The 444,403-nt window shown below is 34.4% G+C and overlaps 1 long non-coding RNA gene across 2 annotated transcripts; it reads right to left on the bottom strand.

The window, feature by feature from the left end:
- Positions 1-1,837: 1,837 nt before the first annotated feature.
- On the bottom strand, positions 1,838-317,866 carry LOC129146911 (uncharacterized). Of its 2 annotated transcripts, none has more exons than XR_008554275.1 (3): positions 317,630-317,866; positions 224,217-224,273; positions 1,838-1,947 (listed from the first exon to the last, which is right to left on the bottom strand). It is a non-coding gene; the product is annotated as an uncharacterized LOC129146911 (long non-coding RNA). The 2 variants fall into 2 exon arrangements; XR_008554276.1 differs by lacking the exon at positions 1,838-1,947 and adding an exon at positions 20,233-20,290.
- Between the last annotated feature and the right edge of the window lie 126,537 nt (positions 317,867-444,403).

The following is a 444,403-nucleotide window of genomic DNA, read 5'->3' as shown; positions in this document are numbered from 1 at the left end:
TCCAACTCAAAGCGATATGCAGATTCAAGACAATCCCCAAAAAATCCCAATGGACTTCTTCAAAGAAATAGAAGAAATATTAATGCAATTCATATGGAACCACAGAAGTCCCCCCAAACCAAAGCTCTCCTGACTAAAAAGGGAAAAAAATTGAGTTATCACTCCTCTAGATTTCAAACTATACTATAAAAATAGAATAATTAAAACAGCATGGTGCTGGAAGAAAACACACAGACCAATGGAATAGAGCTGAGAGCCCAGAAATAAAACCATACATTTATGGAAAACTAATCTACAACAAAGGAGAAAACTATATACACTGGAAAAAGGAAAGCCTCTTGGGTAATGATAATGGGAATATTGTACCGCCACAAGCAGAAGAATGAAATAGATCACTATCTCACCTCTTACATGAAAATAACATGTTTTTTAAACCACTTACTTCATTTTCACTTTTTTACCCCATAATTAGCCCCGTACCCCAATGTTTACCATTTCTCAGGACACTTCAGGTTTTTTTTTCCTTTTTTAACCTTAATCTGTGTACCCCACAGTGTAATACTTCAGTCCCAAATAAATGCTTATTCACCTCTTATTTTGTCTTTTTATTTTTAGGTTAACAGGTAATATTAGTTATTGCATTTTATGTTCTTTTCCCATTAGTAGAAATAGTTTCATAGTAAAATCATATTATGGTAGCTTTTCATCAAGTTTTATCTTCTGTTTTCATAGGAAGAAATAACTAAATTAGAAGGCAGAAGTGAAAAATGAGCACTTGGAGACTGTGATTTGTAATATAAAGGTGAGTCACCTTCTAATAATGTTTCTGTATTTATTGGTGCTCTTTTGGTGACTGCTGAATTTTCAGATATGTCATCAATATTTCCCAAACCATATTCCAAAACCATCAATATGGACTATGTGCTCACCAGAGTATGTGAGTTTGAGTGTCATGTTTTGTCCTCTGAACTTCAAGTTTCTTACTTATAACATAAGGATAATAAGCATAAGTTTTAAAGGGGATGAACTAGATGCTCCTAGCTACTTATACATACATATACATACATACACATGTAATGTATGACTGTAGGTATATATACATTTGGTCATTACTGATATAGCTACAAAAGAGGTTAAGAAAATTATAATTGGAACTAGATAGTCATGAGTCCAGCTAAAAGAGAAAGAACTTATTACTGAAAGAGGAGACAGTTTGCTTTACTGCTTTAATATTTTTAGCTTTCATTTCTCTAAATCATTACCACTCATTATATACATTCATAATTGCTTAAAGCTTTTTTTACATTTCTTATCTCCTCTCTCTTCTTTTTCCTTTCATGTGTCTAATTTTATTTCTTCACTTCTATTTTAATGGGTTTGGGGAGCAAATAAAAACTCATGTATTCATCCTTCCATATTCAACTGAAAGATACTTGCTCAAGACAACAAATCTTTACATTCTATATAACTGATCATGAAATATTATACAGGTTAATGTCTGTTCTTCCCTGAAAAAGCTTTTCCGTCACTTCTTATTATGTAATAATTATGTAGTTATAATCTATGCAATTATGCATTATATAGTTATGCTTTATAAAGCTGTCGAAAAAGTGAATTTGCAAATACTGAGCCATTACCCCAGGAGGAAAATACACACACACACATACACACATACATGTATTTATATATACACGTGTGTGTGTGTGTGTATAAATACATCACTGTTTTAGATTATAATCTTAAATCCTAAAAAACAAATCAAACATGTAGATTTTATTTTCTTTATTTTTCAGCAAAATAAAATAAGGTTCAGAGTGTTAAGTGACTTGCCTGAAGCTGTCCCACTAACAGGTCCAAGAGATAGGATTTGATTCTCATATGTGTGCTGTAGTTTCTTGAACTTCACTCTGCTACCCCCTGCTGTCTCCATCTTCTAGGATGATGCAGCTGAAACATGAAGACAAAGTTGTGAATGTGGATGTCATCTCAGCTATAAGTATGCATGTCAGGTAACCCCAATTTTTTTCTACTCTGACCATGTTTGCAAATGATTAGGAAAGCACCATAAGCATTGCTTTGGAGGTTACATATAAGTTTTACCAGGTAAATGAGTTCACAAATACAGAATCTAAGTATAATGAGGATTGACTGTAAATTGTTGCTGAATACTTCTACCTACAACATTTATGCTGTCTAGTATATTAAATTTAAAGTTAAGGGAGAAATAGGAAAAGCGTATGCCTGCTCCATCATCTCAGAAATGGAATCTCAATCCCTCTTTTATGAGAACAGAACTTGTGATTACCTTACCTCTTAAGAGCCTACTAACACAAAATATTATAAATTTTAACTAGGATTTTTTTAGATAGAAAGTTCTTTCAGAGTACCTGCACTATAATCATACTAGACTATAAAGTGGTAGAATATATTTTGGAGTATTTTCAGAAAATTGAAATTTCTGGCAGATAAATCTAGGGACTATTAGTTATTTAAATCCATTCTTCTGAATTTTTGTTTTTCTTTTAACAAGTGATTTATATGTTGTCATAAATCAATGATTTAGCAATATCACTAACCAGGAAAATCTGTAATCATTTATCCCTACACCATTTTTGGAACTGGACTAAAGACTTCTTTGATAAGGATTACTGATATAAATGTATGAGCATGATCTATTTGGGGAAATTAAATTCATAACAATATCTATACCTTTACAGTTATTATTTCACAATGATAGGATTGCATATCCTGTGGATTATAACTAATTTCAATGTTATCTAGTTAAAATATAGAACATGAATAGGCTTTTAGAAAGATTGAAGGCATTTTTCTTATTATTGAATAGTATATGGCTTTATCATATTTAAAAAATTAAGATTCATACACTCTGCTGTAGTTAATCTCTGGAATCTTTTTCTAGTTATAGTCACAATGGTAAAATCAGCTAATGCTTTTATCTCCCAAATTCCTCTTTCTTTTTCAGCATCAGAAATGTAGGTCCTGTTTGACAGCATTTCTATTACACGTATTCCAAAACCATCCTCTGCTTCATCCTTTCAAACACTATGTAGCTTTTTACTGCCCAGGGTGTGCTTCTTCCTCTTCATCCCATATTATGTTCTATTCCTCAAATTCCTATAAGTCACTTAAACCACAATCTTCTAAACAACCCCAACTTCCTTGTTCCTTAACCTTTCTGCTACATGGACTGGCAAAGTTTAACCCTTAATCAATCCAGCTGTCCATTACCTCTATTTCTTCATTCAGGTTGTTGAATTCTCTTGGGGAAAATCACTCAGTTGTATGAATTTATTTCAGTAAACATTCCTTGCCTGCATACTCAGCTGGAGATTATAATTGTTTGAAATATGTATTATATTTATTTATACTCCGTTACTAAACCAATGTGTTATACATTCCAGGCACTTAAGAAATGCCACCTGACGGACTGAATTTGTCCTGGAAAGCTTATTTATTCAATATTATTCTATTGTAAGTTTGGTACATTTCACATTTCTCAATTGTGAATTTATTTTAAAAACATAGTTATCACTATGTTTAACACATTATAGGACATTTTAATGTAAATGACCTTTAAATTACACCACTGGTTGTCCTCACTTTACTTATCACTTTCTCCTCTCTTGCTGCCTCTGTCAATCAAGAAATTCACAAGGCAGTTCCATATTCACTGGCATTTTGTTTTCCTGACTTGCAGCACATTATACCTCTAATTAAGTCTCTGTGTTATTTTAGTATTTCGCTTGTTTGGCTCAATCTCTCTCTTCTTTTCAGGTTAAATGTTGTAAACAGAAAGCAAGTATAATAACTGCCCAATCAAATTATAGAAAGAATGCTGAAAAGGTCAAAACAGCAAAATACACTATGGTAATTTATGTAATGTAGAACGTATTAAAATGTTGGCCTTCATTGGACTAAAAAAAGAAAAATGCAATGGCAGGATAGAAATGACACAGACAATTCAGAGTGAAGTCTTATCTTCTGCCTGGCAGGGATTTATCACCATTGTTCCCCCTGCCCTGGGAACATTTTTCCCCTGATTCAGACAGAAAGTCATTCCTGTGCCACTGGCAACCTCCCTCTAGTGTACGCTACCCATTTGTTCTAATGAAGGAGAAGGAGCAGGCTAAATACTCCTGGACTTGTGAAACCCTTGTAGACCTCATGTTTCCTCCTGTGTGAGCATTTCTTTCTTTTACAAGTGCTGCTTATTAGACTGACAAAAAGCTTCCTTGTTTAGGCTCTAGAGTCATATGATGTATTGGCCTTGGCATGAGCCATTTTAACAAAAGCTAGTACTTACAAATAGATGCAGAGCAGGTCGGAGTATTGCCATTGCCTACTAAATTGACATGAATTTGTAATGAAGTGATGAGAAGCTCTCTGGTTACTCCTATTTAGGTAGTCGGTTTTGAATACAGATATAATAAGTATAATGTTACAGTGGTATGGGAATATACACTGAAATGACTAAAGTCTTGCATTTTTCTTATTCTCATTTATGCAAGGATAACTTCTTTATTTGGGAAAAAATATATAGATTGATGCAATTTTGAGTCAAGCGCAAGGCATGTAGCTGCACATCTGTTATATTTGCCTTGATGTGGTTAGCTAAAGTACAGAAAGATCAATTTACAGATGTGTTAGCTAAATATATTACCTTATCATTATTGATTATTGGGTTCCTATGGGAAGCTGAATCAAGATGGAGTTTTATATGCAGGATTTTCGTTCAGGTTGGCCCTTGGGATCAATACTTCTGGGACCATGGAATGAAATACAGATGATCAGAGACAGAAGTCAAGCTCCAGGCAAGACTTGGCTGAACCCATGGCTTTTTTTGAAAATTGAGGAGGTTTTTCTAGTTGTCCTTAAATTGGTTGAGGGAGCCAGGCCTCTATCTTCCCAATGAGAGTAGTCATTGGGTCTATGTTGACATTGATGGGACTTGTCCTTAGACAAAGTAACTCTTTACAAATGAGTCATTAGATGAAAGGACAGATAACTAACCTCCTGCTTTACCTCAAAAAGCTGGTTCAATGTTTTCCTCACTGCAGATGTGGATAATGACTAAATTCTTTCTGATGCAATATGAATAGTTGAAGTAATCTGTGAAACATCTGTCTTGCTCAAAAGGAAGTTGCCTGTTCAGTTATATATTCATATTTCCATAAACTGAAATATATCTTGAAAATGGTTTCTTTGACATTCGTAGTTGAAATTGATACTGTAGAGGAGAAAAGGGTTACAAAATAGTAAGTACCTGGGTTTCTTCTTGGGAAGAAATTCACAGAGATTTCAGTCTATACCACTCCCAAACTTCGTGTGAAAGAAATAAGTTTTATTTAAGCTCATGTATATTCTGTGTGCTACTGTAATCAGTTTAGTAGTTCATTAATACAGAAAAGGAAACAGGGAAATGAAGATTTTTTTTAAGATTTATTCATTTATGCATACAAGGACTGGGGTACAGGCCAGAGGTGCAGGGGGTGAGAGGATTCATCAGAGAGCGAGAGAGAGTGGGGAACAGAACAGGCAGATTGACTGAAATACACTGTTGAGGGGAGCAGCAGTCAAATCAGGAAGGTCTGCTGAGCCATGTGGGTTGCTCCCTGCCGGCTAGGGATCCAACCGTTTCTGAGAGGCTGTGGACAGTTCCACAGCGCTGCGCTCAACCTCCTGTGCCACCAGGGAGGCCCTGAAATGAATTATTAAAGGGCCTCCCAGGTGGCACAGCTGGTTGAGCGCAACACTGTGAAGCTGTCTGCAGCTTCTGCGCCTCTGACCTGTACCACAGTTCTTTTATAAATAAATAAATCTTAAAAAAAATTATTAAAGAAAAACTCAATTCATGTGTCAGTGGCACTGCTATAAGAAAGTGCCAAGTGATGTTATGAGTATTCTGCTTGGAACAAGATGGCTTTTGGTAAGATATACCAAAAAAACTTGTAAATCTATCACCTGTACTAATTTCAGTGACAGACTATATGCTTACCAATTCTGTAGTTTTACTAGAACTTGTTAGATATAGTCAAACTGATGATTAGTTTGGCTTTCTTTGATGTTTTAGCAAGTTACTAATAAAAGAGCCGAGATCAGGCAAGAAATGAAAATTTTTGCAAACCTGTGCAGAAGAAAATTTAGCACGGCTAAGAGAGCAATCTCTGCCTGCGATTAGCAATCACATTGACTGAGCAACCAATAATCTGGATCTTAAAAGTATTAAAATGCAGGGCCTCCCCTGGTGGCCCAGTGGTTGAGCGCTGGGTTACGAAGTTGCCCGCAGCCTCTGCAGCGCCGGTTCGATCCCCGGCTGCTCCCCGGCCACCAGAGGAGGGTCCCAAATGGCGCGCAGACCTCTCCTGCCGCCCGCTGCTCCCCTCAGCAGTGTACTTCGGTCCTTCTGCCTGCTCTGCTCCCCGCTCTAGCTCTGGTGAATTCTCTCACCCTCCCGCGCTTCTGACTGTACCCAGTGCTTGTATAAATAAATAAGTAAATCTTAAAAAAAAAGGTATTAAAATGCAAACTTGTTTTTTTTTTTATTTTTAATCCTGAAAACAACAACAACAAAAATACATGAGATAAACTTTCAACTATTTACATGGCCTCCAAATTAAATATTTTTTGGCAGAAGAGAAAGCCAGTGTGCAGCGACACTGATGGAAGGTGTTGCCTTCTCAGCCAATCATACTGTTTGGGCTTCCTTCAGTTTTACATTATTGGAGAGTTAGATGGATCCAACCAGAAAATGGAAGAATTGGTAGTCTTGAGGAAATTTTTTGGCATGGTGGTTTTAACAGAAAACTGATAGGCATAAAATGTAGTAAAACCTGTTTTTGTTTTTTTTTTAAGATATTTTTATTACCAAAGACACTAAACCAAATACATGGGCTCTACAAGCTAGTTATTTGCTTATGGTAGACTGATCTTTTGTTCTAGTCTATTTAGGGTGAGAGGTGGTAATGTAAATTGTCTATTAGATCAGGGACTACTAGGTTGGAGAGAGTCATATTTAGGCTTGATGGAGAGAAATATGTTTCATTGAGATGCTAAATTCACAAGATGCAACAAATCATGGAATGAGTCCACACAGGAGAATAAGGAAGTATTCCCATCATTTATTCTGTTTCTCCAAATTCACACTTTAATACAGCAGATTTTTGCTGGGTACATGACTAGTGAGATATTTTCTACATTTTGCAGTGACTACTTTTTCTTCAGTAGAATGTAGAGTGAATATCAGATCACTTTTTAAGTGAAATTTATGTAATTTAGGATTTAATTATTTGCCTTTTTTTCCCCACAGTTACTGTATAGAAAAGGGTTGATAAAATCAACTATGCACATGAGAATAACACTTTGGCAATGGAAAGTAAAAATGTGAAATGAACCTGGGACACTTTTTTTTTTTTTCTCCTGGAGTAGAGTCTTCTGAATTCAGCTTCATATTGCAATGAGTAAAGTAGTTATTCTATTTATTTAAACCATTGTATTCTGGAGTTTCACATTTATTTTTGTTTACAATGCCTAAGCCTATACTGCAACAAATGTAAGCCAGAAGTTTAATTTGTGTAAAATATTATCATTTTTCTTTTGCTTTTATGATAGTAAAAGGTTATATTGGGCATACTAAAAAAACAGGCTTTTTGTTAGGGAAAAAAAATAACTGCAGATTGCTGTTCCCCAAACTGACTTTTTTAGAGAATTATTTTCTGCCAAAAATTTTCAAAACAAGACATATTTTAATGAAATGCATTAGACATAGTTAACATATATGCACATTACCTGAAACAAATAACAGTTTTGTAGAAGTTTTTAAATTAAAAGTTAAAAATCCTACAACTGCTAAATTCTATTCTGAATGATTTTTAGAATCCCATGAACAATGATTGACAATCAATCCCACTGCCTCACGCATTGGATACATCTGTGAATCGCTTACTATTAAGGCTATAACTCATATGATTATCTCACTTTTTTGTTTTTGAAGTGAAAAAAATTTCCTCTTAAATGAAGTAAGGAACACTAAAAATTCAAAATATCTTCACTGAAATAGTAGAATTATACTCCATGAAAGCAGTTGAATAGATCTGTTCGTTGTTCTAGTTTAAGTTCATAAATTTCCAACAGTTTATCTATTGTTTGGAATATGGTGATGGGAGATACATGCACCGAAACATACCCTAAATGTATTTTGTAAGCAAAATTGATGAATAAGTAAATATATTACTCCTTGGCAGCTAGTGATTAAATTTCCATACTACAGTTTATTTCTCTACACATAGTAATTTACTGAGATCATGGAGACGCCTTTCAAGTAAATCTTTCTTCCCCATTTTGTTGCTATTTTCCCCCAGGGTGATGCATCCATCTGTCATAGTAAGATCTAGAAAGTGCTTTGAATTTTTCCAGGTGAAGAAAATTATTTTGAAAGACCAGGGCTATTTTTCATACTATCCAAATAGCATTCAGCTTTACTTCATAAATTGGTAGTCATAAGGGCACTTTAAAAACTTCCATTATTCAAAGTGTGTATTTTATTTTATTTTTATTATAAATTTTATTTTTATATTCCCCATAAATTGCAACCCCCTTATTTTGACCCCAATACCTCCCCTCCCCGCTCCCTCCCCCCATAGAGTGTCTCTGGTTCATAGTTGTTTGTTGATTTTGATTTTTATCAAAGTGTGTATTTTAAAGCATATTTTATTTTTTTAATTTAATTAATTAATTTATTTATTTATGCAAGCACTGGGTACAGTCAGAAGCGCGGGAGGGTGAGAGAATTCACCAGAGCCAGAGCGGGGAGCAGAGCAGGCAAAAGGACCGAAGTACACTGCTGAGGGGAGCAGCGGGCGGCAGGAGAGGTCTGCGCGCCATGCGGGACCCTCCCTGGTGGCCGGGGAGCAGCCGGGGATCGAACCGGCACTGCAGAGGCTGCGGGCAGCTTCGCAACCCAGCGCTCAACCGCTGCGCCACCGGGGAGGTCCTAAAGTATATTTTAAATGATAATCAATATAGGTTTTCATTTTTACTTACTTTTTTTTTAACTATTAGGGTGCTAAAGACCATTGTATTAAATTTATTTCTTATGAACAATTTAATGTTAAATTTTATTTTAATTTACAGAATCTTGAAATATGTTTTTAAAAATGAAAGCTAGTGATTGTTGGAAAAGCCAGATCTTTAATTTTACTAATCCTCTGTTGATAAACTTCAACCCTTTCACTCCATTCAGGAAGGTATTATTATCAACATTATCTTACTATGGGTGTTTAACTTGCAATAATTTTTATGAAACATACTTATAGAAGTACATTTTTATCATATAATAAATAATATCTGAGGCTAGAAATATACACACTGAAGTGGTATGTGTTTGGTATCTTCTTTTGACCTTCTTTCTCAAATCCTATCAGAATTTAACCTACGATTCACACAAAAAACGTGAATAGGGCCTCCCTGATGGCGCAGTGGTTGAGTGCTGGGTGGCAAAGCTGCCCGCAGCCTCTGTGGCGTCGGTTCGATCCCTGGCTGCTCCCCGGCCACCAGGGAGGGTCCCACATGGCGCGCAGACCTCTCCTGCCGCCCGCTGCTCCCCTCAGCAGTGTACTTTGGTCCTTCTGCCTGCTCTGCTCCCCGCTCTGGCTCTGGTGAATTCTCTCACCCTCCCACGCTTCTGACTACCCATTGCTTGTTTAAATAGATAAATAAATCTTAAAAAAAAAAAAAAAGACAAAGAAAAAAGACATTTCTCCTTAAAAATTACTTAGTTAAAAAAAAAAAAAACAGGAATAGTTGCTGATAAAATTTGCATGTAGTCATGCGTAGCTTATCTCACCACTTTAGTTACTTTAACTTGCTTTATTTATTGAAGAATGCTAGGATTATTTCATATAATTATGTAAAGACATTAATTTAAAGAGTATCACCAAAAAAAAGATTTCATTAGTGATTTTAGAGCAATTCCAACTTATGTAGTTCTTTTTTTAAAGATTTATTTATTTATGTATACAAAAGCTGGGTTGCAGACCAGAAATGTGGGGGGTGAGAGGATTCACCGGAGACAGAGTGGGGAACAGAACAGGCAGACTGACTGAAAAACACTGCTGAGGGGAACAGTTGGTGAGACAGGAGAGGTCTGCTGCCCATGTGGATCACCTCCCTGGCCGGGGATCAAACTCGTGCTGCAGTGGATGTAGATAGCTTCATAGTGCTGCATCTTAATCCTTTGTGAAACCAGGGAGGCTCCAGCAACTTACTGAGTTCTTACCTAAATTTTTTTAACACATGAACGTATTTTTTCAGACTCCCCAGAATTGTGAGGGTAATTTCTTATTTGTAACAGCTAATTTATCAAAATATACCTTTGGACAATATGAAAATAATTATTTTTGAAAAATTCCAGAGTTTTTCCATATTTAATGTATTAATATTTGATTTGTGTAGGTGTGTAGGCCACATGATACAATTAGAATAGCTCTACGTATTCTAAAATTTAATTTGCACTAAGTGATATTTCTTTAAATTTTCATTTCTTGCTCTTGTTCATTTACCAGTATCATCCCCTATGTTTTTTTTTTAATCCAATGTCAGAATAACTTCTTATTACTATATTTAATGTACTATTAAATCTAACCTCTCATGCAATAAGTACATATTTATAATCTGTTCAAGGACCCGGGTTCATGCAAGTCTCTCAAGAATTTTTTATAGGCAGCAGGGTTCTATTTCATACAGACCTTGATGTGGAGACAGCAAGGCTGTATTAGAATATCTTTATTTGTCACTTACCTTATTGCATGCCAAACAGATAGAGCTTTAGGAATCTTTTGAGTTGTGGCATCATTTGGTATATCAAAGTAATAAGCTCGGGTATCTAACAGCACACATCCTGTGATGTACTTCTGCTACACAAGTCCCTCTACACAGCGTTACCTTAAAGTGTCTCATTATTTAGAGGCTGTGTAAGAAAAGTATTTCCTCTGGACAAGGAAAAAAGTCCTCTTCAGAGGAAAAATTGTATAATGCCTCCCAGGTGTGTAAGAAAGGTGAAAAACTACCTCTCATCTGATGTACTGTTCATGACTTAGTGGGCTTATTAGTTCCCTGAACGAAGACTCATCTGCCCTGCATTTCTGTGGTTTAATTTAATGGACAGATTCTCCAATAAAGGTAGACGGAAATAAATGCATTAGACAGCTCATGCAAGGAGCAAAAGGAAAGGATTTAACCATCAGGGTTTTTGTATCTTTGAAATGATATGTTGTTTCAAACAATCTCAATTTCTCTAGCTTAAGTTTATTATTCTTTTATCTGATTCTTACTGCCATCTGGTTCATGTGCAAGTGCAAATCATAAGCAAGAAAAAGCAAAGCTAATTTTCTGTGTCAGCTTAACAAACAAAAGCTGTGCGACATGGATAGCTATCATTAAAAGTATCTATGGTGAAATATTGATCTGAAATAGGTTACTTTTTCAATGTTTAGATATGAGAGGGTAATTAGGATTATTTGAAAAGGGGTGTCAGTCTCTAATATAGGAGGCTCTATTGATTTCAGAAAATGACTTTTAAAGCCACTAATATCCCCTACACATTTCTTATTAATCTTTTGAATTCTTTCATAGCACAGATTTTATTAACTGAAAAAATATTAATTAATAAATTGAAGATTCTCTCAGTATGCATAGCTTTACATTGATTCTTTGAAAGGCATAAAATACAAGCTATAGTTTTCTTGGATATCTTAAAACCAACAGAGAAAATATGATTCAAGAAAGAATAGCAGGTATATTTCTGATGTCAGCAAATGGTTGAAATTTTATGTATCAAAAGGGTGTTAAAAACACCTTTTTTATCATTGTGCCCTGTTTAGAGGAACAAAAATGTTTTCCTCTACCATAAACAAAATTGTTCACTGTCATAAGTTACTATTATTATAAATCTTTAAATTTCTAGTGAAGATATATTTTATAGTGGAACATAAAACACCTGTTCAAAAAGACTTTGACCTCTTACAGTGCTAAAATAATTACATTTAGTTCATTTTGCTTCAGGACACTAAAAGTAGTAGTAGATAATTTCAAAAGGTACTTTATCATATAGTGTTTTTATTATTTACCATATGCCCATATAATGTCCATATGTATAAATGCTTCCCTTTGGAGTCAGGTTAAGTCTCCTCACAGATGGAACAATGTACTCTTACAAGTGTAGAATGAAGTGAAGCCAAATCTCTATGTGTATTATATTTAGCATCACACTTAGTAGTAATATTACTACTTATTTTAAGAATTCAAAATCACCTCAAAAGACTTCTGTTTTTTTTCCAACTTTCTTGAGTATTAATTTCATGTTCTTAACAGTGGAATACCTGAGCATTCTACTGATTTTGTTAGAAGACATTTAGAAACACTCAAATTAATACTTTCATCATTAAAGTGATCAAAAACTATGGTAGTCATGGGCCTCCCTGGTGGCGCAAGGGGTTAAGCACCGCACTATGAAACAATCCACAGCCTCTGCAGCACGACTTTGATCCCCAGCCAGCCAGGGAGCGACCCACATGGCGAAGCACACCTCTCTGTCTCGCCCGCTGCTCTCCTCAGCAGTGTAGTTCTGTCAGCCTGCCTGTTCTGTTCCCCGCTCTGTCTCTGGTGAATCCTCTCACCACAACCCCCCTCCCGCATCTCTGGCCTGTACACCAGCTCTTGTATGCATAAATAAATAAATCTTTAAAAAAAATTATGGTAGTCATGCCTTTTGGGATCCACAATTTTGTGCGATCCATTCTTGAGTGTGGACAAGACACATCAATAGAATGGGGCAGAAATAATGGGGGATGATTTCCAAGATTAGGTTATAAAAAGACTCTGGCTTTTCTACTGGATACCTGCTCTTGCTCTCTTTTGGATCATTAACCCTGGGAGAAGCCAGCTATCATGTCTTGAGACAGCTCTATGGAGGGGAGCCAAGCCCTGGCAATAACCACCTAATCCTTAAGAAGAGGTTTCTATCCCTGTCCACACTTTGATTTCAAGCTGTTAAGACTATCCCAGATGAATAAATTAGATCATGGTCAGAACTTGGTCCGCAGAAACTAGACAATAAAACACTTGGTGCTTTAAGCAGCTATATTTTTAGTAATATGAGACCGGGTATTAATAAAAAATGTCCTAGTATGTTTTGAATATTTTTCTTTTTTTAATTAATTATTTTTTTATTTATTTATACAAGCACTGGGTACAGTCAGAAGCGCGGGAGGGTGAGAGAATTCACCAGAGCCAGAGCGGGGAACAGAACAGGCAGAAGGACACTGCTGAGGGGAGCAGCGGGCGGCAGGAGAGGTCTGCGCGCCATGCGGGACCCTCCTCTGGTGGCCAGGAGCAGCCGGGGATCGAACCGGTGCTGCAGAGGCTGCGGGCAGCTTCGCAACCCAGCACTCAACCGCTGTGCCACTGGGGAGGTCTTTGAATATTTTTCTTTTATTTTTGAGTAGAGGCAAAGCTTATTTTTTCAGGGTTTATTTGTCTGGCAATAGGTCATTTGACATCTGATACTGTATACCTAGATTCTGATTTTTGCAAAGATAAATGTTTAAGTCAAATTATCAGATCAAATTAGTTACTTTCTTTTATCTGATTGCTGGTGGATTTATGAAAAGTAGAACTATATACTCAGTGAAAGCAGGGGTATCACCTGATGTAAAACTTTCAGGCAAGTGGTGGCATTGAGACAAGTACAGAACACTATTCCTCTGAAGCAAGTAGGGAGAAAGTCAACAGTATACAAATGCCATTGTAATTACTTCAGAGTATCTTAAATGGATTCTAAATGAGGTTATTTATGTACTTTCAAGTCTGATGGGGTCATCTCATTTAATATTTTCTTCAATTTATGAGTGTTTGTACCATGTATTCTCTATTATTCTAGGCCTATACCTTAGTACCTACACCTAAATTATATGATATAACATTGACATAAAATCACTTTTTTTTAAAGATTTATTTTTTATTTATACAATACCTGGGGTACAGGCCAGAGGCGCTGGAGGGTGAGAGGATTCACCAGAGACAGAGGGGGAGCAGAACAGGCAGATGGACCAAAAACACTGCTGAGGGGAGCAGCAGGTGAGACAGACAGAAGAGGTCTGCCGCGCCATGTGGGCATTCTCTGGCTGGCCAGGAATTGAACCCGTGCTGCAGAGGCTGCGGACAGCTTCACAGCGCTGTGCTCAACCCACTGCACCATCGGGGAGGCCCCTTGAATAATCATTTTGAAACGAAAAATCAGTTAAAATATTAAGAAAATATTTTTTAAATATACAAAAATTTAAAAGCTATAAAAATTTAAATTGTTTTGCAGAATAAATGGATTGCTACTGTAGATAAGCTAAAGCCAGTCATATATCGATTAGTATACTAGATATGACATTTTTTATTTGTAAGCAGAACTGACAACTCTAAAAAATCTACCAAGATAGCATGTAGAGGAAATGTATAGAGTTTAATTATGACGCATGAACTTTCTGAGCTTACTGTACAAAGTTGACCCCTGGCATTAAGCTCAAAACCATTTGAATGTGTAAAACATGGTGTTAATATCTAATTTTGAATGAAATTTGGATTGCCCATGAATGCCTTACACCACTTCCTGAGTCATTTCATCAACAGCTCGCTAAACTGCATCCAGTTCACCATCTGGAAGTGTCACTTGCTACAAAATAAACCTGCTCCCTGGATGACAGCAGGATACCTAAACATCTGCTGTTTAATAAGCTGCCACAGAACATCCACCACCAGCACAGGGAGGAACGATATTTCAAGGAAATGATGGAATCATCTAATATTAGCCCTTGAATGTACCTTAGGGAATCATCTAATCCATCATTTTTCAAGATGTATTCCATGGGATACTAGACTGAAGGATAACAATATGGATTTCAGGCTTAAAAAATAAATAAAAAGTTCTTCCAGTCCTCAATTAAGTTTAAGAAACTGTGTTAACAAAGAAATGATATTAAAAGATAATCTTTTCAACCCTAGAGTCTTCATGAGAAAATAAAATAAATTGGTGAAAAAATAAGGCATGACAGAAAACAAAATAACAAAAAAAAAAAAAAGAAGCTCACAAAAAGGATAGGGAACAGCAGCACATTCTTAGAATGGTCGAATGTATTAATAATATTGCTTTGTTTTTCTTAGTGGAATATATTGTCACTTGTTTTCTGCATTTTAAATTTCTTTATTACAAAATATTTCAACGAAAGTAATAGCACAAAAGGAGATATCATGAATACATCATGAATACTATATATCTACCATATTGTCTAACACATCCTACCATTTACCATCTTTAATTCAGATCTTTCATCTTAATAAGTAAAACACTACAAATAGAAGTAAGTTCTTATTGTATTTTTCTATGATCCCATTCCTTTCTCATTCCAAAGAATTCATGGCTAGAGCTCATGACCTTGTCTATGTTCAAATTAATACAAAATAATTAAAAACTTGCTGGTTCCTTTCCCATACATTCTCTATTTCCTATAACTACAATCTCCTAATTACTCATATGCAAAATAAATTCCTCTGGCTCATTAGAAAAATTAAACATGTCTGTTTCTTTAAACAATCCCCAGTTTGAAATGACTACTGCATCCATACAGCTTCAGTGGTATTATTTCTAGAACTATACATGATAAAAATTTATTGATGCAAAACTAAATTAATAAAATCATCAAAAATGGATGAAAACCTCAATATATAATGTTGGGTTCCTAATTCCAAACTATAAGATTATGTGCTACATGTAGATTCTTATCACTCCTGCTTAAAATTAAAGCTGGTTAGAATTATTTTTGAGAACATTTTAACTATATATTACATTTTGTCTTTCAAAACATAGAAATTTATGTAAACAAATCCCCAAATTTGTAAATAGAAAGTTGGAAGAATAACTTTCTATCCTTCTCATTTTATAGGAAGAAGATTTCTTGATCTATTGTGAAATTATAGCCCTTTCCAGTGTGATGAAACAGTTCATCTAATATCTTCATTAAGTGCTCAATAAAAACTAACAAAACAAACAAAAAAAAACTTTTTGCATTCAGCATTTAAACAGCACCAACTATATGCAGTAGGCATGGAATGTAACTAATATTAATCCCATTTTTATAGATAAGAAAATTGCCTCATGCCACCTCCTTAATCAATAGTAAGATTAAACATTGGATCATTGGATATTCTTTTATATATATATACACACACACACATATATATATATATATATATATACATATACATACACACACATACACTGGATTCATTTATATACTAGATCTATTTTAAACATTTGAAAAACTTCCATACTAGGGGCTAGATCAGTGTATAGGGACTAGAACCATCTGCATTTCCACCAATAGTATATGAGGGTTCTTTTTTCTTCACACACAAATGTTTGCTATTTCTCATCTAGTTTGATATGGATGATTTTCACAGGAGTGAGATGGTATCTCATTGTGGTTTTGATTTGCATTTCCTGCATGATAAATGATCATTTGTCCATGTGCCTCTTAGCCATCTGTATGTCTTCTTTGAAGATTTGTCTAGGCTTTTGTCCATTTTTTAAATTTCTTTCTTTTATTAAGCTATTTGAGTTCTTTGTATCTTTTGGATATTAACACTTTGTCAATCATATCCCCCCCATTAAAATAGGAAACCATTTTTATAATCTTTCGCTGTGCAGAAGCCTTTTAGTTTGATATAGTCCCACTTGTTCATTTTTGCTTTTGTTTCCCTTGCCATTGGACTCAAATCTGCAAGACATAATTAAAGAAAGTGTAGTGGAATATTTTGCTTATGTTTTCTTCTATGTACTTTATGACTTCAGGTCATACTTCCAAATCTTTGATCTTTTTTGTGTTAATTTTGTGCATGCTATTAGGTAAGGGTTTAGTTTCATTCATTTATATATGCTGTGAGATAATGACATACTCCAAGTCATTGTTCTTTTTGTCTTAATTTTTGTACATTCTGGGAAATAATGGTCTAGGTCCCTTCTTTTTTTTTAAGATTTATTTATTTATGCATACAAGAACTGGGGTGTAGGCCAGAGGTGTCGGGGGTGAGAGGATTCACCAGAGACAGAGTGGGAGCAGAACAGGCAGGCTGACTGAAATATACTTCTGAGGGGAGCAGCAGGCAAGACAGGAGAGGTCTGCTTTGCCATGTGGGTCACCTCCCTGTCCAGCTGGGGAATCAAACTCTTGTTGCAGTGAGTGGTGATAGCTTGATAGTGCTGTCTTTAACCCCTGCACCACCATGGAGACCCCTAGGTCCTTTCTTTTTTTTTAAGTTATTTATTTATACAAAAGCTGGGGTGTAGGTCAGAGGCACGGAAGGGTGAGAGGATTCACCAAAGACAGAATAGGCAGACAGACTGAAAGCACTGCTGAGAAAAGCAGCAGGCAAGACAGGAGAGGTCTGCTGAGCCACGTGGATAACTTCCTGGCCAGCTGGGAATCAAACCCACACTGCAGAGGCTGCAGACAATTTCTCAGTGCTGTTTTCAACACACTACACCACCAGGGAGGCCCCCTTCTTTTGCATGAGGCTGTTCAGTTTCCCCAACATCATTTGTTGAAGATATTTTCCTTTCCCAAATGTATACTCTTAGCTCCTTGTTGATTAATTTTTCATGTAAGTGTGGGTTTATTTCTAGGTTTTCAATTCTATTCTATCAGTCCCAGTATCTATTTTTAGTTCAAAAACCATGCAGTTTTGAGGACTATACCTTGGTAGTATAGTTTTGAGTTGGGAATGGCATACCTCCATTCCTCCTCTTTATTTCCAGAATGGTTTTAGCTATAGGGGTCTTTTGTGGTTCCATATAGATTGCAATAATATTTGTTCTATTTCTTTGAAGAATGCTATTTGAAACTTTTATAATGATTGCTTAGAAAATGTCTGGCTAATGGAAACACATCATTTTATTTAATAAAATTAAATCTTAGCCTCTAAGATTTTTCAATAATAAGAGGAGTGATCAAAACTCATAGTACTGACTCTTTTCAATGAGATAGTCTTTCCCTTAGCAAGCTCTCCCTAATAGAACATACTGCTGACTCCAGTGAGTTGTGACCCCCTCACCCTAGTTGCACTGCAGATCTTGCTTGAACATTAATCATATTTTGCAGTTATATTTTCTTGAAAATAACATACCATGTAGGTATAAAACACAAATCCATTTTTAGATTTTGTTTAACTGTTAAAAGCAGAACTTTTTAATGAATCAAAATTTTTAAATGACATTCTTTCCATTTCTAACAATTTTTCTTCCTAAGTGTTGCTATTAGAATTTGAACCTATATCTAAACTGATTTCAGAATTCAAAGATTTTTGTGAATCACCTCAGGTAATAGCACTGTGATACATATATAATATAAGCATCCTTAAGCCTTAGTATATAATTGCTGGTGACATAAAAAAAAAAAAGCATTATTCTTTCTGTATTCCCTATCTGGATAACTTTTTGTTTGCTTTTTATCATAATTAATTAAATAATGTTGAAAATTAAATAGCTCTTCTCTAAAGTCTGCCAAAGCACTTTTCTTTTGATAGCTGTTAGCATATGAAACACAGTTCTTTATCATGAATTCATCCACTATGAACACCTAATACTGAAAAGGTATATATACCCTATACTAAAAAATTGGGCAATTTCTTCTGACTTTTATTTACATCGCCTGGTGTGTGAAAGACAATTTTCTATGTATGCTTTTTTTAAAAAATGCTGAATTATAGTGCTATAATTTTTAAGATATTTTAATAGCTGTTTATAGATCTGAATTTAGGTTAAAATTCAAAACTCTGCTGTGTTGCATAGGCAAAATAACTAAGTTGATAAAAAAATGAACAAATGAAAATCTATTGCTAGGTTTGCACCTTGTCAGAAAGTTAAATTACTGGTAAAGCTCATATTTAAATCTTTAATCTAGTTGGGTTAAATCTAATGCATGGTGGATGATTAATTTTGGTGCAGAGTATATGAGGTCAGTCAAATTTCTTTCTTCTTCACGTGGTTATCCGGCCAGTTTCCCCAAACCATTTTTTAAAGTTTATCCTTATCAATTGAATATTCTTAGTTCCCTTGTCAAATATTCATTGACTACATGGATCTAAACATTTTTGAAAGTCTATATTATATCATATGCTAGACATTATAGCAAAAACTGACACATAGGGAGATGTATCTCTTCGTCCTAAATTCAAGTAGGTCAAAATCTAATGGAAACAAGAAAATGGTTTTCATAATAGTGAAATAAAGCTTATTTCATATGAAGTGTGCCATATATAATGCATTATAATCAAGAAGCTATATTTACATTGCAATTTTCTCTCTTGAATCTAAATAGGATTGTTGTATGTATTATTAATTCAATAGATATTTACTGAGTATTTTTCAAGTTCTCATGCCATTTTTTCCAAAATAAAAACTTCATCATTTGATTGGAAAAAAAAAAAACATTATGAAGTGGGTTCTTTTATATTTCTAACAATGTTAGTAGGTTGTGTTTGTCATCAGTGTAGTTGTCTGACTGTCTCTGAATGTTACAATGACACTGACTTTAGACAGTTCCTCAGGGCAGGACTGTGTCTGCTTAAATTGCTTTGTGCAGAACACAGGTGGCTGAGTAATAAACACTTTTTGCTGATGCAATGTCTTGTATTGAAGACAAAGCCGCTGATTACTTAGTGTTTTGAAATTAGTTTTTAAAGATGCATCAGGAATCCAATTAGTGTATAATGTGTATCTGACACTGAAATGGCTTTGGAGCAGATTAACAGGACCACACCAACCACCTTCATCCTAAAAGTTTATATTTTAAAACCAATCCTACAGGACTAAAACAAATGTAGACTTTGAATAAGGACATTGTCTTTCCAAAACCTTAACAGAATTCCTAATATTGTATAAAATAAATAGGCATATTTCTATTTGCATTTGTGTATACATTTTTATTCATTTTACATCCTGAGGGGAAGAAGTAAATCAATGGCACTGTTCTTAGGATAATCAGAAGCAAATGGCTTCTGATTAATAGTTCAAAATTGATGTGTTCAATATAATTTTTTCCTTCTCCCCCCTTCATATGAAGTAATGCTCTATTTAGCAGAATAAAAGTCTTGTTTGTTTTGAAATACCTGAAACTCTAGGTTTCTTTCAGGACAAAGCCTTAAGTCATACCCTTTGCGAGTCCTTTGGTTTCTGAAAAGATACAGAACACACAGTTAATTTCTTTGACCTTTAACCCCTCTGGCTGCTCTGACTTGATATTTCCTCATTTCTGATCTATGCTTTCAAGGGAACTCTCCTATGCTGTTGTTGGGAATGTAAACTGGACCAACATCTTTTCAAAACAGTATGCAGTTTTCTCAAATAATGAAAGGAGATCTATCGTATGGTCTACCAATTCCATTCTTAGGTTTCTACCCAAAAATACCAAATACACTAATCAAATATATTAGCTCTAGAGGAGCACATATATCACTTATTTTAGGATATTTTAAATATTTTATTATAAATTCTCTATCCATACATATAGCATAATTTATATACTAAAATTTATCACTTCTTTCCAGGCATAAATGTCTTCTTTTAAAATGAGTATGTTTGCTTTATTTTTTTTCAATTACACATTTCTCTGATTTCTGAAGTTCATTCCTAAATATTCAGTAGTTTATATTTCTATTTTAAATCTCTCTGTGTGTGTATATGTGTGTGTATGTGTGTATTTTTTTTTTTTTTTTTTTTTTTTTTTTTTTTTTTTTTATAGAGGCATGCTTTATTTATTTGTTTGCTGGTTTGTTTGTTTGTTTTGTTTAAACATGCACTGGGTACAGTCAGAAGCGCGGGAGGGTGAGAGAATTCACCAGAGCCAGAGCGGGGAGCAGAACAGGCAGAAGGACCGAAGTACACTGCTGAGGGGAGCAGCGGGCGGCAGGAGAGGTCTGCGCGCCATGTGGGACCCTCCTCTGGTGGCCGGGGAGCAGCCGGGGATCGAACCGGCGCCACAGAGGCCGCGGAGCAGCTTCGCAACCCAGCGCTCAACCGCTGCGCCACCGGGGAGGCCCTGTATGTGTGTATTAGTTCCTAACTGATCATTTCTGGTATTCAGGAAAGCTATTATTTTGGTATGTTTCCTTGTATCTGGCTATTTCACTGAATACTTATTAGTTTTATTAGTTTTTAAGTGGTCTTTTTGCTTTTACTAAGAATAGAAATATATTATGCGCAACTAATGACAATTTAGTTTTTTCCTTCTTGGTTCACCAGTTTAAAAGTTTGTCAGTTCTTTCTCTGTAATTACCCTCTGGATGTTCCAGCTACAGACATTTGTGTATACAGGTAAAGATGGTCAAGTAGCCACAGATAAGCTTCTTATAATAATCAGCTATCTTAACATCTACTATGGGGAGAAATCAAGGAACAGTACTAGCCAATAGCATAATAAACTAAACATACTATGTTTTACAGAAACCTTTAAGTCTCTGGTTTTAATTTGAGGGTATTGTGAAAATAGTGAATGATTAAAAGAGAATAGAGTAGACATAGAGTGGGATTGTTTCAAATTCTTTTCCTTCCAGTCTCCATTGTATATCCTCCTGGGATTTAATTTTCTTTCTATTAATGTCTCATTTTGTGACTAATAAACATGAAAGTGATACACATAGTAGAGAGACCAGAATACTTTTTCATGACAAGATTATTTCTATCTAAGAGTAATATATGTTAAGAAATTATTTTCTGGGGCCTCCCTTGTGGTGCAAGCGGTTAAGCACCACACTATGAAGCAATCCCCAGCCTCTGCAGCACAAAGTTCAATCCCTGGCTGGCCAGAGAGGAACCCACCTCTCCTGTCTCGCCTGCTGCTCCCCTCAGCAATGTATTTCAGTCAGTCTGCCTGTTCTGTTCCCCACTCTGTCTCTGGTGAATTGTCTCACCCCCTCGCATCTCTGACCTGCACCTCAGCTCTTGTATGCATAAATAAATACATCTTTTAAAAAGGGAAATTATTTTCTGCAGGATAAAACAGTATGTTATTTCTTGATAACCTTAAGCATTAGAAACAGAAAATTTTGTGAACTAAAAAATGAAGCCAACAAATGACAAGAACCAGGATGCAAATTTTTCAAGCAAAGGAGAAAACGTTTTGCAAAGGAGAAAACAAAAATAAACTTCACTGTCAAAGTCAAAAAAATTGGTGGAAAGGCTACAAGAGTGTGGCGTAGTCTTGGCAGTTGTGCGTTTGTTTGTTTCTTCATAATGCAAGTCTCTGACTTAATCTTTGATTGTTGAGGATGGAGTTCAAAGAGGCATCCACTTTAAAGATGACTACCCCAATAAATACATTGCCAGTCACATGACTAGCTGAGAATCTATGTTGCCTCCCATCATGGAGGATCCCTTGTTTTAGGGATTGATTTCAATACTGACTATTAAGCTCCTTCTTCTTTCTCTTCCCAAATATTAAAATCCCACCCTTAAAATTTTAAATTCACCAATAGCCTCCAAAATCCTAGGTTCCCACCGTTAATGCCTACTTAAAAAAACAAAACGAAACAGGCTTTACCATATTTTCTCTCCCACTCTCTCTCTCCAGCCTCACTGCAAGGATCCCAGGAGTACCATGTCATATCCAGGTCCCATAAGTCATAAACCATTGGGCCTTCCTGGTGGCCTAGGGGTTAAGTCTCAGCACTATGAACACAATGGCCTGGGTTCAATCCCTGGGCAGGGAGCTAAACCACATGGCACAGTAGACCTTTCCCGTCTCGCCTGCTGCTCCCCTCAGCAGTGTATTTTAGTAGATCCACCTGTTCTGCTCCCCACTCTGTCTCTGGTGAATCCTCTCACCCCCCAGCACCTCTGGCCTATACCCCAGTTATTCTATACATAAATAAATAAAAATAAATCTTCAAGAGGAAAAAAATAGCAATAAGCAACATTCCCCAAATGTTTCTTGATGATCATTGTGATGGGCATCTTGTCATCAAATAAGAACCAGAAAGACTGTTGCAGTCACAACATTGGTTATTCACATTAATAGTCACATTAATATTGATTATTCACATTAATAGTCAGAGGTCCACACACAACCGAGAGACTGGGAATGAAGTGTAGGTTCCACTGATATTCAGATTCCTTTTATAAGCATAGAAATAATATTCAGCTTCCTCACAGTTTTCCTCCAATTCATCTTGCAGTTTTGAAGCAAGCTTGTTATTAATATGGGTGCATGTATTTAGATGCATTCTTGTCTCCTAACTGTGTTATTACCAGGAGAGAGATCCAAATTCATTGAAATATCTTGTACTCACTATCATAAAAATCAGCTACAAATGTTGCTCTAATGCTGACTTATTTAATCTTCGTAAATAATGTATCCATCTTATCCAGCTATTGCTAAATCATTTAAGAACAAATTGCCAATGTGAAAAGCGTTACACCATTACTATACTTTCAAAAATTTATCTGCATTAACTTTGTCTTTAAAGTCTTTTATGAAATATTTTTAACATACTTTTAAAAGTATAGAGCATAAATTTGCAAGTATCAGATACACACACACACACACACGCACTTACACATAGCTTAACATTTTACCACACTTGCTTCAGTTTTCTTTTTAAGAAGTAAAATTACAGGTACTGTTGAAATCACTTCGCATTCTTTTTAGTCACATTTTCTTCCACCTTTACCCCAAATTAACCATTATATGAAGGTGATAAACCCCTCCCACCCATGCATTTTAAGCTATCTTAATAAGTATGTATGTACTCTGATGAAACTGTTTTGTACTTTTAAGAATTGCCCAAAATATAGCTTACTATTGATTTCATTTTGCAGTCTTTGTAAATCAATATCATTTTTGATATTTGCCCAGATTAATGCCAGTCAATCTATATAGTAATTCATTTAGACTGTCCTGTAAATTATTCTATTGAATGAATAAATATATATGTATTCTATTATTGATGGGCAACACGGTTATTTCAATTTTTCCCTATACGTAACAATGTACTGAGACTTGTAGGGCTGTTTCTCTAGAGTGGTGATTTCAAATGTCAATTTCTATGAGGACCCTGGGACTACTTCTAAACTGTAGATACTGATTCATTAGATCGAGGATGGTACATGACATTATGCATGCATATAAAAAATTAATTGATGCCTCTGCTACTTGTTCACAGAGCACTGAACATAGCAAGACATTAGGATCTCTCTCTTTTTCTCTCCTTCTCTGTTTCTCACTCTATCATCTGCCTATCTATCTACATATTTGTGTGACAGTTAACTATGCATATGAATTATAAACCACTTATTCACAACTATTCAAACCCCTTAACATTTGTTTTTCAGAACTTGAGAATTTTAAAAGCAAGCGATTCTAAAACCCAATCTCTTTTGTAGCTAGATGTAACTACGTTATGAGAGAGTTCTGGCCATTGCAGTGTAGGCATACATTGCCATTGCTGATGTAATCGTCCCTAACCATTTTCTTGCCTGGAAATGTGGTGATCCTGAAGGTGCAGCAGCGACACATTAAGAAAAGCAGAGTGACAAAACAGGTCTGGTACCTTGAGGGCATTGTGAGCTGCTATTCCAGCCCTGGGAGGCCTGTCCAGATAACTTTTATATTAGTGTTTGAGACACATCCCTTGCTTGATTAAAACACTGTAATCTGGTTTATAGTTACCTAATGCTGAACATCATTCTAAATGATACTGTGCCTTTTAAATCTTTCTAGATAGTGCCAAATTGCTTTCCATAATGCTGCTGTTATTTTACACTTCCTTCAGAAGCATGAAGCAATTCCTAATTTTATTTTTCCACCTTCTGACAGACCCTTGTCTAATATTTTAAATATCTTGTTCATCTAGTAATGATGTGAATGGCATTAAATTGTACATTAATATTAATTTCTGCAGAATTTTTTGTGTTTGTGCTCACTATGCATTCAGATTTCTTCCTAGGTTAATTATTTTTGTTAATGTTTTTGTTATTAATTTTCCAATTGAGTTATCTTTTTATCATTGATTTATTATTATATACGTTCCCAATAATAAATTATTCAACTTTTCTAAATTTTTCTATTTGCTCAGTAAATTTCTTTTCTCAGAATGTAGCTTTTCTTTCTTTTTTTTTTTTAAGATTTATTTTTATTTATTTATACAAGCATTGGGTACAGTCAGAAGCGTGAGAGGGTGAGAGAATTCACCGAGCCAGAGTGGGGAGCAGAGCAGGCAGAGGGACCGAAGTACACTGCTGAGGGGAGCAGCGGGCGGCAGGAGAGGTCTGCACGCCATGTGGGACCCTCCACCGGTGTCCGGGGACAGCCGGGAATTGAACCAGCGCTACAGAGGCTGTGGGCAGCTTTGCAACCCAGCGCTCAACCACTGTGCCACCGGGGAGGCCCTGTAGCTTTTCTTTTAACTTTGGTAATGGTGTCTCTCTTTACAAAAAATTGAATTAATTGTGGTTAAATTTGTGAGAATTTTCCTCTACATTTTGGTTCTAAGATACCCTTCATTATCCTGAGATGATCATTTTTAAATTTTAGATTTTTTTAATCAAGGAAATATTATTTTATAACATTATCTGAATTTCACTTGTACTACATTGTCATGCGGTATCTGTTCACATGTCATCATGATCCTCACCCAACATCTAGCTTTTGTCCACTGCTCTGTAATTGAACTTTTATACCCATTTCAACCATTCCCCAAACCTGTTTCCATCTGGAAACCATCAATATATTCTATATCTAAGAGTTTGTTTTTGCTTTGTTTGTTTACTATGTCTCAATCTCTAACACAAGGTCAATCAGTAAAGTGAAAATATGAGAAATTTACAGATCTACTTCTGTTTTCTTTTACACTTTTGGCATTTTGCTTTTATCATTTAAATGATTGTATTGAACAAGTAATAATCTACCTGGAATGGATTTTTGTCATTTGATGTGAGAAAAAAACAAATTTATGCTTTCCATATTATCAACCAATCATTCTTGTTTCAGTACATAAAAAAAGTTTATTCTTTACTGCTTAGTAAGGTAAAATGTGTCACTTCATATTTTGCCAAATTTCCATTTTATTTTATGAATTTATACCAACAATAAGCTATCTTAATTGTAGAGAGTCTACCAAAATTTCTTTTCAAAATGCATTTCACTATTTTTGTTCTACTGTTTCTCAACTAGTTCTTAAGAAGTAATGTTTAAAGGGGCAAATCCTACTTCCACTCATGTTCTTTCACCTGAACATATCTTCTGAGGGTTCATTATCATAAAAAGTTGGTGGTTCAATGCAAATGATATAAAATAACATCTCAGACTCAGAAAATACATATTACTCTAAATTATTTCTTTTGGTGACTCCATTCCTCATTCTACTAGGCAAGCTATGTCTTTGTGATAAAATATATGATAGAAACAATGTGCACTTTGCTCAGGAGTGCATTGGCATACTTCTACCATAAAATTGGTCTGTTGGTATGAAACAATGCAGTACAGGATCACATTTTGTAAGTTAGGGTTTCTCTTAGCTGTGACATGATAGTGCTCACAGGAGCATTGCAGCAGGCAAGGAAGACAAACACCTGTCTGAGGTAGACAGCTAAATATAACTAAAGTATGAGGTAGTTCTGGCTGAAGCAGTATGGAACAAATCGTTGCCCCTTTCAGGGTGGAAAGGGGTCAATATATTCAAGCTGGCACCAAAGATCTTGAATTCAGGAAAGGCATTGAGAAGTGCTCAGATTTGTTCCCTTCTGCTGGCAGGTTAATAGGTGGTAAAAGGGAATATATGTCTTTGAGGATATACATAGTTTACAACCCAGCAACCACACACACTCTTTTTAGAGTTTATGAGCAGAGTCTTACAGACATACACCAGAAAGTTCATCCTATCCACACCATATTAAGAGTCTCCTACACTGTTCTCTGGTGAGTAATAACATGAGATATACAGATTGTTTTGTTTTGCACCCAACTCCACTCCCTTAGATCCATTAACTTAACTCTTGTTACGCTCCTTTTTGTCTACTTCAACTTTCTCACCTTTACCCTTTAAACACCAGAAACAAATCAGTTGATCATTCATGCCTTCCTGAGACTCTGTGTATATCCATACTTCAGGCTATTTCCAACCAACATAAAAAAATGACCCAGTGCATTGCATACAGATCATTCCACTTGGAAGATATTTCCTCCTGGCCATTTTCTTCAGGAACAGTCTTGAAAATGATCACAGTTTGAAAGAAATACTTTTTCACAACTTTCATCTTTAAATGGGAGCTGAATTAGTATCCATCTTTGTCACTGAGACTTAGGGACGACCTCACATCTCAAGGTTATAAAGTTGAAGGACAGGGAGCCAGGGAATAGAGGGAGGTAAGATGAAAGTCTGGGCTTCCTGTTCATCTACTTCACTCAGAGCCTTGGAATTTTCAAGGGCTGGATCCCAAGTGTATCATTTTTATTGTATAATAAGTTGCTGCTGTATTTTCACTTTATGAATTTCCGAGTGTGCTCATATCTATCCATTGATGTCATGTGGTCAGATGTTCAACTTCAGTTAGTGCCAAATAGATTATTAGAATATACTTTTAAAAAAGTGTGTTTCTTGCAGCAGATGGAAGCTTTGTTTTACATGGAAATATGCTATAAATGGAAACTCTTGAGCTCCAACCCAGATCTACTAATTAGATCTAAGGGCAAATATCAAGAGACACTGACTTAAAATAAAATCTGGCAGGGCAAAGATTACTGAAATCCTAAAGACATCACTGATATGGCAGCCTCTACATTTTAAAAGGTTTTGTCTTTCTTCTCCTGGCTCATGTGCTTATTCCCAAAGAATCCAAAAGACTTGTCTGTACCATCAGATCCAAATAGGAGCATTGCAGCAGGCAAGGAAGACAAATGCATATCTGATGTAGACAGCTATCTGAGGTATGGACCTCAACTTTAAACATCCTACAATTTATTCTAATTGAGATTTTGTTTTTAACATTTACACATTTTAAAATATTTCCAGTAGGTTATTTCATAGTAATCTGATACCTCATATCTGTACATTTTTTAGGAAAAAAAATGTGACTGCTACTCCCTTATTTACCTCTTTATATTACATGTAATTATACAGAAGTTGTTTTATTCATATTAGCATATTATTCTAATTTAATTTACTATAAATTCATTTAAGGTAATTTGATTCTTTATGTATGTTTGCTAGAATTTTCAGTTTCACTCTGCATGTGGCATGTGGCATGTGGCAGTTATTTTATCATTCCATCATCTATCTATCTACTCATCATCATGTCTTACTTATAATTCATCTTGCATATTGGATTTAAATGCTTCCACCTAACTCACCAGACTTCTAATCCAGAATCAATTATTTGTCAGATTAGACTGCCTATCCTACAAAAGCCACGTGCGGAACTGTAAATTCATATCCCAAGCCAGAGGTGGACTTTCTTTGTTGTAAGTTGAGTCTTTCCCATCTCCTCCCAGTAGTGTTAACTTATTTTAGCTGCTTTAACCACCAGTGGAATTGAGTTCTAGTTTTGTTATGTTTTGTTTTGTTTTGTTTTGTTTTGTTTTTTAATGTATACAAGAGCAGGGGTACAGGCCAGAGATGCGGTGGGTGAGAGGATTCACCAGAGATAGAGTGGGGAACAGAACAGGCAGACTGACTGAAATACACTGCTAAGGGGAGCACCGGGCAAAGCAGGAAAGGTCTGCTCACCATGTGGTTTGCTCCTAGGCTGGCAGGGATCAAACTGGCACTGTAGAGACTGCGGACAGCTTCACAGCACTGCGCTCAACTGCCTGTGCCCAACTGCCTGTGCCACCAGGGAGGCCCTTCTTGAGTTCTAGTTTTAAGAGGTGAGTCTATCACTGCTTCTCTCATCTGCATTATGGTGCAGTTTCTAACTTTGTTACATAGACAAAGGGAACTCTAGGCCTCCCCCTCTTACACAAATTCATGAACCCCAGGGAGCATGTGGCTCTCCCTTCTACTCAAAGCTTTACATTTATATTCTATATTTGATACCTGGAAATGTTTATTATAATGGGCTTTTTAAAATATCTCTTTATGTATTCAATCTATTGTTGTTATATATTTTGTGGAGAAGGTAGGGTGTCAGAGAAATAAAAGTTTCAATGCGTCAATTCCCTAAGTTATCTTAACAATAATTTTCATACTTTTTTTTCTCCTTTTTGAAATCTAAAATAAACTTGTAAGAATATTTTCAAGATGAAGAAACCACACACTGATACTAATACTCCTAGAATACTTTTCCAATATGTATTAATAATAGCTAGTCAATCCTTGATGATATAACTACTGAAGGCTTCTCCTACCTTTGAAATTATAAAGCAAAGCAGGGGAAATTATTTTAGCTAGATAATATCCTGAACAATGGCAAGGTGGTAGCTGGGAATTACATTAATATGTATTAGTTTTGAATGGAATCATGTTTTCTTCAGTACTTTCTTATAATTTAGCAGATTAAGTCCAAATATCTGTACCTTTTAAATATCTACTTCTTCATACCCAATCATATACCAAATGATTCTATGACATTTCATCAGCAATATCTGAGGACAAAGAATGCTCATTCTTACTATAATGGCTTTGTTTATTCTGGCCAGGATTTTCATGGTATTCTCTAACATCTATGCACATTCTTAATAAACTGGTTAAAGTTGAATCTTCTGCATAAAGCCTACCAACTTGCAGGAAGTTCAACAGTAGTTTAGTTCACCCCATTTGTATTACATCTAATTTTTCTTTGTTGAGTATTTATTTTTCATACTTTAACTCTGAATGTGCTGTCACTCCATTTGAATGTTAAACTTCTATTTATTTAATTTTTATTTTGTTTTATTTTTGCATAGGAGAACTGGGGTGTAGGACAGAGGCACAGGAAGTGAGAGGATTCACCAGGGGCAGAGTGGGGAGAACAGGCAGATCTACTGAAACGCACTGCTAAGGGGAGCAGTGTGTAAGACAGGAGGGGTCTGCTACACCATGTGGGTTAGCTCCCTGGTGTGAATGGAACTTAGGCTGTATTGGTGATAGCACTGAGACTTAACCCCTAGGACACCAGGGAGGCCATGGTTGTTAAACTTCTTAAGACAAAAGACTGTGTCATATATTTCTTTGAACATCACACATATAGGACCAAATGCCGAACACACTAATTGAATCATTGAGAATTCTAGAGGTGTAATAATTATATGCTTATCACTCTTTTTCATTCCTCATGACTTCACCCTGCCTTGTCCATTTTTACTGCTCTGAGTTATCCATGGACTTTCCACCAAGAAAATTTGGAAAGATGGACTAACTTTGTTTCCCATTTATATGGGTCAGTTGTTCATTTTGTCATCATACAACTTCATTGTGATTTGTTGGTAATAATGATATTTGGTTATGCAGACTTCTAGGTTTCCAAACATTCCATGTATTAGCTATCAACTAATATTCAAAAATCTACGGATCCCTTACCTTAAAATTCAAACTATATTATTTTTGCAGAGAACACATTAAGAAAGTTAGCATGGAAATCAAAATTATATGATTTAGATATACTGATAAGAAAAATTCACATAAAGTAAATGAAAGTTTTGGCATTCTATCCATATATTTCTATGCATTGTTCTATTTTATATTTAAAATGACAGAGAATGCAATACTCAATTGCAAATTTACAGCATAGAGTTGGAAGATTCAAGAGAAACTGGAAAGTAATATTTAGATCAAAGTTATTCTCTTATCCAGGCAAATCAATCATCTGTTCAACATTTATGTCCTTCTAAATTTCTAATAATTGCAAGAAAAAAGAAATTCAATGAATTACAGGCAATCTATATAATTGTGTTGTAGTTTTTGCAATGTAAGCAAGCAGTGGTAAAGTATGTTATCCTCATTACGCTGACAACGTATGTGTATATAGCATATGGCACATGAGCCTCATGATAGGAGAATAAGCTCAGGTTTTTATTCCATCTACCAATAGGTGCAGCATTCATTCAGTTCCCTCTGGGCATGGTAATTGTTCACTAACAGCTGGATGCACATCTATAGACTCATGGCAGGGACTGAGAAATTGAGTTCATCTTACATTTTTCTCTCAAGCCTTTGTTATACCATGTATTTCAAAGTAGTGCTTGATTTTTATGCAATTTAATTCTCTTGCTGTGAACATCATCTTTGAGAACTTATGATCTTTTGGTTCATTCTTCACTCAACAATGTGTTTATGTGTTCTTTATACAACATTATTTTGATACCAACTATCCTGTCAAATGCTACAAAGTGAATCAATTCATATAAACTGACTGAGCCAAATAAATCAGTCTGAAGATATAGACCATCAATTGCAATACACAATGAAGAATAAGAAACACTGTTCTATGTCGAAAAGTAGACCAACTATAGACTTTAAAGTATGTGTTACTGGGCCTTCCTGGTGGCGCAAGGGGTTAAACACCACACTATGAAGCAATCCGCAGTCTCTGCAGCACGAGTTTGAATCCCGGCAGGCCAGGGAGCAACCCACGTGGTGAGGCAGACCTCTCCTGTCTTGCCTGTTGCTCCCCTCAGCAGTGTACTTTGGTCAATCTGCCTGTTCTATTCCCCACTGTCTCTGGGGAATCCTCTCACCCCCCACATCTCTGGCCTCTACCCCAGCTCTTTTATGCATAAATAAATAAATCTTAAAAAAAATAAAGTATGCGTTGCTAATATGTCAGTCTTCTTATTTTGGTCTATGCCACTTTTAACTGAGTCTTTTTAGGACAATGGTAACCATAACCTACTTTAAGTTCTGACAGTGATTTGGGCTATGAAAGGAATTATGGAGTGTCTCTCAACATAACTGTTACAAGCAAAATATAAGAAGAAATCTCAGACCACCACAAGATAGCATGACTATATTAAGCTAGCAAAAAGAACAGAGAAATTGAAAGAAAGGAGAATTTTCCAGAAATATTTAGGAACTATGAAATTCATACCCATATAGTTAATCCTCAAAAGAATATAAATTATGTGACTCATCATGTTATGTGTCAAAAAACATTCCTGGTGAGTTCATTGCATCACACATTTAGGTTTGACTGGAAGCAGCAAAACCAAATGTGAGTGGTTTAGGCAGAAAATAACACATATGGAAGAGAGTTAGGTCTTACAAGCCATAGATATTGGGGAATTTGACTCAAAAGATGGGGAGAAGTCAGGGACCTGCACCAGGGAAACCAGAGCCATGGCCACACTCCAGGGATGGGACAGTGAGCTGCTGACACGGATGCAGCTGCAGTTTTTGCCTCTGTTCCTGCACCAGCCAGTGCCACCACCACCAGGCACAGAGGCAATCTGTCCCTGCTCTAGGGCACTCTTGTTTTAGATTCAGAGTTGCAGGCAAGGTATTAAGACTCTCTAAGCCTAAATTACTTGCTCTTACCTGAGCTGAGACTGCTGAGAGTGGAATCTTGTCTTTTCAGAACCTGCCTCCTTGTAGAAGCTCATGCCCTTCCAATATGATTAAGATATTTGTAAATTCAGACTGTGAACAAACCTTTTCAAACTTTCTCTGTTCATTTATTAATCAGTTATGTGCTTTTCAACTGTTTCTTTAACTCTGCATACATCAGAAACATATAGCCATGTATATTTTTTCCATAATAGTAAATAAAATCTTTATTTTAGTTAGGTTTCAAATAATACCCTCCTGTCCAAGTTCCTCATGATCCTTCACATCAGGTGTAACATTTCCCTTCCTTCTGGAATAGTGACTGCATTGCTAGTCCCCAATACACTCACCATATACATAGTTGGAGCAACATTTCACAGCCTATATGTTGTCTGATAAGAAGTGACTCTAATGCATTAGAGTCAAAAGGAGATGAGACTGGCTGCAAAAGGAGATGAGATTGGCTGGTGAGTATCACCCAGATAAGTCAAAGTGTGTTGGAAAGAATAAAAGACAGAATCCCTACGTTCTATTTCTGCACATGCCATCAGACAACTAGGAAGAAACGGAATTTTGAATTGCAAGAACATTTTCATCCAATGTTAAGATGCAGCTTCATTTTTTCATGGTGGCAAAACATTGCCACAATTCATTTGTTTGAAGGTATAGATGAATAGGAAAATTGCTATCTCATAAGACCATCGATCCTTTCAGTTCCTTTCATATGGTGTTATTTTTGATGATCGTCATTTCCTGGGACATTCAGTCCTTTATATATTCAAGTGAGAGGCAATGCAATATATTTCTTCCAAACTCACTTCACCTCATACCAAGATGTTGTCCAGGTATGCACATTCTCACTACTACAAATTATATTTCCTATAATTTCTACATCCTCTATAGCACCTTGCATTGTGCTTTTCAAATTATCACCATGATGATCCATGTTAACCTGAATTTAACTGGTTGTTAAATTGTTTATCAATGCTATTTGTAACACAAGTGTCCAGAATTGAACACTAGAAATGAAGAACAAAGTTGAACAGCTCCTTTGTCTAAAAACATTAATTCTTTTAACTGATTACTCTCCTTTGTATAATGATTACTCACTGCGTTCAAGTTTGAAGTATCAAAAAATATTACTTTCAAATTAAGATAGAAGAATTATTCCAATTGATGTCTTTGTTAGGCTGTAGCTTCTCCATTCCATATTCCTTACTTTCTTCAATTCATTTTAAGTCACAAATGAAGTCTTCTTTATCCATTGCTCATTTTAACTTGATTATTTCTACCATCACATCAGTATGTCAGAACATACTTAAACTAAAAATTTTCAAACTATGGATATGATATAGTCTTTAGTTTGCCCTTATTATTATTGAAGAAAGAGTAAATATAAAGAAACCTATTGGTTTTACTGAAATCTCTCAGTAGAGAGTCATAAATTCTTAACTTGCCAGAGTTCTTACAAGCATTCATATAAGGAATCTCAATTATTAATTCAGGTTAGCTGAAAAAGAACTGTGCCTCAGTTTCTGTTTTTGTAAGCCATACTTTTCCTTTTTATGACTTACACAAACAAACATCTGTCACTCACCAGAAACATTTGTGTTGCCCCATTGTATTAATGTCCTATTTAAATTCAGTCCCCACAGCAAGCGCTCTGGGGCAAAACTGACTCTTAAACACCAGCAGAAGCTGCAAGAGTCCTTGGAAAGCAGAGGCAGTTTTCCAGGCCACAAGCTGCTGCCTGAGGGCAGCCCCTCCCCTGGGCTCTGTTTGAGCCAGAGCCCAGAGGGAGTTCCCCACCCACACACTGCTCAGAGCACTGCCTCTGGGCATCACCCAGGCCACCCCACAGCTTCCTGAGGCTACATAGGGCCTGGTGCTGGCAGACCTTGATGGCCAGCTGGCACTAGCCCTTTTATATTTGGCACCTGGATCACAGAATGGACCAATGAGGTGCAAGCAAAATGAATCAATCAGGTTCATCAGCTCATTAGTTAATTAGCCAGCACCAAATGGGCTGATTAGTTCTAAAATGGTCCAATTTGTCACTAATGGTTAAAAGCAGTTCAATCAGGCAAGTACGGTGGGGGTAACCCTGACAGGGGATAGAAGGCAGGTCAGGAGCTGGCATGGGGTGCTGACTCTGTTTCTGGCCTCCAAAGAAGAAAAAAGAAAGAAGAATCTAGCAGCTGACCTCCAAGAAAGAAGAGAAGTCACAGAGCTTCACAAAGACCACACAGCTGCATGTGCCTCCAGCACTGCCGCTGTCACTGCCTGGCCCCAGCCTGGGGGTCAAAGAGCTGTGGTAGGTGGTATGGGCCAACGACTCTCAGAGACCTGCAATGCTGGTGTTTTAAAAATGCTTCTTGTTGACTGGGTAACCAGCACTACTGGCCGCTGCTATCCAGAACTGTTGATGGATGATAGTCTCTTTGTGTCTGGATCACCTTTGAGAGCTGTTAACACAATGTATCCAGACACCAGACACCACCTCCTGGTGCTGGTGCCTCGACTGCTGTCTGGTCCAGCAGCTGGCATTGTCTATCCTCTGTTGCTGTAAGCTGCTTTATTTCAGAAACCCTGCCTGTGAGCACCTCCAGCTGCCACTATGAGTTGCATTCTAGCTCACTGCTTGCCAGTGCACCCCAGTCAAGTCCCTGGTTGACTGGATAATCCCATCTTGAAAGGACAACCTTTTGTTTGGCATTTATGGACACAGTGGACACTATTTGGGGTGAAAAGGCCACTTGTGGTCTTAGAAACTCTTTGTTTCCCCTGTTTGTTAAATAAACCTCATTGTTGTTGCTCTGTACCTGAGTGGTCTTGCAATTGAACACACAGGTGAGAACCCATGGATAGTGACCTGTCCTCCACCTTGACCTTTGACCTGCTATATCACCCTCTAGTTCTGTTTCACTATCCCATTTTCTGATAGTTACCACCTCAGAAGTGACACCTATCTGCTACTACCCTCTCTTAATACCTGCAAGTTGGATCTTCCCCTCCAGCCCTAGTGAATGTGACTCTCAAGTCTCCTGGTCATGAATGCTTGGCGTAGACTGAGTCATACCCCAACAAACCCCAGTTCTCATAAAAAAGAAAAAAAGTTATCATTGTGAAGGACATATTTTTTGATGCCTCCTTTCAGGAAATTCTTAAGATTTCTGTACTGGGGCCTCCCTGGTGGTGCAAGGGGTTAAGCACAGCACTGTGAAACTATCCAAAGCCACTGCAGCATGAGTTCAATCCCTGGCTGGCCAGGGAGCTACCCACATGGTGCAGCAGACCTCTCCTGTCTCGCCTGTTGCTCCCCTCAGCAGTGTATTTAGGTCAGTCTGCCTGCTCTGTTCCCCACTCTGCCTCTGGTGAATCCTCTCACCTCCCGCACCTCTGGTTTGTACCCTAGTTCTTGTATGCACAAATAATTGTCTTTAAAAAAAGAAGATCTCCGTACTACAGAAAAATCTTTAATGGGAAATTCATTCTATGCTATTTAGAACTTTAGACTATTTGAAACTGTTTAGATTGATTTGGGTTGTGCTGTACAGAATATTCAATTTTATGGTATCATATGCAGGAAGGGATACATTTCTGCCTTATTCATTCTTCAGTGTTTTTCATGGCCCTGCAAATGCTGTGTCGATTTTTATATGATTATTATAGCAAACATCTGGAATACCAGATGTGAGCAGACACATTAGGAGTATTTAATCTATACATTTAAGAATGAGTCAAGTTAATCAGAAAACTCATCTCATTTCTCAAAATGAGTTAGATAAGTCAATTCAATAGTAAAGTCCATACAATCTGGAAGACAAAAGATTTAAAAAAAGAGCATACTGCATTTAAAACAAGAAATTACATGTGTGTATGTGTGTATGTATATTCAAACAGAAAAATAAATTCCTTTGCAAGTCATACATATCTCTGGAGAGAAGACTAGAATAGAGAAGAAAACAATACTGATTTTTATTAGCTTATTCCTTTAATTATATAATAATTACATGTAGAAGCATGCATTTATCAGATATAAAAATTTGAGTAAATGTATTTGGAGGAGTATACTATATATTGTATACACTATATTTTGAGTTTCTGAAAGAATTTATCTTCATCACCTGTCATTTGAATAGTGAACATTTTATTGGTAAAATTCAGTGTGTACATATATGTGTATATGTGTATGTATGCATATATGCATATATATGTAGTGCACATGTAATACAAAATTTTGTTCCTCAAAAAATTGTGCTAACAGAGTTTTACTATAGAAAAGGGCCATTTACAATGACAGATGAGTGGATAGGTGTATATACATAATGAAATACTACTTAGTTAGGGGGCATCCCTGGTGGCACAAGGGGTAAAGACGAAACCTATGAAGCTGTCCACAGCCTATCTAGCACGAGTTCGATCCCCAGCCAGGGAGCTACCCACATGGCAAAGCAGACCTCTCCTAACTTGCCCACTGCTCTCCACAGCAGTATACTTTGGTCAATTTGCCTGTTCTGTTCCCCACTCTGTCTCTGGTGAATCCTCTCACCCCCACACCTTTGGTCTGTACCCCAGCTAGCTCTTGTGTGCATAAATAAATAAATCTTAAAAAAAGAAACACTACTCAGTTATAAAAAAGATGAAATCTTATTATTTAAAGCAACATGGACAGAAATAGAACAGATTATGCTAAGCAAAATAATTCAGTAGGAGAAAGACAAATGCAAGATGATTGCACTCACAAATTGAATACAATTAAACAAATAAAGGAATAGCAAAGTGAACCAAAACTAACCCTTGGAATATGAGTGTGGAACTGAGGTTACCTAAGAGGGAGTGGGGGTTGGAGCAAAATTACAAGGGGTCCCAATGAACTCTCATGGAAGATAATTGTTGCTTTGGTGATGGGAGTGGTGTGGTAACATATATTTGAACAAATATAAATCTATACTGCTAAGTCATATAGTGTTGTAAATCAATGTTACCTGAACAACAAAAAATAAAAAAAATAAAAATTAGAAAAGAAACATTTCATTTGGAAATTTTTAAAACTGAAATTATTAAACAACTCATAAATCTAATAATCAGTTCTGTTTGGAGAGGTAAAAATTATTAATATGCCATCTTGAGACATTTGGAAACAGCTGAATTGGCATATGAAGAAAACTGACTATATTCAAAAGATTCAGGGATTTAGAATTCCATTAATTCAAATTTGCTCATTATGAAAACAAAGATGCAAAGATGTGACTTTGCATCTCATATCATATCAGTCTATAAAAAACTCAAAATTGTTTTCTAAAAACAATAGAAAACTTTTAAATGATACCATATTTCTTACAATATTTTATAAGTGTTCCCATGCTTCAGCATGCAAATGAATCGACTTAAGAATTAATTAAAAGACTAATAGAATTCATACTCCCAAAGATCAGAACATTTTATTTCTGTGGGACTCAAGATTTGGCATGTTTGACAAGTGCTTCAGAAAACACTCTCTAATTTTCAGATAAATGTTTAATCTGTGATACTTACATTAACATAAATATAAAGTCATGTTCACAATCAATATTTTTGAATTTTCTCATTTTAATCATACTTTATGTGGGTATCTCATTTTGCCCTATTTTTCAATAGATGACAATTAAAAGCCTTCTAGTTTTCACCCCTGTACTGAGTCTGGTATTTTAACGATGATGACCTCTCCTTACAGAAAATTTAAATCCAAGAAAACACATTCAATTTAGCACATTCTGATATTGAAGCTTAGCAACTGGAGACATAAAAACAGCCCAATAACAGTCAAGTGAGTATTGTAAATTTGAGGTTTTGGTGAAAAGTAAGAAGGAAAACAACTCTTCCTCTAGATTGGAGGGTGTAGACATAATGCTTGACCTAAGCTTGAAAGAGAAATAGGAGTAAAAAAATGCTTTAGGTGTTCAGTCAGAAGAAACAACAGGAATAAATGAAGAGAGGCATAATATACTTCAGAAGCAGAGAGTGTAATTGGGAAATAATTGGGAAGGAAGGTGCAGAGAGGTTTGTCCCTGGCCTGAAGTGCCTTTAAATCATGTTGAAATATGTGAATATTAGCTTATAGTTACAAGAAATATTTCAGGATTTTAAGAAGACAGATATGATTAGACTTATGTTTTAGAAAAAAAATTCAATTAAGTGCGTATGATGACATTGCAGTCATTTAATACCTCAAGAGAAAAAAATGAGGAATTGAATGACTGCAGTAATGACTGGGTGTAGGAGAATTATTTTCACAATTTTACAATTCTATACTATATGACTTAGTTGATACACAGAGCAGCCTCTACTTAATTTGAAAAAGCACAAGGTCTTCAGAATGAAAATATATGAAAAAATATATGTTTGAAGGTGTATTTGACAGAAAACACAATAAAATTGACTATATCACAGACCCAAAGAATTTAAATTTATAATAAATCTTTGACTCATCTGGCCCATACCAAAAGTTATTTATATTTGTGGATTGCAGGAAGAATGAGGAGGGAGAGGAGTTTGTTTTTTGCACATAATACTGAGGGTTCCAGTGTCACCACAAGAATATGAGCAAATGTTTTATACTTTCAATCATTTGCTGTGATTGAATGAGTGAAAAGTTTGACTTTACTTAGGAAGTAATACTAAATCCAATATCTTCACATTCTGTTTATTATATTAAGTCATCATTTGGTTATTGGAAAAGTTTATTTATCCCTTACAGTAATCTTTAGAATTTTTGAATGAATTAAAAAAAAAAAATGTGGTCGACTGTAACTGATTATAAGAATTTTTTTTTAAGATTTATTTATTTATTTATACAATCACTGGGCACAGTCAGAAGCGCCGGAGAGCAGCGGGCGGCAGGAGAGGTCTACGCACCATGTGGGACCCTCCTCTGGTGGCCGGGGAGCAGCTGGGGATGGAACTGTCTCTGCAGAAGCTGCTGGCAGCTTCGCAACCCAGCGCTCAACCGCTAAGCCACTGAGGAGGCCCGATTATAAGAATTTTTATGTTTTGATGCAGCAATAAGTGATTTCAAAATCTCTGCTTTAGTTTATGTAATCATGCCTTTATCACAAATGCTTCTTACCTATCTAGTCACATACATAAACACATGCACATGCATGTATATTCATACATTTACATATGCTCACACATATAAAAATGCAGATATTTGCACACCTGTGCATTTTGTGTGTAAATACTTTATTTATTTTTTTGCACCACAAGTATTGCCTAATGTTCTGAGGAAAAAACAAAAATTTCATTCAATAAAAAAGAAGGTATTCCAATTATACCATTATACAACTTTTGCTTTATAATTCTGAGGATAAAAGGCATGAAAATAAATGAAATTTTACTACTTAATGAATAGTTAATAAACACATATTTTTAAATCTGAAGCTATAAATGTTACACATTTTATTTAAAGAAAGAAATAATTGTATTTTCATTATAAGATTCCTTAAATACACATTTGGAAAACTCATATATATCTATCCATCCTTAACAAATTGTATCTAAAGTATAATTTTGGCTTAAAGTTCAGAGTATAATCACAAATTGCTATAAAATAGTTTCAAAAGTAGAGTTTGTTCTCATCAAACTAACCTATTTTTCACTTTAAGATCTGGAGATAAAAAAACAAATCATAACAGAAATTCTGTTTTTTATATTATTTATGAAGATGTTGAAAATGTCATTTTTGCAGACATTGAGGTTTACATATTCTTTGTGGTTTTAACAAGTCTGTAATGATGGGGTGTTTAATTCCACAATTTAGAGTCACCATCAATATAAAGAAATAAACCCCAAATTCTCCAATATAAAGATAGCTGATATTAATACAATACAAGCATTAGCATATGGAGTTATTTTTTAATATATATACACACATAGATGGGACCCACAGAAGCTCTAACATATGTATTTAGATACCACAAAATTCAGTGCTTCATAAAATATTAATTTTGTTTTGCAAGAGTCTTATTTTAAAATTCAGTTATTAATAATTGATTAGTCTATAAAACAGATGTATTGCACAACAGTACTGATACTATACGAAATTTACTTGAAAAATTAAATTTGATCTAAACTACTTATCTTTTTGCAAAAAGGATAAAATATTTAAAGTACTCAGTCCTATTTTTATTGGTGGCATACTGAAACCTAAGTTTTCCACTCATTCTCTAAGTCATTATTACAAACTAATGAAAGGACATAACTTAGACAAAAATATATTGTGAGAAAAACATTCACTTTTAAAGGAAAGATATAATGAACTGAAAACATATCATTGTGAGCAATTAACTATACAATGATGTAGGGAACATGTGGGACAAGGAATGACGGTAAGGTTTCCAAATTGCCAGTTGCTCAAAGGTAGTCAGATGGTCTCTAGAGGCGATATAAAAAGCTACCCAAAGCCACAAGCCAATCCTAATTTTGCATTGCATTCTCTCAACTACAGAAAGACTGAAACAGGTTAATAGTCCAAAGTTTTAATTTCCTAACTAGGGAGAACTGTATCTTAAATAAAAAGAGAATTAAGGCTGAAAACTTTGAGAAAATTAGTCTAAAAAACTTTGTATATATTTTTGGCAATAGTAATTATGTTACAGATGTCTTCAAGCTGTATAATATAACAGTGGATTGGAATACACTTGCCCTTATCACTCCAAGAATACACAACTAAATTCAACTGAATTATCTCTTGCCCTCTTTCATGTATGTGTGTGCACGTGGTCAGATAGCGACCTTTAGTGGATTTTTATATATGTGTGTTTGTGTATCCCTATTTTCTATTGTAAAATAGTTGTACATAAAAAGTATTAGATCCATGTGTAAATTATGAATGATAATAGTAAATAATTAAAAATCTGTGAACTCACTCTCCATTTAAAGAAAGGGTACATTACCGATTCTTTTTTTTTTTTTAATACCAGACGATCTGCTTTTCTCTCAGAGAAGCAGAAAACACACACATATGCAACACACACACACAAATTTCCATTTTGAATTATTTGTCTTATTCTTTTTATTTTTGTTATGTATTTGTTCATTAATTATGTGCATACCATAGTTTTTTAGCTTATAAAATTTCCTAAAGACCCATTGCAGGGAAACAATTAACACTTTTATCATTTTAATCATTTGCAGTGACTTAAGGACTGACAAGTTTGCACCAATAATAGTGTCTGACCTTACAATGTATATATTGGGTTGCCAGAAAAGTCATGATGCAGTTTTTCTATTTCTATATTCAAAGAAATAATACATCATTACTTTTTGACAACCCAATATTTTCTATTTGTTTCATGTTGATGCCCATACTATTCATTCAAAGAAAAATTATTTAACTACTCTTCCAAGGAATATCAGGTTGTTTCCAGTTGTATGGCATTAAAAACAGAGCTTCTATAGTGTTTAGTTTTCTATTTCCTGTGACAAATGCATAAGAGTTAACTTGTTATGTCACCAAACTGTCTTCTAGATTGATTATACCATATTTAAGGCAGTATATGAGTTCCTCAGGAACACAGTGTACCAGCATTTCATATCCTGAAAAATTTGAATATTTGCCAAGTTAGTGGTACAGAATATTATTTCTTGGAGTTTTAATTATAAATTTTCTGACATCTAAGACTGAGCATATTTTCACATCTTTGTTACCCATTTGTGTTATCTTCTGAAGTATTTGCTTACAACTTTCATCCATTTCTCTTTTAGGCTGTGTCTTTCTGTTTAATTTTTTGGTATCTTATTTTTCTGTCAACTAGCCCTTTGTTGATTATATGTTGAGCAAATATTCTCACCCAGCCCATGGTTTCTGCTTTTTCCTTCTTCTCAGTGCTCACACATACTTTTAAAATAAGCCCTAATCACATGCACTACATTTTACTAGCTTATCACTTAGCTTTCCTCAAAATACTGAAAGATTTTGTCAGTTTAAGGCAGCACAAATCTGTAGACTACTGAGTAGTTTAACTTGCACAGGTAAAATCCATTGTCCCCGCTGTGTGGCTATCAGTCCAGCATCATGGCATGTGGAAATGGATGCAAAGACCTCAATTTCAGTTGGTAGCACCTGCAATGCAACATATGTGGGGGGAGACAAACTTTACATAAATTTAATAATGGCTGGAAATTGTAATTCAAAAAAGCAGGAGAAAGACATTTGAAAACTAAAACTCTTTCAATCTTTAAAACTATTAGGACAAACTTAGTTGAAACAAGATGGAGTGGATGATTTTTTTTTTTTTCCTTGCATGAGACATTCTATAACAGCAGTATCCTAGAGGCCACAAGTTTTGTTGGGCAAATGGGCCACTCCATTCTTGCCCATGGGAGCACCCTATGTTTGGTGTCACCCTTTTTGAGGTCAGGGTGATAAACAGAGGATCTTTCTCTCTAGGAACACCCATAGATGAATGTTTTAATTCAAAGATATAGCTAGCAGTTATTCTGATCTTGCTATTGACCAAAGATTATTCAACCTGGAAAAAAATATTCCATGTTATTACTGCAAAGCTGCCATAATTCATTGTGACACATAAAATTAAAGTATTCGGGTTTCTTTGAATCATGATAACAATTTTGTCAATTCTAGCTGCCTTTACTAGTTTTGAAATCCTACAATCACAGTGAAGTGCAATCTCACATATCAAAGTCAGAAGACAATTGTCTATGACATTTCTGCACTTGCATCAGCTTTTGTCTTGGAATAAAGGCTAAGATTTTTTAAAAGATGTATTTTATTTATTTTTGCATACAAGAATTGGTTTGTAGGCCAGAGTTGTAGGGGGTGAGAAGATTCACTAGAGACAGAGTGGGGAACAGAACAGGCAGATCTACTGAAATACACTGCTGAGGGGAACAGCAGGCAAGACAGAAGAGGTCTGCTGCGCCATATGTGTAGCTCCCTGGCTAGGGATTGAACTCATGCTGCAGTGGCTGGCAATAGCTTAATAGTGCTGAGACTTAAACTTGTGCACCACCAGGGAGGCCCAAATTCTAAGATTTTTTTTTAGGAAGTGGCCTTGAGAGATAGCAATAGTGTCCCTCTCCATAGTTGTTGACAGATTCGTTTGTGGTTGTGTTTAAAAGAGATAATATCTCCCTTCTGAAAAAATGTGAACCAGTTTTTATAAAGGATTGGGGTTCTCCGAGTTCCGGAGGCTACAGCTGTGACACTAACATACTGTGTGTAACATTCCTCTGAGTTAAGCCTCAACTTAGTGGAATTTGGGGCAGGAGGGGAACTAACAACACATGCTCTGCTGTAACACTGGTACAGAGTAAAGCAGTAAGTTTCTTGTCTTCTGACCTAGGACACTCATGCTTTCTGACATAATATTGGGCTCGATAGGAAACATTTTTGTTCTATGCTAGATAGAGAGATCGATAAAGAGAAAGAGGAGGGAGGGGAATGATGGGGGGGCGGAGAGAGAGAGAGAGAGAGAGAGAGAGAGAGAGAGAGAGAGAGAGAACAATGATAATGATGAAAAATATGTTTTAGGTGGTAAAATGAGATGAATGCAAATGACAAATAGGCTCTCTATACACTGAAGACATTCAATTCAAAGTGACCTGTGGCCATAAATTACCAGCATGAAGCTTTAGAGCCTAGTCTTGTAATTTCATCAAGATCAACAAGATGCAATCTTGAAAACTGTTTGCATGGTGTGAGGACGAATTGATGCCCTTGTTCTTTCAGACAGCTGAGTTTGATTCGCCAGAGTCTGACTACTTTTCTGTCTCTCTGTAGCCTTATTTGGGCATTGTAAATAATTAAGTAGAAATTTGTTACCCCTTTGTCAAATGTATTTCTGATGTTGCTCTTCCTAACTTCCATTAAGAAATCCCTTGATTAAATTTTAAAGTCTTAAACAATTTGAGAGTCTGAGAGCATTGGATACAAACTACAATTTGAATGTTTTGCAGGGGAAAGTCATATTCTCTTTGGGAGTAGGAAAAATAATGCCAGGTATTTGGTATGCAGCCCCATGTTTCCTTTTCAAGACACGATATTACAGATTTGATTACCACCCTGTAGCTGGTTTTTGTAGGTCATTTATTTCTCCAACTGCTTTTTTGTAGATATTTAGAATATGCCGCTTAAAATATTTGAAAATATTTTAATTTAGCAAAATATGCTTGTAAATAGAAATATAAGTTTTTAACCACTTCAACTCTTACATGATGATAAAAAGAAAATACTGAACAAATGTCTAATTACAAAAAAATCTTAAAATCCATACTTCCTTGTAACAATAATAACCTCAAATTTTTTTTTTAGGAAAGGAAACAAAACAAGGAGAAAAGGAATTAATAGTGAAGGATAATTTTCCTGATTTATGCTTTGAGAAATATGAGTAATTTTAATTTTTAATCATATTCTTAAAATGCTTAACTTGAAAACAGATTGATATGAATATGAGACACTTGTGGGGGTGTATCATAATTATTATATATATAGTTCAGAACAAATAAAAACAACCTTTAAATCTAGAACACACAGAATTCAAAAACAAAATATGACATTAAATTTATTTACAATTAACAAAGAAGCACAGCACATTATGTAGGTGATATAATGTTTCTGTGGATTTTTACTTTCTTTAATGTAGGTGAATATTACAAATCTTTAGTTCTCGTTACTGTACATGAGTTCCCCTTTTGATTCAATAAAATGGGTGAAAATGAAATGTATGTTTATAGTTTTTACACTCCTCAGGGACCTTATTTTCATGATGATGCTTTCCTTTAATAATTCACCTCCATTTTCATCTCTAGTCATTACATTTGCATTTTGTGTGTGTTTATTTCATTTTGGAGGTAAAAAACTGAGAAACCCCAAGATTCTTGTATTATTTGGGAATTCTCTCAAGGTTTGAGATACCTTCTGCATAGTATGAACACTGAACCTAAATACAAATTGCTAACAGTTAAAATTGCACAATTTTGGTCAAACAACTCTTTGTCCCACTCTCAACCTTGACAGAGAAAGATCACAATATTTAGAGCAAATGACAGGCATCTTATTCTGGTAGTCCTAAATGTGCCCCTTTACAATGCTTGGTTGGTAGTTGGCAGGCACCTGTTCAATTTATTCCTCATCATCCTTATCTGGAGATAATAAAAAAAAATCCACTAATGCAATTTGTGCTCTTTTCCTATTGATTATACAATGTTCTGAGACCACCTTAGAGTCCTGAAACAGTGGCAATAATTAGTACTTACGGAACACCTATTGGGTGCATGCCTAGCCCCACATAGTAGACCACTGTGTGAATCTTTAATAATTTTCTACTGCAGACTTCAGTGGAAAATAGATAGCCAAATAACACTTTCATATTAAATGGAAATTCATCTTTTCAGGCATGTAGTCAAAATTTAAATCTAATTTATATATTTTTTTGTTCTGTGCTCATTGGATTTATTCTTACTTCTCACTCTTTATTACTTGGTTCTAAGAAATCCCTGGTAACTATAATTGCCAAATGAAAAACAGCTGCAATTTCTTTTGACATAATTATTTAACTTGAATGAAATAATATCAATGTTAACATATGATACTTGGGTTTTGACAGTGACCTAGTCCAGTGTTTAGCTGTAGTTCTTTTTTTTTTTTTTTTTTGCAGGGTCTAATCATAGAGGGTATATAGAACTTGTGTCATAAAATAACATAGGAAAAAGGGAATCATGCAGACACACTGGATGCCAAAGACTCAAAATGTTTGTATTATTAAATATATTTCTATAGTCAGATTTTGCTGTTTTATTCCTTATAGCTGTTACTTCTTAAAAAAAAAAATAGTTACTAAAATGTGAAATGCTGGTTTGGAAGGTGATGAGTTACTAAGCAAGTCCATTACATAAGTATTGCACACTATAGATTTTTAAATTATGAATACATGCCCCTAATATCCCTTGATGTCAATAATGGCAATCCACATATTTCTTAACAAGAAAAAACAGGGGCCTCCCCGGTGGCGCAGAGGTTGAGGCGCTGGGCTGCGAAGCTGCCCGCAGCCTCTGCAGCGCCAGCTCGATCCCCGGCCGCCGTCAAGGGTCCCACATCGCGCGCAGACCTCTCCCACCACACCTGCTGCTCCCCTCAGCAGTGTACTTCGTCACTCTGCCTGTTCTGTGCCCCATTCTGTCTTTGGTTAATCCTCTCACCCCCTGCATCTCTGGCTTGTACCCCAGCTCTTGTATGCATAAATAAATAAATCTTACAAAAAAAGGAGCTATATATCATATTATAGCAAGTGCAAACAACATGCATTTCCCAGGACATCATTTTTTTGTTCGTTTGCGTTCATTTTTGGAGAGGAAACATACATGTTTATTAAAAATTGATTGCATACTATTTATATATATGTTACTATTAATAATAATAGTAATGCCATGTAAAAACTGGCACTTTAAACATGATATAACATTGAAGACTTACAAGATATAACATCATATTTCTGGGGTGCAATGAACGTCATTCCATAGCGTTCTGGGTTCTTTTAGTCTGACAAATAATCACAAGCATCAGGCTGATAAGTGAAAAAGTCATATAGACATTTAATAATAACATATTCATTCATCTTTAATGAATAGGGTTGAAATGATTTGCTATTTTTGCAGTGGAACACCATATAATGTACCCTAGCACATGAAGCTGTAGTGTAATACTGCTGCAGTCTCATGTTCATTTCAAAATTGTTATTTTTAAGTGCTACCTTAAATAAAACATGAAGGCTTTGGGCCTCCCCCAGTGGCACAGATGTTGAGAGCAGGGCAACGAAGCTGCCCCCAGCCTCTGCAGCCCCTGTTCCATCCCGGGCCACCAGCGAGGATCCCACATGGCCTGCAGACCTCTCCTGCCGCGCCTGTGGCTCCCCTCAGCAGTGTATCTCATCAGTCTGCCTGTTCTGTTCCCTGCTCTGGCTCTGGTGAATTCTCTCACCCTCCCACGCTTCTGACTGTACCCAGTGTTTGTATAAATAAATAAATCTTAAAAAAAAAATAAAAACATGAAGGCTTTATGGCAAGGAAGAGACTTTACCAAAATCATTCTATACAAAGATTCTGATCAACTCTTTTAATGCAAGACATTTGTATCATATTTGAGTAGTGTTTTTAATGATAGATATATAATTAACTAGAATTTATTTTTACAACTATGGCATTAAGTGGCAGTGCAAATATACAAAGATAAGGAATTGGTCATCTGCCCAGCCCGCAGGCTACTCCCTCTGCTATAAACATCTGACTTTTTCAAACAGTTCTCACATTTACTTATTTATTTATTATAATTATTTATTTTTGCATATTGTAATTATCTATTTTTGCATAGAAGAAATGAGGTGTAGGCCAGAGGTGTGGGGGATAAGGGGTTTTACCAGAGACAAAGTGGGGAGCAGCATAGGTGGATGTACTGAAATACTCTGCTGAGGGGAGCAGCATGGGAGACAGGAGAGGTCTGCTGTGCCATGTGTGGGTTAACTCCCTGAATGGGGATCAAAGTAAGTCCGTAGCAGTGATAGTGCTGAGACAAACCATAGGCTACCAGGAAGGCCCCAGTTTTCATGTTTACTTTGTTGTTAAATTTTTGCTAAACAGGTGAGAAAATTATGGATTTCCCAGGTAGGCTCAGTGTAATCACAATGATCTTTGAGTGGGTGAGAAGTAGCAGGAGAGTCAGAAACAAAGAGATAGTGTTCTGAGAAAGACTGGACAGGCATTTACTGATTTGGGGGATAAATGGAAGCCACGAGCAATGCATGAAGCTCCAGAAACTGGAAAAGGAAGAAAACAAATTGTCTGTGGTACTGTCAACTTTGGATTTTAGTCTTAATTGACTGTTTCTTTCCAGAGATACTTCATTTTCTCCTCCATTTTCTCCTTCTATTGCTTTATAGTCTATCTTTGATCTATCCTTATTTGACCTATGCTAGATGAGTGAGCTTATCTACAGGCATGCATTCAGTTATTATTTTTATAAAAACTTTCTCAGGTATTTATTTTCTACTTAGATATCTACTTTAGGCTCAAAATTATATTTTATTGCTTGGAATGGATCAACTTTGGGGATTCCTAATCAAATTCACTGTTACATAGTGTCAGTCCCTTCTTACTTGATCAAGATACTTCCCCTTTTATTTCTTTTTTTGGATTTATATGCACAAATCTCTCTATAACCTATCTTTGTTCTTCTTGCTCAATCTCAATTCTTATACTAGGTTGAAGTTGTTTCTTATCCCTTAAATATACTGAGCTATTTCATATCTCCTTTCCTCTAGTTGCAATCATCTTCCTGTCTGAAATGCTTTTATTTTCATGACTTTACCCAAACCTACTTTATATTGAGTCCATCCTCTGTGCTCCTATCAAACCCAGGTACATGTTTTTTCCTTCTTTTCATAGCATTTGTCAAATGTTATTGATTTCAACTTTGGCCCATATCTGTAACATCAGCCAGCATAAGAGATATTTCTCAGAAGGAAGAATGATCTCATTTTATTTCCCAGGGTCTACCCAAGTGATAGACACTGAGTAATATAGGCACTGAGTATTTGTTAAATTAAATTAAATTGAAAAAATACAGAGACATATTAATACAATTTCCATGCTTTCTCTAGTAGGGCTACCAATCTCAAATCAGAATTAAATAAAAGAGATATTGGGCTTACGCAGTTCTGATTATTAGTCAATGTGTATAAGAGATGTTCAAAGATATTGTTAAGTGTAATCCATTATGAAATTGAACTGTACAGGATAGAAAAATACTTTAGTATCATGTTGGAAATTTGTGATAATGGCTGGAAAGCAGGAAAGAACTAAATGTCATAATGGGAACAAATAGGATATTAGGAATTAACATGGGGCGGTATATGGAATAATAATTTGAATTTTCACCCAAACAGAATTTAAAATCATTTAAGTTGTAAGTAGTAATAATTTATTTACAACTATTTATTAAATGAGATATTACCTAATTTAAAGGTGCAAGTAAATGTCTTTTAAGCACCATTTGTTAAGATTCACATATCTACTGATGCATACTATGACACATTGAACTTTAGCATGTTATCTATGCAGCAAAATTTCAACTATAAGAAGTATTTTCTTTTTCCCTTCAGTTCTTATAGTCTCAATAACAAACTTTCCTTGGTATTCTTATTTGGAAGCCCCTTGAAAATGCCAGAATGGATTTTCTATATTTCTTTATTTCTACAAGTTGACCTCTAAATAGTGAAAAAAATCCTAGAATAAATGTTAAGAAAGTAGAGATAGTCATCTTTATAAGTTACTTGTACTTCTCTCTTTGATACTGAATTTTAAGTCTTACGGGGTTCATAGAATATTTATTGTTGAATAGAAAGGAGCAGAGAGAGGATATTAGGTAGAATAGGAATTTCTGGGGTCAAGGTAGCCTAAGAAGAGTGTTATCCAAAGACATAGACATGTTCAAAAATTGAGAGAGGTATGTGCTGACAGGTGTTGGGTTTGTTCAGAGAAAGAACATTGGGAAAATCATGTGCAATGATTTTAGGTTTACCGGAGAATGAAAAGGTGAAGCTGCTTGCTGAGTGAGATAAACTGGGATAATATTGAAAACAGGAGGGATTCTGGAAACATGAAAAGAGCTGCTGTAAGGAAACTTAAAAGAAGCTTCAAAATAATGAAAGAAAATGATTGGTGAGGAAAACAAGAGACTAATTATGGTTTGATAGCAAAGATTATAGTGACCTATTTGGCAGTCTATGGTTTTATCCAACCATGATTTAGAATACAGAAACAAATTGGAACAGGGTGTAGGGAGAATAAAATGTTGACTAAATTTTTCAAATGTAAGAGTGAAAAAGTCAAGGGAGATTTCAGTATGAGTTGGATTATAATGAAAAAACTTGGGAACAACTACAAATCTAAGATGCAAAGTGATATTCATGAATTACTATAGACCAAAAGGAATTATGGGGTATTTGTACAGCTATTTTAGCACTATTGCTATTTACATTAATAAAAGTCTATGTGAAGTAAAATATATTTTGTTTCCTAGGTTTTGAGGCTATTCAACTATAGTCAGCGCCTGTTAATCCTCAAATGTATTCTTGCCCAAATAATTTAGACATTATCAGACTAAGAAAATATATTGTATTGGTAAATACTATGACTTGGATCCCTAGGTATGATTTAAGCAAGTGTAGTTAAGAAAAGTGAACTAGGAGTTTACTTAGCAAATGATTAAAATTGTGTCAAATTGATATGCAGAGGCTGCTGGGTGAGTATACAGAGACAGTGAGTACTACACTCTGAATTTACTAGTGGAGTCTATAGACTAGCAAATTTTCAAAATCACTGATTTTCTTTTCCATTGTACATGGTGCTGAAAGCAAAAAAGAATCACAAACACGGGGGATGTTATACATAATGAGATAATGTGACAGATGTTGATAAAAGGAAGGTAACTATAGATCAAATTGACCCAATGAAACACTGGGTATGTGTGGATTCCTTTGCATTTGCCTTGCTAAAGAAGAAATTTTATTACAGGAGTGAATTACAACAGTATATTAAGTTATCCATTATTAACATACAATAATGAAATAATATGCCTGCCATACTAACTGCTAGGGTCTTTGGAAATGTCTATACTTCTCAATTGGCTTTGTTTACCACCAAAAAATAGATGATAAAGGAAAATTCTGAATGTGGTTTGTAGGAGCAGGAAGGCACAGAGCAGTTTTTCTATGATTTGAGCAGACCCGGTAAAGGAGAGTCCGGGAGCACTCTGTGGCTTTCTCAGGCTTTTATTGTGCTTTTACATGTAGTGCAGCAGCCAGGCACATGGCAGGCAGGCGGTGGCCGGGACAAGAAGCCTGCAGGCCTCTAAGCCCCTGGCAAGTCTTCATTTTGGGCTCTTTGGTGTTCTTTCTCCCCTTTTCTCTCTTGCCTCTGCTTCTCTTGATGAGTATCTCAATACTTCAGTCATGGCCCACACAAGTAAACAGCACAACTATAGCGATGAAACAAAATTCAGGTGCCCCATCAGGCAGGGCAATCCTAATGGTGGGAGAGCAGAAAAGACTGAAAATCATTTACCCTACAGGTCTCTTATGTCATCTAAACTTTGAATAGAAATTACATTTATTTAGTGGCAGGCTGCATGCATGTTTTCCGAGTTATCTAACTATTCATAAATTCACTAACTGCGTATTTGTCCACATTTCAACTGCATTTGTAATTTATAACTTTTCTGCACAATATGGATTTTAAGCACTAGAATCAAAAGCTTTTCATTCAGTCTTTGCAATGGGAATGCAAAACCTCATAGTATATTTTAAAGCCTATTGTTAGCTGTATTTTAGAGTTAAAATCTTCTGAAATGTTTATATATGTATAACAAATTAGTTCTAGAGCTTTCTCTTTGTGTTACCTGTGAACACAATTGTCCACAATTTAGTAAAGAGGATGCTTAACTTTGGGAAGTATACACAAATATGTTAAATTTATCTTATAAATCCTGTAAAACATTTGTATAATAGAGAAGACAAACTAATTTTTGGACGCTGAAGTTATACCTGATAATTAAGCTCCTTTGCCCCAAATAAGAAATATCATCTTCAGGGAAAACATTGCCCCATTCCATTAAAACCAATTAAAACAAACCTATTTAAAATAAACAATGACTATATCTTTGTAAACTGATGTTGCATGACATTTTGTTTAAAGATTTATCCTATTTATTCACGCATGCAAGAGCTGGGGCCCAGGCCAGAGGTGTGGGGGGTGAGAGGATTCACCAGAGACAGAGTGGGAAGCAGAACATGCAGATGCACTGAAATACACTGCTGAGGGGAACAGCAGGTGAAACAAAAGAGGTCTGCTGCACCATGTGGGTCAGCTCCCTGGTCAGGGATGGAACTCATAGCTGTAATATTGCTGAGACTTAACCTCTTGGCCACCAGAGAGGTCCACTAATAATGATTTCATTTTTAAAGTGAACAAATATTGATATGTTACTACAGATATTTAAAAGTTGATTATATTATGCAACATATCCTCTCACTGAGTTGTGGGGGCAGCCCAGTTATGAAAGAGGAGAGAGAGACAGAGAGAGACAGAGAGAGAGAGAGGAATCTGTGAACAATCCAAGTTACATGGAACATAAGAGCAATAAAAGCAGTCACATATGATCAAGGTAGCTATCTCTAAAGAGAAGTTGTAGGGTAAGCGGTTTTCAGGTTTTTCTGCCCTCCAACCATTAGGATTGCCCTGCCTAATGGGGTACTTGGCAGTTGTTACATTGTTGTAAGCTGTCTTGTTTACTTCTGTGGGCCATGGGAGGAGTATTGAGATAGCAGAAGCAGAAGCAGAGAAGAGGCAGGAAAGAGAAGGGGAGAAAGAAGGCCAGAGAAGCCCAGAGTGAAGACTTGCTGGGGGCTTGGAGGCCTCCTAGCCTCCTGTCCTCCCTGGTACCCATGCCTGCCGTTTACCTGTTTGCCACACTGCATGCAAAGCTCAATAAAAGCCTGAGAAACCCACCCAGGGCCCCAGGACTCTTCCTTTACCGGTCTGCTTGGATCATAGAAAACCTGCTCCATGCCCTTTCTGGCACTACAGAAACCTAGTAGAAAACCGAGTAAAGAAGGCGCATGGATTAAATCAGAGGTAGGGGAACACATCTGATATTAGATGATAGGTGGGAAACAGAGAAATATGACAAAGGTTTGTCTGCAAAATATTTGCAAACGGTATTAAATCATTTTATTCAGAGGGCCATGGGACCCTTTGGACTTATTTAAACAGAGGAGGAACAAGATAAGATTTATGCTTAAAAAATCATTTTTGATTAAGGAGTAAAGATGGATTAAATGATCCATGATTGGAGACAGGATAAATATTTGCTAATCTGTAGAGGTGATCTTGGTGGATTTAATTGTATGCATGGAAAAAATTGGCAGGATTTGATGGAAATTAAGGGGGCAGAAGAGACAGGATTTGTTGGATGTTTAAGTTCTGCCTTGAACAAATTAAAAAATGATGTTATAAAATTAAATTTATTTTTACAAATTACTATAATGCAATGAAGGAATGATAAATGGTTCTAAACAAGGTATTGTAACAGACTTAACTTGTTCTGAAGTGAGGTAGAAGAGTTGCCTTGAATTAAAAATGAATAAGCTAAAATTTAAGTGAAAGCTAAGAGTTAATTAGGTCAAAAGCAAAGAGACATCATGGCTAGAAGAAGAACAGTAATTGCCAAATCTTGTGGTGACTGCAATACAGTTAGGCTCATTAAAGGCACCAAAAGTTGACCAGAGATAACTGGGATCCAGAGATTAGATGGGGAACATGGGTGAATTGAGAAGTGGCAGAGCATAAACCAAAACCACGTAACGCTTTACAGATGACATAAAAAAAAAATATGTGGTTATGTCTTTAGAAAAATGAGAGAGAGAGAGAGACACACAGAGAAACAGAGAGACACACACACAGAGAAACAGAAAGACAGAGACAGAGAGGTTGTAATTTCAAAATATAGTTTCTGTGCACAAGACAGATTATGGAACAGAGAGGACATAGGGGAAGTCTTTAGAAAGGAAATTCTATATAATTCAAGTAAGATGTAATGGCAAAAGTTTGTGATACTAATGCTGGTGATGGGACTGATAGAGAATATTGGGTATGTCTATGAAATAAATTGTAGAACATCAGAATTCCATACTTGTGAGAACTTTTCATTGATTATAAGCATTACTATAAGGAAAAAGGTTACACTTATTTTTAAATCATGTAATTTTTGTTTTGATTACTAAACCCAATGTGCATTAAATTGAGGAAATGGAAAGAAACTGAAAAGGAATAATAAGGCATGGGAGAAAAACAACAACAACATAGAAATGGCCATGGTAGGAGCAAGAGAAAGAGTATCAAATACAAAATCACTGTCCAGGCTTTTAGGAGGGAAGATGTTAAAGAATATTCCCTGATTTAGTCAAAGAATCTTCAATGCAGGGCCACCCTGGTGGTGCAAGGGGTTAAGACGCAACCTATGAAGCTATCCTCAGCCTCTGCAGCATGAGTTTGATCCCTGCCCAAGGAGCTACCCACATGGCACAGCAGACCTCTCCTGTCTCACACGCTGCTCCCCTCAGCCGTGTATTTCAGTCAATCTGCCTGTTCTGTTCCCCACTCTGTCTTTGGTGAATTCTCTCACCCCCCACACCTCAGGCCTGTACCCCAGTTCTTGTATGCATAAATAAATAAATCTTTAAAAAATAACTTTTAAAAATCTTTTTAAAAAGTATCTTCAATGCATTGTTGGGTAGAGAGAATTGAAGGAACACTGAGAATAATCACTGGAAGTTATGATCCATCAGATTCATTTGAAAAACTAAAAGTAAGACTAAAAGTTGGTAATGTTTTTCTTTGATAACGTTTTCTTTATATTCTTTTATAAGGTCCTGGGTATTATTAGGGGGTTACTCATATGTATTTTTAAAGGCCGCAATGGATGATGGCATAAAATTTGACTAGCAAACAGATGGGTTACTTAGTTCTCAGGTTATCATTCCTGGTGTTAGGGCAGCTTTGAACTCTCTAGAAAGTCCCAGCACCCACCAGGAACAAAGATATTTTTGAACTGGAAAAAAAAAAAATCAAAAGAGAAGAGCACTGTGGATTGTGGTTAACATAAAATGTATCTTTATGATAGTTTTTGTTTTTTTTTTATCCAAATTTAATACTGAAACACCACAGCAGTTTAGCCAGATGGATCTCCAGTTGGATTGGGATTGGAGGAGACAGATATTTCAGGCAATGGCATTAAAGGCTTGGCATAGACTTAAATTGATAATTATTAATGGATAGTATGTGTAAAGAAAGTGCTCAGTGTTTAACATAAAATATGAGAAGTATTTGCCTTTTCCAGGGATGTACACTTAGAAGAAAGGCACACAGATATGAAATGGTAACCGACAGCATTATAAGTGTAAACAAACAGCACATACAATAACTGGAAAATGATATTAATGTTTTAATAGTCTTATTGAAATAAATAAATCCACTTAAATAAAAAAGTCCTATTAAGATTTTCCTTCTCTTCTTCATTTTTTTTCGGTATCTTTCAGTTGCAAAAAAGTCACTTGCATCTGTTATTTATCTTAATGTACAAAGGGTCAACTTGTTTTGCTTTAGAGTACACTTCTAAAGTAGTATGATTTGAATGAACTGAACAAATGTCATTAGCATAAAAACAGTCCAAGGTTAGAAGTAAGCTCCATGTCAGAGAAAAAAAATGATAACCACTCTGTCTGAGGCAAAACTTCAAGACACACTAGAAGAAACTGTTAACTTAAAATAAGAAAAGTTTACAAACACTTCATTTAGGAATCTATTGTGGGGTATGAGGTTAATTTCCTTGCTGATATTCAAATATATATATGTATAGATGTATATATATATATATGTGCATACACTACAATTTTTGTAGGTCTGATAAGGAAAATCTTACTGGGAAAATTATGGGAACATTAGCCTTTCCCATCTGATCCATTAATGATCATGGCTGTGTTTCAGGCATTGTGCTATGACTGACAGGTAGAAATTTGTGCATCTTCTGATACAGCTACTCAGCCTGTATGAATAAGGAGATACCTAAACTTGGATGGTTAATTAATATATTTCCTTTGATGATAAATTGCTATATTTTATCTCGCAGCTCAGGAACATAGGAATTTTGTTTTAGTTTTCTATCAAACTCATTGGAATTATAAATATGTCCAGAAGTTAAGTGCTCCAGAAGGAAGATTCTGTTTCACGAAATTTCAAAAATTCATTATTTGTGGATACTGCATAGGCCATTAACTCAAATATTGCTTTATCCATGGGCTGGTGAGTTACACTGATATCTTAAACAAAAAATAAATACTAGTTTCTGAATAAACAATTCAACATGCTTATCATATATTATTTACTTCTAAGTAAATTGTTGAGTCTGGAAGTATTTAAACACCTGCTGCCATGCTAGAATGCAAGTCACCACACCACTCCCATCATCCATCAAGGCACCTATAGCCCACCAGCAAAATCCTTTGGACCTCCTCCACACTGTTGTCATGCCTTCCCTTCCTATCTTGTAGCCTCAAATCTAAAGTCAGATTTCTAGAGTTTATCATGGGTTTTGTTTTGTCTGACTTTTTTTTTTTTGCTTGTCTATAATCCACGTATAAGTGAAACCACCATGTATTTGACTTTCTCCTTGACTTATTTCACTTAATATAATTCTCTCCAGTTCCATCCATGTTGTCACAAATTGTTCATCTTTTTAATAGCTTAATGGTATTTTATTATGGATACATACATAAAACATATATATACATATAACATATTTTTCTAGTTCACTCATCTGTCCTTTTGCACTTAAAACACACACACAAATATCACTTAAACACACTACAGAAAAAAAATCAGGTTCATAAGAGCAAATTTTACAGACTCTATAGGATTAAATGTATTAGATTAAATATTAACTATCATTGTCCTATTGACTACAGTATTTATTAAGTCTCTATTCAGTAGTTAGTAGCTACCCCTTATTTTGTTTAAGAATTCTGGAATTCTTTTTTTTAATACTGAGTTTCTGTTGCTTTCCTTAAAGTTGACAGTTCTCAGTATTAGAATGAAACAAAGTAATCAGTCAGCTTGATTCTTAACAGATTTTTAACTGTATTTCCATTATCTGTTTATTTCAATGCCTATTCAAAATTATGACTGCAAAAATCTATACAACTTAAGGCTGCAAAACATCAGCATTTGAGAAGAAAATGTAATGACATTATACATGTATAAACAAACTCAGATTTATATAAATGTTATGGGATAATTTGTGTGTGTGTGTGTGTGTGTGTACACATCTCCAGGTGTTATGTGGTTAAAGAAGATTTTGCAAGTGAATGAGCAGTGTAGTATCTCTGTCATTACTCAGAAATTCTTTCCCTTAGGCTTTTTCCTATCTCACACTACAAAAATACCCACTGAAAGAGAACAGCTTCTCCCTAAGGCATTTGAACTTAGCATAGTCAGAAGAATAAGTACACTTTATACCCATGCAGTTAGAGGCTAGTAAAAAATAAGATGTGATGAAATTGTGCCGGAATTCCAGTATTTTGAATTTTCATCCTAGCACTGCTTTGGTTTTACAACAAAGATATTTTTGAAAGGATTTATAGTTTATTTATATAGGGGTTCAGCCACCATCTCCTATATTGAGTTAGTGATAAATAAAGCTACAGTGGACTGCTATGGAAACAAGTTTTCTTCTGAAGTCCTGATTTAGAATGGAAACACTCATCTGGTCCTTGTACTCTAGAAAAGATTATCCACATACTTGAAAGGAGGTGAGGGAAGCTACATCTTGTTTTCTTTAGCCCCCAATTGAAATGTAACATTTTTTCAATTATTATTATAGGCCAAATTCTGCCCACCTCCCAAAAAAAAAACCCTCTCAATAATATCAGCTAAACTGTCATCTGAAACATATTTTTTGTTCTGATTACTTATCTGCAGAATACCGAAATATATATCAGAACTTTGAGATTACAGTTGATGATAGATCAGCTACTATGTTATTATTAAAAAGAAAATATATTACTATATTATATTTTTTAAAATATTTTGATAACTGTTTTTCAAATAAAATTGGCATCCTGGACTTCCCCGGTGGCCTAGAGTATTAGTCTCAGTGCTATCACTGCTACTGCCTGAGTTTGATCCCCGGCCAGGGAGCTAATCCCCATGGTGCAGCAGACCTCTCCTGTTTCCACTGCTGCTCCCCTCAGCAGTGTATTTCAGTAGATCTGCCTGTTCTGCTCCTCACTCTGTCTCTGGTGAATCCCTTCACCACCCTTCACTCCACTGCACCTCTGACCTACACCCCAGTTCTTCCACTCAAAAATAAATAAATAAATAACATTGGCTTCCTTTTTAACCCTATGTATTTTATTTTATGGGTTTAAATGGGATAGTGTAAGAAGTTCTTAGGCGTCACCAGATTTTCAAAGGGGCTCATACAGCACACGTTTATAAAAAAAATACCCACAACCCCATCCTGGGTTCTCATGTCCCTATTACTATCATGAATCAAAGACAAGGAAAAATGCATCTAAAAAAAGATTAGACAGAGAAGTGTGTATCTTATGATTTAATAAATTTGTCTTTGTAACTGTGCCTAGGAATCTTTGGAAATTTACATACCTCCAGAAGAGAAGACATCTCAATTATATCTCAGAACATGAGTCATATGGGAGAATAAAGCAAAAAAAGGACGAGGACCACAATGAATCTCCAGACACATGTTGAAAGAGAGTTTCTGAAAGTGCTTATAGACTAAGAATTTGAACAAAGATTGCAATATCATCCCATATCACCAAAACAACATTGTTCTTTAATACTATGAATTTTGTTCTTCAAAGCAAGCATTGAATTGGATGAAGTTAAACAGGCAAAGAAGACTTTGTCCAGGCTTTAGTAAGAGAAAGGTGAGACAGATCACTACTGAAACAAAAACTGGGAAAGTTTCTAAGAAAGTAAGCATGAGTCTTAGGTTACTTATATGTGGTCTCATAAAAAAGAAAAATAAACTTTCATTTGTCTTAACGATGGGCGGAGGCTTTACATACTGGAGCTGGGCTGCCTTCCAAGGTTAGATTGCTGCTCTCCTGCAAAAACCAAGAGACAAGGATGCTATTTTCCTTGAGGAATATTATTTTAGTTATAAATCCCACATCTTTAAGAGAGTGATTCTGTATTGTAAATTTGTATATTTACATATAAAAATTTGTATGTTTACATATAAAAAGGGAGATAAAGAATGTACAATTTTAAGGTGTTTTTTTTTTTTTAAGGTAAATGCTCTAACAAAAGGTAGAGCAGAGTCTGGAGAGAGGAAGAAGATTGCCTAAAGTTTCATGAAGCTGAGTGCAGCAGTGAGGACGTCTTTCCACCTTAATTAATTTGTAACAGCAATACTACTTCAAGATAGAATGGAGAGAATCCAGGTTTATAGTCCTAGAAGAAGGACTATATCTGAGTACATGTGAGAGAGAGAGAGAGAGAGAAAGAGAAAGAGAGAGAGAGAGAATATGTTATTTAAGGATGATAGGCACTGTTGCCAAATATACATAAATGAGAATGTTAATGAGCACTAGCAAAACAAAACAAGTAACCACTAAAATGTCAAGTTGTTCAATACAAATTGTTCAACTCAAAAGCAAGAGCTCTTGAGATCCAGAAAGACTAGAGATGATGTTGCAATTTGTCTATGAATTTCAGAAACCCACATGGCCCTCGAGACCTCTCCTGTCTTGCCCTCTGCTCCCCTCACAGGAGTGTATTTCCTCAGTCTGCCTGTTCTGTTCCCTGTCTGTCTCTGGTGAATCCTCTCACCCTCCCGCTCATCTGGCCTGTACCCTGGTTTTTATATAAATAAATAAATCTTAAAAAAAATAATAATAACAATATAGCTTTGTCAACCCTGTAGACTTTTCCAACAATCTTTCAAAAAAATGACCATTTCTTTTTCAGTCTGCCTTCCGATCTTAGTGTAAGCACTGAATGTATTACAAAGAAGCAAGTAAATCCAATGCCATTCTTCATTAAGTAATCACATCTTCAGTGTAATGGGATGAGGGAAAGGAATGTTGTTAATATGTTTTCTCTGTAAGAGCAACTGCAACTGCATTCTCATTCCTAATCACAGAATCTCAGGGGAGCATAGGACCAATTACATGCCTTAAATCATTCTGTTTTTTCCCCACAAACATCATTTTTTATATTTCGTTGATTATTCACATTTATGATTGAATCTACTATTTTTGCACTGGGACATCCTATACTACATGCTTCACAAAACAGTATTCCCTGATCATAGTATCAAATAAAGCAATGAATTAATAACTGATATGAACTTATTTTCTTAAAACATCAGCAATTTGTTATGTACCTGAGTTATGGAATACATTAGAAATAGTTTTCAAATAAATACATGTGTTTACGTTTGAAATTTAGCTTATAGTCTTATTTAACCTTATGATTCCAGTTATTGTTGTTACCTGAATCCAAGAAAACAGTAATACATTCATGATGCCTGATGATATGTAAATTAACTTCTTTTGATTCTTTCATACATGACACTAAAGCTAAAACCATGTGCTGCTTCTACCAGTTCTACTTCTGTGCAATGAAAGATGGGAATATGTTTAGAACTTAAATTCTGCATCATAATCATTAGCTTTTTCTTTAGTCTGGCAATTTCTCACTATATTTTTTAAGACAGTAGCAGGTAAGGGAAAGAAAAATGTTATGGTTGTGTTTCCTCAATGAAATTAAATCACCTGTTTTTGGCCAAAAGGGGGCAGGCATTTCCAGGACTAAGGGAGAGATGTACTGCAACTCAGGAATATAAATGGTTAAAGTAAGAGAAAGCTGTTACCTACTCCAGGACTCTACTTCAATAGAGAAAACTCCTGGGTACTTCTAATAAGAAAGATATACCAGAACAGGCTGACAGGAACAGAGCGAACCTTTGTTAGTTCTGGACTTTACTGTCATTCACCTTCAGATAATATCAAGCATTGTGACAGGGACAAGGTGTATGTGACTCTTGCAAGGCAATAAGGACTAGGAAGCACCTAATTGAATTTTCTCTGAGATAAAGAATTTTTTTAAAGAAACAATTTGTCAAGTAAAAATGATCTGCTATTTGTTGTAGGAAAATTCTACTTTTTTAATAGTGGATCTTAGTTTTATATATGTTGTGATATTTTTCCTGTAGCACAACTTTCTCCACAATATCCATCAATAGCTTCTTTAAAATATGCTCATGTGACATCTAGTAAAAAATGCATTAATGTAGTTTCTAGAACTTGTTTCATGGGAAATTTTCATCTACATGTTGAAGTTATTGACTGTTTTATTGTTGTCTTCCTAGTTATTGATGTATGGGTCTATATGTATAATCACAATCATTTACATTTATTAATTTACAACAGTATAGACTGTAGCATCAACATGCATTATTTTAAAGGCAAGCTGAATACAGGGAGCTTTTCTTTCTCCTGGAGGCACAGAAGGAGTATAGTTTTTTGCCATCATCTGTCTACCTCTAAATATTTTCTAAAAATTAAGCCTTCCTACTTTGCACCTATGCCTTTATTTCCCTTCCTTCATTTCTTTATATAATTACTTTCATATTTGTAATATAAATTATGAAACTCTAGACAGATTAAAAAAAATCACAATTTGTTTTTGGTAAAAGCAGATGGAGGTAGGAGTTTCCTTGCTTTTGAAGATTCACTCATCACAGAAAGAATAATAACTTGTGCATGTGTGAAAACTTATGAAAAAATATTTTGTTCAAGCTGAATACTTGTGATGATGGGTGACACAGTTGCAGCCCTCAAGTATAAGATAAGCATGATTAAAATTTAGGGAAGTTTAAATTATAAAACTATATAAATTATAAAATCAAGCACAATGGTTTGATTTTTTTTAATTCTTTTCAAGTATTTTGTATTTTGAATACAATTACTCATAAAGGACAAATCCAAATGTTTACAAAAGTGAGAATTTTCTACTGATATGCTTTCTAAGTCTTGGCAAAAATACACAATAGTTACACTTCATTTTTCTTTAGGATAGAATATAATGTTAGTGGTCACTTATAAATTAACATACCAATCTACTAATTTTATGTGATTAAAGAAAATAGTTAAATTTAATACCAGATTTTTTAAGCTCATTTTTTACAACCTCAGAAAATGACATCTATTTTTTTTTTTGTAGCTCAGTGTATAGATGAGAATCTGTCAATCATGTTGCAATATGTTTCATATCTAAGTATATATATCAGGAAGTCCTATTCAACATCTACTGGAGTTATTCTGGGAAAGTGACAGAAGTGAAATCTTTTGGCGGTATCAAAAGTAATTACTAACCTTAAAAATATATGTGAAAATTTGAAACACATAAATTATATTTGAGAATACATTGTTAAGTCTCAAATGATATATAAGTAGAAAAATTAGTTTTGTGAAGTCATTTTAATATTTTCCTTTAAGTGGCGCAAATATGATGATGCTTTCTTTTTTATTCTTAAGGAGAATATTTCAATTAGTGTGTCTGAAAAAGCTATTTGCTAAATGGTTTTCTTTCCAATATTTAATGAAAAGATACATCCTGACCTCCTTTCAGAAAGTTAAAGATCTTTTGAGAATCATCTAGTCCTTTGCTTAGTATTCCAGAAAGATTTTGCTTGCTTTTGAAATTCTAAAGTTGATAGCTAAATTAGAATTATGCTATGCTTTTATTACCATTTTAAATGAACTTCAGTGTTGGTATTATTCCTTGGGAAGATAAACAGAAAAATACTGAAACATGACACCCCCTTTGTACACAATCCTATTGGACATTTGATTAAACTGTTTAAAAAGAAATTATTTTACCTGAAGTCACTGTTTTAAGTACATAAAATCTATGCAAATTACATTTCCAAGAATTCAATTTATCATTTTAAAATATATACTTATCTATAAATGTAGATGTAACAAGATTATGTAATCTGCAAAATTTCAAATTCTGCACTTACCCTGTTTTTTATCAATCTGCAGAAAATATGCTCATGTGAATGTTCTGTTCTCTGAGTTTGATACTATTAGATTTCCATTTTATAGACAAAGAAAGTGAAACTTCAAGTTGTTAAGTAACATGCTCCCCAAGTTGCAATTTCTACTTTCTGTCATTACTTAATCAGAATTCTATTTATTTTCAAACATGTTTCCATCCATTTTCTTAATACCTCTGTTCAATAAAGATAGATTATGGAAGAAGATTTTGTCACTAACCAATACTGTGACTTCAATCAAGTCATTTTTCTCCTTGTAAATTAAATACACTTTTAAAATATGTATTTCAATAACACTCATCAATAATTTATCATTTGAAAAAAAGTCAACATATCTCAAAGTGTTTTGTAACCTACAGTAAAGTATTTATCGTAAATTAACCACAAACTCAGTCATATATGCAACTTTTATTCAACATATAGTACATGTTCAACATTAGTTTAGGATCTTATTTTAACTTAGTTTTGTATTCAAAAACTTAGGAGCAATTGGCCAACTACAGTGCATATTATATTGTCTAGGCCTAGAAGCCATGTATAGTGTTACGGTTTGCTATTGCTTTATAACAAATTACTACCAAGTCAAGCAAACTATGCTTGCATCCGAAAACTCAGCTGTGGGGAAGGGAATTTATTTGCTAGCTCATTCAGGTTGTTGATTGAAAATTTTGTGGTTGAATGTTACCGAGTTCCCTATTTTCTTGCTGAGGATTTTACTCAGCAATTACTGGCTCCCCTCAATACCTAACTAAGCATGTTGCCCACTCACAACGTGGCAGTTTACTTCTTCAAAGACTGCAAAAGAATCATGGAAACCAGGAAAAGTCTAGTCTGCATTGAATCCACTCTCTCACTGGGATAGGTTTATCTAGGCAACATTTTTTTTTTTAAGATTTTTTTATTTATTTATACAAGAACTGGGGTACAGGTCAGAGGTGCGGGAGGGTGAGAGAATTCACCAGAGACAGAGCAGGGAGCAGAATAGACAAAAGGACCAAAGTACACTTCTGAGGGGAGCAGGGAATGAGACAGGAGAGGTCTGCCTCACCATGTGGGAATCTCCCTGGCCGGCCAGGAATCGAACCGGTACTGCAGAGGCTACAGACGGCTTCATAGCACTGCGCTCAACCCACTATGCCACCAGGGAGGCCCTATCTAGGTAACATTTCTTTTATCTTTGACATATAATATCACATAATCATGGCACTGATATGCTATCATATTCATAGATTCAGCACACTGAAGGAGAGGGAATTAGACAGGCTATGAACACAAGGGGGCAGGGATCTTGGTGCCATCTTAGAATTCTGCCTACACTAGTAATTATATATAAAGATAATTTCGACAGCAGAGGATGGTGAAAAATGAGCCTTATTCTTAGAAGAATATGAGGGTAGTGTAGATTTGGTAGACGGAATGAGGAAGCATGTGATATGTTGCTGGTGGAATTGGCGTCTAAGCCTGCTATCACTGCCATGTAATGCTTTACTATGTGAAATAGATTGTCTTGACAATCAGAGTTTGAGCGGCATTCTGAATTATCAAATTATGTTTAATGTCTCCTATATTGGTTCTAGTCCCTGATATCACAAGTCAGGACAAACTGCAATCCAGAGATCTGATTAATGAATATATCAAAGTGGTTATTAAGACACTGGAAATGAAATAGAATCTCAGTATTTTCAGATATTGAGCTAGAGACATATACACATGGGCGATGGCACCAAACTGTCTGCCTTCATAGCTCAATCCTTGAAAGTTCATATTAACAAATGCCAAATATAATGAATCAGTTATTCTCAGTCATTTTATATTTGATTTTTTCCACCACAGTGACTTCCCTCCCTGTTTCTACTATTCAAATTAGGAAGTGACTATGGTCACAATATATAAAAAATGGCCCCCATTTTGATAAATCTTTATTACTCATTAAATGTTTAATGTGCTGCAAGACTTTCTTTAATTTCTGTTCCTTTCCCTTGGTGAATATCGTTTACTTGTTAGGGGAAGAATATTTGCAGTTCTTGGGGAGTTTTATAAATAGTAGTAGGAAAAACTTCAAGATTCTTATTATTTTCTATTTAGTTTACATTGAATTGAATTTACAAGCACAATAACCTCAGTGGAGAAAATTACAAAAGTTAAATAGAAAATAGAGCAGAGAAACTCCTTATCTGTACACAGATAACTAAAGAATTAAAGATTTTTTGTGTGATCTACACAATCTTCAATGTATTAAGAATAGAAAAAGGTCACTGGGCTCAACAAGCAACCCTCTGCTGTTTTCCTCATCACTGGTTTCCTGTTCACTCTCTATACCCTGTTCCTTCCCTTTGTCTAATACATATTGACTTTCTTATTTCACAGGCTCTGTGATATTTTGCAGCAAGGGTGGTAACCCAGAAGATTTTCTTCCGCTGAAAAACAAAGGGTCATTCTTCTGCAGATGTTTCAAATACCCTGGTTTTTAAATGTTGTTTAGAAGAGGAAGGAATTTTGTAACTAAAAGTAATATATTTTTATATGAAATTGTCTTTCTTTAAAAACCTTAACACAAAAAATTAAAAAATAAAAACCTTAACACAAGTTATATGCTGCTTGAGCAGATATAGTGTATATACACATATAAAATTTATGATTTTTACATAGAATTGATGTTTACTCCACCTGAAATATGTATATACTTCTGTATAAATGTATGTGTGTGTGTGCACACACACACGCGTGCACACACGCATATCCCTAAACCTGGATGGTGTGAAATACTAGTTTAAAAGGATTCCATTTTCTGGGACTGGATCCCACAATCTCAAAAAAAATGGACTGGCTTCTTATGAACCAGGAAAAAAAAAGAATGTGCTTCAGTCCTTTACCAAGCCTAAGAAATGCCTTGTGGTTTAATGTTATTGTTTTTACTTCCTTGGGAAACAAACATTTTCTTATTCATTATGGTCAATATCACTGATCCCTACTATTATCAATGTTTCTTGGTTTGCCAAATAGATAATGAAGACATTAAAAATTCTCGCTTTACATTGAGGACTCTCAAAAAACTGTGCGGGGCGGTGGGGCACAAGATTTTTTTTCTTTTTTTTTTTTTTTTAATAGGTTTTTAATCCTTCTACTTAGCGAGAATTTACATATCTTTTCCCGGAACCTACAATTTTTATTGGTGAACTAAAGATTTGGACAGTAGTAGATCCTTACATTCCTTTCATTTTTTGACAAAATTCTTGACTAAGTTCCATTCTCCATCCATTTCTCTCAAAGCTCAAGTTTTGAAAATCTTGTTGGGCTGGCCCACTACAGAAATGAACATTCACAATTACTTAGTAAATTCCATCTAATTTTATACTCCTTGAAATGTTTGTCTGTTTGAGTCAGTCAGCATTGTGAACAATATGCGACTCTGTTGACCTCCAGACTTGCTTCCTGAATGGGTATGTGTGTTGGTGTTTAACCTTAGGATGGCCTTAGCGTTGGCAGATTTAGCAAACAACAAACTGGGTATCTAGTTCAGTTTCAGATAAACAACGGATAATTCTTGACCATATTCCCAATTACGTGTAAGAGAGTGGGGTGGGAGAATAGAACACATCAGTTGAGGCTTTTTATCTGTCTGGCTGCAGGGAACAATTTTTTTTTTCTACCTGTGTCCCTCTGCATGCAGGATTTCACTTAGGTAGGCTGGATGCAACTATGTTTTTTGACTATCCACAGCTGACAGGGAGCTGACAACTGAGAACTGAATTTCATTCTCTTAAATCTTATATGAGAAGACAGCAAAGAAGCCTGGAACAGGGAAAAGGTGTTAAATAAAACAATTACACCTTTTTGTAACACCAACCAAATTAAGCATAAGTACAGAGCAATAGACATATTTAGACATAAAACTCAAAATCTACCTTTCACTGACTATACGGATAGGATAAATTACTTGAAGATGTACACAAACTTCAAAAGAAAAATTAAAAACCAAAACAGGAAGAAATCAGTGAACTAATCTCAGCAAAAGCTTTTTTGAAATGCTGAACTTTAAAGAGATAGCAGGGAAATAGAGGACTCTCACAACTATCCAAAAGCATATTGCATGGCAGTTCAAGGAATGTCAAAATTTATTGAGAACATTATTTTTCATTCTATAAATAGGACAGAAAAGTAATCTAAAATGCTAACTAAAGTAAAATCTATTTGAAAAAGCCTTGATATATCTGTGTCAGGAAAAAAAAAATATGGTATGATTTTTGAGTAATCTAGAGACACACACTTACTGATAGAGTTTTAAGGTTTTTTTTTTTGGGGGGGTGTTCAATCGTGGCTTTTGATCATGAAGAATAAATTAGTTGTTAAGAATGATATTATGATCTTGCATATGGTTTTTTAGTTTGTTCAGTTATCATAGAGAAAATTTGGTAGATTGTAGTTTGAAAATGTAAATTTTGAAAACTTGGATAATAAAAAGGTGCAAGAGCAACAGTAGTTGAGAGGAGACAGTAGGAGAAATGACTTATAGTGTCTCAGTAAATACATTGAAAATTAATAATTTTATGTTTATGTTCTTAGGTGAAAGACAAATATATTTAAAAAATGAGAGGTTAATAGAAAATAAATGAGAAAAATTTGAACAAATTCTCTATTAATTTCCTTTCTTATATCAAGGAATCAATAATACTGTCTAAATGCAATCATACATGCACAGTATTCAATATTTTAATATTTTCTTGAGACTTACGAAATCATCTCAAACATAAAAGTTATAGTTGGTGAATTCAAAAACTCTAAATTTTTTTTTTTTTTGCTGATAATGGGCTGTTCTTCATCTTATGGTTTTGGTATTTTACTTCATTAACTTTATGATGGTGCCAATAAAAAAAAAATGTTTTTTAAGATCTTAAGAAAAATGCTAAAGTTGTTTAATTACAATAATTTGGAATTTTAAAGTTTTTAAATAGATCAGTCAGAATTATATCTAGATTTTTATCATTTATCACCTAAGTAAATAAGTAAACGGGAAATAAAAGTAAAATCAATTGATAAAGGCATTTTTAAAGTTCTTTAAACTCATCATTCAGATGACTTCTTCTAAACTCATCTGAAGAGTTTGGATTATTGTTAACCTCAGTTTTATTCATGTACCTGTTTTATTCCCACAAATTATATATTCCTCATGAAGATATTGATGATAGATAACAATTTCAGACTGCTCTGTTCTGTCTTCAGAATTTCCTTCTATGACATCAATGCCAATTCTGCAGGACTTGTTACTGGTGCTTTGTTTATCTTATTAGAATGTGTCTATAGAAGATTTTCACAATATAAACAGAACTCATATTCCTTTCCCAGATGGTTTAAATAATTTGAGGTCAAAATCACAACACTTTAGTAGTATTATCATGCCGCCAATAGCAACGATGCTTGCACACAGCCTGCCAGTGATGAGTTTGTTGTCAGTACTGTCGGTGGGACAAAAAATACAGGATACGGGCCTCCCTGGTGGCACAGCAGTTGAGGGCTGGGTTGCAAAGCTACCAGGCTTTGCAGCACTGGTTCGATCCCCGGCCGCCGGGCGAGGGTCCGACATGGTGCACAGACCTCTTCTGCCGCCCGCTGCTCCCCTCAGCAGTGTACTTCGGTCCTTCTGCCTGTTCTGCTCCCTGCTCTGGCTCTGGTGAATTCTCTCACCCTCCCATTCTTCTGACTGTACCCAGTGCTCATATAAATCAATCAATCAATCAATCAATCTTAAAAAAAAATATATAGGCTACTATTGATCATAAGATGCTTCTTAATTTTAAAGATGTTAAAATATGAAAAGACAAATTTATAATGGTCAAAATGAATACTTTACCTACTCTAGAACTTTCCTGCTGTTGACTGACATAGCCATCAAGGACTGACTTCTCAGATATTTAATGAGGAATAAGATGCATTTGTTTCTAGAACTTCTTTCAATACACAAGTCAGCTACTTAAATTGTTCAGTGCATATTTAGAAAATATCCTCACTTTGTCTTGTAGAATCAATACAGTGAATTATAATTTCCCCCCTGCCTGTTATTTATGGAAAATAACAGAAAATGGAACATACATAAAATGTGGTTAGATGTGTGTAAGAAGTGGTGATTGCTTTAATTGGATTAACAAAATTTGACCATACATTTTCTGTTGTGAGATAAAGAGCAGGACCAGGTGTCATGGTTGGCTAGGATGACCATGTATCCTGACACATGTATCCTGACACATGGAGGCCACCTATCCGAATATGCACAAAAATGTGTTCAAGACTGTGTTCAAAAGACAGTTGCCTTTCTGAATTTGTAGGTGTTAAAATGGTTTTACCTTGTGATGGGTAAAGTTCTAGATGACTGAAATCCAATAGAAATATATTTTAACCCCATAGATAATTTAAATTTTTCTCTTAGCCACATTTTTTAAGAAAATAAGAAATAGATTGAATTTTAATAATACATTTAAGCTTAATATTAACAAAATATATTATTCTAACCATTATATAACTTTTAGAGAAATGTTTTCCATATTTTAAGCAATAAGTTATAAAATTCAGGTTATGTTTTATACTTATACACTTTTTATAACTGTTCATTGTCTATATTACTCGATAGCTAAATGTGACAGGATGCTAGCACATAACTCTAGATCATAAATGACCATGAAGTCCTAGAATATAAATGCTGCTCTCTTGAATCACCTCTATCCCTAGCTTCAATTTAGATCTACCTGACAATAGACAAACACATGTCTAAGATGTGATTGGATTTCTCAAGCAGGATTGTAGATCAAGAATGAAGGATAAAGAATGGCATTTGTGTCAGATGGTGAGAAAGAGATGACAGAACTTACCGCAGACCTATGTAATGTGAGGTTTGTAGTGGCTAGAGGCGTGAGTCAGGGAGATTTGGTTATTTGCCTATGGGATCTCACTTACATGTTAGCCTGTACTTTCAGGTCTGAATTTTGACTGAGATTTTTTATCTTTCTTTTTCTTGTTGGCATCTTCTCCCCAAACCCTCTCCTTCCTGCTCCCTCTGCCTCATATATTCAATATCTATTACTATGTTTGCTCTTTCAAGTCCAAAATACTTCTATTAATCTTAAACTTTACTCTTTTATTCTTTCTTTCCCTTTTCTTCTCTTTGCTCTCCCAACATGTGTTATTTTCCTCTGTTTCTTCTGTCTTGAGATATAAAACCTCATTTGATGTTAGTCCATCCACATGCTCAGGCACGGACTGCATACTCTATTACAACTGCCTACCCCTGTACTTATGCAGGACATCAGCTACATGCCAGAGGTTTCGTGTGTTTAATGCTTGTTTGTAATTTATACTCCACGTAATTTCTTAAATTTTATCTGACTGGCTTTCATCAGAATGCCTTCAACATTCTGTGCTATATTCCTCAAGCTGTGCTGTGCTCTGGTAGACACAAATCTTTATTATTGTTGTATGCTTGGGATGGGATTAAAGAGCTTCAGTTGTCTAAACAGTCTTTTCTTTCTAAACATACACATAATTTTATAAAATGCACATTATTTTTAAGCATTAAACTATAAGAATTGTTTGATAAAAACAATTTAGTCATTTGCTAAAACCTGTATTTATAGAGGAAGCTATACATTTCTTTGAAATTTTTTTTGTTAGAAATCATCAATGAGACTCCAACTTATCAAAAAAGACTTGCAATTCCAGAACCTTCATTTAGTTTTGTATTTGGCATTATTAAACAATGCTGGTCTTGAGAAAATACAATAGAAATCTATAAACAATCAGTAAAAAGTGATGAAAGACTGATGAGGACTTAAAAAAAGCATTTTAGGGAAAAGCAGATGCAAAATTTCATGTGCTAAATTTATTGGATTATTTTTATGTTCCTAGTATTTTCCTAAGAATATACCTACAACAACATATTTAATACTTATAATAACATAACACAATTCATTCCCATTTTTCACAAATGAGAAAACTGAGGTACAGAGAAGCTACCTGGCAAGAAAGTAGTAGAACCAGGATTCAATCAAAGCCACATGAGTTCAGAGATGCTTTTCTAAAACTATTATATCACACCACGTGTTATAAAGTACATGTCTTAGTAGAATAAGTTCAATAGGGAACTATGATGGAGGGGCTTCTTGTTTTATATTAGAGTAATGGAATTGATTACTATGAATCTTAGTATCCAACATCATTATACACATAGAACAGTCAATTTATTGTCAGGCACAAACTTGCTTGGAATGAAGTCTTATTTTCCTGCATCGTGGAACCTAAATGGGGCATGTGACTAGGTTCTGGTGAGTATTATATGTAGAAACATGTTTTTTTTAATCTTTAAGTTTTTATTCTTAAAGAAAAATTTGGCTTACTCATACATGACCTTTGGCCTTTTCAATGTGTACACTGCGCACATGGTATTAAATCATCTTTCACTATGAGGTCCGGTCATCCACTGAAGGAAGTTACAGGAAAAAGTAGCAATCACTTTAATCAGAAGCATATCTAAGTCTCCATATCAACCTAGATCTATATTGAAAAGTATATTTTGATTTTCTTTTATCTACAGTTAAGTATGGATCTCTGGTAAAGTAGCCCAAACAATGTTCTAACCTATTAAGTGGATTACAATACAATGCAGTTTTCTGTATTAATTACCAGCATTGTTTTTCTTCCCTCTCCCTCATATTTTCTTTAGGTGTTGGCTAAAATGTCAGATGAAAGGAAGCAGAGCAAGTAGTATTCTATTTTTGTCATGACTGTTCAGGAATTTTATATCCAGCAATCTGTACCTGCTTATAAATATGCATATTATATTACACACACAGAGTTTAATCAATGTGAAATTTAATAAATAGAGAAAATATTTCTGCACAAAAAAATACGTTTCTCTGATTTGAGATATGTAGATGACAATGTACTCAGGAAGATAGTTACCCAGTAAAAAATATTTTTCAAACTTTTTGGACTATATAACCTAACTGATTTATTCTAAATGTTTAAAATAGTAACTAAAGAAACTCTTGGGGGCCTCCCCGGTGGTGCAGTGGTTGAGTGCTGGGTTGCGAAGCTGCCCGCAGCCTCTGCAGCACCGGTTCTGTCCCCTGACACCGGGCGAGGGTCCCACATGGTGCGCAAACCTCTCCTGCCACCCGCTGCTCCCCTCAGCAGTGTACTTTGTCAGTCTGCCTGCTCTGCTCTCCTCTCTGGCTCTGGTGAATTCTCTCACCCTCCCGCCCTTCTGACTGTACCCAGTGCTTGTATAAATAAATGATCTTTAAAAAAAAAAAAAAAAAAACTCTTTAGTTTAGAGAAGTGTCTGAATGAAATCATCTGGTACACTTTCTTAGAATTTCAAGGATATAGATTTTTCTTGCCACTATGCAGTATTAGAAATATCAGTTAAGTCAGTGCTCCAGGTTATAGAATTTTCTCACAATTTCCTGAAAAATTATGGGGGAGGGAAAAGAATTTCATTATATTTTAACCTCTTCCAATTTTTACCTTAGACAAACTATGTACATAGAGTCAAACTGTACTCAGTTTGAAATAACTTGGCACTGCATATATTAAGTTAAATGGAAGGCAATGTGAGTACACTGAAACTGATTTAGTATGCAATATTTATCTGTGGGAGAGAGAAACACAATTTAATTCAGGCTGATTCATCCTCCATTTTCTGTGCACAGAATCCCACAGGAGGTCATCTACCATCATTTTTATACTTATTTGTATGCTTGAATATATCAAACAGTAATAGAGTGAAACTCATGATCATGGATGACAGGTAACCTGCTCTTCCCCATGTAGCTAGCATGCCTAGCTTACTTTTTTTCTTTCTTTTTTTCTTCCTTCATTTACTTTGTAAGGAAGAGATTCCTGCACTAGGTTAAAAAAAAAATATATGTTTTCACTTTATCAGTCAACCTAGGAGGCATTTCCATGCTGTGTGCTGTTTCTATATCATGATGAATATCGTATTAGAATTTGAAGACAATCTTACTTTTATTTATTTATCCAGTTTAGTTAATCTTCTTTTTTTTTTATTTATTTATTTTATTGAGGCATGTTTTATTATTTATTTATTTGTTTGTTTTTTTTTTTTGTTTATACATGCACTGGGTACAGTCAGAAGCGCGGGAGGGTGAGAGAGTTCACCAGAGCCAGAGCGGGGAGCAGAGCAGGCAGAAGGACTGAAGTACACTGCTGAGGGGAGCAGCGGGCGGCAGGAGAGGGCTGCGCGCCATGCGGGACCCTCCTCCGGTGGCCGGGGAGCAGCCGGGGATCGAACCGGCGCTGCAGAGGCTGCGGGCAGCTTCGCAACCCAGCGCTCAACCACTGCGCCACCAGGGAGGCCCCCTAGTTAATCTTCTTTTCACAAGCCATTGATAAAGCATGCTTTTCTTTGAACTTTTTCCTTCTAGATTATATGGTTTGCTTTCCAAAAGTAAACACTGTTGCTTTACACACACACACACACACACACACACACAGTCTTTAAAAATTAGATTTCCTGCAGAGTTCTATATTAGTAGTAAAACCAGATCCCAGAAGCACAAGCTAGGGGGCAAGACTGGCTCTTTCCCACTGACTAGGCAGAGGGATGTGGAAGCTTAGTTGATGGAGCCTCCCCCTCCAATCCCAGGGGTACAAATGGCGGCAGCAGTGTCTGTTTCCTGCCCTCCTGCTCCATCAGGCTCTTTCTCCTTTAAAAGCTGCAGCTGAGGTGGGAGTTCCTGCTCACGGCCAGAGCATGCAGCCTGCAGACAACTCCTCTCCGGGCAAGCCAGGCTTGAGTGAGGTAGCCAGGCTGCAGCAGGAGTTTCCTCTAGGCTGTCCAGAAGCACTGCCTATGGGCAACATGCAGGACACCCTGCAGAGGAAACTGTAGGAACACTGCTCAGAGATCCACCTCAGTGGGCCAGGCTTAATGGCCAGCCCTGCTAGATCTGGGTTTGAGTACCCACTGGGGCTGCAGTGCAAGGTTGCTGTGTGCGAGAGCAAACTTCAGCAGAGGCAGCAACATCAACCCCATGGCTCCTGGTTGAGGGATACAGGGAGGAGCATGGGGTCCTTGTGGGCACGCTCCAGTGACAAACCTCTGGATTCCTGGGCCAACATGGCGGGCCCCCAGCAGTGCCTGCCCTGCAGTAACTGGGACCACTGCTTTGCATGTGTGTCACAAGCTCCAGGCCCTCATTGATGGGTGAGCACCATCTTGTATGAGTAGGCTTTTGTTTGGGACTTCTGGACACTATGGTGAGAGAGCTGGTCTTAAAAATTATTTGTTTCCTGTTTGTTAAGTTATCCCAATGTTGTTCTTCCCTGAGCCGGAGTGGTTTTGCAATTGAGTCCGTGAGTGAAAACCCACAGGTAGTGACCTGTCCTCCACCTGGGGACTATCCTCTGAGATGGAGCAGTTCATTTAAATCTTAAGGAAACTCAATGAATAAACTAGATTATTACCCCCATTTTACAAGTGAAAAAAAAAAATGAGGCATTGAGAGATAAAGAAGCTGTCATATTGCTACTGGCAAACACATAAAAAATATACCAAAAAATTTCACTTCACTGAATGAATAAATGAATGATTGAGTGAAAATTGTGTTCTCTATAATTAACTTTTGGGACAAGTGCTACATAATATATACTGGGTTTCTGATATGAATTTCTTACACCATTTCACTAGAAATTGGGGAAATTTAATATCAGAATTTTATAATTTCTGAATTTTCTCTTCTCTGGATGACTTTAGTTCTCTTCTCTTTGAATCTTCCAAATAGTTCTAATATTTTATCTTTGTGTTGTTTTACTCAAGGACACTGTGTACTGAATGTTTATGTCCTTTGTGCAGGACTGATACTTTCCGACTCTGCTTTTTTTATTATCCAAAGATCACCTTTATTTTGCTGAGTGGCTTTTCTGTCCTTCACCAAAGGATTCCATTAGATATCACAAGTCATGAAACTACTATTTTAATTATTTTATGCCTTCGACCTTCCTCTATTTGAATGACCTGTATTCATTGGCTACCAGCCTAATGACTCCTCCTAAGTTTCTGCATACTGCCTTGGTTATTATGAGAGATATTTTATAAATAAGCATGCTTTGGAAGGGATATCTTGGAAATTATTGGGTCCAAAAAGCATATGGTTACACTTTAAAACTAATGCCACTAAAAGCAAAGAAAATTCAGTGGTTTGTAATCTACTATTGGACTATTGACTGAATTATAAATTTATTAAATCACTAATTTGTTCCAATAAGAGCCACTAAGAACATGCTATATGCCAGACTTAGTTTCGTCACGGGGTATATAAATATTAAAATGTATATATTGTATTTATTATTTATATATATATGTATATTTCTTCACACACTTGCAAAACTCACCATATATTCCAGGCACATTTGCACTAAAATAAAAAAAAAATGACAATGTCATTTGTTTACTTAAATTTAGGTAAGTAAAGCCTTTGATCTACTATGCGTACGTTAGTAAGAGATATAAAGTTACAATACACTGGTCAGAAATACAGAGGCTCGAAAGAGACTACTATGGGTATCTTTATGACAATATATTATTGGGTAACCAATAATTGGATAATGTAGAAGAAATTTTTAGAGATATACAAACTGCTAAGACTGAATCAGGAAGAAAGAGAAAACCTGCTTACCAATTATAAGGCAGGCAATTGATAGAGTAATCCAAATTCTCCCAAAAAGCCCAAAGTTCAGAAACAGAGTTTTCTTAAGTTCTACCACATCTTTATAGATGAAATAATATCTAGCCTTCTCAAATTCTTCCAAAAAATGAGGAAGAGAGAATTCTTCAACGATATCTATGAGAGCAATACAACTCATACCAATAGTGACAGGGGCACCACCAAAAAAAAAAAAAAAAAAAAAAAAAGACAAGCAACAAACAAACAAAAAAAACTATAGACCAATATCCCTGATGAATATAAATGCAAAAAACTCTCAACAAAATCTTAGAAAACTGAATTCATTAACTCATTAAAAGGATCATGCAGTCGGGGCCTCCCTGGTGGTGCAGGCTGTAGAGCGCTGCACTGCAGAACCTGTCTACAGCCTCTGCAGTGCAGGTTTGATCCCGGCCGGCTGGAGAGAATCCCACATGGCAAAGCAGACCTCTCCTATCTTGCCTGCTGCTCCCTTCAGCGGTGTATTTCATCAGTCTCCCTGTTCTGTTCCCCCCTTTGTCTCTGGTGAATCCTCTCACCCTCCCGCGCATCTGACCTGCACCCCGGTTCTTGTATAAATAAATGAATCTTTAAAAAAAAAAGGATCATGCATTCTGACCAAATGGGATTTTTTGCATATGGTTTAATATCTACAAATCAATCAAAATCATTTACAGCACCAATAAAAGGAAAAAAATAACCATATCATAGCAATGGATACATAGAAAGTTTTTAACAAGATTCAGCATCCATTTATGATTAAAACTCTAAAAAATGGGATAAAAGCACAAATATCAGCAAAGTAAAAGCACTATATGGCAAACACAGTTACTCAATGGAAAAGGACTTTGAAATTAGACTTACCAGAAGGGTAAAACTTGATAAATTTGCATACATTTTATTTAGGAGTTTCTTTTTTAAATCAATAAATACCACAAAAGGAATGAAAAACAAATCACAACATAGGAAATATTTTCAGTGCTCAAATCCAACTAAGATAGTGCCTAGAATATATTTTTAAAACTCCTCAGAATCATTAGTGTATTAAAACAGCACACAGTAATTTCTCACACTACATGTTCACATTGTAGGTGGGTTTTGACCCTAATATATGACCTTAATTAGGGAAACAGTGTCTTGGAACAAAGCCATCTGGAATATTACTGGCTTCAGGACAAAGGGTAATCTTGGTAATCATGAAAATTACAATTGGGTTCTTCATTTTTTGGGACACATGTGACACACACAATTTATAACCATGCCCCAAACACCACTCCTAGTTCTATAGGAAAGAATATATAAACCTAAAGCAGGTTCATACTATCTCCCATGGGGCAAATCACAGACAAGAACATATTAAATAATACTCATCCCATTATCAATTGTGAAGTTGCCAATCAAAACCACAATGAGAGAAATTGACTTGCCAAGTTGAAAAATGGAAGATAAAAGAATAAATTATAGATTACATAAAGCTACAAGTGATTTCCAAAAATTATTACTTTAGGAAAAATGTTAATTTATAAAAGAATATATCATGTGACACTTAATATAAAGCTCAAAAATTCAATTATAAATTAAGAGGATGCAATCATAGTTTTGAAATCATACATTCAAACAAAAAATAATTATTTTTGAAAGTCATAATAGGAAGGAAAAAGAAAGAATATATTAAAGTTATTTAAAATGAAAGATTTATCCACTCCTCATCTCTCTTCACTCTGGGTTATTAATGTCAGGAATCTTATTAGGAATACAAATTTTCTGTGCTTAAATTTACAAAGAAGAGTAGAAATTTTCTATTTTGTTACACCTAATATGGGTTTAAGTTAATTTTATGGAATTATAAATTACCTGAAAAATAATTGTTTTCAGAGTTGCACATAATTGAAGAATAAAAATGTACCAAATATAAAATTTCTAGTGTTTTAAAATACAACTTTTTAGTTAAGAAAAAATACTCCTTAAAGAAAAATCTTCCTAGTCATAGTAATAGTATTTTCTTAAAGCATTTTCTGTTGTTTTGGCCTTTGCTATCCTGACAATTTCAAACTTACAAACTGCAGACTGCTTAGTTTAGCCAAATCAACTTGAAAAGTTCTGCCTGTGAGAATCTCTCTCACTTCTCTAGCTCTCAAACAGATTTAAATGAGGAAAATCTGGTACTTAATGTTCTCCTGCTTAGGTTGCTTAGCGACCACTCCTCCCTGCCGCTCACTGTATGGGTTAGGTGTAAAGTTAACTATTGCAACACTTACAGGAATACACGTAAATATAAACAAATGCAGTAAAATAACATACTCCTGCAAAAACATGTCCTACATCTTTGGTAAAGCCAAACTTCTTTAAGGTATCAGTTCCATTTCCTTTCTCATAAATTTGATCTCTAACACAGCTATGTGTGCATAATTCTCAAACTCATCACGTGTTTACGTGTTTTTTTTTTTTAAAGATTTGTCTTCATTGATTTAAGAGCTGAGCTTAAGATATCTGAAATAGAAGGTGATTTTTAAAGATACCGGTAAATGTGTCATATAAGTACATATTTTAAATCAGATTTTTTTTGAAGAGTAATGGTTTGCAAATGAATTAAGTATAAATGTCTAGCTTATAGTAATAAAGCTGCTACAGGGCAACCCAAAAAGGAAATGGGGTGGCCTAGGTGTGATTCTTCATGAGCAAGCTCAAAAAAACTCAAGATGGGGGAACTATGAGACTACACCTCAAGGGAGAATAATGATGTAAGAGTATAAAAAAAATTTTGAAAAGTAAATAAGATAAAAATAACTCAGAACAGAAGCCAAGGGCAGGCACATATAGAAAGTTTAGTAAAAGATTTATTTGCAAGGGAAATGAAAAGAGGGGGAAGGCTGAGGGAGAGAGAGACAGAGACAGAGACAGAAAGAAAGACAGAGACAGATTAATTAGTCAACACATTCTTTCAGTAACAATTCCTGAGCTGGGACCCCAGGAGCACCCTTAAGGCAGGCGAAACCAAACTCCTATACGCCCACATGTTATAGTTTCATACTAATCATGGCTGCTTAATTGCCCCCTTAATTCCCCTTTAATTTCCCCCTTAATCCCAGAAATCCCCCCATAAAAAAGTCGAGAGTCAGGGCAGATTATGGCAAACGGGAAATTGTAATCTTCAGTGCTTGGAATCTCTTTGGCATGGGGCTGGGGCTGAATCTACCAGTGGGTGGGGTTCATTCTGCACATACTATTCCCACAACATTGCTACTTAATGAAATGTTTTCCAAGAAAATATAAAATATTTCATAGGCAGCAATTTCTTTTTTTTTTTAATGGAGATAAATTCTTTTTTTTTTTTAAGATTTATTTTTATTTATTCATACAAGCACTAGATATAGTCAGAAGTGCGGGTGGGTGAGAGAATTCACCAGAGCCAGAGCAGGTTGCAGAGCAGGCAGACTGAAGTACACTGCTGAGGGGAGCAGCGGGCGGCAGGAGAGGTCTACGCGCCATGTGGGACCCTCCTCTGGTGGCCCGGGAGCAGCCGGGGATCGAACGGGCGCCACGGAGGCTGTGGGCAGCTTCGCAACTCAGCGCTCAACCGCTGCGCCACAGGGGAGGCCCGGCAGCAATTTCTTAACATATTTTCTTTTACAGCATGCATCCATTTTTAAAAAATATTTATTTATGTATACAAGAACTGGGGTATAGGCCACAGGTGTGGGGGAGAGAGGATTAACCAGAGACAGAGGGGGAACAGAACCTGCAGATTGACTGAAATACACTGCTGAGGGGAGCAGGGAGCAGCGAGCGAATCATAAGAGGACTGCTGCGCCATGTGGGTTACCTCCCTGGGCAGGGATGGAACTCAGTGCTGCAGTGGCTGCGGATAGCTTCATAGTGTTGCGTCTTAACCCTTTGCACTACCAGGGAGGCCCCCACATGCATCCATTTTTGTCAGATATCAGCCTCCTATATATTACCAGCAAAACTTTAACTAGAACTTTAATAATGATAATTTTGTGTCAAATGTTCTTCTTCAATTCTCAACCAAATCTTTAATTGATCGGTGTTACGTCCTGTATCCTTTCTGCTTGTAGTTTTCAACTTTGGCCTGTCACAGAAATTCTCATCAAAGCTACAATGAGATACCATCTTACACCAGTGAGAATGGCACATATTAAAAAAAACTAGCAACAACAAATGTTGGCAAGGTTGTGGAGAAAAAGGAACTCTCCTGCACTGTTGGTGGGAGTGCAAACTGGTCCAGCCACTATGGAGAGCTATGTGGAGATTTCTTGACCTACTAAACACAGAGCTTCCATATGATCCAGCAATTCCACTCCTAGGTATTTACCCAAAGGACACGGAAACATCAATTCCAAAGAGCACCTGCACCCCTATGTTTATAGCATCGCTATTTACAATAGCTAAGCTTTGGAAACAACCCAAATACCCAAAAATAGATGACTGAATCAAGAAGATGTGGTACATATATACCATGGAATATTACTCAGCATTCAAAAAAGATAAACGCATGCAATTTGCAGCAATATGGATGGTGCAGGAAGGGATCATGCTCAGTGAAATAAGCCAGAAAGAAAAAGAAAAATACCAGAAGGTCTCACTCATAGCAGGAATCCAGAAAACTTAAATAAGAGACCAGGAAAAAGAATATAAGAAAGTGAAAATCAAAATCAACAACTATGAACCAGAGACACTCTATGGGGATTGGGGGACAGGAAAGAAGAGATAGGGGTCAAAATAAGGGGGGTGCAATTGTATGGGGAGTATAAAAATAAAATTAAAATTAAAAAAATAAAGAAGTTTAACTTAAAAAAAATTCTCATCAAAGGCTTTTTCAAAATCAAATGAAATACATTCTTTTGTGTTAGAGTTTACTGTAAAATAATGATCCAGGTATGGTACAAAAACATCTAAGCTTCGGGCCTCCCCGTTGGCGCAGCGGTTGGCGCTGGGTTCCGAAGCTGCCCACAGCCTCCGCGGCGCAGTTTCGATCCCAGGCTGCTCCCCGGCAACCGTCGCGGGCCCCAGTTGGTGCTCAGACCTCTCCTGCTGCCCGCTGCTCCCCTCAGCAGTGTACTTGGGTCCTTCTGCCTGCTCTGCTTCCCGCTCTGGCTCTAGTGAATTCTCTCACCCTCCTGCGCTTCTGACTGCACCCAGTGTTTGTTTGTATGAATAAATAAATAAATAAATCTTTAAAAAAAAAAAAATCTAAGCTTGGGTTAGCATATTGTTAGCATATAAATTTTCTCTCTTGTGAAAGGTTTTTCTTTAGATCCTTATTTGTGAAATGTATTATTTGAAGAATCATGTGGTTTCTATTTCTATTCCTATAAAATATTAAAATAAATAAAGTTCTGTGACCAAAGATGGGGTTAAGTTATAAGCTTTAATTCTAGTTTGTATTTGCCCTAAATCATTGAGAATTTTTGTTAGCAATACAGTCATATTATATATAATCATATATATAGTTATATAGTAATAGAGGGGATAGTAATATAGTCAATAATTAGTGAGGTGTTAAATGTATCATTAATAGTGGCTGTATTACTGATGGAAAACTTTCACTTTAATATTTTTCTCTACATATTGCAATGCATTGATTTTTTTTCTAAAGAAAAATTTATGTTCAAGACAAGTGACTTTCAGTGAAGGTGATTGCCTTGGTCTTATCAATTTTCTCAAATGAACAACACCTATTACCTTTTCTTCTCCAGTAAAAGCAAACAATTTCACAATTTCACAAATTGATTCTAATCAGACCATCACTGCTAATGAATATTTAAAGCCCTGTTACTGTTGAGTGGTTCATCTGCTGCCTTATAATGAACAAAATTAAACATTTTATTTTTATTTTTGTAGCTTCACAAATTTCAGAGGAAGCAGGTAGTATTTAAGTACAGAACAAAGCTAAATAACTTGATGGGCTGAATCTGGTATGGGAAATAGAAACTGAGTTCTGATCTTGGGGAGAAATAACATTATTTTAAACATTCATGATAATTCTGTGCATGAAACATTAGAACTTCTTGTGCACTTATGGCATAATAAATCCTAGAAGTTGCAAATAAATATTTTTTGATATTTATTATATATCCTCTTAGATTGATCCATTCAATAAAGAAGATACAAGATGGATCACAGAATTTCCTAAGTAGAAATTCATGCCTAGAATTGTCTTTTAATCCTCTTATTGTTGTTGACCTCATGGTCCCTTGTTCTGCTGAGAGTGCCCAAGGCAGTTCTTCCTGTCAGTGCCTGAAAGGAAACATTGATTCTCTTCTAACTATTCAGTACAGCACAGAAGAGGAAGATTAAGAGAGGTGCTAATGGCAAGATCAGGAGTAGAGAACAAAATTTTCAGAGGCATGGGGTGGCATATAAGATTCAGAAACCAGGTTATTGCCTGCATGAAAGAACACACACATAGATGTAGGAATTTATTGAAGAGTATAAAAATGGATATAAAAAGCAGAGCTTCCAATGACAAAAAGATAAAGGAAATAAAACGAGGTGTTTCTTGAATAAACAAGTAACATTTGGGTAAGGAGGGAGGAGGAAGGGGCGAAAGTGTGATGACAGATGGAGCTGATTTACAAAAGTGCAAGATTATACTGAAGAACTTCAACTTAACATTCAACAAAAGGTTAGAAGGTTCTTTTGCACAGACTGGAATACCTTATCCTGTAGTAGAAAATGAAATATTAAAAGGCATTATTATTGCACTGGAGCAGATAATTAGGCAATTAAAACTATTAAAATTTGATAGAAGATCAGGACTTATAAAGCGTGCCTGCCAAGTTTTAACTTTTCAAGCTAAGTCTTGGCTTCCGAAACATTACTTTGAAAAATTGTTAGTGCTTTGTTGCAGACTAAGTCTGCTTTCCATTATTAGGAATCAAAAATACTGAAGGTAGAAGAAGGGTATGTTATCAGAGAAAAATAATAAATGTGTAAGTATCTCATATATTGAATGTATTTAGAAGCAAGCTTGGGCAATGGAAGAAAAATATGAAATAAATGTTATATTAGCTAAGCATAAGTTCTTTTTGAGAGAAAGACTGATATCAAAATCTTTTGAAGGGAATATATATATATACACACACATACATACATATGAACATATATATAACAACACAAGCATTCAAATAGCAAATTAATTTTTCTACATTTTTAAAATTCAAGTAATAATCATTTAAAACAAAAAGAATATTTTAGCAACAAGAAATGGAAAATAAATTTAAGATGGATAACAAAATTTCTAATAGATGCAATTTAAAAAATCTTTAGGGAACATGTAATTTAGAATCATTAAGAATATGGGCCTCCCTGGTGGCGCAGCGGTTGAGCGCTGGGTTGCGAAGCTGCCCGCAGCGTCTGAAGCGCCGGTTCAATCCCAGGCTGCTCCCTGGCCACTGGGTGAGGGTCCCACATGGTGCGCAGACCTCTCCTGCCGCCCGCTGCTCCCCTCAGCAGTGTACTTTGGTCCTTCTGCCTGCTCCGCTCCCTGCTCTGGCTCTGGTGAATTCTCTCACCCTCCCGCGCTTCTGACTGTACACAGTGCTTGTATAAATAAATAAATAAATAAATCTTAAAAAAAAAGAATATTCTAATATTCCACTATAAAGGAATAATGTATTAAGATTTGACTTTAACTAGGACAAAGGGGAAAATTTAATCACTTTGGGCAAATTAAATATCTTCTGTTATCCTGCATCAAAAATATCATTATCTGCAATAATCATTTTACCATTAGTATTTGACCTCATGGTCTGGTTTATACTATGAAAATAAACTTAAATGTTTAAGCCCAGAATAATCCTGAGAGCCTAATAAATTCTTAATTATTTCATTAAACCATTGATAAGTTACACTTAAAATGTGAATGGAATCTGGATTTATATTTCAGATTTTAGGTAAAAATTGGATCATCGTGTAATGTTTAAAAATTCCTAGCAGTGCATTAGACTATTTTGGTGTGAATAAATAATAGTAAACTAATTTATTTTCAATGTTATTATGAGCTTAACATCCCTTTTAGGGTAACGTTAGTCTTGAGTTTATGTTTCCAGAGAAACCATAACTTTCAAGAATTAAGTAAGAATAATTGTTTTGGGCCTCCCCTGGTGGTGCAGCGGTTGAGCGCTGGGTTGCGAAGCTGCCAGCAGCCTTTGCAGCGCCAGTTCCATCCCGGACCACCCGCGAGGGTCCCACATGGCGCGCAGACCTCTCCTGCCACCCTCTGCTCCCCTCAGCAGTGTATTTCATCAGTCTGGCTGTTCTGTTCCCCGCTCTGGCTCTGGTGAATTCTCTCACCCTCCCACACTTCTGACTGTACCCAGTACTTGTATAAATAAATAAATAAATCTTAAAAAAAAAAAAAGAATAATTGTTTTTCTAATCTGAGCAAAATTGTTTCAGAACACTGTGTTTTTGTATTGAAATAGTCACTGTTCAAGATTTCCAGTCAAAAGGACTGACTAATGGCATGCTGGAATATTGTCAAATGAAGCAATGATACTGTATATTCTATACAATATACTTGAATATGCCAGAAATAGTGTGGTCCTATGTAATTATACTAGAAATTACTATAAAAATATCTATAGCTGGCAGAAAAATGTTTGATCTTTTAAAACTTCTTTTATGAGGACATTAAAGGAGTATTAGATTGAACTCAGTAAGTAAGTTGTAATGTTTTGCAGTTAATAGCTGAAGCGAAAATAGTACAAACAATTGCAGAACAATTCTCTTAACTATCCTGCATGGCAATTGCCATCATTTGGTGCTGATAAAATGAGAGAAAGGTCTGGATTCAAAAGAACATGGATAATATCCCAGATGTTAGCATATCAATTGAATTAAAAGGCAAAGTGAGAGAGTGCCCCAAAGTATAGCATGGATGGATGAAATGATGGCAAACATGAAAGAGAAATAAGGAGACTCAGAGATTAGGAAGAGGTACTGCAACATACACTTAAAAGAAGATTAAGCAGGAGGGCATAAAATGAATGGTAGAGAAGCAGACATTTTATCAGAACAAATAAAAGTATGAGTTATCAGATTGAGAAAATGCCTGACTTGGGAGACATATTGTAGTGAAAACTCAGAATTTTTTGATTAAGACAAAACCCTAGAATCCACCAGAGAGGCAGATTCAGATTATCTAGACAAGAATAATATCAGAATAGCAAATTTTCTTCTGCTACAATAGCTGAGAAAAGAAACATGATTACCTAGAAAGATTACTCCCAAAGATGCTGATAAGGAAGTAGCATTGCAAGTAAAGAAAATTGAATACTGAAGGAAGAATAAGGCAAAAAGTTAAAAATGAGAACACATTTGTGCAATGTAGAAAGAAATTAAGTATTGTCAATAAAAATCAACAGAATACAAAGGAAAAAGAATAATATTTTTTTTGGCTATTGACCTATATGAACTAATCATGCCATAATGACATAAGAGTCAGTGGTCTCTCTTTTACAAGTAATGCCAAAGTTGTCAGTCAACCTCAAGAAGAATGGAATACATTTTTCCTCATAGTCTTCAAATGGAGCTAACTCTGCTGATACTTTGACCATGAATTTTCAACCTCCAAAGCTGTGAGCAAATACATTTCTGTTCCTTAAATCACCTCCTTTGTGATGCTTTGTTGCAAGTCTTAGCAAATGAACACACTATATTATACTATATGATATAAAATAGTTAACACTAGTTAATGTATTAATATAATTAATAGACAACTTTGTATATAATATGAAATGTAGGCTCACAATTCTGAAAGACCGTAACATTTCTAAGATAAAATTAAAATGCAGTTAATAAGGTTAAGTGAGTCATAGTTTCATTCAAGTTAGTACCTGCAAAGACAATCCACCTACAATTAGATTTGTTTATTAATGTAGGAAATGTTTATCAAAACATAATAGCTTGGAGAAAATTAAGAAACAGTTGAAAATGAACTTTGAGGTTATTCAGAGACTGTCTCAGGACTGGAAGACTCTCATAAGGTCCTTCCCTGACAACTTCTTTCAAGGATCCAGGCAGAGAGGTGTGACTAGCTCTCTAAAGGCATCAAAGAAGAGTTGAAAAAAAGTGATAATTAGGCTGAGTTGAAACATGGACAAAAATGACAAGTCTCTATAGGACCAGAGTATAATGTGTGTGTGCAGAAAGTGGGATGCTAGCAGGAGAAACTAGTCAGTCTGTGAAGTATCTTAAATATTGTTCAAAGGAGCCCTAGCTAGTCTCTTAAATGATAGGGAGTTTGGGGGAAGTTTTGTATCTAAGAGTTGTAAGATACAAAATAAACACTCCTGTTATTAATAGATACATATTTTAAGATATTCACATGTGTGAAATAATGGAGATGTTTTAGAGAAAGATCAGAATACAGGCAGCTGGATCAACAGAATGTTACTGCTATGTTTTCCAGTATTAAATAATTTTCAGTTGTTCATTTTATATTATTTGACTGCGAGACTTGTCCTGTCATCAGGTTCCCTTGAAATTATATTTGATATCAATCACTACTTCACCTCCTAAATAACAGTCATGTATACATTATTTAGCATTTCTTTCTACACATTTTCTTCATGGCACAGTGCCTGTGCACAGGCCACTCCTATTGCCTCAGAGAATATTTTCCCCATTACTTGGCTATTAAAATATTATATTTATGATACAGCTCAGAAGTTGCCTACATTTTGAATACCTCTAAGTAGTGAAAGCAATTTTACTGTTCTTTCTACTATGCTCCCAAAGCATTTTGAAATAGACTCTAAGACAGTCCTTATTTATTGCATTATTTTTATTTGTATATCTTTGGAGACACACACTTAGCAACTACATGTCCCTCTGAGTATATATAGTATTATATTTATTTTTGTATTTTCAAGCTATAAGAAGTATATAATACAAATTTAATAAATATTTATATAAAAGAAGGATAAATGATAGATTTGATGAATTTTGCACATTTGAAACAATGTGTTAAATATAGTATTCCATAGAACATATTATAAAAAATATTACCTCTTTGACAAAAATGTAAGTATAGGCCAATTTAATTTCTAAATATTTTTAGATTACTGACTACCTCCATGAATAGAACATTCTTTTAATGCTCTACAAAATATCACTAATCAATATAGGTATTTTTGCATAATTTTAGAATTACTCTTGCTTGAGATTGAAACTTGGATAAAATATACAAAATGAGAATTTATAAAAAATATAAAAAGTATAGAGAATTATTTATGAAATTACTTATTTAGAAATGATATTATGGTCTCTTTATTTTTCATCTGAACTAATCTTGTCTTTTTTTCCTAAATCTCCAGGAATCAGTTAGAAAAAAAAAAAATCTTGGTCCTATCTGGTTTAAAATATACTGAATTATTCATTTAAATAATCTCTGAAGAGAATAAATATAATTATTTCTCAGATTTCTTAATCTATCATTCTTCCTCCCTATTTGTATTCTATAATATCTGGGCACAATGGAGAAGCAATTTGGCTTGTATAACTTCGTGATCTGAGGATGAAGCATAGTGCTTCACAAGGAAGGAATGGGTGGCCCTCTTGCTCTGTGACTGTTTTTCACCTAGTTGATGCTTCATATGTTGATGATGCAACTGAAAACTTCCATAGCTATAATTATGACCCGGCCTTTCTTAAACTCACTTTAGTTATTGCTATCACAGAAGTCATTTCTGGTAACTAGCTGTGAATTCCATCAGCTAGAACTTGGAATACAGAGGTCATCTTGTCTCTGAATGCAAATATTTTGGAATATTTTTATTTATTTATATTCATGGACAGATATTCATATGGACAGATATCCCTTATCACTCATATGCACATTATAGATTATCAGTTATTTACTATCCTTGGAATCATGTCTTCCTTTGTTACCATGAGGATGTTTCTACAGTATTGTCACTTGAAATATTTCTTTATGAATACAAGTCTAATCATTCTTTTAAATCTGTTCTTCATGGTTTGAAGTAATAGCCTGCCTGAGACCTATGGCTAAGTAGATCATTCTGAGGAGCAATCTCATAACAGAGTGTGTGTGTGTGTGTGTGTGTGTGCGCGCGCGCGCGCGCGCGCGCGTGCGTGCGCGTGCGTGCGTGCGCGTGCATGTATAAAAAGTGTGACATTTTTATTTGATTTTATCTTTTTTTGACTTTTTTTAAGATTTATTTATCCATGCATACAAAAATCCGGGCACAGGCCAGATATGCGGGAGGGTGAGAGGATTCACCAGAGACAGAGCAGGGAGCAGAACAGGCAGATGGATCGGTAACACTGCAAGGGGAGCACCGGGCAAGACAGGAGAGGTCTGCTGTGCCATGTGGGTATCTCCCTGGCCAGCTGGGAATCAAACTCACACTGCAGAGGCTGCAGACAGCTTCACAGCACTGCGCTCAACCGCCTGCGCTACCAGGGAGGTCCCAAGTGTGACACTTTTAACAACAGTGCAGTTAACTGAATCTTCATATTAATGATTATCACATATAGCCTGTGATTTATCCACATTAGAGTCAAAGATGCTCTTTAGAGAAACAACTGTCCCAATTTTTTAGCTAATAACTACCAAGCAATTTTCCTCCTTCAGTTATCTTGGTTTAAATTGTGTTTAAGAGACTTAGAGTGACTCATAGCAAAGCGATCAGGGGCAATGTCTCCAGATTCAAAATACATCTATCATCTATAAAATGAAAATAATAGTATTCCTTCACAAAAATGTTCTGAGAACTAAATGAAATGACAGTTCTAACGATTATTCATTGTCTGATAGCCTTAGAACCTACTAATATTATGGTGTTGGGACAAGATCTGCACCTTCAATTTAAACTTACCTAAGAAAGTAAAAGTTGACCCTATCACTTGTGCTCCATAGCTCATTTTCCAACGGAGATGTGATGACCTTATATTCAGTCAAGTGTTCTTGTATGGATCTACAATATTTATAAAAAAAACCTGTTTTTAGTTTTAAAGGATATGGTTCTACACTTGAGCAGTTACACAGAATGCTTTGCTACAAGGATTTGTCTGGGAAGTAATATTAAATCCAATATTGTCCAACATCTATTAAATTTTAGCTGAAAGGGAAAAAAAATCTTATAGATCTGCTTAAGGTTATGGACATTGCAACCAATGCTGCCCATTTATTGGTATTAAAACAGTTTTTGTGTTGTTTTTTTAACAAGCACAATTATTTTTTCCAAGGAAATTTTACATGAAATTCCAGAGATAAAACATTTTTAAAAATTTGCTCAGTTTAAAGAATGTGAGAACAAAACCATACACTATTCCTCGCAAATACAGAGTAATCTGATTTTGAGAAATAACTATCACTTCTTTGTAGTTTAATTTTCTATCAGGAAATCAGAGAACTGTGTATAAAGTTTATATTGTATTAGTTCTTCATTGTTTCAATGATTCAAAAATCACTATTCAATGGCTATTTTAAGCCCTACTATTGGTGCTGAGTTATTGTAGTGATACAGAAGGCATATATCCTTGTGTTACTTGGACCATGCTATAATATCATTTAGGGATGGGGATGATGATAACTTTTTTTAAGTATACTAATCATTATCACATGTACTATTAAGCTATGAATTTGATAAAACAGGGCATCAAATTAGAGACCCTGAGTTGCAAAAAAAAGAGTAAGTTCAGACTTCATCAATGTAATAGTTTCTCAGGGAAGGCAATGCTTAGATATTGGTCCAAATGATTTGAGTTAGCCAAGCACATAAAAATCTAGAGGGAAAACCTTTTCATAAAGAATTCAAGGTAATTGCAACAATAAACTATTGTGTAGGGCCTATTTGAATATCAGAAAGAGGGGCAGCATTTAAGAAACTGGTGAGAAAAGTAGAAAATATCCTGGCTATTAGTTGATATTTCAGATTGAGGCAAGTACCAATATATATAAGGGACTTGTAGAAACAAGAGGTCAAACTTTATCCCACATGTAGTAAAATAAAATTAGTAGATTTGAGGAAGGAAGGATTTGATTTACATCTTATAAAAACCTCTCTCACAGAATGAAAAGAATGGTCTAGGCAAAAGAGAATACACAATTACTTTTAAAATTTCTTTTGTTGGATAATGTAGGGACTAAGAATAGGCCACCTTAAAATATGTACTTTTGTTGAAAGGTTGATTTCATGGAAGAGACTCTGAAGGCTGGGTGGAGGTTACTTTGACAAAGATATTTACATGTAAACTCCCCTCTGTGAGGACAACACCCTCACTGTACTGGGGAGATATAATCCCTTTATCTCTTTTAAATGGAAAAGGGAGAGCTTAATCTGCATACATTTGGTTATTGTGCCTTCCTTGGTGAACTCCCCAATTGACTTTTCTCTATTTCCCACCAAACTCCCTTGTCTTAGTTAATCTATTTAAGATGGGATCTCAAGCTATATGGTGAGTTCCTCAGTCATGCTCATTCTTTTCCATGTATCCATAAGGTTTACATGTTATTATTAAACTTCTTTTAGGCTTTTTCCTCTCTTATCAATCTGTCTAATGCTTGATTATCTGTCAACCAGTAAGAATCAAGAGGGGTATAGAGTGATTTCTTTTGCACCCCAACAATAGCAGTTTGACATCTTTTGAGAAATAAAAAGTGCTCTTTAAAACGTCTTCAGGATAAAAAATTTAAAAAAAAAATCTGGTTTAAATACCAAGAAGAGTCAGATGTTTATAGGGACACAATTTACATATGTATGTTACTTTTCCAAAGATCCTTCTCATGTTGTAAGCTACATATATTATCATCACTGATTTATAAAGCATTCAATGTGACTTACTTAATCTGCTGAAATGTTATGACATTTTCAGATTTCATTAAAAATGCATGTAGATGTATACATACATAAATGTGCTTATTATATTCAATATCATGACTCAAATTTAATATTTTCATGTTAAGTGACCTTTGGAAATATATGACTGTGATTTTCCATGGTTTTTTAGAACTGCTAACATCCTATTGAAAACAATAGAAATGGACTTAACCAGATTGCTAGACACAACTTAAAAAGTAAAAAAATAAAGTGTGAGGAAAATCTACTGTGATTGTTCTTAAATCGGTATGTTACATTAGATATGTGGCAACATTCTAGGTTAGACTCCATGGAAAACCTGCATAATCTTGAGAGCATGTATTGACATTTAAAGTATATGCAGCAACTCAATGTATAAAAATGGCCTAGTTCCTAAGATAGTAGCTCAAATACATTATGTAACGGAGAAACATCTGCAAAATTGTTTGTTTTTTGCAAAATTAAGTGTTTGCCAATGCTACACAGATCAAACTATTCAAAATCGAATATAATCTTAAAAGACAGAAGGGTCTGGCCTCCTTGGTATCACAGGCTTAAAGACATAGCAATATGTAGCTATCCACAGCAACTACAGCATGAGTTTTATCCCTAGCTAGGGAGCTAATCCACATGGCACAGCAGACCTCTCCTGTTTCAATAGCTGCTCTACTCAGCAGTGTATTTCAGTTAATCTGCCTGTTCTGCTCTCCACTCTGCATCTGGTGAATCCTCTGACCAGCTCACCCCCGCCCCATGCACCTCTGGCCTACACCCCAGCTCTTTTATGCATAAATAAATAAACCTTAAAAAAAAGACAGAAGGGTCATCAAGGTAAATGTCTTAATGATTATATGTTATGTTCAAAGGCCATACTTTTAAACAAAATTTTGCTTAAACAATTGCTGCTTATTTTTTGCATTTACAGATTATAAAATAGAATCTAGTGATATATGGTAGTTGTTTATATATATTAATATTGAAAATGGCATAATTTTTGTATTTATACAGGTGCCTGATGATACTTCGTATGGTATTTGTAAATTAATTGCTATTAAATAATAAGTGTTTCTTGTTTTAGAGACTTTAGATGAAATGTACTTACATTTTCATAAAGATATCATGAATTAATGTATTGGATATCCTTGTTGCTTTACTTATAAGTGAGAAATCCATATTCATAAAATTTAAATTTCTTTTGACTACGAAGTGGCAAATATAAGACTAAACAGACCTTTCTCAGCGGGTGCTCTTTGAGTGAGACATATAGACTCAAAAAATGTTTTTTTTATAAATTGAGCCTTTAAGGTTCTCGTTAAATTTTGTCTTTCTAGTAGACATTGTTCGGTTAAATAAAACTCATAAGCAAATGTACCTTTCTTTAAGTACGGTTATCCTCCAGATGGTGAGTTATTTTTTCCTCACTGTTTTCTCCAAGGCTTTCCTCCACTATCCTTCATCTGGATAACAATCGTGTCTTTTAAAACCAAAGGAATCATGTGTTCTCAGAGCTGGAAACTGTGTCTGCTATATTATCTCCTACTTTTCCATCAATCCTGACACTCTCTCTTTTTTTCATGTTTCATGTTGTTCTGATTTTGTTCACATATAATTTTTTTGAGTCATTAAAGTTAGAGAAATCTACAAAAATAACACAATTCCTGTGTATCATTTATAAAATTCAAATATTTCAGTGATTGTTCTTTTTTTTTTAACTCTTTTTCTTAGATACAATCACATGTTTTTTAGGACCTTTGAAAGAATTTGGAGATGTGCCATTTTCTTCTCAATATTTTAATACGTATTTCCTTAGTACAAGGGATTCCTAACAGAATCATAGCATACTATCCAAATCTGCAAAATGTAATTTTTACATTATCTCAAATCAAACTCAAATTTTAATAGTTGCCCCAATAATGTCTTTTATAGCTATTTTACTATACCCCAAAACAATTCAAGTTTCATTCATCGTATTTACTTTTCCTGTCTCATTAGGTTCCTTATATCTGAAATACATGCTTGGTCTTTATTTTCCATTCTTGCTATTGACCTTTTTTAAAACCATATGGCAGTGATTCTGTAGAAATATGTCTTAATTGGGATTGTTAGATATTTCCTTGGGATTAAATCCAGGCTATGCCTCAATCATTATATTTTACATTCAGATGCATATAGCAATTATCTCACTCCACAAAGTACTTTCAAACCTCTTCACATTAAGCATTTTCTTCCCCACAAGGCAACAATTACTATGATTTTTCCACCGTATATTTTTTGCCTGTTCTTGAAATTCCAGTGAACATAATTTTCTAACAAACTGCTAAAATCTTTTCCATGTTTCTCCAGGTTTGTGGTTTGTTTTATTTTCTTAAAAGTATTTTTACTTAGCACAATTATTTGTGTTTAATTTTAATGAAGTTGAATTTTATAATATTTTATTATTATTTTTTCTCTGGTCTAAGTTGGCAAATTTATGAAAATATTGTTCTGTGTGGATTAAGAAAGGAGTATGGATTTTTTCCCCATATGTGATTTTTTCTCTAGTACCATTTGTTAAACAATATTGCCCTAAATATTTATTGATTTGTTCAGGTGCTATTATAGAAAATCAATATGTATATCTATTTCTGTGCTCTCTGTTCCATTTTAAAATATATTTTATGTGCTTTTTTTAGCTTTATATTGAATCTTGAAGTCAGATCTTTGGAATTTTTCATCCTCAAGTTTTACCTATATATACTAGTTTTTTAATAGTTCCATATGAATTTTAGTATCTGCTTGTACATTTGCTATTAAATCAAACCAAAAACAAAGTGTATTAGTATTAGGATGGAGGCTGAAATGAAATTAAAGATTTCTTTGATTTAATGACATTTCAAACATACTGAGCCTTCCTGTTGTGAACCAGAAAAGAAATTTCTACATTTTGCTCTACTGTAAAATGTCTACTTCCACCTCACTAGGACCTCTTCAAGAGGTTAAAATCAGTAAAACAATGGTTTTTGTGGCAAGAAATGAAGGAAACTCCCCAAATGTATGCAGACCAAGTCCCTCTCATGTTTGTGAGTTGCAGGAAGAAGAGCATGAGATAAAGGCCTGACTACTCCATCAAATCTATAAGGGCACATTTAGGATAAGAGATTCAAGTTAATTCTGGCCTTTAAATCTTTCTAACAGATAACTGGCTAAATTAACTTTGTAAGGAGAAGCGGTTGCTTTGAAATTATAGTGTTTCTTCTTTATCAATAAACAACATTTGCTAAATCTCTGTTAGCTAATCAAAAATTTTGAAAATTAGCTGGATCTTTTCCTCCCTTTGTTAAGCAAAGACAATTATCTATTCTTTCTGTGCATGTGATTTATATATAAATACTGAGCCCAAAATCTCAGAAGGTAGGGACCAGTCACACAGCCAAATCTGATATTGATCTCTAGCCCTCAGTTTGGATTGAAGATTTTTGAAGAAATAAAATCTAGTTGATTCTTCATCTTCTTTTTCTCAAGATATTGAGGAGAAAGTTCGCTCCATCATTTCCAGTTGTGAATCTTTCATTTGGAGGTATGGGCAAAATAACATTTACTACAGTATTAGCATTTGCTTTTGTATTGCTATAATATCAATCTTTCCAATAAAATGCAACAAATTGAAGAGACAAAGATGCTACCCATTTTTAATTATTAGCTTTTCTTCAACATTTGTGCACAAACTTTCCATCCAAAACTTGTTTATATGTACATTGCATAACAGATAGCTGGATATGATTAGTAGGTGAAAAAAAAAAAAACACAAAACACTTCCTTAAGTAATGATGCAAGACTAAGCTATTGGCATAAATGATAGCATATTTTATAGTGGATGAAGTGTACCATATCACTTATAGTATTGTTGGCACATTTTTTGGAGGAAAAGATGGTATTTAGTTTTAAGGGAAATGTAGAATAATGACAGCTCTAATTTAATTGGTCTTGATACATAACCATGTGAAGGTAACTAACATATTGAACCAGCATTTTGTCACTTCTGGTGAAGTATAACCATGAAAGTCTGCCATGATAATTACTTTTAATAAATTACTGACATTATTAAAGTATATGAATGCACAACTTTGAGCTCGCCCCAGTTTATCTACCTTTATGTTACAGATGCCATAATTTTCAATTTTAGTTTGGGATAGCTTTCTCTACTGAGGAACTCTAAATCTTCCCTATCCCATAAATACGTGAACATAAACCTATGATTTATTGCAATTTAGCTTCTGTTTTCATGGAGGAGGTTTACTGTGCTGAGAAAACTCATTAATCTCATTCACAGCTAGTAGTATAAACATAACCTTTACAATATATAACAGAACAAATTATGTGTTTGTGTGATTTACTGTTTCTGTTTTGGAAAGAGAACAAATTGTAGTGTTTTTTTCTACATTTAGTTTCAATATTTATTGATACATTTGCACTATTAACACAAACCAGGTATAAAATGTATTACTTTTCATTTTGACATTTGTTTGTGCATTTGCTCACTATAAAAAGAAATATCAAAATGCGATTTGACACAAAACAAATTTCAAAGTAAAACTGTCTGCTGTTGTATTTATGTGTTATAAAATTGGCTTACGATATGTGATTGCAGATACAGCTTCATATCTATGTTTTTATCTTTGAAACTCCATTTCTTGTTAACTTGCTACAGAATTTCTTTAAAACTTTGGGTTAAGTACTTTTTGATTTTATGCTTGAAACTGTTTTATGAAGTCATTAGATTCCCTGAGATATACCTGATGAGATTTTAAAGGTATAACTGGTAATTTGAAAATGTTATGCAATTACCTCATGGAATTTGTTCTAAACCATTTCTCGTTTGTTTCATTTTTCTTTGCATTAAAAATATTTTGTATGATTTCTTCTCTTTGTAAACATTTGGATTGAAAAAGATAATAAATTTCATACATAGAACTGGACTTTATCCTTGTAAAAGTAGTATCATATCATTTAGTGGTTTGAAAAATGTTTATTTCAAAAATTAGTGGGAAGGAATACCACTTTTTGAATTCATAATCTTCAGTATAAAGATTTTTAGGCAACAATTTAAGTTAACTTATCAAATTATTTTATCAATTAAGTTAACTAAACAAATATTTTAACTTGCTAAAAAAGTTTTTTTGCTAAGAAGTTAATAATCTACTAAACTATCCATTTTTCAGGTTTATGTGGATCAAAAGTCTGAGAAAAAACCATGAGGAGTATTTGACCTTGAATACTTCTTAGAAGAACTTAGGATGGCTTTAAAATATATCTTCCAGGGCCTCTCTGGTGGCGCAAAGGGTTAAGCACTGCACTATGAAGCAATCCACAGCTTCTGCAGCACACAAGTTTGATCCTGGCCAGCCAGGGAGCAACCTACATGGCAAGGCAAACCTCTCCTGTCCCGCCTGTTGCTCCCCTCAGCAGTGTATTTCAGTCAATCAGCCTGTTCTGTTCCCCAATCTGTCTCTGCTGAATTCTCTCACCCTCCCACACCTCTGGCCTGTTCCCTAGTTCTTGTATGCATAAATAAATCAATCTTTTTAAAAAATGTGTATATATATGTCTATATATATATCTATATATCTATATATATAGATATAGATATATAGATATATCTTTCAGTAAGCAATATCCCATGTAAAAAGGAAATATGATTGTATTTTTTCCTTCTTATTATTGGTGTTTTGTATCTGAAAGCACTTTAGCTGTCAACCAACCTGTTGTCTCCAAGTCTGCCATAAAGGCAGTAGAGGGCACTATGAGAATATGACAATCCAGCTAAGATATTGACTTCTTCAAGTAAGATGCTATGAAACATAAGAGACAAAGAAGATAACTGTTTTTCAATCCTCAGTGATCCTTGATTTACTGAACCTTGAATTGAGAGTAATCTGTCAAAATCTCATGTTTATCAAATAAATGTTTTGTGTTCCTTTGGCTCAAATTTCATCTTCTTGATTGCTGATTGGAGACACTTCTAACCAAACTTGATCAGTAGTTCAATGTACATCAGTATATAGTTTAATTTTGACTGTCTGAGGGCTTTATCCATAATACTTTCATAAACTGTGAATCTTTTCATCTGTCCCTTTTGCTTTCCTCTCTGATCCTGGTCTAAATAGAACACATGGAGAGTCATATTATAAGATTTTACCAGGAATCTTGCTCTGTCTGCCAGCAATACATCACTGTTGAAAAGAAAAAAACCTCAAAATTCAATGTACCTCAACTATTTCCCTATCACCAAAGAATTCTCACCTATTGTTCTATGACAATGGCAATTTCAGAATGGTTGATGAGATAACAATAGCACCAAGTTGCTTCAAGGGACAGCACCATGTTTGGATGCCTAATCTCCCTGTTGCCTTTACCTTGTGCTTCTGAACTAGGGAATAGGAAAAGGAGCAAAATATCCTTTTATCCACTTACCTTAATTACATTATTGGATTTGTTTCTATAGACCTTGCACTATGGACTATTTCCTATATTATGTAACTGTCAATCCTATTCTGCATTAAAAGAATCCCTTAGTTTTGGCTTCCCATGAATAGTTAGTGGAAAATAAAAAAACAAAATGCATGAATAGCAGCTAGCCTGCATCTATTTTATTATCAGTCTTCTCCACACAAGATTAATGTGAACAAAAACATTATAATTTATACTTATTTTAGGACTATTATTAGTATTTTTGATATCTCCCTAACTCAATGTGACTGGAAGAAAAACACAAAAAGTTGAAACTCCATTTGTTTTTAAATATTAGGCAATATTTATTTAATCCTCATAATAGGCAAAACAATGGTAAAATGTGGCAGGTCTTTATGCCCAAATGCACTTTCATTTTAGTAGTTTATTTTCCAAATTAATGTTATTTCTGGAAAGAGAATAAGAAGTAGATGTTGAATTATCCTTAAAGTACTTACATTTATAAATAAAGTCTGAAAGAGTAACTGAAGAGTGAAAACAACTTTCAAAATTTCTCAGGTATTCTAGACTATAAAGGACCCATGGAGAGAGCTGACCTTCAGCTCCTGAAAAGAAATGGAAGTAGTTTAATCAGTCAGAGCTAAGGATATGTGAACTGAGATCCTTGAGAAAATTCACGAGGTATTTTGATATAAAATGGTTGTTTTCTTACACATTTATTTTGTACAATTAGCATGGAATTTCATATATGTGAAAATCTCATATTTCTAAAATTAAGGAATCAATGTTAAAATATCTAAACAGAAAAAAAAAGAAGGCAAAAATGAATTTGTAAATATATTCTATCCTCTGGTGAAAGATTAACGCATTATTTGATGAATGGTGAGATTTACAGTGATGTGCTGCCTCCTTACAATTTCCTGCTGCTTCAGTCCTCCATCTCCCCACATCCTGTCCTTAGAGCAACTTTTCAGAAATTGGTGGATGTACAGTGTGCATTTACCATATATTACTTACCATATAAAATACCTTCCTAGTCCCTTATATCTTATTGTAAAACAAAATGTCCTGCCATTTGGCAATTTCATTAGATCAGCAACTCTACTGGAATTAGTTCTGCAACCTTTCAGTTTTGGGAGGCAATATTAAATCAGCTTTATTTTCTGTTTCAAACAGGTAAAGAAAAATAGTCATTATGTGCATCAGACACTGTAATGATGATTTTTACATGCCATCTCTAATCCTTATGACGGCTATGTTCAGCCAGGTCTATCAGCATTTTATGACCGGGTAAGTAAAGCCCAGAGACCTGAAAACATTGCTGAATGCAAAACAAGTATACAAATCCAGGTCCTATGAGAGGCCTGCCCTTTATCTGATAACAAGCTCAGCTGCCATCAGCACTGCAGACTTCCTTGCTGATGGTCAGGCCATTGCTCTTGGATTAAGGGATAGATTTTGAACTAATTCCATTAGAGATTACTAGTTACACTTTGCAGTGCAATGTGGAAAAACCTGTTTGGATTAAGGATTCTGTTCATATATTTTTTTTAATCTTTCCTCATATTGGAACATTTGCTTGAATTTGTAATGGTCTAGCAGAGACCAAACAATGCTGCACTGAGATCTTGAAGCATTTGAAATGGCAGCTGGCACAAACTAAAATGAGTTCTTGAAAAGAAATAGTAAGCTTAGGCGTAGAACTTCAGCATAAGTATTAAGGAGTTTTGTGGTCATATTTTTTCTAGACATAGGATTTTCATTTTTGGATTTAGATGAAGAAATTCCAATTAAATATGAATATCAGGCATTATTTTATTACAACTGAGAAATGTTTTATTGTAGAATTTCAAACTATATTTTATAAATAGAAGCAGTATCTTTTTTATTAGTTTCTAGAAATTTATAAGCAAATTATGTCTCTGCTCTATTGAATATACAAGATATCATAGCTTATAACAATGAATTTACTTTTTCATTTGTCTTTTTGCTCAATGATGACTTCATCATATTTGCCACACATTTATTTTTGACTATTGATATCCTTACAAAATCTACTCATTAGAACGTTATGTACTTTTAAATAGTATAAAAAATATACTTAATACTTATACTTTTATACTCTATACACAGTGTTGTACCACTAACAGGATAATTTTCTCTGTGCATTGTAAAATTTAAATATTGCTCCCAAAGGCTTAATTTCTAATGCTTACTCATCAGTCACCTAGATTTTTGCAGTAACTTCTGAATTGATGTCCATATCCCATGTCTCCCTTTCATAGTTTACAATACCCTTTCTTTTTTTTTAAGATTTATTTATTTATGCATACAAGAACTGGGGTACAGGACAGAGATTTGGGGGGTGAGATGATTCACCAGAGACAGAGTGGGGAACAGAACAGACAGACTGACCGAAATACACTGCTGAGAGGAGCAGCGGGCGAGTCAGGAGAGGTCTGCTGCTCCACGTGGGTGACCTCCCTGGCTGGGGATCGAACTTGTGCTGCAGTGGCTGGGGGCAGCTTCATAATGCTGCATCTTAACCCTTTGCACCACCAGGGAGGCTCCCACAATACTGTTCCTATAGCTCATCCAAAGTGATATAAAATGATTAAATTTCCACTCCGCATACTCTTAAATACTTCCATAACTTTACAATTCAGCTAAAATTAAACTCAAAATTATTTGACTTGCCCTAAGAGAATTTTTGTCAACTAAACTCACCCCGTATCTCCAGCTTTGCTCTGTACCATCCATGATCTACTGCATCTGCACTGATCTGTATCACAAAATTTTAGAAACATTACTCAGTCTGCTATTGCCTCTTCACATACATTTCACCTAAGACATTTCTCCTGAGCAACCTGCTATCAGCTGAAATGCCTCCTTGTGAGAAGTATCATTCCAGATCATCCTAAACTCCATCCCCTGGAATATTCTTTTACATAAACCAACTTTTTTTTTAATATTTATTTTATTTACACAAGAACTGGGGTACAGGCTAGATGTGCGGGAGGTTGAGAGGACTCACCAGAGAAAGAGCAGGGAACAGAACAGGCAGACTGATGAAATACACTGCTGAAGGGAGCAGCAGGCCAGATAGGGAGGTCCGCTCACCATGTGGGTTGCTTTGAGGCTGGCAGGGATCCAACCGGCACTGCAGAGGCTGCAGACAGCTTCACAGCACTGCGCTCAACCGCCGGCGACACCAGGGAGGCCCCCAACTTTTTTTTTAAAGATTTATTTATTTATGCATACAATAGCTGGGGTACAGACCAGAGATGTGGGTGGTGAGAGGATTCACCAGAGACAGAGTGGGGAGCAGATTGACTGAAATGCAATGCTGAGGGGAGCAGCGGGAGCAACAGGAGAGGTTTGCTGCATCATATGGGAATTTCCATGGCCAGCCGGGGGTTGAACTTGTGCTGCAGAGGCTGCAGATTGCTTCATAGTGCAGTGCTTAACCCCTTGCACCACCAGGGAGGCCCTCAACTTTTGTTTTAATCATAGAAGTTACTACAAGTTTTCATTATATATTTGTTGATTATACTTCTTTTTCTAGATTGTATATACCCTGAAGGAAGGATGTCTGTTTATCACCTTACACCTAGTACCTATAAAAACACTGATTTACTTGTATAATGAAAGCATAATTATGAGTACCCACAAATACATTTTCCTAAAGCATAGACTATAAATATCATGTTAATATTTATCACTATGTCTCACTACCAATTTAATTTGATTAAAATTACTCATTTGCTTAAAATTAAGCTTGTGGAGGTGAAAGGATCACATAGTAAATTCTATTAAAACCTACATGTTTCACTGTGAGATGAAAACCCTTAAATTACATAGAATATTTGAGTCAATAAAAACTCAAATGCATATTTTGTATTAGGGGGAGAAATGGGTTTGTTTTCCAATATCTCATTATTGTATTTGGTGTGTAATTTTATTTTGCAGCTATACTTGTGACAGGATATAGATATTATAAAAGAGGTAAACATGGTATGTTGGAAAATAGGTATCACGGTATTCACTGGAATGGATATTTAGAGTCCCTGATATTACTAAATCTCCTAGAACAGAATTTGATGTGATGAGCTATTTGTGAATAGCTTGTTTACACTTGACATATAATTCTACATATTAATTTAATGGCAACAAGCTGTGTTAATCATATCAAGACTCATTTTTACTGCTTCTTACTTTCATGTATTTATATACTGTTATCAAACCTCCTAAAATTTATTTTGCAACCTTATCTGCTCTTTAAGAACAACTAGATCCCTGATTTGCTTTAATTTCTACCTTCCATTTGTATACTTGTTGCTGATGCCACAACCACTTTTTTCTTTCTCACTTAAATCTGCTGGCTTTTTAAGCAGAACACCTGCTGAGGGGTTAGACACTTTTGCAAAGATCCAATTGTCTTTAGAGCAAAATGAAATATAGACTCAGAAGCCCAATTATTATTAAGTGTTAGCATAATTGTAATTATAAGTGGAGTGTTTCATTATATTACATCTGTTGAAGTTTTAAATGAATCTCTGTAATGTGCTATATTAATAAGCAGGAGGAACTGCTGACTTGGCACCCTTTTGGATCACATTTGTGACAACAAAAGAGGTTATGAAAATGAATTCTCCATAGGAGTCCTACTGAGTTAGTTACTATGATTCACAAGTTGATTATGGTAATAAAGCTACAGGAGACAATAATGCTAGGGATTCAGATGTACAAGGGATGCTCAGTATTGCTCCAAAAACATTATGAAGAAGAAGTAAGAAGTGCTGGGAATTGTACATAATCTCATGTAGCAGCTGTTGCACTGCTGCAGAAATCAGAAGCTCCTCTTCACCTCGCCCCTTCTCCTCTTGCTTTATCCACCTGCAGTTTTCCTGACTGAGAATTTAAGAATTGTTCCAGTTACACAGAGCAATTATTCTCATCATGGTGTAGAGGTTGCAGATTCAACATTTTTATAGGAGGGCACAGAAAAATGGCACAGATCTGATCTTCAAAAGCAAGGGGGGCTGGGACGTCTTTCTCCCCTTTGTGGATTCCACATGAAGTGGCAGAGTTCAAACAAGCACATGAAATAGAAGTGATGAAGGTCAATGGATGTTGAAGGAAACAGACTCTAGAGGTCTGTAGATTTAGAATATCTCTCGGTATATACAAACAAGACAGCATGTGTTTTGTATTGAAGCATAAATAACAAGTCAATGCCAAGTATCCAGAATGTAGTTTAAAAATCTTGCTTTAAAATCTTCATTTCCATTAAAATTTCTTTGTGGATTAGAGATAATTTATGGGCTTTTGTTACAAAGTAGTAAATTGCTTTCATTTGGAGACACAATTTTAATGATTTAATTTTATCATCTTATTTACTATATTTTGATTAGTTTTATTATTCAATACTGCTTAATATTGAATAATGAAATAAAACAGTGAAAATTAAGTATTTAAAAAATCTTTATTGTTAAGCAGTTGAAAGTGAATTGCAAAAAGGCACTGTTTGACTTTTAAGGCAAATCAAATTCATCTGAACCCTGTACAATTTTCCTTTGCACCTGCAAACCAATCTACTTGTTTCCATAAAGAAACATATCAATTTTCTACTGCTGCATGACAAGTACTATAAATGCAGTAGCTTACAACTACAGCTTTCATTACTTCACAAGACTGTCAGAAGTTTGGGTATGGTACAGTTGGGTTCTCTGGGTCTCAGTGACTGGAATTCAAGATCTTGGCCTGCTATGTCTTGAGGATATAAGGGAGGATCTGTTTCCAAGGTTATCAGCAAAATTCCTTGAAAGACTCTTTCTAGCTTCCTACTTCCTTGCCAGCTATCAGTTGAGCCTGACTCTGAGCCCTAGAAGCTGTTAGTACTCCTTTCCATTTGTCATCTTCAAAGTCAGAAATGCAGAATCTTTCTTGCATCATATTTGTCTCATGTTTCAAATCTCTCTAATTCCCTCTGTCTCTGTCCTAAAAATCTAGATTTAAAGAATCAGAAGGATCACTCATTAAATTTTCCTGTTGCAAGGTCAACCTATTTGAGAACTTAATTACATCTACATATCCTTTCTTGGCAGTACCTAGATTAGTATTCTATTGAATAACTAGGTGAAGTTAAGTGTACACTAGAGGTCAGATTATAAGGGATTGTCATTCTGTCTTCCAAAGAGGCCTGAATATAAACATATGCTCATTTCATGGAGAAAATGCCAGAAAACTTGACTAGACTTCTTTTGAGTGGCAGGGTAAGGCAGTATTTTAAAAGTGCGGTACTGTATTCTACATTATTACATTGCAAAATAAATCTTTGTTAATTTATTACTCAAAAAATTATAACTCTTTTTATTTTATGCTAAATCCCTTATCCATTTGCACAAGTATTTATTGCATCCCCTAAAATTATCTAAGGATAAAAAGAGTAGCTCCTTGGATAGATCTTTATTTTCTAGAAACTTCAGATATTTTGTGTCAGAGACTCTGGTAGGAAAAAAAATAAAGGTGTATGTCAGGGAAGAAAGCTTCTATACTTGAGTAAAGTTTTTGTGAAAAAGACATACAAGCAATAATTACAGGAATAATTATTTAACTACAATGGTGCTGAGCAAGATTGCAAGATTCATTAGGCCTATCAACAACACTAAACTCATGCCATTGATGGCAACATGGATGGAGCTAGAAGGGATTATGTGCAGCTAAGTAAGTCAGAAGGAAAAAAAAAAAATAATGGATGGTTTCAGTTACATATGGAATTTAGAGGAACCAAACAAAGTGTCAGACAAAGACAAACCTAGAAATCTGACCATAGATATAAGGCATCGAGGAAGGGGACAATATGTTGCATTGGGGGTAGGAAATAAAGAACACAAGAAACTATGGTACAAGACTACGGGTACTTGGGTGGTGGGAGAAATAAAGGGGCCACACTTGAGGGTAGAAATCATATATTATCCAAAAATTAACAGCAATGTAAGAAAAAAGTACTTCATTTAAAATTTAAAAAAATATGTATATATGGTTTATAACAGAATCAAAAATATGTAAAACTTAAAGATAAATTTTATTTCTCTGAAATAATTTTACTGTGAAAATTTTTTTAAAAACAAAAGAAGTTCAAGAAAAGGGAAAGAAAGAAAATTTATTAGCGTGGGTGCTCTAGAGAAACTGAACCAATAGGGTGTATGTAAATAGAGTTCTATTTTAAGGAATTTGGGTCTCACAACTACTTGCCACACAAAATGATTTCAGGTAATGTGTAGACTGACTTTTGAAGATTCATAAATTATATGTTTCCTCAATATATTAGAAAATTGTATCTCAAAATTGTAGCCTCAAGTGAATTTTTCTTCCTATTAAAATTGGTGGGAATGCATTATAGGTCTTTTTGTTAAATCAGGCAATATTAGTGCTAGTGAAATATAATATGAATTAGAACAAAATTGAGGTGAAACAAAATAATATTTCATAATGCTTTATATTTCTATTATTAAATTGTTACATTATTGTTATTTTTATTTTGAATCCTCTTTAAAAATACAAATTATATTTAATTATAGTCACTAATATAATCTTTTCACTTATGTTTTAATTTTGCCTAGATATGAAACTTTCTGTTTTCACTTTGCCACATGGAAAGAATTCCCATTCAGTTATTTAGAAAAGTAAAGGAAAAAAACTTCTAACACTAATACTTATTAATTTGAAGTGTTCATTTCAGAGGATACAAATATTTATACTTATTATATAGTGCCTAAAAAAAGATTCAAATTTCTGTGTTTAGAGACCTTTGTTTATCCACTGTTTTGTAAAAAGTAATTTTTAAAAATATTTCTTACATCATTGTTCATTTTTGTACAATATTTGATTTCTCCACTCAGTATAGTACCCATAATCCCCATTGCCACCACAGCACCCATGGTCTCTTGTGCTCTTCTCTCCCTTATTTTGACCTCTCTCCTTCCCCCTCCCCTGCTGTATTGCTTCAGATCTATGGTCTGCCTGCAAGTTTTTTCTTTGTCTTGACCTTTTGTTGGGTTTCCCTATATTCTGTCTATAAGTGAAGCCATCCAATATCTTTCTTTTTCCTTCTGACTTATTTTGCTTAACATAAACCCTTTCAGCTCCATCCATGTTACTGCAAATGGCATGAGTTTATTTTTTGATCACTGTGTAGTATTCCATTGTGTATGTATACCACAACTTATTGATCCATTTTTCTGTTTGGGGGCATTTAGGTTTTTTCCATATCTTAGCTATTGGGCATAGTGCTGCAATAAACATAGGAGTGCAGGTTTCCTTTCGAATAAGTGCTTTCATGTCCCTTGGGTAGATTCCTAGGAGTGGAGTTGCTGAAAGAATGTAAAGGAAATATTTTATCCATAGTCTTTTGCCTGATGAAAAGCACTGCTATATTAGCACATTAAGTTTTTTTTTATATATGATAGGATCATTTTTTAGCTCAGAAGTTTCTATTTACTTAAGTAAAATCCACCACTAAAAACACTATCCCTATTTCTTTAAAATATGACACAAACTTTGAAAATCAAGCACTAAATTGGATAAGTTTGTATGATATTTAACAGTTATTAATTGCTGGTAATCAATTACTACCAAGGATAATTTGATGCTTTCCTATTTTCAAGAATAGTATTTACAGGTTTTGTTCTTCTGATGCCTCATTGCTATCGTGTTTCCAGCTGTGTTGAACCTCTTTCACGGACCTCTTCACATTCATTTTAATTTGTTATTTTAATCAATAGTATTGAAATCACAGAGAGAAAAAACAGCTAGTCTAGTAATGACTGCAGACTCTGTTGATTTGAGCTAATTATGCCAATTTCACACATACACACAAAACCAGGTTAAAAGGAAGAACCATCTCTTGCCTTGTACACAATAAGCATTTAAATAGTGACATCTCATGGTAGAAAATCTTTTTTTCTAACTAACTGGTTTTGATTTTGTATTTGTTTTCTCTCCCACATTTTTTTTTTTTTTCTTTTTCCTGGTTCCTATAACTTTGGGACGAAATTTGGATCTGTTCCCAGAACACACTGATGCTTTCCTGCTTTTATGACTTTTTCAAGGAGCAGTCAAATCCTAAGTTTTAAAGAGTGGAAGCATTGTGAGAATTTCCAGTTTGAGAATGAAGAGATGATGAGTAAATTTTGAAAAGGAAGCTTCTTTAGAAGCCAAAACATTTCAAGCTTTTCTTAGGAAGTTGAGAGTTGGTGATTAAATAGAAGCAGTCAATATGTATCATTTGTTTAAAATTATAAGTTAAGATAAAATGAAGGAGAAGAAAACCAAATTTACTGATACTGAACAGTAACAGGTCAGAGACCAATTGAGAGGAAAGGTTAAATATTTTCAGTGTGCAGGGACAGTCAAAGGAGTGGGTTCCCAGAGGATGATGAAGAAAAGGGAACTGGGGAAACTATTTTAAAAGATCAATGACTCTGGGGCCTCCCCAGTGGCGCAGCGGTTGAGCGCTGGGTTGCGAAGCTGCCCGCAGCCTCTGCGGCGCCGGTTCGATCCCCGGCTGCTCCCCAGCCACCGGAGGAGGGTCCCACATGGTGTGCAGACAGACCTCTCCTGCCGCCCGCTGCTCCCCTCAGCAGTGTACTTCGGTCCTTCTGCCTGCTCTGCTCCCCGCTCTGGCTCTGGTGAATTCTCTCACCCTCCCGTGCTTCTGACTGTACCCAGTGCTTGTATAAATAAATAAATAAATAAATCTTAAAAAAAAAAAATCAATGACGCTGATAAGATAATGAAGGAAAAGAGAGAATTTTATTTCATTTTTAAATATTTTTTTTATGCATACAAGAACTGGGGTGTAAGTCAGAGGTGCGGGGGGTTGAGAGGATTCACTAGAGAGAGTGGGGTGCAAAAAAGGCAGATCTACTGAAACACACTGCTGAGGGGAGCAGCAGGTGAGACAGGAGAGATGCAGCATATGGGTCAGCTCCCTGGCTGGGGATCAAACTCTTGCTGCTGTGGCTGGTGACAGCTTGAAAGCTCTGAGACTTTCACCCCTGTGCCACCAAAGAGGCCCAAGAGAATTTTTTTTTTTTAAAGATTTATTTATTTATGCACACAAGAGCTGGGGCACAGGCCAGAAATGCATTGCAGGGAGTGAGAGGATCCACCAGAGACAGAGTGGGGAACAGAACAGGCAGACTGACTGAAATACTGCTGAGGGGAGCAGCGGGTGAGACAGGAGAGGTCTGTCTCGCCATGTGGGTTTCTCCCTGGCTAGCCGGGGATCAAACTTGTGCTACAGAGGCCATGGATTGCTTCATAGTGTGGTACTTAACCCTTTATGCCACCAGGGAGGCCCCCAAGGGAATATTTTAAAGACTAAAATAGTTAAAATGAAGGAGATATATATTGAAGAATTCATGTCAGTCAAACTTGATCATTTAGTAAAGAAAAAAAAAACAAACTAATGTTATGTATATCATATCAGTAAAGAAAAAAGGCAAATGTTATGTATATCAATATGTATGTATGTCAATACATCAGGGTTATTTCGAAAATTTCTACCTTCATCTCAATTTTGCTGTGAACCTACTACTGCTCCAAGAATAGTCTATTACAAGAAAAAAAAAAAAAAAAGCTGTCATTTTTCTTACAACTGATGAAATGAAAGGAAAAAAAAAACAAACAAATCTCTTTAGTAGACATCATTAATGGCAAAAGGAATCTGTTCCAGAACTTAACAAAATAATTATAAAATAAGGCAAAGTCTCAGTTGAAGTAAAACAACATTATTTTGCATTGGGTTCCATTTTTTTTTTTTATATTTTCAAAAAAAAGACTCTAATAGGCAATATGTTCTTGTAGACAGGACTATATTTACTGTTGAACAAAAGAAATAGGAGGTAAGAGACTAGGTCACTAACTACTAGCAACTGAGTATGATCATGGGACAATTCAGTGATGATTACTTCATATAACTTATCACCCATTTTGAGAACATGCTGAGATATAAATATTGTGTCTATAACATATATCACAATATTATATTAATGTCATTTTTAACTGTATAATAAAACATTGATTGAATGCTAATTAGTAGCAGCTCTGGTTAAGTGTCATGCAAGAATTATTTCATTTATCCTAGAAATTTGAAGGGGATTCGTATGTATTGGGGCCTAGAAAGTGTTTGACTCTCATTATCTTAATTTATCTTTCCCACAACTATATGCTGTAGGTCACGCCACTTTATAAATAAGAGAACTGAGGAACGATGTTTCAATTTTGAATTTAAGAACAGATTACTTTACTTTAGAGGTTGCATTCTTAAATACTGTATACTATTCCTCAAAGATTCATTTGTTTAATTCTAGATTTCTTCATTCAAAAAAGAAAGTCAAGAATAAATTGACAGAGGGGCCTCCCCAGTGGCGCAGCGGTTGAGCGCTGGGTTGCGAAGCTGCCCGCAGCCTCTGCGGCGCCGGTTCGATCCCCGGCTGCTCCCCGGCCACCGGAGGAGGGTCCCACATGGTGCACAGACCTCTCCTGCCACCCGCTGCTCCCCTCAGCAGTGTACTTCGGTCCTTCTGCCTGCTCTGCTCCCCGCTCTGGCTCTGGTGAATTCTCTCACCCTCCCACACTTCTGACTGTACCCAGTGCTTGTATAAATAAAACAAACAAACAAATAAATAAAACATGCCTCTATAAAAAAAAAAAAGAATAAATTGACAGAACATGGACCTCAATTATGAGGCGTGTCAAATATTACTAGATCAGAAATAAAATGGGTAAGAACTGTCATTCTTACATATTTAAATATAAAATAGGGCCTCCCTGGTTGTGCAGGGATTAAAGTCTCAGCACTATCAAGCTATCACCAACCACTGTGGCATGAGTTTGATCCCCAGCCAGGGGGCCAACCCACACAGTGCAGCAGACCTCTCCTGCCTTGCCTTCTGCTCCCTTCAGCATTGTATTACAGGACATCTGCCTGTTCTGCTCACCACTATCTCTGGTGAATCCTCTCACCTCCTACACCTCTGGTTTACACCCCAGTTCTTGTATGTGTAAATAAATAAATCTTTTTAAAAAATAAAATAAAATAAAAAAGATTAAAATGAGAAGTAGGATATATAGTAGCAAGACAATCCAAATGCTACTACTATCTGAGAGCTTGGTAATGCAAAGGCCATTTGAGAAATGATATTGATAAGATTTTCAAGCGATGTTAAAGATGTGTTACATAGTATTTTTTTTTTTAAGATTTCTTTATTTATTTATACAAGAACCAGGGGAAAAAGGCCAGATGCGCGGGAGGGTGGGAGGAGTCACCAGAGACAGAGCTGGGAACAGAACAGACAGACTGACAAAATACACTACTGAGGGGAGCAGCGGGAGCAACAGGAGAGGTCTGCTGCACCATGTGGGACCGAACCGGGATCAAACCAGCGCTGCAGACGCTCGAAGAGCTTCACAGCACAGCACTCAACAGCCTGTGCCACCAGGGGAGGCCCGTTACATAGTATTTTTAAGAGTAGAAGCCAAATGGAGAAAAAAAGAAACAACTGGTTTTTATATTAGCAAGCTGTGATTTGTTTTAGTCTATGTCATTGTGTGTTTAAAAACAAAAGATATCATTACTATCACCCGTGAGTGGTATAATATTTACAAGGTGAATAGTTCATTTGTGAAAACCAACTGCTATATAATTTTCAATGTGTTGCTGTTTTATGAGTTTGGCAAATTAAGAAATTTAAAAGAAGATCTACCTACTCACTTTCCTTTAGTTAGGGGAATCTTTCCTCTTACTCTTCCCACGTTGGTAGAAAATACTATGTAATTCTAGAAAATAAAGACCATGGGAACAAAAGAAATAAAAGACACTGTGAATGGGATAACTGAAAAAGGCAGATGAAATACATATTCTCATTGTTTCACAGTGCAAATTTCCAGTCTTCAACATAAATTGTATGCCTTTTTTGAATGTATTAAACATTAAACATGAATTTTCTTTTCTAGTGGAGATTCTGCAGTCACTTGACTCCACAATTTATGTGCCATCAAGATGTGCATACCACAACCACTTGTAATATCATTCCATTCCAGGTCTAATGAGCCCAGAAAGAGGTATTATTGGTCACAGGCCCAAATGTAATACACCATATGTTCTACCCATGGCTCTCACTGATTCTTTCCTCAAGAAAGCAATTAAGATTAAACCAATCATGCCTATTTTTATTACTATTAGTCAATTCATTTTCAAAGGACATGTCTTTAGGCTTCTGATTCACTTCCATAACATATTTTCCATTATGAGGTGCAGTTCCCAGTACCTCACTCCTGCCTGTCCTCCACACACCTTCCACTATGTCCTACTTATTATTACTCAGCTCCCTTATATTGACATCATCTTCTTGGCACTCAGTGCCCCATGAGTGTTCTCATGACAAAGCTACTGAAAAAAAATATATATATATTTCAAAATACTCAAGGAATTTCAACATGGATATCCCTTGCAAACAACAGAATGGAAAGGAAGGTTCCTATTTCAGTCTGAAACTATGTCTTCTGCCTGCGAATGATGTTCTTGATTATAAACTGTCATTAACATGCTACTTACTATATCTTCCTGTGTTTTGCAGTTAGATGTATATTCTTTTACATAATTTATTTTCTTAAAGTTATAATTGACTTACAACTATAGGAATACTCCTTGATATTGGATTTTATTTATAGGAGAAATTTGATAGCAAAGCTAAAAGAAATGTCTGGTAGGAATAGGTAAAATAGTTCTAGCCTTAAAATTAACTAATGGGTTTTCAATTCCTGCAACTTAATCAAGAGCTGCAAAAGTAAGTTACATTTGTCAATTTTCCCAAGTGGGTTGCCATATAATTAATAACAACTCTTCTTATTTTGTAGCTTTTTGAATATGCTGTTGCTATGTCAAAAGAAAATAAGTCTCTACATTTCAGTGAGTGTCAACTATTGGTGAGGAATAAGAGATGAACTTATTAATCATGTACCCAAATAAAGGGAGGCATTTAGTGTGCCAGAGCCCAACACGCTGTGGCTCTGATGAAACAGTATGAATAGAAATGGAATAATGCAAATATAAACACAGAAAGTGCTTGCCTTAGATGGTATTATGTGGATCACCCAGCTTAAAAATAGTCCTTTGCTCATCCAATTATATAAAATAGATGTCAGCAAACTTTTATGTAAGGGGGCAGACTATAACTTTTTTACACAGTGGTTGATGAGCATCAGTTTCTATTCCAACTCTAAGTTCTGTTATAACATAAAAGCAGCCATGTGGTAATATGTGAAGAATGGGCATGATGGTGATCCAATAAACTTTATTTACAAACACAGGCAGTGAACTCTATTTGTCCTGCAGGTGTTTGCTTGCCTAGTATAAAAAGAAGAAAATCCCTAGTTCCTTGATGACTTTGACCTTTGAGTACCTTACTCTACAAGAGAGTTACTGAAGAAGGATGACTTGGCAGGTCTCTACAATTTTAAAGGAGACAATACTGAGTCACTACTTTTGTTTGTATGCTGATTTATGAAACTTTTGCACTACATGTTTGTCATTATGACCAACAGTTATATTCAAACTATTTCCTTATAATAGTGCTAAGTATTTTCAAAATAGGTCATAAATGAATGCAAATTGAAGTATGGTAAGGCTGCATATAGCAAATTAAAATTTCAAATGTCTTCATTTTTCATTGATTTCAAATACAATCACTAGTAATTTTTTTCTTTTCTTTTTAAAAAAAGATTTATTTATTTATTTATGCATACAAGAACTGGGGTACAGGCCAGAGGTGTGGGGTGTGAGTGGAATTACCACAGACAGAGTAGGGAGCAGCACAGACAGATTGACTGAAATACACAGCTGAGGAGAGCAGCAGGCCAGACAGGAGAGGTCTGCTGTGCGATGTGGGTAGCTCCCTGGCCAGCTGGGGAGCTGACTCATGCTGCAGAGGCTGCAGATAGCCTTACAGTGCTGTGTTTAACCCGTTAAGTCCCCTATGTAATGAATTTCTTTCTTTTTTTTTTTTTTAAGATTTATTTATTTATTTATACAAGCACTGGGTACAGTCAGAAGCAGGGGAGGGTGAGAGAATTCGCCAGAGCTGGAACAGAGAGCAGAACATGCAGACTGACAAAGTACACTGCTGAGGGGAGCAGCGGGTGGCAGGAGAGGTCTGCATGCCATGTGGGACCCTTGCCTGGTGGCCGGGGATTGAACCAGTGCTGCAGAGGCTGCGGGCAGCTTCGCAACCCAGTGCTCAACCACTGCGCTACCAGGGAGCCCCCTGTAATTAGTTTCTTATGATGATTGGAAGCTCAGATTTACGGTGACAACTGATCCCCTCCCCCCATAGAAAATTTATTTGTTAATAAAAGCTTATTTTTTTAGATTATGAGAGCTAATAGAAAGAAACAACTCTTGTTTATAGGATTGGTCACGTGTCCTGTACAATTTTTAGGTGCAATATTTTCACCTTCATTTTCCTTGATTTTTCAATTTTCCTCTTTTTGTAGATGTTAAAACAGCAAGACAATGGTAAAACTGCCAGAACTATTACTATAAAAACTTCCCAATTCCTCATGCTCTCTTCATTTTATTGGACTTAGCTGTCATATCTTACTTATATTTCATACTATGTCAAATGAAGAACATGGTTTCAATAAAGAGGATAACAGTTTTCAAATACATTTTCTCTCCTCACTTTGCTAGAGATCTAGACATACTAGTCACCAGAAAACATTTTATGTAAAGTGCTTATATTTATAAAGTTGAAAATATTTCTGTTGCCACATTCTATCTATTCCATAGAGCAGAATTTTTTTTTAATGAGGACATAAACATAAATATAAGTTGTTGTGAGGTTGATGTGAGGTTTAAAAGAATTTGTGAAGACTGATGTTCAGCTCGTATCACTTAATATTGCTAACAGCATGTCAATCTGTAACAATATGCAGGTCATTTGGTAGGGGGCTCTTCAGCTGCTTGAGTGCTTTTCCTCTTCCAGAGCTACTCTAGACTAGGATTCCAGAGATTATATCATGGTGCTTCTAAAGGTTATTTTGGAGTTATTAATGCAAACATCATGGAGATATATATATATATATATATATATATATATATTTTTTTTTTTTTTTTTTTTTTTTTACAGTGCAGTGCCATAGCCAACCACCAAAGAAACTTTATGGTATTAATTAAACTTACCTGTTTGGTCTTGGTCACTAAATGTGATCCATTTACCATTAACAGATGCATCTCTCTTTATATTCAAAGATGCAATAAAAGTTGACTATATTTAAAAAAAACATTATTGGGGCCTCACTGGTGGCACAAGGGATTAAGTGTCAGCACTATGAAGCTATCCACAGCCACTGCAGCAGAGTTTGATCCCTAGCCAGGGATTTAACTCACATGGCACAACAGATCTCTCCTGTCTTGCCCGCTGCTCCCCTCAGCAGTGTATTTCAGTAGATCTGCCTGTTCTGCTTCCCACTTGGTCTCTGGTGAATCCTCTCAGCCTGGCATCTCTGGCCTGCAACCCAACTCTGGCATGCATAAATAAATCAATCTTAAAAAAATTAAAAAATATGTTAAAATGAATGCCTCCATGCTGAAAAAAACTAACTGAATGATAGAATATGGTGGATTTACAAATAATTACAGTTATTTTACATTTTTTATTTAAATAAGACAAGTAAACAAAATTTTCTCAAAAGTTTATAGAGAAGCAGCTGTGTTCTCATGCATATATGTGAAAAATTTAACTTTCACTTTTATATATGCTATTCAATTCTAGATAAGTATCAATGTTGATTTAAACAGAATTTTGACAACCAATCCAATAAAGATTTTTGAGCACTAATTTCAGCTTAATGAAATAAAACAGTTTTCAATTAATAACAAAATTTAAAATTACATTAAATGAATTTTATTAGGCTGAAGAGTTCATATATTTTAAAATACAACTACTACTTTGAAATGCACAGTTTAAGGACAAAAGAGAGATACTGCAAAGAAATACTGAAGAATATATTGAAATATAATTAAAATATGCACAGATTAAATTTTTATCAAGGTAAATAACAGAGAAGCATAATACAAAGAAACCATGAATTTCTTTAACAACAGCAGAAACTACAAAAGCAGCAGAAACTATAACAGAAAGAATGAGATGTAATTTGTGAAGTTGCTGAAGGCACTATTTCAGTAAAAGCTCTCTGCGCAAGTTTTACACTTGATATATCAGCTCCCAATCAAAACAAAAAGTTAGACTAGCCATCATTTGCTCCAATGAATGAACAAATAATTACCCAATATCTTCTTCAGTCATATACTCGAAGGACAGTTAAAATAATTTAGACTATGTAAACCCAAAAACAGCTTTAAAAAGTCAAAGTAGAAGCAAAATATTCACAAATAGCAGATTCAGAAACTCAAGGAATACATTGAATAACTGAAGAAGAGAGGTAGGTCTCGGTGAAAGATGCTATTGATGATTATTGGGGGTGAATATATTTGGGGTGACTATGACAAGCCTGTTAGAGAAACTGAATAAAGGGTCAGCTTTTATGGCACTAGCAAGAGGGATTTTCAGCAAAAGAGAGGAGCAAGCAGAACTCAGTAATACATCTGTCCACATACAGTCTGGAGGAGATTATGATACTGAAACATGGTTCTCTCTTTGAGATCACAATGGTATCATGAAAAACTCTGATGCTTTAATGTTCAGAAAAGGATTTCTCTCCCTTCAGTAGATCATATCAGCATGTATCTGGTGTGGCATTATTTACTGTACACTTAGAGAAAACTTGTTTCAGAAAGGTATTTAACCATTTTAATGAAAGTCTTGTTAAAGTGACTGTGCAGGCACAGAACTACCCATACTATTGAGTTAAAAGAAATTGCTAAAGGAATTGAAAGCACATGTCTATATAAAGTCATTCTCTATTTTAAACAGAGAAATTCATTGTATAATCTCTTTGGGAACTTGAGTTTTATGTTTTTTTATCTTAAGATCTAGGATCTTTGTATTTAAAATATTATTATAATGATATGTGCATTATTAATGATAAAAATTTAATTCAAACTCAAGGAAACTTTTGCCCAACATTTTTTGAAGTGAAATTTTGATTTATAAAAACAATACATAGCAATTAAAACCTGACAGAGAAGAATATATAGTAAATCAGAAGAATTTTTTTTTCAATGTCCATACCTATGTCTACTTTTTCTGTTTATATACCACAGAGATGAATACCATGACAGGAAGTTTTGGTTTAATGAATACTTTTATAAGAGTTTAACTACAGTACGAACTCCTACTTAAGATTTTATTTGCCAGTTCTCAAATATTTGAAGTAATAATCTTAGGGCTATTAGATAGTAATTGCAATATAACCTTTGAGGAATATTCAATAAGTTCCAGTAATTTAAAATTTTCATTTATCCCAGTAAATAATTTTCATATTCAGATCAGGGCATATTGTAAAGAAACTGCAGCATATCAACAAATAATTATACTTTCAGGAATTGTGTGGATGTAAATTTTAGATGTTATTTAGTCCAGGGACTCTGAGAGGAATATTAATATAAGGACTGGCTGGAGTTTAAGTGCTTACTGTCTATTTTTTAAAGCTGTTTGTATTGAACACACATATCCTTAGATTTATTCACACTATATTTATGGCCAAACTGTCACTATTGTGTCATTTTGTAGGAGTGAGCAAAAATTCAACAAGGCAAGCACTCTCCAATTTAGAGCCACTTTACGAATGTATTTAAATGACAGGCAAAAAATATGGCACAATCTGTCAGTTAAGTCAGAAAAACAACAAACAACCTACCAAAGTCAGTCACACAAGTTGGAGAATTTTATATATCAAATAATTGTTGATATCCTTAAAACTCACTCATTAGTATAAAGTTTAGGTATCAAGTAAAGTTTAGCAGAGAACTACTTTCACCTGATTTCCTTTTCTCATCTATTTTCTAAAGTCTCTCTAATTGTTCAATTGTGCAATTCTCTTTATTATTTAAGAACCATGATAACTGTACTGTCTGTTGGATAAACTATTACTTGTCATTGTATAAGACTATGTCTGGGAGAGGGGGGGAATTTGATGATGATGATGACAGAGAAGATGGTGATGACAATGGATAGTATTTTTTTCAATATTTGTTATTATTAATTATTCTTCTAACAATCAAGAAATAATCATTCTAGTCACAGCCATTCCCCATGGGTCATTTCTGTAGCAGGAATTTGTAGAAATTCCCACATTAAGTGAGGAAGAAATTTTGAGCTGGAATGTCTGCCCTTCCCACCTGACTAAATTTAGTATTACATGTTCCCAGCAAGTAAAAGCACAGAGGATATAATTAGATATAAATAGGGTTTGTGCAGAGTAGAAACTTTGACTCCTGTTTATATAAGTATATACAGTGTTTACATCTGTTACTCTGCCCTTTTCCTTTCTACTCTCATTACAAATGAAATATTAAAGACAAAAACAAAAGGTAGAATTAATTAAAATAATACAAGATAAGAAAAGATTAACTGCAAAGGGTCAGATTTCTTTCTTTTCCCTGTAGCATTCACTCAGCCTCACAAAGTCTATGATTTTATTCTACACTCTCAATCAATTATTTTCAGTTGCTACCATGCTGGATGGAAGCCATCATCCTCTGTGAATAAACAAAAGTCGGAGAGTGATTCTTTATGCCACTCAGGCTTCCCTATTATGCAAAAACATTTAAAGGACTAATAATTAGCACTCATAAGAAAGACACAAATGAGACTTTAATTTTGTGTAGGTATTTACTGTGCATAGAGGTTTTTTTTTTTTTATATACACCAATTATTTTAGGTTTTCTACTTAAAGCAACAGCAACAACCTATATTAAGAAAAACAAGCAGGCTACCAAAAGAAGAACTAAAAACAACTTTATTAAATTCAGGAGACATAAGATTCATTGTAGATAGTGAAATATAACAGTCATATATATTTCTTCCACCACCAACTGGATGAACTACAAGAGGTTAATACTGACTAAATTAAAAACTACTATACAAATCAATCTTCCTCACGTCAATAATAAAAATAAGAAAATATATGTCCCCAAAGAATGGAATACTGTGTCTGTCCCTTATAGTTATGTGGGATTATTAATTTTTAATTTGAGATAAAAAAGTAAAGGAAGATTTAACCATTTCACTGTTAATGTTTTTTCTTCCTTTACACATACTTTGATATCACAATCATAAAAAATATTACTTCAGCAGAAACACCTAGATGGAAGAAAGTTTGATTTTTAAAAATCTTGGGAATTAAAAAATTGTATGCCCAACAAAATCAACTTTTTGAACCAATATTTGTTAGATTATTTGTTCTTTCTTTGATATTCTTGGGGGTGGGTGAAGCCAATTGATATAAAAATCCAATATTTGGTGCTTTGTGGAAGAGAGGTAGGTATGTATATAATGCACCTATAGAAAAAAATCTGGAGACCACTACAAATGGACTGAACCATGTGCAAAGACTAGAACTGCTATGCTTGGCATGAAATCCAAACCATCACAATGATGTGCTAAGATATGACTCTAATCCTTGTTTCCAATAGCCTGGGAAGAACAGGAAACAGTGGAGGTCCTTAAATATTAAAATATCAAAATATTAAAATAGCCATCACAACCAAAAATTAATATTGAAGTACATCTAAGGTAAGCATATCCAGAACAAATGATCTGTTATTCTGGGTCTTGGGATGGAGAATTTAGCAGTTGAACAATTCCTCCTTTTCTGATTGTCTTAAATATTGCATTCCCATTTAAATTATTATGGTCAATTAACATGGTTTAAGTTAGGCATATCATTTGATGGATGGAAAAATTAAACTGTTTACTATTTAATTTATTCTCAAATTATAATATCACAACAGAAGAGAAACAAAAAAATGTTTTGTTAATACATGAAATTTGCTATGCCATTTCACCCCCACATCATTCTCCAAAAGGACTAGTCAAATAATTTTAAATATATTTTTGATGTTTTGTCTTACATGATTCCCCTTCTGTTCCCAAACAGGAATTCAAGCCTTTGCAAAGGCACCATATATATCCTGCAAATTAAGAGCTGTGGTTTATCCAATAGTCTGATAAGAGAACTCTGCTTGACAGAGGAATTGTATATTGAATAGATCAAGCAGTGATTAACTAAAGCAATTATATTATTTTCAGCCTATGACAGATACAGAGAGTTGAGAAGGAACAGATTGGAGACAGAAAATCAATAAAAATGAGTAGCTACATCAATATGGGGTGTTTGAGAAGGCGGCATAGAATGCCTACTTTTGAAAGTATGATAAAATACCATAAGTTTCTAAAGCTTCTGAATTTCCTACAAGTGTGTCATGATACCCATAAAGCCTAAATAGCAAAAGAAATGTAGACATGGTTTTTGTTTACCTGAGTTTAAATGCTTAGCATGAGATTTGAAATAAACTCCTCTCATATGAGACTATCTACTAAAGGCCTGACCTCCTGCATGAACCTAATAATCAATAATTATTGCCACAAAATATAGAATATTAGTTTAAGTTTTGATCCATTTTGATGACAGGTAGCAATTGTTTTATTGTTAATTATGAATAATAAAGAATGGGTAAGATAGAAACTATGAAAATCTTGGAGAATGTATAACTTTCTTCAGTTTCATTAAACAATAGTGAATATGAATAACACATATAGGAATTTATTTCAGTAAGAGGATATCAAGATATGAATCCAAAAAAATGAGGATGGCTAATAATGTGCTCCAAGATTTGCCAATGTGGAGAAATTTAGAGTCCTTAGTAGGGAGATTATACCTGTTGATATTTCACTTAGCTTAAATACAATGAAAGCATTCTTTTTTAATGATTGCATGTAGGAATTTATATATATTTTTTTCTTTTTCTTTTTTTTTTTTTTGTGGGACTCTCGCCGGCAGCCAGGGAACTAACCGGCTCTGCAGAGGCAGCAGGCAGCCTTGCAGCCCAGTGCTCAACCACAGCGCCACCAGGGGAGGCCCTGTAGGAATTTATATTTTAAACTTATGAATTTCATGTTAACTTTGTATTAATTCATAGTTTCACATCTTTTGATAGTTATTTCAGTTGCAAAACAATTACTCTGGATTTTTTGTCATATTATGTTATGAATTTTAAAATCTAGTATTGAAAACAACTTTAATATAGAGCTGTGTCTTTGTCATAGGCTCTGTGGCAAACATGTCAAAGCCACTAAATGATAATTGTTACATTTGAGAAACAAATCCCATAGGAAAAGCCAAAATTCCATATTTGTAAGGTGATTTTTATTCCTTGCTTACTCACAATAAACAGGTGGAAGTTATAAGATAAATGTGAATGACTTTGTAGAAGTTATGTATTTCAAAATGCTACAGATAAAAATATATAAATATTTTCATGAGGGATTAAGGAAAATTATTATATGAATCAAGAGAATATATGGTTAATGCCAAAACTGAACTGCATATTTTTTAATGATCAGGGTTTAGTTTACAGTGTGGCATTGGATCACAGAGTCTGGACTTAGGAGTGGTTTAATAAATTAAATTAGATTTTTTGAACTAATCAAACTGCTATGCAGGAAGCTGGGATGATTACATACAACTTAGCAGTTCAACTAGAAACAAAGTTCAGTAAAGGGGAGTGTATTCACTGATCAGGCACTAGTTTATTACTTTTCTGAAAAGAAGAGGAATCTAAGATAAGCTGAAGTTTGAAGACAGGGGCCAGTGACAGGAAGACCTAAGATATGTCAAATAAAACCTAAGATTTGATATTTAGTGTTGTGTTTGAAAAAATACTGGGGGATTTGATCTTACAGTGTCCTTTATTTTCTGTAAAATTTTTCCTTCCTAGGTCTCAGTAGGTGTATCAATGAGTTTAATAAAAATGATCTTCAGAAAAAAATGCCTCCTTTTCCCCATTTTCTCTGCCAAATTATGATTTTAATTGATTTTTATAATTCATTCTATAAACTTAGGTCATTTATTCTCTATGTCATGCTACTTAAACTTGTATACACTTTCCCCATGAAGACAAATTCGGTTTGCAGTTAGTGTCACAATTATGTCATGAAGAAAAAAGTGTATGCAAGTTAAGTAGCATGACGTATTTTGTGTATTCAGAGATCTGGGAAGACCATTTCCCCAAGGACAGTTTCTCTGTCTTATGTCACCAGTAGCATCCCCGAGGCTTCCTGTACAATTTCACATGACCTTTAGTTAGATCTCATCTTTGTTAAGAAACCAATTTTTAAAAATTTTCTCTGGGGTTGTGTCTGAATAAAGACTTTGCTGTAATTAAACAGGAGTTACAGGGAAAAGAGAATGTAGGCATGTTAATGAGATTTTAAAAGAAATGCTTTGGGATTTATCAATTTAGTAGTTAAATTATTGATGAGAAAGATTTCACTAATCAAAAATCAGATTTAAGTGTATTTTCAAAGTTCAATTATGTTCAGTCAATTTGCCTTTTAATTAAAAATAAACAAATGATCTTAGCTTCTTTGGTCTTATATAGAAACTGATAATTAATAAAATGTAATTCACTATGGACTTCCCAAAGGTGAACATCTTTTGTATGTCTTTCTTCATATAAATAAACTAATAAACATCACACTAAAAAAGAGCATCCTATTTTTTACTCTGGGGTGTCAGTAATGAAAGTATACAGAAATTATTAGGAGGTTTTTCAGAAGAATCTTTGAAAAATTCTTATCAGTGTACTATAAAAATCACAATAGATTTTTAAATGTCATATGACTTGTATAAGTTACCTTTTCATTTTAATTATATTAATTTCATTTAATAAACATCAAATTTATTTTTACATCTTAACACTATTAATTTAACAACCGGTACTTACTGGGTGATGCAGTTTATACATTCCTATTAATTTAGAATTTGTAGTCTAAAATTTACAGACAGGAGAGATCTGCTGTGCCATGTGGATTAGCTCCTTGGTGGGGCTTGAACTCAGGCTTCAGTGGCTGGGTATAGCTTGATAGGGCTGTGTCTTTAACTCCTGTGCCAGCAGGGAGGCCTGATAGTCATTATTTTTAAAAAAAATATTTGTTCAAGTGTTTTTTTAACTAAAATCTGATTCTTAGTCGAGTTTCTTTATGTATTTAATTTGAATATCTTTCAATGCTGGAAAAGAAACTCTAATATAAATATCTAAATGGATAAATTGTATCAGTGGTTTTTCATATTTTATCCTGGTAGTCATTTTCACCATTTTAATATTTATTGTGGTTGAAGATCTATAATTTTTTTTTATTCATTGGCTTTTTTTTTATAATTAGCTTTTTTTCAAACTAGCCACAATATCTTGACTTTTTATAATATACACAAATAGTTTTATAATCTACTAAGCTTTTGGAAGACTTTTTAACAAGTTAGAAACTTCTGTTTCCAAATTATTGTCAGTTTGTTTTTCTTTAGTGTACAGATATGATTTTCTTTAGCAAACAATACACATATGTCATTTCCAACAACTAAATGGCATAACAAAGGAAATATTTCCTAAAACTATTTTCTAAACACTATTTACCTAGAACAAATTTCTTGAGTTTTCACCTTCTTTGTAAGATATTCTACTTTTCTTAGATGTACAAATACATTTGTTTTTTGCCTCAAGATATGATCAAGCATATACCATTATAATATACTACCTGATTAGTGTCTACCAGAATAGTAATGATAGGTCAATATATTTGAATCTCTTTTCTTTTTGTAGAGCAAAAGTATGCAATTTATCTTTAGGTTTTATAACCCATTTATTTTCCCCTGGATAAATATAAGTGTCTAAGTGAAAAAATAGTTTCTTATTCAACCCTTACCAGTCAGCAAATTACCATAAAGGTTTAATCATAATTTATTATTTTTTAAAGATTTTATTTATTCATGCATATAAGAACTGGGGTACACAGGCCAGATGTGCGGGAGGGTAAGAGGATTCACCAGAGACAGAGAGGGCAACAGAACAAGCAGACTGACTGAAATACACTGCGGAGGGGAGCAGTGGGCAAGACAGGAGAGGTTTTCTGCGCCATGTGGATATCTCCGTGGCCTACCTAGATCGAACCCTCACTGCAGAGGCTGTGGACAGCTTGACAGAGGGGTACTCAACCGCCTGTGTCACCAGGGATGCCCAAATCATATTTTAAAATTAGTGAATTTATATAATTGGGCACATGAATGGTGTTCATGCAATTCTTGCAGCAACTTCTTTGTGTAATAATAGGTCTATGAATAATATAGTAAATGAATTACAACTGTAATATTTTTATTAACAATAGAGGACACAGATTCATGTGTCAAATAGTGTTTTAGAAAATATTTTTCTGAATTTTTTAAACAATTTCATCTTATAACTTATTAAAGGGTAATTGTTTTTACCTGAAAATTTAAATGACTGTCAATGTTGTCATTTCTTTTTGTTTGCTTAAGCTTATATAATTGGGCTTATCCCTACATTTTAGGAGGAGGAATAGGAGAAATCTAAGCTGTATATCCACTTTGCGAGGATTAGTATAGTTAAGCTAGAGATACTAACTAACAAACTTTTTAACTGCATACACGAGCACTAAAATAAATTATAATATAATGAAAATGAATGGTGAGACCTGTCTGCATGTAAAACTAATTTTTATTTTCAGCACGCATAACCTAGCTAACATGTGGCCACCTGGTATATGGAATATAAAAGCCAACAGCTACTGTTTACATGGTGCGTATTAGCAAAATTTATTTTTTTCCTTAAAGATGATTACAAAAATAGATCTATATTTTTTCTGCTTCTACTGGATCATGTAGAAATGTTATTTTGTGCATTCACTCTAGAGGCCACACACTTAGAAGAGAGATTTCAGTGACTTTAAGATTAAAGGGCCTTTTTGAAAATAGCCTTTGCTAGGGACCATTCAAATACCATTTTTTTGTTTATAATTTGAATAGTATTATTAATTGCATCTTGAAAAAAAGTTAAAAATAAACTTGCCTACAGAAAACACACACAGAGCACCTGTTATAAAGCAAAGAAAAGCACGAAGTGGCAGTGGGTGTGTATTTATGCACTACATGGCATAATGTGGGTGCTTGATAAATGTTGAATGATGGTCACAGTAATTGTCAATATAATTATATAACCCCTGAAATAATGACATTTTAACCCAACGTCTTTTAAATTCTGTTTTAAACCTCTCTGGAATAGAAAAAAATAATCTGTGGAAGCTTTTTCTTATTTAAATTTGAAGGGAAATGTCAAATGAATGTTGAAGATTTTGTTGATGATCAGTTTTTATTAAGGTTGTACTGTTTTAATAATGTTGAGGAGAAAGGAAAATGAAAGATTTTCTTTTATAATGGGCATGAACTTCTAAGAATCTTTGAATACCTGAGGACTTGCATTATGAAAAATCGTAATCAAAAGGATACTCAAGTAGAAAGATCACTGAATGTTTATGGATTTTGTGTTTATACTTTAAAAATGTGGTGTTTATCTCATATATTCAGCTCTTAGTGGGGAAGTAGCTTCCTGATTTCATAGTATATTTATTACCCACTGCACTGTCCAGCCCATTTTCTAATCTGTTGACTTGGATACTGTAAGGTAGAGCTATCTTACAAACACACATTGTTTTAAGTTGCATTATACTACCCTTTCTTGTGTGTGTGTGTGTGTGTGTGTGTGTGTCTCCTGGTGTGGAGCTGATAAGGAGAGTTAAAGGTTAAGGTTTTATTATCTTTAGTGTTGCATTTGATTGTGCCCTCATTGTCTTTGTTTTACTATATTATTTTCTTTTGCTGTGTGCACTGTATTTCCACAAGGAGCTGTTGTTCATCTCTATACGACTATAGTATGTGTCTAATTTGTGTAGACATAGCCATATCTACAGAATGGAAGCAATTTTCTTCTACTAATGGAGCTACTTCAAATCTTAAAAGTAATTTTGAATATTTACAGTGAAGAAATGAGGGTCTCTTGAAAAGTTTTCTGGACAATGCGATTAATGTTCACATCATTTAATGACAAAGATTTGACTAACGCAAATTAAATTATACGTAAGATATATTCAGTCACATATATGTATGTATTTATTGACTTGCTTGGAAACAATAATGACAATAAAAAAAATTTAAGTATATATAAGAAAGTTAGAACCATTTTGGAGATGGGATAATACACAAACAAGTTAGTTGTTATTAGTTTCATGGCCTGTTTATGTTCACATCATATTTCTCTCCAAATAACAGCATTTTAACTAAAAAAATTGAGACTTTGGTACTAAATTTTCTAACTTGGTTTTAAATCCCGTGCATGAACACTAAAAAGTATTTTCATTTCAGCAATACTTAAATATAAAATTATATTTGTTTTGATCTGTCTTATCAAACATGATTTCATTCTAACTTTAAACATCAAGGGCCTCTGTGGGGGTCCAAGGGGTTCGGCACGGCACTATGAAGCAGTCTGCAGCCTCTGCAGCATGAGTTCGATCCCCGGCCAGCCGATCAGGTAGCTACAAACATGGTGCAGCAGACATCTCCTGTTTCACCCGTTGCTCCCCTCAGCAGTGTATTTCAGTCAATCAGCCTATCCCTACTCTGTCTCTGATGAATCTTCTCACCCCCACACCTCTGGCCTGTTCCCCAGCTCTTGTATGCATAAATAAATCAATTTAAAAAAAATAATGTTTTTTTTTTAAAAAAAAAAAAAACATCAGAAGGAGGAACTGTATGACCAATACTTTGTGGTTTCACAATGTGTACTAACTTGTGGATATTAAAACATAAAATTTTAAGAGATTACCAAAGTGATAGAGAGGAGAGACAATACTTACAAGTCTTAGCTGGAGTTGAACAGATGGTGGTATGATTACATACCAGGAAGTGACAGCTGTGAGTTGGTTTACAAGGTGAATTTGAGGGATAAAGAACCCAGTCTCTCTAAGTGTGGAGAAGTCAAATTGGTGTCTAAGGCTGCCAGTGACTGAAAAGAATTTTAGGATGTGGTGAATATTGTATTGATGGAAAGAACTAAACATGGGTTCAGGATGAGCAGAAAGTTCCATAGTCAGGAAAGCGGCTAATGTTTGAGGAATAACAGACAAAGTCACCCTGAATTCTGTTGAGAGTAGCTCAGATTTGGTTGAACTGGAGTCACGGGAAAAAGGTTAATTGTAACTGGCAATGTCATGACATTAGAGTATTCAGATCTTTTTCTTATGATTAGAGAAATACTGAGTTGTCAGACTTTTAAAATTATAGCTGTAGAAGTAGAAAATGCCACATTTGTACAGTAGCTGAAATTTTCCACATACTTTTAAAATTGCAGACAGTATTTGGAGATGTCAGGCAAACATTAAGGATTAAGCTCCCTATTTTGTAACTGGGGAAAGTGCGACTTTTCAGGAAAACATGCTAGATTTTTCAGGGCTGAAATTAACATCCTAGACTTTCAGGACTGATGCATGTTTTTTTCCATCATCCCACTGCCTCCTTGAAACTCTAAATCTTTTGTCCTTCTGTTCAAATTGGAGTGTCAGTGGGAGTCTGGATTCCTTGTCATTTTATAATCCTTGGTGTGTGCAATAACGCAGACTAATATGAAGAAAATCAAAAAAATTAATGGCCAATTTTCTCAGTATGGCATATTGTAAACAATTTCTTAAAGTAGATTAATGCATGTAATTTATACTTATACTGAAATTTTTGAGAAATAAAGAAAATAACTGGCTTTAACAACCTTAGCAATTTTTATTCCTTTCTACTTCTCTTTCTCATATGTCATCTTACCTTGGAAATCAATAAAAAGGATTCTGTTTTAAATCCATTTATGTTCAGATTCAACTCTGAATTCAACAAGTGCTTCAAAAAGACAAAGTAACCTGGTTTTCTAGACCCCATGAATTTGCTCTGCTGTATATAGATGCCATTTTGGTTTCTTGTATGTCCCAAAGCTTATTTCTAAACATAGTTTCTCTTTTTAATACAATCTCCATCTTTCTTCTCTTATCCTTACTGACATTTCATTTCGATCAGGGCTGAGACCTCACCTTCAATCTTTTGAACCAACTTTTGATGGATATAGGTAGTTTGTTAACAGCAGCAAGGTCTATTAGGAGGAGTGGCATGTCAGTCTTTGATTTTCCTCCTGCAGGTCATTGCTGATCTTATTTTTATCTATTTTAGAGACTTCAGTGAATTTAAAACTTTTATTTAAAAGTCAATTCACCATTTTGGAAAGTGATCTTTTTCTTTTTTTGTTTTTGATGTTTTGATGATAATTCTCCTGCTTTAATATCGACTAACACCATCAGATAAAGGAAGAAGAATGTTCTCGGGTTGTAAGTTATACACTGGAAGTGCATCAACATATTTAAAAGTTGCAGTAATGAAATTTCTGATAGTATTTTTTAATAACTATTTTTGGGGAAAGAATTACATTAAAATGAGAGGGTTCAACATGTTGTATTGTCTTTGATGGTCTGGAATAGATGTATTCATGATCTGTAACATTTTCTCAATTAGAAAGCATCATCTGAACCCTTCATTTAATAACAAAATATGTAAATCATAAATCTTGAGGATTTACAATTTCCTAAGTAATTTTGCTATGGAAAAGTAATGTGCCAAATTAGGCTGTAACGTCACTATAAATTTGGACAAATTAAACATGAAAAACAAATGCTAAACTGAAAAAAAAAAAAAACCAATAAATTATAAACATGGTCTGGGATTCACAAGTCTTTATTTAAAAGTTATAATCGAAAGAGGTGAAACAGACTGAAATGGTGAAGGTTTAGAGTGATTTTGTTGATGGTGATGGGGGTGTGTATTTCTGTGGGTGGTAACATGACAAGATTGACTAGATTCAAACATATGGCACATCCTGAGTCATTGTTTGAAAGTGTATTAGTCAGTCGATTATGCTTAATGTTAAAGATAAGCAAATACAGTTTGCTCATTAGCCAACATAGAACTTGAGTGGCAGTATTCCACGGGTTAACCTAAATCATCCACTGGGGAGTGGTGCAAGGAATAGTCTCTGATGCCATCTTGAATCCAACAGTTCTAAATTAAGATTTCTATCACTATCCTTTAAACTTTGAGATTACTTAAGATTTATATAATCTGTTTTCATCTTTTTGGTCCTTTTTAATTAAAAATATACAAAGGCTTTTTATAGTTTATAGTTTTATAGTTTTACTAATTAACATTAGTATATTTTAGATAACTTCAACTATAAAAAGGAGTATAGACTTTTTCAGCCACATTCTCTATTGCAGTATTACCTTTTGTTTGTATGAAATCCATTTCTGTTTCATTTCCCCAAACCTCTAAATCTAGTTTTAAATTTTTAATAGATGCTTCCAGAAAGAATTATAAAATAGAATACAATAAATTATTTAAGCACTGACAAAGAGGAACAAACACAATATCTTTTTACTACATCACTCCAATCTATCAAGCAATTTCAGGAAGTGGGTATCAAGTTAATCAATTTGAGTTCTCTTGTTCTGGTCACACATTGTCCAAGAACATTCCTCATATTTCTTATCTGGACTCTGGCAAATCAAAAAAAAAAAAAATAGCACAGAGCTTCTTCAATGAAGGACTTTATGTTCTTTCTCCTACTCTGAACAACACAATGGTATAAAAAACAGGCTAGAAGGATTAGTATGAAGAGAAAGGAAAGGTAAAGAGGTTTCAAAAAAAAAAAAAGTGTCCCAATCACATTTTGTCCTAAAGCAAAATGATGTCTTTACTTGTTTTTGTCAGATAATCAACATTATTCACTACCTTTCCTTGCTATCAGTGCAGTAAGGGAGCAGATGAATACTGGGAATGATTTGATAGACACAGTTTAGGAAGAACAGGCAGCTGCTCTGAGCCATACTCACACCAGGCAAAGGCTTCAGGGGACATAACAATGACTTTATTTCTTGGCAAAAACTCTTATTTGGCATGGAAGAAGCAATTTCAATATGCTGGTTGATGACTCTACACATCAACTTCAGTCAATGGAGACACATACTTATTAGAGGTGAGCTTTATCCAGAAGATTTCAGAAATCTTTGGCTAGGTGTCACAATAGACACTTTTATTCAGGAAGTTTTTGACCTAGAAGTCCTTGATTATCTTATATGAAATCAGTGTGTCAGTGTGAGGGTGCAGATGCTTTAAAAAAAAATTATAACATTTTTGTCACTCAGTTTTCTGTGTATTTTGCTTAGTTTTGACATGTGAGAATCAAGGAAAGTATTATGAATGTTTTCTTGTGACCAAGTCACAATCATAAACGTCATTCAGCATCATTTTTATCATACACTGTAAACAAATTTTGGAAAGTATATATTTTAAAAGTGTAAGCTTTTTATATTGTGTAGAACATTTACAAAGGATAAGGTTTTTCTCAGGAAACAGAAATACTACAAAGCAAACTCACTTTAAAAAGAAAGATCCTAGGAGCTATTTAAAGCGGTTTAATTAGGGCCTCCCTGATGGCACAAAGGGTTAAGTCTCAGCACTGTGAAGCTATAGGTAGCCACTACAGCATGATTTTGATCCCTGGCCAAGGAGCTGACCTACACGGCACAGCAGACCTCTCCTGTCTCACCCGCTGCTCCCCTCAGCAGTGTATTTCAGTGGATCCGCCTGTTCTGCTCCCCACTATGTCTCTGGTGAATCCTCTCACCCCCACTTCTGGCCTACACCCCAGCTCTAGAATGCATAAATAAATAAATTTTTAAAAAATGCTGTTTAATTGAAGACCAGGCACTCATTGTTGCCCAAATTGATTAAACACTAATACAACATGCAACACAGTGGACCCCTGGCACTTATCACATTAAGTTCTTTAACATCTGTTTACATAACAAAATTTTGGCCAATTGGAATGCTTAGCTGCCATTTTGTAAACAATGTGATGCAAACAGAGACATGATCTAGCCATGAAACTAAATGCAGCCAAGCGTCTAGATATTCCAGCCATTCCTGCCCTGTCCAAATACTAATAGTCCTATAAAAATACTTAATCCTTTTAAGAAGGAGTGATAATACTTTGGGAGTGATCCATTGGTCTGCTTTCTTACTTGATTCAAGTCATTAAAACTCTCTCTGCCACACATCTTTGATTTGGTCTGGTCAATTCAATGATCTACACTTAGTGAGAAATGCCTTGCATTCAGTAAAGGAGGGTGCATGAAAAAATATAATAAAAGTTTCTTTCTTAGTTAATGCTTTCCAAAGTCAGTGTTGTAGGTCTAAGTCTCTCAAAGGGCTGACTCAAAAATGAAAGTAAGGAATTTGTGAATACATATCATGAAAATTTAGAATTTTAAGGATAGTGAAAATATATACTGTACATAGCAAAATGATTTGAAAAAGCTCAATTTATTTTAATTAAAAATATTATACTCTTATATGAAAAGTAATGATTTAATTTTTCTATACAGTTCCAGAATAGAGTTTGCCAAAAAGAGGTACCTGGAGTAAAATAGTGAAGGTGGGAAAGGATGTCATTGTCTTTGAAGTCAATTGCAGACAGATTCCTGGGCAAGTGTGAGAATCATTATGGTTTCCTAACAAGCTCCTGAGAACCATGCATTTCACTGCTTACATTAAAACAGATTATGGGAAAGTTTATGGTTTCTTTTCTTTCCTGTAAGTTAGGAGAACCCAGTTTAACGTTGTTCTGCAGTGTATATTTCCCTGACCTTCTGTGGCAGATCCCTGACCTTTTGTAATGACTTAAAGGCTTCCTCAACATTTTCACTCTAAATTTTTCCTTTTTAACCTATAATTCTATACTAAATGATTCATTCCCATATTATATAAGAATACTTATGATTTGCTGCTTTCTCCATTTTTCTCCTGATGAAATTTTGATTCAAAATTGTAAGGTAGAAATGCCAGAGCTCTTCAGGTCTCAGGTCAAGTGATCCTAAACTGGTGAGCATTTTCAGGCTCCTAACCTGAAAATGTACATTTGAAAGTATTCAGGTGACTGGAAAATAATCCAAAATAACTATCTTCCTGATTCTGGTTGTTACAATATCTGTATATATTCAAAGACTCTGTGCTGTTTAAAAATATGTGAGTTTTTGTGTCTGAATCAAGCGAGTTTTACATGTTAAGATAGCTGGGATAGCATATTTGTTTATATCTGTATATGGCTTGAATGGGGAGCCTGTGATTGATATTGACAAATCAGAGAGCTTATCAATTAAGTAACTTTACTTCATACCTTGTAATTTTTTTTTAATTTTTATAAAGATTTTTATTTATTTTTATACAAGAGCGGGGGTACAGGCTAGAGGTGCTGAGGGGTGAGAGGATTCAGCAGAGACAGCACAGTGAACAGAACAGGCAGACTGACTGAAATACACTGTTGAGGGGAGCAGTGGGCGAGAGAGGGGAGGTCTGCTGCACCATGTGGGTTTCTCCCTGGCCAGCTGGGAATCGAACCTATGCTGCAGAGGTTGCAGACAGCGTCACAGTGCTGCGCTCAACCCACTGTGCCACTGGGGAGGCCCCTTGTAATGATTTTGAAGATATACAGAAAAATAAAAGGGTGGCTAAAGCAAATCCTAAAACAATTCGCTAATTATTTTACATATTTGTTAAATCAGTGTGAAAATAGACTAGGTGATATGAAATTTCAAATATAAATTATTGAAATATAGATTACACAATGCTTACTGTACATATATGGCACATCTTAGCTTACTGAATATAGTAGGTGACAGGTGTCCTAGTATTTTGTGGGAAATCAACATAAAGCTCCTTCTATAACATGGTTAAGCTATAGAGAAAAAAGTTTTGTGTTTGTATTGACTTCACTTATTTCAGAGAGGTAAGAAATCAGTTCTTTATCACTGAATTATTGAAATAAAATCTCCTTCTGGACCCATAATGCTATTATTTGCCTCATAATTCTCCTAGCTAGGGCTAGAGTTCCTGGAATGCCACAATTGCTGATGAGCATCTTCTAATATAATTGGTTTCTATTTGAATTTAAATTAAATGTTTGCATTTGCTGACAGAAATTCAAAGAGCCAAATGGTTTGTGCTTGGGGAAAAAGAAGAAGATGAGAAATAATTCTCAAAATAAGCGACATGACACTACTTGCCTACAGTATAAAGTAATATATATCTGAAAATAGTTTAAATGTCCACTAATTTCTTTTTTTTTAATAAGATCAAATGACATAATTATTTATTATAGAAGTAAAAATTCAGGGGCCTCCCTGGCGGTGCAAGGGGTTAAGCACCGCACTATGAAGCAATCCGCAGCCTCTGCAGCACTAGTTGGACACCTGGCCAGCCCGGGAGCAGCCCACATGCGCAGCAGACCTCTCTTGACTTGCCCGCTGCTCCCCTCAGCAGTGTATTTCAGTCAGTCTGCCTGTTCTGTTCCCCACTTTGTCTCTGGTGAATCCTCTCACCCTCCTAGACCTCTGGCCTGTACCCCAGCTCTTGTATGCATAAATAAATTAATTTAAAAAAAAGAAGTATAAATTCACACTGAATTAACAAAACTTGCTTTTCATTATATGTTAATACCAGCATTGATTTCATATGAATATAGGGCACTCAAAAATTTTGATAACTATAATATTAAGGACACAAGGATTCATTTATTGCAGAGTTTAGTCTAATGTATATTTTACTCCCTTATCCTTGTTCAGTTTTGTATGTATGGAGGTATGGGATGCATGTTTTTCATTAAATTCTGAGAACTACTGAGTGAAGTTATATATTCAAAAAATTAAATGTTAGAATAGACATATAGACAAATATAAATATAATATAGACATTAATACTAGTTAAAAGTAGGTCAAATAATATTTCTGACATTGAAAATATATTAATTATGCCAAAATAGTGTGTATCAATCATTACTCACTTTTTTGTATCTTATATCCAATGAGTTGTTTTGTATTTGAAACAATTATTCCACTAATTTTTCATTTAAATTATCTGTAATTATGAAAGTAACTGCTAAAAAAAACTACTTTTCAGCATATTTTCTAGATGAATTTTTGATTGGTATCATAAAAATTCTTATTAAAATTTTAATTGCCATTAAACTTAAGAGTGGGATTAAAAATAATTGACATATTTACTATAACACCCATTTACTCAAGTTCTCATTCAGCAATTTTCTTTTGTAAACCTAGAAGGCTGTACATGTTTGTGTCTGTTTGTTCAAAGTATGTCTACTGAATATTTTTTATTCATGCATATCATTCCATGCTTATTCCAGAAATTATTTATGATACTTCACATAAATATTTGAAACAAAGATGAAATAAAATATTTTAAAAGTTGATATTATACGTTTTAAGCTTCAGTTTGACTCACATGATTAAAAATATCCAGAGGATCTACGTATTGCTGTGACTGAGGCCAGAGATATTTTTTCATTGTGTATTTCATAACATAGAAGACAGCATATAACATGACACACAATGTCCTCAATAACTTCCATTTATCCTATAGTACAGAAATAGGTTTCTTAAAACTGCATACTAGAAATTCCATGACTGTAGATTGATACAATGACAATGGAAAAATCAATGAAGGCAATTCTAAAAAAAAAAAAGAAAGCATAAAAAAGTGTTGTTCAAATACGTCGACCCTTGCTGATGGATCTTAATCCAGGGCAGTTATGTCCTCTTTCTTGTTTCCAACAGTTTCTGTTGAAGTTATCCTAGTTATTCCATGTGTATTTGTTTAAGTGTCAGTAAAACTAGATTTTTAAAGATACACCTTGTCCTTTTGAAACTCAAAATCTAGTAGGGGAAGTTGGATCTGCTAACAGGTCATCCCAAACAATGCTTTAAAAGTTATCTGAATTACTAACATTGAATGTGGCTTCTAATAGAGGGAGCCACTACTGCGCTGTGGTGCAAATGGACATGATTTCACAGAGGAGGTGTCAACTGAAGTTGGCCTCATAAAAGAAGTAAGAACTTAAAAAACAAGTAAGAGGTTTTTAGGCAGAGAAAAAAGTATCCCTCTTAATATATGGTAGCATTTTATTTAACCATCAGGAAAAATACTCATATATTTTTCTTGGAATCTACAATAATTATATGAAATGCTATGATGTATAGTAGTTATAAATTTGGCATGCACTTTGAAAATAAAGTATAGTTTTGTTTCATGTAATCAAAAGTAACAAACAAACAAATGTATTTGGAATATAATCTATAAGTACTCAATATTTTAGTACAGTTTTTGAAATTTTCTTGAAATACAATATTTAGAGAAAAACAAACATATATCATCCTTATATAATTCAATATAATTCACTCACAACACCCTTGTATAACCAGTGCTCAGATAAAAAAAAAAAAAAAACAAAAAACAGAAAGAAATAAGTGTCTCTGAAACACATCAGGAGTCCTCTCATTATACCTTGTGGTAACTATGCGATTCCCCAGAGTACTGTTATCCAGACTTCTAGGAAGTTTAGGTTGAATGCATTTTTTTTTTCATTTTATATGAGGGGAATCAGAAAATATACACGTATATTTCATGTGTGGCTGCTTTCATTCAATCTTTATTTTTTGAAAAGCATTTTTTTAAAGATATTTTATTTATTTAAGCATACTAAAGGTGGGATGTAGGTCAGAGGTGCAGAGGGTGAAAGGATTCACCAGAGATAGAGTGGGGAGCATAACAGGCAGATCTACTGAAATACACTGCTGAGGGGAGCAGTAGGTGAATCAGGAGAGGATCTGCTGAGCCATGTGGGTAGCTCCCAGGCCAGGATCAAACTCATGCTGCGGTGGCTGGCGAGAGTAACTTTAACTCCTGAACCACCAGGGAGGCCCTGAAAAGTAGGGCAGCAGGTTATTTGTTTTTATAGTTGCATAGTATTTAATTCTATAATTCATTTATTATTTCCATTGTTAATGGAAATTATGGATTTTTTTATTTTTTTAAAGATTTATTTTTATTTATGTATGCAAGCACTGGGTACAGTCAGAAGCGCAGGAGGGTGAGAGAATTCACCAGAGTCAGAGCGGGGAGCAGAACAGGCAGAAGGACCAAAGTACACTGCTGAGGGGAGCAGCGGGCGTGGCAGGAGAAGTCTGTGCGTCATGTGGGACCATGGGGGTCGCCGGTGGCCAGGGATAGAACCAGCGCTTCAGAGGCTGCCGGCTGCGTCGCAGCCCTGCGTTCAACCGCTGCGCCATCGGGGAGGCCCCGGGAATTATGGAATTTTAAGTTTGGGATATTTTGAAAAGTATTCCTATGAATGCTTAATACTGATTTTATTGTTTAATGTATATACAGTTCTGTTGGAAGTATATATAGGAAACATGTAAGAATAGACTTGCTAAATCATATGATGACATTAATTTGAACTTTTGCATCAGATTTAAATTCAATTTGTAGAAATGGAGGTAGTCAAGTGTTTGGACAGAAGAGGGCCACTTCACTTTCTAACTCTAATTTTCTTACTAAAAAAGTAGCTATTTATTTATACTAGATTATCTCCCAAAGGGACTACTAAGCCTATACAAAATTAGTCTCAGAAATGGTCCACTTTACAAATGCAGTTTACAGTATAATGAATGAAAAAAAAGTCCAATTTTTCTCTGTCCAATCTGTCGCTACACCAACAACCATACCTTTTATATAGATAGAAAACTAGATCTTGATATTGAATTATATACCTATGTATGTTAGGAAATAACTTGTTCAATAAAACAAAAGTAACATAAAAGTACTTTTAAATTTAACTGAGACTATAAATATTGCATTCTCATCAAGAATAATAAAACATTCTTTTAAAAATGAGAGGGTTCATTTGTACACAGGACATAAACATATTGTATACAGGGCTTATTTCTATAACGGAGCCCACAAAAAATCAATCTATGCATTCATTTATTTATTTTATATATATATATATATATACTATTTAGAAACTATATATATGTATACTTATATATGCATTTATTTAGAATAAACTCTATAGCCATATGATGTTTTAAGTAGCTACAATGGTACATTGGTACATAACTAGCAAGGTGATATAAAAACAAATGGGAGGGGAAAGATGGGGAAGACCAGTTTACATGAAAGGTAAGAGAATGCGTTAAACTAGAAAAGTGCTGAAAAGACTTAGAAAAATAGTGGGTCATTGGAATAAACAATTACTGCTGACCCCCTGTATCTTGCAGTCAATATTGTATCTTGGTAGATTTTATTAACCAATAAAAGCAACATCTGCTCACAAAAATGACAAAAAAACATTTTTGGAAAAAAAACATTGCAACAAATGACTTGGATCCAAAAGCAGCATGTGATGTGCTTTATGAAAGAAGGGTAGAATGAAAAAAGGTAGAAGAAAATGAGTAAAAGCTCAGAAATGGGAGGCACTTCACTCGTAGTTTGTAAGTATGCTTACAACAACTTTGCAGCAAAATATGTAAAATGTTGTTAGGAAGCATGACATGGAGAGCTGATACTGATTGTCCATGAAAAGGGACATGTTTTTATCATCAGTCCATTGAGGAGGAATAATGGGTTTATAGTAAAGAATACATTGTAGGTTTAAAAAAAAAATGTTTTTAAGACCAAATCTGGAATTTAGTCTCAAAGCTGAAGATTCCTTCATGGAGGGTAGATTTCAAGGAAAACCTGAAGCTATAGGAGGAAAAACTGAGTGGAGTATCTTGTTCCCCATAAAATAATCATTTAAAATGGAACAAATTGTTATCTGTGACTTTTTTAAAGCATATGAAGTTAATATTTCTAGGACACTTATTTTCAAGGTAAATTGATTAAAAGTCGAACAGGAAGATGATGATGATATAGAAGCAGCAGGGATTATGTGTCATGGTAATGAGGTAAGAAAATGATTTTTTACGATCACCAATTATTACATTAATGAGGAAATTAATCAAATATGGGAAACATAATTGGAAAACTGATGAGTGAATATGATTGACTAGATTATAGGGGGAATAAGTTAAGGTACAGAATAAGAGGTTTTTACATATTTAGTATTAGAATTTTATCCTGAGTGCCTTCAGGAAGCTGTGACAGAAAAGTTACTGAATGACAAAATGACAATTGCCAATAACTGAATTTTGACTTTCTGGATAATTTCAATGTTTATTTATGGTGACCTAAAATACACCAATCAATTTTATATACATTATGCTAAATAAAATAGTGACTTTTTCAATTTTGCTTTAAACAACTGAATCAAAACATAAATTCTTGGAAGGAAGGGATGGTGAATTACTTGGTCTAGGATCTGGTACAATATTTGATAACAATGTGATTTTCTCTCAAAAAACACAAGAACAGTGAAACTAACTTGAATAACAAATTGTAAGAACTTGAGGGCATCTTCAAGAGTATAAAGGGAAGGACAACCATTTAGCATTTTTTTAAAATATATATATATATATATTTTTGTAGTATAAAAGAACCAGGGCCTGGAAAAATTTTAATGTTCTCTCTGTAATTCAATATTTGTTCTGTATATAGATTACTGTATATCTACATTTATATGTAATTCTTTCCTCATTCTTTGTAAAAGGGACTTCCTTTCTCTCTCTATTCCTAGTGGTGAAAAACACTACTGCTAAGTGCTCTTCAGTATCCAAGTTACAGGAACATTCAGCTCAGAACAGATGAAGTACATCTTTTGCAACACCAATTTGAATTCCCAAGAAGGGGCAACTGTATGGATAAACTTGATACAGTGCCCAATTTGCGCCCAATCAACTACAGCCAGTAATGCAGTAACAGATGGTTCCAGCATGGTCCCTGCCCAAAGGACAAACATTTATAAAAGAAAGGACAATTGTTCTGAGATAGCTGCAGTGACCTACAGCTCTGTGGATGTGTTGAATGAATAAAATGAAAGTCACATTCATTTCTCATCTAATGACTCATGTTTTCCTCTTGGCTGGGCACTTTTTTGTGCCTGGGTTATTTTTAGAAAAAAAGTTAGAATTCATAAAAAAAGGGGCAAAGTTATTTAGGACTAGAGGTGATCATTAGAATTTTCTGTTACAGTATCAGATAGGGGAGACTAGATACTACTTGTGATGATCCTACCTCTTTATTAATCTGACATGCTTTTTCTTTTTTTTTTTTAAAGATTTTTTTATGCATACAAGAGCTGGGGTACAGGCCAGAGGTGTGGGGGATGGGGGGTGAGAAGAGGATTCACCAGCCATAGAGTGGGGGGCAGAAAAGGGAGATTGACTGAAATACACTGCTGAGGGGAGCAGCGGGCGAGTCAGGAGAGGTCTGCTGTGCCATGTGGATTTCTTCCTGGCCGGGGATCTAACTGGTGCTTGCAGTGGCTGCGGTTAGCTTCATAGGTTGCGTCTTAACCCCTTGCACCACCAGGGAGGCCCATGATATGTTTTTCTTACTAAAGCACATTTCCCCCATCTCATAACAAGTATCTCATAACATTGTTTTGTAGATGAGATGAAATATTTCCTGTACAGTGTTTTACATAATGCTTAAGCATATAGCAAGCCTGCTGTTAGTACAGTATTATTCTTATTACTCTTATTCTTCTTTATAAACAATTATATTAATTTTCTATTGGTACTATAGCAAACTACCACAAATCTAGTGGCTTAAAAACAAAAATGTATTATCTTACAGGAGGTTGGATGTCTGAAACAGGTTTCACTGAGATCAAATCACACTATCAGCAAGGTCTCAACCCTTCCAGGGATTTTAGAGAAAAGTCTGTTTTCTTGCCTCTCTGAGTTTCCGGAGACCAGTCACCTGCATCCTTGACACATGGCTCCTTCCTCCATCTTCAAAACCAATAATACCACATTTTCAGATTTCATTCTCTCTGATATGCCTGCCCTCCTCTCATAAGAACACTTGTATTTAAATAGGACCAACCTGTATAACCCTGGATGCTCTCCCCAAGAATCTTAACTTAATCATATTTGCTCTAAAAGTTAACATATTCACAGTTACAAGAATTAAGTTGTGCGTATCTTTGGAAGCCATTATTCTGCTTACCACAACAATAACGTTCCTTCTTGACAGTAAATCGCTATTGTACGAAATTTACTCTATAAAGATGTCATTTAGTTCTAAATCAGTTTTTGGTGTATAATTTTATTTCCTACTGAAGAAAATGTGTGCAGCGATTGAAGAAAAAATACTAATATATTAAGTCAGGTCTATGGAATGTAAAAGAATAGAATTATTGGTGCTGGCATTAGACTATTATAAAAATATTTCTCATACATATATTCATGAGCATCGTTTGATATTATGTTAATATATACAAACAAGTTATAAGGATGTATACCATGCCCCAGAAAATATTATTTCAAACAAGGTATTTCTCAGTTATACGTTGTTCTTTATAACCCGGTAGATTGTGGAATTAAATTACCAATGACCTAGAATGCTTACAGAATGCTGATAATCAAATTAGTTGCCCAGGGCCTCCCCTGGTGGCACAGGCGGTTGAGCGCAGCGCTGTGAAGCTGACCGCAGCGCTGTGAAGCTGACCGCAACCTCTGCAGCATGGGTTTGATCCCGGCTGGCCGGCGAGAATCCCACATGGCTGGGCAGACCTCTCCTGTCTCGCCTGCTGCTCCCCTCAGCAGTGTATTTCATCAATCTGCCTGTTCTGTTCCCCACTCTGTCTCTGGTGAATCTTCTCACCCTCCCGCGCATCTGGCCTATACGCCGGTTCTTGTATACATGAATAATTTTTTTTTAATATTTATTTATTTATACAAGCACTGGGTAAAATCAGAAGCGCGGGAGGGTGAGAGAATTCACCAGAGTCAGAGGGGAGAGCAGAGCAGGCAGACTGATGAAGCACACTGCTGAGGGGAGCAGCGGGCGGCAGGAGAGGTCTGTAGCGCCATGTGGAACCTTCGCACGGCAGCCGGGGATCGAACCGGCGCTGCAGAGGCTGCGAGCAGCTTCGCAGCCCAGCACTCAACCACTGCGCCACAGGGGAGGCCCTGAATAAATAAATCTAAAAAAAAAAAAAAAATGGGTGACCAGATATACACAGTAAATTATAGGCATATTGCCAATATATACATGTTTAATTTCATCTAATTCTTTGAAAAATACATTTGGGTTGAAATAAAGACTATTGAGAAACTCTAGCCTTTTAGTTCCAGAGTTGCCTAAACCATACAAATAAATGTGTTATTTCCAAGAATGTTTTTCCTTTCCATTCTTTCTCACATTTTTTCTCCTGAGTGAAGAAATCAGAGACTCTTTGGCTGGCCATTTATAACTGAGACAATTCTTTCTAGGTACTGATAGATGAAAAGCAAAATTCAAAAGCAAGGTTCTTAATTAAATTGACTGAGAAAAATAAAGTTATGGTTGTACAATGGATTGTTATTTTGGTCTGACTTCATTTCAATGTTTACATTTTATGAGCTGATTCTAAATGTTTATTCAGACTTTGGAAAAATCAATTATAATCAATCAAAGGATGCCTTCCATTGCAACACCAGTATCCAAAAGTTAGTCTTATTGGGCCTCTCAGGTATGCCAACTCCTGACTGACTTTAAAGTTTAAGCTTAAAGCTAGTTTGATTTGATTTAATCTTGGATTATTTGAAAGATCATTGATTTTTCTGACTGTGCGACTTTTGTTTTGTTTCCAATTTTGACAGTGCTTTGAGATGGCTTTTCTGCAAAAAAGCACTCCATAAAATAAAGTTCTGGTAAAAAAAAAGCATTGCTTTAAGGTTACCTGGCGATATCCCCACATGACATTTGCTTTAAAAGAACTCTATGAGAAATAAACTGGCTTGCCAAAAAGAAAACAGCTCTTGAGCTGGGGGTGGGGGGGCGGGGCTGTTACTGTAGAGAAACAAAGATGATGATGAATGCTATAATGTCCAACAATTACTGCTCCATTTATCAAAGTGTATTTGTCAGATGAGGGAATAGTAGATTAAAAGAATCTACTTGTTCATATGCACACAGATGCAAGATTAAGTCTCCATTCTTGTGCTGAAACTTACTTAAATTCTTCTGAACATACTCCTTTCTGAAGGCTGAAGAGGCAAATAAATAATAAGTGTAAGGGTTATTTTTGATGACCTGAACAGTTATAATGAATGGGTATATAGTAAAAAATCTCTTATTAAATATGCTGATATAGAACATGAGAGCCCATTTCAATTAAGAGGCCAAAGAACAATTTTTGACTAGGAATATAATTTCTGAGAAGGCAATTAAATCATATAGTTAACACAACTATAAACCATGCTTTATTAATAATTCAATTCAACTCACAATTTTTGGTAGGCACAGTTCTAGACCCTGGGAATACATTTGTGAAAGAGATTGAGCAGATTTTCCACATGGAACATCAAATCCACTGGAGAATGTGAACAATAAGCAACTAATTAAACAACTAATTTCAGATGTGAAGACTGTTATGAAAGCAGTAGGACAGGGTGCTATGGGGCCATATGGCGAAACAATTTAACCTATTATTTTTACTGTGATTACCCACCACTGCTGAAGGTGTTAGGATAGTAAATGCTTCCTCTTTTTCTACCATTCTTTGTTCTTTTTTTTTCTTAAGGATTTATTTATTTATGCATTCAAAAGCAGGGGTGTAGGCCAGTGGTGTGGGGGGTGAGAGGACCCACCAGAGACAGAGCAGGGAACAGAACAGGCAGATTGACCAAAGTACACTGCTGAGGGGAGCAGCGGGCATGACAGGAAAGGTCTGCCGCACCATGTGGGTCACCTCCCTGGCTGGGGATCAAAATCCTGCTGCAGTAGCTGCAGATTGCTTCATAGTGCTGATGCTTAACCCCTTGCACCACCAGGGAGGCTCCTACTCTTTGTTCTTTTTTCTCTCTATTTTCTAAACAATCCTATTCTCCTTATATAAATGTCCAAGTAAATTATGTGCCACCTTTCTCTGCTAGAAATGGGTGAAAGTAGTGAGCACAAGGCAACCCTATCCATATAGGATTTCAAATAAATCAGGTTTTACAAGTAGTGAAGAAATAGCTATTTGAATGATTATCAATAGCTAATCACTGCTGAACACTTCTTTGAATGAGAAGTACAAATTACTATGAGATAGAAATCTAATTTGTCTGGGGGTGGTAACTGAGAAATTGTGAAAGAGATTGAGGTGCCACTTCAATTGAGATTTTTAAAGAATGGAAAATGATTTGTTTTCCAAGCAGATAGAATGACAGCATATGTGAAGACTTGAACACAGGAAGGAGTTGGGAAAAAATGAAAATTTTTTTTGAAGAGTTTGTATTAAGGAGAATAGAGAGGTGTTTCAAAGATGTATGCACATTTTTTATATCAGAACACTATGCTCTGGAAAGCCAATTTATATAGAATTTCATTATGTGGTAATAATTGATATGGCTAGAGATGAAGCCAAGATTTTATGTGATAGATGTGATTGACTTAATATGTGTTCCCCTCTCTCTCAGCATAAGCCAATTAGGCATTTTGGGTCATGGCACAGATTTTTTTTTTTCTTAAAGATCTATTTATTTATGCATACAGGAACTGGGGTATAGGCCAGAGATGCAGGGGGTGAGAGGATTCACTAGAGACAGAGTGGGGAGCAGAACAGGCAGATTGATGACATACACTGCTGAGAGGAGCAGTGGGCGAGACAGGAAAGATCTGCTGTGCCATGTGGTTCAGCTCTGTGGCCAGGGATTAATCTCATGGCTGCAGTGGCTGCATATAGCTTCATAGTGCTGACATTTAACCCCTTTTGCCACCAGGGAGGCCCCCTCCACCCCCAGACACAGATCTTAATAAAAATCTCATCCCCCATGCTGGTTAGTGATTCAGAATTCTCTACTAATGCTAATAACCATGTGGTTTTCCCTGATGGTAAAGAAGACATGTAAAACCTCCTTCACACACAATTTAATGCAACTTTGTCAACTGAAACGCTATTCTTTAGTTTTCAAACTTAAAAGCTATATTTCTTCCTTTCTCTCATATGCTATTATATCTAATTCATATAAGATAGCTTTGAGTCAATTTGCCCACTGAAAATTGAATTGCTCCTAACCTCTTTCTCAAGTGAAACCAGATTCTCAAGTGAATTGCTACAACAGGTAGCTAACTGGTGTCCCTGCTCCACCTGCTCCCTTTTTCAGCAGTGTGACCTTTAAAAAAACAAATCAAATCATTGTACTTCTGTCTCCTAATCTTGCTAATAGATCTCCATGTCAATGAAAGTAAAAGTTTGGGCCTTTCTACATGTTTACAAAACTCTATATGGTCTGTTTCTTCCTCTTTCTCTTCTCATTATGTTCTGATCTCTTGTTGTCTCAACTGTCCCATCCTACACTGCTTCAAAAACACTCTACATCACAATGTCATACTCTCCATTTCTTTGTGGTTCATTAATTTTGTTCTTATCCATTGTCTCTCCTGTCCAAATGAATATAAATTCATAACAAATCTGCTTATTCAAAGACACAGGCCTAGCAATAAGCAATGCCTGACAAACCATAAACCCTCAATAAATGCTTGTCTTTAGATTAAACACACACAAACACATACACAAATGAAACAGAATATATCAGGAAAGCTGTCATCCTGTGATTTGCCTTCCTCACATTTGTCCAATCAGAGCTTTCTGCCTGGAACACTTCCTTGTTAAGAGATTAAAGAGAACTCACTACCATCAGGGGCTTATCTCCATGTGTGGAACAATATTTGTTCTGATTTAAAGTATGCTCTTGTTCAGCTTAAGTATGTGCATCATCTGGCACCTGGCCAACCCCACTATACTTTCTGGACCCTGCGGAAAAGGAAGAGGTCTTTTGCTGGGGGACAGGAGAATGGTGTGTTGGCCAATTATATTGCATTGGCTGTTGGGAGGAACCCACTGGCCATGGGTGACTGACTCTCACATTGTTCTATCTGGAGACTGATTGTGTTGTGTTTTCCTTGGTGATGTTGGCAACAATATACAGTGCACAAAAGTGTTTGAACCTGTATTGCTGGTGGTTGGCATAGTTCTGATCCTTGCTATCCTCCATATATATGGAATCTTTTCCTGGTGTCAGTAAGTGGTGCCTGGTGTGTCTGCTAGCCAGGACAGAATAGAAAATGTGACTTACATGTTATTGACACAGGTTTTTAGACAATGTAGAATAGAGTTTAAAGAATCAGTTATGCTATCAGAATGCTGGGTGTTAGTTTCAGTTATGCCACTTATTGTAAAGTGGGCATTCATCTAGGTTTCCTAGGGCAGTCTATGATTATGCTCATATTTCTATTATCAGCCCTATTTCTACTCAGCAATGTCCTAGTTGGAAGGAAAATTATATAATCCTCTACCCCAAAGTAATCATTTCTCCTTGGGATGAGTCTTTCATGGCCCAGTTTCTGTACTTAAAAAGTGAGAATAAAAATGATACCTAACTTCTATGAATGTTGAGACAATTAAATAATCATACATGATATATGTGGAGAGCATGTAGTGTATGATTGTATGTGTATCGATGAAAGTTAAAGGACTCAGACCAATGGCTGACAATTTTGCCTTTAACAAAGTTTCTTCATTATTTTATTTAACAAAATGTTTGTAGAAATACATAAATATGAGTGTGTATGTGTCAAATAAGAATGTTTCATCAGACTAGATAGAAAAATTAGGTACTAATTTCCTTTATAAAAAGACAAAATGCACTTTTCATTTACATCAGAGGTTCAATCATTACTTCCCAAAACTATGTACTTGTTTGTAGGAGTGATATGAAACCATAAACTATTTAAATATTCCCATTAATATTGTCAATCAGGAGAGACAAAGATTTTTCTGTTGGTATATAATATCAATCAAAAGAAAAAATTGGTGCACATGCATAAAATTTCATATGAAATCCCTCTGGAGGAAATATATTAGCTGTATAAGCTCAGTACATTTTATTCACCTTCTATTATTCAAAAACTCCTTCATGTAATGATTTGGAACTTGTTTTGTGACTTTTTCAAGTCTTATTTATTTAATTTTTTTATTTTCTAACAATATAAGATCTTTTACTTAGTAAAAGATATTTAAATTACTTAGTAATTTAAATCAGATAACAGATATTATTCTCATCATGCATCAAGAATGACAGAAAAAATGTTACTGTTCATTCAACAGCACAGGTTATGAACTAAAAATTCTTAGCATCTAAAATAGAATACAATTAATTTTAATAAGCTAAAGTGCAACAGTAAGGCAAAAAGACAAGATACGTGATAAGCAGCTGTGGGACCGAAAGGTCATCACTAAACATGGTTCTCATTTACCCTTTTACTTTTAGTGTCAGGATCTTGTTCTGGCAACATAAGCCCTTGAGATTTCTCAAGCTATCCCTCTGTATTGAGCTACCTTGCTAATTTAAAAGCCTTAGTGATTATGCTCTGTTATGATATTAACGGAAAGGTCAATGAATTCATGAAAATACTTTTTTTCCCTGCTTTTATGACATTCTGAACCTTTTCTCCTTTTACAATTTTCAACAAGGAACTGATCATCTGGGTGATTTTGCATAATAAATGAACATAAGCAGTCACTGTTTGTGATGATATCACTTTCCTCTGCCACTTACTGAATGTACAGAAAGAGGAATCTCTGAATTGTTTGATACATTTTCTTGTTTTTAACAATAACAAAAACTTTAATGGGGAAAGAAGGAGAAAACATGTTTTAATAGGACAAGATACAATTTAGAAAATGAAAAGGTTAAAAATTACCTTCAAAATCTCATATTAAGTGGTGACATGATGACTGTTAATATCTTCTAGAATTTTTTAAGCAATGTTTTACATTGAAGTTGTTCTATGTGTGGTGTCCAACAGAAAGTAGCAAAACAAAGACTAGAGATGCTTGACATAATTGAGTAAAGGGATGCAAATATTAGATAAGATAAAATAGGAAAAACATAATGTCCTAGTTTCTGGCATTTCTGGCAAGGATCAATTCTGTAAGCCACTATAATGTTTATGTATTTTCCCATCTACCATACTCAAATGTAGGACATCAATCGTTTTCTAATTTTGTGAGAAGAGAATGTCTTTCACATTGAACTTGGATGAACTTCCTATTAGGAATGAATTATATAGAACAGTGGACCCCCACCCCTATTTTTACGAATATGATGATAATAAATTATCTAAAGATGGTATTGGTATCGCCATCTTGTGATTTTGGTGGAGATACTAACTAACTATTATTTAAAAGAGGGCTTGTGAACAAAAGCAATTTTGAGGATTTGGTCTGCACGTTAATACTAGACAGGATCCTCACTTAAATTTGTGTAGACCCAAGAGCAAATTAAATTTTATTCTAAAAAAGCTCAATGATATCTGAGGATAGGTTCTTCCAAAGCGTTTCTGATGGCCAATAATTAGAGTTCAAGATTTTTAAAACATTGTACAATTTAATTTGCAAATGATTACATGGTATAGTTTGTTATACTCTAGTAAATAAGTTAATTCCACAATATGGACAGAGGTAATCATAGCAGGATTTGGAACCTGAATTTACCATATTTGAGTGCTCAAAATCACTCAAGCAGACTGGTAGAGCCCCTGCAATGATGATATCAACTGAAAATTAGTCCTGGAAAAACCTAACACAATCAGGCTTCAGATCAGCTCCACATATTTAATTTAAAAAAATATGAACAAATGCTCAATGTATATCAAGCCCTTTCCACAACACACACCACAACTCATTCCACAACTCATGCAGCATGAGTGAGAAAACAAGAACCTGGGAAGTAAGAAAGAACAAGATGAGAGACCTCCTAACATTCCTGGTGAATTTTTGCATGCAAGTACATTAAAAAGAATGTAAAAGGAAGTTGAAGTAAAATGCCACAGACTTTTTTTAGTACCAACGGGAAATATTGTTCTATTATTGAAAATAAACTTTAAAAATTTTATAAGATAAATTCCTAGAAAAATGATTGTAACTATAACTGGCCTACACAGAAATATAAAATCTGTCAAGGGATTTTATTAAATAAAATGAACATACAAGCTACAAATAGCCATATATATATTTTATATATAATATGCATATTATATATATGCATATACTGTATAATATGCATATTATACAATATATAGTATATATAGTATACAATGTATAGTATATATAGTATATTATACAATATATAGTATATATGTGTATATATACACACACACATAGTGTATATGTTTATATACACTATATAGAATAGCCATTTTTACCCATAGCTATACATACTTACAGAAAATCTTGTACATATATCCCAGTACCAGGAATATGAAGAAAACCAACTGAAATAACCCACTATCCATAACAAAAAATGCATAAATAAATTATACAATATTAATTGAGCCTACAAATAATATTCTACCAATTTAGGAACTTTGGCAAAAAAGAAATTTATGGAAAATATTTAGTACTTGATTACTTTAATATCATTTTTAAGTAAGCAAAAAAATGTAATATTTAGGACGCAAACATGTAAGCAAAACCATGAAGAAAAGCAATGGGATGTTATAAGAAATGCTGAAAGAAAGGTTTCCTGTGAGAAAGAAATCAATATAATGAGTTTAAAAGGAACTAAGGAAATTCAGAGAGCAGTCTTCTTTATTTTGAATGGTTAATATATGGGTGTTATATTTTTTCACTATACAACTAAAATACCTTTTGAAATAAATTGCATCTACTCCAAAATAATGTAAAGTATGCTAAATGTTACTTTTTCCCTTGCAATTTAAAAAGAATAAACATTATTAATTGTTGTAAAGCATACTATCTAGCACAAGGCCCCATAGACAATGTGCCTAAATACATTCACTGTGTGGAATGTAAAACTAAAAAGTAATGGCTTGTGGATTTGATTCAATTATGATGATACAGAAGTCATTTTCAATCAACATGCACTTTGTGCCAATTGTAAGTATTAAAAATGAAGTGATTTTTAAATATCCATTGTACAGTCATTTTAAAGAAGAGTAAATATTTTATTCAATTTTGTAGACCTTTGAATAGCATTTTAATAAATGAAAATATGATCTTTAAAGCTATGTTAATAATTATATCCTTCATTTGTGTAGTCTAAAATTAAGATATTGAAAAGTTCTTCAGAACTAAACTCATATACCCATCAAACATTAAACACATCAGAATGAAGCTCATAAGAAATTCTTTCCATTATATACCTTTTCAATTACTTCATTTCCAAGCAAATGACAAGATCTGAATTACTATATTATAAGTATACTATAACACACAAATGATTTTGCATGAAGATATAATTATCATCTATTTTTAAAATTAGATGGATTTTCTTCGTAACTTCTAACTAAAAGTCATACAGAAATGGTACAAATTTCATAAGAATCAAGAATACATGGAATATGTTTGATTTCTTCTATATCAAACTGAATTTCATTGGAAGATTATTTTTATCTTCTAATCATATTAAAATTATACCTTATAGGAAATTATGCTTGATGAACAATATCATCATCATGTTATTGTATTAATAAAATTCTGAAAGTCTCCAACTGATATTTAAGATATTCCTGAATTTATGTTACATAGTAAATGATATATCTGGTATGTTCCTTGTTCGTTTTGTTTCATCTGTCAAATCTTTGAACACAAATAACAATGTGAATTGCAATCTGTACTTAGGTAAAAAATTTACAACAAATAAAGAATATTAACACTGACACTTAATCTAAATGCTGCTTCAAATGTGCAAGCTACACAAATGAGTTGTACAGTGTCACTGAAAATTAAAAGAAACAACACCATGAAAAGTTGCAGTAGCCAGAAACTGAAAATATCTTCTTCAATCCAAATTCCTAAATCCTTACCTATTTGACAAGATGATATAGGCCAAAAAATAGGCATAAATTCTGTTATAATATTTGTTTTTTTAAGAGAAAGTTTGGAATAACAATAATACTATTTATAATGCAATTCTGAGACCACTTTATATCTTGGTATGATTCATTTTAACAAAAAAATTCCAGTTCATTATTTATTTTTTTTTTTTTAAAGATTTATTTATTTTACACAACCTCTGGGGTATAGGCCAGAGGCGTGGGAGGGTGAGAGAATGCACCAGAGATGGAGCAGGAAGCAGAATAGGCAGAAGGACTGAAATATAGTGCTGAGAGGAGCAGCCGGCAACACAGGAGAGGTCTGCCGTGCCTCCAGTTCATTATTTATTTAATATTTTTCTAAATCAGCTTGAACACTGAAATAAAAGTTAGTTTTGACTCTACAGTAAAAATATACAGACTTTTGTAAAATATAAAATAGATCAGCTTGAGTTAATCCCTTCAGTACCAGTTTCAAATCATTATAATTACATTTTCATTAATGAGTTTATTTTTCTGTAAAAGGGAGAATTTTTGTTTTATCATTGTAGAAAACTATATTTCAAAATGATTTAAATACTCTCAGTGATTAAAAAAGTTACACACTTACAATCATGAAGTTATGTAACTGTCAATAACTGCATATATTATAAAGGCAGAGAAACTCCTTTGGGTAGTTAAACCAACACTTGCATTGGTTTAATTAAAACTAATACACACATCCTAACTCTATTTTGATAAGTTTATTTGTTGGTTTTAGAGCAAATAATGAATCCAATAGTTAAGTAGATAGCCATGAGAAGGGATAGCATCATAGTAGTTTTATGATCAGAGTACCGTGAATATTGTGCTTTTAATAAAATAATCAAAATTCATTTTATTTTATTACATTCATATGTGGAATATAAAAAAATGAAACACAATAACAGACAAAATCAAATCAAAAAATCCCAAATCTGACTTAAATTTCAAGCTACCCGAGTGAATGTGGAAGTTGAAAAGAACAGGGAGAAGCCCAATAGACTATAATGGAGCAATATAGGGGCCTCGATGGTGGGTGTAGTGTGGCAACATACACCAAAGAGGTCTGTCCCTTTACTTCACAATCACAGATAGTACAGCAAAACAGTTACCTCAATTAAAAAAATTAAAATGGGGCCTCCCCTGGTGGCGCAGAGGTTGAGCGCTGGGCTGCGAAGATGCGCGCAGCCTCTGCAGCGCCAGTTCTATTCCCGGCCCCCAGCGAGGGTTCCACATGGCCCGCAGACCACTCCCGCCGCCCGCTGCTCCCCTCAGCAGTGTATTTCTTCATCAGTCTGCCTGTTCTGTTCCCTGCTCTGGCTCTGGTGAATTCTGTCATCCTCCCGCGCTTCTGATTGTACCCAGTGCTTGTATAAATAAATAAATAAATCTTAAAAACAATAATAATAAACAAAAAGGATTATACAACAAATATTTAATGAAAGTTGATTTGTGGGCTTACCTGGTGGTGCAGGGGTTAAAGACAGAGCACTATCAAGCTGTCACCAGCCACTGCAACATGAGTTCGATCCCCCAGTCAGGGAGCAACCCATATGGCACAGCAGACCTCTCCTGTCTCACCTACTGCTCCCCTCAGCAGTGTATTTCAGTACATCTGTCTGTTTTGCTCCCCATTCTGTCTCTGGGGATTCCTCTCACCCCCTGAAACCATGGCCTGCACCCTAAGTTGTTTTTTTTTTTTTAGCATTTGAAGGTAGAATTTTATTCAGTGGAAATGTACACCATAAGACTTGCTTTTGATTTAGTACATGTGCTTTATTGATAAATAACATATGCCTTATTGATAATAACATGATAAATGACATGTGCCTTATTGATACATAACACAGAAAAAATTACATTGTCAAAGTAGAGTCTACACAAATTACAGATTTTCTATATTTTTGTTAATTATAATTAGCACATTGAAGGAATAATAACACATTAAATATCTTAAGACTTTTTGGTGCTTTAATCAGAACAAAGATACCACATTTCTTCAAATTTAATTCCCTGAAATTGTGCAAAATAAGACAAAAACAATATCAAATAATAGAAGACCAGCTCTAACTCATAAGTAAATACCGACTATAATTCTAGGAAATGTTATAGAAGAAGAAAGTCAGTGATGTTTGGAGGAATGACAAATTTTGTGGAGGAGATGACTATTAAGTTGCTTCTTAAAGACTAGAATAAGGGTAGGCAGTGGAAAGGATGGGTATTCTAGATCATTTCAATAGCATAACCAAAAGGAGAGCAATATTAAAGAGTATGACATATCATTGCACTAGAAAGAAGAAAAGTCTAACCAGAGAAGAGGATTTGGGTATAGAAATAATAGAAAATAAAGTACAGGCTATGAGGACTTCTGTCTGTTTGTGGTGCACTAAATCACCTAAATAACCTCTTGCTGTAATCACCTGGAAATGCTAAATTAAATGGAGCAAATTTCCTTTGAAATATATAGTTTCCCTTCCAGAAAAATGATAAAGAGTTCAGAAATAAGCTAGAAACTTCTAACCAGAGCAATACAAATCGGGACTAAGGCTATGACTGCCCTAAGAAATTGTATCTGGTGAAAGACAGAGGTATTAGTCTTGGAAATGTAAAAATTTGAGTTAAAGACCCTGAGTGGACTAAATGAGACCTTGAACTCACACAAGCCAACCAATTAGAACCAAAACATCATTTGTTCCCCATTAAAATGCACAGAACCTTAATTGTTAAATGACATAATTTTTGAAAAGATAAACTAGTCTAAAAGTATACCTATTGCATAGAAAATGGCAAGAGAGTTTGCCAGTCTTGCATTGAGTGCAAATATATATTTTATTCAGATTAACAATGATCTGTCATTTACTGTACCTGCATGGTCTAGTAATTCCTAAAGCCATAAATAAACATAAATATTTGCTCTGAAATAGTAAAGTTCCTGGAAAGTACTAACACAAAACTCTTTGGAAATACATTTAAAAATGAAAGTCATTAGGGATTAACTCTCAATTCAACATTAAATAACACCAAAGGAAACAATCTACGATAAGAAACAGGTATTAAATACATTAAATACTGGGGTTAAAATCTCCAAGTAGTTAATAAAAGTTCTTTAGGGAGATGTTAGAGCCAATGGAAAGGCAATAATGAAAGAGATAATGACAACATTTTCCAGAACATATGAAAGACATGAGTCTTTAGGTTCTGGTAGAATAACAAAAGCATGATGATCCACTCCAAGATACCCTGTAGTGATATTTGATAATATCAAAGACACAGAAAAATAAGCAATTAGCAAATTTAAGAAGGTAGACACTAATATATAATATGTATATATTTCTTATATACATATATATCTATATATATATAGATATAAGAAAATAGCAGAATACTCAATGGTAACATCAGAAATTGAAAGATAATATAGTAATAATTTCTTAATACTGAAGGGAAAAATAGTAACTCAATCTGGAATTCTATACCCTGGTAAGTTTTCACTCAAATGTCAGGATTTTAAAAACAACCTTTTCTGGGCCTCCCCGGTGGCGCAGCGGTTGAGCGCTGGGTTGCGAAGCTGCCCGCGGCCTCTGCGGCGCCGGTTCGATCCCCGGCTGCTCCCCGTCCACCGGCGAGGGTCCCACATGGTGCGCAGACCTCTCCTGCCGCCCGCTGCTCCCCTTAGCAGTGTACCTCGGTCCCTCTGCCTGCTCTGCTCCCCGCTCTGGCTCTGGTGAATTCTCTCACCCTCCCGCGCTTCTGACTGTACCCAGTGCATGTATAAACAAAACAAACAAACAAACCAGCAAAACAAATAAATAAAGCATGCCTCTATAAAAAAAAAAAAATAAATAAATAAATAAAAAAAAAATAAAAACAACCTTTTCTGCCAAATGAAAACTTTGAGAGTTTATTATATTCACTGGGAGAAAAAAAGTAAAGAATGTTCTTCATGAGGAAAGAAATTGAACCCAGAATCAAGGTAGAATAGGGAATAAGCAATACTGAGCAAAGAAAATAATACAAAAATAGGTAAATCTAAATAGTACTAACTATAAGATAAGAAAAAAGTGTTTTGGAGGTGCACCAAAAAGAGGAAATAAAGTACTAAAAATGAGTCCTTTCATTTGTGGAAGGAGTGTGATAAATTATGGACACTGTTCAAAAATGAGAAAACAAGAAAACAATTGAAAGGGTATGGATTGGAAATAAAGAAGCAGCAAATGATAACAATTATTTACACAAAAATGTCAAGCAAATCAAGTAAGGCAGTAAAGCTTGCCTTACTAGCTCTACTACACACCATTCTTGTATGTATAAATAAATAAATCTTAAAAAAAGTTGATTTGTATTTAAAATTGTTACTCATGTTGAATGTTGCATAATGAATTTCAAAATCTAATAAAAATAATGAAAGTCACTAAAAATTTAGCAAAATCCATTAGAACTATAATATAGAAAAGTAAATTTCCTTCAATTGTGTTTATAATATAGAAATAAAATAAAAGGTAAATGGTCAAATACATATAGCAATAATTTCATTTTAGGGGAAAAAAAAAACTTGACATCAACTGGGATATTTGTTAGTGAAGGACAAATGAATAGAACGGCAGTTAATTCCACATTAGAATATCGCACAATTGTCTGAGGTAAAGCCTTACCTGGGGGTTAATGTGCATTTTAAATGAGAGATATCAAGATTCAAAGTATTGTTTGTAATGTGATCTCAAAATTTTAAAGCAAAAAAACATAAAATGCATATATACTTGTATTTCTTATAAATATGAAAAAATGTATGAAATCACAGACATTACACTGTTATTATTCAAGTAAGTAGAAATGGTGATGCATAAGACAAACATTATTTATTTTAGATTACTTAACACAATTTATGAAATGGGAAATACAAAATAGAGAAAAGTTCTAGAAAACAAATATCATACTTAAACAATACTTTTGAGGACAGGGAGGGGAGTGGGGGGTTATAGTAGGGAAAATTATGTTAGGAACATATTCAGTTTTCATACAATATCCTTCCACATTGCTTAAGGTTTTATGAGAGTATATTTACAGGCTTTAAAAATACTGCAAAATTCATTGGGAAATAGTCATATTAAAATAATCAATGTAATCAAAAGAAAATTGATAATGTAACGAAAAGCTCACTATTATTAGATTTTAAAATTTTATTACATTTGCAAAGAAGTTGTAAAATCTTTAGTGAGCCGATTTACTCAAGGTTCCAGTTTTAATAGTCATTTAAAAGTCTGCAAAACTCCAATATCTACTGGAACAAAGGCCAAATGGTTGAATAAGCAAAATGTTGGAAAGAACACATAAAATTCTTGTTGGAAATAAAACTCTAATAAGACATATAAAATGATGTAATAAAACTTAAATTGAGGGCCTCCCCGGTGGCGCAGCGGTTGAGCGCTGGGTTGCGAAGCTGCCCGCGGCTTCTGCAGCGCAGCGCAGTGCCGGTTCAATCCCCGGCTGCTCCCCAGCCACCAGAGGAGGGTCCCACATGGCGCAGACCTCTCCTGCCGCCCGCTGCTCCCCTCAGCAGTGTACTTCGCTTCTGCCTGCTCTGCTCCTCGCTCTGGCTCTGGTGAATTCTCTCACACCCCCCGCGCTTCTGACTGTACCCAGTGCATTTATAAACAAGCAAACAAATAAACAAACAAATAAATAAATAAACAAAACATGCCTCTATAAAAAATAAAAAAAAAAAACTTAAATTGAACTTTCTAAGGACTGAAACATTAAAAAAGTCCCCAAAGCTATGATGTGCAAAAAGAAAGAACTGATTTTGTATCTAGCAATTTAAGAGCTGTTAGGTGAAAACTGTGTGATCAAGAAATGTAATGTAAATAGCCACTTAGGCTAAATAGCCAGATTTTTGAGTCACTAACTTATTTATATAACTGATGAATTACTACATTATTATTGATCTCTAAATTCACTGTAGCATATTTATGTTAAATAGTTACTCTTTTCTTCTATTGATGTCTAGATCCTAAACTCAGATGTATATTTACACGTCCCCAGGCGAGGGTCCCAAATGGCGCGCAGACCTCTCCTGCTGCCCACTGCTCCCCTCAGCAGTGTATTTTGTCAGTCTGCCTGTTCTGTTCCCTGCTCTGGCACTGGTGAATTATATCACCCTTCCGCACTTCTAACTGTACCCAGTGCTTGTATAAATAAATAAATAAATCTAAAAAAAAAAAGAAAGAAATATCTTATTACTTAATGTTTACTGTTCTATAAGTTTTCATTGTAATTTGTATTAGAAAAATGATTCCATTCATTACAAAAACTATTTACCACTAGCCACTTTTAAATTTTGTGGTTAACATTTTTCTTTGATTAAACTATCAAATATTGGTATTGTTTATAGAGATAAAATGCCATTTACTGTGAAACAGTTTTATAGAAGTTGCCGATGCCAAACAATATAGAACTACTGCTTTTTTTTCACCTCTGACTAATAAGGGATTATCAAAATTTTAGCTTAATTCTTGACAACTACAAATATCCCTTCTGCTAATCTAGGAAATTTAATCATGGGTTTGTAGAAAGAGAAGAGAAAGTATATCTTTTCTGATTGTAATCCCTTGAATTCAGCCAAGATACATTTATTGTAACTTGGTTGTGTGATTTAGAGGCTCAAAATGAAAGAGCTTGATCTCCTTTTGATTTTAGTTGGTAGTGCTGTGGTAACAGTTGACCTTATAACTAGAAAGGAAATAAGTTTGTTCAGTTAAATAAAATAAAGTCAGTGAAATTACATTCAACATTATTCATCATTCCAAATGCTGTATTTTTTACTCTAACCATTGCCCAAATAGATTGGACAAAACATCGCAAATTGAGATTATCTGAGTTATTGCAAAGGGTGGTTGGTAACCACTTCTTGCTTGACTCTCTTATCTTGAAGAATTTTTGAAGTTATAGTCAGTTTCATATCACTATGCATATGTAATTTTCTTTTTTTTTCTTCAAAGATTTATTTATTTATGCATACACAAACTGGGGAATAGGCCAGAGGTGTGGGGGGTGAGAGGATTCACCAGAGACAGAGTGGGGAACAGAACAGGCAGACTGATTGAAATACACTGCTGAGGCAAACAGTGGGCAAGTTAGGAGAGGTCTGATGCGCCATGTGGGTAGCACCCTGGCCAGGGATCGAACTTGTGTTGCAGTGGCTATGGATTGCTTCATAGGATGCATCTCAACCCCTTGCGCCACCAAGGAGGCCCCGCATATGTAATTTTCATTATAAATATCAAGTAATTAGAAAAATATGTTTAGTATTCAAACAAAAATAAATTACCAGGGCTTAATAATCATTTTTTAATTTGGGGGGAGTCAGGCAAAAAAATTTATCTTCAAAATAGTCTTCTATATTTTAATTTGGAAATATTTAATATAAACACTGAGCAGTTGATAGTATTTTATTTATTCTGACCACAAGGTATACTTGACTTAAGTTTGCTTTTACATGAGGAGGTTATGAGTTATAGTGGAGAAATTACGAGAAAATTCAGGACACAGGTATATCAGACTATGCTAAAATCTAACTGGGGGTAAACATTTGCCAGTCATTATGCCTCTTTATTCCTGTGTTCACAAAGTATTTGGAAACATCTTTCAAGCCTCTTCTTTTGATATTTTGTCAGAAAATGAAGCGTGTCCTCTGTTTCCAGAACATTAATTTATTCTATATACATATTTAAAGCATAGATTATTCCACTACAATTATTCAAAATTAAAATGTAAATTGATTTTGCATGACTATCAATGAAAGAAGCAGAAGTTCTAATCTTCATGTTAGTTGTAGCAGAACGGGCAGGTAAACTATAAATAAACAGCCATTTGGTGTTTAACTGCAAGTTGGATTTAACTTTCTTGACATGATTTAGTTGCCAATAAAGTAGCTTTAGTGTCACTTACTGGGTTCTAGAACTCAAAATGTTTCTATAGGCAGCCCATCTGTTGCTTAATCTTAATGATGCCCATGAATTTAAACAGAAAATAATATGTTTTCACATTGAAAGTGAGAGAAGGGCTTGTACTTTGGTTTTACCACAGTAACGTTAACATTTGTAGGATATGGGCTATATAGAAACAATATTGTTGTTTGCTTGTCTTCAGTCATTGATTGTCACATAAGAATTTTTATAAAAGTAAATCAACAGGTTAAACATAGCATTTTAAATATATTTTTAAATCTGAAACATAAATGATGACTTTAGGGCATATATTTGTTATTTTAAAATTGTGTATAGGAAGTTAATGCTTTCTCTGTACATCTCACTGGTCTTGAATTTATAAAGCCACTGTATGTACTAGTGGAACATGTAGGTCATCAGAGAAACACTACAAATGCATACATCTGAAACACTGCAACAGTATAAAATATCAATTGTCCTCAAGGTTTAAAATAAATAACTATTTCAATCTTGCTCATAAATACTTTCTTTCTGAGTAGCTTATTAATTTTATTCCAGATAGAGTTGTTGAGCATCAGCTGAGAACAAGGGGAGTTAGTGGACAGCTGTTTGGGATGTTCAAACTAAAAATAGTTAACTCGTCTCTCTACCCAGGGCATTTTACATAAACTGTAAAATTAAATTTATAAATCAGTCCCACATGGTATACAGGCATATTTAGTGAGAACAAAGGTAGAGAAGCACCCCTCACTGCTATGAAGTCACCAACTCTAAGGTAATGTTAGAAATTATCTGAAGAATACAGAATAATTGAAGCAGTTAATTGCTAGCATGTGTGTTCATGTTCATTCATGGGTTAGAGTTATAAATTTCATCCTAAAATATTTTCCTACAGAAGTTAAATCGGTAATAAATAATATATTGTGCATATTAAATAACCATAAGACCTTTTTAATTATAAGGTAATAAGTCTGAATCTTCAATAAATTGATTTTCCTATCTTCTTTTAGTCAATATATGCAGTTTATCATTATGTCCCTGCTTTTGTTTTCTAGTTACTAGAAACCAAACACTAGAACTTAAGTAATAAGAAAATGAAATTTGAATACTCATCATTATATTACTTAAAAATATTAATATGTATATGAATGTAAAACAAACAAACCACTTGAGTTCTGTTTTTAAATGGTGATTTGAATAAATTAGATACATGCCTAACTTAATGCTATGATTAGATTTCTAAGCAGTGAGACATGCAGCAGAAAGAAAAAGAAATTTCAGCAGAAAGAAACAGTAACCTAGGGAATAAGGACATAATGTTCAACATATCTTGGTCAGAATGAAAGAAATCAGGCTAATAAATTTCATTGAATTCATACTCTGGAAATACATATGGGATTTTGAGAGTGACACTATATAAAAAGTAAAAGTATTGAAAGAATAAAGTATATGGATATAGCCTACAGGTAGACACAACTCTAAATGACAAATATTAGCAGGAACAATTTGAAGAAATGGCTAAGTGAAACAGGGGCAACTAAAAATTGAACAAATTAGAGTATTGTCTTCAGTTACATGTCTGAAAGTTTGATTGTGTTATCACATACTAACAACCAGAAAAAGCTGGACAAACTAAAAAAAAAAAAAAAAAAGAAAAAAGATTTATTTTAACCCATCAGAGAACTGCCACAGTGCAAATGTTGGTTCTGAAGTGTGGAGAAAGGTGCATCCAGAAGGGCACAGCAAAGATCTGCTTAACTGGACCAGTAGCCATCTGCAGTTGACACCCATTAAGAGGAAAAGCATAAACAATAATTTTGATGAAGTTAGTGGTGAAGTTTTGACTAGCATAATACTAAGTAATATCTTAGGGGTACAATCTTGGTGGGTTACTAAACACTGATGGGTTTTATCTTGGATTTTGAGAAAAATTGGGAAAGATCCCCCCATTTCTTGGGGATAAGAAGACTAACCATGGTGAAAGACATCCTGAGTTTTCTCTATAAGATGTACTCAGTTCTCCCCAGTGGTGCAGCAGGTTGAGAGCCGCACTGTGAAGCTGTCTGCAGCCTCTGCAGTGTGGGTTCGAATCCCCAGCCGGCCAGGCAGAAACCCATATGACGCAGCAAACGTCTCCTGTCTCTCCCACCGCTCCCTTCAGTCTGTCTGTCTGTCTATTCTGCTCCTAGCTCTTTCCCTGGTGAATTCTCTCAGTCTCCCGCGCTTCTGACTGTATACCCCAGTTCTTGTATAATTTTTTTTTTTTTTTAAAGATGTACTCTCCATTGGAAAGATTGTTCAAAAGTCTTATCCTATCTATTTATACCCCCAGTTCCTTTATCTTGGCTATCTCATAAAAAGACAAAAACTAAACTAAAAAACCCAACTCAACTAAGGTCATGAGGTCGTGATCAAGGAAGTAGATTACAGAGTTTATAACCATGGAAAAGACATGCAAGTTTGGGGAAGGGTATGAAGGTTGTATCACTGGAGAAAAACAGTCAAAAAGATTAAAGGCAAGAAAAGAATTAGTGAGCTTTAACATAGGCCAAGAAAGACTTTGAAGTCTGAAATGCAAATAGAAAAAAAAAAAAAAAGAAAAATGAAATCTATATTTGAAAAAGAATAAAAAATATAAGAATGTTGGAAAAATCAAAAAGAGTAACATATCTATTATTAGAATGCCAGAAGGAGACGGAAGAGAAAAAAAGAACAGAAGAAATGTTTTAAGTAACCATGTTTGAGAACTTTCCAAAATTAAAGAAATATATAAAACCACAGATGCATGATGTCAGGTAATATCAAGCAGGATAAATACTTAAATATCTACACAAAAAAATAAAAAACAAACAACCAACAAAAAACAAACAAACAAGAAAACAAATGTGAAAAGGAAATCTTGAAAAAGCCAGGGATTTAGATACCTATAAAGGGGGAAAAAAAAGATAAGAACTGGTATTATCATTGTTAGAAATTATACAAGCAAGAAGAGTAAAGTAAATTGTTGCTTCTCTTACACACATTGGAACCCTAAAAAAAGACTGTCTCCTAAGACTACACCCTAACATTTGTGCCACCATAGATATGGTGGAATAAAAATTAAAAGGGGGGATTGCAACAGGGTGGTCCCCAGGAAAGGGGGAGGTTCCCTGCCCCACCCAAGGGAGGGTGGAGCTGAGCAGCAAGAGAAGAAGCTGCAGAAGAGACTGAGGAAGGAAGCAGGATGGAGCAAGGAGACCCGGAGGAGGCGCATGGAGCCTAGAGACACGTGAAGAAACTGCGCTTGTCTTTTGGTCGTGGACTATGTGACACAGATGTGGGTGAGACCCGTGGGGAGGTGACAATGGCAGCTTTTATCTTGATGTTGATTTTGCTCTTTTCCTTCCGGGCTTGTCTGGTTGTTTGTGACCCTTTTCTGTGGGTCCCCACTGGAAGATGTTTTAGACTTGTGGCAGGCTTTGGGGCCTTGCTCTGGGCCGACCCCATATGGATGGAGTTTTACCCACGAGGGGACGGGTAACTTTGGGTGCTTCATTTAGAAACTAGACTCTTTGCCTTACCTGTATTGTTTTCTAGTTTTTATTAAAGTTCCTTCCCATTAAAGTGTCATATGTTTTGTGTTGATGCGGCGGATGGCAGAACCCATTTAGAATAGGCAGGTTTGCGGGGTTTGGGCTGCCCCTCTCCCTGTCCTATAACAAAACCAGAAAAAAATAAATAAAATTATATAACCAGAAAATGTATTCTTCAAAATGTAGAAGTAAAATTTTGTTATAAAAACAAACAAAAAAAAGGGTAGTAATTATTAGCAAATATGCCCTAAAAGCGACGTTAAAAACATAAATGTTCAGACTGAAGAAAATGCCATAGGTCAGAAACTTTTATCTACATGAAGAATGGAAAACCACTGGAGAAGAAATAATAGGGGTAAAATAAAATCTTTTTTCCTCTTTCTTATTTGATCTGAAATATAACTCTTTGTTCAACATAACAATAATGCTTTGAGTGAATATAGTCTTTGCAAAAGTAGAATTAATAACAATTATATCACCAGCAATTAGGAACATTTTGTTATTCTGATACTTAAAGGTGATCTTAGTTAAAAATGTGTATTATAAGATCTAGGCAAATCACTATTTCTTATAAAATACATAATTGATACACTAAGAAGAGAGAAAAAAGAATCCCAAAAAGAACTCAACTAAAACTGTTATAGGGCAGCCCCGATATTGAACGGGTTGCCTGGCTGTGGGTCCTCACCCGCGCTCACAAGGGACTTATTAATACTCCACTACAGGCACACACAAAAGGTTAATAAAAGGTTTATTTACAAGGGAAAAGGAAATAAGGAAAATGTACAACTCAGGGAGAAAATAGGGAAATAAAGCCTTTAATGCGTCCTACCCGATCCGCTGACCTGGAATCCCAAAAAGCACTCTCAGAGCTCGCTCGATGCTGCGACCTGTTGGAGAGCCAAAATGGGGTACCCCCTCCAAAGCCCACGTGTCTGGCTTTATACCAACCTGGCTGCTTAACCCCACCCTCAGGTCCCAGCCACCTTCCCTTTGGTGGTGATAGGATTTGGAGTTCCCAGTATCTTTGGCTTTGGCCTGGGGTGGGGGTGGAGTACACAAAGCCTGTATGGAATTAGCTTTAGGACACCCTTTTCCCCCTAACAAAACCAGTAGGGTAGAAAAAACTAGGAGAAAAAAAGTGAGAGGAAATATATTGAATAGAAAAAGTTACATAGTGAATATTAATTTAAAACTATATTAAGAATCACTTTAAATGTGAGTGGCCCAACTATACCAATTAAAAGACATAGACTGTAAGACTGGATTAAAAAATTAATTAATTACATAAGTCCCAAATATGTAAAAATTCCTATTTAAAGAAAAAAAAACACAAATAGATTAAAATAAATTTTATGGAGAAAAATATATAATTCTTACACTAATATAAATAAAACTGTAATCACTATTAACCTCAGACATTAGAACTAGGAAACCATCAAAAATGAAGAGGGGCATGTTTATAGACTAATTCTCCAGGAAAGTACAGCATTCTTAAACATGTAAACGGCAAGCTTAGGGAGTCAGAAATAGGGGGAGTCACATCCCCCTTAACATTCTCTCTTGAGCTTCCCCTAAAACTTTCAATTTGCTATTACTGGAGAGTACTGAATTCTATGGATAATATTTATATAGAAAAATGGGCAGACAAGAAAACACAACATATGTAGGGCAACTTAAGATTTCAAGGTCACCACAAAGAAGGAACAGCTCTCCAGAACCAACCAAAAAGAAAATCTTATCATCTTATCAGATAGTTTTAAACAATTGTCAAGATAAATTCAACGAAACGGGTAAAAGTGCAGCAAATGCAGAAAAAATGATTTGAGAAATTCTATAAAGTAGGTTCAAGATGAAAAAGGCAAGGCACTCTTTGACTTTGGCTTCAGAGATATCTGCTTGCTTGACACAGACTTGCTATGAGGCCCTAGCTGCTTTCTCCTGTATATTCTCCAGGTTGGTGTGTGGGGGAAAAAACTCTGTTTTCCAAAATATTATAATAGAATTCTTTCATGTTTATATCATGTTATGATCCTAGAGAACTTTAGTTACCGAAAGTGTATATTGCAGGAACAATTTGAAAATTGAATGATTGCCATTATATTATATATATTATGTGTGTGTATATATATGTGTGCATATATATATGTATGTATGTATGTGTCACTTAACACACATATCACTATATAGTTTTATTTGTATGAAACTGGAACTACCCAAAACAGTACATTATAACAATTAAAAATTAAGTCCTCATATTGAGTTTAACAGCACCCCAAAGAGATGAGAAGCTCTATTGGGACAAGAAGGTTCAGCTTTGCAATGTATGAAATAATCAGAACACAGATTGACTAGCCTGACATGTTCCACATTGGATCCGTGTTGACATTTTTCAGATGCTTAGTAAGAATGTGATAACTGGATCAACTAGTTATGCTCATCTGAGATTCCACAGCTAACGGTAATTGTTTAAAAAAACAAGATGATTAATTTGGTTATATAATTGCTACAGAACAATTTTTCCTCTTTAGGAAAAACAAAGTCTACTTCAATTTTTTTTTTAATTCAGTAATATGCTTTTGTTTTTACTGAATTAATATTTGGCTTTTTATATTTAAATGGGTTTATTCAATGACAATGAACGTGCAAACAGGAGATTTTTCATATCTGAATGATAAAAACATTTTTGTCATCACCAGAAATCACCACGCCCTGACCTTATGCCCTCCTGAGGTCTGTGGATTGATAAGTGCATTTGGTCATTGCTATTCATAACACTTCACTCTACAAGTGAGTGGGCAACTCTTGTGAGCAATGACTGCCTTTGCTGGTATGGTGCTTGTGTCTGCTCTTTGTGTCACACTCTCATGGTGCAGTATCTTGAAAATGGTTCTGAATATTTTGTTGCATAGGGTTCATGGTGTTCTTGATGTAACACCGTATCTCAATAGGTTTTGGGTATGCAGCTGTCAACAAAAATGTGCTGCAAAACTACGATATTGTAGGTGGTCCAGATGATGATGAAACCCAGCAAAATGGCGTGAGGGTCAGGGTTACTTTATTTTTCTTAAAGAGAATCATCTATTTCTGCTCAGTGACATAACTTCAGGTCTTAAATCTAGTAACCAGAGTCAATTTGACTTTCTTAATGTATAGAAGTACATTGGATGTTGTCAGTCTTAGAATGGGGCAATGCAACAGGAACTACAACATTTTATTACTTAAACAATTATGTGTTGGTCCCAACCTTTCAGAAGTGTTTTTAAAGTTTGACACATTCTACTGTGATTTGGATTGAGATTTAATACTGAAAAATCTGTTTCCCAATTATGTTTTGTATTTGATTAGCATCCCCATCCACCCTAGCTTCATTCAGAGGCTCCTCCTCACTGACAGATTTTACCAGACATTAATTGCTCTAACAAAACATCTGACTTCTACAATGTTTCATTCCACTTCCCTCATCTACCATTTCCAATTTTACACCAACAGTTTCAGTTATTCTTTGCTATGTGTTTTCTGAATCTGCACTATACTATATTGTGCCCAACAGCTACCTGAAACATGACCAGTGTAAACTGAAAAGATGAATTTTATATTTTATGGACTGTTCCTTAAATTTAATTGTTTAAATTGATACATGCTGCCATTATTGGGAATTTTTTTTTATTATATTTGGAAAAACAAGGTTGCATGAATGTAATTTTGCGCTTTAAATTTTATGAAATTTAAGCATTGGAGTATTTCTGATAAAAATATAGTGTACTGAATTACGATGTTTTGAATACTTAATAATAAATAAAGCAGGTAAAATATCTCCTTAAGAATTGTTTTGTATTGGGCCTCCCTGGTGGCGCAAGGGGTTAAGCACTGCCCTATGAAGCAATCCGCAGCCTCTGTAGCACAAATTCAATCCCCTAGCCAGCCAGGGAGCTACCCACATGGCATAGCAGACATCCCCTGTCTCACCAGCTGCTCCCCTCAGCAGTGTATTTCAGTCAGTCTACCTGTTCTGTTCCCTGCTCTGCCTCTGGTCAATCCTTTCACCACCCCTGCATCTCTGGCCTGTACCCCAGCTCTTGTATCAATAAATAAATCTTTAAAAAAAAGAATTATTTTATATTGATTACTTGTAACATGTCTATATTTTAGGTTAAATGTTATTACTGAAATTCATTTGATGTTTCTTTTTCCTTTTTTTCTTTTTTAAAGATTTATTTATTTATTTATACCAGCACTGGGTACAGTCAGAAGTGTGGGAGGGTGAGAGAATTCACGAGAGCCAGAGCGGGGAACAGAACAGGCAGACTGACTGAAATACACTGCTGAGGGGAGCAGCCGACGTGGTAGGAGAGGTCTGCGCTCCATGTGGGTCCTCGCCCGTGGCCGGGGATCTAACCGGCGCTGCAGAGGCTGCGGGCAGCTTTGCAGCCCAGCACTCAACCGCTGCACCACCAAGGGAGGCCCTCTTTTTCCTTTTTTAATATAATTAGAAGATATAAAATTACCCAGATAACTCACATAATGTTTTCTATTGTGTTGCGCTGTTGTGAATTATTCACTTGTTTCCACTACCTCTTCAATTCTTTGATTCAGGAAATCTTTAGATTTCCACTCACGCCTCTTAATATTTCTCTGTCTTCAATGTTGATGCCTCTGTTCTGCATCAAGATTTTCTTACCCCCAACCCTCTACACTTTCTTTTTTTTTTTTTTAAGATTTATTTATTTCTGCATACAAGAACTGGGGTACAGGCCAGAGGCATGGGGGATGAGAGTATTCACCAGAGAGAGTGGGGAACAGAACCGGTGTATTGACTGAAATACACTGCTGATGGGAGCAGTGGATGAGGCAGTGGGTGAGGTCTGCTGAGCCATGTGGGTTAGCTCCCTGGCCAGGAATCAAACTTGTGCTGCAGTGGCTGCAGGATAGCTTCATAGAATTGCGACTTAACCCCTTGCACCACCAGGGAGGCCCATGTTTTATTACTTCTTATATGTCATTTATGCCTTTACCCTCACTGCCTTTGAATGCCGTAGAGCAGGCATTCAAATGAAATCGAGCAAATTAATGAATACACTATTGGGAAAAAAAAATATTCTAGAAATCCAGTTAGCAATAGATATACTTGCTGGAGTAGAAAATATGAGATGTTGAAACCATTTTTGTTTGCAAAGATCAATATTATACATCTTAAAACTGCCAATTGTGATTCTAAGCTGTTTCACTGAAATCTAACTACTGAATATTTTTCCCTCACAAAAACGTTTTCATTTTGAACTTTCAATTGTTACTTTGTAAAATATTCATAGCATAACCTAGAAAATCCACAAAATATCTTAGCAGTTTGTTTTAGAATCTAGGGGTGAAACAAAAATTAACTTCAAAGCAAATTAGCAGTTTTTCTCATCTATTCTCATCAAAGTATGTGTGGGAGGATTTTAGGCCCTCTGAGAGCCTATATTATAGTTCATTATGCAAAGGAAAAAGATAAAAATGATTTCGGGAACAATTAATATGTAAAGTTAGTACTCTACAATACAGTATTACTGCTGCTACACGTTTTTTTACGTGACGGCATATTAAAGATTAAAATGTGCTGTACATATGTAATTAGTAGAATTTTTATTATTATATCCTCAACAGGTTTCACATTTCTATGATCTGTTTCTGAGAAGATGTTTCTTTCCACCTTTCTAGGATCCTGAGTGTCTTAAAGGTAATTAAATACAAGTGGTAACATTAGAATAAAAGGGTTAATTATACTGCTGGTGAGAATACCAAGGTTAAATATCAAAGGTTGCAGAAACTAAGATCAAAACAGCTTTTAGAGCATCTTTCCAGTACTCCAGTTACTCAACTATTTAGAATAATAAAATTTTAAATAATGTCAGTATTAGAGACTAATACTGCTGGCTACCAAGTACATTCTCTAACCTAATGCAATAGCTTATCTACCATGAAAGAAAATAATTGTGTCTGCTTTTGAATTTTTTTCCAGCAATGTGACATTTCCTCCATAAAAAGCAGAAGATTCTGTCTAGGGCATTATAATTGTTGGAAATTAGACAAGGCCCTAATTTTACCATTTGAAAATAAATACAGTAAATCTAAAATCTCATATGACATTTTTAAATATATTTTGAGACTGCTTATAGCAGTCCATCAACAAAATCTGTTTATAGCCTAAAGTTTTCCTTCTAGAATATTTCAAAGTACATAGTTTTCATAATTACAGTGTTAGTAATTATTTACTGCATAAATTTCAGTTTATCATCATTAATTGTGGCAACCAAGTGACTGTTTAACCTGGATATTTGAAGACAATTATATTTTTTGTTGAGCTATAAATCTTTCAAAATCTATTAATACAGAACTCTTGTAATTAATTACAACTAGTATTTAAGGAATACCTTCCATGTACAAAAAAAAAATGTATATTTCAAAAGATCTACAAAGAGTGAAAAAGAAGACTAAGATGCTTTGAGACATTACACCAGAACTGTAATTCAAATATACAGTTCTAAACTGTAATTCCTATTTTATAAAATACTAATGTCATTAGCTTCAGAATATGCCTACTCTAGTGTGCTGATATACACTTAAAACTTCAATCTATCTTATATTAGGAATTATTTGCCAGTTTGATGTAATTGGTATGTTGCTTAAGTATACATTATATATTAATTTGTATTGCTTTTATTTGTTTGAAGTTGTGGATATTAATATTTTGATAAAGCTAGATAGAAAACAGATAAAATAAACCCAGTGGTATATTTTCTAACACTTTCTAACATTTTCTAACACCATGTTGATGATCAACATTAATATACTTTAGGTCCAGATTCTATATAATATACATGTATATAATTTTTATCATTGACATGATTCAAGTTATACTTACATCTGATGAAATTAATGGAGATTCCTTCTTACTTTTTTAGCTTACTAACAGTATGAAAATTAATAAGATGCAAGAAGCAATAGCGAATAAAGGGGTTAATTTTATTTCCATTTTAAAGTTTCAATTTTTTAAATCACACTTGGTCTATTCATTTATATATAGATAATTATGGACATAGTAATGGTGTTCAGTTTTTGCTGCCACTTATACAGTTTTATTACTAAGATTTGCACTAACAAATCTTTTTTCTACTTTTACATAATTTTCTGATGCACTGGCATAGGTTATTCTCCCATTTTCAAATTCATTTAACAAATAATTATTGAATATCTTCTGTATGCTAACCTCTATGCAAACTTCTAGAGACAAGTAATGAGCAAACAGAAGTCCCTGCCTTGGTGAACTTATGCTCAAGTTGTGGAGAGGGTGATAAAAACTTGAAGAAAAGGGAGAGAGTAAGATCAAAGACAATACACGTATACAAGTACAGTACACTCCTGCCTCTTGCTACATTTTTTTTTTTTTTTTAATCTGAAAGGCAGAATGGTACTGTGGTACAAGATCCTCTTATCAGCTTCTAACCAGAGTTTGCTAACTACAGGAGACCCTTTTTGGGCTGACCCCTACAGTTATTTCCAGTTTTCCTGCTAGATATCCAAATATTCTACTAATCACTGCTGGTTCCTCATTTAGCCTGTTTGAGAAAAATTCTTGTTCTGTTTGAACTTAAGATATCAGCAGATTTTGGAGATTGGAGCACTTCCTTATTAAGATATCCAGTTACCAGTTATGCTAATTAATTAGAGTCTCTCTCTCTCTCTCTCTCTCTCTTGCATATGAGTCTGTTTCTCTCTCTCTCTCTCTCTTTTATCTGGATTTGTTTTAATTTGACAAGGTTACAAATGTCTATCTCACTGACTTATTTTGAGAGTCTATAACCCACTGTTTGGTATAGTGTCCAATGCATCAGGTGAGTAATGGTGTGTTCTTGGGTATTTGACTGACTTACTAAAGTATACAGATTATCAGTTAATTAATAATTTGAAACATGTACAAAGGTCTTTCCATCTTTTAATATTCTCTCAATAAATAGGAAGACTTTAGAATTTTGTTTTTCAAGAGGTCACATCCCAAAGACTTTTTGAAAACTTACCATACTTAAATTTGTAGTTGCATACCAATGTATTGCGTCAAATAACATTAAAATTTCCTAGGGCAACAAATACATTTATGGAATTTAAATGTATGGTTTTAATACTTTTGACTTCTAAGGCCTGTCAAAAAAATCTTTACCATTAAGTTCAATGATGAATATGAAATGAATGAATAATATGCTCCTGAAGTGTCACTACACTGATATTTTGACACCAGCAAAGCTCCTGTTTTAGGAGAGCAGTGATCCCAAAGTAGAGGGAGAAGGTAATGAACTCACAGTCATGAAGTGCTCACTACCAATGTGTTCTCCGTTTGAAGCTTTAATTATGCATCATTTACCTAGGAGACAGACCTTAGGGGGAGGTGCTTTTGTCCCATTTATACAACTAGAAATTAAGGATCAGAGAAGTCAAGTCTCTTGCTCAGGATAGAAAGTAAGTCAGGATTTAATCACAGTTCTATTTATGTACCCATAAATTGCTATCTTTTTATTATAACATCCTTTATTTCCATAAAGTCATAATTCATGTTATTTCAATAGGAACAGATAAACAGACATGAGCTTTATTAAATAAACAGGTAAGACAGACAAAATTTTTCAAGAGATAGAGGAAGTTTGCCTTATGTCATGATTCTTATCATATGAAAGGTAGTTTTATGTAGCTTAAAACAATTGATACTAATACTAATGAATGCAAATCACCATAAATGAACGTTATAAAACCGAAACAGCTTACTTCAGAATGCCCATAAGGCAGTATCAATGATTAATCTCACATGGAAATCACTATGTTCATTTTTAAAGCAAAAATGTGTGATATTAATATGCATATGTTAATATGATAAAAATGAGTTCTATTGCGACACTTTTTTGTTGTCGTGTTGACTATGAAACTTTCAATATTAAAAAAAATGAAACAAATTGAAACTGAGCTAAATAAAATGACACCGACTCTTTTGCCAAAAAACATTTAAATATCAAAAATAAAATTAAGAATAACTTTTCAAATAGAGGAATAAAACTTAGGACATTTAAATGTAAAACTGATATCTTATAGACTGATTTATTAAATCCTGTGAAATAGAAATGTTTTCTTTTAATTAATTGATAAATGCATTTAATTGTTTTGAAGTACAGTCAATCATAATGATACATTTACACATGCTTGGCAAATAAATACAATTATAACCTCTTAAAATTTTGCACAGTTCCCTCTTATTTACATAATAGTAAGAGTGAATCCAAATGAAGATTTTGCCTGGTTATGGCTTTGGTCTGTGGACCTGTCCCTAACATTCAATATTTGAAAAAAAATTAAAAAAAAAAAACAAAACATGGTTTTATTTTCTCCACAAAAAAACAAGTAAAATGTAATCATTTCATTTATGAAAAAACAACACTTAACTTCTTGACTTTATTTAAAAAGCAGATTATGAAATATTTCCTGGAAATAGGTTAAACTGAAGAGTTTTACCTTTCAGCAATATGTGCTTACTTGTATCTGAGCAAAATAAATGGTACTTTAGATATTCTTATAGTATTGCATATCATTTAAAATTTAGGCATTTTTCTCACTGTTGGGTAAGCAATTTATCATAGTAATCATGATTATAATTGCAATGATCTTGTTTCCAGCTCACAATTTTATAATTTTGCACTGGATTCATCTCTTATGCCAAGTAAAATGATAAAGATGACGTGAATGGAAGGTAGAATTCCTTCACTAGTATTTCTTGCCATTTCCCTTGACTCTCCCTTTACAATAATTCTCTCCTTTTGCTTTCTTGTTGCCTATATTTTAATAGGTTATTATCAATAAGCTCTTCTAAGTATGCCAGCAACTAAACCATCCTCTGTAAGAGACATCTCCAGCATCCCTTTTTCTTTTATTTAACAGTATATCAAATCTTCATGGATCCCTGGAGTCTCAGTTAAAGCATATTCTTATTGGAGTACACTAAGAATACTCTCTGAAAGTCAAAGTGTATCAATTTCAACTGATAATAAAGTAAAAGGATTTCAACTTTCTTTGCTTGCACAATAATTTAGTAACCTAATGTCAATGATTTTATGTCTAAATAGCATTCACGTGTACCAAGTTATTTGACAGCAGAAAGAAACAACACATAAATATTTCAGTAACTTGGAATAAATTCAATTTATAACATTAAGTTGTGCCTGTTTGACACTTCTCCAAAGAGGAAATGCAAATAGCCAACAAGTATATGAAAAAAAGTTCAAATCTCTTATGATCAGGAAAATGCAAATCAAAACCACAATAAGATACCACCTTATACCAGTAAGAATGGTACATACAAAAAAAAAAAAAAAACAAAAACCAACAAGCAACCACAAATGATGCCAAGGATGCACCCCTATGTTTATTGCAGCACTATTTATAATAGGTAAGATATGGAAACAACCAAAATGCCCAAAAATAGATGACTGGATCAAGAAGATGTAGTATATATACACAATTGAATACTAGTCAGCAATCAAAAAAAGATAAAGATCATACCATTAGAGCAACTTGGATGGAGTTGGACGGGATTGTGCTCAGTGAAATAAGCCAGAAAGGGAAAAAAAAAAAAAAAAACACTGGATGGGTTCACTTAGAGGAGGAATATAGGGGAACCAAATAAGAGGTCAGGAAATCATCATCATCATCATCATCATCATCAAAATTAACAAGCAACTATAAATCAGAGACATTCTGCAGGGGAGGGAGAGGAAGAGGAATCAAAATAGGGGAGGGAAGAACACAAGGGACTATGGTGATGGTGCATGGGTGAATTGGTGGTCAGAATTTTATGGGCACTACACCAGAGAGGAGAAATCAAATATCGTACACAAATGAACAATGATGTAAAATATATACATATGTTTATTTAAATATGAATATATATATTTAAATTTAAATTAAAAAAAAAAAGTTGTGCCTGTTTAAAATCTTTGCCAAAGTGTATAATTTTCAATTCTTCACCCAAGCCTGGCTATGTCCACAATTGTTTAATGAAGTAGTTACCCACTGAGTTTTACCTATGTCACAGGATTCTAAGCATTTCAATTATAATAAGATGTTCATCTCCCTGATAACTGAATTCTATTCTTTGCAACAAAACATCTTTGAAATAAAGATACCTGTGGGTCTTTTGCAAAGAAACACAGAGAGACTATCAGTATACGTGGCACACAGTGATTTTAAAGGAAATCAGGACTAGATATTTCTTCTTAATAACTACTTTTATTTTGCAGGAACCTGAATGATAAGCAATAACATGAAATAAGTGGAAAATATGGGTGGTATGAAGAAACTGACATCCACAAAAGAAAACTTATTTTTCCATTGTTAAATATCAGCATGTAGTTGTAGCTATATTTTGGAAGCAACATGCAAAAAGTACCTAGTATAGCATCATGTGGATTCTCTAGACCCTCCTGTTCTCAGGATGTTGTCTTGGTGCCCAAAGTTTCTGCTAGTCAAGCTAAAAAGTAGAGTCAGGCAGGGGGCCTCTCACCAGGACAACAATCTTGGTGTGAGGATATCTGCTGAAAACAGCAGGCAGACATTATGGCCAGATTAGCATAACCAGCTAGAACCCTTGATAGGAAGTTAAGTGTAAACAGGGACTAGATATGGGATGTTTTGATCAGCAGCAACAATGGAGGCCCCCAGGCAACAGCCCCTATTCACCCCCCAACTTGGGCCAGACAAATATGTACCCCCAATCCACATCCCCACCATGCACATTCCTCCACACATCCCTACACATAATTGCCCAACTTCCCTGAATCTGATATCCAACAAGTGTGAGACTGGCCGGCATCTTCAGAGGTGCAAGACCCTCTAGATCTCTGTCTCTCTCTACTTGGTCTTTGAATTGTCTTTCCTCCCTCCCATGTTGCTCCCAACACTACCGGTTCATAAGGCAACAGGGTCAGTCCCATGGCATATGCTTAATAGTTTTTAGCTATTCTAAACTTAAATGTTGCCAATGTTGACTTATAGTCCAACAAACTGGTTCCACATAACTAAAATACGTATATACAAAGAAATGTGTGTCTACTATGCAATATACACAATTAGACAATGATATATAACAATGAGAACTAATAAATATAAGTAGCAAATAAATGAAATAATTAAAATTTTCTCAAGGAAAATATATATTACTTTCTTAAATTGTATTGCACAGTTTGGTTTATTTTTTTGCTGAAACAAAAAAAAATCAATTTTCTATGAAACTACTTGGAAGAACAGGTAAATATTTTTTCAGTACATGGTCTAAGTTCACAAATATCAGCTTCAAAATAAATGTGATATACTTGATTGCTTGATATAATTTTTCTGCATTTTCAGTAGTGTTGACTAATGAAGGATTGTGAAATGACTATTCAGAGGTCAGAAACAGTTCAGTTCAATGGTACATATATACCATGGAATATTACTCAGCATTCAAAAAAGATAAACACATGCAATTTGCAGCAACATGGATGGCGCTGGAAGGGATCATGCTCAGTGAAATAAGCCAAAAAGAAAAAGAAAAATACCGGATGGTCTCACTCATAGCAGGAATCTAGAAAACTTAAATAAGGGACCAGGAAAATGAATATAAGAAAGTGAAAATCAAAATCAACAAAAAACTATGAACCAGAGACACTTTTTGGGGGGTGGGGGGCGGGAAGGGAAGGATTGGGGTCAGAATGGGGCTTTTGCAATTGTATGGGGGAATATAAAAATAAAATTTATTATTTTAAAAATAAATAAATAAATAAAAAAAAGAAACAGTTCAGTTCAAGGCACTGTTTCTCAAATACATAGATTGTCTTTAATTCAAATTAATTACTAGATTCTTACTACTTTTTGAGTGATACACACTTCAAAAGTTTAGCTAAGTGCCAATGTGATCAATGAAGAATAAAGCATTTTTTTGCATTTTCTGAATAATAATCATAAAGCCACTTTTGCTCTATTTTTATTATATATATTTTTTTTACTATGATCAATTAGTTTACAACAATGTTTATGATTCAGAGATATCAGTTCACCCCTCTTCAAATTTATGTTACTGCAGAACACCTACCACAAAGTCACCCACATAGTCCACCACAGCCCATCAGTCCTAATCCCCATCAGCTTCCTTACCCTTCCTCTACCCCTAGATAGGCTCAACTCTATGGTGAGATTTCTATGGTCTACATTGATTTCGGTTTGTCTTTTCCTTTGTTTTGATTCTCTATACTCCACATATGTGTAAAATCAACTAAATTTGTTATTCTTCTTCTGTTTATTCCATTTATCAGATTCTCCTCCAGTTTCATGTTGTTGTTAGTGGCAAAATTTATTGTGCTTTTTGTTTGTTTTTACATGAATAATATTGCATTGTGTATATGTTTCATATCTTCTTAAACCACTCATCTGTCTTTGGGCACTTATGTTGCTTCCATATCTTGGCTATTGTAAATACTGCTGCCATAAGTGTAGGAGTACATACATTGTTTCATTAGAGATTTTTTTTATTCTTTGGGCAGATAACTAAGAGTGGATCATCTAGCAAATGCATTAGTATTTTGAGAAACCTCCAGTCTCCATTCTCACCAACCTTGTATGATGGTTCCTTTTTTCTCATACCTTTGCCAATATTTGTTGTTTTTGTAATTTTTGATATGGGCCAGTTTCACAGTTGTGAGATGGTTTTGAATTGCATTTCCCTGATGGTTAGTGATGATGATGACCATTATTGCATGTACCTGTTGGCTCTCTGCATATATTCTTTGTAGAATGCCTTATTTAGCATTTCTGCCCATATTTTGATTAGGTGCCATGTTTTCTTTTAGTTAAGCTCCATTAGTTCTTTGTAGATCTTGGATATTAGTTCCTTATCAGATGTTTGATTTTGCTATATGCATTGTATGGGAGTGTGAAGGAAATAAAGACCCACAAAATAGATCAATGTGTAATGGAGTAAAATTGTAAAGAAGGGACATTTTGATATCTCAAGGACTAACAGTAGAATCTAATCAATGACAATAGCTTCCTATCAGTGGTTAAAAAGATAGAGGATTTTGAAATATAGACTATTCTAAAATAACTTCTTTTTTTTAATATTTATTTATTTATTTATACCAGCATTGGGTAGAGTCAGAACTGTGGGAGGGTAAGAGAATTCACCAGAGCCAGAATGGGGAACAGAACAGGTAGACTGATGAAATACACTGCTGAGGGGAGCAGTGGGCACGGCATGAGAGATCTGTCCCACCATGTGGGACCCTCGCCAGCAGCTGGGGATCGAACCAGCACTGCAGAGGCTATGGGCAGCTTCGCAGCCCAGTGCTCAACTGCTGTGCCACCAGGGGAGGCCCTAACAAACCTTCATTTTTAATCAATTTGAACTGAGAAAACTGCTGTTAAATATATGTGGATTTGGTGGTGAGCTTGAGAAAACAATCAGAGGTTCCAATATTCCAGAGTTTTGTTTAATGAATTTTTTAAGGGGTAGGAGGTAAATAGGTTATGTTATTCATGGAACAAAGTTGTTTATCAGATGTGTTACAATCATGCTGGTATTATTGGCAAAAGACAGTTACAATTTTCTGTAAGGTAAATGAAAAATTATCAGGATTAATCTGATTTCAAAGATACAACTACTGGAAATATTCCAATTTCAGTATGGAGTTTGATTACTGTAGTCTAATATAATTGAAGAATAATATTGCTTATTCAGTTATAAGGTATAAGGCAATATTCTAAAGTCTTTCCTTTAGACTTTGAGCAAAGGGTATGTTCTTCAATTATGACTTCTTGTTCCTGAGACAATCAAAGTATATGGGGAAATCAAAATAATAAAATAAGAGAAATGGTGGATTATATGTTCTCTGGAATTCAAAGAACTAAAAACTCATTGAAGAACTCGTATTTTCTTATAAATGAGATATTGCCTTTTTAATTATGAATTGAAAATTATTTTTTCCACAGATATAATAAAATGAATGGATGGAAGGGATTAACCATTTAGATATTTATTCATACACATATTTCTAGCAATGATTCTCATTTAGTCATATTTTTTCCTTAGTTCAAAGGCAATTTATTTCAAGACACAAGGCATTTTTCTTTCCTTTTTTTTTTATAACTTGTTATGACCAATGACTATAATAACTTAAAAATTCACTTACATTTTTTTAAAAAATGACAAAACTGATAATATTACCACTTAAGCATTATATAAATATATATTTTTCTATCCTCTGGTCCCTAATCTTTTACCATTTGAAAATATTTCTCAAATTTCTCTCTTCATGGTCACTTTTACCACCTCATACATTGATATATTTAATAATATTAGGTGAGCATTGAATACTGTGAATTTCTTAGTAAAAAAGATACAAGAAGATAGTGTCATACTTAAATTGTAAAGTAAATGAAGGATAACTATTACATTTATTAATCATGTTTGAAAATTATTTAACTTTTAATAAAAATATTGAAGGATTTCTAGGAGCCTTTTTTAAAAGCAATTTTGTATGACTTGTGGAATAGGCAAGTGATTTAGCAAAATGGAATTTTTTGCTATAAACACTGTTCTGGGCTAATTCTATTCTAAATCATGGCAGCATACAATTACAAGGTCTTTATAGGGTTAAAAATAAAACAAACATTAACACTGAATAGAAAAGAATGTGGTATACTACAGAGCAGATATGATTGAAAGCATTGAAAAATGCATTTTACTTCAATTATTTAATCGTCTTCAGTGTTTGGTTTGCTTTAATAAAGTGAAAAATGATTCTTCTGATATCTAAATTTTTAAGGGCATTGAGACAGGTAACAGAAATCACAACTTTTCAAGATGGACTGTAACAGGATTTATAAAAAAGATGAAAATTGTTTCAAACCAACTATGATGTTTATTATACACTAAGCTTAAGCTCTTTCCAGTTTATCACATGCCAATAAAATGTTGTACTAACTCCACTTTGATGTATGTGTTCTACAAATAAAATAAGATTGTTGCAAGCACTCTAGTTAATCAATTTTTAACAATTTTTGTTAAGATCACTTCATTAACCAAGTTCTGTCCACCAAACTTTAAAAGTTCCCTTTCCTTCTAAACCCCCAATTCTTTTCAGATGACCCAGTTTCTCAGCGTGTTCTTGTTCTAACAGGTAAGAAAACTATCTGTGACTTTTTTAATTTTTGCTGATGTCTGACTAATAAACATACACAACTTATTTAACTGCATGCATTTTGGTTATTAAGTTGTACATGCTAATGACTGAATTTGGTAGTTTTTTTTAAAGATTTATTTATTTATGCATACAAGAAGTGGGGTACAGGCCACATGTGTGGGGTGTGAGAAGATTTATCAGAGACAGAATGGGAAACAGAACAGACAGAGCAACTGAAATATACTGCTGAGGGGAGCAGCAGGTGAGTCAGGAGAGGTCTGCTGTGCCATGTGGGTAGCTCCTTGGCAGGAATCGAACTAGTGCTGCAGTGGCTGCAGAGAGCGTCATAGGTTGTGTCTTAACCCCTTGCACCACCAAGGAGGCCCAGTAATTACTGAATTTTATAAAATAAAATATACACCATATTACAGGACCCACATCAACATTTCACTGGATTAATTGCTCTCCATAACCTTGACAGTTTTGAAGAACATTGGTCAGGTATTGTATCTTCTGATGTTTTTCTCATGAAACCTCATATCAATATGATTTCGTACTGGTGAGGCCAACCTCAATCACTTCATTAATTATTAACCAGCTTTCTTCATGGTCAGGCCACAGGTACAAGCTTATCCAATTCTTGATGGCAGCTGATGAGAAAATAGGTCATGAAGCCCATATGTGGACCAACAACTAATCTTTTTTATAGCAACTGGAGATTTACAGGTAGCAACAGCAGCAGTGTCCAGCAGCAGCCATCTGGGCTCTGGCCACAGCAGTGGCCCTGTGCCCCAGGAGTGACCAGAGAGTGGCCCCCACAGGGAGAGCCTGTTAACTTTTTTTTTAAATATTTATTTATTTACTCATTCATTCATTCATACAAGCACTGGGTACAGTCAGAAGCACGGGAGGGTGAGAGAATTCACCAGTTCACCAGAGCCAGAGTGGGGAGCAGAGCAGGCAGAAGGACCAAAGCACACTGCTGAGGGGAGCAACGGGCGGCAGGAGAGGTCTGCGCACCATGTGGGACCCTCCTCCGGTGGCTGGGGAGCAGTTGGGGATCGAACCGGCGCTGCAGAGGCTGCGGGCAACTTCGCAACCCAGCGCTCAACCGCTGCGCCACCGGGGAGGCCCCAAGAGCCTGTTAAATTTTATAGGATTCATAGACAAAGTGGGCACAGGACCAAGTTTAAGCCTCGTTTATAGAAATATGTGTTTGTGCATACAAACTACATAAGGTTAGATATGTACTGTTTCCCATTCAAGTGGACTACATCTGAAGGCTACATGCTAGCTCCTAGGCCACCTGGGCTGGAAGGTCACGGTGAAAAACAGACCTAGAAACTGTGAAAAAACTCTGTGTTCCACTCGTCCAATATTCACATAACTATTTTTCCCTCCTTTTACTCTATTGATTAGATGTTAAGTCATTAAATTTAATCCACAGTCAAAGGGAGGGAAATTTGTCTTACTTTGTGGAAAAGGAAAGCAACAACATGTAATATTTTGATATTTTTCTCTAAGGAAGATTTTCTTTCCTTTTCTCCATTTACTTTTTCAATAAAGTGTCATGTGAGATGCATGCATATTTATTTTATACATTTTATTTTATACATTGTTTACATGCATCCAGATTTGGTCATGAAGAGTCTCCTTGTATTTTCTGTGTTTCCCATTCTTCTTCTTTCTTCTCCTCACTGTTGTACTTCTTTACTTTCTGAAATATAATATATTCCAGACACTCTTATATTTTCCCTGCACTAATTCTAGAATCAGCTATTTCTTCAAGAAGTCCTGGTTCATTTTACTGGAAACTTATATTTTTAGAAAACAAATATGAACATTAGATTCCTAAATTTTGATAGTTCACCATTGTATACATGCAAGTGTTTAAATGTAGAATTGAAATAATAACAAAATTATATTTGAAAGCCTGTTTGGCCTCTAGACTACATCATATGGAAGTTAATAAGAGGAAGAACATTCAGGACATAGAAAATCAATTCTGTTTTTGAAGGTGGTTACAGGGATATGTGGCTCTTGGAGGTGCTGAATTTTCAACTGACTGTGGAGTATGTCTCTTTAAGTTGTTCTTAGAAGAGTCTGGTTTCTCTAGCTCATAAATGACTTTTTAAACTGCCTGCTATTTAATCTGTAATAATCTCTTCTTTCTTAAAAATAGCTACAGTGTCTGGAACTAAGAATGTTAACTCAACCAATGACTGTAGACAAGAAAGTACCAAATAAAGTTCATCAATCCAGCACATATACTATATTCTAGAATGACTTTCATTCAAGCTGTGAGGTTTCTGAAGGAATCAAATTTAGAATAAGTATGCAGTGTGTATATCTAGACACAACTTGAAAGATCTCTCAATTTGATCATCCTTAAATTTGGATTTGAGTCATCTGTTTTAGTTTACCACAAAGCAGCCATCATGCAGAGGTATACATATCAGTTAGTAAACTTGTACACAGGAGAATTAGTATCTTAAAATGTAAAGTCCTGTAATTTTTACATCTTTTGATCCAATATTATAGGAATTATCTGACATTATAACTGTTCATTAGATTAAGTCACTTTATTTTGTGATAAGTACTTCAAGTAACATACTGGTATGATTTCCAAAACATTAGATTTTTAAAATTTGAGTTCAAAAGCAATTACAGATATAGTTTCAACAATATATTCTTGCTAAAGTACTTAATATTAGTCAAAAGTCTTTGGTTTCTCTTTTATAATTATCCTATTTAAGACTAAGTCTGCAACATGCCACTGTTTTCACTTTGTAGGATCTACCAGACCTTAAGGCCACTGTTTCAAAAACTCTTTCTGAAATATGTAGAATGGTGCGAGATCCTTCTCTTGTACTGGACTACGTTTGATAGTGCGATATTTGTGTTATTAAGGAAATGTTTCCATCAGAAAATATTTTAAAGCCTACTCCAAAGCCATCGACATTGAACCTTTTCCTTAGGCCTGGCGGATAATAACAGGTATTGATGTAAATACCAAATATACTTGTGTCATGTTCCACAAATATCATTACTGAAGGAGAAATTCTTTTTTAACAGGACATCTTTCTCATCCTCTTACAACTCTAGGTCTTGAAAAAAATATTAGGTGTTTGATCCTTATTGCTCTCAGGTGTTATGAGAGCCTCAGTATGGGAGTCCAGGATGATGTTCTATAGAATAGTGAGGAATTTTGGAGTCTGTGAACTACATAGTGGCAAAAAGTGTAAGAATCAGTATAGCACTGAGGCAACACAGTAACATCTCTTCTACAATCTCTGCAAGAAAAGTAAATGGATTCTGGTAGCTATTGTTTACCATATGGAAGAGCTACACCTCAAATATCAAGGGCTATATCAATATGAGCAATATCAACCTTCTGTTGTAACAAATTACAACAAAATCAGCAATATAACAAAAATTTATTGCCTTCAAATTCTGTAGGTCAGAAGACCAAAAACTGGGTCTTGGGTCTCCCTGGTGGCACAGGCAGTTGAGCGCCACACTGTGAAGCTGTTCACAGACTCTGCAGCACGGGTTCGATCCCGGCCAGCCAGCGAGAATCCCACATGGCGCAGCAGACCTCTCCTGTCTTGCCCGCTGCTCCCCTCAGCAGTGTATTTCATCAGTCTGCCAGTTCTGTTCTCCACTCTGTCTCTGGTGAATACTCTCGCCCTCCCGCATATCTGGCCTGTACCCCAGCATTTGTATAAATAAAATAAATCTTAAAAAAAACAAAAAAAAAACTGGGTCGCATTGGTTCTAAAGACAAGGTGTCAGTAGGGCTATTTATTTATGGTGGTTCTAGGGATAACTGATTTCTTTTTTTACTTTTTTCTACCTTGTAGAGACCACCTACATTCCTAATTCATAATTCCTTCATATTTACAAAAGTAGTAATGTATTGTCTCTTGATCCTGCTTCTGTCTTCATAGCACAGCTCTTTGTTTATAAAGCTGGGAAAATTCTTCATGCTTAAGGACTCATCTGGTTAGATTGGGCCACCTGGATAAGCTTCCCACATCAAGGTCATTAAATTTAAATGTAAAAATTTAATTGGCAAAGTTCCAGTATCAAGTAATGAAATATATTCACAAATTAGGGCATGAACATCTCAGAGGAACCATTATTTTATCCACCACACCATGTTATCAGTTATAGTTTTTGTAAAAAGTTATATTTGAGTCATCATTCTATATTGCTCTCTAGAAATATGCAAATGTTTTAACAATGAAGCTAGAGAACTGAATTGGACTGATACAGATTGTTATTACATCTGTGACTTTCAAGTCTTTGATGAATAAAATAATATTTTACCTTTCTCTAGAAAGATGGCAATGACATGATGATAATGATTTGGTTGAGACATATTACTCAGTTGCTTTCCTTTGCTTCTCCATAATATAGCAGTGTTTATAGGCTATTCTAAGTAATGTTGGGATATTCATTTTCCAGGAATGGAAAAAAGATTGGAGATTAAATTCAAGGAACCAAAAAAGTCTTATGCCCACACATTTTCACTCCTATTGATAACTCACAATAAAATTTCAGAATTCTAATAATTATAGTTAGAGTAGAATTACACTCACTCTCTCAAAATCTTCATTTTTTTTTTGTTTTCTTGACTAATTATCTGTAAGAAATGTGAAAAATATTATTAATAGTCACACACCATTTCATAAAAATGCAGTCCTCGAGGGCCTCACTGGTGGCACAAGGGGTTAAGCACAGCACTGTGAAGCTATACACAGCCTCTGTAGCATGAGTTTGATCCCTGGCAGGTCAGGGAGTTACCCACATGAAGCAGCAGACCTCTCCTGTCTTGCCCGCTGCTCCCCTCAGCAGTGTATTTTAGTCAGTTTGCCTGTTCTGTTCCCCACTCTGTCTCTGGTGAATCCTCTCACCCCCACACATCTGGTCTGTACCCCAGCTCTTGTATGCATAAATAAATAAATCTTAAAAAAAAGTTCACCCTGAAAAGGACTGTGGCTCCTCCTATCAAGGTATACTGAATAGATGATATGGCTGATAACTGAAGTCAATTAGCTATCTTTTTGAAAGGTTTTGATTTTTTGTGGCTGTGAATCAAGTCAAAACAGAACTATTTGTTAATACTGAATTGTGTTTACAAATCAAGTAGTTACGTTGTCTTTAATTTTAATTCCTAGGAATCCATTGTTTATCTAAGAATTCTGCATTCCATATTGTTCCTTGAGCCCTGACTACTCTGCAATGGATAAAGACTATCACTCTGGCCACATGCCCCAAAATCCTGAAGGAAATGAACTCATTTAGCTAAGTATTCTTAAAATTTCAATTGAAATTGAGATTATAAATCTCCACTGGGTTAGTTAGTCTGCTATCATCATTTTGATTACAAAGGGAAAAATACAAAGCAAGTTTTAAAGATTCTCATACACCTTCATCAATCATTTCACATACATATATATTTCTCTCATATATATGTGTGTATGTATAAATTTTGTATGTGTACATTCATATATTTTGTACATATCTTCAGTACCTCTCTGTATGTATCTATCTGTATATCTATCTGTCAACTTTCAGAATCTAGAAAGAACACAGATTAGGATGGGTGGAAAGAGCACACATAAAAATATAAATCAAATATTCCTATCTCTGCAGGCCTGCTAGCCAACCTTCTATATTATATTAAGTTATTTATAACCTTCCAATGCTGCAGAGCATGGGTTAGACTTTGGATGTTACATATTTCCCAACTCAGCCAGGTAAAGGAACAATAGCTAACTTTCTAAATCATCATATTAAATGCAGAATCTACATGTGTCTGTGCATATGAGGGAAATAATGCCTAGGTGTAAGCGTGTATACCTAGGTAATGAAATAACAAAAATTTGCATTTTCTTTGACCAAGGATATTCAAAATTGCACATGCAAAATTCCACATAATTAACATATAAATTAGGAAAGTCTTATAAATTCTTTTTGAACATGACATTGTTTCTTCCTTCTGGACATTTCACTTCATCCTGAGTGTCACATTGAATAATAAATCTGGCTAAAGATCAATGAGAAAAAGACTGAAGAATGGAGCAAGTTGTTTATGTTTTCCAGTATAGGAAGCCATAGTGATAATTTATGAAAAGGTTAAGATAGAAAAGGAACATAGTGGGGAGTTTTCTGTACCTATACATTCTCTAATAAGCTATTATTCAACAACATTCTAACAATCATGAAAAAGAAGTAAAGCATTTGTAAACTTAGCTGTGAGTATATTTTGTTGATATCTTGTTTTCTAAAATGACTTTTGCTGTCTCAGACCCATGAATATAAGCAATAAGCAATTCCTTGAGGAGGCATAATGACACTCCATATTTTACTCTTTATTTAAGGTAAACTTTTGAGTGTCAAAATAGTCATTCTATTATTTTGATTTGTTTAGAAATATCAGAAGCAACAATCCTACCCTGAAATCTGATATTTCACATCTTTCACAGATCTCTGACAGTAGGTTCTTTTGTTAGCTAGCAATACAATTTTGGCTCACTTGAGTGGAAAAAAAAAAAGATTTTATTGGAAGGTTATTGGAGTGACTGAAAACTTAAAAGAAGAAGTGAACAAACATACTTTTAAAGACAGCCCCAAGACCTTAGCTGAAGGAACTCCCGGGGATTCTCTGCAGAGCCTCTACTAAAGCAACTCAGTGCTAAACACCTTCTTTGTATCTGTCGGCTAAACAATCAATTTTCTATGAAAAGAAATCTGATTGCTCAGTATTGGAATTTTTCCTGTGTCTATCCTTCCAAACCAGAAGGAAAGTGAGGGATTAGCAGTTAACCATTGCCAGTTCTGTGAGCAGGCCAACCCTCTCACTTTAGGCTTTTTCAAAATCAGAGATAAATATCATATCTTAACTATTAAATCCAACCAGTTCTCTCCTTGAAATCTGTGTAAATCACTGTATTATAAGAAAACTTTTATAACCAATAACTTTCCACCTTCCAATTCCTAAAGCAACTTATTTAATTCTTGCTATTTTTTTTTTCTTGAATGGATGGCCAATTGAGTCTAATTTGGTAAGACAAACAAATTTTTATTTAATAATAATAATTATTATAATAATAATATAAACATTCTGTCTGTTAAATCTTTCCATTTTATTTTTAAAATTTATTATAATTTTATCCTTGTTTCTATCTATTTTAATTTTATTTTTTGGTGTTATTCAGTTATTTTACATGTCAAATTGATTATTTTTAATGAATGGTTTGATTCTAGCTCACAATTTTTCTTGGAGTGTATTACAGTGTTTCCTTGGAGTTTTGTAATTTTAATAAGGATAAATTTCATCTGTTGTATTAATTGCAATGCCCTATTTTCGAGCACTGTATTATACAATAGGGTAGTTTCCAACTGCCAAGTGAAGTGAGATTGTATATCACTTGAAATATAGCTAGTCTGAATTGAGATACATTAAAGTATAAAGTACAAAGTGGATATTGAAATCTTCGCATGAAAAAGATCAAATATCTCAATAATTATTTTATATTTATTAAATAGTAAGTAATATTAGTATTGTGGTTATATTGAGTTAAATAAAAATATTATTGCAAGTATATTATTATTGCATATATATTACAATTTTATCACTATAAATTAGTACATTATAATTAGTTGTAGTATTTTCTTTTTGCATTTTTAAATATAGCAATTAGAATATTGAAAAGTGCCTTTGTGACTTACATTTTCAGGTCACACTATAGTTCTGTTCTATAGCACTCACTAGACTAAATGTCTTGTATATTGTAGGTTGAAAGTTTAATGAGAAAGACAATAATAGTGAAGAAAGACAATAATCATTTTATATTGATATAGATAAAATTCATCTCAAATATATTTCAGATGATATATATATACATACACAGACATATGTATATATATGAGATATGTGCATATATATCTCATATATAGAGAGAGCCAATATATATTGTACCCATTAGTTGCCTGAGAACGTGAAAGATGTTATATAATTTCTACTCATTAAATATTTTTGAAATACAAAGAAATTACCTGGATGTTAAAACCATTAAAATCCACATCTTAAATTAATAATATATATTGCAGTAATAAAGAAAATTCTTATCAAGTGTTTATGGAATATGTAAAATTTTTCTATTCATTAAAGCCAATAGAAAAATCTCCATGAATTATACACACACTCAAAAATTACCTTACACAAACTTTCTCTCTCAACAAAGCATTATAACTAAATATTGACATGAAAAGATAAAATTTTCCCTCTCCTCCTAACTCTATAAGCCTTGATAACATTCCAAACCCCATAGAGAATAAGACACAAGATTTGAAAGTGACAGCAACCTATAAAAAGAAAACTGAGGGTTTGTTTTCTTGTCTGTATTTTTGTTGTCAGATCCAAAAGCCATTGCCCATGATCAATGTCAAGAATGCCGAGAAGTTTTCCAAGAGTATATTCTTCTATGATTTGATGGTTTTAGCTCTTACTTAAGTTTGGCTTTCAATGTGACTAGATTCCTATGCATTGATGGTTTTATTACCTATGGGTTTTTTTCTGATTAAGATTCATCAGTCCTTGGTAAGATATGCATATAGATATGCATATAGTGTGTATCTATATATACATACACACATATATACATATCTATCTATCTATTTATATCTCTCTATATATATCAAATGTCAAACAGAATTTTTGTTTTCTGACTCTATTTCATCCCTTCCGAAGTGGACGCTTTGGTGGATTACTTAAAAAGACTTGCTTAATAGAAACATTCTTCCCAAGCATTCTTTCCATTTGACATTTGAGTAATGCCGGCACTTTTCTAGTCAGACTATTAATTCTGATTTTGTTTTGATTGGTTCACAGATGTGAAGTGACTAATGTTCTACAGGACCAATTTGTCCAAGGCAATTAACACTTATTTACCACAATGAGCTTCAAAGTGTCTGGTTTTGCTTTCACAAATATTCAGTATTAGGTGACACCTCCATAGCAAAATGTAACCCATCCTTAAATATATAAATTTTCAAATTAATTTATCTAAGAGATGCTTTTTATGCATTATTCTATATTACAGATGTTTTTAATGCATTATTCTACATTTCAGATGTCTACATAAGTCACACATTTGGTGTTTTCCAAATAAATGAATCTACATTTTTACCTGAGAAGTATTAATCACATGAAAGTTTAAACCAATGTGTCTAATTTAAGTATAAGAGTATGTTAGAATCACCTGAAGAGGTTGCATCATTTCTGCCTAGCTGAGAGAAGTGTAAATGAAATATGTAGTTGTTGTGTGATTTTGAAGATTACCTGAGAAAATGTATGCAAACACTTGCTACAATGATAGCAAATCACGAGGAGTTTAAAAATGTTAACTTATTGTGATGATAACCAACCACTGGTGCTCCAATTAATTTTTTTTTAATAGAGGCATGTTTTTTATTTATTTGTTTGTTTGTTTGTTTGTTTGTTTTGTTTATACATGCACTGGGTACAGTCTAGAAGCACGGGAGGGTGAGAGAATTCACCAGAGCCAGAGCGGGGAGCAGAGCAGGCAGAAGGACGGAGGTACACTGCTGAGGGGAGCAGCGGGCAGCAGGAGAGGTCTGTGCGCCATGTGGGACCCTCCTCCGGTGGCCGGGGAGCAGCCGGAGATCAAACTGGCGCCGCAGAGGCTGCAGGCAGCTTCGCAACCCAGCGCTCAACCGCTGTGCCACCGGGGAGGCCCTCCAATTAAATTTTAAAGCAAGATAATAATAAAAAAAAAGTTTGATTTTAAGATAATTATTTTCCATGAAATCACTGGGTAAAACTGTAGATGTAGTTATGACTTAATGGACTAACAACTAAATATTTTGAACAGTAATTTGATTTTATATCTCATGGCGAGGTTGTGGAGAAAAAGGAACTCTCCTACACTGTTGGTGGGAGTGCAAACTGGTCCAACCACTATGGAGAGCTGTGTGGAGATTTCTTGACCTACTAAACATAGAGCTTCCATATGATCCAGCAATTCCACTCCTAGGTATTTACCCAAAGGACACAGAAACATCAATTCCAAAGAACACCTGCACCCCTATGTTTATAGCAGCACTGTTTACAATAGCTAAGCTTTGGAGACAGCCCAAATGCCCCAAAATAGATGACTGGATCAAGAAGATGTGGTACATATATACCGTGGAATATTACTCAGCATTCAAAAAAGATAAACACATGCAATTTGCAGCAACATGGATGGCACTGGAAGGGATCATGCTCAGTGAAATAAGCCAAAAAGAAAAAGAAAAATACCAGATGGTCTCACTCACAGCAGGAATCTAGAAAACTTAAATAAGGGACCAGGAAAATGAATACCTATAAGAAAGTGAAAATCAAAATCAACAAAAAACTATGAACCAGAGACACTTTTTGGGGGGTGGGGGGCGGGAGGGGAGGGATTGGGGTCAGAATGGGGGGGTTGCAATTGTATGGGGAATATAAAAATAAAATTTATTATAAAAAATAAATAAATAAATTTTCCAAAGACAAAAAAAAAAAATTTATATGGAATCACAAAAAACCCCGAATAGCCAAAGCTCTCCTGAAACAAAAAGAAGGAAATGGAGGCATCACACTCCCAGACTTCAAACTATACTACAAAGCCATAATCATCAAAACTGCATGGTATTGGAACAAGAACAGACATACAGACCAATGGAATTGAATAGAAAATCCAGAAATAAACCCACAGATTTATGATCAACTAATCTTTGACAAAGGAGCAAAGACTATGTATTGGAGCAAAGAAAGTTTGTTCAATAAATGGTGTTGGGAAAACTGGGTTGCTACATGCAAAAGAATGAAGCTTGACCACTACCTCACACCATACACAAAAATCAACTCAAAATGGATTAAAGAACTAGACATAAGACCTGAAACCATAAAATATATAGAAGGAAATATAGGCGAAACACTATGTGATTTGCACATCAAAGACATCTTTACAGATACATCACCCAAAGCAGTGATAGTGAAGGCAAAGATAAACAGCTGGGACTACATCAAATTAAAGAGCTTCTGCACAGCAAAAGAGACAATAACAAAAACAAAGAGAAACCCCACTGACTGGGAGAACATTTTTGCACCCAACACTAATGATAAAGGACTGATCACAAAAATCTGCAAAGAGCTGATGAGACTCAAGAACAACAAAGAAAATAACCCAGTCAAAAAATGGGCAGAAGACCTAAAAAGAAACTTCTCTGAAGAGGAAATGCAAATGGGCAACAGGCATATGAAAAAATGTTCAACATCACTTGTAATCAGGGAAATGCAAATCAAAACTACCATGAGATACCATCTTACACCAGTGAGGATTAATCTTTTAAGAAGAGAAAGAAATGCAAGGAAACAATTCCATTTGCGATTGCATTGAATAGAATTAAATTCTCTGGAATAAACGAAACAAAGGAGGTGAAAGACCTGAACAGGGAAAAACTTTAAGACATAATTAAAAGAAATACAAGAAGATACAGAGGAAATGAGAAGATATCCCTTGCTCGTGGATTGGAAGAATTACCATTGTCAAAACGATCATCTTACCCAAAGCACATAGAGGTTTAAAGCAATTTGTGACAATGCTTCGACTTCATCATCAAAGAAATAGAGGACCCCTTAATGAAATTTAAATGGAACCAAAAAACACCCGAACAGCCAAAGCAATTCTGACCTAAAATAAAAATATAGCTATTATACTTCCAAACTTCAAATAATACCACAATATTATAATAATAAATAATATAGCATTTGAATAAAAATACACACACAGAACATATATAATTAAATACTACTCAGTTATTAAGAAAGATTAAATATTGTCATTTGCAACATGATAGATATAACTGTAGGAGATTATGCTAAGCATAGCAAGTCAGAAGGAGAAAGATAAATTATTTCAGTCATACGTGGAATATAGAGAAACAAAACACAGAAACAGAAAAAGAAAACCAAAACCCTGACTATAGAACCGAAGCTGACAGATGGGGAGAGTGAGGGTAATAGCACAACATAATATGGTAGATGATTATGGATGCTTTGTTTGTTGAAGTGATATTGTAACATATATCTGAAGAGGTGCACAACTATACCCCCAATTATATATAGTATATAAACCATTGTTACCTCAATAAAAATAGTTCAATAAAAATAGACAAGAATACAGTTGTTTAAAATCCTGGATGATAATTAGAAGCATCTAGGAAGAACATTACATTATTTTATTTTTAGAATATTCAACCAACTCAGAAATCTGATACTCCCCCTGCCCCCTCCCCTGCCCCAATATCATGTTTTGGATAATCCTGCACTGATCTGAATTCTGTTATATTTTTATGAAGAATGTCAAGTAAATAACATGGTTAAACTTACACTTTAACCTCCGTGGTGGTCAGTGACTAATCCCCCCGCCAATTTCCTAAGTACTTTTTACTGAGCACACTGGAGCCTTCTGAAAGTATATACAGCTCATATAAGAATATGGACGAATATGCAGTGTTGTATCTTCTCTGTAATTCTCTTTCCAGAACTTTTCATCTCACTTTCCAGATACTTCCAGAACCCAAAAACCGCAACCCTTTGATCCTCAAATCAGTAAGATTATACTTTTCTGATTATTTTTCAACACTCCTAGGCAGACCCACTAGAGTGTGCCCTTGGGCAAAAAGTCAAACAATTGCAAATTGCCTCCAATTTGTGTCTTTTTCCAAGGTTAGACTGTAAGTTTCTGGTCACTCGCCAGTATATTCAAAAGTTGAATTACTAAAAAATATTTTGTCCAGTGAACTTAATATTTATCTACTGGAGGGTAGGCTATTTTGCCATTCATTTATGGAATTCCCTTCTATGAAACATTTTGAAAAGTATTATCTACCTAAACTTCACCTCAGTGCTACTAAGAGTCTGTATTGCTTAAAATTTCTACAGTTTATTATAGCCGCTAGCCAGAAGTGAAAACTTCTATACAAGTCTAGAAAACTCTAGAATATTTTTAATAAATTCTTGCATGTATCAAGAAAAACAATCCATGTATTTTTTTTTATCCTTAGAATTCTATTAAGTAGTGCTATTCTATGATTTTAGGAGCTATCATTTGAGGTAGAAAAAATTGCAGTCTTTTCAAATATATGTAGGAGAAACTTGAGGCAGTAATTGTCACTACATTAATACTTGCTATCTGCCTCTGAGACTTCTGACTACAAGCAATATTCACTGGGTTGTGTTGTCATTATCTTGAAGGATCGTGTTAGCAATGATATTTTTCCAATCCATTAAAATTCAATTGCATTTATCCCTCATATCTTGGCTGAATAAAGCATTTAAGAGACAAGAGATGAAATTTTCCAAAACAAAACAAAAAATGCTCAAGATGCAATACTTTCACGTTGAAAGAACAATTCTGAGCCCACTTTAGTCTGGCTATTTGTAGCACAGAGTCATTTCAGTAAAGCTTAACCTGGTTTGATACTACTAGCGCTCACACTTAAGGAAGCAAAAACTCAAAATATTTAGAATTAAAAGATATATGAAAATGAAGTTCTCAAATGCATTCAATGCATAAAGCTAAATTATGGTGATTCTCTAGCATCATTATTGTTATGTTGAATATGACAACATTAGAAAAATTTTGTTTGAAAAATTTGGGAACTTTATAGAAAATAGCTAATTTTCATAAGGATGATTTTAAATAAAGAATTCCATGAAATGCCATCTGACAATAAGGATCTCAATGGAGTGTACCTTTCTGCAACTGTGTAATGCACGCATTATACAAAGGTTATAATACAGGTTCGTGAAAACAGTAATTGGAGAAACAGGCAAGCTTACAATTTGATAAAAGCACATGTCTAAAACAACTTGAAGATTAGCTCTCATTATAGTACAAGTGAAATGGACAAGATAGCAGAAAATTTTTAGTTTCTAATGAGTTAAAACCTTGGGGAAAAAACCCTTAGTAATTAAGACAAACTCTAAACATCAATATAATAAATGCCAAATAACAGCTTTAAGGAGAGGATCAATAACATAAATAATTTAAATTGTCTCATTCTCATAAACTAAAATTTTGGCTTTATGATATATATTTTGAGTATTAACCATCAGTATTCTCATCTGTAAGGTATAGATGATAATAATGCATCTTTTCATAACACTGGGGTGAAATTAAATGTAATCATGTGTGAAAAATATTTTACTGAATGCTTGCCACTAGCCAAGATTTCGGTGAAATCCAGTCATAAATTTAATTTTATTGCTATTGTTATTATCTTAATTATTTTAATCACACTAGGACTAGAATGGAATTATTAATCATTATTAAAATTCTCAATGCTCTGAAGACCAGAAAAAGGTAAAAGCTATTACATAAAATGTTAACTAACTTCCATTCTATACTTCAAGCTATAAATAGATAGTATGTTATTTTTGTCTTGATGTTAAATAACATTTCAACCTAAGTATCTTTCCACTGTCTGAAAGGACCATGGTGTTGACATGCTACATAAATGGCCTGTTTGGGGAGGGTTCCAATTTGGAACTGTCTCCTATTCTGAGATGCAAAACTAACTGAGGATGACAGGACACATCAAATTCCTCTACTAGGAAATCATGATAATGATCCAAAAATATTTTCCCTCAAATTTTAATTATATCCGTAAGACAAATCTCAGAATTAAAAAAAAAAACACAACAACATTATATTTCATTTTCGATTAAGTGCTACTTTAAGTATAAGTATAAACATTATAGATAACACAAAATTTAACTGGAACCTCATAGAAAAGTAGAGTGAGTAATAATATACTCACAACTTGCATGTGAGGAAGTTATGAGAAAATAGATAAAGCTACCATGACTGTTCTGACTCATTATGGAAGAAAACCTATGGAAAGGGAACTATTTATAAAATTCAGTTACAATTATGTTTCAAAAATATACCAGTTATTGTACGATAGACACATATTTAAATCTACAATTGAACACTTGAGTTGTAACTGAGTAGATGGCACTGTGTCACTAGGAAAACATCTCAATATTTGAGGATATTTTTTATCTTTTAAATTATATAACTGAAAATGATGTGAAATTATAGATGATTTCCCAATAGATGCAAGTAGACCACCTGTAATAGCATGTTCATTTTATTATCTGTGCAGAGTATACAACAAATTCATACTGATGATTGCAAATGAGTGTGATTCAGTGTCCTCAAACTAAGCAAAGATGTATGATAATCAGACCACAGTGCTTTGTAGCTTAACAGCAATGTCAAATTAAAAACATTGCTTTCAGACTAAATTTGTTTTGTTTTCTTTTGAGGTTATGTTACACAATTTAATGACTTACTAGTATAGCTTTAATGCGAAGAAAATTGTGGTTAATATTTGGGCTCAACTTTTTGATAGGTCATATTATTGTGGTTTGTTTTTATATTTTATATTCACATCTATGCTTATAATATCCATTCACATATTTATATTCTAGGTACTTTATGGACACTGAAAATTATGAAGGGAAAAAAAATAACTTCACAAGATTCCAGAGTATTACTTTCATTCAAGGAACAGAAGATTCCCTGTTCCCTGACCAACCTAACAGGCAGTGGAGCTGATTGTCGAGGGGAAGTTTGAGACACAGAAGTGACAAAGGTAGGGTGACACTTGGAGAGAAAGAGAGACACACACATGGAAAAGAATGATCCACTTGTTTTTTCGCTTTGCACCAGGGACTTAAGGTACTTAGGGGAGACAAGTGGAGGAGAATTATATAGAGATACTTGGAAGAGACACATGGTAGAGAAACACTTAGAGAGGCCACAATGGCAGCCTTTATTTTGATTTGTATTTTAAATGACCCATTTGGTTACAGGCAGCCCTGACCCCTTCTGTCTCTGTCCTAAGGTTCCCCTCCAGAATGTGCTTTAGTCTTGTGGCAAGTTTTCAGGCCTCAGGGTCCCCAATTCAGGCCAACTCTGTTTGACTGGTCATTTATTCATGAGGGTATGGTTATCTCTGGGTGTTTCATTGGGAAAACATATTCTTTGTGTTCTTCCCTCTCTAGGCACAATTATTCTATTAACAATACTATTGCCAATTTTGTTAACAGTCATTCTGCAAACAATTTCCACTACCCTTTATTACTAGAAGCATCTCAGCTGATCACATGGACAAAGGTGTAGAAATCTCTTAGAGGATGATTTGCTCTTTTGAAAAAAGGAATAATCTCTGAAACTATTTAGATTTTATTTGCTTTATATTATTTTAGTTTTATAGAGTACGCAAATAATGCAATAAATGAATATTTGAAGCTTAAAGGTTTCTTTTCAATTCAGATCAATAAGATCTGAATGCTTGTGTAAGTTTTTTTTTTACTGTGATAAAAACCCTATAAACCATTAAAGGCTTTCTGAGTGGGCAGTAATATAAACCTTTTCTTTTTGAGATTTTATATCAGTATACAAGATAATTACAAATAGTTTCTCACTTTCAAGAAATGCACATATCGGTATATTATTTGTGGGTTTGTGTTTTTTAACATTTCAATATTCAAATTCCTTTACTTTCATTAATTTAGTTAATATAACTGTGACTGTTCCAAGAGGTTATGACTAAATAATTGAATGCTTATAATCAATGTGTATTTGAATGTTTTGTATCAAAACCACAGGTAGTTAATACATAGTAATCTATAGTTAATCATAAAGCCACATTTTAAATACACATTAAAATAACTACTATAAAATTATGTCTTTAACAATAAAAGTTTGACTTTATTATAAAAATAACTTAACCTCAGGAAGAGAGTCTCTTGACTTGTTGTTTTGTCCATGGAAAATTATTCTCAGAAACTGAGGCTATCTTTGCCAATAAATTTCTTAACATAATTTCACTGCAGGAATTACCATTTATCACATTAATATTTCACAAACCAAGATCATGCAGAACTTATTATAAGTTCTCTAAGTCAGCACAGAAATAACATACTACAAACCAATGACAAACTGATTATATTATTGTTCTAGACAAAGGGAAGATGAAAGAACTAAACTATAGCTTTATTTCTTATTAAGAAATTTAGTGTACCCTCTATGAGCTGGTTCTTAGGAGATTTGGAGAGCTGGCTTAGCCAACCAAGAGTTGATATTCAGCTGCCTCTGCAGAATCAAAGCCCCTTGTTTCTAGAGCAACATGGTAGCAGGAAAAAAGGTGCCTGAGTTTGCAGGCAAGCTAACCTCCTTCATGGGATTGCTACATGGTTTTTCATGTTGTCTCAGTGGGAACTAATGCTTCAAGGACTTCAGAGAGCTACTTAGATCATCAAGGAGTAGACTTACCCAGACCAAACACTTTAAAATAAGTCCTCAGAGACTCTTGGTATTTAAAGTTTAAATGTCCCTCATGTCTAAGTCTCTCTTCCATATGTTCATGTTGATAAGCACTCAGTAGCACAATTTTGATTATATCATCCTGCATATGTTCATATCCATTAAAAAGTTCTAATATTCCATTTAAAAGCAATTTCATCAAAACGAGTTATTCAAAACAAGTTCAAACTACAAACACATTTGTCCAAAACAAGCTTTCAAAACATGGATTTGAAATCATAACAAGTCATCATACAACCCATGTTGAACATGTAAAATCTTATACGACCAATTTTAAATTTTTCCTTTTCCAAGTTGGATAAAACACTATGCTTCAACAAGATGCTAAGGAAGAACTGTCATAGGGAGACATGAGAGACTATCCCTCTCCATACAGCATCAACATGCCACTATATCTGGAACTGCAAACAACCCACATCTGATACTCCTGTCACCATAACGTTGACAAAAGGGATAATGGCTAATAGAGGTAGAGATGGAATTCTAAGTTGGAAAGTGAAAAGTGAAAGTTGGAATTCTAAGATGGAAATTCTAAGTTGAAATTCAAGTTGGAAAGTGAAATTTCAAGTTATAAATATATAAATACTAGTGGGGACTTTTATAAGTATAAAAGTAGACACCTGTAGACAACATTTTGTATTTTATGAAACTATAAAAACCAGAGGGTGAAAAGATAGGCTGCTAATGGGAATCTTCCAAATGACCTTCCATGGAAATAACCTTCCATGGATTCTAGGACAAAAACTAAAAGTCTATACATGAAAATTACAGATGCAACTAAAACATTTATATTTCCCAGCCTCTAGAACTGTGAGTAAATGTTATGCAAAGCAGGCCAATCAAGTGTCATCGACTTCAAAATTGAGAATTTGCAGTTCTAGAGTTGACATTACCAGTGATATTCTGTAGACTCTTATTTTAAAATCATGTTACACAAACCTAATAAACTCAACCAGATGACACCAATAATTAACAACAGATTGTTAAGATGGACGGATGCACTACTGCTATTTTCTGTTTGTTTGCTTGTTTTTAAGTGTTAATGCAACAGGGTGTCTCTTCATCTGTTTTGTTCATCTTCTGAAACTCAGCCCACCACACAATTGGGGTTCTACTTCCTCTTGAAACTTTTGGCTGTTCTACGCATTAGAAGGATAAAGTTCATATTGAGTAATAAAATAACACAGGAGACTCTAAGTGTCATAGAATGGACTTCATTTCTGATGTATAGGAACTAAGCAAATTAAGGAATGGGATTGGATAGGAGCCTTCTCTGGGCACTGATGGGAAGTGACCTGTCAGAGTCTGAGTGCAGGTAGCGAAAAGCTTTCAGCCATGGGAGGGCTAATGCATTAGTGCAGGATGTCTCAGCTTCTAGTGCTACTGGTTAAAAAAAAAAAAAACAAAAAAAAAAAAAAAACCAGTTTCCTGGGTAGAGTCCTGGATTTACTCACCTGGAAGCTGACCATCTACTTTCTTGGGCAACTTCTATATTAACAGCTAAGCCTCCCCGTTGGGAAGTACTGTCATTAATGCAGTTTACTCTCTTTTCTTCTCCTAAGTACACAGATTTCCTCTCTCATGTTTATTTCACTGCTTTACTCACTAAAATACCTGTACTTTATTTTTTTTCCTTGTGCTAAATATATATTGTTGTGCATTGTTTTTCATAAACCTTGATGGCTTATTAAAGCAATGCTCTTAAATTATTAGTGAGAATAAAATGTAGTTTCCCTTTCCATGAACACAGAAGGAAATGTTTGCAGCCTCTTAGGAGGGAAGAATAAAATGTCATCTTTTTATTTGTGAAAGTAAAAGAATAAAAGCAGTGTTTACTTTTCATTAAAAAACAAACAAACAAACACAACAACAAAAAAAGACCTGGACTGTTCTTAGGCAGCTACAGTTGCACTAACCAAAAACAGAAATGACAATGAAACTGCCTTGAACAAAATTTATATATATGAAATATATATATGAAGATACATTGCTACTCTTTTTCTGTAACCTCATACCCACTTTACTACCATGTTGCTTTTCTCTGCCCGATGATACCATCCCCAGCATTCATACCATGTTTGGAAATTCTTTAGGAACTCTCTGCTGCTTAACATTTCCACTAGACATGAATGTCTTTGCTGTTCAATCTATTACCTTTATTCCACTTAACATTTGAGAAATTTCATTTCTCTAGGTGAGGGAAGTCTTTTTCTTCCACATTCTTCATGGGGTCTGTCTACAACACATGTTTCTTAACTTGAGTTATAATCAGAAAAAAAAAATCACTTCCCCTTAAAAACTACCTACCCCTTACCAAAAGCAAATAAAGGAAAGTCTTGTTTTCATAGCAGTTCTCTCCTCCTTCATTTGGTATTTGCATATATGTATGTATGTTCCCGTTCATGTGTGCCTGGCCTATGTGTGTATTTTAATGCTTTGATATGAATGTGAGGGAAAGAAAGTCAACCATTCATATAAAATTACCAGAAAATGGTCTTGATTATTTATGTGAATTATGAAATGAGATCTTTTGTATATTTATATGTCATTTATATTTATGATACCTAAACAAAAAAAAATCTGCCTTCCTGTCATCTGAGTTTCTCCAGAACTGGAATCTTTTAATACTTAAATCCCTGACAGACTTCATATGTTTACAACAGTGCCTGCTGAATAGTAGCTGATCTATGCATATATGAGAATTTATGCAATATGAGAAACGATACCTAAATCTACAGGCAGATTTCCAGATTTGAGCACTACCCACAAAAATAATTGTTACTATTTAATGAATTTTAGTCATATTCTAGTTTCAGTTATTTTCATATTTTATCTCCCTTTCAATCTCTACACTGTAGATTATTCCCCAGTATTATAAATGAAAAAAAAATTAAAATGGCATGTGCAGATAGCTAGTAAAAGTTCAGAATTAAAAATCTACTTCTGTCCAAAGAATATTTTTCCCCAAGGCCATATTGCCTGTTCAAAGATAATTGCTATTTCCTAGGTAACATTTTATATGTTAATTGCTTAATGTAAAGCAGAATATTTAATTCTCATAACAACACATGAAAAAATATTCAGTCTTATTTAAATAGAAGAGAAATTGCATCTCCCTTTTATAGCATCATAGAAGGTAAGGCAATTTGCTTGGATTCTTTAGATATGACCACTAAAATGAAGTGTGAATACTCACCTGTCTCTTTAGAAAATAGGAAATGTCTATTTTGCTGTAGGGAGAGCATTAGAATACCCTTAAGCTACATATATATTTAAGGTCTTCTCATTATTGTCCAATGGTAAGGAAATTTAGAGAGTGGGGAAGAAGAGAGAGAGAGAAAGAAAAATAAATTTTATTATCAAAATTAATAATGTTAAATGGGTGAACATGCAATGAAAACATTGCATTTTGCCCTGCTATAAGGCATCTATTTTGATAGATGATTGTATTCCAAAGATAAATTGAGTTTAGCAAAATTTGGAAAATGAAATTGTAATCCATATAGAAGGAATGACTCTACAGAGACTGAAAAATGCTGGTGCATAGTAATGCAATGGAAAACTTCTCAAATTGTAAATATAAGTCTGCTGGAAATTAAAAACATTTATATTTTCTTAAAAGAATTTTGAGCACCTTTAATTTTTTTTAATAATGAAAAATCACTGTCTTTTTTTATTTTTTTTAAAGATTTATTTATTTATTGTATTTATTTATACAAGCACTGGGTACAGTCAGAAGCGCGGGAGGGTGAGAGAATTCACCAGAGCCAGAGCGGGGAGCAGAGCAGGCAGAAGGACCGAAGTACACTGCTGAGGGGAGCAGCGGGCGGCAGGAGAGGTCTGCGCGCCATGTGGGGCCCTCCTCTGGTGGCTGGGGACCAGCCGGGGATCCAACCGGCACTGCATAGGCTGCAGGCAGCTTCGCAACCCAGCGCTCAACCGCTGCACCACCGGGGAGGCCCTCACTGTCTTTTTTTAAACATATTTATTTATACGAGAACTGGGGTACAGTCAGAGGTGCAGGAAGGTGAGAGAATTCACCAGAGACAGAGCAGGGTGCAGAACAGGCAGACGGACTGAAGACACTGCTGAGGGGAGTAGCGGGAGAGACAAGAAAGGTCTGCCACGCCATGTGGGAATCTCCCCAGATGACCAGGAATTGAACCTGTACTGCAGAGGCTGCGGGCAGCTTCACAGTGTGGCGCTCAACCCGCTGCACCACCGGGGAGGCCACCTTTAAATTTTTTTTATACGATTTAATCAGTATCTCTACTATCATTGGAGTAGAGTGTGAATGATCATGGGTGTGAATGTGAATGGCAGTGTGAGTAAACGTGAGTGGGAGTGTGCATGTGTGAATATGTATGAGTCCATGTAGCATAACTGTGAGCTCTGTACAAGTGTGTATGACTACACTCTCATGGAATCTGGATGATGGTGTGCATAGGGACAGAGCTGATATTCAATGAGTCCATGCTAAATAGAATCTTTGACCTTTCTTTACCTCTGCTGGCTAGTGAGTCTGTGTAGATATTCTTGTCTGAAAAGAATCTCTGCTCATACAGTTTATTTATTTTATTTTATTTTTTAAAGATTTATTTTATTTATACAAAAGCTGGGGTACAGACCAGATGCATGGAAAGGTGAGAGGATTCACCAGAGCCAGAACAGGGAACAGAACAGGCAGACTGATGAAATACACTGCTGAGGGGAGCAGCGGGCAAGACACGAGAGGTCTGCTTTGCCATCTGGGTTGCTTGGAGGCTGGCAGGGATCGAACCAGCACTGCAGAGGCTGCAGACAGCTTCACAGCATTGCGCTCAATCCGCTGCGCCACCAGGGAGGCCCCCCAGCTCACACAGTTTAAGAAAATGTTTCTGATATTCCTCCCCTCACCCTCTGAGAAACCCTCCTTTAGATTATGATATTGATGAGCTCATACCATTTTTGGTTTATTTTTTTCTTTCCTTTTCCTCCTTATTTGTATATAATACTGATGGTAGTTCCTTACTTGTGCAAATGCTGCCTAAAAGACAAATCTGACTCACAGTTACATGACATTTACATATGCAAAAGCCTCACTTTTAGGTTTTTAATCTGTAAATTAATTTTCTTCAAAAGTGATAACTGCCTTTGATAGTCACTACTGGGTTAGTCCTTTTTAATAGTCCTGCATTATTTTTAGTAGCAATAAAATTCTCTTGAATTTATTACTCAGCCATTTTGTGAAAAATACTTTAATTTTTTTTTCCTGTTTTATCTTTACTAAGAGATAATTCTTTTTCATTTTGCAAATTTGGCCATGCAAATCAATTTAATACATTTGAAACATTTTAATAGTCATATGTTTTTAATTTGAACTGCAGGTAATCACCTGGGCACATTTGCTTTCATTTTAACATTGATGAAAAGATCCCTAGCATGACATCATGATAATTTTCAATTGGTGTCTTAGTTATTTAAATTAAGCACATGAGTGTTTGTTTTGCCTGTCAATCTTTTAAAGGTTTATTTATTGGGCCTCTGTGGTGACACAGTGGTTGAGCGCTGGGTTGAGAAGCTGCCCGCAGCCTCTTTAGCGTCGGTTCAATCCCAGGCCTCTGGGTGAGGGTCCCACATGGCGCTACAGACCTCTCCTACCACCCACTGCTTCCCTCAGCAGTGTATTTCATCAGTCTGCCTGTTCTGTTCCCCGCTCTGGCTCTGGTGAATTCTCTCACCCTCCCGCACTTCTGACTGTACCCAGTGCTCATATAAATAAATAAATAAATAAATCTTAAAAAAAATAAATAAAGGTTTATTTATTTATGTATACAAGAACTGGGATATAGGCCAGAGGTGTGGGGGGTGAGAGAATTCACCAGAGACAGAGTGGGAAGCAGAACAGGCAGACTGACTGAAATACACTGCTGAGGGGAATAGTAGGTGAGACAGGAGAGGTCTGCTGTGCCATGTGGGTAGCTCCCTGGCTGGGGATGGGACTCTTGCTGCAGTAGCTGCTGATTGCTTCATAGTGCTGATGCTTAATCCTTTGTACCACCAGGCTGCCTGTCTATTTTTAATTGTGTAAAGGTCGATATGTTCTGTACATTTCTTTACATTAGACTTTACAACTGACAAAGGCACCTTAGGTTTGAGTTGACTAGAATAGTGCTTTTTTTTTTTTTAAAAAAAGATTTATTTATTTATTTGTTTGTTTGTTTATACAAGCACTGGGTACAGTCAGAAGTGCGGGAGGGTGAGAGAATTCACCAGAGCCAGAGCGGGGAGCAGAGCAGGCAGAAGGACCGAAGTACACTGCTGAGGGGAGCAGCGGGCGGCAGGAGAGGTCTGCGCGCCATGTGGGACCCTCCTCTGGTGGCCGGGGAGCAGCCGGGGATCGAACCGGTACTGCAGAGGCTGCGGGCAGCTTTGCAACCCAGCGCTCAACCGCTGCGCCACGGGGGAGGCCCTGACTAGAATAGTGTTTTATGGGAATTTCAATTTGAATAATTATAAGAAAGGGAAGCAACTTCTAATTCTCCAAGTTTCTCACTAATCTGTATTTCAAGAGCTTACATATGCCTAACTTTTTCTACTTGGACTCTGAAAACATTCAAGATTGAGACTCACACATTAAAGGGATGTTAACGCACCATTAAAACAAATATGGAATAAGACAAAGAATCTAAATAAAGCCACATGTCATCAACAGTTTGAAAAGCTTAATAACTGATAAGTTTATAGATTATAATACAACTGAATAATTAGAAAAAGGAAAAGAAATAAGGCTCAACTTCTTTACAATCTAGGAAACCTCTTGGGAGAATTGGTACTTTGAATCTACAGTAACAAAGATGATTTTAAAAAGAAAAGGCACACTACTCCCAAAAGTTACTTCCATAAAATGAAAAAAAAAGACAAAAGAAAAAATATAATTAGGAAGTTGAGGGGAAATTACGGAGACATAGAGTAAAGAATATAAATGTCAAGATTCTCAAGTAATTTTATCAAGGACAACAATTTTCTGTTTTATATATATTTTCAACTTCTCATTTACAATAGTTTATGCTATATTATATATGTGTCTGTCATATATTATACACATATATGTATATATGTAGAATTCTATACAGATGTGTGTGTGTGTGTGTGTGTGTGTGTCTGTATACACATACTTGTAACATTTTTCCCAGGTGATGATAAATTTTACTTTTACTGAATTGGAATTTTGCTTCTTTTCCCACTGAGTGACGGATGTATGTCAGGGAAGACCTATTCACTAGTGTTCCATATTTCACTTGGCAAAAATTGAGGGCACAGCATTTTACTTACATATCATAATATTAGAAAATACCAAGTACAATTCATAATCTATGTACTTTGATATAGGACATAGGAATATGTATCTGCTAGCACCTTTGAAATGAAGGGACCCAATAATATAGTTAATCCTAAGGTAACATTACACATTAACACATTTTTCTTTTAACTTAAATCATATATTATGAACTCCAGAGGTTTAGTGTGTGCATTTCTCTAATGATGTGCCTACTATGGTATTTTTCAAAACAGTGTTTGCGAGGAGGTTATAATGAGATTTGTTACATACTATTTGGCTATATCAGTATATGCAATTGTTTTAATTAAAAATAATTAAGGTGATTTAGATCTAATTCCAAATACGCTTCAAATAAGCTAGCAGACACAAGTAAAACAAGAAACTAGTAAACAAAGTAATTGGGGAAATACATGAGGTACTGGGGTTTTTCCCAAAAACTGCATTGTTTTCCCTTTTATTCTTACTTATGGTACTTATAACACAGACATTTTATATTTTACTAAATCCTTTTGGATGGTGATCTAATCTTTAATGAGCTAAACTTCTGAGTTCAAATCCAGTTCATAAAATGACATTCTCCAAAGAGCATTAAGAGTCATATTTAGGAAATATAAGTACATCAGCCAAAATTCAATTTGTGCATTTGCTATTCACTTTCCTCAGTGTTCTGAATAATCCAAAAATATCTTCCAAGGTGCTGAAGCCAAACTTTTTTCCTTCATATATTAGCAACATATCCCTGTTGGAAACAAATATTCAATGTTTCTTTCTTCAAAACAGCTTAAAATTCAGCTGGCATTTCATATTTTTTTACATGCTTGTAAAAATATCTAGGGGAAAGTATATTCTGTGGATACAATTTGATTATTAATCTTTTGAAAGAACTTCAACCAAAAAAAGGCCAAAAAATATAGGATGGTGGAAATGTGTTGAAAGGAATCCATAAAACTATTCAAATTCTAAATTAAATTTGTCTGAATTTCTAGTGGAAGTTTAAAGAAAATTAACAACACCCAACAATTTAGTATGTTCAAAGAGCTAGCCCAACCTCTATCACGTTACCAAAAGCACATAATTTGCAGGTCTTTCAACTCCTAAGAAATGGTGCTTCTGAGCAGTGCGAAAAGAATTCAACAGAAGACTTAATATATGTGCTGTCTGAATTGAACAACTGCCTAATCCTTTGCCAGTTACCTGGGTTAAATTGAGAGAAAAACAGAAACAAAAATAAACAAACCAAAACCAATTTCCTAGAGCCACAAGGTAACAAACTGCCAGAAGACAAGGATTCTCAGTGGTGGACTCTTATTGGTTTGTGGCAATCAGAGATGGGACTAGGGTTAGGAGAACTGGACAAGAATTAGCCACACATATGATTATTGTCAGTAGGATCATAGATTTTTAAAAAGCAAACATGATCATGACAGCCTGTTTATATATGTACTGCATACTTTCTATTCACAGCTTTAGCATATTATGCAAATCTCTTTTATTTTAAGCTTCAATAATAAATTATTTTAGTACTGCTTAGAACAAAATTTAAGGAAAATTGCCTTCTTTGGTAATTGACAGTTTATCTCAGCTCATCTTCCTTCCTTCTTTCATATTTTTTCTCTGATTTGTAATGTTTGTTCTTCTTTAAAACTCTTTTCTGCACATACATTAAAAAAAAAAAAAAGGCTCCAGAAGTATACTAAGTGACACCTTATTTGGTAGATCCTGTCAATGAGCAACTATCTATGTGCTAGTTACTGGGGGGGGGGTAGAATAATGTAAAATAATTATCTGCTTTGGACACATTATCTTGTGTATGTATAACAGAATGCATACACACATATTTTTAAATACTGTGTGTATGTGTGAGCATGTGTAAGTAGATGTGTGGGTAGAAACAGGATCTGCTAATTAGAGTGTTACCTCTGTGATGAGCTCTATAGTAGATTTGGACACATAGATGAACAGTTCCACATGATGGAATGAAAAATGTGAAAAATGGGAAGGAGGCTTGATAGGGGAAATAGTATAAGCAGGAACAAAGAGAGAATAAAGGGATGACAGGTTGAAGTTAAGATATTTGGGGAAGGACCTCCCTGGTGGTGCAAGGGGTTAAGTCTAAGCATAATCAAGCTATTGCCAGCCACTGCAGCATGAGTTTGATCCCTGGCCGGGGAACTACCCACATGGCTCAGCAGACCTCTCCTGTCTCACCCGCTGTTCCCCTCAACAGTGTATTTCAGTAGATCCTCCTGTTCTGCTCTCCACTCTGTCTCTGGTGAATCCTCTCATTCCCCGCACCTCTGGCCTACACCCCAGTTCTTGTATGCATAAATAAAAATATATTTTTAAAAAGGTAAAAATAAAAAAAAATGTGGGAAATATTTACTGAGAGTGGAATTTGTTATGGGTATTCATTTAAAGCTTTCTATCCCCACATATATAATCCTCAGTCTATTTCATGTTTCTTATTATTATGTTTGTGTATATTTTCAGCACACAAAAATGAAAAGCAAATAATATAGTAAATATACATGAAGCTGCCACTCAACTTAAAACAATTCATATTTATAATAACTGAAGCACATTTTAGATCCTTCTCAGAAACCACTGTATAATTTTCATTTATCACATATCTGCAAACATATAGCATGCTATTCAAAAGCCTCTAATAGATGTTTTATTATATTTTCATTTTTTATAGATTATCAGAGAAGTTTAAATGTCATAACAAAGTTTATCCATTCAACATCCCCTTCGAGTGTAGTGCATTTGTTATAACTAATACATCTATATTGATTACATCATTAACACCATGATCTAAATTAGGATTCACTTTTGGTGACACATCAGAATCACCCAAGTCCATGGTTTATGTTAGTATTCACTCCTGGTGATGTACTTCCCATGGGTTTAGACAAATATAAAATGTCTTATATTCCCACATATAGCATAATACAGAGTAGTTTCACTGCCCTAATATAGTCTTCTGTTCTCTGGTGCTTTGCTTACTCATCCATGCCTCTCCCTATGGAGATAACCTGATAACCACTGACATTTTATCATCTTTATATGTGTTTTTTTATAATATGATAGTTAAAACCATGCAGTATATAATCTTTTTGGATTATCCTCTTATACTTAGGAATATGAATTAAAAATCACCCTATGGAGGCTCTATCTTAGTAGGTCAAGATAGAGCTTCCATATGATCCAGCAACTCCACTCCTAGGTATTTACCCAAAGGACACAGAAACATTAATTCAAAAGGACACCTGCACCTCTATGTTTATAGCAGCACTATTTACAATAGCTAAGCTATGGAAACAACCCAAATGCCCAAAAATAGATGACTGGATCAAGAAGATGTGGTATATATACACAATGGAATATTACTCATCAATCAAAAAAGATAAACACATACAATTTGCAGCAACATGGATGGTGCTGGAAGGGATCATGCTCAGTGAAATAAGCCAGAAAGAAAAAGAAAAATACCAGATGGTCTCACTCATAGCAGGAATTTAGAAAACCTAAATAAGGGACCTGGAAAAAGACTAATTGCAATAAAGTAAAAATCAAAATCAACAAGCAACTATAGACCAGAGACACACTACAGTGGGGGTTTGGGGGAGGAGAAGAGGGATTAGGGTCAGAAAAAGGGGGTGGGAATTGTATGAGGAATATAACCAAAATGAAAATGCATATATTATGAAAAAATGAAAAATGATGTAAGAATTATATAAACTAATTCATTAAAAAAAATAAGATCACCCCATGTATTTTAATGGCTTGATAAATAATTTCTTTTTAGTGCTACTTTCCCATTGCCTGAATGCACTACTGTTTAGCATCCTTCCACCTATAGAAGGGGATCTTAATTACTTTCAAGCTATGGAAATTACAAAAAAATAGTTGTTATTGTTATAAATGTGTAGTTTTCCATATGCAATTTTCTTTTGTGGACATAAGTTGTCACCTCCTTTGAGTAAATATTAAGGAGTGTAACTGCTGGATTGTATGGTAAATATGTATTGAGTTTAGTTAGAAACTGCCAGTGAAGGTACTGATGGAAAGTTTGCATTCACATCAGCAATAAATGAGAGTTCCCGTTGCTCCACAAGTTTGTCAGCATTTGGTGCTGTCTGTTTTGTGATTTTGGCCCTTTTAGTAGGTGTATAATAGGATCATATTGCTTCAATTGCATTTTCCTGATGACATATGATGTGGAAAATATTTTTGCATGCTTTTTTGCCATTTATATACCTTTTAAAGTGATGTGTGTGTTAGGGAATTTTGCTCATTTTTTAATAGTAGCTGTTTGTCCACCTGCTGTGTGTTCCACAGTATTTTTAGATGTTTATTGAAGTCAGTTCATTTATATCAACCACTTATATAAATGCATCTGTTTTATTAACTTATTCACATTTCTTAATTTCTCCTTTTTTTGATTATGGTTTGATGATTATTTAATTATATTTCTTTTTTAGGATTTACACTTAAACAATTAATATGAAAATCTCAGTGGTGAAGAGTGAAATTATTGAACATTTCTATTTTATTCCTGAAAAAACAAAGAACCATAGTAGTGACATTTACTGGACCCTCCTCCCCACCAAACCCACTCCTCCAGCCATTACACACACAGCTCAAGCCATGAATTACACATTTTCTTATGTTCCCTGTTTTGCTCATCCTCTCTGCTGATTTCCCTGACTCATCCAGTTGCTGATTCTATAGATCATGGAACCTCCTGACCTTATTCCAGAGGTCTCAGTCAAATCTCACCCATCTCTTGCAGTATCATTTGTCTCCCTGTCTGAGTTGTCATTTTTACCCTCTTATTTCCTGAGAACTGTAACTTTTTTTCCTCTCTGGTCACCCATGAAGGGTGCTAAATTTCAGCTCAAGTTTATAGCTCTGGATTTTGTTTCCTCTTTACTTATGACCGCTGGGACATTCATTGTTTTTCAGAAAGTGAAGGTACATATTCAAATAGCCAACTACAACTTATTGACCACCTACACCTAGGCATATAGCATTAAACAAAATAGCCAAAATCTTTTGTGTCAGAATGTTACCTGTATGTTATCTATCATTTTGGGTGTTTTACAGAAAGGTTTTGTTATTTTTGTTGCTGTTGTTTTGGGAAAAGCAACTTTCTTGTGTCTTAGGAAGTGACTCTCACTAAACTAATAGGTACATACAATTATGGCAAAATAAATTAGTGTGGCTAGTAAACATCACTAATATGTCTGCAGGTTCAGAATTACCAAGTTTCCACTTATCTTTTTATTTTCTTTAAAATATTAATAATAATTTTAAAGCCTTTTCTAGATTATCATCTACAATACTGACCTATATTAAATTATAAGAGTATATTGACTCTTTGGGATATAAAATATATAGGACATTGCTTAGCATGATATAGGTACTCTATAAATATAAATAATTACATATTTGCTTCTCCTCTGTCATGAATTAGGGAACATTATTTCTCTAATTTATTTTTCATAAAATTTTACATAAGACATATTACAAAATGTTACACAATAAATTGTGCTGAACTCTGCATATTGATATTTCATTTTCTCATTTGAAGGTGAATACTCCATCTACTAAAGCCAGGAAGTCAACCAATCACCTGCTGGTCATTATAGTGGGTACACTTTGCAATCTGCATGCTCTTTCTTTTTTTTTTTTATTTTTATATTCCCCCATACAATTGCAAACGCCCCATTCTGACCCCAATCCTTCCCCTCCCGCCCCCCACCCCCCAAAAAGTTTCTCTGGTTCATAGTTTTTTGTTGATTTTGATTTTCACTTTCTTATATTCATTTTCCTGGTCCCTTATTTAAGTTTTCTAGATTCCTGCTATGAGTGAGACCATCCGGTATTTTTCTTTTTCTTTTTGGCTTATTTCGCTGAGCATGATCCCTTCCAGCTCCATCCATGTTGCTGCAAATTGCATGTGTTTATCTTTTTTGAATGCTGAGTAATATTCCATGGTATATATGTACCACATCTTCTTGATCCAGTCATCTATTTTTGGGCATTTGGGTTGTTTCCAAAGCTTAGCTATTGTAAACAGTGCTGCTATAAACATAGGGGTGCAGGTGCTCTTTGGAATTGATGTTTCTGTGTCCTTTGGGTAAATACCTAGGAGTGGAATTGCTGGATCATATGGAAGCTCTATGTTTAGTAGGTCCAGAAATCTCCACACAGCTCTCCACAGTGGTTGGACCAGTTTGCACTCCCACCAACAGTGCAGAAGAGTTCCTTTTTCTCCACACCCTCGCCAACATTTGTTGTTGCTAGTTTTTTTAATATGTGCCATTCTCACTGGTGTAAGATGGTATCTCATGGTAGTTTTGATTTGCATTTCCCTGATTACAAGTGATGTTGAACATTTTTTCATATGCCTGTTGGCCATTTGCATTTCCTCTTCAGAGAAGTTTCTTTTTAGCTCTTCTGCCCATTTTTTGACTGGATTATTTTCTTTGTTGTTGTTGAGTCTCATCAGCTCTTTGCAGATTTTTGTGATCAGTCCTTTATCATTAGTGTTGGGTGCAAAAATGTTCTCCCAGTTGGTGGGGCTTCTCTTTGTTTTTGTTATTGTCTCTTTTGCTGTGCAGAAGCTCTTTAATTTGATGTAGTCCCAGCTGTTTATCTTTGCCTTCACTATCACTGCTTTGGGTGATGTGTCTGTAAAGATGTCTTTGATGTGCAAATCCCGTAGTGTTTTGCCTATATTTCCTTCTATGTATTTTATGGTTTCAGGTCTTATGTCTAGTTCTTTAATCCATTTTGAGTTGATTTTTGTGTATGGTGTGAGGTAGTGGTCAAGCTTCATTCTTTTGCATGTAGCGACCCAGTTTTCCCAGCACCATTTATTGAACAAACTTTCTTTGCTCCAATGCATAGTCTTTGCTCCTTTGTCAAAGATTAGTTGACCATAAATCTGTGGGTTTATTTCTGGATTTTCTATTCGATTCCATTGGTCTGTATGTCTGTTCTTGTTCCAATACCATGCAGTTTTGATGATTATGGCTTTGTAGTATAGTTTGAAGTCTGGGAGTATGATGCCTCCATTTCCTTCTTTTTTTTTCAGTAGAGCTTTGGCTATTCGGGGTTTTTGGTGATTCCATATGAATTTCATCAATAATTGTTCTATTTCTTTGAAGAATGACATTGAAATTTTGATTGGAATAGCATTGAATCTGTATATTGCTTTTGGTAGGATGGCCATTTTAATAATGTTTATTCTTCCAATCCATGAGCAGGAGATGTCTTTCCATTTCTTTGTGTCTTCTTCTATTTCTTTTAACAGTGTTTTATAGTTTTCTTTGTATAGGTCCTTTACCTCTTTTGTTAGATTTATTCCCAAATATTTGATTTTTTTTGTTTCGATAATAAAAGGGATGGTTTTTTTGATTTCTTCTTCTTCAGATTTGTTGTTTGTGTATAGGAAGGCTACTGACTTTTGCGTGTTGATTTTGTATCCTGCCACTTTACTGAACTTATTGATGAGATGAATTAGTTTTTCTGTGGACTTTTTGGGGTTCTCTATGTATATTATCATATCATCTGCAAATAGTGATAGTTTGACTTCTTCTTTTCCTATTTGGATTCCTTGGATGTCTTTCTCTTGTCTTATTGCTCTGGCTAGGACTTCCAGTATTATATTGAAAAGCAGTGGTGAGAGTGGACATCCTTGTCTTGTTCCAGATCTTAATGGAATTGCTTTCAGCTTTTCACCATTGAGAATGATACTGGCTGTTGGCTTGTCATAGATGGCCTTTATGATGTTGAAGTATGTTCCTTGTATCCCAAGAATTTCAAGGGCTTTTATCATGAATGGGTGTTGCACTTTGTCGAAAGCTTTCTCAGCATCTATTGATATTATCATATGGTTTTTATATTTCCTTTTGTTGATGTGTTGGATAACGTTGATTGATTTTTGGGTGTTAAACCATCCTTGTGCCCCTGGAATGAATCCAACTTGGTCGTGGTGAATTATCTTATGGATATATTGTTGGATTCTGATAGCTAAAATTTTATTGAGGATTTTTGCATCAGTGTTCATTAGGGAGATTGGCCTGTAGTTTTCCTTTTTTGTGTTGTCCTTATTCAGTTTTGGTATTAGTATAATATTGGCTTCATAGAACGTGTTTGGTATTGTCCCTTCCTTCTCAATTTTTTGGAAGAGTTTGTGAAGGATAGGCACTAATTCGTCTCTGAATGTTTGGTAGAATTCATTTGTAAATCCATCAGGTCCTGGGCTTTTGTTTTTGGGGAGGTTTTTGATTACCATTTCAATTTCGCTAATTGTAATTGGTCTGTTTAGGTGTTCTATTTCTTCTTTATCTAGCTTTGGGTGATTGTAGAGTTGTAGGAATTTGTCCATCTCCTCTAGATTGTTGAACTTGTTTCCATATAACTGTTCATAGTAGTTACTGATTATTCTTTTGATTTCTGCTGTGTCCGTTGTGATTTCTCCTCTTTCATTTATGATTCTGTGTATTTGTGCTTTCTCCCTTTTTTCCTTTGTGAGCCTGGCTAGGGGTTTGTCTATTTTATTTATTTTTTCAAAGAACCAGCTCTTGGTTTCATTGATCTTTTGGATTGTTTTTTTAGTTTCAATTTCATTTATTTCTGCTTTGGTTTTTATTATTTCTTTTCTTCTACTGGTTTTGGGGTTTTTTTTGTTGTTCTTTTTCTAGATCTTTGTGCATGCTCTTTCTTTGCTGATATGTAACTGGCAGTATCTCTTCCGTTTCAGTAACAACTCAGAAAGAACTTCAAAGAATCATCCAGAAATGACAGTGCTATCAGGCTATCGACAGCCACTGCAACATGAGTTCAATACCTGACCAGGGAGCTAACCCACATTGTGAAGCAGACCTCTTCTGTCTCACCCGCTGCTTTCCTCAGCAGTGTATATCAGTAGATCCACCTGTTCTGCTTCCTTCTCTGTCTCTGGTGAATCTTCTCACCCCCATACCTCCTGTCTACACACCAGTTCTTGCACGCATAAATAATTTTTTAAAAAATTAATTTAATACAAAAAATCATCCAGTAATGAGTTCAGCGACTGATGTCCATGTTTTTGATTTAATTAATGTTGACATATGACCATTTATTATTAATATGATGGGTCATCATGTTATGACAGGACTTATTTTACATGAGATGTATCTCTCTTAAACTTGTTTTTTCCTATCATCTACAACAGTAATGGGTAATTACCTCTGTGTAGGGTAAGGGAAAATGTCAGGCTTTTCTGCTCTCCTGCCATCAGGATAGATGATAGATCCTTGCGGTCCTGAATGCATGCCTGATGGTGGGCACCTGGAATAGGGTGTGGGCATAGGAAGATGAGATTCACCTGGGCTAATACTGTGCTTTTTAAGGGCGGCATTACAGGGATGCCAGCAGCAGCAGAAGCTAAGAGAGAGAGAGGGAGAATGCCACAGAGCCCAGATAGAGTGAAGACTTGCTGGGGGCTGGGAGGCCTGCCAGCCTCCCAGCCCCCCAACATCCCTGCCTGCTGTGTACTGGGTAAATCCCAATAAAAGCCTGCAAAAAAGCCACTGAAGACTCTGACTCCTCCTTTACCCGATCTGATGGATTATAGAAAACCTGCTCTGTATCCATTTCTGCCCTTACACTCTGGCAATACTATGGTCAGTTTACATTACTTATCATTTATTTACTCATGCCTAATTTCTTCCTATCTTCATCTGAACAAAAGAAAGAAGAAACAGCCATAAGATTCTGTATTAGTCTCAGTATACTAAGAACACTAAGGATACTAGAATACTAAGGTGATAGGCGACAGAAAGATATTTTCTCACAGTTCAGGAGACAGCAAGACCAAAGTCAAAGTGCCAGCAAAGGTGGTTTCTGCAGAGACATTTCTTCCTGACCTGCAGAGACTGCTGTCTCACTGTTCTCACGTGACCTCCCCTCTCTCCACACATGCACTAACAGAAAGAGAGAGAGAAAGAGGGAGAGGTCTGTGGCATCCCCTTTCCTTTATAAGAAGGAAAGAGGACTCATAAGTCTTATCAGTAGATCTCCACCCTTGTGATCTCTTTAACCTTAATTATTTCCTTGAAGGTCCTATCATTAAATACATTCTGTTTAGGAGCTTAAGGACTAAGCATATGAATCTGGTGAGACATAATTCAGTCCCTAACAGATGCTGTTCCTTAAATATACTAAAATTTAGTTCTCTTTCCTGCAGCACTATAACATATGCTGCTAATTAAACATATGCAATCATGTATTAAATGATTATAAAATAATTTCCAAAATTCATTGCTAGTGTTTATTTATCATGTACTGTTTCTGTGTGTTTGATATATCTATATTAATAAAAAAGTGGAAAGTCTGTAATAATTTTAGAAAAATGATTCTCAATCGGTAATATTAATATCACCTAGGATTTATTTTTTATAATGTACATACCAGCATTTACAATCAGGTAATTTAATACAGGAGGTCTGAAGAGAGACTGGAGGAATTTAGTCTTAAAAAACTTTACAGATCATTCTAAATTACCTGGGAATTAAGAACAAGTATTTAGATGGTCCTCCTGTTCCAATTGGGTGACCAATGTTAATGCAACATGGCTCATTTTTTACAGGTAGAGTATACAGATAATCTTTTTTCAGAAGACATTCATGTATGATATTTTTGCTGCCTATTACAGAATGTGGCATATAGCAGGCTATCAAAATTTATTTGTGAACTGAATTAGCAAATGAATTAGTCAATGGAAGAGGCATGAGAACCAATAAGGGACAAAGATATTCCTCTGACATGTAGTATGATAAAAATTAATTCTATTATTTAGCAATTTTAATAGAAATTTTGAGAGAATAAAGTGAAGATTAGAAATACATTTGACCAAATAGTAGTAGGGGGATCATATTTAAGAGCACAAGAAGACCTGAATGGAAAACTGGAATGAAAACTTACTAGAACAAGAAGGTGACTCTGTCTGGTGCAGATGCTTTATTGTCCTTTAGCATGAGTCACAGACAGTTTATTTATAACTTGGCTGCCATGTTCTGCAATAATGGAAAGCTTTATGATAAAATACAGTAGGGACATATCCAGCAGGGTTAGCTCTACTTTTCCACACATTTTCTTTAATGAGACCTGGGGACTTGCAGAGACAGACTGCTCATGTACTTGGCTGTTGATAGGCACAGCACTACTCTCTAAACTATTTTTCAAATGCTGCCATTACTGACAGGAGCAATATTCATTCTTACTCTAGAAAGGGAAAAAAGGAACAATAGTGATTGGGCATCTTAACCGTGCAAGGAAAAAGAAAAAGAATTCAACTTTTCAACACTGTGAAGACTACAAAATAAAAAAGAAAGAAATTTCAGTATCTCCAATTTTGATGCTGTGGAAGGGGAAGTGTTTTTTCAAAAAGTACAACACATTGAGATTGATACTTAGAGCGAAATTGGTTCTGTAAAGAGGGTTTCTGCTTGACTAAACTGTATTTTCACACTTACAAGTCACATTGGGAAAATCAAGTAATAGACATTAGAAAACTTTATATATATATTTTTAATTTAAGAATCAATGTTAGTCTTTAATCAGGAACAAATGACCCCTTTGAATCTAAAATGAGGAAATAAATAAGTCTGGTTTTCTCAGGAGATTAGTAATTGGATACAAAGATGTTAACTTCTAGCTCACAGCTGCTTAAATTCAAACCAAAGAACTGGTGACTAAACATTATAATATCCCATCGCTTTTCAATGGCTGTTGTGAAATTACTTGATAGTCTTGGTTTGATTCCCAAACAGAGATGTCACATAAATAAAAACCAAGGTTCAATTAGTGATTCCTGTCTTTAAATTCAGACACATATTAAGCGACCAACCTTTTTTTTTTTTTTTTTTCCTAATCTTTCAAAGAGATATGCTATGCAGGTAGCAACCATTTTTTGGTAATTTGATCGCATTTGGGGGTAAGCACTTGTAAATTAGAAAATGCAATCTGTTAGCAATTAATAACCTGAATGTTCCTTCAAAACCTGTATTGGTTCCATCCAGTTTTGAAGACTAGAGATGACTCTTTTTTGAGGTTCTGTTACATAAGATTGTGCCAAATTCCTTTCTGGTAAATTGCTCTTTTTAAAAAATTAATAAATTTCAGAGTAGATGCATCATTATAAAATAATTTTTACTAAATATAGAACAGTATGATACTAAACAGGAAGAGTTAATTTCTTCATCCAGGAAAGTGATTCATTTATATTCAATTTTTTTCCTTCAAAATATCTGAAATATATCTGGTGTTACACTCAGAAATACATTTACATTTATATATACATGTAGGATAAATGACTGTTAGGTTTTTCTGCCCTCCCACCATTAGGATTAATGATGGATCCCTGCAGTCCTAAATGCATGCCTGATGGCGGGCACCTGGAGTAGGGTGTGGGCATGCGTAGGTGGTTCACCTGAGCTGAGACAGTGCTTATAAGGGCGGCGTCAAGAACAACACCAGAAGGAGAACAGAAGAAGAGAACAAGAGAGAGAGAGAAAACGGTACCACCAGAAGAGAACAATAGCAGCAGAATGCAAGAGAAGCAGAAGAGAGAACGCCGGAGAGCCCAGAAAGAGTGAAGATTTGCCAGAGGCTAGGAGGCCTGCCAGTCTCCTGGCCCCCCGCACCCCTGCCTGCCATGTACCTGGTAAAATCCCAATAAAAGCCTAAAAAGCCACCAAGGGCTCCAGGATTCTCCTCCTTCACCCGTCTGCATAGGATCATAGAGTTCCTGCTCCGTGCTCTTCCTGCCACTACAATACAGAAGCAAATTCCAAGAACCAATCCTTTTGCCATAGTGTGGAACACCAAGAAAAGAACAAATAATTGTTGAACCACTGACGAGTTCATACCTTCTTGCAGAGGATGAGATAAGTACAACCTAGCTAGTATTCTTCATAATCAAAAGATTTGATGTGCAATCTTCCTAAATAGCCAAGACATTATCCTTAATTTGAGCATTTCCTATGCCATTACTTCCTGCCTAAATGTACTGTAATGGCAGGACAGAACACAGTGCAGGTTTTCTAGGATCCCATGCAGACCGGGTAAAGGAGTCAGAGTCCTCAGTGGAATTTTGCAGGCTTTTATTGGGGTTTACCAGGCACATAGCAGGCAGGGGTGCTGGGGGGCCGGGAGGCTGGCAATCCTCCCAGCCCCCAGCAAATCCTCACTCTATCTGGGCTCTCTGGCATTCTCTGCTTCTTCTGCTTCTCTCTCTCTCGGCTTCTCTTATGGCTTCTGCTGCTGCTGGCGTCCCCGTCACGCCGCCCTTAAAAGCACAGTCTTAGCCCAGGTGAATCCCATCTATCTATGCCCACACCCTATTCCAGGTACCCGCCATCAGGCATGGATTCAGGACCTCAAGGATCTATCATCTACCCTGATGGCAGGAGGTCAGAAAACCTGACATTTTTCCTTACCCTACAGTCCACCCCTTCAGGGTTTTCTGCCATATAATCTACATATATAAAATTTAGCAAACAAACAATGCAGCCATGGCCCACAAAAGCAAATACATCACAATATAACAAAATACAACAGAACACAAGTCCAGGCAGGGCCCCAACCTAGTGCAAAAGACAATTATTGGTACCAGCAGATGAGCCACCAAATCTGCTGCCGAAGGCACTGCTCATACGAGGGAGGGAGGGGAATCAATCACGGCATCTACTATAACACACCAGGAGCCGTCAGGCTTCCTGGCCTTCTCTGGCTGTAGTCTCGGCTACAAGCCACACACCGCATCCACCCCCAGGATGCACTCACTCTGGGATTGGTGATTCTATTCTGTTGGTAATTGACAAACCTCAGGGTTTCTGTCTGCAGTCGCTCCAACACTCGGCCTTCATAGCCACCCATGCGACTCGCAGACCCCTGCACTCAGGCCAACCCACTGCACAAGCACATGGGTCGGGGATCCAAACTCTGCATTCGGCTTGGGCTCCACCCCAAGCCATGTTCCCCACCCGTCCCCCAACGACGGGTTCCTCAGCTCCTTACCCTCACTCAAGAATGAGCAGGGCATCACCCACAGGTGATTTTACGAGACTCACAGGGCTTCAGCATACTCAGGCTGCTTAACAGCTGCTCAGGGCTTCTCAACTTAGCATCAGTACCAGCTTTTGCCTTCTCAGTGGGCTTTTCTCCTCTGCCTGGCTGCTGGGCATACACAGGCTGCTTTTGGCCATCCAGGCCCACTGGCCACCCCCAGATTCTCAAAAACAACATAACCTACCAAGGTCCTCCGCCTTCTGGCAGAATTGTCAGTCCAAGTTCATCAGTCCGAGTCCATCAGTCCAAGTCCATTAGGCCTCTCCCTGTCATCAGCACCGGCGAGCTCCGAATCGTGGTCCTCTCCTCCCAATGATTCTTGCTGCCTCAGGGGTCATTGGCTGGTCCTCTCGGGCGTCTCCTCCATGCGAGGTCTCATCCCACAGTTCCCAGACCGTATCCACCTTCTGTGCTGCCATGGCGCCTCCAGCGTTGTTACAGGCAGACACTGTTACTCCTTAGTCCCTCCAGGTCTTCGGAGGGCTCCAATACAAGTCTGCATGGATCATCCTGCTGGCTACACCAATTGTAATGGCAGGACAGGATACAGTGCAGGTTTTCTAGGATCCCATGCAGACCGGGTAAAGGAGTCAGAGTCCTCAGTGGTTTTTTGCAGGTCTTTTATTGGGGTTCACCAGGCATATGGCAGGCAGGGGTGCTGGAGGGCCAGGAGGCTGGCAGTCCTCCCAGTCCCCAGCAAATCCTCACTCTATCTGGGCTCTCTGCTTCTTCTGCTTCTTCTCTGCTTCTCTCTCGGCTTCTCTTTTGGCTTCTGCTGCTGCTGGCGTCCCTGTCACACCACCCTTAAAAGCGCAGTCTTAGCCCAGGTGAATCTCATCTACCTATGCCCACACCCTATTCCAGGTACCTGCCATCAGGCATGGATTCAGGACCTCAAGGATCCATCATCTACCCTGATGGCAGGAGGGCAGAAAAGCCTGACATTTTTCCTTACCCTACATGTACTTACTAATATGTCATATTTATTTTCCTGTGCAGTGCCACAACTTCATTGGTGAGAAAGGTATATCCTATATTTCACAAATATTGAATGTTAAAGAAAACTCATTTGAAACAAAAAATCTATGCCGAAGACTGTTGTTAAAGCTGCTGTTTAAAGGTGCCGAATTGGAAACTCACTAACTTTTGCTTTAAGTGGTAGGGATTTTTATCCAACTTGTGAATTCAGATATTTATCCATTTTCCCTAATTCCAGAGCAATCAGTTTGATGTACTAGCAACTACATGATTTATCTACACATACCACATGATAGAATGCATTGCTCTTTTTTATTTTTAAGATTTATTTATTTATACAAGAACAGGGGCACAGGCCAGAGGTGCAGGAGGGTGAGAGAATTCACCAGAGACAGAGCAGGGAGCAGAACAGGCACACAGACGAAAGCGCTGCTGAGGGGAGCAGCGGGCGAGACAAGAGAGGTCTGCCGGGAAATGTGGGTATCACCCTGGCTGGCTGGGAACTGAACCTCTGCTTCATAGGCTGTGGAGTTTCACAGCCCTGTGCTCAACCTACTGCGCCACTGGGGAGGCCCTAGAACGCATTGTTCTAATTCTTTTTTTTTTTTTTTAATTTTTATAAATTTTATTTTTATATTCCCCATACAATTGCAACCCCTTTATTTTGACCCCAATCCCTCCCCTCCCCGCCCCCCACCCCTCATAGAGTGTCTCTGGTTCATAGTTTTTGTTGATTTTGATTTTCACTTTCTTATAGTTATTCATTTTTCTGGTCCCTTATTTAAGTTTTCTAGATTCCTGCTATGAGCATTGTTCTAATTCTTAAGATTCCTTCCTTCTTCTGGAAACAACACCTTCTCTCTCCTTCTCTACACTTAGCCAATGTAGGGGAATTATCTTTTCCTCTGGACAGAGTGACTGTTAAATAAACTGGCCTAAATTGAGAGCTACAAAATCTGTTCATGGTGATAAGGTAAGGAAAACCCCTATTAGTTTTCATCTGCCGCCAATGGACAGAGCTCTTTCCGTGTAGCACATTCGTGAGGGTTTGTGATGCCTCTTTCCGTGTAGCACATTCGTCTGGGTAGTTGTGATGCCTGCATCTCCAGCTACAAGGAGAACACTAATAAAATTCAGGAAAATGAAGCTATAATTAAAGGGAAGTAGAGGAGGAGAATGTTAACTTCTAAAACCTTAAATCTATTTCCTGGCATTTCGAGGGCTGCCCAGGAGTTTGTATTGCCAAAGTTTCACTTCATAACTCTTCCTTTGATTATCTAAGTGGACTCGGAATTCTTTAATATTTTTTAAAGCTGGAACAATTTGTGTTTATGCTACCAAATTAGACTTCTGACTAATAAACACTAGCAGATTTTATATTTCCCTGTATCCCATTTTTAACTATAAAAATGTTTAATGTTGGACTAAGTGTTGGATCATAGGAAAATCTCCCATTTTTCTTCTATTCCATCTGGCTTTCCCATTGTTACAATCAAATGCATGCAAAATATGTACACCTATTCCTTTCTAGTTTACATGTTGTAGCCTAAGTCAAAGTAAAGAGAAAAAGGTTCACATTAATAAGTATTAAAATTTGAAAGCAGTTTTCAGGAGTTGGGGAAAGTAGGAATTCTGCATGCATAATAAGAAGGTAAAATGCATTAAATTGATTTTATCATATTGGAAATATTAGGTCAATTTAATCAATGTAGTGTAGTCTAAGCTGTGCTGTCCAGTTGAAATCTCTGCAATGATGGAAATGCTTTATTTTCTACCCAATTTGGTAGTTACTGGCCACATGTGATTGTGAGTACTAAAAATTTGGGGAGTGAGATTGTGGAACTGACAATTTTATAGCAACATGTGGCTAATGCCTACTGTGTTGAACTGTGCAGATAGAGAGGAAATAACAAATTTGGAGGAAATAGATTCATAAATATAAAGAGAAAAATTGATTTTTGTGATCCGTTTAAAATAATTATTCTCAAATGAATGTGCTAGATAGCATCTCTGAATTGACAAAATGAAAATGTTGAAAGAAAAACACTTTGCAAATAAGTGTATGCCATAGATTTTAATAGAACTAGTAGGTTTTAAGTGCAGATATTTGAAAATAATTTTTAAATAATATTTGGCATCTATTTTCTTCATGTGATGGGTGCTTGATTTATTTGTGGTAGGCAAATAAGTAGAATAATTAAATATGTGAATGGTCACAGAAAATTATGTAATAGCCACTAGATTTTTTTTAAATTCTTGTTAATGTTCTATTTAGGTTCTATTCAGGTTCTACCCAATCACAGTATTCCTTACTACAATGGAGACACTGATTTCTTATTCAAAGAAACAAGACAGTTTTATTAACAAGGGAGATTTTTTTCCTGGGGCATCTGCCTACATCATCTTTACTCAACATTCATTAAAGGGGAGATATTTATTTAAAATGTATGTACATTTTGATATAGTCTGATTAAATGAATAGTTAATAGGCACAACTTCTTAATATTTCTTTATCTCAGGCAAACTGATTTATAGACTCATGTATGAGAAATGTTAGGGTTAAATAAGGAAAAAACGTAGTGTTTAGCTTTATCACTTCACTGTTACTTTGTATCGTATGATACTATATATATGTGATAGGCCATATTATGTTTTAAAATAATATATATAATATGCACTATATGTAAAATAATGTCTGTAATGTATACATATGCTATATACACATATACTTTAACCATATAATGCACTGCAATATATACATTACATATTTTAAAACATGTTTGAATAAACATATAGTTATTACTATTTTCTCCTTCATTGTGCTGTAAACATACCGGAGGCTTTTGGTTCTATATGTCTAAAATTTAAACCATTTCTCTGTAATATGTATTCCTAAGAAAGCATGTTTTCACAGATTTTAGCCATTGCTGCAGTAACCACTACCTGGCTTGTTTTTTGTTTTGTGTTTTCTATTTGTCTTTTGATTGCCAATTCAATCATAATGAGTATGCACTTTTCTTTTTAAAGAATATTTAAAGAAATTAATTTCCTAAGAGTGAGGATTTTGTCTGTCAGTCATAGAAATTTCTCAGACAAAATTTCTTTCAAATGTTTTCTACACATCACTCTGCATAGATGTATATTTCTTTTTTCATCCAATTAATTATCTTCTGTTTCCTACCTGGGGTCTCTACTGGTATCCATAGGTGATGTTCTATTCTAATCACTAACATTGAAACAAATGGAAGTGAGGAGTAAGCAGTATGAATTAGAATCTGTGAAAAAGGACAAGGCTCTTCCTGAGTATAAAAACACAGTCTGTATTGTGAATTACCTAACATCATCCCAATAACTACATATTAAATGAAAAATGAAATGTGACAGTTTTTATTTATTTATACTAAAATACAGTTTCTTTGTTGCTCATTTTAGTAAGCATATTAATTATTTTGCTTTCAGAAGACATTTTTTATTATCCATAAATAATGTATCTGTACATTTGAGTAAAGATCCTTTTGGAGCCTATTATCTATGAAGTTTTGGGGTGAAGAGAATGGCAGCATTTTTCTGGCAAATCTTAAATTGTTATTTCATGAATGTTTCTTAAAGTAAGAATACCAAACTAGATAATGCTAAGAAAAATTTCTATAATTATATTGTTTATTGTTTTATTTTCCTGAATTTGTTTTCATACTTTCATTAACCAGCATATATTTTCAATTACTGCTTTTGCTAGGAATTTAGTGTGATATTATTTTATATCATGTATTCTATTCTAGATGAACTAATACTAATATTTTTGTATATATATTGTTGGTAATTAATTAATTTCACACTATACACTCTCAGCATATGATGAGATTTTTTGTCACTGCATGTATGTGAGCCTGTATTTATTACCTCCCCACAAAAAGGAAAAATAATGCTTCTGTTGTATTATTTAATTATACATGTACTCTTGTTCACAAGCTATGTTTAAAATAAGCCTGGCTTATGTATTATTGATCAGGATAAATCATGTTGGATTGAAGTCATGTGTGTGTATACACATATGTGTGTGTGTCTGTGTGTAAGTTTTGTGTATTCAGATAGCTATCCATATAGATGCATAGGTTTATGATTTTTCCAATCAAAATCACCTAATAGAATTTTAACTCAAAACACTACATAAATCAGAACTGAAAAAACTCTTACTCGTTAATTTAGCCCATATTATAATATCTTTTGTTTTTTCAATACTTTATATATTTTCATCCTGTTCACTTGAAAAATTCTAGTTTTTGTGTTAGGTATTTTTGCAGCCACACATTTACAATATAAAGCAAAGTTAAGGGATAACAAAAATTTTCGATGGCTGCAGATCAAGTGCTAGAAATACTTTTAAAACTTGCAGTAAAGCTGTTTTAGTGTTGTATTTCCTAGATTCCGCTTCATTGCTCATTTGTAAAAACAAACATTTGCCATGAAGACATAACTGCCAATTTAGCCTAAATAAGACAAATGAGATAATGAGACTAGTGGCAGATTCGAGTTGACAAATCCTGCAGAATGCCCAGCTTCAAGTAAAAAGCTTTCCTTTCCTGCCAAAAGGTCTATATGCTAATACTAACTAATTTGCCAACCTTGGCCTTACATTGTTTGACAATGGCTGAGCATCCCAATTTGTTACAGTTGTGACATTTATTTGGATGTAAAATGTATCTCGATCTAGTAATCTATGCAACCTCTTACCCCAACAACCAATCACACAGATACATACTTTGCATTGAAAGGCTTAGAAAAGCAGAGATATATTTTTTAAAAGCTTGGTACGTATTACTAAACACAGGGTAATAGTATGGACATCATAGGTGTGGCTTTCATCTCTTATGCTGGTTACAGCAATAGAGTTGAAGTAAAGTATCTATGTACTTTAACTTAATTCTGGGGTGCATCAGAACATTTGCCCCAAATGAATTACTCAAGTACTTGTGAGTTAGCTACCAGTTTTTATGCATTTTGAAGTCAACTTAGAGTATTAGAAATATACATATTTTCAATCTTTCTATAGAGTTCCAAAATAATCACAGGTATGGATACTTCATATAGTTTTCAATCAGTTTCCCTTATTATTTAAAAGATTAATGTACTGATGTGTCTATATTACTCCTCATGCAAAGTTAATTTTGTGTATTAGAATAGATATAAGTAAAAATTTCAGTTTGGAGATATCTTATATTAAAAAATAAAAAAGACTAGGAGGGGTTAAGCACAACACTATGAAGCTGTCTGCAGCCACTGCAGCTCGAGTTCGATCCCCGGCCAGGGACCAACCTACATGGCGCAGCAGAACTCTCCTGTCTCACCCACTGCTCCCCCTCAGCAGTATGTTTCAGTCAGTCTGCCTGTCTGTTCCCCTCTCTGTCTCTGATGAATCCTCTCACCCTCCACACCTCTGGTCTGTATCCCAGTTCTTGTATGCATAAATATATAAATCTTAAAAAAAAAAGAATAGGCACTTAAAGAAATGTTTGCCTCACTTCTTTAAAATTTATCCTAGATTAAGCAATAAGGATAATTGTATATAGAAATGATAAATATAAGAAATGCTTATTTTGAACACCTGTAAGATGATGTAACCTATTCATTTAAAAATAGATAGGAAACACATTTTGATCTGCACTAATTCAGACTTTGTAAATAGCACTAAAATATTTAGTTGCTAAAAACTAAAAAAAAAATAAATAAACACTTTGTATTTAGAAAACATCAATTCTATTACTACAAAATCAATTCAGGAAAAGAGTTTGCCTTGCTTGAGAAAATCACATTAAATTATAAACCTATCAAGCAGAGATATTTAGATAAAAATATTGTCAATTGATGAAAATACAGGAGGTAAGGACAGAGAAGAATTATATCAAAGACCTTATTGGGTTTGGCTTTATATAATGGTGTTTTACCCCATGAGATTTATCAGACACCCACAGACTTTTTGAATAGTCTCTATCAGATGAAACACTGGGAGCTTGGGCTGAAAAAAAGCATAAAAAGAAAGTATAAAATGAGACAGAATGTTGAACCCCCAACATTCTATTCGTAGGAAGCAAGTGTCAAGAAAATAACCACATATATGTTATGTTTCATGAAAATTAAAGGACAAGTTAAAGAACAGAACCAAGAACACCTACATGCAATTGAGAGGCATGGGGATTTATTCCCAGGATTTTATATATAGTGAAGGAAGGTCCAATATTGAACTCAGACTGTAGAGGTGATAACACTCAGACTTAACCCGTAGGTTACCAGGGACACACTCACATGGTTTCTGATAGACTTTAGGTCATCCTGGCAGTTGGCTAGAGATAGCAGTTTCATAAGTCTATTCAGATTCATAACATTTTCTTAAAAGGCAATGAGGTAGAGCTATTCTCTACGGAATGATAGTTGAAAATCCACTGTTAACCACTTAACAACCCTCTACTCATGGGTTCTGCATATAATTATGTCCTATATACTTTTAATGACATCCTATTTTGTTTCTTCTGAAAGATCTATTTTTGATGTTGCAAATAAAAAGACATGTTTTGCTTGTCTATAGCCAATAGAATAATTAAAATTCACTGAGTTCCTATAACTGAGATATATTAGTCTTGATCCCATTTTTTCACATTTTTAATATTTATTTTACAAAGTTGATGTTTTCCTCCTTCATTACTAGTCATAATTTTCAAAAAATAAATATATTTAAATGTGTATCCAGTTATTATGAAACTAGATTTATTTTCTCTTCAGTTTAGTTCATTTCCATGGTAACCATATAAATTAAGGATTGATAATCAATTTTCCCAAATTAGATTCCTTCCTGTGATTTCTCTTTACAATGCACCCTTTTTCTACTCAGTTTCTTTCAAACAACCAACAATATTTTACTATACCAAGTATGTGTTATTAATCTAATGTTTATAGACAAAATATATATTCATACTATATCATGATTCCCCATTTATATCAAACACTTTTACTAAAATAGTTTTTAGAAATCACTGTTCTTTGAATTTGGGGGTCTCTCAAGTCTGTGGTCTTAGGCATAACAGCAGCTTTGACAAATATTTCAAGTACTGTGTAATATATTTCATCTACTTCCCATTTGATGACATATTATAGAATATATTTTTCCTTTCCCACCAATTGTGTTACCAGGAAGCCTTTCTTAATGAATGCTTCTCCATGACACTCTTCACAATTTGGGATGTTGAGACTATTTTCATAAGTGGACTCTCCTATCCTGGTCTTTACCAGACTGAGTTGTTCTTTTCATAGGATATTTAGTACCACAGTCATTAATATTTAAAACCAGCCATCCAAAGCAAGGAGTCATGTCTTCTTCCAAAGTGTCACTCAAGAAAATCCCCTTGTCATTTTATGGATATGTGTGCTGCATATATCTATTGTTTATCATCTTTCCATGTCTTGCCAAATTTGACTATTTTCTTGCCAAAATAATCCCTCTAAAATTTCTGTATGAGATAGTGTACTTTTCAGCATATGGCATGCTTTCAAAAATGCTATTTCTAGTTGGCTCAAAACACTTAGTTATAAATCAATGATTCCTGAATGGTTTAATACCACTGGGGCCAATGTTGACTTCACTACACTTACCATTGCTACTTTTGACCATGAGTATAATCTAAAAAGTGTGTGTACAGTCTCTCATTGTGATTATTAGGAAATCATTAATTGTGCATCTTCTCCTAAAAATTTACCCAGAATGCATGTACCAAAATATCCAACCAGAGAGGGTTTCTTTGAAGCTCTAAAGTCCAATGAATGTGAACATTGTATCATTTTATGTCAGTCTCCTTCATTATTTTCAACCTCTTTTTAATTTAAGTAATTGAGTTCATCAGATACAGCAGAGCAGGCTCTGATATTGCAAGCTACTGCTTCAGCTGTGTGTTAGCCTTGTTCACAGTTATCTAATGCATAGGTGATCAAATATATAATAAAAGACCTTTACAATTCAAAGACAAATTCTCCTCGTATTTCAGCATAAAAGCTTGATTAGTGAATGGAGTCTAAAAAAGTCAAACTAAAAGCTGTTTCCAAATGATCAAGATAAAGATTTGTCCTTTCCTACTTTTCCAAGAGATTTTACATCCACTATTTGATTGCTTAAAATCCCACTATTACAATGGTTGACATAAGTACTTCATTCTTCTTGTATTGCTTTACCAAACAGAGAGTCATAATCAGATCACTCAACAATGGAATATGGAAGAAAGGAGATCCTACCATTCGCTGATTGTCAAAGGGAAGCTGTGTTTTGCAATGATCCTCCTAAGCCACCATCTGTAGTAAAAAGTAGGTATATTTTACACACATGCATATACATATAGTAAACATAATACAAACACTCACAGTCTTCACTTGATAAATTAACTCTCTTGAGAAATCACCTTTGAGTCTCCATTTTCTTTCTTTTAAAAAAATATTTATTTATTTATTTATTTATACAAGAACTGGGGTACAGGCCAGATGTGTGGGAGGGTGAGTTGATTGACCAGAGACAGAGTGGGGAACAGAACAGGCAGACTGATGAAATACAATGCTGAGGGGAGCAGGAGCTGAGACAGGAGAGGTCTGCCTTGCCATGTGGGCATCTCCACGATTGGCAGGGATCTAACCAGCACTGCAGAGGCTACAGATAGCTTCACAGCGTTGTGCTCAACTGCCTGTGCCACCAGGGAGGCCCTAAGTCTCCATTTCCTCCATCATATGCTGAGACTTCCCCTTTGATCTTCTAATACCTTTTATCTGAATTATCTTACCATTTTCTCATCCACAAATTGCATGCAAGATAATTAAGAAAGTAAATCCATTACCACTACTTTGTGTACCTTTAGTGATGGATGTTGTCTCTATTAAAGTCCAATACCAAGTCAATTGTTTCTATAGAAATGAGCAATACATGGTAGTGGCATTTAGTACCTTTCAGGTCTATAACCTTAACAGCCTGTAATGAGGACTTTGCAAGGCAGAATCTTACTTCTGTCATAAAGTTCAATAAGCAAGCTGAAGGGCTTCCCTTGGTGATGCAGATGGTTGAGTGCAGAGCTATGAAGCTGTCTGCAGCTTCTGCAGCACCAGTTTGATCCCAGCTGGCCGGCGAGGGTCCCACACGGTGCGGCAGACCTCTCCTGTCTCGCCCGCTGCTCCCCTCAGCAGTGTATTTCGTCAGTCTGCCTGTTCTGTTTCCCACTCTGTCTCTGGTGAATCCTCTCACCCTCCCGTGCATCTAGTCTGTGCCCCAGTTCTTGTATAATAAAAATAAATCTTTAAAAAAAAATAAGCAAGGTGAAGAGTTGATAAGGTGTCTAATACCTTATGTACATTTGGATCTTATGGTCCCAATGGCCCAACACATGTCCCTTACTGTAACATTTTATAGCCCACAATGTGAAGAATGCTGGTCTCTATGTGAACTTTCTTACTCCTAGCCAGTTAGTGCATCTTTTACTTTGCTTCATTTAAATAGGCAAGAAGTTTCCAAAATTTAAGAAGGTGCACAATATATTCACTAGATAGTGGATTGTTTTCTTAGTAGTCAAATTCCTTAGGAACAGTAATCAGTCTCCATTTCAAAAAAAGATCTGTTGAGGCACCAAATAAATGATCCACAATTTTTCATGGTCTTTTTAGTCAATTTCTGACTTTTGAATTTATCGTTGGTTCACTATAAGACTTAGACTTAGTTGTCATTTTTTTTTTTGCTTCCTTTACACATTCTACAATACATGCCAACACAATATTTCAGCTTCCTCTTTACCAATACCATGAGCAAATCTTTTCTTCCGAAAGTATAACAGTATATAGCAGAATTTAAATACCCTTGACAATGTGGTAAAAAAGTGTTCAATTTCTACCCATATGAAGAGAGAAGTTTTACTTTTTTTCTGCTGAAAGTATGAAAACAAAGCTTCAGTATATTAAGTGACATTATTTGAGTATCTTTTAGCCTGTTGCATCTTTTGACTAGTTCATATCAGCACCACAGACTCCACCAAGTGTATTACATTAGTGATTCTTTGTTAGTCTACCATCGATCTGGGCGATCTGCTAAACTTTCTTGTTCATCTAACTTAAGATAGCTAAAGGAAACAGCAATATTATTACCTCCACTTCGACCATTCAAAAATCAAAGTTGTAATGTTTTGCTGGGGCCTCCCTGGTGGCATAGTGGTTAAGTCTCAGTACTATCACCACTATGGCTTGAGTTGGATCCCAGACCAGGTTGCTAACCCACATATGGCATAGCAGACTAACCCTGTCTCGCTCGCTGCTCCCATTGTCAGTATACTGCAATAGATACACCTGTTCTGCTCCCTACTGTCACAGATAAATCCTGTTACCCCCTGTACCTGTGGCCTACACCCCAGTTCTTTTACGCATAAATAAATCCTTTAAAAATAAATAATTTTTTCTGCTATCCTTTGTTAAGTCTATATTACCTACTAGCCATCACTAAATAAGCCTAGGAAGTTTCACTTTGCATGTCCAACCAATTTACTCTTTTTTTTTAAAAGATTTATTTATTTGTATATTTATTTATTTATTTATTTATTTATTTATTTATTTATTTATACAAGCACTGGGTACAGTCAGAAGCGCGGGATGGTGAGAGAATTCACCAGAGCCAGAGTGGGGAACAGAACAGGCAGACCAATGAAATACACTGCTGAGGGGAGCAGCGGGCGAGACAGGAGAGGTCTGTCGCACCATGTGGGACCCTTGCTGGTGGCCGGGGATCAAACCGGTGCTGCAGAGGCTGTGGGCAGCTTCGCAGCCCAGCGCTCAACTGCTGCGCCACCAGGGGAGGCCCCAATTTACACTTAAGAAAAGACTTCGCTGAAATTTGACAAAAAAGAAACAATAGCGATATTTGCCACTTACGTTACATTCACTGGAAATACAAATTTTAGCTACCTTTAATTACTAGTATTTTGATCTGCAATTTTATTTCTGTCATAAATAAACTTATTCACTGATCACCTTTCAAGAAAGCATCTCTGTAATCAACAAATTCCAGTGAAGTTACCCCACAGTGTCTCCTCACTATGCGGCAGGGATGCTGGTGGATTAGGGATTTAAATCCAACAAGACAAGAAAAATTACTCCGCATGCCCTTTAACTAAAATTTCACAAGTCTTGGGGATCATGAGGATAGATGCAGTTACATATCTCTGGACTGAATTCCACTTTATAGATAAGATGAAATTTGTACCATTTTCAGCTCTCGTATTTAGTTCTCTCAGGTTACCTATTTAAAATTCATCCCAAAAATAAATAAATAAAATTCATCTAGGTGAGGAGAGAGTGACTATGACAAGATCTTTTAAGATAGCTGACTTGTAAATTGGTTTCTCTGTGGTTGCCTGTCTTATTTTCTATCTTCTTTCTTTTTATATTTTTAAAATTTATTTTTTACATTGTTGTTAATTTTTGTACAGGATTTGATTTCTTCCCTCATGTGTAGTGCCCATCGTACTCCCACCACCGTAACATCTCCTATGACCCATGACCACAGTTCCTTGTTCTTGTCCCTCCCCTGTCTGCACCCTGCTCCCACCAGCTGCCCTGCTATATGCCTCGTGTCTATGGTCAGCTTGCAAGTTTTGCCAGTTCCTGACCCTTAGTCTATTTTCTCTATATTTCACATTTAAGTGAAACCATCTGATATTTATCTTTTTTCCATCTGATTCATTCTACTCCTAGTAATCTACCCAAATAACACAAAAACACCAATTCAAAAGGAAACCTGCATCCCTATGTTTATTGCAACACTATTTACAAAAAAAAAAAAATCATTTAAAAACCTTTAAGCTCTACTTTTACCAACAGAGTCAGCCCCTTCTGCCCTTGGCAACATACTAGCTGTACTTTACTTAAAAGTTCTGCAATAATCTTAGCCAACGCAGTCACTTTATAAAGTTTATTTATTCTTCAGTCTCTACAGTCTCCCTTTCATAACCATTATTGGTGCAGATATACAAATGCTTCTTAGGATCAAATACAAAAACTGACTTAGATTAAGATACCTTGTACTCTCAAAGATTTATAAATTTTTGCCAATATGTATGAGCAGGAAGCCAGACATTATTTATAGAGACTCATCTTAAGGGTACTGGATGGATATCCAGGAAAGATAGGATATAATGGTGAATCAAGCAATATTTGTTTCTAAAAATTAGTAACTCATGTAACAGAGGTTCCGATTCAACTATTAATTCAAGAATTTAGAATGGATTTAACATTTTTTCTTGTTTGGTTGGCTGAAAACTAGTCTAAACAGTGGCCTACAAGGGCCTCCCCTGGTGGCACAGCGGTTGAGCACTGGGTTGCGAGGCTGCCCGCAGTCTGTGCAGCGCCAGCTCGATCCCCTGACACCGGCGAGGGTCCCACAGATAAAAGCTAAAAAAAATTAGCAGTGGCCTACATTATGAGATTGATGGCCAAATTTTCTAGGTATTGAGGAGGAAACCAATCCTGATATGTAGGGAGATAATCATATTGGTGTAGATTTATCATTGATGATATGTCCTAATAGAGAAACAAAGGACAGGAAAACATTTGAAACATCTTGTTAATATGTTGACAAGATGAGCTCCAGTATCCTTATAAAGCTCTGTAGTGTCTGTTCTTTACAAAGCTAGAATGATGAAAACATATGTTTCCAATGACCCGGACCCTCATTTCAGCGGATTTGATATGAATCATGGAGTAGCAAATATAGTGACTGTAATGGGCAGAAGGCCAGAGTGACAACTGCAGTATTTGATTGGCAGGGAAAAATACTGGTAGCTTAATTAACCATGGTGTTCTGGATGGGGAGTCTACTATTACATTACCTACATATGTAATTGGAAAAGTTGTAGGCATGTCTGGTAAATGCAGACTGCTGAAATTTTCCACAGAGTAAGAACTGAGTTACTTCAAGCCTTGAATGGGATCATGTATGTGAAATGTCTTCTAATAATGCTAAAGTATAATATGTAATGATTATAGAATATCAAAATAACATTACAATTAATCTAGAAAAGGAATTACCTTTGTTCAGAAAATAGCCTCATAACTGATATGACCTCGTGTACCCCCTTCCAGGGATAATGAGTACTTCTTCAACTGTATGTGGATAGTTGCATACTCTGAGGCATAAGCCTGGTGTTGTAACATGGGGATTTAAATTCGAATAGAGGGTGTGTATAAGTGACCCACAAGAGGGTGACTAACAGTCTCTATTGTCTCTCACTTCCACATACACCCCATCTATATTTTTTATGTATTGTTAATGAATACAGAATTGGGGTCTTGTGCACATGTATGTATATGTGTATGCCACACACTAGAGAATTCAAAGTTGAAAATACATAGTTTTAAGTCATCATAGTTTTAATACAGTCTATTCAAGACTGCATTTAACTTCTTGCAGACATTTTTGGAGATGGTTTAAAAATGAACAAGAACTGGGCCTCCCCTGGTGGCACAGGCAGTTGAGTGACATGCTGTGAAGCTGTCCACAGTCTCTGCAGCACCAGTTCGATCCCAGCCGGCTGGCACGGGTCCCACATGGCGCAGCAGACCTCTCCTGCTGTGCCTGCTGCTCCCCTCAGCAGTGTACTTCTTCAGTCTGCCTGTTCCATTCCCCGCTCTGTCTCTGGTGAATCCTCTCACCCTCCCGCGCATCTGGCCTATACCCCAGTTCTTGTATAAAATAAATAAATAAATCTTTTTAAAAAATGAACAAGAACTTACAATGTAAGGTTTTCTAAGGTCTTCCAGGTAAGCAAGGAGGAAGGGGGAAGAGAATGAGTCATTACAGAAAACAAAGAACAATATAGAGGTAATCTAAGTTATTAGATGTGGCACAATCTCTGTACTCATGTTGTACTTAGGGTTTACACTATTGCATCACTAGTATACCTGTTTGTCAGTGAGCACCACATCAAATAATGGAATCTATCATTTATTTTCTATCAATTCATTTACTGATGAATACATAGTTCCTAGATTTCATTTTAAACTATCTACATCCCATGAATGCTCCACAAATCATCTTATTGGTGAAACAAGAACTCAGACAATTTTTATGCAAAATAATATAACTTTCTAGTAAGTTTTGTCTCCTTTTTGTTTTCTACTTTAAGTTCATCACGTCTGTGCATCAGAAAGTCAAAGTAGCTTTTCTGGTACAATTTATTTTTGCAAGATTTATTTATTTATGCATATAAGAACTGGGGTGTAAGCCGGAGATGTGGGTAAGGGGCCGGGGGGAGGGGTGAGAGGATTAACCAGATAGAGTGGGGAGCAGAACAGGCAGATCTACTGAAATGCACTGCTGAGGGGAGCAGCGGGTGAGGCAGGAGAGGTTTGCTGCACCATGTGCGTTGATCCCTAACCAGTCAGGGATCCTACTTGGGCTACAGTGGCTGTCGATAGCTTGATAGCACTGTCTTAACTCCTGTGCCACCAAGGATGCCCTTTTCTGGTACACTTTAACCTAACATTAAATTGTAACTTCCTGCTGTAACAAGGCAATCATTCAATGTACCTTTATGGTGTCAGGAATATTCAATATTATCAGGGATTTATTCAGGAGACTTTTAGTATACTTGATAGGTTTAGAAATATTCAATCTTTGGAGTGATCTAAAGAGACAGAAAATTTTGGTACACGTTCTGAATTTTCCCACAATATGTAATGTACCCTGTAGAACTTGTTCTGAAATATCCTTAAACAGTTATAAATTTTGAAAATCACAGTAGACTGACACTTTTATTTATTATTATAATCCCCATGAAAGGAGAGAGTTTTGTATATATAATTTTAAAAATACTTAATAAGGGGCTTCTCAATCAAATAATTTTAAAATTCTCATTGTCACTGTCAGGCTTAAAAATCTGCAAATAAAATGTATTTGGTTCACTAATATACAAATGGTAATGGTCGTGGTGGAGTAATCTGAAATCATCTAACTTTTCTTTTATATTCCTATAAAAAAGGGAAGAGGGCCTCCCCTGGTGGCTCAGCAGTTGAGCGCTGGGCTGCGAGGCTGCCCGCAGCCTCTGCAGCGCTGGTTCATTCCCTGGCCGCCGGCGAGGGTCCCACAAAAAAAAAAAAAAAAAAAAAAAAAAAGGAAGAATTGAGTGATTTTTTTAAACATTTGAAATTCAGCTAAAAATATTATTTATGCTTTGAATTCCCAATCTTTTGCAAGCATGCAAATGAAAACAGAACTTCAGATCAATTGTCAAAGACTTGCCAAATACAAAGAACAGAGGACCTTTTCCTAAGGTCTAGCAGAGGGTATGCAATGCAATTTCATTAAATGCTGCTTCAGTCATCATTTTCTCAAGGTTCAAAAGGGCATAGCCAGTTTTTTAAACAAATTTTTAATTATAGCATATGCCCTTTCAAGTCAGTGAAAAACAATCACCTTTCTACTCATCGAGTAATTGTGTTCAATATCTACGGAGGACACGAAGCTCCAATAGTTTTAGCTGATCCATAGACAAGTTGTGCTGCTATTGAGTAATGTTCTTATTTTGGTTGTGTCAAGGCCAAAATAGCATGCTTAATTTAAACATATAGCAAGGCATCAGTTTGTTTTCATTTTAAAGTAGAGTTAGCAAATTGAAGACCTTCTCTATAATAAAACTGTTAAAACAAATTGACAGTCAATATTCCTAAATTTTACTTGATTAATCCTGCTCAAAGCAATTGCACTACTGCATTATACATGATGCTTCATTATTTATCGAAGGAATCAGTAGAGTGTTTCTGTAAGTGAATTAGAGATTCACATTGAAATTTGCAATATATTGGTGCTATTTGGAGATTATATGTTCAACATTCATTATAATTTTGTATTTTTCACCACTAAAAACAGAATAACATGAACATGCCCGTGATTGCGCAATTTTAATTTTAAAAAGTATAACTAAATAACTGCATCATGGAAGATCAGGAAAATATTTAATTTTGAAAATGACTTGCTAATGATCCTAGTTATACCATAGATCAGTAAGTAATGTCAGTTAGTAATACAAGCAAAGTAATTTTTGAAAATAAAAAAAAAATTTGTTTTTTAAATGATCTGAATGATTATAAAATTTATAAAAATAACTAGCTCATAACCAGTTATCTAGATTACTAATTAATAATGATTTATAATGATAAGAAGGAAATAAAAGTATAAGTGATCTCTGGATACCACAGCAGCATATTTACTATAATTGTATTTATGAAAATTAAATGAAATAATATATTATGTCTTGTGAAATAACCACCCACTCTTTGGGAATATTATATCAGCAATGACATGTACCCTTTCATAGTTTGATAAATATAACATTTATCCAACTTAATAAATTACTGTCTATTTAGAAAAACCATGTGTTGTCGCATAAAGACCTAAAAGGATTATACTGATGTAACTATTTCAACTTAAGAGCAATGAGTTTCATAGAGTAGAGGAGTAAATTCATGTAATAGAGTGCTATGATCTAAAGAAAATCAAGTTACCTAAGATAAAATTGTACCTAACCTATGGAAGTGAGAGTCAAAACTTAAAACAGTATTGTTAAGAACCATAGATTATTTTTAGGATAATATTTGTATTTACATTTTCAGCATATCATTGAAATAATGAAAAACATAACTGGTTTTGCATAACAGGGCCCTATGTGTAGGATGTTTAATTACATTTATGCTACATTTTCCTTCAAAGTGTGGATCTTTGAAAAAGTAGGCATGTGCAATAAATGTATTTTCATGTCTGTCTGTCTGGTACATTTTATTTAAAAATGTATGGTTACATTGTTATGTAAATTATTTAGTTTTAGATTAATAGCCATATTTATTAAAAAAGAGAAGGGAATGAACTCACAATTCACAGACACTCAAGTGATTTTCAATGTATTCTGCTACATAAATATTTATATTTAACTAAGGGAGTTTTGTTTTTTTTTTTTTTGGTTGATAGAAGTGATGAGGCTAAATCAAAATAAGAACAAAGTTTAGAAGTGCTAAGCTTTTCAAATGTGAACAAGGTGCATGGGGAGGCCATGTCAAGGTGTTCTGCTTAGATGTATCATCGTAGAATTGATCTGTGTATGAGAAATGGAAATGAAGAATCAACCGTTTGTGCACAGACTATTCTTGTCATTAGCTATCCAAGTAATGCATGTTAAGAAATGTTATGGAATATTTATCTTTTAAAATTATTTAATCTGGGCCTCCCCGGTGGCACAGCGGTTGAGCGCTGGGTTGCGAAGCTGCCCACAGCCTCTGCAGTGCCGGTTCAATCCCCGGCTGCTCCCGGCCACCAGAGGAGGATACCACATGGTGCGCAGACCTCTCCTGCCGCCCGCTGCTCCCCTCAGCAGTGTATTTCGTCAGTCTGCCTGCAATGCTCTCCCCTCTGGCTCTGGTGAATTCTCTCACCCTCCCGTGCTTCTGACTGTACCCAGTGCTTGTATAAATAAATAAAAAATAAATCTTTAAAAAAAAATTTTTAATCTATGATTTTCTTTTTTTTTCCCCCCCAAAGATTTATTTATTTATTTATTTATACAAGCACTGGGTACAGTCAGAAGCACGGGAGGGTGAGAGAATTCACCAGAGACAGAGTGGGGAGAACAGGCAGACTGACGAAGTACACTGCTGAGGGGAGCAGCGGGTGGCAGCAGAGGTCCGCGCACCATATGGGACCCTCACCTGGTGGCCGGGGATCGAACCAGCGCTGCAGAGGCTCTGGGTAGCTTCGCAACCCAGTGCTCAACCACTGCGCCACCAGGAAGGCCCTGTATGATTTTCGTCTCTTTGAAAATTGTTTGTACTGGGGTGAATATTAACAATGAAAGCCAAACCTAGACTTTGGCTAATAATTAGATGATTGCACTGTTAACAATATCATCTCTACAAATCTTATACAAGTTCTGGCTTTTAGTTCTCAATTCTATAAGTATTACCCACTCTATAATATATATACATTTAAATATCAATTTCATAGTAGAAAAGAAAAAATCTTTAATAGTGTTATATATATTTGTGGGCACAGCAGTTCTAATGTGTGCCTTTGAACACTACCATTTTGTTGCATGTGTGCAGTTTACAACTACTTGACCTTGTATGTGTTCTATATTGTCAGCCTTCTCTTTACTTTGGGAGACAAATTGATATCTTACTTAGAAATGACCAAAATGGGTGCCATATGTTACAATGAAGGACTACTTCAAGGACAATTTTTAGTGAGTATGAATTGGAATTTTCATTGTAGTAGCAAAATTGAGAAGTATTGCTAGTGGGCCCAAGGGTAATGTTTTCTCTCTAAAATTAGTGTTCTCAGTTTTATAGACTCTGTCCTCAAAAATTGTAAATGACGTTGCAGAATTTTAAAATTAAATCTCAGAAAATTATTATATTTTAAAGAAGTAAAGCTATATAGCAGAACTTCCACAAAATCAAAGAATTAATATTTTAACAATTAATGAATGTATGGCATCTAAAGTGAAGTTCTTCAGAAAATTAATGACATTTAATCAATCATTTTTTCATTTTAGCTTCCTTATTTATCTCATTTGGATCCATGCTTGCTTTGCTACTCTGTATTGTACTGACCCTGTAATAGCTAGCCTCTAACAAAAGGTAAATATGCTTTTAAATAAGCAAGTAATGCAATAAAACATACATCAATAGTCTTAATATAATACACACTGTTTTAGAGCTAAGTTCTGTTCTGTTGGAAATAGAAAAAAGAAGGCCTAAAGTGGAGACCTTCCTGCTGGTTCCCCACCCAGACTTAATAACTGTTATAGTTTCCTTAATACCTATTACTTCTGCCAAAGTGTAATCCTAAACCAGTCAATCTGGAGTTTCCTAATCAGCATCAGTGAAGTTATCTTCATGTTAATAATCTACTAAGAGAAAACAGTATTTCTTATTTATTATCTTTTGGCTCATAACTTTGCCCCACCAACTTTCTATCTTAACATACCTTCTATTTTGTGTATGTCCTTATAGTACCAAGTTGAGTAGTCTAGTAAAGTAAAATATAACCTTAAATTTGTGAATATTGCTTTTTTCTTAACAGTTTAAACTTGGCAAGACATCTTAAATAAATAGTGTCACAAAAAAAATCTGCCACCCAAAATATGTTTTTGACAGAATGTTGATTTGATGGGAAGTTTCTGAAGGTTGATAGAAGAGTATGTTTGAGAAGGATATTTACATGTAAACTTCTGTAGAGGCCTGTACTGGAAAGTCCGAATTGCCTTATCTTTTTTTTTTTTAATGTTATTTTTAATTTTTTTAAACGATTTATTCATTCATGCACACAAGAGCTGGGACACAGGCCAGAGATGCGGGGAGTGGGGTAGGAGTGAGATGATTCACCAGAGATGGAGAGGGGAACAGAACAGGCAGACTGACTGAAACACACTGCTGAGGGGAGCAGCGGGCAAGACAGGAGAGGTCTGCTTCGCCATGTGGGTTTCTCCCTGGCCAGGCAGGGATTGAACTAGTGCTGCAGAGGCTGCGGATTGCTTCATAGTGCAGTGTTTAACTCCTTGTGCCACCAGGAAGGCACCCTATCTTTTTTTTTTTTTTTTTCCAATGGAGAAGGCAATACTTAAGTCTGCATACTTTTGTCTACTTTACATCCAGTCAACTCCCTAACCCACCTTTCCTTTGCCATCCCAAAGTCCTGTCTTAGCTAAGCTATTTAATCAACGTGTCGAAGTTACTTAGTCATGCTGTACCTCTTCCATATGTATGGGAGTTACACTATTAGTGTACTATTAATATATACCAAAGGATCACAAACTGTTAAGAGGTGCATGCTCTAAAAGAGGGTCATCTATAACACTGCAACAAGGCAAAGGAAGTTGATTCTTAGTGTGAAAGATTTTTAATGAATTGTTGGGTACAAAGAGAGAAGGAAAGAAAGACTATCCCTAATAATAGTTTTTCAATAAAACTCTGAAAATTACACACTCCCTCAGGACAAATGCCCGCCTGAACAAGTTTGACCGGTGCAAGTCTGCTAAAGCTCAGAAATTTGCCAGAAATCTAAGGAACCTTCTGGCAGAGAACACAAGAAAGGATTTAGGCAGGTCCCAAAGAGCTGAAGAAGGAGAGTAAGAAAATTCAAAAACAAAGTACAAATCAAGATAACAGCTGTCACTGTCTCTGCCAAGGATAGACCCCCCACATGTCTTTCACCCACGTTTCTTCCAGGTGTCTCTACGTGTCTTCCCTATGTGTCTCCGCCAAAACTCCTTTCCAGCAGCACCGGGGGGCAAAGTGGGATGCAGAAATAAGAGTGAGACTGGTCTATCTGCCTTTCTTGTTACATATCAATAGTATCACCTGGTCATTCAGATCCATCTGTAATTCCCAGTAGCTACCCCTCTCAGGAACTCCCGTTCATGGCCTACAGGGACTTAAAATTCCAAGGCAACTACATTTCAGTGCATGGCAAGGGTGGTAGGGAGGGGGTCGATGGTGCCTCTCCTTCAGAGAAGAATGTCTATAACAATACATTTTCTTTTTAAACTAATTTTTGACTTCTTTCTCTTACCAAACTGATGTTTATTTGCCAGTGTAGAAGAACCAAAAACGTTATAGGAGATGTCCTTTGCGCCTCACCACTTTATGAACATACTGTGAAATGATTTTGGAAAATGACTCCTCCTTGCTCTAGACAGGACAACAAGGCAATCTGCATAGACTTGGAGTCTGAAACAGGTATGCAAACTCTGATGTCTTCGGGTAAAGCCAATCTTTTCAGCCCACTAATAATCAAGCAACCAAAAATAAGTAAATGAATAAATAAAAAAGATTTAACAAGGGGTCCCCAGACTTTGCATCAGTGCATTCTTTAGAAAGGAAAAAAAGAATCCTTCATTGTTTTCCTTTCACTGCTCATAACTATGTAAACTAAATTCAGACTTGTGTTTATTGGAACAGTTTTCGCAGAGTAATTTCTGTCAGACTGCTTCCCAGGTTCAAATTTCCACTTTGATTATCTAATAAACTCTTTGTTTAATTACAATTGAGATTTTAGCTCCAGTAAACACTATCTTATCACCTTTATCTGTTACATATGGAGAATCCAATATGTGACATTACTTGTTTGAAAAATATATATGTGAAGTATAGTATTCTTTTTTTTTTAAAGATCTGTTTTATTATTTTTTTAAGATTGATTTATTTATTTATACAAGCACTGGGTACAGTTAGAAGCACGGGAGGATGAGAGAATTCACCAGAGCCAGAGTGGGGAGCAGAAGAGGCAGACTGACGAAGTACACTGCTGAGGGGAGCAGCGGGCGGCAAGAGAGGTCTGCGCGCCATGTGGGACCCTCCCCGGCGGCCGGGATCGAACTGGTGATGCAGAGGCTGCAGGCAGCTTCACAGCCCAACGCTCAACCACTGCGCCACCAGGGGAGGCCCTGTTTTATTATTTTTTTTTAAGATTTATTTATTTTTATATAAGAGCTGGGATACAGGCCAGAGGTTTGGGAGGATGAGAGGATTCACCAGAGAAAACGGGGAGCAGAACAGGCAGACAAACTTAAGACACTGCTGAGGGGAGCAGCGGGAGAGGCAGGAGAGGTCTACTGCACCATGTGGGAGTCTCCCTGGCCCGCCAGGAATCAAATCCGAGCTGCAGAGGCTGTGGACAGCTTCACAGCATGGTGCTCAACCCACTGGCCACCTTGGAGGCCCTGAAGTGTAGTAGTCTTAGTGAGTAAGTTTACCAAGTATATATACTACTTTCAAGTAAATAAATATCAGACTTCACCAAGCTATGCATTAGATTCTTTCAGGTTTATCTAAGATCTTGAATTAGTCACTTTAAACTTGGTGTAATAGATGTATGAGGTTGCTGTTATGATACTGTGCTAAATCCAGTCCCAGTAACCATCTGATATGTACAACATAAAAATAAGCGGACTTTAAAATAATGATACACTTGGTGAGCTCACTGAGCATCTTTCATATTTCAACCATGTTTAGTGTGATCCATTGCAATATACTTCAGTAAGATATACTTATAAATTGTACAATTGTGTGGCCTAATATCTCATTCTTTGTAAGACATTTGTTCATATTTAACTGTTAAAAATTACTGTTTTTAGGCAGTTTTATTCATATCCATTGCATTTATAATATGTCAGTTTTTTGTTGTTTGTTTTTACTTTACATTGAATATATGAGAAGGAAATTAGTTTCTTTTTAAATCTGAGAAAAAATATGTGCTTTATTCTAAGGAGGTTGGAGGAAAATGTTTGTTTGTTTTCTTTTAATTTGTTTTTTGTTTGAAGTTAAATTCATTTTGCCATTTTTCATTCATGGGAGAAATCAGAACACATGTATGGTGAAAATACAAAGCATTTTTAAGAACTCTGAGCACCTAATTATGAGATATATATATATATATATTTATAAATATAAATTTAAATAATTTAAATTTAATTTAAATTTAAATAATTCAAATATAAATTTAAATATATATAAATATATATAAATTTATATTTATATTTTTAATTTATATTTATATGTATATATATAAATTTAGCCATGATCACATTGGACTTCTATAAAGAATGAGAAACAAGTGTTCAGATTGTTCCAGGAAAACAGAAGGGAACTGAAGAAGTAAGATGACAGTTACTGAAAGTTTGAGGTGTTCCAGATGGGGACCAGTTGCCCAAAGATAAAACATCAAAGAGAAACATCCCTGCCGGCCTGTTGCTACAAATCCCAGAAGGCGGCCTCGTCATTATTAATAAGCTTGAAAACAGATTTAAATTGATCTCTTTTAGCTTATGTGACTTCTCTTTCACTGTCTTTGCTCCTTGGTGTTCAGTTTCACTAGATTTTAAGATTACATCAAAATATTCTGAATTCAGGGCCTTCCTGGTGGTGCAGCGGTTGAGCTCTGGGCCGCAAAGCTGCCCGCAGCCTCTGCAGCACCGGTTCCATCCCCGGCCACCAGTGAGGGTCCCATGTGGTGCAACAGACCTCTCCTGTTGCGTGCTGCTCCCCTCAGCAATGTATTTCATCAGTCTGCCTGTTCTGTTTCCCTCTCTGGCTCTGGTGAATTCTCTCACCCTCCCATGCTTCTAACTGTACCCAGTGCTTGTATAAATAAATAAATAAATCTTAAAAAAAAAAAAAAAATTCTGAATTCAAGTTAGAATTTAGCATGAAAATAATAGGAAAGTTTTTTGAGGAGAATATTTCATGTAAATCACCACAATTAAGGTGATGAGGATCCTGAAGGGCAGAAAGAAATGAGGGATACTCATGCACTTGACACAGAAAAAGTTGAATAGCCAGAAGTTAGTCAGAGGAAGGTACTGGGGATAAAAGGTTGACAACAACTCCCTTAGGAATTGCACTTTGAAAATCCAGGGTTTAATACAAGATTTTTTCATTAGACTAAGTGTTTCTGCACAAATAACTTGCCATCACAATTTGGCTTAATCTTAGAAATTGGAGGGGTAACAAACCTGTTAAATCATAGTGGTTGTCACACCAATGCTAAGTAGAATTAGTAGCTCTTACATATAGGAATGTGTAAATCAACATCGAGAAGTAGACAATGTGAAACTATGTCCTATAAAGAGATTTTATAAGTACAATTTTTTTTTTTTTTAGATTTTTTTAAAATTGAGATTGCTGGGCTGTCCATAAAGTCTGAGGCAGAGTAAATATTTGAGCACCTTAGGACAAGATAGTAGGAATGGTAAATGGTATCATTGTGTAAGGATCCAGGGAGAAGAGACTGACTTATTTACTCTTTAAGTTTGATAATGAGGTTTAATTCTTCTCTGCCAGGATTGCAATTAAAAATAGCAATAGGATGCTCTCTCAGATCATTGCTATGGAGAACATTAAACAATAAATTACATTTCAAAGTACTCTAAGTTTATGCTGTTCAGAGAAATCCAGATGGTGTAACTCATTTTATTTCATATAAGGTGGAAACCAATTGGTGCAACTGATAAGAAAACATGTTTGATTGATAGGTATATTCAGATATCCTGATCCAAAATGCTCAGATTTTCTGGTTGCTTTTGTGTGTTGTTTTAATCTCAGAGAAAAAATAAAATAAAACAAAGGAGTGTTAAATCACTACCAACAAATCACTCAGCTCCCAAACTGCATTAGTATTACAGAAGAGTAAAGATATGAATTATCTGAAAATTGTTTCTATGTTTTGGACTATAAAACAATGTGGCATTCATAAATAATTTTATCCTCAACATTATTCTTTCTTTGAAAATTTAAGTTGTAGAATCTCTTTTCATCTCTAATTTCAGATCACATTTATTTCACTTACCTATTCATTTAGCTGACAGTGATAATATGTCTGTAAAATATCACTTTTTGATCACAAATATTTGACAGACAGGTTTTTGTTTCTTTTCCCTATTTCTCTAGGCCAGCTCTCTGTCAGTGATGTACCCTGCTGGTGATGTCAGTCATCAAGCACTCTAACAAATGATGGGAGATGAAAGGAAGCAGGAGATGGTTTAAGTGATCAATCAATTTAATATGTAGGTTGTTGAGGCATGGAAACATTCCAACCAACTGTAGCATCCCTGGCCAGATATGGATATATGTATTGCATGTGAATAAACTTAACTGAGAACTATGATTTGATGATTTATATGCTTCTTTTCATGGCAATTTAATTCAACTACTGGCCTACTGAGATGTCTGAAGATTCTCCCTTGCGAGTTGTAGTGATGGCACTATAATCTCCTCTTTACATGGTCTATTGAAGAAAATAAGAAAACCTAAAGTTTTTATTTGTTAATACAGAACATTGTGTATAATGGCAATAGTTTTCTTAAATAAATGTGCATTCAAATCTCAAAAGCATCACTGTTCAATTTTCTCAGTTACTGAATAATATGAATCACTGAAGCAAGATTACAGAGAAGACCGTACAAGAAAACTATTCACAAGCACTTGTGCTGCTTACTTATAAGGCTGGTGCAAGCAACATAGACTTTTAACTTTCCAGAAATATCAATAACAGTAATTGCTAAGGTCTTTGAGGTAAGCATTACAATTACAAAAGGAGTAAGTGTTTTTGAGCAAAGTCTTGAGAATAATAGTGAGTTTAAATGATTAAGGTCTGCAAACCTGAGCTCTAGTTGCATATCAAGAACAAATGTTACCCTTGTCAGCAAGGATAGCTAGTAATTAGTCTTTCATTCTCACAAAAAATGGTCTTCATCTTAAGCCATCTAGCTGAATTTGAAATAGTTGCAATGACAAAATAGCTATTAGCATTATAAATTATTTTATAATAATTGCTAAGTTAAGTGACTACTTTGTTTGTTTAAGTCCCTCTTTAACCTACTAAAATCTCCATCTACAGTTCATATTTATTTCTATTTATGTGCAATTCTTTTTGTGGAGCTGCTTCCAATCACACCCAGGTACTACACAGATGTCTTTGCTTCTCTTCTTCGGGATTTTTTTTTTTTTTTTTTGTATCATATTTCTTACCAATGAGACTTGAGTGGAAAGCAGAGCTTTGGTGTTCTCTGTCTGAAACACTGGAATTTTTCTGGAAATCACAGTGGGATCTTCTGCTTGATACAATTGTATGAGCTTGGAGGGCTGTTTTGTTAATGTTTTGTTTTTTTTTTTTTCCCTTCTATACCGTGTAAATAACTAACTTGGACCCAGGATCAAGAGATACAGTAAACTTGTCTCATTCATACCATGGAAAATAGTTCCACTAACAAAGTGTATCTGAAATCCAAATTAATCCAGAAACTTCAAGAACAAACACAAATTAAAAATAAGAGTCTTAATTCTCCTGTTGAAAATAAGGAAGATATTTCCCTATCCTCCTTTATCTTAGAGCATTTCACTTAGAAAACTTGTAAGCTTTTTCTTATCTTTTTGAAATCTTCAAAAATTCTTGAAGACTATGAAGGTCCTTTTATAGCTGGCCTTTTGTAGCTCATGACCCAGGGATATCTTTCTTAAGAACCAGAGATACATCTCTTTGAAACACAAACATCAAGGGAGATAGGACCCCTACCTCCAGTGCCTGTGGGAGGGTAAGGACTGAACTTTAGTGGGAAACCTGCTCCAAGTTGTAAAAACGCCTCCAGTCACAAAGAGGTGAAAAGGTTTTTTCCTCTGGCTAAAGCTATCAAGTAAACATAAAAATGGTCACCTCAATTGTCCAGTGAGTCTAGGATGAACTGAGCATTGTCAAGTCCCCTACACTGAAGAATAGCTAAAGAAGATACCTTGTCAATAGTTAACCCGGAACCAGGTCTGACAGATTTACCAATTATGTTCCAAACATAGCTTGGGTCATACTCATGATAAAATTTGCTAAAAATTTTTAGAAAAATATGTATTACAAAAAACTGGTTTTTGTTGCTTAGTATTATTTCTTCTGAGCTCAATTTTTGGTCAGGTAGATAATTTTAGTTTTTTTTTTTTTTAATTTATTTATACAAGCACTGGGTACAGTCAGAAGCGCAGGAGGGGGAGAGAATTCACCATAGCCAAAGCGGGGAACAGAACAGGCAGACTGACGAAGTACACTGCTGAGGGAAGCAGCGGGCGGCAGGAGAGGTCTCCGCGCCATGTGGGACCCTTGCCCGGCTGCTGGGGATGGAAGCCAGCTGGGGTGCTGCAGAGGCTGCGGGCAGCTTCACAGCCCAGCACTCAACCGCTGCGCCACCAGGGGAGACACAATTTTAGGGTTTTTTTTACAATACCTTATAAATTGAATAAGCCTTATTCATTGAATAAGCCTTATTCATTTTATATTCTCTGTTGATAATAAATCACTGAGATGTTGCTTTAATAATTTATGCTTTGAATATTTTTATATTAAAGAAAGTCCATAAAAGATGTTTATAAATAAGGTTATTCAATACTGTAAGTTCTCATCATGTTGTTTTGTAGATTAAATTTAATTTTGATAAAATTCCAAAAATATTTTTCTCATCTCACTAATTCTAGGACTCATCTCAGTAATGCTAAACTTTCTTTGGAGGTTTAAACAGTCAAAAATAATCAAGATAATCCAAAAAAAAAAAAAAAAGACTCAGGGCAACTTACCCTATCAGGTAACATTTCATCTACCAAAACAGTTATATTGTAACAGAGTAGTCCTGAGGAAAAGGGGAGATTCCAGGTTCCCTGCCCCACCCAAAGGAGGGTATAGCTCATCAGGGAGAAGGAAGGAAGCAGGATAGAAAGCCAGGAGAAGTGAAGGAGGCACATGGAGCAGAGAGACAAATGAAGAAATTGTGCTTGCTTCTTGGTCCTGGACTGGTTGAAACAGATATAGGTGAGAGACCTGTGGGGAGGTAAACAATGACAGCTTTTATCTTGATGTCGATTTTGCTCTTTTCTCTCCAGACTGTTTTTGACATTGCTCTATGGTTCCCCACCAGAAGTTTCCTTACCCTTGTGGCAGGCTTTTGGGCCTTTCTTTGGGCCAACCCTGTTTGGGTGGACTTTTCCACACAAGAGGATGGGTAGCTTTGGGTACTTGATTTAAAAACTATATTCTTTGTCTTTTCTATATTGCATACTAATTGTATTAAAGTTCCTTTCCTTTAAAGGTCTACATGTTTTGTCTTGATGTGACAGAGGTCAGAATCTATTTAGAGCAGGCAGGTTTGGGAGTTCTGAGGTGCCCCTCTCCCAGCCCTGTAACAATTCACTCCTGCACAGAAATCCAAATTCTAAACCAGAGGAAGAGAATGTTTTTTCAAGGTATCCACCATCCACCAAGCTGGATGTGCACCCTAAAACCAGATCCCAAGTGGTAGAAGTGCTTTGTTTACATAAAAAGGTGGGAGAAGAATGAGGGTGTGTGTGATGTGAAAGAAGTTGAGGGCTTTGAGTTTTCAGGTCCAAGGAGGCATGGTGAGTCAAAGTGCTTGGTTTTCTAAGTAGGAGCATCTCCTATGGGGCCATTATCCAGCAACAATCAGCAAATGTTTGTATTGATGTAACTATGGACCTCAAAGGGGCATAAGAATTTTTTGGTAGGGATGTAAAACAATCAATTTTCCCATATTCTGAGAATATGGTTGGAGAAAAATACATTACTTTCAAAGTGTTGTTAGAATTTAATTCTTAATAGTCCTAATTTTTAATCTAGGAGGTTTTTGTGATAAAATGGAGGGGATCTTTCTACAACATAATTAATCATAAGGGGTGGCACAAGAGGTTAAGACTCAACCTATGAAGTTATATGCAGCCTCTGCAGCATAAGTTTGATCCCTGGCAAGGGAGCTACCTGCGTGGTGCTGCAGACCTCTCCTGTCTCGCCTACTGTTCCCCTCAGAAGTGTATTTCAGTCAATCTGCCTGTTCTGTTCCCCACTCTGTCTCTGGTGAATCCTCTTACCCCCCACACTTCTGGCCTGTACCCCAGGTCTTGTATGCATAAATAAATCTTTTCAAAAAAGAAACAGAGCTTTAAAAAACATAATAATTAATCATGAGGATTTTATAAAGTATGAATAATAGGAAATTTAATTTGATGTAACAAATAGAAATAAAGGAATTAAACAGAATAGGGTGCTCAAAACACCTCCATACTCATGAAAATATGTTATACAACCAATTTGCTTTGCAGATCATTGGAGAATGGATGACTATTCACTAAACTATACTGAGGGGAAAAAATGTTTGAAATCAATGTTCCATGAATATTTTCACATTTCAGTATAATCCATGTTTTATTATTAAATGACAAGCATGCCTTAAAAGTCAGAGATAGTGAATTGCTCACAAAAGATTTAAAGACTCCTTTCTCTGGATCCATTGGCACAATTTCCAAAGGTAATAGACCTAGAAATCTTTTCTTCTCTCCAAAAATGATTTCTACATATTCTAGAACAAAGTTTTCTGTTTTTCTCTCCAAAGAGGTAGGGCAGATTGGATAAATGCTCTATATAAGCTCTGAGCCTCATAATTTTAGGGTTCCTACTCTGTGGTGCATACTTCACTGCACATATAGGTACTAAAACTATACCTGAATCTCATCACATCACCTTGTGGTAGGGAAGTTAGTGTGACTTAAATACTCTGTGGGTGAATGGTATGTGTGTTGAAACATAGGCAGGTAACTTGTTAACTTGCAAGTAAGGTAAGATATGGCCTTTCATAGTCTTGGACTTCATAGTTACACTTTAATAATAATGGGGGAAAAAAGCTAGAATAGCTCATTTTGTACACAAAAATCATTTCAAGATGTATTTTGACAAATGTAAAAGATAAACCCTAATATTCTAGAACCAATGAATTTTAATGTGTCATGTCATAAAGAGATTTCCTTTATCGGTCTTTGTGGGAATCTAAAAAAATACCTAAAAATGAAAGTCATGATAACAAAATGCAGAGTCATGTGTTTCAAGAAATTCATGTAGCTTCAACCTTTTGAATTTCTAGTGTTTAGGTGAGAGCATTGGTATATTAAAATAAAAAAAAATGAAACATAAATGACATAACTGGAGTTTGTAACTAAAGGCAAATAGAGTAATTGTTAAAGCCAAAGGACAAACTGATAGTAATGTGTAGGCTGGATCAGAGTAGAGAGAGAATGATACATTATAAATATATTAGTAGGTGGTTGGATTGATATAGAAGAATCAAGTGCAACCTTGATTAAAAATTTTGTAGTAGTAATAAAAAAGGGAGAATACAGAGACATAATTCTAAAGAAAGTAATCCATCCAAAGGATCAATATTTTTTATTAATACTCTTTCTCACAGCTATCAATATCTTATTTTATTTATTATTATTTTTTAGATGTAGTACTATTTTTCCTTACATCATGTTAATTTTTGGATAGTACTTGTTTTCTCTCCTCAGGTGTAGCCCCTGTAATTCTCCCACCACCACAGCACCCCTGATCCATCACCATATTAGGATGAAGTGGAAGAGTTTTGTTAGTTTTTTAAATAAAATGTCACAGGTTATTATGATGCTAAGAGGGTCAACATCTTACCAGTCATAATAACCTGATAATTCATTTGAAAAAAGTAATTAAAACTCTAGCATTTACTGTTAGAGAAGTGGAATTAAAAAATGAGGATGGTAAAAACACATTGTGGGACTCATAGATCATAACCAAAATAGGATATACATTCAGAACCATCAGAGTGAAAACAACTAATATAAATGGCTTTGTTTAGGAAGCATTATCTATCAATAGGGAAGAGGTAACTGGGACAAAATGGAGGCCCTTCATCATTTACAAGTGTGTCTGGTTCAAGAGTTAAGGACACTTAGTTTAGGTAGGTTATTTAAATTTTAGCAAAAATAACTACAAGAAATATAGAAAAATGACCATAAAAAAGCTCTAGGGTTAAAATGTCTGGAGATAGATATGTAACTTATTTTTATCCATTTGCTCACCAGTATTTTACCTAACAAATACTGCATACCAGATACTGTTCTATTTCGAGGATAGAGTGGTGAACAATGCAAACATTCAGAACTGTAATTGAAAGCCAATTCATGACTAGTTCTGTTGTAACATAATTCCAACAGTGCCCATGACATAAAGTTAGCATGATGGCCCAAGATTTTGATAGCATTGTGTTATCACTGGTTTGGGTAGAAAGAAATTATTACCATTAACTACCTGTAAGTATATCATTAATAAGCTAAAATTCAGCTTTACTATTTCCTGCCTAGAAGAACAGGAAACTATATTATACTTGGATATATATATATATATATATATATATAGTGGGATTCTGTTTATATACACAAATAATAGATAACACAGTAGTATATATTATATAGTCATAGGCCAACAACAGTTTTAAGAGTTTTAAATATATTAACACATATAATTATTTTAACTATAAGTGAGAAACATCATCTGAAAGCTGGAAATAGGCAAAAGATTGTGTGATGTATTGGGCTAGATTTTATTAGACTATTTTATACCTTCTTCGTGGCAGTTTATCTTGACCTCCCCCTGACCTTTTCCTTGCTCTCTCTTCTGACTATGATAATCACTTATTACCATTGATGACCAATGATAGGAATTTGGCTCAATTATCTCAACACTACAGGGACAAGTAATAGAGAATAACTTTGTGTTGAGAGGTGATATAGAACATATTTATTTAGCCTTTCTTCCCCAAATTTTATAAATTCAAATCAATTAATAACCTCAAGCCCACAAGAAAAGAAACCAGCCCTTGAAATCTGGAGTGGAAGGTTACTGTGTTTCATTGCTTACTTTTGACATGTGGATGATACTGTAGAACTGAAAATACAAACTTTCTATGTATCTATGAGTCTCCAAGTTTGTACTTGAGAAAAAATTTTCCCTTTTGTGTAAGTGTGAAATGTTTTCCTACTATAACATCACTTAAATGGAAGGAGTTCTGTTTCAACTGAGTTACACCTATTAGTAATGTTTAAGTAAATAAAATAGTCACACATTCTCAGAGTATAACAAAATTAAATCTTCATACTTAGTACAAAATTTTAAGGAAAGCTGATCCTTAGAGAAACTGCTAGTTTTAGCAACATTTTCAGAATCTACTTCCAGTTAGGGAGAATTTTTAGACTGGTATAATTACTTTGTGTTTTATTTATTTATTTAAATATTTATTTATTTATGTATACAAAAGTTGGGGTACAGGCCAAAGATGCAGGGGCTAAGAGGGGCCACCAGAGACAGAGTGGGGAACAGACCAGGCAGACTGACCGAAATACACTGCTGAGGGGAGCAGCGGGCGAGACGGGAGAGGACTGCCTCACCATGTGGGTTTGTCCCTGGCCGGTGGGTATCGAACTCATGGTGCAGAGGCTGCGGATTACTTCATAGTGCAGTGCTTAACCCCTTACACCAACAGGGAGGCCCATATTTTGTGTGTTTTAAAAATATTAAATAGATATATGTGTTTTCATTGTGTCTATCATTATGGAATATAATTGTACATGTACATTTTATATATTTTTACATATTTTCTTTAACACATTATGTTTTTTTTAATGAAGAGACTAGTTGAATATAAACTTTCTAAACTTCTTATACTGGTTATCTGATCAAGTAAGCTCACATAAATAGTAGTAACATAATAATTATAATGAAAGTTTTTACATTACTAATACTTTTTTTCTTTTTCAGCTTAACCTGTTTCCAAGCTCTTCAGCCAACCTAAACATTTGGATTATTAAGTAGAGTTAAATAGTGAAGTGTTGTATATTTGAACATTTCCCTAGTAAATGTGAAAGATGAAACATTGATTATGAAGCATAGGTTTAAATTTATATATTTCCTCTTCACATTTTTATATTCTGTAGAATGATTTCGTGTTAATATATATGCCCATTGTTCACTTTTATCAATTTCTAAAGAAATGAATATAATTATAGAAAGTACTATTAAGGGCCTTTTTAAGCTTTACTAATCTGTTAAAACATTTTATTTTAACACATTTCTGGGCTTTCTAACTTCCACCTTTCTCTGTGAATTAAAAGTTAGCTAATTTAATTAAATGTTATGCATATGGGATGTGGGTAGTTTAGAACACACACAGAGCAATAGCAACAAAGAAATGGAACCATGCATGCAAAATGATGGGAAGGATGTTTTCTCAATATTAGGCTAAATAGGTTTGCCCTAAAAGTGTAGATATAGGTTGTTTCAGAGTATGTATGAGAATAGTGAAAGAAATTTGAGGAATTATAGCATGCTATTAAAGGCATAAGAGAGTGACTATTATTCTTCTTGATTGATATGATTTGTATTAGTTTCCTTTTACTGCTATAACCAATTACCACAAACCTAGTGACTTCAATAGCCCACATTTATTATATTACCATTTTGGAAGTCAGAAGTCCAAATTGAGTCTCATTTGTCTATAATAAAGCTGCACCTCTGGCTTACACCCTAGTTCTTCTATGCATAAATAAATAAATCTTTGAAATAATAATAATAAAAAAAAGATGTTGACAGGATAGCATGCCTACTGGGGGAACTAGGAAACATCTGTTAACTTTTATTTCCAAATTTTAAAGTCTGCGGCTGAAACTAGCAAGCCTCAGGTTGTGCTTCAAAAAGGGAGAATGCAGGTTGAGTCAAGTGTTCTACTAAGTTGCAGAGGTAGGGGCTTCCGAGAGACAATGGCAGCCAATTTCAAAGGGCAAAGTAATGCAAAATACAGAGCTGCACAAAGTAAGAGCTCTGCAGATGTGCAGGGGAGGGCTGTCAAGTCTTCAGCAAGTAATCAACAGTTTATGTGTGTGAGGATTGGGAAAACACTCAGAAAAGAGTAGAAAGAACAATTTCTAGAGTTATACTGAACTAGGAGTATACAGGGCTTAGGAAGAGTCCTCAGCATGGGGACAGAAGAATCTGAGTCTGAAATCTGCCTTAGTTCCGACTTAGAAACTTTGAAAAGCATCACCTGAGAATATAAAAATATTTCCAAGAAACACAACTATATCTCAACATAAATATCATAATCATTTAAAAGAATTAAAATAAAAAAACCAGCAATCTAAGAATCTTAACTCATAGAGATTTTCAATTCAAGGGAAATTCACTCAAATAGATAAAATTGTTGACTCTGATGGAGAGTGTGGCTTCTCAGTCTCAGGAATAGCACAAGTGAGCTACATCATTTTTAAGAATCGTTATGATTTCTTTTGAAACATTATACACAGAAGTTAATTATTTGAATTTATTAGTGGTCAAAATTAGTCAAGTATAATTTGCAGAAAAACTCAAGACAATAAGTTAAATAACATGGCCTCTCTGGTGGCTCAGGGGTTAAAGTTAGCAGCATCAAGCTATCAGCAGCCACTGCAGTATGAGCTTGCTCCCCTGCCAGAGAGGTAATCACATGATGCAGCAGATCTCTCCTATCTCACCCACTGTTCCCCTCAGCAGTGTATTTCAGTGGATCCACTTGTTCTGCTCCCCACTCTGTTTCTGGTGAATCCTCTCAACGCCCTACTTCTGGCCTATACCCCAGTTCTTGTATGCTTAAATAAATCTTAAAAAAACACCCTTGCCTTATCTTTGCAAATAATTAGGCCATATTAAAAAAAAAAAAAGTTTTTGTCATCAAGATTATCTTTGCAGATTTTTACCACAACAGGGAATACTGTCAGAATAGAAAATTATCTACAACTTATATAGGAAAGAGAGATCACTGGATATTCTTTTAGTGTGTTACTGGGTTAACTACTGAGCATTTTTCAACTCTTTAGGGATAGTGGTTAACTCACAGAATTTTGTCTGGTAGAAATGTAAATAATTTCTATCTAGTTGAAGGGATAATCCTAAATATTATGAATTGTGGATTCGTTCAACATTAGTAAATTTTGTATAAAACCAAGCAACCTATAAAATTTCCTATCAATCTCTGTATTCATATTTTTATCCATATACATAAATGTTTTCCAACTTGTTCGTAACAGGCTACCATTTCCATTAATTAAGCAGTGGTTTAAACATCAACTTTGAGAAATGTTCACTTATATTTGTATGAGATATGCTTTTAAACCTTTTGAAAATTATACCTTAACAAATTCTATTAGAAAGATTCTATTATTATCCTGGTTTTAAAGATAAATATATTACTGCATTTTTGGACTGTGTAATCATCTTAAGGTCACATTTAAGATTAGATGGAGTAGGGTTTGAATAGAAGCATCTGGCTCTATGTGATAGATTTTTATTCAGCATTGTAGATGAATAAAGTAACTTTAGAACAATTAATTCACCCTAATGGAAAATAAAACTCAGATAAAAACCAGAAATTTTTGCACAATTTCCCTCCACCCAAATTATCAACCTATTCTAGATCTACAATATTAGCTTTCAAGCTTAGCTTCAAAGTTACTTGCAAAAGAAATTATGAAAGAATAAATCTTATTTGATAACTGAGTCTGGTACTTGACCTCACATAATACTTTTTATATATTTGGTACTAAAATTCTTTTCAAATAAGACATACGGTTTGAATTAAATAACTTAAGAAGTTTATTAATTAGATTGCAGTTTATTAATTAGATGCAGGTGTATTTGCTACAACCAACAGGATTCGAGCATTATTACTATCTCAGATCAATATGATTCTTAGGAAGACAACAATATTAATTAACTATACCAAATGCAAAATTTCATATCTGGCATGGCTTTGAATAAAGAATAATAATTTTATTACCAATTTAATAAAAACATCTACCTGCTTAAGGTATACACTTTCATAAAATTATCATGGTGGTTCTATCAAAGTGTAATCATAATACATTTATAATCAGACATTACAAATCTATTCAAAGAAAGTCTCATTCATTAATAATACAGTCCCTTAAAATTAATATTTATTAAACTATTCTGTGTTGTATTTGCCATTAAATATAGCTTATATCATTGACATTAAAACTTCAATTGCAAAGCTATATAAAATTCAAATGACTGTCTCTATGCATGACCCTGTATTTAGTATCCTATGCATGGGATAATTATATTTCCAATTTTGCCTTATTTAAAAAAATATAAATCACCTCCTTTTCTAAATGAACTGGTGGAGTTTTGGAACCCTGACAGCACCCATACAGTCCTGATTGCAAAAATGAACCCACACCACATTGATTTGCTGAACATACTCTGAAGTAACATAGCGTTTGAAGGGCCTCTGCAGTATATTTTCTTATTTGAAGTGAATGGGATATAGACTGTTCCTGTACTACATCACAAGAATTAGTTTCTTGGGATTAGCATAATGCAATTCTCTGAATCCTCCTTTCTACTTTACTGTTTCTATGTGCCTGTTTGTTTATAAGAAAGCACTATCTTTCACTTCAATTCATTAAAGAAATGCCTAAGCAGCATAGTTCTGTATAATTTTGAACATCGTTTTAAAAATTGTGCATGAGAAAACTGGATCTGTGCAATTTTTTATTCAGCTTTAACACTTTCCGTTGAGACATATACTAGATTTATTTCAGGGCTGATTATGCCTAAATATGATCAAACTGCTATAAAAGTGTATAAAAGCAGCTACACTTTTTATTAAATAGGATCATTTTGATATGAATATTGTTTGTTATGGGCTAACAGGGAAGATGCTTTACTATTTTTATTATGGAAAAATTACATTCAACTGCAATCTAGCATTCCATTGCAAAATATAGCTCAAAATGGAAATATAATGTACCCGTGGAGCATACACCATGCCTTACCTGAATATTTTGATCAGTTGAAAACAATCAGGGGCCAAAGGGCAGTGCAATGTTTTGAATATTCAGAACAGTATTCTGCATTGGCCAATTATCTGGATAATGTATGAACATTCAATATTTATACAGTTTATCTTTAATCATGCACTTATATTTTCTAGACCTAATCTAATCTTGCAAATCAAATCTTAAAGCCTTTGAAATACCTGTACATTCTATCTCTGAAACTACATACAATTTGAGATAAAAAGTTCTTTAGTGGGCCTCCCTGGTGGTGCAAGGGGTTAAGACGCAACCTATGAAGCTATCCATAGCCACTGCCGTACGAGTTCAAGACCCAGTCAGGGAACTACCGACACGGCACAGCAGACCCCTCCTGATTCTCCCGTTGCTCCCCTCAGCAGTGTATTTCAGTCAATCTGGTTGTTCTGTTCCCCACTCTGCCTCTGGTGAATCCTCTCACCCCCTGCACCTCTGGCCTGTGCCCCAGTTCTTGTATGCATACATAAGTAAATCTTAAAAAAAAAAACTTCTTTATATTCAGTTAGTAGATTGTCAGTGGACTCATGTTTGCGACTTCAAAAAGTGGTAGAGGTTTTGAAAAAATCTTTGAATTATGTTCAATTTAGTGTAATGTTACAATATTTTTGCTAGTCTTTGATTCAAATATTTCTGTTTATTGCTAACAGTAAACTACAAAACCAGTGTTAAAACAATTAATGGTGAATGACGATTTTTGTCTCTTCTGAGGTTGGTTTCAAATATTGTTGGACTTCCTTATTTCTCTCATGATCTTCTGCTGACCTTGAAAGACTAATACCAGCATTAGCTCACTTTTGTCACACAGGTTGATTGTTTTGTTCTATGTCTTTGTGTTTGCTGGAGTCATTCTTCAGAAACATGTTTCACATGTAGTTATGAGAAAAAAAAGTTTATTAAACTCACAGTCTGGAATGGAAAGGATTTTCTATCTGTGACATGTAATATGAATGCACACAGAATTACAAAGAATACAACTACAAAAGATTAAAACATGTTTGCTATAATTTCATCCAATTAAAAACCTATTAACACCTATTCTCTCACAGGCATTATTCAAATCAGAGGAACTAGAAAGATAAACAATTATGAAAAACAATGAAGAATAATTTACTCTGGATTGAAGAAATTTATAGAGGAGTTATATGATAAATATAATTTTATTTTTTGTAGTTTTTCAAGTGGATGGAAAAATTTAAGAGATAGGAGTCAACCAGTTTTTTCAGCACCCTGTTAAAGAGACTCTCCCCACTATAATGTCCTAGCTGCTGTATATAAATTAAGTATTGATAAATACATGGTTTTTTATTGCATATTTCAATTCTGTTCCATTGATCCATGTGTCCATGGGTTTATTTTTTATGCCAATCCATGTTGTTTTTTTTTTTTTTAAATAGAGGCATGTTTTATTTATTTATTTGTTTGTTTGTTTGTTTGTTTGTTTTTTGTTTTATACATGCACAGGGTACAGTCAGAAGCGCGGGAGGGTGAGAGAATTCACCAGAGCCAGAGCGGGGAGCAGAGCAGGCAGAAGGACCGAAGTACACTGCTGAGGGGAGCAGCGGGCGGCAGGAGAGGTCTGCGCGCCATGTGGGACCCTCCTCCAGTGGCCGGGGAGCAGCCGGGGATGGAACCGGCGCCGCAGAGGCCGCGGGCAGCTTCGCAACCCAGCGCTCAACCGCTGCGCCACAGGGGAGGCCCTCCATGTTGTTTTAATTAGTGCTGTTTTGTAGCATAGTTTAAAATCAGATACCATGATGTCTCTGTTTCTTTTCTCCTTTTTCAGTATTGCTTTTTCTAAGCAACAAAATAATCATTTTTAAGTAAATGAAGAGGAAAATGAAAGCACAGTGGTAGTTGAGTTGTTGCTTTTTGTAATAAGCAAGGCGAACTATTGGGATTTCACCAACAGAAACAAGGAAGAGACCACTGGGACAACTTTAGGTTTTACTGATGAATTTTTTTTTTTAAGCTTTATTTATTTTTATACAAGAACCAGAGTACAGGCCAGATGCATGGTAGGGTGAGAGGATTCACCAGAGATAGAGCAGGGAACAGAACAGATAGACTGAAGAAATACACTGCTGAGGGGAGCAGTGGGAGAGACAGGAGAGGTCTACCTCCTCATGTGGGATTCTCGTCTGCTGACTGGGATCAAATACATGCTGCAGAGGCTGTGGATAGCTTCACAGTGTGGCACTCAACTGCCTGCACCACCAGGGAAGCCCATGATGAATTTTTATCAAAAAGCATTATTTCAGGTTACTTCCAAAGTCTCCATCCTAGTTGACTGCGGGTCTCTCCCCTACTCTTCCTCTCTCTTTATTCCCTTTCTCACCAGTTAAAGATCTGTGAGCACATTGGAATGACTGCTTTTGTGTCTATGGGTGGCTGGATCCCTAGACTAGACAAAAATGTTCCTTTCTGCTAAAGAGTTTAGGATCCCTGGGTAACTGTTGGTTTTACCTGCTCTCGGTGTTACAGGAGTGCTTTGTATTGTTGCCTAACAAGACAACAATTGATGTTAATACATAAGTTCTAATACATTTCACACATATATTATGAATAGAAATATGTTTCAATAAGGAATGAAACTTTGGGAATATTTATATTAGAAGAGGATAAATAATGAAATAGTATGTATATATGAAACAAGATACATATAATTTATACATACATATTGTCAAGGCATAAATTTCTGCATTTTATTCCTCTTTGCAGAGAAGTACAATCATTGTTAAACCATATCCTACATCTTACAATGTTACTTTTCAATTTTTAATGAAATTAAATGAGCAAATATATATTAGTCTGACCTAATCAAGTTATTACTTCAACATAAGATTGACAGGTTATGACAAAATAAGATGCAAACCTTTTTTAAGATCTAGGGGATTATTTACTTTTTGGGATAGATATAACAGCATAAAGATTTCTGTTTCAGTTTTTCTCAGAAAGGAGCTTGATTTTTAATCTTTTCTGAAATACTTTGCAGTATCCTTTGTCTTCATCAAAAATAAACACTTATTGAATGTATAGGATGTTTAAAATTTTAATAAGGATGATTAGAGTCTTAAAAGGAAAGTCACCTTTTCAAAATCAACAGAAGTAACAAAGAAATATTTCCTTTTTGTGGCTAAAACCTGATTCTGTTTATGCATTCTTCACGACTTTTATTGTTGTAGAACTAAAAAACCTTACTAGTTATTCAGATTCTCCTCTCATCTTACTGATTGTAAGGAAAACTTAAAATGATTACTAGCCTGCCAAAAAATCTTTATTGTTAATGATAATTTGTTAGCATAATAAACTATGAATATTGTGAGTTCTAGTTTCCTGAATAAGCATAAAAGATGCCTGAATACAAAAAGGCCACTAAATAGAAAGATACACTGCACTGATAATTGGAGAAAACACCCTGCTTGAAATGTGTTCACTTTAGAATGAGAATAAAATCGTATGAAGTTAGACTATTTCTGTTTCAAAAGGACTGATTTTAATGGAGCACTGCATATCATAAACCACCCTTGAGATGCACTTCTGATGTCATTCTAAAAGCCTGATGCATGATGTAGTCAAAATAACTACCATCTGCATATATTGCCATAGGCCATTTACCCTGTTAAAAGTTTTAATCTCCTTTAAGAGTTTTACATATCACTCTTTTTAACACTTGTTTTCTGTCCATCAATCTCTTTGTGCCTAGTTATTAGTCAGATGGGTAAAAAAAATGCGCCCATAAACAGCAACAATATTCAACCAAGCTGAAACAACAAATAAAGTGAATCTATTCTCCAAAGTTTTTTAGCCAAGGTACCAATGCATCGCGTGTGTTGAAATTGACTTATATATGTTTTTACAAAATATATTCTGTTTGGACTCTCTTTCAAATACAATCTTATCAATGAATTTTAAGTAAATTATAGTTTTGTAGATTATTACTATTACTATTATTATTTATTATTATTTGAGATTAGCATCATATTTTGAGATAGAATAAAAACCACTCTAGCTTTAGTAATAGGTCTCATTCATATATGAACTCTAAAAATGCTTGTGGAGCTAAATATTACATTTGGATTTTTACATTTGAAAGTCCTTTTAGCCTTTTGGTAATGACATATTATGTCAATAGTAAATACATCTAGAACTGTAAATCTGGATGAGGACAAGGAATATTTTTTCTTCACTTTCTGATACATATTATATCTCTAGAAAACCATGCATCATTGTTTCCTCTTGAAGAGTGTCTCTAACATATTAAAACCACAAAGTCATGGAATTCCTTATATTTCCACATACTTGATTTATATTAAAATTTGCATTTATGAGGCTAAGATTTAGAGCAGGAAACACAGATGTAAAAACTGTAGGGAAGTATACCAAATTTGGGTTAATATAATTTCATTATTTCTTTAGTCACTTTATGGGATTTTGTGTGTCCAATATACGGAAAGCTAACAACTGTTTCATGAAAAAATAAGTTTTCATTTCTGAACAATCAAGATGCAAACAATGCTTGTAACTCATAGATATAACATGATATGTGCTCTTATTAAAAGATCAGTGCAATATAAAATGTTCAATGTGGGAAATCAAGTTAACTTTTAAAATTATGTCATTTGAGAGTGAGTCATCAACAGGTATGTTTCACAGTGAATGGATTTTAAACCCTTGAGTTATGACTTGTTTTATGGAAAGTTATTAATACTTTAAGCACATCAGAGAAAATATGATGTTATTAGGAATGAAATCTTGGTAATGCGTCTGCCTTCAAATTTTCTATTGTGAAGTGAATAGGGAAGACATTGTTCTTAAATGCATATTAAAGTAAAAGGAGACATAATAGCCATTCATACAAAAAATTAGAACAATGTTGAATTAGGGGAATATAGATAGTGTTTGCTGAGACAGATCAGTTTAGTTTATTTAAAAAAAAATCTTTTGACTGTAACTTACAGTGAAAATAAATTGAATTTTTCCTTACAAAGTCTTAGAAGTACATGCCAAATTTCACAAAAGAGTAAAAATGTGTGTTTAATATAGGTGACTAATTATTAAAGTATTTATGTTTATTAATTATGTTTTATGAGCATAAAATACAAAAGACAAATTTTGTTACATTAAATTGTTTCAGATTTAATTTAGATACGTTTTTCTGTGTATTCTCTAGAAATGTCTAGATAATTTTCTAGGAAAAAATGAGATATTTATCAATTGATGATAGAATATGAATGATAGCTTAAATTGTGTGACACTATCAATTACCAAAATAATATCCAAAATAAGAAAATATTAAGAATTTATTCTCTTACTCACATATATACATAGAATTCCCACAAATACACGCCCCAAAATCTCAACATTTATATTTTGCAATTTTAACCCTTAAAATTAAAACCCTTATAGAAATTTAATTGCTCTTAAAATAATGTAGGAGTCACATAAGTATACATCATCTATTAAAACTTTGACATAAGGCATCATTATTGCTAATCACTGAAATTTTCGGGTTAATTTTAGAATTATATATAGGACAATAAGTAGATTTAACTAACAGGAATAGTTAGAAATATAATAGAAATGTTGAATTAATTATTGCAATTTCACTGAGGTAGATTATATCCATCATTTTGGAAAGAAGGGAAAATTTGAACCTGATATTAAGGAAATCCCTGTTTTTTCTTTTGACCTTTTCAATGAATGTGCTGTCATTACAGATATTTTCAGTCTAACTAGTGTGAATATTCAGGCTTCAGGAAGAACTATGGATTTCAATAGCCACATGAAAATATTATACTTAAAAATAAAAATATAGTAGTTTAGCTTTTTCTCCAGCTAACTGAAATAAAATTAACATATAGCATTTCTAAGTTTAAGGTATACAAACTACCATCTCACTTAATGTATTTGAATTTCAATTTTCAAAAAGTATATTTATGATTATAAGCATATTAATTCCTGATAAATGTTAAAATATCTAATAATGCAGACATATGAAAAGTAAAAAAAAAAATTGTAACTCAATTTTCCCTACATCAATCCCTTCCTCTCCCTGTAAGCAAGACTTTAAATAATTTGGTATATATCTTTCTGCACAGTTTTCTATATGGTTAGGATTCTGCATGTATTTGTACTTATATATTAAAAAATACATAATTATACATGTATTTGGTAACTGGTATTTTTTAAACAAAATCTCCTGTGATTATCTTTCATGTCAGTATATGAATATAAAGCTCATTTATTCATTTTAATCCTGATACAGCTTTCCATACCACAATTGTAACATTTTCTTCTATTTTTTTTTGCATTAAAAACAATGCAGCAACTAGTGCCCTTAAATATAGGCAGATCTGTCTGCAGGATTAGTATTAAGATAGAAAATTTCTGGACTTATGGTAGGTATAGTCAATGTGACTATCTACCTCTGGCTGTACCACTTTACATGTCCATCAGTCATTTTTGGTGGAGACAGTTCTCATACCAATAACAAAATAAGGTAGAATCAATTCCATTTCATTTTTTTGCCAGTAAGAGTAGAGTAAGATCATGGTTCTAACATCAATTGTTTTTAAATTTTCTCTAATAATAATGGAATTATTTTCAATGCATTGTAAGTTCCCAAATATTTGTTGCTTTCAGAATGTATTTCCATCTCATTCACTCAAATTTCTATTAATTATTTTATTTATTTAATTTTGGAATCTTTTCAATTACTAAGTATTACAATCTTTATTTGAAATAAAGTTCTGTATGTATGTGATTGTTATTTATGTGTCCTTTTTTCTCCATTCTCATCTTATTTCATAGGAAATCTGCTTCTATTTGCCTTTAAAATTCTAGGAAAATTCATTATCTGAAAAAATGATCATGTACTTCCATAACTTTTCATACCAATTACACGTTCACTCTTAAATACATACATTTGCCATCTTACTACCATTTGATGAGGGAAAGGTGTTATATGAGGGTATTCAAATACATGTTTAGAATAAGTCTAACATTAATAATTTATTTATACTGACTTCTTTTTCTATTGAATTGAAGGACATTTGCATGAGTCCTTCTATTACTCAGACTTTATCTGAAATGGCATGTCTTCATTTAAATATTTATACAAATTAACTTCTTATTTGGTTTATTATTTTTGCATGCAGAAACAATATAAAAATTCTACTCCATAAAGTTGTAAGGAATTAGTGAAATAATAAATAGAGTCATGCATGAAGTTCAGGGATAAAACCATTTCACTGGTATTTTTCTTGTATTTTTGGTGTAAGTGGTATGTGCATAAAGGGAAAATCTGTGTCTGTTTCTAATTAAGCACCAGATGCAAACATCATAGATGAATTCAAACTAATGTATGAAGACTTTGAAATCATACCCCATTCATGACAAAGTACACTTTAGTTCATGAACTAATAATCACATGAGAATAATTTGTGTGTTGTCTTTTTACAACTACACCAACATCCTTTCATGCCATGTGTTTACATTATAAACTACCTACTGTGAATCATGGAAGACAGTATGATCTTAAAGGACATGCCGAGTACCAGCTATGAGAAAAAATTCCAGGAGAGTATATTGTTACCTTCTGAGAATTTAAATAAAGAGGTCTAGATTTTGATTGCAAGAACTGTTTCCACAGGAGGAAAGAAAAATTGCATCTCTAATTAAAGCTGTTTGAAAAAAATACATGTGTTAATTTTCATTTTGCACTCATTTTTCTGTTATTGTCTTTATTAGCATATACATACACATAAAATATATTTGTGGTCAAGGGAATTATGAATGAATATAAAATTGCATTCAACTTCCATATTTCAAAAGAAGAAATAAAGGCATGTTTGTATTCATAAAATGAACCTAAGTGGAAAAACTCCATGTTTTCTCATTGATATTTTTGTTTTTTTCTTTTTAGATGGGACTTTAAGTCTGCTGTTTCTATGAATTCTTATGTTCCCCCAGAGCAACAGTGATATGTTTCAGTAAGGAATAGTAGCATTATGGGTATCAGGCACACATCTCATATTCTAGAATTGGCAAAAATGTCAATTGTATAAGAAATAAAAATAAGCCAGAAAGAAAAAGAAAACTACTGGATGGTCTCACTCATAGCAAGAACTTAGAAAACCTAAGAAAGGAACCACAAAAAGCCTAATTATAATAAAGTAAAAATCAAAATCAACAAGCAACTATAAACCAGAGACACACTATTGGGGGAGGGGAAGAGGAAGGAGTAGGATCAAAACAAGGGGAGTGGGCATTGTATGGGGACTATAACCAAGATGAAAATGCATACATTATGCAAAAATAAAAAATGATGTAAAAATGTATAAAATAAAAAATAAATAAAAATTGAAATTCAAAAAAAAATGTAGCAATGACTATTCAAATTGTGTTAAATTGTGTTAATTGACAGAGTGTTCAACCAATTAACCAAGTGCTTATAACTTTCAAAAGAAAAAAATGATGCATCTCTACAATCAATCAGATATATTTGGGGGAATTTCTACTTTTTAAAACACATTACTGCTGCCCCTATATACTCAACAGAAACAAAGTCACAAGAAGAAGGAAAAGAAAAAAAGTCTGGGGGGGATTGATTTTTGACGGAGTTTATGGACCTCCAGAAGACCATAGTAGATAGATATGTCTGATATTAAACTCTATGTCTGATATTAAAATTCTATCAGAGAAGAAAATTTAGAAAAGTGAAAGACTTTTTGAGGAAGCAATTTTTTTTAAGTGTGAGAAATACTGTGGTAGCACAGTATTCCAAGAGTGTTTTGTAAAAGCCACCTATAAGCTTTGCTACATATAATGAAATCCATCTATATTACAATTTCATTTCAAATCATTTTAAAAACTTGTTAAATCCAGGGCTTATAGGTTTGTTCATATCTATCATTTGAAATTCTGGTGTTCCAAAGACTGTTTCAAATAAAAGTGTTCTGAAAGTTGAAACTATATAAGCAATAAAAATTATCATCATTATTATCTTTAATAAATGTAAAAAATTCTCATTTTTAGAGGAATTCATATAGCTAGGCATGAGAAATTACATAATATACTTTTCTGCCGTGTATTAAATTAAAGATTATTGTTTTTGTTTTTGGTTCATTCATTTTATTCTAAATAATTTAGCATTAAAACTATCTTTCATTTTTCCTTGAACAATTCTATCTTGTAATAGCCATGAATATTTCTCACTTTGAGATTCTATAATATTCTCCTAGGACACAACATGATTCATGAGAATTGCTGGTACACAATTCACCCTCTACATGTGCTTAATCACTGCTAATTTAATCACTATTAGTAGTTAAACAGTACTAGTTGAGTTTGCATTATCAAAATGTATATTTTTATCTTTCCCAAATAAAAGGTCATTTTATGCTACCGAATGTTTCCTTATGGAAACCATCCAGGTCCCCATGAAGAAATCAATTCTCTTCACTTGCCTTCCTTGTTACAGAATCATTATGGAAAAGAACCAGGACATTTGTCAAGGCTCTGTCACTAACTATGATTTGAAATAAGCTACTTAATCTTCATGAGCCTCCATTCATCTCAAAAATGAAATTAAAATGAGTCATTACTCTTATTTTGTATTTTGTAGGACTATTTTCAGAAACAATGATAAAAATGAATGTCCTTTAAAATAATTTTAAGTGTAGAATTCAAGTTTTCTAAATGTTAGAATAGCAATTGTTTTATATATAAGAAATTATGATTAGTAATGAAAATTTGCACTTAGTTTCTAATCTAGAGGCTTAGCATTTCACCAATGTTGTTAAAAACTGCATGGTTAAACTTTTAAAATATATATTTTAATATAAATAGTGCTATTTTCACATTAAACCTTCAAGGGTAGGAAAATACCTTTTTTTTTTTCTTTTTATTAGGTTTATTAGGAAAAAGAGAAAGAAAAAGAAAGGCACCTTCCCAGACACGAGCTGGCAGGAGACTATTTTTTTTTTTTATTAAAACCTGTACTGTAAAAGTATATAGTAAATGTTTACTGTATTTAAAACATCACTCTACCTCAGTTTTAAAAAAAATTTGGAACATCTGTCAAATGTGACATACTATAAAAGACACTGGCAATATTTGTGTTTTTACTTTAAGGAATTGGAAAATCATCAGTGATGCGATGTATATGGTTATCTTGATAACTAGAACTTTCATGATAAATGTTGAAGAATTATTTTTTCATAATGAATCTTTTACATAAATCCAATCTAATTATGCTATACTGTGTATCTTTTTAACATGGATCATCAAGATATAATGTAAAATTAGGAAAGTTATGCAGTTATCAATGGAGTTTATAAATAACATTGATAAAGCACTCAAGAAATCAATATTTTTATGATATTTTGACTATAGTTCAGAAAGTCAAGTTTTGAATCTCCTCTTTTCTCAAGTGTAGTATTTTCTCAAGCGTGGCCATTGTTTAGCCATTGTCATATGAATGGTAATCTGGCAGACTGATTATTTTAGGTAAAAAAAAAAAGCGAGAAAACACAGAATTTTATCAACAGGTTTTTTTAAATTTGGAATTAATGAAAATGTATCACTCCCAGAGATGTTGATATGATTTTAGTAGTTATATATTTTTAATGATTGTGCATGAGCTAAAAAACTGTGTGGGCTAATAAGAGAATGCAGTGCATTTCAGCTAATGTGCATTTATACCATTTGCACATTATTGAGTACGTTTGATAAGTTTCTTTTTTGGTAGTTTTTTATAAGGTTGTTTTACATTCTCAATTTACAGAAATGGATCAATGGCTCAAAATTGACACACAAAAGCATGAAAACATGTATGCAAATAGCAAAACAGTATAATTTATACATGTAAATTGTGAACAGTATCCTTCTGTGAATTTCTATTTGCTGAGATTACAAAAAATCTGTGAGGATAATTATTTCACAAAAACAGTTCTCATCACAATAAAAAAATGAAGAAAACTAAAGCTGTAACTAGAAAATATAATTAAAATGATATATCTTCCTATCCTGCTTCAACAGATTATCTGGTAAGAAACTATTTCACTTTCTGTCATAAAACCATCAAAGATTTCACATCATTTTCAAACAAAACAATTGAATTCACTGACCAAAACGATCCTATATTTTTTCTGGAATAACTTTGTAATGTTTTTAATATAAAATTAATTGATTTGATCCCTTAATGTGCAGATGAGGTTAAAACTACAGAAGCATCTTCTGAATTGCAGTAATTCCAATTTTGCAAAAGTTTCCTAACCATTATGTTGGGACAATTACATACACAGATGCGAGTAAATAACATTATAGCATGTTATCTAATAACATGTAACATAAAAATATTACCATATTTTATGTAACATAAAAATATTACCTGTACTAGGATATATTTTAATTTACAGTTTATAAGAACATAGGTATATGCACTATAGATGTGCCATGATATATGCAAGAATCAGCAATTATATATTTTTTTCCAACTCTGAGAAAAGAGTTCATAATTCTTGATTTTACTTATTACAAAATTATATATATTTTGGCACAACGTTCACTTACTGAATTTTGCACATTCCCATGAATTGATTAAATGTGTCATGCATAGTCAAAATGTGTTAGTATCTATAACGTAAGCTCTTTTCAAAAGAGCTTTTTTCCATCTTCTGTAGGAAATGAGAGTTAAGTATGTCCCTGAGTTGTAGGTTCTTACCAATGTACTCCAGAAATGAGCTGGCATCTCAAAGTTAGATGACTTAAGGTCAGTTGCTTAAGAGACCTAATTAATTTTGGAATCATTATATAACATTCCTGAGGGAAAAAAGATGGTTTTCTAGTGGCTTTTAGAAAATGTCCAGTGATAAGGTTTTCATTTCAGAGGCAACAAATTCCATTATTGGTTTTAATTTTTGTCAGTTTTATCTTGTTTTGAAAAATTCTACCTAACTGTAATAATTGCAGTCTAGAACTTTCATCTATGCTTCTTGACTACATGCAGAACTGTTTCTCAGTTTTATATATAATCCTCCTAAAAGTTCTTTTATCCCGAGTACATGAAATCCTCCCTTTGTACAATTTGTGATATACATGAAAGTCATCACCAATATTTAGACTGGATAATACCCATCTTCCAAAAACCAGGTTCTAATTTCAGTTACAAAAGTACATGAACTATGAGCAATTGCATGGGGTACCAAATAGCTGCCAGCTCTTCAGCACACAAATGACTATGCAAATAACAAAAAAAAAAGCACTCCCTGATATCATCAGTCACATTACTTCTGTCAGTTGATGATTACTGGCTTGGGTCCAGTACATGCACAATCATGCATGCACATGAGTTGCCTCCTTATATTCCAGTGATCAAGCAAAGTGACATTTTATAAAAATAAATAATCAATAGAGGGACTGGCTAACAAAAATGAAAGTGCAGACATGAATCATGGTCCCAGTGATTAATGTGAAATTTGACTCTAATATAAATGTATGGAAAGATGGCCATGCAGGTGTTGACATCCCTACAATTGGAGACATTCTCAATTTGGCAAACTAGAAATTTGTCCAATTATTCAAGACTATCACATTTATGTGCACAGAGTTGTTCTTAGTAAACGCATGATTCTTTGTATTTCTGTGACATTTCTGGCATTTTCTTTTCTTTCAATTATAATTCTGGTTAAACATGTTTTCCCTCTTTGTTAGCTTAGGTATACATTTAATTCATTTTGTTTATCTTCTAGAAGAGCCAACTTTTATTTTTATTTTTTTTAAAGATTTATTTTTATATATACATGAACCAGGGTACAGGCCAGATGTGCGGGAGGATGAGCAGATTCACCAGAGACAGAGCAGGGAACAGAACAGGCATACTGGCAGAAATACACTGCTGAGGGGAGCAGTGGGCAAGACAAGAGAGGTCTGCTGTGCCATGTGGGTATCTCCCCGGCCGGCCAGAATCAAAACTGCGTTGCAGAGGCTGTGGACAGCTTCACAGTGCAGCGCTCAACCATCTGCACCACCAGGGTGGTGCTATACTTTTATTTATTTATTTATTACATTGAAAAAACCCCAAATTTCTTTCCCTTTTTTTTTTTTTTGCTTTTTTTTTAAATAATAAATTTTATTTTTATATTCCCCATACAATTGCAACCCCCCCATTCTGACCCCAATCCCTCCCCTCCCGCCCCCCACCCCCAAAAAGTGTCTCTGGTTCATAGTTTTTTGTTGATTTTGATTTTCACTTTCTTATAGTTATTCGTTTTCCTGGTCCCTTATTTAAGTTTTCTAGATTCCTACCAGAGTGAGACCATCCGGTATTTTTCTTTTTCTTTCTGGCTTATTTCGCTGAGCATGATCCCTTCCAGCGCCATCCATGTTTCTGCAAATTGCATGTGTTTATCTTTTTTGAATGCTGAGTAATATTCCATGGTATATATGTACCACATCTTCTTGAACCAGTCATCTATTTTTGGGCATTTGGGCTGTTAGAAGAGCCAACTTTTAGTATCATTAATATTTTTATAGTGTTGTTTCCCTTTGTATATTTTGATATTTCATCATTTGCTTCCTAATATTTACTTTGGGTCTTGTTTGTTCATGTTGCTTTAGGGCAGAATTAAATTGTTTATTTGGAATTTTTCTTATTTTTTAATGTGAACCTGTATTGTGATTATCTTCCCTCTTAAGGTTAATTCTGTCACATCTGATAGACTGGTAGTTTGTATCCTTGTTTTCATTACTATTAAGGTAATTTTTGATTTCTGTTTTAATTTTCTCTTTTCTATAACAGCTATTAAGTGGCATTTTACTTAGAACCATACATATACTTTCTTTCCTTTTTTTGTAGTTGATTGTTCTCAATGTTTTATATTCTGCTACTAAATGCTAGTTTTGATACCTGACTTTTCATTTCTCTATGTATTTATAATTGACAGCACCAGAATTTTTAATGTCTGGACAAAAATTTCCTTAAAGTCATGAAAGACTATCAAGTTTTTTTCCATTGATAATTAGATAGTTTTGCATGGTTTCAGCTTGCAGAACAAATTTCATGGTCCCACACTTTAGTACAATACATATGATTGTTGTAAATGTCCACACTTAGTATTTTTTTATGGCCCAAAGAGTGCATCAGCAAATCTTGTTAAATTAATCTTAAAAATATGACCAGAATCTCATCACTTCTGACCACACTTCTGTTATCATCAGGAGTGATAATTAACTGCTATGTTCTGATTCTTTATTACAAAAGCCTTCTATTTTCTCTTTTCCCCATTTATAGACTATTCACAACATGGCAGACAAAGTGGTTTTGTTAAAACTGGAGATTGAGCACATTATTTCTCTTCTTTAACTTTCCTTTGACTCCACACTCTCTCAGAATAATGATCAAATCTTGAAATTAGACTGCAAGGTTCTACAAGATGTGTTCTCCTAGACCTTTATATTCCTGGCTTCATCTCTACTCTCCTCATCAATCACTTAGGCCACATTTTCCTCTCTCCATTTCAACTGCTGCTGACAAATTATAGTCTTATGGAATTTTACTTGTTAGCCCTTCACCATGCTCAGAGGGCAGTTCAACTACCCCCTCACAAATTCCTCTTTTGCACTTCCATCAGTCTTTTCACCTAAATGTCACCATTTTTGTGAAACTTTCCCTAACCACTTTTAAAATAATAACACATTACTCCCTTTATTATTTTCTTTTTCTCTGAAGTACTTATATTAACATTGGGCAAATATTCTGCATTTTGCATACCAAAACCACATATTATAGTTGTTACATTACCTTACATTTTCTTACACTACATTATTTTTTTCTTCCCCTTCAAGAATGAACGGGTCACAGTATATGTCTTTCCCTCAATCTACATTTTTGAATGCATGAGTAAAAGAATGGAATAAAAACAGGTCCTCACAGGTGACTTCTCACCTGACATTGTTTAAGAGCTCTGATCTTTCTGATTGCCTATTATAAAGGAGCTCTAAAATGTTTCTTGTAAGTATTTCAATCCATATGAGATTCTTTATCTGTGATAAGATATATTTTCACAGTATGCTTCCAGTCACAGCTAACTGATTCTTGTTATTATTAATTTATGTAGTTAAAGCGTGAATCTAGCTTTGTAAAAAATACTGTATACATTTTTGGGTCACAGTTAATTTTTGGTTTACTCGCTCCCAATTTTATATGTTTGTATTATACTGTATTTTTAAAAACATTTATTAGAGGGAAAAGTATATTTAAAGGATGAGATCATGTATTCTATATCGGAAAGCTAAACCAGATGGAATCAGTTCAAGCATAAATAAAATGACTCTTTGAATTGGATCCTATTGGTATACTGGAACTTTATTTTTCAGATGAGAGAGTTAAAATGTAAAAACCTCAGTCAACAAATCTATATAACATTCTAAATTTTGTGTTATGAGTTCTCATAATCATTATAATATGAACTCTAATATTCCGATTATTACACCAGCAGAAAATAACATAAGAAAAATGACATTAATGTGACTGGAGTTTTTCCTCCATGAACGTTATTTCGAAGTGTATTACTAAGCAGGCTATATTTGCTAGACTAAAGGATATGTGTCCTTTAATTTTGAGAGATAATCTCCAATTACTTCCTGTTGCAGAGAAAAAAAATGCTAGGATTCCAATATTCTCTAAGTTCTCTAAGAACTTAAACACTTTTTCTTCAGCTTTTTTTTAAATTCATGCAAGTAATCACAATCACACTCACAGGTGTTTGCATGTGTATGCGTGTGTGTATTTGGGATTATTCAGATGGAGTTTCTCTCTGTATCTAAAAGAGCCTATGCTAACACTAAAAGAACTCAGTAGCAATTGCTAATACTTCAGCATTTTGGCAGAAACTAGCAGAGAAGGGAGAGGTCGTATTTTGCCAGAAGTAAAATGGGACAAAAAGCACAGGAAAAAACAAGCCAGTAATAGAGAACATCTTCAGCAGACACCAAGATAGACACTAGTTTATCTTGTTACCTAAAAGGAATGCAGGCACATGGGAATGTCTCCACGATTATAAAGTTAGGAGAAAAAGTCATGGTCGTAACAACGAGTAGGGGGGCTTTCAAATTGAGCTGGTGCTAGATTTAGAAGAACTTCGAGAAGATTCAGAAGTTGCTGCTTCTCATTTGCTGATTCCTATTTCAAATGACAATATTTCACAAATAAAATGGAATAATTGAAGACTATTTTGCAAATACAATTTTTGAATTCAAACTAGTATTCTTTTTTAAAATAAATTTTATTTTTATATTCCCCATACAATTACAACCCCTTTATTTTGACCCCAATCCCTCCCCTCCCCGCCCCCACTCCCCATAGAGTGTCTCTGGTTCATAGCTTTTTGTTGATTTTGATTTTCACTTTCTTATAGTTATTCATTTTCCTGGTCCCTTATTTAAGTTTTCTAGATTCCTGCTATGAGTGAGACCATCCGGTATATTACTTTTTCTTTCTGGCTTATTTTGCTGAGCATGATCCCTTCCAGCGCCATCCATGTTGCTGCAAATTGCATGTGTTTATCTTTTTTGAAAGCTGAGTAATATTCCATGGTATATATGTACCACATCTTCTTGATCGAGTCATCTATTTTTGGGCATTTGGGTTGTTTCCAAAGCTTAGCTATTGTAAACAGTGCTGCTATAAACATAGGGGTGCAGGTGCTCTTTGGAATTGATGTTTCTGTGTCCTTTGGGTAAATACCTAGGATTGCAATTGCTGGATCATATGGAAGCTCTATTTTTAGTAGGTCAAGAAATCTCCGCACAGCTCTCCAAACTAGTATTCTTTTGTAACATAAGTGTTTGATACACAAGAGGGGGAAGAAGCAGAAATACACTACTCAGGTGAAAAGACATACATACATTTTAAGAAATAATTAATTCAGAGCTTCTGAGGAGTAAGTCTTCCAGTCAAGAGAACAATACAGAACATTTACAGAATCCAAATTGTGAAAAATAGAAACCCTGATACGATCAGGTACACAGGGCATTTTTCAGTGTCTGCTAGAATAAGAAAATGTCTCCTGTGGGAAGGCAGGAATAATTAGAAGACATGCTGTCTTCCAAGGGGAAACACCAACTCATGATTAGGAATCTGAGGTATATATTACCAATGGCATCTATATAAACGTTATCCACAATAGAATGGTGAGTTCTACTTCATGAAATATAATTTTATTTTTTTAATTTCCTGATTATATAACCAAGGATATTAGAGGACTTATGCAGCAAAATATGTATAGGAATATTCACTATTACAAGGGGATATATGCACATCTATATTCTTTTCAGTACGATGTACAAAAGGCAAATTATAGAAAACTAAGTGCCTGAGAACATGCACATGCAGATGTATTAAGAAGATATGGCATATATGATTGCCATGCAACAGCATGGAGCAAACTGATGGAAATTATGCTAATGGAATAAGTCAGAAGGAGAAAGACAACTGTTCACTCATATGTGGAACATAAAGAACAAAACAGGGGCCTCTGGGGTGTTCCAAGGAGTTAAGACACAGCACTATGAAGCTATCAAGAGCTATTGCAGTACAAGTTCAATCCCTGGCCAGGGAGGTGACCCACATGGCACAGCAGACCTCTCCTGTCTCACCCACTGCTCCCCTCAGCAGTATATTTCAGTAGATCTGCCTGTTATGCTCCCCACTCTGTCTCTGGTGAATCCTCTCACCCACCACATCCTTGGACTGTACCCCAACTGTTGTATGCATAAATAAATAAATCTTAAAAAAAGAACAAAACAAAGGAGCAGCTAAAACTAAACCAAAAGAAACTCTAGAAATTTGATTGCAGTATTGAGACTACTAGAGGGGGTGAGGTATTACTGGGTAGCAAATGAGGGAGGGGGTTCAAAGTACTATGGTGGATGACTGTGGGTGCTCTGGCAATAGGTGCACAACTCTTCAGATATATTTTACCACACCATACCTATTACCAGAGTACCCATAGTCACCCACCATCATTCTGTTGCTGTCTGCATTATCAACATTATTTGCAAATAAGTAAACATATGGTAAATATATATTGGATGAAAGAATGAATCAGTGAATCACAGTCAGTCCCTTAATCTGCTATGAATAAAACCAGGTTTAACAGTCTCTTTTCTTGATTTTCCCAAACTTGCATTCTAATTTTACATCCTCTAAACCTCAATAATTTGATACCGAGTAGAAAATACAGAAAAACAAAACAATTAAAAAACTGTAGTCTATAAGAACTAATGGTAAGAATTTTACTAGACCATAAGCTAAATGTATGATTTAGTATCAAAAAAAATTCCTTCAATCTTAGTTATGGAATGAAACACTAGCACTTAGAATGAAACAAAATAAATGCAGAGTTGAGAGATGAGTGTAAGATGTAGTATATCACTATCTTGAAATGTTAGAACATTTCTCATGTGAAAGCAGTTACATTTGTGTTATGGGTCTAAAATTCAGAAGCAAAACTAAATATGCAAACAAAAGAATATCCAATTTCCACTAAAACCAATGACTTTAAAAATTGCTTCACTGCCTAAAGTAGAAACACTTATCTTTAGAATCAGAAACTTCCCCATTATTAGAAGTACTTGTATGAAATTTTGATCATAGGGTCATAGAATAGAAAGGAAATTGATCTAAACATGTGTTTTTAGATATATCACTTACTGATTCTGTGATTCTACCCTGTCTCAGTCTTCACGTTACATTGTTAAATTTTCTTCTCTCAGAATATATCAGTCAACTTTGAATAAATCATAGTATTGCAAGTAGTATAACTTTGGTCCTTGGAAGAAGCCAAAAAAGTAAGCGCTGTAGGTGCCAGAGAATTTATATTGAATTAAAGCAGTTGAAGCTGGATATCTGTTATTACAGGGGGAAAAAAAGACTGCTCTGTGGAAAGGGCATAAGACAACACATCATTTCAGGAGAGCTAAAAGGGACTGTTTTTGATTTGTTTTTTAGAGAATCAGATTACATGTGAAATACCAAGTTACTCATCCCTGGCAAACATTGAAGAAAGAAACCTTTCAGAAATTTGTGATAGAATTCTGCAATTTGGTAGAATATTGAACTGGATAACATCTAAGTGTGTTCTAATATTAGAATTAAAATTTCATGGTCTTTTACATTATAGGAATAGATATGTTCCAGATATTCTTTATACCAGATAAGAGACTTCCCATGTGTAATGATTTTTCAAAACACCATCTGCCTTAAGATTCTATTACTGTGTATCCAATGATATATTGATGTGAAAATTAGTATGCCACCTGGCTTATATAGTTTTTGAATGAACTCTCCAGTACTTTGTTATAAGGCAAACACAATGGTCCAGTTATTCTAGACAGCCACAGCCCATTATGTTAGTAACTATGATATGACTCTTACATCTCCTGCTTTTATTTAACAGAAGGAAACAAAACAAATGTGATTCTTTTTAGTTCACTGGATCAATAAAGTGAAAATGCATTTGTAATAGGGTAATAACCCTATTATATGTTTTCTCCTTTTACTATTTTACACCATGCAAGGTGTTATGAAGTGACGCTAATGCTCATTTTGAATTTGCACAGGTTGATGAGTTAATGACTATAAAGTCCTGCTACTAAATTTAGCAGTCATAATTTATTAAATATATCTGTTCATATTATTAAAAATCTTAAAATATTTAACAATATTATATGAGTACAATGTACTATATAATACATTTTAAAAATAAATCATGTAATAATGTACAGATAATATATATGTATACATTCTTATTTATTTATCTATTTATTTATTTATTTATTTATTTATTTATTTATTTATTTATTTATACATACAAGCACTGTGTACAGTCAGAAGTGTGGGAGGGTGAGAGAATTCACCAGAGTCAGAGCAGGGAGCATAGCAGGCAGAAGGACTGAAGTACTCTGCTGAGGGGAGCAGCGGGCAGCAGGAGACACCTTGCGGGACCCTCCTCTGGTGGCTGGGGAGCAGCCGGGGATCGAACCAGCGCCGCAGAGGCTGCGGGCAGCTTCACAACTCAGCGCTCAACTGCTGTGCCACTGGGGAGGCCCTGTATATATTCTTAATTTTCCTTGCTATTACACAGTCATTTGTCTTTTCAAGATGACAAAAAAATTATAAGTAAACATATTGTAAATGTGAATGCACTTTGGCTTCAAATGTTTTATTTTAATGAAAATATCATATTTGTCACATTTTCTACTTATGTTTTTGACATTTTGTCACATGCAGCACATATGCAAATATAATAAACTTGAGAAAAATTTAATGTTGGGTGCTAACATTGACAAAATTGCCTTTTTTTGAGAGGATAAGCTATTTGAAAGTTACAAACACCATACTAGCTATTTGAATGCTATCTCTAACAGCTTTACATAGAAATGGAGAAATTACAGTAATCATAGCAATCTTTTATTGAGTAGTGATTATGTGACAGTCACTATAAATAGCACTTACATTTTCAAAACCTCAGATTACCCACACCTGTTCCTGTGGTCCCCAATTTATGGATGAAAATATCAAGGTTAATTCAAATAAACATGTTTCCTTTACTACGGGCAGATAAGAAACTCAATTTTAAATAATTGAAGCATAAAGTGAAAGAAATGTATATATGTAAGAGTAGCAATTAACACCAAATGAGCAAGGTGGGGAGAGGTGGGGTCAGATAATAAGCAACTTATATAGCATAGTAAAAATATTCAACATAATTCTGTAGATGATCAAGAATTAGTTTAGTACCACAAAATGGAGTTTTAACATTATATTTTTAAGTAAGAAAGACCATATCCTGTCATATTATAAAGTAATAAGTCCTTCAAAGTAAATTAAGTAGATGATAGGACAGAGAGTGATGTTGGTGATGACATTAGGGAATATAATTTGGATATTATAGTCAAAAAAGAATCATTTATGGAAGTGATCTTTGAGCTGAGACTTAAATGTTGATAAGTAATAACTCATATGAAAATGTCATGGAATAATGTTCTAAGCAGAGTTCCAGAAAGAACAAATACCCTGAGACTGTGAATACTTTGGTACACATTTTTAAGGACAATTCAGTGTCTACATGCTTCATAGTGAAAAGAAGGGGGACAGGATAGGATATGAAGTCTGAGATGAAGAACCAAGGCATACATATTTCCTGGCAGACACCATAGTCAGGAGTTAGAATTTATTCTAGTAACAATATAAGTAGAATATTATTGGCTTGATGGTTTCCCCAACGACTCCTAAGTCGTTAGTGCCTGGACCATTGATGGCATAAGTAAACTCATCAGTTAAAAAAAAGCAATATAAGGAAGAACAGCAGGTATGAACATGTGTAGATGAGTAACAGAGAAAATGAGTTCAACATTGAATATATTTAATTTAAGTCATTGAAAGAATTAACTTGAGCTCACCTAAAGAAACATCACATATTGTGCGAGTTTGCAGAATAAAAGAAGTAGATGAGCTAAAGCCAGAATATAAAATGAGTCCTGAAGACAAAACTCTCAGGGAAGCTAATTTAAGGGGTGCAAAGAGAAATGGAGAGTTAATAGCCAAAGAGATGAAAAGGGAAACTGGAATGTGTATGGTAATAAAGTCTGTCAACTTATGTAATTACTTGTAGTGACTAAAGGAGCACCCAGAAAACATCTGGAAAGAAGCCAAATCCAATGAAGCAAAATTTAAAAAGGATAAGTGCAAAATTTTGCATTGAAATATAAGAATCAAATGACTAAATATAGAGATAATAAGGCCGAAAACAAGACATGAAATGCCAAGGAAAAAAATCTCACCTATTGTGATTGACAGTTACTGAAATACTGATCAGTGCTACTACATTTGTAGTAAATGACAATGTGTGTAAAGTTACACATAAAGAAAAGCAAGGGCCTCATTTATAAGATTGGTCTTATTGTACTTTATTTCTAACTGCCAGAACATTAGAGCCATATTAACCAAACTGATTAACTCCAGAAGGTGGGAGTAGGATTCTAACTAGACTCAATGCCATTGTCTCCAAGGAGAGACCCGGAGGGATTTTATACTGAAGATGAAAAAAAAGGAAGAAAATTTCAAATAGATAGCTTAGTAAAATATATAAAGTCTTGTTTTCAAAGTGGTCAATAAAATAAACACTAGGATTAATAGATAAAATTTATAAAACAGCATAAACAACACCTAAAAGGAGGGAATCCTATACTCCTATAATATAAACTACTATAAAAACCAATATTTACTCAATAAAAACCATTATGATTAAAAAAATGCCAGAAAGTCTCAATTGATGATATAATCTCATCTATTATGGTGAAAGCAGAGTAATTAGACAGGAGATACTTCACACGCATACCAAAAAAAATAAAAAGCATCAACCTAGGGCCTCCCTGGTGGCACAAGGGGTTAAGCACAGCACTATGGAGCTATTTGCAGCCTCTGCAGCACAAGTTCGATCCTTGGCCAGCCAGGGAAATACACATATGGTGCATCAGATCTCTCCTGTCTCACCTGCTGCTCCCCTCAGCAGTGTATTTCAGTCAGTCTGCCTGTTCTGTCCCTCACTCTGTCTCTAGTGAATCCTCTCATTCCCCCCCCCCCCGCCCCGCACCTCTGGCCTGTACCCCAGTTCTTGTATGTGTAAATAAATAAATCTGTAGAAAAATGCATCAACCCAAGATTATCCTTACTCAAATCTGCACTTTCTTTACTGTATGAGAACAGCACTAGCTATAACTGTTGGTCCTACTGTAATGCTATAGAGACCAGCTATCTTTTCTTCTCCAGAATGCCCCCTCCAATCATTCCCATTATGGACATTTCAACTTTACTTGATTCTCACTTACGAGCATAATGATATCTCTTGACACTATATTATCTTTCTACCTACCATCAAACCCTTTTATACTCCCAAATTTTAAAAAAAAAAATCCCTGAAAAATTTGGTTGTAGAAACTATAACCAAGTTATTGTTTTAGTCTCTATTCTTTCAACTCCATCAAAATCGAAAGAACTTTGTGTTCCCACTTTTAAAACATAATTATTTTATTCTTTGTGTGCCATACGTATTAAAGAGTGACTCTTTTTTATAAATTAATATCATTATTATAATGGTTTCCTTCCCACCAGAGTCATCATTTTATGTGCCACTTGTGCTCCTGTTCCATCTTGTGTTCTGAATCCTCTCCCTTGATGCTTAAAGGCTGTGCTTTTTCATTCTGGGCTTCCTTCTAAATTTTCTATCTCAATACAATATTAAGGTTAGCTCATGTACTCCCACATATTTGAATGCAACTATGACAGCTTATACTATTGATCTCTTTAGAACTGCAGATTAATATAAAATTAATTATGTAACTTCTCCAGTAGGGCATAAAATAGTCTTTTCTGATTTGATAGTGCTAAAAGAGAAATTTGGTTTCTCCCAAGTTTGTTTTTTTTTTCTTTTAAGATTTATTTATTTATGCACACAAGAACTGGGGTACAGGCCAGAGGTACAGGGGTGAGAGGATTGATCAGGTACAGAGCGGGGAACAGAACAGGCGGACTGACTGAACTACACTGCTGAGGGGAGCAACGGGCGAGTCAGGAGAGGTCTGCTGCACTGTGTGCATAGCTCCCTGGCCGGGGATTGAACTCGTGCTGCAGAGGCTGCAGATAGCTTCATAGGTTGCATCCTAACCCCTTGTGCCACCAGAGAGGGCTTCTCCCTACAGTTTTGGTTCTATTTCTTTAAACTAATGTTAATATGAGTTTCTATCCTAATAAGCACTAAATTGTTCTGTGTTAAAAAGTTTCACCTTTTTGGGCCTTCCCGGTGGTGCAGCGGTTGAGCGCTGGGTTACAGAGCTGCCCGCAGCCTCTGAGCTGCCGGTTCGATCCCCCGCTGCTCCCCGGCCACCGGAGAAGGGTCCCACATGGCGCGCAGACCTCTCCTGCTGCCTGCTGCTCCCCTCAGCAGTGTACTTTGGTCCTTCTGCCTGCTCTGCTCCCCGCTCTGGCTCTGGTGAATTCTCTCACCCTCCCGCGCTTCTGACTGTACCCAGTGCTTGCATAAATAAATCTTTAACAAAAAAGTTTCACTTTTTCGTGTGTATTTCTCAATCCTACTTCATTCCATTAGAAAACCTTGTGACCTGTATTTCATTAAGAAAATCTAGAATCCATTCATTTTTCTCCATTTCTATTATCATCCACCTAAATCCATAGCACCTTCATCTCTGGTCCTGAAAATTGCTATAGCTTCCAATTTGTCTCCTGCTTCTACTCTTGGTGCTTACAATCTATTCTCCCCCAAACTGTGCACCCCCACCCCCATCTGCCAAGTCTACCTAGCATCCGGAGTGATTTACTCCAAATGAAATCAGACCACTTCACTTACTTACTTTCAATAATTCAGGGGCCTTCATTTTAATGAAATAAAATTCAGTCTACTATCCCAATTTACACAATGTTAAATAAGCTGACTTTTATCTATCTGACTAACCTATTCTGAAGGCATTCTACCACTTGTTTGATAACTCCAGGAAACAGACCTGCTTGCTGTTTCTTGAATAACTCAAGCTTATTTTAGCTTTAAGACCTTTTATTTAGCTAGTTGCTCTGTCTGGAATGCATTCCAGCATGCTATGATCTCTTTTTTTATGCTAGGGTGACCTCTCTGAAACCCAACTTAAAGTATCTAGCTCTCTCCTAGATATTTTATTTTAGTATTTAATACTAATCATCTATTGTACTGGCTGAATTTTCCTTTCTACTTAAATATAAGCTTGTTAAGTATAAAGGACTCACCCATCTTGTTGACTGTAAAATACTTAACTATCTAGAAAAGATTCCAGTATCTTAGTTGGGTTAAAAATATTTACTGAGTGAATGAATTATAAGATTTCATCTGAATAATTATACATCTAAAATTCATATTCTGATTATAATCTCTTATAATGTAATATAATATTCTCAGTTTTAAATTAAATATCAGCAAACATTTTGTATATATTTCCAGGAGGCGTATGCTTTTAGATGCAATTTTTCAACTCTAGAACAGGAGCATAAAGCAGCCATAAAAGAGGCAAATTGATAGACATAGATGTACTGAAATGAAATTTTATTTACAAATATAGTTGACAGATGAGATTCGACTCATGAGCTACTATTTACCAACCATTGATACTTAAGATTTCAATTAATATGCAAAATGGGAGTGCACTTGACATAGTTTTTTTTTAATCCCATACTTTCAAAAAGTTTTGTTTTTCATTCTTTTCCGTTACCTTTCATAGCTACTAATCCAGTTTTTTTTATCATCATTTCTCCTATTCTTCTGCAAATTTTTACTTTTCTACATTTTGGCATTCTTATTTATACTTCTCACCATAACAAAGAACCTGATTTTTTGAAAGGCTAAATTTTACTTTAGTTGGAGGGATACTCCCTTTCTTATGGATGAAAGTAGCATATATAACTTGTTGGAAAAATTCTACTCATTGATAAATTCAGCCATCCACTTTTAAATAGCTAAACCAAGAAATTGGATAAAGTTGGGAAAAATGCATTCTGCCTGAACACTTGGGTCAATAACAATAAATGGTGATTAATTTATTGGACTCATTACTTCAATCATCGCTCTTTTATATGCCAGCTTTTTAAATCTATTCTCTTGAATAATGACATCAAAATTTTTATAACCATCTCATATATTTTATCTTTCTTATTGCCACTCTTGTCAGATGATTTTTTTCATCATAGACAAAATAGTAGTTATCATGTAGGAATTTACTGTCTTTTTAGAAGTCAATTTTAAAATCACTTTCCATTTATGACAATCCTCCTATCCTGATAAAATTAGAGAAAAGTGTCTAGATACTTTACTTGTGTTCTGACTGCCTCACCTCTCTAAACTGTCACAGGGCTTAAAAACATTAATTCCTTTAGCCTTGTCATGTTTTTATCTTTTTCTTGCAGGAGGTCTTTTTCTTTATTCTGTCTATCTTTTCTTGAAGATTAAATAACAAAATACACAAGGCAGATCCCTTGAGACCAAGATGGAAATAGAAGTATGATAAAGCCAAAGCCTCATTACTACAGTAAAAATCATGCCCACCAGGGCCATGCCAGATCTAGTCAAGACCAAACTTGAAGAAGTGGCTTGAATGTAAATCTGCACCTCATTTTCTGACATCCCTTTGGCTCATTTAGCCTCTTCCCCTCCTCACCACTCCCTTGTAGAAGTCCCTGCTTCACCCCAATTTGGGAAGAAGGGTTTGAGAGCATGAGCTCTCTTCTCCAATCCCTGGCCAACAAATATATTTGGTTACCAGAACCTCCATTCCAAGTGTTTTTCTGGGTTTGTCGTGATGTTGGGAAGATTAAAAAAAAAACTCAACTGGTTAGTGTCAAAATCTTGTACTGTTGGGCCTCCCCTGGTGGCGCAGCAGTTGAGCGCTGGGCTGCGAAGCTGCCCGTAGCCTCTGCAGCGCCAGTTCAATCCCCGGCCACCGGCGAGGGTCCCACATGGCGTGTGGACCTCTCCTGCCGCCCGCTGCTCCCCTCAGCAGTGTATTTCATCGGTCTGCCTGCTCTGCTCTCCACTCTGACTCTGGTGAATTCTCTCACCCTCCCGCACTTCTGACTGTACCCAGTGCTTGTATGAATAAATAAATAAATCTTTAAAAAAAAAATCTTGTACTGTTGATTATTTTCTAACTTTCATCTATCTTCAACAATTTTTTTTTCTACTGGGTCTTTTCACTTTCATAAATTCTAGTTGATCACATCAGTAAATGACTACATAATAAAATATATAAATAACAAATTGAAGTTTTGATAATAAAATTATAAATGTTGAACAATAACACAAACAAGACAATAAAACATAAAACATGCATACATACACATTCTTCCATCTAACCCACAGAACTTTATTTCTTTTGTTCATCTTTTATTTAGAGCTAACATAATCAAAAAAGTTTTCCAAACTCCCAATAAAACTCTTTTACTTAATTTGCTTCCCAAATGTCCCAATCTGGTTTTCTCTGGTAAAGTTGCAAATGGCATCTTTGTTAATATATTCAGTTAATATATTTCAGATGAAAGACTGTATTTTGCTGAACTCACTTGTATCTACGTATTCTTCTATCACTTTCCCAGGCCTCATTTGCCCCAGATGGAAAATTCCACTTCAACCCAAATTTACTAGAAATAACAACCCGTACCTTTCTCAAGAAACCTGCAGGGGTCCTTTTGTTCTTGCTCACACCAACTGGTGTCCTACTTTGCTGGAAGCTTGCATGTCAGAATGCTTAAAGTGTTGCATGTTATTTTCCCAGAATCACTCCTACTTGTCCTTAGCATCGCTCCATCTGCAAAAGCCCTATAAATTCCCTTCCCTATTTAAGCTCTTTGAAGCAGTTTCTTCAGAAGCTGTCATCCCTGCTGTGCATTAACTTATCAAGAGAAAACTTTGTTCTTTCAGATCTCCCTGTTTATTTCAATACAGGCTCAATTATTTATTTTATTTGTTTAGTTACTTCACAACATTGGAGACACTCTACTAGACACTTTTTTTTCTTTAAGCAGTTACTTATGGATAAAACAATATGACACTTTTGTGTTTCTATCTTATCTTTTTGACTACTCTTTTGGTTTATAGGTCTAACAATCTCTTTTAAAAAAATATTTTTATTTTATTTTTGTATAGAAGTATTTGGATGAAGGACAAAGGTTCCTGGGAATTGAAAGGATTCACCAGAGACAGAGTGGGGAGAAGAACAGGCAGATCTACCTAAAAACACTGCTGAGGCGGGCAGCGGGTGAGATAGGAGAAGTCTACTGCGCCATGTGGGTCTGCCCCGTGGCCAGGGATCAAACTCAGGCCAAAGTGGTGGTAGCTTGACAGTGCTGAGACTTAACCCCTAGGCCACCAGGGAGGCCCCCAACTTAATCCCTTTTATGTGATACTTATATGATATGTTGAGCTCCTGTGGTTATTAGCTTTAAAATTGCTGTATTGCCATTTTCATAATTCTTCCTAATATGCCCTATTCACTGTATTATCTTCAAGTACAAAATATATCTCAAAGTATCAAAAAGATGTATCCTGCCCATAGTCACTGACATCGAGCATTAGAATCATATATCTATTTTTTTTAAATATACCTTTCCATTTGTGTAACAAGTCACAGAAATTCAAGGTGTCCAAGACGGAATTCATATTCTTACAAATTTTCCCTCTAGTTAATCTATTTCAGTAAACTCCCCTCCCCAATTTTTAATAACACATAAAACCTTTCCCCTGTGTCCAGTCTATCATTTTTATGTTTGTCCATTCACTATCTTTTATCTCTGGACCTAGTCACTACCATGTCTACCTGAGTGCAGAACACAATGTCTTTTTCCTGTTTCTTTGTAGTAGCTGTCTTTCTTCTCAAGCCAGTCTTTAAGAATCATTCTCTTTTAAAAATACCTACAAAGTTTCCATGTCTACCTTACTTATGCTCTTACACAGACACTCAATGAGTTGGTAAAAGCATTGTTAAGTTCAATGAATAAATAAATGACTGAATGAATTTATGAGTTATTGAGAGATTAGAGAAAATTTTAATGTCTGGATGTTAAGGAGATGCAATCATTGAACCAGTGAATAAAGTTTCTAGTGATCTAAATCTGTACCCTTCAGAAGGAACAATTATGAATGCATTTAGGAAAGAAAATCTCTGATAGTAGAAAACTGCATATATGCATAAAATAGCTTTTGTTATAAATGTCACCCATTACTTATATGAACAGTATTTTAAAAAACCCTGAGTTCATAAGATTTGTAAAGACTTTAGATTTCACTCCCCCATTTTTCTACTTAACTAGAAACAAAACACAAAAGAGGAATGCTCATGTGCCTGGATTTAATATCAATTATTTATATAGGAAAAAATTCAAAAACTTCTACCATCTTTTTTCCATTCATTTTCAAGATCAATGCATAGGATAATAGTACATTATATGCTTATACCAGTAGATTCATGTTTTAAATTTCACAAACCCTTACGTGAACACAAAGAGGAAGAGTTTTAGCACACAAAGCTGACTCAAGTGCATTGTGGTTACAAGCTCAACCCATCTGTTTCCCATTGAATTAAACCCACTTTTGTTGGCCAGGAAAGGTATTGCCAGACTCATGATAAGTGTACAGCAGAAGAGTGGTGCCCTGAATTTAATGCTGATCAAAATATATTTGCTATTTTCAAAGCTCTACATTTCTTTAGCAGCTTGTTGAAAAGCCAAACTGTCTCTAAGCATAGAAAGGGCTCAAAACTCTTTCAATTCAGATCAGACTGAATGAAACCATATCCTGCCACAAGGGAGCGCTTTGCTTTTTCTGTGGATGACATTGTATCACTTTTTCTCTGCATTATCCATTAATGAATTCCCTGTACTGTAAGTGAGATTACGCATTATTTGAATACCAAGTTGTTCTCATGCATAAAACTGGTATATGGGGAGGAGGGGAAATAGTTTTTACTGTGAATGCACTGAGCCACTTAAGTGGCTGTCAGGTGTCCCTCAGTTCAACAAAATCTTTTCTGGGTGTCCCCTGGGAAGTTCAGAACATTCCTTTAGAAATGAAAATGTTTTCTTCCCACTCCTACTGCATTTCTTTGAAGCCCACGTACAAGCCATTATTCAGAGAATGAATAATCCTGAAAATCCTCATGGGATATCATCCTGATGCATACTGAATATAATGCAAGACAGAAGACAGAACGAGATACTTTTTTTTGTAGGTAGCTGATAGAGTTTTTAAAAAGTTAAAATTAAAAGTTTTGACTTAAATTGTGTGTGTGCTTATTTCACCATTAGACTGTCAATTTTTTAAAAGCCATCTGAGGTAGACAGATTATTTTTTAAGTATATTTTATCAACACTATATCCTGTGTCACACTGCACGCTTATATTTTCATCATCCTATGCCATTAAATTGTTTTACAAGACTTCATCAGATATACAGAAAATATGTGAAATTGAAAGGGCAGGGAGAGCCTGGGTCTGTCTTTAGAGAGAGGAAAAGGATGTTGTCAAACCAAATCTAAACTACATTACATTAAAAATTGAATCTTAGCAATCCAAACCTCATGTGAATTAGAATAAAATATGGGAAAGCCACCAATGCTCAATCATTAGCTTGACTAATACAGATTTTACTCAGTTTAACACTGTGCTACTCACAATAAAACATGATACAAGGAAAGCTTCTCTAACATATTTGGAAATAAGTAAAAGTGACTCCACAGTAGTGGTAACAACTAATATTGAATTTGTCGCTTTATTAAAAATATTGAAAATGTCAAAAAGTTCTTTCGGAAGTACTTTTTTCAGGTTTTTGCTTATGTTATTTAAAATTATCCACATGCCCTGTTCCCAGTCCCTTTTATTCTCCTTTCCTGCTTTATCTTTATCGGAGCAACTATATTGTGACATACTGTATTTTACTTTTTACTGCTTATTATATACATTTTTATGATTATATACATTTTATCATTTATTCACTGTATTCCCAGGCACTCAAAAATGTACGGACTCTGAATTCAGAAAAAGATACCTGGGAGAGTTGGAATAAGATAGAATATATAGATGCATTGGGGCTTCCAAGGCAGGCTAGGTTTTGTACATATAACAAATTAATTTCTAGTGGGCTTCGGCTCTCTCATTTTATGGCATTTGCATGATTTGCTAGGTAGACTTTTGTGGCTCCATCATAACATTTATGGTTTGGAGAAGTAAAGATCCTAATGGAAATGGTGATTGTCTATATACCAAGTGACAAGGTTTTTTTTTTTTTTTTTTTTTTTTTTTTTTTTTTAACATACATAGAATATTAGCTACTTTTGTTATTTTGGACAAATCACTTCACTGTTCTATCTCCAAAGCAAGGTATTTGATTTGTTGTTCTTTAATACATCAGCAGCTTTCCCTGATTCTTGATTTTCTGTATTCATTTCTTCATTTTCTATGTCAAAAATAGGAGTCAAGGCGAGGGTCCCACATGGCCCACAGACCTCTCCTGCCACCCGAAGCTCCCTTCAGCAGTGTATTTCGTCAATCTACCTGTTCTGTTCCCCACTGTGGCTCTGGTGAATTCTCTCGCCCTCCTGCGCTTCTGGCTTGTATAAATAAATAAAACTTTAAAAAAATAAATAGGAGGAGTCAAAAATGTCAAGACGTGAAGAGGGGCTGAAGGTTGAGTTCAAATGCCAGTGGCTGTGGAATTAACAGACAGTGGGGCTTCAGGTTATTTCCAAAGTTGGGGAACTTGTGTAATTTGGGGAGAATGACATACCCATAGAGAACAGGGAAGCTCCAGGCCTTTTCCCCATACCTTGCCCTGTTTTCCTTCATATGGCTACTGAACTTCACCATTTAATATCCTTTTAATAAATACATGATCTAATGAGTAAACTTACTGAATTCTGTCAAATTAATCAAACCTAAGGAAGATGTCCTGGGAACCTCAGATTTATAGCCAATAGTTCAGAAGCACAGTTAACCAGCCACCTAGGTTTGCAACTGGTGCCTGAAGTCAGAGGTGAAGTTTATGGGAGCCTTCAGTCTGTGGCCTGCTGGTCAGAAGCCCAGATGGCAGCCTTGTGAGGTGGAAAACAGTTTTAAGAGACTGACTCCTTAACCCATGGAATCTGATAGTATTTCCAGGTAAATAGTGTCAGAACTGAGTTGAATTCTTGGACAGTGCTGTGTCTGAGAATTTCTGATCATGTTGCACAGGGGAGACTCCACACACTCAGATGGAAAATTGATCTCAGGAAGAAGTATATTATACAAGTAGCAACCATGGCAGAAGAAAAGTCTGATATACATTCAAGTGGAAGAGTAATTAAAATTTGTGATAAACTTATAAGCTAATAACTAAAAATGTCAGCAGAATTAAGACTAAGGTTTGTGGAGATTACTTTAGTGCAGATGATGTCAGAAGACATATTCAGGGAGGTAAAATTTCAACTGAGATTGGAATGATGATGTAGCCAGTCATGAAGATTTTAGGAGAAAATATTTCAGGTAGAAAGAACAAATCCTAAATCCCTGGAAAGGAACAAGCTTACAATTGTCAAAGGATAGAAAATCAATATGACTGATTCAGAGTTTAGCAGTGGTAATAAGGAAAGGTGGACATGTTGGGCTCAGTATCCTAGAATAATGAGTTTGATATTTTTTTGAACATGAATCAATTTGCCATCCTTTAATGAAGGAGGGTCATTTTTGATATTTTGATGAAGGAGGGTCATTTTTGATATTTTGATATCTGGGGGAATGGATTGTAAGGGAAGTAAGAGCAGAAGCAAAGAGTTTAGTTTAAAAGGCTGCTGCAGCAGGGTTTGGACAAAGGAGAGAAGTGACGAGAAAGTTATCTGAGGTAGAATATCATCTGTAGATAAAGTATACGGAACTATGTGTCAGATTACATGGCATATAGTGAAGAGAGGGTTCAAGCACAACTGTAATAGTGACTTTCTGGACAATGGTTTACGTTCTGAAATTAGGAAAGCAGAGAGCTAGGTAGTGAGGTTGAGAGGGCATTTGGCGATCAGTGGCACTATATCATAAGAAGTTGTTCTGCCAGCTAGAAAAATACCAGGAAAGTCTGAATAATAGATTTTCAACATTATGGGACAGTTAAATATGGCATTGCTGCCACAGTCACCTTAACTAACCCTATATTTGCTCTTTTCTTTTATTTTTCTTTTGCTTTCCTTAGTATTTATCTCCTCTTTTCCCCCTCTCCTTTTCCTTCCTCTATTTCGGGTTTCATTTGTCTATTTTGTTTTCTTTCATGGTGGTTGTTACAAATAAAAGTCAGTGGAAATTCCAAAGTCTGGAATACTAACCCTACTCTGACACTTGTTTTGGCACACACCTCTCATCTTGTGGGATGATTAGGAGGTCCTATGCCAGAGGCTCCTCTCGGTAACTAGAAGTGTGATATAAGCGGAGGGGGGGAAGCAAAATTTAATGCAATTGGCCCTTTCTGCTCTCTGGCAGACAATATGTTAAACATATGAGTCTAGACTGAAGTTTTCTCCATGATCCAATATCAGTAGCCAAAATTAACAAGACACAGTCTAATGCTGATGAGGATAATTCTTAAAGTCTCTCTCTCTCTCTTTCACACACACACACACACATATATATATATATATATATATGTGTATGCATCTATATATATACGTATATATATAGCTATATATAAAGATGCCACATTAGCTCATGTGTGTGTGTATGTGTGTGTGTGTGTGTATATATATATATATATATATATATATATATATATATATATATAGCCAAGAATCACAGTTGACATATTCTCTAAGTCAGGCCTATATCTTTTTCTTTTCAAATAGGCAATTAATCTGATGAAAGCAGCTAACCTAGTATCTTAGCAGAGATATATGTTGCATAAGGTTCAGACTTTATACATCAAACAAAATTTACATTAGTTTAATTTTTATATTTGTTAGATTTTTTTACTTGCAGTTATTTTTTTGGGAAAAAATGTCATATTAGAAACATCTTATTCAAAGAAGGTCCTATTCTATTAATACTTTCTATGGAGATGAAAATTATCAGCAATAATAGAAATCAAATTTGACTTGATAACACCATTTATAGAGTAACAGACAGGGTTCTCTATATTATTAATAATAGTTTCAATGAGTTGCATTTAAGATTTTTAAAGTGTGGTTTATAAGTTCTTCATATATTAACTCAGTTAATCCTCACAACAATCATATGGTCATTCTAACATCAGAGAAGAAACTGGATCACAAAGAGGTCAAATAACCTGTGCACAGTTCACATGTTACATGGTTATCAAGAGTTTGAATTGTGATTAAAATTCAGCTTGTATGACTCTTAACCACTGTGAGATTTAGAATCTTTAAATGATAAGCTGGCCCAAGTTTGGAGACAATTCTCTTCCAGAAACTTTATAAGCATATCAGTATTCCATTGGTAATAAGAATGTAAAATATTTTTCTGAGATAGGCACATAGACATTGGCACACCTTGTTTTTAACAACTAATTCTTCTCTATTTATTCAGTTGATAAATGTCCTTTAAAATGTTTGTTCTGGGCTTTTGGGATTCATCAGTGAACAAAAATACAAAGATTCTCACTGGCACTTGAGTTTACATTCAAAGAGAGGGAATTGTTGAGAAGCAAGGTTTGCTTGTTTCTAACTCTTTCTTAAGAGAGAGGGAATAAACATAATTGACCTCACAGTGAGTGCCAGGTAGATCCAGACCTTGCAAGGTAAGAGTTGATCAAATCTCTCCAAACAGTAAGTCATAATCAATTTTGTGGATTTTGGTATACAGGTGAGCAGCAACTATTCTTTAGTACCTATGGTAATGAACTAAAACTTTAACCAACTGGGTATCTATGAGACCAGCATGGAGAAGACCATTCTCTAATTAAACATCAATATTGTTTAATGGGAAAGGATTTTTGTTGTTGTTGTTTCACTTTCACTAACACTTTATAGTGTCTATAAGACATTAAATCAGCTAAGAATTTCTACAGCATTTGGTTGGCTATGCTTCAAAGGAAAAAATCATTAATGGCAATATTCTTCTGAGACTTCTTCGGAATGAAGAAAGCTGCATTTCGGCATTTCTCTGAATTCCTCCCATTTTGGGCTAAGCAGTACAAATGGGCTGCTGAACAGTGTTATTGCATCCTCAGCCACGGAGAAAATGGTATTCTGTGCTGCTCACTTAGATAGGATACTGGGATATCAAATAATCAGACAACCTTTGTGTCTAGGATATCTTCCTTCAGGTTTTACACAATGAGTGATTTATTGTGCAGATTAGATAGTGGGTTCACGTAATATGCTGTTGTTTTAAAGTGATAGCTTTTTAAAGTGATAACTTTTTAATGTGCTGGTTATTTGTCTTGTTTGGATGAGGGTGCTTATTTATGACCAATTCTCAAAGACTAGATAAAAGAGGTTGTGTATCAGAAACAAATCAGTAAAAATACAAATGCAGAAATAAATGAAGCACATCTTCACATCTTCACTTAGGCCTTTTGTCTTATCACCTTTAAAATGTTTCCAAAACATTTACAATCATTAGAATTTGGTATCTGACATTTGCAGGTTTTTATGCAGCTTCTTGGTTGAGATATTGTGAGCACTTAGCAGCACAAACTCAGTGACATCTCAGTGAGTCATTTTTAGACCCCTTTTCTTCTCTATTTTTATTAGTAACCTTGCAGCTCAGTATGAGATCTCCTCTGTGTAAATTGACAGTGTGCCAAAGCCATGGTGTGAAATTGCAGTATGCAACTTTGCCCCAAGGAATTTAGCAGCTTGGAGTTGAACTTTGATAAAAATGAATGGATTATTTCTTCCCAATGGGAAAAGCTGAGTGGCTTGGCAAGCAAGACATTAGATGGTGAGTCAGAAGTCACAGCCTTGTCATTTATTTGCTGTGTGACCTTGAGCAAATCAATTAACTTCTCTGTGCCTCAGGTTCTCCATCTGTATAATGAGGAGCATGATATCTACCTTAAAAGGAAGGTGGTAGAATTAATGAGGCAATGCCAGTAAAATGCATTAAGCTCTATAATTACAATTATTACTGAATTTAAGAGAGAGTAAAATAGAACCATTATTTTATCTTCACCTATAGGAATCAATTCAACTGAAACAGTATTAGAAACTTAAAGCTGAATGCTTTATTTAAAATCTTGACTTAAAAAAAAAGATTTCTCTTAATTATACAAAATACAAGTTTTTCAATATAATGGATCTAAGAATTAAGACAATTCGTACATTGGCAGAATACAAATCACTAGATATTGAGTTTCAAATGGCCTCATATTTATTTCACCATGTAGATAGCACTGAGCCTAATTCATCTCAGGGAGATCATTATCCATTTGATCTTTAGAGCCTTAAAAGAGTGTTTCTAAGACCTCCCCTACTTAACTACTCTAGTTTTAGCAAAACAGGATTTTACATTTAACTAAAGAGTTCTTGCCCAATTTAAATATAATTTTTCATTCTCAATGGAAAAGATAAGTCATTTTACATATCACATTAGGCATTTTAGGAGAGTTATTAAATTGCATTTTTGTGTGAATGCTAAATAACTATTTTTCCATCATTCTTGAGAGATCTAATTTTTGTAATTGCTATCTCTTTCAACTGAATCTCATTTAGTTTTTCACAGTGACTTTACTATTGCAAAGTCTAGATTACGAAAAAAATATGGCTCTTACGAGTATTGCCACCAATTGTTTGAGCTCTTTGTAAATTAATGAATATTCTGGTTGGTTAGTTTATTTATTAGCAACCTGAAAATATAGCACTAAATCACAAGGGTTGATTCCAGTGCTCACATTTTTAATGTTTCCCTCATTAGTTTATCAAGTATCAACCAGGTGTTTAAGATCTTTCATGTAATTTGACATATTCAGACATTTAAACAACTCTTCTAAATAGAGTAAGTTCTTGTTTTTCTTCATAATATATATAATTAGCCTTTTAAAATATATTTTTATTTATAAGGAAACTCATATAATGGAACTCAAGACAGATATGGTATTAAATACAATTAATTCCATTCCCCTAGGCTTCATTTTGTCTATGTAGTCTAATGACACTTTCTTCAAAGATTTAAGGAAAACTTAAACAAGAAAATATGCAGTAAGTGACTTAAGATAATTCCTAGTTTGCTAAAGCACTTTATAATCGGTGTCATTCAGATTTTGATTGCAATTGTGGCTGTAGTTAATGTTTATGATTCATTATCCCAACAAACACATGTAAAAGGTAATCATAATGTTGATGCATGTTTGTCCAAAAGAATAAATTACAAGCATTACCCAAAGTGTTTTTAGTTAAATTTTAAGTTGCCAAAAACAAAAATATAGTTAGGAACAATAGGTAAATTCTCAGTTTTTTCTTGCCCCCTTCAAAGTAGCCAAGATTACACAAACCAGCTACTAAGAAAAATATTTAGAGATTGTTTTATTCACTATGCACTTACAAACACGGACATATATATTTCAAAAGATATTTTTTAAAAAAATTATCATTCAACAATCAGTGGATAAAATGTGTATAGCTCATTACACTGAATAAGTATCCAATTATTCATTTCTTTGGTCACTGCAGAGTAGCACTGCAATGACTTGTTATCACTAACACTGTACTGGGGGCATGAGGCTATAATGCAGTCTTTTGCCAGATAGTGAGTTGTTCATAGCAGGAATTCAATTATTTTTATCTGAATCTCTAATGACACATATGAATCCTGACCATTAAGAGATGCTCCATGAATTTTGAACAGGAACAAATTTTCTTGGAGAAGCATCTAGCTAAGTAGAAGGATAAAACATGTACCAAATCTGACTCTGATACAAAGTAAAAATGTTATGGTTACTATAAAGGAGGTGGAGAAAATGACTTTCAGAGTTCAGCAGTAAATACCATCTCTTTCAGAATATAGAAACATTTTCGGAAGGAGAAGGAATTGAAGATGAGCATTGATGGGTTAGTAGGATTAGATATGGAAAGACAGGTAAAGATGCTTGTTCATTAAAGAGGAATTATAGGAGGAAAAACAATTTTACTCTGTGTTTCCTCTGTTCCAGTCACCCGTGCTTTTTGCATATTTCTACATTCTCCTATTTTTAAAAATCAGCATAATTTTACAAAGCAGGGAAATGGAATTAGGAGACAACGATGCACTTGTAAGACTATATTTGTTAAGAGCTTAACTACATAAATTTGTACCTTTGGTCCAATAGAGTGGGGAGCAAAACAGGCAGATCTACTGTAATACATTGCTAAGGGGAGAAGTGGGGGAGACAGAGAGGTCTGCTGCACTGTGAGGATTAGCTTCCTGGCCAGGAGCTAACTCAGACCACAGGGGTACAAGCACTGAGACTCAACCCTTCCGCCACCCTTTAATATTAACAACATTCATAAAGGGCCCACTGAAATGGACTTTGCCTTCAAATAGCAAAGGTTAACTTGATCTGTGTCTCATGAATCTCTATGTGATCATGGGTCTGTTGCTAGTTCTATTTGCTTTATTTTTTTCTCTGCAAAAAATCTGATAATTGTATTTAGTTATAAAGTCAGAGAATTCCTGGCTCAATGTTTGATGACAATTAGAGATGCATGGCCATGGGCAATTTTTGAGACTTTCTGAACTTCAGTTTCTATATCTATGCAATTGTGATAGTTTTATTTATATTTTATTATTTTATGAAGATTAGAATTAATGCATGATGAAATTTAATGAACATTCTGTCATGCAGAGATAATAAAATTTTTTCTTAGGATTATTTTGGGGATTAAAAGAGATAAGGTAAATGATGAAGGTATTTTGAAACATAAACATTTGGATACTGAGGAAAAAGTATCACTACTAAATACAAATATATATAACAAACATATAAATATATGTGGAATGTACATCTACTATACATGTATACATATATTTGCCTACTTCATTAAATTTGAATATATATACACATATGTATAAAATCTCTGTACTTCCTAGTGTATAGTAGTTGCTTTCTAAATATTAACTTATGGATAATGAAGCTTTATATTAATGCTAGAAATAAGAGAATATTTTCTCAGTTTGGATATCCTGTTTTAAATATAGTATGCATTCAAATATCAACTAGTAATTACATTTATCAACTAACAGAACTTACAGAAAACTATGAAAGTACATAAATCTGCCCCACAATGATGCTGTAGCATAGCTGACACATATACGCATATGTGCAGAAAGGTACATATACAACTGTTGTCATGTCTATCCAACTGATTTATTGAGCTTTTCTTAATATCTGATAGTATTTATTTCTTCTCACATTAGATTGTCATTTATATTACTATTCTTGAGCATTAGAATTAATTTTTCCTCTATTATAAATAAGGGTCTCATGCATAAATCTTTGACCCTTTCTGATTGTTTACATTTTAGAACAAAATTGCAACTTCCAAAAGTGAAATTGCTAAACTGGTAGATATGTATATTTTTCAAGGCTTTTCATACATCATTTCAAACTGCCTTTCAAGAATAATGTCCTATCTCATTAGTCAGCATTCTTTACTTTTTCTGTACTAGTTGGAAAAGACCTTCAGTTTTCTTCCTTTTGTTCTTTTCCTTACTGGCAGCTTCTCTAGAATCTGATGTAAATTATTCCACTGAATGTCAAAGCTCTGAAGATCATTCACACAATTTTCTGTATATTAAAAAAGACTTGTCAGTTATTAAAACAGAAAAAAAATGGTTTTATTTTTATTTACTTCTATCTTACTTTTTTTAAGGATATTACATATTTAAAGAAATGAGAAAAGTCTCTCCAAAATTGAGAGATATAAATACATCTATCTAAATACAAAAGTGATTTAATATGACAAATTTAGCAAAGTATACACTTTTATATAGCATACCTTTAATTGAGATTAGATTGAAAATATTTCTGTCCCTAAAATACCTATCAATATTAGTGCCAAAAGACTAAAAGCCCTAAGGAAGAGTATTATGGAAGTTGGAACTCTTGCAAGCTTTAAATTTCTTGCAGCAATAACTTAAATTTAATCTTTTGGGATTCAATTATTGTGTGTGCTTGCACTTCTCTTCTAAAGATAGTTACTTTGTCTATAGTGCTTCAAAATTAACTTTGCATTAGGAGCTAAAAGAATATAATATAATGAGTAATCCAAAAATAAGAATAATGCATCTATTAGTTTATTGCAAAATATTTACAAAGAAGGAGCATCACCGACATGTATTAATACTTTTTCTAAGTGGATTTGTGTTTATCATTTTAGTAACTGTTTATGATTTACATGTGCTAAAATAATCAAGATTGACATAAAAATGCGTAATAATACTGCAGACAAAATGTTTATAATCCCTTCAAATTTCATATGTTGAAACTGAATCCCCAGTGTCATGGCACTTGCAGGTCTAGTTGTGAGGAAATTGTGAGTTTCAGTGTCATTATGACAGAAACCACTGCAAGTTCCCTGGTTTCCTTTGCTTTGCAAGTACACAGTGAGAACATAGCTGTCTATGAACCAGGAAAAAAATTCTGCCAGACACTACATCTCCTGGTAACTTGACCTTGGACTTCTCAAACTCTGGAATTGTGAGAAATAAATCTTTGTTGTTTATAAGTCATCTGGTCTATGTTATTTTGTTAGAGCAAACATAAGAACTGTGAGAAATGGTCATTTAAATTTAGGGGGTAAGGTTAGCCCTTACATAATTTAGAAGATCAGGATACTAAACTATATTGCATACATTAGGCTATTTCATTTCATTTTGTTTTAAATGAAAATCAGTCATGTCAAATACTGTTTTTATAAGTCTTTGACTTCAGCATTAAATTCTCCTTTAAGAGGTAACAATTACATAGCAGTATCTAACATTCCTAAATCCATAATTTTTTTGAAGATGAGGACAATCTCTTAAAAATAGAATAACTTGATAGGCTCCATGGGTATGGCATGTTAGGACAATGGAGAAGAGTCTGAAACAAATAGAGCCTGATATCAAACTACATGAGAATAATATGAATTTGTGCAGGGGAGGTATATAAGCTAGAGAGAGTATAGCAAGAACAGGAGGTTGGAGCAGAGCGAGAAAAGCAAACATCCAGCTGTTTTCTATATGATGTTATAAGTGGCAGTGCTCAATAGAAAGAACTTCTAATATCTGCCACACATTCTTACTTAAGTAAATATCAACTAAATATATTCACCGTGAGTGTTTAAGATAAAGAGAAAGATTCATGGAGGAATCCTGTGTTGAGGTAAGACTGTATGGAATGAAAATAGCAAATGAAAAGGCTATACATGAAAGTAGAAATTGAGAATTCAGGAACATTATAAATGTGGAAACAGGTGTTTAGGTTAAATGTCACACCACCAAGAACTCCCACACATGTTGGGAAGGATATACTAAGTTTCCTTTGAATGCACTGGATGTGACTGATATAAAGCACTTGCATCTTAAAAGACAAGGTGGCTTCAATCATACAGAAGGACTTTGGGCTAATATTTGAATTTTGTCATAGAATGATAACCTTATACCATATCCATCTTTATAGAAAATCATCATTTCTGTTTCTAGCATATATGATTTTCTTCTTGGAATGTTAAAAGATGTTTCTTTACAAAACAATAGTGTTTGCCAGTTCAATATGTGGTTTGATAACATAGAAAAATATCAAGCTCTTGGTATTTTTTTTATTTTCTCACTTATTAAAAATAGACAAATATACATATGTACATTAAATGATTGAACACATCATTATTCAAATATTAAGAACTTACTAAGTACCAAGAACTGGAGGTGAAATGTTGAGGGAAATAAACATGATCTTAGCTCTTGTAGAAATCATATTGAACTGAGGGAGATATCAGCCAAATAATAATATAATTAAGTATAAAGATTCAACTGTGCTAAGCACCAGAAAGCCAATACATTTGTGTTATGAGAAGATCAGATCTGGGGTCAGGAAAAGTTTCTTTGATTAAATTTTGCCTCAGAATGAATCTGATAGCTGCACAGGAGGTAACTGAAGTAGCAGAAAGAAGAGCACTACTAAGAGGTAATAATGCATATCAAGTTGCTGTAGGAAAGACCAGTTACAACTTTTCAGAAGTTCAGTGAAAGGGGGTTACAAGGTGTGATATAAACCTGTCATTGAACGGGGGCCCATCTGAAGTTGGACTTTTCTGGCCTCTTTAAATATTCTTGAATTTAAATGAAGCATAAGGACTTTATGAAATTTTCCTGAAGCCTATGACAGAAATCCAAAATGAGCAATAATAGTAATGTACTATTATGATTACTTTAATAACTAGAGCAAATACATTTGAAGTAAATGGTTAGACTTCAAAACATAAGCGTAAATCGAATTTGGAGAAGCCACAGAACAGGAATAGTTAAGAATTTCTTTATATGTCTTTGTTGCATTACTCAGTAGGTAATAAAGTCATTTAATAATACAAGGATCTCTGAAGAAGGTCAGATATGGAATGAAAAGATCATGAATTTAGTTAGAACAGGTTGAACAACTGGTGACTTTAGCTATTTAAGAGGTGATGTTAATAGAAAGCTAGACATAATCTGAAATAGGAGAAGTCTAGGCCAGATGCAATCACTTCTGACATCTCCACATTTATATCACAGATCAAGGGTACAGTCTTCTAAAGACTACTCCAGTTCAGACACTAGTTACAAGTTCAGGGATCCCCAGATCACCCCTTGTTTCTGACCAACTGACTTCTAATTTAGTAGCTGTCAATAACCTCTTCAAGCTCAATAATTCATTTACAAAGATCACAGAATTCAGGCAAGTACTAAGGTCATGATTTGTTTTATTATAGTAAGTAGATTCAAATCAGAACCAGTCAAAGGGAGAGATTCACAGTGCACCATCCAAAAGGACCCCAAACTTATTAAAATTTCCTTGTGGAATCAGGGCATTTTAACCTCCTAGCATACTGAAATGTAACAGTAACAATGTTCTGCCAACCAACAAAATCTACCTATGCATCAGTATTCAGAGTTTTATCGAAGTTTCATTAATAGAGACATGACTAATTGCATCACCTGCTACATAACTCACGTTTGGCTCTCCTCCTCTCTCCAGAGAGCAGACTATTAGCACTCGGCTCAAAGTCCCAACCCTCTAATCACAGGATTGGTCCTTCTGGCATGACCAGTACATATGTTGCATTATCTCATTAGCACAAACTCTCTAAGGGTCCACCTTGAGTCACCTTATTGGTTGTGCCATCAGTTGTGCTATTCATGTTGTGCCACCCATGAATAACAAAGGCATTCTGTCACTTGAGAAATTCCAAGGATTTAGAGGTGATTGCCTAGAAACTAAGGACATAGATCAGCCAATAATTTAATATTCTAATGTTATTATTAGTGAGGGACCCATAGTTGTTGTAGTTGTAGTTATAGACATAAGCTAGAAATAAGCCTATCTGGCATTTACATGTTAACTTTGGGAATGGTTTTAGGTCTTAGAGTTTTAGGAACTCCAAAATTTAATCTTAGGTTATGGAAAGTGAACTGGTAATGAGTGAAGATAAATAGTGGCTAGAAAGATAAAGAGGATCCACGCTGGTTTTGCAGAGTGTGGAAGAGGTCAGACACAACTGCTGCTGTGACCCATTATAAGATGAGGTCTAAGAAATTTTCTTTTTGTTTCTGACTTGGATATAATATCGACTTTTATGTGATTTTTGGAGTTGGATCGGGAGCTGGAAACTAGGTGAGGGGATTGTTGACAAAGTTGAATTCAGCATGAATGAGAAACTAAACAACATTTCACTGTGAAGGGAAAGAATAAAGTTATTCCTAAAGCTGGGACAATGGGAAGAGTTTTGGGTTTAGATTTTGCTGGATTTGGTTTGCTTTTATGTGGGAAAATGGAAGAGATTTAAAATCTAAGAGAAAAAAAAACTAACAGAGAAGAGATTGTTTTTAAAAGAAAAACTGGTTGGTTACAGAAATTTTGGAAGAGAAGCAAATTTTGGTAGAGAAGAGCTGTATGTAAGAGGAGAGTGGACATTAAATAGCTTAGGGAAAATCATTCCTGATGTCCTTTATCTGTGTGTTGGGCACACACAAATGAACCAAACAGAAATAACTCTATCCTTCTGGAGTTTATAGTCTAGCTAGAAAACTAACATTGAAGAGACACATAACCAAATACACACATGATTACCAATAGAACAGGGTTGTTGAAGAAAAAAAAAAAAAACAGCATCAGAAGATAGAAAACAAATATTCAAAATAAAAAAAAAAGTGGGCCTGCATAAATGACTTTTGAGATACGGTAGCTGAGTATTAGATTGGAAGTTGAAAGGGTCCGTTTTATACAACTATGGGAGTGTGAAGAAGAGGAAGAATATCCTCCAGTATGGTGAATAGTCATGTGTAAAAGCTCTACACAGAGTTAGAAAGATGTTTGAGGAACTAATATGAGGCCAGTGAGATCACAACATAGTGAACGGGACGGGGGATATAATTTAGTTTCTTTCAAAAACATGAAAAAAAGTATAAACTACTATATATACCCATGTATCTCTTCTAGCATACTAATACTTCCTTTCCTGATACTCCAAAATCCTTTCTTTTATCATTTTCTTTCTGTTCAAAGAATTTCCTTTAGCCACTCTTAAAAGGGTAGGTTTGATAGTAAAACAGTCTTTTATGTGAGAATATTTTCATTTTATCTTCTTTTCTGAAGGTTAGTTTCACCACATATAGAATGTGCAGCTGGCATTTCTTTTATTTCAGCACTTAAAAAAAATGTTGTGCTACTTCTTCTGCATATCATAATTTCAGATGAGAAATCTGCTGACATTCAAATTGGTATTTCCATTTAAATTGTTTATCTCTAGCAGATTTCCACATTTTTCCTTTGTCTTGAGTTTTGAGAAGTTTGTGCTGTTTCTTGCTGTGGATTTAATGTCTTTGGGTTTTACTCAGGTTCTTGAATCTGTTGTATGCTCTTTTATTTTTATCAAATTTGAGAGGTCTTTAAGCCACTGGTTTTTCCAGTATTCTTTCAGGCTCACACTCTTTCTATGTTCATTATGGACATCAGTAATACAAATGTTGGATTTTTATTGTTGTCCTACTTCTTGTCTCTGAAGCTTTGTTTAGTCTATGTTCACTCTGATTGGTCAGTTTGTGTAAATTCTGCTGATAAAGTTTTGATGATATTCTTTGTTATTTTCACTCTTCCAAATCTATTGAACATGTTTTTTTTTTTTTTGTTGTTGTTGTTCATTTAAGATTTATTTATTTATGCATACAAAAACCAGGGTACAGGCCAGATGTGCGGGAGGGTGAGAGGATTCACCGGAGACAGAGTGGGGAGCAGAACAGGAAGACTGACGAAATACACTGCTGAGGGGAACAGCGGGCGAGACAGAAGAGGTCTGCCGCGCCATGTGGAACCCTCACCGGCTGGCTGGGATTGAGCCTGCACTGCAGAGGTTGGGACAGCTTCACAGCGCGGCGCTCAACCGCATGCGCCACCAGGGGAGGCCCTGTTGTGTGAACTTCTTATACTCTCCTTACACATACCTAGATGGAATAGCCTACCCACCCAGGCTTTATAAAGGAACTCCATCATATATGCAGTTTGCATTCATCAAAGGTTGTGCATTTTTTTCTTTGCTATTTTTTTTTTATTTTTTCATTTGTTTTAAAAGATTTATGGTGAATTATTGAGGCATTTTACGATGACAGATAATTCCAAATATCTGAATTATTACAGTGATCCTATCAGTTGATGGTCTTTCTCATTCAAAGTATAATACTTTTGGTTCTTGGTATGGCAAATGATTTAACTGTATCCTGCATATTTTTGTTTATTACATTAGGATATTCTACTCCTAGTAAAACCATTATTTTAGAAGGCAGTCACATTTCATAGTCTTAGTATGCCTATCCTGGTCTACTTTTGTGTACTGTGGTTCTCATGACAGTTTAGGTTTCAAAGTCTTTGTAGTACTATTTTTGTCAGCTTGGTTTATCTTATCACATTAGGGCATCTCTTGGCCCCTGATGGTGCTCTCCAAAGGTGTTTATCAGGGATTGAAGGCCAGGTGCTCTTAATGGGGGAGGAAGATGAAGAAATGTTCCTGATGAGAGACTTGTGATGATATGCTTACTCATGCCCCTCAGCTGTCCTTGTGTCTCCTGACTGAGAAGTGTAATTCCAGGCTCAAGGAACAGTCTGCCAGCTTTGGCTGAATTACTCTTGCCAGATCTTCTGCTCCCTCATCTCAATGTCTCCCCACAATTGCATGAAGAGTCTCAGGACTATGAAGGTTTGCCAAGGCTGGCACTTGTTATGGGATTCTCCCTGCTGTGAGGGATGAAGAACACTTTCCAGGTTGGGCTACTTATCCTAACTGGGTCTTTTACGCACTTCTTCCTATTTACTCTCATGTCTCCTCGTGATGGGTAGGAAAGGAGTCTCAGGGACTAAGAGGGACCATAGATGAAGCTGCTTATTGTGGTCCTCTGATATAAATTATCCCATTGGGAAGGTTGCCTCAGGCTTTGTGAGAAAAGAGATGGACTCATCTGACCACTTACTGTTAGAAGTTCTCCTGATGATCTAATAGGTTTGTCTGGTGTTTCTGGCAGAGCTTCCATTTTCTCTGAGAAATAAGCCTACCTGGAATACTCTCTGTTACTAGCTTAGGACAGGGGATGGAAGGGGTCATATGATCTGATGGAAGGGGTCATATGATCCCAGTCATGGTGTTGTTTTTCCAAACTTGGAACCCTAAAACAGTTACCTTCTTCCTTACTACCATTCAGACATTTCTTCACTTGCCTCCAATGTTAATTTGAGGGTTTATACTTGTTCTTTAGGAAAGAGAAAAGTGAACCTGTGCTATGTTGTCTGAACTGAAAAATCCCAATGAAGTTATTTTGTGTACTATGAATCTTTTGTGTACTATGAATCTCCTGATTAGCAATGTTACTCTCATATTATGTGTGTCTCCATTCTTGCAAGTTTTTATGTACAGTTTCTCAATCTATGAAAATATAATGAAAGCATAGAAACATACTTGTCTTCTGATATGGATATGAAATTAAGGACAGTGTCCATAAGGTATTTTTTAATATTTGAACACAAATCATTTACATCATGCTACAAAACCACATGCATGCAGAAATTATTCAAATGTATACATGGTTGAGGGGTCTAAATATGTTTCATGAGTTATTCAGTTAACTGAGATAATTAGTTAATTAGAGAAAAAATTGAGTACTTAACATTTGCTGATCTCTAATCTATATCCAGGGGATAAACAATGAATTATCAGATACAACTCTTTGCCTCATTGAGCAAATATTCTTGGAAAAGTAGCACTTTTTATTCCCTATTCAAAAAATGCAATTATTAAATCTTTGACTATACTTTTAGGTTAATTTAGGAGAGCTCATCAGATTTATGTTAAAAGATAACCTATTCAGATTCTGAATTCTTATGATTTACTACTTATTTATCAAACCCTAATTTAAAATTATGTTCTCTATATAAAATTTCTTTTTTAAAAAAAAGATCTTAACGGGGTCCTGTACCCCAGTTCAGAGGTTGTGGGAGGCTGAGAGAATTCACCTGAGACAGAGCAGGGAGCAGAACAGGCATGCGGACTGAAGACACTACTGAGGGTAGCAGCAGGTGAGGCAGGAGAGGTCTGCTGCTGGTGAAGCAGCATATGAAAGTTGCCTCACAAATGACATAATTTCTAGAGGTTAAATAAGCAATTAATAGTATATGAATAATACAGGAAAACTCAGTTTTGCCCTAGGACACTAAGCCTTACTAGCAAGGACACAAATCTGATGCTTGTATGCCAAACAAAATGAAAACAATTCTGGAGAATTTGATTTTGTATGGGCACATCTTGCTGCCTTCTGGGTAATGCCAGGCTCTAGCTATTGCCTTCAACACCGTAATTTAGCACTAAGAACTTGGTCTTTCCTAATGACACCATACTTTGAGCAATACACTAATAGATCATGGGCTGATGATGTTCATTAATGATGAATCACACTAATATATCATTTTCTCTGTCACACAGGTGTTTTATCAGATTAATTTCAGAGGTGCAATGACCTGTGATGATGATGCATGGTTTAAGGATGGTGCAATTCAGAAAGAAATGAAATTTGGAATTAAACCTGTATTCAGTGACTTTGAGGCTTTACTGAAAAAAAATAAAGCAATAGACATGGATGAGATATGCATTTCAATATTAAGCATATATCCTTGTATCTAATGGACAAAGTAAAGCAGTTTATATTTTGATTAGAAATTATGTTTTATAAATACATTAAAATCCCAAAACCATAACTTCTGACTTCTTGATAAATAGTTTCTACTGGGTTTGCAATCACCAAACTCATATCGACTAGTATTTATAAAATTACAATATCTAGCTGTCTCTTTTTCTGTACTTAATTTTTTTTGTAATTGGGGCATTTTGTATATACTTAATGCTTTATATATTGAATAAATAAAATATTTTGCATAGGAGGTTGAGGTCAATTTAAAGAGATTTTTGAAAGTTTAGGGAATCTAGCCAAAAGAGAATATATTAACATGACATTTCTTTTGGTATATATGAACAGAATTTTTAACCATCATCACACAAGAATACCAATTAGACTTCTAGTTATAATGATAAAAGTATTTACCTTATTCTCATTATTACATTTTCATTTCAATTAAAAAAATTGAATCTCAATTGGAATCCCACTAAATTAATTTTATATTAATACTACCTATATACTAATGAAGATATTTTAAGGCTGTATTTAATCATATATTTTAGAATTTTACAAAATAACTGTTTTACTTTTCATTAAACCAAAACCCAATACTTCAGAGTATCAAGAAAATGTATTATCAACACTGTAACTCCTAAACTCAACTTCAATCTTTCAGTATTTGTCATAAACTGATCTAGATTCGTGGCTAATATGCATGACTTTTCCTAAGGTCTATTAACAATAAATGCTATCAGCTTGTCATATTCATTTAATAAAAAAAAAAACTTGTATATTTAATTCATTGAGTGAAGGTATTGATTTAGAACACCTTCCAAACAACTTTAAGTGTGGATTGAGACATAGAAACTATGCTAGCCTTTCCTATTGGGACTAAATCTCATCCATAAAGAATCTAAGTTGATACGAAACCAACATTTTGTAAAGATGATGTTGTCTCTTTTATTTCCTACCTTTAGATCTATATTTTAAAAAAGGAACATCTAATAGTTTATACTTTCATCACTTTCATTACCTAACCTATGTAATAGGAATAATAATAGTAGGAAAGGCATGTGGGAGCCCTGACATTCTCCCGTTCTTGTCCAAGATCTAAAGTAATCTAAAGTAGTGCTAACTTTTGGAGGCACTGGAAGAAACTGGTGCCTCAATCAAAAATGACTGAAAGCCTATCTTATGCCCATTTAAATTTTTTTGTTTGACTTACAAATCCAACTAGATAGTGACAGTTGATGATGAGCTACCATGAATTTTGCCAAATGTCTGTCTCAACACAGCTGCTGTGCAAGAAGAGTATATTTTCTGAAACTGAACTACACAGTCTCTAATACTTGCTATATGAGTACTGACCTGGAGAGTTTATTCTTCTTGAGCTTTGACACTAATGAGAATCAAATGCATTAGATAGATGTGCTGCTACTACAATGAAGTCTCACTCAGGAGGAATAATATCCCCTTGGAAGGGGGGGGTTGACACATATACCCTTACTTAACTTTGTATGGAGAAGAGAGTAGTCAGTGGTTCATGGATATATGGACTCCTTGTAAGGAGTGGCAGGTGGATTGGTATATTATTCAATGACATGGAAGGAACAAAATTACAAATGGAATGGTAAATATGATGGAATGATGTGTTAATGGTATGAGAATGAAAACAATGTTTCTTTTTCTTTTATTTAAGAGATCTAGAAAAGGGACTCAGAAAGTAAGTGGCTAGGATGACTCATTCTGTAGGAGTCGGAAAGCCTTCACTTTTACCTTAATGCTTAAGGTATACTTACCTTAATAAGTATACAAGCAGATGGGCTATGATGGCAGTGGTGGTGGCCATTCACAGGCCCAAAAGCCTGGAACCCCTCTTAACAAGGAAAAATTTCCACACTGTCAACAACTGAGGCACTATGACTGGTACCCAGCAGGCACTATCATTTGATGTGCTCAATCATTTGGTAGAGTATGAATTATCATGAAGAAATGTTTTCATCCTCAAGGTAGAAATTATTAATAGAACTTACTTCATCTCTAGGTAATTTTTACCTTTACTGACCACAAATGTCTGGTCAACTGGCATGATCATTCATAAAATTTTGAATCAGACTAAGGAATTCAGTTTATAGTAAAAAAGATGTAGTTATGTATATAAGATCATAGTTTCCCTAGCCTTGCAATCCCACATATCTGAAGGAACTGGCCTAACAGTAGAGTGAAACAGCATGATAAACACTCAGATGAGGCACTAGCTTAGAAATACAGATCTGTGGATATATTTATTGCCAACTCCTGAAAAAACGGGGATTTATCCCTAACTAGAACACAAGGTCTGGAACTGGGATACTGAAATTGTATTTGTCTTTTTAAGACTTTAAAAAATTAACTTGGACGATTTGTTGTTTCTGTCCCTACTACCTTAGCTTCTACTGGAACAGAGTTCATACTTTCACTGGCAAAATACTACTGCAGAGAATACAATAAGGGTGCCACAAAAATTTAAATCATGAATACTAGTTGGTGATTTTGTATTCTTACTTCCAGTCAATAGTCAGAGAAAACATTATCTATTGAGAAACACAATTATCTGTAACCACAAGGAGAAAAAATCAGTATGATGGGGGGAAGCTTAGAATACATTTGGAAACTGGACAATTAATGGGGATTTACTGCAAAGGGGCAATAGCAACAATCAAGGAAGGACAATGGCATGACAAATAAAGGCTCATAGCTATTGAGAAAGAAGTCTGAATCCTTTCACCTGTTAAGCAAACTTGACCAGTCAAAATAAAAGCCGAGTCTAGAAAATCTAGTATAAGTGGTAGAAAAAACGATGACTATTATTTATCATTAACTATAATGTCATATAAACTATACTCTTACATACATAACTACATCTTCTTTACTATAAACTAAATTTCTTAGTCTGATGTCTTACTGTTGCTGGAAAATAAAACTTTTTTTTTTTCTACTAAGAAGTACTTTAAGAGATTGGGTTGCCGCATTAAAGAGACTCTGTGGTTTGTTGGCCTCAGTAAATCTAAATGGTACAAATAATTGACTGTACTGCACACCTTTTGGCACTAACCTTAAGGGGCTTTTCTTGCATCCAGCACCACTGAGAGAACTATTTTCAAGTAGCCTTCTGAAAAATTATACAGATAAAATGGATAGTCTCTCAGCTGGAGCCTCTTCCTGTCTATTACTTCCAGTCCCAGAAATTCTCATTTCACTGATGTCTTTGTGGCATGCTTGTCATAATCTTCTTAACACCAACACAAATATATTCTTGAATATTAGGGGCTTCAATGTGTAGGGCTGATCATTAATGAATATGGGGGATAAAGACAATCGAGAAATATTCCCCTTTGTCCCAAAATGGGATTCATCTAAGTTTCATTTTAAAAATCCCAAACCCTAGTCACCCATAGCAGTGATCCACTGCTGTAAGATATTTTTGAATTAGGTGTCTGTTCTACCTTCTTCCAGTCTTTCAAATGTTCATTGCAGCTCCCTGGTGAGATAAGCCAAATTAATTCCTTTCCTGGGGGTTTTGTCTTACACTCTCATTTCGGTGGAACCCAAGCTAAGAATGCCAAGATAACTTACTATTTCTCTTTTGAAAAATATTGAGCCAGGTGTTATAAATAGGCCAATTTTTTAAAAACAGAATGAATGATAGAGACATAAAACCAGGAGTAAGGAATTTTTATAACCACCTGATATTAGTAAACACAAATCAGAATAAATTAACACAATATAACATATCATACTACTTTCACACCAAGAATCAAGTACTGACTTTATGCTAGAATACCTTGTAAAATATTGTGCTAGAAATCAAGAAAAAACAAAATTTCTTTAATCATCATGCAAGTAAGATGTTTGATAATGTTCAATATAGTTCGTCATGAAATATCTCCAGGTATAAAAACATTAAAACAAACATTTATATGATTATTCTGAGAACAGAACATGAAAAATGGACATAGACCTTCTTTTTTTAAGAATGACCAAATTTAAGATGCAAAACAACACAAAGATCCATAAACTCACTGCATATTAAAAACTTTACATGACAAATGGATAAAACATCTACAACATATCTTATGATCAAAAGTAAACATTTATATACATATAATGTATAATATATGTATATAAATTATATAATGCATGTATACTCATTTACTAGTTCTGGATTGTGCCTGCACTGGTACTCTGTTCAACAATTGGAAAAACATAACTTCTTTCTTGTTTAATTTTGTTTACAAATTTTAATTGTTATCACTGATTTTTTCATGGTATAGCAGAAACACCAAAAAACATAAAGATGAATTTACAATGAATCAAGAATATCATGCAAAGAACGTTAAGTATAAAATGTGTTCTTTAGTATTTGTGTGCTATACTTAAATATATCAGGGATACACATTTAAAATGGAGTTTTGTTTTTATGTTTTAATGTATAATTTATTTAATTTTTTTAGATTTTATTTATTTATTTTTGTGTAGAAGAACAGGGGTATAGGCCAGAAGTGCAGGGGGAGAGAGGATTCACCAGAGACAGAGTAGGGAGCAGAACAGGTAGATCTACTGAAATACACTGCCAAGGAGAGCAGCGTGAGAGGTCTGCTGCCACATGTGGGTCACCTTCCTGGCTGGGGATCGAACTCAGGCCCTTGTGTGCTAGAGCTGAGCCTTCACCCCTAGGCTTCTAGGGAGACCCCCTTTTTTTTTAGACTTATTCATTTATGCATACAAGAACCGGCGTACAGGCCAGATGCGCGGGAGTGTGAGAGGATTCACCAGAGTGGGAAACAGAACAGGCAGATTGACTGAAGTACACTGCTAAGGGGAGCAGCGGGCAAGTCAGGAGAGGTCTGCTGCACCATGTGGGTTGCTCCCTGGCCGGCTGGAGAATGAACTCGTGCTGCTGCAGAGGTTGGGGATAGCTTCCTAGTTTGTGTCTTAACCCCTTCAGCCACCAGGGAGGCCCCCAGGGAGGTCCTTTACTGTATACTTTATTTTTTTTTTACTTTTTTAAAAGATTTATTCATTTATTTATACAAGCACTAGGTACAGTCAGAAGCGCAGGAGGGTGAGAGACTCCACCAGAGCCAGAGTGGGGAGCAGAACAGGCAGACTGACGGAGTACACTGGTGAGGGGAGCAGCGGGTGGCAAGAGAGGTCTGCGCGCCATGTGGGACCCTCGCCCGGCGGCCAGGGATCAAACTGGCGCTGCAGAGGCTGCGGGCAGCTTCATAACCCAGCGCTCAATGGCCGCGCCACCGGGGAGGCCCTACTGTATACTTTAAATAATTTTCTATTCCTTTATATGAAATCTATTGTATTTAATTGGCTAATACTATATTCCTAAACTTCAATGTTCTTTAAGTTGTCATACAAAAGAAATGACACATATTGCCTACTTTTTAAGTATTTCTGACATCCACTTTAAGCTACTACACATATTTTTGGATCATTTATACAGCCTGTAAGATTCATACAGAGGGGAATAATTGTTAACTGTCAGATCATTGCATATTTTAATCAGATTCTATTGGTAACACATGTATTACATTGTTCATACATCCTGTCTGAAAAACAAAAGTATGGAATGCAATGCAAAAAGCCATTCTTTCAGAAGGCTTGAATTATTCATTAGTGCTGCACCTTGTCGGCACTTAGAATGTAATCAAAATATGAATGATGCATGCACATGTCATGGCCAAATTCCTTACTGGATGTTTCTCAGTTATATACAAGTATCACTATCTTTTTAAATCACAAAGTAAACTTGCAACTAAGTAATAAAGTTATGTCAAATTTAATTAAAATATTTTATATTTAAATTCATCTATTGTAGTTTTAAGTATGACCTATTTGCAATGTCTCCATTAAAATGCAAATATGTTATCTTCTACATAGTAAACTACTTCACATCCTTTTAGAAAAAATTTGATAAACTATTTAATTGTTTTATTAGGTTCTCATGAGATTTTCTGAAATTTCATTTTATATCAAAGATCATCTGAAAGAATATGCTTTTCTAATTTACCCTGTCTAGGATATTTAATCAGGGAAATTCAGTGCTTGGATTGTGATAGATGAGGGCATAATTTCATGTCAATTTATTCTGCAATTAATAAGTAATGTATGATACAAAGCTATATTATCTAGCATAATTAATAAATAGATTTTATGGACTTATAAAATATAAACTCTACTACCTGACTATGATATCAACTTTACAACTAACAGGAAATGGGATATGCACCTATTCCTATATATGATATAAACATATATATGTAGGTTCAGAGGATGATGGAAGGAAGGAAGGAAGGAAGGAAGGAAGGAAGGAAGGAAGGAAGGAAGGAAGGAAGGAAGGAAGGAAGGAAGGAAAGAAGATGAGCTCAATATTACATATAGCAAAGAAAAAGTATTTGACAAACTTGCTTCCTTTAAGCAACTTAGGGACAGATGGCAAGGGCTGATTACCATCTGGAAAGAAAAAAAAGAAAAACTGTGATAAAGGAAGTGATAACTGATGCTTAAAGACATCTGAAATAGGAGTTCATGACTCATTTATTTACCTATTAATTCAATAGCATTTATTAGTATTTCTTATATGCAAGTGTTGAGGTGCAAGAGAAAATCTCAAACCCATCTGGGTTCTTCTCAAACTGGATAAGTAATCAAAACAACATCAGATGGGTTAGCCAAGGAAAACAATTTAATAATATTCCTTTATTATATAATAAGTCATATTATAAAAGTCATGTTTATTTTCTGGAAAAGAGAAGATGCCACTGATTGGAATTATTTTAAGTTGGGTGACAATACAAATATATACTCATAGATGCTGGCATTAGTGACTATTATACCTATCTCTTCCAATTCCACAACTTTTCCCCAGTTATGCACAATTTACCTCCATTAAGTCTCATCAACCCCTTATTCCCATGTCCACAAGCAAATAATCATGACAGATCCTATTTATTCACATTCATTTTAATTATAGCAGCCGGTATAATCTTCCTGAAGCAGTGTTAGTACATCATTTCCCTATTTGCATATACAAGTAAACTCAAACTCCTCTCAATGGACATATAACAATGTTTCAAACCTTTTTAGTCAAACTCTATATTTCTCTTGAAATTATCCCATTACCCAGCTACCATGGTGATTCCCCAAATATCATCTCCTCACTATGGCTTCCTCTTCTCATGAGATCTACCCTGTTACCAAGATTTCTTTTCAATTTATGTGCTTTTCCTTCTGAGGTAACATTGACTGACAACTTGGTATGTGATTGAGAGGCACAGAAACACACGTCCTCAAATGTGCATCATCCAACACCCACCAATAAGTCACCCATCGTCCTCCATGCTTCATTTGTGTCCCTTACCCCACAGTGTTCTCCCCCTGCCTTTCTTTTTCTTTTGTTTTTAAATATTTATTTATTTATACAAGAACCGGGGTACAGGCCGGAAGCGCAGGAGGGTGAGAGGATTCACCAGAGACAGAGCAGAGAGCAGAACAGGCAGTCTGAAGAAATACACTGCTGAGGGCAGCAGCGGGCGAGACAGGAGAGGTCTGCTTTGCCATGTGGAATTCTCGCGGCAGCCAGGATCGAATCTGCGCTGCAGAAGCTGCGGACAGCTTCACAATGCAGTGCTCAACCGCCTGTGCCACTAGGGAGGCCCATTCCCCCTGCCTTTCTTGTAGCATCAATTCAACAACCAGATTTCTAGAGGGTGTCATTGATTTGGTTTTGTCTGACACTCTGTTTTGCTTCTCTGTATTTCACATATAAGTGAAACCATCCAGTATTTGTCTTTATCCCTCTGATGTAAAGTTTTGTCAATTTAATAAAATGGGCGTTGTGTTTTCCTGCTGAACAGTTTCTTCTCACTTAATTTAACATATACCATTTTGGGGAGCAGGAATCTTCTATGAAAAATTTGAAATTTTATTTATAAACAATTAATATCAAGTATTTCAAAATGTTTGTGATGGCTAGTCATCAAACTTATCTTTGAATATTTTTAACCAAAGATTTTATTGTTTAATGAAAAAAAAACATAGATTTAACCTTTTTAAGAATTTTAATTCTATGATGAAATATTTTGACTATTACTTGATCATAGAAGGAAAACTACAGTATGGTCAACAATATTTAAAACAAAACTGCTAAAAGAAAAAAGAGTATAGAATAATTTCCAATGATAAAATTATATATATGAATAATCATGAAGGGTTTGCATAATGGATTTTTGTAAACTCTATAAATTAAATGAAATTTTTATCTTGAAATGTATTAAATAAAAATATGAAGAAAATTAAATGTTAATAAAACTGACCAAAGTAAACAAAAAAAAGTGGAATTTTTATGGAACCAAAAGAACCTTAATAGCTAAAGCAATACTGACAAAAAAGAGGAAAAATGGTTCTTACATTCCCACACTTCAAACTGTACTACAAAGCTTTAGTAATGAAAACAGTATGGCACTGGGCTAAAAATAGACACACAGACCAATGGAATAAAATTGAGAGCCTGGGGGAAGAGGGCTGAAGAACACACACTAGATGGAGAACTAATAGATGACAAAGGTACCAAGAGCATACACTGAAGAAAAGAAATTTTCATCAACAAATGGTATTGGGGAAACCAAACAGCCACATGCAAGAGAAGGAAACTAGACCAGCATCTCACACCATACACAAAATTTAGCATTTTTGCAGAGACCAAGAATTACAAACACTGCCAAGGTATTTTATTTTCAAAGCTATATATGCCACACCATATTTAAACCTTTATAAAAGTCTACATAAAAATGGCTACATTTGCCTTATGAGTATCATTTTGTTACTCTTCATAGCCATTTGAGAGGGGCTCAATTATCATTATTATGGGAAATTATAGAGATTCAGAAAGATTTGGTGAATATCTCAGTCACAAGGTTAGTAGGTAGTTTAGATGTAAACATATTATCTATTCTCTTCCTTGCAGAAAAAGGCTTCTTGGAAAAGAAGGGATAGAATTGAATACCATTTCGATAGGAAAAGAAGGCATGATGCCCAGGTAAGTGAGCATCCTCCATAAATTCATGAATTAACATGAAATTTGCATGACAGAAGTACAAGTTGGGAGAAACAAAATAAATTTTTGAAATTCATTTTTTTTTTCTAATTTCCCTAGGTCACTCTATATATACTGTTTCTGTTTTCAAGGTTTGGGGCAGTAACAAGAAAAGAAAAAAATATATATGCAAATGTGGTGATAAATTCATCCTAAGTATCTGTGGGAAAGAGGAAACATCTATACAAATTCTTATTAAAATTTATACTTGCCATAAAATCTACAGACATATGTCAACTCAAAACTAAATCCAATTTGGACATGGAATGATTCTTTCAAGTAAGATAGAATGTAATTATATGAAAAATTTTTCCACTCTTGACTCTGTATCAACGATCAGCCCAAATCATTTTTGAAACATCCCAGAAGTGTAAATGAAGCCAGAGTCTAAGTGTTACAATCAGAGCAAAGACTATCATCTATAATTAAATTATGGATTATGATAACTTTATTACCCGTCAACTTGGCATTAAACAGTGTGAATCACAGCATGGGGTCTCTGTCAGCTAATGCTCCTGCAATGAGGATTCAGATGAGACCATTAGAGCTGAAAATAAAAGCTAGTTCCAGATCTTTGGCAAGGAGATAACGTCCTTCTGCATTCTTTAAAGAAAATGCAAAGGCCCAGGACATGAGAAACAATTTTTCCATGGGGCCTAGGTTTCTGAAAACATTTCTCAAATTTCATAGACACTGGGCCTCCCTGGTGGCACAGGGGGTTAGGACACAGCCTATGAAGCTGCCCATAGCTGTTGCAACATGAGTTCGATCCCCGACCAGGGAGCAATACTCATGGCGCAGCAGACCTCTCCTGTCTCGCCCGCTGCTCCCCTCAGCAGTGTATTTCAGTCAATCTGCCTGTTCTGCTTCCCACTTTGTCTCTGGTGAATCCTCTCACCTTCCACAAATCTGACCTGTTCCCCAGTTCTTGTATGCATAAATAAATAAATCTTTAAAAAAATTCATAGACACTAAAAAGAGAAAGAAAAAGTTTAATCACTAAGTTCTTAGTGTCTCCTATTAGATAAACTTAATATAAAAAGTTTGCCCAAAGAGGATGGTACAATATGATGAACAAGAGAGCCATCCTCATATCTTACCTCTAAAACATGTGTAAAATGACAAATAATTGACATAAATGTACCCTTGAACAGGCCAACCACTAGGATTTTTTAATTAAACATCATAGTTTTGATAGTGAAGCTCACTAGTTTACCCCAATTAAATGCCAGTGGTTTCTTGATACACATCTGCCTAAAATGGTTTTATTATTAATACTTTTTAATAGTTCATGTAATCATTTCTTAATGCAAAATAAAATTTTCTGACAAATACTTGATCTTCATCTGTAGTCATATGGTTGTAGAAGCATATGTCTTATGAATACCTACTGGTTTTATTTATTATTTAAAAGATTTATTTAAAAGAACTGGGGTACAAGAACTGGGGTACAGACCAGAGGCACAGGAGAGTGAGAGAATTGACCAGATACAGAGCTGGGAGAAGAAAATGCAGATAACTCAAAACACTGCTGATGGGAGCAGCAGGCTAGACAGGAGAGTTCTGTGGCACTATGTGGGTATCTTCCTGGCGAGCGGGAATTGAACCGTGCTGGAGAGGCTGCAGACAGCTTCACAGTGCTGGTCTCAACCTGCTGCACCACTGGGGAGGCCCGCCTACTGGTTTTAATTGAAGTGTGAAATTGTGGCCATTTATGTAAAGAAGCGAGCGGAGAAGAGGAAATCAAGACTATAAAGAACAATATAAAAAGTTGCAGTTGTTGAAAACAAAACTCAAACTACAAACTGCATGCTATCATCTTTATAATATAAACTCACTGAGGCCGTTCATTTGTCCACAGATCATTCAGTTTTGTTAGATTCATAAGACCCATGGGTGAAATAATATGGTACCAAAAGAAAAGCATAAGTTTAATTTTGTTGTTGCTGCTCTTTTATCTTCTATAGTAAAATGTCCTTGGGGTATTTATTTCAGATATCTGAATATTTGAGGCAGCCAAATGTTTGAGAAAAAAGAAAAATTATGGTACTGCCTGTACTTTCTCAGTAAAGAACAGCAACAACAGCAAATTTATTTTATCATTTGACAAGCACAATGCTTAAAATAATAGTCATGCTATCAGTAGCCCCAACAATTTAGGGAAATGCTAGTGGATTAGAATGCAAGGTGCAGTCTGCCCTGCTTTCATGGTTCTACATGTTTCATCTGTTGGGGATTCTCAGTCCACACATGATAAGTGTGTGATTTATGCAACCTAATATTCTCACTGTGACCAGAATCACCAAAGAAAGTTGTGGGGTGTCAAGAAAGAGTTAAACTTGTTAATTTTTATAATCTAGAGCTATCAGTGTGCAAGCAATCACCTTCTACTTTGTATTTACAATTATCCACTTGGTCCCTGCAAGAAATCAAAGAGTTCTAATAGCCAATTAATATGAATAATTAATCCAAATATAACTAATATGCCCAGACTTTATCCTGTGATTGTCATGTAAGCCTGTGGTTTATTAAAATGCTCCACAGGTAATTAGAAGATAGGACTCCAGTGCACCTTTATTTGCCTACACACCCATTAATAAAGCCTTTTTAATACCTCTAATACTTTTAAGTATGTAAGTTACTTACACCTCACACTTAAATGATAAAACACAATAATATGTCTAAAGTCATTCTGTCCCCTTTATTGCAAATGTCCCAAGCACATAATAAGAGCATTAAAGTGAGAGGTAGGAAGATGAAGCATAAGTACATTTCTAAACCACAAATCATTAAGATTTAAAGACCCTTGGGACAGAATGGCAAAGTCAAGTGCAATATTTACCTTTTACTCTTAGGGACTTGAGATTTTATGTCAATCAACATGATTTTGCTAAACTGAGGTTTTCACAAGATCTGATGCGACTTACTTTATGTAACAGGGAGGAAAATCTCTACAAGTAAATGCATGGGTCACAGGAAAAACAAAAAGTAAACAATGATACAGATATAAACCTAAGTATGATTTTTAACATTTAAGTTAAAAATAATGTACCACTTTATTGCTAAGGTTAACACATTTATTAGAACAGAATGCATATCAAGTTTTATGGATATTTTTTATTTATTGGAAATAATTATTTTAATAAGTAAATCAGTTAAATGTTAAGGGAATACTCTCTTTTATCTTAATCTCAAAGTAAGTATTGTATCATAACAGTATATTCAGGTTTAAATTATAAAATGGAAGTCCTCATAGCTGCTTATATAACCCTAGGTAATGTAAAAAAAATCAATTTTGAGAAGTATGTTATCTGATAGAAACAGCAGAAGGAAGTATTTAATTATTTCATGACATTGAAATTGCAGCTTCACTCAAATGTATTCAATTTATTCCCTATTTTATTCAGTTATTGCTACTGCTTTTGATCATGTAATGAAAACTGAAAGATTACTTACATTATTGACAAGACAATTATGAACTGGCTAAACTGTTTACATATGCTAAATCATCTATTTCAAGTTTGGGTACAAAATATTTTCCATTCATTATTTGACTCTGTCTCTCTGTGCAATTTATACTCAATAAACCCTTTTCCAATTGTCCTTCAGGAGTCAAGCATCCAGTTTCAGTTCATTTTGATAAAGGTGAGTTACTCTACATCATCTGGAAGAAATTTTGTGCTATTCTTAGTTGCTATAACCAGCTGCATTACTGAAAACAGGTTCTGTCCTTACACATTATAGATGGATAGCTTTAGATAAGAAAAAGCTATCTTGGTGAATGGTGGCCAGAATTTTGATGTTTCTGTCTAGTAGGTGATAGGGTTATCATTCACATCTCTGGGTGATTTGGGAAGATGGCTGTCTGGAGCAATAGATAAAGACTCATTGGACTGTTGCAGAGGAAAAGAAATTCAAGAGAAGCATGTGAATTCATTACAAAGAAACAAGTGCCATAGTTTTCAGGCCAAGAAAAAAATGGAAAGAGAATGTGTGAAAAATCACCTGCATTTTCTTTTCAATAGTATTTTTCTTTGTTAGTGAATTACATGAAAGAGATTAGTAGAAGGATATTTTGAACTTCTTGGTTATGATCTTTTAATCAAGCTATATGAGGGCTAATTTGGAATATAATTTTTAAGATTCTAATTTTTGTTAGAATCTTAGAATCTAGAATAGAGTTGTTACTAGATTCTATTGACATGATTAACTGTAAATGATTATATATATATATATGTTTTATAATAGAATGGAGGAGGTCATAAGTAATAAAGCCAGTATTATATCCAGAGTATTATTTTTCTATGTATTTAATTTACTCAATAGAATTATTTAAAGCAACTAATTATCTAATGACAAGTAATTATTACATTACACAAATAACAGTGATAAGTGTTATTTTTTGACTAAATATTTTCCTAAAGTATAGAGAAAAGTTTACTAGTTGAGAATACAAAATTTAATCTATTTCAAGTAATGCTGTAACAAGGAATCTTCTATGTATACAAAGGGGTGAAAAATATTATTAGGTTTGAATTTATACAATTGTGGACTTTTATAAACAGTATATGTTAGGAGATAATTTTTTTTCTTTTTTTAACACATTGTATTTTTTTCAAAAGGAATAATAATACCAACCACATCAATTATATAAAGGTATATGGTGAATAAAATCTTTCATTACATGATTGAAATAGCAGGTACTGAGTGACAACTGCTTTTTTTTCTTCTGCTGAAGATTTTGTAATAATTTCTCTTTTCATTTTTGCTAACTGTACTAGAGAGAAGTTACTGAATTTGACTTTGGAGGAAGATTTGATTTGACTCTAACTGGTTATTTCAGAGAATCAAGAAAATAAGTGCCTGTTAACTCTTATGGTTTTTTGAAAATCTTGATTATTTTAAAAAAGTAAATTAGCTAAATTGATCTTGAAGTTAACTTAGCCCCCAAATATTAATAACTAAACCTTAGAAATGAGACTTATAATGCAAATATTAAGATATTTTATATTGTCATTGATATTTTTGCCCTGTTAAATTTAGTTTTTATATTTTTTCTGTTTGTGATAAACATTGTTCTAATGTGATAAACATTGTTCTAATGTGTAAAAGAATCATAGTTACACTCATTGAAAATTTGGTGGCATATTTCCTTTCTTATCCAGAGATACTAGCTTTTGTGCCAGCAGATTTCTTTAAAGCAAGTAATATTTTGTATAATGAATTAACTGAAACTCTTATTCACATATACAGAACTTAGTCTAAGGAATTGTGCTTTATCCTCCACAATCAATTTACTGTTAGTAATATGCAATTATTGCTGGTTTATAATTGAGTGATATATTAAAATAATAAAATTATATTCCCAAATGAACTAAAAGGTAATATACTTTCCAGACATTATCTTGATACTGTTAACACCCTCAAAAAATTGCAGTTCATTTTACCTATTTGTAGGTGACCTAAAGAACAATTGCCAGTCTGCCAGTCTTCCTCAGTGGTTCTGTGACTTGAAGTTTGTTCACCAGTGTCCTAACTGTTAAATATTTGGAAAAACTTTGAATTGTATGACTTGGAAAGAGAGAGAGAATCTGTGTGGTATATGCATACAATGGAATATTACAGCCTTGAAAATGGAAAGAATCTTGCAAAATGCATGAACATGTATGAATCCTGTAAATGTGCTAAGAAAAAAAAAGTCACAGAAGGACAAATGCTGTGCATCAAAATACTTATGCCAATATATAAAATTAGTACACAGTACCAATATATGTTTACTAATTTTATAAGGTATCTAAAGTAGTCAAACTCACATACCAAAAAATAGAATGTTTGCTGTTATTGATTGGGTGGGGGGAATCAGGAGTTGCAATAGACACAGAATTTCAGTTATGCAATATTTCTAAATATCTAATATCCATTATTGTTCCTGTAGGTAACCATACTGTATCATACACTAAAAAAACTACTAAGAGGGTATATCTTATGTGAAAGGCTCTTAATACAATAAAAAATTTACTTATATAGCTTTGGAGACCTTAAAATTTATATAATGTATATATAATTTGTATTTTATATAAATTTTATTTTGCATATCTAAACATATATACACAGATATTATGTATGCATAAGTCCATTTTATATATACAAATACTACAATTTTTTAAATATTTCTGTTTGCAATGCAGATCTATGATTAAATGAGAACCACATTGCTCTTGCTGTGTACAAAAAAAAGGCAGCTTTCATACTCTTAAGATGTTGCTATAGTTATATATTAGTGCTGAGTTTTTGTTTGGTGACAGGATTATGAAGAGAGAGCACAGAAGACATGTAATGGAAAACATGTTGGAAAGCATCTCAAATCCATTATGAGAAAATAAGTTCCAAAAGTATTCAGCATTATGCAGGAAAAGTTTGAGAACAGTGGACTATTTTCACTCAGTTATTCTTCCTTGTAAATTTTACCAAAGAATTATATTTTAATTAAAAAAATAAGATTTGTTGTTAAAATTTATCACAATATTTTTTAATGATATCAAACTTGGAGAAATATAAATGGAAAAATAGTATTTTAAATATTATAGACATTAATTCAAAATACTATTATCAAGTGTAAGTATAAATTTTTACTCAATATGGGACACTTATAACAAGGATAAATGTGAGGAAAGCCTATGCAACAGGTTTAAGCCAGGGCCAAAGCAGACAAGCAAAAATGAGGTGGCTCTAAATATTTTGCATCTTTTAAAGTTGTATTCAAAACTATAATTAGCTTTAGAAATATTCTATGTTATAATATTTACTGCATAAATAGTAGATTTCAGAATGATCTGCTGGTTTATGATGTGACATATTCATAAAAATGGTGCTCTGCTTTGTTATTATGGATAGGGCTTTAGCTAAGGATAGGAATGACTGTTTTCAAATATTCTATACTGAATATGCATTGATTTTATAAAAGACCACACATAGTAAAAACATAGCTTTTTTGTAAAATCTGAACAATAATTGCCTACATAAAGAAGTTGTATGACGTGTTTGGAATTCTCACAATGATAGATTGCTAAGATGCAGAGGAATGAGAAAATTCATAAAAATACATACATGTATATATGTCTATACATGCTACAATAAAAGAAAACATCGGAATAAAAGAAAATAATAGGTCAATATCCTTGATGAACATAAATGCAAAATTCTCAGCAAAATACTAGAAAACTAGCATGTTCAAATGATTATTTTTCTATGTATCTCTACATCTATATTTATGTATTTGTATGCCAAAAAATCACCTTTCAGCTTTACCATTCTGATTCCACTTGTGTAGTTCAGAAAAGGTGATATTTACACAGTGAATAATCTAGGAATTCTACTTATATTGTCTCAATCCTTATCATAGATTTTTATATTAAAAATTTTCAAAGTTTTCATGCCATTACAGTACATTTATGGAAGTTCTATTTCTGCTATGGTTTTTGTCTTACACAGTGTACTTTAGAATTCATGTAAAGTTTAAGTTATTATATCTGGTGAGTACAATTTATATGGTTATGACTCTCTGTGATAGTTAAATAGATAAAAAATATTTGTTTGCAACAACTTCATTTCTATCTTTTTGACATAAGTACATGGCTAATTAGTAGCTTTTAGGAGGCTAAAACGATGATCCCAACTTGTTACAGTATTATAATTTACTGAATATTATGATTGCCACTTTTAATAACATAATCCACAAAGGCTAATGATATATTGGATAGTATAATAATGCAAATTAAAGGGTAATGGTCATTCCAAAGGTTAATGTTTTTAACTCTTGAAACAGACTAAATTGATGAATACAAACCGTTTTAAGGAAAAATTTCCTTTCTATGATGCTATGTCCAATTATCCTATTGTCAGCTTAGAAGACATACTTATTTCATTCATTGCCATTAAAATGTCTTAATAAGAGATTTGGAATGTGGAAAGGATGACTTTTTTTTTCCATTACTGTCCTTATAAAGGGACATATTAAGAATGTGATTATTTGAATGAGAGAAAGTAGAGAAGTTAAAATGCAGCCAATAAAATGCCACAGCCTTGTGATGATATTAAAGTGTTAAGCAAATGTCATTACTGTATGTCCTATTAATGGGAATGCACATATTTATAAATTAAACCCAATCAGACCTGAGCTTCCATTTGAAAAGCACAAATGTGTATACAGAGTGACACACCAGCAAAATTGATTGCTCTCTAAATAATGGGCCACAAGAAAGAACTATCATATTTGAGCATTATGAACCTTACCTCATTCTGAAAAGTAGCTGAAGTAAAGTGAGAGAAATGGTCTGCTGGCTTCTAATTCATGAAGTGACAATGATGAATGAATGGATCTTAGCTCCAGCTGTAGCTGTGCCTTAGCTCCTGGGACTTTTTGCTGCTACAGACACTGAAAACACAAAATTTCCCATTAGCAATGAACAAACATCTTTTTTAAAAAAATGGTAACTAAACAATGTCCATCAGGGAGTCAGATTTTTTGAGAAGAAAACTTCTTTGTTAATAGCTATGAGAGTATCCAAAGGCATGCAGCTCACTGGGAGGCCACATTAAATATTTTGGAAACATCTTAATCTAGTTTTAGTTTTTCCAGTTAAGCAAGTTAAACATCCTGTGGAGAGATGGGGAAAACAATATTTGACTTAATTGTGTTAGTTCATTTCTGCACAAGACCTTGAAAAGAGAAAGAAAAAGCAAGAACAAAGCTAAATTTAAGGAGACAAAAATAAACCAGTGATAGTCACCTGTTTTTTTGTCCTCAGGATAAAATTTACCCCTGATTTTGTATTGAAATACCTAAGAAGTCACAAAAATTTTATTGGCAAACCAAAAGTCATTTCTTGATCTCCCTCTAATTCATTTACTCATGTTGAAATTAAATCCTGTATTTTCTTTTTTTTTATTATTTTTTTAATAATAAATTTTATTGTTATATTCCCCATACATTTGCAGCCCCCATTCTGACCCCAATCCCTCCCCTCCCGCCCCCGCCCCCCAAAAAAGTGTCTCTGGTTCATAGTTTTTTGTTGATTTTGATTTTCACTTTCTTATAGTTATTCATTTTCCTGGTCCCTTATTTAAGTTTTCTAGATTCCTGCTATGAGTGAGACCATCCGGTATTTTTCTTTTTCTTTTTGGCTTATTTCGCTGAGCATGATCCCTTCCAGCGCCATCCATGTTGCTGCAAATTGCATGTGTTTATCTTTTTTGAATGCTGAGTAATATTCCATGGTATATATGTACCACATCTTCTTGATCCAGTCATCTATTTTTGGGCATTTGGGTTGTTTCCAAAGCTTAGCTATTGTAAACAGTGCTGCTATAAACATAGGGGTGCAGGTGTTCTTTGGAATTGATGTTTCTGTGTCCTTTGGGTAAATACCTAGGAGTGGAATTGCTGGATCATATGGAAGCTCTATGTTTAGTAGGTCCAGAAATCTCCACACAGCTCTCCACAGTGGTTGGACCAGTTTGCACTCCCACCAACAGTGCAGAAGAGTTCCTTTTTCTCCACACCCTCGCCAGCATTTGTTGTTGCTAGTTTTTTTAATATGTGCCATTCTCACTGGTGTAAGATGGTATCTCATGGTAGTTTTGATTTGCATTTCCCTGATGGCAAGTGATGTTGAACATTTTTTCATATGCCTGTTGGCCATTTGCATTTCCTCTTCAGAGAAGTTTCTTTTTAGCTCTTCTGCCCATTTTTTGACTGGATTATTTTCTTTGTTGTTGCTGAGTCTCATCAGCTCTTTGCAGATTTTTGTGATCAGTCCTTTATCATTAGTGTTGGGTGCAAAAATGTTCTCCCAGTTGGTGGGGTTTCTCTTTGTTTTTGTTATTGTCTCTTTTGCTGTGCAGAAGCTCTTTAAGAAGGAAATATAGGTGAAACACTACGTGATCTGCACATCAAAGACATCTTTACAGACACATCACCCAAAGCAGTGATAGTGAAGGCAAAGATGAACATTTCTTTTTAAGAGCAAAATGGTATCCTGGTTTTTAACTAAACCACTATGTATCCATCTTTATTTAAGGTATATATTTTTCTTAATTTTGTTAAAGATTTATTTATGCACACAAGATCTGGGGTATAGGCCAGAGGTGTGGGGGGTGAAAGGATTCACCAGAGACAGAGTGGGGAACAGAACAGGCAGATCAACTAAAATACACTGCTGAGGGGAGCAGCGGGTGAATCAGAAGACTGTGGGTAGCTTCCTGGCCAAGGATCAAATTGGTACTGCAGTGGCTATGGATAGCTTCATAGGTTGCATCTTAATCCCTTGCGCCATCAGGGAGGCCCTAATTTATATATTTTTGAACATATTTTCTATTTCGTGTTGGCTTAGCCAGTTCATGCTGCTACAGCAAAATGCCACACAGTACATGACTTAAAAATAGTGGAAATTTATTTCTCACATTTCTGGAAGCTAAGAAACCAAAGATTGTAGTGCGATTAGATTCAGTGTTTGAAATGGATCCACTTTCTCTCAGTACCGACTTGCTATCGTCTCCTCCTTTGGTAAAAGAAAGTAGGGAGCTCTGTGAGTCTCTTATATAAGTAGTATTTCCATTCATGGGGTCAACACACTCAACATCTAACCACCTCACCTCCTGACACTATCACCTTATATTTCTGTAAACACAACACAGATTTGGTAAACACAGATTCCAACACTGAAAATCTGGGGGAAACACAAATATTCAGATCATAACATTATTATACAAAGCAATAATGGTTTACATACATTGTTACTATATTTGATTGACATGACCCCGCAATCAAAACAATAACTACATAACTACCAATAACTTAAAATATTATGTTCTCACTCTACCTAGTCATATTTTATGCTTATCATTCCAATCCTCTTTATATATGTGCTGTCACAATTATTATTTATAAGTTATTGCTTTTTAATTTTATAGCATGGGTGTCAGAATTTATTTAGCCCGGGATGGCCTCCTTTATTGAAAATTACATAGACTTTCTTATTGAATTTTGGGAATCATTTATATAATCTGTGTATCATCCTTTTATCATATATGCAATTTGCAAATACATTTTCTGAGACAGTGGCTTTCTTTTTCATTCTTGAAACAATGCTTTTGTAGTACAAACACTTTAAATTTTGATCAAATGTAATTTAAGATTTTTTTCTTATATATAATGTGATTTTGGTGTTACATCTAAAATCTCATTGCCAAACTCAATGTCACATTAATTTCTCATATGTTTTCTTCTACAAGACTTGCACCTTTGTATTTACTCTAAAATATATTTACATTTACATATATTTACATCTAGATTACATTTTGAGTCGCTCTTTTTTTTTAAACCTCTTTCCATACAAGGCAGAAGGTGATGGGTTCATGACATGAGGGGGGTGTTGGTTGTGGCTGCTGCAGTTTCTATTACAGGGTTTTTAAAAAGTATTTCTTTAGCCATTCACTCCAAAGATTAAAGCTGTTTTTATGTAAGGAGAGAGAGAGAGAAGTGTCCAGACAATTTCAGCAGTGTCTGTTTTTGTCCTCTCCAAGGCAACAGAAGAAACTTTCTCAAGACACTCCATAATCTGTCCTATGAGTCTGTGGTCCTGGAGAATATGAGGGGCTGGAACACTGAAGTCAGGACCCACAGGTTTTGCACATTTTCACTTTAGCCTGCATACAACCATGATAACTTGTGAAAATCATCTAGCTAACTTGTCCCATAGAATTATAAATTTGCCTACTTTTCAATTTATTTCTGTCAATAATTGTTTCATCTGTTCTAAAGCAATTTTAGTAAGCAAAGTTAGTAGTTCTCTATCACTTATTATGATTACTTTGATTTCTGTGAAATAACCATTGTCACTCTTAATTGTATTGAGGTCTAAGTCATCTATTTTTTAACTGCATCAGAATTTTTTATGCTTAGTATTTTCATAGTATATTTTTACTCCTTTTTCTACTTTCAAATGATCCCCATTTTTACAGTAAAATGGGGGCATTCTCTCTCCCACTTTCTCTACCACTCTTAAATTGGAAGTTCAATTCTTTTCATCTTAGTTACTTATATAATGATGAAGTCTACTGAAATCCTCGTGTTGCTCAAATTGAATATTACAATTTCTAATATATATATTTAATTATATTAAATTCTTAGTGCTTCCATTTCCATTTTAATTGCTCTGTGATCTGAGCAATTAAGACATATATGCTAAATTTATTTTTTTTTAAATAATAAATTTTATTTTTATATTCCCCATACAATTGCAGCCCCCCCATTCTGACCCCAATCCCTCCCCTCCCGCCCCCGCCCCCCTAAAAGTGTCTCTGGTTCATAGTTTTTTGTTGATTTTGATTTTCACTTTCTTATAGTTATTCATTTTCCTGGTCCCTTATTTAAGTTTTCTAGATTCCTTCTATGAGTGAGACCATCCGGTATTTTTCTTTTTCTTTTTGGCTTATTTCGCTGAGCATGATCCCTTCCAGCGCCATCCATGTTGCTGCAAATTGAATGTGTTTATCTTTTTTGAATGCTGAGTAATATTCCATGGTTTATATGTACCACATCTTCTTGATCCAGTCATCTATTTTTGGGCATTTGGGCTGTTTCCAAAGCTTAGCTATTGTAAACAGTGCTGCTATAAACATAGGGGTGCAGGTGTTCTTTGGAATTGATGTTTCTGTGTCCTTTGGGTAAATACCTAGGAGTGGAATTGCTGGATCATATGGAAGCTCTATGTTTAGTAGGTCCAGAAATCTCCACACAGCTCTCCACAGTGGTTGGACCAGTTTGCACTCCCACCAACAGTGCAGAAGGGTTCCTTTTTCTCCACACCCTCGCCAGCATTTGTTGTTGCTAGTTTTTTTAATATGTGCCATTCTCACTGGTGTAAGATGGTATCTCATGGTAGTTTTGATTTGCATTTCCCTGATGGCAAGTGATGTTGAACATTTTTTCATATGCCTGTTGGCCATTTGCATTTCCTCTTCAGAGAAGTTTCTTTTTAGCTCTTCTCCCCATTTTTTGACTGGATTATTTTCTTTGTTGTTGTTGAGTCTCATCAGCTCTTTGCAGATTTTTATCAGTCCTTTATCATTAGTGTTGGGTGCAAAAATGTTCTCCCAGTCAGTGGGGTTTCTCTTTGTTTTTGTTATTGTCTCTTTTGCTGTGCAGAAGTTCTTTAATTTGATGTAGTCCCAGCTGTTTAACTTTGCCTTCACTATCACTGCTTTGGGTGATGTGTCTGTAAAGATGTCTTTGATGTGCAAATCACGTAGTGTTTCACCTATATTTCCTTCTATATATTTTATGGTTTCAGGTCTTATGTCTAGTTCTTTAATCCATTTTGAGTTGATTTTTGTGTATGGTGTGAGGTAGTGGTCAAGCTTCATTCTTTTGCATGTAGCGACCCAGTTTTCCCAGCACCATTTATTGAACAAACTTTCTTTGCTCCAATGCATAGTCTTTGCTCCTTTGTCAAAGATTAGTTGACCATAAATCTGTGGGTTTATTTCTGGATTTTCTATTCGATTCCATTCATATATGCTAAATTTAAATAGCTTGTGATTTATGTATTAAAATTTGATATATAAGTTTATTATATAATGGTCAGAAAAATACAAATTTTTCCTTGTGCCTAGTTCTGTTTTTTCCTTCCTATTGCATGCATTTTAATAAGTATTTTAATTTTCAAATATTTTATTTATAGAAGTCAGCATGAAACTTAGAATATACTTTATTGCATTAATCTTGCTATTTGTTTTAGACAATAGATTTGATTAAACGATAATGAAAGCAACAGCTGACAGTATTATACAACCTGCTATATGTGGTGAATTTTAGGATGTCTCATACATTTTAGGTGATTCAATTTTGAAATAAAATTGATTTTAAAATATTATTATCACTTTATATGAGGAAATTGAAACAGAAAATAATTTGTAAAAGATACAACTAGTAATGGGGAAAATGACATTAAAATATAGAATAATCTGAGAATGGTATAACATTTACAGTTCAGTTTTCATGTTTCTTATTAATTATGTTCTATGTTTTCAGATTATTACATATCTAATATTCCAATATCCCTTTTAATAAATTTATTTTTCAAATTTTATGTCCTTGATGTAGATGTTCTAGAAATTCTGAATTTGCTAGGCTCCTTAAGTCATTTTTGTGTGCACATATTTTGTTTGAAAAAATTGTGCTAATAATATATCCATTATTTCAGTCTAGAGTCCCTTGCTCTCTCGATATACCAGCTTTTCTCCCAGTCAATCCATATTTGGCAAAGGCCAGGACTCAGTGCTTGGGACAACCAATTAGTTTAGTGGCCAGGAGAACACAAATTCTAATTTCAAGACCCCAAGCACCACAAAATCACAATCAGTCATTTCCTCACCACACAAAACATCTTTTCAGGTCAATGTTTTGTCCTTTGCTCATAAGGAAAACACAGCGTTAGTGCTTATTGTCTTTAGATTACTTTTTTTCACTAGGCCAGGAAAATCATGTATAGGATTTATATAGGGTAGAAATGAACATCCAGAAATGAGTTAGTTATCATGATTTTCTCAAGTGTTCTAAAGCTTAGGGGTTCTGCATGGACATATTTTATGTATGTATGTATGTATGTATGTATGTATGTATGTATGTATGTATGTATTTTATTGAAGCATAACCAACAAATTCAAGATAAATTGGGTGCAGTTCTATGTGCTGTTTCTTCTAAGTAAATGGAGAGCTGTGGGAAAATAACTGTTTATTTCACAATCTCCTTCATTCAGGTCTGATTTCTCTGCAATCAAACTGAATTATGTTCAACTCCTATCATTTTAAATTTATAATAATTTCTATCTTCTCAAAATTGCAGTGTGCGGATAGAACATGCAGTCCTCTTTGAACAGAAAGAATATGAAAATTAGTCTATTGCCTGTCCCTGGGTCATAGTAAGAACAAAGTAAATGTTCTCTGAATTGATACATAGCAGATCATGATATAAAAAATAAGAGCTCAAGTTGTCTTAACAACTGGAATCAATCAAATTTTTAAATTTATTTTTTATTATCTTCCTTTATCAGTAATCAATTTTTATACAAAGGGTTCTCAGTGTGTGATGTTTTCGAGTTGTTGCTAGAAGAAAAATATTTGTGACATCAATGCAAGGAGTATAATTTCACTTTTAGAAATGGAACATAAACATATAGATTTGAATTATATAGACACACAAGTATTTACCAGTAAGTTTGCTAATATGAGATAGTATGAATGCTAATATGAGATAGTATGAATGCAAAATATATCCCTATAAAGTGTTGATGGAAATCTGTGCTCTATTTATTCATTCATGAACTTGGACTGTTCCTATAAGTCTTTCATTTTGAAGGTCACGTCTTCCAATATATCAATAAAATGGCAATGGGCAATGACATTTCCTTATATAGTTTTTTTTTTTTAAGATTTATTTTATTTATACAAGAACTGAGGTACAGGCCTGATGCGTGGGAGAGTGAGAGGATTCACCAGAGCCAGAGCAGGGAACAGAACAGGCAGACTGACAAAATGCACTGCTGAGGGGAGCAGCAGGCATGGCGGGAGAGATCTGCTTGCCATGTGGGTTGCTCCGAGGCCAGCAGGGATCGAACCCTCACTGCAGAAGCTACGGACAGCTTCACAGCGCTGCACTCAACCACTTGCGCCACCAGGGAGGCCCTCCTTATATAGTGTTATGGAAAGAATGTAATGGTCTTCAGATGAATTAATGAATAAAAAATTTAAAACTATATGAGACTTCAGTAGATGTAGTTCCTTGGTTTCTGTTAATGGTGGCTGTAACAACAGCTAGTGGTCAGAAAATGAAAAGCAAGGGCCTCCCCGGTGGTGCAGGAGGTTGAGCTCTGCGATGTGAAGCTGTCAGCAGCTTCTACAATGCCTGTTCGATCCCGGCCAGCCCACAAGGGTCCCACATGGTGCAGCAGACCTCTTCTGTCTTGCCCGCTGCTCCCCTCAGCAGCGTATTTCGTTATTCTGCCTGTGCTGTTCCCCACTCTGTCTCTGGTGAATCCTCTTACCCTCCCGCACATCTGGCCTGTACCCCAGTTCTTGTATAAATATTCTTAAAAAAAAAGAGAATGAAAAGCAAGCAGTTTGAGGGATGGTACATAGAGGTGACATTTAGAACTCCTTCTACATTCTCATGTTGAACTATCATTTTATCAGCTGCTCAGTTTGCTTTTCATTACTTGGCTTTACACAATCACACTACTTTTGCTTTAGGTTTTGCATATGGTTTCAATTTTTGTAAGTCATCAATATTTTACCTCATTTTTTATTCAGCAAATCTATCCTTTTCCTACGATATTTCTTTGGTGTGTATGTTTAGCAATTTAAGCACTTTACAGCAGTTATTTACATTTTCTATTAAATGTTTTAAAATTCTGTTTTCTTTAAGATATATTTACCTCAGCCCTCTCTGGTGGCACAAGGGATTAAGTGTCAGCACTATGAAGCTATCAGCAGCCACTGCGGCAAGTGTTCAATCCCTGCCCAAGGAGCTGACCCACATGGCACAGCAGACCTCTCTTGTCTCACCAGCTGCTGCCCTCAGCAGTGTATTTCAATAGATCCGCCTGTTCTGCTCTCCACTCTGTCTCTGTTGAATCCCCTCACACCCCGCACCTCTGGCCTACACTCCAGTCTTGTACGCATAAATGAAATAAATCTTTAAAAAAATATATATTTACCTCTTTGTACAAACCTTCTAAACATGGCTAATACACATAATTCACTTGTTACGATGATGACCTATAGTTGTTAAAAAAATACAAGTATAAATAATCTTTTGGTGGAATTTTATATTGTCAATCTGAATTAGAAATTCACACATACACAAAGATACATATTTGTATAGAGCAGAAGCTAAACCACATTAATGAGACCTTGCGCACTTTCCTCTGAGAGAGATTAAGAAATCTGTCAGGATTATTTATGTCCAATCCCTACAAAAATAAGACCTATGAGAACAAAGTCTACACTGGTAGATATTTGAGTATAAATAGATTTTGTATCAAAGTAGCTAATGTAAAAATAAAATAAAGTACATAATATAAATTAATTTTCTCTAAAGCACATAATGAGAAATTCTGTGATGTTCAATGGTTTGGATGATAAATAATGTTTCAAACATTTTCCTATTATCTTTGAAATTTCCCACTCTTTCCCTAACCTACTTCAAACATGTAAATCAATCTTGTATATTATACATGCGTACTTACATATATAGTAACTTATGATTCTCCAAGAACATGTTAATAATCCTATAAATAACAATAGCAACAAGTTTTCTTTTTAGTAGATCCTCTATACATTTTTTATCATGAAATATTTATGAAGATTAAGTTATTGACTGATGTTTTTGAGAAATATTAATATGGGAACATGTTCTCTTATTGTTCTATATAAGTTTGAGACATAAAGTCTTGTTTACATATTCAGTGAGGAACCTAGTTCTAAGCCTCTGGCTTTTAAATGTTTTCTGTGACTTTTGTTGCTTTGTGACAGTGGTAGCAGATATTTCACTCATCATGCAATGTAATTGGCATTCTGCCACAATTACTAAGCCCAGCAATGGATTGTTAGCTCTAGGGAACTGCCAGGATGAAGTAAAGCTTTTTCTAACTCCAAGTAATTAACAGAAATGTTTACAAGGGGGAAAAAGTGGTATATCAAACTTTCCTTTTAAACATCAGTAGCTAGATTTTGACTTACTCTAAATTTGAATATTTCAACAGCTGTACTAGGGTTCTATTGTAAAGAATCCTATTCTAAAACTTGTAAGCATTTGTTCATTTAGCAAGATCACAAATTATATCTGTAAAATATTAGAATAACATCCAAAAATATAATCTACATCAAAGTGCAAGACATGGTTCAGGATAAGAAAGATTGAGTTAAGTGTTATTGGGTTATTATATAAATATGTAAACTATTTAAATATATGCATGAAAAAAATGTTGATGACAAGACAGACTTTTCAAAATCTGGGTTAAGATTATTACCTAAAATAAAACAGGCTAAGGCTCATCATAGCTGTTCATTCGGTGGGGATTTCAGGATAGATACATAGTACTTCTCCTCATAACCTCATATGCCATTTCTGTCTTCCTCCATTTATGAAAAAAAATACAAGTTACCAGACAGTTCTGATTTTGCTCTGAAGTAGGGTGACAACTATTAGATGCAATATAAACAGATTGCTCAAAATTTAATTGATATAACATACAAGTTTAAAAATGTGCTTCATTATTTGAAATTTCTGAATTTTTTGTAAATTAAAATCAATAGAAATGTGAAAATATTTACAAAGATTCTGAAGTATTTGAAATTACATGCAACATTTCTAGTTCAATTACATAGGAACTCTGATTAAAGAAAGAATTCACATATAAACTAGATTATCTTTGAGTTCATATACATAAAATATAGAGTATTACTTCATACATGCTATCAAATAACAAATTTATAAATGTTCATGTATTCAATGAGAAAATTTCATTTTCATTTGTGCTTAAATTAGGTGCATATAGTAGGTATTTTTAAATTCCATATCTAGTTAAGGATTTTCTATAATTAGATGATAGATGAGAGAGGAAGAAAGCGGAGGATATAAAAAATTAGGTAAATATCTTTACACTTGGATACATTAAATTATTAACAAACTATTATTTTTTTTCCTTAGTTAATATTTCTACACTTGACCCAAATTTACTGCCTGGGCTTAGTTACCCATATTGGCTACCCTGCTTTTTGTATTCAGTATATTTAAGTTCAGTATGTAATCTTTACGATTAGTTAGGAAAATTAAATATAAAATGACATTTCTACTGAAGTAGGTTGTTATAAAACAGTCTAATCTGTTTACAATTTGAAAAATACATATAAGAAGAATGTAATTATCTCCATAAAATAAACTCCTCAGAAAGACACAGTCTGAATATTTAGGGAAATATTTTTCAACAAACACTTTATACATGCTCCACTCTTTTATCAAACCTTCATCAATTTATCTTAATTTTCTTATCTAATAATTTCAGCAAAATTAGAAATGTTTCTTTTAAATCATTATTGTTAAGATGCATGTTTCTTACTGAGAAGCATTAAAGAAATATTAGACTACAGTTTCCCTATTTATTTGACATTAAACATCTCTGATTTGTTAAGAATATTTGTTATTGGGGACTCCCTGGTGGCGCAGGTGGTTAAGCGCAGCACTGTGAAGCTGTCCAGAGACTCTGCAGTGCCGGTTTGATCCCCGCTGGCCATGAAGCAACCCACATGGTGCAGCAAGACCTCTCCTGTTGCGCCCGCTGCTCTCCTCAGCAGTGTGTTTCAGTCAGTTTGCCTGTTCTGTTCCCCACTGTCTCTGGTGAGTCCTCTCACCCACCCGCACATCTGGCCTGTACCCCAGTTCTTGTATAAATAAAATAAATATTAAAAAAAAAAGAATATCTGTTATTGTTTGCTATGCTTCCTTAATTATGATGGTGAGTTTCCAAATCAATCTACCCATGATGCAAGTATTTTTTGTTAAAAATTGGTTTGTAAATTTTCATTGTTACTATCACCAATGCTATTTAATTATCCTTATAAACTATGGAAATAATATTTTGTTTGTTTCATAAAAAAAAAAACACACATATTCTAGAGAGAGAATTTTTTTTTATTTTTTTTAAAGATTTATTTATTTATTTATACAAGCACTGGGTACAGTCAGAATCGCAGGAGGGTGAGAGAATTCACCAGAGCCAGAGGGGAGAGCAAAACAGGCAGACTGATGAAGTATACTGCTGAGGGGAGCAGCGGGTGCAGCAGGAGAGTTCTGTTGCACCATGTGGGACCCTCGCCGGTGGCCGGGGATTGAACCAGTGCTGCAGAGGCTGCGGGCAGCCTCACAGTCCAGCGCTTGCTTAACTCTGTGCCAGAGAGAGAACTTTGAAATAGTTACTTGGAATTGTTTCCATACTACTTCATTTTGTTGTATACAAGATTTGTCATTTAGAAAAAGCTTCTCATATTCACCCACAAAAAAATATAACAAAGGATTTTTTAATCTATTTAAAGGTCTTTCAGAGAAAGACACATTCTAAATATCAAAAAAAAATGCATTAGATTTCCATTAGTTTGTAAATACAATTGAATAAAAAAATAATGAAGTGTATCTAATCATGCTGTTGTTATTTAGTAATAAAACCAACATAGGCTTGCAAGTACATTAGAATATATATGCAAGGTGATACATAGAGTGCAGTAGGTCTCATTAAGCCAAAGATTTAAATTTAATATGCTTTTTATATAGGAAAACACTTCTTAGTCCTGTTTAATAGAAAATGTTTTAAGGTATTTGTTATTGTATCTTAGCCATTTTCATTACTTTTATTGGTAATATTTTATAATATATTTTAGCACAGTATTTCAAGTGTAGAACAAAAAATTTTAAATAAGCACATAAATGTACATATTTTGATGTAATACCTTAAGAAATTTTACTGATCAAAGATCAGAATGTTTGTAGATTGACTACTGGTGATTTAGTCATCAACAATTATTTCTCTAACTTTCAAAATAATAGATAAGGACATGTAAAAACATATCTGCATACAGAATTTTACTTACTTATAGATAAACCCTGAAGGTTAACATAATATCAATGGTTTGAAAACTGAAGTCAGCATCACATGATCTAACCAAGCTTGTCTAGATATAAGCTTTAAGAATATTATGGGAATACTGTTAACACACAATGGTACCTATTTTGAATATTGGTAGACAATGATTAGATTGCACTGCAGTATTAAATCTGAAATATCACTGTAAAACAAAGTGATCAAAAGGTGCTAATGATTCTAAGAGAATGCTGCTCAATGGTGGCAAAGTATTATTGAAACAAGAAACAAATATGGCTGCAGGAACTACAGTGCAGTACAAAATTAATTTTGGGAAAGAAAGAATAATCTGTTGCAACCATCATCCTCAAGCACTACGACATCGAATTACACTTTGGGAACTGTATCATAAATAAATAATAATGAATTGCAGATATACATGAATGAATGAAATGTTCTTCCTAGCATTATTGCAAAATAATATAAACACAAAATTTAAGTTTTCTAAGTTAGGAAAATTGGCTAAAATAAATTATAGTACATCTATGTGATCAAATAAAATATAAAAATCATTTGGGAAAAAATTGAATTTTTATATTAAAACATGTAACAATTTATAATTTGTTTCCTTATAAAGGAAAGGATTTCAGGTGGGGGCAGTGGTTCTGATTTTTGGCTATTTTATACTAGCATATTAAAACACAAAGAGATTTAGGCTAAACTTATTAATCTTAATGCCATCATAAAATAATTAGCACTAGAACAAAGAGATACAACTATGTTCAGAGTACCTGTGAAAGATAATCTGTGTTCTATGAGTAAGATATTATAATGATCATGTTGGTTATGAAATAAAATACATGCATCTGCAAATTCCAAGATGATGATTTTCAGAAACTTCCATCAAAATTTCTATATATCAACAATGCATCATAGATCCGTTTAGTACCATTACTTAGTTTCTAAATGCCTTACTGTGAATCAATGTATAAGCACCAATTCTTAATAATATTTGTATAAATAAAGATGCAGCCAAACACAGCATATGTATGTATGCTGCATACATAGGGGAATGATTGGCCTACTTACCCTGTTCTTAGTTTCCTTAACTACCTGAGTAGATGTTTGGGATAAACTGAGTGATCAGCAGTAGTAATTCAAACACTTCACAGTTGCCATGAGCAACATTGCTAGAACAGAGTTCACTGGAGAGCTGAGGCTCTCCAAACCTCAAATAGGAGGAATATTAGCATACTCCATAAATCTACCTGGGCTATTGATCACCACTTACTCAGCCATTTGTCTTAGCCAGTTTCTCTGCTGCCCACCACTTATGATTTCATCTGTTGATAATTCCTATAAATCTCTATTCTGCTGGGATCAACAGTCTTGGCAGGTAATAATTAGTGAGGACTCTACTCCAAATCTATGGATTGGCATTACTCTTTGAAGCAAATGTCTCTGACTATAACCACTCATATCAGGTATTTTTGACAATTACCTTCAAAGCTGATGCACACAATTCTAATAATGCTACCAAACCGTCTAAGAGTGGGAAATAAAAATTTATGGTGTTGCCACTTAATCCTGAATTAACATCAGTCTAGGGGGAATTATTTTACCTTCTCTCCTCAGGAACACAGCAACAATTTTCAAACCTCAAAAACATAAAGCTTTTGTTCCAAAGCAAATGTGATGTGGGCCTCAACCCAAATATAAAAGGCTTTCATTGTTTCTGTCTCAGAATAAATAGCAGTGGCAAAAGTCTTCCCACAAAGAAAATTCCACTCCATTTCCTCAAAGTGGCCCATATGGACCAGAGGTAAAAAATGGTAATGATCCCTCCAATATTAATGTATACATTCACAATGACTTTGTGTTTTCTCCCCTAAATAAAATATGTGCATTCTTTGCAAATTAAAGCAGGTTTTTATAAAAATTATGTCAGGGACAATACAAAAGGCCTATTTAGGATTTTAGGGCCCAAATGTATTTTGTCTCAGGCATCACTAATATTCCTACATGAAACAATGCCTAATTGATTAGATTTCACACAAGGGTTTAGGACATATATCACTAGATCTATGCAAAGGAGACATGAAACAGGATTTATTGGAGAAAAAGACAGTAGCCAAGTGCCCACTATGCCTTGAACTTTCAACATATTAAAACTTGAGATGGGCTTTGATAGTTTGCATACAGCTTGACATATGTTCCAATAAAGTGTCCCAATCCAAGTGATGTTCCACAAATTTAATGAACTGGAAGCAGACCACATTGTCAGACTAAGTAGCAATAGAAACACCCTGATTAACTATGCATTTTCATTTTTGAATGGGGTGGGGGGTGGTTCCTGTTAACCAACCTAGTGATTGGTTGTAACTTGTTCTTTTGTTAAGCAAATTCAGACATGAACAGCCACCAAAAAGAGAAGACATAAATCTCCAAGTAAATCTGATCAGTTCACCCTGTAGCCTTTGAGAACTCTGTATATATAAATGCCTCCATCTGTTTTAATTAATCACCAGATTGTAAGATCGTTTCTTTTCAGAGTAAAGAAGTTTCTGAAGTTTTTCTGAGAGTAAAACATCAATAAGTTCCACAAAATGCTAGGCCAGAGAATATCTGATATGTCTTTGTGCTTTATGAGATTATGAGTTAGTTTTGAAACAGCTGTGGAGGTCCATGTGTGACACTTCATCTACATCTGTAATAGGGAAAGAGAAAGTTATTTACTCCCTCATTTGACATGCTGCAATAGTCAGCTGTGTTCATTCTTCAAACAAATGAAGTCAGCTATCAACCCTCGTAGTGGTTATCCTCTGAATGACAAACCAGGCTGAGTGTTTGTTTTTTTTTTGTTTGTTTGTTTTGTTTTCCTGGAGCTAAGAGGCTCACTGGGATCTACCTGTCATGATTTTATTTTAATAAACTTCTTGGAGAAAATGAAGGGAATGTAGAACCATCAACAAAAACAAAAAATCAATTTCCAAATTCATATCTATATTAGTGTTCTTGATCTGAGCAATATAAACTACCCAAATTTTCCTACAGAAGTTATAAAAACTATACATCCACCTGCCAGTGCAACAAAGGTGGGCAATAGTGGAAGTTGGTAGGAAGAGAAAGTGAGTCAGAGAAAGTGGGGGAGAGGGATCAGGAGACAGATGGAGAAGAAAAGGATGGAAGGAATGAGCAGGGGGATAGAGGACACCGTATTCCTAGTGAATCCAAGACAAAGAGGGTAGGTCACATGCAATGCAAGATAGAATTCAATACAAGTAGAATTTGTTTTCTTATGGAGGTTACTTTAGGGAAGCTGTTATGGTTGGCAAATGATATAATCTGTAGGGTAACTTGCCTCATCCATTTAAAAATAATTTGATTCAGGGGCCTCCCCGGTGGCGCAGTGGTTGAGCGCTGGGTTGCGAAGCTGCCCGCAGCCTCTGCGGCACCGGTTCGATCCCCGGCTGCTCCCCGGCCACCGGAGGAGGGTCCCACATGGTGCGCAGACCTCTCCTGCCGCCCGCTGCTCCCCTCAGCAGTGTGCTTCGGTCCTTCTACCTGCTCTGCTCCCCGCTCTGGCTCTGGTGAATTCTCTCACCCTCCTGCACCTCTGACTGTACCCAGTGCATGTATAAACAAAACAAACGAATAAATAAATAAAAACACATGCCTCTTTATAAAAAAAAAAAATTGATTCTAATTCATATTGTAGATTCATTATGATGATTTTTTATTATTGATTTTTTTTCTATAAAGACAATCACTACAAAAATTTTATTTGGATTTTGCAGTCCATATATTATTTAAATATGTTTATTTTAGAAAGGCATGCATACATGCAATATAAAGATCTAGTACAAGAGTAGGTTGTTGGATCTGTTTCCATAGGGAGAAAGCTTGTATGTGTGTTTCTTAGTAACTCAGTGTCTGTTGACCCCTCAACTTTATTATGCCTTTAAGCTATTTGTTAAAACCTATAAAAGTGTAGGTTAGTTTTTCTATGGAGAAGAATACCATGTAATGTTAAAGAATTCAATGTCCTTTACTACTGGTGGCTCAATGTCATTATGATGCAGTATTCTGTTGGTTTATCTAACTGACAAGTGGGTTGTTATGAGATAGACTCTGTGTTTAATGAGTGTTTGACGACATGTTTGTGAAAGCCACTAAGGTCTTAGGAGTCAGATTTGTCTTTTAATTAGAGACATCATTTTCTTTTAATAAAGAGGAAACTTTAGGGGTTTGTTCCACATTATATGCTTTTAAATTAAAAAAGAATAATTTCAAGGTAAAGGCATTGAGTTGGAAAACTGAATTTTTGTTTTAATGAAATAATGCATCTTTATTAAGATCCTATAATTAACTAGTAAAGAGTGACTCAAGACAGGTAGGGAACCCACACTTGCACAGACACAAAGCATGGACAAATACCAGGTGAGACTTGTTGACAAAAGTTCTAGTCAGTTCTGAGGATGGTAATTGATATTTACAATCCCACAGGTCCAGCAGAGGGCCCAAATAAACTAAATTCCTACTCAAATTTGGATATTTATCTGCATATTTAAAGATAACAGTAAATTCCCAGATATAGGATGTGCTGACTTCAATTTTGTAAGAGGTTAATGGTATTTTTTATTATTTTTTTTATTGAGGCAATGCCAGTTTACATCACAGCTTGTAATTCTGTAGAATCCCCCTGCCCACTTTTAGGTGTTGTTGAAGCAGCTAATGTTCTAATTTGAAGATCATTTTCTAGTTGGTGGCTTAAGAGTCACAGTTTATCTTCCACAGAATGTTCATATACACCAATAGATCATACTGTACAAAGGTTAGCGCCACCCACTAATGAGAAGCTGTTGTCATACCAAGCCCAATTCAGGGAATTTTCTTTTTTTTTGTAGAGGATTACACACACTAGGAATTGGATATATGCAAAGCTAAATACAAATTGCAATACTGACAACACGCTCACCATTATGGGATCAATATTGTGAGGATATTGGTGGCCACTTTCTTATATAAGCTTTTATAGTTCACAGAAGACGCCAAGAGCCACTAGCCTTCCAGAGCCAGGCAGAGTTATTACACTTGAATACCATCCTGATAGCACCATTGCTTTAATAAACCTTTATAAGATGATCTAGTCATTTTTCTTCTCCTGACTGTGGTATTATTTCACTGTAAACTTTTGCCAGGTTTTATGGATATAGAACATTATTGGTTATGCATTACACTGATTTTTATAGAAGCCAAAGTATGGATAGCAAAGCATGTATCCTGTCAGCATTTCCGGATGGATGCCCATGAAGGTTCATCTCTCCTCTTCTGGTGGCTTAGCATATAGCTGGCTCAAAGATTGGGTTGGTTTAACAGAAGAATAGATAAGTTCCGATTACTGAAAGTTTTCCATTTTTTTTCACAAGGCCAGTTCTCTGATTAGGCATTTCCAGTTGTACACAGCTACGTGGATAATCTCAGCTCCCTCAAAGTAAAAACATATAGAGCCTTATTTAGATGGGACATATATTTATTGGAACTTGGCTATCACATTTATTGACCATCTGTACTCAACCTAAACCATGGGATTTGGTATTTTCTGCTAGGAAGTTTTTCCTCAGTGTGTTCTATATTTTATAGATGCACCACATGGTACCAGAAGTAACTGTTCATGAACTATGTAACAAGGTGGTTAAGATGTTGATAAGCTGAGGCACCACCTCAACCAGCTAATTGGTCTCATTGCTTTTTTTCCCTCCAGAAGTAAAACCTATAGTTCCCCTATTCATTCTATTTCTCCAGTATTCCATTGAATAGATGAGTTGCTTTATTGGAAATAGCCAATATGTTAAGGCGTATGAGTAGACTGAGTTTGAATAGTTGGTTTCATAGACTCTATTCTCTTAACGTGGGGTCAGTTCTCCCTATATGCTTTTGAGTTTTCTAGAGTAGTACCTCTCTAATTTTTGTGGAAAATAACTTAGAAAGCTATAAAGGAAACATTTGGAATGTATAAGGGCTTAATCTACAGATAAGATTTATAAATCTACAGCTAACGTATAAATTTATAGCTCACACACTGAAAACTTCGTTTTTTTTAATAATTTGTTGCATTAAACTTATTTTTAGACATAATTTGGTAAGCTATCAAACAACTTTAAGAGAATTAGTAAATAACTGGCACACATGGTACTTAAAATGTATATACAAAGTTAAAATTTTAACATAAAAACTTAATCTTTGATAATTACAGTAAATGTTAAAATATATATGTATCTCACCCAGAATTGGCAAAGATATTTCTTAAGAAAAAAAAGGAAAAAATAATGTGTTTGGACACAAACATATTTAAAAATTCTACACCTAATATTACTGTGAACAATGTGTTAAACTAGAAAATCATTGTTATGCATATGAGAATGTCTTTATATGGTTAGTATAAAGAGCTCTATTATACTGATAAGAAAATGAGGAACATCCTAATAGAAAAATATTTGACATACTTGAATGCCCAATTCATAAAAGATAAAATCAACAAATGTACTGTCAGTGATGATAAGAAAATACCAAACACCTTTGAGTACTTGCTTTGCACCTAGAAATATGCATTATAAATCTCACTGCTTTTAATTCTTATCAAAACTCTGTGAAGTAGATAGAATCATACTAATTTTTCACATGAGGAAATTGAAGCAAAGAGAGGTTAAATAATTTGACGAAAAAACTACACAACCAGTAAAGATTGTACTCCATAAAACAAAATTGTTTGACTTTTGCATTAGCAAATTAAATCATGATCATTTTGTGAAAGAGAAGGAAAGAGTGTATTTTCAGACACTGCTACTAGGAGGGTAAATATAAAGAGCATTCTCATGGACAAAATAAAATCAATAACTATCAACATACATAATTTGGAACTAATAATCCAACTTCTAGGATTTATCTTAAAAAAATACAACTATAAAATAGCTGTGTGTTAGAATGTATAGTATAGTGTTAGAATGTATAGTATGGCATTTTGAAACTAAAAATACTTTACAATCCCAACAATAAGTAAATATTTTAATCAATGTAGTGTTGAATTAAAGGAGAGTTTCAATACTCTCTTTATGTGGAAAAGTGTTTGTACTAGGAATATAGGTATATATAAATAAATACATACACACAAATATGTAGCTGTATGTGTCTTGATGTGTGTTTGTATGTGCATGTGTGTATCCACATGTGTTTATATGACACATACTATTATACATGATATGTTAATATTATTTACCTATAAAAACATTGCATAAGCATAGTATACACATATAAACACAGTATAAGTATGACAGATATATACATACATTGCAGTCTCAAATTTGTTTTTAAACTATAACACATATATAAAGAAAAGAATATTAAAATGTTTCTAAGGTTTTTCAACATTATGAATATATAAGAATTTTTCATTTTTTAATTTCTTCTACTTATAAATTCATTTAAAATCACAAAATATAAAAGGATTATAACCATGATTCATCCTTTTGCATTAAGAAGCTAACATGTTTAATAATTAATGAGTCTTCTAGAGCACAGGTATTTACTAGTTTAATTTTCATTTTTTTCCATTCATCTGCTTTGTTTCCATTTATTACACATACAGGTAAAATCATCCAACATTTGTCTTTATCTTTCTGATTAATTTAACTTCACATTATTCCAAGTTTCTTCTATTATGCTGCAAATGGCAAAATTTTATCTTTCCCTATAGCTGAATCATGTTCCATTGTGTAGATATAGCACATTTTCTTTATCCAGTCCTCTATCACTAGGTATTTAAGTTGCTTCCACATGTAAGCTATTGTAAATAATGCTACAATAAACACTGTGGTCCATTTAATTCTCTGGTTTGGTATACTTTAGATAGATAACCAGAAGTGGGATTTCTGGATCATATGGTAGTTCTACTTTCAATTTTCTAAGGAAGGTTAACATTACTTCCCAGTTGCACCAATTTAAATTTCCAACAGTGTATAAGGGTTATTATTATTTTTTAATATTATTTGTATTTATTTATTCATCCAAGAACTGGGTACAGGCCAGAGGTGCAGGGGGTGAGAAGATTCACCAGAGACATAATGGGGAGTACAGCAGGTGGATTTACTGAGATACACTGCTGAGGGGAGCAATGGCCAAAACAGGAGAGTTCTGCTGCACCATGTGTATTAGCTACCTGGCTGGGGCTCGAACTCAGGCCATTATGTTGATAGCTCTGAGACTTAACCCCTACACTACCAGGGAGGCCCAGGGTTATTCTTTATATACTCCATCAACATTTGTTACTAGCAGCCATCTTTATGTAAGCCATTCTAACTTGTGTGAGATGCTATCTCCTTGCGGTTTAGATTTTAATTTCCCTAATAAGAAGTGATGAACAACATTTTCTCACATGTCTGTTGGCCATCAAAATATCCTCTTTGGAAAGGTGTATATTCAGATCTTCTGCCCAGTTTTTAAATTGTTAAATTGGATGGCTTATTGTCAGATCCCCAAAGATGTCTCTGCCATTGATGTCATGGAATGCATCACCTGTGTTTTCATCTATGTGTTTTATAATTCGGGGCTTTATAGCCAATATTTGATCCATTTTGAATTTATTTTTGTGTATGGAGTTAGAGAGTGATCAAATTTCATCCTTACACTTGTGGCTGTTGTATTTTAGCTTTGGGGATTTTTTTACAGGATTTTTTACAGTGTGGCATTAATGGTGCCAATTAAAGGCCTCCCTGTATACTAATACTATAACTTTTAGTGCTCTCCCATGCTGACTCTGGGCTTCTGCCTGAAAACTGTTTTTTGGCTAACTAGATATTACTAGCAAGCAGGCAACAGGCAGAGACTTGTGAATTGTCTGCATGTATATTTTTGCTCCTGTTGCAAGACTAGTCTAATTTCACCTTGAATCCCTGCCACAACCATGAATATGTAGCTAGAATTTCATAGCATTTTAAGGGATAAATGGAAGCGATCCCAGTGTCCCAGCTAGGACTATTCTCACTGCCATTCATAGGCCACTGTCAACCAACCACCAATATTTAGCTGGCTCAAATATCGTAACTATTCTTCCCAAATATTACACAAGAAGTAATAACCGATTTTTGTGTTAAGCCATCCTGTTTGGGACCTCTCTGGTAGCCGAGGGGTTAAGTCTCAGCAGTCTCACCACTGTGGCCTGAGTTCAATCCCTACCCAGGGAGCTAACCCACATATAAGGCAGCTGACCCTCCATTTTCACCCACTGCTCCCCTCAGCAGTGTATTACAGTAGTTCTGCCTGTTCTGCCCCCTACCCTGTCTCTGGTGAATCCTCTCAACACCCATACCTCTGGTCTACACCCCAGTTCTTCTATGCAAAAATTATATATTATGTATATTATGTATTATATATTATGTATATATATAATTTTTGCATAGAAGAACTGGGGTGTGTATATATATTATTTTGCATAGAAAAACTGTGTTGTGTGTATATATATATTGTGAATATATATATTTATATATATATATATATATATTCTGTTTAGGTAGTTTCCTCTGCTTCATTATTGTAGTAATGGATAATTAATCTTCATATGAGAGGTCTATGTTGGTGAATATAGTGGGACAACTGGTGCACTGGCTTATTTTGTTTATACACAGCAAATGGAGAAAATGAAATTCTAGGATCCTGGAGCTAAATAAATGGAAATATTTAAATCATTTGTAGATACAACAATGTGCATTCAAACAACATGTCATCTTCCTAAATGTTTAAATAGCTAGATGCTGTGACTATTTTTAATTTTAAGGACAGTTTTCTATTTTATAGCTTATTACATATGTATAACTTTTCCAGAAGTAAGGCAAATACTTTTAATTTCTTTTGAAGTTTTATATAAGAATTGGATGGTTTAACCCTTGATATAATACCCTGAAGCAGCAAGTCCTTTTATGTTTAAAATGGATGTTTGAACAAAAGGAACCTAATTACATCTACCATAAATTTATAAGACAAAATTTGGGGGTAACTATTTTCTCTAAGACAATGTGTTGTGATATCATTTTAAAACATCAATAAAAAGCAATACCTTGGTGAAATATCAAGGTAAAACTTAATATGAGAAGATGCAATAAAAACTTACAAAAACGATATATAACTGAAAGTAAAGCTTTTTAACTTATATCTACACATTTCCCATTTTGCATTATTTATATGATAATAAACAAGTCCACAGACTTTGGTTAAATATTCATGTTGTGATTTTAAAACAATGTTTTAAATTGCACTTCAAATCACTGACCTGTATCCACAGTGATGGGAATCACATTCATTCAAAACACTGAATCACACAACACTGGGAGATTTGATTCAACCTAACTCTTTTACATTTGGAGTTTCTTGCCTGAAGTCAAACTGTTGGTGCTGGTGTAGAGCTTAGATTAGTGCTCTGGCCTTCTGGTTATTCATTTGTTTTTCCCTGCAGTAATCTGTGTTCACTGATTTATTATTTACACCTAAGAGCTAAACCTCAGGCAAATAATACACATGTGTGCACGTGCGCACTCACACACAGACGCACGCATGCACAGCAATTGACTGTGGCCAAACCAAAATTCAAACAAGGAAACAGACTATGTATATACATAGGTATAATTAGTATTTATATCGATGGTCATTTTACTATGATTTGATTAAAAAAATCCATTTTTTCTCCAAAAGTATCACTACAAGGGGCTGTCTCCACATTATCTGGGAAAAAGAACACTTGTTACAGACTATTTCCCTACCAATCTCTTAATCATCTGTTTATAATTACTGTTTCAGTCTGTTTGCCCAAAATGATGTTCTACAGGAATAACATGTACAGTTCATTCAATTTTTGAGTTTTGGATGATGTTTTGTGTACTATACAGCATTTTTTCAGGAGTGATAGATGAATGTTTTTTTTTAATTTAAATTTTATTTTTATATTCCCCATACAATTACAACCCCCTTATTTTTACCCCTATCCCTCCTTTCCCTGCCCCCCACACCCCATAGAGTGTCTCTGGTTCATAGTTGTTTGTTGATTTTGATATTTTCTTTCTTATAGTTATTCTTTTTCCTGGTCCCTTATTTAAGTTTTCTTAAATTCCTGCTATGAGTGAGACCATCCGGTATTTTTCTTTTTCTTTCTGGCTTATTTCACTGAGCATGATCTCTTCCAGCGCCATCCATGTTGCTGCAAATTGCATGTGTTTATCTTTTTTGAATGCTGAGTAATATTCCATGGTGTATATGTACCACATCTTCTTGATCCAGCCATCTATTTTTGGGCATTTGGGTTGCTTCCAAAGCTTAGCTATTGTAAATAGTGCTGCTATAAACATAGAGGTGCATGTGCTCTTTGGAATTGATGTTTGTTTCTGTGTCCTTTGGGTAAATACCTAGGAGTGGAATTGCTGGATCATATGGAAGCTCTATGTTTAGTAGGTCCAGAAATCTCCACACAGCTCTCCACAGTGGTTGGACCAGTTTGCACTCCCACCAACAGTGCAGAAGGGTTCCTTTTTCTCCACAACCTTGCCAACGTTCAACATCACTTGTAAGCAGGGAAATGCAAATCAAAACTACAATGAGATACCATCTTACATCAGTGAGATGAATGTTTTAATGAATGTATATATAAAGACTAAAACAATGAATGACTATTGGGTGGCCTTGTAATATAAAATTGATCTTGAGGATCATATATCACAATTTCTCAATGTATCTGCATTCAAAGATATAATAATGACATTAAATTTAATTTTAATAGACTTGTGAAGTCGACAAATTCCCAGTGATCTCTCTTCTCCTATCTTTTTACTCAGAGCTTGGAGAGCAACTTCGATACTCACAACTGTTCACTAACCTCCTAGTTTAGCTCATGAGATGCTTTTTTCATATTACAAAAGACAAATTGAATTACCTTTGGAATTGTGCACTTGATGAAATGCTGCATTGGCTTTTTAAAATATTTATTTTTATGTAACAAATACTTACTCAATATTTAATGTGTCTCACCCACAGACTTATTCAAGTGCTTTAAAACTATTAACTAATTTAACTTTCATAACAACCATATGAAACAGGTATTGATTTTATGTTAAGTTTACTTATGTGGCTAATGATGCACAGAGATTATCTTATCCAAAATTGTGCACACAAGAAATGGCAGAGAATAGAGAAACCCAGGCTATCTCCAGGTCTAAGTTCTTATCCCTATTCTCTGCAAACTCTGAAATCATCTTCTCACCCTTTGTCATACTTTTATTTCTCTAACACATCACTCTGCATTTTAGTGCAAGGACTTCAGGATTGAAGGTTGGTTTTGAGATTGCCATGCCAAGTAAACATTTTCACTCGATGCTGAGATTGCAATGACGGATGATGCTTGTTCTCAGTTTCTCATGTTACACTGTTTATTGAGTAGTATTATCTGTTGTAGGCCTTTTGTGTTATCAGTTTGAAGCAGCTTATTAATTAGTTCTATTAGGAAATTTGTAGAGGTTCGAAGTTTAAGTAATATAACAGCTGTTTAGAACTTTAGAAACATATATTGGTAACCCTGTGCTGAGTATGGTTGCATCGGATGCAACAGACAAGCAAAAGAAATCTTTCTGGGACTTTTATCATTACAGGTAAATAATCTGAGGTTATAGTGTCACAACCTATAGAGCAAGCACACATGAAGACCACAACACTGCCACTCATAGTCACTGTTTCTGAAAAAAAAAAGGTAAAAAGAAATTTACTCATCATTCTTGAAAAGTTGTCTTTTCAAATCATCTTCCATTTTTAGAAAGAGAGGGAAAGCAAGCAATAAAGAGTAGGGAGAGAAACAGACAGCTACACCCTTCCATATTTATGAAGCAACTATAGTAGTATGAAACTTTATATTGGCAAAACATCTCACTTTGGTGTATCTGGGAAATAGCTCTGAGGTTATTTAGGAAGGAAACTTCTGTTGCTATAGCTGAAATAACCTGCACTTTCATTGCAAATACTGCTTTAGGGAGTGCAGGAATAGAGATTATAAGTTCTGTCATAGGTTACCAGAAGTTACTACTCTGTTAGAGGCAAATTAGGCCAAGGATATCATAAATATGTTAATTAAGAACAATGCAATGTTTTTTTAAATTTATACTTACATATCAAAAGTATATTCAAATTCATGTCAGTGAATTTTATGTTGGTTTGTGTGACAGTTTGGGTAAATATAGGAGCTGGGTATATTGAAACTTGTATCGATTATAAAATTTTAAATGACTATGAATTCTACTATAGGAGACTTGGTGTGCCCTATAAGTTTAGCCAGCAAAAAAAATTTCTATTTAGATTGCTAAAATAGGAGTAAGCAGAAAATTAAAGAAATAAAAATTAAAGGAAACAATCATGGGGGCATCAGACTCCTTTCTCAAATTATTATTTTCCAATTTCTGAAAAAGTCAATATACCTATGCCTAATATCTAACCTGAACACATAAATAAAATTTACACTAGTTGTTTATTGTTTAAAAACAATTTGACCTATTTTATGCTTAAAAGTTGGATCAGTGCTATTGTACTAAGTCTTGGTGCTTGCTGGTTTTTAGGTGACTAAAAGATACTTTTATATCTTAGAGATAGCTCCCAGGATTGTATTTCAAACAGCTTATATACTTCTGTTAGGATTGACTTACAATAGTCTCTATGATAAATAATGATATTGTGTCTCATAAATTGTTTCATACATCTCAGGTCTCCCTGGTTGCCTAAGGGATAAGTCTCAGTGCTACCACTGCTGTGGCCTGAGTTCGATCCCCCACCAGGGAGATAACTCACATATGGCACAGCAGACCCCTCCTGTCTCACCTGCTACTCTCTTAGCAGTGTATGTATTTCAATTAAGTCCTGTTCTTTTCTCCACTCTGTCTCTGGTGAATCCTATCATCACCCACACCTCTGGCCTACACCCTAGTTTTTTCTACACAAAAATAATAAATATATATATTTATATAAATTGTTTCGTACATCTCTATATTTACAACTTTGCTCAAACTTTGAGTTTAAACTATAACAAGAAAATGTTGATCAACAGTATCTTTTAAAAATGAAACAAAGTAAAACTTTTTCATAACCATTACAATTTTCAGGAACTAAGAAGTAAAGTAGAAAACACAGAAAGAGAAATTCAGTGTAACATGATTAGCTAGAGAATTGGATTTATTATGCAATGACCATACTATACACCTATGTAAGGTGGTTATTAATTACTGAAGTGACCAAAATTTACTTCTTATTAGGAGGTCACAGCAAATGCTAATCTTACATGGACTTTAGGGGGCTTTTAAAGGGAAGTACATTTGCCTTATTATAACTGACACTTTGAAATTCTTTCAACTTCTGCCCATTTAAAATTCTTTTTCTACCACATTTAATTCTAGACATCCAAATGATCCCAAATGAAAGGAACCTCAGTCTTTACAAAACTGGTATTTCCTCATCATGCTCCACAAAATAATTTGGAAAGACAATAGGTTTTGGGAGTAGAAGCTGAAAACAGCTGCTTTAAGGCTTTTCTTAATTTCCCATCACTGCCATAACAAATTAATGTAAACTTAGTGACTTAACAAACAGAAACATTGTTTTATAGCTCTGGAAGAAACTGAATTCAGACTCAAGTGGTAGATAGGATTGAGTCTTCCCAGAGGTTCTGATTTACTCACATTTTTAAGCTTCCAGAGAATGAGAGTTTTCTCTACCATGCTCCTCACTTCACTCTGAAGTCGACCAGCAGAGACAACATTCATATTTCTACCAACTGCCTGTTTATGACAATTAATGCTTTTTCTCTTTGCATCTAGAAACTCTTCCAGCTTCTTCTCGTTATGTAGTTCTAAAACCATTTCCACCTTGGAAATGTGTCAAAATTTATATCAGTTTGTTCCTACTGCTGTAACAAATGATCAAGCAATCATTGGTTTGCAACAATATGAATGTATTGCCTTATAGTTCAGGAGGTCAGAAGAGTGAAATGGAAATGTCAGCAGAGTTACACCTCCTAGGTGCCCTTTTTTTATTCTACAATCACCTGCGTTTCTTAGATTGTGACTCCTTCTGGCATGACCCCTATTTCTTGCTTCTATTATCACATCTGTACCCTTGACTCTGGTTTTCCTGATAAGGCTCTTGTGATAACTTTGAACCTGCCTGAATAATCCAGGGTTACTCTCCCCAACTGGAGATTAATAACATTGGCAAAATCCCTTTAAAGATATAAGGTAACAAATGAACAGATTCCAGGGATAAGGAAGTGAGCATTTCAGGAGGACCAGTACTCAGCCTAAAATTATCTTATGTGCAAATGAGTTTTCTCAAATTTATCTCAACTAAGGAAATAGAATAAGATAGAAAGCTTTCTAAAACTGGGTAAACAATCTTGACACATTTGATTAATGGAACCTGTTAAGTTCCAAAATATGATAAATTCTTAAGCTATACAATAAATGTTGATATGATGTGGGAGTTGAAAGTAAAGAAAAAAGAATTAAAACATATGTATTGGGAAATGGGTTAGCGAGGTGAACAGGATTGGCTATTCTTGTAATTATATTAATGAACTTGATAATACTTTGGCCTATACAGACCAGTGATGAAATAGGATATATGCTATCCTAATATGCTATCCTATTTCATCACTGGTCTGTATAGGCCAAAGTATTACATTTGTGAAAAAAAAGAAAATTCAGAAATAATTTGTAAGAAACATCAGGTACAGAACAGTATTTATTTAATTAATTATAGTTACAAGCAGTAACATTCTACATGTTCTGTAACATTGTTGCTTTCATTCCCATATAAATCTAATTAATTTATTAATTTATTTTTTAGGATTCATTTATTTATGCATAGTAGAAATATGATGCAGGCCAGAGGTGCAGGTGGTGAGAGGATTAACCAGAGACAGATTGGAGAGTAGAACAGGCAGATTAACTGAAATACACTGCTGAGGGGAGCAGCAAGCAAGACAGGAGAGGTCTGCAGGGTTAGCGTCCTCGTAGAGGGTTGAACTTAAGTGGCCTTTGCGCTGACATCACTGAGACTTAACACTCGCCACCAGTGAGCCCCATATATAAATATTAATTTAAAAAAAAAAAGTGATATCAAGGGCCTCCTTAGTAGCACAAGGGTTAAAGTCTCAGCATTATCAAGCTATCGCCAGCCACAGCGTTATGAGTTTGATCCCTTGCCAGGGAGCTAACCCACATGGCACACCAGACCTCTTCTGTCTTACCTTATGCTCTCCTTTGCAGTGTATTTCAGTAGATCCACGTATTCTGCTCCCCTATCTGTCTTTGATGAATCCTCTCACCTCTGCATTTCTGGCCTATACCCCAGTTCTTGTATGCATAATTAAAATCAATCTTGAAAAAAAATTAAAACAGGTGATTTCAAAATTACTGCAATTATTTTATACTTAATGAAATAAAAGCTTTACCACTTGAGTTTAGATTTGTGATTTGAAATTAGTTTTATATTTTTATGAAAACTAACATTGGAAGGGGCAAATTATAATCCTTTGAGAAGATAGTTATTCTATGAGAGTCATTTAAATACCAGAATCTCAATTATAGCAATTTTATGGAACTGTTATAGAGAACATAATATTTCAGTCATTTTATCTTTTCAGATCTATATTAGAAGAAACAGAAAAAAATGCAAGGACAATTTCAATGTTTTCAAATGTTTTGATTCAAAAATTCCTTAAGTCACTTAATGATAAAACACGTACCTAAAATTAATTTTCTTTTCTTTTTTTTTTTTTTATTTTTACTCTGCTTGGAGTTAAATAGCTGCTTCTGTCTGCAACTTTACTTTTACACAAAAATGGAGAAATTGTCATCATTATTTCTTCATTGTGTTTCTATTGTTTTTGCCTTCCTCTCTTTCTGGAATTCTAATTAAATATAAATTAGATGAACTGATATTTCCTATTGAAGCTTATATTCTATTTTTCAGTCTTTCTATGTTCTTCAAATCCAATAATATCTGTAAGTTTGTATTCAAATTGACCTTTTTCTGATGTCTTCCTTTGTTGTCATTGACACTTCATGGTTTTAGTTTTCATTTCAGCTACTGTGATTTTTATTTTTAACATTCCATTTTCCACAAATCTGCAAATGAATATTTATTGTGCCTTTATTCATAATTGGCAATACATTCAATCCACCAAGAGTCCTTCAATAAAAGAATAAACAAACTGTTGTACATCCATATTTAAACTTGTAACATTTTTTTAAATTTTTCATTTTTCTCTGGAGAGTCTGAAGATGTTTATTCATTATGAATATAATTTTTCCTGTCTCCATATTTACTTTCAAATCTTTCAACATATTTAGAATACTTACTTTAAATTCCTACTAATTTCAACATATAGGTTAGTACATTTTTTTTTTTTCTGTGAATGTGGATGGAGTCTTTGCCAGTCTAATATGTGACACTATAATATTTACTGAGGATGATACATTGTGGGGACTAGAGATTCTGATATCTTCCTCTGAAGCATATTGATGTTCATTTCATCCAATAGTTACCTTGACCTAATTTATGCCTCAAATTATGATTTCCTTTGGATGAGCAACAACTGAAAACTGTTTAGTTTTTTTTTGTTTTGTTTTGTTTTTTTTTTTTCAAAATTATGGCTGTTATTCTTTTTCCTGGAATACTGGACTCTGTCCTTTGAACACACATTTCAGATTTACCCAATGGCTAGAGAAATTTTGAATGGAAACTTTGGAGTTTCTCCACTCTGCTCAATTTCTTCCTGGATTTCCTCTTTCACTTTCTAGATGCTAAATGCCATCCTCTGGCTCTCTAACAAATGATAATGTGGCTTCTTCTTTTACTATTCATCATCTGATTTTTGGTATTGAGACTGTCCTCAGGTAAAAAGCTGTATAGAATTTTACCAAGTATATTTTTCTTTTATTCACAGTTTTCATTTTTAATTTTCCCTGCATTCACTCATATTTATTTCATTCAAATGATTGTTTGTATATCTTGTCTTTATTTTTTTATATAAAATGTTTTTTTTTTTAAGATTATTTATTTATACAAGCACTGGGTACAGTCAGAAGCGTGGGAGGGTGAGAGAATTCACCAGAGTCAAAGTGGAGAGCAGAGCAGGCAGACTGACGAAATACACTGCTGAGGAGAGCAGCAGTGGGCGACAGGAGAGGTCTGCGCGCCATGTGGGACCCTCACCCAGTGGCCGGGGATCAAACTGGTGCTGCAGAGGCTTCAGGCAGCTTCGCAACCCAGCACTCAACCACTGCGCTACTGGGGAGGCCCTGTATATCTTATCTTTAATTCACAATTGTGTTCTATAGAAGAGTAGTCCAATGTGTATTATATACTATTATTTAGAACTAGGAATCTATTCTATATGGACTTTTTATTACTACTTGTATATTTTTATATCTCCTTATGGCAATCCTGAATATCTGTAGTACTGCAAAAAATCAAAAGATGGTAACTATAAATCTATTTATAGATAATTTAAAAATTGAAAGTCACAAGAAACATTAAGATGTCAAGTATCAAGTCTGCCTTGAAGTAATATATTTGGACCAAGAAGTAATTAGGTTTTAACAACTTCACTCCCCAATAATTTTACTTTGATCTTTAAATTTCAACTCAGCACAAATCCTAAATCACGTCTGCATGCAGTTTACAACATGTGTGGTAATGCCTATGGAGCTATTAGAACAGATGGAAAATATCAGCACACTCTTGCAATAACTATTATTTGTTTTTATATTTTTCTTCCTATCTCCTACATTAATTTATGTAGGTCTTTGCTGTTTGATCACTGCAAATCCACAATGAAAAGTTTGAGGGAGGGCCTCCCTGGTTGCTCAAGGGGTTAAGATGCAACCTATGAAGATGTCCACAATCTCTGCAGCACAAGTTCAATCCCCGGCTGGCCAGGGAGATACCCACATGGTGCAGCAGACCTCTCCTGCCTCTCTCGTTGCTCCCCTCATCAGTGTACTTCAGTCAGTCTGCCTGTTCTGTTCCACACTCTCTCTCTGGCAAATCCTCTCACCCCCACACCTCTGGCTTGTACCCCATATATTGTATGCATAAATAAATATTTAAAAAAAAGTTTGAGGGAAACATAACTGGGTTTAATGACATTTCTTTTCACTTGTTTGATGTATGAACTTTAGTCTTAACTTATTCTGATTTATTGTGAATATAAATTAAGATTTTAATAAAATTAAATGAAGCATATATTTAATTAATAAATACTTTTTTAAACATTCTAAGTATCTTTGGCACTTCCTAACACATAGTATAAAGTAGATGTTTTATCTCTTCATTCTCCCAAAATGATTGGCAACTACAACCCATTCTATAACTTGGAGATTACATACTGCATTTTTTCTTGTTAGAGATAAAATAGAGAAAATCTTCACATCATATGTCTTCCCTTCCCCTTCTTTATTAAACTATTTAAAAGTTATTGTTTTAGTTAAGGGTATAAAGATAAGGAAGAAAGTAATTTTATTTTTCATAGTAAATAAATTTCTCTACCAAATTTTAAAAGAAAATAATCTCATTATGTCTTTTATTTCCCCAAATACTATTGACAATTTCCTTCCCACAAGTCATTCTGTACCTGCTTTTAACCTATACTTTCAAAACTTGTCTGTGTCTCTGAACTCAGTCTTTGAAGTAGTTCATTTAAGGACTAGGTTTTACAATAGGGCAAAGCAGGTAAAGAAAAAACAAGATTTCTTTGTTAGTCCTATCTACGCCCAAATATGACAACTATTATAACCATTTAAAAGTTAACAGAAAAATATCTATCTTGAAATACTTATTGAGAACAAGAATTTTAAAGCAGTAAAGCCATTGGATCCCTTTTCCTATGGATGCAACAAATCATTAAGTAGTTTGGAGAAATATCTCTATCATTACTTCTTTTCTAATCTTAGCCTTTTAATGAGCAGAAAATAATATTGACTCTATAGTGGCAACATAAAACCTTATAATTTTAATACAATTTTTATATTTTAAGTTGCGCTTACTTCAGCATTATAAATGTGCCAGGAGAAAGGAAATATCACAGAACTGGAGTTTTGAATTGTTCTGATTTGCATATTGATGTATCACAACAATTAATTAAATATTTAATCTGGCAGAATATGAATATTAAGAAGGAAGAACAATTTAAAAATATATTTCAAGCTATGGAATCTGGTCAATATATGGTAATCAGAATATATTAAAACTACATTCTAGACCATGTAAACCAGAGACAATATTCACAAATAAAAATGATTTAATTATATTGTAATCCAGCTAATTTATTTATTTTTATGTTAATTGCCTCAAAAGATTTAAACACATAACTCCCTAAAATAACCCCATCAAATATGGGGATTTTAAGCTGGCTAACCAAATAATTTCAGAAGACAAATACCATGTTTAATTGATTTTATTCTAATATACTTTGAGTTCAGTTTGATGTTATGACCTTCAACTATAGTCTTGTGGCTGTTCCCTATTATCAGTTTGAGGCACTAGATTAAAACATGACCTTTAACAATTACCAAAAGAGATCATCTGTGTTTTCTCTTTTCAAAGAGTTATGGGTTCTTTTAACCTTTTGAAGAGAACTTTTATTCATCCGGTGTTATTTAAAAACCCAAATGACTTTTTGAGACCCTTTTAATTCTAAAGAGGGGAGATATTTAAAGAAGGACAAGGTAAGTATTAAAATTAAACATTTGGTAATCAGTGTATAGACTCTTGCCTGTGATATATTCAAAAGCAAGTGAACATTCAGTGCTACTGCAAATTGATGTCAACCTTACGGAGAAAACCGAACGAAGCCGGCAAGTCTGGTGAGCTTCTGAATATTACTGAAGAAGCCTCTGGTGAAATGTTGGAATCATAGTTTGTCAGACTGCATAAAAGCAAAATTCTTTAATTTTGTCTTTGCAAAGACAAAATTTCATTTAACACTTTCATTTAACATTTCCGACTGATTAATAAGTAGAATGTGAAAAAATGTGATATCAATTAGTTGAATTTCATCAGATATTAACTGATGAATTAGGTAGGGCCAGTTTCTATATTTAGCCCAATTTACCTTTACTGCAATTTTAAAGTAGAAGACTAAAATTTGATAGAAAGAGGCTGAGTTCTCTAAAATAAGATGCACTATATAAAAGTATCTTGAAGATCTGGGAGAGAAAATTGCATGAGAGATTGTCCCTTATTTGTGTCACATATAACACATGGATGATACTGAGATAGCTATCCTAAATAAGATAGCAGAATAAGATAATTAAGGAATACATGAAAAGAAAGTGAAGACAGTTTTTAAAATATGTGGAGAAGCAAACAAAAATGCTATTCTTTTACTAGAAAAGGGAGTAATACCAGACAGATGGAATTGAAAGTTAAAGATACTAACTAGTATAAAGAATACCATTATGCTGTGACAATAGGTTTACATTTTGAGGAAATGTTTTATCTACTAAATAACATAGCACCAAATGCATAAAATTAAAATATTAGAAAAGGAAGATTTTGATGAACTTTTATAAGAATTTGAGAGATCTGGGGCCTCCCCGGTGGCGCAGCGGTTGAGCACTGGGTTGTGAAGCTACCCGCAGCCTCTGCAGCGCCGGTTCGATTCCCGGCTGCTCCCCGGCCACCAGAGGAGGGTCCCGCATGGCGCGCAGACCTCTCCTGCCGCCCTCTGCTCCCCTCAGCAGTGTACTTCGGTCCTTCTGCCTGCTCTGCTCCCCGCTCTGGCTCTGGTGAATTCTCTCACCCTCCCACACTTCTGACTGTACCCAGTGCTTGTATAAATAAATAAATAAATCTTAAAAAAAAAAAAAAGAATTTGAGAGATCTAATATGCAAAGAGAAAGCAAATAGAAAGATTCAAAAGCACTGCAAAAGAAAATTTCTCTTTGGATACTTTAGAAGAAAATGGATTACTTATAAGTACAATTAGCTTCTTTAAAAACCACAGAATATTTATAATAAATTAACCAGATACTACATTCCTAAAAAAAAAAAAAAATCAACAAAGAATGTTAAAATAGAGGAGTTTTACTTTTTTGATAATTTGAGAAGCCAATAAAATTTAAAATAAACCAAATATAATGATGTTTGAAAGAGAGGTCAACAGAATTCACCGGAGGTAGAATGGACTTTTCAACATTTTTTTTTAAATGAAACAACTGGATAGATTTGTGGTTAAGAAAATATACCTTAACCCATACATTATTCAGTTCATAACTTATATAAAAATGTATAAGCTACAGAGACTGTAGTCTCAAACATTAAAGCAAACTCTAAAATCTGTAGAGCAAAATAGTAGGAAACCTTTGCAACCTTATTGTAGACTGAGAATTTTTGGATAGAATAATCAGCCAACACATAAAAAAAAGTTCAGTTATTATCAAATTCAGTGTTTGATGGGGGCCCACCAGCTAGATAGAAACTTTTCATGTAACATCTTCTGGACAAAGGGGTGAGGGAACTCTAAGCAATAATTTTGTTTAAAATGGCTGCATTCCATCTTATCCTATGGCTATGTAATATTCCATGCTGTGCATATACCACATCTTTTTTATCCATTTATCCATTGAAGGAGATTTAGGCTGCTTCCATATCCTAACTTTTGTAAACAAAAAATTATTTTTAAATAATGTTTGTATTTCAAGTATCTGAAATATTTATAAGAAATATGTAAACTAGATATTTTGTTTTCTCATCAAATTAGAAGTGCACTATGTCAATGTAATTATTTTCACCTGAAATTAAGCACTGCAGAAAATGATAAATTACAAATGTAATATTTTAATATTTATGTTAAGTAACAAAAACAAATGCCCCTTATGATATGAATTAACTGATTGGTATAAGGTATAATTAAATGGTGCAGGTATAAATTACTCTGTGACATATCACATTATGGCATTTATTTATATATAAATATACATATGTAAGGAAAAATTGTATATAAAGCATCTTCTCATCAAAAAAAAGTTTGTGAAAATGCAGTTAACAAAACCCAAAGATAAATTAAACTAGGCCCCTTGCAGAGCTGACAACTCTCAAACTATTTTTGTTAAATTGTGGTTCATTTAAGGCATAGAAAGAAGTAAAATTCACAACTTAAATGAAGCTATGAATAAGGTAATATCCAATAAATAATTTTATCAAAGAAATATGTCAACGTATCTAAAAATTATTCTACCCTTTTGCAAGCACTATCCTAAATAATTTCAGAACAGAGATGACATTTAAAAGTAAAGGAAAAATAGGAAAAGAAGACTTTAGGAGAAAAGATGCATTTCCTTTGTTGATATTTAACACTATCATTTTTCTTAATTATTCTTGACATTTCATCCTTTACACCCATTATTCCATGAGATCCCTTAAGCATAGTTAAAATAAAAAAATAGGATCAGTTACTTTTCACAACAAATTTCCTTTGCTTTCCTTTAATAAACTCAAACTTATAATCTTGATTCTACCCCTCATAGACAAGCATATAGCACCACCTGTCTTAAAAGCAGGTTATTTTATAGTAAAGCTTTCTGCAAATATAGTACTGAAAATACAATTAGTTCTTGCATTAAATGAGTAAGAGGACTACTTGCATATCTAGTGATTGGAATAAGCTTTTGAGAATTAAAATTATATACTATTTAGATGTTTACATTATAAGGTAGCAACAGCAAAGAACATCAAAGGCTATACAAATTCACAGTTAGCATTGAATAGTATAAAGATCTCATACTACACATTCATGAGGCTACCTATATTCTCCTATTGCTATTCTCTGAGCTAAACCATCACTTATATTCCTTTACTCCTTGAATTTCATGCCCATATGTGTCCCTAACAATTTTGGTACATGTTTTAAATGTTTTTGCAATGTCCTCTAGTACATGTTGGGTTTACCTTTACAACAAGGAAACTTGCAAAGTCATTGTAAGCAGGAACTTAGTATCTACAGCTCATCTCATCGCATTCTATTTTATAAACTAAAGTTTCAAGGATGTTTCAAATAAATCCTTCTAATATTTTCATCCATAATCTTCCCTTTCATTATATCATATTTATTGAAAAAAAGTAAAGCCAAGTAATCAATTGCACCTATGTATTTGAGATTTCAGTCATGCTCCTTAAAAACTTAATTAGAATGTGGTAAAACAAAACAAGACAGGAATAAGAAGGGTATTGTGTAGCTCTACCAGAACATAAGGAATTGCTTGTGCTTAGGTCAATAAACCTCAAATGTTCAAAAGAAAAATAAAGCATAATAGAAAATATGGAGAACAATGAAGAATGGAGAATTTTGAAACTGGAATATAAGCAACTCAAATGAAGATATGAAGTTCAATGACATAGAATGAAGAGTTTTCCTGGAGGTTTTGCAATGAATTTGGTGTCTTGTTTCAGGGAAAGTAACTGAACAGGCAAAGGGAGTCACACATCTGACAAGGGGTTAATTTCCAAAATATATAAAGTGCTCACACCACTCAACAACAATAAAACAAACAACCCACTTAACAAATGGACAAATTATCTAAATTATACTTCTCCAAAGAAGACATTCAGATGACCAACATGCAAATGAAAAAAAAAATCATGACCTGTGTGATAATTTGTGAGATGTAAATTAAAACCACCTCACACCCATCAGAATGACCCATATTAAAAAGAATAGAAGCTGGAATGTTGAAGAAACTGTGGAGAAAAAGGAACCTTTTACACTCTTGGTATAAATGCAGACTAGACTGTTCTAATCCCTATGGAAAATAGTATAGCAGCTTCTCAAAATCTTAAAAATAGATCTACCAATGTGATCCAGTAATCCCATTCCTCAACATTCACCTGAAGAACACAAAAACGTTATATCAAATGTGTATATGCACTTCTATGTTCATTTGTAGAACTGTTTACAATAGCCAAGTTATGGAAACAACCTAAGTGCCAAAGATTTGATGCTTGGATCAAGATGATGTGATATAAATACATAATGGAATACTCTTCAGCTACGAAAAGAGATGAAATCTTGCCATTTTGGATAACAGGTATGGGACTGGAGGAGATTATGCTAAGAGAAATGTCAGAAAGGGCATATAAGTCAGGATCAGACTCTTTGCCAATTCCCAGAACTTAAATGGTAAATAAAGCAAATAGTATGAGTTAGCTTAACATATATTTTACAAATGAATAATTTTGAATATGAAATTAAATATTAAATCAAAATGACATGCAAGATGATTTTAGTTATATGTAGAGTATAAAGAAACAAAAGGAAAACAATACAAATCCTAGAAATCTGACAGTTGAATTAAGATCACCTGAAGGGGAGAGTGGAGAAAGGGAAACAGGAGAAAAGGACTAAGTAGACTATGGTATATGTGCATGGGTGCTCTGCTGGTGCTTCATTGTGGTAACATCTCCATGAAGATGTATGAACCGGTATGCTTAAGCCAAAAGTCATATGCAATGCTGTAAACTAATATCACCAGAATAAAAAAAAACATAATTAAGAAGAAAATAGTCTAACCTCAAATTCTTCAATACTCTGCTCCTAGATGAATTGCTATACCTCACTGAAACTCTATGTGCACGTGAACGATATAAGAAGGAAAAAAAAAAAATTAAACTCCTACCAATTACTCAACAATGAAACTACATGAAGTAACAGGGATTCAAGAGTGACAATTTGTATTATTTTGAAAAGTGACTAATAATGGAAAACTTCCATACAGGCAGGTAAAATACTATTATTTTCATTAACTTAAACCAACTGATTATCTTTGTATTATTCTGTGATTTTAATAAATCAGTGGAAATTCTCTGATGAATATTTAGCAGTAAATGCTAACAAAATATATGTTGATACATTAAATGCCATCTATATTTATGCTGTGAAAATTTATGCATATAAGTCAGGATCAGACTCTTAGCCAATTCCCAGAACTTAAATGATAAATAAAGCAAATAGTGTGATTTAGCTTAACATATATTTTACAAATGAGTATTTTTTTGAATATGAAATTAAATATTAAATCAAAATGTCGACATGTAAGGAGTTTTTTTTTTTAAGATTTATTTATTTTTATAGAAGAACCAGGGTACAGGCTAGTGCGTGGGAGGGTGAGAGGATTCACCAGGACAGAGCAGGGAACAGAACAGGCAGACTGACGAAATACACTGCTGAGGGGAGCAGCGGGCAAGATAGGAGAGGTCTGCTTCGCCATGTGGGATTCTCGCTGGCCGGCTGGAATTGAACCCGCACTGCAGAGGCTGCAGACAGCTTCACAGTGCAGCGCTCAACCGCCTGCACCACCAGGGACGCCCAGGAGTTGTGTTTTCTTAATAGGTCTAATCCCTAGTATCACTTACCTATCCTTACATCCATTCATATGCACACATATGTAGATATACTCATGCATACTGACATAGAAATATATATGATAATAAAGAATATTTTATTAAATATTCATTGAGGTGGAAAACAGAATGCCATCAGAAGAAGAAGTATATATATTTCCTGGATCATGAAAATCAAAGTGTGGGAGAGATACTTTTTCAGGAATGAAATGCTGAGTCCATGGTCCTCCACCACGCATGGAAATGAAAACTGACTACAACTAATGTGCTAGTTAATTAGAAAACTATATGGAGATCCTGATCCCAGTGAGTATCTTCCCTTGGCTTTTCTTCCTTAAAATCTAGTTTTTAAAAATTAAAGCAGAACTCAGCCCAAGCTAACTATTCATTCTCTAGGTATCTCTTATACACAAAGAATATAAAAATTCATGTAAAGAATTATTTTATTTCCAGAAGATTGAGATATTCTATATTAATTCTCTATATTGAAATATTTTATATAGCTTAAGGAGGCTAAAAGTAAATACATTAAAAAATATTCCTAGCAATTACAATAACAAAATTAGAAATTTACCTAAAAAAAAACTATTTCATAATTCTGTAAGATAAAACACTAAGGAGACAATTAATTCTAAAAATAAAAATTCAGGGCTTCCTTTGTGGCACAAGGGGTTGTTCAGCATTATCAAGCTATTGCCAACTACTGCAGTTCAATCAACAACGAGTTTAATCCCTAAATTCCTGGCCAGAGAGCTACCCACATGGCACAGCAGACCTCTCCTACCTCACCTGCTGCCCCCCCTCAGAGGTGTATTTCAGTACATCTGCCTACTCTGCTCTCCACTGTTGCGGGTGAATCCTCTAACTGTCTCACAACTTTGCCTACAACCCAGCTGTTGTATGCATAAATAAATAAAAATAAATCTTTAAAATAAATATATTGAAAACAAATTTATGCAGACAACAGGTATTTTGTCTAAACTTTTTGCTGAAAATAATGAAAACTCCATGACAAAATATTTAAAAATCTTTTTTTAAAGGAAATTTTAGTGATTTTTTTAAAGATTTATTTATTTATTTATACAAGCACTGGGTACAGTCAGAAGTGCGGGAGGGTGAGAGGATTCTCCAGAGCCAGAGTGGGGAACAGAACAGGCAGACCGATGAAATACACTGCTAAGGGGAGCAGCGGCGCAGTAGGAGAGGACTGTCGCGCCATGTGGGACCCTTGCCCGGTGGCCTGGGATCAAACAAGTGCTTCTGATGCTGCGAGCAGCTTTGTAGCCCAGCGCTCAACCGCTGCGCCACCAGGGGAGGGCCAAAAATAGTTTAAAATCTTTAAAAAGTCTTTTAAAATTAGCAAGATAGTGATAAATTACTGGGCCAAAATATTGCTAATATTTGGAACCAGAGAAATAAGTAGATTACTGTAGTTGTTTTTGTACCAAAATTAGTTGCACAAATTAGTTGCACAATAAGGAACTTGCGTATTCATTTTCAAGATCAGATATAGAGGCCAGACTGTAGTCATACTGTTTAACAGATGCTGTGCTTATTCCAAGTGAACATGAACTGTTCTAGTACTCTTTTCTTGAAGGAGAGAAAACTAACACTACGTGTTCAACAAATGATGTTGAACTAACAAAGGTGCCACATCTGGCATGGTGACTGCAATTGTGAGTAACACTTGGTTAAGTTTCTTTCTCCAAGATCTGTATGGAGTATTCAATGACTTATGAACAACAGTACAGTCTCTGCATCCTTCATATTCTTTTTTTTTTTTTTTAAGATTTAGTTACTTATACAAGCACTGGGTACAGTCAGAAATGCAGGAGGGTGAGAGAATTCACCAGAAACAAAGCAGGGAGCAGAACAGGCAGAAGGACTGAAGTACACTGCTGAGGGGACAGGGGGCAGCAGGAGAGGTCTGCGCGCCATGTGGGACCCTCGCCCAGCGGCTGGGGATCTAACCAGCGCTGCAGAGGCTGCGGGCAGACTCGCAACCCAGCTCTCAACTGCTGCGCCACCGGGGAAGCCCTGCATCCTTCATATTCTTAAAAGCGTCAATGCATTCCATAATCTACTTAAGAAAAATAATGTGTTTTTTTGTTTATTTTTGTTTGTTTTTTTAAAAATTTACTGATTGGCTAGGGCTGGAGGGAGAAATTATAGGAACTTCACCTTTCCTCTTGCCATCATGATAGCTCTTATCCTATAGACCAAGGAACTGTGCCAACAGCCGATTATTTCTGTTCTGATTATAAATTAATGGACTAGGAAAATGACCACTGGGCAGATCAGAGAACTAAAGGAGACAGTGGGAGGCAAACTTTGAACAGAATTTATTAAATATATTCCCTATGCCCCCCAGCTAGTGCAAGCACCATCATGTTTTTTCCACATTATTATTTATTGAAGGTATTTGTCTCTGGGTCTAAGTGTTCTCAAAATATTTGGACATTTCCCTTTTTCCAAACATAGTTGTACATAACATATACTCAAATTGATATTGTAGGGGATTTCTTGAGTTTCAAAGTCTTAAATCAAAAAATCTGGGTTCAAAATAGTCTCAGCCCCAAGAAATGGAAAAGGGATGCTGATACTGATTAGAGTCACATGCTGCAGCCTATTGGTTATCACTTCTTTCATTAAAAGTATTAGAAGTGAGTAGGACCCTGGTAGGGTATCCCGATTATTTTTCCTCTGGGATGACATGTTATATAATTATCAGTGCTATCTCTACTATTAGCTACAGCTCTGCAGTGGATTTTTAAGCTAGCCACACATAATTATTACCCTCATCTGTCAAAACTCAAGCACCATTTTTCCAGAGCCTTAACATTGTGTTTGCTATCATTGAGCCTGCTCCACTCATGGCCTTAAAGATTGATCCTCAAACTTTTGGTGAGCCTGGTTCCCCTCTCACTAGCAAATTCATAATGAACAGAATAGGTTGTGTCAAGAGGACCTTCTTCCACAACATACATATTTTATGATTTTTCAGTCCTTATATAAAATAGTAGGTCTCATCAGAACTTGTTATATATGAGTTTAGTACTCATATATAGGACATTTTAGGATATTTCAATCCTTTGCTGTAAACAATGGAAATTCTGACATTTTAATGTCACTTAAGTATCCTATTAACAATATATACAGAACCTTATGCCCTCAGGTCCTTTAATATGTTAAATTCTATAATCCAGGTTGATGCTACCAAATCAATACATTCTTCCTGAATCAAGGGATTTCAAATTCAATCTCTCACATATTATCCCCTGTCCCATTTTGCTGGTAGTACATTCTAGTTCAGTCTTGCAGATCATGTGGATGCCACTCCTTTCTCTGATCAAACCCAGTATATCTTCAACAGAGATGATATAACTTAACTATAGTTAAAGCCTCAGGAGAAGTAGGAAGGGATCCTGATTAGGGAGAGTCTTACACCAGCTTATAATGTAGAGAACTTATAGAGACACAGAAGATGTACTAATGTACAATGAGGAGTGGCCCATTTCTGTAGGGCAAGATGGTTCAGAGGAACCCAGGTATAGAAAATGTTCTAAGGATTCAAACTGACACCCTAGCACGTGTGTCAAAATCCTATTATTTTCCAGCTGGGACCCTGACCTATACATAGTTAATAAGTTTTGTATGGAAATTTAACTTTCTTTGGCACTCAGTTATTCTGACAATGAAATGCTGCACCTGGTCCTTGATTCCTTTTAACTTTCCTTAAGACAAGACAGAATCTTTGTATGCTGCTTACAGTGATGGCATTTGAAAGTTTTGACCTTCTTATACTCTAAATCCTCTTATACTTCTAAATCTTATACTTCTAAATCTTCTATAATAATTATGATATTAATGACTGACCTTTTTTTGTTTATTATGTAAGTTGATAGTTACTTACCACATATAAGACATTACTGAATTAAATATAGAAAAAGTTAATTCTCACAGATAAGTTCATTCTATTGCCTACCTTTTGTCAGTGTTCCAGAGAATAATTTTGATTGTTTAACTTATAACTACTGCCCATATTTGGATTAATGGAATATGTCCAGAGGTTGCATGAGTATATGTCTGCTTTCTCTTGCTATCCCATGATCAGACTTACAGTGTGAGCCTAAGAGGTAAAGTAATCCTCAAAGGAAGTAATTGACATTGGGTAGATATAAGTTTAGGGGTACAATTATTAGTATAGGAAAATGCAAAGGGTAAATGGAATTGCAAAAAAAAAAGTTGTTTACATGTTTTTACAGCTCACAGTTAACACTTACTAATTTGAATTCACTGATTAGATATTTAACTATTCAGAAACATAGGCCTAAATTATATTACATACTATGTAAGAAATAGTTACATAAATTCTGAGAGTCTTTAGTTTTTAACACAAAGAATTATTATTTTTATTAGTTATGAATATTCTGTAAATTACATTTTTAAAGTATATTATCTAAACTATTCTAATTGGTATATCTTTTCAGGAAGTGAGCATCATGAACTATATGTTTACTGTGATTAATTTACAAACACACATGCAAACTTACACACAGTTTTCACAATTCTCACTTTGTCACCAAGTAAAAATGAAGATTGTTTGAGAATGTCTCATGGACAATTCAGCATACACTTACTTATAAAAATTTCTGGGTTAATTTGGGAAGAGCTAGAAATGTATTTCACTATTGATTAGGATAAAAATGTATTTTAATCTATTGCTCACTCTCTTTCCAGCTGGTAAATTTTTACCTTCTTCATTCATTATCAGTTTTCTTGTGTAATGTATGCAATATGATCTACATATGTACATTAATACTTTATTAGCAAATACAAATGATTAACAAATGTGATTTCCAAATAAAAAGTAAAAACATTGCTTTCTTATTTCTCTATCTACAGGAATTCCTTGAAGAAGCATTTGACACAAATACCATATCCATCAAAAATGAAAAACTTGTAGCTTTCATATAACAAATATAACTTGAGTTCACTATTGAGCTATTTATTTGAGCTATAAAGTGGGAAAAACAGATACACTAAATGGTAGTGCACAACTCTGAACACCATTGATAAATTTAATCTCCTAGATACATGATGGAATCATATATATCATTCTATGCATATGTAGATATACACAAAATCACATGCACACACACATAATATTTTGCATAAAGATATTTTTACTGTAACATATATGCCATAATTTCCTCAATCTGTATCAGTGATTGCCTTGACAATATTGAAGTTAAACACATTTATTATAGATCATCTTAGAAAACAAATAAACTAACCATAAAAGTCCTTATAAATATGGCTCACATATTTGCAACTTATTGTCTCTTTTTGGTGCATGACACAAAACTCAATGAAGTCTTGCAGGAAATAAAATAGTTAATGTACTAACAGTCACAAAATTTTTGGACAATGATATAAATAGAAGATGTTTGCAAATAAGCAAACAAAGTTCAGCTTTGCTTCTGCATTGTGGATAGAATTCAACATTACAATTTTGAAAGCTAACACAGTTGGCAAATATGTCAAAATGTGGAAGATATTTGACCATATCACCTAGAGTCCAATTTTTCTAAGTGTCCAGCACTGACCCCAAAGTGTTAAGGTGAGTTAGGTAGAAATACCTGATGTCAGTCAAGGGGAATAGCTTGATTGCTCAGCCATCCTTTACAATCTCCCATTGAAACAGGTAGAGGTGAAATGGTGTGTATAGCAAAGTCATGAAGATTGATAGCACCTGCTGCTTCCAAATGTACCCCATCTGCATGCAAACCACTTGACACATGAACTGATGGAAAACAAAGAGTGTTTGCCCAGGAAAAGTGCTTCAGCAAGCTTAATTTCCATAGCCATTTGCACAGCAAAAGCAAGATCTAATAGGTCCCTGAGAAATCAGTAAAGCCATGATAAGAATTCAAAGCCACAAACTAAATAAAAAGAGATTATTAGCTACACTGCAGAAGGCAAACAGTAAAGTCTTAAGTGATCAATACTTGACAAGAGACATGCCACAAACTTCATGTATAGGTCAGGTTCACATACCGTTTTTTAAATAAATCGACTGACTCCTGGACAAGGCACATAAAATGTCACTTTTTATCTCTCAGTTGATATTTTCCTCCAAGAGGAAAAAACCTATCTATTCACCTCCCTGAGAGATTTGATCGAAAAGATAGTCACTCCTGATATAAGGTTTAAAGGGGAAAACTGCAATCAAGTGGAAATTTTTGTCAGTACCTTAATCTCTGATTTGTAGAAGGTTTTGCTTTGGGATATTTGGTATGTCTGAGGATTGCCACCAAAGAGCCCTTCTGTTCTTTAATGGCTGCACTAAATCTTAACAAACGTGAGCATGAAAACTATTGTGCTGCACTTGTGAGGCATATATCAAAGTTATATTTTTTAAAGCTAGGGAAGGCAGTTGAATCATGCATGCTCTTTATGGAGCTCTGATCAGGCTGATAAAGGCAGTTCAGCTTCAATAAATGCTTTTTAAGTGAATGTTTTGGAAAGTGAATAGGAAATTCAAAGCTCAAACTGTTGCCAAACTGCTCCCACAGCACTTTGATCACTTTGTTTCTGACATTTTGTTGAAAATGTCTTGTTTTTATTAAAATGTTGGCATCTAGAGACCAAGAAAGTTAACTGTAGTCACTGAAAATATAATATACAGTAAATCATGGAATGACATGACTTATTAAGTACTTTGTACACATTCCTTAAAAAGAAAACTCTTTCCCCGTGGGGTCACACACAGCATTGCACTTGTCTAAGAAAAGTTCATATTGTTAAAAAAAGAAGACAAGTACAGAAGATAAATCAAACACTAGCACATTGCCTTAGGCAAAAAGTAAAAGAAGTTATACAGCTTTGCTATCCAAAAGGATAGGCACACTGTAATATAAACATTAATAAAATTAAAGAGACGTGCTGAATTGTGAACCATGCATTGGTATGCTGACTTTAAATCATGATCACAGAATATATCTTTAACCTGAAGGATAGAAAGGATAGGATATTATGGCCACCTCATATTTTGAGTGCCGAAAGAATGCTTCCTTCATTAGCTACACTGATTTCTCTGATCCTAGCCAGTTTAAAATGCATGGATTTTGCAACTTAAGATTTGGATTTATCTGAAAAGTAAAATACTACACAAACCAATAATAGTGAGTTGAAAATTACTGAAATAAAGGTACACACATTGGTATGAAATCAAGGATATAATCTATTTACACATATATAGACGTATGACATATCATTCTATGTTGTCATTGCCAGCAAAATAATAATGTGAATAAGTAGCAAATGATTACTCTAGTTACAGATATAATTGTTTCAATGATTTCCTAGACATCACTAATTGCAATTTTAACATCTTTTTCAAAATTTTCATTCCATTGATTTATCCCCTAAATTAATCTGTTAATTTGAAATGTTTCATAGTTACCATGTCTCTGCAGTTTGAGAAATAAGAGTAAAATGAGAGTTCTGAAGTACTGGGGCACTAAGTAGAGATTTAACTCTAAACCAATCTAGCAAAGAAGTACCAAAGATGAAATGAATTTAGATAGACATATAGATGACAGACAACAGATGACAGATAGGTGGGTGGGTGGGTAGTAGATAGATAGGCAGATAGATAAGCAGGTAGACATAATTTCTCACTGAGAGCATTAAGGAATATTATTTACCACTAACTAGGGGACTTCAGACAATGCATTAACATGTGTTAAAGTTATAAACAGGTTAGATTAATTTTCTATTTAAATAGTTATAGAATAAGAGATTTTAATGAAACTTGTGACAATAGCTCCTCCTTTGATAATTGTGGGCAATTTAGAACAAATCTTATTCAAACGACTACTGCTCAATAACAACCTTCTTTAATAATTGGAAGTACTGGAGAGTTAAGAAGATATCAAAGACTTACCATACAATGATGCTATAGAGAACCAAAACCAAGAAGGTGATTCTGGGAGTAAATATTTTTCCTCTGCAGGTATTTAATTCTTGAGGTGGTGAAAAAATCAGGAGGTAGCTAGAGCTTCTGACACCCTAAGGGAAGAAGTATTTGATTATAAGTATTGCCAAAGAGGAATAACTTAATGTATCCCCTCCCAAAGGATGGGGTCACAATGGGTTGAAAGCATGAAAAATAAGTGAGAATAATGTAGAGATTGCAATTAGCAATTTCAAATCATATCAATTTCTGGTATAGATTCAAAAAGACAATGAAATTGTTATATCCTCTGATCCCCTTGAAAAAAGAAACACATCTTCCCTGGAGGGAACTATTATCCTATTCTTCAAAATAATTCTAAAGCAATTCTGCAAATATAACATCTGGACACAAACATAGCTAGGCACACGAGGAAATAAGACAACATATAGGAAATTCAGTAGAACAAAAGGAATCATGTATTGGAATTGTATATATAAAAATATAAATATAGATTATAAAAATTATTTAGAATGAATTATAAAAATAAAGTTAAAAAAGCACAAAGAATTTTATCTACTGGTAAAGTCTCAATCCGCCAAAAAATAGACTATAATTGTAAATATATAATCAATAAGTCATAAAATGTATGAACTAAACAGACCTGAAAGGAGAAATTGACAGTCCTATAATAATAGTTGAAGACTTAAATACACCACCATCAATTATTTATAGAAAAGCCAGACACAAAGTAAGAAAATAAAGGATTTGAGCAACATTATAAATAAATTAGCTCTACAGATCTATACAGAAAACTCCACCCAACAATAGCAGAATATGCATTCTTCTCAAGCGTACTGAAATATTTTGGAGCATGGAAAACATGTTAAGCTACAAAACACGTATTATGTCTGAAAACCATTGAATTAAAATAAAATAGCTTTGCTGATCACAATGGAATGAAACTAGAGATAAATGACATTAAAAAAAACACTGGAAATTTTACTAATATCAGAAAGTTAAATTACACACTTAAAAATTAATGACTCAAACATTTCACTTGTAAAATTGAAATTATTTTGAAACAAGTGAAAAAAAGAAAAAACTTTGGAATGCAGCAAAAGTAAGAATTTAGAAAACCTACATAAGGGACCAGGAAAAAGACTATAATAAAGTAAAAATCAAAATCAACAAGCAACTATAAACCAGAGACACATTACAGTGATGGAGAGAGGGGAATGGGATCAAAATAAGAAGGGTGGTGGGACCTCCCCTGGTGGTGTAGTGGTTGAGCGCTGGGCTGCGAAGCTGCCCACAGCCTCTGCAGCGCTGGTTCCAACCTCGGCCACCAGCGAGGGTTCCACATGGTGCGCAGACCTCTCCTGCCGCACCCGCTTCTCCCCTCAACAGTGTATTTCCTCAGTCTGCCTGTTCTGTTCCGGGCTCTGGCTCTGGTGGATTCTCTCATCCTCCCACGCTTCTGACTGTACCCAGTGCTTGTATAAATAAATAAATAAATAAATAAATCTTAAAAAAAAAAAAAATCAAGAAGGGTGGGAATTTTATGTGGACTATAATGAAGATGAAAATGCATACATTGTGCAAAAATGAAAAATGATGTAAAAATATATAAAATTTTTAAAAAGTAGTGCTGGGAGTATATTTTATATACTTTTATAAGTGTATAGATAACATATACACTTACATATTATATATACTTGTATATATTATATATAAAACATGTAGTATTTTGTATACTTATATAAATGTAGAAAAATTTCAAATGAATAACTTATAGTACACCTTATGATTTTAGAAAAAAAAGGGGCTACTAGACACAAAACTTGTGAAAAGAAGGAAATAATAAACATTAGCACATAGATTAAATAAGATAGTGGATAGAAAAACAATGAAGAATCAATAAATGCTGGTTCTAAGAAAGAAAAACAAAGTTGCCTACCTTTGCTGTATTGATTAATAAAAATGAAAGAAGACTCAAAATGCCAAAATGAAAGTGGAACACCACCAATTTACAGAAATAGAAAGGATTATACTAGAATACTATAAAATGCATTTTAAAATGTTGATATCCTAGCTAAAACTGAATTTTTTATAGAAAGACACAAAATAATGGAACTGACTAAAAAAGAAATAGAAAAATCTAAACATAATTGTAGCAAGTAAAGAGATTGAATCAATAATCAAATACTTTCTGATAAAGAAGATCCCTGGACCAGGTGGCTTTACTGATTAAGTCTTAAATATTTAATAAAAGAAATTATTATCAAACTCTTTTGAGTAACTGATATGAAATGAACCCTTACTAATTAATTGTATGAATCCAGCATCATTCTGACAGAAAAGCAGAAGAAAGACCTTACATGAAAAGAAAATTGAAGAAAATATTCTGTATGAACATACATTTAAAATTTTTCAATAGGTTAATAGCAGACTGAAATCATTCACATATTAAAATGATTATACACCATGAAAGAAAAGATTTTATTCTAGAATGACAAAGGCAGGTTAAAATGCAACTATCGATCAATGCAATGACACATACACAGAGTAAGGGAGGTCAGGGACAATCAAACAGCATATTATCATCCCAATTCATACACAAAAGTATTTAAAAAGTCAAAATCTTTTCCATATAAGAACATTCAATTACTGGGACTAGATGTTAATTGTTCAGTGTAACAAAGGCTGTATATTAGTAGCATACAGTTAATATCAATAGTGATAATCTGATAACGTTTTCTCTGTGATCAGCCATAAGACAGGAATGCCAACTATTACCTTTTTTATTGAATACAGTACTCAAATTTCTCACCAGACATACTAGAGAAGAAAAGTGCACAAAAAAAGATTCAAATTGGAAAGAAAGTAAAATTTCCTGTATGGAGTCCACATGCTCTTATCTATAGAAATCCCAGAATAATTCACAAAAAATCTTTTAGAGGCAGAAACTAATTCAGCAACTTTACAGCAAATAAAATTCACACTCAAAAACTGTGATGACCATGTGTTTACTAGCAATGAACAATGTAAAAAAAGAATTTTAAAAGTGATTGTATTTATAATAGTATGGAAGAGAATACCTACAACTAAAATTAACCAAAGATGAGATTTCAAAATATAAAATGTTGACAAAAAATTAAAAAGAGAAACAAATAAATGTCATGTTTATCGATTAGAAGATTTAATATTGTTAAGGCCTTAACAAATTCAATCTACAGGCCTCCCCGGTGGCGCAGCGATTGAGCACTGGGTTGTGAAGCTGCCCGCAGCCTCTGCAGCGCCTGTTCGATCCCCTGCTGCTCCCGGGCCACCAGAGGCGGGTCCCACATGGTGCGCAGACTTCTCCTGCCGCCCGCTGCTCCCCTCAGCAGTGTACTTCGGTCCTTCTGCCTGCTCTGCTCCCCGCTCTGGCTCTGGTGAATTCTCTCACCCTCCCGCACTTCTGACTGTACCCAGTGCTTGTATAAATAAATAAATAAATAAATAAATGAATCTTAAAAAAAAAAAAAAAATTCAGTGTACAAATTCAACGCAATACTCATCGAAATCTCACTGACAATTTTTTTCAGAAATAGAAAAACAATTATGCTAAAATTCACATTTGTCTTAATTCAGGTTTTCAGAGTATCATTTACTATTCTGTGCATCTGGATTTCAGCATGGCTGAACTCTTGGGAAGAGCTGTTTTCCTTTGGGTTTGCAGACCTAATCTAAATTCTGAATTTGAAAAATTCAACCTGCAAATGTTATCATGTTGGTGATTAGGGTTTTAAATATCTGAATTTGGAGAGGATACCAATATTCAGTAAATAATAATATATCAAAGAACATCACATAAAAAAAATTATTGAAAAAGATAATGTTGAGGAGACTCCCAGGTGTCTCAGGGGTTAAAGTTTAAATGCTATCAAGCTATCATCAAGCCACTGCAGCATGAGTTTGATCCCTGGCCAGGGAGTTAACCCACATGGTACAGCAGACCTTTCCTGTCTAGCCTGCTACTCCCTTCAGCAGTGTATTTCAGTAGATCTGACTTTTCTGCTCCCCAATCTCTCTCTGGTGAATCCTCTCACCGCCCCACACCTCGGACCTAGCCCCCAGTTCTTGTATGCATAAATAAATAAAATAAATCTATATATAAAAAAGAAAAAGAATGTTAAAGGACTCCAATTCATGATTTGCTTGATTTCAATACAAAGCTACAAAGAACCCAAACCATGTGGTATAAGCATATATAACAATAGTACAGAATAGAAACACTAGGAATATACCCTCAGGTATACCAGCAATTGATTTTCTACAAAATTGCCAAGCCCTTTGAATGCTGTGGTCTTCACAAATAATGATTATGGGAAAACTGCATATCCACTTGCAAAAAAATGAAGTTGGATCCTTTCCTTATACCAAAGAATGAATTTGGATCATTGTACAATATATTAAAAAAAAATTCAGAACACATCAAAGAAATAACTTTAAAAGCTAACTTGCAGAACTCAGGAGAAATCATAGCAGCAATTCCTCATAACTTTTAATTGGAAACGATTTCTAAAATAAAACACCAAAAAAAATAAAAGGCAACCAAAGAAAAGGTGATAAACTTCATCAAAATTGAAATCATTTGTGAATCCAAGGGCACATGAAGAAACTGAAAACTCTCAAAATAAGAAAATATTATACATTTGGTAAGGACTGATATCAAGAATATATAAAGAAATATGTATACTCTGGTTTCATTCACTAGAACACATTTAATAATATATATAGTATATGAACACATTAAGCAGAAGGTGTTTTCTTGTTGACTGCTTTTCTTGTCCTCTATTATCTGTCCTCAGCCCTGCCATGTGGATTGAAGAACACATATATAGATCCAGCTACCTATTATCACACATTCTCACATGTTCATTGAATTTTGGGTGATGTCTTCTGATATATCATAGAACAATATTGTATCAAGGCGAACCTTAAGAAAAGAAACTTACTTGTTTACTGAATCAAAATTAGCCTCCATGGGTGTTGAATTGAAATCAAATTTCTGTTAAATAGGGCCCCAAGAAATCAATTGTAACCAGCAGTTAATGACCAGTTTGCTAACAGCTTGAGGCAAAGCCAAGGGCAGTTAACACTCCAACAAATTAGTTGTTAACTGTGCTAATGACCGATTTTGCAGAGATTATTGCTATTATAAACACTCATCAATCCTGCTTTACCACTGAGTCTAGAAAAGTTTGCAGCCAAAAAAAGATTTTTATAGCCTCAGTTTGATACACTGTATTCTAGTTAATATGATAATCTAAAATCATATAATGCTAGATTCCCTGCTTTAACAAGAATAAATGTAATAAAAGCTCATTTTTCTTTTCCTTATTTAATATAGTTGGATGAATATATAGATTTCAGGCAGTTTCTTATGAAAATCAATGGGAAAATGTGACAATACTATGAAAATTTCTTATTTTGAGTGTATGAACTCATTAATAGCTTATTAAAATACACATTTTAAAACCATCAGGTGCCATAAAAATAAAATTGGTGAATACTAGTTTAACATTTGTGACAAAAAATTGAAAAAATGAAAAAAATAGCCATATTCATCTAACATCAAATTGAGTTTTGAGAAATTAAGCCTCAAAGAAATTCAAGAACACAATATATACTTTTGGACGTCAATATTTGTTTTAGATTGTGAATAATATTTTAAAGTAAATTTCCTATTTACAAGCAAATAAAAGTAATTGAAAATATTTTTGTATTTTGAATTGTTAACTAAAACATATTAGACTGATCTCCCATTAAACTTTGCTGTATTTTGAAATGATTTTATGCCAATCAACTTTTAATTCAAATTCATTGCCTAGATCAATGTTTTTGTCATATACATTTTTACTATATGGATTAGCAATGTGATAAAATGGTCATAGTTTTAATTGTTGAATTTCATTTTAAGTGAAGCTACAGATATGCCATAATTTAAATATTTTAATATTGCTTCCTTTATTTATTTTTCAGAAGTACAGAACTATCTACTGAATAATAATGAGGCATCCTTTCTTGTTATAAGTGTTTTTAATTTCTTTAGTGTTTAAGTAATAAGACAGTTTTTGTAATTTCTGTTATTACTTAATGTACATTGTTCTAAATGTAAGTAACACTACATTATTACATTACACAAATTTCACCATCAAGAATCAACGTGTGTGGGCCTCCCTGGTGGCGCAGCGGTTGAGCGCTGGGTTGCCAAGCTGCCCGCATCTTCTATAGCGCCAGTTCGATCCCCTGCTGCTCCCCAGCCACCAGAGGGTCCCACATGGCCCACGGACCTCTCCTGCCGCCCGCTGCTCCCCTCAGCAGTGTACTTCGGTCCTTCTACCTGCTCTGCTCCCTGCTCTGGCTCTGGTGGGTTCTCTCACCCTCCTGCACTTCTGACTGTGCCCAGTGTTTGTATAAAGTAAAATAAATAAATCTTTAAAAAAAAATTGAAGATACCCTTAAAAAAAAAAACAACATGTGTATACATTAACTTAAGGTACCACTTGAAGTTCAAATCTATCCATTTATCCATCTTACCACTATCCCTTTACCTCCCAATTTACCCATCTTCCTTTCCCTCATTGGTTCTGGTAATCAGTAAGTGTCTTATAGTCCAGAAGTTACTGTTGTTTTATTTTTATTGTAGCCCATCTGTTTGTATTTTCTCTATATACCACGCATGAATGCAATTATATGGTGCTTATCTTTCCCTGGCTGATTTCACAAAATATAATTCTCTCTTCATTCATCCCTATTGTGGCGAATGGCAGAATTTCATAATTTTTATGAATAATATTCCTGAATTTATTCCACTGAATAGTATTCTATTGTATATACCACATATTCCTTATCAATTTATCAACTGATGGGCATTTAGTTTCTTTCCAGAGCATAGTTATTGTAAATAATACTAAAAGACAGAGGGACTTAAAAATATTTTCAAATTAGTGTTTTGTATTCTTTAGGTAAATATTCAGAACTAGGATGACTGGAATGTAAGGACTTTTTATTTATTTATTTATTTTTTTTTTTTTGCAGAATCTCCATGCCATTTTTGATAATGGTTGAACCAGTTGACATTCTCACCAACAGAGTAAAAAGGCTGAATTCACTCCACATCTTCTCTACTACCTGTTGTTTCTTGTCCTTTGGATAATAACCATTCTCAGATGTGGAAAGTGATATATCATTATTTTAATTTGAATTTATCGAATAATAAGATATGATGCTTTAGCTCCAACTGTATAGCTATCAATGCTAGCCTGTATTTTTCTTCCTTGCTCCAGGTATCTATACATCTCAACATTAATGATCTCTGGTTGGGGTAAAATAGAAACCTAATGTCCATCTTTAATTTTCTTAAAAAAAGTGTCTATTCAAAATATCTGCCTATTTTTTGAGTTGACTGTTTTTCTTATTGTTGGTTTTATGTTTCCTTGTCTAGTGTGGATATTAACCCCTTGTCAGATTATAAGATGCAAATATATTTTCCCATTCAATAGGATGTCTTTTCAGTTAGGTACGAATTTCTTTCATTGTGCAGAAACTTTTAGTTTAATGTTATCCCATTTGGTTTTATTTTTGATTTGTTTTCCTTGCTGTTTGTGTCCAGTTCCCAGCACAACTACATATTTTATAGTTTCTGGTCTTCCTTCTAGGATATGACTGTATCTTAGAATACAGACTATATCTTATGTATAATATAGACTGTATCTTATATACAATATACAAAAATCCACTGTACTTCTAGCCACAAATAATGAACTAACAGAGAAATCAGAAAAAAAACTATCCCACTCATAATTTCATCATTATATGTATTGAAATAAATTTAATCAAAATGAACACTTAGAAAGAGAAAACTATAAAGCATTGCAAAAAATAAATAGAAGGCACACAGAGATGGAATTGTGTGCTGTGCTCATGGATTACAAGAAATAATAGTGTTTAAATGGCAATATTATTTCAAGCAATATATATTATATATATTATATATTCATATTCTATGCAATCCCTACCAAAATCCCAACGGCATTCTTCAAAGAAATAGAACAAAAACATAATGATATGTATTTGTAATAACAAAAGACACCAAATAGCAAAAATGCTCCTAAGAAAAAAGAACAAAAATGCAGGTATCATACTCCTCTACTTCAAACTATATTACAGAGAGTTAGCAATTAAAACACATTGCTACTAGATATAGACATTCAGATCAATGGAACAGAACTGACAGCACAGAAATAAGAACAACATAGTAACTTTTTTAAAATCCAGATGTTTGAATTACTGGTTTAATTTGATTTTTAATAATTGCAAGTTATGCTACTTAAATCCACTATTCAACTGGATTTTTATTTTTACACAAACTATGCTCTTTGCTTCTCTTAGTCTACTATCTTATTCTAATGAAACTAGTTTGGCTTTATCTCCTGTACCTGAATCTCTGAGAACTATTTTGTTTTTTGAATTTGTTACATTAGAGCTAGTTATGATCTTGATATAATTCATGATATTGGGGTTATGGCCTCCCACATGTTCTGTAAATGCATGTGAATAGAAAATGAATAACTTGAGCCCAGGAGCACATAAAGTTTTTCTTATGCTATTACATTCTTCCTTTTAATTATAGAAATGTTCATGTTTCAGTGTTTATCTCCTCTCATCTGTAATGGCTTAAAAATAAGTAGAGGCCTCAATGCACTTATCTTAATTCCTATAGGAATTTATTTATACCACATACTTTATCACTGTCCAATGCTATTTATTAATCTTTTTTTCTTTGTTTCTTAGTTTTTCAATTTTTGAAAATCAGGAATTAATCCATAGTATATATTTATATTCCACACTTTATTTTGAAAAATTTATTTAGAGCTCAAATATTTATGGCATAAAATACAATGGGTTGAATAAAAACTGTTACACATATTTTAGCTTCCTAAAATTAGATATGGATTTGGATACCTTCATGTTAGAATATGGGGACACAGAGACCCTAACAATAAGAACAAGCTAGCACATTACAATAGTTTTAAGTCATAATCAAGTAGAAAATGCCAAATGAATACATATGAACTAAAATTCAGAAAGGATGGGTTTTTCCCAGAAGACTCACAATCTATAATAACTTTTCTCATGCCTGGCTGAGCTTCATACTGAGGATGATCAAATATTGGTAAAGGTAAGGAGGGAGAATTTAATATTTTAAATAACTTTTATAGTAACTTGTGAGCTGATGTCAAGTATTGAAATTTTGTGGGGTCCTGTATCTTATAAAGAAACATTTGTATTTTATATTAGGGGGTTCCTCATATTTCTATAAACTGGATGAAATAGTAAATACAGTAAGTATTGAAAGTATAAAATTATATACTGCATATATACATTGTATAGACTTCAAAGTGATTGGTTCTCAAGACTCTTTTGTTTGACTTTCTGTATTTTTATTCTAATGCCAAAGATTCAAGCTACCTTTATATTGACTTGGAGGTACTGAATTCTCCTTTTTCTTCTTTCCATCAGTACAGTGACCTATTGTATTTATTTTTTTCTTTATTTACTAGAGCAATTATATCAATTATATAGCAGTATTTATATAGAAAGGAGCAATTTGCTATGATTATGCATTATTATTTAATAGTACAGGGACACCCTAAATGCATCACTTATATATATAATAAATAGAAATTCGATGCTAGGGACCCCACCTTATTTGGAACAGTTTGTTACATTAAAGACATTTCATCAGGACCTCTCTGGTGACGTGGGGGGTTGAGACGCAACCTATGAAGTGATTCGCAGCCACTGTAGCACAAGTTCAATCCCCAGCCAGGGAGCTACCCACATGGTTCAGCAGACCTCTCCTAACTGTCCACTGTTTCCCTCAGCAGTGTATTTTGGTAGATCTGCCTGTTCTGTTCCCCACTCTCTCTGGTGGATTCTCTCACTCCCCATACCTCTGGCCCATACCCAAAGGGTTTATTGATATGGTTATGGCAAAAGATAGTGACAATAGCATTTTCTTATTTATTATAAATATATTAAAATATTACCTCATCATCATGACTTTTAATTACACATAAAAAATAACTATACTTTATGTATTATATTTGTTCTTTTACTAAATACTCTTTCATGAAACCTTTCTTCACCTGTCATTTCAGGGACTAAAGCATAGATTTGGGCATCCAACATCACCTCTTGAAAGCAGCAATACTGAAATATTAGGGCAGATTGTCACTATAGAAAAATGGATTATCTACCCAGGTAATAGTGTCATTCATCTAGATTTGAGATCCATTCAGGTGTTCATGAAATAAGAACTAATTTTTTTCTCCCTCGGACACCAAACATCTAGATTAAAATGAGATAAAAAATGATTCCCGACTCAGATGCATTAACAGGTAGAAAAGTTTTACAAAATGGAGTGTTTATCCTTGACCCACAGTATTTGTGTTTTAAAAAAAAAAGTTTGTAATACTATTGAATATTTAATTTTGAGGAATTAATATGTTATAAATTTGGCTGATAATGGTACTTTCTTGAAAATAACTTAATAAATCAAATTATTTATTTTGCTAAATATGCATTTGGTACTTTTAGGTCATCATAATAAAAAGCATGCCACTTTGCAGCTTTCTATTAAAACAAATTGCAACATATCTGCTAAAATGTGTGCTGCCCCTTACATGTTTTTAAAAATATTATCTTAAGTAACTATCTGGTTATTAAATAAATTAACTTTGAAGAATAAAAAATGAATATATAACATTGATTTTTACAGTTCATAGTGTCTGCTAGTCCTGACTTTATAGTACTAACAATGTTAACTAAATATATTTTGCCATCTGATGATTTCAAGATTCCTAGTTCTGTATCCTGTATCTTACACACAAATTAAAGCACAATATAAGTCTCATGTTTTGTGCATAGTTTATCCCTATTGCTCCACTATTCATTATCTTCTACATTATCCAAATTTCACAAAATATACCTGCAGTTGTCAAAATGTTAACCCTCAAGGTAATCAAAATCTAGTCTCCAGTAACTAGGAATATTTTATTTTACATTGCTAGGGGGATTAAGATTACTTATTAGCTATCTGCTGAATTGTTCTTGTCTTAGAGAAATTTAAGACACTTCACTGAGAAGCAACTCTCCACTTTCTATTATTTTGATAATAACAATCACCATGACAATAGCAACTCCCTTCTTGAACACTAATTATGTTCATATTAACATTACCTGCATTCACTTGTAAATACATGCACAGTAGTAGTAGCTCTGGGCAGACCTCAGTCTCTGGGACAAAATTGCCTGTATTTACTGGGTTTAAATGCCCCCTTCACTTACATCTCTCATTAATAACCTGTAGTTAATGCAGGTTGAATTATAATAATGTATCATCCCTTCACCCCCCATCTTTTGTCTTCTGACCATCCAAATCACAAAATTCCTTCATTACCATTCATAGTTTTTTAAAAAAAAATATTAATTCCAAGGTATATTAAACTTTTATTTCATCACTACCACCTCCTCAAATACCTGGTCAATCCCATTGGCCTAATCTCAGAATCTCCTGGACATTAATTATTTCCATCAAATTGGCTAGCATGCCTTTTTTTTTTTTTAAGATTTATTGATTTATTTATACAAGCACTGGGTACAGTCAGAAGTGCGGGAGGGTGAGATAATTCACCAGAGCCAGAGCGGAGAGCAGAGCAGGCAGACTGACGAAATACACTGCTGAGGAGAGCAGCTGGCGAGACAGGAGTGGTCTGTCTCGCCATGTGGGACCCTCCCAGGTGGCCAGGGATCCAACTGGTGCTGCAGAGGCTGTGGGCAGCTTCGCAGCCCAGCGCTCAACTGCTGCACCACCAGGGGAGGCCCATAGCATGCATTTTTCAAGAAGATACACTGACATGCAATTCATTCAGGGCCCTGTTATCATGTTAATTTTAGGAAATGTATCCTCCTACTCCACAGGTATCCCCCCATAGCAAAGAATCTAAAAAGCTGCAGGGCAGGATTCTTGGGTGGCATGTAACCTGTGCAGCCACAGTTCTTAAAGTTCTGCCAATACTGTTTTAATTTTTTCATTAAATCTCAATCTAATGACTTGATATCTTGAAAGTATGTTTGTAAACAAAGACAATGGATCATGTACAAAAAGTAGAGGAGATATAAGAATTTTGTGTTCCTGCTTTTCATTTCAATCTCATTCACTGTGACACACCACTAGCACAGACCTCCATAATACTCAACATGTGAAAACTCGGTGAGACTAAAAGTCAGTACAAAGTACAAAAGGAAACACTTTCCAGGCAAACCATAACCATAACGAAAAGAATGGTATTGCAATAAACAAGACCCAACATGCATCATTTTTTTATCTTTCTTACTTACGTTACTTCCCTGTATTAACCAACTACTTATGCTGATAATGCTATAAACAAAGGGAAAATATAAGACAACTCATAATTCCTTTCTTTCCTCAGTCCTTCTCTAAACTTCCATAAATTTGAGTAGAGAATAACAATAGACAGTGCATACATTGTAAAGTAAAATAAAAATAATTCTGTAAGTTTAGTGCAGCATTTCCACTGCTTTGGTAGCAATAAAATACATATGCATGTACAAGTTACAAAACACAAATTATATAGTTTTGGTTATTTTGTATATAAATTTAATGCCTTTGTATTTGCCTTTACAAAATCCAGGGCACAACAAAAAGATGAATGGATAGCTTATGTTAATGGTTTGTTTTACTTATAAAAACATTAAATAAAAAAAAAAAACTATGACAAATCAAGAAAGAGACCACAGAAGGAAAAAGTTTTATATTTTAATATTTTAATATCTTTTCAGATTTTTTTGTGTGTTTTTAAACAAAGGGATGGCATTCTCAATTTCCATTACAAATCACATAGGCTACCATGAATGACACTGTACCATGTGAATTAAATTTGATTCTAGTAATTTTTATCTGATAGTTTGATTCATGACTTGCTTCTATATTTGTGGGTATATGGATACATTACGGAATCTGTATCTCCAAGCTCCATTTTTTATTCTTGAATAATAGACAATAACATATTCCTCTAAAAGTCTTTGTAATGATAGAGTAAGATGAGCAATTCCCCTGATAAATTGCAGAACAGGTATTTGTTAACTGACATACTTCACCCCCTATATTTTGTCTTCTCTGAGTACTCTGCTTATCACTCACTGAGCCAACCTAATTAAGTTCTATTCTAATTATAAAGTAACACCTTACCACAAACAATGACACTTGGAAATAGCTCCATCAACCTAATTTGTTCTCTACTCATAAAGGCATATGACTGCTAAATCTTCTATCATAAAAACAAGAACAAGAATTTAAAAAAAAAAAACCATGTTTTTATTGTATCTTAAGACTCGTATTCGTAAATTTTATCAACTGTAAATTTTCTCTAACCTATGCTCCTGACATCAGATATGAGTAGATACTAGTATCAAAATTTTAAGAGCTATGCTCCAGTTAGAAACACTTATACTATTTCCATTATCAATTCTCATTATTTCCCTACCCACTGTGTCCTTCATCCTAGTTCTTATCCAACATTAGGGTTATCTTTCTTTTCTTAGCAAGATTGTGTTTACATTAACTTATATAATTTTCTATTGCAATGCATTATATATTTAAGGATTCTAGGAAATAGATTAAGCCAGTTTTTTTTTTTAATCTATGAAATGCAACTATTAATAATATTTAGATATTGATCAATCTGCCCTTGCTGCTTGCATGAGATATTTTTCAATTGTTCAAATCTTTTTTAACTCTACAAAGGAAAATCTCTTTAGGAAACAGGAATTGACCTTGGGTAACTGTAGGGTTCAGGTGAAACTATGAGATGATAATATGAACCTCTACAAGAACATCTGGGGAAACATGGGAGGTAAAAGAATAGTTAGTTGCTCATGGAAGCAGGGTCTCAGATGATGAGGTACATTTTGGTTATATGAAAACATTGTGTACTCTTTTCTCTTATTGACACATATGTAACCTAAAACAGTTAGATATATAAGCTTAGAAAGGTAACAATATTTAAGTGCACTTGAGAGCCTTAGCCTCAGTTGCTAATCTTTCTTTACTTCCCTTCCAGTTTCCCTAAATCACACCTTTTTTTAAACCAGATATTCAGCAGGAGAGCACAGGAGTTCTAGAAATCTTAGGTCTCATACAGGACATCAATTGGGGAGGACTTTTCATAAAATCCTCATTTATGTCACCTCTAATTTTTGCATGTTTGTCTCCACTAAAGGAAAAAAAAAATAAGATTACAGACTAAGCAGGCCTCCCCTGGTGGCACAGGCAGTTGAGTGCCGCACTGCGAAGCTGTCAGCAGCCTCTACAGTGCCAGTTCCATCCCAAAGGGCTGGCAAGGGTCCCACATGGCACAGCAGACCTCTCCTGTCTCGCCTGCTGCTTCCCTCAGCAGTGTATTTTGTCAGTCTGCCTGTTCTGTTCCCTGTTCTGTCTCTGGTGAATCCTCTCACCCTCCTACAAATCTGGCCTGTACCATGGTTCTTGTATAAATAAATAAAACTTTTTAAAAAGGATTATATACTAAGGATAAGCAGGATCTAGTAAAATTTTAACTACACTGAGTTTGTCTAGTGTAGGGTATAAGAAATGAAGTTATTTACTTTTTTTTTCTTGAAAGATTTATTTATTTGTTTGTTTGTTTGTTTGTTTGTTTGTTTGTTTATACAAGCACTGGGTACAGTCAGAAGCACAGGAGGGTGAGAGAATTCACCAGAGTCAGGGTGGAAAGTAGAACAGGCAGACTGACAAAGTACACTACTGAGGGGAGCAGCGGGCAGCAGGAGAGGTCTGCGTGCCATGTGGGACCCTCACCCAGTGGCCGGGGATCGAACCAGTGCTGCTGAGGCTGCGGGCAGTTTCGCAACCCTGTGCTCAACCTCTGTGCCACGGGGAGGCCTCTTTTTGTGTTTTTTTTTTTTTTTTTTTTTATATAAGATTTATTTATTTATTTATACAAGAAACAGGGTACAGGCCAGATGTGTGGGAGTTTGAGAGGATTCACCAGAGACAGAGCGGGGAACAGAACAGGCAGACTGATGAAAAACACTGCTGAGGGGAGCAGCGGGCAAAGCAGGAGCAGTCTGCTCTGCCATGTGGGACCCTGACTGGCTGGCTGCGATCGAACCGGTGCTGCAGAGGCTGCCGACAGCTTCACAGTGAGGCGCTTAGCAGCCTGCGCCACCAGGGGAGGCCCTGAAGTTATTTACTTTCAGATACGCTAAAAAAAAGAAGCATTATTTATATGGGTTAAATATGTTATCATATTTTACTTTCCATGTAAGTCCATTCAATTTTAATTTTGTCAAGTTCCCTATGAAGTCTAGTCAAAGGGACTAGAAGGGAATTTTCTCCTATATAGTCAAATCAGTCAAATAAATGCAAGTGGTCAAATATTGTAATCTGAAATGACTATTGAAATTAAATTTTTCTAACAAAGGATTTGCTTAAATATTTAAAAAAATAAAGCTCTTGAGTGACAGATGATAGTGAGATAATACATAGAAACATATAGGTAGATTCAGATATGGTATATATAAATAAAATATTTAATTATATTTTGAAGCAAATTGTCATTGTTATGTGATATTCTTTTGCATGTGGAAAATTTGACATAAACAGAATTAAACCTGCATTACCAAAGAAGACTAAAATTACATGAAGATTTTTATAGAATTATATCTTTGGGAAACAATGTTACATCATATTACATGTCTTTAATTACATCAGTACCAGAAATGTTCTGAGATGTTAATGAATTAGAGTTTCTTTAATCTTTATTTTGACCTTCAAATAAGATATTATTATTTCTTTGAAATATCATTGTGTATATTAATGTGTAAAGCCATTCAATTTTGAATAAAATGTGTCATGATGTGTACTATTAATTTTGTCCTCATTTTAGAAATGAGTTATTACTTTTATTCTGAGAGAGCTGTATGACATTATTTCTTCACATATTATTCTTTATGATTTCCTAGTAAGTCAATTTTAAATATAGAGTATCAACTTACAATTTGAGTTACAACAGGTGTGCAAATGACAGCCTAATATCATTAAGTGATATTACAAATAGTATAAAATTGGTATCAGACAAGTGCTTTTGGAGAAATCATGAGCTTGTCAGTCAAAAATCCATTTCTCTTTTATCAGAAAACTATCTTGGTTACCTTAGAAATATCTTTTGACATATAAGTATCGGTTTCACTAATTTTAATTTTAACCAAGCCTCTATGAAGTCTTGTCAAGCGATATATTTTAAATTCAATATAAAACTTGTATTCTCAATATTACGCAGGTATTTTTCTCTCAAACTTAAGAACTTATTGCAACCTTTTCTGTAAAATTGAGGTCACCTTATTCTACTTAAATGTTCTATTTAGCAGATTCCTTACAGGAAGATACTATGTAAATCTTTTTTTTTTTTTCAAAATTAATATAAATGGCATTGATAGGCAATTAGAATATTTTAAAATCAAGAATATAAGTGTTGAAAGAATTGACATCTTCCACACAATACTTTAATTTTATAGAATAGCATTTCCCATATGCATCAGATGTATGTAGCAAAGGCTCAATTCAATAATGGTGAAACTGGGAGGTGAGAAGAACTGTTTCCCTCTCCATCCACCTCCTCCCCCAGTAGGGTAGAATTCTATTTCAGACATCACAATCCAAGAATAGTATGACAATATATATTTTTTCACATCGTGTTCATTGGGAAAGAGTTTTTAAGGAGGAAAAGGATAACTGATGATAACAGAGGATACCTACTCTTCCTGGAATGCTCTCTTAAGGCAAGGGTCTATTTCTATAGATTATGTTAGTGGATGATGGGTGATTTGTTGGTGGTTCAACAGTAGCAACATATGATGGGAGTATCCATATATTACCTCAATTAAAAAAATATATATTTTTTTTAAAGAAAGATTGTTTACTATGACTGTCTGGGTCTAGAAGCAGTGACTGGAAGATTTTGCCTAGGATCAGAGAAAGACCATAAGAAAAGAGATCTCACACACTTCCCATAAAAAAACTGTCCTTATTTAAAGAAATTTAGCATTAGAAAATTTAGCCTTAGGAAAACTGTAAACAATGCATATTTTTGTGAGAAGCAGGTAAGAGGAGATGGGTAGCCTCTTGAAAGCAGTATGGTAAACTATAGTCTAGTCAATTTACCAGAGATAGTTATGGGAAGAAACAGCTAAGATATATTCCACTTGGCTCAGAATAAACTCTATTCTGGACTATAAAACTAGCATTGCAAAGTAGCATGAATTTAATTGGATCACAATTAGAACAATTTATTTTCTTTTATTTATTTATTTATTTATTTTATATAAGAACTGGGGTACAGGTCAGAAGTGCAGGAGGGTGAGAGAATTCACCAGAACCAGAGTGGGGAGCAGAACAGGCAGACGGAGTGAAGACACTGCTGAGGGGAGCAGCGGGTGAGTCAGGAGAGGTCTGCTGCACCATGTGGTGTTCTCCCTTGCCTGCAGGGAATCGAACCAGCGCTGCAGAGGCTGGGGACAGCTTCACAGTGTGGCGCTCAACTGTTGCACCACCGGGGAGGACCGAACAATTTATTTTCTAGATCATTATGAAGGAAGGAAGAGAGGAGAGGAGCAAAGAAGGAAATAGGGATAAAATCAACGGCCAATCAGAGGAATCTAACAGTTGTGTGTGAGATCAATGGGAAATAGTTTAACAGAGAAGGATGTAAAAAAGAATGTCAAAGAGAATCCCATTAAAGGATAGCTACCCCAAGGAAACTGCATATGTCCAAGATTCTCCGTTATCTAGGAATAAATTTAACTAAAGAGATTTATACTGAAAATCATAAAACATTGTCAAAATAAATTAAAGATATATAAAATGGAAAGACTTCCCATACATATGGATCAAAAAATGTAATAATATCAAGATGAAAATACAACACAAATTATTTAGAGATTCAAGGCAGATTCTATCAAAATCCCTGCTGGCATCATTGCGGAAAACGACAAATTCATCCTCATATTCATATGGATATTCATGAGGTTCTAGAATAGTCAAAATAATGTTAAAATGAACAAAGTTAGAGAAATTTTTTTAAGTAAAACACTACAAAGTTGCAGTAATTAAGATTGTGATACTGTCACAAGAACAGACAAACAGACAAATGGGAAAGAATTTAATTTCCAGAAGTAAGCCCTCCTATTTACAGTGTACTTATTTTTGACAAGGATGACAGAACATTTACATGGGGACAGAATAGTTAATTCTGTCCCCATTTTAGGAATTGGTAACAATTTTTTAGAAGATCCTAGCTATTATATTTTTTGGTAACTTCAAAACTACAGGATTTCATAGTTGTCATAATAACAAGGCTGTTAGAATTTAGGGCAATTATGGAGCTTGGCAGGACAGCTACAAATGGAGAAAAGAAAAAGCCACAAGCTATTTTTCTTACCAAGCTTGAACAATTTTTCTTGACTTCTTACATCATTACAAACTTTTTGCTAATTTTTAGAGTCCATAAATATATGATTTTGGTCTACTTAAATCCCTAAATCTTATACAATGTGGTAAACTGTTACCTCAATAAAAGAAAAAAAAATTAAGAATATGATTTTTTACTATTTCTAAAAGTGTCTATGCTTACATAAATGAGTGGATTTTACATCCTTATTCTGTTACTCAGAAAATCTCTTTACCCATCAATTTCTAGAAATTAAGTAAGTACACAAGAGGTAAACAAGCAGAATATTGGAGTGACATTTTACAAAGTGGTACAGTGACAGCCTTGATGTGGAAGTGATGACCGCCATAACACAGATGGGCTCAGGGCCAAGATTATGGAATGCAGGTAGCAATAATCTAAAGATCAAATGTACATCACATAAAATAAAATAAGCACTCCAAAATATATGTTTCAAGGTTGTCCAGAAAGGATAAGATGCTACTGTAAAATAAGACTTAGGAGTTGATGAACTGTAAAGAATACTGGATTAGATGTGAGTGGGTGTGGAGAAATTGTGGCCAAAGTAATATCAGTCATCTAGTGGAGTTTCGAGTATAGATGGGGATCTCATGTTTGTTTCTTCTAGGGGAAGGGATGAAGAATATAATATTTCATACTTTTCTTTCAACCAATGAATATTGACCACATTCCCTCTGCTCCATATTCCAAGCTAGCTATATATTCAATAAACATTTTATTTATTTTTTTACCTTAAACTGTCTTAATAGTCACTATATGTTTTTATTTGGATGACATATGATTAATACATATCTATTAATGTCTTCTCCCAATTTCCTTCTCCTTCAATCATTTTAAGTCCTTTAACTACTGCCTAATTTTGTCATTATAGCAGAAACTTCACTCTTGCTCTAGAGTTTAACCTAATTATGAAGTACACTTAATTATTTTGTTATGATAGCTCAAGTTATTCATATCTTCATATTTTTAAAGCAGGTAATGAAAACCTGTAATTTGGACTCATTTGGTGCATTGAATATTGTCCTATCTATGCAATTCCAATACAATATCACAATCCCAGTGTTACAATAGATTGAAAATATGCTACTGTAAAAATTTCAATTTGTTCTAACCAGGATTTCTTAAAATCAGCTCTATTTGTATTTTTGAACTAGACAGTTATTTGTCATGGGCTTTTTTATCCATTGTAAGATGTTTACCAGCATCCCTGTGAAACATATCCATTTAATACGAGAAGCATAGCCATCCTCATAGGCTTGAAAACAAAAATGTCTCCAAACATTACTAAATGTCACCTGCTGAGAACAAAATTTCCCCTCAATGAAAACAACTCCTTCAGACAATCAGAAAACCTTTCATGTCCCTTAATATGTTATATATGAGACTCTTGATCAGGTGGCATTTACCAATTAGCAAATTGACCATTTATTGTAGAGTTATATCATTTATTGTAGAGTTATTATATGATTTATTATACTTATACCATTTATTGTAGAGTTACTTATATTATTTAATGTCCATGCAACACAATTAATCTTAGTTCCCTCACCATGAAAGATGAAACTCTTTATGAATTCCCCTGTTCCATTAAGGAGAGCTTCTTGTTATAGAAAACCGTGATTTATATACATAAAGAATTTCATGAAGGAATGCTAAAGTTGATACCAAAACATTTTTTTTTTCTTGAAGGACAGGTTTACATAGATAATAAAGCTGAATTAAAATTTTATTTCATAAATGAGCAAACAGAGACCTTAAACATTATGTAAATGACACTTTTCTACAAATTGTTGTTGGACAATTTGGGACACTATTTATAAAGAATAGTAGTCTAATTGTATTTCAATTAATCAAAAAAATTTGAGACAATAAAGAAACAGTGAAGTGGAAATTCTTCGATAAAGGAAACTATTCAAGCATAGTTTAAGAGTTTGCAAGAATTATATTACATTATATAATAGTGTTATAGTGCAATCTGGGAAACCAGTTTATTTGTCAGGAAATATAAGATAATTGTTGATATGTACTCTGTTTAAAGAAGACAATATTATCTAAAACATTCCATTTAAAATATCAACAGACATTGCAAAAGTAAAAAATAATTTGGCAGTTTTTGGGAACTTGGAAATCAGTTTTAAAGGAAATAACTTTTCTAGAATTTGCATGACTTTAAGAAAATATAAAAATTAAATTTCATTAACTGTGGTTAAAATGAACAACTTTGACATAGAATCAATATTTGGGAAAAAGATACATTAAGCTATAAATTGAGAAACTGAATAAATTTTCATATCATAATATAACTTAATGTGATTTAACTATCCATATTTATGCCTTAAATCACCAAGTGTATGTTCAAATTTTTAATTTATTTTCATGCAATATAATGTCTAGTCTTTAAAAAGTAAATTTATAAAGCCAATAGTTATATGAATGCTTAATTTAAAAAGAAAGTACTGATACCATAGGAAAGTCCTTGCTGAGTCTAATTTATGGAGACAAGGTAGGAGGTGTTAAAACAATAATACAGTTGGAGACTCATAATGCCATGGCAACTCACTTTTTAAAAATTTCACAATAGCCCTAATAAAATTTTATCCTCACAAAAAATCAGTAATCTGAAAATTAAATATCCTTAATGTTTTAATATTTAATTTGCTTATAGAACCCTGCTAATTTTTGTTGAATTTTGTAACTAAAGTAAATGTAAAACTAAAATGCATACCCATTAATTATAATAAATCATCAGTGCTGTTTATTTTGTCACACCAAACAATATTAAATTTTAGATATAACATGGGTTATATATGGTATGTTTTTAACCAAGAGTCTAAAATATTTTTTGCAAAAGAAATGATTAAATTAATTAATTAATGAGTAAATATCACTTACTGAACATCTATTTAGAACAGGCATTGTGTTATCCTGGTATAGTTAATATTTGTTGACTAACTTTTTTGGCACTTGGTAATTGTTTTATATTTATCATACTTAGTCCTTAGAACAACTCTCTGAGGTGAATTTAGCTGCCTTATTTTTTTTTTAAGATTTATTTATGCATACAAGAACTTGGGTGTAGGCCAGAGGTGGAGGTGGGTGGTAATAAGATTCACCAGACACAGAGTAGGGAGCTGAACATACCTCTCATACAGGAGAGGTATGCTGTGCCATGTGGGTTAGCTCCCAGGTCTGGGATGGAATTCATGCCTCAGTGGCTGGTAATAGTTTGATATTGCTGAGACTTTAACCCCTGAGCCACCAGGGTGGCCCCCTGCCTTCCTTGAAAAGAGAATCTCAAAGAGACTAGATCATTCCCTACTAATGCAGAACATGTAAGAAATAAATTGTGTTGCAAACTTTGCTTTTCCTTCTTCGTGACGAGTATCTTAATTTTTATGTTATACTGCGTTGCCTGTGAGTGACTGAATGAATCATTCTATTGATAACTTTGGTTTTTACAAGGAATATACATCAAAACACTGTTATTTTGCATGAATTAATTATTAAACATCCTATTTTAGTTTGTACTGTAGGTAGAATAATGTCCCTCCCTACTCAATTCCTACAATCTGTGATTAGGTTATGTTACATAGAAAGCGGAATTAAGGTCGTCAATGGAAATATGGCTGCTAGAAGATGAGTTTAAAACAGAGAGGCTATCTTGGATTATACACATAGGTCTAAAGTAATCAGAAATGTCCTTAAAAGTGGAGGAAATAGATGGAATGTGAGAAGCGATGCACTGTGAGAAGACATGACCCACAAGAACATGGAGAATTGAGTGTGACTTCAAGGAACTGGAAATGTCCAGGAAACCAATTTTCCTCTATAGCATCCAAAAGGAACCAGTTATTCTGACACCTTATTGATACATGTTGGACTTTTTGATATACACAACTGTAACATAACCAATATGTAATTTTAAGCCATTAATTGTGTGACCATTTGTTATATGTGAAAGAGGAAGCTTATCAATACAATTTGACTTTGCAGATAGTTTTTTTTTCTTTAATAAAGTGGGAGATTATTTCTAAAATTAAATAAAACCTTTTCTCTTTTTTTCTAACAATGTCTTACACAAGAGGGCATATACTGCATGTAAGTGGGTGATTATACAGACTGGACTTTGATTCTTCCAAGGTGCCTGGCTGCCTCAGGGATGATTCGACTACACCATAAACTAAATTCCAAAAAAGCCAAAAATATTATATTCAATTAAAATATAATTGAATGATAAGTCCCTATCCCAAAGGGGACATCTTCCATTTAATGGTGAATTTAAGACTGGTCAAAAATTAGTTTCAAATGTTAAAACACAATTTTTTATTGGACTATAGAATAAATATTTGTCTTTTTTTCCATTTAATAATAAGGGATAAAGAGTATTCTGAGGGACTGAGTAATATAAACTCTTAGACACAAACATTAGAAAGAGATTACCAGGGTGCATACAAAATTTTTGGCAATATCCCACCGAGCAGTAGAAACATAATTTTGGGATTACTTTTGAATAGATAGAAATTGTTTGCATGTTTGCTTATCTAGGGCTTCAAGTCATCATGCAACTTCACAGATTATGTGTTCTTAATTAATAGCAAATATTGACGTCAAACATACTTTCTGCTCCTCCACCTGTAAATTAAATAAGTATTGTGCATGCCTTTAAAAATGACCATGTCGACATTAGATAGTCATACTATGTTCTTGTTTTGACTATTTTCAAACATTGGCTCATTTTTATTAATAGTTCCCCAATTCTTATCCTAAATACTGTTCAGACTAAAAATAAAAATCTTTATTTTATTGGGTACATGTTTTGATTATTTACACATACATGAGCAAGTAATGACAACTATTACCTGAATGTACAATATTCAACTATTGAGATCAGAGTTCTTTTTCTGGAAATTCATTGAGGAATATAAAAAAGAATATTTTAAAAGACTACAATTTTATTCTTTCTTTTGGAGGCTAGATAACTAAATGCAAGAATTTCTTTCCAGAGATTTCCCTTACAATACCTATATTTTATGGTGGAATTTTCTGCCTTTGTTCTCAAAATTTGTTCTCAAAGTCATGGGCTTGGCAAACAATTATCTTTATTACCGTTTATAAGACTATACAACTTTAATATATAGTTATTGCGTCACTTTTCAGGAAAGCATTGCGAGCCTCATAAACATGTTAAATACACAGTTTGTTCTTTAATGGTAAGTTTCTTATACTTAATTACAGGTAAATGGATTCTTATCAAATATTGTAGTATGGGGAATAACTTTTCTAGCACAAATCATGGACTGTATGATCTTTGCTTTTCCAATTTAAATAACTTCATTGCTATAAAATTTAGAAGATTTACTGAACTTATTTGTCTAGATTTTAATTTTGGTAAGAATTAAATCTTATTCAAAAAAGTGATTTCAATTTATAGAATGAACCTTTGCTAATTTGAGGGTTAAAGATAAACTTAGAAAGGCATTACTCATGCACATAACAAAAGGAATCAAAAATGTTGCCATATGAATAGCAATATATAATGTAAAAAATACACAAACATAGAAATCACAATTCAAAGCAAAAAAGTACAAGTTTATTTCCCTCATCGGGTCAGTATAAATAACACTTGTTCCTTTGAGTCGGCATTCACTCTCAACACAGGCCAGTGTCCCCTGCATCTGGAACAAAATCCTCGAATTTTTCACTTAGTTTGTAAGTACATGCTTTAGTTATCTAAGCAATAGTGTCCTTTTGTTGAAATCTGAACTAATAGTCAATTTCGTGAAATACCTTTACTTAAAAGTATTTGAATGTCTTTTTTTTTTTTTTTTCATGAGATTGACTTTTTCTTTGTTGTGAACACAAAGAATAGCTTGTAGTTGATAGAGCTAATCCTTTAGGCAAGTACTAGGAGAAAGCAGGAAATTTTTTAGCTGATAAAATGTCTAAATGGTTGTGGTGAGTTTTTGGTTATTGATTTTAACAGTATATTTTTCACAGTTTTATTGTGATATTTTGACATTTTGTGTAAGTTTAAGGCATATTATATGATGATATGTTACATATGCATACTGTGAGATAATCAGACTGTGGTTCATTTTTTTTTTTTTAAGATTTATTTATTTATTTATTTATTTATTTATACAAGCACTGGGTACAGTCAGAAACCAGGAGAGCGAGGATTCACCAGAGCCAGAGCAAAGAGCAGAACAGGCAGACTGACAAAATACACTGCTGAGGGGAGCAGTGGGCGGCAGGAGAGGTCTGCGCGCCATGTGGGACCCTCACCTGGCGGCCGGAGATTGAACCAGCACTGCAGAGGCTGTGGGCAGCTTCACAGCCCAGCGCTCAACCACTGCGCCACCGGGGAGGCCCTGTGGTTCATTCTTATAGTATTTCATAATATGAAATTATTTGTAAATTTATTTGCTGTATTAAAGAGGCAACTATTACTTATATTGATTAAATTTTACCTAGAAGATAAGAACTTACTATATATAATGAAGGCATTAAGATATATCAGGGTATTTTTAGTGCCTTCTGCCACATGCCCTATATCAAAAAAAAAAAGTTAAATAAAACATTTGGCGGAGTTGTCTTTTGATTTAAAAACTCTTTCCATGAAATTCTTACAACCACATTGGATCTAAATGAGAAAAATGAAGCATTCTAACCAAACCAACTAATTCTTTTTTTTTTTTTACATGTAGTAAAAGGATAATTAGTTGATTGGTTGACAATGTCTCAAAATATCTGTGCTAGAATAGTTTTAAGAGTGAAAGACACACTTACTGTTTTTTTTTTTTCCTCTTTCTAAATTTAGAGTTTTAACTTAGATAGGCAAAAATCAAAAGAATTATCAATGGAAGCTTGGTACATGATTAAGCATGATTATAATCACCTAAGAAATGAATTTGATTACTTATTAATCAAAGTAGTGATATAATATTTTAAATAAGCAGAGAAAATAACACAGTTTAAGGAAATTTAATTATATCACAATCAAGGGTATGACAGTCAGCAGAGGACCGGCAATTATTCTTTTGAGACATGAAATCTTTTGTCTGAAAAGAATGTACAGAAGGTAGCAACTTCCCTTTTAATTCTACATGTTTAGTTAGAACTAATGATCTCAGATAAAATATATCTCAGAATGAAAACCAAATTCTAGGATTGTATTAAAATAATATTTGTCAGTAATAGATTTATAAGAATTATTTTCTGGTTATTATTTTTTTTCCAATCTTTTTCCAATTGTTGTCAAAGAAACATTATTTTACATTGTGGCTAGTATTTTGACAGTAGAGGTGATCTACCTGGCTCCAGCTGTACTCATCATAATCCTCCCACCAGGGAGCACTCAGAGTCCTCCACATATTTTACTTTGTACTTCAAACTGCCCCACCATGAACAAGACCCTGAAACTTTGTAAAAAGAAAACTTATACTTATGTTATTTAGAATTATTATAATTACTATAAGACAAATAGCTTACTTGCTGAAAATAACTGTGTGCATCTATTAAATACTGTCTTTATCCTCTTTAATACTCTGAAACAGCTAGACACTTTTACTTTGGGACAAAACCAAGTTCAATTTTTCACTGGTAATTCAATCCATTCTATAAAAAATGTGTTTCTTCCATCACCTTTCCAATACTGTTTGAATATACACTAACTAAATTTTTACTCAAATTAACCAAATTCTATCTCATTATAGAAGTTGAAATTCAAGGTAAAAAACAGAAAGTGAGGAAAAGATTGCCTGGAGAACCCAGACATGGGTCTGAACTCAAGCTTCATATGCAGAGGCTGGACCACCACACCCTGGCATCACGACCTCTGGAAATTCTCATCCATTGTATCTCCCTAAAACTTCACTTTTTTCCCCCTTTTTACAGCTACATCCAGTTCTTTGGTCAGATACTCAAGTTTCTCCCGGAGATTCCATGTTTATTGTTACATTCTACAGGACACATTTCTCAACTAAAAAGGGATGGTTGAAAATTTCAGGGTATTGATAATTACAGTGACCTCTACTCTTTTGCTTTCCAAAGTTCTCTTTTGTGCCACTCTTTGTTCACCAATCTCTTCTTTACCAGTTCCCAGGACACACCGAACCTTTTCATGAAAGCTTTTTATTTTCAGTTCCCTTTGCTTATAGACTGCGGTTTTCTTGCTGGTTACCCTTGCCACAAAATTGCTCTGTAATTCCCCAATCTCCTTAATTTAAGTGTTTTCTACCACCCATATTTTAGTTTCATGTCTACACACAAACCATATGGTTTACCTGCTCAATAAAAAACTGGCTCTTCAAAAATATAGTGCACATTTGATGTATGTGAAGTTCAAAGCAAAGGCATGCAGGCTTGAAATTTTGTTCCATAGTTTTCTATGAGAATAAGATGCACCATGCCTTTGTTTTACATCATTAATACACACATTAAAAGTTTTTTTCTCATCTTTTCCCCACCTGGCACCAAGGACATAAAAACTCTTGTTTAAAAGAAAGTAAGAAGTGAAGAATCTGTTAAAAATTAGACAATCTCATCCATTTTAACAAATTAAAATAAAAACAAAATCTACATAGACAAAGTAAGGCTCTATTCATAATCAGTTATGTCTTTCCTGCAAATATATAACTTGTTTTATTTTCTTTGCTGTTTTTCTGATTTCCTTCATACAGAACCATCCTCTCTTGAAGTTTTGATTGTTGTAATAATTTTTTATGAGTCTGATTTTGATGCCTCTATACTCTAATATATTTTGACCACTCTAACTTTTAAAACTTCTTAAAATATTATGACCATCCAATTTTGTTTGCTAAAATACATTTTTAAAAATCCATAATATCTTATATTTTCATCATTTATGCATTCACTACATGGTCAATGCTTACATAGTTTATTTCCTACTCTAGATCACATGGGGCAGCAATATATAAAACATAAAATGTCTCTCAAATCATAAAGCTTTGATTCTAATTTTAAAAATTATAGAATAATGTGGCAAAGAACATGAGCATGAAGGCTACCTTACAAGGGAGTCAGAGAAAGACCTTCTAAACTACTGATCTTTTACTCAATTTATCCAGGGATGTCAGTCAGGAAAATGACTGGAAGAATATTTTAGACCAAAACCTATGTAGAGACTTTATGGCAAAACTAAATTTGAGGGTCTGAAAAAAGAAATGACATGCTCTGCAACAGAAACTGATGAAGTGGGAACAGAAGACAGGGCAAGATGGTGATGGTCCTGGAGGCTATACTTTGTTAAAGACTTTGTCTTTCCTTCTAATTATCATAGGTTCATTTGGAATCAGGATTCATTCAATGTGAAGTTACAGACCCAAACAGGGGGAAAATGATGTTGGTGTTTGCCGGGGTGGGGAGGGGTACTTGAAAGAAGTATATTGGTGAATCTTATGAATGCCAAGTCTAGCTATGGAGCTGAGTTTCAAAAAAGATCAGAGACTGGAGATCTACTATAAAGAGATGATAACCTCTCTCACCATTTTTTTTTTTTTAATTTTCATTATGTTAACTTCATAATCCTCCCCGTCTAGGGAACATTTTTTTGCGTGTGTGCTTGTTGTGAAACACTGCCACCTAAAGCTCACAAGACCTCTACTTACAATATTGTGGTAGATTCTCCATTTTTACCTACTCCCACCCCATCATCTGTTTCTCCATCTTTATTGCTTCTAAAATTTGTAGAAAGAAATGAAAATGTGCAGAACATCGAGAAATTCCTTAAAATTAGGTGATTTATAAAAATTTATTAACTACATATTTTATAGTACTTATATTCTTGAAATGCTTATTTTATGTTTGCCTCTAAAAATTGTAACTGGTAAACATGACTTCTATAGATTTAGAGACAGGTTCTCTCTCTCTCTCCCCCACCACCCAGGATTAATGGACATATTTTACTACCCCAGTATTCAAAATCCTTCATAATCTTTTTTTCCAGATGTTTCCTATGTGAACCTTCCATGCAATTTTTTTTTTACTTTTTCTTTTTTTTTAATTTTTTTATATTCTCCATACAATTACAACCCCCTTATTTTGACCCCAAGCCCTTCTTTCCCCTCCCCCCGCCCGCAATAGAATGTCTCTGGTTCATAGTTGTTTGTCGATTTTGATATTTTCTTTCTTATAGTTATTCTTTTTTCCTGGTCCCTTATTTAATTTTTCTAGATTCCTGCTATGAGTGAGACCATCTGGTATTTTTCTTTTTCTTTCTGGCTTATTTCACTGAGCATGATCCCTTCCAGCTCCATCTATGTTGCTGCAAATTGCATGTGTTTATCTTTTTTGAATGCTGAGTAATATTCCATGGTGTATATGTACCACATCTTCTTGATCCAGTCATCTATCTTTGGGCATTTGGGTTGTTTTCAAAGCTTAGCTATTGTAAACAGTGCTGCTATAAACATAGGGGTGCAGGTGCTCTTTGGAATTGATGTTTCTGTGTCCTTTGGGTAAATACCTAGGAGTGGAATTGCTGGATCATATGAAGCTCTATGTTTAGTAGGTCCAGAAATCTCCACACTGCTCTCCATAGTGGTTGGACCAGTTTGCACTTCCACCAACAGTGCAGGAGAGTTCCTTTTTCTCCACAACCTCGCCAACATTTGTTGTTGCTAGTTTTTTTTTTTTTTAATATGTGCCATTCTCACTGGCATAAGATGGTACCTCATTGTAGTTTTGATTTGCATTTTCCTGATTACAAGTGATGTTGAACATTTTTTCATATGCCTGTTGGCCATTTGCATTTCCTCTTCCATGCAATTTTTAAATGGTTACTCAAAGAGGTAATCTGGAAACCTGCATGCTACAACCAACAAGATCACTTACATTGCATTCTGTATTTCTGTTTAATTTAGGATTTACTTAAAGTGAAAGACTCCTTGGTAATTAACTATTATCCACATATAACTCTCTTGTCATTATTCTGAAGAAAAAAAAAAAAAAACACTTGCCAACACTTAGTTCTTAGCAAACTTTCAGTTCTATCCTCTGAATTCTTCACTGAGTAGAAAATTCCAAGATATAGTTGCACCATCCTCACACACTCTTCTATCACCTTTCTAAGTGATATACCTTGATGATGTTATTTCCACAATGACACAAAAAAGTAAGAAATATTTACCTCTTTGGCAAAATATAATTTTGGAAAAGAGTAATGAGAGCTTCCATCCTCCTCAGAAATATTTTTCTCTGACTCACAGTCTTCCTCTAAACTTCTTATATCAACATTCTTGGTGAATTCAACATCTAAGTTAATAATCCCTTCAAAACATACTCTATCCATCTTCTCTTTCAGACAACATGACTAAGTGTCTATCACTGTTCGCCATCAAATTGGTTTCTCAAATTCTTTATTATCCCCCTCCAATTCATCCATTCTGCAAAGATCAACTTGAGTGTTACTTTTATATCACAAACAGATTACATAAATGCCCTTCTTGAAACTTTCACAGGATCATCATTTTACTTAGAACAATAGTTAGCGTCATGTCAAATTTTTATCAAAGCTCCCGAGACAAGGCTACTGCAACTGCACATACTCATCCAGGGCCTCTTGGGATCCTCTCCATTCTCTGGATTTGTCCTTTACATGAAAGCCCTCTGACATTCTCTGGATCAAATCATTTTCTGCCTGCTTCAAGATTTTTTTCAATATTTTTTTTTCTTTCATTCTTTTCTCTGAAATACAAGAAAATAGCTCCCTGATATACCCCAATATATCAATAGTGATATAGATACCCTACTCATCTTTCAACTTAAATGCTATCCCTTAGAAACACATTATCTTATCATTCTAATGTTTTTTTTTTTTAAACTTGGCATTTTTTAGCACTATGCTATTTCTTTTTTATTCTGCTATAAACTGCCATAATAAAAAAACCTGCCATAATAAAATATCTTCATGCTCTAATAGTTGGATGGAATGAAGGATGTATATCTCTTAATTATTTCATAGGTTACATAGGCTTATAAAAATAAGCCCCAGGACAAAATCTTGCATACACTCAATATCGGTTAGCAAACATATGCAAAAAAGATTTCCAAAACTAATATTTATTTATAGATTCTATATCATGGAAACATGGATAGATGCATGCAAAAAAAAAAGTAAGACCCATATTTAACACCATTCACTTAAAATGGATTAAAGATTTGGAAATAAAAACCCAAATCTTAAAGTACTGGGAAGGAAATATAGGGGATACATAACAGAACATCTACCACCTTTGGGATATTTTTGGGTATGTAACACCTAGTATCACTGGGAGTTAAAGCAAAAATAAACAAGTGAGACTATATAAAACTTAAAAAACTGGAATGGACCTCAATGGAAACCATCACAAAAACTACAAGAAAACATACAGAAGGGGGGAAATACTTGTATACCATATTTCTGACAAGGGGTTACTTCAAAATTTACAGAGTACTTACACAATCCAATAACAAATAAACAAACAACTGCATTAAAAAATGGGCAAAGTCCTCAATAGACACTTCTTTAAAGAAGAAATGCAGATAGCCTATAGTCCTGAAAAAAAAAAATGTTCAATAACACTTACAAGAGAAATTAAAACTAAACTGAGTTACCACCTCACCCCTGTGAGAATGACCCATATTAAAAAAAAAAAAAAAACAGAATTAATAAATACTGGTGAGATTGCAGTTAAAAGGAGCTCTTATCCACTGCTGGTGGGAATACAGGCTGGTACAACCTCCTTGGAAAATGGTGTGGAGATTTCTCAAGAAAAATAAAATGGAAATTCCATTTGGCCTAACAATGCCACTATTAGGTATTTATCCAAATAACATAAAAATCTAATATGGAATGATCTATCCATATCTATGTACATAGCATCACTGTTCCTATTTACAACTGGAAAATCATGAAATCAACCTAAGTGACCTTCAAGATAAATAGATATAAAAACTGGAACATATATTCAATGGAATATTGCACAGCTGTGAAGAAAGATGAAACAGTGACATTTGGGAACATAAATGGGTAGACCTTGAGGTGATTATGCTGAAAGAAATCAGTCAAAAAAGTTAAAAATGGATTTTGGACAGTTTCTCTCATCTGCAGAATATAAATACCCCAAAACCCATTACACACAGTCATAAACTTTTGAACTCAGCTAAAGGACATAAGGGTTACCAGAGGGAACAGGTGAAAAGATGCAGGGTATGGGCAGAGGAGGCAGATCGAGTATGAGCATGGGTGGGTGGGTTGGTGGAGAAAAAAACAAAACATAACAATGAAGTCAACATACATGGAATCAGTTTTTAAAATGCAGTAGAATAGCAGGTACATAAAAAAGAATATACAATTGGTAAAGATCAAATAGTTATACAATCAAAAGTAGTTATCAAAAATCCCTTCAATTGCATGTATGTACTGTTTCAAATTTATGTTAAATATCACTTCAAATAATGTAAACAAATGGGATAAACAGATTTTAACATAGTGTTTAAGTGAATATAGATATATTTATATAATATTTCTAACTAAAACACTTATTTTGAACACTAATATTAACTATGCTAATTAATAAAGCATGTATTATTAATAAGAAATTAATATAACTGAATAAAATATTGCTATTAATTCTTCTGTAGCGGTTCAAAAATTCTAATTTAATATCCATGGTAGGATGTAATACTGATCATGACATTAGACAACTACCATATATCACAAATGTGTGTGCTTGTGTATACTACACATCCTAAGAGCACTAATAACAGTAAGATATAGCGTGTTCCCTAGCTCTGTCTGTCTCTATTATATAGATAGATAGATAGATAGATAGATAGATAGATAGATAGATAGATAGATAGATAGATAGACAGACACACAGACAGACAGACAGACAGACAGACAGACAGATAGATAGATAGATAGATAGATAGATAGATAGATAGATAGATAGATAGATAGATATATGTATGTGTGTGTGCATGTGTGTGTGTGTATAAGTAATTGATGAGGAAAGGTAAAATTACAAACCCATAAATAGCATCACACATTACTTCCGTCAATTCCTGTAGATTAATTTATGTGACTTTATTTTCCTCAGCTAGTGAACATTTGCCTTATTAAGTAAGATTCAATAATCAATAATTCGTCAAGATTCTCTCTTTGCCTGTTAACAAGTTCTAACCTATAACATCACATATTTTTCCTACTCTTAAACAGCTGCTGTCTTGGGGCACCCTCCTAAAACATCATTTCATCTTCATTCCAAACCCTATAAATACCTCAACCTACTTGGCCCTTCCAAGTCACTTCTAAGACTGTCAATGTTGTGCTCTGATTAACTATAGTGTATTGCAAATAAACATTGTTTTGCTTTATGATGAGCTTGCTTGGAGGTATCTACTTTTTTATTTTTTTATTTTTTTTGTAAAGATTCATTTATTTTTATACAAGAGCTGGGGTACAGGCCAGAGGTGCAGGAGTGTGAGAGGATTCACCAGAGACAAGAGTGGGGAGCAGAACAGGCAGAAGGACCAAAATACACTGCAGAGGGGAGCAGCGGGCGAGACAGGGGAGGTCTGCTACGCCATGTGGGAATCTCTCTGGCTGTCCAGGAATCAAACCCGCGCTGCAGAGGCTGCGGACAGCTTCATAGTGCTACGCTCAATGTGCTACACCACTGGGGAGGCCCAGAGAGATATCTACTTTAAATGATGATTTTTTTCCTTTGAAGCAACATTGTTTCACAACACTGTATATGATTCAGAGAGAAGGAATCACACCTCTTTACATCTATGTTGTAATTACTCAGCTTTTGGCATATAAGTTCTGTTCCAGTGAGAAGTACATCCATCTTCCTCATCATTATATTTTAAATTGCTCTCCAATACCTATTAAAGAATAGATACTAAAATAATATTTGGAAATGAATGGAGACATGAATCATTTATATCTCTTTTATTGCACTGTCTCCCAGATTTACTCTTACAATCCAAATTTTACAAGTTCTCATATCAAAACTTCTTGATTCAGAAAGTGTTCTTGGCTTTTCTATCTGAATTGCCTTTTGCTATGTTACATGCTAGGGAAATAATTTTCCACATGGTATTTATTTTTCTGTGTGTATATATGTGTATTACTTAGTATGTATGTTAGATATCACTTAGTATGCTGTATTACTTACTATCCTTGGGTGCATTAAATTCCTCTTAAAATTATTTGTATTTTAGGGTCTCCCTGGTGATGCAAGGGGTTAAGCACAGCACTGTGAAGATGTCTACAGCCACTGCAGCATGAGTTCGATCCCCCGCCAGCCAGGGAGCTAACCCACATGGCACAGCAGACTTCTCCTATCTCTCCCACTGCTCCCCTCAGCAGTGCATTTCAGTCAATCTACCTGTTCTGCTCCCCACTCTGTCTCTGGCTAATCCTCTCAACCCCGCCCCCTGGCACCTCACCCTGTATCCCAGTTCTTGTATGCACACATAAATAAATCTTTAAAAAAATATTTGTATTTTATATTATTGAGATAAGTGCAGTCTTTTACTCCTTTGCCTTTAATAACCACAGCGCTATTATTCTCACCTCTCTCCAGAGCTTCCAGATCTATCACAATCATAGGGATTTAAAATACTATTTTTGAAAATGTAATTATGATATCTCATATTCTTTCCCTACTTGTGATTTTATCCATTGCAACTTTTATTATTAGAACAGTTGAATATATTTACATCGATTAAAAATATCTCTAAATTTCATCCAGGTTTGTTTTAACTCAGTGTTTAGAGAAACTCACTATGCTCCCAAATACTAGTATACATATTCTTGAGAAAAACTTTACTTTTTGTCCTTAAACAAAACATAATGGTAGTTTGGTTTTTTTTTTGTTTTTTTTTTTTATCTCATCTACTCATTTACCTTCTGGGGGTAATGTCATTAGGCATAATCTTGGCTGACAGAGTATTTACATACACATACACAGCACTTATGTACTACAAACTTGCTATTTTCAGGACTTTAGATAAACAACTAGTAATACTTTATAATAGTAAAATTCTGTTATTTTCCAATCCTGTTAATGTAAATATAAAAGTCAATTAGAAATCATCACTAAAAGTGTGAAGTAGGCTGATATTATCTTCATATTGCAAAACAGTTTCACCTGGGAAGGGATGAGATTAGAGATCCAGGTAGCAAATTAGATTGATGTGCTGTTCTGGACATAATGGCATTTTCATTTTTGAGCCCTACCAAGTCCAAAACAAAACCATTTTTTATAGTTGTTCAAATCCCAAGAGAAATGAGTTCAGGTGGTCTCAACTTAGTTTCTCTTGTACAAAGGGACACATCAAAAAGCTGTCATAGACTGATAGTAATTTATCACTTTCACTTTTAAGAAGCCATGGGATTACAAGCATGAAGCAAACAACAGCAAAAATAAGTATCTTTAGAAGCATTATTTTTCTTTTGCTTCAACAAGAAGTTTCTACACTATTGGAATAATTACCTTATAAAGGAAAGAAAAAATATGTATTTTTGTCATCACAAATTCATTGAAATTGTTTTCAAATATTTGAGTATTCACGTTTAAAATATGATAAGTGTGCTACTTGTAACCATGGTTTACAATAAATATAGCAGATAAATGATGTTATCATACATCTTTAAAGCCATTATAAATCAGACAAATAAAATTTACATCTAGGTGTGCTGATGCATTTTAACTATCCTGATGAAAAAATAGGCTCCTTAAATACAAAAATTCACAAAATTTTGCATTCTAAAGCTTATATAAATTGTTTCTTTTTCAGAAAATCAAATAGTTGGAAATGATCGTTGTTAATGTCATCAATTAAAAAAAACAACAGAGTCTGATGCCTTCCAAATTGCATTGATAAAATATTATAATGTGGATAAATTATTTCAGATGTTTGCTGTAGATATTCAACTTTTCATTTACCCTAAAATATGTACAACATATTGATCTCATGAAAATCTGAAATGTCAACTGTGTGACAATCAAGAGAAGTGTATCAGTATTTGAGTTATTATAGCAATGTGGGTCACAAAGACAGTGCACCGTGCAATGAATTCAAATATTACTTGGGTGTTTTCTCAGGTATTGACTAAAAATTATTAATCAGACAAAAATTTTGAAGTATTTTGATCATATAAAATCTAAAAGTTATCATGTATATTACCATGTTTTCCCATTTTGGATACAAGTAATAGAGGTATATATTCAGGTGTCCTTTACAACAAATTAGAAGAAAGATAGAGAATGTCAAGGCTTATTAAAAAGCAACAGCTATTTTGTCTCATTGCAAATGTCATAGAAATAATGCAAAAATTAACTCTTGTTAGCTATTACTGAAATAGATTTTAAGGCATTTACTATGATTATTAAGCTGACAAGAATATTCTTTGTATCACACAATGGATATTTTCTTACAATGAATGTTTAGAACCAAGTTGCACAAATTAATATTTTATCATATTTTCTTTTACAAAGTTTTGAGGAATCATGTAATTGAATGGCTGAACTAATGTCAAATAAAATGAAGTATGAATACATCATTTAATAAATGTCCACTGGAAATATATATTATTTTTTCTCACTAATGGAATTTTTATAAATGTTTAATTATTTTTTTCTTTTTTTTTTATGAGTTTTGCTGCAATTGTTGCCCTCTTTGGACAAATTTCTTTCATATTTTCTACAAGGACAAGAACATCATTATTTCCCTAAGAGAGAGAGTATGAAAAGAAACTTATGAAACAAAAATAAGTGCTGAACACATGTAATTTCCTGTTCAAAAGTGAATTAAAAAAAAAAAACAACTTTCCATTCAATCAACAACCAAAGAATTAAAGACAAACTCAAATACAAGGAAGTATCAATTTAATAATTTCCACATTCTCCAAAGATGGTAATGAATCCTTTTTAAATTTACATAGTATAGAACTATCACTAAATTCTCCTAGACAAATCAGTGATTTTTAATTCTTTCATGAATCCCACAGAATTGTATGTTCTTATTTCTCACTGTAAAAGTTAACTTTTAAAATTCAGTAGTATACCCTCCATTTTTTAGACACACACCAAAAATATGTACAAACATAACATTAAACTTAATATTTTATTTAAATTCTTTCCAAAGTCTCATCTGGTTCACTCACTCCACATCTTTATTTAGATATAAATAACCTTACCGTGAGCCAATCAATTACATTTAAACCTCAATATTTTATTATTTTCAGTCCCACTGCTTTACTCTCACCATTATATTCAAGTTTACTTGTTCTGGTACCCTTAGATAAACAAAAAGGAATTTAATTGTAAAAAATAATTTTAATATAAAAGGTAATAAAGCTTATATCCCTTCAATCCATAATACTTCACTACTGAATATCAGGAAAGAACAAGATGCAAGTAGACTTACTACAGTTCTTTTATTACTTGTAGGTTTCCTATTTCTAGACATTTTGTAGGAAATAATATGCCATAAAATCCATTTCAGATTGGATTAGTTTATAGAATCCTGAGGATTTCAGTTTATAGAAACTGAGGATACTTCATTACCTCAGTTTCTATAAACAATGTTCTGCATGTTTTTTTATTCATGTTCTTATTTCACTAATTTCACTAGGTTATGGGCAAAGAAAAAGTCCTAAAAGTAATTATTTAATGAAATTTCATTTACCATTTATTGCAACAATAGTTCATTAAAATATTTTTTTTAGAAATATAAAAGTTATCAAACTGATGTTTGCTTAATTGATCAATTTGTATCCAAATTAAACTTACAAATATTTTTATTTATTTTTTTTTTTAAAAGATTCTTTTTTTTTTTTTTTTTTTAAGATTTATTTATTTATTTATACAAGCACTGGGTACAGTCAGAAGCGCGGGAGGGTGAGAGAATTCACCAGAGCCAGAGCGGGGAACAGAATAGGCAGAAGGACCGAAGTACACTGCTGAGGGGAGCAGCGGGCGGCAGGAGAGGTCTGCGAGCCATGTGGGATCCTCCTCCGGTGGCCGGGGAGCAGCTGGGGATCGAACCGGCGCTGCAGAGACTGCGGGCAGCTTCGCTAACCCAGCGCTCAACCGCTGCGCCACGGGGGAAGCCCACAAATATTTTTAAATGAAATTTTGATATATCCTATGGAGGATGAAAGTATGTAAGACAAAATACCCATAGAGTACAATAATATATTACTATAAGAAACTAGAGATAATTGCCTAATAAGGTCATAATACAGCACAGATTAACAGTGAAAATATAGACCAGTAATAATAGCATAATTGAACTGATCAGTTTGATACCTGAGATCAACTTTGTCATAGCAACTATTTGTTCCAGAAAAATTTTTCCCAGAACAATAAACTACAAAGTGGTCAATATCTTTGTTGTTTGATTCAGAAGATTTTTACAATTTATTTTTATAATATTAGTTAAAATGTTAACTAATTTTACCTAATGCTCATTTGTTAAAATGTTATCTAATCAGGACAATGGCTTTTTCATCTGGACAAATTTCAATTATTACAGCAATAGTTTTATCATCATATTTTGTTTTGAGACCTGCATTTTTCTATCAACCAATACCAATATATAGTGTTAAAAATGTTGCCAACCATCCCGTGCCTTGATGACAGATGCTTTAAATCTACCAAACTCTTACCCCAATCCCCATCAGTATCTTTTCCTAGTCTCCCATTTTGAATCATTATTAAGAATCTACCAAGGTATAGTTCTCCCTTTATGTTGTAAGGTATACTTTCCACATTGCTTAGTTAGCAGTTTGCTTTTTACTTAGTTTAACTATTGTTGAGTAGTCAACAGTACACCATACTGGGTTTCTTGCCAAAATACTTACTATAAGGCTTAAGGTTCTTGCAGAAAACTGCAGGCTTCCTGAGTTTCCTGCTTGCAATGTCTATGTGACCATAATGGGGGAGTAAGTCCACTTTGTGGCCTGTCACCTATTCTTTCATCAAACTCTAAAATTCTGAGATAATTCTGTCTCCTAGAAAATGAAAGAAACATTTTTTAAAAGTCATCTTCTACTTATCTCATCAATTTAAAAAGACTTTTCTTTGATCTTAGGTCAGTAGAAATCTTCTTTAGCTAACAGCATCATCATTTATATTTTGTACTGTCCTTTCTACTCTCTGTTGTGAGTTTGTAAGAGGTAGTTCATAGACAAGAAGATAAGAATAGACATAATAAATCTGTCTCTTCATGCAGTCCCAAAGGCCAACAAGTCCCCAAGGTCCTGACAGACTGGCATCTTTATAGGATAAACTTTGCCTCAGTCAACTATCACCAAAATTATAGTGATCACTTGGGGGGAACTTTTGATGTAAACACAATTACTCATTTGAGAACTGTCTTAGACACAAAATGAACAAAATTTAAAATATCAAATGGTTTCCTTTAACATTTTTTGAGGACATTTCCAAAAGAAATTAAAATTACAAATATGTTCTGTAAAGTATATCTTGATGAAAGAAATGAAAAATGTATAAAATTTAATACCTTTACTCTTTCAGAGTCTGTGAAGGCTAATTTTATGTGTCATGTTGTCTGGGTCATGGTGCCCAACTACAGGGTCAAACATATTCTGAATGTTTCTGGGAGGATGATTTTGATGAGATTAACAGTTAAACTGGTGCACTGTAAGCAAAATAGATTGTTCTGCATTACGTGGGTGGACCTTAGTCAATCAGTTGAAAGCCTGACTAGAACAAAAAAGACTGATTTCCTCTAAGCAATAATGAATTCTGCAACAATCTTCCCATAAAACAGCAACACTTACTCTTCCCTGGGAGCCCAGTGTGAATCTCCCAATCTACAATTGTCCTATGTCAGCTAAAAAGCTAGAGAAAAATAATGTGGGTAAATAATGCAGTTATTTTGCCAGGGAACTAAGCATTTAATCCAGGTTCCTCTTATATATTCAGAATGAATTTCATTTATTTTTTAATAACAGCCTTTGAAAAAAATATTATTGACATCGTGTGCTACAATATTAACCTTAAATTCTGTTATTATAAGAGAATCTTACCCTTGGGGAGAATGACTATGCAGGTCAAGGAAATTTGTATAACAAATCTCAGACATTATCCATTCACCAGCCAATCAATCTCACCAGTGCACATCTAAGCGAATTATATTATTTCTATCTTGTGAAACCACATCTGACAATTTATTTTGCAAATGAGCTTATTCATTAAAATATTATTTTAGAGACATCAATCTTGAGCTGAACAAGGTTTCCCTTACTGATATTCAGATGGTCTCATACCTACCTCTACCACCTACTACTTCTATCCAGTTTTCACATTTTTCTCTAAGACATGATGACGAAGAAAGGCTAAAATGAATCATTGCAAGTGTCCTAGAAACTACATCCTTATATCAATTATCATAACACTTTGATTTGCCTGGTCACAAAACAAAACTGGAAATGGCATTGGTTTGTTCACTATTTCAGGGTCATAAAAGGAAAACAGTAATCCCTGCTTTCTATAATATTATACCCATGTACTATTTTATCTTCATTACCATCTAAACCTATGTATTTTACAATCATATACCTGCATTTTCTTTTACTTTTTAATGCTTTCCTCCTTGAGTTAATCAAGCATTTACTAGGTTTTTTTTTTTTTCTTTTCTGGGGTGGTCTAAAAAAATATCTACAATATTATGCCTCAAAAAGTTTACTAAGTTTACTAAGACATTTCCAACTTTAACAAGCCCTTAACTGAGTCCTTAATCATCTTAAATTTCTCTATAATTCTTCCTTTTGCAATCTATGGATTAATATTAATTATATTTTGTTGATATGTTACACCTATGTTTGATTCCATTGATTTAATTAAGTTGAAAATAATGGAATGCTTTTAAGGAAAAGTTTTAACTTTGTTGAAATGAAGGATATGACTTAACCCACAACATAATATATTCCAGGAATTCAAATCTTTGAAACATAACAGACTTGATAACATTATTATTATTATTATTATTATTATTATTATTTTCTTTCTGGTCATCAAGAAAAAAATAGATTTCCTTAGCATCACTCACTACTATAAGTAATTGAGTCATTACTTTTCTGAAACCTCTATAATTTAACCAAATTTGCAGTAATTGAACCACAAGCAAGAACAATTTATAATTTGAAATGAGATCCAGTAAGTTTAATATAGTAATACAGATTTTGATTTATGATATATCATACCTGAAACATATGTTATAATGCAATGTTACCTCAATAATAAATAAGAAAATAAAAGTTAGTTCCTCATAAACTTGTGTCCATTCATGAATACATTATATGGACATGATTTTTGTGTTCTGACTCAGTTTCATGGAAATCGTCACACACCAATTGTTTACTTTAACATTTCTTTTTACCTTGTAGCAAAAGCCTACCTATCATGTTTCATATGAATAAAAATTTTAGGTGAAATAATGGAATCTATGAACTGGCCTTTAGATTTTCTTTAAACTTCATAGTTCCTATTGCTAATCAATCACTGCTGTTCATTTAAAAGCTCAATACTTATTAACAAGTAGTTCTGTTTCCTATAAAACTGTGCTATTCCTCACACATTTCCAAGCACCAACTATTTTTGTTTTGAATTCTGGTATTGTATTTTCATAATCAGAATAAGAAGAAACAAGTAACTGTCGGGACTCTGTCAATAATTATCATTCATGTCTTAACATATCTATATAAAATAGCCCACAGAAAATGTAGATACAATACTGTTTACGAATGAGCCTTGTCTTAGGTCAAGAACAGAAAAATAGAAGGATTTTTCAAAACAGACTTGAACTGCCTGTAGTTTATTATCCTTTGCTAGAGACCAAATCAGCCAGATGGCAGAACACAGTGAGCACTCTGATTCTTACCAAATGACTTCAGATGAGAAGGCTTAGGTTTATTGTAGTAGGACCCATGTTTTGCATGTAGTATGTGATTTTGTAATGCTTTGGAAACAGTAAACATTCTTGATATCAACAGGAATTCCAATTCAAAATGCCCTGTCAATTACAGACCATTTTATGCCCTGATATTTTTGAGGTGTACAGTCATTATGGAAGTCTACACACACACACACACACACACACACACACAAAGGGAAAATTTTTAGATAATTGTTATGAAAGTTTGGAGCTTCCCTCTTTACCACCACAAAAAGCCAATTTTTCTTTTAATGGTCAAAGAAGCTATTATGTAATGCCAGTGACTAGTACAACAATAAAAAAATACACACACACATACATATATGGCTTTTTCAGCTGTGCATCTTGTGTATAACATACATCTGAAGAGGTGTGAAACTATATTACATATTATACTATATATTGCATATTGTAAATCAGTGTTAACAAAATAAAACATAATAAAAATTTAAAATGTTGGGAAGAAACCTGGCTGTATATTACATGCAAATGATAAACTTTGGCACTTTCAAGCGCATTGTTTGCTAACCCCCCAAAAAAAAACTTGCAATAATTTTTACATTGAATTTTTTATTGCAGCAAGGATAATTATGATATTATAATAAGGGGAAGGATGTTCACTAAAATTTCTGAGAAATTACTATTTGCATCTCATCCTTCATCATCATTACCCTGGTAGCTCTGTAAAGATGAGATGTGAACAAGAAATCTTGGTTGCCTTTTCATACATTCAAGTAAGCTCAATAAAGAATTCCATGTAATGAGTTTTAAATATGTCCTGGCTATTATTTACTTACCTTCACAATAGATTAAAGCTTTTACTGGATGGGGCCTCCCTAGTAGTGCAAGGGGATAAGTCTTAGCACTATGAAATTGTGGGCCACCACTGCAGCACAAGTTGGATCCCTGGTCAGGGAACTACCCACATTGCACAGCACACCTCTCCTGTCCTGCCTGCTGCTCCCCTCAGCAGTGTATTTCAGTCAGTCTGTCTGTTCTGCTCCCCACTCTGTCTCTGGTGAATCTTCTCACCCCCTCATCTCCTGCCTACACCCCAGTTCTTGTATGCATAAATAAATAAAAATAAAGCTTTTTTTAAAAAAAAAGCTTTCACTTGATGGAGAACTACCATATAATGTGAGCAAATATACTGTCATTCCAGCCTGAGGATTTCCAGTCTATCTCTCTAGTGAAAGGAACAGCAATTTAGAGTAAGTAACACTACACAGAAGTGCAAAGTCTTGCCAATGACTCAGAAATCTTACTACGCAAGTTATACTCAATCTTCATGAAAATTAGGAAAAGCACACGCAATCATGAAACTAAAATTTACAAAGCACTCTTTATTTTCCATAGCCTAGTCTTGTTTTTTTTTTAATATAAAAGACATTGACTATGATTCTTCTACTCTTTCCTATGACTTAGTGACAAGTCAAACCACTCGTCTAAGGACATCACATTGACTATAGGGTCTGCTCTGGTACAAACAAGTGTGCCTAAATACTGTAGGAGACTTGTGCAAAATACCCAGTCTTATTATTGAGAAGTGCAGTTGAACCTTCTTCAATATTGTCTTAACAAGTCTTCTGTGGCCTAAATACTTGCAACTTCATATTTTAGAATAGAAATCAAAGAAAGACAATCTGCAAACTCCTCTGGGAAGGACATTGCCTGGATATGAGTACAACTCAAAGTGACTGGTCTTTGGGATCATGAGTCTTAATTTAAGAGACCCACACCATCCTCATATTAGTGGAATCATATACTGACGAAAGACTTTAAACTGAGAATTCTTATACATTTTCCAGAAGCTGGCACTCTCAGGCTTATGTAGATAACACATTGCTGTTGAATCTTGTGCTGAAGATCCAGGAAGCAAGATCTGCCACACTGAAACAGCTAAGTGTTAAGTTTATTTATTTATTTATTTTATTTATACAAGAGGTGGGGTATAGGCCGGAGGCGTGGGAGGGTGAGAAGATTCACCAGAGACAGAGTGGTTAGGAGAACAGGAAGACATACCTAAGATACTGCTGAGGGTAGCAGCAGGCGAGAAAGGAGAGGTCTGCTGCGCCATGTGGGTATCTCCCTGGCCTGCCGGGAATCGAACCTGCGCTGCAGAGGCTGCGGACACTTTCACATTCTGTTCAACCTGCTGCGCCACTGGGAAGGTCCTCCTTTTTTCCCTAAGTGTTATGTTTTAATGTATATCAGTGTTTATTTTTATAACTATATTACCGTCACTAGTTTAAAGTTTTGATTTGCAACAGACACTAATGAACTTAACTGTGATGCTCATGAGGTCCTTTTCTTGATGTTGCTTTGCTATTCGTAGCTATTCTCTGGTACCAGTCCAATATCTAGATACAGTTTCTTCACGATTTGACTAAAATCTATAATGTCATCATCTTTTTGTAGGACCTTACTTTTGTAACCAACATTTCTTAATTACAGAACTTGGGGCAACACTATTAAACATATATATATATATATACATATACACTATATATATATATATATACATATACACTATTATACATATATATATATATATATTAAAGCTTTCTCACTTTAAAAGAGAACTCCATTATTAGGTGGATTTTCTGATTAACATATTTAAGAGATTCTCTCTGTCATCTGATTGCTCTTACTGAATGATGTTGAAAATAAATATACAAGTCATCTATGCTTAATGATATTTTTTCTACAAAACATAATTAGGTGACCCTCAACAACTGATATTTGATTTGATTTGCATCACCAAAATCTGTATGTTCCTGCAGGCAACCTGCAAGGATTTTTCTTGCTGTATTTTGATTTTTCTCAGGGGAAAAAAATGTATGTATAACACATGCATTTTATCTATCATCTATCTATAGAGAGATATTATTTGATAATACTATAATGAAAAAATCTAGTACTCAATTTGTGACCTTAAAGTTTAACCAACAAAAATGAAGCTTGGTCAGTCATTACATTTCTTCATTTCATGTTACAAGGGGCCAAGGTAGTGGGAAAAATACACATTCTGTGATGTAGATTTAACTACGAAACAGTACAGGAGCATTGAGGTCAGAGAACTACTTGTCCTAGAAGTTTATTTGATTGGAAAGTTAGCCAGAAAAGAATATCCATATATATATATATATATATATATATATATATATATATATATAATATTGGCTTCAGAAGAAGGAGCATGGGCCATTTAAGGGGAAAAATACAGTACATCTCCTAGACCTTCCTATGATCTTTGTTCCTTTTTTTTTTTCTCTCTGTAGTTCCTATCCTGCCTTCTATTGCTTTTTTCCCTTGTAATTTTTGAAAACAAGCAAAAGATCCAGGAAAACATATAATTAAATGGGTCATTTGGCAAATATCCGATGTGTAGTTCTGCATTCTTTTCACATTAACTTAGACTATTTTCTCTTGTTATATTTTTAGCACTCTTAGTTTTTGGCTTACAAGTGAATAAAAATGGTGATTGAATTTATCTCATATTAGATAATGACACAAGGTGAAGACAGAGAATTAGCCCATCAGCATCATCATTACTGGTGGGACTCAGATTTGAAAACATCTGTGTCAACATAATTGCTTGCTTGAAGAAATTCTTGCCATTGATGTAAGACTATAAATCATTAATAATTGTAATGATTGTTTTAGGAAATTATTCAAAACCATTTTTCTGTTGTAATTATTTGCTCCTCAGAGAAGTCAGGCATCTAATTATGACGATAATTTGCACTTCTGTAGAAACAGCACATTTCAACTTCACAAAATTGCTCATTAAAACTTGTCTTGTAAACTTCACCTCACAGACCTAAGATATTGTGTCATATACTTTGTCACAATAGGCCAGTTTCATATCTGAAAGCCTCCTTCAACCACTTAATGCAAGATCCTAAGTTCCTGTGAAATTAAGCCATTCCTGTCCATTCACATAATTTGCCAAGAGTATGCTCTCCATATCATCAGTAAATTAAATAATCTCAACTTTGTTGATTGATGGGTTTAAGCACAAATAAACAGGATCATAAATGAAAGAGGAGAAATCACAACAGACACAGCAGAAATCAAAAGAATAATCAGTAACTACTATGAAGAGTTGTATGGAAACAAGTTCAACAATCTAGAGGAGATGGACAAATTCCTACAATCTACAATCACCCAAAGCTAGATAAAGAAGAAATAGAACACCTAAACAGACCAATTACAAGCAGCGAAATTGAAATGGTAATAAAAAACCTCCCCAAAAACAAAAGCCCAGGACCTGATGGATTTACAAATGAATTCTACCAAACATTCAGAGATGAATTAGTGCCTATCCTTCACAAACTCTTCCAAAAAATTGAGAAGGAAGGGACAATACCAAACACGTTCTATGAAGCCAATATTACACTAATACCAAAACCGAATAAGGACAACACAAAAAAGGAAAACTACAGGCCAATCTCCCTAATGAACACTGATGCAAAAATCCTCAATAAAATTTTAGCTATCAGAATCCAACAATGTATCCATAAGATAATTCACCACGACCAAGTTGGATTCATTCCAGGGACACAAGGATGGTTTAACATCCGAAAATCAATCAACGTTATCCAACACATCAACAAAAAGAAATATAAAAACCATATGATAATATCAATAGATGCTGAGAAAGCTTTCGACAAAGTGCAACACCCATTCATGATAAAAGCCCTTGAAATTCTTGGGATACAAGGAACATACCTCAACATCATAAAGGCCATCTATGACAAGCCAACAGCCAGTATCATTCTCAATGGTGAAAAGCTGAAAGCAATTCCATTAAGATCTGGAACAAGACAAGGATGTCCACTCTCACCACTGCTTTTCAATATAATACTGGAAGTCCTAGCCAGAGCAATAAGACAAGAGAAAGACATCCAAGGAATCCAAATAGGAAAAGAAGAAGTCAAACTATCACTATTTGCAGATGATATGATAATATACACAGAGAACCCCAAAAACTCCACAGAAAAACTAATTCAACTCATCAATCAGTTCAGTAAAGTGGCAGGATACAAAATCAACACGCAAAAGTCAGTAGCCTTCCTATACACAAACAATAAATCTGAAGAAGAAGAAATCAAAAAAACCATCCCTTTTATTATTGAAACAAAAAAAAAAATCAAATATTTGGGAATAAATCTAACAAAAGAGGTAAATGACCTATACAAAGAAAACTATAAAACACTGTTAAAAGAAATAGAAGAAGACACAAAGAAATGGAAAGACATCCCCTGCTCATGGATTGGAAGAATAAACATTATTAAAATGGCCATCCTACCAAAATCAATATACAGATTCAATGCTATTCCAATCAAAATTTCAATGTCATTCTTCAAAGAAATAGAACAATTATTGATGAAATTCATATGGAATTACAAAAAACCCCGAATTGCCAAAGCTCTTCTGAAAAAGAAAGAAGGGAATGGAGGCATCACACTCCCAGACTTCAAACTATACTACAAAGCCATAATCATCAAAACTGCATGGTATTGGAACAAGAACAGACATACAGACCAATGGAATCGAATAGAAAATCCAGAAATAAACCCACAGATTTATGGTCAACTAATCTTTGACAAAGGAGCAAAGACTATGCATTGGAGCAAAGAAAGTTTGTTCAACACACTTCTAGTTTTAAGATGAATAACACCTGAGAATCTAATGTATAGCTTGGTGATAACAATTGATAGTATTATTTGTCATTATTAAACTTTGCTAAGAGTAGAACTTCAGTGTTTTCATACATAATCACATATTTCTGCTCTATTTTTTTTTTATTTCCTTCCTTCTACTGGCTTTTGGTTTTGTTTGTTCATTAATCCTTTGGACTCTCTTTTTAATTTCTTTTTTTTTTCATTTCTGCCCTAAATTTATTATTTTCTCACTTCTAATTGCTTTCTCTGCTGTTGCGTCTCTTTTTAGATGCTTAAGGTGAGAGGCAAGATTATTAGTTGATCAGTTTCTTATAAATTTACGTGGGCTTATATATATTTCCCTTCTTAAAGTGCTTTTGCTATATACCATAGGTTCTGGTAGGTTGCACCTTCATGTTTGCTCTCTCCTGGTATCTTGCAATTTCTACTTTGATATCCAAATTAACCTCTTTTGCCAGTTATACTTCAATAAAGCTAGAAAATCAGAAATAAAATTTTCACAAAAAGATAGCTTGGAATTAGAACTGATACATCTGAAGAGGTGTGAACTTATTCTTGAAATTGTATATAGTACTTCAAAATAACATTATCTCAATAAAACAAAACAAAAAAAAAACTATTGATGAAAAGCTATAGCAAAAAGGGAATAGTAGAATTTGAATATAGAAAAACACTGAGAAAAAAAATGTACACTATAATCCTAGCATAAAGTTGTGTTTGCAGGAATCTAAACTTGTGCATGGCCAGGGTAACAGAGAGTATTCTAGAACAGAAGCCAGGATTTAAAATGGGAAATGTGTTACTTAGTACAGGAAATAGTAGTAACTTTTCTAGAGCAGTGATATATGGGGGATAAAAAGGAAAGATTTGATAATAGTTGTTCGATATAGGGATATAACTAAAAACTTATGTATAATTTAGTGAATCTATATGATCTGTATTCTATTTTAAATGTTACTTCCATTTCCCCAAACTTTCCTCTACTACACTTACTTGACACATTCTTATTTGTATTACAAATTTTCTTTTAGAGCTGAAATAGCTCATAGCCCATAACCTGTTATACTCTAAACATTAAAAAAAAACCTCAAAAACATTAACACATATAAAATATTAAATTTAACTAATAAATTATACATTTTATATTATGGAAATCAATTTAATATATCCTTATTGTGTTTCTCTTCATTTTGTTTTTCTTGCCCTTTCTTAGTCAGCCATTAAGTAGAGAGGATGCTGATGAAATGTGGGAAGATATAGACTGTTAGATCAGAGATCCAAACTCAAAAGAACAGTAAATATTCAGTTTCTAACTTTCCAAATAAAAGGCATACAATTTGGAATCAACTTCCTTGGGAAATAAATAGTCTTCAAAATTCTGTATTTATTTTAGCCAATTGGCATACTAGAGATTTATTTTTTGCTTATGAAAGAAATAAATAAGACAATCATAAACGAATGAAAAAAAATTCTGACTCTTATCTTGGTATACTGCAGAAAAACGAGACAGGCTAAGGCATAAAATATCTGATAAGCCACTACTGGTAAACACAAGCTGTATGTTTTCATTAAAAATTTCAAAAGTCATTTTCAATGGTATGTAAGAAAATTATTCAGTGACATTGAAAGGAGAATGAAATTTAGTTGACCTTTGCTCTCTAAGGCTAGTAGGTGATTTCTCAGGATACCTGAAGGCAACATGGAAGGAGAGGGAGGTCTGTGGTTATGGTAAAGAGAGAGAGTTGCCTAGGACCCCAGGTTAGCATTTGAAGTAAGCATATTGTTTTATATCAAGAGCTAGATGCATCCTTTTTAAGCAGAAAGATAATCCAGAGACATGGACCCATACACCTCATTTCACAAGCTGTGAACTAAGACCTATTAGACATATACCCACATAACAAAGGGTCAGTCTCCATATTGGCTAGGAGTATCAGCAGTTGGGGTCAGAACACGAAAAATATAATTTTACAAAATTCATTACAATGCAGAATAAATTATATTAAAATACTAAAGAAAATATTAACTTCATTTAAAGTGACTTTTTTTTTTTTACTTCATGTGGTAGAATTCATAAGATAAAACAAATGAACATACAGGGAAGTTTTTAAAAAAATGTTTCTTTATAATCTGAGTGGGTTGTGAATCCTGTAACATATATAATTTGTTTCCCTCTCCTTTCATATAAATCATGCATTCAGTGAAAAGCAGCAGAGATCCCAGTACTTTTACTGTTAGGATGAATCATGTTATAAAGTTGGTATATTGGAAGCAATAACTGAGCAAAAATTCTCTTCCCTTTACCCATGTTCTATAGTTGAATTCAATGTTGTGATTAAACTCATGTTTTTGGCATATTAATATCTTTCTGAAAAATAGATATCATGATGTTTCTGTCTTCATATAATTATCTAATCCAGGAATCCTTTTTAAAGCTAGCAATCTAGGGATGAGCCAATGAAGGAAAAAGGCTACAGGATAAAATGGCTATGTGAATTTGAATATGCTATTGTCATTCTACAAATAGTAATTTATCTAGAACAGTTTTACTAAGCCAGATTCTAATAAATTCCCATTATTGGTAAGGGAGAAACATCATATTTAACATTTCATGGAATATTTGGATATAAATCAAACTGCTTTATTTGCAAATCTTCCTCTCTATCACCAATTCATTGCATTTTATCACTTATCATTAGCACGGAATGCAAAGAAAGGAACTATATTTGGCATCCAGAAATTCATATGCAAATAAAAATAGAATAATTTTATAGTTTCCTTTTCTTTAATATGTGGAACTTCAAAAGCAAATGACTCTTATTTGACATTTTAGAGAAGTTTAATTGTATGCAAGTTATACATTGAAAACACATACAGTGTAAGCTATTACTTAGGTAAGGTGTCAGCACCCACTTTGAAATTATTCTTCTATTGACATTTTATTAGATTTTTCTAGTGGACAATATTTTGTTAAACTGTCTATTAATATTTAAGACTATATGTCAGTATTTTTTCCACAAATTATTCCAAGTTTTATACAGCTGTGTATAAGAATTTACATAGAATACACTTTTTTTGGTGACTAAAAAGAATTTCACAATAGCTCGAATCTTTGTATTGTAGTACAGGTTCCTGAGAGGAAGCCATTTTCCTTTATATGAGACAAAAATTGAATGTTGGCACGATATCTTGCCCTGAAGCCATCTCCCGTTATTTGTAAGCTTATCTTAAAATGTCAATTGCCAGAAACCCCAGAGATAGACCCAAGTGTACTTATGGATGTTTTATTTGCCAAGAAAATTGTTGTGTTTGAACAGAAAGATGGAAGGGAAATAGTTGAATGCAACATTTGGTAATGCTAATGAAGAAAATCTGGAACTAATGATAGTATTGACACAAATATCCTAAGTTCCCCATTGTATTTCTGAGCTTGTATAAAAATCAGGTACTGGAAAACATAGTTTGAAGAGTTAGAAAGTCTGGGTCTCTGACTTTGGTCAAATTACAACACTGAATTTATTTCTAGTGTTAAAAAGGGGCCAATATTGTTTGTTTCTGAAGCCTTCAGCTTTGAAATGATACTATTCAAAATATTTTTGTTATTTAATTATGCAATTTTTGCCCTACTTTACAAAATGTTCTACTGATAGTGAAATTGAATCTTTTAAACAAACCTTAAGATATCAACATGAAATTTCAAAATTAGGGCATACAAGCTAATGCTATTTATTATGCTAATCTTTGGAAGATATTCTGTGTGAAGTAAATTTGTTATTAGAAACATTTTAATGCATATTTATTCATTCTTTTAGTGATAACAAATGCAATTTTTAGATACACACACACACACACAGAAAGAGAGAGAGAGAGAGAGAGAAAGAACAAGAAATATTCTTACCAGGTTCTGAAAAGCATTTAGTTTGGTCAGTTGTAAAGTATCTCAAAAAAAAAAAAAATGCTTGGCTACAGTGAATAAAATAGTTCAGATGTTATTTCAACTCAACTACATTAACTATTTTTTCTACTAGATAACACTTAATGTCATTGTCAGTCATATTGCGGTAAAATATTGATTGAACCAGTGTACACTATTTTTTTTCTGCAGTGACTAGATTTAGAGATTTGAAAGCAATCAAGAGATTATTAGATCCATTTTATTCCAGATAAGCACAAAGAAGGTCAGTTCTTCAGAAGAATGTAGTGTCAACTCTCTAAAACCCTAATATTCATCTGGCTTTAACTTTAAATTCATTAAAACAAATTGCTTTTGAAACTGCAATTTTGTAATGTGCCAAATTGGATAAAACGCCATAAGTTATGACATGCTATTTGCAGCAGTAAAATAATGGCATTCATGTCCACCAGGAACATTACATTTGTTTGAAAGTCACACATTCTTCCTTTGATACAGATCTTATAAATATTGATAAGGATTCACTCTTTCATAATAATTATAATATGTACATATATATATACACTATGTATCAATGTGCATGCATAAAGCATTCACCAATAATATTCAAATTGTAGCCAGCTTGTCAAGATCTAGTTATTCTAAAATTCTTTAAAATCTATGAAATTACTTTTTAAAATATCTTGCTAATACTAAATGAAAGATTAAGGGAATAAAGTGGTAAGCGGGAACAATTTAATATTTACCTTGAATGATATTTTCCCACTGCTAATTGCTAGTTCTGAGGTATAAAATCAGAATCTATGGTTTATAATAATGATGAAGACACATTAAGTTCCTAATACTTAGCAGTTTAACTATCTTGAATTAAGAAAGTGAAATGACTCACAGCTCTTAGTACAGGTCAAAATAAAAATTAAAATGGCATATAGAAAGTCACAGATCAGGGCCTCCCCTGGTGGCACAGGTGGTTGAGCGCAGCGCTGTGAATCTGTCCACAGCCTCTGCAGCACCAGTTTGATCCCAGCCAGCTGGCGAGGATCCTACCCGGCGCGACAGACCTCTCCTTATCGCGCCCACTGCTCCCCTCAACAGTGTATTTCGTCAGTCTGCCTGTTCTGTTCCTCACTCTCTCTCTGGTGAATCGTCTCACCCTCCCATGCATCTGGCCTGTACCCTGGTTCTTGTATAAATAAATAAATAAATCTTTAAAAAAAATTGACCTTATTAAAAAAAATACAGATCAGCTTTTTTACTGATAAGAATAGAGACCCATTCTAACTACAGAGACACAACCAAGACCCCTAATAAATCATCTCAAATCTTGTTTGTTAGGTGGCAGAACTGATAGAATGCTTGGGAATGTAACACAAACATTCTAAAGTAGTACTTCACAAATGTCATTCTCCTTTGATAGGGAGGGATGGATAATTGGTTTCTATATCATCCTGCAAAATGTACAGAGTCTTTCCTTGAACATATCCTCAAAAATGAAACAAGATCCGGGAATAGAATCCCACCTTTTGAATAGGAAGATACAATAAAGAAATTAGTAGAGGCATCTGTATTCTGTTCTTTTTTCCACAACATTCTTCAAATAGGTGAGTTATTCTCCATATCATGTAGAGGAGAAATTAGAATTCTACTTGGAGAATTTAGAAAAAAAAAAAGAGCACAAATATCTCTACTAAAGAAGTCCCTGTCTTCTCAGAATAAGTAGGAACAGAGGAAGATGTAAAAGGTGGGTCATCTTACTAAATGCCTCTTGTTTGTAACAAGATGTCAATCTGGAATTTCTACTGAAGTGTCTATTTACTAAATATTAAATGTCAAAATATGTTCTATTATAGACAACCCTCTAATTGACTCTAAGTAGGTATCTCACATCCTATTCAAAATTCACTTGTCAGTGATTTAATGTGGAGAAAGGGAAGATGAGAAGATCATTTTTGGAGACAGGTACATGGTATCTATATCCCTTTCATAGGTTTTCAGTGGGACCACTCAAAGCTCATTATGTGTCCCAAGATTTTGTAGAACACATTGAATGAAATTTTAACTTCAACTCTAGGTTTCTGAAGAAGGATCAGAAAACTTTTTCTGTAAACAGCAAGATTAAAATATTTTTTATTTTGCAGATCATATAATCTCATCATAGCTATTCAATTTTATCTTGCTAGTGTAAAAGAGTGATAACCAAAACATAAATTAATGGAAATGGGAACCAATAAAACATTATTTACATAAACATGTAGTGGCCTGATATTGCTCCATGAGTCCTACTTTGTGGATCCCTGATCCAGAGAACAAGAAAACGGCTCTCTAGAGGTCTTAGAAGTGAAACTAAGGAAAATGGTGCTCTTTGGAGTATTAGTCTTCTCACTTATAGTTTATTGGTTCAAAGGTTATGTCATGCCAAAAATATATATATATACAGCAATCACAAGGGAGAAAATCCAGGTTGGGTCATTTATATTCTACCAAAGGAACCACTTAGGGGATATGATTGTGGATTCCCAAAAGGCAAAGATTATTATGAACTTGATCACAGGAAAAAAAAAAAAAAAAAACAGTGGCTAACAGGGGAGATGTCAGCTAGACTGAAACGCACCATTAGCATTTATAAAAAAATGTGAAATTTATCATAATGTCATGAGGATGAGTCAGCTTTAAACATCTGCAATCTTGAGACAGCTACACCAGAGTAACTAACATTTTTTCTCACCCCTTACTTCTCTGAATCTGGCGAAGACAGACTGTGGTTAGCAAGCTAACCATAAGGAAATATTAGTTTGTCAAGGAGAAAGCTCTCTTAGAAAAATTCTGTTATTGTTATATTGTGTTAGATTGACACTCAGCTTCAATTACTTAGGAAATGCTTCCAAAAGAAGAAAATTTCAAATAAAAATGATTGCCAATATTTTTAAATCTTTGGAGTTTATTAATAAATAATTGTTTAGGAATTTACTCAAAGCCTTTCTGCTCAGTATCTTGTCCATGCCAACAACTATGATTATAAGAATTTATTGTCCAGTGTAGATAGAAGTAGCCAGCTTAAAAGGAAAAGGATGGGCTAGGAAATTGTGGGTATGAATCTTAAATATTCATACTTTACCCCTGAGGAAAAAGGAAATTCTCAAACTAGCTAGAAGCCAACATCTTTTAATAACAGGAAACATATTTTTCCAATTTTTTATTGCAATGGAAAAAATATATGTGTATATATATAAATATTACCTATTATATACATGCATTCTATATATAAATTTACAGCAAAAAGGTTAATTTATGAAATGTCCTTTTATTTAGAATCATGATTTTTACTTGTTTATTTTTTTAAAGATTTATTTATTTATGCATACAAGAACTGGGGTACAGGTCAAATATGTGGGAAGTGAGAGGATTCATCATAAACAGAGTGGGCAACAGAACAGGTAGACTGACTGAAATACACTGCTGAGGGGAACAGTGGGCAAGTCAGGAGTGGTCTGTTGAGCCATGTGAGTAGCTCCTTGGACAGGGATCGAATTCATGCTTCATTGGCTGCGGGTAGCTTTACAGATTGAGTCTTAACCCCCAGCACCACTAGGGAGGCCCAATTTTTTTTAACCAAAATGTACAAAAGTATATTAGAGATGAATTGATTAGTGTAAAGAAAGCAGTTTTTATGAGAACTGGGATTACTTAAAGGGGAAGTTCTTAGCCCCTTACACCTTAGGGCTACATCACCACAGCCAGTAGTAAAAGAACCTTCACGGTCACTTGGCAGTCAATGGGACACAAGAAGATCAATATGACCCCAGCTTCTCACCTCAAATGTCTGCTTCAAAACTGCACAATAATTTTATCAAGAATTATATGGGCCCTTAACTCAATATTACACAATCTTCTCCTAAATTAGTCCTTTATCAAATAATCACTTTGATCTTAAGATAGGGCAAGGAGGTATGAGAAAATTGCTGAAAAGGCCAAAATCAGTCTCAATAACTATTGCTACAATCTTTTCTTTTTTTTCTCTGTAAATCATCTCCCATTTTATACTCTGAGGTTTTGTCAAAATCCTGACCCTCCCTATTTATCTATCAGCTATGCACACTTTCGATTTTACTTTGAATCATGAAGTTTGTCCTCCACAGATCTGGATAAATACCAAAACTTGATTAAATCTCCATAAAGAAATATGAGAGCCATGCAAAAACAAAACATATTGAATAATTTCTTAGTTATAGTTACAGCAAAGACAATGCTTTTTAATAGTGCCTCACTCAGAATGATCATCTTGGCCCTGAATCAGCTCCTATTCTAATTGTGCTGACAACAGAAAAGTTGTCAAGTTCACAAAAGCAGTGATGGCCAAGGTCAAACAAAACCTCCACCTTCTATGTCTTCCAGTTTTCTTTTCACTATGCCATATTTATCTCTGTGTGCCTAGCAAAAGAGTGATCCCTAATTTTGCAAAGAACATTTTTATGTAAACTTTTAGGATGTTACACTTAAAAGACCAATAATTAAAAACAAAAAATTTAGGCCTCCCTGATGGAGTAGACATTAAGTCTCAGTGTTATCACTATCTCACAGCCTGAGTTTGATCTCCTACCAAGGATCTAACCCACACAGCACAGCACATGTCTCCTGTTTTGCATGCTGCTCCCCTCAGCAGTGTATTGCAGTAAATCTGGCTGTTCTCCCCACTCTGCCTCTGATGAATCCTCTCACCCTCCCCACATGTCTGGCCTATACCCCAGATCAAAAAATAAAGCAAAATAAATATAGTTTTGTTTATGTCCACATTTGTTAAATTTTCCCTTAACACCAATGGTTAAGAAAAAAAAAACTAAAACGGTTTATATCATGTGTAAGCAAAGCATAAAAACTACCTTGTTTCCATTTGGTAACTGGCATTATTTACTTCTTGAAGATAATAAGCACTTAATTTTATGTCCCTTAGCTTTATTTATATTTAGTTGAGTGCACAAGGTGAACACTTTAATAAAGGACTTGCTGGTTAATGGTAAAGGTGTTAAAATATTCACACAGGGATTTAAAAAATTAAAAGTTTAGGGCACAACTCAATTTTACTAACTAGTACACATTATAAAATCTTCAAATATACTTAATGGCAATGACAAGGAAAAACCTTTATTGAGAAATCCATAAAAGCTATATAATCTTGCAGTTTAAATCAACACATCAGTGGTGCCTAAAGTGTTAAAACTTTACACATATTCAGTGTCCTTTAATTTCCACACTATCAAATGTTGATATTATAAACCTGTATTTTGGGACCTCTCATTCACTTCAGTGGGACTCTAGGCCTCTAGGGAATGGGTTTGGAAACCCCTATACCACTGAGTCTATATCTTAAAGCCACCAGCTCAAATGGAAAAAGTGCACAGCTACTTTGGTTAGATAAGAAAGAATAAGGGAAAAAAAAAAGTTAATAGGGAGGAAAAGCGGCAGGTCCCAGTGAGAAGTGGGACACGGAAGATAAACGGGTGACTCCAGCGAACTGCCCGAAGAAGAAAGTGGCCATAAAAGAGGACTAGAAGGGAGGGAAGCGCAGAACCCTGCTCCCCTCCCCCGCCCACAGAGGCGGCACTCTCCGACTGGCAGAGAGGAGGAAACAACAAACCAAAACGGCCCACAAGAACAAACGACGCAGCAAGCGGGACTGTGAGTGGAAAGGAACTATTGCAGCCACCACACCCCGTGAACGGGAGCTGAGGCGAACCCTGCAGGATCCTCCACGGCGGTGAGCGAACGGCTCCTGGAGCCATTAGAGAAGAACAAAGACCCCGGGAGACCCGCACACAGCCCGGGCTGCCGGTAAGCTGGCGCGGAAACACGGCTCGCTCGGGGAGCTTGAAAAGCAAGTGCAGACCTGGATCGCGGCTGCCCAGGTCCCCGCGCCTGCGACCTAGGCTTGCGGGGAGACGACCTAGGCTTGCGGGGAGACGCACGGAGGTCCTCACTGAGGTGAAGGTCCCTCCCTGAGTGAGCAGGAACCAGGCACCCAGGCACAGGAGCGGTGCAAAAGGCGCCATTCCCGCGCCACTGAACTGGGCTACAGCCCGCGTCCTGGAACTGAGGGCTTTGAACTGAGACCCGGGGCACGAAAATTCGGGGCGTGGGTTCTCCACGACGGTGGGGCACAAGGCAGACACAGCACCCCAAAGCTGTTGAGGTGTACCCTACCATTCCCGCTCTGTTCTCTGTCCCACGGGGTGGGGGGAGGCGAAAAACAGCCCCCCAAGGACAATAGGAGAGATCTCTGGCGCCACCTAGCGACCAGGAAAAAAAAAGTCACTAACACCCTATAAAACAGGACATTTCTTAAGACTGCTTGAAAAGGGCAGAAGGTTTCTGGAGGACCCAGTGGCCAGCCGGGAAGTTATTCCACGCCAGGCCCCTTCCGACCAGCAGTCTGAGCCCACAGAGGGAGCAGGCACCCACGTCTGGGGCAGACCGGGTGCGCAGAAGAGTGTGCCTGAAACCGGAGGCGCAGGGACTGCATCCCGCTTCGCCATTTGAGAACAGGGACATTTCTTCAGTAAAAACTGCCTAAAACCAGCAGAAAGCTCCCCCAGAAGACAGAGATGGCTCCTGGAAGAGCCAGAGGGGAGCGGAGAAGTTCACCCAAGATGCCAGTCAGTCCGAGCAACACAGTGTCCCAACGCATACGACAAATTAGAAAACAGACAGTAGGGAGTAGAAGAACCACACGCAACCTAAAAACTCCTCAGGAAAGAAGCACACCACAAAAAGAAAACCACTCCCCAGATTGCAACGACAGCAACTTGGAAGAACTTCTGAGCCTTCCAGAAAGAGAATTTAAAATTGCCATGATTAAAAAAGTGATAGATCAGAAGAAGGAAATTGAGTCCCTAAAGAGGGAAGTAAGAGAAATGCAGGAGATCAAAGAATTAATGGAGGAACTAAAGAACTCTGGGAAAAGCAATGAAAGCAGAATAGATGAAATGGAAGAACGAATAAGTAATCTTGAAGACACAGAAATAAAAAGAACCAAAACAGAAAAGGAAAGAGAAGTACGAAGGAAAAAGAATGAAGAAAGACTTCGGGAACTATCTGACTCCATGAGGAAAGGAAATATAAGAGTTATAGGAATTCCAGAAGGAGAGGAGAGAGATGTAGGAACAGAGAAAATATTCATGGATATAATTGAAGAGAACTTCCCAAATGAGAAGAAGGAGCTGAAAATTGATATACAAGAAGCAAGAAGAACACCAAACTTCCACGACGAAAGGAAAAACACAGCAAGACACATAATAGTAAAGCTCCCAAGAATCCAGGACAAGGAAAAAATAATGAAGCTGACAAGAGGGAAGAAACAGATAACATTCAAAGGAAAGCCAATCAGGCTGACATCAGACTTCTCTGAAGAAACACTACGGGCAAGGAGAGAGTGGAGGGACATAGTCAACAGACTCCAAGAAAACAGATGCCAACCAAGAATACTCTATCCCGCAAAGCTCTCTTTCCTCCATGAAGAAAGAATATGGACCTTCCCAGACAAAGAGAAACTCCGGAATTTCATTGCGACTAAACCCCCACTCCAAAAAATACTACAAGGAATCCTAAAGCCAGAACCTCAGAGGGACGAATAACAACGAAAGAAGACCAAAAAAAAAAAAAAAAAAGTTATTAAAAGATAAATAAATAAAATCAAAGGAAAGACAAACATAATGGCAAATACAGATGCTAACATATCAATATTAACTCTAAATGTAAATGGACTAAACTCTTCAATAAAAAGACACAGAGTTGCAGCCTGGATTAAGAAACAAAACCCAACCTTTTGCTGTCTCCAGGAAACACATTTAGCTACAAAAGATAAAAATAGGCTCAAAGTCAAAGGATGGAAAACAATCCTACAAGCAAATGGGCCAAAAAAGAAAGCAGGAACAGCTATACTTATATCAGATAAAACAGACTTCAAACTCAAAAAAATAAAAAGAGACCCCAATGGTCACTACATTATGATTAAGGGGACAATACTTCAAGAAGAAATAACACTCATTAACATATACTCACCAAACGAAAGAGCACCAAAATATATCAGACAACTGTTGTCCTCTCTGAAAACAGACATCAGAGAAAACACATATGTAGTGGGAGACTTCAACACACCACTATCAACAATGGATAGATCAACAAGACAAAAAATAAGTAAAGAAACTAAAGCTCTAAATAAGGACCTAGAGCATTTGGGCTTAACAGACATCTATAGAACACTAAACCCAAAAAAAACGGAGTACACATTTTTCTCAAGCGCACACGGATCATTCTCCAGGATCGATCACATCCTGGGGCACAAGACAAACATCAACAGATACACCAAGATTGAAATCATACCAACCATCTTTTCTGACCACGAAGGCATCAAACTAGAAATAAATCATAAAAAGAAGGCAAGGAACTATCCTACCTCATGGAGATTAAAAGCCACACTACTGGAAGACCACTGGACTAACGAGGAGATCAAAGAAGAAATTAAAAAATTCTTTGAATTGAATGACAAGGAGGACACCAATATCCTAAATGTATGGGATGCAGCAAAAGCAGTAATAAGAGGAAAATATATAGCAATAGAAGCTCACATCAAAAAACAAGAAAGAACTCAAAGAAACAACCTAATCTCGAAGCTCAAAGATCTAGAAAAAGAACAACAAAAAAAACCCAGAACCAGTAGAAGAAAAGAAATAATAAAAACCAAAGCAGAAATAAATGAAATTGAAACTAAAAAAACAATCCAAAAGATCAATGAAACCAAGAGCTGGTTCTTTGAAAAAATAAATAAAATAGACAAACCCCTAGCCAGGCTCACAAAGGAAAAAAGGAGAAAGCACAAATACACAGAATCATAAATGAAAGAGGAGAAATCACAACGGACACAGCAGAAATCAAAAGAATAATCAGTAACTACTATGAACAGTTATATGGAAACAAGTTCAACAATCTAGAGGAGATGGACAAATTCCTACAACTCTACAATCACCCAAAGCTAGATAAAGAAGAAATAGAACACCTAAACAGACCAATTACAAGCAGCGAAATTGAAATGGTAATTAAAAACCTCCCCAAAAACAAAAGCCCAGGACCTGATGGATTTACAAATGAATTCTACCAAACATTCAGAGACGAATTAGTGCCTATCCTTCACAAACTCTTCCAAAAAATTGAGAAGGAAGGGACAATACCAAACACGTTCTATGAAGCCAATATTACACTAATACCAAAACCGAATAAGGACAACACAAAAAAGGAAAACTATAGGCCAATCTCCCTAATGAACACTGATGCAAAAATCCTCAATAAAATTTTAGCTATCAGAATCCAACAATGTATCCATAAGATAATTCACCACGACCAAGTTGGATTCATTCCAGGGGCACAAGGATGGTTTAACATCCGAAAATCAATCAACGTTATCCAACACATCAACAAAAAGAATTATAAAAACCATATGATAATATCAATAGATGCTGAGAAAGCTTTCGACAAAGTGCAACACCCATTCATGATAAAAGCCCTTGAAATTCTTGGGATACAAGGAACATACCTCAACATCATAAAGGCCATCTATGACAAGCCAACAGCCAGTATCATTCTCAATGGTGAAAAGCTGAAAGCAATTCCATTAAGATCTGGAACAAGACAAGGATGTCCACTCTCACCACTGCTTTTCAATATAATACTGGAAGTCCTAGCCAGAGCAATAAGACAAGAGAAAGACATCCAAGGAATCCAAATAGGAAAAGAAGAAGTCAAACTATCACTATTTGCAGATGATATGATAATATACACAGAGAACCCCAAAATCTCCACAGAAAAACTAATTCAACTCATCAATCAATTCAGTAAAGTGGCAGGATACAAAATCAACACGCAAAAGTCAGTAGCCTTCCTATACACAAACAATAAATCTGAAGAAGAAGAAATCAAAAAAACCACCCCTTTTATTATCGAAACAAAAAAAATCAAATATTTGGGAATAAATCTAACAAAAGAGGTAAAGGACCTATACAAAGAAAACTATAAAACACTGTTAAAAGAAATAGAAGAAGACACAAAGAAATGGAAAGACATCCCCTGCTCATGGATTGGAAGAATAAACATTATTAAAATGGCCATCCTACCAAAAGCAATATACAGATTCAATGCTATTCCAATCAAAATCTCAATGGCATTCTTCAAAGAAATAGAACAATTATTGATGAAATTCATATGGAATCACCAAAAACCCGAATAGCCAAAGCTCTACTGAAAAAAAAAGAAGGAAATGGAGGCATCACACTCCCAGACTTCAAACTATACTACAAAGCCATAATCATCAAAACGGCATGGTATTGGAACAAGAACAGACATACAGACCAATGGAATCGAATAGAAAATCCAGAAATAAACCCACAGATTTATGGTCAACTAATCTTTGACAAAGGAGCAAAGACTATGCATTGGAGCAAAGAAAGTTTGTTCAATAAATGGTGCTGGGAAAACTGGGTCGCTACATGCAAAAGAATGAAGCTTGACCACTACCTCACACCATACACAAAAATCAACTCAAAATGGATTAAAGAACTAGACATAAGACCTGAAACCATAAAATACATAGAAGGAAATATAGGCGAAACACTACGGGATTTGCACATCAAAGACATCTTTACAGACACATCACCCAAAGCAGTGATAGTGAAGACAAAGATAAACAGCTGGGACTACATCAAATTAAAGAGCTTCTGCATAGCAAAAGAGACAATAACAAAAACAAAGAGAAACCCCACCAACTGGGAGAACATTTTTGCACCCAACACTAATGATAAAGGACTGATCACAAAAATCTGCAAAGAGCTGATGAGACTCAGCAACAACAAAGAAAATAATCCAGTCAAAAAATGGGCAGAAGAGCTAAAAAGAAACTTCTCTGAAGAGGAAATGCAAATGGCCAACAGACATATGAAAAAATGTTCAACATCACTTGTCATCAGGGAAATGCAAATCAAAACTACCATGAGATACCATCTCACACCAGTGAGAATGGCACATATTAAAAAAACTAGCAACAACAAATGTTGGCGAGGATGTGGAGAAAAAGGAACTCTTGTGCACTGTTGGTGGGAGTGCAAACTGGTCCAACCACTATGGAGAGCTGTGTGGAGATTTCTGGACCTACTAAACATAGAGCTTCCATATGATCCAGCAATTCCACTCCTAGGTATTTACCCAAAGGACACAGAAACATCAATTCCAAAGAGCACCTGCACTCCTATGTTTATAGCAGCACTGTTTACAATAGCTAAGCTTTGGAAACAACCCAAATGCCCAAAAATAGATGACTGGATCAAGAAGATGTGGTACATATATACCATGGAATATTACTCAGCATTCAAAAAAGATAAACACATGCAATTTGCAGCAACATGGATGGCACTGGAAGGGATCATGCTCAGCGAAATAAGCCAAAAAGAAAAAGAAAAATACCGGATGGTCTCACTCATAGCAGGAATCTAGAAAACTTAAATAAGGGACCAGGAAAATGAATATAAGAAAGTGAAAATCAAAATCAACAAAAAACTATGAACCAGAGACACTTTTTGGGGGTGGGGGGCGGGAGGGAAGGATTGGGGTCAGAATGGGGCGTTTGCAATTGTATGGGGGAATATAAAAATAAAATTTAATATTTAAAAAAAAAAAAAAAAGAAAGCAAACATTGTAAAAAGAAAAGAACAATATGTAAAATACATATAAATAAGTTATATATATATATATATACTTAATGCATTTCTATGAAACCTCATACAGAGCTCTTTAGCCCTATTTAACTCTATAACACTGTCAAAATATCTGGTTCAATTCTGACAAATACCATATGATTTCACTCATTTATGACATGTAAAAGAAAAAAAGGCAAAAATAAACAAGCAAAAAACAAACAAACAAATCCTTAGAGTCTGACTATAGAATGGTGGTTACCCAAGGAATGAAAGCAGGGAGTGGGTAGAGGAAGCCTATTGTTCAGTGATGGGTGGTGAGTGGACATCTGGTGGTGGCATGGTATGATACATAGAGTTGCTGAGTTAAGAATGTAGACACTGTAAAGCTATACTCTGTTTAGTAAATAAGTGTAACATCAGTAAAAAAAAAAAAATACATTAGATGTGAAAATTCAGTTCCAAAAGTTCTCTCTAATTTGTATAAGATCCAGAATTGAAAGTATTAAAATAATGATGATAATAATAATAAATGCATAAATGAATAAATGCTCATTAACTGAGTTAGCCAATGAAGGCAATAATGCAAAAAAAAAAAAAAAAAAAAAAAAGAAAGAATAAGGGCCAGACCCTCCCTGGTAGCCTGGTGTTAAGTGTCTATGCTATCACTGCAACACTTAGCCAGGGAGCTAAACCACATGACACAGCAGACCTCTCCTCTCTTGCCCACAGCTCCTCTCAAGCAGTGTATTTCAGTAGATCTACCTGTTCTGTTCCCTACTCTGTCTCTGGTGAATTCTCTCACCCTTCCAACTTCTGGCCTATACCCAAGCTCTTCTATGCAAAAATAAATAAAATCTTTTTAAAAAAAAGTATAAAGGACAACCCTAAGTTTATCATATGTGAATATTCATGGAATTTCTCTGACATTTTCCAAGATTTTCAGTCTTTATGAAATGGAACTTTGGTCTGAAAGTGTTGAAAAAACACAATAAAAATAAAACTGTGACCAGGGAACACTGAATAACCTTGCCACACCAGGTCATCAGAGTTTCTTAGAAACTTGTCATTTGAAAAACTCTTCTATCATTGGAACACATAGGCTTATAAGACCTTTACTTAGACATCATGGTTTAGTGAGACTGAAGTTGCTCTATTCTCTCGCAATAATTTTATAACAAGGGAATAATGAACATGAAATTTTCTTCATACATTTTATGTTGCAATATATCATGACAATTTTGCATCTTTTCTACTTTGCACATTTTCTGTTAGGGAGAGAAAGTCATCTTCTCATTATCCCAGATGATTAAAAAAAAAAATTCAATGTCTCATTGTCAGTCATATACAAAAAAAGGCTGGTCATTTTGGAAAAAATAAAATGTCAGTGAAAATGATACTTCCATTAAGCTTGATTGTATATGAAATTGTATATCCTCCGTTTTTTAAAATAAGGAAGAATTTCTAATGTTGCTTTAGCCAGTTAAAAATGAGAAACCATACAAGCAGAGATTAATCACTAATTATTCATTATTCATTATCTGAAGCAGAATATGAAGGTATTTTTCTGAGGAAAAAAAAAGAAAGCTGTTTAACAATCTCTCAGAACTCCCAGTATTTCACCATTGCATTAAAAAAGAACTACTGAATTAATTTAAGGTCAGACAAGAAAGATCAGGTCTTCAGAACTCTGGCTCAAAATTTCTCAAAGGTTCTCTGGTATAGTGATATTAGCAAATTATCCAGAGTATATAGAAATCTGCTTATATAGCCATGGTGTTATAATGATTATATTACTGAATTGAAACATTTATGAAGTAAATTCTTCATATTAACATCAACTGAAAATTCTCACAAAATTAAGATTTTAAATTCACATGTGAATTCCAGCAAAGCCCCAGAAAGAATTCATCTGGAGCAATTTGTTAATTTTATCAATAGCCAGAGAGATTCTCTGTCAGGATTAGGTCTAGCCGTACACCAGGGATGCCAAATGTAGGCTTAGAAATAATGAAAGTGGAGAAAAGATTCTACCTTAATACAGGTATGGGCACAGAGTATTCTTGTAGCAACCACAACACAATTCTAGGAAGTAAAATTTGAGGTGATACACATTGTAATACTGTGGCAGAGGTAGTGTGAGACTTGTTTTTAAATCTTTTCTTACCCTTTTCATTAGTCTGCTATGCCTAGAGAATATGCACACACACACACACACACACCCCTTTCATAGTAAACTCATATTCAGATAAAGTCACAGATTTCCAAGAAAAAGCAGCCACTATTGCAAATACTATTAGAAATCTTGCTTAGGAAGTTGTTCAGAGCCATGTGGATGTCTTCTCTAGTGACTAATCAGGAGATGCATATCACTGCCAAAATAATTTGTGTGGCTTCATAATATATTCTATATCTCATCCTAAACAGCAAGTATAATGGGGTCAAAATGTATTCTAAACATTCATGAATAGGTCACAATTCCATCTTGGACCATCAATTTGTTCCAAAGAAATGATATTTGTAAGATTTACTCCTCAATCACAAATTTCCATGGTAGGCCACAAACAAAAGGAAAAGTAAAAAAGAGAGTGAAAACATGATCTGCACTGAAGTTTATTTGGCTCTGATGAATAAACTTGATGATTACAAGTTAACCTTGAATTATAGTTTGAAGCAAAAAGGGGGAAAATAGCAGTAAATTTCAGATTGGATTTCTACAAAGATTTAAAAATAATTAGAAACTTAATTGGACAAAAAATAGATTTTCTCTATTCTCTGAGTTAGAATATATTTGTATATTCTTTTAAAGATCTATTTATTTATGCATATAAGAACCGGGGTATAGGCCAGTGGTGTGGAGGGGTAAGAGGATTCACCAGAGACAGAGTGGAGAAAAGAACAGGCAGATTGAATATTTTTTTAAGTGTTCTGGATTGCAATCAAATAGTATTTGAAACACAACTGTGTCAAAATAGAACAGTAAACTGCAAGCATATTAATAGCAGTTTGGACAGTTCTTTTCACTCTATGACATCATTCCACTGTCAAAAGAAAGCTAAACATAGTAAACATAGTAAATGCTTGGTTTCAAGTGTTTATAATGTAATTATATTTATCAAAATTCAAAATATGTTATGTGACCTGATGGTATTTTCTAAAGTGACTAAACAAAGAAATCAAAAGTTCACAAACTTTGAGTCAATCATAGCTTTTTTGAAGGTCAGATAGCCTGCCTGTGATTTAGTATTACATCTTAAAAATGATACTAATCATTCATCTGCTCTACAATCATATGGAGAAATGTTTAACAAAATAGGAAATGAAATGAAACTTGGTGAAATGGTCCAGTATTGCAATAGGACATTTTTGCTGATGACAGTGATAGAATTATTATCAAGAATACAGATTATATAAACTATAAAGGGAACTGCATAAAAATAAAAAAAAAATCATGACCTATCAATTTAGCCAAAAGTAATGATTTGAATGGACTTGTTTAGACATTTTTGAATAGTGTCTTCTCAAATGATAAATAAAGATTGTTGATGGAAAACTCACTGATTCAGCATGAATAATTAATGTGGCAACTATAATTTTAAGGACTCATTTATATTGATAAGTTTTATTGCCACATTATATGGAAAATATTTTGTTCAGACCATTTGTACAAACAATGGCTATCACCAATAGTATGTTTTTCAAATTTCAATACACAAGAATATAGTTTTGCTAAGATAATTTTATTTTTAATTATTTCTGTACACTAAGCTTCACATTTAAACAAAATGATTGTAAAATGTACTTAAATTTTACAATTTAATTTCATTTAAAAATAAATAGAAAATTCCAAGCAGATCAGATGAATTCCTAAAGTCGTTGGCTTTGTTATATTTCATTTCAGCTATTCTGTTTGATCATTTTCTACATTGCTCAGGAACACACAAGAGATGAATGTGATTGTACTGCATAGACATACAAGACCATTTCATACTTTGTCTTGTGATCTTTTCTCTATATTGATACTTTATAATAGTCAGAAATGTGGAAAATATTGGTAATCCATTCACCTAGTTTTCTTATATCAATTATTATTTCTAGCATATTAGTAATGACAGATATAAGAGCCAGTTATAGCCTGGAAATGATAACCCATCTAGATCTTCAATAATAATTTGAGAAGTCAAATCAGTATTGGTATGAAATTAGGCAAATACAACTAAGCTAGAGTATTAGGTCTCAAATTTGGAGTCATATTAAAACATTATACCTAGGGACTCCCTGGTGGTGCAAGGGGTTAAGACACAACCTATGAAGCTATCTGCAGCAACAGCAGCACAAGTTCAATCCCCGGCCAGGGAGCTACCCACATGACACAGCAGACCTCTCCTGTCTCTCCCACTGCTCCTCTCAGCAGTGCATTTCAGTCGATCTGCCTGTTCTGTTCTCCACTCTGTCTACAATGAATCCTCTAACAACCCCACATCTCTGCCTTGTACCCCAGTTCTTGTATGCATAAATAAATCTTTAAAAACAAACAAACAAAAAAAAAACATGCCTAGATTTAACCTCAGAAATTCTGATATATTAGTTTGATGTAGTCTGGACATTAGAATTTAAAATCTATCATGTTGACAACCCAGTGTTGTCAATAATTGGATTAGGTGCAATAAGGGAAAGAGGAGGTTTTTCCATAGCCTCAGAATCACAAACTAAAGCTAGAGCTAATAGGAGCTGGTCAACAGGAACAGAATGGTAGGGGACATGCATCCACTATTGGAAGTAGCACAAGAAGCAGAAATAGGGAATTAATCTGCCTTTCCCCCTTTTTTATCCTCAAACATTTCACTGGCGGTAACTAATAATTCAAACTATTTGAAAACCAGAGAGCAAAGGAGCATTAGAAGTGTAGTTACTTTTAGCACTGAGGAATGAGTCAAAGCATTTGATCACTGGCCAACATTTTCAAGATAAACATTTTAAAAATCTTAAAAATGAATATGTTGTTTAAATCAGCTTACAATTTAGTTTGTATTTGATAATAAACTATTTTGGTATTCATTTCTATTAAATAGTAATAAAATAATCCAATTTCATCTTTATATTTTTGCATACATGTTTATAATGTTAAGCAGATTTCTAGATGCAATAATTTCATGCATTTCTGTTTCATTTTTCTTTATACTTTATTCTTGTAAACTATTTATATTTTACCTGTAATCAACTAATGAGATTTAAATAATAAAAATATTTTTCACATTACAAGGAGACTAGAGATAGGGTAGTTTCCAGGGTCAATTTACTGTTTCATTGATATTTTCTCTCTATCCTCTGCTCTCCTTATTATAGCAGTAATGTCATTTTATCTCTTAATGGTTAAAACTTGGCTTCAGTTCCTGGTGTCACATCAATAAACCAAATCCTGAAGATGAAAAAAAAAGAGTACTTTCTCTTGTGAAACTGTAATTAATAGAGAAAAAAAAATGAAGACATACCATCTTAAATTTCTTTTTGACCTGTTATCTAAGATTGGGTCATGTGCTTGTAACTTAGCCATGGGTAGGTGTGACAATTAGTATACAAAAATTTTCATCTCTTAAATGGGAGATGGAATGTCGAAAAGACAATCAAGAGTCCTGACCATTTTTACAACTTCCATTCCTGCATTCAGACCTCTCCCACACGCACCCAATGTAATATATATTAGCTATCTAGATATCTTAACATAACATAGAAATTCCCTAAGTTGGTTTCCTGTGCTCCTATGTTATAAAATCAACACCTGGGGCCTCCCGGGTGGCGCAGCAGTTGAGCGCTGGGTTGCGAAGCTGCCTGCAGCCTCTGCAGCGCCAGTTCCATCCTCGGCCACAGGCGAGGGTCCCATATGGCGCACAGCCCTCTCAGCCGCCCTCTGCTCCCCTCAGCAGTGTACTTCTTCTGTCTGCCTGTTCTGCTCTCTCCTCTGGCTCTGGTGAATTCTCTCACCCTACCGCGCTTCTGACTGTACCCAGTGCTTGTATAAATAAATAAATAAAATATTTAAAAGAAAATAATATCAACACCTGATTTTCTGATAAGACACTTTTCTATTTTTTCAAGTAATTGATCAGTACTATATTTTATATTATATGAGACAAGATAAAATATTGTCTTCTCCTACACCGATAATTTGATGCATTGTCTCCATTATTAATTGGTTCCTTCTTTTCTTATGAAATGGCCTCTCACATTTTTTATTTATTAAATAAAAATTAAAGCATATATGTTAAAGATTTTATTCCTCAATTATCTATCAAGTTTCACTAATCTCTTTTGCAATTTCCAGACCAAAGACATAATTGCATTTTGTAGCTCCTTTATATCAATTCTAATTTTGATGATAAAATTATAAAGTAAAAATATGTAAAATAATATGCTCGTTTATTAAGCTCACTCTCTGGGTTTATATTTTCAACAATGTATTCTTTGTAAATGACAGAGAGCCTGATGCTCAGTTTCATTTTACATTTTTTTAAACAGGCAATATTTATAATTTTCATCTGTATTTTTATATTGTAAAATTTAATCTACACACATTTATTAAAATGATATGCTTTTTAAAAATTTTTGTCCTTATATAACATTGTTGTTATATAATGTTGTACTGTCATTTTCCCTTTTAAAGAAAAATATGCTGATTAGTTCAAATAGGCATACTTTTAATTTTTCCGTGTATAATTTGGCAGATTATTGTAGTTTCCTCAATGCTTTAAAGTTTACTTAACTGTTTCTGAAAGTATTAATTATACATACAGTCTACTATTACTTCAAATTTATATTACAACTCCTCTTGCAATTAAGATACGGTTTTCACCATTAAGACTCTGTGGTGACCTCAGATTTTGAATGCTATCCTATCTCTACTCGAATCTCTACCTTCCTCTCAACTGAAACTTTACAGAACTTGTCTTCCTTTTTAATCTCTTTTTCACATCCCACCTATATCATCACCATTAGTAGTAATTTTTTTCAGTATTATTTTTAGTCCCAGTCTTCATGACCCCAAGAACTGAAGAAACTAAAAATAGAAGCTGATTTGTCCAAAATCCTAACCTGGATGGGTATACAAATATTGGGGATCAAAGAATCAAAAAGGTTTCTTTAAGTTAAGGAGCGACCAGCTGATATATTTCTTTGGCACAGATATTGAAAGACTGCCTTTTGTCACCTGTCTTACCAACACCATCCATCAGAATAGAGTGAACCCCAAAGAGTCAAATAAAAATATTACAAATGGCATATTTAACCCTGTTTGTATTTGGAACAAAGAAATGAAACCCAAGGAAATAAAAACTGTGACTAACATGAAAATGACATGAAGTAGAATAACAATACTAGTGATTTCATCAGGGAAGGCACAGCTAGTCATGCCATTGTCAGGATATACTGACTCCCTGTATTAAGCTAAGCACCCTGAGTAGAACACATGTCCCAGTTACGTTGGCCCAAAATCCCTGAGAATGCTGGTTCTTCCTTGTGTAAAAAGATCTCAAAGTGATTGAGTCAAGAAAAAAAAAAAAATAAAGTAGATTTGAGAAAATGGAAAACATGGTAAGTTTATCTTGTCCTCATATTCCTGGAATCCCTCTGTATAACCTGATTTTTTAAACCAGCATTCATTAAACACTGAAGGTTTGTCACAGCTAGATAAGGTCCTTGATAACATTAGTTCTCCAGTGGGAAACTAGACATATTTTGGAGTCAATATTCTGTGTTAACTTCCTCCCTTTCCAAATGATAATTATTTTGAAATTGGGGAAGTTCTGTTATCAATTTTACATTGCATATTCAGAAAAAAATAATAGTGCCTACCCAAAGACTTCTTATGAAATCTGAGCACATGCACACACACACACACACATATCCACACATTTCTGCCAGTTATTAGTTATTTTATTCTAAAAACAAACACATATGGTTATTATCACCATTTCATTGTTTTGTCACTATTGGCATTCCAATAACAAAACTGAGGAAAATACAGAGGGTCCAACTTAATTACTCATATGTTTTAAAGCCTGGGTTTGGAAAAATATATTGGAACCTAAGATCCATGTTCATGAATTGAAACTGCAAAATGGCTCCCTGGTTATTTGCTATTTAATACACATTTGGTCAAATTGCCTTTGGTAAATAATAAATAAATAAATAAACACATAAATAAATAAATACAGTTAGTAGGAAGAAATTTGTGGAAAACAAGTATATTTATTTGTGGTTACTTAGAGATACACTATGTAGTTAAGAAACAAGCAGAATAAAATCATCTTAGAGAAAATTTCAAAACAAGTATTAAAGATTTAGTTCCTCCTCTGTCGTCATATAAGAGACTTTGTACCTCTAACATGTGCTTCATCTGTACTGACTAACCTTCAACGGAAGTTATGACTCACTCCCCATAGTATTTCTTACAAAATCAATTGGCACGTTTTTTAACTTTGCCCCTGACTATGCTGTCTAATCAATAAAACTTGTCTTTTTCAAAGAAGTTAAACAACTAAAGACACTGCTCCAAAATTCCTTGAAATTGACTCATCTAATATTAGAAAGTGTAAAGGTGGTTATTTTCACATATTCTTTGATTTTACACCTTGAATTATTCCAGATACTCTGCTTTTATCCGTGCCTAACCCATGTGTTGTTCATGATTAAGGGGATTGTGGATTGTACTGTGACTACAGCTCCTACAGCTCGTATAGTATAATCTTTTGTGGCAAATTCCCAATCTGAAAAAATAATTTGCTGTCTGAACTACTTATTGCTATGTAAATAAGAAGGCAAAAGACATCCCAGACTTGCATATGAAAATACCTATATGTCTTTGGAAAAATCATTTTGCTATATGACATTCATATGGTAGAGTTTGGATTGTAAACTAATGGAAGAAAGAACTAAAGCAATTTTGTACAATCCCATAAATATACAAGGAAACTTACTATATAAATATCTGGTATGTCTGATTTTCCTACCTATGCATTTGTTAAATCAGGTGATACATTTGATGTATGGAATGTTTATTAAAAATTAACATTATTAGCACACGGATAAGATTATTAAATATTATAAATGATAAATACTCAAATATTTCTTCCATTTCTTCCAAAAATAGCAAAAATTTGTTAGCAATGATAATAATTTTTTTTAAAGATTTATTTATGTGCATACAAGAGCTGGGGTACAGGCCAGAGATGCGGGGGGGTGACAGGATCCACCAGAGACAAAGCAGGGAAAAGAACAGGCAAACTGACTGAAATACACTGCTGAGGGCAGCAGCGGAGAGACAGCAGAGGTCTGCCTTGCCATGTGGGTTCTCCCTGGCTGGCCGAGGATCAAACTCATACTGCCCCTACACTTAGGGATTAAAGTCTCAGCTACTGCAGCATGAGTTCAATCCGAGGCTAGGGAGCTGACCCACATCATGCAGCAGACCTCTCCTGTCGCCTGCTGCTCCCTTCAGCAATGTTTTCAGCATATCCACCTCTTCTGCTCCCCATTCTTTCTCTGGTGAATCCGCTTACCCCTACTCCTCTGGCCTACACCCCAGCTCTTGCATGCGTAAATAAATCTTCAAAAAAAAAGAAAGCAAATTTATCCTAGAATTCTTAGCACATTTTCTCTTGACTTTAGTAGAAAATATTATAATGTAAACATATCACTAAAAATTACAAATTTTATTTCATTTGGTTTAATATTCTAAATACGTTTTTTTTAAACTGGCCTATAAGAGATGTGTGTTTTTACTGAATATTAAAATTTGGTACACTATCGACAAATTAACATTGGTGTTTTGATCATTAGAGAAACAAAATTACCTTCAATTAATGTCTAAAAATTTGCTCATCTTTATCACGAGGTTATCATTCAGAAAGAAAATCAGAAAATATATATTAATTCAAATGCTTTAAGGACAGACTCAACTATGTACTTTTACAAAGAGTGTTTGCATAATGTCAATTAGCTTGTATAAAAACAGTGAACAAAAACACTTATTTAAAACAATGCAGATGTCATTTTGGTTCACCTGCTGTTTTTCTCCACAAGTGAGTATTTTACACCATCAAGTAGTGGCAATTGAATCCAAACTCACAAAGTAGAACTCAGAAAGACACTGTAAGAAGCTAATACCTCACACAAAGGCTGTTCATGGTATGTTCTGTCTGGGAGCAATATTTGACTTTCTCTGACCTAGAAAGTTTATTCTGGAGATCTCCCTCCTTTTTGTGTATGTGGCCTTTCTTTCCATAACTCAGTGAGTTACATTCCTCTCCATAGCCTCTTATCTCATTAAATGTGAAGATCTTATGTTTACTGAATATTTCAGTATCTACTAGAAACAACTTATTTTAATGATGCTAATATTTCTTTTAAAATATTGTTTTGTTAGTGTAATGGTTATATAGTCACATAGTTTCTGAGTGAACTATTCCAAACTCATTTTACTTATTAGCCCTGATATTTTTAGAGTGTAATTTCGCAGAATGCAAACAATTTCAGTAATTTTAGTGTACATTGAGTTGCAGTAGAACTGTTTATGTCAGATAGTATAGGATGTGGAGGACTAATGTTGAGGACTCTACCTTCAAAGTTTATACTTCTTTGGAATTTTTTTTAAAGATTTATTTATTTTTTGCATACAAGAGCAAGGGTACAGGCCAGAGGTATGGGGGGTGAGAGGATTCACCAGAGACAGAGCAGGGAAAAGAACAGGCAGACTGACTGAAATACACTGCTGAGAGGAGCAGCGCTCAAGTCAGGAGAGGTCCGCTGCACCATGTGGGCAGCTCCCTGGCTGGAATCGAACTCGTGATTCAGTGGCTGCAGATAGCTTCATAGGCTGCACCCCAACCCCCCTAAGCCACCAAGGAGGCCCCATTCTTTGGAATGTTTTTATGACACCATTGTAAGCACAGTATACTTATACAGCATTTTTTTTTTATAGTTTACCATGCAAGTCTTTCATTAATTAATTATATGTTTACATCTAAAAGTGTTAACATAGGGATAAATTTCCTTAGACACATTTTTTGGCTTTTATAAAATTCATTTAAAAATATTTTTTGAGTCCCACTGGGTACAAAATAATAGGCTCAAGTGTACATATGTTAAGTAAACTAGCACCACAGGGTAGAGGAGGAGATGAAAATTAGTATTTTCAAATAACAATGTAAACCATTCAAAATAACACCATGTGACTAAATTGGTGTGGCTCTAATTAAGTGATCAGGAAAAAAGTAACTTCTGAGAATATTACTTTTTTTTTAAAGATTGATTGATTGATTGATTGATTGATTTATACATACATACATACAAGCACTGGGTACAGTCAGAAGCGCAGGAGGGTGAGAGAATTCACCAGAGCCAGAGCGGAGAGCAGAGCAGGCAGACTGACGAAGTACACTGCTGAGGGGAGCAGCGGGTGGCAGGAGAGGTCTGCGTGCCATGTGGGTCCCTCGCCCAGTGGCCGGGGATTGAACCAGTGCTGCAGAGGCTGCGGGCGGCTTCGCAACCCAGCGCTCAACCGCTGGGCAACCGGGAAGGCCCAGAATATGACATTTGAACAGCAGCCATAAATGTATTTTTAAAAGTTAAGTACTGTAAAAATTAGGAAGAATGTAACCTTTTTTTCAAGGTGTAATGAGATGGAACTTTGGATAAGAAGACATATAAACAGTAGCATGTAAATTGTTAAGATGCTAGTTCATGTAATTATTTTTTTCTTTTAATCTTAAATTGCCTGTTTCAGTCCATAATCAATGTCATTTCAATAAAGGGACATGTTCAGTTTATGCTACAGAGAATGGAAATCTTCCCTATACCTGATCTCTCTCTTCATCACATAAACATATTATCTGAGGGGCTAATTCCAAATACAGTACCTCATATCCAAGTACTCATAAAAATTGAGCCAAGCATTTGGTTAATTGTCTCTTGATGAATTTTGATAAAGCTAGAACTTGCATGAACAATTTTAATGTCCTAAAATATACCTAGAATACCTTTAGGGTGTTCCACGATATAGAAAAGCATGCCATTGGAAAGAGAAAATCTTACAAAAGATCAGACTTTGTTAATATTTTGTAAGTCTCTGGTAAATAGTTCATGACTGAAGGGGATATTCACATGCCCCCCATATGCCATGATTCATTAGATATAAAAAGGAGGGCCTCCCTGGTGGCTCAAGGGGTTAAGCAACGCATTAGAAAGCAATCCGCAGCCTCTGCAGCACGAGTTCAATCCCCAGCTGGCCAGGAAGCAACACACATGGCGAGGCAGATCCCTCCCGTCTCACCGACTGTGGCCCTCAGCAGTGTATTTCAGTCAGTCTGCCTGTTCTGTTCCCAACTCTGTCTCTTATGAGTCCTCTCACCCCCCACATCTCTGGCCTGTACCCCAGCTCTTATATGCATAAACAAATAAATCTTTTAAAAAAGATATAAAAAGGAATCAAAATATGCCAATACAAGTTTTTTAATATGATATTTGCATTCAAATTGTTCTGTAAGCTTATTCTAAGAGTGCAGAAAATATGGTTTACACATTTTTACTAGACTTAGCAAATTATTCTGTTAAGATATTAACATTTTTCATAATTTACATGCAAGAACTTTTGTGCATCAAATCTGTTGTTTATAGTTATTTCTATCTTATTAGATTGAATTGATCTCCACTGGTCAATTACTTGTATTTTACTTCAACCCTAATGTATACAGAAAAAAATATTTTTTATATATTTTTTATGCTAAAATGGCATGTTGAATCCTCTAGACTATCATCTTAGTTGTGGGAAAACATATTTTAAATTGAACTTTAAAGACTGTCTAATATATTTTAAAATATTGCATTTTTTTTAGAGCATCAGAGAAAGGAAATGGAACAAATTATCCAGTTAGCTAAAGATTTCAAGTTCATTTTAGGTTCAATCACTGAAGTCAATTGCATTTGGAATTTTAAATGTAATTCTTTCTGCAAATTTTATATCCCAGGTGGTATCAAATACAGTATTATAGATCGAAAGCTTTTTGTTATAGAAGACTTACAGCATTAATAGGCTGACACTGTTTGGATAACCTCAATCATTCAAAAGCCTTTTAAAATACTTTTTATCATTTTAGAGTCTAATAAACTAACAGAATTCAATTTCCATGTTACTTGAGTCTTTGAATATCTTACCAGAATTCTGACATCCATTAGCCATTGTCTGAATTAGGTGACTGCTGTGGTAAAGAATAAGCCATAACAAATTATCTTGTTACAAATATAATATACACAACAGCTGGAGTTTTTCTTTCTCTTATTCTCATTCTGAATGACATAAGCTGCTAGCTGTAGTTTTCATTTTCTGAATAATGGTTTTGGCAGGTATATAAAGCTATGTACTTTGCTAAAAAGCTTTCTTATGATGCAAAGAAATAGAAACCTAAAGCTTCTCCTGATTTTAGTGGTCTTCTTTTATTTTTCCATTTTTGCCCATGATAGTCAATTCAGTCATTTATTTTAATGTCTAGGTGTGATATTTCTGTGCCTTTGCTTATGCTTCACTTATCTTACATTTAGAAAATGTCAATACTAAAATGGTTTTGTACTGAAATGACTTTAAATTAGACTTTACTTTATATGGCACTCAATATAAAAGTTTTTCCAAAAATTATAAAACACATAGACATTTGAATAAAACTGAAATAATATTTAATAACTGGAAATAATAACTGAATATAACTGAATATAATAACCAGAAATAATAACTGGATAACTGGAGATATCTAAGATGTGAATTGTTCATTAATTTCTATCACTTAAGAACATGAAGAATTTTCTTAAAACTTCTGAAAATTGAATGTATTTGGTTATATCACTATATCCATAATTTTTCTTCCATTATATATCCTCAGGAAAAAAAGGAACATGATTTCAACATCGTTTATCATGTTGAAGATCTCTTCATATACATTTGGTTTCTAAGCTATACTATAAAGCAGAAAGAAACACATGTGATCTATTTAAAAATTATCAAGTGTCCATTATTTGTAGAGTCACCATTTATACATTAAGTGAAAGTCTCATTCTCATTCATTTTCTCTCTCTCTCTCTCTCTCTCTCTCTCTCTCTCTCATGCTCATGATACTATGATCCATGCCTGGAGGGAGTGTCTCAGTGTTTCACTGATTTAACTAAGAAACCTTAGTTATAATCAAGTCACAGAAGACTTAGACTGTCATTCTAGCTTTTTCTGTAATTGATCCCTCTATATACAATCCAGCCTCAGGAAGGAGGAGACATAGTAGAGGAAAGGGAAATCTGTAAGGATTATCAACTGTGGGAATTAAATAACTGTTTTTAAAATTTTTACCAATTATTAAGGATAAAAAAGAGCAATCATTGATATTTTATTCTTAAAAATGTAATGACTAAGAGAGAAATAAAGGTGGAAAACAATCATACTGAATAACAAATCAGCAATTAGGAATACTGAACATTAACATATTGCCTCTTAAGCTTTTTTATCAATGATTATTTCTCGACTCTTGAATATTCAGTTTTTGATATATGTTCTTCATACACAAATTTATCAAGTCATTTACCCATCTTTCTTAACTGTTTTATTACCATTACCCTTTATTTATGGTGCAGTTTAGTCCCTATAAAATGTTCTTGTCACACAAAAGACACTTCAAATACATATAAATATGTGAGGGAGAGAGGCTGCCTCTGCATATAAAATTATACATGATGCATATTTTAAGGTGTTCACATTTAAAAATAATTTAACTACACATAAATACTATATAGTTGTGTCTAAGTAGAGCACTGTCACAAGAAAGCCCCAGCAGCGCACAACTATATTAAAAGAAGCTGAATCTTGCTATTGTTCTGCTCAGTCTTACTAGACAATGCAGACTCACCCATTTCCAACCTAATTATTCCAGAGTACAGTGGCTAATAACTATTTCTAAATTTCAAAATTCTTTTATCTATTGCATCAGTTATTGTGTTTAATTATTTGGTGTGCTAAACACTGTGTCAGGTCTGAGGAACACATTAGTTAACAAAATGTTGTGACCCTGCCTTTAGCTTATATCAAATACAGTTGCACATTCCCTTTCTGCTGCAGAAACTAAACTCAGATATCTGGTTACTGACATATTTCAATCCTATGTTTGATTCCTTAAAGAAATCTGCAATTATTCCCATAGAGTTAAGAAATTATCTAAGTTCTTTTTTTTTTAACTTTATCACCATCTTTTTAATCCTTCCCCTTTTAAATCACAATAACATACGAATCTAGAGGAAATTGTCTCTGCAATTTTTACTTATCTGCCATTCTTCAAATACCTTAATCTCTTCATTCATTTTCATCATCTGTTTATAAGTGATAATGATAAAATGCATCCCGTAGCATTGCTGTGGGAACTAAATGAATCAATTATAAAACTTTTTGAAAATGTCCTGTGTACAATAAGACCTAAGAAAGTACCAACAGTCATTGTTGTTTTAGGACTATGCTACACACCTGTATATAGTAGGAGTTAGAAATAGGGAAAATAATGAAATGTGACTCTTCTCTCCACTATTACTACCAACCTTACAGGGCTCAGAGTAAGCAAGTCTATCCTATTCTGTGAAGTTGTTGCTAACACATCAGTAAAGTTAGCTGCCATTATGCTTTCAACATTCACAAAATATTTCTGTCTTACCTGTTTTGCAACTGGTATCAAAACCTAATAATCCATAACCTAGAATAGAGACACAAAAAATGTGGTACATTTCCAGTTTTACTAGCCTTCTTGCCAAACTTCAATTTCCCTACATGGTAAGCAAAAATATAATAGTAATTTTCTCATACATAGAGTTTCTGAAATAATGAAAGTGTTTAATGCAGAGGAATAAACATGCCGCAGACACAAATAAATGCTAATTATGTTACATTATTACAAATATCAATCCCCTAGTTTTTTCACCATGATCTCAAGTCTTGGTACCAAGAAACTGGTAAAAAGAAATGAATAAATGATCATAAACAAACATGCATAAATATATATACATGTAAAATCTAGCTGAATAGGCGTGTGCATAATTATCAAATATAGCATAATGCTATAATCAAATTATTATTTTCATGAAAATATAGAAGAAAAAATATCTTCCTGGAGAAGAAAAGTTTAGAGGTGTTTCCGGAAGATAATTTTATTCAATATATTGTAAGGGAGAATAGGGTGAAAAATTCTTCTAGTCAAAGAACAGCAAGAGATAAGGCACACAGATAATACGGTATATGAGGTTGGGAATTCAAGGTTTTCTAGAAGAATATGAGTATGATGTGGAGAGACTTGTTGGGAGATGAGGCTAAAACTGCAGTGACTTCAAATATTATAGACAGATTTGTAGATAAAAACTTCAGTTTCTATGCAGATAAGTGTTGATTATCAAGGAATTCATCATGTTCTATGTTACCAAATTTTGTCATGCTTTTAATTTTTCAGTCATTTTTAAAATATTGCTAAATCAATTAACTTTTATGTTTACTAACTGATACGTAAGATTTCTCAATGTCAGTATGTCATCTTGATCCAGGCAATTCTTTATTATCAGGTAATTTCCTATGCATTTTCAGATGCTTAACTGCACCTCTGGCCTCAACTGAGAAATCACTGTAGCACCTAATACCCAAGTCATAACAACATAAAATACCCCCAGATATTGTTGTGTCTAATTTAGAATCATTATGCTAGGTTAAAAAAAAATATATTAGGATGAAACTGCTAAAGACAACTGGGAGAGACTATTATATACATACACAAAAAACACTCACGTTTACTAATTTTAGCAGTACAAATTTAATTAGTGAACTAATATAACTTTGTTCACCTTTTTATATTCCCCTACTGAAAACATTATTTACATATTAATGTATCCAAGGGAGAAAATGTGATAAGTGCAACTACAATTACCTGCCTAGAAGTTTCAATTTTAC

Source organism: Talpa occidentalis, unplaced genomic scaffold (assembly GCF_014898055.3).
Source record: "Talpa occidentalis isolate TD23 unplaced genomic scaffold, MPIMG_talOcc4v2.1 talOcc4.5, whole genome shotgun sequence".
In the NCBI taxonomy this organism is placed as follows: domain Eukaryota; kingdom Metazoa; phylum Chordata; class Mammalia; order Eulipotyphla; family Talpidae; genus Talpa; species Talpa occidentalis.
Note: the sequence above shows the minus strand (reverse complement) of the source record. Positions and strands in the feature narration are given on the sequence as shown.